Here is a 490,422-nt window from a genome sequence, read left to right as displayed (position 1 = left end):
GAACTGGCGAAACTGACAGGAAGAATCAGGTAATGACATAACAAGGATAAGAAACAAAGCGAAATGTAAAGATGTAAAGTTTAATTTTGTAAACCATCAGACGGGAGGGAGGGAAGTTGTTAGGCTCAGTTGAGCCAAAGAGATAAAATAAGAGGGTACAATGTTACGTAATGTGATTATATGTAAAACCAATAAAAATCATTTGTAAAAACAAAATAGGTTTTAGCAGGAGCCAAACTTATAGCGGCGCTGATTGTGATGAACACAGGGAAAAATGGAAATTGCCACCCCTTGACATCCCTACTGCCAACAGGTGAAGCTTATCCAAGAAGGGAGATCCAGGAATCTGAAATGATCTGTCAGTTGCTGTCTGTGGAAACACACAACTTTTTGTCCGTAAAGGAAAAGGTAACAACTTGAGCCAGGGTTACTGGAAGTTGCCCTCTCCCCACATCGCCCTGCTTCCCATCCACCACGTAGAGTCCAAGTTAATCGCACATCCAACCCATGACTGAGTTTTTTATTAACCACCACTCCTAGAGGAGCTGCCCCAGAGAGTTCCTTGACTTTGCCAACTTGACTGCAGGAGAGTCAGAGCTTGAGGCACCATGGAGGAGGAATCACCAGTCCTCGCGCCAGAGAGGGCAGCCATCAACAATCCAGCAGACATTTCCGTCATCTGCTTCTACTTCCTTGCGGTCATTGGAGTCGGTCTGTGGGTATGTATGTGGGGGGGGGGGTGCTCCTCTCACGTAAACACGCTTCCCTCATCTAGGGGTTTCTTCCAGACTGCCTTTATTTTCAGGTGGGATTCTATCCCATCCTGGAAAATTCGGGTTGTGCAATTAGTTGATTGGGAGCTCCTGTGTAACAGACTTGTTTCTCCTCTCCTGAAACCAGACTTTTTGCAATAAGTCATGGGAAAATGCACCGGGAAATGAGTCTGTTTGATACACAACATCATCTAATCTCCCTGCAAACAGATCCCAATGAATGCTCGATAAACAGGCAGTCTGGAAGTGGCCTAGGAAAGAAAGGACTCAGTTCCTCACTTAGAAAACAAAGACACTGCCTTGCTGTGGGGAATGAATTGGAACCAGCATTTGAGGGTAAAATATGGAGCTGTCAGAGCCAAGCCAGGACAAAGAGCATACCATCACCTATTTTTCTGTTACTCAGCTCATTTCGTTGCATAGCTCAAGAGATTCCTGCATTGTAAGGGGTTGGACTAGATGGACTCCCTTCCAAATCTACAATTCTAAGATTCTATTATTCTAGCCCAAACACAACTCATCCACCCACCATCATCTCTCCATTTGAGTCTTCCATGTCTTCTCTCGGAGTATTTCAGGTTCGTCTATTCATTTTCAAGGCAACTTGGGTCCAGGGTCTCTTAAGGACAGCCTGATTCCATATATCCCTGGCCTGACCACTGAGATATTTGGGGGAGTCTCTGTTAGTGGCCCCCAATGCCACCGATACACGGCTTGTATCCACCAGAAGCCACACATTCAATATTGTGAATCAAATCGTATGGAAAGCCCCCCCCCAGCTGAAATTAGACAGAACCACCACCACACCACACCCCCATTGAATGTCAAGCACTTGACAAAGGACTTTTCCGTTCCAACAGGCATTTTAAGTTCACCTGTTTTGATAATAATTTTTCATTTATTTTAGCCACTGTGTGTTGGTGGGATGGGGATTGATTCTAATTGGTTTTATCCATCGTATACTTTTTAGAATTTTTTATGTAGACTGCTTAGAAATCCTGGAGATTAAGTGTCCTGTATAAATAGCATAAATAAAACAAATTTACAGAAAGGAGAATGAAAAGCAGCTGAAGTGTTAGATTCAAATGCACTCTGACTGTTCACTCAAAGGATTACTCAGTGGCAAAATGTCATTAATAATAACTATAAGCATGAAAAAACACAGAATAAATTTGTGGGGGTGCTGGTCCATTAGGGCTGCTCCTCCAACTTTGGTTGGCTTTCAGCCAGCCCCGCCAGACCACCTTCTTACTTGTAACCAGGCTGGGGGCGCATTGCCCATCAGCTTCTTCCTCCTTGATCTTAGTGTTTCTCTTCTAGATGCCTTCAGGGAGGAGGTTGGGGAGCAAAACTAGACTCCACCTATCACTGGCTCTCAGTCCACCTCCTGTGGTCCTCCCTGCCTTCCACCCTTCCAGTCCCAATTGGGCAGAAGACACCAACTGATAAATTTGCCCGAAGGTTGGAGCAGATGTTTTCAGAAACACACCACACCCTTTTAAGTTTTGTTAAAGCAGCTGCACTGGCTGCCCATCTGCTTCCGAGCCGGAAACAAGATTCTTGTATTAATTTACAAAACAACTTCGGTCCAGGGTAGCTCAGAAAACTACCTAAACCTTTCTTTCCCAGCTCAATCCTGAGATCATTCGCAGGAGCATCGGTGGTCATTCGCCGATTTTGCAAGGCTCATTTGCTGTTGAAACCTGATTGTCACCCTGATTGACAGGTCGATGTGTCAACACATGGAATGGGACCAAGTCTCAAACCCATGAAAGGCCCACTATGAGCCTATATTGACACCTCTCAAAGATGCAACTAGAACTTCTTCTTTTTTAAAGCCTGATTAATATATCAAACTTATCCCAAGGCACTGCAGATAAATACAAAGATTTAAACTAATCTGTGTATACCTAAACTGCAAGTTACTTGGATGTTATTAACTAAGTTATAAAAAAAGATGTGTTAAATTTAACTGGGGGCAGCCTGTTCCATTATGCCGCCTGAGGCGGCTACTTCAGTCTGCAAATGCAAATGCAGTTGAGGAACCTAGAACCCAAACACTGCCTCAAGACTTTCCCTTGCTGTTCTCCTCTGCTACAGGGTTCCTCTGCCCCACATTCAAGCAGGGAGGCCTGTCACGCTAGGCATATTTTCTGCTTTTCTCCCCATCCTTGTCTCTTCTCTTTGATCCTAGGCCTGGTCGTTCCAAATGGGTTAATGATTGCAAAAAGCTACATCGGTCAGGAATGTACTAGCAAGCTGGTAATGAGGTGTAAAATTGAACAGATTAGCAATTGAACAATCTGTTCCCTAGAGGATGGGCTCTGTTCCCTCTGTGCTTCTCTCCTTTTGATGCAGCCAGGGCAAGAAATATGCCCCATATTATAACACACACACCCCAAAATGGCTGAGCCTTTCCACAATGTCTACTCACACCACCTTTCCTCTCTCTCTTGGCTCACAGTCGATGTGCCGGACCAACAGGGGTACCGTCAGGGGATATTTCTTGGCTGGCAGGAACATGGTGTGGTGGCCGGTGAGTAACAGAAAATGGACAGGAACAAAGGAAGAGATGGGAGCCCTGGGGCTTGGGAACAGGGGGGGGAAAGGCCCCAAATCAGAGAATGGGAAAACTTTTTCAGACTGAGGGCCACATTCCCCTTTAAGGCAACTTTCTGGGGGCCGCAGGTCAAGTGCACAGGCAAAAATGGGCGAAGCCATGGATGTTTACCTTTGTACAGTAGGCTAGTTTCCAGACAGAGTCACACACCCCTCCCTCCCCACCATTCAGGGAAGCAAAAGGCATTACTAGAATTCAAGGACACATCCCAATGAAGGTGTGAAGCAAGGCTGCTTAGGGGTGTGGCCCCGGGGAGAGCCCCAAGGGCCGGAGAGCTGCATTTGACCCCTAGTCCTGAGGCTCGAAACACCTGCCCCAAATACTTCAGGTTGGGGAGAGGAATGGATAGGAATGAAATAAGATGATGAGAATGGGAGGGTGGGAAGATAGATCAGAAGACAGGGATGTTCAGGAGCAAAGAGGAAAAATAGGGAGAAGCAAAAAGAAAGTGAGAAATAAATTAAGATGATGAACAGGCATGGCAGGGAGAGAATTAAAATATTTAGGACATTGCATGAAATTGGAGACAGGAGGGAAGAGAGGGAAGAAGCACCAAGGCCAAGGTGGTGGGTGGGCTTTGGTGTTTTGGTTGGTGGTGTGCGTGGGGAACGTCAAGAAGCTGCCCTATCCCTTCTTTGGTGGTTGGTGTGCCCACAGATCGGCGCCTCTCTCTTTGCCAGCAACATCGGCAGCGGTCATTTTGTGGGCTTGGCAGGCACTGGGGCAGCGACCGGCCTGGCCGTGGCAGGATTCGAGTGGAATGTAAGCAATAGGCTGCAGGCTCCATCTTTCTTTTTCGGGAAACACAGCGTGCGGGTGGGGAGGCAAGATGCTTTCATTCGGCGAACGGAAACTGCAAGCGGGACTGATCAGATACACACTTGGATCGGGGCCTGCTATCACCTGGGCAGCTTTCTGAGGGCCACCTGCCATCTGTGGGTGGGCCATAGTGGAAAGTGGGAGGGGCAACACACGCAAATTCTACCTTTGTACAGTAAGCTAGTTTCTATGCATACGCACACTCCATCCTTCTCCCAGGCCGTCCAGAGGCAAGATCAGAGTGCAAGGGAACATTACAGCCAAGCACAAGCACTCAAGGAGGGTGTGAAGCAGGGGGCAGTGAGTGGTTTGGCCTGGGAAGAGTTCTGAGGGCCAGACAGAGAGGTATTGAGGGCCACATCTGGCCCCCAAGCCTGAGGTTCACCACTTTTCCTATAGACATTCAACTGGTGTTGATTTTCCCAACTTGAAAAGGCAGCGATAGAGGAAACTTCACCCATTACATTTCTGCCTCTTATGTACATGTCAATGACATAGAAGCCCTATCAAAAAACAAGATTATTATTTTTTAAGTGAGAACTTGAGCCACCCTAACCCACTTCTCTCTTTCCTCCCAGGCTCTCTTCCTTGTCCTCCTCCTAGGATGGCTCTTCGTCCCGGTCTACCTCACAGCTGGGGTAATAAGAACACACGCTGCTTGCTTCTTTGTGACATTTTAAGTCTCTTCAAGGAACCCAGAGTAGCCCCATGGTTCTCCCTGACTCCAATTTTATCCTCACAACTGTACTGGGTGCGGAGGTGGGTTGGGCTGAGCGACGGGGACTGATCTGCAGTCACCCAGCTAGCATCATGGCTGCGCAGAAGTTTGAACTCAGGTCTCCCATGTCTAAATCCAGCATTCTTAACTCCTTGGCTATGTCGAACAACGACTGGTGTGTGAAAACTGAGGGCATGAGAAGAGGAAGATGCTGAGTGGGTTTGGGTGGCAAGAGAAAAGAGGATGGAAAACCAGGATGCCTGTGGGGTTAGTAGGTTGGGAATGGAAGAGCAGAGCCAAAATATTGGATTCATCCCCGGGAGCATGCTAAGAAGCTAACCCTTGGAACAAGAAGCTCCCCTTTTTCCATATACAGCTGTGTGCCATTAATACCTATTTATTAGACCAGGTGTGGAGAACCTGGGACCTTCCAGATGTTGCTGAACTACAAGCCATTCAGCCCCAGCAAGCCCAGGAATCATGGGAGTTGTAGTTCAGCAACAATCTGGAGGGCCGAAGGTTCCCTGCACCTCTACTACACCAATAAGCTTCGGATTTAAGCAGAGTATTCATTTTAAATGTGCAGTTTTTAAAAATCAAATGTTAACAACAAGTTGACTTTAAATTTATCATCATAATGTGAGCTTAAAAAAAAATCAACAATCACACACACAAATTACATGTCTAGAAAGGCTTGCCAAAGAAGAATAGCATTTTTAGCAGGCATCTAAAACAGTAGTGCAAAGTTGCCTGTCTAATGTCAATGGGCAGGGAGTTCCAGAGGTTAGGTGTTGCCCCTCTGAAAGAATAACTCCTTGCTAGTGCAGAGCAAACATTATGTGGCTCTTGCTTTAACACCATAAAAGACAGCAGTGACATCTCCCCTGCTGCTTCCTTCCCTTGCAGGTCATCACGATGCCACAGTACCTGAAGAAGCGCTTTGGAGGCCGACGTATCCGACTCTACCTCTCCGTCCTCTCCCTTTTCATGTATATCTTCACCAAGATCTCAGTAGGTCATTTCTCTGGGCATGAAGAACTGAGAGGGTGGGCAAGTGGGTGCAGGATTTCCAACAAGGGTTTGGCTGGTCCACTTCCACCTGAGGAGAGAAGGCCACTTTAATGGTGGACGGAAGCTGCTAGGCAAAGCCTGTCCCCTCACCCAGCCTCCTCTTGGAGAGGGAAGAACCCCTTTCCCAGTCTGATTTCTTTGGGGACCATTAGCCATGATCTATGGACTTGGGCTTTCTCCTTCTCACCTGGCAGGTGGACATGTTCTCTGGAGCCGTCTTCATCCAGCAAGCTTTGGGCTGGAATATTTATGTGGCCGTCATAGCCCTCCTGATCATAACCACCATTTACACAGTGACAGGTAACTGGAACGTTGAAATGGTTATCAAAACAGGCTGGTGGCAGGGAATACAATAGAGAACCGGGTTGCCAACCAGCCATGAGAGAGAGGCAGCCTGACCTGTTCATGCCCCTTTAACCAAAGCAGAAACCAGCTTTTCAGACCATCAACCTGTTAACTGCTGCAAGTCAACGTGCTTGACAGGTACAGGGGCAAATGACACCTCATCCCCAGAGCCAAGCTATATTATGCTAATAGCTTTCTTCTTCTTCTTCTTCTTCTTCTTCTTCTTCTTCTTCTTCTTCTTCTTCTTTTTCTTCTTCTTCTTCTTCTTCTTCTATCACTTGTAGCCAAGTAAGATTGTCTTCCATGAACACAGTTTTAACAGTGAGTCCATGACTGTGGAGACCAATTCTGGATCCACACGTCCTTCCACAGTGGGGACATTGGTTTCCGGGCGGGAGTTGATCACAGTGTGGATTTGCCAGGCGTGCCTTCCTCTTAGCACGTTTCTCCTTTTTGTCCTGAGTTCAAGCATCTTCAAAGCCCATGATACTAATAGCACCCAGGGCTAGTCAAGGGTTTGTTTGTTTGCTTGTTTGCTTGCTTGCATCTGAGGCAGAAAAGCCCACATGCGCCTCTCCCCATCCCAGGCAGCAAAGAGAAAATAAGAATGAATTAAATAATAAAATATTTGCTGCCATTTTGTGAAACTGCTGGCCTAACAGAAGGACAGGCAGTCATTTCTAGTTCATAAGATGGAAACCTCAGAGAGGTAGATAGGCAGGTCTGTGCGCATATGTGGAAGAGAGAGAGAATGGGAGAGGGAGAAAAGGGAAGCTGTGTGTGTGTGTGTGTGTGTGTGTGTGTGTGTGTGTAGAAGAGTGTGTATGTATTGCAGTAAGTGACAGACAATAAGAGAGTTAGAGAGACTGAGAGGCAAGCTCTCTCTCTCTCTCTCTCTCTCTCTCTCTCTCTCTCTCGTGTGTCTGTGTGTGTATCAGAGAAGAAATGCTGTGCCAAGCATGGCGTTAGTCCTTGCATTAACCAAGTTAATTGCATACAATTTCCAAACAAAACATAGGCTAAGGGACCACCCACCAACCCACCCCCTGCTTAGAAATGGACTTTGCACTCTTTGTGCGTTTGAATCACAATGAGGGAGCCTCTTCTCACAGCATTATCTCCCCTTCCCTCCATTCTGGCACGTAGGCAATCTTACCCCTGGGAACATTACGCACATTTTCTGCCCTCAGATCTTCAAGCGCAGCCTTTTCTGAGTAAACTCCAGTTCCCCGCCCTCAGCTTCTATTTGTCCCAATAAGAAGAAATAAGCTCTATTTGGCTCCAAAAACTGCTTCCTGGGCTAATAGGAGCAGCTGAGGAGGAGGAAAGGGTTCAACCCCCTTTCCTCAAACTGGGGGACCCCACTTCTATGAGTCACTTTTAAAAAATAAGACACAGCAGCAAGGGCTAAGGGCCTAACTCTGGCTGAAAATATGCAAAGAAATGTACCTCAGACCGTGGGCAGAATGCCAGTAATGCATAACCGCTGCTTACAAACCCCACTGAGTGTTGTTGCTCTGGGCGTTCAGGTGTTGTTTCCTTGGAGAGTTGAGGCATTCCCTATTTTTCGAAAAATTAATAACAAACAGGCTAGGCTACCTGAAAATGGCAAACATCAATGGCACGTATAATAAAGCTACTGCTGATCCACAGATTAGGCACCCATTTTTCAAAGCACTGTCATTCCATGATGCTTCCACCTCATGGATGAAGTTGCCAATGTTTCTAGTTTTCTGTCCTGAAATCACTGGCTGCGATTGTTGTTAGAACGTGTTTTGTCATCTATACGTTAACCACTCCTTTGGGAGGGAGGGCAGGATATAAACTGAATGCATGTACAACTGAAGGGAAAGGCTCCTGGGCCTTTAAATACCTATGCAGCAGGCAGAGCTTCAACAGGCAAAGCTTGCCTCATCCTGAAGGAGAGTTCACCTGTTGAATTTCTGACTGACATTAAGGATCCCTGCCAGAAAAAAAGATAAGCAGCCTGACTAATGATGAGCAGGAAGAACAGGTCTGGTTATTCCTTTAATGCCCTTGAGAAACCCCAATCTGTTGCTGGTCTGTGTTATAGTGGTAGCATTTCGACAGAGCCTCTTGCGCACATACGGCTTTACAGAGTTTAAGAGGACAGGTCTTTGCCCTGAGGAGCTTACAGTCTAAAGTGCAGCTGGTGCCAAGTGAGATGGATCAACCAAATGACAAGATGATCCCCAGGATCCCAGTTCCAACTCTGCAGTTCTATGATTCTATTATTTAGTGCAGTAATACGGTTCCCTATGACCTGCGCATGGCCTTCTCCTGTCTTTCCTCCAGGTGGGTTGGCAGCGCTGATGTTCACAGACACAATCCAGTCATTCGTCATGATTGGTGGATCCTGTGTCCTGATGGGGTTTGGTGAGTAGGTCACTTCCCGTGGCAGACATGACACTGAGGCATGGGCACCATATTGGTAACAGAGGCAGTGGGGTGCAATGGTTAGAGTTTTGGACGAGGACCTGGAAGACCAGGGCCCAAGTCCTCGTTGGGTGACCTTGGGCCAGTCACTGTCTCTTGGCCGAACCTACCTCATAGGATTGTTGTGAAGATAAAATGGGGAGGAGGTGGAATCCATCCCGTATGCCACCTTGAGGTCCTTGAAGGTGGGACATTAAACAAATCAACAAACAAGCTTTTAATCAGTGCTAAAATGCTTTCCCCACTGTTTTTCAAAGAAATATATTAGATATTAATGAAATATTTTCTGAACTTAAAGCATTGGAAAAAGTGGTGCTTAAATTAAAGTGATAAAGAGAGCTATAAAGCTAAAATGCTTTAAAAAAAATAAAACTCTGGTCGTCGCCATTTTAGCAATTTCCTCCACGTTCCCAATCTATATTTCTGATTCAAAACACTTCTTTTTTTACCAAAAGCACACACACAAAACCCATATTCAGGGTTGCGCTGGGGGCTTGGTGCTAAATAAATACTTTATTTTACTTATTTTTAAACTAGGACTATTCTTTTTGATGAGATAACTCAGCTGTGCATCTTCCACATTTCATCTCGGTATCCCTTGTACGACTCTGCTTTGAAAGTATTGTTCTAAAAACAATCTTTATTTGTGGATTATTTGTGGTGGAGAACGCCTGGGTTCTTTTGGGGTTGGAAGGAAAAGTCTGGGCAACCGTAGGAGATGTTTGGGGTGACATCATGAGTGAGTGTGCCATTTCCTGTCTTTAAATTGCCTCTATTCCGCTGCAGCCTTTAACGCAGTGGGAGGTTACCAGGCGGTGTTCGACAAGTACATGCAGGCCCTTCCCAGGCGGACCCTCTCCCCGAACCCCACTCTCTACAACATCTCAGCCTCCTGCTACCTGCCCCGCGAAGACTCCTTTCAGATGATGAGAGATGCCGTTGTCAGCGACATGCCCTGGCCGGCTGTTATCCTTGGCCTCTCCATCAATTCTCTCTGGTACTGGTGCACTGACCAGGTAAGGCAAGGGCGAGAGTATCTCTCTCTCTGCCTGGCTCTATCGCAATCTCCTAATGCCTGCTTGCACAAGATCATACCCTTTTCCTCTGGATTTCAACACCCAGTTTCTGACTCGCCGCCTTTCTAATGTAAAAAGCCTCAAACGTTGTAACTTTTCTGCAACCAGCACTTGATTGTTCTGGTTGGCGTTTCCTGCACCTTTTCCAGCTTTGCGCTATTTGAGTTGCAAAGGCCAGAATTGTATATACAGCAGTGGTTCCTAACTGGGGATCCGCGTAACCCACCCAGGGGGTCCCCATAGCACCATTCACGTAACAAAAACTACCATAGAGATATCACAACTTTCAAAAGTAGGGGGTCCGTGGCTTAGCGTTTGAAAAACAGAGGGTCTGCAGTACTTAGCCAATCGGAAAACACTGGTATTCAGTTTTTCCAGGTGCAGTTGCACCATAGATTTATGCAAAGTGGGCTGGGGAACCTCCTGCTAGCCAATTAAAAAAAGAAAAGGCCACTTGTCAATTAGCTGACATCATCCTGATGGGCAGGGGATGTCAGATGACGTGCTGCTGGGTTTGAGTTTGCGCAGTCTGGCTGTGTGGCACTGTTCCCTGCCCATCAGCTCTTAAGTGGAGATGTAGAGGTGTTAAATCCTGCAGGAAACCTACCGTGCATAGTCAATCCTTGCAAAAAGCAGAATTTATCCTGCTCCACCCCATCCGCCAGCTTTGACAGATGAGAGGGATATAAACATTATTATTATTATTATTATTACTGTGGTTTTTGCTATAGAAAGGTGGGTGGTTTCACCCGTCTGCCAAGCACCTGACATCATGATGACATTTGTTGAATGACAGGTGAGGGATTCTCAGGGTGAAAGCCACCCCACCCCACCCCTGATGTAAAGGCATTAGCTAAATCATGGAAAAGATGACTGGCGGCAAAAGTTCCTGTTTTCATCCCGCACAGGTGATCGTGCAGAGGTGCCTTGCTGGGAAGAACCTCACCCATGTCAAAGCCGGCTGCATCCTTTGTGGCTACCTCAAACTGCTGCCCATGTTTCTTATGGTTATGCCTGGCATGATCAGCCGGATCCTGTATCCAGGTAAACACCTGGGGTGAGCTGGGGAGGCAGGTCGGAACTGGGGGAAGGAGGCCACGTCCTGATATTCCATGAAGGCAGAAAAAGTTTGGAGTGCTTTCCTGATCTCAGTGCAGGCCACTGGTGCCAGACCGCCGACGTACAACACAACCACAACCTTCAGTCTTGTCACCAGTGGCCTCAATAGAGCTGACGGGTTCCTGGGAACTCTAGTTTAAGGGTGCAGGGGATTGTGGCTCTGTGGGGGGTAAACTAAAGTTCCATGGTTCTTTGAGGGTAGGACGTAAGCACCTATTTAGACATTGGCTACCTACAACGTAAAAGCCAACACCTCTGGCCCATCACCCAGTAAGCGGCACACACACAAAACATCAGTCCAGAATTGATGGCACCCCTGCAGTCTTCCCATGACACCTGCAGCTCCCCCCACAACTCACCGGTCCTTGGGCATGAGGTGGTTGTCTTTCCCTTCCTTGAAACATACGCAGAGCTGAAACAAGGAAGTTGGAAGAGTGCCACGCCTTCCCCTTTCAGCTCTGGGGGCTTTTCCAGGCTCAGAATAAGTCTGCAGAATCAGACTTTCATCCAAATCCTTTGGAAAAGAGAAGTGGGTGCGCACACAATTTTTCACTTCCTGTCTCTCTGCAAGTGGGGAGAAGGGGTGGCCCCCACGACCCCTGTTCAAAGATCCAAATGTACTGACAGGCCAGTGACACCTGCAGTTATTTTAATCTGGGAGTTACACTGCGTCCCCTCTGCTTTCTCAGATGAAGTGGCTTGCGTCATCCCAGAGGAATGCAAACGGATCTGTGGCACGGAAGTTGGGTGCTCCAACATTGCGTACCCCAAACTGGTGGTGTCTCTCATGCCAAGTGGTAAGGAGTGGTGCTGTTAAGGGGAGGGCGGATTTTGCCTGACTTTCTTGCACGTGAAATCCTGAGTCCTTTGGAACCCACTGCGCTCGCCTTATTATGGATTCTGACCAGCTCCATCTGTGTCACCTGAGAGATGCTGAGCTCCAAGGAAGATGGATGTGCTTCCCTTCCCACTTCATTGTGTCTCCCCTCCGCAGGCCTCCGGGGTCTCATGCTGGCTGTGATGCTGGCAGCATTAATGAGCTCGCTGGCTTCCATCTTCAACAGCAGCGGTACCCTCTTCACCATGGACATCTACAACCGCCTGAGGCCGCAAGCCAGCGACAAGGAGCTCTTGATCGTGGGCAGGTGAGGAAGAGCGCTGGGTTGTGCCACCATAGCTGTCAGCGTTTCCCTTTTTTTAAAGGGAAATTCCCTTATTCCGAATAGGATTCCTTGCAAGAAAAGGAGAAAGTTGACAGCTATGTGCCCCACACCCATTGAGTACCACTTCATTTGTTAAGATAACTTAATGGAGCCCTGTAGCAGAAATGGGGAGCTCAGGACAGGTCCAGTTTGCCGCCATTCTGCTGTAGGGACATATTCGAAAATCCTAGAAACTGTCACGGAACAAATACACTTTTTACATTAGAAAAACTAGCAACAACCGCAGGCCAGATACGCCGACTGCCAAGATGGCTTTTGTAAAAATTCTTTTGGAAAACCAAACCAGGTGATGCCACAGCACAAGGCAAGGACTTGCAGAAATCCCTCCCCAACTGCAACCAAGCACCGCTGGCTAAATGCCTTTGGTGGTGCCTCCATTGTCCTGCTCTCCCCAAGCGTTCTCACCTTGCTGTTGCTCCCCACAGAGTGTGGATCCTGCTCCTCGTGGGAGTGAGCATTGCGTGGATCCCAGTGGTGCAGGCGGCCCAGGGGGGGCAGCTCTTTGACTACATCCAGTCCGTCAGCAGCTACTTGGCCCCGCCGATCGCGGCCATCTTTCTCCTTGGGCTCTTTGTCAAAAGGGTTAATGAGCAGGTGAGTGACATTCAGGAAGGGTCCAGCATGGGAAAGTGACACTCAGCCAGTGGAGAGGAAAGCCAGGTGCCTGAGATAAAGGGAATTTAAGTGATAGGCAGTAGCCATTTTGGGAAATGGAATTCAGGTGCTTGGGGGATGGGGAGACACTGGAATAGAAGATACAGAGAAGTCACTGCAAAGAAGCCTAACTCTCCATAAAGTATGCCACAGGTTTATTTTAGGATCCATCCTTGTTCAGGTTCTGCTGCAGACTCTCAATTTTAGGGTGTAGTACAGGAGACCAAAAAGAACAGGACAAGCAAATATTTGGGTTAGAAAGCATTCAAAGCAGCCAGACCTAGCCCAGCCCCTTGGCTCTGTTGTTGTTCATCCTTCTCTTTCACCCTGTTTTTCTCTCTCCCTCTTTAGGGTGCATTCTGGGGGCTGGTGGGGGGGCTAGCCATAGGCATGGCCCGGATGATCCCAGAATTTTTTTACGGGACAGGAAGTTGCCTCTTCCCCAGCACCTGCCCCCGCCTGATCTGTGGAGTCCACTATCTCTACTTTGCTTTCATCCTCTTCTGCCTCACGGCCACCATTGCGGTGGGTGTCTCTCTCTGCACCTCACCTATCCCTGAGAAACATGTGAGTATAGAGGCCGGGTGGGCAGAGGAATCCACGTGAACCTGGCACACGAACCTAAACTGGGGGCTATAGGGCGACAGTGCCTCACTGCCAAGACACTGCCACCTCCAAGACTGCAGCCTCGAAAAGCCCAACTCTAGTTTACAGTCTTTAAATGCATGGTGGGGGTGTAGCTCATTTTGGGGAAGGCAGGCCTAGTGGTATGAAAGACGAGCCACAGAAAAGTACAGTGGTACCTGGGATTAAGTACTTAATTTGTTCCGGAGGTCTGTTCTTAACCTGAAACTGTTCTTAACCTGAAGCACCACTTTAGCTAATGGGGCCTCCTGCTGCTGCCGTGCCGCTGGAGCACGATTTCTGTTCTCATCCTGAAGCAAAGTTCTTAACCTGAAGCACTATTTCTGGGTTAGCGGAGTCTGTAACCTGAAGTGTATGTAACCTGAAGTGTATGTAACCCAAGGTACCACTGTATATTTAAAGCACACACAAGAATCCTGGGAACTGTTGTTTTCCCCATCACAAAACTATAGTTCTCATCGCATTTAACAAACTATGGTATAACTACTAACCAGTTGACAGAGTGGGCCCCCTCCTCATTTGTTCTCTGGCACAGAGCCACTTCCTTTGGTCCCTTAATGGTCCATTACCCAGGCTATTGCCTCACTAGGAAGCTAGCCTGGCTACTCCAAGACTTAGAAGGGGGCCCAGGCATACAACCTACCTGTCTGCCAATGCATAACAATACTATATTTGCCCATCCGTTGTCAAGGGAAGGAGATGAGGGCTTGGGCAGGTGAGCAACGCAACCATGCACCTTGCGTCTAACCAAACCACCCGTCTTGCCACCCTAGCTGCATCGCCTGGTGTTCAGCCTCAGACACAGTAAAGAGGAGCGAGTTGATCTGGACACGGAGGAGGAGGAGGAAGCCAAACAAAGGGAGGCTGCCCGGCAGCGGCGCCGGGAACATGCAGAGATGGAAGCCGCCAGGAACGGGAGGCTGGAGCAGGCGCTGGAGGTGGAGGGTGAGGCAGAGAGGAGGCTTTGTATTGCAAGGGTGGGAAGCCTTTCACACCCCGAGGGCCATATTCCCTCCTGGACAGCTTTCCGAGGGCCACACGCAGGGTCAGGTGCAAAAGTGGGAGGAGCAGCAAATGCAAATTTTACTTTTGTAAAGTAGGGCAGATACACACACTCACACACCTGTCTCGATCCCCCGTTCAGAGACATGAGTTCGAGGACACATTCCAGCCTGGCAAAAACAACTGAGTTTTGAGGCAAAGCCAGTGAGAGGCAAAGTCCTGGGGAAAGTTCCAAGGGCCAGTGAGAGGGGCTCATGGGGCCACATTCAGCCCTGAACCGGTATCAGGAGATGAGAGGCAGGCCATTCCACTTTTCCCCTCTTAACTATCCCTGCTGGAGGCCCCAAACCACTTATTACTTATTACTTATTTTCCTTCTGAGGTGGCCTCAGCCACGCAGCCTTGTAGGCCCTGACCATCCTCTGTTTCTTCCCCTCTCCGCACAGATCCCAAAGCAGCGGACTCCTCTGGCAGGCTGCGCCGGTGCCTCGGCTGGTTCTGTGGGATGGCAGCAGACAGCCAGGAGCAGCCGGAGCTGAGCCCAGAAGAGAAAGCTGAGGAGCTGCGGCGCCTGACAGACATCACTGAGCATCCAACATGGAGGCGCGTCGTCAACATCAACGCCGTCGTCATGATGGCCCTAGCGATATTTTTGTGGGGCTACTATGCCTGAGCGCCACTCAAGACGACAGCTCTCCATAAACCTCTTGACACCCTCTTGACACCAACCCCATCTGGGCATAACTTCAGCCTCTGAGGGACAGTGGCATCAACGAGTTCTCAGGGAACGAGCAGTCATCAGCCAGCCAGCCAGGATCACCCAAGCCCACCAAAGACCAACCCTTGTAATCCAAGTCAGAGAGGGCATCGTAATGCAACACACGGAAGGAGAAGCTGAGACCTTTCAGGTGTTGTTGGACTCCAGTTCCCATCAGTCCCAACCAGCATGGCCAGGGATGATGTGCTTTGTAGTCTAACATCAGGGAAGGGTACTGGCTCCCCATCCGTGTTGTAGCAAGATGCCCCATTTTGAAGGCCCTTCTTAGTTCCTCTTTGCAATACCACTTACTGTATACTGCCTCTCTCCCACAGCCCTCACCTCAAAGGTATGAAGCCTGTGAGGAAAGACAAACCATCCAATGTTAGTGGCGTTGCAAAAAAATAAAATAAAATAATGGCACGTTCTTCTTGGGGGCCCCACCGATTTGGCACCTGGGGTCCTCACCCCTTCGAGTCCCTAGAGCAAGACATTCTAGCTTCTTGTCCATGCTTCCACTTTTCTTAGGTCTGGTCATCCAAACCACACACTTTCTCCCAAGGCTTTTCACCTTCATCACATTGGTGAGGCCCCTGGAATCCAAGCACCCCTCATGCCGCCATCACCATTTTCACCAAGGTCAGTGTAGCAGAGGTTGTTTAGTTCCTCCAGAGCCACGTGGAGGTCATGAGAGTACCTCCCTTATGACTTGGTTTGAGGTAGGCAATGCTGGCCTGCCCATCCCCCCCCCCCCGCCAGAAAGCCGCACATCCAACAGCACCAGCAGCATCCAGACCCTGTTTTGGAAAACAGAGAGGCCAAAGAACGGGGGAATAAATGTGACTGTGAAAATGGCCAATGTGCTTTTGGATGTTCTAGGCCGGAGGCAAATGGGGAACCGGAAGGAAAGCAAGTTCCCACTGTAACTTATTCTGTCAGGAATGGAGATGTGTCTGCCTGAATGTTCAATTTGACCAATACAGGCCTCAAAAATGCACAAGGAAGTTATCGGTACTGCAAAAGTACTACACGCACGTATATAAGATTTTCACACACAAAATGCAAAAGAAGAATCACTTTTAAACTTCATGTTAATAAAAAAAAGGTTTATTTTTGTGTTTCCCTCTCACCCTCAACAAATCAGGGAGGGAGCAGGTACCCTGCGCTCCCCTCCATTTTGGCATTAAAAACTCTGACAACCCCACGTGAGGCAGAGGCAGCACCTCTGGCATCACTGTGGCAACTGAGAGCCACTCTTTCCAAGGCTTTAGCAAGTCGTTATGTTAAACGTCTCCTGGAGTTAAAGGGTTTTCTTTTCAGGGATGGTCCAATCCATGCGCCACTCATCAGGGCCCAGAAGGTTCCGGTCTGTTACCCATCCTGCTGCTGTCAATCCTTGGAAGAGACGGGTGGGTCCAAAGTGAAAGGAAGGGAGTCTTGTTTAGCTATAGCTATACATTCAATTAATTCTCAACCTACACTTTCCTGCTCTCCCTCTCTGATACAGGACAATGCAGCAGAGTGAAATATAAGCAGGACTGAATGGTTTTTCGGGGGGGGGGGGTGAGGATTCTTGCAAGCAGAAACAGCATGAGAAATCATAAAAACTTCTGCAGTCTTTTTAAAGGAAAGCAAGTTTCCACTCCTTTGGATTAAGTCGAAAATCTGTGATGGGCAAAGCCTGATAAAAGTTCTGAGAGGATCTGAGCAGGGGTTCTAACAGGGGTGATTCCCTTTCCCCAGATCTAATTAATATACTAGTATACTAATCTTATTATTATGTACATCTAAACAAGCAGCTAGATGCAAGTCTATTAAATTTTCATAACTTACCTAATTTTCATAACTTACACAGGTCATGGAAATGTAGCTTTGCTCGGTGCTGCATTCAGAATATTTATTTTTTGTTTTCTAAGTAAAGGTCAGCATCTATATCACGACCCCACTGTACCTGCCAGGAATTTGGGAAATATTTTGTCCAACAGCTGATGTGTTTCAGAAGTTGCAGTGCTGTCCTTATTCTCAGGTTCTGAATGATCCAAAAAAGAAAAAAAAGAAGGAAATCAGAGCATCCGTCCTGGGCAGAGCTACACCAAGAAAAGAGCACAGCATATTAAAATGGGTACGTTGTTCGCACTTGAGCTCTAAGTATACAGTGGGCTATAAACGCAAATAAAATAAACTATCAAGGAGCAGCCCAATAGGAAGGGGGAAATCTCTCTCTAAAAAAAAAACACACGACGGAAAATAAGGACGGAAGCAGCTGTCTTTATGCTGCCTGGCAACCCAGCGTCATCCATTTTGACAGGCGGTACAATGTCAGAGAGAAAGATCACCTTCCCAACCCTTTAAGTCATATCCTTTAAGCCTCGGGTGGACAGCTGTTTTAATTTTGTTTTATTAATACTTTTCTATCTCCGCCCCCCCTTCTTCCAAGAAACATGTGGTCGTGTACGAGGTTCTCCTCCTCCTCAGTTTATCCTCATCTACAACCCTCTGAGTGAAGAACTGACCCAAAGTAGCCCTGTCAGCTTCCTTGTGGAGTGTGGACTTGAACCCTGCTCCCCCAGGTCCAGCACTCTAACCACTACACTACACCACCACGTACCCCTCTGCCTGATTTCAGACAGTCCTCAACCTGATTTCATGCAGGTGGCCCAAAGGGCAGAAATGGGGGAGGGGGGGAGGAAGTGGGCCGTGGAAAAAGAGACACAAGAAGGATGTCCCGCCCACTTTTAGCTCTGGGCCCACCTGCCACTCTCCACAGGAGCGGAGGGTAAGATTCTTCACCCGTCTTATAAGTGGAGATGCCAGAAATTGAAGGGGAAAGCTGTACTTGCTCCCCACTCCCCTTCCCTCCTGGTTCATCACCTTCACGAAGCCTACGCTGCAGATTCAGGAGAGACTCTTCCTCCAAGGCAGACGTTGTCCCGTCTTGGTACAGCAGGACTTCCAGGAGGAAGGCGTGAGTGCAGGCTTTAATTACATCCACGCTTCCTGCCAGTCGGTGTAGGAGAATGGAGACAGTCCCTGGGGATAGAGGGAGAGAGGTGGGGCAAGGTCATCGTCATCGTTTTATTTGTATGCCACCTTTCCATAGTTTAAACCAGTGCTTTTTTCAGGGGGGGGAGGCGCAGGGGTACACATGCCCCTAAACATTTTGTGAATCTTTGTACTTTTGTCCATTTACTGTATTTATTTTTCCTTATTTGAACTATCAAATGGTGGTTTTCTTGAGTCAAAATGAGAGTACCCCTAAACGTTTTTTTAGGGGGGAAAACACTGGTTAAAACTGTGCTCAAGGTGGCTTCCAACGTGACGAGATTTACACCATTGCAAACCTAACCAAAGTAATAAACAATAAATAAAACACATTAAAAAGTACACAACCAAATTGAAACAATTTCAACATAAATAATAAGATCTGAAAATAAAGATGCAGAAATCAATACCATTAACTAACACAAAAAAAGAACAACAACCCCAACTTAAACAATACCACAGCCTAGGAGTGTGTTCAGCAGTTTTTGTAGCTGGAGTCAGTCCTGTAAGGCCTGTAAGGCAGGCAGCAGGTTTTCCAGGACTCACAGCCAAGATGGTGCTCAGTATCTCACATGCTGAAACACCTTTCTACTAGGACCCCAAATCTGCCGCCAGAGGTTGCATCCAGACCAACCTTTACTCTGGCAGAGAGTGAAGCCATCAACTGGGATTGGGAATTCAGGACCAGTTTAAAAAACAGGTAACTTTAGTTCATGGTCCAAACTTCGCTGCCCCTTGAAATATCCATCTCTATTGTTATTGCTTCTGCTACTCCAGTTTACACCCCACCTTTCCACATTAATATATGCTCTGCGGCAGACTGTAATCAAAATACAACAATCTAGTAATTGGGGGGGGATACAAAATAAAAAATGTGATGCAAAAAGGATATATGTATGAAATTAAAAAACAACAACCCAAACTCATTTGCAACCTCTCTCTTTCTCATGCCACATTGCTAGGAAACTTCACACATGCCTCAGGCTGCAATCCTAACCCCATTTACTTGGGAGTAAGCCCCACTGAATTCAACAGAGTAGACAAGATTAGTATTGCGCTCTTAATAGCCAGACACTTCATATATGCAACTTTCTCACCGACCCACCTGCTGCTCGGTTGAAGAAGATTAAGTGATTTGTGGCATTCCCTTCAAGGGCTTTCTGGAAATCTGCAACTCTGGTTGGAGTTGGAAGAGAAATTCATGAATGCCAAAAAGTGATGTAGGTGTACCATGGCCAGGATGGGAAATTCAATCTGAAAGACAAACCTCTGGGACTCCTCTGCACCCAGGAAGAATAAGTTTAGGCCCTGGGACCAAAGGCTGCATCTAGAAGCCTGCCTTTCATTAGAATAAATGTATGGGGGTTTTTGTACTTTTGAAATACATTACTTTTAAAATTCCTATAGACACCTTTTCCAGGTTATATTTACACACTGTCACTTGGCAACAATGCGGAAGTGATCGCCCCCCACCCTCTGGCATGCCTTCCCGTCAAGAAATTTGTGACACTTTCAAAAGCCCGCTTATCCAAGCCTGTCCTGGACTCTTACATGTTTAATTCTCTGTTCTGTACACTGCTCAGTTTTATTCATGATATGCACCGTATTTTTCGTCCCATAGGACGCTCCGTCCCATAGGATGCACCTAGTTTTTTTGGGGGGAAATAAAGGAAAAAATGTTTTCCTTAATTTCCCCCCCAAAACCAGGTCGGGGAACAGCGGGATGGCGGCTCTGTGCCTACCCGCTGTCCCCCGAGCTTGTGGGGCTGGCCGACGTCTGCCCAGTGCGCGGGGCGCTCTGCTTCAGGGCGCCCGCGCGCCGGACAGCAGGCTGCTATCCGCAGCGTGGGGAGCCCTGCGGGAACTCCTGCAGGGCTCCCCACGCTGCGGATGTCTGCCCGGTGAGAGGGGCGCTCTGCTTCAGGGCGCCCCGCGCGTCCAGCTGCTATCCGCAGCCTAGGGAGCCCTGCGGGAACTCCCGCGGGCTCCCCAGGCTTGCTGATAGCTTCCTGAAGCCTGGAGAGTGAGAGGGGTCGGTGCGCACCGACCCCTCTCCCTCTCCAAGCTTCAGGGAAAGCCTGTATTCGCCCCATAGGACACACACAGATTTCCCCTTCATTTTTGGAGGGGAAAAAGTGTGTCCTATAGGGTGAAAAATACGGTACGTCTTTTGTTTTTAAACCAGTTTTCTAGGAAATCTTATTCGATTGTTATTGCTATTGCTTTCATCATTTTTAGAATCATAGAATCATAGAATCATAGAGTTGGAAGAGACCACAAGGGCCATCGAGTCCAACCCCCTGCCAAGCAGGAAACACCATCAGAGCACTCCTGACATATGGTTGTCAAGCCTCTGCTTAAAGACCTCCAAAGAAGGAGACTCTACCACACCACATGTCATGCACTTGGACATTTTTAGTTATAGTAAGTGCGTTGAAAACTTCACGAAGAAACGGCAAGCTTAGGAACAAATTATCTTCCAGAGAATGGAGGGTTAAAGGGGCACCAGATAGTTCTTACTCACCTGGAGGCCACAGTGTGGAGTGGTGTCCCAAGGTTCATCCTGAGCTCCTGCTGAAACCCTAGGTATGGGGGGTGAAAAACCTCTGGGTTTTTAAGGATGCAATTCTGAGGGCCTTTTGCTGAAGTCCCACCATGTTGGCGAAACCAAGGTAGGTCACCACTGTGACAGACACGCTGGCCAAACCTTCCCTAACCTTATACCCTTCAGATGTTTTAGACTATGGCTCTTATCTACAACTGGAGATGTCACTGAGGAGAGCTGAGCGAGCCATACAGAGAGACCTGGAGGGCTGCATTTGGTTCCCCATCTCTGACCTGGGGCATAATGTGACTGTCAGATTTATGATCTCCCTCTCCCACCAAAGGATGGGGTGGGGGAGAAGAAGAGGAGACGGATGGCATGAGCATGGCCAAAGCTCTCAGGCGGCACCACTCCTCCTTCCCCCTACACACAAGCCCTTTGTTACCTGGCACCAGAGGCTCCTGAGGGTTGGCGAGAGCAGGTCCCAGCACTTTACCCTGCTGCAAAAAATGCCGCAAGACCAGGCGGAGCCGGGCACGGTTGAGGGTCTCCATGCAGACGGATCGTACCGCCCTATAATTGGCGTAGAGATGCAAGGCAGTGAAGAGGCCGTAGAGAGAATAAGTGAGGCTGAAGGGAAAGGAAGCCGACAAATCAGAGAAAAGACTCACCTAAGAAAGGACTTTCTTCTGTCCCTCAGTGGCCCCTGCCAAACACTTCCATTCCTTCTATCCTTGTAAAACCTGACTCTTCCACAGCCCACCTCCCTACCTACCATGCAGAGAGAGAGAGAGGCAGCATCCTTCCACTCACCGGAGATTGTCTGCTACAAGAGGAATGAGGAGAAGACTGAAGAAGAGGCCAGCCAGGTTCACCAGGGTCTCCTGGGTATGCGAGAGAGGACGTCACCAGAAGGCAAATGGTAGGCCTCAGGCCTTGCACAGCCCTAACAAGAGTTGGCCAACGCATGCCTCATTCCATCCACACCCCCTAGCACTCTCACCTGGCTTCCATCTTTGGCCGAAACATCGGCCATGTTGTCTCGCCGGGCCTGGTGCATGGTGAGGGCTGCCCGAGTGGCCCCTCCAGCAACTCCCACAATGCACTGGAGCAGAGAGAAAAATGGAGATGGAAGGAGAACACAAAGCTTTGTGGGTCACACACAGACACAACTACACACTCCTCCAAACAAACAACAGAACACGACACCATGACCTCCTCAGTCAGTCTCAGTCTCAGTCAGTTTTATTGCACATAGCCAAAGGCTGCCGCAATGTACACAGAATTATTTGACAATTAAAAGAAAATATACTGAATTGATAAAAAAGACTTAAAACATTTATATTATTAAACATTACGTACTCTAAACAGAGCTATAAAAGTACCCCAATGTACAAATAAAAACATTAAACAATAAAATTCATAAGCTAAAATCATCACATGGTCACTAATGTTAAAAGCAAAATTAATACAGTGTGCAATTTATACTCAGAGTTTGGTGACAAAGATAGAGCATAGCCTGAGGTAGATAGATAGGATCAAATAAATTCATCTCCTTTACAGTTAATGGCTACCTTGGCTATATAATTTGCTCTAATTTTCCTAGCAGCAGTTGCAAAAAGTGCTACACGCCAGGTCACATACTTATCTGTGTCTGCGAGGAGATATAAAATCATGTCAAAGGGGTTCTGGCCAGGGGACCCTGTCATTATAGGTACTAAAAATCTTTTTCTTGCATCATTATATAAAGGACAGTGCAAGATATAATGCATAAGGTCCTCTACTTCAGAACATCCCCTAATACAGACACGTTCGTTTTTTGGTATGCCTCTGTGTCTCCCATCTCTATAAGCAGAGCTTATTGTATTTAGTCATAGCTCTGTAAAAGCTTTTCGAAGTTGTGCAAAGGTCAATTCATTAAAATAAGATATGTGTTCATTGGCCTCTCTAAGTTTAAAATACAATGGGGCGCATGTAGATGTGCACATAGAGTTTAGATCGTTTTTAGTTGCCACTGCCCTTATAGTTCGTTTAAAGATATTTTTCTGGGAATATAAGGGAAGTTCTTTAATCTCAGTCACTGAGAGGTCATATTTGCCCATCAGTTGGGCAGCATGATGTACCCAGTTTTTAAGGGGTAATCCATTCGAAAGCTCAATCAGGCATTTTTTTGGTAGCCTAGTGTTGTCCATCTGTTGAACTCTAAACCACTAACAGAGAATTCTCTTATCTATTTGGTTCTCTATGCTCAACATGCGAGTTTCCAACCTGACCATGGCAGATTGCACGTCTTTGGGTAAACCTAAAAGAACTCTTAAAAAATAATTCTGTGGGGGTTCCAAACCCGAGACCTTTGAGGTACCCCAAACCTCTGCACCATATAAAATCTGGGCCATTGTTTTTGCTTTATACACAGATAGAGCTGGGTTGACCTAATTTCCACCTTTATAGGCAGCGAATTTCAGAATAGCTTTTGCTGATTTAAAGGCTTGCAATTTAATATTGGATAGCTGTGTATTCCAAGATGCCGTTTCTGAGTAAATCAATCCCAGGTATTTAAACGTATTTACTTGGTTTATGATGTGTTCATCCAGGTGCCAAACATGCTTTTTAGAACGCTTCCCAAATACAATGACCTGCGTCTTATCATAGTTTATAGATAAAGCATTCCTCGTGCAATATGAACTTAATTTTGCAAGCAGCCGTCTCAGGCCCACCTGGGTTCTAGATACAAGTACTAGGTCATCAGCATACATTAAAACTGAGAGTTTTTTGGTCGAGAATTGTGACAGGGGCAAACTGTAGGCCCTCCAGTTCTTTAACCATGTCATTAATATAAAAATTGAACAGGAAAGGTGCCAAAATGCATCCCTGTTTGACTCCAGTAATGGTCTTAATTCTAGTGGTGAGATGGCCAGCCAGATCCACCTTTACTTGTATTGATGTGTCAGTATATAATGTTTTGATGAGAAATAATAGACGGAGGTCTATATTTGTCTTTTCCAATTTTTGCCACAATGCATGTCTTGGGACCGTATCAAAAGCTGACTTTAGATCGATAAAAGCAACATATAATTTTTGCTTCAAATTATGGATGTATTTACATAGCAGAAAGTTCATCACAAAGCACTGGTCCAATGTGGATTTCTCTCTTTGGAAACCTGCCTGGACTTCAGATATCACCTTATTTGTATCTGCCCATTCTTCTAGTCTCCCAAGAAGGAGCCTGGCATATAGTTTGGAGGCTACATCTAACAAACTAATGGGTCTATAATTGGCAGGGTTTTTCTTATCACCCTTTTTATATATTGGGGCAATTATACTCAACTTCCACCCTTCAGGTATGCGACCTGAGCTGTTAATGTATGAAAACAATTTTGCAAAAATGGGAGACCAGAAATCAGGTCTTATCTTATAGATCTCCATTGGGATCATGTTTTCTCCTGGAGCTTTATTAGCTAGTTGGCTTGCGATTAGCCTCTTAATCTGATTGGGCGTGACGTCTGGCCATTCTGGCAGTTCTGATAACTGAGTGTAGTAAACTTGTGGGGGTGGGTCAGGACACGGGCCATATATTCCTGTAAAATATGTCACCCAATCCTTTCCTTGGACAGATGCTTCTAACGAGTAGCCCAGCCCATTTGTGCCTTGGGACCTCCTCAGCCCCCCGGGGTATCCACAACCCATCAGTAAAATTAGGATGAAAACAGACACCAAGCTTTGTCCCAATACTGGCTCACAGAAGCCTTAGGCCACATTTGCACCATACATTTAAAGCACTATGATACCAGGTTTAACTGTGGCTTCCCCCAAAGAATTCTGGGAGCTGTAGCTTGTTAAGGGTGTGGAGAATTCTTAAAAGACCCCTGATTTTCCTCCCAGAGTAAAATTCCCAGGGTGGTTTAACAGCCAATCCCCAGTGAACTCTGGGAATTGTAGTTCTGTGAGGGTAAACTACAGGTCCCAGAATTCTTTGGAGGAAGCCACAATTGTTTAAAGTGGCACCATAGTCCTTTTAACATATTGTGTGAACGTGACCTTACAATAAATGTCTCACCCTGTTATACCCACCAAGTTCCACTCCAGTTTCACATCTCAATTATCCCAGCATCTCACCAAGCCAACTCCCATCCCTCCTCATTTATTTATTTTTACCTTGAAGAAGCCACTGAGGCACACAATGAGAGTGAAGCATGCTGGGAATGCTGGGGCCAGGATCTCCATTAAGATGGCCATGTCATTCAGGACATCAGCAAAGAGCCTAAGAGGTGTGGTTTTTTGGGGGGGTATTAAATGTCAATCAAAGAGAAAACACTGACCCATCAAGTGTCTGTCTAAGCACAACACCCACAAGAAGGCAATTAACGACAACCTGGAATCTAAATATCCATACAATACAAACTTAAATAATGTGGGACTGGTGTTATAAAATCATTTTATATCACAAGTATAAACAATTACAAACAAACTCAGTAAAATAAACCCAAACACATTTTGCCTTTATTGTATTCCCCAGTAGTCAATAATATTCATACATATGTACACACAGAGAGAGGGGGGCATATATTTCAAAGTATTTCAAACGCCATCAAACGCCACCAAAGTTGGAGCGATCAGTGAAATTAATAAGTAAACGCACACCAAATAAGGCTACTACTGGTCTTGTTTCTTATTATACTACGGACGGCGACATATGTGTGCCTGTAAACCAAAACTAGCACTCAAGCAAAGCCATAAACTGTCCTTCCAACTGGAGCATATGTCTAAATGTGTCCTAGCTAATGAACCAACAGAAAGTACAATTGGTGATAAAGTACTGGATTTGTACCCAATTTTAGACATGCAGCTAGAGAGGAGGACACCTATGAAGTTGGGGTCAAAACACCCCTCTTTACCTCCATTGCTTCGCATCGCAGTCCAGTTTGCTCCTGGAAGATAAAAAGGAAATGGGATAATGTGGGAAAGGAGGAGGACAGGGCCCCACAGAGATCAAACTCAGAAAACAGCTGGTGGTCAGAATGTCAGATTAGGACTGGGCAGAAGACCAAGGTTCAGACCTCCACTCAGCCACGAAGGCCCCCCCTTGCAGCCTAGCCTACCTCATAAGATTGTTGTAGGGATAACATTGGGGCAGGGGGTGTAAAATCATGAGTGCCACCTTGAAGGAAAGGTGGGATAGCAATGGCTTCTAGCCATGATGGTTCTGTTCCATCTCCGCTGCCAGTGGCAGCATGTCTCTGTGTTCATGGGGGGTAGAAAATCTCAAGTGGGGAAAACCCTTTGTTGCCCTCAGGTCCTCCTTCTGGGCTCCCCATAGGCATCTGGTTGGCCACTGCATGAACAGGGGGTGGGACTAGATGGGGCTTTGGCCTGATCCAGCAATGCACAGGAATAAATAAAACATGAACAGTCCCGCGCTAGCACATTTCCTCCCCGCCACCCCCCACTAGCACCAACAACACAGGGCGGAAGCAGGACTCACCCCTTACTCCAGGCAAAGAGAATTCGGCCCAGCATCCCAGTCCCATCTGAAGAAGAAGGGATAGAGAGCACACATCAGTGGTTGCCACAAAGGGGCAACTGGTCCACATGAGACTGGAGGTTACAGGAAGCTGGCTTGCAACACAGTTTGAATCTGCAAGTTACAAGAGCTTCTTTTTGGAGTGGGGTAGAGACTATATTGCTGGCCAGATGAGGAATGAACTGGAAAAGGGAGAACAGTGTTGAGGGGGGTCACCTTAACCTGAGTGGTTCTGGGTTCAAATCAAGATGAACAGAGTTGGGGAAAGGCTCTGAGGGAGCAGTTTTACATGGCACATTCTCCCTCCCCCCCCCCCCCCCCGCTTGCCGAAACTTAGGCCACATTCAGCCATGGGCTCTATTGCATTAGTTGTACTGTTTATACTGTTAGCCCTTCTGTTTCTGATGTTCCTAAATGTTGTGGGGCAGTAAAGAGGGTTTGATTTTGTGGGCACCAGTAAATTAAGTGTTGTTTAAACGCTTACTGAGCATTTATTTAAAATTCCAAGCAAGCACCTCGAGCTACTTTTAACTGTGGGAAAGGATCAGAAGAGGAAAAGTCACAGAGGATTAACCGAAGGGCAAGTCCCACCTTTCAGGATCCAGGTGACGGTGGCAGCCGTGACGGTTGAAGCCTCATCCCCGACTCCCACCCCTTTCAGCACAGCCTGGGTGGCCAGAGTCCCCGTGATGCTACTGGCAAAGGCCTGGGTTGGGGCAGGGAAAAGAGAGGGGGGCAGTTAGGTCAGAACAGAGGAGGATTTTTGCCCCACTTAACCACCAGTTTGAGACCTTCCCTTGGGCCTTCGATATCCTATCCTGCCTCAAACCACAGTTTCATCCAAGCCAAAATACTTCCTTTAAAAAATACCCTCCACAGAACTGATGCCCTCACTTTTTCCAGCCTCTGATAATGAAGAGGGCGAGCAGGATGTTGGAAACCAATCACCCCACTGAAAAACAAACCACCCCCACCCCTGCCCCACCAGGATGGAGAATAGAGCCTTCACCTGCACCGTGTCCCAAATCTGGTAGGCCAGGTAGTCTGAACTCACACTTTCAGGATAACCCTGGGGAAGGAAGACCAACTGCAGGAAAGAGAATAGAGGTTGTTGTCATTGTTTTTAAATTCACGACCACTGAGACACATCCCTTTTGACTGTTGGAGTACTTCGGACTTGTTGCCACATGTTTCCCCTCTCATCCCCATCCCAAGAGAAAAGGGTGGCTGTAGGCTCAGCAGCCCCTCTTCGATTTTTTTAAGAGCATTGTTTTTGCGTGCCAGAGATACGTTGCCTTTTATGCCCATCCTTAAGGCCACACAATATGTTTCAAGCGGTATGATACCCCTTTAACTGTCATGGCTTCCCCCAAGAATCCTATCCTGGGAACTGTAGTTTATTAGTGGTGCTGAGAGCTGCTACAAGACCCCATTCCCCTCCCAGAGCTACAATAACCAGAGTTCGCTGGGAAGACGGTTTGCATGCTGAGCATTTTGAAAACATCTTTTAAGAGTCAGGGATGCTTTTCCTCTTCACCCTCCTTCCTGCCAAGACACAACCTGGCATAATACGCAGCACTCGCTCCCACTGACAGATAACACATCACCCCCAAATTCTGTCCTACATCTGTTCCCAACCAATTTCCCTTCTTCAGAAACACAAATCATGCAGCGTCCATGATGCATCTGGTATCACTTATCCCTTTCTGCTCCCACACCTGAGACACACACACACACACACACACCAAGGCATCCTTCATCCCATCACTCCAGTATCTTCTTCCTAAACCACTATCACCAAACAGTCCTTCCATCCACTCTGCTAAATCTGTACTGCAAAAACACAAAGGGACAATGGACGTTTGTGTGTGTGTGTGTCCATATACAAACACACACTCTCTCTCTGTCATACACACACACACACAGAGAGAGAGAGAGAGAGAAATTTAATAAATAATTCGCATATACAACATTCAGGAGCCTTTTGGAAACACAAACCAACAGAAGCTGTTTTCTCACCATGAAGATCTCCCGCAGTGAACGGAATCCTTGATTTTGAGGTCCGTCCGGAATGCAGTCTAGCCTCCCATCAGGCAAGGCCCGGTAGTGCTGAGCACTGCGAGAGCCATAACTTTCCATACAAAGCGGCTGAACCCCCAAATTAGTCATATCTCAAGCAGCTCCTCAGCTGTTAAGGACACACAGTATTATTAATCAACTGTTAACTTTGCATTTGAGAAACAGAATATGTGAATAGGAATGCATAGGTTAGGACATGAGAACCTCAGGTCCAAGGACTAGATGTGGCCCTCTAAGCCTTTCTACCTGGCCCTTGGGATTCTCCTCGGGGCAGCCATGCCTTCTCCTGACTGAGATGTGTCCTTAAACTCTGATAAGGGCTCCCCCTGCACTGTACATTTAAAGTAGTAGCATACCACGTTAAACAGTCATGGCTTTCCCAAAGGAATCCTAGTAACTGTAGTTTGCTAAGCATCCTGAAAGTAGTTAGGAGACCCCTTTTCCCCTCACAGAGTTGCAATTCCCAGAAATTCCTGGAAATTCCCAGTATTCTCATTTGGCCTCTGCTTAAAACATTTTCGTTTAGGCAAGCCTACCAGACAACATGTAGACATTGATGTGCTCTAATCTTTTACTGCTGATTTTAATTATATTATAAATGCTACAGTTATTTGCTTTATCACTGGCCTTATTGATAATGTTAATATTTCTTGTAAACTGCTTAAAGGTCGTATCAGAATCAAGCGGCATATAAATTTTGCTAAATAAAACAAGTAAATTACACTGCTTGCACAAAGTGCTCAAGACAGCTTGCCACTTTACTGACACAACTGATCTATCCCAAAAGCCCCAGCTAAGTCGTTTTCAGATGCTGGCTGCTTTAAAAACAAAACAAAAACCTTCCACATTTAAAGGCGTGTGAATCCTAGAACATTATAAGCAGAGGGAATCCCCAAGTATTCAGCACAGGCAAACCAACCCCCTTTTGCACCTAGCTCCTGGGCATACATACAGATATTATCACTTAAGCTCTAAGAATGTACGGGGGGCGCATCCGGAAACCAGCTTTTCCCAGCAGTGATTGTTGACTGGCAGCTCTCACAGAAGCGCGCACGCCAATGCCTGCTGGCTCCCGGATCTCTCTCCGGGGCTTGGCATGGCACCGCCACCCCGAGCCCAGCCTAACCTTTGCAAGCCGCCGTCCAGGCGCCACCCGCTCAGCGCCCAGATCTATTCCGCCAAGTGGCAGGTCTCGGTTGCTCCAATCTGGGGAGGTTAGGGCTGCGGAGGATGCCGGGGGATATTTGCAAGGGACTATGGGGGCTGTAGTTTTGGGTGGCATTGAGCGCCTCTTCCTCTCCTTAACCTGTGTCCTCCTTCGTTATTAAGATACATGACAATATTTGCTTCTTAGGGAAGAAAAAGAAAATCCGGAGGGGTGGCTATATTAATCTGTTGCACCAGCAACAGCGGCGCAGTATCTTGCAGGTTGTGGAAACTCTTTTAACGAATGTCTTACGGCGTGGGATTTTGTGGGCTAGGCTTACGATGCCAGCTGGCAAATTATATAGATTAAAAGTTATATCGTAATTAAAGCGCTCGGTAGCACAAGACTACTGTTAAATAAATAATAAAAGCCCTTGGGGGGTGTTATGTACTGAGTTGAATAGGATCCAAACTGTAGCAGTCTGATTGGTCCTAGAACAATAGGATCCAAAAGGCAGCAGTCTGATTGGTCCTAGAACAATGCAGCAGTATGATTGGTTGGCAGGAACCACCCAATCCTGCTCCAGATAGAAGTGAATCCACAACCTGATTGGCTTACAGTAGAATTCCAGAATTAGCCAATCATGTGCAGCCCATTGTGTAAATAATGTATATAAAGCAGATACTGTGAGGGGACATTATTCATTCCTCCTCACCACTATGAGCTGAATAAAGAGCATGAAATCACTTTGCGACTCTGAGTATATTTCACTGGCGACGAAGGTGGGATCCCGCTGAGCTGACTGCCACACACAGCACCGCAGCACCGCCAACTGCCGCACCGCTGCCTCGCACCGTGTATCCAGGCTTCAGCTCCGGGGCACAAGGAACTCAGAATGGCAGCCAACAGCAGCTTCTCGCCATTCAACCCAGCATCTGGAGACTGGGAAGCGTACGCCTCCCGTTTCACCTTCCTCCTAGAAGCCAAAGGGGTCACCGACGAAGAAGACGCCAAGAAGAGGGCGATATTCTTCAGCGTCTGCGGAGAGGAGACGTTTGAAATCGCCCGGGCTCTCCTTGCGCCTGAAGACGTCGCTACTGTTCCATACAAAACAATAATGGAACAGCTGAAGGGGCACTTTTCGCCGCAGCCCTCAGTGGTGGCTCGTCGTAATGCCTTCTACGCAAAGCGGCAAGCCCCTGGGGAAACCATAACTGGGTTTGTGACCTCTCTCCGCCAAGCCGCCCGGTTCTGCAACTTCTCAGAGCTGGAGAACATGCTTCGTGACCGCCTCGTCGGTGGCCTGAAGGATGAGAAGCTGCAACGACGCCTCTACGCTAAGAAGGACCTAACGTTCCAGGTCGCTCTGGAGGAGGCCCTGGCAACAGAAGCTGCCGAGAGGTCGACCCAAGAGGCACGGCCGAGCCTGCCATCCCAACCGAGGGTCCACCATGAAGACCTCACCGACGACTCAGGATCCGACAGGGAGGAGGTGCACCGAGTACAGCAGCGCACTCAAGCAGCGCACAGACCACAGCTGCCTCGACGAGAAGGAGGGAACTGCGCAAGCTGCGGGGAGAGTCACGAGAGGAGGACCTGCCATTTCCGCAACGCAGAGTGCAGGCAGTGCAGAAAATCGGGACACATCGCCCGGGTGTGTCGGGCTCGGCCCACCCGACACCAGGCATCAGATGACCAATCCAAGAGCCCCAGGTCCCGGGGCCCAACGCACCAAGGCAACTCGACGGAGCTCACGGACTTCCAGGTATACCAGTTGCCCCACCCCAACGTAGAGAAAATTTATGTAGAGGTACAGATAGAGGGGGCCCCATGCCGCATGGAGCTTGACACGGGTTCAACTCTATCCATAATCTCGGCAAGGACCTTAAGGAAACTGTGTCCCACTGGGGGTCCCAAACTCAGGCCGGCCCCATTCACCCTCCGGGACTTCCAGAAACGTAAGGTCCCCACAATGGGGGTGGGGACCTTCAGGGTGCAATACCGAGGGCGGACGCGGCAACTGGACTTGCTTGTGGTCAAGGGCCCCTACATTAGCTTACTGGGATTGGCATGGTTTGGACCACTGGGGCTAGCTGTCACCGGGGTGAACCACACTAGCTTACAAGTGGACGTGGACGCCATATGCAAGGAATTTCCAGGGGTTTTCGATGGGAAATTGGGACAGTATACGGGCCCCCCCATTGCGCTACAGCTTGACCCCGCAGTACGACCGGTCAGGCTCAAGGCCCGCCGGGTCCCGTTCGCCTTGAAACCCCGTATAGACGAGGAATTGGACCGACTCGTAGAGCAAGGAGTGCTGGAGCCGGTGCCTAATGCTCCCTGGGAAACCCCAATCGTCACACCCGTCAAGCCTAATGGTTCGGTCCGCATCTGCGCAGACTACAAATGTACCATAAACAAGGCCCTCACGGCCCACGCATACCCAGTGCCAGTGGTCAGCCATGTCCTTGCCACCCTGGCTGGGTCGAAAATTTTTGGCAAGCTGGACTTGGCCCAAGCATATCAACAGCTGCCAGTAGATGAGGCCACAGCAGAGGCACAGACGATTGTGACGCACAGAGGAGCGTTCAGGGTAAAACGGCTGCAATTCGGTGTCAGCGTGGCACCAGGCATATTCCAGAATATAATGGACTCTCTCCTTAAAGGGATTCCTGGCGTCACCCCCTTCTTCGATGATGTGTTGATTGCCGGCCCCACACCAGAGGAGTTTGAGGACCGCCTCCGCACCGTTCTGCACCGTTTCCAGACGGCGGGTCTCAAGGTGAAGCGGGAAAAATGTCTACTAGGAGTGCCTCAGGTGGACTTTCTGGGATTTATGGTGGACGCAGAAGGGGTCCACCCGACTGGGGACAAGGTACGGGCCATTTGTGATGCCCCAGCGCCCAAGAGCAAGACTGAACTTCAGGCCTTCTTGGGACTATTGAACTTTTACCATTCCTTCCTTCCCCACAAGGCGGCGGTAGCGGAGCCCCTACACAGACTCCTGGACAAGCGGGCCCCTTGGGTGTGGGGCCAGCGCCAGGAGGCCGCATTCCAGGCAGTCAAGGACTTGCTTGTCTCAAACTCGGTCTTGGCACACTTCGACGAGAGGCTGCCGGTGGTGCTAGCATGCGACGCCTCACCCTATGGCATTGGAGCTGTCCTGGGGCACCAACTCCCGGATGGAAGAGAGGTACCGGTGGCGTACTTTTCCCAGACACTCAACACAACCGAGCGGAACTACTCGCAAATCGACAAGGAGGGTCTGGCAATCGTAAAGGGAGTAAAAAAATTCCATGATTTCTTGTACGGGCGGCCCTTCACCGTGGTGACTGACCACAAGCCGTTGCTTGGCTTGTTTGCCCCCGAAAAGCAGACCCCCCAAGTGCTGTCTCCTCGCGTCCTCAGGTGGTCAATTTTCCTTGCCAGCTACCAGTATGCACTGATTCACCGACCTGGGAAGGCGATGGGCCATGCGGACGCCCTCAGCAGGCTACCACTACCGGAAACAGGCCCTGACCCAGCACCTGCACAAGAGGTTATGAGCCTGGAGCTGCTTCCCGACCGCCCCATTCAGGCACAAGAAGTTGCACACCATTCCAAGAAAGATAGGGTCATCTCCCGGGTCCTGGACTGGGTGTGGAGGGGATGGCCCAGCAGCAGCCCCGGGCCAGAATTCGCCGGCTACACAACCCGCAAACATGAACTGTCGGCCCACAAGGGGTGCCTGTTATGGGGAAGCAGAGTCGTTGTTCCCCAGCCCCTCTGCAAAAGGGTCCTCACAGCCCTACACGAGACACATCCAGGGGTAGTAAGAATGAAGGCCCTTGCCAGGAGTTATGTGTGGTGGCCGGGGATCGATGGAGAGATAGAGGCCTGGGTCAAACACTGCCAGGCCTGCCAAGAATCCCGCCCAGACCCCCCAAGGGCCCCAGTCCAGTCCTGGGAGTCCGCCCGAGCACCATGGTCACGCCTGCATGTGGATTTCGCTGGCCCCTTTCAGGGGAAAACATTCTTCATAGTGGTGGACTCCTACACCAAATGGCTGGAAGTCGCACTGGTACCGTCCACTTCCACGTCCGCAGCTATCCGGGTACTACGCAGGCTGTTTGCAACCCACGGGCTCCCTGACACTCTCGTCTCAGACAACGGGACTGCATTTACGTCAGGAGAATTCCAAACCTTCACAGCGCAGAACGCCATCCGCCACATCCGTTCGGCGCCGTTCCACCCTGCCACCAATGGCCAAGCAGAACGCATGGTGCGGACCACCAAGGACACCCTTCGCCGCATGACGCAAGGGGACTGGGAGTACCGCCTTGCCACATTCCTTCTAGCACAGCACAGCACCCCCAGCTCAACGACTGGCCGGAGCCCCGCTGAACTACTAATGGGTCGGCGCCTTGCAATCAGATTGGACCGCCTTCACCCCGATAGAGCTCAGGATGAGGTAGTGGTGGGGGAAGGCAGGAACCCCCGGACCTTCGAGGCCCAGGACCCAGTGTACGCAAAGAATTTTGGGGCAGGCCCAGCATGGGTACCCGCCACAATCACCAGGGTCACTGGCCCCGTGTCGTACGAGGTGCTAACGGATGGGGGGCAATGCTGGCGCCGCCACTGCGACCAGATACGGCGACGATTCCCGGGAGAAAACCAGGAGGAGGACAGGTCAGAGGAGTCCCAAGGGAACAGCGGGGCAGTGAGGCCCATAGAGCAGGAGGGGCCAGCAGGAGAGGCAGAATCAGTAAATACAGAGAGGACCCGTGAGGCCGAAAGGACACCGGAACCAGAACCACGACTGAGCGAGCCGGTTGCACCAGACCAAACAGCCGCATCACAGCCAGCATCCTTGGAACACGAGCCAGAACCCGGAGCCCGGACCAGGGAACACCCCAGGCCACAACGCACACGTAGGCCGCCGGCATACCTTGAGGACTATGAATGCGACCTCCCGGGCAGGACTGGAACTTAGAGGGGAGGGGTGTTATGTACTGAGTTGAATAGGATCCAAACTGTAGCAGTCTGATTGGTCCTAGAACAATAGGATCCAAAAGGCAGCAGTCTGATTGGTCCTAGAACAATGCAGCAGTATGATTGGTTGGCAGGAACCACCCAATCCTGCTCCAGATAGAAGTGAATCCACAACCTGATTGGCTTACAGTAGAATTCCAGAATTAGCCAATCATGTGCAGCCCATTGTGTAAATAATGTATATAAAGCAGATACTGTGAGGGGACATTATTCATTCCTCCTCACCACTATGAGCTGAATAAAGAGCATGAAATCACTTTGCGACTCTGAGTATATTTCAGGGGGGGGGGTAAATGCATATTTACACGCACTCCGAATACCCCATCTCCAGGTTCTTAAGTGAAGTCTTATCCGCGAAGGTATCGCTGCTTAAAATGCTTGCAGAGGTACACAGATTTGGCAGCAGCTTTTCCCAGCGTGGACTTGGAGAAAGCTCTGCAGGTGGAATTGCTGCCTGGCATGCAGCCGCCGAAGGCACAGGGGCCTTATGGGGGGGGGAGAGAGAAAGGGGGCGCCTTCCGTTCTGTTGCGGGGCTGGAGCTGGTTCGTTCCCAGCTGACGCAGCAGTTCTTTACTGCGCGGGATTTAGCTGGAGAGAAACGGGGCGCAAAGGGGTGAAAACTCCACGCGAAAGGGAACCGTTTCGCCCTTTACGAAATAGGCAGCCACGTCCTCCGGGAAGCACCTCCAGCAATCCGTAAACGCCGAGGATCCAGAAGGAACGACGGGAGGAGTTGCAACCCCGGTTCCAAGGAGCTCTGGGAAATGTGGTCCTCCATCGTTGCAGTCGCTGTCATGACTGTCCATAAGAATTTCTGCTTCTCTCCGAGTTTATTGAATCCCTTTTAAAGCTGTCTAAGTCCACAGCCATCACCACCCCATGCCGTGGCAATAAATCCCACAATTATTAATTTTTTAAAAAAGAAGTGGAGAACGTTTATGCATACAATCTGATCTCCATCTGAATTAGCAAGGTGCAATGGGGGATAACCGTTGGACAGTGTTCTTGAAGCTACTAACATGAGTTTGACCGAATTGCAGGAAACAGTGGAAGACAGGAGTGCCTGGCATGCTCTAGTCCATGGAGTCACGAAGAGTCAGACAAGACTAAACGACTAAACAACGAGCTACTTGATTTGTACCTGCCTTGCACATCACATCACATCAAGAAGTCTTTCTTACCAAAATGGAGCCAGAGAATAATATTGAGAGGGGGAGCTGTATTTTCAATACAGTGGTGCCTCGCAAGACAAAATTAATCCGTTCCGCGAGTCTCTTCGTCTTGCGGTTTTTTTCATCTTGCGAAGCACGGCTATTAGCGGCTATTAGCGGCTTAGCGGCTATTAACGGCTTAGCGGCTATTAACGGCTTAGTGGCTTTAAGAAAAAGGAAACAAACTCGCAAGAACCCGCAAGACGTTTCGTCTTGCGAAGCAAGCCCATAGGGAAATTCGTCTTGCGGAACGACTCAAAAAACGCAAAACCCTTTTGTCTAGCGAGTTTTTCGTCTTGCGAGGCATTCGTCTTGCGGGGCACCACTGTAGATGCAACTTGCTCTTGTCACTGAAGGTTGTATTATCTCTGGCAAGCAGGGTTGTGATAGGTAAAGGCACAGGGGAAACCAATATCCTAAAGTGATCCAGCCCTACACTTGAAACCAAGAAAAGTGACAGCTGGGAGCTACTTTCATTTTTGCATTATCTGAGTTTGACTTTGCTTAGCACACACATGGAAAATTTAAGATTTGTATATATAAGAAGTTGTTTTTGTGGATGGGATCTTAGAAACAGGATTCTCCAGGGACCAGAAAGTTGTGGTATCTAAAAAGCAACAACACAGCACTGAGCTGCTTTGTGTTTTTGGCTAACATGTGACTTCAGCAGAAACTGCTGGCCCTCATCAGGGCCCCAGCACTCGACTTTGTTTTAACCTCTTCTTGATATATGAGGGGGCTGTGTGAGTTATACAACAACAACAAAAAAGGCAGCATAGAAATGCTGTAAAATAAATACATACAAAGAATTCCTAAAGCCCTTCCATATTTGTACAATACTTGTAGCTACATACAGAATTTGAGATGGAGGCAAGCTTTCACTTCAAAAAGTTACTCTTCTTATTTCTGGCTGGCTTTTTCCAGTGCTAGTAAAAGCAACTGGTCCTTTTATCCTGCAGCTCAACTGGCCTAGTGAACTGCTAGGGAACAACCCATTCTTTCCCTGCACTGCTGATTCCTCTAGCCACTTGCACTGTGCTTTTCTTCTTTGGTGACAGTTCACATTACAGCTCTAAAATGTGTACCATTTGTTCCTGAGCCATGTCTGCTCAGTCCTGGTTAGACCCAGATCATATTTATCCCCCCCCCCCCCCATCTTCACAACACTTTCCACTCAGCTCTCCTTCCTCAAGAGTGAGTCTGTTACTGCACTGGTCTTCAAACTGCTACATAAGGACCAGCTACTGGGTTGCAGCTTCATCTAAGGTGCGTCACAACCACAGCAGCACAACCACCATACAAATATTATTACTCCTCAAACAAAGGTTTGTGTTAAAAGTGAGTCTGAATATGGAAAGGTTAAAGTCTGCTGTGACTACGTTAACATGCACAGCCAGTCCATGGGGTTCATGCGTGATTCCTTGTGTATCTCTGTCTCCTCAAACCCTCCTCACCCCACAAAGCTAAGCTTTGCTCTGGTGGTGCTCAATGCAACCTCCAGGAATTACCCATAGCAAAAGCCTCCCCCCCCCCGCCCCCACAACCTCCAATCCTGCCCAGAACCCATCTCCAGAAGGCGGAACACAAGGTTCTAAGAACACAGGGATCTCGCAGGAGCAGATCATCTCCAACTTTTACTTCCAAAACACGGAAAACAATTATTAAAATAACTGAAGAATAAGAATCTCCGACAGGAAGCGTTTGATCTGCATGACTGCTGCCTGCAGACAGTGGTTGTCGTAAAAGTTTTCAAAATGGTAGAAGAAGAAAAAGATCCAAAGGCAATTTGGAGGGAGACCATTTGGGAAATGCCGAGAGGAGGAGGAGCAGCAGCAGCAGAGAGGATTCCTCAGATCTAGGGAGGGGATCCAGTGAAACAGACCCAGGAAGTATACGGGCAAGGGGAGAGAAGAGAAAGTAAACCACTGAAAAGGAAACTCTGCAAAATATTTTAAATGCTTGGGAAGGGGTCGATGGACCAGAGCCAGAAAACTGGTGTGGGGGAGGAATGAGTCTTATGCGGACCCGAGGCAGGTTTTTGCTAGGTAAGCCACAGGATCCAGGCACCGTCTGTGAAAGGGACCCCCTTGGGCGGGAAATTGGACCCAGGTGTTCAGCTGATATAGATGCGGTGGAAGTCATTAGCGCCAAAGGCCGCGTTGCACTTGGGGCACTTCCGCTGGCGGGTGTCGTAGCGTGTCTTGACACAGTCAAAACAGAAGACATGGAAGCATTTGGTGAGGACAGCATCCTTCTTGCGGGTATTGCAGCAGGGGCAGGTCAGCTTGGCCTGGAGATACGGGACAGATAATTCGTGTAAGATCCTTGACTTGGCTCTCCCCAACAAGGCTTGCCCTGGGTTGCCAACCAACCAAACCTCCTCCTTTCTCCTCACCTTGTACTCCTTGATCTCCTCCTGCAAAATCTCATCAGCATCCGCGTACACCTCCACTTTGCGCTGTTTCTCTAGCTTGCGCCGCAAGCGTGATATGTCCTCCTGAGGAAGGGATGCAAGTCAATGAATCCCAAAGGTGGTTAGCAAGACGGAAGGTAACACTGGCATACCAAGAAATATTTATCAGCAGCCATGAGGGCTAGTAACTTGCTTTTTAAAAAATATAACATTTTCAACCAAGAGGAGCATTAGAGCAGCTGACACACTTGCAGAGGAGAACAAGTTACAGTGGTGCCCCGCAAGACGAATGCCTCGCAAGACGGAAAACCCGCTAGACGAAAGGGTTTTCCATTTTTCAATGCGCTTCGCAGGACGAATTTCCCTATGGGCTTGCTTCGCAAGACGAAAATGTCTTGCGAGTCTTGAGGTTTTTTTTCGCTTCCCCCCCCCTTTTTCTAAGCCGCTAAGCCTTTAATAGCCTTTTAGCAGCTAAGCCGCTAAGCCTTTAATAGCCGCTAAACCGCTAATAGCGCTAATCCGCTAATCCGCTAATAGGGTTGCTTCGCAAGACGAAAAAACCGCTAGACAAAGATACTCGCGGAACGGATTAATTTCGTCTTGCGAGGCACCACTGTATCTTCTTTTCTCCTAGTACCTGGGCTCTTTTGAGGTTGAAAGATTCCTTCTCCTTGGCTGCTCGGTTCTCGGCCATACAGGTCTGGATCTCCTTCAGCTTACACTGAACGTGCTCCAGCTGCACCTTCAAGTCCTCTGCCAGCTGGGCAGCCTCCACTGCCTGCCAGAAGAAAAGCAGCAGAAGCCACCACCTGAGAATCTCCCAAGGACAATCAGACACAAGCTGCCCCAACAAAGGCACCCCATTCCTGGGGCTGTGAATACATAGCGCAATTGCACTGTGTGCACCCAAAAACTAGCAATGGGAAGAGAACGCAGTAGCTTGGGAATCTCTGCTTCTAGTTTCTAGCCCCCTAAGGCCATGGAGACCAACTGAGAGGGGATGGGCAATGCCTGGGGAAACTTCATAAGCAGAGGGGCTGGGGAGAGAGACGGAACAGGATTTCCAGGTCTTGGGCTTGCAATTTCCCCCAACCCCAATTACTGACAAGACCAGAATATGTTATCTAAAATACAGGCAGAAAATATAACAAAGTTTCAAGATTGAAGAACTGAGCTTGTAAAAAGACTCACTGACCTAGAAAATAATTTTTATTTTTGGAGCACAAGTACCCACGGCCCTGATTGTCTCCCAGTTCAGCCCATGGCTCCTCCCAGCTCCCTCTCCTCACCTTCCGCTTGTTGAGTTCTAAGGCCTGGCTGCGCAAAGTGAGCTCCTTCTCCACTGTGCCCAGGTTCCCCTGCAGAACACGCTCCTTCTCCTCCAGCTTCTGCACCACCAACAGCTGGGTGTCCACCTAGGCATGGAAACCAAAGCCACAGCCTTCAGGACATGGGGCAGAAGCCTCCCCTCAAGACCCTCCCCCCTTGTCTCAGGCTCCACAACTGTGTGAGGAGGTAGGGGGACAGGCTCTGCCTTACCTGGGACTTGAGGGCCAGCACCTGCTCAGCCAACTCGTCCTTCTCCTCCCGCAGCAGCTTGTGGATCTGATTGGACTTGATGCGCTCTGACATCAGCTTGAAGTTGGCGTCATCCTTCTCGCGCAGCTGCTGGTTCAGCCGCATGTTCTGCTCTTGCATGTCCTCAAAAGCCTGGCCCGTCACGTCCATTTCGGACAGGAGAGCCTCCTCCTCCTGCCCCAGCAGAGCAGACATAAGGAAGGGAACGAGATTGCTCAAGTTCTCCCTCCTTGCCCGTGCAGCTTCCCTTATTACTACACACACACGGCTGGTAATTTTTTGGGGGTGCTGTCAACCCCCTGTTGGCATCAGGACATCAGGCGATTGAAAGGTGAGTGGTCCTGCCCACCTGCCATAGTTGCACTGCAGCTGTGCGGGGAAGTGGTGACCAAGGAGCCTTGAATCCTGCACCCATCAGCAAGGAGAATTCATGCGCATACTACTGCTCCCTGCAGAAAGCAGGAATGAACTGACATGGCTGACAGGTGAAGGTGGTTTTGGAAAAATGGCCTCGCAGGCCAAACCCTGGTGAGCCAGTGAGCCAGAATCTCCCCAACCCTGGTCTATAGATGGCCATAGATGGACTGAAACAAACATCAGGCCTATGGGAAGGCTTCCACCCTGCAGGACAACTTACACCTTGGCTCCTCCCACAGCCAAATACCTGCTTGGTGGCAGCCAGCTTCTTCTGCAGGTGTTCAATTTGCTCCTCGGCCAATTTGATCTTGCGCAAGGCGTCCTCATCTGCCATTTTCTTGCTCTCTTTCTTTTCTTTCTCCTCCAACTCGCGGATCCTCACCCGCAGCTCCTCCACCTGCCAAGGGGACCAAGTAAAAGGGAACAGGGGTGACTCCTTATCCCTAGTCCCTCAACATGGTGCTGCCAAATCCATCACCCAGCACTAAGGCAGGACAAGCCAAATTGCAAGCGTCACAATGTTATTCGCCCTCATTTTAAAAGCACAACCAAGCAACCCCAAGCCCCTTTTTGGGGAACTATGATAGCTACTGTCCAGGCGCATCATTCACATCAACTTGCCCAGAATTAGCATGCCAATATGCTATACTGTCACTCAAATGTCTGCTATTGGGGGGCTTTTGGGTTATGTATTTTGTATTTTGATACAGTGATCTTCGGATGAAGGGCGGCATATAAACTTAATAAAAACCCTAGAGAGGACTCTGACTCACTCATACTTAAGTGTGAACTAGCAGAAGGGGCCAATGGGACCTGCACCAAAGCTTGACAGTGCCTAATGCTCATGTTCAGAGTGCCAGCCAGCCCTGCCCTTTTCCAGGGCACAACTTTCCACATCTCTCCAGACCACCCGGCATTCTCCTCCTACCCTGAAAAGGATATATCAAGAACTCTGGCCAAAAGTTTCAATATAAGGAATAATTCCTACTCAAGAGTTGAAATGAAAAACGTGTGTATTCTGCTAAGAATAACAGTTTGAAGCTAGTAGTAGATTTAAACACAACGTATAAGTATGATAGTTTTAAAGTAATGGTAAGTTTGGATACAACGTTTAAGTGCAGAAATAATGTCGTTTCAAATATACAATGAACCGATAATATTTGATTATTTTGGATCTAAAAGGATTGTTGTCATGAAGGATGAAAGTTTTTTCAAAGTGTATCATGTAAATATTCGCAATAGAAGGGGCACAGGCAGAGCCCATCGCTACGCCTTTGATTTGCAGATAGAACTGTTTTAAATAACGAAAAAAGTTATAATCCAAAATGATGTCCAGAATATCGAGCAAAAAATGTGTTGGAGGTTCTCTCGTGAGTCTGGAATCCAAAAGAGTTTCTATAATCGACCTGACTTCAGGTAATGGGACATTTGTATACAGCGACTCGACATCCAGGGTGACAAGGGAGGCCTCCTTTGGTATGGTAGTGTTCTCAACGTGTCCAATAAATGTTTTCGTATCCAGAATATAAGACGGAGTGTCGATGGCGAATGGATGCAAATAATGTTCCATATACTGACAAAGGGGTTCCAAAAGAGAGTCATTACCTGAGACAATCGGTCTGCCTGGTGGAGCATCAAGTGATTTGTGAATTTTTGGAAGTATATAAAATACTGGGGTACGTGGATATTTATTGACTAAAAATTCAGTTGTTTTCTTATCGAGGTATCCAAACGATATGCCTTCCGATAAGGTGGTCCTGATTATTCTGGAAACGTCGTCAGTAGGGTCTTTGGGCAATGGTTTATAAAAATTGCTATTTTGCAGTTGTCTATTTACTTCTGCGGTATAATCCTGAGTATTCATAATGACTATGGCTCCGCCCTTATCTGCTGGTTTTATCACAATATTCTCATCCGATTGAAGGCTAGCAATGATTTCTCTATCCTTTGCGGTAAAATTCCTTTTGTGTGGAGGTGGTCTTCTCTTTTCTATTTTATTAATGTCTTCTAGTAAAACCTGATAGAATGCATTCAGGCGGGCATTATCTACATGCGGGTTAAATGATGAGTGAACGCGGAATGGCGATGGTGTAGTCTGAAAATTGCCAAAGTGGCACCTTAATTTAACAAGACGTACAAGTTTGAAGATGTCCACCCTTGTCTGGAACGCATTATATTTAGGTGTGGGAACAAATCCCAGTCCGAGATTTAAAATTCTCTCTTCTTCATGGGTTAGTGTGCGTTTGGATAAATTTACAACTAAAGACGTCGTTGTTGATTGCGGCGCTTGGGAAAACCCTGTTGTTTGGAATAATCAATGGTGTGTGGACGTAAATCGTATTGTCTTAATTGTCTGGGTTGTCTTATCTGTCGATGTGGAATTTGTTCCTGTGAGTCGCTCTGTTCGGAAGATTCAGCACTGCTGGATGAAAATTCAGTTGTTGATCTAGGTTGAATACTAGTGTTCATGGATTTCTGCATCCATGGGAACACGTGATCTGATTCGTAATCCCTACGATCGCGTTCAAACTTCCTTAGTTTCTCAATTTTTATATTATCCGAATAATTCTTAAGTTCTACTTGTAATTGTTTAAATTTAGATTCAAACGTCTCCAAATCAAATTGTTTATGTAATTCCTCAGTGATTCCAACAGCTTCTTTGTCCAAACGTTCAGTCTCTTTAATTGCAAATTCTGTGATTAAAGTCATCAGGTCAAAAGAACATCTATTTAGAATGGACATCCATTTAATTTTAAATTCTTCATTGTTGGAAAATAAAGTTGGAGCTTTTTGAATGCGTAATCCTCTGGGTATCCTCTGAACTTTAGTGTAATCGGCCATGAGTCTGGCGTGTAGGTTGTATCTAGTTTGTCTTTTTAGAATATTTAGATAAGTGTTCCAATCATTGTTAGGTTTGATAGGAGTTTCATTTGTAAGGGAAGGTAAGGAACCAAATATCTTCTCTTTTTCATCAGCGGAATACGAAAAGGTCTCAGCCCATTTGGCCATAGTAATCGTCATTCCGCGTTCACTCATCATTTAACCCGCATGTAGATAATGCCCGCCTGAATGCATTCTATCAGGTTTTACTAGAAGACATTAATAAAATAGAAAAGAGAAGACCACCTCCACACAAAAGGAATTTTACCGCAAAGGATAGAGAAATCATTGCTAGCCTTCAATCGGATGAGAATATTGTGATAAAACCAGCAGATAAGGGCGGAGCCATAGTCATTATGAATACTCAGGATTATACCGCAGAAGTAAATAGACAACTGCAAAATAGCAATTTTTATAAACCATTGCCCAAAGACCCTACTGACGACGTTTCCAGAATAATCAGGACCACCTTATCGGAAGGCATATCGTTTGGATACCTCGATAAGAAAACAACTGAATTTTTAGTCAATAAATATCCACGTACCCTAGTATTTTATATACTTCCAAAAATTCACAAATCACTTGATGCTCCACCAGGCAGACCGATTGTCTCAGGTAATGACTCTCTTTTGGAACCCCTTTGTCAGTATATGGAACATTATTTGCATCCATTCGCCATCGACACTCCGTCTTATATTCTGGATACGAAAACATTTATTGGACACGTTGAGAACACTACCATACCAAAGGAGGCCTCCCTTGTCACCCTGGATGTCGAGTCGCTGTATACAAATGTCCCATTACCTGAAGTCAGGTCGATTATAGAAACTCTTTTGGATTCCAGACTCACGAGAGAACCTCCAACACATTTTTTGCTCGATATTCTGGACATCATTTTGGATTATAACTTTTTTCGTTATTTAAAACAGTTCTATCTGCAAATCAAAGGCGTAGCGATGGGCTCTGCCTGTGCCCCTTCTATTGCGAATATTTACATGATACACTTTGAAAAAACTTTCATCCTTCATGACAACAATCCTTTTAGATCCAAAATAATCAAATATTATCGGTTCATTGTATATTTGAAACGACATTATTTCTGCACTTAAACGTTGTATCCAAACTTACCATTACTTTTAAACTATCATACTTATACGTTGTGTTTAAATCTACTACTAGCTTCAAACTGTTATTCTTAGCAGAATACACACGTTTTTCATTTCAACTCTTGAGTAGGAATTATTCCTTATATTGAAACTTTTGGCCAGAGTTCTTGATATATCCTTTTCAGTGTAGTTTCAACAAGATTCTCCTCCTACCCAGCATGCCCTGTCCTTGTCGGGCTGTTTGGGGACAGAGGGACTATTTTTGTACTTTCTGCCAAACTTTAGGGTTCCCCCCTCACCCAGCTTGCTGATATCTCCCAGCTCTGCGTGGATAGCGTCTCTTTAACTACAGAAGGATCCACACTTGAGAGAATTGAGATTGAGAGTAGCGCATTTGACCCAAGCAAACAAGAGCTGGAATAAAAGGGGGGCAGAGGAAGTGCAATGTTCAGAAGGCAGCAGGCATCCGTGTGCAGGTGGGCCTCTCACCTCTGCCTTGGTCTTCTTCTCAGCGGCCATGAGCTGCACTTTGTCCCGCTGCTCCTTGGGTGCCGACTTATACATGTCCAAGAGTAGCTTCATCTCCTTCTGACTCTCCTGAGCCTTCCTGAGGAAGGAAACAGGATCAGCATGAAGTGGGGGGGGGGAACCTTGCACCCCAAGGGTTATTGCTTTGAGACCTATGAGAAACTATGGGGATGCAAAGGGAGGCTTCAAACTGTCTTACAAGGAACCTCTCAGTTGGGGGGTAACTATTTCAGTGAAGTTCTAGCTTACAGATATCTTTCTTACCTCCCCCTGGGTCCAAACACCAGAGTGAGGGGCCTACCACCAAGGCCTGCCTCCTGAAACCCTAAAATCTTGGCAAAGCTTTTTCTGGGCCTCCAGCTCTTCAGCTGCAATACAGCCCTCCAGAGCCCGATCTCCCTCTCTGCTGAGTGCAGAGATGCAGCTGCTCCCAGGAGCCAAACCACTGGCACAGATCCTCCAGGTTCACGGCCTTTCCTGAGGCTGTTGCGCCCTCCCCTACCCAGTGCTATCCCCCCAAAAAAAATCCTCTCCCCACTTCCCCACCCCCATTTTGAAATGGCACCATCTTCCACCTCCCTCACTTGAGTTCAGTCCGCAGCTGCTTGAGCAGATCGGAATCCTTTTTCTTGGGGTCCTCAGAGCCTCCACCACCCTTCTGCTTCTCCCGATCCCGCGAGGAAGAGGACGAGGAGGAAGACGACGAGGAGGAGGCCTCTTTGTCCCGGTCCCGGGATCTCTCGCGATCCCCGCTCCGTTCCCCACCGCTGCGCCCCTTGGACCGCTCAGGCTCCTTGGCGCGGGGGGGCGGGGGCGGCTGTGGGGCGAGGGGCTGTGGGGCAGGCGGCTCCTCTTCCTCCTTTTTCACCCCTTCATGGATCCCAAGAGGCTGGGGGGCAGCAGCCTCCTCCTTGGGCTCCTTCTTCATTTGCACCTCCTTGGGCTCTTTTTTCACATCGGGAGGCGCTGCTCCCTCTTCCTCTTTCATGGTGGAGGCCCCTGGGGGCCCCAGCAGCCCTGCGGGGTCCTCGGCCCCTGGTGTAGAAGGCGCTGCCGTGGAGCTGGAGGAAAAGCCGCTTTGCTGCAGCCGAACCTGAGCGAAGAACAAACGGACATGAGCTGCAGGGTAAGGTGGCCATCACAGCACCTGGAATGATGGAGCTCAAAGCAGGGGTGGCCAAAGGCCACTTGCAGTCCCCAGCAGACTGTCATATGGGTAGAAGGAGGAGAAATACAAAGAGAAGGGGGGGCAAAGAGAAGGGCCATAGCTGGGTGGTAGAGCATCTATTTTGCACACAGGAGCTCCCAGGTTCAATCCCCAGCATCTCCAGGTAGGGCTGAAAATGTTTCCTTTCTGAAAACAGGAAGGACGATATTGAGCAAGATGGACCAATGGATTGGGCTCAGGGAAAGGCATCGTCCTCCGTTCCTGCGAGAGAAGGAGTGTCCTGGCCACTTGGGGCTCTGGCCCCATCCACCGCCAGCATGCAGCCCCCGAGAGATTCCTTTGGGGGGGGTCATTCCCTGAAACCTCCCCCTCCTGCAACCCCACCTTGTTGATCTCCGCCTGCACTTCCCGGAGCTTCCGCTTGTACCGCTGCACGTCGCCCTTCAGCTGGTGGTTATGGTTCTGGAGGCTGCTGATCAGGTGGCGCATCTCTCGGTTAATGGGACCTCGGGTTCAAACGGAGGGAGGGGGGAAGAGAAGAGTGAGAATGAACAATTTGGTAGGCAGATGACTTCTGCACAGGGCAGACCTTAGAGCAGGGTTTCCCAAACTGTTCATGGACTACAATTTCCATCATCCCTGACCACTGGCCCTGCTAGTTAGGGATGATGTTCTTGTAGTCCGAGAACAGCTGGATACCCAAGTTCTGGGAAACTGGCCTTAGAGTATTAAAGGGAGAAAAATATTCATTTGGGGCCAAACCACGAATGCTCAATGGGAAGGAATGCAGCCTCACCTGCTTGCTCGTTGGCGGCCAAGTTCTGCTCAAATTCAATGCGCAGCATCTCATATTCTTTGCGCACCTGGGCCAGGGTGTCCTCCAGCTGGATCACCTCCGTCCGCAACTTCTTCTGCAGGTTCAGCTCATCACTCTGTTGCCGAGGAAGATGGGGAGGGGCAAGTAATATCAGCTGGGGGGGAGGGGGAGAACAGGGTGCAAGACCACTCTTTCTCCTTGGTAACTTTCACAGTCTGACAAACAGTGGGGGGCATAAGCTCTTCCCACTGAAATGAACCTAAATCAAGGGTGCCCACTGATTTCAATGGCTAATTTTGGATGCCACCCAGGGCTTCGTGAGATTATGCGATCAGGGTCTAAAAGGAAGGTCACCAGCGGCCACTAGCCATGACGGCTATGTCTTCCTCTACTGTTGGATGCCTCTGAGTGCCAGTTTCTTGGCATTGTGGGGAGAGTAGGGCTCTTGGCATTCAGGTTCTGCTTAAGGGTTTCCCAGGGGCATCTGGCTGATCCAGCAGGGCCCTTGTGCTCTTCTATGAAACTGCAAAACTGCTTTCCTTACCATTCTATCTAATGCTACAAAGCAAAGAGGTACAGGAAAGGCTTAAGCACGCCTGCTGACTACCCTTTCAGGGGTTAGAGAGCAGGCGCACACACTTCACGGGCTCCCTCACCTCCATGTGCTCGATGTGGCGCAGGTGGCTGTTCTTGGTGGTGAGCAGAAGGGCTCGGGCCTCGTCCAGCTGCGTTTTCACCTGCAGGCTCTCGTTGTACAGCAGCGAGAACTGAGACTGCAGCACTTTGTACTCCAGTGTCTCTTTCACCGCCTCCTCGGGCAGGCTCCGTAGCGCCACCTGCAGGGGAAGGGCAGAGAACAGGTGCCTGGGGGAGGAGAGCCACGGTAGCTCTCCACGTCAACTGCCCCACGTCATCACCCCTGGGAGTGGTCTTGGTGGCTCTTTTAAAAGAAACATGCCCCATCCTGCATGTTCGGGTGTATTAAGTGTAATAGCAAGTGTACAAAAAAACCTACCAGCAGCAAATGGGTCAAAGGCTTAAGATACTCAGCCTGAGGCTTGTGCCTTTCTGCCTGATTGCTGAAAGGCTTCGGATGCTGCACGCACGAGTGTACATAAAGGAAGCATCTGAAGTTGTTTGGACTGGTTTAGTTCTATTGACAAATGTTGGGGGAGGGGGAGTCATGGGAACATAGGAATCTCTCAAGAGCATTGGTCAATTTAGGTCAGCACTTTTGATTGACAGCGAACATTTCCAGCCTTAGCTGGAGATGCCAGGGATTGAACACATGTCCTTCTGAGCTATGAGCCTTCCCCAAAGTCAATCTGGAATTCTTTTGCCAGGAAGCAAAGAACACACAGGTCCTGCTCTCTGAACACAATGCATTCTCAGAAAATTGTTCATTAGGCAAGCGGGCATATAACAAGTTAATGGTTTTCATTATTTCCTATAGGAACATTTCTAATCCATGCTTTCTCACTCCATGCTTTCTGCCTGAAACTGCTGCAGCCAATCAGCAAAGGTAAAACAAAGGAAAAATAGATTTGTCCAATCTCTCTTGTTCCCCGATTTGTCCAATCGCTCTCATTTCCCGCCATGGTTTCGGCCTGAAACAGCAGCTGCTGACTAGCAAAACACAAGCAAAGAACTGGACAAACTACAGCTGTCTGGACATCTGAGTCAGCCATTTGTGAATAATTCTTTGTGTTCAGATAAGTGAGATTTTGGATAACACGTATTCTGATAGCAGAACCTGCGTGTAATGGACTGAGGTGCCAAGAAGAAGAAGAATATGAAATACTGAAGCACTACACTACACAGATGTAGAGAACCTGGAAATGCACAGAAAAAGAGCTCTTCAGAGACACCGCCTCCCCCCATCACAAGGACTAGAAACATAAATAATATCCCTCTGCACCCTGCAGCTGCAAAAGTGGCTCTAAAGCAGATTCTCCAGAACCATCATTCCTGGTCATACTAGCATATTTTCAGCCTGCCACTAGAGGGCATTCTGCTTCCCTTCCCCAAATTCCACAGGAGGCTCTTCCTTACCTTGAGCTTCTCATTGGTCCTCACAGCCTGCTGCATTTCATGTTGCAGTTTCTCCAGCTCCGCCATGCGGCTGTTGGCAAGCTCTTGGTGCTCCTCCAGCTCCGCGTTCAGCATCTCAAACTGCAAAAGCCCAGGCACAAAACTGAAGCAGGAAGATTCCGCAAAGGGAAGCACTTGGACCTGCAAGACTCGCATCCCAGCGCCACTGACACCCCACCCCCCAGTTGTTTTTATCCCGCTTACCTTCTGCATGCTAAGTGTGATCTGCCCACCCTGGAACCCGCCGGAACTGCCCGATGCGTAGTAGCCCGAGTTTAGCTGCCAAAGGAGTTAGAGAACAAAGTTCAGTGCCTTGTACGCTACAATGAACCATATTGGCCCATGGGCTGGGCGGGGGAACAGGGGGGCCCTGAAGGTCTTCGCTTGCCTGTTCCAGGGCCTCAGCCAGGTGCTTGTTCAGCTTCTGCTCCCGCTTGCGCAGCTTCTCGATATCCCACTGCAGGTCCTCGATGGTCGTCTCCATCTCCAGCACTTTGGTCTCGGAGGAGGTCACCTTGTCTTGCAGTTCCGTGTACTAAGCGAGCCAGAGGAGAAAAAGATGCAGACATGCCGGGCTTCAGAACGATTCTCTCCCACAAAGCGGCATTGGCTATGGGAAGCCCTGCCTGCACCCGCACTTTGCTGACATCTGACAAGGAACCTACCTCCAAGGAGATCTTATGGTGCTTCTCTTGCAGCTGGGTGGTGAGGTCCTGCAAGTGCCGATTCTCCCTCATCAGGTCCTTGTTGAGAGACTTCACGGCTTCTTCCAGTTGGTCAAACTCCACTGGGGAAAGAAAGAGGCCCCTGAGAACCCAGGACGCCAACTCCCAGCCCCCGCTCCCAGCAACTTCCTCAGCTGGCTGCTACAGGCTATTTACAAGTTTGCATTAAAACATCTTACGATTCCTTCACTGCACAGGCATGAGAAGAACAGAAAACACCGTGCTGCTTCCAACACCTCTCTCCTCAAGGGACCAGAATTCTGCATCTCAACAATCTCCCTTTTCCATTAATTTAAAAAGTTATCTGGTTTCTCCACAGGTCCTATTGACCTCATGCAACACTTACGCCTCCATTTCTAACAAACCTTTTCTACTATCTATTCCACATGAATTCCAAATCATATTAGGGCTTTTCGGAAATGCCCTCTCTGCCCCCAACATAAACTGAACAAAATCAATTGATACCAAATAGAACATATTTTGGTTTGCTTTGCCCTTAAAGCAAGAGAACTGTTTAGGTCAGCATCTCGGACACAGGTAGGAACCAAACCTTTTAATACCAGGCTTTTACCATCTCAGCAGGTTAATAATAATAATAATATAGCCTTGAAAATGAATGAAGCACAATTAATAATAATAATAGAAGCATTCATGTCAGCATCAATAAAAGATCCCATGAGGTGACCCAACTGAACTCCAAAAGGACCTTTCCCCCCAAAAGCTGCCAAAGTAGACAGCTTTATCCATAACTCTTGTTCTTGCTTTGTTGCTTTTGCTAGCTCATTTCTATGGATTCTTTTTTTCTGTATTTTTGCAAATTTAATTTAAAATGTCATAAAAAAAACAAACCTCCCTTTTCTAACTGATGCCTGGAAATAAAAGTTATGTAAAGGATCCTGGGAATGCTGTCAAAATCTACCTCATAGGGTTGTTGTGGGGATTAAATGCTATAGGGCAGAACCATGTAGAACACCTGGAGCTCCCTAGAGAAAAATGCGGGAAATAAATGCAATAAATAAAATAATTATAATTATACTAATGCTTCAAAAGGTGCCTGCTCAGCCCAGCTCTGAGAAGGAGCCTGGCCTCACCCCGGGCGTGGATCTTCTGGCAAAGTTCCTCGGTGCGCCGGTGGATCTTGTCAGAGAACTCCACGATGCGGGAGACGGCAGCTTTGGAGAACTCCATGCGCTCCTGGAGCTGCAGCTCAATCTCTTCGCTGCTGCTGCTGGCCAAGGTAGCCAAGAAGGAGAGGGCTGACTCATTCAGCACAAGCCCCGCTCCGGCTTTCCACGGGGCGGGGGGAGTAACGGGGGACAGGACTGCCTCTGTGGGGACCAGAAGAACAGCAATGGTTACTGGCTCCGAGGACGGGAGCTGCATCTCCTCCCAGCATCCTGTATCGGAGAGAGCTGGGCTCACCTCTCCTCTCCAGCCCCTCCTGCCCCAGGAGAGCGGCATCCAACTCGGCTCCCGTCATCTCCAACTTGGGCTCCTCAAGAGGCTGGCCGCATTCTCCGTCACATCGCCTCAGCAGCACTTGCACGGTCTCATCTAGCTGTAGAAATTGGAGGGGGGGGGAGAGACGGCTTGAGAAGGACACAGGGAGAGAGAGGACATAGGGGATGCCACAGGCAGGGCTGGGTGAATACCAAAACTATCCAGCTTCCAGTTATCTCCATTTGGCTTGTGCTTGTCACAAGGAAGGTGACACAGGAGCAACACGGCAAAATATCGCTCCCCAACCACTTAGAAGCTCTGCTTAATGCCCTGCTGGTTTCCTAACGCTTCCACCAGCTGCTGAACTGATCATCAACCTCATCTTGTCAACCTTAAGGACTAGAAACTTAAGAAAAGGAAACGAGCGGCCAGGAAGGCGCCCTGACCTGCTTCCAGTAGCGGTTGACAATCAGGAGAGTGGCATCGTCAGTGGCCTGCCTCTTCTCCAGCTTTTCTATGCGCTCACGCAGCTCATCCTCAAAGGCCTGCCGCTGCTCCAGGCGCTCGGCTAATTTCTTGTTCTTGAACTGGAGCACCTTGAGGTCCATCTCCTCCTGAAATAAAACAGAACGTCAGAATGTGAATCACAGAATGATCCTCGGCCGTTTCCATCAACAACCCCAAGTTCTGATGATATTTCTATTAGATAGATAGATGATAGATAGATGAGAGAGAGAGAGATACACGCACACATCAACAGCACCCTAAAGAAAAATATGGTCCATCATCATTTACCCTAATGAGGCACAAAACTATAACTAGAATGAATTCCACCCCCCGCTTTTTTAAATTGACCATTAATTCTAAAAGGGTGCAGATTAGTGGCAGAACACATGCTTTATTTGCAAAGGTCTCAGATTTGAACCTCAACATCTCCATGGAGGATTAGGAAGGACTCCCTGCTGAAAGCTGGTGCCCGACACTGCCAACAATACCAATCAACAATCTGAGTCAGTATAAGGCAGTTTTCTATTCTTTTGGTTAAAGATAGATAAATGTATTGCTGTACATACACTGATAGATAGCATATAGACAATAAAAGTAAGTATGAAGAGGATGTTGGATGGAAGGATGTTATAAAGGAGTCAATATGACCTATTAAAGAGTGAGAAGGAATTTGCTGGCACTGATAGGTGAACCTATGACCTTGCTCTTCATCAAGCCCCTGCCTATGATGTTACTTTTGCTCTCCCAATAAGGTTGTTGCTTAGTTGCCCAACTGCAATTCTCCTTGATACAGTACTTAATTTCTACTCGTGTGCAAAGCTAAGGTGAGGGAAGGCCCCTATATAAACCTGAGTCATTTATAGGCCACAACTCTACTTTTCTGAGTTCCCAGCAGCTGCTGCTGTTCTGACCAAGTAAAAACTGCCTTTGAAATCACAACTGGTGTTGTTAAAAGACAAAAATCTGCCACAGGGGCCCATGCCCCTGCTGAAAAGGTTCACATCAGGAAGCAAACCTGGAAGCTGCTGCTTAACATTTTCCTCTAAAAGTGATGGGGGAAGGTATTTCTAACTCCTAAATCTTAGCATCTAATTTTATGCCACCAGTCCTGCAGAGATATTTCAGATACCCAGCTACCAACATCCAGTTTCTAGGCAAAATTATAGGCATGGATTGTTTTTTTCTGGTCCCAACCTGTATAATATTCTTTATTACAGAGTTGCCTATTTAAAAAGCCTGATCTGGAGCATACTTGCGCCCCCAAATTCCCAACATTTATTTCCAGAAGGGGTCTTTTTTATTTTAAAAAATCAAAACAAATAATTGCCATGTAGAAAGAGTTCTCTTCTCACAGTGCCCAGCCAGATGCCCACGAGAAGCTCACAAGCAGGACCTGAGGGAAACAGTACTGTCAAGCTCAGGTTCCCCAGCAGTTGGTATTCAGTGCAAGCTGCCTCTGACAGTTGAGGCAGAACGCAGTCATAACTAGTGGCTGCTGACAGCCTTATCCTTCATGAATCTGTCCAACCCCCTTTCAAAGCTATCCAATTTGGCAGCCATCATGGCACCTTGCAGAAGCGAATTTCAGACTTTTACCACCACCACCGAGTACTTCTCCACCCTGCACTCAATCCCCTGGTCCTCACCGTGGAAGAGATGCCCCCCAGGCGGATGGGCTCAATCAGGGTAGTGGTAGTCTTCTCCTCCCTGTTGGATTTCTTCTCAGGGGGCCCAGAGCCTCCATCCCCGGCTGCCCGCTTGCTCGCAAGTCCCGACATGGTGACTCTGAGCAGCAGGCAAGAGCAGAGGAATCAGGCAGTCAACCAACGGGGGCAGCGCTTCAGCTACAAAGGGAAAGGAAAAAAGAGAGGGCGAGTTGCAGTTGCCCATAAGTAGACTAGTGTGACATTAATCCTCCCATAGTCAAGACCAGGTACTGCTTCCCGTATCTGGTCAGAGATGCAGAAAGAAGGGGATCAGCTATGCTAAGCAAAACACAGAGGGCAAAAGGGGTGTGTGGTAGGTAAGGAAATGCAGTGACATTATCAAGGAATCATGGAAATTTTTATAAGAGGGCACAAAGGGGAACAAAAGTTGCAGATATGGCTGCTAACTCCCCCTCCCCCTGTGTGCTCTTTAAAAGTTATATACCAGGCCAAAAACCAACAAGTGTCCCCTGGCACAGAGACAGTTAATGAGGAACAGGCACCTGCTGAACCACTGATGTCTATCTTGGTGCTGTACCAAGAGCTCTGCTGGGCGGAGAAGTGTTGACAAGCAGATAAAAAGAAAGCATAGGCTTGGAGAAGAGGTAAGACTTAGAAGAAGAAGAAAAAAGAGGAAGTCAAGTAAACTATGGAAAAATATCCTTAAATTGAGAGTTAACAAACCAAAATAAGGAGTGAAATAAGGATGGGGGTAAAAATGGGAAGGAGGCAAACACTTCACGCCCTATTTTTAAAGACGCCCCAGCTTTGCTCCTTCCCTCTGGCATGTTTTTCAGGTGCGAGGGGTGGGGGTCCCGTGTCCCTCCACCAGACGCTGCGGGACTCGCGACTCCCCTCAGACCCTCAGTCGTGGGGAGACACTGGGGGTCGCAGTCCCAAGAGCCTCTGCAGGGCCAGAGGTTCCCCACCCGACCCCCGACCCCGCCAGGACCCCCTCACAGCCCTGACAATTCAAGAGAAGGATGAGGCCACCTTTCAAAGGGCAGCATCGGAATACCCGCCAAGGCGGGCGAGGCTTGTTCTGGGGAAAGTTCAGTTAGGAACAATCCACATAGGCAAGGCGGGGGACCTCAATAAGGCGGGGGGGCGGGGAGAGCGGGGCGGGGGACGTGCAGGGAGCGTGCTGTGAGGGGGGATCTGGTGTCGGGGGGATCTCCTCTCACACTCACCTGCCTGAGCGCCCCTCCCCCCGGCTGCGGCTTCCTCGTCCTTCTCCCCCCGCCCCCCATGCGTTACTCCGGCCGAGAAACGCCAGCGCGCCTACTGCGCATGCTCTCCCGCAACCATTCTCAAGGCCCCACCTTCGCCTCTTTGCCGAGTGCGCACGCGCAAACCCAACCTCAAGCTATTGGGCAAAGCGCGAACCAGGGCTGCGCTGGTTAACCTCACCGAGACGCCTTAACGGAAGCGCGCTCTGTGATTGGCTCTTTCTTTATCGTAGACTTCCCATAGTTAGAGTGATGCGCGCCGCAGGAGACCCTTGAATTGGAGATTTCGATCCAACATGTCAACTTGTGCTTCAGGATTAAAATGCAAAATTTAATCCAGTAAAATTCTACTCGGCGCCCAACACTCAGGTCCCTAGAGGAATAAAAGCGCTTTTCTAGCTCTATGGCGTCCGAAAAAAATTCACATATGTTATGATGGCGCTTTAATTTTTCTATCTCTACTGATACTCTCTCTTCCCCCCCCCACCGCCGGAACACTTCAAAGAGAACCTCTACAATTGGCTAAGCGCTTCGCCCTCAAGTGTTCCTCGTTCTTATTGGACGAATTTCGACGGAATTCCAATTGGCTGAAGCAGAGATTGCTATGGCAACGCGTGATTCCCCCAACCTTCTACACTCCGACAACCAGAGATGGGGTTGGAGGGCTTCCAGCAGGTGAAAGGGGCGGGGGGAATTCAATAATATTCACGTGCAGGCCAATATTTCCCATTTTTACTTCGAACATATTGCTGGGGAAAGGGGGGGGGCGACACGAGGCAGAAACTCAACTGGGACAGCTTTTGGCGCAGTAGAAATGGTGGAAGGAAACGCTTCGCCCGCCAAGTGCCTGCCTGTCGTGCAGCTGTTGAAATCACAGGGGTGTCTGTCAGGATTGGGAAGCAATCCTAATACCAAAAACTGTCAACGTTTCATAGTAAATAATAGTTATCTACCAGTGGTAAGAATAATAATCCATGCTGAAGTATAAGTTGTGATGATAAAATTAATAAAAATACTGGTATTAGAATAAAGTGCTGGGCCTAGGAGACTGGGTTCAAAGTTTTACTTAGCCAGTAACTAAGCAGGTAACCTTGTGCAAGTCTCTCCTCACAGAGTAGTTGTGAGGATAAAATGAGGGCAAAACCCCATGCAATACCTACCCCAAGCATTGTAGAAGGTGAGTGGAATGCATGCACATGTGAAAAACTGCAACTAAAATACATTTCAACTGAAATGCAGTGGCACATAACTGCACAGTGTGGATTTCTTAGGAGGAGTCCGTTTTCTATCAGTCAGAGAAACTTAGACTATCTGCCATCTGTCCTCACATTTTGCATAAATCACCAACATAAATGAAAATTGATTACGGTAAATAAAAATGTTCTGTTTGATGGAAAAAAATTACCTTATTTGAAATTATAGCAATATGGCTTTCAGCTTTAAATTGTGTAACCAACACTATTCAAAGCACGCTCCAGCCAAGTAGAATTTGTTCCCATTGTGGCACGATAATCTGCCACCAAATCTCATTGAAATAACCAGTAGTAATAATAGTAGTACTAGTACAACATGTCTCTCCTGTATCAGCCTCTACAGGCACTGTAACTCTCCAGTGGCTTGACTTCACCCCCAAAGGCACATTCTTCTATTATCTCTTGAAACAGACAGATGCCAGCAATAGTAGTATACAATTTGGTCATACAACTGCGTAAGAAAAAATATTTGTAAATTGATCCCTAACACTCCTACTCAAAAATTATTTCTGTTTTTCAGCCTCAGCCTCATAAGGCAAAGATATGCATGTGGTGAGTAACTGCTTATGTGTATTAATTTAGAAGAAGCATTAATTGCCACATCCTACCCCAGAATCAGCTGTATTTTGGTGCATGGCCTGAAAATCCTTGAATTTTGGCATTGCTGCATGTTTGATGCCCATTATACCTAAGGCTGCTTGTGTACATTAAGAACATGAAGCTGTTTTTCAGGTTACTTGCTTTCCCTTGTTCTTCCTGTTCCAGGAAATATCTAGATGTTCACTCCATGGATTTAATCAACAAGGCTGGAACCACTGATGAACTGAAGAGGTGATGAGACTTTAAGACTAAGAAACATTAGCCATGTCAGTCTCTTACCAAAACAAACATCTAAGTAAGAGTTACTGCTGAATAAACACATAGAGAATCGGGCTGCATTCAGGATGTTCCAGATAAAGGAATACATCCTAAATGCAGAGCGACAGAGGGTAAAGTCCTCTAAATTTTAAAGAACCAGCATTGGCCATACATATTTAACCAGACACTGTTTAAAGAGGTTACTAAGAATAGGTGGCTGGATATATCCAAGTCTGAAGAATCAAACTGGCAGTGAAATTTTAAAAACCTTGATCTACTCCCTCACTGTTCTCAGGTGCAGAGTCATCTTATTGCAGTTAGCTGTGCAAAATAAAGGCAGACGCCTACCAGTTAAAGGAAATAGTGATGATGGAAGAATTTTGTCATTCTCTCATCAAACAGGATTGTCTATAATCCTACCTCCCTATTTCCCTTCTTCTCTGCAGCCTCCTCTCCAGACTCTTGGATTTGCAAGATTTTGAAACAAACCCACGCTCCACTATCTTATTGGATCTGTACTTCTACACCATCCAGTTCTGCCGGGAGCAGGGTTTCAACAGGGAACAGACCTCAGCCTTCTTCTCAATTGTGAAGGATGTACACGAGGCCTGTGTAGGTAAGCAAATGGATGTCAGAAGAGAGAAGGGAGTTTTGTGAATGGAAAAGAAGAATGAGGGGGATGTGGGAAAATGTGACCGCAGAAGCCTCATTGGGAGCAACGTGGCATTATAAAGAGTAGGATACTGTCTTAAGTACACAGTTCCTTTAGGTTATTGTGGATGCCTGTTAGTGCTATAGTGATGCTGCCTTATCATAAGGCAAAGAGGTGAGAGTAACACCCAGAGCCGGTCCTGTTGGCTGCCAGTTGGGGAACTGGGCTGTAGAAAAAGGGCTTGAGAAGAAGAACATGATGCTTCCACCTTCTTCTCCTGTAGAAACACCACTGCCCAATGTGGAGGAATGCTACAACTACTTCTCTGAACTTGTTTTTTGCCACTCCATCCGGGTGAGTGTGTCCAGACAGGGCAAAAATGATAACACAACCGAGATGTCATCCCTCCCCAATATTCCTCTTTTCAGCACTGCGTATGTGGAAGGGAATGGCACCCCCCCACACACACACAATCTTACCTATTTTTTCACACTTCTTTAGAGACCCCCCTTCAGCATTGATCTCTTCAATCAGAACCAGCTGGTGCGCCTAACAGACTACATGATCAACACCTACTTCCGCCACTACAAACTTTACAAATACGCTTTCACTCCACAGGTAAAAATTTGTCAGGGTTTGGGTGGATGGGAAGGAGCTCTCATGTCACCTTCCCATGCCATGGGAGGAAAGGGTTTGCAGGATCCTGGATGATTTATGTGTAGCACGAGGGATTAAACATGGACTCCGATGCTCCCATGGATTTTGGGGTGGGATCCAACATTGCCACTCAGCTTCCATCAGCGGAACAGGAAAGGAAGCAATTTCCAGCTATTCCAAAGGAGCAGCACAAGAGCTTCTGCTCTGGAGGATCCCCCAACCCTCTGGAGAAGGTATAGGGGGAGAAAATTGCTGAAGTTTGCTTCCTTCAAGTCTTACCATCAAGCTGAGCAACACTGCTGGATATGGCCCTTTATTTTTAAGAGCAAGGTACTTTGTGGATGCAGTGAAAATCATCAAAATGTGACCAGAAACTAGCCAGCCAGTGAAATCAGTGGATCACTCCTCAGCAGCCACATGCTCATACATACCGGTCCCAAATCCCCTCTCTTCCCTAGGTGCGATTGGACATATCATTCACTTACATTGGGATGCCTGAACCAGAGCCCAAATATGAAGGTAAGTGTGGGCAGGCCCAGATCCTCCCTCCCTCTGAGCACAACAGTGTAAGCTGACTGTCATTCACCTGTATTGACAAGGATGTTAAAGGGGTGAAAAAGAAATTGGCCAGTCCTTCTAAATGAGGACATCTCCCGGAGTAGGACAAGGGGAAGACAAAAGCTACATATAAATCTGTGGCAGAAGGTGGCTTTAAAGCAAGCATAGGCAAACTCAGCCCTCCAGATGTTTTGGGACTACAGTTCCCATCATCCCTGACCACTGGTCCTGTTAGCTAGGGATCATGGGAGTTGTAGTCCCAAAACATCTGGAGGGCCGAGTTGGCCTATGCCTGCTTTAAAGTAACACACAGACCTAGTTGTATAGGAAGCCATCTAAAAAATATGTGTTTATTATAGGAAGGCATCCTCTGCCAGATTGTCGGTCCAGTGTTTAGCCCAGTGTTTATTCTGACTGGGGATCTCAGGCAAAGCTACATCTTGCCCAGCTCTATGATCTTGAGAGCCTTTTAACTGGAAATAACAAAGGATTGAACCTGGGTTATGTTCTGTGTGAACAGCACACGTTTCACCCCTGAGAGATGAGTCTTCCCTCTTTGGGGCCGTGGCGCTCTTGCTTTGAATCAGTACTTGGTCCTCAGATGCTAAAATGTCACAATAGCCTCCTGCGTCTTGGGTCAGGTTGAAGTTTTTACAACTACCAAGAGGGTCCTACAGGCCCAAGAGAGTCTGTAGGAAAGGATACAATATCAAGAGTTGTTGCCCCCAATCCAACCCTTTCCCCCCAAAGGGTTTTTAACATCTCTTTCTTCTACAGAAGCAGCAACTGAGGACTCAGAGGCAGCTTTGTCACCTCTGCAGGAGGATATGGACGAGACAGCTATTGCTGAAGAAAGTAAGAGAGGGTGGCTCAGTGGCTGGGGCTAGTGTGTAGTGTCCAGAGTGGGCTAAAAAGTCCCCCAGCTCAGATTTCATCTTAGTCATGAGGTCTTGGGTGAACCTCCCTCACTCCCTCTCTCTGCCCTTGGTTCCTCATCTGCAATCTGGGGATAGTAATATTGCCCTCCCTTACAGGCTTGTTGTAAAATCTACTGAAGTTATGACCTTGCCTATGCATTGCACTAAGCCAAACTGTGGTTCCCAGGGAGGAGCGTGCAGCCAGTTTGCTCCTCCCCAGCCATGTTTTCGTTGCCACTCCACACTGAACTAAGCCAGTTTGGAGTGGCATGGCATCCAAAACCAGGCGTGTGGTTGAGCTCTCGCCAGGCTGTCCACAAGCTTTAACCAAGAACAAACTCGTGGTTTGTCTGAAAAGAGCTTAACCAGAAACCTGGGTTTAGACAACATGCTAAGCCAGACGTTGGCTTAGCTCAGCACATTATTGAAAGAGGCTGAGGCAGAGCAATGCGGCCCAGGCCAGTATGCGGTAAGTGCTTCAAATGCTGCAAAAGTGCTATTTAAACGGTAAGTAGTGTATTCTTTTTTGGTGGGGGGGGCACTCCCGAACCCCAGAGTGGTAGCCGAGAGGCGAGTGCTCTCTCCCGCTTATTCTGCCTCCTCCTAGGTCCCACCGCTGTGCTGCGAGAGTACATTGCAAACCAGCTCACCCAGGAGCTGACCATGCTGCGCCTTTCAGTAGATCAGCGCCTGAAGGCAACGGAGGACCAGTTTAACGCCAAGCTGCTCCAGCTGGAGAAGGGCCCGGGCAAGGGGGGTGCCAAGGGCAAGAAAAAATAAGCAGGTTGGGAGGAGAGAGAATTAACTTTTTAGATTAGAATGTTGAGAGGTTATCAGGGCCCACCCATAAAGTATCTCATTCCTCAAAAATGGTGGAAATGAGTAATAGTTAAATGGGGGGTGGCCAGATAGACCACACTTTTAAATGCCTTTTAGAAACCTGTTTTTCAAAAACTATCTACAGAGAAACCTGTGATGTTAAGACATTAAAGAGCTTTCCAAACAATCGGTACCACTGTTGCACATCTTCTGTGTATCTCCAGGCTGTATCTCCTCTCTCTCAGCCTGCTGCATTCCCCATCCGAAGCACTCAAACCATTGTATAGAGTAGGTCTCCTCACACCCTACTAGCAGAGCTGCTACACTTTGGGGGCGCTGTCTGAATTGGGGATGTGCGAGTATTGCAGGCATCGTGCGTCCATGCCATCTCCCTCACTGGACCAGCTGCTGGAGTGAAACTGACACACTGCCTTTCTTCAGATTTTCTCTTGAGTCCCTTTGATTCCCACTCTGTCCCACTCTTCTCAAGCTGAACTCTTTTCCCGTAGGTGCACACCCCTTCCAGCAGCAACAGGATACCCCTCACCCCACCCCCAAAACATTGAACACCCCTTGGATTTTTCGCAAGAGAAATTCAACTCTGTGCCCTCTCCCAACTGAAAGGATACGGCCGCTTCTTAGGAAGCAAAGAGAGCCAAAGTCCAGCATCAGTTTTGGTCACATTCCATTTTATTCTAATTGTGACATCATGGATGTGGAAAGATGGCACAACCAGGTGGAAAATAAAATACAATATAATCTACAGAGGAGGGTCGGGCCCAATTCCTGCTAGCAGGGAAAGGGAACTCTGCAATTTCCAATCCCAATCCACCCCCTTCCTCCCTGGACCACCCATACTGGCTATAGGCAAGGATTGATCCCTCAGCAATGGTGAAGTTGGCTGCTTTGAGGGGCAAGAGGTAGCAGGTCCTCTTACTGTGGGAAGAGATGCAAGGACAAAAAGTCCTTCTTCTGGCAACATAGATAAGCCTCCCTAATCCATACACATCTAACAATTCAGATGCTCTGTATTCTTGCCCTACACAGATCTCAGGGCCCTTCCCAGGTATGTTAGGGGACCCTTAGTTTCTGACAGCCACAAACTCAGGAATTCTTTCCAGAAGGCAAAGAGGTCCTTGTTCCCCAGGAAATTGGACCCCCCTTCGCATGCAAGGATGAGGATACCTCCCCACAGGAGGTACTTGCCGTTCCCCCAAGAAGAGATGGAAGGTGGTGGGACAGTTCTTGAAGTGGCTCCTGCCTCCTTTCTTCGTTCAGGGACCCAGTGATTCCACAGTTGCACAGGGAGCAGCAACCGGGTGTTTAGTTGGGAGGGTCATCCACCGAAGACGCAGGGGCTTCCTCCCCCTCTGTGCTGAGCAAGACAAGCTGGATGGCCTTGGGGACGTTTTCAAAGAGGGCGGCCCGGTTCTGCTGCTCACCTTTCTTGACCCAGTGCCCATAGATGCGGAAGGCGCACGCGTCAATCAGCTTGCGCACCCCCTTGAGCGCATAGGGGTCGCACATGAGCATCTCCTTGGTGACCGGCCGTACCCGCCGGTAGTTGGAGACAATGCGGATAGAGGCCCGCACAGTCCATGCAAGAACCTATTGCGGGAAAGAGACAGGAATAGTGTCAATATGGGAAGTGAGACCTAGAAGGTTAGCAGGAGAGAACATCAGCACTTGCTGCGCCAGACTAAGACCCACCTGGTCCAGCATTCTTATTTATCAATTCATTTATTTAAATGATTGTAATCCACACTTTCATAAAGTATATCAAGGTGGCTTACAATGGACAGAGTATAATAAAATCAATGTAGACATATCAGTAAAACATCAGTAGATACTGGTTGGTAAAAAAAAAAGTTCCTATTGTGAAGAGTGGTCTAAACAGTAGTTTTCAGCAGACTGAAATAAGGCATTTTCCTGCCAAACCTCTTCCGGATAAGGAGTTCAGCAGGGCAGGGCCTAAAGGCACAGCCTCTAGTGAAGGCCAAATGAAACTCAGGGGCCTGGGCAACCTCCAGAGGTGTCCTGTTTGAGCAGAGCTTTCCAAATGTGTGTCGCGAGTCATGACACGTTGGTTTGTCAGCTGCAGTGTGTAGGTGAGTCACACAAACGCTCCCCCCACTCCTCCCGGGGCTGGAAAGGGCTTAGTTTAACCTCCAGTTTGCTAGTAAAACTGAATTACTGTCACAACATGATGCATATCTTAAAAGTGTATCACCAACATGAAATGTTTGGAAAACACTGTTAAAGAGGATCTCCGTGATCAAGGGGGAGTTTAATGCATGAGACCGTCCTGAACGTACTTTGCACCCAAGTTGTTTAGGGCTTTGTGAATTAACACAAGGACCGTGAACCTGGCCTGGTAGCAAATCAACCACTTCTCCAGTGTGGCTTCCCGGGTGCTTCTGGGAAGTCAACAAATGGAACATAAATGCAACAGCCCTCTCTCCTACTTCTGCTCCTCAGCAAGTAGTATTGAGAGGCATACTGCTACCTCTGATCCCATATCATAAAGCAATCATGACCACTACTTATTGATAGACACCCTCCATGAATCAGTGACAAAGGACTACGGAAGAAACAAGTGGAAAGACCCACAAAGTTTCAGGCGCATTACCAGAAAGCTATAAAGCACCAGCGTTGAAAGGAGATGATCAAATTGGGAAGGGGGATGCACACAAACTGACTAAGAAGCCCTAATTGATCCATCATACTGGTTTTGGTCAATTCACTGATTACATGGGGGGGGGATGGTATGAAGGGAAAAACGAACACATTGCTTTTAGAAAACGCTTGCACGTGTTGCAGCAGGAACCACCTTAGAATAAATGTTTCCTCCTGTGTGGGAAACATTTGCATGGCAAGAGGATCAAGAGACTTGCCCTGAATGCATGGTGCGGATTGAAGAGCCGGCGTTTACGGCCACCGTACTGCTGGAAGAAGGGGTGCTGCAGGGCCTGCTGAGCTGTCAACCGTTCTTCTGGATCCACCTGCAGCAGTCGTGAGATCTGCCAAACACACACACAGAGTTGGGCAAGAGACATTTGGGGGAGAGGGGCATATATTTGGCGCCCAATATAGAAGGCTGAGCAATTCAGGGGCAAATAATAATAATAATAATAATAATAATAATAATAATCTGTTTTCATCCCACCCTTCCTGCAAGAAGCTCAATACAGCATGAACGGTTCTCACACTGCAAGCTAAGTTAGGCTGGGAGATAGGGTCAAAGTCTTCCAATGAGTTTCGTGGATAAATGGATATTTGAACCAGGATCTCCTCCGGTCCTACTCTGATATTCTCTAACCAATACTTAGTTGTGAGTTTTTCCACAGACTCTCACTTCTCCAGCTCCCTCTGTCAGTCTACTTTGCCAAACACTTCATGTCACTAGCTGCCAATCAGGGCCTTCGTTCCTACAATGGAATCTTGTTTTTTAAACCTGCCAATTAGGGCAGAGGTGAAAGTACTGGAAGCCTCAGGCGATCATCTATTATCATGGGCAACAATCGCTGGGATCTCTTCTATCCCACTGTCGCCACAATTCAAGACATGAATCTTAAAGCTGAGAAAAGCAGAAAAAGAATGATTAATCCTGAGAATGTTGGTTCTCTTTCTAAAGGGAAAAACAAGTTTTTAGTTCTCAAGGTCTAGAAGTTACATTTTGAAACTATAGAAGCTGCTGAAATATGTGACGCTTGAACTGGGAAACAAATAGGATTTTATGAGGTAAAGGGCAGGGATCCCTGTGTTACTCTTTGGTCCTCCCCATAACAAGCAAAAACAGAATACTGTAAAATATACAAAGAGGCTTGAATTGTGTAACACAGGTGTAAAGATACTGGATTTTTTTAAAGCAGAGATTAAATGTAAGAAGGTTGTTACAATAAAAGTATTTGATATAAAAATGGTTAACTGTGTGAAGAAGCAGGGAAACCCAGCATTTTGCTTCTGGCTGAAGTCAGAAAATATATAATGTATGTGGGTTCAGCTGGCAGTCTTGCCAGGAAGGAGCTAGTTTCAAAATACCAGATTTGGCTCCATACTTGCTAGGTTTACAGTTAATGGCAGTTAGCTGTGGACTCTACCTTTTATTAGGGTCAAGTGAATTGAAAAAGTCACATGGTGATAGGTCCTTTCGTGGACATTCCGTTCGAATGATTGGTGCAATGAGGACTCGGAACTCCAGAAAGAACCCAATGATTGGCCAGAGGGAGTAAATATAAGGGCAGACACAGCATTCTTTGGGAGCAGTTGGTCAGGAGACCAGAGAGTCGGAAGGTGAGCTTAGAACCACGGAGACAGGGGCTGAGGGAGGCCAGCCAGGAGAGGTGTTTTTCAGGATGATGTCTGACCAGAGTTGCCAGCAGCTGACAGTGGACCTCAGGAAGGAGAAAGACTTCAGAGGCAGCACCATCATGGCTGAGTCTTCAAGCACCAGACCAGAAGAGAGATTTCTGAAGAAAACTGAATCAAGCCGATCAGGGGGTGAGCAGGAGTCTCAAGAGATGGGAGTTCAGTCTGACTAACAGTTGAGACACCCTTAACTACCTTGTGCTCTTTCAGTAATACCCTGACCAGAGCAGCGGATAAATGGAGATCTGGCTATCAGGTCGACATAGCGATGAAAACTAGGACAATTATGTAGCAACCTCTTTTGAGCCAACACCAGACTTAAAGCACAAGTAACATATTTTAGCAATCATCAAACTATGTTGTTAAATAAATACCTGCATTAAAACTATGATTTTATATTAAATAAGCTTTAATGCCTATTTGTTTAACACAAGCCTCCAGCTCCATTTGTTCAATGCCTCTAATTCGCTACTCCATGTAGTAAAAGGTTAAAGCAACCAGCTGGAATTAAATAGTGGCAGCTATGAAGTAAAAAGTAGATACACTGTATATAAACTGCATGAGACAGGGATCCTATAGGAATTAATAAGAAATTGGTGGGAAGGCAAATCCCAGTTGGGCCCAGCCAGTAAGATCCTTCACAATACCACATTGCAGAACTCTTTTTTCTGGGCACAGATGTTTCCTAAAAGGAGATGTTGAATGTACATGTAGCTTGAGTTGTGTTACAAGAGATGGGATTTTCACCATCTTACCAGATCTTTGACTGTGTCGGACCGGTCATCCCACTCAGGGGAGCCAAACTGGTATCGCCCTTCCATGATCATCCGAAGCATCAGCATCTGCTTACGGTGCCAGAAAGGAGGAGAGCCAGCCAAGAGGGTGAAAAAGATGACTCCACAGGCCCAACTTCAGGGAAAGGAGGAGAGAGCTTTATTTCCTGCACCCTTTTCCCAAACACCAAAATTGGAGAACAGCAAAGCAGAAAGACTAAGGAATATTGGCCGAGGAAGCACCCTATACAATTTTTGGAATCGTGAAATATTTATTTATTTATTTATTTATTTATTTATTTATTTATTTATTATTACCATGCTTCATCCATGGGAAACAGTCAAAATATTGTTCCTCTTCAAAACAGCAACAACACAAAACCCAGTCCATATTTTGACTCAAGTATGTAAGCGCATGCAAAATCTTGTCAATGGGTGTAGCTGTTCTGCCAACTATAGAATATGATGGTAGAGTTCCAAGCTATTTTCAAATAGTGACTGTGTGGTGAGTAACAAGGGGACAGAGGGACAGAACATGGGGAGAGAACAACTGATTCCCCCCCTCCGATTTGCTCGGGCAAAAGAACAGGGAGCAGACACCTCTCTCTCAAAACAGGTATAAAGACCCAGCTGAGCTTTGGCTCTTGTCATGGAACTTCCTTCACCCCTCCTTCCCAAAAAACTATCCCTCAGCCAAGGGGGACAGGTGTTAGCTAGCTGTCACTTACAGGTCCACTTCCTTTCCATAACCAGGGTGGGTCTCGTCCATGGAGCATTTCAGGATCTCTGGGGCCAGGTAGCCAGGGGTTCCACACAGCTCTAAGAGGAAGGAGTTGGAAATTACAGAGATGCATAAGGTTTGGTGCCCAAGAATCTCAAATCAGGAGTCACTGCTAGCAGGAGCTGCGTAAGTCAGACCAGCCACTCTGCTCACAGCAGAATCACGGAATCTGTAGTGTTGGAAGGGGCCACAAGAGTCATCTAGTCCAACCCCCTGCAGTGCAGGAATATTTTGCCCAACGTGGGGCTTGAACCCACGACCTAGAGATTAAAAATCTCATGCTCTACTGACTGAGCTATCACTGAGCTGGTCTGCCCTACAGAGACTTGTACTCAGACTGGCCCATGCCCACCTCGCAGCTTCTCGCCTGGCTTCAAGTGGCAGGAAAAGCCAAAATCCGAGAGTTTGATGTTCAGCTGGTCATCCATGAGGATATTCTCGGGCTTGAGATCTCGATGGATGATATTATTGGCGTGAAGGTAGCTCACGGCGTCCAAGAGGGCTCGCATGATACTCCTGAAAGAAGAGAGACACAAGCTGAAGGAGCCGCCACTTATCAGATCATCGCAGCTGGAGCCGGGCCAAGAGAGCTTCTGCCTCCCCAGATCCAGCAGAGGGGACGGCACATTACCTGGTCTCCTTCTCGCTGAGGGTCACCTTCTCTGTAAGGTAGTCAAAGAGCTCCCCGCGTCTCATCCTGTCAGGGGAATGTGAGACGGGGTAAATCCACATGCAATGGGGGTAGCATGAAGAAGAAGAAGAAGAGTTTGGATTTGATATCCTGCTTTATCACTACCCAAAGGAGTCTCAAAGCAGCTAACATTCTCCTTTCCCTTCCTCCCCCACAACAAACACTCTGTGAGGTGAGTGAGGCTGAGAGACTTCAGAGAAGTGTGACTAGCCCAAGGTCACCCAGCAGCTGCATGTGGAGGAGCGGAGACGCGAACCCGGTTCCCCAGATTACGAGTCTACCGCTCTTAACCACTACACCACACTGGCTCTCCCCTTCCTACACACAATGTCTCACTAAAATACCTCTACTTATCTACACTGAAGAGGAATTTCAGAGGCACAGCAGCAAGCACACAGGCATTGTGGGTTTGAAAGCAACACCACTTCAGCCCGCAAGGGCCTGGAAGCCTAGCAGCAGAAATCCACTGCCTCTGTCAACTTCCCTTTTCAACAACTATTATGGCTCTTCCTCCCACCCAGCTGCCTCTCTGAGGGTGGCTTCACACATGACTTCTCAAAACCAGACTGATCGCCATCTTGGAAGAAGAGGGCCTGTAACATGCAATGGGAAAGTATGTCTCTCTATTTTTCCTTTTAATCCCTCTTGGGAGGGTCAAGACCCACAACAGCTACAAGGGCGTTTCCCATCTTGGTGAGAACAGGGTGGGTCAGCAGCTCCTCTTTTCAATAGCTTGTTACTTACAAGTCAAACACCAGGAACATGAAGGCAGATGACTCATAGGAATCTATCAGAGTAACTAGAGAGGGAGAGAGAGAGAAGGAGGGGAAAGAGGGGGATTGGATTATACAGTTTGAGAGCTGATTGCTTCACCGACGTAAGATGGCAGGAAACAGCTCCAGCTCTGTGCCTAGAGACAGGCAGCTACAATGAAAGAGAGCATGGCCACAGTCTTATTGTGCTAACAGTGCTGTGTAGCTTTAGGAATGGGGGAATCTACTGCCCTCCAGCATGGCCAATGGTAACAAATTATGAGAGCTAGAGCCCCACAGCTTAAATTATGAGAGCTAGAGTCCCAGAGCTAGAGTCCCCCAGCTTAAGGGAGGCGGTCACAGGTTAGACACTGCTGAAGTAGGCAGTGGGGGGGTGTATTCATCCCTTTCAGCAGTAGGGTAGGAGAGCTGGGGGGAAATCACATTTGGCAACCAATGCACCCCTTTGGTTTCAGATGGTACATGGCTAGGCGAGTCTAAAAAACCCAGGACACAAATTTTCATGACCCTCTATCAGCTGTGGTGGCTCATTTACCATGACTCTGGTAACTATGGAATGTATTCTGACCAAACTAAGACTCCTGATGTATATTTTGCTCTCGCTCTTCTGTCAATTGACCAAGTTGCCACTCCCCAACAGACCTCCCTTTGCTCCTTTCAACTCCCCCTTCCCACTTTGCTACATGCCACACTCCCAGCAATCTGCTGCTCCCCACCCCAATGCAAACCCTAAACATGGTTTCCTCCATTCCGACAACAATTAAGGGCAGCGCAATTCTCATTACCAGTCTGCATAGCCAGCAGTCAAGGATGATGGAATTGGCAGCCCAACAACATCCAGAGTGTCACAGGTTCCCCACCCCTGATTTAGGAGTGTGCAGGATGAGACCACGCAATGATTAAGGAAGTAGAGATGGGCACAGATGTCAACATGGTGGTGTTGCTGTGAATGTTGAGATCATCAGCATGGTGGAAGGCCTAGATGCTGGGGGGGCAGGGTTCATTTGGGGGCAACTATACAATATAAAATTACATTTGAGAAAATACTAGGGTTTCAGAAGGAGGCCCAAATATTGGGATGCACATTTGGGTTACAGAGATTCTGGGCTGGGTGGGTAGTCACTCACTGATGTAGGGGTGTCCGGAGACCTGGCGCAGGATTTCAATCTCTTTGCCTGTCGATAAGCGCACTTCCTCGAGCTGCTGTGGGGTCATGCGTTCCGGAGTAACCTCAATAATCTTCACTGCATACTCCTGGCCTGTTTGCTTGTGTATGCAGCGCCGGACCACGCTGCTGACACCCCTGCAGAGGAGCAGAGATGAACAAACAGCAAGAGAGACGTCAAGTTTCTAAAAAATATTGACTCCACGGTGGGGAAGAAATGTAGGACAGAGGTTGGAAAGCCATAAGTCCTCCAGATGTTTTGGACTACAATTCCCATCATCCCTTATGATTGGCCATGCTGCCTGCTGGGAGCTGAAGTCCAACAATATATGGAGGGAAACAGTTTATCCACTTGTAGTGTAATGGGTCCCCATCCAAGCACATTATTCAATCCATAGAATCATAGAATCATAGAGTTGGAAGAGACCACAAGGGCCATCGAGTCCAACCCCCTGCCAAGCAGGAAACACCATCAGAGCACTCCTGACATATGGTTGTCAAGCCTCTGCTTAAAGACCTCCAAAGAAGGAGACTCCACCGCACTCCTTGGCAGCAAATTCCACTGTCGAACAGCTCTTACTGTCAGGAAGTTCTTCCTAATGTTTAGGGGGAATCTTCTTTCTTGTAGTTTGGATCCATTGCTCCGTGTCCGCTTCTCTGGAGCAGCAGAAAACAACCTTTCTCCCTCCTCTATGTGACATCCTTTTATATATTTGAACATGGCTATCATATCACCCCTTAACCTCCTCTTCTCCAGGCTAAACATGCCCAGCTCCCTTAGCCGTTCCTCATAAGGCATCGTTTCCAGGCCTTTGACCATTTTGGTTGCCCTCCTCTGGACACGTTCCAGTTTGTCAGTGTCCTTCTTGAACTGTGGTGCCCAGAACTGGACACAGTACTCCAGGTGAGGTCTGACCAGAGCAGAATACAGTGGCACTATTACTTCCCTTGATTTAGATGCTATACTCCTATTGATGAGGCCCAGAATTGCATTGGCTTTTTTAGCTGCCACGTCACACTGTTGGCTCATGTCAAGTTTGTGGTCAACCAAGACTCCTAGATCCTTTTCACATGTACTGCTCTCAAGCCAGGTGTCACCCATCTTGTATTTGTGCCTCTCATTTTTTTTGCCCAAGTGCAATACTTTACATTTCTCCCTGTTAAAATTCATCTTGTTTGTTTTTGCCCAGTTCTCTAATCTGTCAAGGTCGTTTTGAAGTATGATCCTGTCCTCTGGGGTGTTAGCCACCCCTCCCAGTTTGGTGTCATCTGCAAATTTGATCAGGATGCCCTTGAGTCCATCATCCAAGTCATTGATAAAGATGTTGAATAAGATTATCCATGATTACCCCCCTTTCCTGACCCACTCCTCACCTGCCAATTACATCCTTAGGGTCATATTTCTGGTAGAACTCTTTGGCTCCAGCCCAGTCCGGAAGCTCATCTTCTAGACCCACGTCCCGGGTCATCCTATTGTAGATGTGGAATGCTCTGGATCAAGAGCTGAAAAGCAAAGGGTGATGGCAGCAGTGATATTTAGACAGCTGAATACTTCAAACACCAGCTACCCAAGAAGAGACATTTTGAAAGGTCAACATGGAAGGTGGAATGCAAGGAATGCAACACAGCAGTTGGAGAGCTAAGAAGGGCAGTAAACATAAGAGGCAATGGATGTCTGATGTCAGGGGAGGCAGGTAGAGACATGCCAATTACCATGCCACTTTCAGGGGAGTTGTGGAAGAGATAAAGGAGAATGACCCAGTCTTGGTCATCACTGGGCAGTAACCATTGGTAGGGCATAGCTGACAATTTCAACAGACACATTTCAGCCATCAAGTTATCAAGGCCTCCGACACAAATCACAGGTTTCCTTTAGATCATCAAACTAGTCAAAATCAACAAGTTGGAGGACTGCAATGTGGCTGCATCAGATTTCCCCAAATAGGGAAGAAAAAGACCAAAAAGCCTGAATCAGCGCTCTGGCACAACCACAATGACAGGTTTATTGCTGCCTTGACCATATAACTACAGCAAGACTGCAGGGGGGAGTAGATTGCAGAACTGATCTAAGGGAGATTGCTCTTCAAATGTCAGGCATGAATGGTGCAGCTTATATCCTTTGTTTTCCATCTTCATACTGCAACAATTCTGATATTTCTTCCTCCAAGCAACTTGGACCAACATTTCAGCTGCCTTATAACCCTGTGCGGTTAAGCTATGCTAAACCCCACAGAGAGTATGAACTCAGATCTCTCTGCAATAGGGCTGCCATCCAAAATATCCTGACTGCCACTGTGGAGTTTCATTTCAAACAAATATGCATAGGATTGCACTGTGTGTTCAATAGCCATCTACTACATCCCCATGACTCTCATATTTCTTTAGTCCTTCAAAATAGATCCTTACAACCGTGAGTTTGAAACAATACACTGCAATTACATCTCCTGGGTATCAATACAAATTAGGAAAATAAAGAGAGCCTTCTGGGTTGAACCAATGATCTGGCCATCATCCTGTTCTCATGGTGGCCAGCCGTATGCCTATGAGAAGGCCGCAAGCAGGACCTGAGCACATCCTGTGGTTTATAGCAGCTGGTTATCAGGATCTCACCACTTCTGATCATGGAAGCAGAGTATAGCCAAATAAGAACAGTTGAAGGGAACCTTTTTTCAGCCACATTCCCTTCTAGACAAGCTTCTGGGGGCTACATGCCCCACGCAGGGCTGGACAGGGGCAAACACAAAAGTGGGAGGGGCAACAAGTGTCAATATAACCTTTGAACATTAGGCTACTTCCTACACACACTCACACACCCCTCTCTACCCTCCGTTCAGGGAAGCAAAGAGTTCTAGGACACATTCCAGCCAGGCAAAACCATTTAAGGAGTGTGCAAAGCAGGGCCCATAAGGGGTGTGGCTGGGGAGAGTGCTGAGAGCCAGACAGAGAGGTTGGGAGGGCTAGAAGACCACATTCGGCCCCTGAGCATGAGGTTTCCCACCTCTGAGTCAGAATAAACATGCACTGACAACAGGCTTGGCAGTTGATCCAGATTGTGCACAGGGGCATATCACAATCCCTATTAAACAATTACATCCCTACTAAACAATCCCTATTACATTATTTGGAGTGTATAACCCCTTCTACAAGATCAAACCCATAATACCCCTCATTCTTTCCCCATCCCAGGACTTCCCCTTCTAAAAACATCTGCAACACTGGACTACCTTGAAGGACTGGTGTAAGGATTACTAAGACAGCCCTTCGTTCATTATATAAATAACCAACGTTTAAACTATTATACTATAATCTATGCAGCGGCTGAGACAAGATACCCATGCTGTTTATCCTGAAAGTCCCCTTCCCAAGTCTCAATTCAGAGCCACGCAGAGGTGGGAAATGCACTCTGTTTATACTCAGAGGCACTCTGTCCGTAGATTTCAGAACCGTGGCCTAGCACTGTCAACAGGTTCCGGGGCTCATGAGAGCCCCGGGGTGAAATGAAGCCTTGCCTATCGGTCCAGCCCTTCCGAGTCGTCTCCCTCTCCTCTCTCCAGAGGGATTCCACACATCGCCCCGCCCCGCCCGCGCACGCGGAGGGACTCCCCGAGATCCTCACCCGGCAGCGCCGTTGCTTGGATGCGAGTGAATGACCCCCACCTGCAGCCGGCGACTCCCAGGCTCCGCCTCCTCTTCTTTCTGATTGGTCCGTCGCGTTCCAAAGGCGCGGCCGGGCAGTAGCACCAATCGGCGAAAGGAGAAAACAGGGTGTGTCGAGACGGACGAAGGCCGGCATCCAGTGAGTGGACGGATGGAGAGGGAGCGCTGTCAGCGGCAGTAACCAATTAGCGCTAAGGTGAAGAAATATGAGGCGGGGATTAAAAGAGGAAGCGGCTGTTTCCGAACGGCAGCAGGGGAGGGGAGAATGCTCAGCCAATGAAGGGCGCCACGGAAGGGCGGGCAAAAGAAGCGCGTTATTGACAGGCGAGTTGACCCATCGGCTGCTCGTTTTGAGAAACAGCGCTGAGGGGAGGAGCTCAGAATCCGAAGGCTGGGGAAGACAGCGGCCAATCGCGATCGGAAGTGGGCGGGAGCAGAACATTGGGGTTATTCAGGGTTTCATAATCGTGATAGTAAAGGTCAGGATGAGGTCATAGCTACTACTTTCCCTCCTTCGGTTATTTGTTATGCAATTACACAATAAACGCCCCCCAAAACGAAAAATACACTAGGGTCTCTCTACGGAGCAGGAGTAATTTGTGCATTTTATTTCTATCTCCATAAACTGCTGCCTCTAGTCTCCTGGGTGGTCCTTTCGTGTCTTTCAGTTTGGGGCAAATCAGGAGTTTGACTGTGAACAAAATACGATGATGATAATGATGATGATTCCATCTTTCCTCCAAGGAGCTCGAGGCAGCACATATTTCCTGCCTACCTCCTCTTCCGCTCTTCACAACAGTCTTGTGAAGTGAGTTCTGGCTGACAGATAATGACCCGCCCAGGGTCACTCATCGCTCATCATGGATGAATAAGCATTTGTACCTGTGTCTCCCTGACCCATCATTTTAACCTCAACTTCACAGTTGGTCTTTGGGTTTCCTGCACCGAATAAGTTGCTCCATCCCATGACATCCATAGGAAAAGAAAATTCCTCCAGTAGGACACCCAGTCACCCAGAGGCAGCTACACAAAGTGTAAAAGGATGCCTTGAGCCAAAAGGCTTTCCCTCTCCTGCATATGCGAAATCAAACTACATGGCCTCTCATCCACCCCAAATTTTGCCATGACAAAGATGTGATCTCTTAACATGCAGTAAGAATCGCTCACTCTCTTCTTAAGGTGGGAGGGAGGGGGTTATTGGTTGGTTGGTTTTTTTCTTGCCTTTATCATGTATTTTTAGGTTGTGAACCAACCTGAGATCTGTGGATGAAGAGTGGTATACAAATTTAATATAAACAAGTAAATAAGTAACACGTGCCTACTGCTCAGGTGCAGTTATATCTGTTGTCTGACCAGCAGCTGCCAGTAGTGGTTATACAAGTGTTGTTATTAATGCTTTTTCATTAAAAGTGGTGTAGTGGTTAAGAGCGGTAGTCTCGTAATCTGGGGAACCGGGTTCGCGTCTCCGCTCCTCCACATGCAGCTGCTGGGTGACCTTGGGCTAGTCACACTTCTTTGAAGTCTCTCAGCCCCACTCACCTCACAGAGTGTTTGTTGTGGGGGAGGAAGGGAAAAGGAGATTGTTAGCCGCTTTGAGACTCCTTTGGGTAGTGATAAATAATGGGGATATCAAATCCAAACTCTTTTTCTTCTTCAGAGCAGCATCAAGCATTACAAGGCAACATAGGCTTGTGTGCAACACCATACAGTCAAACAACATGACTGCCCCTCAATAATCCTGAGAGCTGTACTTTGTGAAGGGTGCTGGGCACTAAGAGGGGTAAATTACAATTTCCTGGATTCTTGGGGGGGAAACTAACTGGTTAAAATGTATGCCATGTATGAGGCCGAAGTCGGCAATACAACTCACACAGCTGTTGTATATGTATCATGTAGAAAGCTGCCACACCGCGGCCCTCAACTCTGTGCCACACCACAGAGTAACTTCATCACACAACTGCCCTCAAATACTTCTAATTCCAGATGCTAACCAGCAGCCTCTCCCTTGGAGCCTGCATGTAACAAGAAATCAGCGATTAAAATAGTTGTGAATGTTAACACCTTTCATCTCAGCTAAGGATGCTAAGCCTGACTGACCCCCCCCCCCAACCATTCTTGCCTCCAGTTACATATGGCTGAAGGCCCTTCTCTGCATATTGTATGTTGCATTAATTTACCTTTTTAATTGTCTGCCCTGCTCCATAACAAGAAAACAACAAAGAGTATTGGAGTGGCACCTTAAAGCCTTGGATTTCTCATAAATCTGCTGGTTTTTACAGCGTCACAAGGTGCTGCCGTTGTTTCCTCAGTTTGAAGCAGGGTGGGTTCATAAACTGACAAAGGCAATTTTGCTTCCTTTTACGTTAATGTTTAAATGAATGTTTACTCTCACAATGGGCTTGCCTGCACTTGGAGAATAACTGCATCTTAAACATGCTCAGCATCATCATGTTTCTGAGCGGGTCATTACCGGTGAGCGGATGTGAGTAAAAGGAAATAGGCATTGACATGATGGGGCAGACCCACACATTTAGAGCACATGTGGATCTGTCCCACAATGTCATTGCATTTTTAAATCAGATGACTTCCCGCAAAGAACCATGGAATCCATAACTTGTTAAGGGTGCTAGGAATTTGTAACCACCTCCAACCACCAAGGCCAGGCAGAGGCAGCAGCTGGAAGAAACTAAGTGGTGGTGCGGCGGCAGGATCTCCTGCCCTCTGTGGAGCTTGCTAGAAGTGGGTCGCTTCAGGTCACCTCATTGTTGCGCCGGCCATGGGGCTACAACTCCTATCATCCCTGACCAATGGCCATCCCAACTGGGGCTGATGATAGTTCACATCTGGCAGGGGGCACAACTATTCCTGCCACTAGATCCCAAGTCCAATGTTTTATCTGTTTCTTCCAGCCCTACTCCTGTAATGGCCACCCAAGAGACAAGTGGAACAAAAAACAACAACAACCCACCCCCATTAAACCACTGTAGTGCAACTGTTTATTTGTATTTTTGCATATATAAGTGATGGGCAGAATAAAAATGCTTATTGAAAATAAATTAAATAAATAAAATATTGAAGCAAGAAACACAGCACAGTGCAGAAACTATGTTCCTGTGTTTCCAATATCCTTCAGTTCCAAGGGAGTGGATCCTAGCATCTATGCGCAGGAGCAAAACCTGAATCGGGACAGAGCACATACTTTGCCTCAAGAAGAACTCAGGCACATCCCAGATACACTAGAGCTTAAAGAAGAGGCACCTCCCAGCTCAGAGCAAAGGCCCCTCTAGTCCAGCATCCTGTATTCCACTATAGCCATATATATTTTATCCTGGTGAGTCCATAGAAGCAGGCCACGGAGATCCGATGTCTGCAGCAGAAGCTGTTCCATTTCTACAGCCTCTCATCTAGAACCTCCGCAAAGTAGGCTTTGACAAGAGTACACCAGACCAGGGTGCACGTAACAAAGACCCACATAATACCCATTTCTGCTAAATCCAGCTGGGCAAGCATGTGGGAACCAGAGGAGAAGATGATCCTGGAAGTCCCAAGTCACATGTTCTTCAGCGTCATCATCATTCGGCTTGAGTTAAGAGGTAGGAAATGAGGTACACTGACACGGGCGCCAGAATGATGAGGGACACCCAGACACTGATACTTAGGACAGACAATCTCCGGGACCTCCGAGCCCAGTCAGCCGCTGATACCTGGGAACCAGCCTTTTGCTTCTCACTAGCCTGGATGGGACAAAACCAAGAGAGAGAACCTCATTATTGATGTCACTTATTTTAAAGAAACAGCCTTACATTTTAGGTCTCCTCCTCTGGACTTACCTTTCTCAGCGTATCTTGATGATATGTGTCAGGTCTAAATTTCTTTGCAACCTCTGATCTTAGTAGCCTTGAACCAGATTAAGGCTATATAATTCTAAGCTTGTTGTATAATCTTAGAAGGGGCGTAGGGACGTGAAGGGGCATGGCGGTGACTCTCATTAAGGGACCCAGCACTTCTGGATTTGACTCCAAAGGGCCAACCTCCCAGGAACATCTGGCCTATGCCACAGAATGCCTGCCTTGCTGGGGAACTAGGGCTCTTTTCACAGTCCAGGTAGGGTGGCTCGGCTGTCAGAGGGATGGCATGGCCCAGAACACCCCCCAACATCCCTTTCTGGTCGCACATTGCAGGGGAAGAAGATCAGTAGTGGTGGCAAGCCCTCTCAGGGAATCTCGTCCACTATCTCTGGCCTTGTTGAGGAATCCCAAGGGTTCTCTGGAGCAGACTCTCATTGCCAGATGGAACGCAACAATTGCCATGCCTTGGTTTCAGATTGCACATCTCCACAGAGCATTCGCTGCAGTTTCACCATGTGACAAGAATGTGTGGGAGCTTCAAAGGCAGTAAATATTGGCCTGGGTGGGGCAGTGAGGTGGCTCCTGCCCACGACTGCAATACTGTGCTCAGGAAACATCTCACACACACCCCCCATTTAATATGTGGATCTATCACTTTGTTTCATTGACATGACAACCCTGGACATACTACATCACTGGTTCTCAGTCACTTTTTACATCGCCTAACATAATATAACTTTGGCATGCCTTGAATTTTTGAGCTGCCCATTTGTCCTGTAACTGCCCATTTGTGGGTCCAGCTGCCCATTTTGTTTTTGTTTAAAAAGCACACTTGCAAGGACACAGGAGGCACAACTATAGTTATTTATCTGGAAAGGAAGGCAAGAGAATGGCAGAAGCTGTTAAGATCCCAAGGGATTTTTGTCTGATCAGTAAATACATTTGTAAAGGCACAAGGTTTTCTCTAACCAAAGTGTACTCACAGTGGACCTAGTGAACTTAATGGATCCAAGTTTGCCATGTTCACTAATTTAAATGGATTTGCTCTGAGTATGATCAATATCGAACCCGCTTCCCCTCCCTAAGCCTCCATGAATTCTTTCCCTAGAAACTGGTTCAAATATTGCACTGCATCCCTTGTCCCACCCACCCACATCCCTTGTCAAAGCAGCAGGTAACTCACCTTGATTGCATAGATCAGTGCTAGGACTCCGATGCAAGAGCAGCCACAGATGATGCTAAATATGGCCAGACTGCGTAGTCTGTGCTTATGAAAAGAAGGGGGCTTGGCAGGCATGTCCTTCTCCTGGATGTCTGCTGGGATCATCACGATGGTCTCTGCAGCATCTTGCTGAAGGGTCCCATTTTTGAGCTCCTGCTCTCCTTCCATAGCAACTGGAAAGTTGCTGAAGTGTGCTGACAAGCCTGCTCTTTTCTCTCTGCTATTTCAATTATCGCCACGATCAGTGATGATCTGAGTCCACATTTGTGCTTCTAAATTCCAAGCCAGGAGCTTGAAATAGCTAGTGGAGAGTTCGATCTTAAGAGGGTCAGGTTCAAACCCCACCTCTTCTGTGAATTCTCTGTACAGCACTGAGAAAGTGACTTTCGCTCTTGGCCTCAAGTTTCCTTTGTGTAAAATACCTGGGCGTATTATCGCCCTACCTCACCGCTGCGAAAGGAAACGTGGAATTTAAAGAAACATCTTTCACAAGCAGAGTGTTATAGAAATGATAAGGTAGCAACGCCCGAGAATTAATTCACCTGAAGCCAAAAGGGTGTGATCCTCTTTATGCCTAAATAAGTCCCAGTTCCTCAGTCTTCAGTACAGCTCCTCTGAAGGAAGAAATGTTGAGAATAATCCAACATCCGCAGGCTGGGAGCTCACCTCTCAGAAACACTTTTATACACACCTGGCAGCTCCCAGTTTGTTTGGTTATACCTTTTTTGGGCTGGGTCCCAGACTCAGTGAGGTCACTGTTGTTGGACCTGACTCAGGTATGCAGGTTGCAATTCCTCCTGAGATCATACTTTCCTCCCCTCTTTGTCTACAGGCTAGTGCTTCAGCTTAACTGGGTTGCGGTTCAGGGAAACCTAAGAGCAGGAATTTCAATTAATGCAAGCAATCTGGGGGCGGTCTCCTCAGCTGCTGAAGGGAGATCAGGCTGAAATGGCAAGGTAGGCAAAATTACCTGCTGGGAGTCGCCCAGAGTGGCTGGGGAAACCCAGCCAGATGGGCAGGGTATAAATAAATTTATGATGATGATGATGATGATCCACAGTCTCTGGGAAAGGGAGGGATGTAGTGCCACGAGTTAGCACTGTGGGTTCCTTCGCCCCTAACGTTTACACCTATCACTAGATTTTTATGACTTTTAAGTGCTTCCAAAAAAGAAGAGAGGGGGCGATACAATATTGCATCCACATATTGGTTGTCTAGCCCCATTGACTTCAATTTTAGAGCTATATAGTGTGGGACACACTTACTGTAGCCTTCACAGGTGTTTTTTCGGTCCCCCCCCCCAACTTTTATCCTAACAGAGATAGCAAAGCTGAATGCAGTGCCTCAGTAGCAAAATGGACTCTTTTTCAACTCTTCTTTGCCAGTCCTTCAGATGCCTCAGGTCTGAGGCCTAGCGCATCATGCTCTGAGGCTCAAGTGAGCTCAGCCTCCAGTTCTGCTCTCATGTAAATATGGCTAAGAACCAAACTGCAGAACTCTAGAATGGTTGCACCTGCTGGTTTACACATGTAGGTTTTGAAATAACACAGGATTCTCATTTCACCGTAACTGAGAACTTTGCATTACCTTCCAAGTACAGGTTTAACTCTTGGATTCTGCAAGATTTCACATTTTGATCCCCTGAAGGCACTTTTTAGAAGACAAAAGGGGCGTAAGAAAAGAAAGGCTGACCCATCCAGCCCTCTCACTACCCCCTGCCAAAAGAACAAATGTTTCCTTTAAAAGTTGTTGTCTTGTAATTACAATTAAGCAACTGTAGCACAGAGGAACTACAGTGGAACTTCGGTTTTCAAACTTAACCCATTCTGGAAGACTGTTCAGCTTCCGGAAAGTTTGAAAACCGAGGATCAATGGGCTGGCTGCAGTCAAGGGGAAAAAATGAAAAATGTGGCTCAGAAGCTGTTCGGCTTCCAAAAATAGTTTGAAAACCAGAGCAGTTACTTTCAGGTTTGGGAGCCAAAACGTTCCAAAACGGAGGCATTTGGGAACTGAGATTTGACTGTATGTTTAAATTAAGGACTTGTTTTCTAGCATTACCTGTACCCATTTGGCCACTGCCAGGGTGGTTCTCATTTCTACAGCCACTCATATATTAGCCCCAAAGTGGGCTGTGTTTCAGAGGAATGCAGCCGCTTGCTTTTTCACAAAACATTGTTGCATGGAAAAGCTACAGGTCAGAAGGCTGTTGTGAGAGGAATATGCCAAAAATGAATCAAAAGGTCTAAAAAGTGTTAACGGGAAGTCATATATTAACTGACTCATTGTTTACTCTTGGTTACTGTTGGCTTCGGAAGGTGTCATTCCTGTTGCTGGCTACAAAAATGTGACCAAACTGGTCCCCCGTGGTTTGTGGCATTGCCTGGCAGTGGGAACTTTTGTGCAATTGCCCCGTGCCTCAGCTGAGGCGTGCCCTTGTTTAGACTTGCCTGGGCCCATTTCTGGCTCCTTGATAATCTATTCTTGCTCATGGTACTTTCCAGATTATTAGATAAAAAACCTAGATATTGCAATAGCAAGGAACTAGCTCTTCTCCACCAACATGTGGAGGTAGTACAGGCCTCCCTATTAATCCCCGCTCCCTGAAAGGTATAAAACCAAGAGGCAGCGACTTCTCTCCCCCAGCGATCAAGAGACATTAAGAGTCAGAGGACACACTCCAGCCAGTCAAGAGACTTAGGAGGTGCAAAGCAGAGTCAATGAGGGGTACAGTCCAAGGATTGTCCCACAGGCTTGGAGGACTGCATTTGGTCCCTATGCCCAAATTTCCTCACCCCTATCAACACTGTTAGAGCCCAAAAAACATTCCTTTTGGTACGAATGCTCTTGCACCAAAGAGGATGCCTCACCCAGAGTACAAAATAAATAAGGATGGATGCCCTGTGAGGGGCGCGGGTGGTGCTGTGGTCTAAACCACCAAGCCTCTTGGGCTCGTCGAGCAGAAGGTTGGCAGTTTGAATCTGCCCAACAGGGTGAGCTCCCATTGCTCTGTCCCAGCTTCTGCCAACCTAGCATTTTGAAAGCACAACAGAGCAAGAAAGAACCCCTGCAGCAGGAAGGTAAAAAGTGTTTCCGTGCACTCTGATTTACGTCACGGTGTTCCATTGTGCCAGAGGTTTAGTCATGCAGGCCACATGACACAGAAAGCTGTATGTGGACAAATGCCAGCTCCATAGCTGTCAACCTTCCCCTTTTTTTGCAGGAAATTCCCTTATTCCAGTGCTGCTTTCCGCTGCTATCCCGGATTGTTAGATATCCCGCAGACTGTCCCCGGGACAGGTGAGGCTGCTGTTCCCTTATTTTCAAGGCCGCTGATCCCTTATTTTCAAATCTGAAAGTTGACAGCTATGGCCAGCTCCCTTGGCTTGAAGTGAGATGAGCACACACCCGTCGTCCTTGACTGGATTTAACCGTCCAGGGGTCCTTTAACTGCCCCTGTGAGTCATTGAACTTCTGCATATATGGATTTTAGAAAATGGTGCGCTCCATCTTGTCATCACTTGACAGTGGAGGAAGACTGGAGAGCTCTCACAGAGGAGCTGAAAGAGACCATCTAGAAGACCGTGCTGCTTTTGGCAGCCAACCTGCTCAGTGTGATTTTCCCCACCCTGGAAAATTTTTTAGTCCTGAGCCTCAGGTGTATAAAAGCAGGGATGTAGCCCTCCTAATGCTGTTTTTGTTGTATGCGTTGCTTGCCTCTAGCTCCTGTCAGCCTCTGCAAGCATGGCCAAGAGTCACACCTGACCACAGGTCCCCCATCCCTGAGGTAAAAGATAATCCCGTTCTCTCAAAAGCCAGTCATGGCACACAAGCTGGTTTTATACTAAATGGGAAGTTATCTTTTTGAATTTAAGGGTGTGGGCAGAGGGAGGGGCTGTGAGAGCTTGAGGCTTGCTCATCCAACACAATGCAATGGTCTAATATTGTGCATGAACCAAGCACTGGATCTTCTAAGGCAGAGCTTTCCAAACTTTTCATGTTGGTGACACACTTTTAAGACATGCATCATTTCGCGACACAGTAATTCAGTTTTATTAGCAAACTGGAAGTTAAACTAACCCCTTTCCAGCCCCAGAAGCATTCAGACGACACATCCACACACTGCAGCCAACACACTAATGTGTTGTGACAGAGAGTTTGGAAAGCTCTGTTCTAGGGCACTGGTGGGGCACCAGAAGTTCCTGGACTCCAGCTCCTATCAGCGCTAGTCAGGATGCTCAAGAGTCAGGGATGATGGAAACTGTAGACAGACATTGGGAGGTCCACAGGTACGCCATCCCTGCTCCTAGAAGACTGAAACAATCAGAAAAGGAAGCATGAAGTGTCTTCTTTTTTAAAAAAAGACTCTACAGACCCATTTGGTGTGCTGTTGGTTTTTCTTTTTTTAACACTTTATTCATAGCATTATTCTGAAGAAAGATTACATCGGTCTTCTGTACAAGTTCTGAACATGCTTCAGTAGGAAAAACAGCTCCATGGGAACACCTCCCCCTCCACCCCAACTGCACCCCCTTCCCCTAAACCAGAGAACTACTGCCACCCCTCAATCCCACTGCGGTGGGGGAGGGGAGGGAACGTTGTGCTCCCCTATACAAAATAACCTTTGCATAGATTATGTTCAAAAGAACCTATTTTACAATGAGAGCTGTACACAGAGAGGCAGGGAAGGGAAGAGGGATTTGATCCAACTCAGAAGCCCACAGAGTCCTCGGAGCAGTGAGGCTGCAATATACATCATTAAAAATAAGACCATCTCTCCTGGTGGCAATGCAAAACGTGAGGGCACAACCTTCCCCTTTTCACGGAGTCAACTCTGCTACCTCCTTGTGCCTCAAGAGGGCCCTAAGCTGTGAACGGAATAAACAGGGCGACAATCAAAAGGGAAAGCCAGAGAAGGGACCCAGCATTTGGTCACTGTCATTTAAAAACCAACCCAGAGGCATTAAAAAAGTAAGAGCTAATTGTGTTATAAATCAGGAGGGCATCCCCTGCGGGTTTCTTGAGAGGAAGGGGCAGAGGGAAAGGATGAAGAGCCCCAAAATGTGATTTTCATTTTAAAAAGGATGCAAGTGCCTAACGAAAGGCTGAACGGAGGCTTCCCAAAGTGGTACTGAACTTTGCGGGGGCCATTCAGTGGCAGCGGGAGCCCTGAAGCGTCACTCTGGGGGCCACACCTCTATGGGGCTGCTCCCCCACCCACTCCATGATCAGCAAGTAGCAGAATTAATTGGGAACAGTGCTGGCCCTGTCACTTCCCCCGCCAGGGAGCAGCTGAGCTACACATCCAGAGCTAGCCAACTTCTGCAGGAGTGTCCCTCACCCTGCTCTGAGACAAAGCATCCGGGAGGGAGCAGCCACGCCTGCTGCCCTCCTCCCCCTCCTCCTCCTTCAAGTAGTACTCTTAACAGTCAAGTCTGGAATGCAGGGAGCTGTGTGGGGACAGGTGAGCCCCATCGGCTGCCCTCCATGACAACGGGAGGATCGAGAGCAAGGGGTGGGTCGGGGCAGGGGGCTAAAACTGCTTACAGTATGTGCGAGGAAGAGCTGGCCATTGCCCACCCCCCACAGAGAAGTGACGGCAGAACTTCTCGCGCTGTGGTCACGTCTTGGGCTTGCGGCCTCTGTTACTTAGTGAAGAGGTAACCGGGGCGGCTGGAGAAGGAGCGCAGGAGGGAGATAGCACCCCAGAGCCGCCCCCCGCTGAGGTGGGCACGGAAGCAGGGCCCGTTTTCCTGGTGGGGATGGGGGAGGAGGCCGGCCGGGTGCCGTCACTGGGCTTGGCTGCGCTACGGAGAATCCGGTCAGCCGGGCTCCCGGTGCGCCAACCCCGCCCCCGCCCCCTGCCCCGCCCACCGCCCGACTCATAGCACTGGCGCTTGGGCTGTTGGGAGCACTTGTTGCTGCTTGACTCCGAGGAGGACCTCAGGGAGGACTCGGACTCCCCACCCTCTTGCTCCGAGGTGGCCTGGGGAGCGGGTGACTGGCTGCTGTTGCTCACCCGGCTGTCCTTCAGGAAGCAGCGGCGTTTCCGTCGCTGAGTCTCACGCTCCAGTGGTGGGACAAGGCTGCCGGGCCGGAGACGGGTGGAGCGGGCGGGGGTGTCCCCAGAAGGCTGCTCCCAAGCGCTGCTCTCTGCAGACGAAGCGCCCTCGGGGAGCGCCTGCTTTGGGACGGGCTGCGCTAAGCCCTCGCCACAAGACTCTGGCTTTTCCTCGCGCTTGAGCAGAGCCAGCCTGGTGAGCGGCCGGGAGTCCTCGCCCTCTGAGGAGCTCTGACTGACGCCCAGCAACGACGGGCCCAGTTCATCCTTTCTCCTCCTCCGTCGCCGCTTGCGGACAGGGGGAGCCAGGGTCTCCTTCTTCTCGGTGCAGATCTCGTGGTCAGAGGGTGAGGTGGGAGGTGGCGCTGCCTCCACACGAGGGGAAGGTGGGTTCTTTGGGGGCCGACCCCTCTTCCGCTTGGGCGGAGACTCGGAAGTTGTGGAACTGAGGGCAGCTTGGGGCGAGGGGCGGGGTGGTCGGGGCAGAGAAGGCAGTGCTTGAATCTCTGGGGAGGCTTCTGCTGCAGAGACAGCTCTAGGGGGAGTAGGAAGGGGCTCACACGCTCCTGCGGAGAATTTGGAAACAGGCTTGGGGGGAGCGGCCAACAGTTCTCGTGCCTTAGGAGCTGGTTTGGAAACAGAGGTGGGTTTGGGATGCACAGGCATTCGGTTCCGCGCCTTGGGGGATACTTTTGAGATAGACGTTGTATTGGGATTGGGATGCAAGTCCAGCGATTCGTGAATCTTAGGTATTGCTTCTGCCACAGGGGTGGGCCTAGGGGACTTGTCCCGCTGCTCCTGCACATTAGGGAGTAGCTCTGTGACCAGAGGATTTGCAGAGGAGGCTGGCAGAACTTCAGAATGAGAAGGCTTTGGAGACACAGTGGGGGCCTCCCGTATCTTGGGGGGGCGGCCACGCCGTCTCTTTTCCACAGGAGAGTTGTTCTCGCTACTCTCTGTTTTACCCTTGGGAGACTTGGTCTTGGGTGAGGTCGTCTGGGGCACCTTCTTGTTTAGCATCTTACTTTTGAGCTGGGTCTTGGGCACCTTCTTCTCGGAGGTCTTGCTTTGGGGCTGGGTCTCAGGCACCTTCTCGGAGGTCTTGCTTTGGGGCTGGGTCTCGGGCACCTTCTTCTCAGAGGTCTTGCTTTGGGGCTGGGTCTCGGGCACCTTCTTCTCAGAGGTCTTGCTTTGGGGCTGGGTCTCGGGCACCTTCTTCTCAGAGGTCTTGCTTTGGGGCTGGGTCTCGGGCACATTCTTCTCTGCGGTCTGACTCTGGGAGGTGGTCTCCTGGACAGGCTCTGGGAGGGGCTGCAGCAGCCCTGGACTCTGCTGCTCAGAGGACTTGTTCTTGGGGGGACGCCCCCGCTTGCGTTTCATAGGCTCAGCAGAAGGGCTAGCGTGCGTCTCTCCTCTTAGGCCACCATCTCTCTCCTTAGCTGCTGCCCGGCTCTCCAGCTCGATTCTCCGACGGGCAGGCAAGTCTCGCAGCAATGGCAACTCTTTGCCAGAAGGGGAGGAGGGCTCTGGCTCTGACATGCTCTGAGCTGAGCTGTTGCTGGGACTCACCACGGTGCTGTTGGCAGTATCCAACTTGCGCACACGATTACGGCGACGCCGAATCAGCTCTTTCTCCTCCACCACTGTGACCAGCCGCCCTGGCAGCTTGCGCAAAACTTTGGCAGCAGGGCCATCTTGGTCCTGACAGCTCTGCCGGATCTGCACGTCTGCACTGGTTCGACGGCGAGGGGTTTTAATCAGTGACAGACTCTCATCTGCAGATGGCGCTCCTGAGCAGACAGCAGTATCTGATGGACTCGCCTGTGAGGAGACAGCTGGCAGGCACGTGGCCTGAATTTCAGCCTCTTTGTTTTGGTGCTCCTCCCCATGAAGCTTCTTCCCAACAACCCCTTGATCCTGCTTGTGTGACTCCTTGGGGCTCTTGCTTTCACTGCTTGAGACCTCTGGTGTTGGCAATACAGTCTCTCCAGGTGCAAACTCAGACTCTGGTTCATCTAGGAGGCTTGAAGTGGGACATGGCAAGTCTTCTGCTCTGGGAACCTGCTCCAAACCATTTGGCTCCTTGACACAGGGCGGAGCTTCCAGTTGAACAAGGGAGCCAGCAGCTGGCATGGAGTGGTCCAGGGAAGGAAGCAGAGGCACCTCAATCTTAGGGGTCTCACTGTCCAACCTGGATGATGCACTAACTGTGGACTCCAGGGGGGTGGCCTCTGAGCTTCTAGAGGTGAATGTCTTAGATGCTGTTCTGTCAGGACTGTCGGAAGGTGCTGCCCCTTGAACAACCTCAGGCCTGCGTGCCTCAAATACAGAGTTCAGTGACTCTTGTACCGCAGTACTGCAAGAGGTGTTCATGTCTGCTTCTTCCTCTGACCTTGGCAGGCTCTCCTTTTGCTCCCTCCATGGTAGGTCTACCTCACAAGCAGCCTCAGGTTGTTTCTCATTAGGTAGCTCCACAGCGGCAAGGAGACTCACTGCGCTTGGTGCCTTCTCTTTAGTTGCTGGGACCTCAAGGACAGCCTTCTCAGTGCCAGGTGGTGACTGCGTACTCAACAACTTCTCCTCAGCCACTAGCACATCTTGTGCCTGGAAGACTGGTACTTCTACATTTGGGACATTCTTGGAAACATGGGGTTCAGGGGCTGGTGGACTGAGCTGGGCACTTTCTTTCTCTTCCTGCTCTTTTAAAACTGTTTTTAAACTGGCCACCTCTCCATCAAGTGCCCGAGGAGGAGGCTGGAGGAGTTGTGCCTCATTTATTGGTACTTCTAACCTAGGAGGGCTGGATGGGAGTTTATCCAACTCACAGGGTTTCTCAGGCTTCTGCAGGCCTGGTCTCACTTCCTTCTCCAAGCCAGTATCTATTCTCTGGGGGCCACTTCGTGGCAACTTATCACCAGCAGGCTGGGTTTCTGTCCTTGGAGAGGTTCCTTTTAGCATCCTGTCCCCTGCAGCCCCTGAATCTGCCTTCTGTGGAGTAACTGGTAGCAACTTCTCCGCAGCAGACAAGGTCTCTGTCCTGTGGGGATTATTTCTCAAAACCCTGTCACCAGAAGCAGAAGCCTCAGTCCTGTGGGGAGCTGTTTTCGGCACCCTCTCCCCAGTCACTGGGGCCTTAGTCCAGGGCTCCTCTCGGCGGGCCAAAGTTCTGCGCGAGTGCAGGGCAGCCTGGGCAGGCTTCTCCTCCTGCACCAACTCCCTACGCACAGCAGCCCCTCGCGTGTGTTGAGCTACTTGGGGCAGGCTATCGTCTTCCTCATCCGTCACCATGTGGGAATGCCGGAGACTGGGTAGTCTTGCCTGGGGGGATTCCCCATCTCCACTCTCCCCATCCCGCAGCAGGAGGCGGGTGCTACGCAGCCTTTCACTCATGCGGGTGCCTGTCCTCTCGGAGGCTGTGCGGCTTGAACCCTTGGACTTCTTACTCTTCTTGCTGGTGCCTTCCTCAACGAGATAGCTCTCATCCTCATCCTCTGGCAGCTTGAAGACTACCTCATCCTTTGCCTGGTCAATATCTTTGCGGGCAGCTTCTACTTGTTCCTAAGGACAACAGAGAAGGGAGCTTAATAGACAGCCAAAGGGGAACTACTACTGATTTAACAAGTGATGCCAACCAGGCTTGGTCCATTCAGTGGCACCAGAGAGAGCGGGACTCTTAAGAGGCCTGAGACATCTTCTTCCCCGATAAGACTGAGTACACAACACCATAACTTCTAATAACAACCCACAGAAGCTCCTCCTACAAGTTTCTGAGCCTTGGTGTCATGACCATGAAAGATTGCTGTGCATTTGTCTTTAAAAAGTTGCCAACTGACTGAGGAGCTCACCAACTTCAAACTGGCAGATGCAACCAATCAGTCACAGAACATCCCTCCAGCTATGCTTGCCTGACAAGATACTATGCAGGGGGTGCTTCCAGTCAGGGGTAGGGAATTTACCTCTGCCTGCTTCAGCTCCTCCCGACTGATGTCCTCTAGAGATGCCTCCAGGAAATTCATGGCGTAACGTTCAATAGGGGTGAGCTGCAAAGGGAAAAGGAACTTCAGAGGGGTATCTGAGGGAAACTGCAGGCCAAGTCAGTCAGAATAGGGGAAAACATGGAGAGCCAGGTTATCAGGGCAGCTGCAGCGGAGGGGTAGGAGGGAGATGGAATAGGAACTGAAGCTTCTAGAATGATTTTGGCTACCAAGTGTCTTGGAAAAGGAGGGCCTATAGTTCAATGGTAGAGTACGTGTCCTTCATGACTCAAATTCTATCATCTTCAGTTTAAAAAAATCTCTGCTTGAGATTTTGGAGAATTGCTGCCAATCAGAGTAGACAGCACTAGTAGACAGTCTGATTAAGGAAGCCTCAAACATGCACATACCATGGAGGAACAGAACCACCATTCCATCCCCATCTAATTTTGTCTAAAAGTTGATAAGCACTTGCACTTTCTAAAGGCGCACCAAGAAACTGTGTACCTGTTCCACCAGTGAGGCAATCTCCTGCTCAGCTTTAGACATCTCCTCTTCTTCTTCCCTGCTGGGCCGATCTTCTGTGTCCAAAGGGATGTTCTCATTGAACTCTGCCAGCTCAGCCACTTGCTCTGCTTTGGCCTGGGTAGCTGCCCGGATGTCTTCGGGGTCTTCTGCCTTGCACAGTGCCTGTGAGTTTACACAGATGTAAACAAGGACTCTCTTTGTTGGAGGGCCACCACTCTTATTTTCAATATGAAAGCTGAAAGCTTACCTGCTCCAGAATCTGTGTCTGCTTGGTGGCCATTGGGTCCTCTTCATCCTCCTGTGCTACAGCTGAGGCCTCCCCTTCTTTCTTGGCTGGCTCATCTAGGGGCATGTCAAACAGCTCCCGAATTGTTTGCTGAGGAGCACAGAAATAAACACATTACAAACAGACCTTACAGAAGTGAGCTCCTCATTCTCAGCATACACGTCAGAAACCCAGTTGCAGCAAACTAATTTGTCTGTAAAATGCCATGAGATTCTTGTTTTGCCGTTCTTGCAGCAGACCAACATGGCTACTCCCAAGGATGTCTCAGGATAATACAAGTGTTAAGGAACTCTTCATGAGGCTCAGCATCAAAACAGTGGCACTGCAAAGCCAACTGTCCGAAAGGCTATACAAAGCAGATTTCTGCAGGCAGGTCTTGACAGATCTGTGTAGTCACCTGTTTGAAATAGGCTGTCGTGAAGTTGCCACCCTCAATAGCCATATCTCCAAGCATCCTCTTCTGATTGGCCTTCTTCAGGATATTTTCCTCCACTGTCCTTTCACTGATCAACCTGTACAAAGTACCAGAGAGTTAACATTCAAGTTACTGCTAGTGTGTACAGCTTCTGTACGTTACTGTGCCACCCTATTACAAGTCTCTTTCAGAAAGTGTGTCCTGCAGTCTCTGCAATGGCTAAATAACAATTGTACCCTGCCCATCCGACCAGGCTGCCCTAGCCACTCTGGGCAGCTTCCAACAAATATCAAGAACTTCCCTATACAGGGCTGCCTTCAGGTGTCTTCTAAAAGTAGTATAGATGTCTATCACTTCCTAAAGAACACGTTTCATATGCAAAAAGGTCCAAGGTTTGGTCCCTGCTATCTCAGGGTAAGGCTGGGAAATATCTCTGGGAACCCTGAAGAACCACAGCTAGTCAGTGAAGATAATATTGAGCTAGTCTAGACTGACTGGGCACAATAATATTATAATAATTTTATTATTTATACCCCACACATCTGGCTGGGTTTCCACAGCCACTCTGGGCTGCTTAAAACATATCTAAAAACATCAGTCCTTAAAAACTTCCCTAAACAGGGCTGCCTTCAGATGTCTTTAAAAGTCAGATAGTTGTTTATTTCCTTGACATCTGATGGGAGGGTGTTCCACAGGGAGGGTGCCACTACTGAGAAGGCCCTTGGCCTGGTTCCCTGTAACCTCACTTCTCGCAGTGAGGCAACCAGCAAAAGACCTTCGGAGGACCTCAGTGTCCGGGTTGAGCGATGGGGGTGGAGACGCTCCTTCAGGTATACTGGGCTGAGGCTGTTTAGGGCTTTAAAGGTCAGCACCAACACTTTGAATTGTGCTCGGAAATGTACTGGGAGCCAGTGAAGTTCCTTTAAGACCGATATTATACGGTCCCGGTGGCCACTCCCAGTCACCAGTCTAGCTGTCACATTCTGGATTAGTTGTAGTTTCCAAGTCACATTCAAAGGTAGCCCCATGTAGAGAGCATTGCAGCAGTCCAAGCAGGAGATAACTAGAGCATGCACCACTCTGGCGAGACAGTCTGCGGGCAGGTAGGGTCTCAGCCTGTATACCAGATGGAGCTAGTAGACAGCTGCACTGGACACAGAATTGACTTGTGCCTCCATGGACAGCTATAAGTCTAAAATGACTTCCAGGCTGCACACTTAGTCTTTCAGGAGCAGTGTTAGACCCCCTGTATCCTAAGAACAGTACTTCTGTCTTGTCAGGATTCAACCTCAATCTGTTAGCCACCATCCATCTACCAACTGTCTCCAGACACTCACACAGGACCTTCACTGCCCTCACTGGTTCTGATTTGAAAGAGAGGTAGAGCTGGATATCATCTGCATACTGGTGGACACCCAGCTCAAACCCCCTTATGATCTCTTCCAGTGGCTTCATGTAGATGTTAAAAAACATGAGGGAGAGGACGGATCCCTGAGGCACCCCCACAAGTGAGAGCCCAGGGGTCCAAACACTCATCCCCCAACACCACTTTCTGGACACAGCGCAGGAGGAAGGAGCAGAACCACTGCATAACAATGCTCCCAGCTCCTCTAGACGGTCCTGAAGGATGTCATGCTTGATGGTATCAAAGGCCGCCGAAAGATTCAGCAGAACTAGGAAACAGCTTTCACCTCTGTCCCTAAACCCACTGGACCATGATGTGGCTTGAATCCCGATTGGAAGGTTTCAGTCCCATGATGAGGCTTGAATCCCGATTGGAAGGGATCCAAATGGTCCACATCCTCCAGGCGTGCTTGGAGTTGTTAGCAACCACCCGATCAATCACCTTGCCCAAGAATGGAAGATTTGAGACTGGGCAATAGTTGGCCATATTGGCTGGGTCCAAAGATGAAGCGCCTCTTTCAGCAGGTCTGGGAAAGCTCCCTCAGAGAGGGAAGCATTCACCACCCCACAGAGCCCATCGCCCAGCCCTTCCTGCTTGTTTTTATAAGCCAGGATGGGCAAGGATCAAGGAGACAGGTGGTCGGTTTCACTTGTCCAAGCAGCTTGTCCACATCCTTGGAGGCAGCTTCCTATGCCAGCAGCACAAGGAGCCCAGCTAACCTGTAGATGTGAACATCACGCGTCTGCCCGATACGGTGGCAGCGATCTTGGGCCTGAGCATCCATGGTGGGGTTCCAGTCACTGTCATAGAACACCACAGTGTCAGCACCTGTCAGGTTTACTCCCACGCCACCACTGCGCGTTGACAAGATGAAACAGAAGATGCGCTTGTCTGCATTGAAGCGCTCCATCAGTGCCTGCCAGGATTAGAGAAAAATCTGGAGCCAAAGAGGAAAGAAACCCAAGACCCAAACTCCTGGTTTTACTTTTGAGCTTTGGGAAGTGTACATTGTTTACAAGCCAGAACTGTAAGGAAGCCAGACCAGTACACAATAATTCCCTTAATTCTGCAATCATAAAAACCAACTTCTATCTCCCGGATTACTCAAAAAGACACTACATAAAGAAGATGGGAGATTTCTTGACTTGCATGACTTTCTTTTCTCATGCCATCCTGTCCCTGCTCTTTCTATAATCCGTATTTGCCCAGGCATTTCCTCCTGTCATCACATTGCTCCTTGCCAATAATGACATAATTCTGGGGCAAAATGTAGACAGTAGTACCCAAATCTGGCAATTTCAGGTTTGAACCTTTGCAATCTTTGTACAAACCCCCCCCCCCATTTCTTTTATCCACCTTTTGATATAATAATCATTAAGGCAGCTTACAGACTAAAATAATAAAAAACAAAGACACACAAAAAAAATTCACTCAGCAGCCCCTTTTTTGTCTATCACATGGCAAAAGGCCATGAATGAGCTTCCTTTCATTTGCCCCAAATGCAGACTAGCATTCTCCTGGAGTTTCATGTTTTGATTTTTTTGCGATGAACACCTTGACAGACCCATTTGCCAAAGAAGCCTGGACCTCATGAGTTCTCTGAGCACTTTCTAAGTGGCCACAGGCTGTTACTGCCTACCTGCCGCTGCTCCACACGGGTGCTACCATCCAGCCGCAGGTAGATATGTCCATGATAATTGAGAAACTGCTCCAGCACATCCAACATGCGAGTCATCTGAGTGAAGATAAGGACCCGGTGGGCACCAGCCTTGAGCTGCCGCAGCAGAACATCCAAAGTCTGCAGTTTCCCTGGAGGGGGAAAAAGGGCCAGAAAGAAAAACTGAGCAAAGGGCAAAGAGTGCCCAGCAGGATAACTGAACACAGTTCGCCCTAGCAGCTTTAATGCACAGCACTCCACATTGCCCTGGCTCCTAATTGGCAGCATGCAGGCCCTACCCGGCTACACGTACCACAGTCATATTGGATGAGGCGGAGGTCCGGGAACTGAGTCCGCATGTTGCAGACGATACGGTGCAGGCCACTTGCACAGGGCGAGAGCTCCTGTCTCAGGGTCTCCTTGAAGACAGCCTGCTGGAGCAGGAGTGATGGGGGCGGGTGAGAGGTATGCATGGTGATAGCAGGAGCCTCCACAGGAGGCATAACAAAGATGAACCTGCAGAGAGAGAAGGGAAAGATGAGGACAACAAGGGGGATACCATGGCACCTCTGGAGAGCAGGGAGCAGGACTCTTGGGTTCCCTCGTAGCCTTCAAGCTGCAGCTCCCAGGAACACTTTTTTAAAAAAGGTTTTATATGCTTTATTGAAATTGATTTAATAACAAAACATTCTTATATATGGCATATCCAAGTATACAAATAACAATCTGTTCAATCTTATTCAGTCCATTTCGCTATAGCTTCTTACTAAGATACTTAAGACTTCCTGTCACCCCACAGTGTAGTTACCAATTCTGCTATCGGTTGTACTTATAATTATTATTTTGTTCTTTTTATGTTATCTTATAGTTTATTACACCTTTTTGTACCCATTCTCGTTATTTGTTGTTATTTTACACGGAAATCATTCAAACGCTGCCATAGATGCCACACCACTATTTTATTTTTCTAAATGTTTCTTGAATGTGTCCCATTTTTTAATAAAGCTCTGCTTTGTATTGCCTCTCAGCCTGTTTGTCATTTGTGCCATTTCGGCAGATTCTAGTAATTTATTCTGCCAATCTAGTTTTGTTGGAACCTTCTCCCACTTCCAGTTCATTGCAATCAACATTCTTGCAGCAGCAGTTGCGTACAGGAAAATTTATTTTACATTTTTTACGTTTTCGCACCCTCTATTTTTTGCTGCCACCCCCCCCCCAAAGTTTTACCTTCCCACAAAAAGATGCTACCTCTCAATAATGTCTGTCAGTTCCTCAATTCGCTGCTGTGGCTTCAAGATAGCCTGGGCCAAGGTGTCTGCCCGCTGCCAGTGAGCCTCGAGGCGATGGGGGTCCTTTTGCACTTGTGCTGCATAACAGTGTACATAGCTAGCCCCTCTGTAGCCCTTGGGCTCCACTTCCTGGGCTGGGGCTGCTGCTGGCTCCTCTTCCTCCTCCTCCTCCCTCCAGTGAGGGGGAGCAGGGGGGAAAAGAGTACAAAAGTGTAGCACCTCAGTGCCGTAAATTGGCACAAGGTTGCAGTGTTGCTCATTGAGGCGGAAGAGCCGGTCGAGGCGCTCTTCCTTCTGCTTCTTCCGCTTCTCTTCAAGTGATTCCTGCAGGCCAGAAAGAGTGAAGCCAGTCAGGAAGAACAGAGGCCAGGGCCCTTCCCCCAAGAGGCGAGAACAGCCTCTAGGCCACCCTGCTCCTCGATCCCCCCCAGAGCCCAAGGCCTCCAGCAGGAACTCACCAGATAGAAGGGTGAGCGAGGTGGGGGAGGCGGCTGCCGCCTTGGCCGTGGGGCCAGGACGGAAGGGGGCGGGGGTGGCGTTGGGGTGGTGGAGCGCAACGTTAACATCTCTGGCTCCTCCTTGGGCACTGCGCTTGAGGCCGTCTGGGAAGTCATAGCTGGGGAGGTGTTGGCGGCAACAGTGACGGTGGCCGCTGGAGTGACCGCAAATGGAGCCGCTATCGGGGGTGTGGCAGCTGCAACTGAAAAAAGGGGAGACAGAAAGGGAATCAGAAGGGCTGCTGGGGAAAAGAGAAGAAACTAAACTCTACTAGAAGATGGTGCTTTGGCATTTCACGTTATCGTTTCCACCATTGCCAGACTCCCAAGATGGTGAGGAACTCTTCCCAACCCCACAGCCGTCTAAGATGCACGAATCGCTACGCAAGGTGCTGGGAAACATGCTTACCCAGCTGTTGCTCCAGACTGGGGCTTGGCGCCTGTACCATTCGCAGCATGGGTCTCACAAGGCCCTGCAGGGGAGCTGGTGTGGGCGCCCTAACTGGCACCAGTGGCTGAGCGGGCAACCTGACAGGCGGCACAGGAGTCATGGGGAGCGGGGCTCGTTGGGCCATGAGGGCCGCTGGGAGACCAGGCAGTGTGGCAGCAGTTGTTGCTGTAGCAGGGCGCAGAGATGGCTGCTGCGGGCCAGGGGACGGGGTCAGCAGGCCATCTCGAGGAGCCTGACGCACAACAATCTTCACCACACCAGAGCTGTTCACTGCTGATGAGGGCACTGTGGGGGCAACAGCAAAGAGAGAGGCTGCACTGCGGCTCTCCAACAGAGCGGTGTCATTTCTAATTATTCCTACCAGACATTTATTTTATGCCAGTGCTGAAGGAGAAGCCTCAATGTAGGACCAGGCCATGGCAATTCAGAGAAGGCTTGGGTGGTGGAGGGTTGGACCAATGTAGGGAGCAGGGCAGAAGGAAAGGGAAGTGGAAGGCGGCCAGGGTGGAGAAACAGATGCCATACGAGGGAGGATGAGAACAATATGCTGTTGGGGACACAGAAGGAAGGTTTACTGACCCAAAGGCAAAGTCACCCAGGCCCTCAACCCACAAAACCACATTGCCTTCCAAGGGTGGGAGGGCAACCCCCAGGAATCCAGATACTGACTAACCTTGGGTGGCAGCAATGGGGAGGCTGATAGTTGCTGTGGAAGCCACAGCTGCAGCAGCTGTGCTGGTAGCTGGGACAGGCAGGATGGTGGGAGGCTGGTGGCCTGGCACAGCCTGAACCCCAACTGGGGCCTGCCCAGTCTGCTGAGACATGGCCTGGATCAAAGCAACCTGTGCTGGCTGGCTGATGATGTGGTGCTGCCCCCCGGCCGACACCAGGTGAACTACATTCCCTAGATGGGACAGGAGGGAGAGACCATTAACTACACAGCTACCTGCCTTGCCTGCAGATGGTGGCCAAACTTCCAAGTGCATGTGTAAGCCCTCCTGCAGAGATCCCACCATAGAAACAGTGGGCCTCTATGTCAGGAAAGGCTCTGGAGATTCCTGTATCCCTCGGGTCACCGGATGCCCCACAAAGAGGCATCAGGAGCTTAGAGGGACCGCTCTGATAAAAGTATTTCTTCCCATTTCCTACCAATTCTGGTATTACTACTTCTCTGCATATTCACATTGCAAGGTTTTTATTTTGCATCCAAATCTACGAGGAACATTTTTCAGGGCCATTTCAAAGGAGGACTCAGGCAATGGGAGTGGAACAGATTATCTGCTGCAGGAGCAAGCTGCGCCAGAGGGCAAGTGGAAAGCTCTCCCATGGAGACCCCGGCACATGGAAAACAAGCCAGTCAAGAGAGAGAACCCTCCCCCCAAAAGACAATCATTATGGAAGGCTCAATGAAGTCGTACTAAGGCCCACCCTACCAACTATTTCCAGTAGCACAGTAGTCTAGCAACCGACACACTGTGCAGAGCTGCCCATCAGGCTCTGACAGGACACAGAGGAGAAAAGTGAGTTTGGAATAGTGGGGGGCTGGGGGGGTTACCTACTTGGCAGCTGTCGGGCTGGCTGAGGCATAGTGACCTGCCGGACCTGTGTACCCGTCAAGGTAAGCTTGTTGCCTTGGATTTGGAAGGTGAGGGGTTTGCTCCCTGGAGCACTCTGCAGGGGCCGTGTGGCCAGTGAGGCAAGCTGCCCAATGCTTACCACTTCGCCCGCTGCAGTGAAAGAAGATACTGGTTAGGCTTGGGAGATGATCAAACTGTGCTGCCTCCTTCCCAGCGGTCTCTCCATACTTACAGGGCAACCGTGCCTGCATATCCGGGGACAGCAGAAGCCTTTGCTGAAGGGCTCCAGCAGTTGCAAAGTTGTAGCCTGGCAAGGTGGGCACAGCGGAATGGATGTTCACAGGCTTCATCATGCCTCCTATGGCGCCTGTGCCCATGGTGCTGGTTGACTGCTGGGCTGTAGCAGCTGGACTCAAAGTGTTGGTGGGTGGCAGCTGCTGTCCAATGGGGGAAACACCCAAAGTGTTGATGGGCGGTGGCGGCTGCCCCACGGAGGACACACCCAAGGTGCTGATGGGCAGAGGTGGCTGCCCCATGGGAGGGACACCCAAGGGGCTGATGGGCTGGGTGTTGATGGGCTGCTGCTGTCCCAAGGACGTGATGGCTAAGGTGTTGATGGGCTGCTGCTGCCCCACAGGGGCTGGCAGTGCACCAGGTTTCAGCGAGGAAGATGCTGTGGTGGTGGGAGGAATAGGAGATGCCTGGAGGAGGGGTCGGGGAGCATTTGGGACCAGCTGAGCTGCAGTCATCGCCACAGGCAGGACTGTGGAGAAAGGGGAAAAGATTACAGATTTGTAGTGTCTCTTGGTCTAGCCCTGGTCTCATTTAAAAAGAAGAAAAGAAAGGAAGAAGCCATTGTTTTGTTCCCAGTGGCATAAAAGAAAACTTTTCTCACTCTATCTCTGCCTTTACTAACCCTTCCAAGCAATACCCTCTTCTCTGATGCAGGACTGAAATTGTTCCAACGCACAAAATGGGCACATTTCCCCCCTGCAACTTGCAAGGGCTACTAGCTTAAAAAACCCTTTTTTTGATAGTGAGAGATTTGACACCCCAATACAGAATACTTGTATGCCAGAAAGGTAGATACGTTTCAGGCAGTAAAAATTCTTAGTACATCACTGTAGAGAAGAATTTGAGATGCCAGGGCTCAATTGAGAAAGTGAATGAGCTCCCAGCCCGCTTTCTTCCCTCCCCGTTACCACTGCTTTGGGATCTCTGAATCTTACCCTGTGGAGTAGAGGCCTGGCCTTGCAGCAGAGCAGCAGCTGTGTTGTTCTGGCTCAGCATAGGCACTAGAGTCTGGGTCTGTGGTCTGATGGAAGGAGGCACTGGTATCGACATGGTCACTGGTGAGGAGGGCAAAGGGATGGGCATGGGGAGAGAGACTGCAACAGGGAGTGTGGGGGGCTGCACTGGTCCTGGCAAGACTGGGCCCGGGTGTTGGATGGGGGCCAGAGCGGGCGTCAGTGTCTCTGGAAGGACAGGGGCAATGGGCTTTTGCAGAGGGGTTGTGGGACGAGGGCTGTTCACCAGCACCACAGTTCGGTTCTCCGGCTTGGGCACTGGCTGCAGCATCCTGTGGGTAGAGAGACCGATTTAGAACTAACACACTGGAAATCCTCTTCTCACAAAATCTGTGTTCTCTACAGCAGAACCCGTAAGGCGAATCTCAAGCACAACTACTTTACTTTCTCTGCCTTAGCCAAAGGAATATTCCGAGTCAGGATCCTGGGAAGTCACTAAGGTGAGGGCTTTGCGGTTAGTCCGTATTCTGCCATGCAGCTGGGAAGAGGAAAACCTGATGTCAGCCTCTTCTCCGTGCTAGAAGGCTTCCTGCATTCTCCAGCATCGACAAATCCAAGGCCAAGATAAAATGCTCAATGCTGCTTTTCTAATACAAGCAGCAACAATATGGGGTGTCCAGACTTTGGACAGCAAAGAACAAAGATGGTTTTAATGTTTGGTGTTTTGCTGTAGTTTTATAATTTATTGGAAGCAGCCCAGAGTGGCTGGAGCAACCCAGTCAGATGGGTGGCATATAAATAAATATCATCATCATCATCATTAATCCACTGCTGGAAGCTACCGACTATTGAGAATGAGAAGAATCACAGGTACCTGTTAACTTTCATCTTGACAGGCTTGGGTCTGGGAGGAGGGTCTGGGGACTCAGCAATCTCTTCAATCAGTTTCCTTGTCACCTTCCACTTGGGCAGGAATGTGTCTGTCTCATAACGGGACACACGGCCCTCCAAGTTGATCAGGTCGAAAATGCCCAAGTCTGCATGCTGTAAGGAGCAAAGCCCATATGCAGGAAATAAGCACAGTCCCAATTATAGGGTCTGGTTACCCTGGGTACTTACACATACCCCTTCTTGCCCCAAAGACAAATGATCTCTCGCCCAACCTGGAGCATCTAAATGGAGCATCTCCCTCTCCTACTAGACCAGAGAGAGAACAAACTTGCCTTGAAAGGGTCGTTATCAAGGGCATGGAGGATGAGGGAAGCTGTGTTGAAGCAGATGCCTTCTGTGATAAATGGCGAGTGGATTGGCCGTGGGTCAAAGAGGTTGGGGTGGTTGCAGACCTTGCGGAGCTGCATCAGGATGTTGATGACGCTCATGAAGTGCCCCGTTGCCAATGTCTCCTTGGTGCTGAAAGAGAAACCAACCACAGGGTGAGCCAGACTCAGAGGTGCCAAGCATCAGAATAGCAGGCGCTGATGTTAAGGAGGAATAGCATAAAGGATGGCTTGTCCCGCATTGAATAACCAAAGCCAGAGAATAAAACACTGGGCTCATCCTCCAGAGCTCCTGCCCACCAGCCCTCTAAGATCCAGGCCACTGAGAGCCAAGCAATCCCTAGCGCAGCACCCCATCCCTCCCTCCCCCCAACTAGCTTTCTGAACTTACGTAGCCTGGGCCATGAAGTCATCGTAGAGATAACGCTGGCGCTTGGAAAGCCGACACTTGATGACATGTTCGTATTTCTTTGGCATTTGCTTCTCTACATCCACTTTCACCCTCCGCAGCAGGAAGGGCCGCAGCACCTGGGGAGGTGGAGAGAATCAATTCCCATTCGCCTTCCAACCACGCCAGCTGCTCTCTGTACCCTCACCCCCACCCCGCTCACCTTGTGTAGCCTTTTCACCAGGTTCTCGTTGTACTCCTGGCTGCCCTCAATCATGCCCGTCAGTGGGTTGGAAAACCACTCCTTAAACTCGCGGTGGGACTGGAAGACATGGGGCATCAGGAAGTGCATGAGGGACCACAACTCCATCAGGCTGTTCTGGAGAGGAGTTCCGGTCAGAAGAAGCCGCCTCTGACTGGAACAGGAATATGACAGGACAGTGAGAACCTCGGAGAGGGAGGCGTTGCCCCACCCTGCGTCCCGATCTCAAGCCCACCACCACACACACCCTCACCTGTTGAAGTTTAGCAGAGACTGCCAACGCTGAGACTTGAAGTTCTTAATGTTCTGAGCCTCGTCCAAGATCAGATACTTCCAATTCTTGCGTCGAAAGGCCTGGTGGTCCTGCAGTACCAGCTTGTATGAGGTGATGCAGATATGAAAGGCATTGGGCTTGGTCCAACCCTGAGTACAGACAGTGAAGGCTTACAATTGTGACCAATAACGGAAGAGACACCAAGCTCAACAGCTGTAGACCTGCGGCAGGGAACTTCCAGCCCTCTCTGAGTTTCTTATTTTGATAGTTATTTAACAAAATTTATATACCACTTGATTGTTAAAAAAAACAACAACTTCTAAGCATTTCACAAAGATAAAAAACACATTAAAAATATTGATAGAAAGCACTTAGAAACAGATGTTTAAAAACATTCAAAAGAGATAACACATGAAACATTCTACATGTCTGAATTGGCTTGGGTAAACAAAAATAATTTAAGCAGGTGCCAAAGAGTGTATAGTGGAGGGTCCTGCACTACTTATTTAAGAACAATACTGATCTAAGAACCCCTTATTTCAGCCTTAAATGCATTCCAGACTATTATCAGGTAATTTGGAGACTAAAAATAACTAAAATTCTTTAATATCTCTAATTAGGGTTTCCCTACCTTATGTTTCCTGGAGTACCAAAGAACTGAGCCACCAACATGTCTTATTCAGAGAATCATAGAAAAGTAGAGCTGGAGGGGACCACAAGAATCATCTAGTCCAACTCCTTGCAGTGCAGAATCTTTTCCCCAGCATGGGGCTCGAACCCATGACCCTAAGGTTATGAGTCTCCTGTTCTACCAACTGAGCTATAGAGGTGGGCTTCATATTCCTTTGTCGTGTGCCAGCAAAGAAATACGATAGCATGATTTGCCCATGTTTCACCAACTGGTCCCCCCCCCCCCGCCAAAATGAATAGACACACAAATATAGTTACATACAAATGCAAATCAATTCTGGAGTACAACTTGTGCCTCTTTTTACAATATGAGGTAATCTCTATCCCCTGGACTCATATGACACATACTATTTCAATACTTTCTTTCTGTGCTTTTGGGAAATTATGCTAGCTATATGTCTTCTATTGTGAGCCACATATGGACCAGAGACTGCATTACAATTACCCACAAGCATCATCTCAGTTTCCTTAAAACAGATCTCTTATTAGCACAGCGTGACCACCAAACCTAATTTAGCACCATACAGTACATGCTACCCAAAATAATGCTAATAATCTAGTTTCTCACTTTGTAGACTAGCCATCCTTTTTGATTTACTTAGAAACAGATGGTGGGGGAGGGAAATCTTTTAAATATTTTATCAAAGGACCCATAGAAGTCAGAATGTTTCCTGGAGGAAAATGATACCCAACATTACATTTTTTTCAACTACAAAGAGACCTTTTTATGCTTATCTGGAGGTTTAAAATCATTTACATTGTGAGACACAAAACCCATCTCTGGTCCCAGCTGCAACGTCTGAGTTTTCTCACCTGCCGTTTTAGCTTACGCTCCTTCTGTGCCCCATAGTAGGTGAGGATCTTGAAACTGGGGCACCAGCGCTTGATTTCCATCTCCCAGTTCAGTATCACGCTGGTGGGAACGATGATCAGGTGGGGGCCCCAGCTGCCTACAGGAGCACACAAGCACAGCAGAGAAGCTTCCATGACTCTGGAGACCAAGGCTGCCTCTGTGCCTCACTCCTCAGCCACATGCCCTCCCCTGAGCAAATCCAGCTCTCTCCCCTCCAGAGCTTGCTCTCCATAGCCCATTTGTCCCCAGGATGGAGCTGTTAAAGCCAAGCTGCCAAAGGGAACAGTGACCACTAAAAGCACTGAGAGCATGAATTTTGTTACTCCACATCTTAGGAGGTTTAAGATGCCATCTGCTGCTTCTAGCAAGGAGCCCATCCTCACCCTCCGTTCTCTTCTCAAAGTTCCTGACCCACCCTTTTCGCAGGCCAGATGCGCCAGCAGCGAGATCGTCTGGATTGTTTTGCCAAGCCCCATCTCATCCGCCAGAATACCATTGAGTTTCTTCTCATACATGGTGACCAACCAGTCCAGACCAATGTGTTGGTATTCTCGCAGTGTCCCACGCAACAGATAGGGAATAGGCGTCTTAACCTACATGGGAGAAGGGCAATATAATTTGCCTGCTTTATTCCAGTGCAATCCCCCGCAGATTCCCTCTGACTCACCTGCGTAGTATCCAAAGTATAACCTTTGGGTTGCAGGCTCTCCGCTGCGGCTGCTATGTCTGTGATCTCCTTCTTGGGCCCTGGGGCTGGAGTCGAGTCATTGTCTCCCTCGCCACCACGATCCTCATCCTGCTTCAGAAGATACTCAACACCAAAGTCCTCCTCCTGGCTCACAGAGGCTTCTTCCTCCCCGCCTTCCATGGCATCCTCCTCTTCACTTTCATCCTGCTCACTCTCCACCTCTTCTGTGGAATCTGAAAGAAGTAGCAATGTCAGGACAAAAAGCAGCTGGGCAACTTACTGCTATCATCTTTAAATCAGTGCCTTACAAACTACACTGCTCTATACAAGAAATCATTTGTTACGTGCCACAAATGCCATCAAGACAAATGCAGCATGTTAAGTTGTTTTTGGGACAAACATTTCTTCAAAAACAAAGTCTGATCCCAAGACTGAGGCAAATACTTGAGGACACCTGCTAAGAATACCTTCGGCTATAAAGAGGAGATAATACAGTGGTACCTTGGTTTTCGAACAGCTTAGTTCACGAACAACTTGGATCCAGAATGCTGCAAAATTGGAAGTAGGTGTTCCAGTTTTCGAACTTTTTTTTGGAAGCCAAACGTGCTCCATTTTGAGCCCTGTGTTTCCTGTTGCGCTAATTAGCGTCCCCCATTGTAATTCAAGCCTTCCATTTCCGTGTTTCCCGTTGCACTGCTACTTTGCGCCCCCCCCCCATTGTAATTCAAGCCTTCCGTTTCCGATTCCGTTTCCGATTGGAGTTCTGAGGTGATATTTGGAGCTTATATTTGGCGCTTTTGTTTTTGCTATTTATTTTGTGTTTTCTGTTTTGAGGCTTTTTCAGTTAATTTGCTTTTGTGACTGTGTGGATCCCAGTTCAGCTACTGAATGATTGTGTAACTGCAGAAATGGATAAAAAAAAACCCCATCCAAACAATGACCATCATCAGTGCAGGTAAGTTTTTTTTTACTTTTAATTTTTATCATCTACAATACTGTTTTATTTATTTTATAGTACAGTGCATTGTTTATTGCTTTCATTTTATGGATCAATGGCCTCGTAAGATAGTAAAATTCATGTTAAATTGCTGTTTTAGGGGTTGTTTTTAAAAGTCTGGAACGGATTAATCTGTTTTACGTTACTTTCTATGGGGAAAACACGCCTTGGTTTTGGAACAGACTTCCGGAACGGATTAAGTTTGAGAATCAAGGTACCACTGTAATTACACACAAGATTCAATTACTTTCCAAATTTACAAGACCCATTCCCTTCCTTTTACCTGACTGGCTACTGCTGTCTTCTTCCTCTGACTCTTCCTCATACTCAGAAGTGCTGGGCTCCGAGGCCTCGGATGACATGTCCGACTCCTCCATTTCAAAGTCTGAGGTATAGGCGCCAGCGTATTTCTGCAGCAACTCATCCATGGGTAACTCACCTGCCAAAGGGAAAGAAAGCACAAGATTATGCCCGAACACTAAGATAGATAGTTCTCTTCTCTGATCCCTGATCATATCCTGTTGAAGTGGCCCTCTGGTTCTGGTAACTAGTTACAAATTAGAACAGAGGGTTCCATCTTGGAAACCCCAGCCTAGGTTTTGGGTTCAATGACTTGTTATCATTTCTGAGCTCACCAAACCTTGTCCATCAGTTCAAATCAGTCCCCTTTTAGACTTTTGTTGGCAATACTGCTTTATCTTCCCATGGTTGTGGAAAAAAATGGGAAATAGACATAGTGCAACCAATATAGGCCCAACTCAGTTCACCAACAAATAAGGTTGGTCTACTAAGTCAGATTACAGGTTCCAGGGGAACTGGAAACACTTGGGGTAGGGCAAGAAATACAAAACTGAGTTGGGGCAGGTGCTTACCCTGGCCCTACGTCCCTTTAAGAGCAGAAATTCTGGGAACGATGGTTCACAGACCTAGCAGACATTCGGAAACACAATTTAGTAATAAAGCGAATAGTGTTCAGGGCCCAGGGAATGAAAGTCCTGACCGCCATTTGCCACCCCAGCCACCATCTGCTTCCGAACCTTCCTTGGCCAGCTCATCCAGCTCCTGGCTGTGATCCACATCTCCTTCCAGCTTTTCTTCTGCATCTATTGTTTCCTCTTCATCTTCAGCTACAAGAGGAAGGACGCCCTGTGTTACTGCATGAAATGATTCCAGCGCTGGTCCCTGCCTCAAGTTTCCAACGTGCTCAGTCAACCGCAGACCCAAAATAACAGGCTCACCTTCCTCCTCATTGGCAGTGAACTCCTCATCCTCTTCATCGGGCTTCCAGGGTTTTTTATTCCTCTGAGCAACAGGCTTTGGCTTCTCCTGCCAAATATGAGAAAGGGCTTTCAGACCAAGATGGGAGGCCTTTAGCAGTGCATGTGCATGTCACAGAAAGCAGGACAGAAATTTGGCAACAAGTATTCTCAACTAACTTAATCTTTCCTGCTATCTACAGCTAGGCCCTTGCCTGTCCAGGCCCAGCCTGATCCATTGCCTGACTCTGTGTCCCTTTCCTACATGCTGGTGATGCCCATTGAAGTGTGACTGAATGATGGTCAGAATTCTGTAGCTGCATATTCTAAGTAGAGTTCCCTACGCATCTGAACCCAAGACTTGCCCATAAACCAGCAGCACACCTTTAACTTCTTGGAAGTCTGTTTTTCGTCCTGCTCCTCTTCCTCTTCACTGTCACCCTCCTCCTCTTCATCATTTTCAGAACTAGAGGCACAAGGGGGCACGCTGAAGGAGTTCTCCAAAATTTGGGGTGGCAGTGACTGCAGCAGCTCTTCTAGGGGCAGTTCACTCTCCTGCTTAAGCAACTCAATCTCCCGTTGCTGAGTCTCTGAATCATTCCCTTCCTGCTGCTCTTCTACTTCGATAGTCTCCTCATCATCCGACTCGTCATGGGGTTGAAAATCCCCATCTGCCAGAGAAGGAAGAGGGGAGTGGTCAGACACAACTCCTTGGGGCTTACACAGTCTCTCCTCAAAAGAAGCACACATTACAAGTCTACCATGTTTGGTTGGGCAGGAGGAGGGAATGGGCATGGAAGTATCCCCCTGCAATTACATTCATAGGATGTAAGCCATATAGGGGTACCTGTGTTGAGCCAGCCCTGGATGGGCTGGGGCTGGGCAGTTTCAGAGAAAAGGGTTGAGACTTTTAAGTTTCTGACCTTCATCCTCAGTGAGGTGACTGGGGTGTGGTGGGCTAGAGGCAGTAGAGCCCGCATGGGAGCCACCGGTCTTGCTGGGAACTGGAAAGGTCTCATTGAGGCTCTGGGTCAGTAGGTCCGAGTATTTCTCTGTCTGGCCCACTATGAAGTCTAGCTGCAGGTCCAAGGCTTTTTTCCGTTTCTCCTCCAGACGTGATTGTTGCTTGAATTGCACAACCTGAGGAAAAAAGAGTTTGGCGGGGAAGTCTCCAAGTTCATTCCTGCAGAATGTGCTGTGCTAGAACTTGCTCTTGAGTTAAAGGCAACATGGGCAAAGAGCTACTATCTTCTCAAAGTCTTCAGTAGTCCTGTGCACACAGTGCCACTCTTTTCTCTGCAACCTTAACCATGCAAATTTTTCAAAGCTGTTAAAAAGCATTTTGTTACTCATGTAAAAGCAAGAAACCCCAATTTAGTTACAGTGGTACCTCAGGTTACATATGCTTCAGGTTACATACGTTTCAAGTTACAGACTCCGCTAGCCCAGAAATAGTGCTTCAGGTTAAGAACTTTGCTTCAGGATAAGAACAGAAATCGGGCTCCGGCGGCGCGTCAGCAGCAGGAGGCCCCATTAGCTAAAGTGGTGCTTCAGGTTAAGAACAGTTTCAGGTTAAGAGCAGACCTCCGGAACGAATTAAGTACTTAACCCGAGGTACCACTGTATTTGGAACAGTAGCTCCAATTACAAGTAATAAAAGCAACTGATGTTTGAGACAGAGCAGAACAATTCATCTCACTGCTGTAGGAGAATAGACAAAAGCATAATTTGCCTCGCCTTTTTAATATGAATGCAGAAGTGAAGAATGAGTGAGAGTGGACAGAAATACATAACAAACATAACCTCCAACTAACGGCATGCTTTACGTGTTTGAAATTCTGGTTTGTTATACTTTACGTATTTTGTCTAAATGAAGTCATTCATATGTGTGTGTGTATGCATGTATGTATGTATGTATGTATATGTGTGTATGTATATATATCCATATATATGTACACACACACACACCTACGTTTACCTATACGAATATATTAATTAGAGAAATTCCACCAACAAACTATGAAGGCAAGAGATTCACTCAACCCTTCTATGGATGAATCCACAGTATTTCTGATTAGGCAGAGTAGAGGCAACCAGCTCCAGACACCTGGCTCAAGGTGTGGCTCCTGTATTCAGGAGCAAGGCCTGCATGCTGCTTTTATGATGCCAGACAGGTTCCTCACGTACCTTCTCTACATTGCTCCAGAATTGCTTGACTTCTTTGGCGATGGACGAGGCAATACGGCGCAGCTTGGCCTGCTCCTCCCGTTTGGCTCGTTCTTCTTTTTGCTTCTGCTCTTCGTGGTGTCTGATCACCATGCGCACCACCTGCAAGCAACAAAGGAGAGAAGGATCATGTTAATAATCACAAGTCTTCACAGATTTCCACAGCTCTAAACAGTCCTTCCTAAATCTGGGTCGTAGGGAAGAGCTAGCTCCACTTCACTAAAGTGGATGGAAACCCTAGGGACACACATATTATATTGCTTTTCTGCAACAGCACAAGCCACAAACCTGAGGTGTTACAAAATTGCACGATTATGAAATGCCCTTAAACCCAGAGACTGGAATGCATGAGTGAAAACTGACTGAAAGAGATGGGTTAAATGTTTGGAGATTGGCAGCTTTTTCCATCAAACTCACCTTCCTCGCAACACCCCTCTTCCATCGGCGCTCTTGGGCAAAGTCAGCAGAGAGCCACTGCATCTCCTCGCAAAGATAATCCCAGTGTACTTTGGGCCGGACTGGCTCAGGCACCTTCGACAGCCGTTTCATGGACCAGAACCCTTCCTTCTTCATTTCTGCGATGCGGTTTTCAATCTCTGCCTCCTGGAATACATCCCCCAAGTCAGTTAGCCCAAAACACTGTATCCTTGTGAACTGCAGCTTGGAAGGACAAACTAAACAGAATGTTAACTTAGATTGTGTATGTTCATGCCCAACTCAAGAGGGCAGAAGGGGCCAAATGATCCCTGGACCATGTGTGGCTTACATGCTTGGCCTGCTCAGCAATCTCCGCGTGTGTCTTGTCCCACATGCTTGCAGGGTCCGGGGAGGTGTACATCCCGGGCGACACAAGGGCTCTGTTCTGTGTCTTGGGAACATCAAAACCTGGGTGACTGTCCAGCGAGGAGTCGTGGGTGAGATGTGGTGGTGAGATGCTGCCAGTTGAGGCAGGTGAGCCCGAGGAGGCTGGTGACACTGGGTTACTGCCTGTCATTCTGTCCGATGCAGTCTGAGATGAACAAGAGGAGACAAACGAGGGTAGAAAATTATTATAGTGGCCTTAAAGGAACCCAACAGCTCTGGGGAGCTTGTCTAGGTAGAGCATCAGAGAAGAGCATCCCTTGTTCTGACTCTCACAGATGCTCTTTGTAGTACAATGATCATCCACATACTTCACTAAAGCAGTCAAAATTCATTCTGAAGACCCCTAATGAACTACAGTGCTTTGAAAAACTGTAATCCAGTAAGCGGCCTCAAAACACAGGGCCTTACACTGGGATTCCCCTCACCTCCAACTCTACCTGTGGTTGCAGCGCATGTTGCTGTTGGGGAGGACTGCTCTGCATTTTAGTTCTCTCTTGCTCTTTGCCTCTCGTCCCAACAGCTGCGTTTGCTGTTGTAGTGCTGGCTTCCTGCTCCAGTGCATGCTCGGAACCGGCCTCATTCTGGTCAGCCAGCCACTGGGACGAGCCGTCCAGCTCCTGGGTTCCTTGGCAGCCCAGCCTGCGCTCGGGACTGCCTGTCTCAGAATTATCTAGAGATTGATGAAGAGGAATCAGTCGCATTGTGATCAGAGCCAGACTGAAAAGAACTGAAAGACACCCACTCAAGAACAAGCTAAAGGAAGATTTTCAGAGGAAGTGAAATTAAACGTCAAAATGACATTAGCATGCCCTCTGCCTACAATTTTACTTTCCTTTAACACAAAGTAAAGCACTAAAAATTAAAGAAGGAAAGTAATGCACCTTAAAAGCAGCTATTAACTAAAGAGCATAAATGTAAACCAAACAGTTCCCAGCTGATCAAATCTCATTTCTCACTAGGTTTTTTTCAAAAAAGAAGCTGTGAGTAGAAATATGATTTGATTAATGATTACAGTGAAGGGAGGAGGGGTTCTTTTTTCCTTTTTTGTTGCTGTTGCCAAAATCAGGGGAGCCCCAGAAAAATTTGCTTGGGAGCCAGATCAGGCCCCCCCAAACTGGGGGTTAGCCTCTCCCAATTTACGATATACAAGAGATCTGGTGGCAGAACCCAGTAGAAAATTAATATATCCAACACAGTAGCTATCAAAAACACAACAGCATTAGAAAATCTCCGTTGCCAAGTTTGTACACACAAGCAAACATTTTCTGTTACAGAATAAACGTTTGGTAATGTGAAAAAATGTTTTCTCTCAAAGTTTGCATTTAAAACTTTAATATTTAGACACAAAAGATGTAAACCCTGCCTACAAGTAGAGGATTCCCCTATCTTCCTCCACTGGATACATATTCTACTGTTTAGTACTAAATGCCTAGACTTTCCAAAAAATTCCAGGGGAGCTATGAACAGATACTGTAAATTTTATTTCATTCCTTTGAGCTGCTTTTTATATCCCTCCATCATATCTCAACAAGCAAATTAAGTTTAGTTGTGGCCAAGCTAGATTCCAGTACATAATAAATTCTGGCCCATCAATATAGATGTTGGTGACAGAAAAAGCATTTTGAAAAGTAAATAAATCCAACACTGAGCTCAAAAAAACAGCCAAAGATTTAGATTTGCTTGATGTTCCTGCTTAAAACCCTGTTGCCAATTCCCCAATGGTATTCAGATTCACCTGTACCTGCGTGAGCTGCGAACTCCTCTTGCTTGTCAGGCTGAACTTCCAGGGTTTCGCTTTCCTGGGGAATACTACACCTGAAAAAAGATGGAACCGTTAGTCCAGAGAACATTTTGTGTGCGCGCGCGTGTGGTAGATGCACAGCAACCTATTCCTTTAGGTAAGGATCATTCAAACTTGCTCTTGGGACCCTGAACGACTCTGCCAAAGGGTAGATCAAACCCTGTCTCTCTTTTATTGTTACGCAGACAGCATGGGAATAGCCGGCCCATGGGTTGCGGTGGAGAGTTTTACTGTACGCACCAGCTACCAAATTCAAGCCTATGAAAAGAGGCAGGAACCTGTTTGGGGTGCGGTTTGGTGAACCACTAGAATTATCTCACTTTCCCATCCACTTTATGGATTCTGAGTTGTCTAGCAGTATCCTTTTCACTCACTCCCATGCCTAGGTATCCAGAGCCCAAAATCTTCTCAGTATCTGGGGCAACCCGGCTAGATGAGTGGAGTATAAATAATAAATTATTTTTATTTTGCTTCCTATGTACCCACCTTTGCTTCAGAAGCGTCAATATTCTGCACGTCACCCTCATATCATTATCCCAGGGAAGTTTACTTCCCTTCTTGGCTTCATTCTTTTGAGAGAGATCTACAACCCATTCATCCTGCAAGCTGAGATTTTGCAACTCAACTCTATTGCTATAGCGTCCTATTAACTCTCTGCTTCTATAGCTCAATTTTGTCCCTAGCTCATAAATAACCCACTATCTCCCAAACCTTTTGTTCCTTCCCTCTCACTCCACACTTAACCCAGTTACCTTGTAATTCTACCTCCCTGGCCTGACCCTGCTGGCTCCATATCCTGCTTCAGCCTCTCAGCCAGCCCCTGCCCTTCTACTTCCAATCCTGACACAGCCTCACCCTCCACATGCTGTGCCAGCCTCAGGGCCCTCTGTTCAACCTGCCCCAGAATGGAACTAGTCTTAACAGAACTCAATGGAATAGTATCAATGGGACTTTCAGCCACCTTCACTCCTTTCACATGCAAACCAGCTGGGCCTTCGCCCCACATTGCCCGCCTCATGGCATTGTACCTTTTAATTGCAATTCCCATTACCCCATCCCGCCAATCTTTCAACTCTTGCTTTCCTGTTAACAGGCCTGGACTTCGTCTCTCTGCCATAGAGTCAGGACTGTCTGCTTTTGAGCCACGAACTGTTACAGAGAGTCGAGACACTGTCTGCTTAGATCCCAACACGTCCTTCAGCCAGTGTACGTTGGCTGATTGGCTTGTAAGCCCATACACCCTTCTTCCCATCCCAGACACTGGTGGCTCAGGACTTGGTCCTGCTGACTTTACTGCTCCCTGACCTGTCACCATCATGTTTATTCGTTCTTTTATTCCAGCCCGCAATGGCCCTAAAGCAAGTCCATGCCCGGACCCAAGGCCTGCAGTCCAACCAGAACCTGGTCGTATTGTCGAATAATCTTGTGTAAGTGGCCTACCAAGCCATGGCAAGTACATTCCTTCTGGATGTTGCCTTGCTCTGTCATCAACATCCTTGGCCAGTATCTCCAACTCCTTAACTATCTGTTCCTGCCTCAGTGGTTCTGCTGGGGTCTGATCAGATCCCTTTCCTGCCTCCTCCATCACAGGAACCTGCTGAAAGCTCTCTATCCTGTTATCTGCCTCAGAGAAACATGACATCCCTTCCCGTCCAATTCTGTACCCCATCATAACCACCGGCTCACCTACTTTAACCCTAATTGCACGAGACCTCAATTCAGCTGATCGTGTCTCCCTCTGATCTAATTCACCCTTTCCCAGTTGCGTACGAGCCTCCTTAATCATTCCCTTTTGCCGAGCCATTGCTGTTAAACTGGTCACAATCAACCCTGGAGCCCTGTGCTCCAGCACTCCACGACGGAATCCACAGGAGCGTGTTGCCCCTTGATGTGGTACCAGTATTGGCCCTTGCCGTAATCCTGCCAACCCTGAAATTATTTTCCCCTTCAACTTGCGACGTTCCTCTTGACTTCCTATGGCAGTGCGCTGTGACAAATGTGATGACAGCACTGAGGAACCTGATTTATTCAATTCAGCCACCTTCAGGCTTGGTTCCACTTGACCTTGGGCCAGGTTCGTATCAGATGCCAACCAGGTGACTCTGGTATCTTCTTCACTTGGTTTTGCCCTTTGACTCAATATCCCCTCCCTGGAAGGCACGCCTGCCATCTCCTGAGTTGGTCCTCCCAACTGTTCTTCTAATTCTGGGCTCCAAACTAATGTCTTCTCCTGAGAGGGTACCTTTCTTCCCATAGTACCTTGATGCTGCTCAGTCAACGCAATCTCACCTACACTTGTAACCTCCACTACTGGTCCCTGAAATGGTTCCACCAGCACCTTAGTATCACTCTGATCCCTGAATAATGCCTCTCTTATTTCTCGAGATTCCTCCCTAGTAACCCTCTCAGTTGAACCCAACTGCTTGGCTTCTCCCTGATCAAGTCCTACTTGCTCTTTTGTCTCCCTTTGTTCTGGTTCTGCTAGCTCTCCAACTTTCTCCTGACTAGTTCCTAGTTTCACCTCTTCTCCAGGCCCCATCTCCTGACTTTGCACAAGTTCTTCCTCCAGGCCTCCAGTTTCTTCTTGTGCTCCAGCTACTCTCACTGGTGCTCCTACCGCCTCCTCCCTTCCTTCTTCCTGACCCACTGCACTCATCTTTTCTGTTTCCCTCTGAGCTGCTCCTATCACTTGCTCAGCCACATCAAGAGCCACGTGTATCATATCTTCCTTGACAGTCACCTCCTCAGTCTCTACCTGACTTGTCACTACCAAACCCTCCCCCTCAATAAATGCTACATCTCTCTTTGAAGTTGCCACCTCTGCCTCCCTCTTATCTTCCCCTTCCTCCACTGTGGCTACCATACTGCCAATCTCACCCTGACTTATCCCAGCCAAATCCTCAACTTGCTTTTGATCTTCTACTGATTCCACATCTTTCTCTGCAGCCACCTCTTCTGCCTGCTTTTCATCTATTCTTGGTGATCCCTGATCCAGTATTGATGCCATACTTTCTTTTTCAGTCTTACCCTCAACTTCTCCCTGACTTGCCACCACCAAATGCTCAGCCTTCTCCTCAGCTGCACCTGCCTCTCCCTCAGCAATCACCAACTCTGACCCCCTCAGATCTTCTTGTAGGACTTCAGCTTTAACTTGATCCATTGATGGTGCCACCTCCTCTGCTTCTCCCCTGCTTGACTTCACCAAGTCTTCAACTTCCCCCCAACCCTCTGATGATGCCAAATCTCCTTCCACAATCATGCTTTCAGCCTCTCTCTGATCTACTCCAGATACCCTGTCTTCCCTTTCAATTTCCTCACCAAGTCCCTCCTCACCTGGTCCAACTGTCATCTCCGCCTCCCTCTTACCCAAAACGGGTTCCTCCTCTCCAGTCAACACCTCAATTTCCCCCTGACCTAGTCCTACCAACTCCTCCTCACCCCTTGCTAATATTGCATCTTCCTCTGCAGTCACTTCCTCTAGCTCTCTCTCATTTACATTTGGCACCTTCTCAGTTTCCTCATAGTCAATTGCAGGTGCCACATCCTCTTCCTTTCCAGTGACCTCTAGGATCTCCCCTTGACCCAGTCCTGACAACTCCTCCATTTCTCCATGATTATCTGTTGATTCGCCTTCTTTGTCACTCTCTCCCACCTCCACCGACTCTGGCATCTTTTCAGCCTCCCCCACTGCCTCATCTTCCCTGACAGTTGCCTCAGCTTCCCTCTCTTCCAGTTCCATCAACTTTTCCTGTTCATCTCCCTTTTCAACCCTCTCTCCAGAATCTACATGGTCCTCTTCTACCAAATCCTCTTCTTTCCCGTGGTCCGGCCCTGCCAACTCCTCAGTCCAATTTCCCCCCATTTCTAGAACCATTTCACCCTCTCCAAGCAGTGTTTCTTCCTCATGAATAAATTCCTGAGTCTCCTGCTGATCCATTCCTTTTCCAGTCTTCCCCTCAGCTTCCCTCTCGTCTGGGCTCCCCAAAACACTGGTTTCCTCCTGATTTGGTTCTCTTGACTCTTCAACTTCTTCTTTCTCTCTATTACTCTTAAGCTGAAGTTCCTCAAGAATCACTGTCTCCAACTCTTCTGCTTTTCTCAGATCTGGTTCAATAATTTCCTCAGCCTCTTCCCCAGACATTCCTAATGCCACTTCTCTTTCCAGTGCATCCTCAGCCACCCCCCTATCCAGTTCTGCTAAGGGTCCAAATGTATCCTGGTCTGGTTCCGCCAACTCTCCAGTAGTTGGTGCTTCATGTTCTTTTTCAGCCTCCTCTTCTGCCTCTGAGTCTTTAGCCTCTCCCTGTCCCACACCTGTCTCTGGAAGCAATCCAGTTATCTTTCTCTCTGCCTCATTGGGAGGTCCTTCCACTGTGGTCTCTTCATTCACTACAGCTTCCTTTCCCTTCCTATCATCCTGAGCTTCAGCCTGCCCCTCCTCAGGCTCCATGACCACATTAACCTTTCACTTATTTCTGGTCTGGTTTCTTGCAAAACTTTGATGGTGCTAAGTAACTGCAACCTCCTCCCAACTTTTCAAGTATTATCACTAGCCACCCAAACCCTAGAGCAGTGCAACTGCTCAAGTCCCAGATGATACCCTAATACCCTTTGAACTTGCCACCCTTTCTCAGAACCCTTGCGCCCCACTAAAAATCAATCCTTGTACCCGCAATCCTGCATTTATTCATTCATTGCACCCTAATCACAAGCGATTCCCCCTCTGACGCCTAGTTTCTTTCTTTTTCAGCACAAGTTCGATGCCCTTTGATTTCCCCCCACCCTTTAACCCCTTTGTCACCCTTTCCCTCCCACCTTTTCCCTTTGACCCCTTGACCCCGCCCCGGTTTCCCCCCAAAACCCTCCCTCCCTCCCTCGCCCTCCCTCCCTCGCCCTCCCTCCCTAGTCCCCCGAGAATCCCCGCTCGCCCCTCCCCCACCCGCTGAGAAGTAGGCGGCCGTTGGTTGGTCGGTTTCGCGGCGCGCGAGGAAACGAGGTGACGGGGGGGGGGAGGAGGGCGGTAGGTGAAGTAATAATAGGCCAGCACTGAGAGCGGCCGTTGGCTGGGTAAGCGCGTGCGGCTCCCACATTGGCTCCTTTCTCTTATTTCCCGCCCCACCACTCTCCATTAGTGCGCCCTCTATAGGTAGGGGAGGGAAATGACCGATGGAAGAGAGGAAGGTTCGGGGGAGGTAAAAGGCCGCGCGCGCGCACGACCACCGGCAACCAGGCACACGCGCGCGCTCTTATCTGTTTCCTCACTTTTCCCTCCCGACTCGAAGCAGAGACTTGCACCCCTCCAGGGAGGTGGGTGTGAGCGAGAGGAGTAGAGCCCCGGCCGGTCCGCCATCTTACCTGGGTGGGAGGGGGGAGGAGTGAGGAGGGAGGGGAGGCGCCTCCTGCCCCGCCTCCTCCTGCCGCCGCCTCAGCCCCAGCGCCGCCGCCTCGGCCGGAGAGAATCCGCCGCCATCCGCGGCCCCCAGGCCTCTCCCGCGCGACTTCTCCCTTTGCGCGGCCTTCGCCGGTGCTCCTCGGCACGTCGCCCACCCCTCCCACCCGGATGCTGATCCCTAACCAGGCCCCGCCGAGCCAGACCCGACCCGCCGCGGCAAAATGGCGGCCGCCACCACCAAGCGCCAGGGCCAGCCCCTCCCTCCTCCCACCGCTCCCTCCACCCGCCGGCCTCGGCGCTCAAGTCTCGCGAGAGCTCGGGTAACGCGAAGGAGGGTGTGCGTGCGTGGAGAAAGAGAAAAGAAACTCAAACCCAAAGTGTCTCACAGGCACGTCACGGGGGAGGACGGCGTCCCGGCGAGAGGCCGCGGGCCAAAAGAATTGCGGAAGACGGCGCTCTTCTCCCTCACAATCAGATAGAGCGGGATGCGGGACTACGAGCCCGCGGGGCGAGGGAAAGGCCATCGCGAGTGAAGGGCATGCTGGGAAATGGAGTCCTGGGGGATGCTGGGGCTTGGAGTCTCCCTCTCTCTTTCGGACGGAGGGAGGGAGGACTCGATTTGTCTTTCCTCAAAAATTCTTCCAATTGTTCGCTGGGCGGGCTGGCGCGACTATTCGAAGGTGCTCAAAACAAGATGCACTTATGAATGAGAAGAGGCAGCTTTGGCTCGTGAAAACATGCACTTCCCCTAGGACTCGCAGATACTTCGGATGCGACTTTGAAAGTCAGGAAAGTTTCAATGAATATTGTTTACATGGGAGGGTGCTCGCACCGTCGCGCAAAACGAGGTTGACAAGACGTTGTTGACAACATTTCGAGCTCCTTTCAAAACTTCCAGTACCCTGACTTTACAGGTGATAAATCTGCATTGGGAACTCCAGAGCTTCAATGAGTTCTGAGTTTGAAATCATGATTTCTCCAAAGGGAACAAATTCCAAATTTTGACGTTAGATGCAAAAGTGGGCCTGGCTAACTTGGCAAAGGAAGGGGAAAAAACTCATTGGCACTTAAAGCAAATATGAAAGTTATTTCAAAACCAGTATTTTCATTTTAGATGTAGCATAGACCTTTTCATGTTCATGTGGTTGAGACTATTATCCTACACACACAGTTGGCAGTAAACCCTATTGAACTTAATAGATGTTACTTTTGAATAAACATTTTAGGTTCATGCTAAAGCCTTCAGCTACCTGCTTATAAACTCATTTTTAATTATGTTTTTTATTACTGTATTTATTGCTTTGAAAACTATAAGTCATAGTTAATTTCTAAATAAAATAAGGGGATGACGTTTACAAATATTTGCTCTTCTTCACTTCCATTCTGGATAGATGGTTCAGGATTGGGCCTGTCCAACAAATATAAAACAATGGGGACAGAGAAACTGTATAATGCAATGTCTACTTGACTTAATATGTGAGAGGCCTATATTCAAGTCCTACCTCTGCCATTGACTAATTGGCTGCAGTGGAAAAAACAAATACTAATGGCTAGCTAGGACACCCTCCCACTTAGTCTGAGGATAAACCAAGTTAATGCTGCAGTCCTAAACACACAGGGATTTTTAGCAAAATTGTAGCTATATCGAGTACTAGCATCTTTGATCAAGCCAATTTGTTATTGTGAATATATGGCAACTTTTAATTTATTTAAACCACTATGCTGTGTAGCAGGAATAGCTAACCTGCAGCCCACAGGATGCATCCAGCCCCCTCCCCAAGATTCCTCTCTATTTGTCATTTTTAAACTGTAAAAAAAAAAATTGTTAACTGCTTCCGTAGGTCCCACTGTTATAAGTGATAACGGGAGAGTGTGTGTGTCCGTCCGTCGTCGCCTTCCCCCCCCCCCCCCAGATATTAAAAAGGATGCATGAACCCATGGAAGTTTTGGACTTCTGGATTGGAGTGCAGCTTGGTAAGTTTGTGTGTGTGCTGTTAAAAAAAAACCAGTTAAATATAAACTGATAACCATACAATGTTGCCTTACATTTAAGTCAAACTATAGGTCTAGCATGAGGGACGTGGGTGGCGCTTTGGGTTAAACCACAGAGCCTAGGACTTGCTGATCAGAAGGTCGGTGGTTTGAATCCCCGCAACGGGGTGAGCTCCCATTGCTCCTGCCCACCTAACAGTTCGAAAGCACGTCAAAGTGTAAGTAGATAAATAGGTACCACTCTGGCAGGAAAGTAAACCGTGTTTCCGTGCGCTGCTCTGGTTCGCCAGAAGCGGCTTAGTCATGCTGGCCACATGACCCGGAAGCTGTACGCCGGCTCCCTCAGCCAATAAAGCGATATGAGCGCCGCAACCCCAGAGTCGGCCACAACTGGACCTAATGGTCAGAGGTCCCTTTACCTTTATAGGTCTAGCATGACCTAAAGCATTAGTTCTCTATCACTGCTGTATGTAGCTCCGCTTGTTGCAGACACAAATGCAAGCTTTGCTGATTGTGTGCTGGAACTAGATTCTTCTGTTTTTAAACAATTCATTAAAATGCTTTCATCTGTGACATGTTTCTTTCAGATAACTTTTATTTTCATCATAAAAGGAAAAAAGCCACACATTCCATGAATGATAACCAGTTCTGAAGGAACAAATGGAAACATATGCAGAAGAACTCCTGAGGATGTATTATGAGGACAACACCTCAGAAGGTTTTTACCAAGGGTTTATAAAATCATTTTCACTATACAATAAATTGTCATAGGATGGTATCCAATTTTAGTTACACTTAGAACAAGGTCAGTTAAATCAATAGACCTAACTTGGGACTAGGTTGAAATCTGTGTTGGGGGTCTAGAAATCTCAGTGGATATTCAACCCAGAAATAATTTTTATCTTTTGTTATCAACACCACTGAGTTTAAAGAGGATGTACAGTTTAAGATGCAATACTTACTTGGGAGTAAGTCCCATTGAATTAGGACTGTAGTATTAGCAGCTTCGGGGTGTTCGCATGGCAATTTTTTAAAAAACCACAGCATTCCTATATGTGATAACTACTTTCCAATGACAGCTATCATTTGGAAACCTCTTGCTTTAACTTTTTTCACAAGTATTACTTTTGAGACCAGAAATTATGTTATTGGGAATATTTTGGCAACATATTATGAAAGCATCAATATTTACTAAATAACCTACATGTTACAGTGCATATTCTGATTACAAAATATGGGAAGAGTCAGTTTGCCTACTCTGAAGGACTAGCTCCCATTTGACAAAGGTCAGTTAACAGTAAAAATCACTTGCTATAAACTACTACAGGGATTTTGTTTTTTGGACAATTGGGAACCTTTATTGATCTAACCAGTTTTTTTAAAAAAAATCATACAAAACAGCTCATCAAGAATATTGGACATTAGAGATCCATCTCAGTCTTCTGGATAATTCTGTACCACCCCAAAGAGATCATGTATCTTTGTGTGTTAAAAATATAAAAATAAAACCATTTTAAAAAGCTGGGAGACACAATCCCAAATTAGATTGAAAACTGCAGGATTCCTGATTTCCTAAAAGCTTTTGCCACCCAATTCAATTTGTGAATTTGTAGACAGTGGAGTATAAAAGGCAAGAGTAAGGACTACTACACTTTTCCAATACTTCATGTTTCAGACCTGAGCCTCAGTCCAAACTGAACCAGGCATGTAGGTGGTTTTTTGTTTGTTTTTATGTATAAAAAATAAAAATAACCTAGGATATAGCATTTGGCTAGTTGCACTCATTTCTGCAAAACTGATCCCTGCATCACCTCCTAGAACATGATAAAATCTCTAAATTTGTGGCTTGGCAGTGGAAAGAAAAGTTCATTCTTATTAAAGTGGTTTTAAAAGAGATTTTGGATTCCAGTCATTGTCGCTCCAGATTCTTTGCTCCCTCCTGGTTGGAGACAGCGACAAACATTTAGACCACTAGAAAGCAGAAAAGTACAAAGCAAACTTCACAGACAAGAAACTTTCAATTTTACCTACCTCTTCAGTCCTATTCTTATCAGAGAGATTAAAAAATTGCTGCAATGGAGAACTTTTGTGAAAATACAAGGAGTATAAACCAAATAATATATATGCCACTTATGTAATCATGGCCATTCAGTATTTAGTGAGATTTCCAAGGGATTGCAATGAACAAGATGTGGCTTTTGAATTGAGAATGGAGAAAAATAAGCGTGCAACCTGGTAGTAGTTCCGGGCTTGGCTCGTTTCTGGCTGTAATGCCACATATTTTATCACTTTCCCCCAGATTCTAACAAAGCCCAAACAGCCTATGGCGTTAAGGTAGGGTTACCAGATGTCCCCATTTCCCGGGGACAGTCCCCGGATTTACAAATCAGCCCCCATACAAAATCCATTGAAGATGAAAAGTGTCTCCAGATTCATTGAAAAAAATCTGGTAACCTTACGTTAACAAGTTGGACGGGATGTGAAACAAAACTCCAGAATCAGAGATCTCAGGCTGGTGATAGCCAGGGGATTTCCCCAATGACAACAATTCCACACTGCCAATCTAGTTTTATAATATACCAGGACGGAACAGGATTTGGAAATGTCTGCCCTTTCTGTGTACTTTCTCAGCATTAGGAAGTGTTTGTGGCAGAGGTGTCGAAGACTGACGACTACTGGTTTGAAAGCGGATTATGGACAGGTCCCTTGCCATAAGCAACCAGGCTACGAGCAGCATCAGTGGCCTACTTCCTCCTCCACTCTCATTTGGCATGATTTATCATACTAGGGCAACTCATAGTAATGAGAATCCAGCCTTTAGGGTAAAAAGAGAGATCCTTAGGGCTTTTAGTGCTGCTTAGAGCAACAATCAAATCTAGCTCAGTGTTCAATAGTTGCTAGCAAAGTGAGATACCACACTTGGGTGGGGAAACCTCTGGGTATGACTGGTAGGGGTTAGGGTTAGACCTGCCCAAATTTACCTTAATGTCTTGGCATGGCTTATAGCAATGCAAAGTGAGAGGCACCAAAACATACTTTGCCCCAACTTCAAAGGAGTTACGAAGTCTGCTATGTAGGTATCTTGGACCATTTGATTTTGCCCAACTTCCTGGCAGGTGTTAGCTTTTAAATGGGCATTTCTTAAGTTGCCCTCTGGGGTGTGGGATCATGCTTTGGAGAAAGGGCTTTGTCTGCTGGGCTCTAAGTCTAGGACTTGTGCAGGAAGGATTAAAGCTGGCGGCAAGAAAATGGAAAACCCACTTTCAATTTCAGGCAGCCACTTGCACTGGTTTATCACTCTGTCCCTAAAGCAAAAGAGTGAGGGATGAGGGAGACGAAAATGAGGCTTTCATTTCTCTTCCAAAGCAAAAACACTGTTGATGCTGCCTTCATGCCAAAGTGTTTCACCTCCTGTAAAACCACTGTAAAACCACAGTTGCTCTGGAGATGTGATGCTTTTGGGGGAATCTTGATCAAACAGTGTACAGTTTGGCTCCAAATCTTGTTCCCTTTCATCTTTTAAAGGGCTACAAAAATTATACTCGTCCAGGGTGCCAGCCTCCCTTTCTCAGAACTCCAGTTTTAATCTAATAGTGTCCTGCTTCCAACGGATGGGGCTAAACACCCAAGATTCAAGTGAGAAAGATTGTAGAGGTCTTGTGCTTTCCCCTCCTCTTCCTCCTGCCCTCCTCCCCGCCTGCCATCCAAAGACACACACGCACACACCGAGGAATCCAGAAGCACCAGTTTGGGGTTTAATTAACCAACCTGGGGAAGAAAAGGGGCACTGGACAAGTGCATTGCACCCTCCTCACTGCACCTTTCCGATCAATTACAGAAGGAGGAAAGGGACCGGGAGGTGGAGAGGGTGCGGATACAGGTATAGAAAAGAGCAGTACAGTAAAAACAAGGGGAGCCGTGGGGGGAGGACAGGAGAAGAGGGAGAAGTCACTTTTAAAATCACAATCTCAAACCTTTTATAAATGTACAAAAAAACCTTTTCCCCCACCTGCTTGGGGCAGAATATATAAATATTTACACTGCCTGGCAGGGGGAGGTGCCCCAAGATACAGCCCTCCCCCTTCCCCTGAAAGCAGCTTTCCCATCAGTCCATTGAGGGAGAAGAACACGCCCCAGAGCCATTTCAGCCCAGCAGGAATACTGGAAGCAGACACAAAACCTGTTAGGAAGAGGGATCTGGGAAGAAACCGGGACCCCAAACCGGGGGCACACCAGCCCCTCGACTCCTGCCCTCCCTCCGCCACAAACACCTCTAAAACAGAGACATCACACCCCGTATCTCTTAAGCCCCAACCTGAGCTTGGAAGAGGTTCCAACTATTCATAGCTGAAGGAGGCGAAAGTCCTTCTGGGAGGGGTGGCTGGGTGCTCCTCGGGTTAAGGCAGCAGGAAGCTGCACTCTTATCCCTGCCTGACAGGAAGGGGAAGGGGGGCTCGTTTCTCTGCCCAGGGCTCACGCTGACCCCACCAGTCCACTGGAGACAAGGGAAGCTGCTTGATACAGGTGCACACATGTCCCAGAGCACCATTATCTGGAGTCCCGGTCCTTGTAGGCTGCCAGTTCCCGGATGTCAGGAGCACGGCGGGGGGAGCAGGGCCGAGCATTCGAAGCAGGGATGAGAGGCGGGGGGGCGCTCAGCAGTCCTACAGCGGCAGCAGCCGCGGCGGCAGCCGCAGCAGGGGTGGCTTTTGCCAGTAGCCCGTTTGGGTGGCGGGGATAGGCCATGAGGCTGGGGTGGGGTGGGGGCGCCAGGCCATATAACCGGGCCCGTTCGTAGTCCTCGGCGGCAGTGGCGGCAGGCGACGGGGTCTCCAGGTAGCGGGGCAGGCGCTGTAGCGGGTGCAGCTCCAGCCCCCGGTGATAGGGCTCACGCCAGGCTTCGAGCGCAGCATAGGAGGCAGCTGAGGGCGGGGCAGCAACCAGGTATGGGGAGACGCTTCCGCCAGTTCCGGTCTGGGGTCTCTCAAACACAGCCAGCGTCCCCAGGGGGTGGGAAACATGCAGGGTGCTGTGGAAGGGAGGCCCCGTGCGCAGCGCCCCCTCGAAGCCCGTCAACTCAGGCTCCTCCTTGACCTTCACTTCCTTCTTCAGAGGCAGCTCTGGGTAAGGGGAGCGGGAGGCGTGGCCTGAACCTGCCGGGCTTCCGTAGCGATGCTCACGCTCTGCTGGGATGTGTGACCGGCCTGGGGGCTCCTCGTGAGACAATGCTAGGTTCTTTGGGGTGGGAGTAGCTGGAGAGGCACGCAGTGGATGGCGCGAGAAGAGGGCATCTCTGAAACACATACACAGGCAAAAGAAAGTTTGTGTTGGGGGTAGGAAAAAGTCACTCTCCACAACCTGGTACTGTCAGCCAGCCTTATGCAGACCTGTTATTTGTCATACTGGGCTGGCCCAACTGCCTCTTACTCCACCCATACCTATAGAGTCCCAAAGAACAGCAACTGCCCTCCCTCTCTTGAATACTGTGGAACCTCGGTTTTCGAGCATCTCAGAAGCAGAACAATTCAGAACCTGAACACCGAAAACCTGGAAGTAATTGCTTCCGTTTTTTAATGCACATCGGAAGTCGAACGGCTTCCACTGCATGTTTTTCCATATTTTCAATGGGTTTTGCAGACTGCCCATTGATCCTCGGTTTTTGAACGTTTCAGAAGTCGAACAGTCTTCTGGAATGGATTATATTCAAAAACAGAGGTTCCACTGTATCGAACTCCATTCACTCTTCATCCAGGAATAGCCTTGACCCCCTTGTCATCACCTCTGTGTCCCGCCTCTTACCTGTCCTTTTCATCCTTGATCACTGGCCCTTCTGGCTTCTCGCTCTCCTTCTCGTGCTGGGTTCCTCCACGCTCAGCCCCATCTCCAGCCCCAGCTTTGGGCCAGGCTGGGGCGGTGGGAAAGGAAGGGGGTGTGCGGTGTAAGCGGTTCCATGCCTCATGGGGGCTAGGGAAGGATGGAGCTCCGGGACTGTCCTTCTGCCCAAAGACAGCACTCGAGTCTGGGAGGGGAAAGAAGAAAGATTGGAACTGGCACATCAGAAAACACTGCTGTCCCCATGGCACCTTTGCAGTGGGGTCCTCAAAAGCCCCAGGCAGATGGGCTCACCCAGGTAAGAAGTGTGGGGGCAACTAGGTCCCCAAGTTGGAATAAGAATATAAAAAGAGCCTGCTGGATCAAGCCAATGGCAAACCTAGTCCAGCATCCTGTTCTCACACTGGCCAACCAGACGCCTGTGGGAAACCAGCAAGCAGGAAGTGAGAACAAGACCACTCTCCCTTCTGTGGCTTCTAGCAACTGGTATTTAGAAGCATTACTGCCTCCGACTATGGAGGTAGAGCTTAGCCATCATGTCTAGAGCACTGATGAACACTGCACCATGGTGAAAAGAGCATAAATAAGAGCTCGTGCATGCAATCATTCAGAAATAGCCCCCTCCCAAATGCTGCTAGTGAATTGGGGGGGGGATGCATCACACATATGAATGATTTCTCACAACCAAAACTTTCTGCATGAAGGAAGCCAGCATACCAAGGACACAGGTTCTAACTTGGGCTTCTCCTAATGTTTGAGTTTCCTAAGGGCAGATTTTGTCTCTCTATTCCACTCCTGCCCCAACCCAGGTATTGCCCCATTTGCTTTTCTGAAAGTTTAGATCAGTCCTAACAGCTTCATGTTTGCAAGGAAGAGGCGTAAAGCCTTAGCCTTGAAATGACAGCCAGGTGGGAGGAGCACCACAAATGGAGGCAAAGGGAGGAACTTCAAAAGCTTTGGCTCAATGGGAAAAGTCCTGAAACTTAGCCTCTGAGAGGGGACACAGAAATTGGCAGAAGGAAGAGGGTGGGATCCATAGCTCCTGGGTTTTCCTTCCAGCTCTGAGAGGGAAACAAAGGAATGTGGGTGAAACAAGGGGAGAGCAAAAAAAGCCCAAAACTTAGAACCCAGGATTTTCTGTCTCCAGTTCTTCATAATGGGGCTGCAAGGGCTGGGATGGGAAACCAAGTTTCCTGGGTTACATCTCCAGCTGTAAGAGTAGAGGGTGGAGTAAGAGGAAAGGAAAGAGTCCTGTGTTCAAATCCCTGTCTGTAAGTCAGCCTAGAGAACACCATTCTGGCCCCATTAATTACAGATTTTATGCCCCTAACCCCCAAACAATACTCACTGAAAGATGGGTTGCCCAGGCCCCCAAAAGCCCCATTGGAGAGCGCACCGAGGGAGGCAAAACTGGGGGGCCTGCCAAAGGGATCTGGAAAAGAGGCGAGCAGAGGAGTGAACAATCGTATGGAAGATGCTGGGTCCTGCCCCACCGGCCCTGGCATTCTGGTGCGCCAGCTCTTACCAATGTGGGGGCTGGGGCTGAGGAAGGAGCCATGAGGGGTGCCGGCAGGACCAAATGATGTGCCACTGCCTGGGTGGTGGATGGCACCTGCAGGACAGAAGCATGAAGAAAAGTTAATGGTTGAGATGCTGGGATTGACAAAAGGGGGTGCACCTCAAGGTTACTGACATGATTTAACATATTTATAGCCTGCCTTTTCCCTAAGTTGGGATCAAGGCAGCTTCGAACATTAAAAAATATCATTACAACATACTAAGTAGTAAAAGCAAACTAGTTAAAAACAATAGTGAAAATCGATTAGAACCCATTTCAAACCAGCAGTTAAAATGCAGTTTGCCCTGACAGTGGCAAAGTGATCAGCATTGTCTGCACCTTAGCCTGTTTGAATGGGAACATCTTCGCCTGCTGGCAGAAGGATACAAAGAAGGAACCAAGCTAAATTCTATTGGGAGGGAATTCCACAATATAGGAGCAGCCAAAGAAAAGCTCTCCCTCACGTCACCACCAACTGTGCTTCTGATGTTGATGGGACTGAGAAGGTGCTCCCCTGAGGATCTCAACATCTGGGTTGGTTAATACAAGGAGATACAATCTTTCAGGTAGAGGATGCTGGGCTCCCAAAAACATAAGCTGGAGTTAGAGTCCCTTGTCACTACCAATAATCTAAGCAGCATGTAATCTTTTTTACTGTCTTTTTTAGCTGCCTTGACGCAACCATATAAATGGCAGGGCACACCTGTTCACATTTCACAGGCAGGGCTACCTGGGGGGGAAAAACCACCCTTGAAATCCTGCACACTGGATCCCTCAAAAAGCTCACTATCATCACTGGCATAGTTCTAGGGGAGCCTCCAAGTACCATAGAAGGGAAAGAGTGTCCACAGAGTTTGCATGAGACCCAGAAATCTGGCAGGCTGGGTTATAGAGTGCCCTCAGCCTTTTAAGAATCAAGCGCCGAGGGCCTTCTGGCGGTTCCCTCGCTACGAGAAGTCAAGTTGCAGGGAACCAGGCAGAGGGCCTTCTTGGTAGTGGCACCCACCCTGTGGAACGCCCTCCCATCAGATGTCAAAGAGATAAACAACTACCTGACATTCAGAAGACATCTGAAGGCAGCCCTGTTCAGGGAAGCTTTTAATGTTTAACAGACCACTGTATTTTAATATTTTGTTGGAAGCCGCTCAGAGTGGCTGGGGGAACCCAGCCAGACGGCCGGGGTATAAATAACAACTTATTATTATTATTATTAAACTGCAGGATGGGGAGTAAGGCACTGACCTGAGGCTGTGAAGAGAGTGGCTGGGCGTGCCAGCTCCTGGCTGTGAGGCAGGCTGCCAAAGGCTCCCGTCCCAGGCAAACCGGTGAGAAGGTCGTTCCGGAAGTCCAATTTCTGGGGGTCACCCTGCACCAGCTGAGAGGAAATAAAGGATACAGAGGCCCCCCTTGAGCAACCAGGCCTGGCACGCTATTCACAGCAGCCTCCACAGCCCACTCTTTGGCAGGGACACCTCCTGCTCCTGCCCAGCCCCAGGCTCTGGTCTTGCGGTTCCCGTTTACCCGCCTCCTATCCCAGACTCACAGACCCCGCCTTGCATCCAGGGTCCAGCACAGACATCAGAAGAGCAGAATGGGAGAGGCTTCTCCCGTTGCTTGCAGCGACCCTCTGGCGGCTACCAGCAGGAGCTGCGCCACACCCCGTCACTGTACGCAGGCGGAGGGGGGAGGTGGCGCAGGCCCACCCTACCTTCATCTTCTCCTGGTGCCGCAGGATCATATATGCTACACGGACGTGCATGGCGCACCACTTCCCGGGCTTCTACGAGAGAGGGGGGAACCATCAGCTCTGTACGTTATGTCCCTGCTGGGCCAGGCACAAGCTGCCCTACACCCTGACTTGAGCCCCTCTCCCCACCGCCGCCCCCTGTGGGGTCAGCCATCGCTAGTCCTTGCTACCCCGAGCAGCCACCCCACTGCACCGTGTCCAGGAGGGGTCCCAGGGTTACTCACTCTTAGCGTCGGCCTGAAGGGATCGGTGAGCTGAAAGGAGACAGAAAAGCCAAGTGGGGGGTTAGTCATCCTTTCCACACTGCCCCGCCCCCTATACAGATGGCACACTCACCTGAGTGCCTTTCTGGGACAAGGTAGGTGGGACAGCCCCCAGCCGGGATGGCAGGTCAGGGTTAGTGCTCTGGGGAAGAAACAGTGGGTCAGGAGGAGACAGGCTGCTGAGGAGAACTCTCCTCTCTCCACATTCAGATCCCTCTCCCAAGCACACAGAGAATCGTGCAATCCTCTTGGCAGAGGTCAGAAATCCATTCTTGCACTCCGCCTTCTCTGTTTTCCACATAGAATCCTGGCTCTCCAACCCAGCTATTGAGGAGCTCTGGCTCCCAGCCTCCCTGTCCACCTCAGGGCGAGGGGAGAATGCCACTCCATGCAGGCCATGCAGGACACACACACACGCATGCTCTCCAAATCACGAGGGATGCTCCCCTCGGCCCCACTTCTTTCCCAGAGCCAGCAGATGAACCCAAGAGTCCAAGCACCTGCTCTTCATGCTCAAAAGCTTTGGGGCTCCACTTCTCCCCAGTAACCCTGGCTCCCCGCATCCCCATACTCTGCTCCCCCAACTCTTCACATAGATTCCCCAGGAGTCCTGGCCCTCCGCCCTCCCTGCTAAAAATCCACCAGGAGGTTGGGGAGGGGGAACCCAGGAGCCCTGAATTCTAGAACTTCCCCCCTTCCAAGATAAAAAGAACAGAAAAGCCCATTTGTCTACTATGTCTGGAGGCTTCACCTTAGGTTGGAACGCCCCCTGCAGGGAGCCAAAAGTCACAGCGGGAGGCAGGACCGGGGAGATCCCCGACACGGTTGGGGGGAAGGCGGCATAAAACTGGAAGAAGAAGAGAAAGCAATGGAAGCGCCACCCAGAGAAAACCAAGGCGGGAAGGGAAAGAAGGGGGGTGTTTGCTCCTTCCTCAGGACACGCAACTCTCAGAGCTTCCTTGGGTCCCCCTGCCAACAGGTCAACCCCCTGGGCGCTCCCTACTCCAAGAAGGCCGCACTTACATTGTGCCGCAGGAGCCCATCCATCTTGCCTGGGTATTTCTCATACTGCAAGAGAGAGGAAGAGAGAGGCACAAGAAGTGAGAAAACTCTGAGGGGAGAGTCCCATCCTGCACATCATCTCAGCTCTCACCGACAAACTCAGCCCTACACTAGGGAGGGGATGCAGCCATGGTTCCCAATGCCCACCCTCCCTTTCGCCCAGCAATCTCACCAGGATTACACTCACCATGGCTGGACTGGCTGTGGGCACCATGCCTGGTGGGAAAGGGGTGAAGTGCTGGTGGGTGTGCTGGTGGGTGTGCTGGTGCTGGTGGTTGTGTTGGTGGAACTGGAAGGCCAGCGGGCGGATGGCGGCAGCCCCCATGTCGGCGCCGCCTTGGGCTGTGAGGAAGCGCGAACTCAGGTCTTGGCGGATTAGTTCTTGTTCTGGGGAGGTAGAAGAACAAGTCACCCAACAGCAAGTTGCTTGGGGTGCGGAGCCAGCAAGGAAAGGAAGCGAGCGTGGAAAAGATTCGACACTCACCCACCCCAAATCACCCCACCCGTACAACTCACTAGAGCCACACAGCCCTGCCCTACAGAAACTCCCAGTTTTTCTGGAAGTGCTTCTCTAGGCTAGACTCCAGATTTTTCCTTTTCTTGCCAAGGCTTTCTGCCAATAAGCATTGCACCTTCAAAGCCAGAACTGCTACACACAAATAAAACCCTTCGTATATGTGCCCTGGAAGTTATTTTCCTCCTCCCCTGCCCCAACTTCCAGCCTTTCCTTTCTGCTTCATGCTGCCCTTGTATAGCCACACATTTCTTTCTTCCCAGCCCCAACCGCCACCACCACGAGGGCTACAAAAATTTTTTTACACAGAGTTCTCTGGATTCTAAAGTTATCATAAAACATGAAAAATATGACAGTAACCTTCTATTTCCTTAGCCTATGCCCCACTTTCTCACCCCTTCTCATTTCTACATAGCCCCTGACCATCTTCCCCAAGATCGCAGATCACACTCAGCCACACCCCTCCCGCTAAGTCCCTCTTACCAGATATGGCAGCGGCTGCAGCTGGGTGCCCGGCAACTTGAAGCAGCGGGGGTGGCGGTGGGAGGCCAGGCGAGGGGGTGAACATGCCTGGGTGGTGGTGGGAAGGGGGCCGAAGGGTGGGCGGAAAGGCGTGGGGAGGCAGGGCCAGCGAGGGTGTGGAGGGCCGGTGAGGGAGCTGAGAGGAAGAGGGGGAGCATGGAGGGAGAATGGGCTTGGGGTGAGCTGCGCCGCGGCTGCACCTGAAAAAGGGAGAGAAAAATAAATTTGGAGTGGGGAAGTCAGGAGGAGACAGAGTAACGATGGAAGCCAGAAGAGCACAGAAGCACTGAAGAGAGCACTGAACTTGGACCCAGGAGGCTTGGGATCAAATCTCAACTCAGCAATGGATTCAATTGGGGGGGAGTAGGGGGGCTTGAATACAAGGTTTGCCCAACCAGAAGTCCCTAGTCAGCAAAAAGGAAACAACAACAACAGGCCTCACTGGGCTGTTGCGAAGACAAGCCAGAGATAGAGGGTCTTCTATTCAAAGTAATCCTACATAAAGGATTACTCATTATGGGTGTTTAGGCTGCCAAGTTAAGCTGGGACACATCTGCACTTTAATATTGCCAAATCGATTATCTTCCAAGTGAGTGCAGTAATGTCAGTTGCAAAGAAAGAATAAAACATTTTCTGTAATAAAAAATGAGGACAAATGGCAACACTCAAGGAGAAAAAAAATGAGTAAGAGAAGGAGAGAAAATGTGGGGGGAGAGGTGAGTGCAGCCAACATGCACTGAGTAGTCACAAAATGGGGCCCAGGAAGTCCCAGTTCAAATCTTGCCTCTGCCAGAGGTGGCCTTCGGCAAGCATCTCTCTCTCCCCATCAGCTGCAGTCAACTCAGTTGCAATATGCAATATAGGGATGAATATAAGGATGCCAATACTGACCTACTTTATAGAGATGTAAATAGTGATTTGAAAATAAAAAACCCTTATGAGTGCTCTACAAAGTGTTATTATTAAGACACAAAGGATAGAAGGGAAACTGCTTGAAGGGAACAAGGAGGAGGAGGACGAGTGACGGGTCAAAGGCAGGGGGAAGCAAAGGGAGAGGGGACAAAAAAAGGAGAGGAAGACAAGTAAGAGGGACATGAGAAAGCTTGAAACAGAGGGAAGAGGGAAAGCGAGAATGAGAATGAGAAACAGAGAAAGTGAACTGGGACTCACCCTGCGGTGCTGAGATCCAGCCCTACAGCGTATGGCGCTTGCGTCTGACTGGCAAAGGGCGGTACCTTCATGTGCAGCTGGCTCTGGGTGAGGTTGTGGGGGACGGCTCCCCCCTGAGGCATCGGAGGCAGCTGGCCTTTGGGTTGGGGTGTCCCGCGAACAGCATTAGGCGTCTGAGCCCTTGTCCTGGTGGGAGGTGGGGCGGGAGGACTGGGGGGCAAGGCCTGAGCTGGAGCGGGGGCTGCGGCTGCCTGAGAAGGGGGCTCCTTGGGCAGGAAAGGCACTAGCAGGGGGTCCCGGTCGGCCTCATAATTACGCTCCTGGCTCCGCTCCAGGCCAGAGACTTTAGGGATCACAGAGAGTTTGGCTTCACAGCTCCCATTTAATGCACCAATGGGTCCCGAGGCTGCTGGGGGGCAGAAACAGAGAGAAAAAACAGAGGTTGAGAGTACCAGGTGAGTAGACTTTGAACTGTTGGTTCAATCCTTGCTGAGCCATAGACTCCCTGGCTCAGCAAATCAGCCACATGTCCTGTTGTGCAGGAGAGGGGCTGTTTCACAATCTACTTCAAAGTATCCTTTTGGGGGCAGAGGAAGGAACTATTCTTAAGCAATTGGACCCTAAAAACTCTAGGAAACAGCAAAGGGAGAAGAAAACACACCTGGAGAAGAGGCCCACCTGGTCACAGTACTTCAAGCACTTAGCATGAATAGATATTAGGTGTTGCTATTACTCAAAAAGCTTACATTAGCTTTCAAAAAGAGAAACGATCTAGTGCAGCTTATCTGCTCCCAGCACACCACAGGAAATGTGATGAGGAAGAGGAAAGGAAACTCAGTGCAAGTGACTCCTACCAGAATATCATGCTGTCTATTAAGAGTCTTTCTGGCACCTTGGTGTTTGGACAAGAGCACAATCTCAGTGATGCTAATAGGAATATGGTTGTGAATATACATTAAAGGAAGCTAGACTATTTGTCCATCTAGGCCAGTATTTTCTACTCTGACCAGCAGCTCCCACCCTGTGCACTCAAACCCACCTTTGCTGGTTGAGACAGTGAATGACTGTTCGAGGTCATCAACGGAGGCCTACAGAGACAAGAAAAACAGGCCACTCATTATTTAGTCAAGAGAAGAGAATTCGGCACAAAATAAGCACCATCTCAAATTGTTTTGAGGCCAACTTGAAAAGCAGTCAGGGAGCTTCTGAAGGACACAAATGCTATTTCTTTCTGAAGCAAGCAATGGAAGTAGCTTGTCATGCAAATAAGGAGAGATTTGCTACTTCTAGCCACTACTTCTATGGTTGGTGCAGAACACAGTTGCTTTCCTTCCAAAAGGAACAGGCCTCTGGGAAATTATTATGCTAGTGTTGACAAATGCTGGCCTCCTACACCCTTCCAGGTATAATTCAAGGTGCTCATTTTGACCTGCTGCCCTTGTATACCAAGATAGGTCACTGTGTTCTGCAAAAGTGTCCCCTTGAAGTCCCTAACATATCAGAAGCTTGCTCCATGGTAACTCTCAGAGAGATATGGCAGCTGCTCACTATTTGTACTTTCTGGAAAGCAATTTATGACATTTGTTTTGACAAGCTTTTCCAGCCAGGTGAAAAGGTATTTATTCTATATTGGTTTTAAACATACCTTTTGTTGTTTTGTGTACAGGTTTCAAAGCTATTTTTAGTTGTTTTTATGTAAATCGTCTTAAGACTCATGTGGAAGACAAATCATTAATAAAATAAGATAAATAAAGGCCCAACGTCTGCACATTTTCCACAGCACCTTAACGCCACATGTGGTTCAAGTATTCACAACACCAACATTTGCGTGGGATGAGAAATATGGAGAATTGGTTCCCATGTGGCTCAGCATGAAGAAACGGGACTTTGGCGTTTTCCAAATTGCTGGGTCCATTTTGCAATATCTGCCCTGCCCCAAAACTCCCATACAAGTGTCAAGTGATGTGGCAGTCACAAGTGAAGCCTGGCAAATTACAGGACCAGGGTGAGGTCAATGCCTACCTGCTCCTCTGGGTCACTTTCTGTATCACACTGCAAAAGGAGAATGAAAGAAAGAAGGAAGTCCATCAGTACAGCCAATTGGAAATGCTCATTAGTGGCACACACACACCCCACCACAATGCTGGTCAGCAGCAGGCTCTGCAGAAGATTTATAGTAGGATTTTATGGCATATGGAAAGACTGATATTCTGATACCCCAAACCCATGGACCACCCAAGGCCTCAGAAGGGAACAGAATCAAATGCAAAGAAATCATGCAGGCAGGCATCACTGCAAAGAAGCACAGCTGAATCCATCAGAGATTCAGGAAGAAGCCTTGGTGCCTTCTCACTCTCCAAGGGACCAGCATCTCCCATGGTTTAGCACCGAGTGGAGAGCAGTAGTTACAGATCTCCTGGAGGCCATTTACAACACACACACACACACACACACACACACACACCCTTGCTCCAGTTCACAGGTGGGAAAGGATGCCACGGAAATAATGTTTGGGAAGCTAAAACAGTGCCCTGTGAAGCTGTGTGCAGCCAGGGCTCACCACTAACAAAAACTACAGCCCAAACCAAGAGAACAGGGGTGTGGGAGAGAATGCTTATACATTGCCCACTTACTATATATCCAGTTTCCAGGTAGGATTGGAGAGAAGGCTGGAAAAAGAAAATAAAGGTTGGCCAGGGGTGGGGGCAGAGAGAGGAAAATAAAGAAAGATAGATTAGACTCAGAAGGATAGGAGGCTGTTAATCCCAAAGATTAAAAAAAATCCCAAAGAAAAAAAATTAAGAGAAAGCATCCTTGTTTTGTCAGGAGAGTAATAAGATTTTAAGAGCAATACTGAAAATAAAAGAAAAATGTGTCCTCCTTAGAAACACATGCTGAGTATTCCACAAAGATGAGGAGATTCTGGCTGGCATGCTACACACAGACACAAATTGGCTGCATTCAGATGATCATCTCAGCTTAAAAAGCTGAGATATGAACGAGTCTCTTTCCTCCTCATGCAGTCACTTCACTCCTCCCTTTGTGCAAATGAACAAGACAGGAAGATCAGTTAACTATAATATCCCATGATGGCCAAACCAGGAAATTATAGTTAATAACTTCCAAAACAACTCAAGTATTAAACCAACTTTAAACCCTGGTTTCATAGTCTAGATTTTTCCGAAGCCATCGACCAGCATTTCCTAGTTCAGATGCAACGTGAAACTATCGTTAGCCAATACTTCCTGGCTTGTTTTCCAGCTTGAGCAAAGGAAGAAGCCAGGCACCTGAATGCAGATGCACAGGACTCATTCATATCTCAGTTTATATGATTGTCCAAACATGCCCACTGCTCCACTATTTGCTCTAAATTTATTAGGCATTTTGAGGATGCCAAGAGCAATTTTGCTGGGCTGGGATTTGTCTCCCTCCTCAAATCAAATTATTAGTAATATTTCCAACCCTGTCGATGCAGCGTCATTGCTGATTCACCACAACTCATCTGCCATTTGGAGATTCAACAACACAACAGAAAGCCCTCTAATAAATAAACCACAAGCCCTCCTGTGGAGGGAGTCCCACTTTCTGAGGGCAATTTTGCTCCTGCTCTGTTGCTGTCAGCTAGCAGGCGTGCTGAGATTCAACCTGTCTCAGGGCAATACCCTAGTACTTGGAATCCTTTATTTTTAATCCTTTTCTACAGGAAAAATATGGTAATTTAACAGCAAAGGAAAGCTATGCTGCACAAGCTCAAATAAACTCTGCTTTACAGATTTAGTGACTTGGCCCAGACAGGATGCTATGTTCTGGTTCACATTAAGCTCTCTGTTTCCCTTATGTCCTGAATTCGCAATTAGTCTTAGTATTCAAGATCTGAAGAACGTTTTCATGTAATCTCATTGAATTCTAGCAGCTTTTCATTTTGCCTCTTGCTCAACCCATATTTTTAACATAATGCCATACTCAGAAAGAGAAAAAAATTCACCAGACATACAGCACTATAGGCCAAGTTATTCAGCACTATAGAGTTTAGTTGCTGCTATAGGCCTGCCTTTTTGCACAACAAAACCTAGCAAATTTCAAGCATGTGTATAAAAAAAGAAGTTATTTGATAACAGAATCCTGTTGGTAACATGTCCTAGACCAGCCACAACCAATACTAATTGACGTCCATTCTCCCCCAACCCAACAAGTCACCCAATTAGCTGCCCAAGTGATTTAAACTTAAGCCTGCAAAATGAGGGGAGCATATAAAAGCAGGCTTGACAGCAGGCAACACAATAAAAAGCAGTTTCCAACCCCTTAGCCACGGGTCTCACCTCTTTGTGCCGCTTCTTGGTACGCTTCCTCACTGCTCTCTCCCGGCTGCGACCCTTCTCCGAGCTCCCATCCTCATCCTCAGGCTCAGAGTTGTTCCCCTCTCCCCGTTTTCTCTTTCCAGAATGCTTCATCCGAAGCTCCAGCCGCTCCGGGGTCTTCAAGGTAGCATCCTTCTGTGGGAAGGTGACAAGGCAGGTGTGCATTAAAACTATATTGAGCACAGAAAAGCTCAGGAATCCCTAAGCTAACCCCAGATGGATGTTAGGATGTATTTCAGCTCCCTAGAGGCAACTATAAAATAATGATGATATAATAATAATAATAATAATAATAATAATAATAATAATAATGTAATAGCAATAATAGTAATAATAATAAATGGGAAGGTGGGAATAATTATCTGTGTTAATTACTTGATCATCTGTACCAGGCTGACTGGACTCAGAAAAAACATACACCCCTTCTTACATTAGTGTGCGGATATGGTAGAAATTTATACTTCTACACAAACACAAACCATGGAAAATTAAGAGATCAAAGTGTATATCCAGTATATCCAGAGTTGGTGTGGTGTATACTGGGCTTTGATCAAGAAGAGCTGAACTCCCATTTCTGCTCAGCTTTGGGTCAAGTCACTGCCTCTCACCCTTGTAGCTGTATGAGAAGGGTTAATGGGGAGCTACGTACATCACCCTGAGTTCTTTGAAAGAAGGATGGGATAAAAATGTGGCAAATTATAACCTTATGGTAAGCATTAAGAGAATAGAGCCAGACAGAGAGCCATAGTGTTGAACCAGCTCAGAGGGTCTCAGTTTAAATTTCTGCTCAGCTATAAAGCCTCACTGGTTGACCTTGGGCCCATCTCTCTTATTTAATTTTTTATTTAAAATATTTCCAGTCCACATTTAATCAAAGGTCAACCAGAACAGCAGCCAATGCAGAGATATAATATCTCAACACCTACTTCAAGCACTGCTACCCTAAAAATGACTGCATGAATAAATGTGTCTGCAGCTGATGATGAAACCCAAAAAGAGACAGTGCCACCCATCAATGAGAAGGAAGGGTATTCCACCAATGGAGTGTCACTGCAGAGAAGGTCTTCTCCAATCTTGCTTCATGAGAAGACTGCCCTTAAAGGCAACCCAGAAACTTCAAACACAGTGGGCAGATTACTGGCTGGAGTTCCATTTAGAGCTCACACAATCCCTTTCTGAAAGCAGCTGCACTGGTTGCCAGTTCATTTTCGGAACCAATTCACGGTGCTCACGTTAATATTTAAAATCCTTAACTTAAGCCCCAAATATTGGAAAGACTGCCTCCTTCTCTACAGAATCTCTCAGATGTTAAGGTCAGGAGAGGGACAATCTTGGTAGTTCTACTACCCTCAGAAAGTGGTGGTGGTGGTGGTCCAGGAGAGAGCAACTTTTGAACTCTGGAATTTCTTCCCCACAAAGATGCATCTGGCAACTTCATTATATAGTTTTTGTCATAAGCTGAAGATGCACCTCTTTACCCTGACATTTAAGACAGTTTCAAATGTTGTATTTTAAACTTCTGTGACCCATCCTGGGACTTCAGGGTGAAGGTCGGGGATATATCAAAATAATAACTGACTATGCCTGGCAACACACAACAACACGGGTGTCCCTGAGGATCTTAGCCTGACCAGATGTGCAGGGTAAGATTATCTAATCTAATCAAATCTTATCTATCTATTTATTTAAACAATTTATACACTGCTTAAGTACAATAGTCTCTAAGGGGGTCACAAAGATACACTACAAAATCAGATAAAACTATAAAATGAAATCATTTAAAATAGTGTAGGGGGGTAGAACCAAGTATACCATGAGTTCCTTGGAAAAATGGTGAGATAAAAATGTAATTTAGTCAATGTTCTAACTCCAAACAAAATGAAGCTAGACATACCACACACCACTGTAACCAGCAGCGATTGATAAAATTTTCTGAAAAGCTCAGAAAACACACAACACTTGCCTCGCCTGGTCAGTTGCATCTGGAATGCTGCATTTGCACAGCACAGTCCAAGAAGTCTGTCTTGTCAACAGACATTCACCTGGCCACTACGGGAAATGAAAGTCACCTTCAATGCATTGGGGAGAGCTGATAACTTAGGGAAGATCGGCTTAACTCAAGAGAGATGCCAACAAACAGGAAAGGCCTCCGAGGAAGATAAGAAGTTTGGGACTTTATCCAGAGAAAACAGCCAGTCTTGGGGTGGCAGAGTGTCAGAGCAAGGCATGCTCTTCCACCCCTGTGATTTTCTGTGGCTGTGGAGTGAATAGTTCTTAGCAATGCACTGGATTCCTTTGGAGTTTGGCAAAGGCACCTGTGTTCACGCCCAACTCCTCACCCAGTCCTGTCAAGCTGGAAAGGCAGGTGAAGCCAGTCCAGCCTGGAGCATTCCTGTGTTTAGCAGAGCCTCCTTTGCTGCTTCAGCAAGTGAAGCAGCTATGTTTTGCATGTCACCTGAGAGATACACATCAGCACCTACGGAAGTCACATAATCCCACACCCACCAAGGTATGAAGAGTTTATTAGACCACATCACAATCCTAGAAATATTCATGAAAAAGGGACCATAACTTCAACACACTAAGAAACTCACAGCAAGACCACACTGATTGGAGCTTACTAAAGCCTCCTTTGCTTTATGTCTCATACTATACCTTTGCATATGTAAGGGACACCTTATACTGAGGCAGACAATGGGATCATTTAGCCAGTACTACTGGGGATTTAACTCAAGTTTTTATATACAAATTACCAGCTCAGAGCTATGGTTGCTCCCTTTAGTCAATAACTATTTTATCTTATTTCAAGTGCTGAAGAATCCTCTGACAGCAGCTCATCTCCCCCTCTTTCTTCCTCCTCCAGTCTCTCACAAAAGGGTATTTCTTCTCACAACAATTTACCAGAAAACAGACCTGCTCCCCCCCTTTCTCCCACATGCCAATCAGTTTAATTTGAGGGGTCCATGTGGTTCCCTATTTGAGATGATTGACAAGACAGGAGACCGTCTTGCTCCCTTTTATATCACCACTGGCTTCTGCTTGTAGAACAAACTAAAGTTCAAACAACCAGTCTGCCTTTGTCCTGTGCTAGATGGCTTGAACACTACCAATCATAGCTTTAAGTTCTTCTGCTCTTATAAGGGACTTCTAGGGATCTCCCAACCAAGAGACCAATCAGGGACCCACATCTGTTTAATTTCAGCTATTATCTGAGAGCAACTCAGATTGTCCACTAGATCCATCACTGTCACTTGACTTTGGAATCCCATGCTGACAAAAGGGAGAGGGGAGAAGGCGGAGGGGAACAACAACCTGCTGCACTTAAAATATACTAGTATTTACATATGTTTTTACTCCTATTCTCCAGCACACCCCATCCTAGTGCAGTCTCAGAAGCAGGAGCCAGTGTCTTTTCTGAATTATGGGGACAAGAGAATCCAAGGTTCTCCCTCTTTCTTCTTCCTTTCTGTATCACAGCTCTAAGGGGGCCTGCAGAACTAAAATCACTCCCAGCCAACCTCAGCACCCAGACTGTACAAAGGCCCATGAGACCCCACAGATAGAGATTGGGACACCTCCTCACCTCAAGTGCCTCAAGGCTGACAAAGCTGGCAATGGCAAAGCCATCAATGAGATCCTCCTCCTCCTCTTCCTCCTCCTCATCGCGGCTGCAGGATGATCCAGAGGGTCTCTTCCGCCGCCGCAGGGGCCGCCGCCTTCGACGCTGCTGCTGCTGCAGGGAGCGGCCTTTTCCAGGTGCCACAGGAGCAGGTGGAGAGGGGCCTTCACTGTCCGATCCTGAAGATGAAGATGACGAGAGGCCACGACGAGACCCATCCCCAGGACGGCCTCCCCGGCGGCGAGTGCAGCGGCTCTCACGGTCCCGCCGTGAGCAACGCCGCTGCCTCCGTGTTCGGCTACTGCTGCCTCCTCCCCCACTCCAGCATGGGGCAGGAGCTGCCGCTGTTCCTTCCATGGTTCCCCCCTTGAGGTACAGAGAATGTGTCGTGTTGTGTCCTGTGGATACTGCAGACACGCAAGGAGGTGGGGGGGGGACACTCTTCACCCTTCCCCAGCCAGTTGCATTGCAGCTGCTCTCAACTGAGCCCTTGTTCTTCCACAGATGCCACTTGGAAAAGCAAGAACGAAACTCCTCTCTTCTTTTCCGTAAAAAAAGGGGTTTTGTATTTCGTGGCCAAAACAAAAAGTCCTTGGCCTTTACACCTTACAGTTGTCAGCAACCTTTCCTTGATTTACATTTAGAGAGCCTACTCAACACAAGAGGATCCTCTTTGCTCTGGGAAAGTCAAAGCAACTCTCCTTTCATTCAAGTTTAATTCCCTCTCAAGTGACAGGGATGGCAGCTTCTGGTTTTTTCTGCTTGTTTTTGGTCTTTGTCTTAAAGGCAAGACCATTAAATTAAAAAGAATTAAATACTTTCAACATAGAACTCTAAGAAGCGGAAGGTGATCCAATAACTTTTTCTTCCTTTACATAAAATCAGCCCCTGCCAGCGCACAGAGATCTCTCTCTAACATGGAGCCTCCTGTTTGGGTGGGGAAGGAAATCTGTCAAAACACCCTCGCCTTGGACAAGGGTTTTACATCCCTCCAACTGCGACACAGTGTGCTTTTAAATATATATATATATATTTGTTTGTTTGTAAAACCCAATTTTAAAACAAACCCCAGCGCATGGCAACTTTCTTGCAGGTTGAAGAAAGCCTTTGCTTTAAGTGCCTATCTGTGTGGGTTTTTTTTTCCGGAGATGAACCACGAAACTGTCACTTTCGACTTTCCCTCAGGGGAATTGGGGGTTCGCCCCCGACGGAGCTGCCAGCCTGGGCAGCCTCCCCTTTAAGACTGCGGAGGTGGCTCCTGCCAACAATGGCAAGCGGCTTCCGCCCAGAGGGCAACTCACTTCCTCCGCTCGGCCGAGGGCTCCCCGCGAGGGAAGCGGCTCCGCGGGGCCATCTCTTCTTCCTCTTCTGCTTTCCCGGGAAGCGACACCTTCCTCCTCCTCCTCGCGAAGCTCGGTCCGTGAAGAAGAGGCCTCCCGTATTCCTCCCACAGGGTGTGACCTTGCCTTTAAGGGTCCGGATCTCTGTGTCTCAATTTCCCCTTTAAGAGTGTTCGATTTTGAGTCCGCCACACATTTCCTGCCAAAGCATGGCCTCCCCTTTAAGAATGTGGATTTAAAGTTCTCCCTTGTCAGGCACCGACTCTCCCAACGACCGGAATGAAAAGCCCTCCAAGCATTTCTCTTTCCTCCTTGTCAGCTTGCGCTGCCCTTTAAGGATCCAGCGTTCAAGGTCCTCCGGAGAAACCCGAATTTCACCTTTAAGGGCCACCCCTCCCTCTCAGCCACAATGAGGGCCCGAGAAGAACTCCCCTTTAAGAGGGCCGAGCTCCCTTTAAATCCATTGACAGGCGCTGGCGGTTGGGGGGGTTGTTGTCCTCCGGCTGAAAGTGCCCCCTCTTCTCGCGGCCCCCCCCCCAGCTGTCCCTTTAAGAGCGCCGGCCGTTGAGGGGGCTTTTCAACTCACCCCACCTTTTCGCCTCCGTCCAGGCTCGCGGCAAGCGGCCCCGCGAGCCCCTGGCGCTGATTGGCTGCGAGGCTGGTACCCTCCGCTATCGTCGCGGCCCCCCCACAGCTGATTGGCCGAAGCGGTGAGGTGAGTAAGGATGGGGGAGGGGTGGGTGGCTGGCTGGCAGGGTCCGGCTGCAGGGAGGGAGGCCGGCAGGCGAGCTGGCGTGGCGCTCCCGTCCCGCTCGCGCCTGGGTGGGGGGCCCTTTCGGCTGGCCGTCCTTTGCCCCCTCCCCGCTCCGTCTCCGCGGCTGCCCCCCGACTCTCCCTCTCCCTCTAGCAGCCTCTGCCGGATCCCCTTCGTCTCTGCGCACGGCACGCAACTCCTCCCACAGCGTCATATCCCTCCGCCCTCTCCGTTGATGGACCCATTTAAAAAATCCCTCCGCTGGAAAAAGAAAAGGAAATAGTCCCTTCGGTTAGCCTCTGTTTCCGCCCACCCGCCCCTTGGAGACTGTTCGAGGTGGAGGGTGTTCCCTTAAACCAACACCCCCGCCTTCAGAGTCACTTCCGTCCTCCGCAGGGTGACGTCATGGTTTCACGGAGACAAACGTGATGCAATGATGTCATACTTTCTTGGCATCAACCTCGCACGGTGATGCTATAACGCCAGCGCGTGATGTCATAGGGCTCGGCGCCACACGCCCCTGCTGTAGCAGCCCCTTGCCATCCTCCCGCAATGGAACTGTTACTTTCCAAGCTCCCGCATAAAGTAGTACTTTTGAACCCTTCATTAGAGGACTGTCTGCGTTGCCTGGCAGAACTGCTCTGGGATTTTTTTACAGGGGTATCTCTCAGCCTTGATACTATTCCACTAGCAATAGCCCTGCACTGAATTTCAAAAGCATTTGTTAGAAAAAATTGTTATCCACTTTGGTCTGATGAAAGTAGCTGAAACTATGATGAATCAGATATGATCAATCCTTCTGCATTTTTTTTTTCAGAATTCAATGTATTTATTTATAAAAGTTAAGACTTTGATCAAGGAATACATTCTACATTATTACTTTGACAGAAGTTTATATTGCACTGAATTATATTGCACAAAGAATTAGAAGTGGGGGGGGGGGAGGTATTATCAACAACCTGATTTAGAGTTTAATGAAAAACTGGAGCTTGCTCAGAGGAAGACCTCCAGTACAGTGAAGGGGAAGGAGATCAAGTCCTATTAGAAAAATAGGTAGGTATGCAGAGGAGGGTTAGTTTAAGAAGAAACAGAGCAGCAACTTTTGAATTTTTGAATTGCTATTACATAGCACAAATTCATCTGTCATTCAGGGTAGATCAAAACTAACAGCTTCAAATTACAAGAAAGTGGATTTCAATTAAACATTTTAAAGAACTTACTGATGATATGAGCTGTTTTAACCACAGTGGATGGAGCAGTCACAGATTTTGTCTATCAGCTGACTAAATGTGTTTTGAGGTCCCTTCTTTTATTTAGATGCATACTTATGTTTAGATAATCTAAGTCTTTGTGGTCCTTTTGCTTTATACCTTGAAGACCGAGTCACTGAACTCTGGAAGGACTTCGTTGTTGCAGTCTGTTGAGGTGCCCAAGGCCATGCATGTCTAAACTGATGTAGGATCAATTTCAGCTGATGTGGCCTGACGATGTGGGCAGGGTGCTTGCAGCAATGAGTCTAACTACCCTATGTGCTCTCTTGCTCCTCGCCCTCATTTGCTAATAAAAACTAGCAGAAAATATGTGAGTGGGCAGGTTCAGAATGTAGTTGCTGTATTATACTGTATTGATTAATTAGTGTTTTTATGGAGCAGTCAAGTAATTTCGTTGTCCCCGAAGGGAGCAATGACAATAAAGATATTATTATTATTATTATTAGTTAATGCATGTCTGTTTAAGAGGGTGGTCTCCAGTGTTCTCAACAAGGCAAGGGCACCCTGGACCCTTTGATGCAGAGAAACTACCAACCAGTTGTGTATTATTAGTAAGGTGCCTAGAGAAGGTTGTAGCATAACAACTGCAGGCATTCCTCTCCCCAACACTAGAACTTGTGGATATCCAAAGAAACTGAATATTAAAACTTTATTCTCAGACCCTGCAGTCACTGAAGCCCTTATTTGTATGTCTTCTGCACAAGAGGTCCAGAGGGTGGCAACACAAGAATGGGCCTTTTTTACAGTGGTTCCCCATTTGTGGAATGCTCTCCTCAGGGAGGCTTGCTTGGCACCTTCCTTACATATGTTCAGGCAACAGGAAAAAACTTTCCTCTATAACCAGGCCTTTGGCCTTTTAACTATCTGTGGCCTTTTAGAAGTGGATGGGGTGTTTTTAATGTATTCTCTTTTCCTCTTGGTTTTAATGTATGTAGGGTCTTCTGTCTGTTTGGTTGGAAGCTGCTTTGAGTTGCCCTGGGCAAGATAAAGCAATTAACAAAGTCACCAAACAATGATGATGATGGACAAATGGAAATAGTTCTTCACACAGCACATAAACTATGGAATTCGCTCCCATAAGAGGAATTCAGTTTCCCATTATGAGACTGAATCAGCCTTGGTGGCCCCGATGGAGGACTTCTACTGAGAGCAAGGCACAGGGAGTATAACCATTCTCCTTCCTCTGAAGCTCTTGGTGGCTTTTTATATCACTGACCATGGCATTCTCCTGGACCAACTCTTGTGAGCTGGGTATCAGAGGCACTGCACTGCAGTGGTTCTGATCCTATCTGCAGGTTTAGGTCCAGAGAGTAGCAATTGAAAAGATACTCATTGGTGCCACAGTGGTTTTACATTATGGTGCACCACAAGGCACCACTTTATCACCAATGTCTTTTTACCATAAAGTTGCTAGGAATTTTGGGACAGGATGTCATCAGTATGCCAACATTCCGCTCTACTTATTTTATACATCTGATTCAGGTTAGGCTGTACACACCCTGGACCAGTGGGCTGAATAATCACAGTAAGACCAAGGACTATGGTTGAGTGGTTCCCAAGTCCAGGAGGCAAATTGTCTGTTCCAGACTCTCCCTTGGGTGGTTTGCATCTTGAAGGTGCTCCTGGATCCGTTTGGTCTCAATGGCCAGGAACTCAATCTATAAACCTTTGTCTGGGAGGACAATTCCTGGATTGGGATAGCTTGGCCACTGTGTGTCAGATGTTTGTAAGCTCAACATTATACAATACAGTGATGCATCCTAGGCAAGGCTTTGATTGGGTTTGGTCCAGCAGCTGGGACTACTAAGAGTGCCACATTCTGCTTGCCTTGTTTCTTCTACAAGAGGGCATTTAATGTGTCTGCACCTAGGTTCTGTAACTCCCTATTACCATGAAGCAAACACCACAAGTACTTTGTTTCAGATGCCCACTTAAGCCTCTTCTGCTTGCTTCTCCAATGCATTGTTCAGCCAATAATTTATTGCGTATCACCATCCAGATGTTGGCATAAGTTTTGTGTGCTCTTTTATGGGTATGTTCACAGCCCAGGTCCTTTGTATACTGTGCAATATTAAAACCTGTAAATTAATAAAAGCAGGCCGGACTGAGAGGAAGAGAAGTCTGAGATACACAGCGGAGCAAGGTTAGCGAAAAATGCAACCATCCCCACCCAGCAAAGCACCTGACGGCAAGGCCTGCCAGATGACCCTGTAGCAAAGGTAATAAAAAAATACTGAACAGAAGCAAAAGTACAGAATGAACGTAGCCAAACCTAAGCCTTGAAGAAAGAGTTTGTTTCATCCACAACAGTATGGAGGGAAGGTGTACCATGTTTATTTAACAAGTTTTATATAGCATCAAAACCTCTAAGCAGTTTACATAACTATAGCCAGGGGGACCTTTCTCCTGATGCACATGTGGAGCAGCAGAACTTTTGTCAGGGCTTCAGAGTCTTGCAAACTTTGACCAGAGCCTACTGTACTGGGATAAAAGCTGCTCAATAAATCCTAAGTAGTTAACTAACAAGAAAAGGCATTTTCCAGTAGACAAACGGACCAAAGAAAGGCCTGCAAGAGTGAATAGGATGGAAATGTCTCCACTCCCACGCAAAACCTGTTAATTTGATAAAATGAGATGTTACTGTTGCAATACTAACCATGAGGAATCAATCAGACACACTGTCTTTTCCTGTAACAAATGACAGAGTGAATTTCACCAATGTCAACTCTAGACTATGGTAGTTTTGAAGGTGAACGTACCACCTCAAAACAGATTTTAAACTGAGCATAGCTACTGAATTTGCACAAAATGCACGGCAGACTACACAAATCCACATATTTTGTTATTTCTTATAGCCTCTTATACATGTACAATTTTAGTACAACCGGGTACAGTTCGCTTGACTTCTTTCTTGCCATTTGATCCCGCATCACAACAACTTAGCTTTTTGCCATAGCCAATACACCTACCACCATTCCTGGTAGAAGGCAACATTGACTGGGGAAATTAATTTAGTGTGGCAATGATATATGATCCACTGCTTGCTATGGATTTTCATTTTGTGGTCGCTATGCCCTTGTTCCAAGGCAAAATTATCTATTGCGGTCTCCCTTAAAGCTGCATTCAGGGTCCCACCAAGGCCAGTTAAGGAGCAACTGGCAATATGTGGTTTTTTCCTCCCCCCAAGATACAAAGTTTATTAGAAATATAGATTAATAAAAAATGAAAACCAAAAACACATCATTCCTAACAAAACAGTTGATCCAAGCTAGGAACACCCAGAGGCCTTGATCCAGAGATGCAAAGGCATTCTCTCAGGATTCCCAGCCGCCCATCCACTGTCTGTGCTTAAACAGATGGACACGTCCCCATTGCCCAGCCTATTGCTACATCGTCTCTTCTGCCACATCATCCCCTGTGCCATAACAAAAACCTGCTCCTGCTGATTCTTTCACACAGTCCCTTTTTTCTTTCTCCTTCCCATCCAACAGGCACGTCGGTTCTGCATTCCTATTTGGTTTGATGGCGGTGGCCGCTCCAGAAAAGGCAACTAGGCCCTCACTTGGCTAGGCCCATCCCTTGCTGGCCTAAGTCTCTCACAGAAGGCACAACAGCGCTGGGCACTAGGTGCTCCTCCCATGCGCGGCACTGGTGGTCTGACTGGGCGCAGGAGGGTGCAGAGGGCGGGCAACTCTGGGGCACCACAAACATTCTTCCCCTTCCACTTGCGAGCCAAAGAGCCAAGCAAATGGGGACTCGTGCGGTGCCAGAGCAGGCAGCATGTTGGCTGGGCCAGGTGGCACAGATAGGCACCCAGGCACTATTTTCAAAGCAGCAGAGCTTGTGGCTCGGAGACTGATCAAGGGAGGAGGAGGAGGCAAGGCACAGAAGGCTGGTTTGATGGGGAACTGGAGAATAAACAGCACCACAGGAGAAACTTGGAGTGGTATTGGTGACTTTGGTAGAGTTTTTTTAAAAAACAACAACACCAGCAACCTCTTTTGCTAGTTAAACAGAGGAAGTGGTCCTGGGCTCCTCGGGGTGCTGCCCTTCCCTCTAGCCTCTGCTCAGATCTCAGCATTCTTCTCCCTCAAACAGGGCATCCAGTTCAGCCAGCCGCTGCTGCAGCTTTTCCTCCAGCTCTGGACTCTGGGGCTTCTTTACCCTCCGCCCTCCTGCTGCCCTGCGACTCCTTCGGGAGTGGGCTTTGCGCTGCTTGCGAGGGAGGCCTCCCTCCTGGAATTCCATGGCCCGCTTCAGCTTGCGCTGGCTGGTGAAAATGAGCGCTCCGTTGCGTTCCAGAGGCACCTCAAAGATGGTCTCAAATGACCTGCAGGGGTAGAAAGGAAGAGGTGGGACACCAGGAAAAAAGGAGACAACCTCTCAGACTCCACTAACCAAGCCTAGCAGTATAAAAAGCATAAACAAATGCAGACTAACTACAAAACTGCTGACATTTTGTAGCTGGAACGAACAATGCAACGGTTAAGGTCACCACGCTCTGCCATTATGCAGTCTGGTTTTAAGGCATGGGTCGAAATTGGGATGTTTAGGCAACATGTGGCACACAAAAAAAGCACCAAAGAGGTTTGGAGGGTGGAAGGAATGAGAAGTCACAGAACATGTCCTGGCACCTTCGTAGAGAACTCAAGACAACTCCCAGCCCAAGGTCCCCTTTGCATTCAGAGCTTTCGGCATTCACTGCTCATGTCAAGTATTTGCTCCATCCATCTTAAGAACTTGAAACTTCTAAATTAAAAGTAGATAAAATTAAACTAAACTAAATTAAGTAGATAAAATTCTGAGGGCTGCAACAAGTATTAACAGGAGCAGAAAGATGGTGCAGCAGTGACCATGAAGTACAGCACGGGGACTGAGAGATTTATCAATTCCAAGGGCCATTGACAAAACATATCATAAGGTAGAGGACCACAGTTCATCCACTTATTTGCATATGCTTTCAGGATACGGGGCAGATGTTAAAACTGTAAGTGGTTGGCATTTCACTTGTGTTCTATTTACCGCTGGTCCAGTCAGGCTACAAAAGAACAAGAGTTTGCAGTGAAATCCAGAGTGCTCTTTTGCTTGTTCCAATGGCACCAGTTTCTCTTGAAACTGCATTTCCCCATTTCAACGGAGGTTTTAAGGCAAACCACTTGGTGCTACAGGACCAGCAGGGCCATTTCATTTCTTAAGTTTGTACACCACCCTTCATCTCAGGGCGATCCACAACAAAAGTGGACCTTGACAGCTAGATGGGACAGCCCGCCTACCAATCACTTGACATGGTGATGGACAGGCAGGTTGTCCCACCTGCCTGTTAAATATGGCCCATCAGTTGCCATCAAGTTAGGATCTGGCCCACTAGGTGAAAAAGGTTCTCTGACCCTGGTTTAGGTGCAGCGCTGGTCACCAAATGGGAGATCTTTAAAAGGGGATTATGAAGTTCATGGGTGATAAGGCTTATCAATGACGAGTAGGATCTCTAGGGACAGAGATAATATGCCTCTGACTACCAGCTGCCCAAGAATAGTGTTTACTTTTGGGATTGCCTTTCTCCATATCTGCCCACTCAACCACTTCAAGAAGAGGAACTTGCAGCAGCACCTACACATTGGAACCCCCTGCCTATTGACATCACACAGGTGCCTCGGCTGCACTTTTTCTGGCCCCTGCTTAAAGCATTTTTGTTTAGGCAAGCCTATCTAGACCTGTAGAAGCTACACGTGTTTACATTTGCCTTTGTTGATTTCAGTCAGTTTTGAATGTTTTTAAAACCCCTGTGTTTAAGTGTCTTTTATTGATAATGGGTAATTTAATTCATTTCCTTGCAGGCTTTCCCGAAGGCAGCAGGTTAGACTAGATGAACCTTCAGTCTGGCCCAGCAGGGCTCTTATAAACCTATATGTCAAAGGCTCAGAAAATAGGGAGAGCTTGTACACTACTACTCTATGCCCCTGTCACCACCACTGCCCCATAACTATCCTCATCCCATTTTTTGGGGAGCAAACTATGCATGTTCACAAATATATTCAGACTGCAGGAGGTAGTGCTTATCGCTTGCGGATGCTGAAGTCAGAATCTGGGGTTGCTGGCTTGAAATGACAGAGGGGAAAGAGAGAGAAGGGTGTGTGCACACAAAAGCAATGAATGCTGGTGTTTTAGAAAAGGACAGATGCCAGCAGACTTCCTCACCTCTTCTCTGTGGGTGTGCGGTAGTTCTTGTTGGTGTAGATCTCCTCCAGGCTGAACTCTTTCTTGTTCAACCTGACACAGGAAAGAAGATAATAGAATTCATCACCCAGAAATGGCCTTGGCCTACGATAAAATATGTGTGCGTGCGTGCGTGTAGATATAGATATAACTATATAGGAATACTCACTTAGCCCTGCTGGGCACCAGATTGCTTTCCCTGCTACCCCGCTTTGCTTCCATGCTCTGCCAGAAACTACCAGCTGACCTCTTAAGCTTGCAATTCAATCTGAATCAGGCCCAATGCTTCAGCCCACTGGGTTTTTATTGCTTTTATTGCCCAAGAGTACCAGAGTCAGCACACACTCCACCACTCAAGTGGTCCCTGTCAGAGAGGCTCTGCATTTGTTTCAGTTGAAAGACAGATGATCAACTAACAAATCCTTAACATTGGTGGACAGCGCTAATTCTTGGCTGGCAGGTTCAACTCAGCTAGCACTTTTAATTTAAAAAAACCCAAAACCATTTACACCTTTCCTTAGGTGAGCCCCTCTCGTACAGCACTCATCTGCCCCCAGGCTATAGAAGACCACATCCGCCTCCCTTCCAAGCACTGTGGAATCTGAATCCAGAGTTCCTAAACCACTGTCAGGCAGATTCACAAGCTACTCATCTCCATTTGCAGAAAAGCACCCCCCATTCCACTCTAGCCCTCACCTGACAGGCCGGGGAAGCCCCATGGGAGTGAGATTTGCTTGCTGCTTGGACGGTGTCTTGCGGATCCTTATGGAGGACACCTTCCCTACGGTGTTGTCTTGGGATCCCTGCAGGTTTTAGGGCGGGTAAGAAGGATTTTGAAAGGCCACAATGGCAAAGCAAAATGGCCCTCAAACCGAGAGCAGGTACCACAGACCCCCATTCTTCACGGTGCAGCACCTCCTAATTGAGAGGCTTGAGTCAAACAGCAACTGACCTTCATCTCAACTTCTGAAAGCATCATCTGCTCAGACGTGAGCAACTCTGAGTCGACCACGTCCAAGCCAATCCCAGACGCCCTCCGTCCACGATCGGGCGAGGGAGAGAGCTCCCTGCAGAGGACAGAGGAGAAACCAAGCATCGTGTATTAGAGTTAGACGTTGATGTTTCCCAGCTGACAGTTCTCCCTCTTCAGTGGAGAGGACTTTAAAAGAGGAAGGCAAACCAGTAAAGCAATGCCACACAGCACCGAGGGTGCAAAGCCTTTCTGCCTGTGAGCTGAACCAAAGGGGGAAGAGGCTCAGCCCATTTGCCTCCAGCACTAGTCAATGAATGGAAATGCCTTATGGAGAATCAGACCTCCAGTGCTTCTGGTCTGACATCATCTCCACTGCCTGGTTTTCAGGAAAGGGGCTCTTCCAAAACTGCCACTCAAGCTGTTGCCTGGAGGTGCAGGGGATAGAACAATAGATCTCTGACGTGCAAAGGATGTGCTTCAGCACTAGGACACAACTCCTCCACATACACACTAGATATTTCCTCTTCCAAATAGACCCCTTGAAGTAAATGAAATTAACTTGGATCCATTAACTTCATTAAGTCCACTCCAAGGAGGATTCAGCCTCTGAGGTTTTTTAAACAATCACCCTAGAATGGCACAAACAACCCCACAGTGCTTGCTTCTTTCTCCCTCTTGGTTTTGAATGGGAAAGGAGCAAACACTTACCTAACATGTCATTTGTGCCCTTTTATGGTGTTCAAAGGAACAGCTGTTAGACTCTTGAGGGATAACAAACAGCTTGCGGGGAGGAGAATATTTTTACCTGGAATGGACGGTGTCTGGTTCACGGCGGCAGGAAGGCACATGGGAGGCATAGGGGGAGCCATCGCAGTGGGGAACGTGCATGGAGGGACCCAGCAAGAAGTGTGCGGGGGGTGTGCTGAAAGGATACACCTCCTTGCGCAGGCAGGGCGGGGTGGGGCGGCCCAGCTCCCGGGACACTTCCAGGCTGCAGACGGTGTGGCGACGCTGTCGCAGCTGAGCAGATAGCGGAAGGGCCACGGGGGAGGCTTGCCACAAGCGGGCACCAGGGACGTCAGGGCAGGAGTAGCTGCGTCCAAGGCGGGGCTGAGGGGCCGGGTCCCCTTCGTTCAGGCGCCACTGGCGGATAGGGGGCCGCCCGCTCACCACTGCATCACCCATCTCCTCTTCCTCTTCTTCTTCCTCCTCTTCGTGGTGGCAGCTCCTCTTCCGGGGGCGTGGTTCCGAAATGGCGATTTTCACCTCGATGTTGACTCTTTGGCGGGGTGTTCTCGGCTGGGCTGCTTCCTGCTCCTCATTCCCTGGTGGGCAAGGGGGCAGGGACGGGGGCCCCTCGGTGGACTGCACGGCTGGCTTGGACGGGGTCAGGAAGATGTCAGCAAAGGCCTCCAGCTTGGAGCGCACGCTCTGGAAGACGGGGACCAGACCCCAGTGCCGGAAACGGGAGGCAGATGATGGACGCAAGAGAGCAGATGCTGAAGGCAGCCAGGATGGAGCTTCAGTGGACACATCTGGCAGGAAGGGAAAGGAACAACATTGTCACAAGAGGGCCAAAGGGAGCCTTCCCCAAACTGGGGTCATCCAGGCCTATGGGACTACAATTCCCATCATCCTTGCCCATTGGCCACGCTTGCTGGGGCTGGTGGGAGATGTCGTTCAGCAACATCTGAAGGGTCAAAGGTTTCCAGTCTCTGACTTAGAGTCAAGAGTTGTCATCCCCCAACACACCGACACACACTTTGTGAAGGATACAGACATCTTCCTCTTCTGTTTACACCTGAGAATCTTCCTCTAGCTGCTTAGCTGTTGCCTTTCTTAGATTATTAACTGGTCTCAAGATTTCTGGAGAGTACTCTGGCCGGCTGATATTCAGCCCAGCTTGACTCCTGGCACTCCCATCTGGATGCCTGAGTCTGTGCCCACTTCATCCAGCCCCACGAACACCTTGCCATGGGTGGGAGATGACTGATCATCCGGCCTGGATTCAGTCCAACATGGGAATTTTTCCTGCATTACCAAAGGGGTTTTCAGACTCCATGGGACCAGGGATGTTCCAGTGAAGTTACACACACACACACACACAAAATACTTGCACACCCCTGAGATGCCACTTTGCAATGAAGGACAGACTTAACAGCACACAACACCTGAATCAAGAGTTTTCCCTACCTGTTTGATGACACTGGTCTTGTGGGTCTCGAGGGGTTTGGGTGTCCCCATTTGGAGATGATTGGCGAGGCAGCATCAGCTGATCACTCCTGATTAACCAGAGAAACACAGTGGGGCAGTGATAAAGCAGTCTCCTTAGCCCCTCTCCTCCCCGTGCTTTGAGACACACCCAGGGGGTCAAAGTTAGCATTTATCCCAAAAAGAAAGAGACCATCACTTTACCCTCCAAGGGAGTTTGGGATGGCACAATAGGCACCAACTGTAACCCTTGAAGTGGATCAGTTCTCTTGCTGGGTGACTGGCACCGTCTTTAAAGATGGGGGAGGCACAAGCAGTTCTGTGCCTTTGTTTAGGGGGGCACTCACCCACAGCGGGCTGAGGAGGTCTCCGGCTGCTCCTTGCCAGTGCCGGCAACCTGCCAGCAAGAAAAGACAGCTGAATAAAAATGTGGACTGAGCCACCACCCTCCAGCTGCTTCAACAGGATTCTCCCTGTCCCTCCCAGCACTATCTGGTGAGGCTGCTTCCCAACCTTAACTAACCAGAGCTTGGCTCAAGGAACCAGCCTCCAAACTGGTGGCGAGGATTTGCTGATGAGCCGCTTCCAGCAGGGAGGTCTTTGTCCCCTCGCTCCCCTTTGCAAGGGAAACCCCCTTCTGAAGGCGCTGCCTCTTGGCGTGCAGGCGCTCTGAAGCGCGACACCGTGGGGGGGACACCCTCTTGTCCCACAGTTGCCGGCGGGCGTGGTCCAACTTCTCTTGAGGCTCTCGATGGGATGGAGGGTAGCCCTTAGGGGGAGACGATCTGAGGGTAGGAAGGGTAAAAAAAAGGCAGAATGTTTTAAATCAAGTGCTCGGTCCCAAAGCTGTTCCACTCCTTCCGCCTCCCTGGGGCCTCTCCTCACCTGCACACTGGACTACTTTGTGTCTTTGTTGACCAGGAAACTCTGTCTTCATTCACAGCTGCTGACTGGGGGGGATTTGCACAGGGAGATGTGGCAGATCTTTGGGGATCCCCTTGTGGATCATTCTGGGCAAAGAGAGGCGCACACCAAGTTTCAAAGAGCTTAAGGATAATGAGGGACAGGGGCCTCCTTTCCCCTTTTTCCCCACCTTCCATGTGTATGTTTACTCAGGAATCAACTCATGGGGACAAGGCATCCTTCAGGGTCCTTAATCCAGGTGGCTTGACTCCTCCATCACAATGCAAGAGGTACACTATAGGTCACAATTCTCCTGGTCTGGCAGTGCAAAGCACCCTGGGAGCTGCAGTGCACAGTGGGAAAACCAGTGCTTTTTTTTAGGAGGTTCTCAAGGGCATGCAGTACCAGAAACTCTTTTTTGTTCTTTTTAAAAAGTGTGGCACTTACTGTAACAACTTCATGGTGAGTACCGGCACCTATTTCTCGAGAGAGAGAAAAGCACTGGGGGAAACTATGGAACTGGGGCCTTGAGATCTGTTCAATGGGTTCTCCCACCTCAGAACCAGATTTCATACAGCCCATTAGGAATCCTCTCATGCCCCCTGCAACCCAGCCCCCACACTGTGGCATCCTCACAAGCATTTGGGCTGTTGAAAAGTCCTCCAGGTTGACAGCCAGCATCTTCCGCTGCTGCTTCTCCATGGGAGAGGCCACCCGCCACAAGGTCTCTCCCGCCGCGCCGCAAACTTCCCCGTTCTGCTCTGCCGTTCGGAGTGGCCCTTGCTGAAGTCGCTGCCTCTTGCTGGGTGACAGCTCGGCATCGCCACATGGAAGGGGGCATGCCCCCCCTGTCTCGAGGGGCTTCTGGAGCAGGGCTGAGGATTCCTCCTCCTCAGAGGAAGGCCTGGAAACATGGAAGGACACAGAGAGAACATCACAGCGGTGACACAATTTCTGTCTCGCCTCTCCCACTCAGGACAGGGAGGAGAGTCACTCTTCACTCACCTGTAGATGAGGATTTTTCGCCGTCTGATCTGCCTCTCCAAGTGTGACACTGGCTGAGGGTTCCCCTCAGATGTTCGTTCAAGGAGGGGCCACTCCATGGCCTGTCTCAGAAGGGAGACACCCCACCCCTTCCTGGCATCAGGAAGGTGGCCGCCCCAGAACAGCCCACAGGGTCTTCATTCCTCACTTCTCTGCTTCAGAAAAGGAAAAAACCAGAATTAAAATGACTGCATTCCCATGGTCCCCAGATATAGTTCTGCCTTTTAAAGCCAAATGCTACTTTAATCCGGATTAACCTGGAATGTGTAACACCACACCCAGATTGTCAAAACCTTCTGCACGGATGACAAATCACAATTCTCTTTACTAGCTGGAGAAAACTTCGCATTTACTACCGAACTAAGCAAAGGATGGTTAAGAGGGCACTCCTGTTCTTGTCTACTCAGAAGTAGACCTCTCTCCCCTGGGTTCAATAGGACTTCCTCCCAGCTAAGCGTGTGTAAGCATTGAACCCTATGTGGGTCAGGGGAGTACACAGCCTGACTAAAAACCTCTTAGCAATGCCACCCCCTCCTTTCTGAAGGACCAGCAGGCTCAAACATGCATCCCTCCAATGGTACTGAACAAGACACAGAGGCCAGCAGGAGAGCTTATTAGGTTTCCCCTCAGAGAAGGTAATTATAAATCATTAGGAGCAATGCAAATAGCACCTTGGCAACAACTAAAAAAACGCCCTTCCTTCACAGAGATTCTCCAGGGCTACAAGACTAGAAGCTCAGCTAGGAAGGGAAAACTTCTCAGTGGGAGACAGTGTGTTGCTTCTGCAGATCCCTCCACCCAGGGAAATGGGCAAAACCAAGCAGGCACTTGCCAAATGGGGGACAGCAAATTAAAGGTGGGGGCTAGAAACAGAAGCACCACAAAGGTATGTACTACAGCAAACAAGGCAGAAGGAAATCCAAGCTAGAAAGCACACTCCACGGCTTTTAAAAGGGCTCAACAGGAAGGGGGAACATGTTGCCCTGCACTGGTGTTGGTCTACAGTACATAGACCTGTAACTGGAAGGGGCCACAGGCATCATCTAGTCTAACCTCCTGTGATGGAGGAATCTTTTTGCCCAACGTGGGGCTCAAACCCACAACCCTGAGATTAAGAGTCTCCTACTCTACCAACTGCCCTTGGTGGCAAGAGCTAATGGCAGTTGGGAGTCCAACATCATGTTCAGGGACATGGGTTGCCCAACTCTGCAACACAGATACACACTAAAGGCAGACCAACGTTTTAGTGGATTTACATTTCCGCACATGACAGGAGCCTTGCTCAGACATTTGTCTTGTTTGTGACCTTCCTCACATTTGACATCTCATTAGGGATTATTCTCAAAAGTTACCCCTGGCAAGAAGAGGTCCAGCAAGACTGTGGGAGGAAGGGTAGGAAATGCCGAGTAATGCTGGGTGATAAAACTCAAGCCAACAAAAGCGTCCCAAGTCATGGCAAGATGAAACAAATAAGAGGCAAGCAGCCAAGTGAGCAGAGGATAGGTGATTTTGCTGAGGCTACTGCCAGTGGCAATATCAGGCTGTTTCAGACCATATTTTCTCAGTAGAGTCCTGGACTAACCAGCCTGGAACAGCTGCTCCCTTCAGCAAAGACACTGTGATCTCTGCCATCCAAATATTTTCCTCCCAGGAGTCGGTATTTTAATATTTATTAGGTATTAGCAGCATTTATGAGGGTTTTAAAAATCCACTTATCCAATTTCCTGTTTTGCAGCATAATTATTCCCTGGGTCTCCTTAACTATAGAAGAAGATTGGTGGGGGTGATGCCACTGCCAAAGATGGCAGGCAAAGATGGGAGTTCTGTCCGTTGGACATAGAGGTACAGTGTAATCAACGATCCTCCTCAAAACTTGATCAGCAAAGATAACAAGGAATGCAAAAGTGCCATGGCTCTGAACAAGAAAGAAAGCTACTTCACTATCAGAGAATGAGGGTAAAGGATACCTTAACTGAAAAAGAAACTATAGGTCCCAGCTTGGTTCCAAAAGCCTTAAAACTATCCAGAGAAGGACAAGACCTCCTGACTGAAATTAATCAAAGCATAGCTAAAATACATGAGGATTTGCTTCAAAATGGGATGCAAAAATAAAACCATTAGCGGCTAGCATTGTTGATCTGACAGCCTAAATGGCAGATACCTGCAAGTGAGGCCATGAATATGGGCATTGAACATCAAAGCAGCCTGGACTGACTTCAAAGAGAACTGAACATTTCCCCTCAAAAGGGGTTTTATTGGGGTTTCCGACAAGTAGAAAGGTTAAAAGTCAATAGTCTTCAGAAGGGTTTTGGGTTTGATGGGGAAAATTTACTAAGCATACATGGAACTGTAAAAACTGAGGGAGGAATGCTGAAATACTACTGTAACTTATAATTTTTCAAACAATTTTTATCATAGCAGATGGTAATTAAAATTATATTACTAACATCACAGGGGTCTAGGCTCTCCAATGAAGGGTATTTGCAGAATTAAACCATAATAACCTGACTCTCTTTTTTGTATTACAGCAAATTCATTTAAAATAAATTAATTGCAATGTTTTTGCACCAAAAAAATGTTTTCATGGAAATTAAGCACTACTCTGTTACAAAACACATTAACTTGAAACAACTGACAAGAGGTATTAAAACAATTTTGAACTAAATCATTCTGTTCCATCTAAAACATGGAAAAGGAACACAAATGTGAAGAATTGCCAGAGATTTTGTAAAATTTTACCAGGGAAGAGTAGAAGTAGAAATGTCAGAAACTGGAAAAATAACTACAATGCAATTTGTATGCCCAAAACAACTAGCAAAAATGGATATACCAAAAGAATAGTTTTATTTGAGCTTCTGTATACCCTGTTTGGTTTATTATTATCGATTATTTGTATTGTGTATTATTTGAATTATGAAATAATACGAGCATGGGGCATCCAGAAAGTATAAAACAATGCATCTACATAAGAATATGAATCATTGCCAAAATATAATATTGACTGTCCTTGACTCTTCCTGCCACACTTGTCATCCCCTCATGCCACACCCTTTGATAACCACACACACAAACGCATATTAAAAACCTACGGAAGTGGAGACATCATTCCATCTGCTCCTGCCTCTCACCATCCCTGGCGATGGACCCTTGGTGCATACAAAAGGTGAGCATGTGCGGCATGTGGAAAAAGGGAAACCATAACCCAGGGTTGCACCTGACCCAATGATCCCTCCCAGAACTGGATTTCAGTGGCAATTCTAGGATGCTGGAGGAAAGGGGTCTGCCGTCTATTCAGGATCCCTCCCCCTCCCCCCCAAGTCCTGCTTCGCAGCCTAGGCTCACCCCACACACAGGTAAGCACGGGCACCGTCAGGCCCCTCTTTCTCTTGGGGGTCGCCTCCTAACTATCCCCAGCGCTTCAAGATCCGTCCCCTTTAGCTCTCCCGCCGATTCCTCCCTCACTGACCTCCAGAGGAGGCGGCGGTGTGGGGAGGAAGAGCTTGCCTCCGATTACCTGTCGGCTCCTCATCCAGCCCCACCCCCACCCCCCGCGCCCGGTGCTCTGCCCTAGGCAGGATCAGCACCGCTCCCTGGCGGGAGGAAAGGCAAGGCGAGTAGAGGCGGAGGCTGCTCCTCTTTCCTCCGAGGGAGAGCGGCAGCACCAGGCAGAGGAGGCGCCGGGTGGACAGTCCCTCCGCGCACCCCTGACAGCCGGGTGAGGTGTGGGGCTGGACGGTGCCCACCTCCGACTCCTCAGCCGCTTCCTCCAGATCCTTCCGCCCTTCCCCTCCCCACCCCACAAAAAACATCCAACTTCATGGGGGTCCCCCCGCCCCAAATATCTGCCCCCCACATGGTGGCCTTTTGCTCCTTCCACCCCCTCTCGATCCTCCCCACAAGTTGCCCCCTCCCCGCCTCCTCCTTCGCCCCGCAATCCGCCAGGCGCGCCCGACCCGACACCGGCCGGCCACCCCACCCGGGAGCGGCGCCCCCCTCGCCCGCCCCATCCAGGTCTCACCTCCGCCGCCGCCGCCCTCCCTTCCTCGGGCTTCTCGCCTGCCTCAGGCAAACAAACTGATAAGCACCCGCATCTCAATTTGAAAAAAATAAAATAAATAAAACTACTCCGCACGCTCGACCCCGCCTTTACCGCCTCCTCTCTCCAACTCACCAGCTCGCCCTCTTCCTCCTCCCCTCGCCCTTCTCCAAGCAGCCGCTGGACAGTGCCCGAGCCGTCTCCACATGCAGCCCACCCAATGGCCATGCGTCTTGTTAATGGTCCCAACCAATAGGCGCGCGGTTTCTTTACCGGCGTCTGGTAGCTACAGCGCCGCCATCGCTGTTCAGGGCAACAACAAAAAAAGTTGGTCGTAGACTTTTTTGAGTTTGTGTTGCAAAAGGAAGCGGTGCGACCGCCTTCTTCGCTAAAAGGCGTCTGCGCCGTTGAAGTCAGCAGGCCCGCCATCTCAAGAAAGGGCAGGGAATGAGAAGAAAATAGGAAGGAAAACATACAGGGCGGTAGCCATTTTGGGTGAGGGCAGAGTCTGGTTGGCGCCGTTTAAGACGCCGCCATTTGAGGGGAAGACCAGAAATTCAGGCTTTAAAGAAGCCGTGTTTCCATTTTCCAGTTGGATGCGATGGAATAAAGAATAGTAGTTTCCTTGGTTCCTTCCTTTAGGGAGGTCGTTTCGTCATACACGCGGTTTTTGAGGGAGATTAATCTGTATTGTTAGAATTATAGAATTATAGAGCTGGAAGGGACCCCCAAGGGTCATCCAGTCCAACCCCCTGCAATGCAGGAATAAGTTCGTTGTAAGGCAGTGCAAAACAGCACACACACATAAAGACTAGTTTAATATGTTGTTATTATTATTTATTAAATTTCTATACCACCCTTCATCCAAGGATCACATGGTGGTTTACAACATAAAAACACAAAAATACATAACATAGTAACAAACAAAATAATACTGCCTCCAACACACACAGTTTAAAGGGCTATATATTGTTTAACTAGCCAAAGGCCTAGGAGAAGAGGAATATCCGCCTGGAGGAAAAACACTTGTGTTCATTTTTTAAAAAAAATGTTGAGGTATTAAGTGTTCACCATCTTGCCAGTTCATTCCCTCCACACTCCTAGGCATGTCTGCTCAGAAGCAGGCTTCTGCGTCAAAGGAGGCCTCCAAGACAGAATGATCTTAGCCAAGGAATCAGACCGACCAGGATCTATGCATATTCCCCCTCATCTCTCTCTGAAAGTAGTAGTGATGAGTAAAGGTGCATTCCTTACCCCCATTTACCACATGGAATTCACCTAGACCTATTTCTGAGTAGACATGGTAGGGATTGTCAGCTTAGCTTGGGTTAGAAAACTCAGGGGGAGGAAACTGATTTTCTAGATCCATTTCAACCTGGGTTTCAGCCAGGTTTCGGCACAGACAGAAACTGCTTCCAACAGAAGCAGTTTCCAGGCCCCATTCAAAGTACTGGTTTTGACCTATAAAGCCTTAAATGGCTCCTGACCACAATACCTCAAGGACTGGCTCTCCCCATATGAACCACCCAACAGCACCCTGCAATCATCCTCCAATGCCCTTCTGTGTGTGCCTCCTCCAGAAGAAAGTAGTAATATGAGAATGGGCCCTTTCTACAGTGGCTCTGTGTTTGTGGAGTGCCCTCCCCAAGGTGGTTCGAATGGCACCTTCATTATATACACCTTTAGGTGCCAGGCGAAGGCAACCAGGCCTATACCCTTTTAAATGTGTTGGGAGGGGGGGAGTTATTAGTTTGTGGTCTTCTTGTCGTTTTTGTAAAACATTTTGTGCTTCATCTTCTATTTTTATGTTTTGAACCACCCTGAGATTAAAGGATGAAGGGCGGTATACAAATTTCATAACTAAATAAGAATAATGATATCCCTTAGCAAATCTCTGCCCTACACTTGCCCTTTTCTTGGTCGAAGCCTTGCCCGAATGAAGGTACCATTCATTTCCCCCATGTCACCCCTTCCCAGACGTTGTTGGACTGCAATTCCCATCATCCCTTGCCATTGGCTATGATGGCTGAAGCTGATGGGAGTTGGAGTCTATCAGCATCTGGCGCGCACCGCGTTGGCTATACCGCTTTACCGGTTCTAAATGATAGCTGCCTCCGCCCTCCTTCATCTCTAGGATTCGCCCTCCCTCTGCTCTCAGGATCAAAGGGTTTTATTTCTACCCAGACCTTTTCTTTTAAATGTCACCCGCTTGGGGAAACTACGCCTCCCAGGATGCCGCGCAGAGCCAGCCCTCTTCCTCACCGCGCCTCGCGCTGCGTCGGCTGAGTGGGAAAGTGCGCGACAAGCGTGGCGCTCGTCCAGGCTGACCCTCGCGCGCCTTGCGCCGCCCTCGGCCCGCTTGCTGCCCCTGCTATGGCGGCAGGGGCTCCCTCGGCTGTTCCTGCCCGCAGCCCCCCTCGGTGGCTCGGAGGCCCTGCTGACGGCTCCGTGTACCTCCTCCTGCCCGTCCCTGCTGGAAGTGCCCTGGTGCTAACACCAGGTGAGCATGTGGGGGGGTACGGACGGAGGGTTTGCTCGGAAACCGGGGCTAAACCTGACCCAGGGATCTGCCCTAGAATAGCATTTTTAGCCAGGTCTAAAGTCTGGATCTTGAAATGTCTGCCTATGTGTTAGAAAGTGGGAGATGGACTCGTGTTTGTTTGTGTGCGTGCAAGGGATAGATGAAACTGCAGCAGTAGGTTTCCTGAGTAACACTGCAAGCCTAACCCCATTTACCCGAAAGTAAGCACCACTGAATTCCATAGGCCTTAATTCTGGGTAGGCATGGTTAGGAGACTACGTACTGCAAACCCCACGAAAACCCTTCACTGTTTTTCTCTTCATATGGATGCAGCCTACATATTTCTTAACCCAGGAGCTTCTTGGTTCTTGTGGTAGATATCACACTGTCTTCCCGTGCATTTTTTCTTCCCAAGATGTTTTTCAGAGGGATTCCTCATCTTGCAGCGCTTAACCCAGGGATGGGGAAACCTGTGCCCCGCCAGATGTTATTGGACTCCGATCAGCCCAGCCAACATGGCCAATGGTCAAGCATAGTGGATGTTGTGGTCCAGTAGCATCTGGCGGGCCAAAAGCTTCTCCATTCCTGCCTTATTCTGCCTCACACTACCTAAGAGTCAGAGAAGAGTCTGTGCACAAGCAGAACCATGGTGGAGAGTGGGTGCAAAATTGTGCCCGGGTTGACACCTGCCCCCCCATCTGGCCACTGAATGTGTGTGGATTAGGTTCTGTTTCAAAACCAAGTGCTTAATTTGGTGATCAAGCCTCTTTTCTGTCTGCAGCAGATGGAGCAAATTCTGCCTGGATTCTGTCTCTCCCTGTAGAGAGCAAGAACAAAGTGGAAAACCCACAGGAAGATGGTGCACAGCCACGCCCCATTTCCTCAAGTAGCTCCAGCGGGAGTGGAAATAAGGCGCTACAGAAAGGAGGCTCTGCGAAAGACCAGCCGACTTTTTGTAAAGGGGACTTGAAGGACCCTATGTGGGCCTTGTGTGGCAAAACAAAATCCTACAAATGCCCCGACTGCGGGAAAAATTACCGCAGGAGCACAGACCTCTTGAGGCACCAGAGGACCCACACGGGAGAAAGGCCTTATCTGTGCCTGGACTGTGGGAAGAGCTTCAGTCGGAGTTCAATCCTCCTGGAGCACCAGAGAATCCATACAGGTGAGAAGCCATACAAATGCAGCCACTGTGGGCAAGGATTTAGCCAGAGCTCCAACTGTAAGCAGCATGAGAGGACTCATGGGAAGGAGAAAAGGAGCGACCCAATACACTGGGGATCAACTTGGCAAAGGACAGAGATTCAGAGGCGTGGGCCTAAAAGCCTGAAAAGAATTGATGAAGGTGCAAGAGCTGAGCTTGGACTTGGATCTCAGTCTCCAGCGGGAAGTTCCTCATGGAGCTCAAAGATGGTGATGAAGTATCAGAAAAGCCATAGGATGGAGAAGCCCTACAGGTGCCCAGAGTGCGGGAAATGCTTTGCACGCAGCACGGATTTCATCCGGCACCACATTACCCACACAGGAGAAAAGCCCTACACATGTGTGAAATGTGGCAAGAGTTTTACGCGCAGCTCGGTCCTCATTGAGCACCAGCGAATCCACACGGGAGAGAGGCCCTACAAGTGTCGGCTGTGCGGAAAGGGCTTCAGTCAGAACTCTAACCGTAACCAGCACGAGACAATCCATCAGGCTAAGAAATCTCCTGACACTTCCTGAGTGGCAATGGAACTTGTTACTGGGGTGTGGGACTCACTAGAATCCACTTGGCTGGGGAAGAGGGCCTGAAGCGCAAGTCCAAGCGGGTGCAGATGTCCCAAGGCAAATTTGAAGCTACTGTTAGAATCCAAATGGAAAGTCCAAGGCTGCAAGTTTATGCCCACTTGCTTGGGGGTAAGCCCCACTGAATTAAATGGGACTTACTTATGAGTAGACATGGGTATGATTGCAGCACTCAAGTGGTATAGGGGATTATTTTTATATGAGGTGATTTGCTGCAGAAATCATGAGGAAAACACATGTATCTATGAAAAACCTTATTATTGACACTGAGAGGAAATAAATTAATTTTGTTACAAATTATAATATTCTTGTTAATTGTTCTGTGCACCCCAAATGTAAATTCCACTATGTTCAGTGGAATGAGTGCCAGATTTAGGGTGGTACAGGTGGGTCCCACACAGGGTGCCAAGCCAAGGGGGAGAAAAATTGAGAATATCCATAATTGAGAAGAATCATTTGGGGGTACCAAATTTTGGGGGTGGCCATATTACAAAGATTACCAAAATCCACCTCAGTGGAACTTACTTCTTCCATTCAGAAGTAAGTTACACCAGGTAAGTGGGCACAGGAGAGCTGCTTGTTAGAAAACCATTATAATTTAAATAAAAGAAAGAATACGGAAAAGGAAATAGTACCAGCAGGTGATCTTTTTCTTTCCCATATAGTGATCATTACTAATGACTGCTGGTACTTAACTCTGTTCTAAAAGATACTGAGAGTGTACAGCCTGATCATATTTCATACAATCTACAGAAAACTGCAAGAAAGTAGCTTGGGTTTCATCACTTCATGGTGGTTGTTTTTAGATTAGAGTAGTAGAAACATTTGCTTGATTAGTTTGGACAAAACTTGTCTTGCATTATACCATTTCCTGGCCAAACACACAATCACTGCAGCATTTTCTTTTCTTTTCCCATCAGTGAATTTGTTCTGTTATATTTGTACCCTCTATATGTCTTGCTATTTTTTTTCTATTTTTTTTAACGAAAGCTAAATCTGCTTATCCCATGGTCCTGAAAATAAAAGTGCCTTTGAGGATGTGCATGCCACCCCAATCTCTGGGCAGTGTGAAATTACAGGGGTTCCAGGCGTTTCCTTCAGGAATGAGGCACAGTGGGGACTGTGGTGTCTTTATGACATATGGTTTATTTACACATATATACGACCTGAGCCTATGATGGAGGGGTGCACAGCATTAAAGCCCCAAGGAGGTCCTGCTTCTCCCACAGCCCACAGCCTTGGATTCCAGCATAAATCAGGCCTGGCTCTCGCTCTCTCTGCCCTTGCAGCCTGTAGTTTTTGCCTGCAGCTTCTAGCTCATATCCCTCAACTCTCAACTCTGGCCTTTTGTATTTCTAAGGAACAGACAGTTGAGGGAGGCAGGCCCACAATTTTTAGCGGGCCATCACCAGGCTGGCCTGGCTATTCCATGCTGGGTCCAGGCATTAGGAGGAGGTCCAAGCATTCAGACCACCCCCTCTCCTACCAAACTCCTAACACTACAAATATGAGGGTCATATCTGTTGCTCTCCCCACTTTTACCTCTTGCTGTGCTTACTTTTTGCCTCTGGCCCTGCCCATCATTGATATGTCGCCCCTACAAGGTTGCCCATGAAGTAATGCCATCAGTCCTCAGACTCATGGAAGTTCCCCACCCTGGTCTAGGTGGGGATAGGTTCAGATCCCCACCCTCATATGAAGCTGACTGGGTTACCCTGAGTCAGTCACTCAGCCTATTCCAACAACTCATAGGGCTGGTGAAGGATAAAATGGGCAGGGGGGTGGGGAGAATCTTCTATGGGTCCAGCCATTCCTGCATCCTCTCCTGCTAAGAGTTCCAGCTTCTATCACACACGGTAGTTGCCGCCAACCCCTTTTCTGACGACAGGCTTTTGTGCCATTTTAACAGCAGCACAACAGGCAGAAATCCAGCAGATGCTATTTTACCTCTTACTTCAGCCTATTATTATTATTATTATTATTATTTGGGGGAATACACACAATTTCTGTTGTTGAAGAGGGCTGTGTGTCATACACCTTGCCCCCCAAGCCCCTTTGTGACTACCCTGCTGATCTCCCTCCGGGCAGTGGAGTGTCCCGCTGTCCCTGCCCTCAGGCAGCGAAATGTCTTGGGCCGACCTTTGCTCCCAGGCATGTTCCCATGCACTACTCCCGTGTTAACGGTGCACCTTCCGGATTCGAACGGACGAGAGGCGATCGTTACTCTGCACATTCTCGGAAGCAGCATTCTCTCCCCGCCTCCCCCGTCCCTATTCCACGGCGCGGTTTCTGCAAGAGCTCGCTTGCCACGAGGAAACACGTTCCTCCGGGGTGGCCTCTAGTAGAAGCTCCGGATCAGAGGCTCCGAGCTTCTCCCTCTTCCTCCTCGCCCCCCGCCCCTATTTCAAAACCCGAATACTCGTCGCTTGCGGGGTTGGAGAAGGGTGGGAGGGAGGGAGGTAGGGAGGAGGACTCCTGGGTCCACCCCCTACTCGCGTCTGGCAGGAACAGGCGCCGCTGCTGCAGTTGCCACTCTCCCTGTCTTGCAGACCTCTCCACCAATGAGCGAGAACGAGGGAAGGCAACGTTGGCGAATCTGCGAGGCGCACCGCCCCTCCGCCACCCTCCTCTCGACGTCTAACATTCTCCCTGTCCCCCCCCCCCGCCCTCGGAGCTCCCCCTCCCCACTCAGCAGGGTCTGTTCTCGGGGAGGGAAGAGGCGCAAAAGCGCAGCCGGAGCCGATTCCGCCGCCCATCTCGAGGCGCTTGCCAAAGGGCGAGGAGCCTCCGGATCCCGTTGATCGGCTCTGCTAGCCACCTCTGCGCCCTCCTCCGCATCATCATCATCTTCATCATCACCCTCGGCAGCCCCACCATTCCTCCCCTGCTCCAGAGAGGCCCGGGTGAGTGGGGAGGGGAGCCAGCCTGGGTCGCAGGAAGCAGTCACTCCTTGGCTCAACTTCCTTCCCGGACTTGGTACTGGCCCCGGGTGGGGAATGCGTCTCCCCTTCCTTACCCAGCCCCTTATCCTGCTGCCAGCTACCCTAACTCTCCATAGGGACGTGGCGGAGAAAAAAGGGTGTCTACCACGTGGGTTGCCAGAAGCAGCTGTTGCTTGGAATAGAGAGAGGTGTGCATCACAACACAACCCCCCCCCCCCACTTGGATTTCTAAGACGTAATTAGGCTAAACTTACGGAGCTAGTGATATTAGCGAGCAGACACACGCCAAGACTGAGAGACAAAAGAGGTAAGTTTTAAGAGCTCGAGACTCCTGGGGGTTGCGGGGAAGGGTGGGTTTTATTTGAGGCCATGGCCTGCACAGGGATCCCTCTGCAGTTGTGATACCTACACATTAGTGCTGTGTGCTTCTGAGCATGTGAAGGGTGCATAAATAAGCCAGTCGTTCTCTATGAAGACAGCACTTTGCATCAGGGATTAGTGACAGGATTTCCAGACAGACTTGAGTCATACCATGGCCTCATCCATCTTCCCATACTATATTCAAACCAAGTGGACTCATCCATGTTCATTGGGGGCTGGGGGCAATAGGAAAATAGATCTAAATATCTCCTGAATCTAAGCTAGGTGGCTGGCCTCACAGGATAGTTGTGAGTCAAAAAAGCTGCACTGACTTGTAGGGGGTTTGATGGTCTACAAATAAGAGTTGTTTAAAGAGGACTTAATTTTCTAATAACTATGCTTACGGTGGAGAGCCTTGGTCACTTACCTTTGTTTCTTCCTCAAAAGCCACTCACTTCCGCACTTAAATTAATGATGGATGAGGACAAGGAGGACATGAAAGAAGAGAAGTCAGAGGGGATTCCTATATCTGGCACACCAACCGAGGTCAAAGATGGGGGTGTGGTAAGTAACAGAGGCGCTTTGACACTGAATGTTTCCCCAGATGCCTCTGGGTTTAAAAGAAAGACTCCTTTGTGGAAAACAGACCAAACCATCATGTCCATTTCTGCTCAGACTGATATGACTAAAGCAATCTCATGCTGGGTGAACAGCACCATGGGAAGATCTGGTGCCTTAAATATGTAAGGACCTAATTTGGTCACCTAATGGATTTGTTTGTTTGTGTATGTATTTGTTTTCCCATTCTGTACCTTCAGAAATTGGATGCAGACAGGCCATTGATGAAGAATGCGGGAACATCTCGGGGATCCTCAGAGATACGGCGGAAAGGGCTGCTGACTAGAGTAAAGAAGGAAAGGGAAAGAGCACAGGAGAGCAAGGTGTGGCTATACAAGATCTCCAGGGACAGACCTATGAGATTTTTTTGTTCGGAAGGAGGGTGGTGAGGTGGAAGGAAGGAAAAATCAGGACTAGAGGTATGTGTGTCTGTCCTGGGTGTACAGTGGTACCTCGCAAGACGAATGCCTCGCAAGACGGAAAACTCGCAAAACGAAAGGGTTTTTGGTTTTTTGAGTTGCTTCGCAAGACGATTTTCCCTATGGGCTTGCTTCGCAAGACGGAAACGTCTTGCAAGTTTGTTTCCTTTTTCTTAAAACCGTTAATACAGTTGCGACTTGACTTCGAGGAGCAACTCATAGCACGCGGTGTGGTAGCCTTTTTTGAGGTTTTTGAAGACTTTTGTGATTTTTGAAGCTTTTCCAAAACTTTTCCAACACCGTGCTTCGCAAGACGAAAAAAACCGCAAGACGAAAAAACTCGCGGAACGAATTAATTTCGTCTTGCGAGGCACCACTGTAATTTGCTTCCTACTAAATAATTCTGGGACAGAAAAGGCCCCATAAAAGACTGAGCCACACACAGATTGGAGGGAATAGGTTGGAAAAACCAGGATTCTGAGATCCAGTGGGATGGACCAGGACTTCTTGGTTTGCAGGGAGTGTTTATTGATTGCCTTTCTATCCCATCCTTCTTCAAGGAGCTCAGGGTGATGAACATGTTCCCTTTGCCCCCTCCCCATTTTATCCTCACAACAACCTTGTAAGGTCTGTTAGGCCAAGGGGTAGTGACAGCCTAAGAGCACCCAGCAAGTTTCATGGCCATGTGAGAATTGGAGCCCAGGCTTCCCTGATTCTAGTGTAGCATTCTGACCGCTATGCTATGCTGGCTACTTGTGTTCTGCCCTGTCCAGATTACACAGGGTTGGTTGGTGTATTATTGTGCCTGACTTAATAGAAAAACAATATAGTGTAGGGTTATAGTGTTGGATTAAGGGGTGGGAAGAGCAGGATCAGATATTCAAGCTTGATGCTGATCCGTGACCTTGGACCAGTCATATTTCATTCTCTCACACACATTCTCTCTCAAGCTAGCCTGTCTCACAGGGTTATTGTGAGGATAATGTGGGTGAGGGCTAGAACAGCTTATACTGCCTTGAGTTCCTTGGAAAAACTATGGAATAGAAATCTAATGAATAAAAATAACGTAAAATCTGCTCCCAGCTACTTTACCTCTTCTTTCAGCCTCTGCCACCTTCTCCAATGAAATGGACACGGCTTGCCACTTCATGCAAAACAGAAAAGGTGGCAACAGAGAAGGAGGAAGAGCCTCCAATTGTGGTGAAGATGCTTGAGATCCCAGTGGGTGACAACATGGTGAGTAATGAAAGCAAACCAATGACTAGATCTCAGCGCTACATCTATGCAATGGTACCTCTGGTTACAAACTTAATTCATTCCGGAAGTCCGTTCTTAACCTGAAACTGTTCTTAACCTGAAGCACCACTTTAGCTAATGGGGCCTCCTACTGCCGGTGTGCCGCCAGCATACGATTTCTGTTCTCATCCTGAGATAAAGTTCTTAACCCAAGGTACTACTTCCAGGTTAGCGGAGTCTGTAACCCAAAGTGTTTGTAACTCGAGGTGTTTATAACCCAAGGTACCACTGTATAGCAGAAAAGGATACACTGTATAAAGTGCTCCTGCTTACATCCACACCCCTTTCTAACATATAATATTCTTCATTAGCATTGCCAGCCTTCCAACCAGCCTTTTTAAAAAGCAGCTTGATTTGGATTTTTATGGAGAAAATATGTCATTCGTCTCCTTACTTAAAGATTGCTGCCGCCACCGTCCTTCAGTTGATATTAGAACTGAATACAGATTTACAGACTGATAAAGCACTCCAGGCATTGTAGGTCTGTAGGGAATAGTGTTTTTCTAACAACTGTCAGCACCATTAACAAACTACAGCTCCCAGGATTCTTTGGGGGAAGGCATGGCTATTTAAAGTGGCATGGTACCACTTTAAATGTATGGTGTGAATGTGGCATAAATAACTTGCAGAAAACAGTCTTAAAAGGAGGTTGCATTAACTTACTTACAAACTGCATAGTTGTCCCAAGGAGGATGATAAACATGACGGATAGGTGACAAATTTCAGTTCAGCGCCATCTTTGCTACTATACAAGATAATGGGGTTGGCAGAGAGAAGAGAATCCATCAATCAGGAGTTGCCATAGCACGCTGGATAAGATTTTCTTATGTACTCTGGAACATAACACACCAGCATGTACACTGAAGTGATTGGCCTGGTTATATTTTGTCCACAACTTGGAAAAGGGAATTTTAGAGGCGTGAATGTGAGTCATCTCTACTTCTGGTAGGTGGAAACCATTTGGGTATCCAAGACTTGGAACATGACAGAAATGGATGTTAAACAGTTTTGCCAGATACAAGCACTCTTTGCTCCAACTTTTCATCACAGTGATTTTTATCTATATCTATATCCCATGGAAAGTGTTGTCTGCTAATTTCTGAAGAATGAGCCACCGCTAAATGAATAAGAGAATCCATTAGAGATAAAAACAAAATCTTGCCTGCAAGAGTATCGTTCTTCAACTTTTAAAGGCAAAATCTGAATTATTTTGCTCTTTTCTCTTATTAAGAAACTAAGAATTGGAGAGCTGGAAAGGAACAAAGAGCAGTTGTGGCACACTATGGAATGGGCTACGTACTCACATTGTTGCTTTTTGCTAGTACAGTGGATAGTGTGAGAAAACTGCCGCACAGGAAGCTCAGTGGCCTACCTATAAGCAAAAAAACCCACACATTCTGCACGCTGAGTGCTACATATATGGTTATCATTTTTAGTATTCTTCTATAAGTTGCTTTCCTTTGGCAAAAGTCAGCACCGGTGGTGATTTCGATACTCTAAAAATGGCTGTTTGAGTTGGCTGCAGAGAACCCATCCTGTGAGGAGAAATTGACAAAGTGGTGTCTCCCCTGGCAATCATTTCTTACCTCCTTAGCCTTAGGCATGCACAACATTTGACTTGTTAGCTGTCTGTGATGACCCTTGGTGACCTCCTGGGACAGTAAAACACAGTAGGGCTGTCCAGGATCATATAGGTCACACTATACTGTTGACGAGATGTACTTGGTTTAGTGCAGGGGTCACCAGTGCAGCAGCTGCCAGTGTACCCACAGTACCTCCTATGGTGCCCACAAAAGGTCTCAGTAAATATCCCCTCAAAATCCACAGTGTATGAGACTGTTTGATCTTCCTGCTCAGTACCTCTTTGCATTTGTTCATCCTCTTCTGCACAACCCCATAACAGCCATTTTGTGATGGGCACCAATGGTACTTCTGCAGGATTCCAAATGTGCTCACTGCCTCCAAAAGGCTGGTAACCTCTGGTTCACGTGGGCTTAAGGCCATCTAGGCCTGTCTTAGCATTTGAGAACTATTTGACTCTAGAGGGATAAGATACGTGTAAAAATGCTCACTTTTTGCTGTTTTTGCCTTTTCTAGCCAGAGTGTTCATTCTCCCAGAATAGGTTAATAATGGAAGATGGCAGTGAGAAAGAACTGATAATTAGAAGAAGAGTGAAGAAGGAAAAAGATGAGGAAGAGAATCTGGAATTTGAAGTGGAGGTGAGGAGGGTTTCCGCAGGTGGGAAACCAGTGAGTGGAGATGAAGATGGGAAGGTGAGATGTTTTATTTGGGTGAGGGGAAAGAAGGACCAACTTTCAGGGGGGAAAAGGATTGCTTAACTCAGCCTTTGAAAAACTGCCCCCTCAAATGTTTTAGACTACAGCTCCCATCAGCCCTAGCCAGCACAGCTGGTTTGGAATTGTAGTCAAAAACATGTGGAGGGCACTACGTTTGCAACGGCTAGTGAAATCATTGTCTTGGCCAAACTTGCTCCATCTTGGTTCTACTGCCTTGCAGGACTTGCCATCTGAGGAAGAGATGAAGGCTGAGGTGGAGGAGCAGAAGGCTCAAGAATTCGAGTTGCAAAAAGTCACCATCCCAATAGATGGGATTTTGGTGAGTACTGGGGGTAGCATAGCCGAGGGAATGTCAGGAGAGCTTGGAGGAGAGACTTGTGGTAGATGGAGGTGGGGGGTGAGGTGGTTCTATTGTACTGTTTCCATGATCTTTGGGAATGTTGGGTTTCTCCTGTCAGAGGCTTGATCTGCAGTATACATTTAAAGCAGTATTGTACCACTTTAAACAGTCATGGTTTCCCTCAAAGAATCCTGGGAACTGGAATTTGCTATGAGTGCTGAGAGTTCCTAGGAGACCCCTGTTCCCTCACAAAGCTATAAATCTCAGAGCCATTCCCTCTTCCCAAGGAAATATAGGAATTGTAGCTGTATGATGGGAATATGGGTCTCCTAACAACTCTGGACACCCTTAACAATTTTCAGGATTCTTTGGCAGAAGCCATGCCTGTTTAAAGTGGTACGATACTGCTTTAAACATATGGCACTGATGGGGCCAGACTGCCAAGGCTGCATCCTGATGTTAGCCTTTTTTTGGTGAGTCTTGGCAGCTGTATGGCAGGGGGGACGATGATGAAAGAAGTGGTATTTGGCAATTCTTCTGGCATTGTACAGGACAACATCTTACTAATGTTAGGACCTTGTAAGTCACTGAAACTCAAGAGTGCAATGAAGGAATAGTAAAGAAAAAAAATGTCTACATGCTGAATCCAAGATTCACAAAAAAGATGAAGCCTTAACAATATGGCCAGAGAACCAGCAAGGGAAAATTTGGCCACATGCCTCTTTTCTTATCACGCTGCTGTAGCATTGGGGCCACCACTAGTAGGGACCCTCTTTGTTGTTGTTGTTTAGTTGTGTCCGACTCTTCATGACCCCATGGACCAGAGCACGCCAGGCACTCCTGTCTTCCACTGCCTCCCGCAGTTTGGTCACACTCATGCTGGTAGCTTCGAGAACACTGTCCAACCATCTCATCCTCTGTCGTCCCCTTCTCATTGTGCCCTCCATCTTTCCCAAGGGACCCTCTTTAGCCTTGTCTAATCTCCTGCCATCCCCACTTCACTTGCACACAATATACACTCCCTTTACAAGTAGGTCAGGTTATATCATCGGCAGCCTGTTAAGCCAAAAGAGAGGCTTGCCAAGCATATATTAACTTTGACCTCTGGTTTTGACCAACTCTTAATACACTTTAGTTCCTGCTCTTATCAAAAGATGATTTCTAAAACTATGATACAGTACAAAGATGGACTCCTTCTTTAAAAAAAGAATGACTTGTTTATGTGGCAGTTTCCAGGCTAGCACGCCTCATATCTGTTCCCAGAGTGCCTTTTTTTACAGCAGGCTAAGCTGTCCTAATCATTTCCTCCATTCCTGTAGGTGCCCTCCTCCTCCTCACACCCCAATACCTGTAGCGTTTGTGGCAAGAGTTTTAGCCGTCGCTCAAACTTGGCCAAGCATCAGATCATCCACACGGGTGAGAAGCCTTACCGTTGCAATGACTGTGGCCGCAGCTTCAACCAGAGCTCAGCCCTCACCAAGCACCAGCGGACACACACTGGGGAGCGCCCTTACGTCTGCGGAGACTGTGGCAAGGCCTTCACGGCCAGCTCAAACCTCCTCCAGCACCGCCGTTTTCACACAGGAGAGCGGCCCTATCGGTGTGAGCTGTGTGGCAAGGCCTTCTCCCAGAGCTCCAACTACAACCTGCACCGCCGCAGCCACACAGGAGTCACGCCTTATCAGTGCAATGTGTGTGGCAAACGCTTTACCGGGAGTTCCTGCCTTACTCGCCACCAGAGGACCCACACAGGGGAGAAGCCATACCAGTGCCAGGAATGTGGCAAACGCTTTTCTGGGAGCTCCACTCTGGCCAACCACCGGCGCACCCACACAGGTGAGAAGCCTTATGGCTGTGCTGAGTGTGGCAAGAGGTTCACCCACCACTCCAACCTAGTGGATCACTGGCGGGTGCACACAGGAGAGAAACCATATGTTTGCACCGAGTGCGGGAAGAGCTTTCGGCTTAGCTCCCACATCATTCGCCACCGCCGCACTCATGCCAATGCCCGCGGTGCTAGCCTGGCATATGACATCCTTGGCAGTGTCGATACAGCTGGCAATGACGCCAGCATTAGTGCCCATCATGTCAGCCTCCTCTATGAAAACGCCAGCAGCACTGACGGTGGCAGCCCTCATGGGTCCGGTCACAATGCCCTGTGTGCCAATAGCAGCATCTCCAATGGCAACAATGATATCGATGGGGAAGAGGGCAGCCGGCTTCTCATCTGCAGCCAGTGTGGTAAAGGTTTCCACCTGGAGTCCGGCCTTCAAGAAGACTCCGTGCTGGGTGAGGGACCCTATACTTGTACTGAGTGTGGCACCAGCTGTTGGACGTAGCCGGACAGTGGTGTAGCTGAACAGCAAATCTTCCGTAGCCCTCCAGGATCTCTGGCTGGATCAGAAAGCAAAGCCCAAGTACAGGAGAGAGATTTATCTGTGACTAAATCAATAATGGACCAGAATGGAGAGGTGTATTTTGATCTCCATTTTTTTAATGGGTTTGGGGAAATGCTTGTATTAAACTAAGATTGGATCTGCTTCCATAGAATACTATGTTCACCTCCAAAGATCTGTTCCTGCTCTTGCTGTGAAGGAAAGGAGTAAATAATATTGCAGAGTATGTGCATGTGCACGCGTGTTTGTTTGTGGTGGCAATCTTGATTTCTAGGACAGAATGGGTTTCTAGTGCAGGGATGGGTAACCTTTGGCCCTCCAGATGTCACTGGACAACAGCTCCCATCATCCCTGACCACCGGCTGTGTTGATTGGAGCTGGTGGGAACTGGAGTCTTAACAACTGGAGGGTCAAAAGTTACCCATTCCTGCTATAGTGCCACAGGATGGCATTAGGAAGATACTAAGAACATACAAGGCTTGCTGGAACAGGCCTGTGACTTATCAAGTCCAGCATCCTGTTCGCACTTGCCTATGGGAAGCCCACAAGCAGGATGTGAGCTCATTAGACTTACCCTCCATATTCTGTATTCCCTCTAGCTTTCTCACCCAGTACTTTTGTTCTCTCCTCGCCTCTGCCTTGGAAAAAAGAAAATAGAAAATCACTTGTTGTCTTCTCTTTTAAAATGCTACTATTCAAAAGAATCAATTCCAGGATGTACCAAGAGCTTGAATAGATTTTCTTATCTCTATGTAATAAAGTTAAGGAAAATAATATCAGGTCAGCAGTCAAGGCTCTGATTGAAGAAAGGAAATCATTAACACTGGTGCAAGTAGCAGTACAGTAGACACAAAAGCTTTGGATTTGTGTCACTAGCTCCCCCTTCTGGCAGGAAAAGAGACACTTGAAGGAATGAGGATGTATCCATTGTGGGAATGGATGCATAGAAGATGGTCTTCTGTTTTTTGTTTTCCTAAGGCAGAGGGTATGTATGTGGAAAAACATATATATATATGTTTAAGATCATTAGACTTCATAGACTCTTACTAGTATTTGTAGAACATCTAAACCAAAATTTGGTCCCTAAATAGACCTGGTCACTCCTGATTACTAGGAAAGGTTAGGAGGACACTTTTTACACACCTGTGTCTTGAAACATAGAAGCCTACAGAGCAAGGCAAGCCACATACTTCAAGCAGCCTCAGACTGACAAAGCAAGTGTTCACAGTGAGCTTCATTTGTGCATATGAAATTTCTGCTTGGCCATTAATAGTGCATGGACAATCTTCAGGCAAATACTCAGCTTTGTAGGAGAGAGCAGTATCCCAGGAAAACACACACACTACTACCTTAATCAATCTCTTAACAGTGAGAAATATATTACTGTAAGGGCTGCCTCAGGTCTCAGCTCACAAAAGACCAACGCCAAGTTCTTCTTATATACAAAAGCGTTTATTGGAGTTCATCGTTTGCTTCACATCCGAGGCGCGCAGCCCCACGTCTGTTACGCTTAGACCGTTGAAGTCCCCTCTGAGTCAGTCCCTCCCCTGCACCAGTTTAAGAGGCTTGCGCTGCTCCACCTCTTCCTCTCTTTCCTTTTCCGCAGGGTCTTCCTGCCCGCTGGGGTTTCGCCCCTCCTGGATTCCCCTGACGCGGAATCCCCAGATTGCTCTTCCCCCCTCCTGCGGGCTTTGGGACCTGGCTCCTCCTCCGGGCTCCCTGTACTTCCGCGCGCCTCCACATTTGAACTTGGCGCGCGCGCCCAACCTCTAACCTTCCTTTTGACAGTTACACTACTCCCTTCACTACTCCCCTCCCCTTCCGGGAGGGTGGCTTGCTCCGACCTCCCTCCCTTCTCTGCTGCCGGAGCTGCTTCCCCTGATACACTGGAACCTCCACCCCCTTCGCTGCACTCTGGCGGGGAGGCTGGTCCTGACGCCCAGCTGCCACTTTGGGATCCCCCGCTGGCCCCCTGCTCCTGACACGTCCCCCCTGGGGCTCCCCTGGCCTTGACCACCGGCGCCCCCTTCTGGGAATCCTCTGATTCGCTGGAAAGACTCATGGAATCTCTTGAGTCATTGTCATCCTCTTCCTCGCCGTCCTGGGATTCATCCCCATCGCTCTCCATCTCCTGCCTACCCTGTGCCTCTGTCCCTGAACCCCTGACAATTACCATCTTCCATGGTCTAGGGACTTAGGGTCTGGGCTGTATATGTTCTGTGCTAAAAGAAAAACTTTTCACCCAAAAAACACACACACTAACCTGAAATAAATCATGTTAAATGGAAATGTAATCTTTTATCAATCTTAGAAGCAAGCCCCATTCAGTTCAATGGTGTTTTCTCCCAAGTGAGTGTAGGGCTAGAGCCTAAGCAACGTAGGAAATTGTCTCATAGCTTGCTCAGTATTGATGATATTGGTAGCAGTTTTCCATAGTTTCAGATTGAGGTCTGCCAGCCCTACCTGAAGATGTTGGATTGAATCTGGGATCTTCTGCATGCCAAGCATGTGCTCAACCACTGAACTATAGCCTTTTCCAAATCGCATAGAGCTTTGCAAAATTATTTATTCTGCTTCTCCCAAACCCACAAGCTACATGTAAGCATCTATTAGTACTGAAGTGCTAGCCTATGACCAGTGAAAGTTCTGATCAAGCCCAAATCTAGTTTCTGATCCCACCAGGCACTGATCCCATGTCTTCCAAATTTCTCTTTGCTGCCATGAGGGCTAGAAATGGATTGGTTTTCATGCTTTAAAGGAAATGTCAGCACTCTAAGAGTCTTTCAGTTCTGTAATATGAAGAGTGGAAAAACATACTTCTTTTATTTCCCCCCTAAGATTATTGCTGACACACATGGCAGACAAAGGCATTGTGATGGAGTGACTTAGGAACACAACTTATTTATTTGTTGTGTGGGGGGGTTGGTTACATTTCTAACCTGTAGTCTTCAGTAAATAACGTTCTTGGGATGGCTTGGGAAAAAATATTTCAGCCAGATCTGAAAAACCAGTAATTGATGACGAATAAAAAATAATCAAGAGGGAAAGAATGGGTAAGAAATTTCACCATGGCTTAAAATACTTGGATTGTTGTTTGTTTGGGTTTTTAAAAAAATAAATAAACATGGGACAAGGAAAAGGTATTTATTTGCCTGGTGCTGAACTGATAAACAACATAGGTGCTAGGTGAGCTTTCCAGATGAAGGGGTTTCAATGCCTGTGCCACCACCAAACAGGCACTCTCCCTGGCCATGATATATTTTATGTTGGACCGGGGGTAAACCCAGTAGAGAAGCTCAGAGGACAGCCTCAGTCTATTTGTGGACTGATCCAGGTGAAGATAGTCTAACAGGTATCTGTCTACTGAGCCATGTAGGGCTTTAAAGGTAAGCACCAATGCTTTTGACTAGACTCAGAAATAGACCATGAATCAGTGATATTTTTTTCAACACAAATTAAATATAAACCCTGCAACACAAGGGGTACCCTGGCAACTGTGTTTTGAACAGCCTTTTCCAACTCTTCAAGTGCAATGCCACGTACAAATAAGCTCTCTCATCCTAATTGTGCCTTTACTTGCTTCTAGCTTTATTACGACAATGCCAACAAAGGTGCCCAGCCTATTTCTGTGAATTTAACCCTTTAGAATGGAAAATCTAGGCAATTCTTGGGAGGAGGCCTTTCTGCTTTCGGTGGCTGCTGGGAAACATTGTGTGTTAAAGCATGCAGTGCAATGAATTAAAAACACCACCACAAAACTGCAGTTTAGTTCGAACAAAAACACAAAAGCATCACAGAATCTATGTTCAGGGTCCAACCTCTACCAAGTTCAAATTGTTATTGATCATAAAAGGTCACTGGGTGATTTTTGGTGTGTCACTGTCTCATGGCATAACCTACCTCACAAGGTTTTTGTGATGTTAAATGGAGGGAAAGAGCTGCTTAGAGGAAGGAAAGGATAAAAATCTAAATAAAAAAATTAAAATGTAAAGGCTTGGGGCTAAAATCCCATATTCAATTATCAGAGGCTTATTTCTGTGTCCACAAATATTGGATTGCACTGATAATTATTGCAGGGTTATAAACTGTATGTTAAGGATACTAACATTTAAAAACTGACCCTTAATCCTTTGGCTTCAATAACAGCCTGATGGACCAAATTTAAGAAGTCAACATTTTTTTCCACCACCTTAGAAGGAGGCTGAAAAAGAGAAATGCCAGGAGAAACTTCCCCATTTTGGTATATTTTCCTACGCTTGGAATGGAGAGTGAGATACAGAAAATTTAGAAGCAAATTTAGCAGAATCAGGATTAGGTATTTCATTGCTTAAATCAAAAATATGAAAGAAAAATCGCTGAATTCTCACATAAAAACAAAATACATAATGTATTTAGTATAATATATTTAATTAGCTGATCAATGTATTGTACATACATTGTAAAGATAGAAATTTGGGCAATCTTAGGGGTTAATACCAGCGAGATTTTTATATGCTAGACGAGACATGGAAGTAGCAGTAAGGGGGAAGGTGGTGCTAAGTGTACCTTCCTGTGCAGCATCCCCCCTCCCTGTTTGCCCCAAGCCGACAACAAAGCTTAGCTATGGGATCACAAAGTGCAAGAGCTGTCAACATGCATAGCCTGGTGAGTGATGGGAAGTCCAGAGCTGGGGTTATTCTATTTATTATTTGTAACATTTTTACTTTTCAAGTCTGTGAGTTTTGGGGCATCAGCAAAGCTGGGATATTGGGAGGTTGGGATTATTGGATATGAGGTTTTGTCTGCTAGAAATAAAACGTTAGAAGTTTGCAAGCTGGAATAGCTGCAGGTTGGGTAGTTTCCTAGGTGGTGATTGCCGCTTCTCCTGGGAGAAATGTGGCCTCACAAAGGGATATTGCTTTGCTGTATGTAGTGAAGGAAGAAGGCTGCTGGTATAACTTGCCTTTGCCATAGCCTGACCCAGGTAAGCTGTCCATCTTAGTTGCTGGAAGTGTAGGATATGAAAAAGGATGAAATCCCTTTCTGAGGCTGTAGGCTAGTAGCATGAGCTAAATGGGAAATCCTGGACTAGTAGTAAGAGTTGTTTTCTTGTGTTGTGGCAGAAGACCGGGGAGGGTCATGAGAATCTTTCACGTTAGACATGTCTCCCAGCCACAAGGTCTTTATTTGTTGTTTTAGAGTCTGCTAGGACCTGTCCCTTTCAGCCAAGGAAAAGCATACCATGTTACAGTTTAGGAATGTAGTTACAGAGACACCGAGAAGAGAATTAATAGACTCCTTTTCTCCAGGTAAGGGTTCTTTTCTTCTGTTAAGTACATCCTCCAGGTATCTGATGCCTGTATTCTTTAGCCTAAGCAGGACTGCCTTCTGATTGGCGGTATGGCCTATAGTAATTGAGGGGGGGAATAGTAGCCAACATAACGCTTTTGCAGGGTTTTGTTGGGAAGATGATGTTTTCAGCTGGTCTTCATTTATTAATTTTTTTGCAAACGAAGGAGGATAAAGTAATTTCTAGCTTTCACAATTCTGGAAGCAAGCTTGAAAATGTTACAGTAATTACGAGCTAATGACGTGGAACCTAAAAATACCCTGAGAACTGCTTTTAGTTTATCCATGAGGAAATAGTTGTTAAGAATAAGTCATCTTGAGTCCCAATAAACTCTTACTCTTAATTTTTCTTTCCTTTGAACAGGGCATTTCTATCCGCAAACCTCTTGTAACTCCTGAGATGGATTGAGGGAAGGAACATAACAAAACAGGCTCTGAGGCAAGGAATAGCCTTCTAGCTTCAAGGAACTACAGAACAGCTCCAAGATCACTTGGTAAAATGGAGAAAGTGAGGTCTGGTGGCAGGGGTAGCACACAGTGATTAAAACATCAGAAGTAGGTAACTGATATGGTAAGATCACTGTCAATACAGTAGGCTCAGGTCTTGACTGTCTCCCTTTAAAAAATATATTATTAATTTGTTGGTTCTCAGAGGATGTAGCACTCCACACTGGTGTGGTAGGAGAGGATGGAAGTGTGGCAAGAAGATTCAAGGACAATCAAAGAAATATTTAAACATTTCAGTTTAGTATAGTATAGTATAGTATAGTATAGTATAGTATAGTATAGTATAGGTATCAAAATATTTTGAGGGGGATGTACAACCAGAAACATTATCCATGCCTCTCTTCAAGAGCATGGCTATTCTTCTGAACTGCTCCATGGCATACAACAGGGATTTTCAACTCTGGCAAATATGAAAGTTCAGAAAAGGGAAAGGCTTCTTTGTGTTGATGAGATGAGAGTTCATTTATCTCAGACTAGACCTAAGAGAAATGAAATTACCTGGCAAAAGTGAGCTCACGCTTCTCACTGAGTTTGTATACAAATTTAAGGTACATATGTAAGTAAGAGGCTCATTTATAATTGCATTTTGAGAATGATTCATGTTCTTATGTAGCTGCATTTTAAAAAACGTTTTGGATGCCCCATGATCATATTATAAAGTCGTCGTGTTCTATGCTATAAATCAAGCACTGACAGGAGTTGTTTCCTTTTGTTTTCCAATGTATTTCTAAGCAATAAAAAAAAATTTGGCATGAGCAAATTTTTGTTTTAAAAGTGTGGCCCTGAGAAAAAAAGTTAAAGAAGCACTGTATTAATTATTATTAATAATCACCATCTCAACAGTTAAGACACTGCACAGTAACTATTATTAAAAGGAGCATCCCCAAGTTCAAGATGCTAGTTTTAACACTAGTCAGGAACAGGAAACTAGAAACCTGTGCTGCTTCCAGCACTCTTGAGGGTATTCTGTACTTTTATCTCCCAAACCACATCCTAAGCACAGCTGCCAGCAGTGAAGGAGTATCAAGGATGAGTGGCTAGGAAGATGGAATAATCTGGGCAAGAGGTGGTAGCAGGATAAAAAGACGTGGGAATGATGAGTTAGTCCAGGCATAGGCAAACTCTGGCCCTCCAGATGTTTGGGACTACAGTTCCCACCATCCCTGACCACTGGTCCTGTTAGCTAGGGATGATGGGAATTGTAGTCCCAAACATCTGGAGGGCCGGAGTTTGCCTGTGGCTGAGTTAGTCCATAAATACAACTCAAGCATATTGTGCTGAGAATGAGACCCTGTGGAAGGGCCATATTTATTCAGAAGAGGGCCAGTTCAGGAGTCTTGTCTTACTGGCCTGCAGCAACTTTCATAACAGCTGTCATGGAGAGGCTTATCTAGCTCATCATACACTTTCTAGGTTGGAAACCACAATGAGGTGAGAAAATAAATTCACTGTGGTTGAGAAAGGCTCTTTACATATGCACTGGCCTAAGCTGCAGTAGTGCCCACATTCAGGACCCAAGGCCAATGCAGAAAGAACAGAGAGGAAGGAAGAAGATGAGGACTTGGTAAAAAATATATCTAAAGACTAACTGGCAGCAAATGATGCAGAATAGATGGAACTATGGTGGTTAAAAGACTTGTGGAAGCAGAATGTGAGGATTGATGGTCGTTGGGGATTGATGGTAGATGAATCAATGTGAATTTCTTCTTTCTACTAGGAAACAGAAAGATGGATACAGCTGAAAAACCTGCAAGCAAAAGGGAAGATGTAGTATCAGGAATAAAATCTCAGAGAAGTTTAGCAACCCCAGTAGCAAAGCATCGGCGAGTAGGCAGGGTAATCTGTGGTGTTTGTGGAAAGAGCTTTGTCAAGACCTGTGAACTGTTTGCCCACCAGCGGATCCACACAGGGGAGAAGCCATACGAGTGCTCAGATTGTGGCCGTTGCTTCTCTGTCCAATCCGCATTGGCCAGTCACCAGAGTATCCACACAGGAGAGAAGCCTTACAGATGTCAGGAGTGTGGCAAGAACTTCCGGCTGAAGAGCAACTTGACCCGCCACCAACGAGTTCATGATGGCATAAGACCATTCCGATGTGAATACTGCGGGACCACCTACAGCACCAAAGCTCACCTGGTCTGGCACCTGAACACCCATACAGGTGAGAAGCCATACAAATGTACTGAGTGCTGGAAGCGTTTTGGAGAGATCTCCTTGCTTGTAGAGCATCTTCTTTCACACCAGGTTGATGGTAGTGGTGGAAAAAATGGAACTGCCTCTGCAGGACGTTTAGGTAGTGGGAACCTTCACCGCTGCGACGATTGCGGCAAGAACTTCTGCCGGAGCACCACGTTAGCTGAACACCGTCGCATTCACACTGGTGAGCGTCCTTTTGCCTGTGAGGAGTGTGGCGAGCGGTTCATGCGACGGGCTCTCTACAACGAACATGTCCGCACTCACTCTGAAGAGGGCCCACCCAACCTGTGTGTAGCCTGTGGTAAATCTTTCACCAAGCGTTATTCCCTTCTCCAGCATCAGAGGTCACACACAGGAGAAAAGCCCTACCAGTGCCCCGATTGTCCAAAAAGCTTCATTGCCAGCTCTGCCTTGACACAGCACCGGCGGATACACACTGGAGAGACACCCTACCCATGTCCAGATTGTGGGCGCAGTTTTAGCCAGAAATCGGTGCTCACAACTCATCGGAGACTTCACACAGGTGAGAGGCCATACAAATGCCAGGAGTGTGGGAAAGGCTTTAGTCAGAGTTCAGCGCTGACTCAGCATCTCCGGACTCACACTGGTGAGTCCCCGTACAGCTGCCAAGAGTGTGGGAAAAGTTTTAGTGGTATGTCAGCTCTCAAGCGACACCACCTCACCCATACAGGGGAACGCCCCTTTCGCTGCGATGAATGTGGCAAAGGGTTCAAGCAGAGCTCCACGCTGGTCCAGCACCAGAGGATTCACACTCACGAGAAGCCTTATGCCTGTCTCCAGTGCAACAAAAACTACAGCCAACGGGCTGCTCTTGCCAAGCACCTGAGGACTCACACCAAGGAAGTCTTGCTTTCTGGCACATGCAGTGAGCCAATGGACATCAGGGTTTATACAGAGCCTTTTGTCCAACCCCAAGAAGAGGAGAACAATACAGAGAATGACATGGAGGAAGAAGCTGATGAGGTAGTGGTGCTCCCTCCAGGGACATGGGATGCTGAGGTAAAAGAAGAGTCAGAGCTTCAGTGGGAGAATGACATACCATTTGCAGAAACGGGGTCACTCTCATGGGTGAAAAAGGAAGAGTCACATGAGGCCCAGGTAGAAAGGAGAGAACTATCAACAGTTTCTCTGCACATCAAAGAGGAACCAGATGACTGAAAGAATTGTGGGCACGATGTCAGGCTTTGTGGTTTTTTCAAACAAATGTGCCAGGGCTGTCCCAGAAACTCCCACATGTGACAAGGGGTTCTGTCTTGGAGGGAGAAAGATAAATCTAAACTTGGAGCACTGTAAGGATAGACCTCTGAAAAGAGTGCTATTGGAACTGAAACCTGCCTTGAACCATGTTTATCAACCCTCAAATCCTGCAGTCTAATACCAGAATTGTATAGCTTGGTTATGAATACTCAGTGGTGAGGAAAATGAATTCAGTATATCCTGAACAGCATTCTTCATTACCTGGGTTCATGCAGTGTCCCCTTGGCAGGGAGCAGATTCAGAAGAGGTTCCAGAGCAGAGCCTTAACTCAAAGAAATTACTGGCTGATCATATTCTGTGGGTCAGCTTGGGGAGTTTGTGGTCTTGAAAACCCACTTTAAAAAGAAAAAAAGTGTTTGGGTGCTCCAAAGTTGCACATGCAATTTGGAAGGTATAAAACTAGAATTGCAGGCAGCACTTGTAGTGGCCATGTAACCAATTAATATGAGGGGTAGATGGCATGGAGGGGAATGAGTATCCCCAGGTGATTGTGCTAAAATGTCTCTCTGCATTCACAATGTATTAAAGGCATGATGACAACAGTGGTGCTGCAGTCAATATTTTCCAGTAGCAATGTTAATACACTATGCCTCAATCTTTGCCCTAGGGCAGGATTAGGAACCTGCGGTGTCTCTAATGTTGTTGGACTACTCTCCCAGATCATTGGCTGTGCTGCCTGGGGCTGATGAGAGTTGATCCAACAACATCTGGAAGGCCACAGGTTCTCTATCCCTACCGTTGGGCCAGGTTATGAAAACCCCCTCCATGCATTGTGCTAGTTCATAGAGGAATAGTGCCATGTCACCTTGGAAATGGCTTGGGCAGTGTTCACATTGTCTGTTTTCTGACAGGACCCTTATCGATTATAGGATTAAATAAAGTTTACCGAAAGTTGACAAATAAATGCTGAAGAACTCTGGGCAATCCTACGGCAGAAAAGCTCAACAACTCTGGGCTCAACAACTCTGGGCAATCCTCCACAGAAAAAGCTCAACAACTCTGGGCAATCCACCCACCTCACGCACGCGCCTCCTCCCTCCAATGACAATGGGTAGATCACTGCCAGGTTTTTTTATACTGTGAGTAGATCACAGTTGGACATGCCTGACATAAGCTATCAGTTGTAGTCCCACAGCAGAAAGTTGGCTTTTGCTTTGTTTTTTGTTGCCACAGGGAAAAGATACAGGAAACATTTCTTCATAGTGGTGTTAAAACCCTTGAAACATTGTTTGCACTCTTTTTACGAAACAGGAATTCTTTACCACTCATTTTGCTCTTTCTTGGGCTCAAGTTATGGCTCCTTCTCCACACATTTCTAATGGATGATGAAAGTGAGGTGGGTATCTTACAGAGTTTTCTGAAGGCTAGAAGGAGTTGCGGCTCTGAATTTAAGCAACATATATTATCTTCTGCTGAACTGGTCTGTCCTTGTCATACAGGAGGCAGCTCTTTAAAAGAAAATATATGTAGCATTATTTTATTAAAACCACCCTCAGGCCATGATTTCATTTACAACTTCACTGGCTTCTCTGACAGAAAGGTATCACTTATGCTTGAATTAATTTTTAAAAACCAAATAAAAAACTCAAGAGAACTTAACTTAGTCCTTTTAAAAATGCATTTATGGAAGAGTGTTTCCAATAGCAAGAGCCAATTTCATGGGGGGGGGGAATAGGGATAACGAACAATGAACCTAGATAACCTTGGTTCAACTCTTCACTCAATTGTAGACTCACTAGAGGCACAGTTTTTACAATCTTTCCATTTCAATTCCTCAGTCTGCAAGATGGGATCACTGATTGCCTACCCTACAGGGTTGTTGTGAGGACAACACTAACATTTGCAAAGAAAATTATGAACAGCGAGTTACTTTTCCTTTTTTTTTTAACATCTGAAAGCTAGAACTGTATTTGCATAACAGTGCAATAGCTCAAGGCCACAATTTAGTGATGTTTACATAAGCAGTTACTTCACTTTAACAACAAATGAACAACTTTCCAAAGTATCTAGTAGATACACTGCAAAGGAAAGTGGATGGGAAAAAAGGAACTGTGAATCAGGATTAACAGATTCAATTCTCAAGGCTAGGAACTATTCTTTAAGCATTGTCTTCTTACACACACACACACCTCCTTATCTACAGTCATCAGCACCTGCCTAGGAAATGTAGCAATACGATATGCTATTAAATGGTCCTGTTTTGAAGGAAAATAACATCTTCCAGTTTCCCAAGTTACTTTCACCTTCCTTGGGGGAAATCTCATGAAAAGGCATCCCCCTGCCGACTTACATCTGACCGATTATGTATTTAGTGTTTCTATCCAATTTTTCAGATAATTAATGAGTTGCAGTCAAAGCTAGTCCGTTAATAGACCCATTGCACTAAGGGACATGATGATTAGGTTCATTCATTTCGATGTGTCTACTCTGAATAGAACTTAGTTGGATAAAACCCATTGTCTCACATAGTGACTTGCATCAGTTAAGAGTAAGAGAGGTGTCCTGCCATCAGGCTTGCAATCTAAAAAGACAAAGGACACACAAAGAAGGGAGCAGGAGGGAAAGCAGTTTTTCAAAGACAAAACAAAGTGGTGAGCTAAAAGCAAGTCTTTTTGTCAAGCTTAGGTCAGGCTGGTCTTCTCTGCCGTTCTACCTGGAATAGGAGTGGATGGCTCTTGTTCCTTTGGTCCTATTAAGAACACAATGGGACAAATGTGGGGACAATTTGCAGATCAGAAAGGAGGTGGTGTACTTATTTGGATAATGGTCCTGAGGTTCCAAGTTACTGTTTTAGAGTATTTATTCGTCCTGAAAATGACAGCTCCACATATAGTTCAGGGGAAGTTTGTTTTCATACCTTCTGTCCTTCAACACAAAGAACTGGTGTACAGACACTTCAAAATTTGTCGGTGGGGTCCAATTTTGTAAAAAAACCCAAACCCATAAAATTCCCGCCAGGAGTAAGAACACAAGCCTAACCACGTCAACTCTGATGTAAATTATATTGAATTCAATGGGGTTTACTCCCAGCTAATTTGAGATTAGGATTGCAGCCTACGTCAGTAAATTAAAAATACATATTGCCTTTGGAAATGCAGGTTTTGTTATCTCTAAGCTTCAGTTTTGAAAATACTGGCATTTCGGTCTGACAAGCCGCTACAACAGAGTAGGATGACATTTACCGCCCTGCGGGAGCCTTTAACACTTCCCAATTTTTTGACTGGTGAATCTTGATACCAACCTTCCTTTCCCCTGGCAAATCGAGAACGCTATCTTGCGTCAGACTTCTTCCGGCAGAAGAGCTTGACCGAGCATAGAGCGCCCGATATACGCCTCTTGCTTCACGTTGACTGGCTATTCCTCTTAAAGAACGTGAGACGCACCAATGAGAATCTCCCATTTGTTCTCCCTAGCGAACCTACTCTTATCTTCCGCCTCTTCCTTGAGGATTCTCCGCCCATTAGAGGCGCCGACCGGTCACCTGGTGGTCAGATGCAGGAAATGGGCAACTTGAATCCCTCTTGCGCGTTATCTCTGGTGTCTTTTTTTGTCTCCTCCGAAGCTTCTCCTTCAGCGTCTGCATCTTGATTTATACTTGTCGCATCCTAGATCTTCTTGCTATATTGCATAATGGAGGGACAGCATATAATGGCTCAGGTGCATATACAGACACCAACGTCCTCCTCCTCGTCGTCGTCGTCTGTGGCTGGGGAAGAATCCAGGAGGCTGAGGGTGGCAGCCCGCGAAAGGATGGCTGGAGGCCGTTTGTTGGACAGTCATAGCCTGGATGGGATAAGCCAAGTGTATGGAGCATCCAAGGCTCAGGAAGGTAGGAGGGCTACCATATCCAGCGCTTTGGAGCTAGAAGGGACAGTGAGCCATGACGGGGACCTGACACACTTTGTGGCCAACAACCTGCAGATGAAGATCAAGATGAGCTCCCGGGGCAGTCTGGATGACACAGAACCCACCTCCTCATCATCAGTGTCGTCGCAGTTGTCTGTTAGGGGCAAAACTGCAGATATACCTCCCATTGACCCACAGGTGATTAGGGATCTGGAAAGGCTCACTAGGGATGTGGCACAGAAGGTGGACCAGATGCTAAGAGCCTTGAACAGCGCTATCCAGAACATGACAGCCCTCAGCGTTGGGTACATCCAGACTTACCGGGATGCTGTAGACAGCTTGGGTGAATCTGTGGACATGAGCATCAAAGGGATGTACACTCTGATGGCAAGGTGTGAGGAGTTGGACCGCTCCATGCAACCTGTCCATACCCTCGCTAAACAAATCCGGGAGATTAAGAGGACTCTGGAAATCTTTGAGGCACTTTGCAAGTAGTGCCTCTTTCAAAAAAACTAATTAACTTGTTCACTGGTGGGGCATGGAGCGGGCTGATACCTGATCTACTGTGATTCATACTCAAAAAGGGAAAACTATGTGGATGTGTTCTTGCACTATAATAAATGAAGTATGGCAGTGTTTCTCAAACTTTATAAAATATTGTCCCTAGATAATGTTACTAGATCAAACTCTAGAAACCTCATTAGGGCCTGCCTGTGCTTCTTTAAACAATCCTTGAGCCCCTCTTTCCTCACCCACCGAGATTCCAACATCCACCTGTGCTGATTCAAGCCCATATAAGACCCTAACACCTCCTCTCCTAGTGCTGCTTTCTTTTCAGCCTAAGGTATTTAATGGGACCTGCAACCCTGATTCTCTCAGTCCCAGAGGAGTGACGACCCACACACTGGAAAAACAGACTGAACTATGTGTGGGCCAACTACTAGTGGGTATACAGCTTTTTTGCAGCTAAAAAACAGGAAATTATGTTCATGTGTCGTTCAAGCTGACTTCATTGATGTTGGGTTTCAAAAATTTCTGTTTCAAAAAGCTCAAGTTGTTGGACCTGAATTTCCACAAAATGTGTTTTATAGAATTTGTGTCTCATCTATACAGGGCAATAGTAGAGGGTCTTGACTTGCTAATGCATCTTGGATTGAGGGCATGGTTGTGATTTTAAGGAAGCTGTGAACCCCATACTTGTTACCATTGTTTCTTATTATATTCTTAAATGTTCATCTATGTAAGCTTCCCAGATAATGATCAACAAACCTGAAAAAATGTTCCATGTTGTCTCAAATGCAGGTTCTAGCATTTAATAAGCCGGGGTGGGAAATCTTTTTTCTATCCAGGGCCAATGACCCACAGGGGAAAAAATTCAGGGGACATACACAATCATAAATTGTGCAGTGAATACAATAAATGAATAAGTATATTGAAACACTCAAAAAGTTAATGTTTGGGTGTTACCATCTCCTGAAACTCCTGGCTACGTAGGTTGGGATCTACTTACTAACATGAATAATACTATAACTGAAAATACTATAAATGCTTTCTTCTTGCAGGGATTCTTCGAGTGGAACAAGAAAGGTAGGTGGGACAAGGCTTTTAAACTACCTTTGCAAGATACTAGCAGCATAACTAGCTGTTCTTCACGCCACCTTTCTCTTTGTAAAGGAGAGAGGGTGTTGTGCACTGCTGTTAGATTATGCTTGGAGCACCGGCTGTTAACAGTGCCCAAGTGACTACTTTCCTTGCCGACCCATCGGGGAGATGGTGGTGGGTAGCAGTAAAGAGCCTACTGGTAAAGCCCAGGGACTGGATGAAATTAAAAGGTGGCATCTGCACTTGACAAACCATAGATAAGCAGTTATACTAGCAGAAGAAAGATGGAAACACAGTGCCACATAAGACTTCTGACTTGTTTCAAAATTTTTGAACAAGAGACTCCAAAGACAAAAAATAAATAAATAAGTGATCATTAGCATCAACGCCATCAGTCAAAACAGGACATCCTGCCCACCAACAGTGATAGAGTGGTTTAGTTAATTCTGCCTTGTGGGCTATTTCAGTCTGGGCAGTGTCAAGGAAGACGTTGTATCTCACCTCAAAATCTTTGGGAGGCCCCCTGTCACACATCCATAACTTAGCAACTACATAGTTTTCCTTGCTGACAAGCTATATTTGCACATGGACAAAACTGTCCCCACTGAGACTGATTTTAAACATACATACAGTGGTACCTCAGGTTACAGATGCTTCAGGTTACAGACGCTTCAGGTTACAGACACTTCAGGTTACAGACTCCACTAACCCAGAAATAGTACCTTGTGTTAAGAACTTTGCTTCAGGATGAGAACAGAAATCGGGCGGTGGTGGCACAGCAGCAGTGGGGGGCCCCATTAGCTAAAGTGGTACCTCAGGTTAAGAACAGTTTCAGGTTAAGAATGGACCTCCAGAACAAATTAAGTTCTTAACCCGAAGTACCACTGTACTTGGTAAAGATCTGGTTTAGACAGTGATTAGGCGATGCAAGTTTGCTCAGGAACAAATATTGTTGCCTAGCTACCAGTGAGCTGAATAATTTATTTGGTGATCTAGTTTTGTCTTTGTAAACACTTTTAATTAAATCCAATTTCTGAACCCTCATAAAGTATACTATCAACAAATCAGTATTCTAATGATACAGAGAAAGAAGAGATGTTTCACCAAGTGAGAGTCTAGCAGAATACAAGAAACTGGTGCTGTCCATTGCTGGATATGACAAGGGAGCACCAACTGCTCTCATCTCTATCATCTGGCTGCTTGAAGGCTAATATCTGCTTACCTTCTACAACCCTGCACTATAATCAGGAAGGGCTTCTTCTCTGGGCAATGCAGTGTTTTATTTGTTTATTTGACTAATTTGTAAATTATCCTTCATCAGTTAAGATATCAGCAATTCCCAAACTACATTCAATAAAACTATTTTTAAACATTAATTCCTACTTTAAAATAATATTCAAACCATCACACCACTATAGCAGAAAGCAGCATCCTTGCCTCTGACCTAAAACCCACCATTATTTCCCAAAGGCCTGAGTGAAAACAGATCTATGTGCCTCAAGATGGCATTGGAAACTTAGGAATGAAAGTGACGACACAATCTCTAAGGCAGGGATAAGAATCTGTGACTCTCCAGATGTTGCTGGACTCCACTCATGCCGTCCCCAACTATCTACCAAACTAGCTGGGGCTGATGGGAGTTAGAGTCTGATGACATCTGGAGGGCCACAAGCTCATTGTCCCTACCCTCAGGGAGGGCATTTTGCAGGGTGCCACCACTGGGAAGGCCCTGTCACCAGATGACGATTGGCTTACCTGTCAATGGGAGAGACCGCAAGCAGCATCTCCCCAGCAGATCTCAAAGCCCAGACCAGTGGATATAGGAAGAGGTGCTCTTACACCTCTTTGGGACCTAAGTCACTCAGGGCTTTATGTTTGCATTCAAACCTTGAATCTGACCTAGTAAGCATGTTGGTAGTGCATTCTGTGTAAAATCAGATTTATATGATTCCAGCCGGATACACTGATCACAAATCTGTTGGCTGTGTTCTGCACCAGCTGCAACTTCTAAACTGACTCAAAAGCACAGTCCCATGTGGATTACAGTAATCTGTTTGCAAGTGTACTAGAATTTGGAGTGCTGCGGCAAGGCTATCACAGTACAGTAGCTGGAAACAAGCCTTGCTGACCACTGAAGTCACTTGGGCCTCCAGTGACACTATTGGATTCAGGAGGACTCCCAAACAAGCTATGGATCTGCTCCTTCAGCTGGAGACTGAAGTGCAACACCATCTAGAACATACAGTCTCCCCAATACCCGAACATGAGAACCACTCACCAACACCTCTGTCCGCCCCATCAGGATTCAGCTTCAGTTGATTGGGCCTCATCCACCAGCCCATTACTGTCTCCAGACATTGGTCCAGCACTTGCACAGCCTCATTTGGTTCAGATGGTGTGGAAGATGGTGAAGATGATCTTCCTTGGGAGGGATCTGGTTGGGTTTTTGAATCACTGACTTGTTATTGGTATGGCTTGCATGGTATACATTGATGAGTAACAAATTAAATTATTTCTACTCCATTGTGGATATTTTGGTATGAAGAGTGCTGCGAGCATGTTCTCATCTTCAGTATTGAATCTTAATAAAGGAGATAGTTAAACATGCAAAGCGCATCAGATCTTGGTCGCACATCCTAAGATACATTGGGAGATGGTATGCAGACTACACCCACAAAATCCTTTTAAGATGTGTAGGCTACATGGAATAAGCCACATAATTGTAAAAAGTGAGATTCACTTCCAGCTAAAAAGAGGTTAAGATATAACTACATTCAGGGTGTTAACACAGTGAGTGGATTTCCACTAGCACCCTTTTTTCTTTTTGCATTGAACCAGACAGGGCTTTATTTGAGAAGGGGTTGAGCCCCAAAATCTGTTTTGAGAAGGGCTCAGGCAGCAGCGAAACATACAGTACCTTTAACGAGAGTGAATCTGAGCCCAGCGCATTTCGTCCACATTCCAGAGGAAAATATCTATGTTCCAGCAAATACGAGTTTTGTGGCCACCTTAAAAGACTTGACAGGTTTATTGCTGTGACTTTTTTTCCATGGACGATGACGATGATTCACCAGAACAACCTATTCACGCAGAACTGGGATTTCTGAGCCATTTCTGTGTTTAAAAATGAAGCACGGGAGGCGGGAGGGTGACAGTTGCTCCGGATTAGCTACTTCGGAGTACAACTGGGGACGTGAGCCCGTTAAACGTGGAACATATACGTTCAACCGTCAACCCAGATCAAGTGTCAAGAAGCGAGACGCTCACAAGAAGCGAGAGAAACTACCCTCCGTTAAGAATGAGGTAATAATAACTGGTCGTTTAAAACAGTTCGGTCAACCGCCTCGAGCAGGCAGCGCGCGACACCCGCACCGACAGTTTGCTTTAAGGCGGGAAAATCAACCAAACTGCCTGAATAGGGGGCGGAGTTAATCCGGGCGGGCGGAGCGCCCGCCGCAGCCGTTGAGGGGGCGGGGTGGGTGTGAGGCGAGATGCTGCTGCTCCCCGCCCCCCCCCCCCCCCCCGTTTCTCGTTCTTCCCCGCTCCACTTTTTCTTCTCAAACATTAAAGTGGGCGAGGTGGAAAGGCGCATTGTGTGTGCGCGCGGGGGTGGGGTGAGGATTGTTCTCTAGCAACCAAAGTATTCTCCGGCTTTACCAAAACCGATAGAAGTTCATATATATATGTGGGATTAAAATGCATTAGATATCAATATACATAGAGATAGATAATGCATTTTAATCCCACACTTAATCCCCCAAAGGCTGGAGCTTCCAAATACCAGTTACGATTTTTGCAGAGCCGTGCTGGGGTCTCTCTCAACAGTCCCTGGCCCTCAGCTGACGGTCTCAAAGACACGACACCAAAGGAAATGAGTTTTTGGAGGGAGGAGGGGGAAAAAAATAGTTCAATGGCCTGCAAAGTAAAAACATTCCTGGAAATGGAAGGGAACTTTCAGTCGCCTTTAGTGGTGGCGACAATAATTTTATTATTGTTGTCATTATCTTATTATTCAAGTCACACGTTCAGTCCTTGGCACCTCCAGGTAGAATTGGAAGAGATGTCTGAAAACCTGGAGAGATGCTGCCAGCCAGTGTTGACGATGCTGAGCTGGATGGAGCAAGGGTGGAAGGCAACTTCCTATGTACATCTCAACGCTCGTAACAGGTTAGCTTCATTATGCAAGGAAGAATATGGCTCAGTTTCCCGTGGGGTGCAGAGACAGTTTTCATGGGACACATGACATTGACAGAGGACACAGCGCGTTCAGCATGTAGAAGAAATTCCACGCTGACTCAGAATTGGATGTGGCATATGCCAGGATATGCAGAGCAGATTTTACAGGAGTAGTTTAGGGCACTTGTAATATCTCACAGAACACAGTGCAAGGATTGTCATAAACCTTTTGTTGGTCCCAGAACACCACTCCACCCCCACCCGTTTTTGCGCTTGGAATTGCATTGCTATTGGCAGCTTTTAAAACCTTAGCTTCTGTAAATGAGATATTGTACCAGATTTGGGGAAGAATAGATGGACAGAGAGTTGACATTTGTTGGATGTGTAGTGATGTATAAGAGTAGTAGCGGGACTCGGGAACGTAAGTATGGGGATTGGCATGCACTCCCATCTTCTACCCTAAGTGTTCAGGTCAGTTTCCCCTCTTACAGTTTTAACACTTTTTACACGAATCGTCATAGAATCATAAAATCATGGAATGTTAGAGTTGGAAGGGACCCCGGGGGTCATCCAGTCCAACCCCCTGCAATGCAGGAATCTCAGCTAAAGCATCTATGACAGATCCATGACCATCCAACCTCTCCTTAACAACCTCCAAGGAAGGAAAGTCCACCACTTCTCGTGGGAGTCTGTTCCACTGCTGAACAGCTCTTACTGTCAGAAAGTTTTCCGAATGTTTAGTCGGAATCTCCTTTCTTGCAACTTGAAACCATTGGTTCGAGTCCTACCCTCCAGTGCAGGAGAAAACAAGCATGCTCCTCCTTCACGTGACAGTCCTTAAGATATCTGAAGATGACTATCTCCTTCCAGTCGCCTCTTTTCCAGGCTAAGCACACCTAAGCCCTTCAAGCGCTCCTCATAAGGCTTAGTTTCCAGACCCTTGATCCTCTTGCTTTCCCTCCTCTGCACACGTTGCAGCTGTCATGCCAGGAAAGTGGAGTTCAGAAGGGGAATCTGGGTTGACTATGCAAAAGCAAGCAGCTGCTTAGCGTATGTGGGAAGCAACGGGATTTACTCAAAATCTCAAAAGCAGAAATCAGTTCCTAAACTTTGGTCTCGTATAAAGGGCATGTATTATAATCCGATTGGGCTGCAATGTACTCTAGCCGTTTGCTTAAACGAGGGTCGTATGACAGCTCTAACTTCGGGAAGTGACTGAGTTAAAACCGTAGAGCTTCTACTGTCTCCTACGCCTAGAAAGGACTCAGAAGGAAGTACCGTTGTTGAGGGGGCTCAATCATGAAGGGACCTTCCTGTTGCAAGCGGATCTCCATAGCTAGACACCTAGCAGCATCCCCATGCCCACTAATGAAAACAAAGCCTGCAGGGGACCCATAAGGGAGACAACGCCAAAGAACAAGGTTCGATGTGGCTGCAACTGCAGCATCTCGCTGGATCGTACGAGCAGATGATGAAAGGAAAGGGGCTGGGGAAGGGGTGGGAGTGAAAACAGCAATGGAGTCAGGAAACTGTCATGGTGACAGGAATGCAAGAACTGGGCTGGGGAAAGTTAAGGAGAAACGACCCCCCCCCCGCCTCCAACTCAGCTTTGGCAGCTTTCCTTTAATTGTGCAAAATATCCTTAAATTTTAGAGGAATATTTCTGATGTGAGAGATGTTGGGCGGGTTTGATTTTCTTTTTTCTTTTTCTTTTTAAATAACTGTCATATGGGGAACTTACGACTGTTCTAGTAGGCTCCATAGAAAGAAGGGTATAGATGTCTCTACTGATATGGACTTGTGGGTAATGTCTGTTCTGTAAGATGCTAGGGAATTTGTGATATAGGATGATCTAAAATATGTGTACAGGGGTTGCTCTTTTATGAGCCTCAATAGGGAACTGGGGCATGGTTACACATGTGAGCATTGCATGTCTTAATGGTGTAGACATCTTTGCATGCTCTCACCCTATACAAATCTATTTCTTTCCCCGCAATCAGAATTCCCCAGTACTAATGCTGCTGTGACTTCTCTTATGGAACGTGAAAAAGAAACATGTATCCTGGATCTCCAGGACTCCAGTGAAGAAGAGACACTAAGAGGTGAGGAATGAATGGAAGCTCTGCAGCTTAATGATGTAATGAATCAGGAAATCTCCCCTCCCCCTTCCACAAAGTTATAGGGATGTTTTTAGACAAGCCATCACCTCTTAACAGCTTTCTTTAAACATATAAAGGGAAAGGGAAAAAAATAGAGATTTCCAGGTTTACCAGAAGGAACCTTGAAATTAGACTTGATTTGGATTATTGTAATGAGATGTCTTACCTCCTTATTTAGAACCCTGCTTTCCTGTTCCTGTTTTCTTGATCCACCACCAAAATTACGCAAGAGTCAGTTTCACCCCTTATCATTTTGCTGAGGTTTCAAAGATATGCCATCAACCTTCTCTCTCAATTTGTGGGAGAGTTTTCAGTTGCTACTTGTCAGTTCTATAGATCTGTTTTAACATTTTTGTTAAACTATGCAGGCAATGAAATTAGTTTTGCAATCCGCTTTAGTCTAATCACCCACAAGTGTGGGACTGGTGCTGATGGAACACAAGACTAACAGGAGGCAGGTGTTCAGACAAGACATGGTAAACTGTGATTAGCTTCAAAAAGGGTTGAATAGCTGCAGAAAGTAAGACCCTATGCAGCAAACTCCCCATAGCTTTTATGTGATCACCCTTGAAAGTTGAGCTAATTCATCGCACATACTACAGAAATACATCAAGGTTTTAACAAAAATTCATATATTTCTATATAATGAGAAAATCTATTACGTTCTCTTTCAATGCTCTAATTTTACCCACAATTCTGTCAATTCCTTGTGATGAGAGAATTGTGAGTAAATAAGTTTCTTTGATTTCCAAAATAGCCTCCATGATTGACTTTTTTTTTGCAAGCTTTGTGGCAGTTTAAAAGCAGGAGGGGATTTGTATCAATTTCCTTGGTGTTAGGGCTGGGCGTTATCGGCTTTTCAACACTGCAGTGTATCGGCAGCCAAACATCGTGGTTTGGTGACATACTGCGAAGTTGAAAAAACAAGATGCATTGGCCTCTGCCTGTGAGACACTGGGTGAAACTGCCCCAGCTCTCACCTCCGAGAGCTGAGGCAGTTTCACCCAGGCTTGCAGGCTGGGACAATGCAGCTTGTTTGTATCGCTCAGCCCCGGTGCAAGCAGGCAGAGCACCAAGGCTCCTTTAACTGCTCGCTGTGGGGAACGGCAACCATGCTCCCCTCAGCTGAGCAGTTTCACAGTCCCCACCCCACCACAGCTTGCAGGAGCCAGTGCCGGGCTGGGGGCTCCTTTAACTGCTTGACTGAGGCAAGGGCAACTGCACATTCCTCAGTCAAGCAGTTTAAAGATGCAGAGGGAGGAGCCGATACAGCTTGTTTCTCCCTTTGCGTCATATGAGGGCAGAGTGGGATGGCGGTTTCACTCAGCAATATATTCTTGGTGAAACCACCACCACTCCTGAGTCCCTCTGCTAGCAGTGCCCACTGGAGGAAGGAACTCTTAACTCCCTTCAGTGGATGCTGCTAGCAGAGGGACCCAGGAGCGGTGGCGGTTTCGTTTGTCATTGTTATTTATTTTAAAATGTATAGTGTGCTTTCCCAGGGTTCAAAGCAGTGTACAAAATGAAGTTAAGAGTTCAGCTGCCAACAGTGAGGTAAAAATCTTTGGTATGATTATTCCGACAGAAGACATTGAGATAATAAATGAAAATAAGGAAGAGGAAGCAGAACAACAGAGCATACAGAAAGAAGACAAGTGGATTCATGACAAGGCAAAGAGCCAGCAAGAAATCTTCCAGGAAAAAGGAATCACAGCACAAGGCCATCTAATGGAAACTACCCAGCATGTGGCCAGTAATGGTGAATCTGTCATACCTGTGGAACAAGAATCTACGGACATTTTTTCCGACAATGACAAGGTGCCCAAAGCCACCATCTGCCCTGACTGTGGGAAGAGCTTCAGTAACAGCTCCCACCTAGTCCGGCATCGTCGTGTACATACGGGAGAGAAACCCTACAAATGCCCCCACTGTGACAAGAGCTACCGCCAAGACTCCCACCTGGTCCAGCACATGCGTTCTCACACAGGGGAGAAGCCATACCGCTGTACTCACTGTGGCAAGGGCTTCTCCCAGAGCTCCAACCTTATCATCCACCAGCGGACTCATACGGGTGAGCGGCCCTTCACCTGTCCCGAGTGTGGGCGGAGCTTCAGCCACAGCTCTGATCTCATCCAGCACAAGCGGATCCACACGGGCGAGAAGCCCTACGTCTGCTCCATCTGCGGGAAGTGCTTCTCGCAGAGCTCCAAGGTCACCCAGCACAAGCGCTTCCACTCTGGGGAACGGCCGTTTTCCTGCGGAGAATGCACCAAGACGTTTCGTCTCCGTGCTGACTTGGTCCGCCACCTCCGTGCCCACACCGGCGAGCGGCCCTTTGGGTGCCCAGAATGCGGGAAGCACTTTGCTGAGAGCTCCCACCTTATCCGACACCAAAGGATCCACATGAGCGAACGGCCCTTTCGCTGCCCAGACTGTGGGAAAGGGTTCAACCAGAGCTCCAACCTGCAGCAGCACCAGCGGGTGCACCGAGGCCAGAAACCCTTCAAATGCGATGAGTGCGGGAAAGGTTTCGGCGTAAGCTCAGCACTCCTGCAGCACCAGCGCACGCACACAGGCGAACGGCCCTACTGCTGCAGCCAGTGTGGGAAGAGCTTCAGCGTCAGCTCCACCTATCACATACACCAGCGTATCCATGCTGGTCAAAAGCCCTACTCATGCGCCAATTGTGGGAAAGGCTTCGTGCGCAGCTCCGCTCTCCTGCAGCACCAAGCCACCCACACTGGCGAAAAGCCCTTCCGCTGCCCATACTGCGGGAGAGGCTTTGGACAGAAGTCGGCACTCTCCCAGCACCGGCGAGCCCACGTGAGGAGAGGAGAGACGTTGGCTTTGGTGGAGGGCTGGGATGCTGCTGGGATGGAAGGTGTTGGGGACCAGGGGGTGGAAGGAGGAGTGGACAGCCTGTGGCAAGGCAACGGGATAGGGATTATGGAGCAGGAGTGGCAGAGCGAAGGGGACGAGAGCATGAGGCGGGAATGGGAGGACGACGGGGATGAGACGATGCGGGTGGAGTGGCAGGACGATGCAGACGAGAGCGTGGTGCAGCGGTTGCAGGAAGATGGCAGAGAGAGCATGAGGCAGGAGTGGAAGGATGGTGTGGATGACGAAACAGAGAGGACAGAGTGGCAGGATGACGAGGACGAGTGTGTGGAGCCGGGCTCGCAGGACGACTGCACCGAAAGCATGAGGCTAGAATGCCAGGACGACCCCGACGACGAGGCCGACGAGAGGGTGGAGGTGGGGTTGCAGGATGATGGGGACGAGAGCATGAGGCTGGAATGTCAGGATGATGAAAGCGAGGAGGAGGATTTCCAAGACCATGAGGATCAAAGCCTGAGGGGGAAGTGTCTGGATGAGATTGTGGAGCCAGACTGGCAGGATGACAGAGAGGAGAGCCTAAGGGAGGAGTGGGAGAACGCTGTAGGTGAGAACTTCAGGCAGAAGCACAGCAGCGAGGGACAGGAGTGGCACGGCAGTGAAGACGGTAGCGAGAGGCAAAGCTGGCTGGGAGAAGGGGAGGATAGCTTGGAGGGGGAAGGCGAGGAGATTGTAAGGCAGAGTTGCCAGGATGAAAATGAGGAGATTGTGGTATTAAAGTGATTGGTTGGGATGCAGCGGACAAAAGAATGGGAGTGGGATGCTTGGGGAACTCATTCTATAGCCCAACCAGCCAGCCATCAATATGTAGTGGACAGAAATGGCAGGACTATCCACTGGTGCAAAGTGGTCTTGTTCACCTGCAGCAAATATGGCCGTGTTTGTGTTGTGTGGGAGATTCTGCTTGGGCTGCTCTCCACTTGAAAAATGTTCCTCACCCTCAGTACCTGCATGCCTGTACTAGATATCTCCACATGGCTGCCTCATGGTCAAGCTGTATGATGGTCCAGCTCCCTGTGTTGTCCCAAGTCTTGTGCCATTTGCTGGTCAAATTAATTCCAAATCGGGTGATTTTATTCAATCAGCTTTTAAATCTTACCCTACATCTGTATATGGTGTGCCACACTTCTCAAAGTGAACTATGTAATGTTAAAAACCCATAAAGCTACCCGAGGCAGGTGCCTTTTCATAAAGAGGTGGGTGACTGTGCCTTTCCTTACTGCTGTAAGCAATTCTTGCTACACTCCTTGAATCAGTTTGGTAGGAAGGACACCTCACCTCAGTCTGGAAGCTTTGAAATCATTGGCTTAAAAAGGTACTGTGTGAGCAACAAAAAACCCCCATTAACTTTGTTGTTTTATTTTCACTGGTATTATTTAGGAGCCCAGGCAAATCTGGGAACATATGTAAGACTCCAGTATTTAACTAGAACAGCTTTTTAAACTCTTATTGCATGCTCCAGACCCTTTACCCTTCCTAACTGAAGTTATTTTTGTAATGTTTTGATTTCTGCTATTATCCATGTCTCCCTCTTATGAACTAATAAATGCTCTTTTTAATTCCCACTCAAGTACCCTGAATTCTTTTAACTTTGACCCCAGGGCTAATAATCAGGCTAAACATTTTTTCAAATCCATTTCAAGACAATTGATTTTACATAACCTATGCATTTTGGATATTCTGATCTGTGTCTATTCTTTGGAAGAAGAATGCATTTACACTTACAATTGCCAATTAAATCTAGACAGCTGAGCTGATCAAAACTTGCTGGCCTTGATCCAGAGAACAGAAGGAGTTATTCTGCATACCTAAAGGTGGTTTGAATTTGTGTTTCTCAAACAGCCACATGGCAAACCATTTGAAGCTGATGGGAGTTTCATTAGCAGTTTGGGATATGGTATGGGGCTGAGCCCTTCCAAGAGAAAATATACACAGGGGGTACTCCAAGAATTAATTCCCTTTTACTGTCATTAAAATGATCTCTGACTTCCGGCAAGACAAGATGGCAAGAGCCATGGCCGCATGGTGCTCCTGAGAACCGCCAGCACCAACTGCGCTGCCTGACTGGTCCCCACGCCGCCGCCACCGTCACGATCGAAGGGGGGAACTAGGGGTGCCCAACGTGACAAGCAGAAAGGTCGCACAGAGCCCCCATCGGCCTTGACCCTGCTGGGACCAGGAGCACCCCATTGACAGCCCAGCGAAGCTCCTAGGCCTGGAGGTCTCTGGAGCCGAACAGAAAGCAAAAAGGACCCCCACCCAGCCAAGCACCAGCTTACTACTGCCACTGCCACCAAGGGAGAGAGATAGGAGGGTACTGGGAGGGCCAGGGAGGCCATGAGGAATAATGCGGCCTAGCCCAGGTCTGACCCTGAGCCTACCTCCCCGGCAGCTAGTGTGAAAAGAGTAGGTTGGGACCCGGTGTGTGTGTGTGTGTGTGTGAAACCATGTGCCATAGACCACCCCAGGGAAAAACAAACGCAGCACAGGACATCCCCTTCTGGAAAGTTGTTGTTGTTTGTTGCTGTTTATTTTTTTAGTATTTTTTATTTTTATTATTTTTATTATTAATATTATTATTATCTTTGGATGTAATGGCATCCATGCAGGAGGCCTGAACCATTGAAGGCTGCTCCCTGGGACTGCCGAAGTCGCAGAAAAAACTACACTCATTTATTTTCTCACACAAAAAGTCAAGAATAAGCCCCAAATATCTGCACCTCCCCTCCTCAGAAGGAGGATGGGGAATCCCCAACATAGAATCTTATTACATCGCCAACCAAGTATGCCACATAATCCACATATATTCTAGAAGATGAGGCAAAAGTGTTGGGATACTGCCAGGGAGACAAAGGCCATCATGCCCCCAAGCCGTCTCCGTTGCGATCCATCGACCTCCCGTAGATAACGCAGTATCAGTCAATTAGCGACACGAGCTCCAGAAATAGCTTTCCACATTCCAGAGCTGGTGCACGCCCTTTGCAGAGTTCGTACAGCGAAAGATGCACTCAGGAGAGCATTATTTACAATTTTATTCAGCGTTGGTCATAACAAAGAAAACATGACTGCCTGTGTTGATGTCTCAGGCACAGAGAGAGAAAAGAAAGCATAGACAAAACATAAACTTCCTGTGAACAGGAAATACGCAGACTCTGTGACTCACAAAGCCTGCTCCCTTTTAAGGTGGAACGGAAATATCCTAACAGAAACAATGGGTCCACTTGGAGAGAGACACCATCGAAAACATCCCCACAACAGCATACCCATGTCTCCAAAACAAACTAAAGAAAATCCCCACAACACTGAACAGGTTCACACAATCCATGCTTAAGGCATGGAAGGGAAAAATAGGCATACTATCCCCATCCCACTAACCCCCCGGCCTATCACCCATAATTCCAACACGCAGCACAAAACCTCCAGATAAAAACCTGGCAAGCCAAAGGCCTACACTGTCTAAAAGACTTATTCAAAAACAACAAACCCATACCAACACAAGAAATACTAGGGAACACACAAATACCACACAATCCAGCAGTAAAATCAGCAGCCACTAGGCCCTTGACTACCTTCGAAAATCTCCTGACAGCAGAGGGACATGGCAAAGGGATGGTATCCACAGTATACAAAACACTGCTCCAGAATCTCACAAACCCCCTTGACACTGAAACTCACCTAAAGGTGGTACTTAACACTATGGAAACTGATGCTGAGGAACCTCACCAAGAGGTTGGAAAGGTTGCACTTCCACAGGCACATACCTTCACATGTCGTGGGAATGCCCTAAAATCCAACCCTTCTGGACAGCAGTCCTACAAGAGATATACAAAATAACTAAACAGGTATAAGAACTCACCCCAGAACATGCCCTGATGAACATCTTCCTAGATCATAACAACCACTCACATTATACAGAGCTTATAACCCACCTGCTCTCAGCAACCAGAAGCCTCATAGCCAGACACTGGAGAGACCTGTCAGGAGTAAACATGGACCAATGGTATCAAATTGTATGGGAAACGGCCTTAATATAAAAGCTAACCAATAAACTGAAACTGACACAAGGACAAATAGAAGAGGATGCTTTCACCCCAGTATGGCTCCCCTTTTTCACCAACAAGACAACAACAAGAATCCACTGACAGCATACGAATCAATCTGGTTTACCTGACCCAACAAGCCTTCATCCCCTCACAAATGCAAACAAACCCCACTGCAGCCAACCACAGACAACCAATACCTCTCACTACCAAGGAAATGTATGAAACGAATAGAAAGAGAACCTACCTAGTTGACGCTGACACGAAAACCCACATATACACTATACAAAAAAATATAAGCCTCACCATCCCACCCTTCATCTCCCCCCTCTTCTTCCCCAACATTGTACTGTACTCAACACTAATGTCTCACAACAAATGTAACTGATTTGTAAGAAAGACTGTACAACCTGAAAAAAGAAACAAGGCATGTACTTTTGTAAACCAAGAAAATGTTTAATAAAAATATTTTTAAAAAAGAGGATCTCTGACAGCTTTGTATTCTGGCTCATTTACTTTAAAGCTGCCTAACTAACTTACTGGTAGTTGAATTTCATCTTTCCACACTGCCTTTTGCTGTATAGATCTTCTAAAAATAGTTACACTGTGGCAGACATGATTACATTGTTAAAAGTTGTTAAGGTTTTTTAAAAGGCCCTTTGGGTTGTATCTTGCAATATAGGAAGATGTGGTGAATAACTTAAGGAGGAAAAGGGAGGAAGATACCAATGACTAATAGTTTTAATTTAAACACAATTCATCAAAACTGGTTAATGTGAGTACAAAAGTAACCTGTTGACAAACGATACGATACGATCTCTTTATTGTCATTGTCCCTTGCGGAACAATGAAATTGAAAACCTAGAGTATCACAGAGGTTGAAGAAATTGGGTGCCACATAAACAATCCATCATTTCTTGTAAACTGAATTCTGACTTACTGGACTTCTTAAAACCTTTGGCTGCAATCCTGTGTATACTTACTTGGGAATATGAGCCACGAAACACAGTGGGATTTACTTCTGAGTAAACAAGCATAGGTATACATTACATCTAAAAACGGAGGAAAAACTAAGTTGATTTGCACAGTTGCCACTTCATAGAGTCTCTAAAAGTCTGGAAAAGGCCAGTGTCTGTCCCTTTTCATTAAGGGGCATTAGGGAAGTACACTAATGCAATTCCTGCTTTCAACTCCTTTTCTCTGTCCACTTCATCATATACACCTGTGATCAGCAGCCCCAATGCATACAGATGAGTATCATTCCAAGGAGACACAGCTCTATTTCCCAAAACAGGACCTTTGCAAACAGTTTGACTTCATCCCCTGGAGGTAAACTCTGTTGTCTCTTGAGACAGATGGATGCCAACACACACAAAAAACACATATGCAAATTTTAAGAAGGTGAGTATAAGTCCTTGTTGGCAACAGACAAGTCACTCTTTCCTTCCCTGCACATTTAGACCAGTTATCTTGACTGCAGTTTGTGGGGAGGAGACTGATCTATTCATTTGGTATCAGCTTCTCCATTCAACAGGTCTGTTTTTTCTTTGGCTTCTTTTTCACTGTCGCTCCCTTCACTGCTGTCTGGTTTGGCTTCTTTCTCTGCATCACCTCCCGGATTGTCTTCTAAATCTACTGCATTATTATTTTCTTGAAGGTCCATCATCTCTTTATAATTACGTTTGAAGAATCCACACTATAAACAAAAGGGAGGGGGAAACTGTTAGCAGTAGCTTGAGTAAGATGCTTGATCTGGATATGGGAGACCTAACTTCAAAACCCAATGTAAAGTTTTTGTGATGGCCATCCCAGTGGTCTTCAACTTTGTGGGGGGGGGGGAACCCCCCAAAATCTACCACCTTTCTAAGTATCAACCTTTATCCCTCTATTTTTCCCAGTTTCTTCTCATCAGGTATCTTGAATGAGCAAATCATTTTTTAAAATGGGGGGTGGGGTTTTTTTTGCCATTGATGTGATTCAGTTTAGTCCAGACCCTAACCCAGTTAAATATATTTATTAATTATTATTATTATTATTATAAAATATTTAAAACATCTCTAACCGGCACAAAGAAAATTTAAGCAATAACAGACAACTTAAACAAAATATTACAAAAACACCCAGTTACATATTAAAATGTTATATTAATACTGTACAAAGTCACTAATATATAAAAATCAATATCGTTTTCCTTCTGACACTCTCTCAGCCTCCATGTTCTTGCTCAGGATCCAAACAAACTGGCAGCTCACCCACAAAAGTCTCACATTCAGAAGAGTTCCTGGAAACAGCAGACATCAGCCTAGTCTCTCACTCCAGAATTGCTTTTTATGGTTTCTCTCTCCTGCATGGATTTTCTTATGTGAGGTTAGCCTGGTCATGTGATTGAAGCTTGTTCCACATTCCAAGCATTTAAAATGACCTAGTATGTCCCACAGGGTTGTTGTAAAGTACTTAGTACACTTACAAATGAGATGTGGCAATAACAGCACAATCTAGCTCATGTTAAGTTTAATTGATTGGAAGGATCAGTTAAGCACTCTCTGCCATTCATATCTATGGAGCATAAAAATGGCTTAACTTTGGCTGGACCACATAGATGATCATTTTAAAAAGGAGGTAGTTGTTCAACGGCCATGATCCAATACAGTCTCTTCAGGCTGAATAGGTATGGAATCTATGTTCTGGAAGCAGAAAAGCCCAAACCATGATATCAAAATGTATTATGCCAATTTATTTACTCAAGCCCCAGGAGGCATAAAGTGAAGTTTATTCTGCCACAGGATTTATTTATTTATTTAGAATTGAGCTGCCAAAGCTCACCGAAAATATCCATGCATTTTTTTATCCTTCCTTTCCCATAAGAAGTCTTGTGATAAGAAGTCTAAAGACAACCAAAGCAGGCACATATAACACATACATCAGTTAGAAAATGTGTGCTAGTCTACCTAATAAAAGTGTTTCCAAAACATTACATTTTTTTTTTATAAAACACCTGAATAGATTGATAACACTTTTAAAAACTGGACCACAGAGTTGTTGGTGTGCTGTGAGCCGCTCCCTGGACCACCATCCCCATGATTGGAGATGGCCAGGACTTCATGCATGACATTCTAGGACCACCAGCAAAATGGATGTGCTGCCAAATACAGCAGTTCTTTGCAAGGATATCAGGACAAAAGAATGAGGAGGTGGAAGGGGAACCAAAATCAGTTTTATTAACAAATAAACAGCAGGCATGCAAAGCATAAAATAAAACATACCAGACAGGGGCTACCCAATCTCCCCTTCAGCTGCCCGGAGCCCCAGGTAGAGCAGCAGGAGAAAGACCCTGACCTTAGGTCTCCCAGCATCAGGTCCTTTGATCTGGGTAGAAGCTCCCCAGGCCCCTCCCACCTATGGCTTTTATAGCCTGCCTTGATGTAATCAAGTGCACCTGACATTACTCATGATTAGCCCAGGACCCTGAGATGGGATTAATACAGAGAGGCTGAGAGTCTCCCACTACCTGCAGCTGGGCACTTGCAACACAGAAGAACCCAAGAAACTCCCAACAGGTGTGTGAAACACAAGTATCCAGCAGACCTCAAACTGGGGATGTTAAAAGGAAAGGGACATGCCACCTAACTCCTCAAAATACAATTGTCTTCCACATTTCCACTACAATGGCACTAGAATTCTGTGTAACTTACCAAATCCTACAGGAATCTAACTTGGTATAAGAATGGTATAAATGCAGAATCTGATTCCCACCCCCATGCTGAGGACAACTATCCAAGTTTCGATAGAGCCAAATTTAGAAAAGAACCATTGCTCAGAGGTAGAGCACATGCTTTAAATACAGAATGTCCTAGGTTCAAACTCTTCCATCTCCAGGCAGCACAGAGAAAATGTCCTGGGATGGCTGGGGGTCACTGCCAGCCAACATAGGCACCACTTAGCTAAAAACGGACCAGCAGTCTGACATAATAGAAGACAGCTTTGCTGTGACTTCAAGATGAACATGTGGATCTCAACAGAAGCAGATTTAAACTACTGATAAAACCGTTGCTGCTAAATTGCCTAAAAAATGAGCTGAGCTCTCAGCTACTCCTACTAACCCAGGATTCCCGATGTACATCGAGTCTTACCTTGTAAAGTGATACAATGATGAGAATTAGCAATAACAAGCCTCCGACAGCACTGCCTATTATAACAGGGAGATAGTTCATCACATGAATCATCTCCACCTCAGCAACCTGGGGAGCAGGGAGAGAAAAAACACACAGATCATGACTGGTCGCAGTGGGTCTGAGACAGACAGCCTAGTTCTGAAGGAGCCAAATCAGCAGGGGAAAGGTCTTCACTCAAGACTGGCATGCCAGTCCAGTCCTATATTTTCTCCAGCAAAGGCCTGTCTCTTGCCCAGAATATACCAGATAACATTTGCTGCTTCTAAAATAGAAGTCCAGCTATTACACAGTCAAGGTTAAGAACAAAGGCAACTAAAGCAAGATGCCCTGATACAGCAAAGGCGACATGAAGCTGTATCTGTGAAGCTAGCTAGTGATCATTGCACACCTGCAATCTTTTCGAAAGGGTATCATACACAGTAGCTAAAGAAGATTTAGGCAGGGAAAGAGGTAGCTTTAAAAACACAATGAATCTAATAGAAAGGAAGCTATACAGCTCAAGATGCACAGATGCTTCAACACTCTAGAAAGCATTTTGTTCTCAAAATTGGATTGACTTAAGGATTGGTTAAAAGAAAAAGGATAGAATATACACTTAAGGTGACTGAACAAATTTGACTGTTCTAATTTATGGGGATCCTCTCCAGTTTGATTAATTAAAAAAATTAAAAGTGGGTTAAATATTGTTCTCAGAAACATATGCAATAAGAAAAATCTACCCTTTATAGTCATATTTTGGGAGCTTCTAGACATCCCTCCTGGTATGCTTGCAGAGAGGTGATAACAGTATAGCCAGCATTGGGTTGGTAGCTCACACTTTCCAGTGCAATTTAGAAAAGTGACAAGATAATTACACTAGAAAGTGTGGGTTAATGATCACATTTTTGTGAATAAGCAGCCTGTCTGAAAGTGCCTATAATGTACTTCCAGAGGACAAAAAGGCTTTTAATTATGAAATAATATAGGGTAAGGGAGCAATCTTGTAAAAAGTTCTGTAAGGAAATCACTTGGACGGAGAAGATTATGGTAGAAGTAATGCTATGAAACCCTGCAAGCAAAACAGGTAAATCTGCAGAAAGGGAGGAAAAGAAGCAATTCCTGCAGCATGCACTACCTGAAACTGGGCAAATTCAGCCGGGTAGAAATTTGTATATCTTGTAGTATCAAACGTAAACCACAAGGCTGTGCAAAACTTGAACTGAGATGTCTTCTGCAAGGTAAGACAAACAGACAATTCATTTTAGACCATACTGGGCAGGATCATTCACGTGCAGAAAATCCCACCTTTAAAGAACGAATAATATTTTCAAGCACTTATTGCTGCACCAACTAAATTGAAGTCATATTATCTTGGGGAGTGACTTGGGAGGTATAAGGAGGCCACTCAAAAGATTTCCACGTGTGCCATGGTAACAATAAATCTATAACAAGGACACCACAGCAGGAATGCAACATGTCTGTCTGGAAGGAATGGATGTCATGCCGTTTGCATGATTTATGTTAAATTTAATTGAAAACAAAAGTACAGAGGGGCTGGTGGAGCTCAGTGACTGAGCACATAGTTTGCATGCAGGCAGTCCCCTGTTCAAGACCCTTCATCTCTAGAGAGGGCTGAGAAAATACCTCTATCCAAACCCCTGGAGGGTGGCTGCTAATCACTGATGCCAATACCCAGCTTAGAGTGGCTAGATGTAAAAAGAGGACAGAGCTCCTACACCTTTAATTGCCGAGTCGCTGGTACACACTGCAGAAGGCAAAAAGGAGAACCAGCTCTGGTGCTCACTGGTGAAAAACTTACTGTAACTCAATACATTTCAGAGCAGAAGCACCCCTTCAAGAGCTTGAAAAACTTGAGAATCCTTAAAATTCAAAAGCACCCTGTAGCAGTGCAAATAATTCTTCTTCTTCTTCTCATAATGGGCTTATTATGTCTTTCCTTTATTATCGCTGTGTTGACTGTATTGCCCCCACCCCAGCGTCAATATTAGTACTTTCAATAAACTGGAATGAGGGACTCACTATACAAGGAAAGGATCCCATTCTCTTACCTTCCACCTCTAAAAACCCATGCCCCAGGTCCCAGTGCGGACAGGAGTTGACATTTGCTGCAAGTAACCCTTTACGGATCATTCCAAGCCTTTACCTTAATTTCGCTTTGGGTATACATCAACCCAGTGATATGGATTATGGAGGAATTGATCTGTCCAAGATCACACTTGTAGGTGAGATAAGTGCCAGTCGCACATTGCTAGGAAGAAAGCAGAAGTTTTAAAAAGCACCCATCCACACTTAAGAAACCTTAGTTTTCAAGAGTTCTCTAGAACCGAACAGCACCACATTATTCTCCTAATATGCAAATCCATGCAGAATTTCTTGCAAAAACAATTATTCCTAATATAAAGCATTTTTATAAGTCATCACTAAAACATATGCATTCCTATACACACTTTACCCCAGTGTGTGCATTTTTGTAAGCATCACTGGGTCAGAAAACTGCACGGCAAAATTCGGAGAAGTGCAAATGGCCATGTTTCAGTTTGCTTATTGTTTCAGAAGTGCAAATTAGGCAAGTTTTCCTTTAAATGTGAACTAAACTGAATCCCTCCCCCGCCCCCCACTTGCAGCAGGCTTTGAGACATAATCCTTAGTAAGTGCTCTTGTGCGGAGACAATCTACCTCAGTCAACTTGACTTGGACCTTTGTGCTTTTCTGCATTTCCATGGGTTCGCACACTGCAGAGGGTACCTAGGAATTGGAGAAAAATCTGTGTTTGCTACCACCGGAAAAAAATGTGGAAGTTTAAAGTTACTGGACCCGTCTTTTCAATGCATTGATTGATCATCCTTCACTTCCCCAATGGTGAACTATGTGGGCGACCCCCACCCATTGCTTAGCCACCCAAAAGCTAGCACTAGGGGGTGCTGAGCTTCCAACTTTTACACCCGCTAGCTGCCCTTGCCCTGTTGTTTTATATCGTACTTACTGTTCGGATGTTATCCACCACCCAGGTCAGCCCAGCAGGTAAGGCGGTCGGCACCTTCACGATCACTGACAGTGCAGGAGGTGTGAAAGCACCCAAGGGCCGGTTTGTTAGCTGCGGGAAGGGGAGAGGGAAAAAGGAGAGAGTGACTAAGGCAAGGAGACTCAACAAATTAAACTTCAGGGAATCATGAATCACTGCATTGCAGAGTTGGAAGGAAGCCTGAGGATCCTCTAGCCCAGTGGTTCCCAATTGGTGGGGTCCCTCGCACCATTCACATTAACAAAAACCACCATAGAGATATAAAATTTTTCAAAAGTAGGGGGTTCCACAGTACTTAGCTAATTGGGAGCCACTGTTCTAGTCCAAACCCCTGCAATTTAGGAATATGCAGCTGTCCCATACAGGGATCAAACCTGCAACCTTGGCATTATCAGCACCTGTTCTGATCAATTGAGCTATCCAGGCCCAGTGAGCTGGGATGGTGATTGCTGGCAATAAGGATACAGAAGGGAGCAGTGGTGAATGCAGTATAAGGCAACTCCTTCTATCCAAGTCAGACTAAGGGACCCTCTAGATCAGCACCGTCTACTTCAATTAACAGATTCAGTTTAGGGAAGCATCATACGTAGCTCAGTGGTAGAGCATCTTCCTTGCAGGCAGGTCTAATCGCCAGCATCTCCGTGTAGCGCTGAGACTGAACACTGCCTGAAACCCTGGAGAGCTGCTGCCAGTCAGTGCAGACAATATCAAGTAAGATGGGCCAGTGGTCTGATTCAGTAAAAGGCAGAATCCCATGCTCCTTTGTTCCAGAGACCCTCTAGGTCCCAGCAGGGCTGCCCAGGTGAGGGCCAAAAAGCCGTTAGTCTCTTGCAGCAAAAATGACATCTGTCTGTACATTGCACATTTAAAGTACATGGCTTCCATGCAAAGAATCCCGTGAACTGTAGTTCGTTAAGAGTGCTGAGAACTGTAGCTCAGTGAGGGGTAAACCACAGTTCCCAGGATTCTTTGGGGAAGCCACATACTTTAAGTGTATTGTGTGTACCCACTCACAAATGTATTATGGCATGAGCTTTTGTGAACTCTTTTTTGTGTAATTAGTAGTCTCTCACTCACTTCATACGAGTGTGTCACCGTCTTATTTTCTTGACGTTGGGAAGTGAAGTTCACATAGTGGCTGGATGTTTCTGACCTGCATGGGATAAAAAGTAGAGATGAGGGAGGTGAAGAACGGAGGCAGGGAGCCCAACCCAAAGAGCACAATTGCTGCAGCCAGTGACCCTACAATGGTGGCAGCGAACTCAGCAATGTGCCACCAGGTGTTTCTCATTGTTACCACAACCCCTCTGCGCCCACATTGCTGCCCCCACAAAAGTCTCAGTCCACCTACACTACTAGCTAGGGGGCAGAAAAGGAGCCTGGTCTTCTTGCTACCAAGAAGAGATGTTTTATCTTCAGCTGTCATAGTGGCCAGACACGGTGCGAATGCAGTTTAATGTGCATATTTTTGTGACGTAAATCACAGCTGTGTGAGCAGCCCTGGAAGGGGAATTTAAATATGGAGAAATAAACAAACTGAGGAAGTAGATGAAATTATCTGGATTGGGAAGATGGTGCGGGAGAAAAGAGCAAAAATAACTCTTTCCTCTAAACACACGTACATACTCATCTGAAAAATCTTGGGAGTCTCCTGTGGCTTCATTTAAAATTGCCAGTTCTATTCATAGATTCCTTGTGTATTGTGTACTTTACCTCTTAGACCTTGCATTCACAGAGGCAGCAAAGGATGTAATACTTAAGTGTCTGGGCCACCACCACCAAATCCCCCCACATAAAAAAAACTTATAATGTCAGAGAGGAAGAATCCGGCCAAGCCTTCTACAAAGCACAGCTTTCTATGTGGAGGGATTTCCCCCCTCCCATATAGAAACACACACACACACCCCACACACAAACCTGGAATGTTCAGGATTCTGGATTCTGCACCCAGTACCAAATTCTAGGCTTGCACATCACTGACATGGAATCACAGCATCCCCCCAGCCCTGGTTACAATTCTCAAGCTCTACCCTGAGCCTGAGCAGTCAGATAAGAAGGGAAAACAACAACTTGTCTCTTACTCCTTGACAATGATGTTGATGGGGTACAGGACAGGGATGGTGTGACTGGCCCCGGTGTCAAGAGTCTCATTCACGTTGTTGTCACTACAAGACAGAGACAGACGTCAAGAAAATGCAAATTATCCTTTCACCTGCCACCCCAGAAATGGCCCTGACTTCTGCACCCATACCCAGGCAGGAAATTCTGTAACAAAAACTTGCAAATAACTATTCATTTAGACACCTATGGGTTGCGTTCAAGTATGACTAACTTAGGTGCATTAATTTCAGTGGGTCTACTCTGAGAAAAAAGTGAGTGGACAGGGAGCCTACGCCTTTAACAGTTAGGTAGCAGAGGAGAAAGCAGCAGAGGTGTTTTGCATGACATGCTCCCCCTGCTGAAATCCCTTCTTCTACACATCTATTAAATGGTAGAAGGGAGGATACACCTACCTTGTGACATTTGCCTTCATCTCCAAGTAATCTCCCCAGGAGCTGTTGCTGAGGATGCTAAACCTGAGCTGAATTAAAGCCTGCAATGGAGGAGGGAGGAGATCAAAAGTGAGACAATTCATGGTACTTGCTGCCTACTTGCCTGGCTTCCTCCCTCCCTCCCTCCCTCCCTCCCTCTAGAGTGCTGACCCCATCCCCTTTCGTCTCCCTCATGCAGAATAAAGGATCCTCATTGCATCTTGAAATGAAAACTCTAGTAAGAATCAACAGCTTTCTTTTCTTTTCTTTTCTTTTCTTTTCTTTTCAATCCTATGCTGGTGGATGTCTTAAAGAGGCAGTGTGCTGACAAAATGCAGCCGTGAAAGAGAAAACTGCAAAAATTGTGAAGAAAGGAAGCTAAAAAATGTGCTTCCTTTCTGATTGGAAGCCACTGCCTGTGCCTTCTCAGCTTTCCCCTTCCCTACGTTTGTTGCAAATGATCTCCCTGAAGCACTCACACACGGGGCATCTGCTGCAGCCAGCATCTCCTGCTCTCAAAGTCTCCCCCTTTCCTCCTGCTGTCCTGGCAGGATCCCCCTGAACTCACCGTGCTTCTGCTTGTTATCCTCAGCCCCCATCCTCACACATGCCAAAAAGATTCAAGTTTCTAAAAAGTCATATATATATATCCTTCAAGGCACAACAGAAAACTAATTACACTTCTTAAAACTGACAATAAACTACCAACAATATCCTCTTTTCTCACTTTTTATTAAGCAAACAAAAAACTTCTCGTTGTAATTTCTCTAGTTATTGTTTAATTATTTGTTAAGCCAATTCATTGTTCCTAAACTGCAATCTTTACTATAGTACTGAAAAAGCTATCCAGAGAGCGTATGTTAACCCTCTTTCCTCTTTCCACCACCCTTTGAGGTTGGTTAGGCTGAGGGACTGTGACTGGCCCAAGGTCGCCCAGGGAGTTTCATGGCTGAGCAGGCAAGGAGTGCCAGCTGCCAGTGTCACCACATGCTCACCTTAGTATTGCTCTTGAAGACAGGATGGCTAATGTTGCAAGAGAGACCCTTGAGGTGCTGGCTATCCAGTAGCCCATCGCAACTCATGACAAGCAGAGTGTTGGACTGCGAGAAGAGAAAGGGTGGAGCAAGTTCAGGGTTGATGTCAACATCTGGCAGCCTTGGGTTGCTAACACCTGGCCTAGTCAGCATCCCTTTTGTTGTTGTTGTTGTTGAAAAAATGGCCCAGCATGCTGAGCCCAGCTGTCATATTAATTTCTCAACTTAGCATCATTCCAGGGACTTCTGATAAGTCAAAGTTAGCCTTAGCCTCCAGGTGCTGCTTGTAGCAGAGCTCAGAGTACTGCTGCCTGTGAAGTCAAAGCGGGGGGACACCAGAGGACCCTTTGCCTCCAGTGGGGCAGGCTCTTTTAGTCTGTGGCCCTCAAGGCCTTTTTGGGTGGCTCTCTGCAACATTTGAAACCCCCAAGCCCTTGCACTGCCTTCCCAAAGTGGGTAAGCAAGGGTAAGGGTCCAGCCTCCTTCTCAAAGCCTAGTTAGTGCTTTGTCAGCTTTGGAAGGAGTTGGGAGGGCTCTAAGAACCTGCCAGAGCCTCACACCTCCTTCCCAAAGCCTGGCGCCTTGGGTAGGTGGCTTTGGGAAGGCAGCGCAAAGGCGGGGTGTGTGTGTCAATTTTTGGCTTCGCTCCTCTCCCCGCATGTGCAACAAGGCAGCGTGTGGCCTATGGGTTCCATTTTGAAGTTCTCTTGCAGCTCGCTTGGTGTGAAAAGTTGAGGACTCTCCTTGGGAGGGAGCTAAGTGCATTTCCATTAAGGTCCTGGACTGGGAAGAGAGCGATATAAGCATCTGTGCCCACCATAGCACTGCATCTTCTTGCTCCATTCTTTTCATCACTGCTGCCAAAAATGCGGGGGAAAGGGTTTGGGTGTGTGATCAGACCAGGCTCTAGGAAGCCTTCAAATCTGAAGCCAGCCCCAATCCAGTTCCAATGCCCCTTTTGCGGAGGGAATACCTACCACCCAAGCTTTGCGAAAGGAGAGGCCTGGTATGTGAGGCACGTGGAGGGTCACGGAGTAGGCATCCTCTTTGCGGTTCTCCAGCTCCAAGCTCATGTCCAAGTCTCTTCCAGGGAACACAACCAGCTCCTGAGACCTGATCAAGAGGATGTTGGGTAGACAAGCTGATTAGCAGGCCTCGGTTCCTGAGTCTGGGAGGTGGGACTGTTGAATGTGATAGGAAACTGGTGTAGCCTTTGAGTCTTACAACAGAATCGCAAGGCCGCCTTCACCATCCAGCTGCCCACTAAACAGTTAAAGTCAAAAGCATTGCGAGGAAGCTGGGTTGGTGAAGGCTGCCATAGGGCATACCTACATACAGCTGACTCAAAGCAGGGAATCTTGGGAGGTGTAATACTATGATGGGAAAAAGACTAAAGATCTCCGAAAGACCATTCTTAGCAGCCTCACCAAATTAAGTCCCAGAATTCTTTGGCAGAAGCCACAGTGTTAATGTAGCATAAAATCAAGGTAAGCTTTATATTCACTGCTGTAAGCTTTGTAAAATAATATTGTTGGAAACTAAAGCAGGGGGCAAAGTTCACAGAACACCGTGCAAGTCTTGCTACAGTTTAACTCTAAATGGCCACTGCTCTAGATTTAAATGGTGTTCTCCAGAATGGCTTCCTTCCCTGCAACACAGTCAGGGAACACTTTGGTTCCCAGAGACATTACAATGTTGTAGTCTAGCTATACCAAGCACAGTACGCTCTCAACCTCAGCCCCTATCTACAATCCTTTAAAGCAGAAGTGACCAATCTGTTGCCCTCCAAGTGTTGTTGGACTCCTGTTCCCATCAGTCCCCAGCTAGGACAGCCAATGCTCAATGCTGACAGGAGAACCACTGTTGGAAGGATTGCTGTTATAATGTATATGAATTTAAAACTCTCAGCATTTAAAATATGCTGGCATATATGCTAAGACTTATTATTGCAAAAATTCAGACCTGTCCTCCCTCTACCACTTTTAATTTGTTTTCCTACACTACAAGCATCAGTGACTGTTAGCACCAAGGATGTTCAACATACCCTGAATTGTGAAAGGAGAGTTTCAGGTCAGCATGACACACCTGATCTTCCCCGCAGTGCTTGTCAAAAGGAATCTAACATGTGAGCCAAGAATATTAGAATAGTTAATATGCAACATCTTCTGAACAAGCTACCTCTTCCTGCTGAAAACAGCTAGGCTCTGCCCCGTTCCCAGATCTCCTGCCTGCTTGCTCCAAACCATGGGATCACATACATTCCCCTCCCCCTTTAGCTCTAGCTACTGGGAACAGATAAAGCTGTTTTCACGAGTGTGCTTATGCAGAAGAGTTTGTACTTCATTCTGCACATCCCAAAGAACAGCCTCCACTGCATGCTGCAGGCGTCAGTCTCAATTTTGCTTTATGTGCCCAGTTCCTTTGCCCAAACCATTAAATCCCATTTCCTTCCCTGAGAATCTGGGGTCAAGACAAGACTTGCCCACCCCACCCCCTGGTCTATTGGTCCTTTCACACTGGTTTTTTGTTTCGTTTCATCACCAACATGTCACTGGTTGTGTGCAGCCAGCTTAAAATGAAGCTACGGCTGTGTACACACACCACCATTGGCTTTGGCTCCTGTGCACTCTCACTACAGATGTCTGAAGCTGAGTGCCCATGACATTAGCCACTATCCCTCTGTATCCTGTAGCTTCTTGGGAAATACTGCTGTTTGGTGCATGTTCCCCTCAAGCCAGCTCCCATCCAATTTGAAAACTGTAAGCAGCGGTTAGGCTGGGGCATGAGCACTTCAGACAGCTGTTGCACATGTGCAAATGACAACACGTGCGCAGATGGCAGCTTCATTGGATTGGAGCCAGGAGGCTGCAGGCACAGTGAAAGCCATCAGCTAATGTGCATCAGGTAAAGACATCACTTTCCCCTGTTTGCTGTACACAGCAGCATAAAAATAGGGACTTGAAGCACTGTGGGTGGGGGGAAATGGCTCCACCGTGTTTCAAACAGCTAATGCGTACACAGCCTAAGTTGTTCTTTTTCCCAATTTGGACCTAAGTATCCATGATGGATGGCCACAAAACCTCCCGAGGGAGTCTGTCCCACTGTCAAACAACTCTTACACACCATTCCACTTTATTAAGTTTTCTGCAATGCTTCCCGAATGGAATTGCATTATTGCCATTTGGAGGGGCACTCTTGTGTAACAGAAGCAGGACAACGACGACAACAACACCCTGAAAACATTTGCGGCATAAAAAGTTACAGGATTTCAGCTGGAATCCACAGGATTCCATGCGCTGACTGGAAATGAAAAACCTATCCCAATTTTTTTTGTAGGCGTAAACCAGGATGGTGTCTAACCGCCCCATTACGATCATGACCACAAATCATCGTGAATGCAGAGTAAAAAGGCCACCTGGATGGTCCCTGTAATCCTACTTTCAAGGTATCAGGAGTCCTCTCACCTCCACCGTCACTGCGTTACTTAGGGGGCTCAGAACAGGTCTAGGGTGTCCATTGCTAGGGTTGTTGTCACGCCCAAGAGAGAAGTTCATAAAGAGCTTGATAGGCGATATGTAATCCTCAATGCAGCTCTGAAAAGGAATGGAGGCAACTGGCAGATAACTTCATGCACCACCCTTACAGATATTGAAGCCAGAACTCTCATAAGAGGGGTTCTTGGGCACCCACCCCAGAAGCAGCCGCATCTTCAGCAACACACAATAGATGACTGTGTAGACAGCTGCCATATCTCACCCCAGGTGAAGCTTCATGAAAGTGAGGACAACCCTCTGTTTACCTTGAAGAGAATGCTCTCCTGTATGCACACTTCTCCCAGAGAGAGTTCCTTCATCCCATCTGTGACTTTTGTGCCATTCTTAAACACTCCTCGGTGCCTCATCCTGTTCCGGTCGATCTCGAAGCGGAAGGAGAGCTTGGGAGAGAGGGGTCCTGGAGGGAAAGCGGGAGAGAGATTATGCATATAAAGGGATGATGCACTGATGACAAAAGACAGCCAACACTCTTGAGTGGAAGGATAGCAGGATGAGATGAAACGGTTAAATCGGCTATGATAAGGTGGGCACAGGACATTGGGTATAATATTATGTTTGAGGACTGGGAGAGGTTGTGGAGTAATGGATTGAAATTTACTGCATGTAACGCTCTGAAAGAAAATGTAATGAAAATGATTTATAGATGGTATATGACCCCAGTCAAACTCGCAAAAATTTACCACCTGTCTGATAATAAGTGTTGGAAATGTAAAGAGTGTGAGGGAACGTTCTTCCACCTCTGGTGGACTTGCCCTAAAGTGAAGGCGTTCTGGGAAATGATTTATAATGAATTGAAAAAGGTATTTAAATATACCTTCACTAAGAAACCAGAGGCTTTCCTTTTGGGTATTGTCGGCCAAGGGGTGGCAAAGAAGGACCAGACATTTTTTATGTATGCAACAACAGCAGCAAGGATACTTCTCGCAAAACACTGGAAAACTCAAGATCTACCCACACTGGAAGAATGGCAGATGCAACTGATAGACTACATGGAACTGGCTGAAATGACCGGCAGAATTCGTGACCTGGGAGAAGAGAGGATTGAGGAGGATTGGAAGAAATTTAAGAATTATTTACAAAAGCATTGTAATTTGAGTGAATGCTAAATAAGATGCTAGACTAAAATAACTGAGCACCACTAAATTTAGAAGTTTTTAAGAAAATAAGTAAGACTGTGAAAATTTAACTCCTTTCGAGAATTATAAGATTATGAAATATAGAAGGGATATAAGAATTTAAATAAGATGATAAATTGCTGACAAAATGTTACAACGATGAAAGTGGGAACGGGAGATGTGAGGAAGTCCAAAGAAAATGTGAAACTATGTTAAGACAAATGTTATATTGTTTATTATGTTTACTTTTATTGTAAAACCCAATAAATTGCTTTAAAAAAAAAAAAAGGATAGCAGGATGAAGACCACATGGAGGAAATACTGGGGGAGATGGGGTAGGGTACTATTTTATGCCAAGATCCTTATTTTGTCAGAAGTAATTCCTGTCCAGCAAGAACCCACCGAAATGTTAATTAGTAGCTGCCTCCTTACCGCTGTTGCCTCTTTCTGTTTCTTGTTTGGTACTGTAGCATCATTGCTTATTAATTGACCTTTGATTGTTTTGTAATAATTCAGTTCCTGATCCAAATAGTGTGGTTCCCCCACCCCCAATCCCCTTCATATTTTTCTTATTTTCATTTTTCTTTCAGAGGGAAATAGTGCTATTTCAAAAATAAAAACAATCAGTGTACCAGTAATTGAAGACCCCCGCTGAAAGGAACTGCAAATCCAGTTATGGGGCTATTCATCAAGAATGCTCCTGTTGCATTAAACAGAAAGCACTGAAAAGAGCACAAGCAGCAAAGAGGATGCTTTGAAATCAAGGCACAGCAGTTCTTAAAGGCCTTGCAGTGCTCTGCCAGTCAAACAGCCGAGCAAACTGGTCCTTTTTTTTATGATACTTGTCTGTCTCAAGAGACAATGGAGTGGGCATCCGGGGATGAAGTCCATTGCATAAATAGCATCAAAGTGACCTCCCTGGAGCATAAGTCTGGGCAGTATGTATGGAGGTCCTGGGCTGCCCAGACAACAAGACCCCCTCTTGGCCTCGCTTATGTGGTCCAAAGGAAAGCACAGCAAGATGTTTGGCACCAGCTTGGCAGCAGGAGTTGCCAGAAGGAGGTATACAAGGTGCTGTCTGTTTTAGGGACTCCACTCTGGATTTGTGTAGGGTTTACTCCTTAGCCTTAGGCTCAGTGTTTTCCTTCTCCTAATTGGGCTACCTTCCCAGGTTGATGAGTCTCATCTGCCCCTCACTTCCCTCCACAGCACATGCAGAAACCGCCTTCCTGACAACAGGACCCACTGTTAGTCTCATCCTCTCCATCCGCTGGAGCCTGTCTTTGCATGCAAGGGAAGTAAACTGGTACTGCAGTTACAAATTTTAAGTGGAACAATAATCACTACCAATTGGTCTGGAAAAAATGAGAGGACAACACAGAAAATGCTGGGATGCAATGGCTTGGTGAGGCCGTTGTCTGAATTTTGTATAAAAGGTGAGCGAGGTGAACAAAAGGTACCAATTTCAGACAGAACAGGTAGTGTGGAATATGTGGGATACTTTTTGGGGAAAGACAGCTACTGTGGGAACAGGTTATGCCTCAGCCCCCAGGTCAGTCCTCTATGCTGCAGATGTGGGTGACAGCAGGATTAGGCTCAAGGCAAGGTCCACGATTCCCTGGTAACCCTCACCTTGGTAGTGCTTGGTGGCCAAGCTAGTGCTGAAGCAGATGCTGAGGTCGACCACCAGATTCTTCCAGGTGCTGGCATCACCCAGACACTCCACATCTTCCCGTGGGATTTCCTTGGGCGAGGAGTGCACCTTTGTCACCACGGTAATGATGGGTCTGGAGCTGCAGGAACCAGAGACGGCAACTTGGGTTGTTGTTTTATTTAAGAGAAATGTTTATGTTCTGGCTTTGGGGCCCCCAAGGTGAGGACAGTCGTTAGATTTGGAGCAAGGGGTCACCAGCATGCTGATGATGAACCCCCGCCAGCTCTATTTCTCTGCAACATCTGAATCAGGGTAGATGGTGCATGTCCTAAACTGGTACCTGGATGGGGGTAAATAAACTGCAAATGAATTCAGTGGGGACTGAGCCCTATTTTCCTCATAGAGCAACAGTTGCCAGAGTGGTTTTAACAATCAATTCCTCTTCCAAGGGAACTCTGATAATTGTAGCTTTGTGAAGGGACTAGGAGTCTCCTAACAAATCTCAGAACCCTTAACAAACTACATTTCCCAGGCTTCTCTGGCTCTGACATGGTGTTAGGTTGAAGGCAACAGGTTGCCTCTGACAGAAAATGAAAAAGCTGAACTGATTACTGATTGGATGCCCTTACCACAAACTCATTAGACTCCCCAGCTGCCCTCTGGGAGAGCGCAAGAGTCTTGGTTCTCGCAGAGCCACTCACCGAAGCACCACAACCTTTCCCAGAGCTCCCACGGCAATGTCGGTGAGGCCATCTCCATTGAGGTCCCTCTTTCCATGGATAGACTGTCCAAAGAAGACCAAGCCAGGAGAAATTCTGGCTCCTGAAATTCTCTGTGGGAGAGAAATGCTACTGGCTAGAATGATGCAAAGAGGCAATGTGACCATTCAGGAGGACGAACAGATCAAATACAAGCCAAAAGAAATTGCGCTTCTTCCTACAGCTTAATGACTGGTGCTAATTTTTATGAGTTTTTGGCATCAGCTAAAGCAGGGCTGGGAGAATCTGGATCTCCCACACCCTGCGCAGCTGAAGTTTGACAGTTCAATAACCTGGCATTGCAATATGCCAAATGACTTACTGTGATCGACAGGTGGACAAATTCAAAGAGGCTCCCCAACCCCGATCTTGAGTGCCGCAGGCTTCCCCACCCCAACTCTTAAGGCTCCCAAGATTCCGCACTCTTTCCCCTCCCAATTAAAACCAAGGGCACACATTGCCATTATGTGTGCACGCACACACCCTCCCCCCAAAGTTTATTTTTAGAATGTGAACCTTTAAGAATTACCCCACCTCCATGGTTCTGTGCGAGTCCCTGTTCTGAGCAAGACTCAGAGCATGTAGTGAAAGTAGGAGGAAGGCTCCTTGGTGGGCAGAGGAGCATTTCATTACTAACATTCCTTCATTTCCTGTAGTGCTTCTCCCACCCTCACGGCACATGGGCATGCCAGTTAGTGCTGTAGCCCTATTTGGTTACCTGGCTGTACTGCATCTGCAGGGTTTTCTCGTGTCCATTGTAGATGTAGACAGCTCCTCTCTCTTCGTCTTCCGAGGGGGCTCCAACGGCCACATCCATCAGTCCATCCCCACTGATATCTGACAGGTCTGCGATGGCAGCTCCAAACCTGCCCAAGGGGTATCCTGGATCCCCAGTCAGCTCCCCCTGGCGAACAAGTGTACCCTGGAAAGAGAGGTGCCCTTGAAAGGCTGCTGTCTTTCAAAACCACTGATTCTGTGAGACAACGCGGGATTCCTGCACAGGTGCACAGGACACACACAGCTCTGCTCACCTGCTTCCAGGTGTACACGTAAACCCGGCCCCCTCTCATCTCTGTGAAATACTGAGGGGCTCCAACAAGGAGGAGGTCTGTTTCCTTATCGCCATCTACGTCCACAGAGCAGAGCGCTGCCCCAAAATATGATCCAATCTGCAAAAGAAATATTTAAACATCCAGGGTGAAAGGGGTGGCCCTTGCACAAAGGTTGCCTCAAGATGTGCTTTATAATGCTTAAGATTTATACAGCCCATTCAGAGCACTTTATTTGCATTATCTAGCTGCAATCCTTTCAACAACCCTGTAAGGGAAGGCAGTATTATCATCCTCAAACATACACACATCTTGCAGATCAGGGGCCTCAGAGCCTGAGCGCTGCTTGCCTAAGGCCAACTAGTGACCTAGGTGGCTCTCCCCATATGACCTGACCCAGACCATGTGATCATCACCTGAGGCCCTTCTGTGTGTGTGTGTCCACCACGAGAGGTCTGGAGGGTGGCAACATGAGACTGGGCCTTTTCCACAGCAGCTCCCTATTTGTAGAATGCTCTCCCCAGGGAGGTTCTCTGGCACCTTCATTATACATCTTTAGGCCCCAAATGAAGATGTTCCTCTTCAACCAGGCGTTTGGCTGATTAATATTCTACAGGCTTTTAAATGTGTTCGTGGGAGGGGGAGGGGTTATTATTTTGTTTTGTTTAAACTATTTATTTTGTGCATTTCTCCTATATTTTTATCCTGTGAACTGCCCTAAGATCTTTGGATGAAGGGCAGCATAAATTTAAATTTTATAACAACAACAGAAATGCACTTGCTGCCACTTAGCTGACATACAAGGTACAAGGTGCTGCTATTTGGTGTACAAAGCCCTATGCAGCTTGGAACCAAAATATAACTGGAACTAAAATATTCTCTTTACCCCCCCCCACCCCCCTCTCTCTCTCACACACAATTTCCAATCGTTGTGTATTGCAAGATGGGGTATCCTGCAAATACCACCCAGCCTTTAGTGTGGCAGCTGCTACCCTTTGGCTCTCGCTGCTGCTGGGGCTGTGAACACATTACTGGCTTAAAACCTAACCAAGTCACTTCCGGGGTGGCGCCATCGGTAATGGCGGATTCCCTCTGACTCGGAGGGGACCGGCTCTGTGGAAATCGGGTCTGTACCGCTACAGCGAAGCGGGGACCCTCCAAAAATCACAGGCGGGTGAAGCCTGTGACCGTGGGACTCGGCGGGCACCTTTTGCGCCCCCCCAATTTACAAAGGAGCCCGATTATGGGTTCCGGAGTGAAGCGGGGAAGCGGGGAAGCGGCGCGGTGCTGTGAGTCAACTGCTTCTTCTGTGGAGCGAAGCCGCACAGCCGTTACCGGAGAGCGCTAGCTTTTTCCTGTGACAATTTGGCTACAAAACAACGATCCGTGAGTAGGCTAATTTGGGAATTAAAGAGAACTAAGAATAAAGAAGTAATTTGATACCGAAGCAGAGAGGCACAAACAGGAAGTCTGCCTTCCGTTCTTTGTAAATAGAGTAAAGCAATGAACTGGCAAGCTAAAACCTTGAAAGACGTTTGAAAAGGACTATAATTCTATCATCAAAACAAGTGATTTCCCCCCTTGTTTGCAGGAAAGGAGGGGGGAAGGTGTGAACTGTATTTCCCTGCAAAAAGAGAGAAAAGGAAGCTAAAATCCACCGCTTAAACCCTGGGAACGGGCTGCCAATGACAATAAGAATGCCGTACTGTGAAATGCGCTATTGGTGAAAGTACTTTCTGACAGCTAACTCTGCAAGTGAGATACAAGTGGGATACAATATTTTTGGCTAGCTTCTCCTGGTTTCAAAGTAACTGGAAAATAACTGAAAATTGAAACTGTCGTCTATTTTGTGAACTGAGGGGATTAAAAGAAAAAAGGTTATTTATTTTAAGGTAACAACTTTGGACTGCTACTGTGTCCCCCTAGAGGAAGTCTGAAACTGTTACAACAATAACTGGGCCAGGGGAATTTTCCACTTCAAAACAAATTCTGGTCGTGGGATTGACCTTGGGCCTTATCTAGAGTGTTATGGCAAATGGAAAAGAGAAAATAGATTTGCTTCAGGAAAAAACAACGAGGTCTGGTAGATCATTTCGCCCAGACGTTGGGCTGCAGCGAAGAGCATCAACATCTGGCCCTTCTGGCCCTTCTGGCTTACCAACAGGGGCTGCATTGGTACAATCTAAACCCAAAGGAATGGCATCCGAAGATGCTTTAGCTCAGGCACTAGGCAAAATTAATGAATCTCTGGAAAAAATAAGTAAACAAGTAGCTGAAGCATCAGTTAAAATTGATCAAAATACCACAAGTATTAACAATTTGGGACAGAAGGTAAATACTAACACAGAAACTATTGAGAAATTGCTACAGGAATCTACTTCGACCCGAAAGACAGCTGAAAAAGCAAAGGAAATAGCAGTTGCTGTAGAAGAGAAGATACCGCTGATACACAAGCAACTTGAAGACCACAGGTTAATACTGTCTACGATTGAATTGAAGGAGAAACAAATGAATTTGAGGATCAGGGCCGTACCTGAACTTGAGAAAGACAACTTGACTGATTTTCTTACCTAGGAATTTGCAGACTTTTGGAATCCAGACTTGGAGAAGGACAACTTTAAGATAGTGAGCACTTTCAGGCTTGGAAGAGGAGGGAAGAAGAACAGGGTGAGAGACTGTTTGATCACCCTCCGAACAAAAGAGGAGAGAGACAAAATCTTGAGTCTGCACTTCAAGAAGACTTTGGAAATACATCAGTCAAAGGTGGAGATATTTAAGGACATTCCGAAATATCTTTTGGACCTTAGATCCAACTATAGAGACTTGGTTGCCCTGCTGAGAAGCAACAAAATTAGGTGGGAATTCCCCCAAGGCCTTTCCTTTAGTTTCAAAGGAAGAAAGACAAAAATAAGATCAGAGGACGACAAAGAAAGATTTCTGAGAGACCACAGAGAAGACCTGCAAAAAGGAGCTGGAGATGAGTCAAGAATACTAGAAAGAGGAACTTTAGACATACCAAGACTACCTTTTGAATTAAAAGACCGCCTGGAGAAGGTGATCCCACCGACAGAACAGGAACAGGCACTTGGTGCAGTTGGAGGAGAAGTAAAGTAACTACATCATGGCACTGCAACTATTAAGTTGGAATTGTAATGGTCTCAACTCCCCTCAGAGAAGGAAATCTGTGTTTCATTTATTAAAAAAGGAACAATTGGACTTGATTTGCTTACAGGAAACACATGTAACAAGGTTACATAGGAAAGTATTGATTAACAAAAGACTGGGCCAGGAATTTATTTCTTCGGATAAAGTTAAAAAAAGAGGAGTAGTGATTTATGCAAAGGAGAGACTATTACCGAAATTTATCTTCAAAGATGATCAAGGAAGATTTGTGGCAATTGAAATTCAAATACAAGGAGAGAAATTCTTAATAGTAGGAGTTTATGCACCAAATGAGGGGAAATCTGAATTCTTTAAAAAGTTGCATGAGACCTTAATGGATTATTTGGACTATAATGTAATTTTGATGGGAGATATGAATGGAGTGATATCTACACATATGGACAAGGCACAAAGACAGGTAGTCACTAAGGATGGTAGACTACCAAAAACCTTTTTTGAGATGACAGACAACTTGGACTTAGTTGATATCTGGAGAACAAAGAATCCCCTGGCCAGAGAGGGAACCTTCTTTTCTGAAGCCAAACTGACATGGACAAGAATTGACCAAATATGGTTAACTAGAGGAATGGCACCAAAGACAAGAAAAGCGGAAATCTGCCCAAAAACCTGCTCCGACCATAATGCTGTTAAGATGGAGATGAAACTAACACCAACTGGCTCCTTCAGATGGAGGATGAATGATGCCTTATTTAGAGATGAAGAAGTCATTAAGAAGGCCCAAAAAACCTTGAGAGACTATTTTGAGATAAATATGAACACCAATGTTGAAAAAAGAGTAATCTGGGACGCAAGCAAAGCTGTTATGAGAGGGTTCTTGATACAACAGAATGCATTAAAGAAGAGAATCCAAAATGAGAAGAAGGATAAAATATTGGAGAAAATAAAGGAAAGTGAAAAGAAATTGAGAGCAAAACCAAAGTCGCAAGAGATTTTGAGAGAAATAAAGTTATATCAAGTACAATACATGAAAATGATGAATCAGGAGATAGAATGGAAAATTAAACAAATGAGACAAAAGACATTTGAGTCGGCTAATAAATGTGGGAAATTGTTGGCTTGGCAAATGAAAAAAAGACAAAAACTAAATACTGTCACAAATTTAGAAGTGGAAGGAAGGAATATACAGAACCCAGTTGAGATTAGAAATTGTTTCCAGAGGTATTTTAAACAACTATATACACAAGGGCCACAGAAAGAAATTGATGTAGACCGATTTTTGAAAACAAATGGATTACAAAAAATCTCTCAAGAAAATAAATTAATGCTGAACTATAAAATAACTGAACAGGAGGTAGAAGGTGCCTTTCAGAATATGCAACTAAGTACCGTATTTTTTGCACCATAACACTCACTTTTTTCCTCCTAGAAAGTAAGAGGAAATGTCTGTGCGTGTTATGGAGCGAATGCCTGCGGGTGGCGGGGGGGATCTGCTGCAGTCGTGAGCAGAAGATCCATGGTTCCCCTTCCTTCCCTCCTCCGTGGTTACAAAGCATGGATCCACATGGATCCTCAGGATTTTTGCATTGGGCTACTCCAAACTCACTGTCAGATCACATGTCTGTGGCCACAGCATGAACCACAAAAATCATATATCCACTATTTCGTTTAGAATATTTTTTTTCTTGTTTTCCTCCTCTAAAAACTATGTGCGTGTAATGGTCTGGTGCGTGTTATAGAGCGAAAAATACGGTAAATCTCCAGGACCGGATGGACTGACTTCTAGATACTACAGATCCTTGAAGGAATGGTTAGTACAACCTTTAAAGGAAGTCTGTAACGAAATAATGGGTGGGAAAAGGGCACCAGAGTCGTGGAAAGAAGTGTATATTACATTTGTACCAAAAATAGAGGCTGAAAAGACCCAACTTAAGAACTACCGCCCCATATCACTGCTCAATGTGGATTACAAAATCTTTGCAGACATTTTGGCTAAAGACTAAAAAGAGTCCTAATGGAAGAGATACATAAAGATCAAGCAGGCTTTCTCCCGGGTAGACATTTGTCTGACAATGTGAGAAACATAATCAATATTTTAGAAAAACTACAAGTGAATATAAATACCAAGGCAGTTTTGATATTTGTGGACGCGGAGAAAGCCTTTGACAATATTTCTTGGAGTTTCATGAAGAAGAACCTACAGGGGATGGGGGTAGGCCAAGGCTTTGAAAACGGTATAAGTGCAATTTACTCAGAACAAAAGGCTAAATTAATTGTAAATAATGTGGTGACGGAGGAATTTAAGATAGAAAAAGGGACACGACAAGGTTGCCCAATCTCCCCATTGCTATTTATATCGGTCCTGAAGGTCCTGCTGAATATGATTAGAAGGGACCAATTGGTTAAAGGTATACAAGTCGGAGCTAAACAGTACAAACTGAGAGCATTTGCAGATGACTTAGTATTGACATTGCAGGAGCCAGAATCTAGTACTAAAAGGGTTTTGGAACTGATTCAAGAATTTGGTCAGGTTGCAGGATTTAAATTGAATAAGTTAAAAACAAAGGTCTTAGAGAAAAACTTAACTGTGATTGAGAAAGAGAGGTTTCAGAATGAGACAGGTTTAACAGTGGTTAAGAAAGTGAAATACCTGGGGATTAACATGACAGCAAAAAATGGGAATCTATTTAAAGACAATTATGAAAAATGCTGGGCTGAAGTGAAAAAAGACTTAGAAATTTGGTCAAATTTGAAGCTTTGACTGCTAGGCCGTATTGCTGCGATAAAAATGAATGTATTGCCTAGAATGTTGTTTTTGTTTCAAACATTGCAAGTTTTGGACAAAGTGGATTGCTTCAAGAAGTGGCAGAGAGATATTTCTAGATTTGTCTGGCAGGGCAAGAAGCCTAGAATAAAATTTAAAATACTAACGGATGCAAAGGAAAGAGGTGGATTTGCCCTGCCAGACCTTAAACTTTATTATGAATCAGCAGCTTTTTGCTGGCTGAAAGAATGGCTGCTTCTTGAAAACACAGACATTTTGGACTTAGAAGGTTTTGACAATGTATTTGGATGGCATGCATATTTGTGGTATGATAAGGTCAAAGCACATAAAGCATTTAAAAATCATATTGTCAGGAAAGCATTGTTTAATGTCTGGATAAGATATAAAGACCTACTGGAAAATAAAACCCCAAGGTGGCTGTCACCGATGGAAGCGAAAGCTCTGAAAAAGCTCAATACGGAGGCCAAATGGCCAAAATATTGGGAAATTCTGGAACAAGAGGGAGATAGATTGAAACTGCAGAGTTTTGAGAAACTAAAAAATAAAGTGCGAGATTGGCTTCATTATTATCAGATAATGGAGGCATATAATTTGGACAAGAAAATTGGCTTCCAGGTGGAAAAATCAAAATTAGAAACAGAACTGTTAGAACCCAAAACGAAGATCTTGTCAAAGATGTATAACTTGCTGTTGAAATGGAATACTCAGGATGAAACGGTTAAATCTGCTATGATTAAATGGGCACAAGATGTTGGACATAACATAATGATGGCTGACTGGGAACAGTTATGGACCACAGGTATGAAGTTTACGGCATGTAATGCCTTAAGAGAGAATATTATGAAAATGATATATAGGTGGTACATGACACCAGTCAAGCTTGCAAAAATCTATCATTTGCCCGATAATAAATGTTGGAAATGTAAAGAAACTGAAGGTACATTCTTTCACCTTTGGTGGACGTGCCCAAGGATTAAGGCTTTCTGGGAGATGATCTATAATGAAATGAAAAAGGTATTTAAATATACCTTTCTGAAGAAACCAGAGGCCTTTCTCCTGGGCATAGTCAGCCAACTGGTGCCAAAGAAGGACAGAACTTTCTTTATGTATGCTACAACAGCAGCAAGAATACTTATTGCAAAGTATTGGAAGACACAAGATTTACCCACTCTGGAAGAATGGCAGATGAAGGTGATGGACTATATGGAACTGGCGGAAATGACTGGCAGAATCTGAGACCAGGGAGAAGAGTCGGTGGAAGAAGATTGGAAGAAATTCAAAGATTATCTACAGAAATACTGCAAAATTAATGAATGTTAGAATGATGTCAGAATGAAATTAAGTGATCTAAGCAGCAATGTTATAAAGGTGTATGCATAAATGGATTGTTAACAGATGAGAATCTAAAGTTATAATATGTTAAGTTAAAGGACTAAGATAAAAACAAAGAGGGAAAGGAATTGCTGAATTAACTAATAGAACTGAAATACAAAAAAGGGAGGTGTGAGGAAGTCAGGGAAGTAAGGAAATGAAATGTAAGTTATGGAAAGATTGATGTGTTTTGTTTTTTTTAAGTGTTTTTTATCTGTTTTCTGTATTTTGTAATTTTTTCTTTTTTCTTTTTTTCCCTTTTTCTTTTCTGTTTATCTATGTATTCTTTTCTTTGAAACTTTAATAAATATCATTAAAAAAAATAAAAATAAAACCTAACCAAGTTGTTCTTTTTCTCAATTCAGGCTGAGGTTGCTTTGGGAATTACTCATCGAAATGTATTATTTCATAAGAAACAACAAGATAGATAAAGATTGTGGCTAATGCATGTATACCAGTGGTAAAAGCACAAGGGGCGCAGGGTGTGTGTATGCAGCCTCATCAGCTCTGCAAAATGAGGGGACTCTTTTGGTCCTACTGGGCCATAATCATCCTTTTGCCTCGTTCCTGGCATCAAAGTTGACCAGAATGTCCAGACCCTCCCAGCTCTAGGAGCCCTGTTTTCTTCACCTGCTGCCCTGGAATGTCCTGCTTTAATGTCCAATTGGTTGTGCTGGAGTTGACCTCAAATATGAGGACTCTTCCCACATGTTGATATCGAGGGGCACCAGCAGCATAGAGCTCTCTCTGTTGATGGTGTAGAAATTTCAGTGCATACCCTGAAAAGAAAAGAAAAGAAAAGAAAAGAAAAGAAAAGAAAAGAGAACCATCAGGTGGCGATACCAAAGGAAAAGGTTAGACTAGGGGCATTTCTACACAACACACACACTTTGCCCTGCGTTTTGCAACACAGAGATCTAGAAAATTGCTAAGAGCTCTCAGAAACTTAAGTTCAGAGCAAGCCCAGCATCTCTAACTGTTAGGTAGATTTATTGCTTTATTCTTGGCGTCCAGCACACTTCCCCCTGCGGGCCTCTGCAGGTCGTAAAGCAATTAGCAGAATTGCACAGCGTCCGTGTTGAAAGGGCAGTAAAAGAAGTCCCACACGTTTCTTCTTTCCTAATAGCACTTTATTTGCTCAAAAGTAGCATATTTACAATCCATCTGATTCAAGCTGCATTTTGCGTCCTTCTCTCTCAGCTTGCAGCGTAAGCTAAGCTGCTTTCACTTTTCACTCAGCTCACAGCATTCCAAGCTGCTTTCCTCACGTCCTGGCTTACTTCCCTTGTAAGCGCCTCCTCTCAGCCTCGAGACACAGAAGGTTAACCCTTCACTACATCCAACACTAACCACCCCAACTCTGGGTGGTCAAGTCTTGCTTTCAACGTGCAAAAAGGCAATGAGGCTTTCTCCCCTATCAGATCCATGAATCTTGTGAAAGATGGGAGAAAGCGAGCTTCTTTAGGCCCCCTGTGATCAGAGAGGGGGCCAAGAGCCTCAGAGAAAAAGGAACCTGTTGTCAAAAGGCACTTCCCCCCCAGCTGAGGCCAAAAGGCGCTCAAAGTCTGCCCCACCCACCCCACTTCCTCACAACAAAACAATTACCGGGTATGTATTCCTTTCTCCCTTCCTCCTCCATTTGCCCAAGATCCCCTTGGCTTTTCGTTAATTTGAGATTAACCTAGGAGTCAGCAAACTTTTTCAGCAGGGGGCCGGTCCACTGTCCCTCAGACCTTGTGGAGGGCCAGACTATATTTGGGGGAGGGGATATGAACAAATTCCTATGCCCCACAAATAACCCAGAGATGCATTTTAAATAAAAGCACACATTCTACTCATGTAAAAACATGCTGATTCCCGTACCATCAGCGGGCTGGATTTAGAAGGCGACTGGGCCAGATCCGGCCCGCAGGCCTTAGTTTGCATACCCATGGATTAACCCTTAGGTATCGGTAAAAGCCCGAGGCATCCTACTATTATGAGTTAGGGTGGGGTGGGGTCAGTCTGCAGCAAGTTCAGTGGGAGAGTTACTGCTGTGAGCCCCTCCACCCTTCCTTCAAGTTGTATACACATGTAAATAAAGTCATATATCTTAAAGACACCACAGTCTCTACTGGGCTTCATTCCAAGGAAACCAAACCCTGGGTAAATTCTGGGAACCTCTAGAGTCTCTTACTGCTTAGCGATCAGGGTGGTGCGTAACACTGCAGTGACGTGCAAGTTACGCATAGCTGTCAACTTACAGATTTGAAAATAAGGGACCAGCAGCCAAAATAAGGGACCTGCAGCCTCACCTGTTCCAGGCACTCTAGTCTTCCTGTCCTCCTGCAGTCTGGTCAAACTCATGCTGGTAGCTTCGAGAACACTGTCCAACCAACTTTGTAACCAGAGGTTCAACTGAATAGAATCTGAATCCCATGCACCACAAGGCCTATGCAGCCTCAACTTAAGATGGCTCCCCGGCCTGGCTTTGCACTGCAAAGTTTGCAGCAGCACATGCAACAAAATGGCATCCAGCATTCAAAACCTCCTCAGCTTGCATTAACTAGCCACACACAAGGCATGCAAGCTCCACCCCCCAGTCGTCCTTAGACTTCTTATTGGGTGAGCAACGCAGCCAAGCAACACAGTTGGAGCCTCCCTCCTCCCTGGCCGGCAGGGAGGGAGAGGAGCTGCTTCCTTTGAAATTTAAGGGACATCATTTAAGGGACATCCATCAATAAGGGACAGCAGCAGGACATGGCGCTGGAATAAGGGACTGTCCCTTCAAATAAGGGACACTTGACAGCTATGAAGTTACGCTGTCACTGTTGTAACTGCATTTCACGTTTCTGGTCTTAATTGATAATTTTACCAATACCAAAACCTGCAATTGTCTACAACAGGGAGGGGAAATCTCTGGCCTCCACAGGCTTAATTAGGTCTGGTAGGAGCCCTAATTTGGCCCGTGCGGCAGTTCCCCACCCCAAACCCCCTCTCCTGCCCTGCTCCATCACATGTGATATCAGCTGGGAGGCAGATGAAGGCGTGGCCTTCACTTTCATGTGTGTTTCAATAAGAAACGCACTTAGAAGGCACTGCTGGAAGGTTGGCGGCCTTCTCTTTCCCCCACTGCTGGACTACCTTGGAGGAAGGTCAGTATGGCTGCCAACTCTATGTAGGAAAAATAACTGTCCATAGGAAAGATAGCTATATACAGCCCTGTTCAGACAAACAAACAAAAAACCCCAAACAACACATATGTGCCCAGTGCACAGAGCTGGAAAATAAAGGCCCAGTTAATGGGGGAGATGGTGCAGACGCCCAGAGAAAGGAAGGCCTTCTCTACTCACCCAAGTAGGCACCTTCCATCTCCTTCCTGACTGAGGGAGTCGTGATGAACTTTTCACCGGCCAAACCCTCCTGCTGTTCTAGCAGGCCCCCTGCCCAGTTGTCAGCACCCACAGCACCCAAAACCACCCGGCCCTGCCATAGGGGAGAGAGACATGGAGAGAAAAAGGAAGAAAGAAACAATTTCAATATCAATGCTTAGGAGACAAGTTTTCAGCAAGGCTTCTAAGCAGAGATTTTTTTATCCCATTCATCATCTGTACTGGATTTAGCATATGCCGCTCTTTTTAATTGTTAATATATAAGCAACTGTTTTGTTTTATGCTTTTTAACATATTGCAAAATGGCTTTGCAGGAAGCCATTCAGAAATGGAAATGGAAATAAATAATGGCACCGGACATTACCCTGCAGGCTGCAATCCCTACATGCGTTTGCCAGGGAGTGATCTCCCAATGAGCTCAGTAGGACCTACTGCTGAGCAGGTACCTACAAAAAGATTTCTTTTAATTTATTTGTTCCAGAAGTTTACGCTCTGCTTTTCAAAGCAGATTGCACCAAGAGGCACTGCGTTCCACAGTTCTGGCTCACCTGGGATATGTCAGCGCTGAGTCCACTCGATGACAACTCTAGGTGGAACGAGCCAGTATCACTGGTACCTGTAATGTACACAGATTGGGTGGGGTAGGTGGGGGAGAGAGAGAGATGTATTTGTATAAACCTCCCACCGCAGATGAGGCTGAGATTCAGCTGCTTCAGCTGAGGATCTGTAAACAATTCTGCTTGTCCCATGCTTTCTAAGAACAGGTTTTCCCTTTCCCTCCCTGCTTCCTCCCATAAAACCCACTCTTTAGTGCTAAATCAGTACAAACAGCAATCTGCCAAAACCCCCACCAATGGCCATTTGTTCCAATTCAGTACTAAACTGTGGGTTTTCCTTGGGGAAAGTGGCAGGGCAAACGGAAGTGTGGATGAGTGCTGAGAAAGTACAACTATGGAGTACAGGAAACTGAGTCGTGGAATTGTGAACAGGTGACCAAATTTAGTAGATAATGATTGAACTTCACCATTGCTGCATGCAGATAGTGAGTGTGGCCCTCTGAGCATGGCCAGGGTGCACTCAACTTACTGCCAGGTTACCCCCAGCAAGTGCGCAAGCAAAATGAGTGGACAGGGTGGCTTCTAGTTCAGAGGGTCCATCTGTCTTTTGGACAAGTTGGTGGCCTGCAACCTCACTTCCCAAAATTAATCTCTGCCACCAGGTGATGCCCACAGGATCTTTTCCACAGATATGCCCATATGGTTCATGGGACCACCTGAACCAATCCCTGAGGGTATGTGCTGGACAGCTGTACCACAGGGGGCGGCCCCAAGAGACAGTTCTGGGTTTACACACAAGCGAAGTAAATTACAGTTCAGGGCTTCAGACATGTGGCCTCTAAATACCAAAACAAAAAACAAAAAATCTGCATTTCAAGTCGTACATAATTGGTTAAAAATAAAAGAATAAAACCCATTTCTTTTTGGTAATGCTATAGAGCCTTTTAAATTTGATACAGGGCTGCAGCGTCTTAATCTGGCCCTGCCCACAAAAGTTCCAGATTGACCAGTACTCTGCTGGTGAGCTTTGGGTGCTTGTTAAGATATCGTTTTGAAAGACAGGGTTCCCTACCATTCCCTCTTCTCCATCCCATCCCATCCAACCCAACCCAACCAAACCAGTGACTAATCCATGAACCCAAATAAACACCTTCAATCGCATAGATCTTAGACTGGAGGTCGTTGAAACTGCCTCTGAGCTCCTCAAAAGTGGCCAGCACCTTCACAAACTGGTCTGTGGGTTCTGAGGCAATTTCCCGGAGATTATCCTGAGCTTCTTCGGTGTTAAAATAATGCCCAATCTGGAGAGACAAGGAAGGACCAGATGAGGCAAACCAAGGTAGGACTTGGCAGTGGGGAGTCTATACAGGTGTCCGCCTGTCCGCCCCCCCCCCCACTTATGCTTAGTGATCGACTCACGCGCGGCCGCATATACGTGCAGTGCTGGGAATTAAATAATTTAATTCAAATGCAGAAATGGTGGGAATGTGATAGAGAGTCCTTGGGACTGGTGCGAAGACCCTCCCCGGAGCCCGAACAGGATGTCAGTGAGGGCGGAGGAAGCCCCAAATAGACTGGAGGCACAGCAAGGCTCTGTTTGCGCTGCTCAGCCTCCCCACCGAACAGCTGATGTGTGGGGTAGCGCAGCCGCCACAGCCGCTTTCCTGCACCTCCTCCAGCCTCCTGCCGGCTGTTTTCTGTTTGGGCCTTGGAGAACTTAAGCACTATCCTGCAAAGCTGAGACACAACTCCTAGGTACTTTACCCCAATGGCAAGGCGCAAGATGCCTTTTTTCTTGGCAGAGGCTATGACCCCATTGTCACTATCTGTGGCAACTCCATCGGTGATGATGATTATCACTTTGTTAGATCCTTTCCGCATGCCGCGCTCGGGAATGAAAACTTGATCCCTGCCATCAGTAAACAAGGGAATAGTTATTTTCTGGACCAAGGCAAATCCTTTGAAAACATGGATTCCCAAACTGTGGTCTGTAAGGTTCACCCAGGTGGTCCATGGCATGTGCACATTAAGTATTCATATTGATTTTTAACTGAGTTGTTGCTGCTTTTATTTATCTTATAAGGAACTTTTACTGATTTTCAACAAGGTATAAGCAAAACACAGAGTTTCCCCTGCTTCTCTCTAACTCCCTCCAGAACAGAAGATTAATTTCTCAAATTTTGCCACAAGCTTTCTTGTGGGTGCCAGTCATCAGAATATTCATCTGAGTGTCTTATAAAGCTTCTTTTATTTCTCACGCTGCACTGTATTGTACTACGATTTGAATCTTATGGAATCAGAATGCAGGAGAAGATGGGCATATTGGGTGACTTACATCCAGGCCTCTTTTTATAAAAGTCAAAAGCGGTCCCCACCCTCCAAACCCAAGACAGCGTTCTGAGAACACACTGTAAACACCAAGAACATAAAACAGGGATAAGCCCTGAGAATGCAAATAAAATTTAAAATATTCGTTTAGTTTAAAATTTCCCTTAATGATTAGCACTAATATAAGTCAGGACTCTCCTGAGTTTTGTTTTGTTTTTTTGCCACTAGTGTAAATAAAGCTACCCTAGAGCTGAAGGACTTAATCCAGCAGCCAGCAGCCATCTTGTCTTATAATCCTCTGGGTGTCCTTGTAAGGAGGCCTGAAGGGGAAGAATACACTTAATCCTTGGTGAATTATATGAAGGACAGTATAAAATATAGTGCACGGCATCTTCTGCTGGGCCTCTTCTGCATTCGCAAAAATGTTCCTTTACTTGCCTACTATAAAGTCTACCAGCCAAATATTCAATAGACATAGTCTGAAATCTAAGCTGGGTAAAAGCATGCCCTGCAGCAGGAATAAGGCTGATTCCTGTATGCATTTTATGTTTATGGCTGCAAAGAACAGTAAAATCTGAACCTGAAACAGCCTATAGTTAGTGGCGGCACTTCTCTGCTACTGCTATGCCTTATGATGGTACTCTACAACCGATGGTATCTGCTCACTGTCATGATAGAGTTGGGGGGCTAGGCTCCAAGGCAGGTTCTTAGCTTATGTATCTCTTGTCAAAGGACACATAATCCCATGATCCGTTAGAGCCCACTCCCTCCTTCCCAAAGGGCCCCATTCCTGACTTTGCCACCCACTGAAAGCAACGCTACTCACACCACACATCTGATGGCCTTGAAGGTGTTCGTAATGCCTTTCATATGTGTCACTCCTTTCAAGAGTGCTCGAGGGTTGGGATTTCTTGTATAATCATTGAAATCAAACTCAATTTTGGGTGAGCTCGAAAACTGCACAGCAGCAAACTGGAAGGGGAGAGCAGAAAGAGTGCATCATTGTGGCAAAACAGTAACGCAAAACAAGCTAACCCTTTTTGCCCAGGCTGAAGGATGAAGGTGTACTACTAAGGACCACAGACAATGACCTGGTTCACAAGTAACACTAAACCATGGTTAGCTTAAGACAGCCTTTCTCAACCTGTGGGTCCCCAGATGTTGTTGAATTACAACTTCCATCACCCCTAGCTAGCAAGGCCAGAGCTCAGGGATGATGGGAGTTGTAGTCCAACAACATCTGGGGACCCACAGGTTGAGAACTGCTGGCTTAAGACATTGCTTGTTTAACAAACCACAAGTTAACTGTGAGTTGTCCCACGGTTGATCAAACAAAACTGTGGCTCACTTCTCCAAAGTTTGCTTTGTTTTTCCAGCTGCTCAAAGCCCTGGGCTGTGACCCTCTGATGTCCGACAAGTATATCTTACATGTACAGTGCTGTTGTATAGTCCGTCCATCACATCAATCATAAATTCCGTAATGTTGCTGAAATCCTTATTTTTCATGCTTTCTGACCCGTCAAAGAGAAACACCAGGTCCACATTCCCTTTCAAGCACTCTGTGGGACGAATGGGGAGATTGGTTATAGTCTAGATGGAAATATGGGCAGGGAAGGAATGGTTTATTAAACTATGGGAACTGCCAACTTCAAGTAAAATTACCTGGATGCTTTGGGTTCAACCAGGGAAAAAGAAAATAAATTGATTTCAAGCAAGAATGGGCAATGTTTAAAGAACTACTGTTCCAAAGTTGGTTGGTTATATCTTATTGCAATTTTATAATATATGAATATAATTCTTCATAAACAGAATATTATAAATATATAAATAAAATGACCCAGTTAATACCTTCTCCTTATTAGCTATATTAAATACATGAAGTAAGTTGGTTTTTCTTTTTCTCTCTCTTTATTGTTTATGCATTGATACTCAGGAATTATAGTATTTAAAATTTACTCATAACCTCATGGTATTTGTAAAGAGTGTAATTCTTTGTTTGCTTGTTTCCATTTCAATACTTGCATTTTCAATCTATTGGGATATGCATATCTATATACAAACAAAGAATCAAGCAAATAAACAAGAGGGAAGTTGCAAGTAAGTGTTGGGACTCTGGCTTGCCTGGCAAGAGAGCTGGCAATTGGGTGAGGAGATTTCCTGTGTCCAAACAGGAATATTAAGAAACAAGAAACTGCTTCTTAACAGTCCATTGAGGAAAGGCTAGGAAGAGGTTGAGGTATTGTTTCACCTTTTAACCTAGCTCTTCTCTGGAAGGAACTTTGCAAGTTGCATTCCTATGAAACAGTGCTCACATATTAGAAGTTGTTCTCTAAAGACGGAACCAATGGCTAAAGAACAAAAGACGGAACTATTTTATTTAAAAATAAAATAACAGAAGCTTCTTCTGAGTTTCCAACCTTTGCTTAACCTGAGAATTTTCTGGGTGAAGGTTTCATAGGCTGCACCCTCCCCCATTGTGAGATCTGCTCAGGGTGAAGGGACATTTTCTCCTTACTTTGGTATCCGGTCTTTATGCTCTCTGGGTTGCGCAGTTTGGCATCAAACAAATAGCAGATCCCGCTCAGGTAAAGATTTTTGTCACAATGCTCTGCGAGTCCCGGCCCACATGCCTGCAGGGGAGGAAGTTTCAAGTAACAGGTGAAAAATAAATATTAAAAAGAGTAAGTGATTAGATGGCATTACATAGGGACAAGGGAAGTTCTGGGACAAGGGAACTCCAAAGCCGGATGAATGGAGAAGAGGGGTTCAGGAACTCTCCGGAAGTAACCGAATAGAGCAGAACTCTGTGGCCACCAAAGATAGCTAGCACCACCAAGATTGAAGGGGTTTCCCAGGTGGAAGATTATGGACAGCAGAGATGAAGTCTGAGCTGATTCCCAGAGAAATTCTCCTACACAGGTCTTAAGTGACACAAACAGGAGTTGCATAAAAGCACTTCCCATTGCAATTTGGAGTTTGCGCCTAAGGCACCAAAATGTCTCTGGGGGCAACCCTGGTCTCCTTTGGGAGGGAAGTAAATTTAATAAACAGTAAGGATTCTTGAGACTCTCATCATAAGAGTCAAATGAATCTTGGAAACACAGGGCTGTACTCAACTAACATTTTTCCTCAGAGCAGGCTCACTAAAATGAATTGTCATGACTAGCTTGGGACGATTAATTTTAACGGGCCATGCCTAGCTTGGGTCAATTAATTTTAACGGGCCGACTCTGAATAAAAGGGAGTTGAATACGACCCAAAGACTCTGTGCCGTTTATGTTGCTCAAATTCACCCCCCCCCTCCAAGCAATTCCAGCCCAGACTCACAATCATCTTCGACCCTCGCACGTCGCTAGCCAGGGTCATGCCAAGGTGAGACACCCCAGAGCCCCCTGCAAAGAGACATCGAGGTCAGATGGATCCGTGCCAAATGAGACACACTCAATGTAGACCCTGCAGATCTGTAGCCATTCCCCCTGCCCCCTAGATAGCTGCACAGGCCTAAAAGCCAGTCAGGACACCCCCCCCCACACACACACCAAGGCAAAATGGCCGCCATTTGAACAGGCCACCAGGGACAGTTAGGGAATCTCCCTAGAACCACCTCTGACATGGAGATTCTGGAGCGCTTCCTCAATTCTTGTGGCATAATTCTTGTCAAGTTGTGGAAGCTCTCTGAGGACTTTCTATTCAGGGTCTGCAACAGGGGTGGGGAACCTCAGGGTTGGGTGCCAAATGCAGCCCCCCAAGATACTCTTTCTGACCCTCAGGAGGACTCTCCTCAGGCCACAACCGCTTCTCAGCCACACCTCCTACTGGCCCTGCGCCACATCTGACTTGAGCTTTTTTGCCTGGCTGGAATATGCCCTTCAACTCTGACCTGGCCTCATGCTTGCCTGTATGGTGGATGGAGAGGGGAGGTAAAACGCACATTAATCACTCTGGAAAGTTGCCTAAATGAGCCTGCATCCTTGTGTCCCACAACTCACCGTCAAGCGGGACGTTTTCACATGTGTCGCTCTGCATGTTACATTGGTATACTTTGCCTGTGGAGTTCTGCTCACCGGGGGCTCCCACAATGATCCTGACAACAATTAATAGCACGGGTTATGTAAAGATTTAAGCTTTAAGCTGCAGTTCCCAAAGTATGCCTTTAACAGCATAATGACAGGCAGAAATCAGGCAGACAAACTGGGTTTGTGGCAATGAAACAATGCAGGGAAGCTGCACCATCTGAATTTCTGCCTGCCGCACAGCTCTTAGGGAGGTTCCTATCCATTAAAAAAGGGACCAGCCCTTCCCTTCCCTTCCCTCCCCTCCTCATCCCTCCCACCCCCTGCTACAACTTTTCATTCTCACTTCTTGAAAACACTGTGCAAAAGATAACACAGAGTTCAAAAAAAGGGGAACAGGTTGGGAGTGCCCCCCCTCAAAAAAACCCCCAACGAAACCAAACAGGATGTGAACTTTCCACTCAGTCACAGAATATAAATCCAGAATAGTGAAAGTCGAAGACACATGTATGGGATTCCTCTTTTCCCAGGCAAAAATGTTGTAGTGTGCTTTGTGCCGTGCTGTCAGTGGGGGTTTCTCACTTTGGGCAACTAAGGCACCACCCTAGATGAATCCTGTGCCCCCTTGGTCCTCCACAATGCTTCCATGTTCAGTTGAAGAGTGGAGGCTTCACTCTCCAGCTTTTCCCCATCAATATTCTCAAATCAGCCAATCCGCTCTTTTAAATTCCTAGCCAAAAGGAAACTATCACTATAGCCGGGGTCCCACCTACTATCTCCGTGGAAGAAACAGAGCAAATGCATCAGTAAAATATGTGATATTCTACCATTTTGCTAGGACATCTGGTCCCCAAGAACTTGAAAGTTTTGCCTCCCCACCTTATTTTCCCAGTTTAGGTAGTTGTGACACTTGAATATACATAGGGAAGCAGTTCAAATTGACAGAGAAGACAGGGCAACGGCAACCCATAGCCAATCACAATGCTTTAAAATTCCTTCCCTTCAATAAAAAAGGATTCGCACGAGGGTGTCCTAAAGTATGGAATGCCTTGCGCTAAGAGACCAGCTTAGGCCATACCTGAAATTGCCAATTGTGTGGACATAGACTGCGTCACTATATAATTTAGTTAGCAGGGGACACCAGACTTGGTTGCATCTGCGTGGTACGAGGAGTTTCTTGCTACTGTTTTGTACTTATCACAGATAGACAATTAAGTTTTTGTTCAGCTTCCTGACTGATTCCTCCCCTTAAGCAAGTGTTCTACAACCTTAGGTCCCCAGATGTTTGTTACGACTACAACTCCCATAATCCCCAGCCAGCTTAGTCAATGGTCAGGGATGATGGGAGTTGTAGTCCAACAACATACAGAGGCCACAGGGTTGAATAATGCTTCTGCAAGGCATCCACAGCACCAGCTTTCTTTTGCCTTTCACAACAGCTTGATATTTGGACATTTAGCAGATGGAGCTTCCTGATGTTGGGATTTTTGCTGGCAGGTGTTTAAAGCATTAAAAAAAACTATGGGGGCGGGACACCAAGTGTAACTACTCATTTCCCACAATTAGGAGAAACCCAACACAAAAATCATTTCCCACAGTTAGGAGAAACCCAATACAAAAATCTTTCACACACATCCCCTGGCACGTGGACTGGGGGATTACCTAGTATCAGGGCCTTCTCCAAACTGCAGGACCTGATATCCAAACTGCTTGCTGACATTGGAGGAGAACAGGGCTGCTGGAGAGGTGTCAATATTGTCTCCCAGCGATGATGATGGACCTGTGGAAAGAGGAGGTGCCATGTTTATTCAGAGTGGATGGAGTAAGAAGAAGCAGACCAGAAGTCATCTTCTTGTCATTTCCTACTGCACCTAAGTTTGCCAGCTAGTCAGGGGGAAAAGAGACCTAGATTGTCCCTGTGCCATAGATAGCAGTTGGATTTGAATATCAGAAGGAAAAGTATTTCATGGCATGGAGATAAACAGTGTTACCTAGTAATATCAGCAGGTCATGCTCCTGTTGAATGCACAAGAGCAGAGCAGAGTTGGTCAACTGACAACCCTAAACCACAGTTCAATTTCCTCCACAGGTCTGTGGGAAGAAGAGGTTGCACAATTGAAGTGGGTTTGGTGCTCTTGTGCAATAAACCCGTTTATTATTATTATTGAGGTAAGGGAAGCAACAATAAAGTGCACTGTGAAGTGTGGAATGACAGTGATGTCATACAACCCGTGGAAACAAATCTGAATGCTCAATAAACAGCAATTCTCCATGCAAATTTTGTGCAGATAAATCAAGACAAATGCTTAAAAAAACAACAACAGGTTATCTGGAAGATGGAGTCAATTCTAAGCTTGACAACCTGACTGAGTCCATCAGACAGCAGCTGAATACACTGCAAGAAAAAGCTAGACCCCTTCTGCACTATACATTTAAAGCAGTATCGTACCACTTTAAAGAGTTAGGGCTACCCCCAAAGAACCCTGGGAACTGTGATCTGTTAAGGGTACTGAGGAGATTCCTCTTTCCCTCACAGAATTCCCTTGGGAGAGAGACTGATGGTTAAACCACTCTGAGACTTACAGTTCTGCGATGGGAGAATAGAACCTCTCAGAACCCTTAACAAACTACAGTTCCCAGGATTCTTAGGGGGGGGCACCATGACTATTTAAAGCGGTATGATACTGCTTTAACTGCATAGTGCAGATGGGGCCCCAGATACAACAGGGCAGCCGCAAGGACTTAGGTACATTTAATTCCTTTCCATTCCCATTCGTTTCCCATTTCTGCTCCATTCACAAACTGAGCGGGAAGCGGTGGCCTATTTTTATCTGAAATGGAATGTGTCTGAGAAAGGTGGAAGCTCAACGGTGGAGCATTTGCTTTGCATGTACAAGGTCCCAGGCATCATCAGATAAGGCTGAGAGAGACTCCCTACCTGAAACCTTGGGAAACTGCTGTCAGTCAGTATAATTAATACAGTGGTACCTCTGGTTAAGAACTTAATTAATTCTGGAGGTCCGTTCTTAAGCTGAAATTGTTCTTAACCTGAGGTACCACTTTAGCTAATGGGGCCTCCCGCCGCTGCCGTGCTGCTGCCGCCGCTCAATTTCTGTTCTCATCCTGAAGTAAAGTTCTTAACCCGAGGTACTATTTCTGGGTTAGCAGAGTCTGTAACCTGAAGCGTCTGTAACCCAAGGTACCACTATACTGAGATAGGTGGACCAACGGTCTGGCTGTGTGTATAGCAGTGCTGTGTGTGTGTGTGTGTGGCCAAATCCTGCCCTCCCCTCCACACTGCTTTTTGTGTTTAAAAAAAAATAATGCACCCCACTTGGGTTGTGCCTTCATTTTAAAAACACAGTTCACTTGTTACATTCATTTTGATTATAAAACCAAACGGAACTTCAAATGAATGAATTCATTTACTTTTCAACCAGGCCACTCATTTCTCACTCCTTTCTTTTGAGATGAAAAACTGAAACAGCCTGTACCAGGTCGCAGAAAGGTTACGGGTGTTGGAGTTGGTATATGCAAATATGTCTGGTTGGCCTTTATATTTTCTGTCGAAAGTTAGGCGAAACCGAATCTTTTGGAAATGCAATAGTATATGTGAAAATGTCACACTATTTGGATGGAAAACAAAGAAGTTACAAGCAGGAGAAGAGCTGCCCTCTCACTGAAAGCAATAAGAAGGAGGGTGTTTTAAAATTGCCTTTGTGGCAAGGGATCTTTCTAATCCACCTGGAAGCTGGCATGTGATGTCTGGTGCCTTGAAGCAGCTGTAGACTACCCAAAATGTTGCACCGTTTGCATGGAAATGGCTGAAGTCACAGGGCACAGAAATAATCTTTGTTGCTGGGGCCTCCCCGCAAACGTGAAGGGCTCCCATGTGGAAATTTTCCCTACATACTGGCTAAGTCACCTTGTGAATCTGAAGGAGGGAGTAGCCCCAGCAACAGAATGAGAACATACCGCATTTACACTCTCAAGAAGAAACCAAGATTCCCAACCACAACTATGGGTGCATCATAAAACCACAATATGAATTGAAACTAGAGATTGGTGCCTGCCCTTTTGTGGGGGCTGGTTCAATTCAAATGTGCCAAAATGTTACAGTGCAGGCAGCAGCTAATTGTAGTACATACTGGAGATCACGCAAAGGTTGGCTGCATGCGACAAAGGAACTTGAGCCGGCCTTACCATGAGACACAGTAAGGCAACTGCCTCAGGCAGCAGCAGTGGGAGCAGCAGCCCTCCAGCCGTTCGCCCTGAGGACCCTAGCTGATCCCTTCCACTGGAGGACAGAGCTGTGTGTGCCCCCTACACTAGGCTTCTGCCCTTAGGTGCAGTGGGGGAAGCTAACGTCACCAGTGTTGAAGCAAGATTAAACTCTCAGTCCAGTGGGTTTCTGTACATGGATTGGGGATGGAGAACATGCAGGTGGAACGCACCATCTTATCCTCTGCCTCAGGCAGCAAAATGTCTTGGACCAGCCCTAACAAGGAAAAAAAAATTATCTGGGCTTTGAAACAGCAGCTGATCCTTGATGCAAACTAATGTGGAAATGTAGAGAAGTGAACTTAAATGAGAGACAAGGAGATGACACAATTGACACTTTTGCCCATGACCTTCTTCCAACAAGGGAACCAGACTGCACCCTTGGGAATTCTCCCCACTTGGAGCATTGGGGCTGCGTTAAAAAAACCAAAAAACTGTTTGGCTACAATGTATTTCCAGTATAATCCAACAGAGAAGTGGGCAGGGGTAACATTATTGTGGAGGGTAGGCTTCTGCGAAGTAAATGAATCATGCAGACAAGAGACCCTTTTAGATGTGCATCTGTGTGCACATGGTTTCTCCTGGGTGAACAGCCCAGCACATGTTTTGCATCATAGGCACTGGATCCTAGAGGCCAAAGCACTTTTGGGGTGTGTGGGGGGGTCATTTTTGAGGAGTCTGGGCCCACGCAATGTTTGAGGACGTTCAGCTCTGCCCCCTGGCTCCTCCCAACATTGGTCACGCAACACCAGGACCCCCTTAATCATGCTAAGAAGCTGATGCCTCTGTTTTGCATACAGAGAATTCAAGGTCCAGACTCTATCTTCTCCAACTAAAAGGATCTTGGGTAGCAGAACTAGGAAAGACCTCTGGCCGAAGCAATGGGGAGCTGCTTGTACTGGGCTAGATGGATCAACAGGTCAGCTTCCTATATCCCAAAGTCACCACACTTCTTTGAAGAGCTCAGTCCAAAGCCTTGGTCCCACTGCAAAGAAGGCCCCGCTCTGTAGCTTCCGAGCCTTCTGTTTGAAGGTCTTAAGAGGCGGTGTGCAGGAAGAAGCGCTCTCTGATCTTATCTCTCCATCTTTCGCACGGAAATTAATAGGAACTCACACTTCTTTAAAAAGACATAGCTATTTCACACTCTTTCTAATTATAAGCGAACAGCATTATGTGAGTCCTACAAAGGTTTCACACTCAAATATCCTTACCCTGTAGGGGGATTTATATTTTTGAAACCCCTCTCAGATAGGCCTCTCTTTTTCTGTTTACTTATCAATACATTTCCCTTCGTCCCAAAGTAATTGTGCAGAGGATTACAGCCTCAGAACTCTTTAAATCACACAACAGTCCAAATTTGGGGGTGGTTTTTTCACATGCTAACAAAAAAACCTGCCGCTTTCTTTGTTTACCAGCTGACTGGAATCAGGAGATATATAATGAAAGAGGAAGGATTGCCTTCTGTGTTGAAATATTTGCAGATAAACGAAAGTGCAAAGGCTGCGGCCTGCCAGGAATGAGGGCTTTAACATCAGGATGGATCAGATTTCAGTATTTCCCCTTCCCACAGGGTTGTTAACTTTTAAATACTGGTCCTGCTCCTGTGTGGCCTAATTTAGCAATCTGTGGTTTACCTGAGATGGAGATGATCTGACAGGAAAATCTTCCTGTGCTACTGTTTTGGCATATCTGGCTGCAGTAGTGGCCCCCAGGTTTTGGAATGAGCAGAGCCAGTGAGAAAGTTGGCGTCAAATGTTCTTCAAACAAGAAGAACCAATAGAGTCAATTCCAAAAACATTAGCTTACATCACACTTATACTGAAAACAGAGACTGAAAAGACACAACTCAAGAACTACCGCCCCATATCATTGCTTAATGTGGATTATAAAATTTTTGCAGACATTTTGGCTAAAAGATTAAAAAAGGTGTTAACAGAAGAAATTCACAAAGATCAAGTGGGCTTTCTCCCGGGCAGACACTTGTCTGACAATACGAGGAATATAATTAATATTTTAGAAAAATTACAAGTGAAGATTAATACTAAAGCAGTTTTGATATTTGTGGATGTGGAGAAAGCTTTTGACAATATTTCCTGGAGTTTTATGAAGAAGAATTTATTGGGGATGGGGGTGGGTCAAGGTTTTGGAAACGGTATAGGTGCAATTTATTCAGAACAGAAGGCCAAATTAATTGTGAACAATGTAGTGACGGAAGAATTTAAGATTGAGAAAGGAACACGACAAGGTTGCCCAATCTCTCCATTGCTTTTTATATCGGTCTTGGAGGTTTTGTTAAATATGATTAGAAGGGACCAATTGGTAAAAGGTATACAAGTGGGAGCCAAACAGTACAAATTGAAAGCATTTGCTGACGATTTAGTATTGACTTTACAGGAGCCAGAATCCAGCACTAAAAGAGTATTAGAACTAATTCAAGAATTTGGTCAGGTAGCAGGTTTTAAGTTGAATAAGACGAAAACTAAGGTTTTAGAGAAGAATCTAACAGAGATGGAGAGAGATAAGTTTCAGAAGGAGACAGGACTGACACTGGTTAAGAAAGTGAAACATTTAGGGGTTAACATGACTGCTAAGAATGTGAATTTATTTAAGGATAACTATGAAAAATGTTGGACTGAAGTGAAAAAAGATTTAGAAATATGGTCAAATTTGAAGCTATCGTTGTTAGGCTGAATTGCTGTGATAAAAATGAATGTATTGCCAAGAATGCTGTTTTTGTTTCAAACACTGCAAATTTTGGACAAAATGGACTGTTTCAAGAAGTGGCAGAGAGATATCTCTAGATTTGTCTGGCAGGGCAAGAAGCCTCGTATAAAATTTAAGATATTAACTGATGCTAAAGAAAGAGGTGGATTTGCCCTGCCAGACTTAAAACTTTATTATGAATCAGCCGCTTTTTGTTGGCTGAGAGAATGGATGCTTCTTGAAAACACGGATGTTTTGGATTTGGAAGGTTTCAATAATGTATTTGGTTGGCATGCATATCTGTGGTATGATAAGGTTAAAGCACACAAAGCGTTCAAAAACCATATTGTAAGAAAAGCACTGTTTAATGTTTGGATAAGATATAAGGACTTGTTAGAAAATAAAACCCCAAGATGGTTGTCACCAATGGAAGCAAAGTCTCAGAAAAAACTCAATATGGAGGCCAAATGGCCGAAGTATTGGGAAATTTTGGAACAAGAGGGTGACAGATTAAAACTGCAGAGCTTTGAAAAATTAAAAAACAGAGTACGAGATTGGCTCCATTATTATCAAATGATGGAGATATATAACTTGGATAAAAAAACTAGGCTTCCAGGTGGAAAAATCAAAGTTGGAAACAGAATTGTTAGACTCTAAAGTTAAGAATTTGTCAAGAATGTATAACTTGCTGTTGAAATGGAATACTCAATATGAAATGGTGAAATCTGCTATGATTAAATGGGCACAAGATGTTGGACATAATATTATGATGGCTGACTGGGAACAGTTATGGACCACTGGTGTGAAGTTTACGGCATGTAATGCCTTAAAAGAGAATTTAATGGGACAGGAAAATTGGCTTCCAGGTGGAAAGATCCAAATTAGAAACAGAATTGTTAGAACCCAAGACTAAGAATTTGTCAAGAATGTATAACTTGCTGCTGAAATGGAATACTCAAGATGAAACGGTAAAATCGGCTATGATTAAATGGGCACAGGACGTAGGACATAACATTATGTTTGCTGACTGGGAACAGTTATGGACCACAGGTATGAAATTTACGGCATGTAATGCCTTAAGAGAGAATATTATGAAAATGATATACAGGTGGTACATAACCCCAGTCAAGCTCGCAAAAATCTATCATTTGCCCGATAACAAATGTTGGAAATGTAAAGAAACTGAAGGTACATTTTTTCACCTTTGGTGGACGTGCCCAAAGATTAAGGCTTTCTGGGAAATGATATATAATGAATTGAAAAAGGTATTTAAGTATACCTTCCCTAAGAAACCAGAGGCCTTTCTCCTGGGCATAGTCGGCCAAATGGTGTTAAAAAAGGATAGAACTTTCTTTATGTATGCAACAACAGCAGCAAGAATACTCATCGCAAAGTATTGGAAGACACAAGAACTTCCCACGCTGGAGGAATGGCAGATGAAACTTATGGACTATATGGAACTGGCTGAAATGACTGGTAGAATCCGTGACCAGGGAGAAGAGTCGATGGAGGAAGACTGGAAGAAATTTAAAGACTATCTTCAGAAACACTGTAAAATTAAGGAATGTTAGAGTGATGTTGGACTGAAAACAAGTGGTTTCCAGCTGCACAGGTTAAAGTTAAGGATAGATTAAGATTAAAGATCAAGATTAAAGATGTTTAAAGAAATGGAAATTTGATATTAAAAGGGAAAATTTTAAAGTTATATGATATTAAGATCAAGGATTAGGTTTAAAAAAAGTTGAAGTTATATATTTTAACATTTTATTAAATTAAAGATTGGGATTAAAAAAGTGGAAAAGAAACTGCTGGACAAATAATGTGGACTGGAATACAAAAGAGGGAGGTTTGAGGAAGTCTAGAAAATAAGTAATTTAAAATTGGAAATGAAAAAGAGAGTTTGTTTTTTAAAAAAATAAAAAAAAAAAAAAATAAAAGAGAATTTAATGAAAATGATTTATAGATGGTACATAACACCAGTCAAGCTTGCAAAAATCTACCATCTGCCCGATAACAAATGTTGGAAATGTAATGAAACTGAAGGTACATTCTTTCACCTTTGGTGGACATGCCCAAAGATTAAGGCATTCTGGGAGATGATCTATAATGAAATGAAAAAGGTATTTAAATATACCTTTCTGAAGAAACCAGAGGCCTTTCTCCTGGGCATTGTCGGCCAATTGGTGCCGAAGAAGGACAGAACTTTTTTATGTATGCTACAACAGCAGCAAGAATACTCATTGCAAAGTATTGGAAGACACAAGATTTACCCACTCTGGAAGAATGGCAGATGAAGCTGATGGACTACATGGAACTGGCGGAAATGACTGGTAGAATCCGAGACCAGGGAGAAGAGTCGGTGGAAGAAGATTGGAAAAAATTTAAAGTATACTTACAGAAACATTGTAAAATTAATGAGTGTTAGAAGGATGCTGGAATGAAGCTATATGGTTTTAGTAGAAATGTAACAAAGAATTAAGTAAAAGCTGATTGATAACGGGCCAAAATGGAAAAATTTAAGGTTAAACTGTTAAGATAAATTATAGAACAAAAATTGAGAAAGATGGAAAGAATTTGCTGAAATAGTGAATTGAACTAGAATACAAAAAAAGGGAGGTGTGAGGAGGTCGATGAAACAAGGAAAGGAAAGGTAAAGATATGGAATATTGGATGTGCGTTTTAGTTTTTTTTGTTTCTTTTTGTTGTATTGTTGTATTGCTTTTTTTTCTTTTTTATTGTTGTCTTTTTTCCTTTTTTTGTAATTTTTAAACTTTTAATAAATATCATTAAAAAAAAATAATTCCAAAAACATTAGAAGTGATTTTAAAAAATGGTGAAATAGCAGATCTTAAAATTAACAAAGATAAAACCAAACTCCTGGTAAAAAATATGACTGATGAGAGTAAAAATAAATTACAAAATATATCAGGTCTAAAGATCGAAAAGAAGGTTAAGTATTTAGGTATATAGTTAACAGCAAAGAATATGAATCTACATAAATATAACTATTTGAAAACCTGGGGGGATATTAAAAGAAATTTGCAAATATGGGGTAGAATGAAACTTTCATTGCTGGGCAGAGTGTCAACCACAAAGATGAATGTATTACCAATAATGTTCCCCCCCCCCCAATCAATACCAGTGATCAGCAAGTCAGATTGCTTCAACAAATAGCAAAAAATATATTTATAAATATATCTGGCGGGGGGGGGGGACCAAGAATAAAATATAAAATACCGATAGACACGAAAGATAGAGGATGTTTCTCCCTGTCGGATATGAGATTATATTATGAAGCATCTTGTCTGTGCTGTTTGAAGGAATGGTTGCTATTGAAGAATCCACATATTTTACATTTGGAAGGTCACAATAATATTTTTGGTTGGAACACTTATCATCTGTGGTATGAAAAGGTGAAACCATATAATTAGGGGGAAAAAATATAGAATATGGAACAAATATATAAAAAAATTGGAAACTAAAACACCACTTTGGCTTTCACCTTTGGAAGCAATAGCAGTGAAAAAGAAAACTATGATGGGAAGTTGGGCGACTTATAGAAATTTATTAAGAGAGGAGGGTGGAGAATTTAAATTAAAAGTTTAAGGATTTACCAGGAATGTTAACAACATGGGTACAATATCATCAACAGCAGCTCTCCAGGATTTCAGTCTGGGGACAATCCCTAGAGATGCCGGGAACTGAACCTGCAAAAGATGCTTTGCCACTCAGCTCTGACCCTTTCCCAAATATAGCTGCACGGAGTGCTCCTGGTCAGGATTCCAGCTGCTCCATTTCCCCCCGCCACCCTATTTTATGTCCCACCATCATAGTCAGGCAGCATTCCAGTAAAGGGTTGGGATTTTGGAAGACGCCTGTGCGTGAATTTGTTTTATGTGTGTAGATCAGTGCACACTGACCACCGCACAGTCTTCGCAGTAGGGCTCTGTTCTGATGGCATGAAGTAGTCACCACAAACCGGTAGATTCCTATCTGCTGCAGCCTTCATCTGCCTTCACAGCCTTTGTAACATCCCACTTGTTCTGCTGTTCTGCTGTTGAGGACTTCTTGGATTATTCTTTGTCTGGCCCCTTCCCTTTGACCTTACCGCCTTGGGTGACCCTGCTGGGAGTACGAGATTCCCGACGGCTTCGCTCACAAGGGTCATAGGAACATGCAAGCCCACTCACCACAACAAGGTGATGATCCAGCGAGTAAAACAGCAATGTAAAATCACACAAAAGCCAATGAAAGTGAACAAAGCAAAAATAAAATAAAAAATCCAGGGGATTCAAACATAAAACAAGGTCCAATATTATGGGCTTGAGAAAGCCTGGGTGAAAAGATCAGCCTTATCACAAGAGAACTGATGTAATGGACGGTTGCTGCTTCAGGTATGGCAGAGGGAAGGGCATTGCACAGAACAGGGGAAACAACAGAAAATGCCCATTTTCAGGTCACTACTCAGGGATCATATTCTTCAGGGTGCGGTGCCATGGGTAGAATTTGCCCAAATGATCTAAGTTAGTGAGGGCCAAATGTGGCCCTCCAGCTGTTTTGGGACTACAACTCCCATCATCCCTAGCTAACAGGTCAGGGATGATGGGAACTGTAGTCCCAAAACAGCTGGAGGGCCAAGTTTGGCCATCACTGATCTAAGTGATCTTACAGTACTCTTTCAGATCACCTCCTCCTGAGTTGTTCAGGGCTGATCAGCAGCCAGTGCAGTTTCCCCAGCACAGGTATGATATGCTCCACTCTGCAATCTGGCCTGCTGCGTTGATTCTGCCCCAGCTGCAGGTGTGCAAGCCTTGTGCTGTTGCACTTCTGCAAACCTTGGAGTTTCCCCGAGTCAGCCAATCGCTCCTTCTTATGTGTGGGCGCTGCCAAGCTGGCTTCCGAGGCAATCGGGGCCTGAGTGCACATCTTATTTCAAAACAGAAACTTCCCTTCCAAGAAGCCCCAGATAAGGACTGCCATTCGTTGTAATGCAAATCCTGAGATTACTTAATACTAAGATTCGTGTGCCCAGAAAACAGTGTGGACTAGGTGGCTGTTATGCTTTTAATGGTCGCAGACTGCAAAATCAACAGCAACAGGAAGTGATGCTTTTCACAGTCCTTGTCTGCTAATCTCTGCAGTTCTTTTGGGCCAGGAAACAAACACAAAACACGCAACTTTTTAACCACCCTAATGATCTTTTACTTATCTATCATCACAGTGTTTTCTTTCTAACAGGAGTCTTGCTAGATGTCATTTCCATTCCAAGAAAATATGTAATTTCCATTCCAATAAAAATGACTGTACTCTGCCTGGCAAGGCACACTCACAAACGCAGGAGTGCCCCCCCTCCCAGCAGTGGTGCTGTGGGGTGACGCAAAACATCTTGTCATTTCAGGTTATTTTACACCTTGGACTCTATGGTCTTATGGAGGAGCCCCTCTTTAGATGGTAAAGTTGCATTTCCCCCCACTTACATAGAAACGTGGTCAGCCAGTGTAGGAGTGCACATATCCAGAGTGTGGAGGTCAGGTGGGATTACTATGAGGAATTATAAAATATGCATCAAGCCATTGTGTCCACTATGAAAGCATGGCGTTGATTGGGTTCGATTCATTGACAATAATTTCTGATCAAATCCCACAAGCCTCTGCATTTCTGGCAATTTTCTCTACTGTTCACTTCTACACCTGACAGGCACGTATCAGCATTCTAAATACACAGGCCAGCTGCTTCATCAGGCAACCTGAGCCATAAAAGATAGTAGGTAGCTTCTTTGATGTAGCTTGTTAATCTTTAGATAGATCTTAAGGACCAGGAAGAGTGTTCACAATGAGATAGTAAATACTACCCAGCCTTCCTTCCTTTATTGCTGTTTATGACCTCTGGGTTTGCTGAATGCATTCTTCCTTTTTAGTTCTGTTTTATTTACCCCAGAAGTATGCATGCTTAAATTAGTTTTGTAGTGTAACTTTGTCCCCACGTGGGGTTTTTTGAAATGCTCAGAGGAAATCTGATTGGTTCTTACGAACACTGGGTAAAAAGTTCTTTTGTGAATAAAACGACCTGGGCCGGAGGGTGGACAGGAATTATTATTATAGGCACTCCTCCCAGAGTCTTGCTGGTCAAGCCTGTGTGTATTTTATCAGTCCAATCCTTCCTTTGCTTTGGGAATGCCACAGCCAGCAAATGTCAGGGGGTGCCCTGTGCATTCAGCTGAGTGGAAGCCTCCTGGACATCTGCCCCAAAGTCCTGCCCTGATGATGCCACTGCCACCCAGGAAGAGAGCCAGCAGCCTTTCTGCCTTGGCAACAGATGTCACTCACCTATCAGGCTGCATACAAACCGTGCATTTTTAAACCACTCCTCCCTATTGCCGCCACCACAGAATCCTGGAAACTGCAGTTTGTTAAGGGTTCTGGGAAGTGTAGGGCTGCAAGAGGCAAATGATGGTCCCCAGGATTATTATGGGGGGTGGAGTCATGTGCTTTAAATGTATGGTGTTTATGCAAATCTACACACACACACACACACACACACACACACACATCATTCTGGTAAGAGGACTAGTTGCAACATTTCCTTATTCTGACCCCTTCTTTCTCCCCAGCCACAGATGAAGGGCGTACCCCTGCGTTCTCACACCCTGAGGGTTGCCAGCTTCTCAAGTGGTCGCTGTAGCTGCCTCTGCCTTTAATGATGACACCCTGCTGTACAAACAGCCGCAAAATGGTTCTCAGAGGGTGTGGTGGGCCACACTTGGTGTGGAAGGAGAGGATGGCAAGTGTGGCAAGAAGATTCAATAAACATTTAAAGATTTCAGTACAGTATAGTACAGTATAGTACAGTACAGTACAGTACAGTACAGTATAGCATAGCTTGTGTGTATACACACAACAACAGAAACAGAAACAGCACCCATGCCTCCCTTCAAGAGCACTGGCTATTCTTCTAAACTTTTCCACAACATATTGTTGTCAACAGGGTTTTTCAACTTTGCCCAATATGAAAGGTCAGAAAAGTGAAGCTTCTTTGAGTTGATGAGATGAAAGTTTGCTTGTCTCAAATTAGACCGAATATAAATGAAATTTCCTGGCAAAAGCAAGCTCACACCTCTCATTCAGTTTGTATACATGCTTAAGGTACATAAGGCTTCTGTAAAATTAAATTTGGGGGAAGATTCACGTTCTTACATAGCTGCCTTGTTTTATACTTTATGGATGTCCTGTGATTATATTATAAAGTAGTTGTGTCGTGTGTTATAAATCAAGCACTGTCGGGAGTTGTTTTCCAGTGTATTTCTTAATCAAAGAAAAATTTGGTGCAGCACGAGCACATTTTTATTCTGAAGTGTGGCCCAGAGAAACTTTTCTGAGAAATACTACACTAACTGAAAATGTTTTATCTCCATAATTCAACCTTTTGACTGCCAGTTCCTCCATATATTAAGGCTGGTGGGACCTTCTGTGTGGCAAGCAAGCACTCTGCTTGCGGCTCTTTTGCACAATAAGCTGTTAGAAGCACAGGAGCGGGGGGGGGGGTGCACACGCGTGACTTGAGCCAGCTGGAAGCCATTCTTCTTAACCAGGCAGATTCTGGGTGAGAGGTTGGAATGGAAGGATCTCTCAGTTTTGTTCCTCTGAAGTTTCTCATTTTTCTAGTCAGAAATTCAGTTCTCCACATTTTGCAGCAATCTACTTTTTAAAAAATTCCTATGAAAATTCACCTGCATTTTAATACGGCTTTCTTCTCAGAATCAGTGTTTTTGTTTTTTTGCAGTTGTGACTAATGCACTCATTTATGGACGCAATTCCCCACAATATTATGCATTTTTGCATGTTATTTTCACAAACGTCTTAATTTGTACGCACGCTTTCTCCTAATATATGCATTTTTGTAAACGTTTGCTTGGAGAAGTGCATCACAACACCCAGAGAGGTGTGCGCTGTGAAGGATAGATCCGTTTCAGTTCTCCTACTGTTCTGGAATGTGAGAATCTGATAGGTTCAGTTTTAAATGTGAACCGAATCGAATTTCTCCACCCTTGCTGGGAGATGGTGAAGCAGTGACTAGTCAGTTTAAATTTATAGTACGATCAACTCACAAACAGGATTTGAGCTATGAGAAACAGAAGTAATTAGATTATAATATCGTTATGATTTAATAGAAGACAGGGTGCAGCAGAAGGGGAGAAACAACATGGAAAACGGGGTGCAAAAATAAAAGACAAAATTGTGTTTTGATTGTACATGTTAAAAATGTTGAAACTTAATAAAACATAATTGGGGGGAAAAGAAGAAAGGCAGAAGCAGATTAATATCTCTCCCTCTCTCTCTCTCTGCCTCTCCAAAACACTGATGACAAGTTTTGCAGGCAACATTCCTGTGCTCTGGGCTGTTGCTAACACAACAGCAGCACCTGTGAAGTATCTGGCAGCTCTTAAGCTGCTGACAGTGGCAGATCACACCAAGATACCGACAGAATGACTTGATGTGCGTTCAGCCGACTTCCTCCCTGTGGCAGCAGCCCAGGCTTTTAAGACCCACACTGGTTTGCCTGAAAGTAGGCTTGCGGCTTTGTTACCGCCGCCACCAACACTGCTGTGAGAGTGGTTCTCACACTCTTGCTGAAGAAGCAGAAGTGGAGTAGGGACAGCTGAAAAATGACTGTAGGCCAGTGGCAGGGCATCTGCTTGGCATGCAGATGTTGCCAGGTTCGATTCCTGGCATCTCCCGGTAGGGCCGGGAGAAGCCTCTCCCTAGAAGCCTGGAGAGTTTCCTATACCTTGGTTATCAAATGCATTGGTACTCAAACAACTTGCAACCCAAACACTGCAAACCTGGAAGTAAGTGTTCCGGTTTGCGAACATTTTTCAGAAGCCGAATGTGCCCCGTTTTGAGTGCCACACTTCCGATTTGAGTGCCACAATTACATTTTGAGTGTTACGCTGATGTCTGTCTGCTTTTGCTACTTATTTTCTGTTTTTGTGGTTCTTTTTTGTGTGTGACTGTGTGGAACTCAGTTCAGCTACTGATTGATTGATTGATTGATTGATTGATTGTGTGACTGCAGTACAGTGGTACCTCGGGTTAAGTACTTAATTCGTTCCGGAGGTCCATTCTTAACCTGAAACTGTTCTTAACCTGAAGCACCACTTTAGCTAATGGGGCCTCCTGCTGCCGCTGCGCCGCCGGAGCACGATTTCTGTTCTTATCCTGAAGCAAAGTTCTTAATCCGAGGTATTATTTCTGGGTTAGTGGAGTCTGTAACCTGAAGCGTATGTAACCCGAGGTACCACTGTACATTATTTATTGCTTTCATTTTCAATGGTCTCGTTAGATAGCAAAATTCATTTAAAATGCTATTTTAGGGGTTGTTTTTAAAAGTCTGGAACGGATTAATCCATTCTGCATTACTTTATATGGGAAAGCGTGCCTTGGTTTTGGAGCGCTTTGGTTTTGGAACGGACTTCCAGAACGGATTAAGTTTGAGAACCAAGGTACCACTGTATTTCTATGAAAGGTGATGTGATGATGGCAATGAAGACAGCTAGGGAATAGTGTAGGGTATTGTGTGTGCTGGTGTGTTGTTGTGGTGTGATATAAATGAGGATGATCTTAGTCGCGAGGCAAAACCTTGGTTTTACCAAAACATTAACCCTATTTCTACAGGGTTGCTTTGGCTGTTTTCCTGGTTATCATTCAATCGCTCACTGCTGTCGCTGTTGTTGTTTTGCATTTTGGACATGTATCATTCTCTCATTTTGTGGTTTTGTAAGATGTGGCTAAGGGACATGGGTGGCGCTGTGGGTTAAGCCACAGAGCCTAGGACTTGCCTTTCAGAAGGTCGGCGGTTCAAATCCCCGTGACAGGGTGAGCTTCCGTTGCTCAGTCCCTGCTCCTGCCAACCTAGCAGTTTGAAAGCACCTCAAGTACAAGTAGATAAATAGGTACCGCTCTGGCGGAAAGGTAAACGGCGTTTCCGTGAGCTGCTCTGGTTCACCAGAAGCAGCTTAGTCATGCTGGCCACATGACCTGGAAGCTGTACGCCGGCTCCCTCAGCCAATAAAGCAAGATGAGCACTGCAACCCCAGAGTCGGCCACGACTGGACCTAATGGTCAGGGGTCCCTTTACCTTTACCTTTAAGATGAAGCTATGTTTTACATTTTGTCTTTTAACTTTTCTCCTTAAGCGCCCAGAGTTTATAAAGAAAAGCAGCACACAATTTTTTCAACATCCATGAGATGAGAGCATCTAGATGGCGGGGTGAGTGAATTGGCCGGAGCTTCGTTGCACAGCTGGGATCTGAACTTGCATTTCTCACTGAAACGCTCTTCGGGCCAAACTGCATGTGATGTTAAACGTGCGTTTTAACATTGTGTAGATCTTTTAAAAAATGAAACAAAAAGTTGCAAATGTAACAGAAAGACAAAAGTAAGAATGTTGGCTCACAATAATAAGAATAATCCATCAAATCTAATTTAAGCATACATATTAATATAAGCCATCCATTTGTCCAAAAAAATATATCCAAATAAGACCAATGATAACAAAATTCTGTATATGTTCAAATGTAGAAAGGACAGTAAAGGTATTCAGACCACTGAATAATGGACACAGAGTATCCTTCTGATATTCACTCCATGCATTTAAAGCCTGCTTGTAGCACTGTAACAGTCATGGCTTCCTCCAAAGAATCCTGGGAACTGTAGTTTGTTAAGAGTGCTCAAAGTTGTTAAGAGACCCTTCACTGAGATACAATTCCCAGCCGTCCCCCCGGACCTTGCCAGAAATTGACAGCTCTGCTACAGATCAGAGTAGGATGGGAACACGCGGTAACCCCATCTGGGGGTTCTCCACACCTCTGAAGGTAAGTGGAAGCAAACCTCAGGGAACAAGTAACTCCAGAAAAAACCCAGCCTCTCCAAATGCATACTGTCAAGAAATAGATACCGCTGAAAGCAGGAAGTCTCAATGGACATTCTGGCAAATCTGTAACTTGCACAATTATTAAAGTTGGCTGCTAATTCGGTTAGCAGAAGGAGGAACTAGGAAATCAAGACTATTAGGCCATCTAGCTTAGTATTGTCAGTACCTCAGGGGCAGGGAGCCTGTAGCTCTCCGGAGGCCCTTGGTCTAAATTTCCATCATCCACCCTCATTATTGACCAAGGCGCCTGGGCCAAGGGGCACTGCAGTCCTAGCAGGACTACAAATTAACTGCCTGTACCTTAACATGGATTAGCAGCAGAGCTCCAGAATTTCAGACAGGTGTCTCCCCAAGTCCTTCCCAAAGATGCCAGAGATTGGATCTGGAAGCAAAGTGTGAGCTCTGCCCCTGAGCAAGCCTGACAAAGCACTAGATCACCTGTCTCCTTTAAAACCTTTGTGCCTCCTTTTTATTTCTTCTCATACATTCACATCCTGCCTTTCTTCTGTCAAGGAACCCAGAGCATTGCCCATGTGGTTCCTAGGCGGTCTCCCATCCAGGCACTGACCAGAGCTAAACCTGCTTAGCTTTACCAAGGTATCAGCCTCATGTAACTACACACCATGCCCTGGAACTCTCCAAAAAAACTCTCTCACACATACACGCAACATGCAGCAAGCAATTCACCCCAGCAATTCCCAAACCTGCAAAGGTCCAATCTGCCCATCCTACCTAAACATGGTATCTGTGCCAGCAGACTTTCTCTCCAGTCTCAGTCAAGACAGAGAATTCCGTTTGATCCAATTCCGACCTACCTCGAAGAGCCAAGCTGATCAGCAGTGTCAGAAAGTAGACTGGAAGGTGTAGGCCAGGCATCCTGGGTGGTGGCAGCGGCAGCAGCAGCAGCTGCAGCGGCTTAAACGGTTCAAGAGCTTATTTTCTGGAGGACATGACTGGCAGGAAGGCACCAGATGAATAGTTTGATCAAGCCAAGAGACAGATTCAAGAGGAGCAAGCGGCTATGGCAGAAGATGAAGGAGAGTGGGGAAGAGGGGAGACTCTTAAGCTTCCAAATCTCAAAACCGTACTGCTACTTTCGCTCCCCCACGTGGTACAAAAAGCAAAGGGTACGATGTGGGCAGGAGAGGAAACGTGGGTGATGAAAGACTCTGAATATGCATATGCGCGAGGGGTGGCACCTGCGCAATGAGGGAAGGAGTTACACCAATGCAACTACACACACACACACACACACACACACACACACACACTGCTGTGACTTTGGCATTTGATCACACTGTGAATGGACCTGTAAGACTGGCCAGATAGGCATCATGGACTTGAGCAAAGAACTCCCAAACGTTTAATGTTCATTTCAAGGCTATAGACGCTTCCTGAATGACAAATCATCTACAGAGACAAGTCTTACAACAGTGCTACACACTGCTGTGTGTGTGTGTGTGTGTGTGAGAGAGAGAGAGAGAGAGAGAGCGCATAGGGGAAACGGAAGTTGGCAATTTGTTTCAAAAATACATGTAAGAGTGAGTGGAGGAAAAGGCAATGTGGTTGTGGGTGGAAGACTTTTCAGCAGAAAAACTGCCAGAGGGGGACAGGGTTGAAAGTTCCTCCTCCTATAAAAGTCTTCTGAGGTTGAGTGCAGCCTCTGTGGCTGTAATGTGTTAAAAAACAAAAATAAAACACATTAGGGGGAAATAAGAACTTATGGGAATTGCGATCAGGTGGCAAACGGGTCAGGGTCTTTGCAGTCATGGTTTACTCGAGTAAAGGAAATAATGTTATCCGAACGTTTGACTCAGCACAGCAGAGTGCTAAAAGGGCAAAGTAAGAAATACAAATTTCTGCGTATATGGTCTTTGATTCTTGAGTATATAAACAAAATCAGTATCTTTATCACAGCCGTAAGTTTCACTATGGAGAGATCAACTTTGTGAACAAACTGTGTGTGTACTTTTATGATGCTATCTGTGTTTGATGAACTGTACTCCAAGTTTTCTTTCTGTTCGCTATTCTTCTGCGAAAATCAATGAAATACCTATTTCAAAACAAGGAAACAGGCTTGCAATTGTCTCAAGCAATAGGCATGGAGGATAGCGGACTGGTGCCCCTCCCTCAAGAAAACCCCACCAACTCACTTGCTCCTTTGCCTCATGTCAAGGCAGCCCCACTCACCTGCCAAAGCCACTGGTAAGTTTACATCCCTGGCAGGGGCTTATGGGTGTAGCTGGGCAGAGGGCAATAATATCCACAAATATTATTGAAAAGCACTGAAATTACTCAATTATCTGAGGTTCTAACCCCCCAGCCAAAGCCTGCCTCTCCCAGTAGAAGCCTGCCCCCCATAATGTCGTCTTCATGGGATGATTTCCTAAAAGCTAAACAACTTTGGCTGCCCCCCCCCAAACAAAATTCCTGGCTACGCGTCCATGCATAGGCTGATGAGAGTGGTTTGTGTATAGTACGTATGCCCTGCCCCTTTAGCCAAAATAGTTTTCGGAGCAGTTTGCAATACAGTGGTACCTCGGGTTAAGTACTTAATTCATTCCGGAGGTCCGTACTTAACCTGAAACTGTTCTTAACCTGAAGCACCACTTTAGCTAATGGGGCCTCTTACTGCTGCCACGCCGCCGGAGCACGATTTCTGTTCTCATCCTGAAGCAAAGTTCTTAACCTGAAGCACTATTTCTGGGTTAGCGGAGTCTGTAACCTGAAGCGTATGTAACCCGAGGTACCACTGTAATTGGATCTAAGAGTGTTTTGGCTCTGAGGCTCCCCCCCCCCCCCAGTTTAAACTTTAGAATGAGAAGACCGTGTTAAATTAGTGAAATTAGCACCTGTTACCAATAATGGCCCAAGGATGAAGGCACATGTTATTAAAGATCTGGTGAATACATTGTCCTAACAAAATAAAAAAGATTTCCTTCCAGTAGCATCTTAGAGACCAACTAAGTTAGTTATTGGTGCTACTGGAAGGATTTTTTTTTTTTTTTTTTTTTTGACTAGGGCAGACCAACATGGCTACCTACCTGTAACTAGAGCATTGTCCTAACTTTCATGACAGAAGAAAGGACAACAGCGATGGAAGAAAGAAAATAAATAAATAAATGAGATTATAGGTACAGTATTTCGGGTGCAGGAGTCCCCTGTTTACTAAGCGTTCAACCCGATCTGTTTGTAGGGAGCTCACGCGACGCTGCATCCAAGAAAGGGCTTTCCAACCCTTCCCAGTGCACTTTCCCATCACTTTCCTTATCACAGAAAATCTGATCTTTTGGGTTTGCTGTGCAAAACTCTCCAGGCAAACTATAATGGCAAAACCTGAACTTACTGGCACATTAACTTGAGTCCTGCCTGAAAATCGCAACAGTCTGGAAGGCCCCATTTACACGTGCTTTAGTTTCATCCAGAGCTGAATAGTGGCACACACTCTGCGTGGTGGGTCTGCCTTCAAAAAAAAAAAAAAAGGTAGGGTGGAGGAGCAGCAGGAATTCAGCTGGAGCAAAATCTGTGGATTCCACCAATCACACACAGACACAGCACGGAAGCAACTAAGCAGATATATGGCTTGCTTGCCTGTTTCCTGTGTTCTGCATTAGTACAGGGAGAGCAGGAGCCCCCTAGAGGCTGGGTGGGGAACAGACACAATACAGAAGGAAGCTGCGAGAGAGCCAATGCGGAGGCTCAAAGGCTTTTTCTTTTCTTTTCTGGGCCACACTTTCAGAATCAAAATTGCTCACAACACACAGGTTTATTTTTATTGATAAGAAATATATTGGAAAACAAAAAGAATCGCCTCCTAGCAGGGCTTGATTTATAGCACAGAAAGAGCTGCTTTATAATATGATCATGGCAGGGCCGGATTTAGGTTTGATGAGATCCTAAACTACTGAAGGGGTAATGGGGCCCTTTATACGTCCAGCTGTCCTTGGTCAGCAACAAACTGTAGCTGTTTTTTATGTTGAATATACGCTATATGGTAATTTATCGATGTACTAGGTATCTAAAGCCATTTGCACATAATAAAATATGTATTTTACCAGTGATGTTTTAAGGAGTAGGCTCGCAGGCGGGGCCCATTACTTACATCATAGGAGCCTACACAACACAAAACACTGTTGTTGTTGTATGTAGGTGTTGTTGTTTTATATTTTGGAAATGTACATCCAGTTGTTTTTTCCTTTTAAATTTTTTGGGGCCCCCAAGAGTGTGGGGCCCTAAGCTATAGCTTGTTTACGTTATACGTAAATCCAGCACTAGATCACGGGACATCCAGAAAATATAAAACAACACATAAGAACATGAATCATTCCCAAAATATAATTACAAACGAGCCTCTTACATATGTACCTTAAGTACGTATACAAACTCAATGAGAGGTGTGAGCTTGCTTTCACTGGGTAATCTCCTTTATACAGTGGTACCTTGGGTTAAGTACTTAATTCGTTCCGGAAGTCCGTTCTTAACCTGAAACTGTTCTTAACCTGAAGCACCACTTTAGCTAATGGGGCCTCCTGCTGCTGCCGCGCTGCCGGAGCATGATTTCTGTTCTCATCCTGAAGCAAAGTTCTTAACCCGAGGTAATATTTCTGGGCTAGCGGAGTCTGTAACCTGAAGCGTATGTAAGCTGAAGAGTATGTAACCTGAGGTACCACTGTATTAGGTCTAACTCTCCTCATCCACACAAAAAATGTGTTCTCTTGATTTGATTATGATTTCAATAATGATTTTATTTCTTCTTCGTGAAGTTGTCACCTGTGCATGCATGCTCGTCTGCGCATGCGTGATGCCTGTCTCAAATGTCCACACCATTTTTAAGTACAAAGTGAATGTGGCTTAAGTTTTCTAGTTGGACTGAACCTAGTTAGAGGGGAAAACGCACCAAACAGCAGTATTTGCCAAGAAACTACAGGTCTGATACGGCTTGTGGCTAAACAGCATGCGAATGCAGCTTCAAAAACCGGCACAAGGGAGCCCACTGAATGCAGAGTTAGTGGCAATGTGAATGCACCCAAAGCCTCTCTTCTGTGTGTGCTTGTTTCATAAGCCCCCTTGAGCACTTTTTTTGTGAGGAAATGGGTCGCAACAAGGGGGCGAGAAGTGACCTCAGTCACCATGTACAAGCTTGTCCCATGAGCATAAGAGCTGAGGAAAAGGCGGTGCGTCAGTCAGCTCCCACACAACCTTCCAAGCAGTGATATTTTAACTTGAAATGTCTGCTACCCACAGGTGGAAGGAAAGGAGGGAAACGAAAATAGGCCAGCCAATGGGAGATGACGATGCTCTGATACGGGTGCAGATCTGGCTTCCTGTTTCACTGCCACAGGAAGTTGGTGTTTGAGCCAACAAGGTGCACACTGACACCCCTGCAGCGTCTCCTCCGTACAACTAGAGACCAATTATGGTAAGAAACCCGTAAGAGGGACTCTCTTTTGCCTTTATTCCTTTGAGTTGTTTTCTTTTGGGTCTCTCTCTGAACACCTTGGAAGGAACAGACAGTGGGACACCTCCTCCTGATGCTATCTTTCTTGTCTGCCTCAGGACAAAGATTACGTTGGATTTGCAACTCTGCCCACCCAAGTCCACAGAAAGTCCGTAAAGAAGGGGTTCGATTTCACTCTGATGGTTGCAGGTAACGTGTTGAGAAGACCCATTTTCTCCATCCTCACCAGCTCCAACACCCCTGAATGCACCCAGACACACTCCCTGCGGCTCTCTTTCCTTTCCATGCTATTGCAGACCTGCTGTTTTGTCTTGGAAAATGAAGAGGTGCCCTTATGTGTTGCATTTTGCATGGTTCAGACCAGGTTGTGGAAGAGACTCTGGCTTGCGCACCAAGTGCAGCCATTCAGGCCTCTCTGCCTGGTCCTCAGGGCACTGTGTAGGGCACAACCCTCTCCTCCCCGTCCCTGACTGGGCTTTGAACACCACACATTCTGTTTATTTGATCAAAGGTGGATTTAGGGGAGAACGACTGGTTCCCCCACACTGGGTGCCGAGCTGAGGGGGTGCCGCAGGGCGCTCTGCAACAATGACAAACAACGGAAGGCAAGTTGGGGGGGAGGGCACTGAAATTTGGCGTCGCACAAGGCACTGCTGAAGTTGGTTTTTGTTTATTAATTTACAAAAATTCAAAACAAACAAACAGACAGACAAACAAACATACATACATACATCCTGTTTAAATCTTGGTAACATTATTAAGTGACTTCCTCAAATCCCCTTGGTTGAATTTCATTATATATCATTTTAACAGTTTTCCAAAATCGATTTTCTCAAAAAAATTACTTGATCACTTAACCTCTTTCATTCTTTCTAATTTAGCTTTAAACATCTTAAGTCTTATCCTTACATATTTAAATCCTAAGCCTATTATTTGCAAGCTTTTCCAATTAAGTTATCTTAATATATTTAGCTAAATAGTCTTTAAATTTCATCCATTCTTCCTGATACTCCTCCTCCTTTTGGTGGAGCTGCTGAAATTTTAAAGCCCAAGGTCTGCCATTGCTTTGACCTGTGATCGAGCCTTTTGGCTGTCTGGATAGAGAAGAGTGGGTGAGTGTGGTTGTGTAGAAGCTAACCTACTATACAGTGGTAGCATTCACATGAATGGCTCGGCCCACTTTTGTCTCTGGCCTGCCCACCATTGGCTGGTGGACCCTGAAAGTGTGACCAGAAGCGATTGCCCTGAAAAAAGGTGCCCAACTCCCTGGTCAAAGCACTGATGGCGACTGATCAGTGGGCAATTTGGCTGCCTTTTGTTCCAAGCCACACTAGAATGTATCTTGAGACACATCCACTTCTTAGTGTCATAGGAGAGGCGAGTCTCTCAGGCCTGCTCCTCGAACCCACTAGGACAGGCTTCCTCAACCTCAGCCCTCCAGATGTTTTTGGGCTACAACTCCAATGATCCCTAGCTAGCAGGACCAGTGGTCAAGGACGCTGGGAATTGTAGTCTCAAAACATCTGGAGGGCCGAGGTTGAGGAAGCCTGCACTAGGATATATTATGCTTCCAGAGGTAGGGACAGAAATCAGAATCCTGACTAGAGCTGGACGGACCAGTCTGTTTCCAGACCATGTTAAATTACTATGTTTATTCATAAATTCATTTTTGTACCACTGCTGCATTAATCTACATTTAGAAAAAACAACAACACCCGTATGATTTGTTTAAATGATAAGTAAATTTGTACTTTATCTCACTGTAAGCATTTCTAAACTGTCTTATTTTTAAAAAATATGCATTTTCAAGTTGGTGCATTTTTTGAGCCAAGGACTGTATTGCAAAATTTGGAGACATAACTGAAAGATGATCGGTACAGGAGGCATCCGTTGAGGTCAGGTTTGCATTGGAATTCATAGAAATAAAATCCCTCAAGCATCTCCAGACCTGAAAACCAGAAAACTAGTCTCTCAGGCTTATTCCTGTCTTAATCAAGTTCCTCCAAGTTCAAGGATCATCAGCTGATACCTTCACGTTCATTCATCCAATAGGAGAATCTGGGCTGGGAAAATCCACTCTTGTCAATAGCCTCTTCTTGACAGATCTATATAAGGACCGAATACTTCCGGACGCACAAGGTAAGGACTGCTGGCAGCTCCAGTCTGCAATGTTTTTGGATGGGGTGGGGAGAGCTGAGAGTGTGACCCCAGTGCTATTACTGCCCTGCCTCCTCCACTTCACAGGCAGGATCCCCCAGACTTTGGAAATTGTCAAGCATGCAGTAGACATTGAAGAAAGGGGAGTGAAAGTGAAATTGACGGTGATCGATACCCCAGGATTTGGAGATGCAGTGGACAACACTGAGTGGTAAGAGGCCAGCTGGATGTATTCCTGTGCCCCAGTTCTGAAGAAGCAAAGGGATGAATAAGGTGCTATAGCAGGGAAGGTGGGATCTGGGAACCAGATCTGGGGGATCAAGGATTCATGGAAGTGGGTCCAAATTTAGGGGTGCTGAAAGCCAGTATTTATTGGGTCTTTGAGAGTAAAGTGAGGAAAGCATATCTTGTCTACTTTTGAAAGCCCAAAGGATGGGGGATGAGGAAAGAGTTCATACATGCATGTTCAGCACCCAGTTATAACATCTAGTGCAGCAGTGGGCAAGTGGCCGGAGGAGGGAAAGCAGTATATGAAAGAGAAATAAGAGGAGGGCAGCGAGGAAGAGAAAAGACAGGTCCCACCCGCTTCTTGTATATAATCCTTGGCAAGATTATCCTGGAGGACATGTGGCCGTTGACCAAAAAAAAGGATTGCCCACCCTATTCCAATAACTGGTTTTCACTATAGAGCGAGCACCACAGACGGTTGGTTTGCATTGAGACCTCAAACCATGGCTTACGTTAACCTTTTCAGATGTTACAAGCAAATAACAGTGTGCGCCCCTACTTTCTTCCCCGCCTTATCTTGAGAACCCCCAGATTCTGTTGTAAGCAGTGGCCTTTGAGAGCGAAGCAATGGGCCAAACCATAGCTTTCGGATTCATACGTGATGCCAACCAAACTGGGCTTAAGATCCTGGCTTGGTGGACAAACTATAGCTCACACGCCACAGGAAACCATGGTTTGTTGCTATGTCTTAGATAGAACTTTGATGCCCTATGACATTCCCTCAGACAACAGGCAAGTGATATGTGTCTATGTGGAAGTAGCTGATCTTCCTCCTGGCCTTTAAAGACCAATCCAGGCTGTAGTCCCCCTCATTACGTAAATGTAGCTAAGGAAACTAGGATTTGGTGGGGTGTGTGTGTGTATGATTCTGACTAGCAATGGGGCCTTCTCACCACCTCATCCCCCTTTCTTCTCCTACCTGGTTTCTACTGCAGCTGGAAGCCAATTGCCCACTACATTGATTCCCAGTTTGAGCAGTACTTTCGAGATGAGAGCGGCTTGGACCGCAAGAACATTCAGGATGGGCGTGTCCACTGCTGTCTCTATGTCCTGTCACCCTTTGGACACGGGTAAGATGTGTGGAGCTTTAGGGTGTGGCCATAGGGAGTCAGGATCATGTCTTTCAGTGCTTGAAAGGATAGCAGCTCTCCATGGTTTTTATTTCCAGCACCTAGTTCATTGCTGAGAGCCAGTGTGGTGTAGTGGTTAAGAGTGGTAGTCTCGTAATCTGTGGAATTGGGTTTGTCTCCGCTCCTCCACATGCAGCTGCTGGGTGACCTTGGGCCAGTCATACTTCTTTGAAGTCTCTCAGCCCCACTCACCTCACAGAGTGTTTGTTGTGGGGCAGGAAGGGAAAGGAGAATGTTAGCCACTTTGAGACTCCTTTGGGTAGTGATAAAGCGGGGTATCAAATCCAAACTCTTCCTCTTCTCCTCCTCCTCCTTCTTCTTCTTGGATGAGCGGCAGCATAATAAAGTGCCACTGAGCATGTGCCAACTTCCTTTACTGCTGACGGCCCACCTTATCAGCACAAACCTGGCAGCCAGATCTTAAGTGGACTGGAATCCTGATTGTTTTTTCATTTTTTTATTAAAAAATGAAATGAATGGCGAGAGGGGGCAATCACAGTTCAACACAAATTGTGAAAACAAGCCCAGCTTCGAGACTCCAGGGGTTGGTGGGGGTAGGAGGCAGAACTGCTAGGGGCTCTGAAAACAGGGGTCAAGGATTTTGATCCCGCCACTCTACCACAGGCTCCGCCCCCTGGACATTGTATTCCTCCGAGCCATCCACGACAAAGTCAATATTGTGCCGGTGATTGGAAAGGCGGACAGCTTGACTCCAACAGAGGTGAAACACAAGAAAGAGAAGGTGAGAAAGGGGAAGGGCCACCGTAGCTCAGCTGGAAGAGCATCTGCTTTGCCTGCAGAAGGTCCCAGGTTCAACCCCCAGCCTCTCCAGGTAGACTCCCTACCTGAAACCCTGGAGAGTCTCTGTCAATCAATGTAGATGATACTGAGCTGGATGGACCAATGGCCTGGCACCATGTGGGGCAGCCCCCGATGTTCCTGTGGGAGGCGTCTGAAAGGGGTGTTGCAGGGGAAACTCATATATGCTGGGCTGGAACAGATGAATGCAGCAAGTAGCTCACTTGTCTGAAGTAAACACCTCACTGTGAGGATATGGAGCCTCCAGTACTCTCTACAGGAAATCTCACTGCAATACCTGCACCTCTGGAGCCAATTTCTTCACACACCCCACTGCTAGTCCTGTCCTCTGCACAGCTACATTTCATGGCTATTTTAGCTCCACATTTTGATTCCTTTGGACATACAGATCCGGCAGGAGTTAGAGGAAAACGGGATCAATATCTACGAGTTTCCTGACTGTGACTCGGATGAAGACGAAGAGTTCAAAGCTCAGGATGCGGAGATGAAGGTGAGGAACTCTGGTCTTCCCTCTGTGGGGGAGAAGTGTCGGGTGGGATGGAAAAGGTGGAGCAATAATAGGCCTCATTGGCGTTCTTCCTGCAGCAAAGCATCCCCTTTGCTGTAATTGGATCCAGTCAGGTGGTCAAGGAGTTGAAGGACAAAGTGTTCCGGGGACGGCAATATCCTTGGGGGACAGTGGAAGGTAAGTTGCATTAAGAGGGCACTCAGCAGAGGGCGCTGTGTCAAAGGAAGTTACTGATCTCGACTTCCTATTTCCCCCACCCCACCCTCTAGTGGAAAATGCGGCTCACTGCGACTTCCTCAAACTTCGGAACATGCTGATTCAAACCCATATGCAGGACTTAAAGGATGTGACCCACGAAGTCCATTACGAAAACTACCGCGCGCAGTGCATTCAGAGTCTGACCAGACCTGGGGCACGAGACCGCAGCAGCCGCGCGTAAGCAGATTCTGTTTTCTGTAAGGGAAGAGGATTTGGACAGGCCAGGGCAGAGGGCTCAGTTGTGAGATGAACGAAGAGGCTGAAGGGAGTCTGGTTAATTTAAGACAAGAAAATGATCATAAAACGGAACTGCGCACACTCCACACTGATATATCCTTTAAAAAGACGAAGTTTTATCCAGCAAATACCAAGGAGTAAGTTGGCAGTTCCCAGTTCCTTAACTCCCTCCTGGCAATTTAACAAATTGCTTTTAAGGCAGATGTGGGGAACCTTTGCCCATCCAGATGTGGCTGAACTACAGCTCCCGTCATCTCAGGTCCTACCTTGCTAGGCTTGATGGGAGTCTTAGTTCAGCAACATCTGGAGGGCCAAAGGTTCCCCACATCCTGGCTTAAGGACTGGGGGAAAGAGCTGCGAGGGGACGTGTTAGTTATGCTTCAGGTAGGGGTACGTATGTAGCCCACTCCCTGCTTGCAGGCAGGGCGGAATGTGCTGCATACACTAGCTTGCTGCTTGTTCATAACCAGGAATCCTGCCTTACACCCATTATCTTCCTGCCACGCTACACTCACTCTTTGCCGCTATGCTGCACTGCTTTATTGGTATGATCCAGTGAACATAGCAAGCTCCCTTGCGCAGAGTCCGGCCATTTGTCCGTCTAGCCCAGCAATGCCCTGCACCCATTGTTCTTCAGCCTGGGGTCCCCAGATATTGTTGGGCTGCAACTCCCATCACTCCCAGTCAGCTTAGCCAGTGGTCAGGGCTGATGGGAATTGTTGTCCAGCTAAGAATGCTGGTCTACACTGCCTGGGAGCAGCTTTCCAGAGTTTCAGGCAGGGTTCTCCGCCAGCTTTACCTGGAGATGCCGGGGATTGAACCCGGGACCTTCCACATGCAAGGCAGGTGTGCTCTACCCCTGGGCTACAGCCTTCCCCCAGAGCTAATGTACAAGCAGGAGCCAGGATCTTCCCGTGTTCTATCACCAACTCTCTTTTGCCTCCCTAGGAAACTGTCACGTCAAAGTGCCACTGAGCTGCCACTCCTGCCTCTGGCCGAGACGGAGAAATTAATTCGCGAGAAAGACGAGGAGGTGAGTCTTTGCACGTTTTAAAGGCTTTGTGTTTGTGTTTTCCTTTGGAGTTAGCAGTTGCTGACCCTGTCCGATGTTAGATCTGAGTCCTCCAGCAGCTGCATCTTAGCACTCGGCAAGCGATACAAAAAAGGTGGGTCCACCCCAAAGGCAAGTGCAACTTGAGCATCTCTCTCTCTCTCTTTGTCCAGCTCCGTCGGATGCAGGAAATGCTGCAGAAGATGCAGGCACAGATGCTGCAGAGCAAAGGGGAGCAGTGTGACAACCTCTGAAAGGCAGCAGAGCTCCTTTCCCACAGTGCTATGAGAATCCCAATGGAAAGAGACTTAATTCTGCTTCTATGTGGCCAAAGCAGGGGGCCACACTGGTAATGGAAATGGAAGAGTTAAGTGTTGGTGGGTATGCTATGTATTTGAGAGAGAAAACCCCTGTGGACCTCCAGGTGTTACTGGACTACAACTCCCAACATCCCTGATCTTTGCCCATGCTAGTTGAGGCTGATGGGAGTTGGAGTCCCCACAATATGCAGAGGGCCACAGGTCCCCCAACCCTGGCTTAAGAAATTATCACACTGGATAACCTGTCTATCATATATATGTGTATATATATCCCTTCTTTCTCCAACCCCCCAGCCCTCACCCCACCATTGTCCACTGACTGTTTTAGTATCTTTCAATAAGACACAATGACTGACTGCTCAATGGAAATAAAATGTATTTTACAAGGCTGAAGACTGGCTCCCTAACAGATCTCCAAATCGTTTGTATGCATCTACTTTCCCACAAACTATCATGCACAAAATATGTATCTCCAAAGAAGCCTGTCATCAAACAGATGCTCCTCTACGGATTCCTATTTTCACTTCCACTTGATCTATTTATTCAGGATTATTTCTCCAGAGAAATTTAACTGTGACAGACAAAAGTACTCAGCAACAAAAGTGCTGCACTATTATTTGAAATGAGGGTCATGAGGTCACGTGGATAGCTGAAAAACTGGGCAGCGGATGAGGCCTCAAGGAGACAATACTAAAATAAGTCATTTTTTTCAGAATGGAAAAATTGTAACTCTTAAGCTCTCAATGTAATGCTGTAACCAAGAAAGCCAATATGGTTGTTGATTGGACATACAATGGCGCAGCCTGAAAAAGATATAGTCTCTCAGGAGCTGAAGGCCATGTACGTATTAAAATGAAAACAGCCACAGGAGACTGCCAGTTTGAGCAGAGGAAGGACCCTGGTGAGGGTCCCCGCTCCAACCATTTCCCTGCTTAAAGGGGCTTCTCAAGCTGCTCTTACACCCATGGGGGAAATGCATCTCTTCCACACACACCAATGGACAGTGGGGAAAAAGCTTGAGGAAAAATTCAGATGCAAAGCAGCCCTAACCTCCCATTAGTCAGTTCAAACAGGCAGCTTCCCACAGCTTCTTTTCTTAAAAAACAAAAACTAAGATGGAGGCATCTAACTGGGCCCTAGTCAGGAGGCCAAGTGTGCAGAAGGCCCTTGTGAGTTTCACATCTGAGGTAAAGTCATAATGCCTGCGTAGAGTGAAGGGCCTTCCCCCACAGACTAGTCACTTTCAATTCCCCCGCCAGAAACAGCTCCCTTCCTCACTGGAGTGAGCATCATCTAAACCTTCAAAAACATAAAAGGAGAGGGAGGAAATAATGGCAGCATCCTTCCCTCCCCACATCGCTCCCTTTGCATTAGCGCTTTTTAGACTCCTCTCACAAAAGACTACGACGAAGTAGAGGCCTGTTTTGAGGCGCTGCCCTGCCTGAGCCCTGAAGCCCCAGCGCCATTTGAGCCCTCGCAGCTTGTGTCCGGAGGACGGGAGGCTCCCAAAGCCACACAAAAGTTTTCTCCCCTCGCTGCTCCGGAAGAAACAGCAGCACCGTCCTGTTGTTTCTCATATTCGGTGTATTTCTTGGACGACCCATAAACTCGCTCAGCTGGGTATTTGAGGCGGTTCTTCCCTATCTTGCGGAGGGCAGCCAAGGGAAGGTCCACGCGGCACTTGTCCGCCAGAGCCACCAGGTAGATGAGGACATCACTGAGCTCGTCGGAGAGGGCTTCACGCTCAGGCACCGTCCAGCCCGGGAGGCCTTCGGGGGCTTCTTCCCGCCACTGGCTAAAGGGCAACAGGAGAGAAACGATGGCGTAAGGAGGGGAAGGCGCTAAGAAGGGATTCGAAGCTTCCAAAGGGAAGTCATGGTGGTTTGTTGCAGCAAAGCCAGCAAAGGCTCTTGGGACACCTTAAAGCAGGAGGGAGGCACCTGAGGGCTGACTGCACCCACTAGGCCTCTCTGCCTCGCTCTTGGAACTCTGCTTAGGCCTCACCCTCTCCCCCCAGCCTCCTTGAGACATTTTGCCTGGCTCAAATGTGTCTTTGAACACCAACCATGCCTCCTGAAGGGCAGAGAAAGATGCGTGTAGACATTAACCTACGTTACAAAGATAAAATTTAGACTGATTGCTCTGCCCACTTTTGTCTCCAGGAAAGGGGAATGCGGCTCTAGGGCTGAAAAGGGGTCCACCCCGCCACCATCTTAAAGGCTAACAACTTTATTGTGGCGTAAGCTTTCGTCAACTGCAGACCACTCCCTCAGATGCATGAAGTGTTCCCCTGAGTGCCCAGTTCTGGGCAATGCCACTTAAGAATGATACTGACAATCTGGAACATGTGCAGAGGACAACCAAGATGATCAAGGGCCTGGAAACCAAGCCTTATGAGGAACAGTTGAAGGAGCTGGGTATGTTTAGCCTGGAAAAGAATCATAGAACTTTAAGGTTGGAAGAGACCCTGAGGGTCATCTAGTTCAATGCAGGAATCTTAACTAAAGCATCCATGACAGAAGGCCACCCAACCTCTGCTTAAAAGCCTCCAAGGAAGGAGTGTCCACAACCTCCAGAGGGAAACCGTTCAATTGAGACTGAGAGGAGATATGATAGCCATCTTCAAATATCTCAAGGGCTGTCCCATGGAAGACGAAGCAAATTTGTTCTCTCCTGCTCTGGAGGACAGGCCTCGAACCAATGGATTCAAGTTACAAGAAAGATTCTGACTAAACATCAGAAAGAACTTTCTGACAGTAAGAGCTGTTTGACAGTGGAACAGACTACCTCAGGAGGTGGTGCCAGCTGATGGGAGTTGTAGTCCAACAACCTCTGGAGGCCACCAGGTTGGCAAAGGCTGGATCAGATGATCGCCAAGGACCCTTCTGATTCTATGAAAGCACCTTTAGGCCTACATCCTCTCCTTCCCTTCACTCCCCAAAATACTTCCCGTGGAGGGAGGCCTATTCTGCAATCCCGTCACCCGTACTCACAAGAGCTCCGCCAGCTCCCCAACCTCCCCGACAAGGGCAAGCAGCAGATTCCGAGGTTGGTGGTACTTCCCCCAGCCACGCTCAGCTGTGAAACCAGACTGGAGTCTTCGGCTGTGGGAGAGACAGAGAGGTGAAGAGAGGTTGATGTTGTGTTCAGCAGAGGCTGGTCCATTAGGGCAAAGGGGGCACTGCCACAGCAGCTTCAGACTTGCTCTTGACTAGTCTCCACTTCCCTGCCACTTACAACCAGCCAGGGGATGGCTCCGCCTACAGTGGCTCTGGCGCCACCTACTGTTAGTCTCCCCACCTTCTGCCCTACCAGTCCCAAATGGCACCAATGACCCCTGCACATTGGTTCAGATTTGGGGGTGGGAAGGAGGAGAGGGTGAAGTTATAATCAACCATAAATGTGGGGCCTGTGAGGTGGGAAGAGAGAAAGGAAGGTGTCTCACATGTCTTCCAAGGTAGGCTCAGCGCTGAACTGAAACACCTCTGCTGAATTTCCGTTCCTGTTCCTCACCAACGCCTCATCCATTTCTTCCTCTTTTGCCTTTGGTGAACTGGCCGATGGGAACAATGCCTGGCGAAGGAAGTCACGGTAACTGTGTGCCTTCATTCCAACCAACTGGTAAGGATTTTTTCCATCAGTTTGCTATTAAAAATTGTTGAGATTGGGAGTTGCGAGCTAAACCTGGCAGCTATTTTAAGTCAAGCACTAATCTATTCCCTGCTGGCCAAAAGCCCCACTTGTCCCCAAAAAGTATAGGCTAAATAAATGATAATAATAATAATAATAATAATAATAGAATATGCTATACTGTACTTATATACTTCTATGTATATCCATAGGATATTTCTATCCACAGGATATTCTGAAGGTACATATATACACAATACCGATAAGATATTCTGGATATGCTTCCAGAAACCCTGGAATTACAACTCACACAGAGACACAACCCACTCATGGGACATCTCCCGTTTGTTACCTCTGTCCTCCTGGGAATGGTGGCTCCACTACCAGAATGCTTCAGGTCACCAAGCCCCTCATCAGCCGAAGGCACAGAACAACCTGGAGGCAAATGCTTCTGATGCTCAGCCGTGGCCATGTGCAGCCGAAGGTCAGAGTAGCCAGCAGGCATTGTACCCTTGCAGAACCTGCAGGCTGCTTTGCCATTGTCTCCTGCCACGGGGCAAAGCCAGACCTTCAGATCCTCCTCTTCCTCCCAGTCTCTGCAATACTTTCCCTCACTGGCCGCCCTCTTTGATGATGCCATGACTGACCAGGCCTGAAAGAGATGCGGGGAGAGAAGCTTGCTGAACAAAGTGGTTGTTAGCAGCAAAGGATAAAGAATTTAGCCGAAGCTTCATTCACACCATACATTTAAAGCCTTGTGATACCACTTTAAGCGGTCATGGCTTCCCCCAAAGAATTATGGGAGCTGTAGTTTGTGAAGGGTGCTGAGAGTTGTTAGGAGACCCCTATTTTCCTCCAAGTGTTACAATTTCCAGGGTAGTTTAAAGACCAATCCCTCTTCACAGGGAACTCAGAATGGCAACTCCTGTGCCTTTTCCAACATGTGAACACTGTCTGCAGGTTGTATCCAACCAAGTTATACTCAGAGTAGACCCAATGAAATTAACAGACCTAAGTCAGTTATGTCTATTCATTTCAATGGGTCTTCACAGAATATGACTGATGTTGGCTAAATCTCTGGCTGCATTATGCACTGTACATGTAAAACACTTTCCTCCAAAGAATCCTGAGAACTTGTAGCTTAATCCTCACCGAGCAACAATTCCATGCACCCTTAACAAACTACACTTCCCAAGATGATTTGGGAGAAGTCACGTGCTTCAAACGTACGCCACCTACACAAGACTCTGTGGCTTCTCTGCTGCAGGCACATAGGGAGTTGTGGATGCATCACATCTGTGCGTGTCCCCCACCCAGAATTAGAAATTTTTCTAAGCCAATACTCTCCAGTGCTGAGCTGCATAAAGTCTGCTTTCAGTACCACGGCTCACGCCCTGAAAAAATAGAAGTGAGCGCACATCACTTGAGCATGTGCAGAAGGCCCTTAAGAAACCACAGGAACCCCCCCCCCCCGGTACACACAAACTCACACACACACACACACAGACCTCTCCCTGGGTATTCGCTGCAACTCTCATGCCTGGCTCTCAACGAAAGCAAAGCAACATACAGAGCCTACCTGGACTCCAAAGGACAACAGAGGAGGCAGGATCCGTCCCTTCTAACAAACCACGCGCGTTTTCCCGGGTTCAGCGCAGGGAAGCCAACCCACCATCGCCACTGAGCTGGGCTCTGGTAGGGTACAAAGGGTATGACGAACGCACCTGCGGCCCAATCAAAGGTTGCTGGTGGAAGGCGAGAGGAACACAGCAACCAATCAAAAAGAGCAGAAGGTCGCGCTCAGAGGAGAGGCAACAAATAGCGAGTATAGAAGGAAGAGGCGCCGGCATAGAGTCATAAGTGTGCAAAGAAGCGGCCGGCTCTAGGAGCTACAGGAAAAGAAAAATCCGGATTGACTTTATATATATCTCCTATATATCGACCACAACAATATCATAAAATATCATAAACTAATACTAAATAAGCAAAAATAATATAAATATAAGAAATATAATAGGTTCAATATTGTGCACGAATACAGGCATATATATGGGAGGAAACTGCGTGAAAGGCGCGGTTTCTTCTCGCAGGAATTCCCCAATCAGGGAAGATGCAAAAATCCATAAAACTTGCAGCTGGTCCTTTCTTGCGCATTCTCCTCTCAAATCTGCGTTTTCATTTTAAGGGTTGTTGCGCTGGCCTTATCCCTAGAAAAATAGAAGTTCCAGCAATTTAAGGTGCTTCCAGTTGAGAGGTTTTTTTTCTGCACAGTTCATGTGAGCTGTCTGGATTTTTACAGGGAGCACGGATGATGACCAGGGCCGGATTTAGGTTTGATGAGGCCCTAAGCTACTGAAGGTAATGGGGCCCTTTATATGTCCAGCTGTCCTTTGTCAACAACAAATTGTCGCTGTTTTTTGTGCTGAATACTGTATATGCTATATGGTAATTTATGGACCTAATAGGTATCTAAAGCCATTTGCACATAACAAAATATGTATTTTATCATAGTAATTGTTGAACTAAAATACAATTAATAAGAAAGAGAGAGAAATGAGCAAACCAGTGATATTTTAGGGAGCAGGCTAGCAGGCAGAGTTCATTACTTACATCATAGGAGGCTACACAACACAAAACACTGTTGCTGTATGTAGGTTTTATTTTATTTGTTTTTTATCTTATATTTTGGATATCTGTACACCCAGGTTTTTTTCCTTTAAATTTTTTGGGGCCCCCCAATAGAGTGGGGCCCTAAACTATTGCTTGTTTAGCTTATACGTAAATCCGGCACGGATGATGACGATAATGCACCTGTCATCCCATAACTACCCCTCCCTATTCTGTTTTCTTTTTAACAAATGCTGGAAATAGTATTTTAATGAAAAGACCGTCACTATGTTGCCAGTGGTGCAGATGTTCTGTTGCGTTATTTTCCAATACTTCTAAAAGGCTGCTCATGCGATTGCTGATCCTCTGGATGGAGCTTTGCCTACTTTGGCCCCGATACGATACAGCTGTGCAAGAGAGGTTATTTATACAAGGGAAAAACAAGGGTCCAAAGTGCCAAAAGCAATCATCATGGTCCTAATCCCACCCCTCATTGTACAGCCTCCCACCCCTCAGGAATTCAGGAAATTTCTCTTGTGCAACCAGTTAGACAAGAGAAAAAGTTGCAGAGAGACATTTTGGAGCCTGGCTAGTCAGGTAAGCAACCAACATTGCCTCTTTTAAACTAGCTACATCTGGGATGCCCACAGGACTTTAGGGGTGGAAGGGGCAATCCTAGAACTGCCTTGTCTGGTCTAGTTACTGTGGCTTAACAGTTGTTTTCTTTATTGGTTCACATTTTGGGTTTGGGGAGAAATGTATTGCTTTAATATGTTGCTTTTTAAAAAGATCCCTTTTAATGCTCTTGGCTTTAAATGCTGGACTCTCACCCCCCCCTTCTCTCTCTCTCTCTCTCTCTCTTTCTCTCTCTCTCTCTCTCTCTCTCTCTCTCTCACACACACACACACACACACACACAAACCTCTATACTAGCAGCAGGTAAAAGTTAGAATAACCACATCCAGTGCTTTTTTTCTTAAAAAAATGTTTAGGGGTACTCTCATTTTCCTACTCATATTGAAATACTGCCCCTCAATGAGGCCAAATTTAGATTCACAAAGTGTTTAAGGGTATGTGTACCCCTGCATCCTCCTGAAAAAAAGCACTGACCACATCCTTCCATTAAAAAATTAGTGAGCCTAATGAGAAAAAGTTGGATTTTAGCCTCTGTTCTGCAGGACTCTTTGCTTAGGCAACGTTTTTTTCTCCCCACACCCATCTCACTCTCTCACCCACACCCACACACCCCTGCCCTAGTACACAGTATTTTTTAGAGGTAACCTCATCTGGGACTTTGGGCAAAATGATGCAACCACTCTGAATGCCTCAAGGCTGTTGTCAGTATTTTGCAGAAAGGATTCACACAACAAAATGACTTTAATAATAATAAAGAAAAACCTGGGCTGCTTGAGGTTTGGAAAGTAATGGGGAAATGTGTTGCAAAATGTGGGCTGAATGAATGATTACAGGAAAGAAATGGAAATACCCTGCAAATAACTTTGGGGTGAATGTAAGATGAATGGTCCTTGTCAGAGAACGTCTGCATAGTAAACAAATCAGAACAGATGCTCACAAAAGATTGGCCATAGTTTAACCACTGTGTAAACTTTGTGTACAGATCAGCAGGAGAGCTGGACTGGTTGTTAAATAAGAAAGAAGGCAGGCAGGTGGGGGCTGGCAATGTCCCACTCCCCCTGAAAAACCAGGGCAGGGGTGCCAACTTGAATAAAATATTGTGGGGAGCAGGTAAGCCCTGACCCACATAATCACAAGCAGCTGCATACACACATCACTTGAATGGCAATTCCCATTAACTTTTGGGCAGCTGGCCCCCTCAAATATTCTATTGGGGGACCCCTAGGAGTTTGCTGCTATGAACCAGGGTGAGCCTCGCTTCCTTTCCTTTTACTAACAGCATACCATGAGTAAAAAAACAAGGGGGTGAGTATAACAATCCCAAAAAACAGTTCAATGAGAACTGAATATGCTTGGCAGCCTCAGAATGTTGGGAAACGTTTGCAAGGGTGGGACAGAATGCTGGTTGGGGGGCAGCGCAGAGAATACACTGGCATATCCTGCAAAAGGGTGCTGCTGGCTAGCATCCTGTACAAGAGGACTCTACCCTGAAGGTCCCATTAGCATTTCTTCCTTTTTTCACAATGTTTTTTAATTCAATCCATTATATTACTATACTAACATAAAAAATGAAAGGGGGGGGGGAATAAACCTTGTCCAGTTTACTGATGTGATATTATTGTCTCTTCTGGTGTAGAGGGGAAAAATTGGGGCGCAGAAGCTGGAGTTAGCTTATAGGTGAGTCCCACTTCAAATAATCTGAAAAGCACCTATATATAGAAAATGGTCAGCTGTCAGACTGTGGCCCCTTTGTCCAAGCAGAGAGATGGTCATTTGCAGTCACCAGCAACACAGGGACCCAAACATTATCACATTCCAGATTTTCTGAGGTTTTAGGTAGTCATAGGAAGATAACTGTTATGTACATAACAATAACCAAAGTTAGCATCCTTCTCCTCCCACTAGGAAGAGCTGCCATCAGGCAAAGGGTAGCAATTCCCACCCCTCATTCCTACCCCTAGGTGACACCATTAGTTTATTGGGCTTTGTCTGGTATGCCTTTGCCGATATCTCTATGGTTTCTTCTTCCTAGTCTTCATGGCCTCCCAGCCAAATCTTTCACACCTTTTGCCTGCTGCCCGCTTGCGTCAACTGGCCTGTGACTGGCTGCGGGAAGATGCTCCTGCCTTTGACTACGGTGGCTATGCTGTCGGTGACCGTCAGGAATGTGCCGTGCTCCTCTGCAAGTCCCCAGGAGTCTTAGCCGGCTTCCCTTTCTTTGAGGCCATCTTTGCTGAAGTTGGCTGCTCTGTGGAGTGGCTCCAGTCGGAGGGAGCCTGGGCAGAACCAATCAGCCGGGTGGCAGAAGTGCGTGGGCCAGCCAAAGATATCTTGCTGGGCGAACGGGTGGCTCTGAACTGTATTGGGCGATGCAGTGGTATTGCTACGTCAGCAGCCAAGGCGTGTCAAGCAGCACGGGAATCTGGCTGGCATGGAGAGGTGGCTGGGACGAGGAAGACCACGCCAGGCTTCCGCTTGCCTGAGAAGTATGCTCTCCTGGTGGGAGGGGCTTCTTGCCACCGCTATGACCTGGGGAGCCTCATCATGTTGAAAGACAACCATGTGTGGGCATCAGGCGGCATCACACAGGTGGGTGTTGCTTTGCCAGTCTCTCCTTCCCTCCATCACCGTGTGACACATATGGCGGTAGAACAAGGCTACATCTGAACCTTGCAGCGTAAGAAACATGGATTGCCCCAAAGACTCATGGGAACTGTGGTTTGCTATAGGCGCCAAGAGTTATTAGTAAACGATTCCCCTCACTAGCACTGGGCGATATCTGGTTTTCAAGATCGCAACAGAGCACCAGCTAAACATCACGAAATATACCAATATATCATGATTTCTGAAATAAGCAGTTCCAGCCCCTTTGTGGTGAGTTCTGGCACCTCTTTGCAGGCAGCAGGCAATCTGGGCAGGGCGGTGGCATCGATGGTGCCGTAAGCAGCTGTGGCGTTGGCACTCCCTAAAAAAAGCTGCACAATTTTGGCACTCCCTTAAAAAAAGCTCAACCACTTGTCCGTCTCAAAAAGGTGGGAGTTCCTGCACCTATTTTTCTAGGGAGGGAAAGCACTGGAAATAAGGATGGAGTTAAGTAGAGGCACTGGCTGGCTTCACGGTTTTTCCCCACATTGTGATTTATGCATAGCACACACACATCTTAATTCGTGATCTATTTATTGCCAAGTCAAAAATTATGAAACTGAAAGCATGATATGGACTTCAAACCGGTTTTGGACGATATATCGCCAAGCTCTACCCCTCACAAGGTAACAATTCCCAGGGTGGTTTAACGATCAACCCCTCTTCCTGGGGAACTCTGGGAATTGTAGTCTTGCGAGGGCAGTAGAGGTCTTCTAACAATTCTTCCTAGGATGCTTAAAGTAACAAATGCTGCTTTAAATATACATTACAGAAGAGGCTAAAGTCTCGCTGTTACGTTAGAAGTGAATAAGTGGGATTCTTCAAATTGTTTTTATTACATTTTGATCTCTACAATAACCAGGAATAGGGGTTTTTTTAAAACAAAAACAAAAACAAAAACCCAAACCTTGCCTTTTCTGCACTGTGCATTAGCTTGCTTCATACCTGTTTTTTAAATGTTACCATCCCACAGGCTATCCGGAGTGCCCGGCGTGTTGGAGGCTTCGCCCTGAAGGTGGAGGTTGAGTGCCGTTCATTGGAAGAGGCTCTCGAGGCAGGAGAATGTGGTGCAGATATTATCATGTTGGATAACTTTGCTCCGCAGGTAAACTTGGCTGGGCCAAGATGGGGACAGGTGCTGAAGCTGAAATTGCTGTCTGTGCCTTTTTATTGCTTTGTAAACGGCTTGACTTTTGAATTTTTTGGAACTATGAAGTGAAAGCACCACAATCTTTAAAGGTGCTGTCAAACAGCGTTGCGTTAATGGCACCCAGTCCCTTCAGGAACTGATCCATTTTGATTTTTACTGCTGTGGTCCCCCAGTCCTCATCTGACTCCAGCATGGATTTGTGCCTCCACCTCACTCAGCCTTGGGCAGGCTTTAGTGTTTGTTAAAAAACCCACAGTTCTACCACCCCAAGCACTGTGTCCTTTTTGTACTGTGTAGCTAGCCTACAGTACAAAAGTAAAATTGACATTAGTTGCCCTGCTGACTTTTCCCTCTGGCTCCACCCACCAGCTTGTGGCCCTTGAAAGTTGCCTAAGAAGGCAATGTGGCCCTCTGGGTGAGAACCAGCTTCAACAGCAACTATCCCTCAAAGGCAATCTGAGAATTAGGCCTCAGTTATGACACTGAGGGCTTACCCACACCTACCTTTCCTCCACTCTTTCCAGACATGGTACATGCTTTAAACCTCCAAGCACCCTTTCTTTCTGCATTCCCCACAGAAACCCACTCCTTAAAGCTTAATTGGAGCAAACCCGAATTGATGTTTGCTCCAATTGAGCACTAAAGAGCAGGTTTCTGTGGGGAAAGCTCAGGGGCAAAAAAACCAAAAAACAAATCCAACCCACCATGCTCGGACATGGAGCTTGAAACATGCACCTGTGCCTGGAAAGAGCGAGGCAACAAAGTGTGAATAAGCCCTGAGATTTTTGAGTGGACTCTGCCTCTGTTCCCGTTAACCTCCACTCCCCAATTCTCCTCCTACACAGGACCTGCACTCCACAGCCAGTACGGTGAAGGCCTCTTTCCCTCGGGCGACAGTGGAAGCCAGCGGGGGGATCACTGAGGATAACGTGGCCCAGTTTGTGGGGCCCAACATTGACGTGGTCTCCCTCGGTTGCCTCACCCAGTCAGCAAGAGCTGTGGATTTCTCTCTCAAGATCTGCCGGGATCCGGCCTCCAAGCCACCACTGCGGAATTTTGTCTTCTGAGTCCTTAGGATGGGAGACCCAGACAAGCGGCCTTGCCAGGTGGCGGGAGGTTTGGTGTTGGTGGGAATGTGATAGAGGGTGGATAGCAGCAATTGTGTACAGTGGTACCTCGGGTTAAGAACTTAATTTGTTCCGGAGGTCTGTTCTTAACCTGAAACTGTTCTTAACCTGAAGCACCACTTTAGCTAATGGGGCCTCCTGCTGCCACCGCGCTGCTGGAGCACTATTTCTGTTCTCATCCTGAAGCAAAGTTCTTAACCCGAGGTAATATTTCTGGGTTAGCAGAGTCTGTAACCTGAAGCGTATGTAATCCGAGGTACCACTGTACAAGGTTTGCCAGGTACAAACCTGTGCCATATCTGCACTTTTGGAAGGTCCAAAATTACAGGCACAGGGTGCTTTGTTCCAATGTGTTGAGCACAGTGGCTGCATCTGCTCTTGCAGAAGGATCCCAGGAGGTGATCTCTAGGAGTTCTGCTGTGACACTCCCTAAAAAAATAATGGGTGGGATCTTTTCGTGTTGTGTTTGCTCAGCTCCTGCTGCAGGCCGTTTTGGTAAGCTAGCAAGCAAACGCTCATCTTTTTTTAAAGCCAGGGTGTGGAAGCCTGAGGCCTTCCAGGTGATGTTAGGACTCAAACTCCCATCACCCCTGATCATTTGCCATACTGGCTGGGGTTGATGGGATTTGGAGTCCAAGAACAGCTGCAGGGCAACAGGTTCCCCAACTCCTTCAATATTTCTGTTCCTTGAATGTCTTCAGGATGCTCCCACCCCCTCAAGCAGCACCACATCTATTGCAAGAGACCATTCCCCCCTCCAAACTCTCTGGATTTAAATTTGTCTATGGGTAAAAGCCATTGCCCTGAAGCAAGAAACAGACCTTTATTGGCTTAAAATCCTTTGTGTGTGGATTCGTGTAGTGTAGCTACAGGTGGACTTCTCCTTCCCCCACCCTCTTAGCTAGGGAGGAATGCTCAATTTTAAGGCAATGCTGGCCACCTGCAGTTTTTATACATTAAGAGATGAGGAAATGGCAGTTGTTGTATCTGTTGGATGCCTTCTCTTCCCTTGAGGCCTTGATTCAACTTGACACCTGCACAGCCCCTCCCCAACCAAAAAGCCTCCTTTGAATATGTTATGTACTGAGTTGAATAGGATCCAAACTGCAGCAGTCTGATTGGTCCTAGAACAATAGAATCCAAAACGCAGCAGTCTGATTGGTCCTAGAACAATAGGATTCAGAATGCAGCAGTCTGATTGGTCCTAGAACAATGCAGCAGTATGATTGGTTGGCGGGAACCACCCAATCATTCTCCAGATAGAAGCGAATCCACAACCTGATTGGCTTACAGTAGAATTCCGGAATTAGCCAATCATGTGCAGCCCATTGCGTAAATAATGTATATAAAGCAGATACTTTGAGGGGACATTCATTCATTCCTCCTCACCACTATGAGCTGAATAAAGAGCATGAAATCACTTTGCGACTCTGAGTATATTTCAGAATAGCTGCTGCCTCTTCCCACATTCCATCTTTTAAGATTCTTCCCAGAGGCAGGCAGCATGGCTGCACCCAGCCTCCCTTGCTTAGCTTACTCCATAGCCCCAAAGAGTTCTAAGAAACTCAAAAGCTTCCTCTTTGCTTTGTGACATGTTGCTTGACCTAATAATGGTAACCCCCTGCCCCCCCGGTATGGATTCTAGAAAGTATTAAAAAATATTGGGCGGTATTCAGCTGAGTGTTGCTCACAATAGACAGCCTCTGAAATTTACAAACCCGAGGCAACAATCTTCATCACATTTACCCAGGAACTGGCCCCACTAAATTCAATAGGACTTACTTCTGAGTAGACCGGGTTGGGATTACACTGTTAGCTAATGTTCATTAAGTCCAGTGGATCTGCTATGAGTAAAATGTCATTGAATACCACCCATTATATTTATATCTGCTGCTCAATGAATTAAGTGGTTTTTATTGATTTAGGCCTAATCTGTTATTTTTCATCAAACTTGTTATATAATGTCCACCACTCCTGTTTTTATATTGTGATGGCCTATGGTTAAATGCAATAAATATGGAACACATACTTAATAATTAACTTTTTTTTAAGTGTGTTAATCTAATGGACTGACTAAACCCAGCATCCCTAACATGAGCAGAAATATAAATTGGTTTTTAAAAAAAGAAGATGTACCCACTGCATGAATCCATTCCAGGAGTATTTGAATTTCAAACTGAGAGAAGTCAAAGAGACTGTAACAACAGGGGCGTTAGAAACAGAGGTGTCCTCATCTTTATTAAGACATTTTACGGAGGAAGGTCCCGGTTAGGTTAAGACAAGTTGAAGTGGGCACAGCTTTGGCTTTGGGGGGGTATAATTTTCCTCCCCAGATAATAATACTAATAAATAACAGGTTTGACGTGTGTATTGCTGGGTTACAAAAGTGTGTGGATCATCTGGGACCAGTGTAAGGTAAACTCCCCGGCCTGGGGGTGTTTGGGTGGATTCCCCCCACAAAGCAAGGGTGGGAAAACCAGGGCTTATTCCCCTTCCTTGTCCTCTCCGTGTGTGATGACGTAGCAAATGTTCTTGTAGTCAACGTTGCCAGCTACATCTGGAGGGAAGGCGTGCCACATGTTCTTGATCTGAAAGAGGCAGAGAGGCCAAAATGAGAAGTTGCCCGATTCCTGATTCGGTTTCCCTTCCCAGGAAGCTAAAAAAGGGTATACTCCCAAGTCAGTAAATGCACTGGTGTTATTTTCAATACAGATGTCTGAAAAGTTGGAGGGGGAGGGTGGGCATTCAGAAGCAGAGAAGCTGCTTGATGTCAATAACAGATTCACGATTTTACAAAGTTTTCCGCAGAACTGCAATGGCTGCTTCCATTTCCCCTCTGCCAACCTCACCACCTCACTTTCAACTTAGTTCTGTCCTGCAATGGAATTGTAGCATTTAAACCATTGAATCACAGCACTAGGAGAGCCAGCATTTAGCATTCCAGTGGCTGAGTATTTCCCTTCCTATCCAAAATAAAAAAAATCCTTCCAGTAGCACCTATAAGACCAACTAAGTTAGTTCTTGGTATGAGCTTTCGTGTGCAAGCACACTTCTTCAGATACACAGTGTATCTGAAGAAGTGTGCTTGCACACGAAAGCTCATACCAAGAACTAACTTAGTTGGTCTTATAGGTGCTACTGGAAGGATTTTTTTTATTTTGACTATGGCAGACCAACACGGCTACCTATCTGTAACCTTCCTATCCAGATGAACATGAAGGCTACGACCCTAAATCCAGAAAGGACAGATAAACAGGATTCAACAGGAGTCAAGGGCATGTCTATATAAAAGCTGCACTTTCTGGCTAGGCGGTGTGTGGATGTGGGCTGTGAGATTATTTCGCAATGACAGGAAAACTCACTGCAAATTCTCAGAAGCCTTTCATGATGCCTTGATGTATTAAGCATTAGCTTGGCAGATGAGTGGAGTGCGCAGAAGTGCACCCTTTCGTGTTTTTTGGGAAAGAGTAGCTCACAGCGAAGAAAAATGGGTATGAAGAGGACAAAGGGGTGGGGAGCATAAAGGTGAGAAAAAGGACTGGATGTTCTGCATGACGCAGGGAAGTTCTCTTACCTCTTCTGGGGTGAACCGGTCGCACTGAGTGGTCAGGAGTTCTTCCAAGCTGCAATGAAGCAAAGAGAGTAAGATGTTTGAGTGGGATCCCCAGGTAACTGTGAGTCCTTTTTTAGATGGTCTTCAAGAGCTCCAGCCTCTTATTATGGAGAACATCTGCTCCCCTGTCCCCTCCCAGTTTCACATAAGCTGAAAGCCCTCCCTGGTGGAAATAATTTTGCTTGGAAGAATGCTTTGTTCTACACACACACACACACACACACACAGGCAAAAGGCAACTGTTTCATAGGCAACAGAACCCTACATTTGAATTCCAGCTTTGGAAGAACTTTAACCCTACAACAGCATGCATTTAAAATTGCTATACCTCTTCCCAGGGCACTGTCATTTTATGAAAAAGGCCATGAAGCACTAAGAAAAATCTCAAAGTCATCAGCAACGGTAGTTGCTGCCAGAATGATTTCTGAAAGGAAGTCATGACAATTAAACTAGTGTAAAATGAATTATATAAGTTTGTAGGATAGACAGAGCCAACATATCATCAGCATCATCTGAGATGCAGCAGGATGGTTCAGACATAATAGCCTATACATGATTCAGCTGTCAGGTCCAAGTCCCAAGAGTGCATACTTCTTCCTCTCCAACCACAACTTGCTTTCAAATTTGAACAGACAAACTATGGTTTGCATTTGCCTTCTAAACCACAATTGGAAATCTACTTCAGAATGTGGTTTCTAATTTGTCTGGAGGGCAAACACAAAACTTAATCAAACTGGGGTTTGTTTGATCAGGTGAGTTGGGAAGGAAATGTGAGTGTGTTGGGGAGCACATGAACCCAGTGACGGCCAAGCAATGGTTTGGTGTCGCGTGTTAACCAGCGCAGCACATCTAATGAAAGTGATTTGCGGGGCAGATACTCACAACTGCTTCTTGACAGTGCCCTTGCCCTCAGGGTCCAGGATTTTGAAGGCGCCAATGATTACGTCCTCAGGATCAGCACCTGGTGGGAGAAGAGGAGCAACAGTGAGATCTTGACATCAAGCAGAGAAGAAGGAGAGATAGAACAGGGAAATAACTTACCCTTCAGCTTCTCACCAAACATGGTGAGGAAGACAGTGAAGTTGATGGGGCCGCTGGCCTCCTTGATCATGGCATCCAGCTCCTCATTCTTCACGTTCAGGCGCCCTGCAGAGATGGGAAGGGCAGGATTATCAGCTGGGGGTGGCTTTTGAGAGTTCCTTCAACAGCCAAGCTTTGCTTTCCTTCCTGCCCACCCTGCCACGCTCTTTCAAGACTCCCTTTTTTCTTACCCATAGCAGCGAATGTATCTCTCAGGTCTTCCTTGTCAATGATGCCATCTCTGTTCTGGTCAATGACAGTGAAGGCCTAGAAAGTGAGAGAGAAGCAAACATTGTGGGATTGCAGGCAATTCACCTCCAGCATTCCACCCTACCTCCCGACAAAAATGAATGTAGGATTTGTAGGGTAACTCTCCTTTGTAACAACTGTTGGATCTCGAATCTGTCCGCTCTCAAAAGGATTTCTAGAATGCGCAAACACACAGATCTGCACTGAAATTTCCAGTTCTGAAACTATATATAATACCTGCATGTAACTCAGCTTTACTTTAAATAGTGATATTTTGCTGGTCCTCTAAAGAAAGACCTGTTTGCACATGCATGTTCAGCGCTTGATTCCTGCTACCTCAACTGACAGTTCTGCAGTTCTGAATAAAACACTACAGTTCAACCACCAGAAAAGAAAATGCCATACCACCTCAGAACCTGAAACACTAAACTTTTCAGGGATTCGATTCATAACACTCCGCTGCCAGTGACCATGTCACAAGACATGAGCTTGTTTGTGTGACTGGGTTATAAGTTCATCAGTGGATGTGAGTGCAGTAGTTTTTACTGGAGCCACAGATTGCTTTGTTGCTACACGATACCTATCCATTAGCAAGAGGGAGATGGCACACACTCATGCCTGTGTTGACAGTACACATTTCAAGACCTTGGTTTCATTCATGACAAGGTGAACATACACCAGCCTTGAATGAACTTCCTCTGAAGGTTAATTTTGACTTCTGGAAAGAATATTAAAAGGAGCATTCTGACTTATGATTTCTGCTTGAATCCAAAGTTGTGGCTATGGGATAAACAAGACCCTCTTGGAATGTCAATGCTGTGAACCTCTCCACTGTAGGCTCAGGTTGTATATATGTGTAAATAAACCATAAATCCTAAAAACACACCATCTCTGCTGTGCCGCATTTCCAAAAGGAAACCTGAACCCTGGGTGAGCTGCCTGGAACCCCTGGAATCTCACACTGCTCTGAGATTGGGGTGGTGTCTAACAAAACGTTGGCTGTGGCTGATGGGAATTGTACACCATAGCCTATGGAGGGCACAAGGCTGCTGGCCGACAGAACGGAATATGTTTGTGGCTTCTAACTATCGAAAAAGCTGCTGCAACGCAAGGGAGAATCAAATCCAGTCTTTATTGTTACAATCAATGGCCAGCATTGTTCAAAGAAGAATGAAACATTAACCTGGGGTCATCAAGCATTGGACAAAAAACAGTAGTTATAGCCGCCCACTATATAATTTACTCAAGGAGGTTGCCAGACGTCTTATCTCTGGAATTTTAATGAGCTAACAGGACAGTTAAAGTTAAAGGAGTTCAGAAAACGTGACCCAGGTTGGACCCCAAATCCCTTCACCCTCTTCCAGTCTTCTTCTATTGATGCTTATATCTAGCAATGCATTGTGGGATTGGAGAAAGACCAGCTTCCAGCACAGCACGGTCCCTGTTGGGCCTCTCCTCCCCCTCCCCACTTCTCTGCAGCTGTGCCCTAGAGACACCTGTCACTTGATACCCCTCCGAGTCTCCACCAGGAATGGGAACAATCTTCTTCTGTCTCATATTAAACCCAGGGCCCCTCCCTAAGGGGACAGATGGAACATTCCAGAGGAGCTGTTGATGAGATCTCCGGAGGATAGCGGGGAGGGGAGGGGAGCTCACTCCTTCCTTGGCTCAGTCACTATTATCCTTTGGGGCTGTGTGGCGTGTCTCTTTCCCGTAAAAAAACATGGAACAACTCCCACGCCACCCGAGCTACAGTGAATGCAGAATGGAGAGGCAGAGGAGCTCCCAACACTCTCTTCACTTTAAAGGCAATAATTACAATTGTGTGGTGGTAGTAATTGCTTCATCTCAGCACCTCAGCTTTGTCACTTGAGTGCTGGGGGTGAACAATCTTTTTGTATAAAAGCTGAACATGCAGTCCTCCAAAATGGTACTCACTGAGGGGAGAAACCCTTAGCTACTCTTGGGCAGGTGTGGAGAGAGACAACGTAGCTGCCACTGCCAAGGGACAATGGAACCCAAAAAATACACCATAGCATAGGGCTGGATATATAATTTTCCCTTATAGCAAGTCAGGCCATTGAGCCACCTTAGCCAAGAGTTGCTGTTCCAACTGGAGGTGTTTCCAGACAACCTGTTTATTGAGCATTCATCTCTGATTTGTTTACAGGGAGATTGGACAAAGGCAACTATTTAAGAAGCATTTGTTCTAATTTGTTTGTGGGGAAGTTAGAGGACGTTGAGCGGAAGCAAATGTCACCTTATACCTTCCAGTCCAGCCTCCCACCACAGTCACAGGGTTGTTTTGAGGATAAACTGGGAGATGGAGGAGGGTTGGGGAACAGCCATTATCGCTACCCCAAGCTGCTTAGAGGGAGGTGGTCTAGAAAGGTCATTGACAATAAATTGCCCGGCGGCCAAGGATCTGTTCTTTTCACCAAATGTATTGATTGAAAGTGGGTTGTCATCAAAACAGTAAAAAAGCTGAAAATGCTCATTGACCAGGACGGAGGAAAGAGAAAGGAACAAGGCTGATGGAACTCTCCCCAGATAGCTGGAATGGTAATTATTTTCCTATTGTTCATTTGATTTTTTTCTCCAAATGTGAGATCTAGATGAAGGGTTTTCAGCCTTTGCAACACCGGCCCAATTTTTGCTTTCGTTGAGTCTGGAGCCCCACAGCTCCTCTTTCAGGCCAGTCACCCAGAATCCATCTCCAAAGATTTCCTTGTAAGGAGCTGCCGCCTGCTTCTCTGTCCAAGCGCAGATGTCACCTACCTTATTGGTCCTCCCTCACCCAAAATAGACACTGCTGCGTCTCAAGGGTCTCAGAAAGGAAACACCGCCATTCTTGGGGGTGGGGTGTCGAGGGGCAGCAGCAATGGCTGCGAAAGGGCAAGGGAGATCCTCTTCAAAATGGAGGGGAAGAATCTCATGCATGGGGGAGGGCGAGCTTCACATGGAAAGCTCTCGCCACCACAACCACACCAGCTTCCCAAGTGGAATGAACCTGGCTGGCTACTAGGAGACAGAGGGCTACTTAAATGGTGTGTAGAGGGAGAGGAAGGGGATAGATCCACTTCAAAAAGGGAGGTGTTGAACACCTTCCAAGGCTGCAACCCTGCGCATGCTTACTTGCTCGCTGTGCAAAGTGGGGCTTCCTTCTGAATAAACATGCCTAGGGTTTTACTGCACAACTAACTAGGTGGTGTTTGACAGTTTCACCTCCTCTGAGGTTCTGTATCCTACAGATACAAAGGAACTTGCTTAGGATAATTTGGCCAAATTATAGCACCCATGGATTCCTTCTCCTGTTCTCTCTCCTTTAGGAAACCCTCTAGAACTTGTAGATGTCCGCCGTTCTCAACATCTGATGAATCCTGAACAGTGAAAGGGCTAAAGTGAAGCTTGAGAAGGGAAATTAGTGAGGTCTGGGCCTCCATGTGTGAAACTGGGTGGACAGAAGCTGCTCCATTTTAAAAGGTTTGATTCTATCCAATCAATCTGCCACAGATGTGTTACTTTTAAATAACCCACAGATGAAAATTCCGGACTCTGTAGATTTCTTATGGTCAGAACATCCTTCCGCATAGCTTACTTAGGTTATTTTCCCAATCGGGTGGTCCTCAAAATTAAATTTCTATCCTGTTCCAAGGAGGTGATCTATAGATTTGAGTCTGTTATTATGAGGATTATTAATAACTTCTGTATCCTTCTGATTTCTGGACGAGACTTACATGCCTACAATAAAGCAGCTTCTCTCCAAACACTGAGTCTGTAATCCTGCTTTACCTTGGAGTTCAGTCCCATTAAACTCTATAGGACTTACTTCTGAGTAGATATTTATAGGATTACACCGTAGCTGTGTACACACCATACATTTAAAACACATTTAAAGCATGCCCCATCCAATGAATCCTGGGAACTGTAGTCACCTTCATTTCTAGTACCTTGAAAAAAACATCCTTTCTGTCAATGACTTTCTCAAACATCTTCAATGAATAGTTCCAGGTAAGCTTTAAGAGCACCATACATTACAGTACCTTTCCCATTTTCTCCTCCTCCATCTCTTCTTAGTTTCTTACCTCTTTGAACTCCTGGATTTGTGTTTGGTCAAACATGGAGAATACATTGGAGCTTCCTCCTTCGGCTGCTGCCCTTCTCTTTGCCTTCTTGGGTGCCTGTAATGGGTTAAAATGGGAAATCAGACCACTATGTACATTACTACCCAAAATGCTTATTAGTGATGGGGGACAGGGGCAGCACTTTCTGCAGGTTTCTAGAGTGTGAAATGTTGCGAGCTTGCTGAACATCGTTAAGGGTGGGGGGAGGGAAATGAAATAATTTTATACATTTCTGTCCCGGGTAGGAGGGAAATGTCTGGAAACAGTTTCTGCTCATTTTTAAATAATTGTTTTATTGGGGTGGGGTGGGGGGGGTTAAGTTATTTTTTCAGATTCAAAACCGGATGCTACCAAACTTTTCAGAGACATGGGGAACAGGATGAAGGTTCGGGAGATTCCAAAATGCTTGGTTATGGTAGCAAAGGTTTTAAAAACCGGGAGGAAAAGAAGATCCTTTGACGAACAAACTCAGAACTTTAGTGTTCAGAAATGGCAGGAACAACAAATGCTGTGTCAAGGAGCTGTAATATATCATATTCAAGGTATTTCCTCAAAATCTTCAACGTATTAGTCTGAGATGCGTTTATGAGAGTGAGTGACAGAGAGATGTGTTCAGCAAATGTAAACTAGCCTTGTGTGTCCTGCAGAAATTGCCTACATATTCTAGCTTCCAAAAATGCTTTTTATAGGCTTTGACGACTAAATAAATGAACACTGATGAGGTTCTGGAAGTTTCCACAGATGCGGGAGAAACCACAAAGGCCCCAGTGAAAGAGGGTTCCAGTTATTGGAATTTATCAAAGTTCACAAACTAGGCCTCCTCCTTGTAGGTTGGCTTGGAGGATGAGGTTAAATGGAGCTCTAAGGAATATTGGCAAGGCGTACACAATTCCTTCTGAACCCTCCTGCAATATATCGGTCTGGTTGATTGGATATGAACAGGGTGCACTTTGGCCTCATAAGAGATACAAGGCATCAAAGGAGTTTGAGCAATAGCTGAGCTGGGTGGCAGGGTTGAGGTTTACCTAGGTAAGTGTATATGTCAAAGGATTCGGGAAATCTCTCTAACATACCACAGAAGATGGAGCTGATACACACACACACACACACACTGACAATTAAGTTGTATCTCTTAGACTGCCACCCTATATACAATTGGGTGTAAGCCCCACTGAAATCACTGGGGCTTACTTCTGAGCAGTCATACATAGGATTTCCCAGAGAGTACCAATAGAAACACCATTGATGGATTGAACAGCCAAGGGCAGCAATGGGTTATTTTTGCCTGCAATGTGTGTGAGAGGTTGCTTGGCTCGCTTGCCTGAGCAATCTGGAGTGATTGCTTCCTAAGCAAGTTTTACAGTACACTGGCTCTCTTGCGCTAGTGGCAGCCTGTGACTTGGATCTCAAAATATGAGGGGTGTGTGTGTGTATTGGTGAAGTGACAAACCACACAAGAGACTCTGAGGGCAAAAAGAAGAAAAAGCGCACTCCTTGTGCTTCTTTGTTCCCAAAACAAAATTGCTCCACGGTATCCCTTGATTCCAGCTCCTTTGCTTTGGATTTTGTGGTGCCGCCAGGAATATGACTCCCGAAGCTTTTGTCTGCTCAGCAACCGCTCAGCTGCCCTTTACTCTCTCTCTCTCTCTATTCAATATGGGGTCCAACTAATTCCCAGCTGAGTAAACTGTTCTACTGCATTATTCAAGAAAAAAAGAGCATGATATGGCTATTCAGGGCCTGAAGGGATTCCCTGGTGAATTTTAAGGTGCATAGCTCAGCGAAGGAAATAGGATCTTAAGGAAGGCTAGCTAGAAAGCAAGGAAGGATGTGAAATAATCCTATTTAACATGACATTCTGCATGCGGTTTAGGCTTCATCTTTCCCTTCCCCTTGTCAAAAGCTGTTCTTCCCAGCTGCTATCTGGCATCCCACCTCATTCAACTACCCCCAATCTCTCCTCAGTTGCTCCGAGGTATTCCCTGAACACACACATCTCTTCTGCACAGACAATAAAATGTTTAAGTGGAAAGAAACTGAAACGGAGAGATGAGACAGAGAATGAGAGTAGTGGAGAAACTGATGAAAGGAGAAATAGGTAAGAGAAAGACCTGTATAGCACTGTTTTGGCAATGAAATAAAATTTTAGAAAACTGGTAAGGGGATTCCTCTGCCCCCCCCCCTCCAACACCCAACCTCTTGGGTGTTCAATTATGTATTTCATCTACATAACCTGAACGGTCTCCTAGTCTTCCCCTCCTATTTGAAAGAAAAGAGCTGCAGATTGATCAACCAACGTTCCGTTTTCTTTCCACTTTGTACATTTCCACCAGATTGAACCAGGGCACCTGCACCCCACTTACCATTTTGGTTTCTCAGCGGACAGGCAGGTGGGCAAACAGCAGCTGTGGGTGCGGTGGGGATGTCCCAAGGGCCAGAAGGATGAGCAGCCTAGACACAGGCTGCAAATTCCCCTGGGGTTATATAGACTCCCCTGGCGGGAGGCGGGGCAGCTAACTATAGCCACATCTTCAAGTTTGGCTCCAGGGCTGGGGGTGGGGGGTAACCAAAGTCCAGAAATAGACTCCAGAGGAACGCAAACGGGCCAACTCCTTTCTTGGAGAAGGGGAAAAGCATACTGGGTTTTTGACAGTTCCTGCCCCAGAAATCTTGCTATCACAGGGGTTCCCCACCTTCTCCCAGAGTAGGTCCTACGTCTACCCAGTTTGGTGTCAGGGTGAACCTCTGGCTCTGGCTTAGGGCTCCACTGATCTTTTGCCAGGACTCAAAAGCTTCAACTGGGGTTATTTGTGACTTGCATCATCAATTTGCATTATAAAGTATGAGAGGGCAGGTCGCCGCCACGAGGTGTTTACAATCTAAAGTGTGACTCGGGGGAGACAACCGAGGAAATGGAGGGAAGGGGATTGTGGGGGAAGACAAAGAAGAGAACCGTGCATTTATTTCACCTGCACACGGTACGTCGGTATGGTTAAGGTGAAGTTATGCATGCCAAAGCCTTTGCAGGAAATGTGTTTGTTTTTTTAATTCCTTGTATGGGATTCAGGGATCAGGGGCTAACTATTTTGTCAGACTTGATACACAAGGATGGCCAATGTGGTACCCTCCAGATATTGTTGGACTTCAACTCCCATAATCCCTAGTCACTGGAAATTGTAGTTAAAACATCTGGAAGGTACCACACTGGAAGGCACCCACAGTAAGATTTGCACTATCCCATGGGCCTTGAGCTTGGCAGCTACTCTTAAGAGCTCAGCCCCACTCCCTAGCCCCAGAGGTTCTCTGTGGGACTTCTGCTGCCTGGCCTCCATCGTGGGCTGAGAAAATTTCAGCTCCTCACTCCCATTTCCTTGCCTCAGAGGTCCTCAATATCCGCCTTCTTCCCTTCGGCCCTCTCCCTACCCTTCCTCCCAGCCAAGGGTATCCAATGTCCCTGAGAAAATTTCCTTTTTGGGATTGTGGGACCCAGCTGTCGCTTGCAAGGCACCCAGGCTGGAGTAGAGGCTCCTAAAGATAGCAGTCTTGAGCTTCCTCCCCACTCCACTGCGGACAAAGCTATGGGAGGCCCTGTCCATTCATCCCCCTACTTCACCCACTTATTCCTAGTTATTTCCCCTCAAAAGAGCCCCAGTTATAGACCCAGCATGTGCTGTAAGGGCAGAGAAAATGTGAGAGAAGGAAAATGGAAGGGTGAAAGCCATGAGTACCTGCAACTCTTCAAAGATCAGATTGATTGCTAAAACAGGGACTGGGAACTAGAGATCCCAAGGGCGAAATGCAGACCTTGGGTACCACAGCTGCACATTTAGAGGCAAGGGGTGTGTGAAGAGGGTGCTGTAACCACAGAAACAACTTGGAGACAGGTTTTTTTTTAGGAGGGGGATCCCTTCCTTAGCAGCCCTCCTGTCAACAAATTGGTGACCATGGAGACCTTCTGATTTAAAAGTGGACAGAATAATTGACCTGATTTCCAACATCAGTAGGGACATAGGCCCATGTAATGTTACCTTCCCACCTCTCACTGCAAACTTGCAGAACACAGCATGAAGTAAGGAAAAGGAACAACTCAGCAGCAAAGTGATGGAATACAGTGATAGAGCACTAGTATCTTCCCAATTCCTGAGAAAGGTGCACATGAATGAGAAAGACAGAGGGCCTCTCCAGATGTCTTTTCAAAAGTTGTAAATTCATGATTATTTGAGCTCGCAATAGTAGTGGGGAGGTTCTGCATGATCCCACTTTCAATACTATTTATGCCTACAAAAGTTTTGGGGCGGACATGCTGTTTTCCTTCCAATCAGTGAGTGTCCTGTAGACTCCTGCCGAAAAGGGTAACTTTTCATACCAGAAATATTCCAGGGTGGATGGAAGGCTGCTTGCCTCACTTTTTTGTACTACAGCACAAGAAAGCCCTCCCAGATGGCAATGATGAGGTCTCTTTCAGGAAGCATTGCAAAACTAATACAGTGGAATAGTGTGCAGACTGTCTAGCAGATTAGGGTATGAATTTGCCTCTCTCTTTCGGGACCTTTCCAGACTGGTGGTTTGTTTTTCCCATTCCAAAACATGTCATGTAAACTCATCGCTAACACAATTATTGCATCAATGACATGTTTCAGAATGCAACAGACAGTCTGGAAGGGTCCTGAAAGAGAGAGCGGTAAATGGGGGTGGCACAAGGGGAGAGACATAAAAACGCAGAAAAACACGGAGAGAAGGAACAAAGACATAAGAAAGAAAAGGAGGTGGTGGCAGGGAAGATTTGAGTGAGACATACCAATGGGTCAAGTGGGAGGAGGGTGAGAATTGACATTTTTGCTAAGGTGTAGAAAAGTGCAAGAAGGGAAGAGCCCATCAGCTCAGCTCAGGGTAACCTGACCTACTAAGGCCTTTTGCAGCTATCCGTGCTGAGCTGACACATCCTCCTCCTGGACACATACCCAAAATGGAAGGTGATATTCTGTTAGCTTGGAGTCATACCTTCTGTACTTCCAGCCTGGAAATAAAGCGCAAGGGTCCTGGCACCCTGGGGTGTAAGAAGCTGTCTTATTCCAAACCAGACTATTGGGCCATCTAGCTCAGGGTCATCCACACGAATTGGCAGCAGCTCTCCAGGGTTTGAGGCAGGAAGTCTTTTCTCAGACTGACTCAAGAGATGCTGGGGACTGAACCTGGGACCTTCTGAATGCAAAGCACATGCTCTACCACTGAGCTACAGCCCTTCCCTTGAGCACACCTGCCACCTGAAGACTCCTGTAATTTACAGCGGCAAGCCCTGCCTGCAATTGGTGCAGCTTTTCCTAACAATGTGGAAATTGATACCGTGGCCTGTGGAATTCTTTCCTAGCACACAGCTGTTGAAAGGTAATGAAACTTGCCAGGGAAAAAGGATAAACTTTATAACTGGGTTAATGTAAATCTGTACATATCTAAAATCAGTCTGATTGTATTAAAAATCGTGGGGAGGAGACCAACACTGATCTGTTATTTTAAAAAATTATCTTGTTTGTCAGATAAGGTGGCCATGTGTCTTTCTTTGCAGAGGATAGTCCTCTGTAGAGCTGCCTGATCAAAATCCAGTTTAAATATAAAAGAAGCCCAAGAAAGGAGAAGAGGGCTCTTAAAGTTGCTCATGAACAGTTAGCACCTGAAGAACAAGGCACAGGTCACCTGGTCAGTCTTCCCCACTATGGTGAGATGCATCAGACATGTATTTAAATTATAAAACTTCCTAAATTTGCATCTCTATAAAGTAGTATATGCAGATTTTTATGTAAATCTTTGCCTTCTTTTCGTGATGCATTTCCTCTTTTTAAATTAACTTGTAGGTGGCTACTTTCTATTCAGCTTAAAAAGGCTCCCAGTACAGATAAGACCTGGGAATCCTTGCCTCTAGCAAAAGGTAAAGGACCCCTGGACAGTCCAGTCCAGTCAAAGGCAACTTTGGGGTTGCGGCACTCATCTTGCTTTCCGGCTGAGGGAGCCGGCATTTGTCCGCAGACAGCTTTCCAGGTCATGTGGCCAGCATGACTAAACCACTTCTGGCACAACGGAACACCGTGACGGAAGCCAGAGCGCATGGAAATGCTGTTTACCTTCCTGTCGCAGAGGTACCTATTTATCTGCTTGCACTGGTGTGCTTATGAACTGCTAGGTTGGCAGAAGCTGGGACAGAGCGCCCAGGATTCGAACCGCCAACCTTCTTATCGGCAAGCCCAAGAGGCTCAGTGGTTTAGACCACAGTGCCACCCGCATCATCTAGTACATCAGGGGTTGCCAACATTTTCAGACCCCAGGGCACATCTGGACTTTTGATCACTCACTTTGGATTTGGGTACAAGTCAGATCCAGTGTAAAGGCTGAAAGAGAAAGTGGGAAAGGGTGTCTGTCGCTTCCAGCTGCCTCTTTCAGCCCAATGTGCTTTCCCAAGGAATGCAGGCTCACCACAGGGGCAGCAATTCTTTTTTTGAAGTCAGTCCAAATCCATGCCTATCCTGTCATGTCTTATGCAGTGAGGTATTTCGATGCCCTTCTCCTCAAAACCAGCTTCAATCCGAATTAAGAAGAATAATGAATGACCTCACTGCGTTTCAAGCCGGCACAGGGTGCACAACTATCACGTGAGTGCAAAGGATGCTGGGACTTTGGTCAAGTTCTTGGAAAGGCCGGTCGAGGCAGCATCTCTTGAAATTCTATTCCCGTTAGGGCCCCTCCTTGCCTTTCATTTGACAATCTGGGCTCCAATCATAACCCTCGTAGCCCCATCAATCACTCTCTTCCCCGCCCTCACAATTCATTTCGTTCTTGGTCGTTGGCTCTGACTCTCGCCTGTCTAACTCAATTTTTAAATGTGACTGGCCTAGGGAAATGTCAATTAAAAATCGAAACACCATTCTTATTGGCTACTCTGGTAACACCTCACAAGCCGACAAGAAAGGTCTCTTGCCTTTCGCTGGACTGGGCAACGTCAGAAACGTTCGCGCCCACATTTTCACATCCTGGAGTTCCATTGGTTCAGGATCACGCTACTCAAAAAAGCTGACACCTTCGGCTGCCGCTTTATTTGACGACAGCCGCCGCTTTTACTTCCCCGTTAGCCGCCTATAAACATCACGTGCGTTCGTCTTTGCAGGGTTAATTTCCGCTCTCGCTGGTGATTGGACAATCCTTGCCGGTTCTTCTTCCTGTTGGCTGGTGGGCTCTTTAAGCACGCCTCTTTCCTACAAATACTTAGCCAGCTCTGTCCCGATTGGTTGAGCTTCGCCGGCCTCCCGGCTAAGAAAACGGATTTCTGGTTTTGGTCTGTGTCTCTGATTGGCAAGTACTCCCCCGCCCTTCCTCATTTTGATCGACATCTCCAACTTCCCTTTAAGGATTGGCTGCGCACCATAGCCCGCTCTATTCGATTGGTTTGCCCTTCGAGGAGCCCCGCCCTCATCTCCAGGCCCTCCCCACCCTTTTCTGTTCCACTTGTGCTCCATTTCAGTGATTGGCTAAAGTCGTTTTCCTCCTTGACTCTCATTGGCTGAACTCCGGCCTAGGCTGTCTGGAGATGCGCGCGCAGCCTGGGGTGGTTGCCTCTCCTACTGCTGCTGCTACTACCAGGGCAGGGGGGAGCGCGAGGCTCTGTGCTTCCTCCTTCTCCTTCCCCACCCTCCCCTTACCACATCTCAGGCTTTGGCTGGGTGACTAGGCCGCATTCCCCCCCCGTTGGGGGGGAGGGGGCCATTGTTGTTATGGAGACTGGTTCTGGGGACCCCCCATCACCCCCACCGAGGTATAATGCTCCTCACTCAGTGCTCCATGCCCTCAAGAAGGTGAGCCCGGCTCCTGGGGCTGTAGGGGTGCCTGCAGACAACATGACAGCTTCGCCCCTGGCAACAGACAATGCAGTAACAATGGAAGCCGTGGAAGCAGACCTGCCAACCAGCGCTACAACAGCAGCACCTTGCATTCCTACAGAAGCAACTTTAACCAAGATCACCGTAGAGATGTCTCTCATGGCTGTGGCCAATGATAACGGGACCATGGCCTTTCCTGCACAGGTGGCATCGGATGCCGTGGCTACGGACATAATTCCGGTGGGCGACAAATCTTCCGCAGAGACGGTACCTGTGACCAATTCGGTGGATCCCGTGCCAGCCGTGGCAACAGTAAATGGAATGTCTGTAACGTCGTCTGATGATGTTGGGATGGTGTCGCCAGCTGTGGCTTTGCCTAAAGAGACCATGGTGAAATCTCTCCCGGTTCCACCAGAATCGCCCACAGTGGTAGTGGTAGCGCCTAGCCCCGTGACGCCTCCCGAGAAGACTCCACCGACCACGCCAGAGGGCTTGGCGCCTCACGATCTCTCCACTCCACAACTGCCCCAGGACATGGGTTCCCAGTCCAGTCTCGGAACCCCGGCACCCAGGGCTCCTCCAGCTCCTGACACATTGAGCTACTTGGATTCTGTCAGCCTCATGTCAGGCACCATGGAGTCACTGCCCGGCTCTGGATTCCTTGATGATGCTAGCTCCATGGGTTCAGATTCTGAGATCAATGGATTGGCATACCGCAGGACCGACAAATATGGCTTCCTAGGGGGCAGCCAATATGTTGGTTCAGTGTAAGTATTGGCACCAAGGTGATGAGTTTCCCATGCTGCGGGGAAGGGAGGGAGGGGAGATGTTAGTCTTTTATACAGGACAAACAAGTTCAGCAAGATATCCAGTGATGACCACAATTCCAACTCTGGCTAGGGTGCTGGGAAAAGAATATATGATGTTCTTCCCCTAGGGGGCGCAAGCTGTCATCTTGGAAAAGTTGGGTTATGGGGAGAATCCTAGGGATGAGAGGGATCCTTGCCCAGATTGGTACCCTGACAGCATAAGTATAACCTAAGGCATCGCCCACAGATGCTCGTCCATCAGACTTTGTGAATGGTATCTTGCAAGTTTGGGGAGTGCTTGCTCTAATCTTTGACTTTTGGGGAATATGAGATTTTGGTTTTATTGGTTGACGTTTGGAACAGAATGTGCAGTCATTCCTCTTTAAGAAAAATCCTTATTTTTCCCCTCTAAACCTACTTCATCATCCTGTGCTTGGCATACAGCAAAGGAACAAAAAGCACTTGAGTTTTTGAAAAGAGGTGAAATACATTGATTCCCCTCTAGGCAGGAGGACAGTGTGGAGTTCTGAGGCTTTCTGATGCTCTGTAAAACAGTTGTATGAATTGGGGTGGGTGGGCTGCTGATCATGACTGTTTTGGAACTGCCTTAATTGTCTTCCTAAACCCTAGAGCTATCTCTTCAGCACAGTCCTTCAATTAGATCAAGTGACTCATTTCTCCATCCAAATATGACTGGGATTTAATCTCTGCCCTTTCCACCATAACTCTGTTTTTTCTCTTCAGCTTGGATGCTGCCCTCATTGGCCTTAAATTCAAACCATCTCTCTGGATGTGTGGTTTCACTGGAAGGATGCTACATGCTCTTTTGTCTTGTGGATGACCACCTTTCTTTCATTCATGCCAGTCAGTCTTTGTCCCAAACACGGGAAGTGTTGTTGTAACATTAGTCTCAGTAGTGTGAATTCAGACTATCACGTCTATTATATTTCAGTTGTGTATTACACTATATCCCCCAAAACCTTGGTTTGCCTCTTACTCCAGTTGCCAACTCCTCTAAATGCCCATTCCATGCATTTGTGGTGTGGTGGGAGACAAAGTTGCTCAGGGAATTCACTGTCCCAGGATGTGAGCAGGTCAAAGGTTAGACATTTTCATATAGGATCTCTACATCTGTAGTTGCTAACTACAGCCAAAGGAAACAATCACCTGCTCACTTGTCAGTCTTCTAACAGCTAGGAGGGAATGAGATGATGAATTGACTAATTACTGCCCTGTTGCTTTCTGGCAGTGTTAGAAATTAGCCAGGCAGGCACTAGGCATGTTTTGCAACTGACATGGGCTCAGTTGCGACCACATGGAGATCTCTGGATGCCAGATGAGCGACTGACATCTCCATCTGGCTGGCCCCTCCACCTTTCTTAAGCAGGTAAGCAGAACAGCTTCTTTATTGCATTTATATCTTGCCTTTTTCTCCAAGGAGTACATGGTTCACCCACCTCCTCTGTCAATCCCTATAACAACCCTGTGAGGTAGGTTAAGAGGCTGTGACTGGCCCTAGGTCACCTAGGAAGCTTCATGACTGAGTGGGGTTTTGAACCCTGATCTTCCAGGTCCTAGCCCAACACTCTTAACCACTACATTGCACTGGCTTCCGAGAGTACTTCTGCTATTGGGCAGCTATATAAATTAAATAGGTAAATAAATATGGGGAAAGCAAAATGTCACTTAGAGAAGGATATGAAATATTTCCCCTGAAGCTTGAATTTGTTTATTCTGTATTGTTTTATTTGATGTTTTAATGTGCCGTAAACCACTCTGAGATTTTCTCTTTAAAATATAAAGTGGTGTAGAAATGAAATTAATAGTAATAATAATCATAAAGACTTCTTGGGGGGGGGGGTTGGGAATGGTGCCTAGACATACCATTGTGGCAACTGCAACCCAGGTTTAAGATGCCATTTGGCGATTAGCTTATATATCTGAGTTTCTAACACCGCTTCCTTGCTCCTCCTGGAGATGAGATGCAGGAATGGATGGACCACGTTCAACTTGCCCTGTGTGCTCTTAATTGTCTTCAGACTCTCAATAAAGTGTATACAGCTGTGGCTGTTGAAGAAATATTCTGGGAAGAGTGCTTGGCTTTTGTTTCCTTATTTTGAAGAGCACCATTCCCCCAGTCCTCAGTTACAAGCAGCTTCTTCTAAAAGCAGTTTGTCATCTACATGGGGCGAGGAAAGAAAGTGAATTAGTGCTCAGGTGATTTGTGCCGCGTGGACTGACCGATATGCTGTTGCTTTTGAAGAGCTTTTGAGCCGTTATCTATTGGAAGGTGTTTCCCCTCATCCTCTCCATGCCAGTGTATCACTCTACCCAGACTTGTTGCCTGTTCTGGCTCTGAAAAGCTGGGAGATTCTGGGTGGGTTCAAAAGCTGACCTTTCAGGACCTGTAACTGTACAGCGGCGGTTGCCTGTGGCCTTCAGTCATACAGTTAAGCACACTGGAAGTTTGTCTCACTACCCTGGATTCCTGAGCATAGTAATGCCAAGTGCCACTGACTGATGGATGTCTAGGGAGGTCTTTTAGCTCAAAGACTTTCCTAGCCCCCTAATCAGGTGCCACTAAAGGGTGTGGAGGAGGAAGCACTGCCTCTCCCCGGTTGCCCTGGTTTCACATGGGAGTGTGGAATAGTGTGTATGGCATGTGGAACATTGTGTATGTGTGTATTTAGAAAGTGACGTACCTGTAAACAGCCACTAACACAGGATTTGGCAGCCACCCCTAATCCTAAGAATTTTAGTTTTCTTTTAAAGAGAAAGGAAGTCTGCTGAGCTCATGTTTGATGAGGAAAACCTCATCGGAGGCCAGCCCTCTTCTCCCCCGCTAGTTTTCAACATGGTATTAGACTTCCCACAAGCATCTGTTTGGCCACTATGAGAATAGGACGCTGAATTAGAGGAGCCTTTGGCCAGATCCTTTTTTACATAGCACCTAAGGCCCTTTGTTTCCAATAGCTGGCTGGTCAAATACCCCCAGAGGGCAAGGTGGTGCTGACAGCTTTCTCCCTATTGTTTGTCTCTAGCAATTGGAAGTAATCACTTTCTGAAGAAGGGGAGGCTTGGGGAGGTTCTGTTGTAAGCTGTCTAATCGCTGGAATTTTCAGCAATGCATTGGATCCATTTTTAAAGTCTTCTTACAAGATGCAAGGATGTGGCAGGAAGAAACAGTTCCCAGTTTTGCCCACAAGAAAAGTTAGATGCAAATTAAATATGAAAACTAGTTTATGCTGGCAGTCCTAATTTGCAGGATTGATTTCAATTGTGGAATGCCCTTTTTAGTTGATAGTTCTGACAAGTGCAAATTCCTAGTGGTTTTGCAGCCTGCTGACCGTCAGCTTGTTCGTCTGCAGAATATGAGTTCCTAACGAGGCATGTCTGTGTTAAGGATTAGTGGGGTGTTGTTTTGTTTCAGCTGGCGAATGCATGTAGGTGGCAGCAGCCTGGGGGGTTGCTTTCTTTGCTTGGCGGGTGTGGGACCAATTGCCTGAAGTTTCTCTTATTAGATGCGGATAAGCTGCTGTTCCTGCTCAGCCATCTGTACCACCTTCTGTCATCTTTTGGCCGATGCTGGAACCTGTAAGGAAAGCCAGTTATTGAGGAAGAACGACTGACAAAGTAAACAGTAGTCAATAGAAACAGAACTATGGGTATCGGCAGCCAACAGGGTTAGAGCAGAAAAAAAATGGAACCTGGGATATTGGGAGCTGAGCCGAGACAGTATTCAGGATTTGTTGTTTTGTGTTTGGTTTTCTTCCCTGCCTTATCCACATTGGTTAAAATATATCTCTTTTGATTTGTCTTTGGCTATGAAATGCAGGTTCCTCTAGCGAATTTTGGGCAGAAGTAGAGCTTTTGACTCATGGCTTGAGTACAGGGTGTGTAGGCAGCTCTGGTTCAAACTGCTGCTCGGCCACAACACTCCCCTGGGTGACCTTGGACAAGTCACTCACAAAATTCTGAAGATCAAATAAACCCCACATGTGCTGCTCCAAGTTCCGTGGAAGGAAGACCAGGATAGAAATGGGGCATAGGGATGTTGGCTAAGCCCAGGGCTGCACCCACCCCAATGCGCTGTAGGAAGTGAGTGGAGGTTCCTGGCTTCTCTGCGCGTGGGCTAAAGCCTTATAGTGCTGGAGGCTTGTAGGTTGCCTTGCAGAGAAGTGGAGCCCCACAAAAGCACCAGCCACTGGTTTCCTCCGATGGGTGTGGCCGTGGGAGAAAACTGCTGTTCCTTCCCTACCAATCTCCTTCCCTGGCTTTTTTCAATTAAGCAGCCCCACCACTTCCTGTTTGGCAAACCACATTTCCTGTTTCTTGCTGGGTTCTGTTAAAGGGAGCCCTGCCCAGATCCTACTGTATGTTCGCCTTCCCTAAGGCCTCTTGACTGAAACTGATGCAGGGTAAGGGGTGGAAGCAAGTGAAATTAGCACCTCACTCTTCTCGCCCCACCAATAAAAGGACAAGCTTGAGTTGTCTTTTCTTTCTTTCTTTCTTTCTTTCTTTCTTTCTTTCTTTCTTTCTTTTGTGTGTTTATATTTTGAAAATGTATTTTAAAAAAAGAGGACAAGTTTGAATGGCCTGTTGCCCCGCGGCCCAGCTAACTGTGAATCACATCACGACTAGCTGAAGGGCTTCTTACTTTCATTCATGCTTATCGGAGTTATCCCTGGATACTCTTTGAAGTTTTCTTTTGTGGGGGAGGAGTGAGGAAAGCTGAATACATTGTGAATCTTGCATGTGCTTGTAGTCATGTAGTACACGGTTGGTGAGCCCGGAGGCAGGAATGGATAGTGGGAAACCACAGACGCTCTGACTGGAACCTTACCCTATAACATTTTCTCAGGTTACGCAGGAGGAAACTGCTCCATTTCTCAATGCCCTCCCACAATCTCCTTGGCGGCCACAAACCAAGAGCAATGAGTTTGACGGAACGAAAGCTCAGTCTAGGATTTTCCCATGTGTTGAGTAGAAATTACAAAGATGGTATGTTCAGGGTAGCAAGTAGAGGGTGGCTGGCTCAAAAAGTGTTTGTTATCTGCCTGGAGGGCTTGTCCTGCCAATCCCTTTTCCTAGAAGGGTCTGGAAGAGGGGGACTCGCAGGGACCATGAAGCTGGGGAGCAAGAGAAGGACACTGGGCTGGGGGAGTTTGGTGCTGTCCCAGTGGTCCCACCTCCCCAGCTGAATAATTTGCATTTTTCAAAAAAGGAATTTGTAGTTGTGTCCTTTTGAAAGCTCAGAAGCTGGCCAAGAGGCTGAGGGTACCAGTATATTGCATAGCCCTTTAGCTCTTTCCATGAATGTTGTGTACTTCTTGCAAAATGAGCATAATAGGCATGTATGAAACTCACTTGGCACTGAGTAGAACTGACAACCTTTTTCTCCTTAGCTCAGTATCTGCTTCCTTATCCTTTCTTCTTCTTCTTCTTCTTTCCCTGCAGTGAAAGCGCCATCCCAGTGGACGTGGCCAGGCAGAGGGAACTCAAATGGCTGGACATGTTTTCCCACTGGGACAAATGGCTGTCACGCAGATTCCAAAAGGTAAGCAGAGATCAGCTTCTGGGTACCACCTTCCCGACTGTGTAGAGGGAAAGACTCCAGGTGGGATCTGAGCTTTCCTTTCTTACTGAATTTTTTAATTCCTCCATCTCATTTGTAGGTTAAATTGCGCTGCCGGAAGGGGATCCCTTCTTCTCTCCGTGCCAAAGCGTGGCAACTTCTCTCAAACAGCAAGGAGCTTCTGGATCAAAATCCAGGGAAATTTGAGGTATTTCCAAGTACCTTGTCTTGGCTGCTATGCTGATGGGAGGGCGACGTCAGGCTCTCTGTTGGGAAAAGAAGAGAGAACAAGTTTTCAGCCTTTCTCCCTCTCCATTTTGTTTTGTTTTGTTTCTTGTCTGCTTTTTTCTTAGGAATTGGAACGCCAGCCTGGAGATCCCAAATGGCTAGATGTGATTGAAAAAGACCTACACAGGCAATTCCCTTTCCACGAGATGTTTGCAGCTCGGGGAGGCCACGGGTGAGAGAATGGAAGACGGGTGGCAGGGAATGGTTTTGCTACAGTGGCCAAAAGGAGTGTCATCTAGGGTTGGGAGGTCTCCATGCTTCCCTTGTGCACCTCCAACTCTTAGGATTGCGCTTCCTCCCCGTGTACTTGAACAATTTGCCCTCTAAGGAGCCTTAGAGGTATTGCTTCATCCCTTCCTCTCCAGCTCCCTGTGCTGGGTGCGGATGATGGGAGTTGTAGCCCACCAGGTTGGGAAAGACTGTCAGCACTCACTCAGGTTCCAGCATTCTTCCTTCTCCTGCATCCCTTCCATCTCCCACCAGAAGTAGCACAGCCCATTGGTGGTCAGACACTCATGTCTCCCACTCTCTTTTGCCTGTCCCAGGAGCATTATAGCCTGTGCTTTCCATTGGAGGCCCAGCCCTTATCTGCGGCCTAGTCTTGAGTTAGCAGTGGCACTGCCTAGAGGCCAAAGACCTACGTCACACCTTCCAATCCTTCCCTGAGCCTGCTGGGTCCCATTTTGAATCTGATGCCCCTTCAATGCTAGGAGAGAGATTCTGGATCCCTGGTCCTCACCCTTCTCTTCCGTTGCAGGCAGCAGGACCTCTACCGCATTCTGAAGGCCTACACCATCTACCGGCCAGATGAAGGCTACTGCCAGGCACAGGCACCCGTGGCCGCGGTTTTGCTGATGCATATGCCTGCAGAGGTGAGGAGCTCCTTCATGACACTGTGTGGCAGAGGGAGGGACAGCGGACACCTTGAGAATGTGGGTTCTCTGAAAAAGAAAAGGATGGGATGTGGTGGATGAGGTTTGGGAGGAGCCAAAGTTTGTATATGCTGGGAAGAATCTTCAGCACGGTAAGTGGGAGAGTGGAGAGCATCCTGACTCCAAAACTCTTGGGGTCTTGGTGTTGGTAAGGAGAGGGTCTTTTACACCAGGCCTACCCAGTGGTTCCTTCTCTGCTAGAAACTGTTCTTTGTGCTGCTGAGGCAGTGGGCAGGGGAGCCGGCACCTTGCTCCATGCCCTCAGAGACACCTAAGAAGAGCCCTGCTGGGTCAGACCAGAGGCTTGTCTGGCTGGCCCAGAATGCTGTTCTCAGCTGCAGCCTTTTTTTCTATATGACACTGAGCATGTGCAGTGGGCTTGTTTGTTAAATTGATTATTACATCCACATCCCTTCTTTTCCCCAAGGAGCACAAGCCGATGGGCAGGCTTCCTCCCACTCCTCATTTTATCCTCACAACAAGTAGGCTAGGCCGAGAGCTGATGACGGCCAGGCCGAGGTCACCCGGCTGAGTGGGGATTTGAACCCTGGACTCCCAGGTTCTTGCCCAGCATTTTAATCACCAAACCAAACAGATGTCTCAGAGCCTCCAAACTCAAACTCTAGTCTTGCAGCAATCTTTATGACTGCGCACAGGCCCTTAAGGCATGTCTACCAGGAGATAAGGGTCTGTTGGGCACTCTCTCAACCCCACCCCCCTCTGGCAACCTGCCACTTTTCGGCCCTGTTACTTAGTCTCAGGCCAGTTGTCAACACCCTTACATTGCCCAACGTAGAAATATAGCCATGGTATTTCAGCAGAATTTATAAGGCCCACAGCAATCCATCGGTAGTGCCTTGTCTATTCATCTCCAGTGGAAGTCAAGGGCTGTAGCTCAGCAGCTGAGCACCTGCTTTGCATGCAGAAGGTCGCAGGTTGAATCCTTGACTCCTCAAGGTAGGCCTGGGAAATACTCCCTTCTTGCAGCCATGCAGAGCCACTGCCGGTCAGCGTAGATAATGCTGTGCTAGATAGACCAATGGTCCGACCCAATATAATGCAGCTTCCTTTGTTCTTCTTTTTGGACGTTGGTTGCTTGTGTGCCACCTGCACAGTACTGCAAAGGATATATGGCAGCCAGAACAGAGGAGGTAACTCTCTGGGCTGTCCTTCTGAATGCACTAGTAGGGGTTTATTGCATGCAATTGGGCAGTGAACTAGTGGAAGGACTGCCTTAGCCTGGAGGGTATGACTGCCCAGATTATCAGTGTTGAGAGTTTCTGTTTCTCTGTCTCTTCAGCAAGCTTTCTGGTGCCTGGTGCAAATCTGTGAGAAATACCTCCCTGGCTATTACAGCGCTGGACTGGTGAGTACGGCTGTGGTCCTGTGAGGAAGGGCAGTAAGCCCTGGGCATTTCCACAGGGCTTCTTTATGGGGAAATGTTTTCTGCACTCTTTAAAAAAAACCACTCTAATGAATAGAGGTTTCCCTCCACTACAACTTCACTGGAATATCTATGCTTAGCAGTGTCCTGCAAGAACCGCCCAGTATCTTCCTGTTCTCTACTTTTCTGGAGAGGAATGAGACTTGCCCTCCTGGGAAAGGACGGGAGGCTTGTAGTCTGGTAACGTGCAGCAGCAGCAGGGACACACATAATTATACACCTGCCTGCTCTTTCCTCACTTTCATTTCTCTGTTAGGGCCAGTTTATCGGACTAGCTTTTTAAGGGTTTGTTTTCCAACCTGTTTCACTTCTCCCTTCATCCTTCCTCCAGTCAAACCTGGAACTTGCCCTCCCACCCCCTGCCACCACGGATGACTGGTCCAGAGAGTGAGCTCGCCTTGGGCTCAAGTTGCCGACTTCTTTTCCCAGCCCATTATAATGGACTGAATTATAATTGTATCTGGGCAGCGAGTGCCGTTTTAGAAGAGGTGTTCCCTTCAGTGGTGGAAATACGACTTCTCTGATCTTGCCTGTCGTGATGTGTGTGCATCCTCTCAAAACAAAGGAAAGATGCCATTTCCCCATTTTAAATTTTTTATTCAGCTGCATATATATGCAGGGATAGTTGCTTTTTTAAAATGTGTGCAATTAAGCGACACATTTCTTTAAACCAGGTGACTGTTTAAAAGTGGAAAAAATATCAGGGTGAAAGAAAGTTAAAAGTGAATTAAATCATATGAACAACAGAGCTAAAGAGGAATCAGTGGCTAACTGTATGTCTTGAGTCTTTCGTTACCCCATCCCACTAGAGCAGGGGTGACTAACCCCAGGCGCTCTAGCTTGCTGTTGGACTACATCTCCCATCTCTCCTGACCATTGGCCATGTTGACTGGTGCTGATGGGAACTGGATCTCCAGCAGCATCTTTGGGGGGGGACGGGACACAGATTTCCCATCCCTGTTTTATATGGACAGAGACTGTGCTTTTAAACAACTGCCAAGCAGGCAAAAATCAACAGGTGAAGGGCCCTGGCTTGGTGGTAGAACACCTTCTTTGCTAGCCGAAGGTCCCAGGTATAATCCCCTGGTATCTCCAGGTGGGGCTGGGAGGGACCCCTGCTTGAATCCTGGCAACCTACTGTAGGCAGTACTAAACCAGATGGGCTCAGTTAAAGGCAGATTCCTATGTTTGTTTCATGCTGGGGGAAGCTTTATTTCTGCCTTATATACAGCCATTAGTCACAGAACCTTTATCCATTAAAAATATGGCAATTCTTCTAGCTCCATGCAGCCTTAAGCTGTGGTCCATGGGACCACTTCAGGCCTGCCTAGTTACTGTCTCTGACTTTCCTGTCCCTCTGTACTTCTCTGCTGCTTTCAGACCTGATAACTACTTTCAGGGTCTGAAATCAGGCTTCTCAGGCTGCTTTTTGGCTTCTTTGTTCTCCCATGTGTGTTGAATCAAAGGTGAACTGTTCCAGAAGCTCTGCAGACACCATCTTGGTAGTCAAGATAATCCTGCAAATAATTGGTAGTTGTTGTAGCAGCAGCAGCAGTGAGCTCATATACGTATATATTCATTTGCTTTGATACAGGCTAATTGACTTCATTATCTGTGGGCTTGGGGTTCTGGGCTCTGAGCCCAGAAAGGGGAACCAGCTGTGAGATTTTGGTATTTGCCATGATGGACCCACGATGGGAAGTCATGGCCAGAGTGACAAATGCTGCTTTGTGTATAAAGGTTGTATAAACCTTTGCTTGGGTGTGGACAAGCCATCTCCTTCCTGCCGTGTCTGCATCTGTAAAGGCTGGGAGACTTGGCTAGCTGATTTGCTGAAGTCTACACCTTTCTTTTAATAAAGCACTCTGGGATCTTTTACATCCTTCTTTGGTATTCCTCAGGGTGGATTTGATTTAAATCAAATCGATTTAAATCATGATTTAAATCACTAGTCAGTAAGATTTGATTTAAATCACTAGTTAGTAAGACTTGATTTAAATCATTATTTATTTTTACAGAAAGACTCATTCTTGCTGGTATGATCTTAATATTTACAACCAGATGAAAGTTTCATTTTTGGAATAATAAATTTTCAGAGTAGTTTTTACAGTTCTATCAAAATTTACTGATTTGGTTATACTATTAGAAATACGTTGACAGATAATTATGAAATTATTGTGAGGTTTAATAAGTTAACTGTTTATATTTGGACAACTTTTCTGCTGTACTTTATTGGAAGGAGAAAATCATTTCCTTAATAACAATTTAAACAATTTTTTTAACTAAGCAATAACATTATAGCATAAGTATCCATGTTTGCTAACTGATGTGGTTAAACGGGGTTTTTTTTAAACACCTTAGACTGAGTTTTAGCACGCATGAAAAACTTAAAACAAATCCTTATTTCCTGATGAATAGCCTTTAGAGTATAATGTAACTTAAATAGAAAACTATCTTTAGAAGGATTTTTCCTCCAAAAGCAATTTATTTTAAAAATACAATTTAAATAAATTTAAATTTTAAAAATCCAATTTAAATTAAAAAACCCCCATGATTTTCAATGATTTTTATCCACCTTGGTATTCCTGCACCCAACCACTCCCACCAGCCCTCCTTTGGGCTGGTACAGCAGGATACAATGAAAAGGAGAAAGGTGAAAGTAGTGGGGAGGGGAAATACAGGGTTGGTGATTCCCCTTCCTCCCAGTGCTCCTCTCATCCCAGAGGTTTCTTGTGCTTCCTGCGCAGGAGGCGATTCAGCTGGACGGGGAGATCTTCTTTGCCCTGCTGCGCCGAGCGTCTCCCATTGCCTACCGCCACCTGAAAAGGTACAAGGTCGACCCCATCTTGTACATGACGGAGTGGTTCATGTGCATCTTCTCCCGGACCTTGCCCTGGTGCTCTGTACTGCGCGTCTGGGACATGTTCTTCTGTGAAGGTGAGGCTTCTTCCTTGGTCCTCACTCGCTTTCTCTCTGCCAGGCCTTGGGTGTCTTGATTACGTAGTGTCTGCATCCCACCCCCCCACCCCTTACGCCGACCCAATCAGGAGGGAAAGATACAAGAACGGCACTTTCTGCTATAAATTGGATCCTATCCTTTGGCTTTTCTTTTGAACTGCCTTTCCATCACTGAATCAGAAGGGTGACTCCTGAGCCCTTGCTTACTTGGTTGTTACAAACTCCACTTGTGTAGTCTCCTTTTTTAAAAAGCTTATCCCCATCTCACAGAGGATGATGGGATTCCCGGCCTCATACGACAGGCATCCCCAAACACGGCCCTCCAGATGTTTTGGGACTACAACTCCCATCATCCCTAGCTAACAGGACCAGTGGTCAGGGATGATGGGAATTGTAGTCCCAAAACATCTGGAGGGCTGAGTTTGGGGGTGCCTGTCATACAATGTGTCAAGCTCCTTCCTTCCCCCACACCCCCAACCCCTGAGTGATCCTTCTCTCCCACTTGCAGGGGTGAAGATAATCTTCCGTGTGGGCCTAGTGCTGCTCCGGAACACGCTGGGCTCAGTAGACAAGCTGCGCTCCTGCCAAGGCATGTACGAGACGATGGAGAAACTAAGGAACCTGCCTGTTGATACCATGCAAGAGAACTTCCTTGTCCAGGAGGTGAGAAACAGGTCGTAAGGGCAGAGTTCTAAGCGGGGAACAAGGAGCCTTGGATTCTGCACCAAGGATGAGTTACTGCATGATATCCGTCAGGCAGAAAGCCAGTTGGGAAAGTAGTCAGGATGCACAGGGCAGGGGAAGGCAGAAGGCAGATTGGGGTCAATTGTTTGATTTCTAGATGATCTGCAAATCTGCCCTCCTCTGGTGTAGAGAATGCAGATTATCAAAGGGATATCAGATTTAAAGAAGGGACGATCCACAGTGTCCATATTTATTCAAATAAACATGAACTGAAGATACAAATGCACTCAAAATCCTAAAGTAAGATAATTGAGGAAGGGAGCTTAAATGAGCTAATAAAAGTAGACTTGGTGGAAAGTGCTTTAAGAAATCAGCTAATCACATGCTTCCAGTGACAAATTACATGGAGTTCAGGTGTTGGGGGCGGGGGAGGCTGCTTCTCCCTCAACTTTTAAAATGGTTTTGATTTTATTTTTTTCATACAACCAAAATCTGCCTGGGCAGGCTGTGAGTTGGGAGTGGAGGAAGGGCAAACGGGGAGGTTCTGCCTAACCCTTCCCCTTCATGTTTGTCAGTACCTAATCACCCTCCACCAGGCCCTTCTTTGCCTGCACAGGGGTGAAGTCCCGGATCCTGGTATTCCCCCAAATGCAAATTATAAGGTGGCATGGCGGAAGTTGATTGGACCATAGCGGAAAAGGTTAAGCAGCCTTCCTCTGCTTGCCCAGGCTGATTTGAAAGTGAGAGAGAGAGAAACCACAGAGGGAAGAAACCAGGAACTCCACATGGCAAGTGGTTTCCATTGCAGCTGTGACGTAGCCTTGCCCAGGCACTGCCTTTGTTTTGTGTGGACCGGGAGATGTTACACATACGAGGGGGCTGCTGAGACAGGGGTGGAAGTGTGGCGGATATTGGTGAAAGATGCCACATGGCTATTCCTCTTGCGTTTCTTTTGTCCCGTCCCCCCCACCTTGCCCAGGTGATTAACCTCCCGGTGACGGAAGCCCTTGTGGAGCGGGAGAACGCCACGCAGCTGAAGAAATGGCGGGAGACGCGGGGAGAGCTGCAGTACAAGCCCTCCCGCCGGTTGCATGGCTCGCGGGCCATCCACGAGGAAAGCCACCGCATGAACCCGCCCTTGAGCGCCAGCGCCAGCCTTTTGAGCCTCACCGGCCTGAGGCAGAGGGTTGCCATTGGCAGTACCGGCGGCCCTTCCTTCTCCCCAGCGCACACGGTGGGCTCCTTGGCTGTGTCGGCTGTCCCCACTCCGGCTCCTCCCGCCGCCCAGAGCCAGGTGGTGGTGTCCGAAGGCCTCCACCCGGCCTTGCCGTCCCCGACCGGAAACAACATGCCGCTTGGTGGGCCCCCCAGGAAAGCGGGCGGCAGCAGCAAGGAGGAGAGGCGGAAAGAGAAGGAGCGCGAGAGGCAGGAGAAGCTGGAGAAGGAGCGGCAGAAGCAGGAGAAGGAGCGCGAGCGGAAGCTGCAGAAGGAGCGGGAGAAGCAGGAGAAGGAGCGGGAGAAGAAGCAGCAGAGGGAGCGAGCCAAAGAGGAGGCCAAGCTAAAGAAGGAGAGGAAGTTGTCGCTGAGGAAAAAGGAACCCAAGTCAGCCCCTCCGCCGCCCGCTGAGGAGGGGAAGGAGGGGGGAACCTCAGGGGCGTCCGTGGTACAAAGCACACACTTTTGAGTAGGGCTGGGGGGCCACACGGGCCCCGACGACTCCCTCCTGTCAGCTAAGGACCAAGGTGGTGGCTGCCACCCAGAGACTTGTTGTGGTAGGGGGACCCAGAGGGCAGGAGGAGCTGTGCCAAGGCGAGGGATAGCTGCCATGCACTGAACCACACAACTTAGGGCCGCGGTTGGGTAGTGGAATACTTAACGGAGGTCCATGTTTTTACCTCCCTTTGCGTGCCTGAGGTGGATGTGGCTCCCTTCCCCCTCCCCTTCCCCTCTCGTTAATGAATAGGGCCAAAACAAGATGGCGGCTGTGCTCTGCGTGGCTACGGAAAATGGCCGCCCACTGCTGTTTTTGTCGCAGCCGACAGGAGCAGCTGCATCACTCTGCTCCCCTAACAAAAGGTTGGGAATCTTAACCTAGGAGGTAACCGTATTAATAATAATAACTCCTGACATCCCAATTTCAAGTACTGTATATAGAATCCTCTCTCCTTAAAGCTATTTAACCACTCCAGGCTTACAAACACCACCTCCAGAGAGGCTGGTTTCGAGAACAAGGTATTGTCTTCCCGCCAATATATTAACAAATGTTTCTTCCATTGTGGGTTGGCCCTCATAACATTGCTATATATATATATTTCCCTCGGCTCCACCCCAGACCTGACTTTCTCCCATATAAGAAATCCCTCCTTCCTTTGGCTACCTGGCCCCCATGCATGGTTACCCACAGGCTACGATAGTTGCCTTATTTGCTGGCGGTGTCTCTGTTCTTTGAAAGCTGCATGGCAGCCTGAAATTTAATCATGGTGGCTTTAGCCAACATGGACCTGCAGCAAAGAGGAAAGCTGAACCTGTTGGATTGCTCCCTCGCATACCGTGAATTGAGACAGGAAGCCTTTCTGTGAATGCGAGTCTGAGTGTGTGTATGTGTACGTGTATTGGGGGTGGGGAGCTGGCTGCCCTGCTACCCAGAAACTCAGCCATTTGGCTGCTCCTATGCAAAGATTTCTTAGCAGTGGTCAGGAAAAAAAAAAAGTTGGTGCCTATATGTGTCTGTTGAGATTTCTTGAGCAGAAAGGAGAAAAGAGATTGGAGCAGAGAGGGGGCCGTACGTTGAGATTCCCCCTTCCCCTTTTGGCGATATGCACTTGAGAAAGGTTTTTGCTCTTCAGCAATTTCTTGTCCTTCAGTATTTACCTTCTGGCACAAACGTTCCCATTTGCTGCCTCCAGACAGTGAGGGAAGCAGCCAGGTTTCTAGGGAGCTTCTGCCAACAAGGTGGGGGACGGGACTGTGTTGTACACTGTTCCTCTCCAAGCACTGGTAGCCATATCAGTCCTTTAACAACATATTTGGAAATCTTTGCCCTTGTTTTATTAGCATACACCCAGCACCAGTCATTTGCTGGATACAAAGGACGCGTCTCCACAACACATTTAAGCCAGTGGACCATTAGTTTTGACTTCTCTGGGCTCTCTTGAAGAGCCCTTTCCCAAGTTCCCAGGTGTTTGGTATGAAAACTCCCATGATCCCCAGCCCAGCATGGCAGTCAGAGGCGGTACAGTACCCTAACATTTATTGAGAGACCAGCAGCAGGAAGAAGGCTGGCCTAGGGTCAGGTTAAGGAATTGTCATTTGGGGAACAGGCTGAGAATGCTTTCATATTTTGAACCCCCACAGTCCCTTCATAAAATTTGAGGCATGGCGGTTTAAAACAGGTTTTAAAATGCTTTTAGTTTGTTAATATAGTACATGCCCCCGAGTTGCATGCTTTATTCCTCTGTCCCTCAGCAGAAAGCAAATTGGTTCCTTTAAAATACTGTAACTCGAATGATTTTTCTCGATGTGTTTTCGTTATGCAACCACAAACCCTTTTAACGTTCCTACACACTGGCATTAGCTAGCTAGGCCTTCCTTTGATAGCAGTGCAGAATGCAGCCGGTCAGATCCTTGGCTTTTATTCCATGCAGCTTAGCGAGACCTGGGATGCTGATATCTACAGTACCTTAGCAAAGCCTGGGCGGGTCAGAATTTTAGAACTGTTGTGGGAAGAAGGGTCTCTGCAACAGGGAGAGAGAACTCTTGCTGCCTTGGAGGTCAGGCTGGGTTGGAAGTGGACTGAATGGATTTGGGCAACTTTGGACTTGTGCATCTTCATAACTCTCCCTGTTGCCCCTTCTGCTTTCACCTTCCGCAGCATCGCTCTCCGCCTTAGGTCACATTTTTCTGCAGTTGTGAATAGCTTGAAAATCATGAACCTGTTTCAGAATCTCACTTCCCAGAACACGCCTGCCCTAAATGGCAGCTTCTAGACTCCACGATCCCATCTACGAGCCAGCAAAAAAAGCTCCATTAGTCCATCCTCATTTCTGTATATAACTTTTCTCTATAACACATATATTATATATATGTTTCAGTATTGTAATTATGTATACAGAACCTTGAGGTTATTATTTTTTTGACCTTGTGCTCTTATTTAATGGGACAGACACTGGAAAAATTAGGAATTCATTTTCTCCCCTTGCCTTTTAATTTTTTATTAGGTTTTTTTTTACCACCACTGCTAATCAGGAAGAGAAGAAAATTGGAAGTTTACAGCTGACATCTCTTTAATGTCCTCCTTGTTAATAATGTCTTTCTTTTTGTTCGTGCCTCGTTCTTACTGGATTTCTCCCCCCATTGCTTTGTTTAAAAATGTTAACAAAACAAAATGACAGTCCAGTTTGTCAAGCGTCTTCATTGATTTTTGATGGTTTGGGCTGTCTTCGGTGGGATTAGAGTATCTGCATCCTTGGAGTGGGGGAAAGTTTTCTTTGCTGAAGGGTACACACAGTGTGTGGGTGCTACCTGTGAATCTGATTTAGTTCCTGCCTAAACACAGAACTACACAATTATCTCTGTTGAAATTTAATTCTGTGAGTTTTGGCCCAGGTCTCCTTCCTATCAAGATAATCTCTGTCTTCTAAGGCATTGGTTATCTCTCACAGTTTGGTGTCATCTTCAGATTTAATGAGTACCTCCCCCCCCCCCCAGCCTTCATCAAATCATTTATTGTTGAACAACACTGGGCCCAAACACAACTGTATAGTACCCAGCTTGTCATTTTGGCTCCATCTGAACTATACGTTTAAAGCAGTGCCATACAGCTTTAAAAAGTCATGTCTTCCTCACAAAGAATTCTGGAACTTGTAGTCTGATAAGGATACTGAGAATTTTTAAGAGGTCCCTATTCCCCTCACAGAGCTACCGTTCCCACAGTGGTTTAATGACCAACCCCTTTTCCCAGGGGACTGTGGGAATTGTAGCTCTGTGAGAGGAATAGGGGTCTTCTAACAACTCTCATTATGCTAAAACAAACTACAGGATCCTTTGAGGAGAAGAGAGGTCTCTTTGAAGTGATATCACCATAGTACTTAAAAGATAAGTGCAGATAGGACATTTTCTCTTTAAGGTTGACCAGGAGCCACTGATGAGCACTCCTTGGATGCAATCCCTCACTAGCTACAACTCTTACGTCATGGTAGCTCCATCTAGCCCACATTTTACTAGCTTGCCAACATGAATTCTGTAGGGGGACCTTGATCAGGGAAGAGGAATCTCCAGTTGTTGTTGGATTCCAGCTCTCATCAGCTCCACTTTGCACAGTCCACAGTAAGGGATGATGGGAAGATGTATTCCAGCATCAGCTGCCGGGTCAAATATTCTCTGTCCCAAAACTCTGTGACTTTTGACGCCCCTCTCAATTCTGCCATGATTGGGGAAGGCTGTTGGTGGTTTTAAGATCAATATGTTTGCCACCTATTGCAACCTTTCTCCAAGAAACTTATGGATGACATACATGCAGCAGTCCTGCATAATAGGTGGGGCTGAGACAGAGCTTGGACAATGGTTACTTTAGTGGACTTTATGGTGGAATGGAGATTTGAATACCGTCCCCCACCCAACCAGCCACTGCCCTGGCTCTCTTGAATCTTCGTTGTTGATCTGTGTATGGGAAAATCAGTGGGCTTGTGTAGCCGGAGGTGGACCAGTGCCATGTTGAACCAGGGAGCAAGTGAACATAAAGTAAAATTACACATGGATACTTTAAGGGTGTGAGAGCAGAACTGGAAAATCGAAATACAGAAAATTCAGAATATTATTGGGAACAAAGATCCTTTTAGGTTTTAAAGTCGTGCTGGAGGAATGATTTTATGATGAGTCACGTAGGCAACTACCTGGAAATCATTGATAAATTGTGTGTGTGTGTGTGTGTGTTATGGTGGGTTGGGGAAGATGACGCCATTGGAAGGACCATAGTTTAGAGGTAGAGGCACACTTTGTGTTCAGAAGGGCCCGTCTCTCCCAGTTAACAAGGATCTCTTTACAGTTAATCTGAGGGAAACTTCTGCTTGTGGCCTCTGCTGAGCCACCACTCTCCAGGCTTTGATCCTGGCTTTGATAGCAGTCAACTTTTAGGCCAGACATGGTGGATACCTGCTGCTTCATTTTTATTGTTACTTTACCATATTGTGATAGTGCTGTTGTGGCACTGCATCCTTAAGGCTAAGGCAAGGGTCCTGGCCATAGCTGTCAACCTTCCCGTTTTTTGTGGGAAATTCCCTTATTCCAGCGCCGTTTCCCGCTGCTATCCCGGATTGTTAGATATCCCGTAGACTGTCCCCAGGACAGGTGAGGCTGCTGATCCCTTATTTTCAAGGCTGCTGATCCCTTATTTTCAAATCTGAAAGTTGACAGCTATGGTCCTGACCCACCAGTCAAAGACCAGAGAGTAGGCCAATGCTGTTTTCATCACACCACTGAATGCATGGGCCGGACCAAATAATGTCAAAGAAACCAAGATTTCACTTTGGGGAATGGTTCTGATTGAACACTCAGGAGGCTGGCACAGCTGAAGACTCCACCCACAATAAACGCTCACCAAAATATACCATTACTGAGCTCAACCTCCTTTCTCACTATATCAGGTATGGCAGCTGCTACTATGGTAAACAAAACAATTCTCAAGGCTGGTAGGTTTCTTTGTTTAAAAATAAACATTTATTAAAATCTCTTGTAGCATGTAAAAGTCAATGTCAATGTGCTGACATATGTTTCGAAGGCATTAATCAGATACTGGCTCTGCGTGACTTTCTTGCCTGAAACTTCATAGATTCTAGACTTCCCAAAGCTCACTAGGCACGGTCCAAGCGTTTGGCATGGGCTGAATAGCCCTACTCAAAATCAATCAAGGACTCATTCTCTGGCTGCTGCTCGCCTTGCTTCTCCTGCCACTTCCGCCTCAGCCTCAAAATATCTTCTCCAAATTGCTGATGGAGCTGGACAAAACCCATGCTGAAGGGACCAGCTTCCACCGCTGGTTTTGTAGTGGGGTGTTTCAAGTCTCTTGCCAAGTGTCTCGGTTGTCCTTCACATTTGGGAGGTTGCTGGTGCTTCAGCATCTGAAACTGTCCCTCCAGCTCCGTCACCAAAGCTCGGAGGTAACAGAAGCCTGCCGTACTGAGAGCTCGCACCCAACCCTCCATGGTTTCTTGGCTCTCGGCCGCCATTTTGTAGGATCGGGCGCCGGGTACGCCATTGGGGTAGGAAATCTCAAAGGTGTGCGGTTCAGATGCAGACTCCTGCAGCTCCACGGTGCAGCCTTCCAGGATGATGAGCCGAAGAGGACCCCGATCTCCCGATTGGTCTCGACAGAAGAGGATATTGCCCCAGAGCTCGCACCAGCATGGCCGGTAGGAGGCTGTGCGGATGCTCTTCTTGTACAGCAATCCCTGCCGGTCTGGGAGATGCCTCAGGTGGGAAGATGCGAGAGCACTGGAGAGGTGGAGTTTCATGGCGGACAGAACCCTGAAAAATGAGGGGTGAAATAATGATGGACGACTGGTGGCAGTGAATGAAACAGGTGGGCATGTCAGGAAAGTACAGGTGATAATGGGCCCAGATATAGAATGGGGGGGGTGTGGGGAAAAAAAAGAGAAATGAGGGAGAGTGTGGAATAACTTAGGGATGGGGTGAAAGGGAATAAGAAAAAATGAAGCAAAGCACATGAAAAAAGGGATCACGCTTTTGAAGGGGAGATGAAAGATCTCTGGCTGTGTACACATCTTACATTTAAAGCACACGCACACGCGCACCCCCCCCCCCCGAAATAGAAAGAATCCTAGGAAATGTAGCTGGTTAAAGGTGCTGGGAAGTATAGCTCCCTGCGGGTAAACTACAGTTGCCAGGATTATTGGGTTGCTTTAAATGTGTGGTGTTTATCCAGCTGGGAGAGATTCTAATTTGGGATGGATTTTTTATTTTATTTTTAAGAAAACTGAACAGGATCTAGAGTAGGATGTTGCAACAAAAGTGGAAATAACTTAATGAAGGAGCAAACCAATTGTGCTATACTGTATAAGCATAACAGGACAGGAGAACATAAACAAATTGAAATAATGGTTTTAGAAGGAGTGAGGACAAAAGGTGGTGAAGGAATAAAAATAATGAAAGGATAGGATGAAGGGCGCCAGAAGAAAAAAGGAGAGGACGAATCTATGCATAATTAAAGAAAATACAGGGAAAGGGGGGAAGCTGGAGAAGAACTGGAGTGAGAGGGAAGGAGCAAGAACTTGCCCAGTTTGTCTTGAAATAAATGTAACTATAGCAAGTTCCCCAAGCAAACATGAGGATATTGTAAAAAAGGGAAACAAATACCCCTGAATGCCCTTACCTTTGGTGTCAGATACGTCTGAGTTCCCTCTTTTGGTTTTCCTTCATGGCAGTTTCTCCTTCTTCCACTCTTCAAGAGGAAACATTTCCCAGGTGAAGGGGCGGGACTACAGCTCACCTGGCGATTCACAAGTCACTTGATCCAGGAAGAGAAGGTAGCTATGGGAGAAGCTTGCCTCCCCTTTGATCGTGGTCCCTTGCTTTCCCCACCCACAATTTCTCTCCCAAGATCAAGAAGAACAAGCAACTAGAAAGAGGAAGTAAGGAACCCACAACCAATTACTGAAACTTAACCTCAAAGGAAAGTTCTCTCTGGTCCTAAAGAGAGTTGTCTTAGAATGGATTCGTTTCAGGAAGAAATAGCTGTGAGGAATGGAGGGTAGGATAATAGAACTGTTGGAAGGGGCCGGAGGGTCATCTAGTCCAACCCCCTGAAATGCAGGAATCTCAATCGTTGGGATCTAAGTTCTAGTTGCTACAGTTCCCTATAAAGTGCCCCCTTTTCTGAGCTTGCCTGTCCCGCTCCCCATGCACCCACCCTGGAATATCATATACTTACTTGTCCATTATTAGTTAAGAAAATATGGTGGTTTCTAGGGATCGGGTATTGTCAGTAATGGCACTGCTGGGGAAAACCAGCAATTTTCATCTCTTGCAGTCTTTAGATGTATTACAAAGATTTTTTCTTTCTTCATTAGGCTTTTGATGAGCAAGTTGTATTCTCTCTCTGCTTACTCTTGGACTCTGTTTTAAAACTTTTCCTTGGAGATGGATCCGTTGCATTTCAGCCTGTCATTCATCTGTGAGAGGCGCAGCATCAACTCTGTATATAATAAGCCAAGTGGAAGGGCTACGAGGGTATAATTATTGGGTCAATAATTCTCAAAGGGTGGAACCCCAAAGACTTGAGCAGCTGGATGCTCCCCGGCAAGGGATGTTTACAGTCTCATTTGACTTGTTGGGGGTGAATGTCCCTCCACTTTTAATTATCACCACCTAATAGTGAGGAAAGGCAGCTCAGGAAAAGTTGTGGCTTTCCTTGATGATGGTTCCCTTCGTTTTGTTTTAGGAGGGAGGGCAACACTGCCATGTTATATTTATTTTCTAATGCCTGTGTCTGGGGACTATGAGGGTCATCTAGTCCAAGCTCTGCAGTGCAGGAATCCTTTGTCCCAATATCAACCCTGAGATTAAGAGTCTCATGCTCTGCCAACTGAGCTATCCCAGCAGCTTGGAATAGCTGGGAGTAAGTCTGTATACCACCCTGGCCTGCACGGCTGTCTTAAGCATATCCTGCGCTGTGGTGCAAAGATCCCTCTGCCTAAGCCTCTGCAAGGGGTCGCTCTCCTCCCACGAAGACTTGGGAGGCAAGCTGCACACCCACAAGCCATGTGGTTGGCGGGGTGCAGCTGGAGGGGGTGCAGGGAAAGGGGAGGCCACTGGCAAAGCCGCACAGCTCCCCCACTCGCTGGGGTGCCCCTGAGAGGCCGGCGCCCTGGCACAACGCACCACTAAGCCCAATGGGAAAGACAGCTCTGTTGGCCTGTCCATGCCCTAAGATCTTTGAGTGAGGTCCTTTTTCAAGTGCTCTTTCTAGTGAAAGGACATTACGTATCGAACAGAGAAGATTTTTACTGTCATGGTACCCTAACTTTTCAATGCAGAAAATATAATTATCGGTGCCAGGCCAAGGCATTTTTCTTTGCCCAGATATTTTAAATGGTTTGTTGCCTCAGTCTGCCTTATCATTTTATAGTTCTTCTTCTCCTCAGTTTATTGTTCATATGAAGTTGTTGCTGTTGTTATTTGGAATAAATATTGTTTATGTTTATTGCACACAACCCTGACATCAGTTTGAATGAAAGTTGGCCTAGAAGTACAGTAAAGTAAATTGTAGCCCAACCCAACAACCGTATTGTGGCATAAGCCCGCTTTGTCTACAGTATTAAGAAACAAGCTACTGCTTGTGGCATGGTAAATTTGTTGGTGCCGCAAGACTCGCTCACTGCAACAAACTAATAGGGCTAAAGACATCTTAAAGGCTGGATTAGTACCCTAATCCACAGATTCTTGCAGGCAACGGCAGCCTCTGCCTTAACTAAACATGGGAATCTCTGCATGCTGTGTCTGGCGGGACATAAAGCCAATAAATAATAATAATATGTGGGGTTGCTTTTTGGGGGGGTGTTATTGGGTTGTTGTTTTTATTTTGATCATTTATTTCATGGTTTTATATTTTGATTTTGTTCTGTGAACCACCCTGATACCTCTGGGTGTGGGTGTGGATATATATATATATATATATATATAACAATATATATATATTGTTTGGTGGCAAGGTAAAGAAGAGGCTTTCTGCATCAGGCTTAAACAAAAGGTTCATCTGCCCTATGATTTGAAAGGGCCAAGGAGATGCTTGCATCTCCTGCAGCTGTTATTCAGGGATACAGTGCCTTGAACCATGGAGGTTCGGTTTAACCATTATGGCTGAGGGTTGTTGCTTGACCTGTTTCAGGAACGTGTGTGGTTCCCTTTTAATTCCACCTGCAGTATTTGCGCCATTAAAACCACATCAGTTTAAAGAACTACTCATTCCTAAGGTCGAAGTCCTATACAGGAGGAAGTCCAGTGTGCATGGCTTTGCACCAAGGCAACCCAAGATACACTGGAGCTGAGCAATAAACTGCACAATTCCTGGGGGCTGCACAGGCTTGGAATGATATACAACTTCCGCCCGAGGAGGAGGAGGTCCAAAATTAGGAAATTACCCGCACCGCGCGCGCGCGCAGGCTTTGCCCACACTCTTCGTGCTAGTCGGCGAGAACGAAGCCGGCGCTTGCCAATACTTTGCGGTCACTTCCGGAGCGCGTGCGCCGCCGCCTGCTTAGCGTCACGTCCTCGTCGAATGGCGCGGCGGGACCCGGATGTTGATTGCCTCGCCGCGGTGGTTTGAGAGTTGGGCAGCGGGGGCTGCGTGAGGACTCAGGTGGGAGTCGCATTCCGTCGCGCGGGGGGGGGGGAGGATGCGAGTGACGTAATGCGCACATTCTAATAGCTCCCGCCCCGCCTGAACGTCTGACTGCGGGGGGTGGGGGGTGGCGGCGGCGTACCTGCCCAGGTGCGCTCCCAGGTCAATGACCCCCCCCTTGCTCACACCTGCAAAGCGTGGGGCGGCCTCCGAGCCGTGCGAAAGGCTTCTTTGGAGTTTGGGAGGCCTCTCCCTCAATTAGTTAGCGTGGTTAATTTAGGAACGTAATTGGTGTCGGGGTTTCTTTTTAATAATAATAATAATAATAATAATATAGAAAACCACCCACATTTTGCCTGGAGTTCATTTGCGTTTTAGTCCTCTGGAGATGATGAAGAGCAGCGAAGCTTGACTACGTTTGGATTATTTCCAGCAGCCAAAGTACAGAGGAGGAGGAGGAGGAGGAATTGTAGAAGAGTTGGAAAGGGACCACGAGGGTCATTTGGTCCGGCCCCTTGCAATGCCGAAATCTTTCACCCAACGTGGGGCTCGAACCCATGGTCCTGGGATTAAGTCTGCCAACTAATTGGAGCATTTTACCTTTCTCCCAAGGCTGCTGTTAACTTTAGTGGTCAGAGCTCAGGTGTTGCACTCCTTGCTCTTTAGAGGCTTATTAGCCTGCACACACACATCCCTTTTTGTGGCCCCCAAATAAAACCTGAGCTATGTGATAAAAATCCTTTTGGAAGCTGAGTAAATTATGTATACAAAACTTAAATGTGCCATTCTTACTAAGAAATTTGGGGTTTCTTAGTGCAGCTATTTCTAAATCAAAGCATTGTGATAGAATACGCAAGAAGTTCTTATTTGCTATCTTTTGTTCATTGAGTTTACGTAACAGGTTGAGATGTATTGTGACAGGATTTGCTTTTGCAGAGGGTAAAACGATGTGTATAAAACACATCTCTGTACCAGTATATGCAGGAAAGATGGAGCCTACAGTTACTTTGTTTACAAACCCTCCCCAGAGACCTGCATGGTGGAGATAAGGCCCCTTCCCCTGAGACCTGCATGGTAGAGATAAGGGTCTTATCAGCAGTGGAAGCAGCATTATGCAAATTCTGGTTAACCAAACCCATCAGAACAGCCAAGCCCCTCTCCTGTGTACCCACAGATAGCTCTCTTGGGTGTCTTGCATCCCCTCTGCCGTCTTTTGAATCTGGTTTGCTTTTCGTAGAGCCATAATGTCAAAACGCAAGGTGACCTTTGAGGACCAAGGCGATGAGGATGAGGAGGAAATGAACTTGCCAAAAAAGAAGGTGAGCTATTCTCCAATATCTTCATATTCAGGGGATAAAGTGAAGGATGAACTGTGCGTTTAAAACATATAAAATCTGGGAGCTTGACTTGAGAATGCACAGTGGCTTATCCTGAAGATTTAGGGGAGCTTAAAAGAGGGATAAGCTGCTGATTTGGAAAAAAAATCCCTCTAAACTAGTGATGCTGGGGAATACAGGCAGATTCTTCAGTTTCTGAATGGATAATTTCTACATTCTTTACCAACTCCCAACCCCCTTTAACAGCTGGTGGAACCTGCAGTTGGAGGACCAGGCAGCCGCTTTAAGGGCAAGCACTCATTGGACAGTGATGAGGAGGATGACGAGGAGGAAGGGCGAGGCAGCAAATATGACATCCTTGCATCAGATGATGTAGAAGGTAAGTATGGAACTGGAACCATGGTATGTGTACATATTTGGATATTGAGATTCTGTATTCTGTGATATTTCTACTTTCTGAAACCCCAAAAAACAGCAAGCCAGCCACTAGACCTTATAAAGATAAGAGGGGCTACTTTTGCTTGGAATTGCAGTGGTATGGATGTGGCAGACCTAAAGGAAATGGAGCCATTGAGTATCTATTTCAGTACTTAAGGGGGGACATCTGCATGAAAACTAAGGCTGCAATCCAGGGACACCTGGGAGTAAATCCCACTGAATTTAATAGGATTTAATTCTGAGTAGATATGCGTGGGATTGGGCTGTATGTGTTCAAAGCCCTTTGGATACATTATTTCATTAAGCCTTACAGCATCCTTTTAAAGTAGGTTGTGTTTAGGTATTCACAAATTTTAGAAGGTCTTGGAAGTGAAGACAATATTTTGGGTTGTTGAGACCCTTTAAGAGGCCTTATGCAAGTTTTGTTCAGAGGTAAGCCCACTGTGTTCATTGGCACTTACTCCCAGGTAAGTGTGCATAGGATTGTAGCCCCTGATCTCATAACTACACCTCTATGGAAGATCAGCGCTCCCCAGTTCCTCTGTGGAAGATGAATACTCCCCAATTCAGCTCCATATATTTGGAGCTTGTATGGGGTGGGGGGGAATAGGAGCTCACTGGGAGGCTGGCCATTGGAGTGGCTGGAGTATCTTGGCCATCCACCACTGGTCATCCCCAGCCGCAACCCCAGAGTCGGCCACGACTGGACCTAATGGTCAGGGGTCCCTTTACCTTATAAACACTATTGGATGTACTAGGGCTAGCAGAATTACAATTGCAGAGCAGAAGGATTCATAGGGGATAGGGCTATCGATGCCCACGGACCATGATGGCTGTGCTCTGCTTCCACAGCTGGAGTCAGCAATGGTTCAGAATACCAGTTGCTGGAAACCACAGGCGGGGAGAGGGCTCTAGTGCTCAAATCTAGCTGGCTTTCTACAGGCAACTGATTGGCCACTGTGAGAATGCGGGACTGCATGGGCCACTGGCCTGATCCAGCAGACTCTTCTCAAGGTGTTGGTGTTGAAATATACCGTATTTTTCGCCCTATAGGACACACTTTTTCCCCTCCAAAAATGAAGGGGAAATGTGTGTGTGTCCTATGGGGTGAATGCAGGCTTTCGCTAAAGCCTGGAGAGCGAGTGGGGTCGGTGTGCACCGACCCCTCTCGCTCTCCAGGCTTCAGGAAGCTCTCCGCAAGCCTTGGGAGCTCCGCGGGTGTTCCCGTCGGGCTCCCAAGGCTTGCGGATAGCAGCCTGCATCCCGAAGCCTGGGGCGCGCTGCACAGAGCGCCCCGGGCTTCGGGCAGATATCGGGCAGCCCCACAAGCTCAGGGGACAGCAGGAAGGCGCAGCGCCACCATCCCGCTGTTCCCCGACCTGGTTTGGAGGCTGGCGCTGGGGAGAAGCGTGCTTCTCCCCAGCGCCAGCCCCACAAGCTCGGGGGACAGCGGGGAGGCGGAGCGCCGCCATCCCGCTGTTCCCCAACCTGGTTTTGGGGGGGAAATAAAGGAAAAATTTTTTTCCTTTATTTCCCCCCCCAAAAAACTAGGTGCGCCCTATGGGGCGAAAAATACGGTATATAATTTTTTTTTTAAAATGCCCAGTAGCACCTTAGAGACCAACTAAGTTTGTTCTTAGTATAAGTTTTCATGTGCATGTACACTTCTTCAGTGTTGGTGTTAATTAAGTTTATATACCACCCTATACCCAGAGGTCTCTGGGCGGTTCACAGAAAAGATTGCGACATATATAATCAGAATAAAAACGGCAACTCAGTAACACCGCCCCCCCCCGAAAAGAGCCACATTTTAAAAGGGTATAGGATGTTCTTACGGTTTCGTATCAGCCCTGCTCTAGTGATTTATTAAAGTTAACTGTCATTTTATTTTAGTATTATGAGAGGCTGTTCCATCATAATTTGATTCCCCCCCCTTCTTATTTACCCTCGTAGGGCAGGAATCTGCAACTATTGACTATGAAGATGGGGTCCGGATCACTCCATTCAATTTGCAGGAGGAGATGGAAGAAGGCCATTTTGATTCAGAAGGCAACTACTTCTTGAAGAAAGAGGCGATGATTCGGGATAACTGGTTGGACAACATAGATTGGGTAAGGTTGCCTGTCTGGGCTGAGCAGAAGACAGTCTGTGCAAACAGGGAGCTGATAACCTTGGCTGTTCCTACAGTGTGTAGAGAGAGGGGCTGGGTTGATTCCCCAGTTGCACTGTAGCAGGAAGCAAAGCGTCAGTTTTTGTGCTTGCATTGTACAATCATAAATACAGAGATTCCAGGAAGTAATTCTGAAATGTCTGCAAGAGGGAACAGCAGTAGGGGGAATGGGCTATAGTTCTGCGGCCAGGACAGGAGTGAACTGGGTTCATGGCTCAAATCTGGGTACCATAAGTAGTCAGAAATAAATCAGGTTGATTGTAATAACTAAGCTGCTTTCCTGCATGGTCCGAAGGACTTACTGCTCTTGGAGTAATTCTGAGACAAGATAGCCTTGGAGACAGCAGCTCTCTCAAACCCCAGTGAGCTAGTAAGTGGGAATAATGTTGCTCTCTTACTTCCATGGCTTTTTACTACAAAAATTGGGGAACCAGTGAATTAATGTTGCATCAAACAAGGCTGATATGATTCTTGGGAATATCTAATAGGAACAGGGAGTGCAAATAACAAAAAAGGATATTATTTCTGGCTTGCGGCACCTGCTAGAGTTCTTTGACTGGATCTGAAGCCCATACATTGGGATAGTAGAGTAGGGACCCTGAGGACCATGTCGTCCAACCCCCTGCCATCCAGGAATTTGCAGCTGCCCTATTACGGGGATCGAACCTGCAACCTTGGCGTCATCAGCACCATGCTCTAACAAGCTGAGCTCATCCGCATTTTGTAATGGTCTGCCACTTGCCTCTTACGGCTTTCCTGTCCCTTTCGCTTCCCAACCAGGTCAGGATAAAGGAGCAGCGTCCTGGTCAGAAGAAGCCGCCGCTAGATTCTGCCGATGAAGACGAGGAAGAGGATCTTGAAGTGGGACGGGCACCTTTGGACAAGAAGGCGCTGCTGGAAGGGATGGTGGCCTTGGTGCTGCCTGGCGAGACGGTGGCCAGAGCCATCCAGAGGCTGGGAGACAAGGGCGGGCCTAAGAACAGCGGGCGTCAGAGGAGGCCCTGGAGCCGCCTCAAGGCAGAGGAAGCAGAGCCAGCCGAGGAGGGAGAGCCCCAGAAGCCCGGGTCGCCAGAACGGAAAGAGCAGCTGGAGCGCCTCTCGGGGCTGGCTGACCAAATGGTGGCGCGAGGCGTGTATGAGATCTACCAGGAGACTCGGGAGAAGCTGGCACTGCGGCTCCGGGCGCTGGAGCAGCCTCCTGCAGCAGTATCCGCAGCCGAACCGGAGCTCGATATGTTTGCTGAGGATATTGATGAAGCGAAACTGGGGGAGAAGACACCAGCGGGTGAGTCCTTTTGTTGGGAACTGCGTTGCTGTTTTGGGAAGACCAAAAATGCATGATTTGCAAATAATAATAATAATAATTTAGCAACTCTGTGATCCCCTGATCAGCCAGGGGCACCCAGGCTGATAACTCAACAAGGATCCTACCCAAACTTCCCCTCAGGCCGCTCCAAGTTGCATAAGGGCATATGGAAATATTACGCGAATGTCTTTTGTTCCCTTTAACCTTCCGCATTCAAAATTTGACGTTGTGAAATTTGAAGTTAATTGCTGTTGAGCTAATTAGCACATAGGAGATCCCGATGATAAGTAAATGGATGAGAGACTTCATGCATCGACGTGGGCTGGTGCCGATCTAAGACAATTGTTCTGCCTTAGATAAGCTGGCACAGCCTAGAAGTGCAAAATCTGGACTATTCTTGCACACCACCATTCATTGGGAACTGTGTTGCTGTTTTGGGAAGACCAAAAATGCATGATTTGCTAATAATAATAATAATAATAATCCCCTGGCGCAGCTGCTTGCTTAGATTTACGGCTGCAAATAGGGGAAGGTGTGTTGTGCTCATTTTCTGCCTGCAGAGAAAAGTATTACCTCTTGGGAAAAGGCTTCTGCTCTTAAGATTCTCTCCAATACTTGAGCTTTCAGCATGCAGGGTGTTTCTGTGGGGAAGCATTCAAATGTGGGATCACCCACCAGTCCCCCAGAATCCTGATGTTTGAAGTAGTACAGCTGTACTACATGACTGTCCTGATTGTATTTCGGATCTTAGCCGTTGGGTTATTGTTGGAATTGGCAACCTGACACAAGTTCTAACATTCTTCCGGCAGTGGGAAGTGAGGAGCAAAAGCAGGGCGATGACGATGCTCTCTCTGTGGTCATGTGGGAATACAAATGGGAGAACACAAACACGTCCGAACTCTATGGCCCCTTTAGCAGCTCCCAGATGCAGGTAAGAGACAAAGTGGGGCAGTCAAACCGCTGTTATTTCTCATATTTCTTCATGTCTCTCTCTTGTCTTAGGTCTTGTTTTCATCATTCAGTCTTCATTCTTTCCGCCTATACCAGTGGCCTTTCGTTGATAATTTTTTGTTTTTCCATCCTTTCAGTAGCCTTTGGTTTTTTCCTCCCTCTTTTCTTTTTTATGTTCATTTCTTCCCCTAAATCTTCGATCTTCATGTCCATCTCTATCCATTTATTGTTCCTGGGTGTATAAGTCTTGTCCGTAGTTGCAAGTGCACTTCTCTGTGGCTTGCCTGCTGAGGTGAGTGAGCAGCTGTGGGCATATTGGAGAAGCAATGTGTTAGATTTCTTACCTGCTCTTTACCATGTGGTCCCAGGTGTGTTGCAGCAATAAAATATAAATCATAAAAACAAATAAAACATTGGTAACTGTAAAACAAGAAAAGTGTAAAAACAATTAAAAGTAGTTCCATATGTAAAAATAATGCAGACATTTAATGAAAGTATATGCAAAGACAGTGAAGAATAATTCCTGTACACTGGGATTATGAACTCCACTTAAGCAAGGAAATCATATTGCTAGAGAAGTTGTTTCGATTTGTAGTGACAGCTGTCAAGCTGCATCAAGGATTTTTTAACACTAATGTAATCAGTTGCTACAGAGATCATTTTGGTTACATTTACTACTGCAATTCTTTGTTCTGAAAGATGATGTCCTTCAGTTTGTTAAACCTCCTCTTTCTGTGCTCCTCCTGATGGAAATACGCAGATGGGGACAGATAGATCCCTACTTTAAGTCGTTTATGTACTGTCTTATATATTATTTACTACAAAGCTCGATGACTAATCAACAAAATGTCTGATTACTGGAACGGCGTCCGAGCACTGAACCACTGGTATAGCACAAGTGGACTCCTTATTACCGCATTTGCAATTGTTCAAGATAAAATCTATTTTGGAAAGAGAAGAAATGAGCATTTCACCACTGATATATTACGAGTGAACTGTTTATTTACTGTGTTGGCAATTGTTTAAGATAATATCTCTGAGTAGGCTGCCTAGAAGTGCAAAATCTGGACTATTCTTGCACACCACCATTCATTTTCTCTGAAAATATTGCCAGCAATGTGTGTTGTGCAATATCTCAGTTACAAAACTGGGCATTGGGTGCAGAATTCGGGTTCTGCAGAATCTCCGGTTTCATCTTTAAAGCCAAGTTTCTAGCCTTTCACAACCTTCATTTCCATGCCTGTTTTTGAGTGAAAACCACCTAACACATTTTAGTTTGTAGGACCCCCACGTCCATTAGGTGCACCAACTTTTTTTTTTTGGCTCTCCATGTATGCAGATTTTGTTGGTCCCCTTGATATGCTAACGTCAGTCGTGTTTGAATTTGCTGGTTATGTTGATAATTTCCCCCCAGTGCTTGTTTGTTCACTTCATCCCCTGGCTCCAACCAGTTTGCCAGCTCCATCTCTTCTTTCTCTCAGCAATTCCCTTTCTCCTTCAACACTTTCCTCTTGTGTATCCCTCCAGGACTGGGTATCCCAAGGCTATTTCCCTGATGGGGTCTACTGCCGGAAGGTGGAGAATTCTGAGGGCCAGTTCTACAATTCCAAGCGCATTGATTTTGACCTCTACACGTGATCGGAACCCGCCTCCTGCCCCACAGAGCACAAGAGATGCAACTCAACACAGCGGCGGACTGAAAGAACTTGCCGGACTTTAGGGGGTGGGGGCCAGGGAAGGAGAGGGGTGTGTGTGTTTGTGTGCGTGTGTTTGCAGAGGGAAAGAGGGAGAGGTTTGATTTGCCGTCTCATTCTGAGGTTGCTTCGCATTTTGCGAGAAATAAAAAGAATCAACCTTAAATTGGCTGGGTTGGTTACTGTTTCCCTGCTGATGATTCCCGTGTGTTGGGCACAGGTTAGGGATTGGCATGCAGCCTTCTAGCTGCCAGTTCTTGTCTGCTCCTCAATGCTTCCAGTAGCATCTTAAGTGATGGGGAGGAGAGACTGTCATACACAAGCAAATAGAAGATTTGGGGGGAGGTAGAGGGTAAAACTAGTTGCCATTCAGTGACATAGTTCACTGCTCTACCATCTTGCACAATATTTGGTGGAGAAATTGTGGTTTACTTTGTGTCTATTACTATTTTCATCTGTAGGGATCGACTTAAAGGGGGCCTTTTTTTACCCAAACTTACTCATGACTCAAATTTTATTCATTGCTCTTCAGCTCCTTTATACTACCCCACTCCTTGTTACGAACCTCATGAGAAGGCCATGCTTTTAAGTGTGCCCCTCCCCCTTTCATCTACACCCATTCCTCTTAGGTCTTACAGGGTAGAGTGTTTAGGCAAATCAGATGGTGGCTTCCCTTTGTAATACACACTAGTCCAGAGCCCTTAAAACAAGACAGGTATTTTTGGTACATGCACAGATTTTTTTAAATGGACAATTGCAGAAATTAAAGCCAACAGCAAAATAAAAACAACTTCTAGATATTGGCCGCATACAGATATTTTGGTGTTCTGAAAGGGCAGCAAGTTAATTAGTTATTACAGTATTTTTTATTGTCGGGGAGAGGTGATCACGAGATTTCCTGCCACAAGCGCAGAAAATAATTTCATGAGCTTTGGAAACTATGCAACTTGACTTGGGGGTGGCGTGGAGAGATTTCTGCTCCGCCTGAGGCAACAAAATGCTTTGGGCTGTTCCTGTTCATAATGAAGAAACCTCATTTTCAAAGAGGATGCTAGGAAAGAGGTTGCCTTTAGTTTCTGTGATGCTGGTCCAGTCGGTTATCCAGTAGATCAGAGCTCATTTAAGATCTTGTAAGTCGGCCATCCAGCACAACTGTCCCACACTCAAGTAAATAGTCACATTACTTCCTCAGAAGCTAGAATTTCCACAATATATTTATTGTGGGTTCTTATCTTTAAAAGATGAAAACATCCCGCTAGCAGGCTCAGACGTATGGATAATGGGTTAATGTTCTGGCGGTGAGAAACAAGCCACTGATGTACAGACCAAAATAGAGGTTTGGTAGTCTGAAGTCCACATTTCCTCCATATGGGGAATCTAGTGCTCTGGATAGTATACTGCCCCATCATTCCTGGTGATTTTGTCATTCTGGCTGGGGCTGATGGGATTTGGGAGTCCAGCACCACACGTTCTAACCCCTTCCTTTAAGATGTCTTACTGGAATACACTGGAAAACATCCCTAGCACAGTTTTCTGTGTCTATTGATGGGTCGCCCTCTAGGAAGCACATCCTGAAAGTGATGACGACCTTGTGTTTGCCCCCAGCACCTGATATGCAGGGGTATACTTTTGCTGAACATTGGACATTCAGTGGCGAGAAAAACTTTGTTAGGTTTTGTCTGTCCCATGCAACCAAAATGGAATGGAAGAAAGCCTCTGGGGAAAGAGGCAGGCCTACTCTGTTAATTTAACATTGTCTAGCATTTAATGTTGGGCGTGGTTTGTAGGTGGCGCAAATCAGAGATTCATGCTGAAACTGAGGGGGGAACGGATACTGGTGTGGCAATAATAGGAAATGAGATGCCAGACTTTGCAGCAGCGCAGTCTCCATGCAAGTTGGCCGCAGAGGACTGGATGAAGCAACAGCATGGAGCCTGCCGTCGAAACGAAGTGGATTCTCAAAGCTGCTTTCTTTCTCTGCCTTGGCTGGTGTACGTACTGCAGCTCGACTTTGGCTTGTGGGGCAGGTGTAGGGTTGCCAACTGATCCCAAAGGAACTGGCTTTGGCTTGTTCCTGTGTCTTCAACAGCAAGTTGATCTGCAGCAATCGGCAGGTGAATCTGTTCTCAGCTTGGAGAAAAGTAGTGCCACCTGCTTACAGCTGTTTAAAAGGCACAGGAGCAGGGGTTGGGGTTTTTTTTTTTAATGGTTATAGTTGTAGCCATCAGGAGTGGGGCAGCTGGTTGGGTTGCAGGTAAACTGAATCAGGGCTAATGGGGGGGAGCAGGGAGGGGGCTGCAGTGTTTTAGACAGTGACTTTAAAAAAGGAACAAAAACTTACCGTGCGTGGGAAGGCTTGCTCAGTCAAGCACTGAAATGGGGATTTTTTAAAAACCAAAAAATGTTTCTACAGGTCTAGTGGTATTAAGTGCTTACTAAATAATAACCCCACTTTGCATTTATTTTGCCTGTGTTTAAAGCCTGTTGCACTAATCCATTGTATTGTTACAACAGCCCTGTAAGGTAGGTTAATATTCATCTCTCCATATTGTTTGGGGCGGTGCATTGAGTTGTTGAAAGCTACCTTGAGAGTTTGGGGCTAAAATCTGAGACCTTCCTCCCTCGCACAACCAATATGAGGCTAATTAATACTGCCCCACTGTGCAGGGAGGTTACCAGGATTACAGAGGCTGGCTCAAGATGTTCAGCAGACAGCCACTTTATAGACTACTGCAGTGTGTAACGTGGGGCTACCCTTGAAGGCTACCCAGCATCTTCAGTTTGTTCCAAAACAGGGCAGTGGGTTTGAAAACGAGAGATGCGTGGTCTTGCAAAACATGTCGCTGCTCTTCAATGATGTTCACTGGCTTTCCAAATTCACCCAGGCTTTTAGTAAACAGAAATGTTGAGTCTTTAGTGATGCCTATTGTTTTTAACTTTCGTGTCCTCTTTTTTTGTCGCTACTTCATCTGGCTGCTTTTACTGTATATCTTTTTTTAAATAACCTGTTTTCCCTCCTATTATTTGAGATTTGATTGTAAGCCACCTTTGACATTCCTTCAGAATTGAAAAGTGGGATAGAAACGCTTACATAAACAAATGAGATAGTAGACTCCTGAGGTGGTCGAGTGGACTGTACCACTTGAGACCGCAAGTATAATGCTGTATTATTATTATTTTTTTAAAGCAGCCCTCCATCTGGACAAACACAAAACTAGAACTGCAGGGAAAAGCAAGGGTGGGAAAGCTCAGCCCATGGACGCCAGGCCAAATTTTCCCTAAATCACGCCAGATGTCATATGTAACACCAGGTGTGGGGCAGGAAGAGGCATGGCACATCCTATCCCTGCAGCAAACAGGACTGAACTCTCTGTGCATCAGATGAAGGGTGGAAAACTCAATCCTGCTTGGTGGAAGTACCTGAGAAGGCTCCTTGCACGTGAGGGTACATCATGCACCTGAACCCTGCAGAAAGCGGGACTGAACTCCCCTTGTCAAAGGCGGCTGGAAGAACAGGGGGCTAGGGGAGAGAGAAAGAGCTGGGACCATTGTCCCCAAAAGCTCTAGTAGACTGGCAGCTTTCATTTTAGTCCAACACTGGTGGCGGAAGAGTATCCTTTGCCCCACCTGAGGGCAGCAGACTACCGTATGTTCCGGCATATAAGATGACTTTTTAACCCAGGAAAATCTTCTCAAAAGTTGGGGGTCATCTTATACGGCCAGTCGTCTTATATGCCGGAAAATACGGTAGATTGGAGCTGCAGGGCAGCAGATGACATGGTACAGACACCTCTGCTTCCCACCATCCTGTAGCTGCTTGGTGTACACACACACACACACACACACACACACACAGACAGACAGACAGACACACAGACACACACCAAGCATCTTATGTTTGAAGCTGTTTCCTCAGCCTTCCAAATGGTAGGACCACCTCCGCCTTGGCATCAAGCCAATGTTTAAGGGCATCTGGGCTGCCTGCCGCTTCCCCAGTGGGGTCACTGAGGGCATCTTGCACAAGGGAGATGACACGGCTTCCTGGCCTCTGGTTGCTAGAGTTACTTCAGGGAGCAAAAAGGCCTCCTCGCCGCCACAAACCCTTCCCTTTCTTTTTCCACTGTGTGCATTCTGACACATTCTGTGAAGAAATAACATGCACCCACTGGCACGCTAAGAAAACTCATGGGGATTCAGGGCATTGCAAAGGTGTGGAAGAGGCCATAAGAATGGGAAGGAGAATAAGGGTCAAATGACTCATCTAGCCATCTCTTTGTCAACGGAGAAGCCGCGTGTTGGGGAATGTCCAAATGTGGCCAACTTCCTCCCGGCCAGACATGTGGGTCAAGAGCCAAATGTATGCATGAGGAAATAAAATATTAAAACTCATACGCTAAAAGCAGTGGCGCCTGCGATGGGGGTGGGCTTGCATCCTGCTGCAGCCAGGCTATCCCTAGGAATATTGGGCATTTTTGTAGCATTTTTGAGCACGCTGAGCCCATTTACATATGCTGTTTTGTTGTAAAACTTCTGCAGAGAGCTTGGAAAGTAGGTCAGCAGCACTATTATTTCTGCCCCCATCATCATTGCAGAGCAGGGGTTGCTGCTGGGAGAGAATGATTGCCTGAGGGAGCTTTCTGCATGTGCAAGATTTGAACGACTTGTAGAATCAAATAATTTGTAGCATTGGAAGAGACCCAGAGAGTCATCTAGTCCAACCCCCCTGCAATGCAGGAATCTCAAGTAAAGCGTCCATAACAGACGGCCACCCAACCTCTGCTTAAAAACCCCCAAGGAAGGAGAGTCTACAACCTCCTGAGGGGGCCTCTTTCACTGTGGAACAGCTCTTACGATCAGAAAAAAATCTTCCTGATCCATAGTTCAGCCATTAGGTTACGCCAGCTCCATGTAGCTCTCTTGGAAAGTGCCAACCACAGACTTTCCACCCCAGCATTTGGAAAGCACAGACTTCATCCAAGCAGTCAGAGGTTGTCTTGTTTCCAAAGAGCAGCATGTGAACTTCAGCTTCCTCAGCTGCTGGCTGTTTGTGTTTCTCTTCTCTGGCATTTCCCCCTCCTTCCTTGAACCTTCCCTTACTGTTTGCCCCTTCCACCCACTTGCAAGCTTCTCAGGCCTCCTGTCTCCTTTTCCTAGACACCTGTTGCTTCTACCTGTGGCCACTTGTCCACATTTCCTAGAGACAAGATGTGTCCATTCCCCAGCCAAAGATTTACCGTATTTTTTGCTCTATAAGACGCACCAGACCACAAGACGCACCTAGTTTTGGGAGGAGGAAAACAAGAAAAAAAATATTCTGAATCTCAGAAGCCAGAACAGCAAGAGGGATTGCTGCGTAGTGAAAGCAGCAATCCCTCTTGCTGTTCTGGCTTCTGGGATAGCTGCGCAGCCTGCATTCGCTCCATAAGACGTGCACACATTTCCCCTTACTTTTTAGGAGGGAAAAAGTGAGTCTTATAGAGCAAAAAATACGGTAACTGCCAGAGACCCCTGGGAAGAAAACAGAACCATGTGCTGGCTCCAGGGTTTTTTTTTTGGGGGGGGGGGCTACAGGCAAAATATCCCGAACAGGCCTCCTCCCTGCCCATTCACTTCCTTTTGGGCCCAGTCTGTATAACTATCCAGCATATAACTCTAGCCACCTATAGTAACAAGATGTAAACAAGGTTTCTCCCCTCTCCCCAAAGGAACAATGATTTACCAGGGACTGGGGTGAGTCAATAGGGACAGCTGGAGCACAGGCATAATATACAATATTCACGGTGGTAAAATGTGTAATAATATATGGACACTTGGGCCTGTTTATTCAATTGGTAGCCTCTCCAGTTGCTCCCCCACCCCCCAACCCAAGGCTGCTTTCAGGTGGGGCTTTTAACAAAAATTGTTTTAAGCTCAAATTGGAACTTGGACATCTTCCACATCTGGAAGAGCCCCTGGCAGCTTGTGAAAAGGAAATGTTTTCTTTGCGGTGTTGATGTGCCGAACTCTCTGTGCCACAGCATTCTGCTACCATTTTCCACTCTAGGTTCTGCAGTCTCTTCAGATTTCAACATCATTGATACAGAGACTCTGGTGTTTTTCCGAGGTGACAAGGCCTCTCAGTTTGGCTACCGTGTCGTCCAGACGAGAGCGGACGACGGCACGTCCTGGTGAGAACCAAACTGTTGCCAGTTTATTTTGTTCAGAGCAGCCACATGCCTGTAAACAGTCGTTTTCTAAAACTTGCTCCCCTCGTGCAGGTTGGTAGTGAGTGCCCCCATGTCAGGCAACCGGACGGGATCGCTTTTCCGCTGCTTGTATGATACAGAGAAGTGCCAGCCAGTGGTTCTCCACCACAACAGTAAGCTAAAAATTTGTGTGCCTCCATTCTTCTGAAGGTGAGAGTGTCGCATCTGATCATTTTATCTCCTGAGAAGAGAGGGAACTCTTGAGGGCATATGTGCACTACAGACTGATACGGATTCTACAATTCCCTATTTTCATCAGTTAAATTTTGGAGGGTATGCAGAATAGCTAGGAACTGTGTGTGCGTATTAATATCCATGAGACATGGGGACAAAGTCTCTTTATATATTATAATTATATATTATAAGTCTCACTTACATGTTTGTCTCTTTTTTCCACATGCCATCTCTCCTTGTCTGAAACAAAGATACCTCTGGAATATCTCTGGGACTTTCGCTGGCGGCCGATAAATCAGACTCAAAAATAATAGTAAGTAAAACCAGAGTGGAATCAAATAGCAAAATAGTGCAAATCCATGGGTGGGCCTGCGTTTGCAGTGTCTGTCACTCAGAAAGGAGGTGAAACAGAGGCAGCCCTGTCATTAGTGAGAATGAGGCAGCCGCCTCAAGCAGCTGATTCAGGGCGTAATTAAAGGAGAATAAAATATTTTAAAATTTATTAATATTGTATTTTTACTGTCAGGGATGGGAAGAGGGGCTTGTGGGATTTTCTGCTTCAGGTGACAGAATAACTTGACCAGCTGTGGGTGTCTTGCAACTTGGCTTTGGAGAGAAAATATTGAGCTCAAGCAGAAAATGCACTGACCTGGCCTTGAGGAGGAATTTCTCTCAATTTGGCTGAGACAATCTAGAGTCACATCTATAGCATACATTTAAAGCACAGTTATGTCACTTTAACAGCCTTTGCTCCCCTGAAAGAATCATGGGAAATGTAGTTTAAGGATGCTTGGAATTGTAGCTCTGTGGGGAGTCTCCTAACAACTCTCAGCACCCTTACCAAACTACAGTTCCCAGGATTCTTTGGGGGAAGCCATGGTACAAGAGTGCTTTAAACATTTCAATAAATAAGTCTATGGTGTGGATATGACCTAGGTGAATTAGCTTAAGAGACAGGGACCCCATGGCTGTTTTCATCCTTCCTGTCCACACAGGCCTGTGGCCCAACATGGGAGCGTCGATGTGGGGACTTTGATTATCTGAATGGTGTCTGCTATATCATGAGCAATTTTAACCAACCTGCCAAAGAGATCCATCCAGCTTTCCAAGGTAAGATTTGGAGAAAATTAGCTTCACATGCCTCATAGCATATTGCATTAATAAGCTAGGTTGGGGAGCATCGGTTTGGTAAAGGGGAAGAGGAGACAGTCATGCGCATGAAGTTGGACCAAGGTTGTCACACATATTGTGTCCTTTTAAGTGCTGCAGCACAGTTAGAAATTCAGTATGTACAGCTTTTCACCATTGCTGCATCTGCATGCCAGGTGAGAGTTATTCTGCAGTTCTAGCATCCCAAGATAAGCTTTGGCCTACCCCATATTGTATTTATCAGGCTATCCCCTTTGAGTTCCATGGCAATTCTCTCCAGTCAAACCATTCTTTTTGTACATTGCTCTGTAACACACAGTGACCCAATATGTCAATTACAAATAAGGAATTTTGACCACTGCAAATCATACTTGCACACCTCCAGAATGGTATCTTCTACCTGCATCGTGTCTCTCAGAGGTCACTCTCCTGAAGATGTGGATGTTTGATTTGGGGTGACTCACAGCTTAGTTTGGGGTACATGTCCTTGGTTCCTTGTTCATTTTGTTTTTGACTATTATTGATGTGGGCTTGTACACCTGGCAATGTCATGTACTAAAACCAAATACTCGGTTGGACATAATTCTGGAACATCTCATGTTCCCTTGGAGGTGTGGCTCTGTGATTTGTGGCAGCCCAAAGTTTAATTTGGGATGTTCAGACCCAATTCCTCATTTGCAGTTGTTACCTGAGATTATCATGTGTTAAAGACCGTTGTGCAAAGGGTTCTGACTGGAGAGAAATGTTGTGGCTCTTGAATGGGACAATCCCCACATTATGGAGACCTGCAAAGTTTATTTTAGGATGCTGGGGCATATCGGCTTCTGTTCGTCGTTGAGGCTATTCATTTGTCTTTGTTTTGGGATGTCGTGGGAATGCAATCCATTTTCCACACTCATCCTGCCTCTTCTCCACTCAGAGTGCACTGTTGGCGTGGATGCTGTGATCTTATTTGACGACTCTGGGAGCATTTCTGATGGTTCCTTTCTCACAGTGAAGAACTTCACCCTTCAGCTAATGGCTTCTGTTTCTGAGGCAGATGTGCAGGTGAGAGCAATAAGGAGCTTGTTGGCGCTGCATGTGGGAAGTGACTGGGTGGGTGGGTGTCACTGGGCTTTGCTTCTTAGGTCACACCCCCTCCATAGTTTCAAAGCACTCTTATAGCATTTAAGCAGTCATGGCTTCCCTCAAAGAACACCAGCTTGTTAAGGGTGTTGAGACTCATAATTCCCCTTTCTCAGATTTCTGAGAGGGTTCTTTCCCAGCCCCACCTGGAGATGCTGAGGATTAAACCTGGACTTTTTGCATGCAAAGCAGATGCTCTACCATTGAGTTTGAGTTTGAGTTTCACCTGGTCACAGGCCCTGCCAAGTTTGAAAGGAACCCCCATGTGGCACCGGTCATTCTTCATCTGCTGCCCTTAATTCTGTACTCCTTCCCCGTCACTGCCATTGCTAAGCTTTTGGGCTGGGCTGCCCTTCTCATGCCCTCTTGTTACTACTGCTTGCTTTAGAAAAATATATTGAATGGTTGGGCATCAGGTGCTGTGAAGTGAACCACTGTGTCAGCTAGACTTATTTACCCAGAATGCTTCTGGGCAGCACACGACAGGCAGCTCAAGGCTGGCAGATGTGGTGGTATGCAGCACACACCACAGTTTCCCACCACTCTAACAATTGCCACTCACCATTTGGTGTCATTTGCCAGAGAGGAGCTCCTGGGCTTCAAAGTCCTGAATGTTGACTAACGGTGCCGAAGTGTGGGGTGTGCTCGCTGTATTTTCATTGATGACATAAGCCATTCTCCAAATGATATTGATTCTTCACATGTGCATCCGAACTCCCCACTGCATGGGGAAAGAGGAGCAGTGCAACTTTCCGTTGTCATGTCTTCCAGTTTGCTATGGTCCAGTTTTCCACTGAAGTCAACCTGGTTTTTGATTTTAACTACTACAATGCATTTAAAAGCAAGGTGAAGGAAATAGTCGACGCAATTCAACAGACCAAAGGAAATACTCACACCCCGACTGCCATCCGCTATGTGGCGTGAGTACCAGGGAAATGAATTTTTGGGTTGGAGGAAGAGCCAGGTGCCTTTTGCCCCTTCAGACCCAAGCCAAATGCTGCCTTCTTTGCAGGGATAAAGTCTTCTTACCCAAGCTTGGCATGCGACCTCACAGCAAGAAACTCCTCATTGTCTTGACCGATGGCGTATCCAATGACGGGAAAACCACATTTGATGTCGCTATACAGGCTGCAGATAAGAAAGGCATCATCCGTTATGCCATTGGGGTATGGAGTTCAAAACCATCATTGAGGTTGCAATGTGTGGATTCTGTGGCTGCACCATGCAAGCAGACAAGTGCAGGATCAGTACCTTGGGGAACCAAGTGCTGAGGTTATATGTGGCAGGGACCCATTAGTAACGGGGGGGGGGGGGGGGACACAAGACGTCTTTATAGAAATTCCCTGTTGCTTGTTCCAGGTTGGCAGACAAACTAGAACAGATGAGCTGAACACAATTGCTTCGTCACCTAATAATGTTTTCGAAGTCGACAGCTTTGATGCGCTCAGTAGCATTCAGAACCAGCTGAAGGACAAGATATTTGCCATTGAAGGTCAGTGTCGCAAGGTGATGGAGCATCTTTGCCGATGCTCAGTTTTGTCCAAGAACTATAGGCGTGGTACAGTAAAGGGGGGGCCCAGGCTGTAAATAACTGAAGTACCTAACAAGGGAATGAAGTTTAAGTTTCAGAATTCACAAAATGACATGGGCACTGTGGAACAGGGTGAGCCATTGTGTCAATCCTTATTGCTAATGCTGAGGCGTCCAAGAGATTCACCGACACTGTGCAACCTGACCCTGCCCAGCCGTTTGCAAAGGAGGTCCAAATGTGGGGGTGCCATCTATGCTGAAGCCCCACAACAAAAGTACTTGTACGAAAGATTACTCTTCTCCCAACCCTGGAAAACTGAATTTGTTCTGCTCTAACATGACCATTTAGAAAGGACAGATTTTGAGGCCAACCTTCCTCCTCTCTTTGCCCCCCCCCCTTCCATTCTCTGCCTCTTGCCTGTCTTAATTATCTTTTGTTTCCCAAAAAGGGACCTCTGGAATCTCTGCTGGCAATTCATTTCAAAAAGAACTTTCTCAGGGCGGATTCAGTGCCCTCCTCACCCCAGTGAGTAGAAACTCCTGTCATAAGAACATATGCTTTGTTTGGGGTATTTATATCCCGCTTTTTAGGCAGACCTCACAGAGTGGTTTACAAAGGACCATCCGAACAATAAGTGTTTGTGTGTGTGTGTACAGTGCTTTTTTCTAAAAAAATGTTTGGGGTACACTCATTTTGACTCAAGAAATTCACCATTTTATAGTTCAAATTGGGGAAAATAAATACAGTAAATGGACAAAAGTACAAAGATTCACAAAATGTTTAGGGGTATGCATACCCCTGCGTCCCCCCCATAAAAATGCACGTGTGTGTGTGTGTGTGTAAAATAAAAGGGAACAATAACTTTGTTTTAGAAGAAGCTATAATTTGCTTCCACTCCCTTCAGAACTCTGGCTTCCAATGTTATGAGACACGGTGAAAAAGTAATCCAATTCTATTTTCCCACTCAGTTATGCATCTCAGTCGGTTCCTCTTAATCTTTCATTCATGAGTTCTGAAAACAATTCCTACCACCAGCCCTATTTAAAGGGAAGTCTCTCCTCATGGGCTGCCACAACTAGCAATACAACACTGTGTGGGATGGATTTCTCTTTTTGCCATGCAGCCTTTCCCGCCCCCCCCCCCCCGCCCCCCAAAATTTTCCTTTGGGGAGACTTACTCATGAATGTTTTCTGCTGATGCACAGAGTCTGATCACCATATATAGAGAAGGACTCAGTTTCTCCCCCTCCCTATTGGTTCGCACCTGGGAATGTTGTTCCCTTTGTGTGTATGTAGTTTGACTGTTTGGTTCAAGGCATTTGCAGCTCTGTGCTCTGCAGGTACCTTCCTGTAGTTCAGCTGTTCCTATTTGTAAACTGATCTGGATTTAAATCTGTATACTGGCCTATAAGGGATAGGACTGGTAAGAGAATAGCTTTGAACTAGATGATCATTGAATAAATTTAATAAATTTGTGTTGTTTTTTTAAACACCACAATAATTCTATGATTACATGTAGAACACCATGTTATTTTATTATGCAGAGTGGGGAAATGCTTGACTTGGCTGTGGTTTGGTCATTAATTGGAGGAGAACTGAGAGGTGCAATTTGACTACTCATGTCTAAAACAGAGATTGCTGGGGAGTAGAGCGCAGTTACTGATGTTGTTGTTGTTGTTGTTAATTCAATTGTTATATCACCCTTTATCAAAATGTCCCAGGGTGGTGCATAACATTAACACATTTTACGGAGCACAACAAAACACACACAATAAAAAACATAATAATAGACAGCATAATAATAACAACATAATCCCACAGCTTTAACAAGCCATAGATTATTTAATGACCAAAGGGTAAAGAGGAATGGTTTTGCCTGGTGCCTAAAGACATGTAACCATGGCGCCAGCCGAGCTTCTCTGGGGAGAGTATTCCACAGTCAGGGAGCCACCACAGAAAAGGCCCATTCTTGTGTTTCCACCCTCCGAACCTCTCGGGGAGGAAAGACATAAAAAACAGCCTTAGATGACAAGTGCAGGGGCCAAGTCAGTTCCTATGGGAAAAGGCAGTCCTTCAACACCGAGAAACCACCACCACACCTGGGACTGCAGTCTGTACTCCCCTCACCTCCCTATCTTTCTTCACGCCTCCATCCTCTTGCAGGGACATGTGGTAACTGGAGCTGTTGGTGCTCACACTTGGTCTGGGGGTCTGGAGGAACAGTCTTTGGGAGACCCTCCCCAAATCAAATTCCTGAACATTTCCTTCAATGTCTCATATCTGGGTGAGTGAGGCAGCTTCTCCTTTGCTTCCATATCTAATGGCCTGCCAGGAGCTAACTCATCCAACCCAACGTCCACAACCTCCTCTTTCTTTGTCTCTGACAGGCTATTCGGTGGCTGTAGCTCAGCGTGGAAAGAAGCAGTTCTACATAGCTGGGGCTCCGCGATACCAGCATGTTGGAGCTGTCGCGGTCTTTGAAAGCCGGAGTAAGCGCTTGGTGGTATTCCCTGAAGGGGATCAGGTAAGAGGCAGAAACCGGGGTGCAGATCAGTCTCCCATTCACTTCATGTTGGGTGTGAAGGTTGTAAGCTGCCCTGGAAGTTTAGTGTTAAAGCAAGGCAGGCTACCTTAACTAATCTAGAACCAGCAGAGAGATAGGAGTGCAGGAGTCAGTCTCTTGGCCCATGTAGTTTGGTGCTGTCTACACTGACTCGGCAGCAGTCAGCTTCAGGCAGCGGATGTTCCCATCCCTGCCTAGAGATGCTGAGGATGGAAACCTGGGACCTTCTGCATGCCAAGCAGGTGTCCTACAGCCTTTCCCCTCTTTCTCTTAGAAAGTTTACTTCAAACACATGGAAGAGACAGAGGGAGTTGATAATCGAACAGCTTGTCAAAAATCACTGAGCAGCTGCTAAACAATAAGCAGACATCATACTGATAGTGACTAGGAGTAAATCCTGCAACTACAGTGGTACCTCGGGTGACATACACTTCACGTTATAGACGCTTCTGGTTACAGACTCTGCTAACCCAGAAATAGTACCTCGGGTTAAGAACTTTGCTTCAGGATGAGAACAGAAATCATGTTCCGGTGGCGCGGCAGCAGCAGGAGGCCCCATTAACTAAAGTGGTGCTTCAGGTTAAGAACAGTTTCAGGTTAAGAACGGGCCCCCGGAACGAATTAAGTTCTTAACCCGAGGTACCACTGTATTAAAATCTGAAAAGACTCTATTCCTGTGTTTCTCCTTTTTCTTGTGCCCCTTCTGACTGACCTTTATTTGGTCACAGATTCCAGTTGACTAACTGATTAATTCTGCCATGGGATACTCCTGTCAGTCCCAAACTGCTTCACATCAATATTCCAAGAGGGTTTTGGGCCTACATCTTCTCTCTCTCTCTCTCTCTCTCGGCCAAACTAGACATGAAACTAAAGATATGAGTGCCATTAGCCTGCCCTGTTCTTAAAATCTAAATAATTGGTGGTAAAGCTGTGATCCATGGACCTCATTAAACCACCTAGACCTTTTGACATGGGCGTAGCCAGGTTTTTTGTTGGGGAGGGCCTTTTGCTTGGGAAGGCATAACCTCAGTTAGCTATGTATTTTTTATGGGGGGGCAGCTGCCCCACCCTGTCCCCCCCTTGGCTACACCCATGCCTCTCAATTTGGCCCATGAGTCTGTTTTGGCAAAGATTAAGCCCACTAGTCTAATTTGTCATCTTCACTTCTGCCAGTCACCTCCATATTGTATTTCTATTTCTTTCCAGTTGGGTTCTTACTATGGGGCTGAAGTCTGCTCCGTTGACCTAGATGAAGACAACAATACCGACCTTGTTCTGATCGGGGCTCCCCATTATTACAGTAAGAACCAAGGTGGGCTTGTTGATGTCCGCTCTATGAATGACCAGGTGAGGAAACACACCAGTGGTAGGCTTGGGAAGGGTGGGTGGGTGGGAAGAAGGGGCAAGGAGGAGGATGGACCAGACCTGCTCACATCTGGAATAATAATAATAATAATAATAATAATAATAATAATAATTTATTTATACCCCACCCATCTGGCTGGGTTTCCCCAGCCACTCTGGACGGCTTCCAACAGAACACTAAAATACAATAACCTATTAAACATTAAAAGCTTCCCTAAACAAGGGCTGCCTTCAGATGTCTTCTAAAAGTTTGGTAGTTATTTTTCTCTTTGACATCTGGTGGGAGGGTATTCCACAGGGCGGGTGCCACTACTGAGTAGGCCCTCTGCCTGGTTCCCTGTAACTTGGCTTCTCGTAGCGAGGGAACTGCCAGAAGGTCCTCGGCACTGGACCTCAGCGTCCGGGCAGAACGATAGGGGTGGAGATGCTCCTTCAGGTATACTGGACCGAGGCCATTTAGGGCTTTTAAGGTCAGGACCAACACTTTGAATTGTGCTCGGAAACGTACTGGGAGCCAGTGTAGTTCTTTCAAGACTGGTGTTAAATGGTCTCGGCGGCCACTCCCAGTCACCAGTCTAGCTGCCGCATTCTGGATTAGTTGTAGTTTCTGGGTCACCTTCAAAGGTAGCCCCACGTAGAGCGCATTGCAGTAGTCCAAGCGAGAGATAACTACAGCATGCACCACTCTGGCGAGACAGTCTGCAGGCAGGTAGGGTCTCAGCCTGCGTACCAGGTGGAGCTGATAAACAGCTGCCCTGAACTTCTGGAAAAACTGAACTTCTGCTCCATCCAGCTTTCATGGGAAATGTTGGGATGCAGCTCAGCTTGATGAGTGGTTAATGCAGATAGAGAGGGGAATTTTTAAAGATTCCCAAACTTTCTCACTGTCCTTGGATCTCTGTGCTGAACTTTCCTTTGATGTTAGACTGATAAAGCTGATCAAATTTCCTTCTTTGCACTCTTGCTTCTGAAGCTGATGGGGAAAGGGCATCTGTGGATGTATCTCTGCTGAATGCGAGGGGGGTGTAATAGAATAGGGTTGAATAGTAGAGTTGGAAGGGACCATGAGGGTCATTTGTCCAACCCACCGCAATATTTTGTGCAACGTGGGGCTCGAACTCATGACCCTTGAGATTAAGAGTCTCATGCTCTACCAACTGAGCTATCCCAGGAGCCAAGCATGGCTCTGCTGCACCTCCAGATTTAGTTAGAACTAAGAGCTCTTTTCTACCCAAGTATGTCTTGCCTATAAAAAATCCCCACCCAGGCCCTTTTTATTTTCCATACCAAGTGTCTCTGTGTGCGACTGCAACCAAGGTGAGCTTGCTCTCCTAGCAAGGACTCGGTATGCAGTCAGTTTCCAAGCTGTGTGCTAACTCAGAGTAAATCAACACATTTTATTTTCAAGAAGCATTTGAAGGCCGCTCTCTTTACTTCCTCCTGTGATTGGTGTTATGTACTGACGTTCTCACCCTGGGCCAGCAGGGGGATACTGTAGATAGTTTTCACTCAGGTCCACATATGCAAATAAGGAATTGAAAGTGACGTTCAGTGATTGGATAGTTACAGAAAGTTGTTACTGTTGCTTGTAGTTGAGCTCTGTATAAGCAGGCTGGCTGAACCCTTCAGCCCAGTTCAGTTCTGGCCTGTGAATAAACAAGAGCTGTTTGAAGAATCTCTGTGTCGTCTGATATGTTCACCCACAACTTAACAATTGGCTTCCGTTATGCCCTTTCCCTGGGCACAGTCTCTTATTGGGGCCAAGCTAAATGTGATATTGTGTGAAAGCAATTAACGCATACATTAAAAATGAATAAATAGCCACCTGGGAGTGAGGGAGAGCAGCAATAGAACCACAGCCACACTCTGCCACGATGATCCCTATCTGAAGCTGCCCAGTTGCTGCCCGTGGACACTTCTCTCTCAGGATTAGTAGCAGCTCTGAGAGGTGATTTTTCATTGGAGTCACAGCAGGGAAATGAAAGGATTAACCCTTCCCGGCACACTGCAGAGCTGTTTCAAAGTGTTGAAGTCGTCATGGGTTGTATCCAGCTAAGTTCTACCCAGTGTAGAAATGGATGGATCCAAGTAAGGATTAGCATTGCACAACCTCTGCCCGCCCCCTCCGAATTTTAATTGTTTCCTTACAAGTCAACCATGGTACAAAACTGGACCTTAAATTGTAACACCAAGGCAGAGATTGCCATCTTGAGCTCATAGATGAAATAAGATTTAACTGGGGGACTCATGTTCACTAGGACAGTAAACATCATTGTCAGGCCCCAGGAGGTTGATTGAGGTCCGTTTAATTCAGGATATGTGTTTTGGTTGTATTGCCTCATTGCTTTTAGAGAATGGTCTTAGTTCATCTTCCCACTTTGTCTATTTTTAAAAAAAAATAATGTCATACTTATGCTGCTTTAAATGCTGTTCCTTCTTCCGGTTATTGATTGTTAAATATTGGAGTCGTTTTAATGCCAAATATATTTGCTGCCTTGAAATTTGGTTAAGGGAAGTTGGAGAGGGTATAACTGTGTTAATAAGTCACACACTTCCTGGCAGGGTCACCTTGTTACCCTCCAAACGCTTCGTGGGGAGCCTGGCAGCAGCTTTGGCCGTTTTGGGGCAGCACTCTGCGCTTTAGGGGACATAAGCGGGGATGGCTTTGCAGATGTGGCGATCGGAGCCCCCATGGAGGATGAAGATCGTGGGGCCATTTACATCTTCCTGGGAGAAGCAGGCAGGCTGAAAAAACACCACAGCCAGGTGAGCCTGAGAGTCAAAAGTGCATATATTGTCTGTTTGTGTGTGGCAAGGTGGTCCAATGGTTAAAGAGCTGGGCCAGGGATGGGGAATGTGTGACCCTCCTGATACGGGACTACAACTCCCATCGTCTCTGACCAATGGCCATGCTGGCTGGGTGGCGGGGGGAGCACAGGTTTCCTATTCCTGATGCAGGCAGTACAGATTCAGTCCCTCCACATCTCTCCATTGAATTCTTATGAGCCGATTTCTGAATCAGTCTCCACTGATCATTGGTGAAATGGGAACAGTAAAGCAACAGAGTTGTTGGAAAGCAATTGCAGCCAGGTCTGGATAGAAGCCCAGTTCAATACATAATCTCCATAACCGCTCCCTTTTTGATGACAGATGTGATCCCCGCCTCCCCAGTATTGGGCCCAGAACATCTTTGCACAGATTAATGCAGAATCTGTACTACTATAATTAAAAAACAACAACAATAATAGATGTGACAACTTGCATCCAGTAACTAAACAGCACATTTTATAAATTCTGGCTGTTGTGAGACACACACACACACAAAGAAAGTGTGTGTCCTTTTTCAAAACTATTATAGTTTGCCCTATTCAGATTTAATTAATCGTTTAAAAGACTTAAAATGGAATTGATTAATTAGCTATTATTTTCTTAATTGTGTCTAAAACAAAGGCATTGGAGAAATGGGCAGGCGGAATAGCTGAACTGAGGGTGTGTCTACCTCATCTGCTGAGGATCCCTAACCTTCCTTGTTCCCCTATTTTCTCTTTCCCCCTCAACATATTTAGCGGATTGCTGCCAAGTCTCTCTCCCTGGTGCTCTATTATTTCGGACAGTCCATCCAAGGAAGAATGGATCTGAGCGAGGATGGACTGACTGACCTGGCTGTTGGGGCGCTAGGAAGTGCAGTGCTGCTTCGGTAAGAATGGGCGAGGGCGGTAATGGGTGTGGATTGTGGGTGGGCCACAAAGGGCGGGACATAATTGCAATGTGTGTTCCCCAACTGCCTTCAAATTCTGCATCCTGAACTTGATTTTAAAAACCTGCACAAACCTGTTGCGTGTACTCTGGCCAACTAGCCGTCAGTTTGGTGCACCCTAATTGCCTGCCTTTTTCTGAGCATGCCTTGGCCTGCTGTGGCAATTGCTACACCTTCCTGCCAGCTGTGATTCTGCCCCCATGTGGTGGGGAAGAAGAAGGCTCTTAATATATCAGGCTGCTGGGAGTGTGGATACGCTAGCTCAGGGGTCAGCAAACTAAGGTCTGGGGGTCGGATGTGGCCCACCAGGCTCATAAATCCGGCCCACGGACCCTGCCACCCACTCGGTCAGTCCTCTCGTGCTGTGGACGCCTTGCCGCGCAGGGACTGACTTCTGCGACGCTGGCACGGCTTCTGGGTGGGAAGTTCCTGCAGCCAATCCGAAACCTCTTCGCCTGCGGCTGAGGTAAACCCAGCGCGGCCATGGACAGAGAAGCATTGTGAAGGGTGCGTCGTGGGGTTTCAGCCAGAGCTTGGCGCACCTGCTGGCCCTGCGCCTGGCACCCGGCTCGGTGCTGCTGCTGGTGGTACGCTCGGTGGCCACGCTGGAGCACCTGGAGGGCGAGCTGCGCACCGCCTGCCCGGTGCTCCGAGTGCGCGGCCTGCCCGCCGACCTGGCCTCAGACAATGGACCGCAGCGCGTGGTGCAGACCTTCTGGGAGCTCTGCGGGGATGGGCTGATGGAGCAGCTGCAGCTCATCAACAACGCCGGTGAACGGGCAGAGCAGAGACGTGCTCCTGAGCACGTGCAGAGTGTGTTCCTCCTCCAAGTCCGGAGGCAGCTGCGGGACCGGCTTGCAGGGTATTTATATTTTTCAAAATATAGCCCGGCCGCCCACAAGGTCTGAGGGACAGTGGACCGGCCCCCTGATGAAAAAGCTTGCTGACCCCTGTGTTAGCTGAAAGACCAAGCGTGCTGAATATGAAGCACAGAGACCTATGTGGAGTCTGAGTGGGGCACTTCCCGCTCCAGGAAGTTAATGTGGGGCTGGGTTCCAGAATGGGCCTGATCCAGGACTGCTGGCAATTTGGACAGCTGCTGGTTTGAACAGGCCTCCCCTTTTATCCCCTGCCTCCCAGATCTCGGCCTGTTTTCACAATCAACTCTTCGCTGACTTTCTCGCATCGCTGGATCCCCTTGGATGACCCTAAGTGTGGAAGCGGGAATGTTTCAGGAATTGCCCCCCGTGGGAAAGCCAGTCTTTGCTTCACCCTAAAACTCATCAGCACAAAATGGACCCACGGTAAAGGCACCATCTCAGTTCTCCTTTTGCTTAGTTATTTTTCTCATTCTTTTATGAGTCCTCTCAGTGTTATTTATTTTTTGTGGACTTGTTTGTTCCTTTCCCCTCACTTATTCTCTCTGCAGCTGCTCATTATCTTATCATTTTTCTTTAGATCCCATTCTCACAGCCTGACTCTTGTTGCTTATTTTCTCACTTGTTTTTCTTATCTCTTCCCTCTTGCATTAAAAATTATGTTTAAGATCAACAATTCTTTCTGTCTTTCATTTTCTCAGTGATTCTCCTTAAATTCATAGTGACTCCAGAGACCCGCTTAGCGCAGGAATGGGGAGCTCCTGGCCCTCCAGATGTTGCTGAACTACAACTCCCATCAGCCCTAGCAAGCATGGCTATGGGTCAGGAATGATGAGAGCTGGAGTTCAGTACATCTTGGACAGCCAAAATGTTTAGTTCGTTCTGCTCCTGTGATCCAATTTGTTTGTATGTTTTGGAAAGAAAATAGGTGCCCTGCAAGCTGCGATCTCATTTACTCTCCGGTCTGATGCTAAGCAGTCTCCATCACGCCTGACGCTAGAAAATGAGGCTTCCACGTTCTCAGACACCATCCTGGTTGGAACTGAGCCAGTCTGCGTTGGAAAGATTCTCCATGCTCCAGTAGGTTGAAATATGGCACCCTGGGTAATTGTAGTTGTGTGTGTGTGTGGCAGTGCTAGGAATATCTAATGCAGAATTATCTCAGCACCTCACCAGACTTCGGCTCCCAGAATCCTTTGGTAGAAGCCATGACAGCTACATTGGTCTAAAAGTGATACAGTGGTACCTCAGGTTAAGTACTTAATTCGTTCTGGAGGTCCGTTCTTAACCTGAAACTGTTCTTAACCTGAAGCACCACTTTAGCTAATGGGGCGATTTCTGTTCTCATCCTGAGATAAAGTTAACCAGAGGTACTATTTATGGGTTAGCGGAGTCTGTAACCTGAAGCGTATGTAACCTGAAGCGCATGTAACCCGAGGTACCACTGTACAGTAAATGACCTACCTGTTGGAGAAACACTGATTTTTGGAAGCTCCACAGTATTTTAAAACATTACTGTGGGAATGATAACTTCATTTTCAGGGAGAAATGTATTGGCTGGGTGGAAACTTGTGATTTCCTTTTTTTTTTTTTACTGTCTTCCAGCTCTGCCTGGATGATTCCTTCTCTCCACTTGTGCTGCGGGCAGATGTAACGGCCGAGGGGGAACCAGATGCCTCTGCAAGGAACCTACGCCCTGTCCTGGACCCTGGAACTAATTTGTCCACTGAGATCAAGGTCTTATTTCCTGGCCATTTCCCTTCAAGCCCATCTCCTAGGACCTAGGCCAAGGCTCCTCCATCAAAGGAACGGCTCATCCCAGAGTACTTAGTATAGAGGGATTTGTTGACTGGGCAACCCTAAATTGTACTAAATAAAGGAACCTTGCTTAATCTAAGGAGATCTAGGCCTGGTCAGTGCCTGGGTGGTGGAACCTTGTGCATGCCACAGGGAAAGTATTATAAATGTACAGTGGTGCCTCGCAAGACGAAATTAATCCGTTCCGCGAGTCTCTTCGTCTTGCGGTTTTTTCGTCTTGCGAAGCACGGCTATTAGCGGCTTAGCGGCTATTAACGGCTTAGCGGCTATTAACGGCTTAGCGGCTTTAAGAAAAAGGAAACAAACTCGCAAGAACTCGCAAGACGTTTCGTCTTGCGAAGCAAGCCCATAGGGAAATTCGTCTTGCGGAACGACTCAAAAAACGCAAAACCCTTTCGTCTAGCGAGTTTCTTGTCTTGCGAGGCATTCGTCTTGCGGGGCACCACTGTAATAATAAATACTGAATGCACAGTGGAAATAGAAATCAGCAACTTTGTTTAATAATGATGACCAAAAGAAATACAGTGGTACCTTGGTTCTCAAACACCTTGGTACTCAAACAACTTGGAACCCAAACACTGCAAACCCGGAAGTAAGTGTTCCGGTTTGCGAACTTTATTCAGGAGCCGAACTTGCTCCATTTTAAGTGCCACACTTCCATTTTGAGTATTATGCTTCCGATTTGAGTGTTACTCTTCTGATTTGAGTTCCACACTTCCGTTTTGAGAGTTACACTGAGTTCTGTCTGTTTTTGCTATTTATTTTGTGTTTTTGTGGCTCTTTTTTTGTTTTTGTGACTGTGTGGAACCCAGTTCAGCTACTGATTGACTGATTAATTGATTGTGTGACTGCAGTACATTGTTTACTGCTTTCATTTTATGGATCAGTGGTCTTGTTAGATAGTAAAATTCTTGTTAAATTGCTGTTTTAGGGGTTGTTTTTAAAAGTCTGGAACGACTTAATCCATTTTGCATTATTTTCTATGGGAAAGCGCGCCTTGGTTTTGGAGCGCTTTGATTTCGGAACGGACTTCCGGAACGGATTAAGTTTGAGAACCCAAGGTACCACTGTAGATGAAAGGATAAGGGGAAAAACATTCTCACAGAGTACTTGTATGCTTCTGTAGACTTTTCTGAAATATTTATTTATTAATTAAAGCGTCTCAACCATGCTTCATTCAAATATATCTCAGCACAAAATGCAATAAAAGCAAAACATGACCCTGGTCTGGCCCAAGCAGTGACCCCAGCCAGGAGGTGTCTGTTGGCCACAGAGGCCTGGGGTCCCAGGGTCACGTACTGGTAATCCCATTTCAATAATTAGTCAGGAAAGTCAGACCAAGGAGAAGCCACATTCCAGCAGGAGCAAAGCTAAACAACCAGAGCTTAGAGTCCAGGGGGCAGGGCCAGGCCAATCAGAGTTATGGTTGCAATGAGGTCAGCCAAGCAAACCAAGAGGGTAGATCCAGATAAGCAAACTCGTACAAGCTAGAAGAGGTTCCAGCAACCCAAGCAGGTAGCACCATGGATAGCTCCTCCCGGTGGGAAACCAGACCAGACCTTGGAACACCCTCGGATGCTCATTTCCTTTTATATTTCCAGGTTCCCTTCAAGCAAGACTGCGGCCTCGATAAAATTTGTGTAGCTGATCTCCGAATCTCCTTTAACTTTTCAGGGTGAGTAGCCTATTTTGTGCCTACGAGGGCCATCCCAATATTTTTTTGCTGCCCTTAGATGCTGTGCCTCCGGACCCCTTCCCGGTTGGTTGGAGCACAGTGCCGATAGCGCAGAGGTTGCAGGTTCAATCCCCGTATGGGGCAGCTGCATCTTCCTGCATCGCAGGGCCAACTCTGCAATGCTATGATTCCAGTGGTGCCCTGGCGCTGACCTTCACCGAGGCAGCAACGCTTCTGAACATCGCAGGAGGGGAGAGTAGTGCTGTTGTGCTCAGGCAGTGCTTGTGGGCTTCCCCCAGGCATCTGGTTGGCCACTGAGAAAAGGATGCTGGATGTGGAGGGTGACTGGCCTGATCCAACAGGATCCTTCCTATGCTCTTACTCGGAAACAGGAGCCAAGATGTGCAACCCTGCCATTCTCTTGGAGGTTGCATGGGATGTTGGGTTGTGGCTCTCGGCGAGTATGGAGCAGTGTACGAGCCAAGAAATAATAAAATAATGATGATGATAATAATAATAATAATAATAATAATAATAATAATATTTTATTATTTATACTCCGCCCATCTGGCTGGATTTCCCCAGCCACTCTGGGCGGCTTCCAACAGAATATTAAAATACAATACACCAGAACATGTGGGAGTGAACCTCTTTAATCATGTGCTTGCCACTTACTTTAATGTGCAACCTGAGTGTTTCTCCCAGAATTGCCCATACACCAGGGATCCCGAGAGCCCCTCTTGGCTCACACAGATTATTGGCTTTCTTCAGGCACCTTGAGCTGAGGAGTGGGAGTCAGGTGATCTGCTTCACCAGCTAGAACATTGATCATTAGGTCAAATTCTTTACCATCGTTTTCTTACAACTCTAGTGGTGTGACTGTGCCCATTTTACAGAGTGAGAAACAGAGGTGAAGAGACAGAGAGACTTGGGAACATAGGAAGCTACCTTATATTGAGTCAGGCCATTGGTCCATCCAGATAAGAATTGTCTACACTGACAAGGCAGTGTTTCTCCAGGGTTTTGGACAGGGTTTTGTTTCAGCTCTACCTGGGGATTGAACTTAGGAACTTCTGCATGCAAGGCAGATGCTTTAACCACTGAGCCATGTTGCCCAAAGGGAACTTCCAGCTTGCCCAGCGTCTAACCAGTGAGTTCCTGGAGACTGAGCAAATGTTTCTCTTAATAAATTTCAGGTCAAATGGTCTTAAACTGAGTCCAAATTTCATACTGAACTTAACACTGAAACTTGAAAATGTGGGAGAGGCAGCGTACAACCCACACCTTTCATTTTACTACTCTTCTGTTTTGTCCTTCCGAGGGCATTCCGTTCTTCAGGTGAGTTGGATGAATAATTAGGGGGTGGGGGAGAGTAGAAGACTGGGAAAGGTTGGAGGCAGAGGATGCCAGGGATTCTGGAAGACAACTGAAGACTTGTGGGCAAGGAGATGAGTGTCTGATAATAAGAAGAAGATATAGGCTCAGCTACCAATCTGTTGTTTTTAAATCTCTCCTCCAATTTTTATATATATATATATATATAGAGAGAGAGAGAGAGAGAGAGAGAGAGAGAGAGAGAAACCAAAAATAGTTTCTGGAGACTTAAGCCCTGAGCATATTATCTGGAGATAAAGCAGAGGTTTGGTGGCCTGCTGCCATGTATGATCTAGTTGACATTCCTGCATTGCAGGGGGTAGGATGAGATAACCTTTGTGGTCCCTTCCAACTCTACAATTCTATGAAAGTTACAGAGACTTGTATCTTTTCCAAGGGAGGGGAAAGGAGCTTGTGAGGGGCAATTCTGAAGGGTGGGAGGGGAGTTGACCCAAGGGGGAAAGGCTAAGCGGTCCCCTTGGTCCCTGGTTCAAGACTGCAGCCTCCCTTGGCTGCTGTTCATTTAAACAACCAAGACCCCTTTAAAAAATGTGCATGTGACCCCATGCAGTTTTGCCCAAGGTGGAGGTGGTGGGGAGCCTCACCTCTCTTAAGCCTTCTTGCCTGTTCATTCTGTTTTCTGCTACTTTGTGGTAAACAACAGAAATCTCTATTCCTCCTTTGTAATTGGCTTGTGATTTTATTTATGATGATTCATACACCCCCTCCACCCCTCATTCAAGTCCAATTGGCGTCTCTCCCCGGCCTGCCAAATGCATGGACCCCAAGGAAATGCGTCAGTCCGTCACAGCTCCTGCCGCTTCAACCCACCAGTCCTCAAGGGAGGCACCCAGGTAATGAGTGGAAGTGGAAGCCTGAGAAGATCACTGTGCGAGTGAAATGGAATTATTCGGCTATGAGTGAGACATTGAAAGAGAGAGAGAGGGAGAGAGAGAGAAAGTTTTAAGAATGTGAAAAAGGTACAGGAAAGAGAACAGAGTGTTAGATTGTTGTATGTGATGCATTTATAGGCAGGGCAGCTGGTGTTCCCCAGAAGCACAGAATTCAGCATTGCTCTTTCTATTTTGGTTCTTAACCCACCCCCCATTTCTTGTCCATATGCCGGGGTGGGGGGATCATGACACTGGATGGTGTGTGTGGTGACATCCAAGAAGACAGAGAGGGCTGTCGGATTTGAATAGTATGAGTAGTCTTTTGCCTTTCCCTGTGACTGGTAAAAGCCAAATCAGTTATGTAAAATAGGCCAAAGGGAGCTGATCTGTTGCGTCTGTGCATTTCATACAGGTTGCAGATTTTGGGTTTCCGCCAGGGCCAACTCAATAGGGTGGTGAGGTCAGATGTTTGCTGGCACTCCAAGACCAGCAGAGGGCTCAGCTCCCCAACAGCCCCTCCAGTCTCTTCACTTTGCACAGGGAATTCAAGAAGCTCAGGAGCAGCACTGAGAGAATATTTGCACACCATGCGTCTTCCAAGTTAAAGGGAGGCCTGGAAATCGTGGAACTGGTTACCTGGCTTAACATTTAATTTGGGGGTGCTGGGATGGTGGGACGCAGAGAGCACACTTTCCTGTTGATATCAGATGCTTTTGACTCTGGACCATTGGCTTCATTGGGATTTTGAACTGTCTCCCCCTCATTCTAGCCAACTCTCAAGACTTAAATGATCCAACACTGGTTCGATTCTACTGAGAAATTATCAGTTTTAAGATGAGAATAAATATATCTAGAGGTCTGGCATCTTCTAACCTTCTGGACCTCTGTGATCTATCAGCTGTGCCACCATATTGAAAATGGGCCTTCGGTCTTGCTTTTATTAAAAAGTTTAAGAAAGAATGATGAGGGTGGGTGACAGAGCAGAAATGGAAATCTGTGTGTATACAGGCTCAGCTGTTTCTGCCTTTTGTTCTCTCAAGGCCGTACTCCAGATTTCCCTCCAGTCCTCAAAAGGCGACTCCTGGAATGACACTTTTGCTTACTTCGACATCCGAGCACACAGGTAGGGGAAGGCACAGCATGTCTCTGTCTGCCTCTGCGACTTCTCCTTGCCCATCACTAACTCTCCTTTTGCTTGTGGCCTTCCAGTGAGAACGAGAACGACACACTGAGCGACAACGAGGCCACAGGCCGGCTGCCTGTGCTGCACCGAGTCAACGTCATCGTGAAGGGGTAATTGAACACACCCACACACCCTTGTCCCCCACGGAGAGCCATGAGGGAGGGTCAGAAGGAGGCTGTACATTTTGGACCTTACACAACAAACGGCCTCACATATCAGGAAGGAACCATAGCATCTCCAGTTGAACAGCAGTGGGGAACTTTAGGCCTGGGAGCCAAATGCTTCTCTGTCTGGCCCTTGGAGGCACACTAACCTCCTTTGCACCCTGTGTGGTTTTGATTGGCTGAAATCTTGAACCCTGATAATGCCTCTTGTTTGTCTGGACGAAGGATAGAGGCGGGGGTGTGAGTGTCTGTAGAAACTAGCCAATATGCTATAGATAAAATATACCGCTGTTGCCCTGCCTACTTTTGTCTAAGGCCCCTCCCACTATTGACATGGGGCCTTTGGGAGGTTCCTCAGAAGCGAATGTGGCCCCCAGGATGAGTAAACCCCCCACCCCAAGTTAAAGGGGTGCCATACACAGGCATCACAAAACCTCTTGATTCCTCTTGGGAGCAACAAAATTGATCATGTGTTCTAGCTCTTGGGGGGGGGGGGGAATTGCCAGGGGTGGGAAATGCCCACCCCTTGGAGCCACAGAGAGAGTAAACAATTAAGAGTTTCCTACAGCCTGAAGACCCGGAAGTGTCTCTGGACAGTTCTAGCCCCCGGCCTCTTACGTGAGATGGGCGCACAACCCTAGAGTCGGACACGACTGGCCCGTACGGGCAGGGGTACCTACCTTTACCTTTACAGCCTGAAAAGTCCCACGATTCATCATGATTTTTAGCAAATCCAGAGTGCCTTTGCTCTCTCCCTGGCATCTCCCTGATAATTTTGGCAAAATGTTCTGTTTAATACTGGACGTGATCTCGGTGTCCTACATAAACATTTGTCCTCCCCCAGGCTGGCGTCTACGGCGTACCTCAATTTCTCCACCAAGATGCCGGAGAAGAAGACACTCACGCATGCCTTTGAGGTAATGTGTCTTCTTCTCCCTTCTGTCCACCCTCCTGTCATTTCTCCCTGTGTCCGTACTTTAGAGCAAGAATGGGGAACCTGTGGCCTCGAGATGTTGGTAGATGACACTTCCCACCTTCCATGACAGATGGTTATTCTGACTAGGACTGATGGGAACTGGTGTCCAACTCTAGCCGGAGGACCACTGGTTCCCCAGTCCTGCTTTGCAGGAACAAATCTCTTTGAAGCTCATCTCCCAGCCACCCGGCCCTCTAAGATCTGAGGGAGAGGCCTCAATTTCAGTTCCTTCCATTTACGACCTGACAAAAAATGTTTTGGGGTTTTTTACAACAGTTTTTGACCACCTGATTGATAATTTCTATCATCTTTCCGCTGATCTTCCAATGGCGCCCCCCCCCAATTTCCTCTTCTGTTCTGGCAGGTTAGAAATTTGGACTCAACCGCTACTCCAGTCAACGTGACCTTTGAACTCCCCTTCAACACTGAAGTTGGATTCTCCTGGAATGTAACCCCATCCCACAGGGATATGGTGAGTAAAAGATCTGAGGAACGGTACGCTCCAGAGGGGGTGCCTTATAAATTAGAAGTTGTGTGAGGTGGGATTTCTAGACAATAGGGGGTGGGTGGGAAAGGGGATAATGGAATGAGAGTTGAATAGATTTGGAGGTGAGGGTGCTTTGGAGATACATCTTGTTTGTAGCATATGTAATTATTACTATTACTATTTAAATGTTTATAATCTGCACTTACATAAGCTATATGAGAATGGTCTTCAGCATATAAAATAGAAGAAAATTCAGTCCATATATATATATCCGTAAAACCTAATTAACATCAGTAATACTGGCTGGTTAAAAAGAGAAACCCACTTTATGAAGGCCTGTCTAAATAGTACAGTTTTTGGAAGACGTCTAAAGGAGGGCAGTGACAGTTCCTGACGAAGTGGTGGGGAGTTCCACAGGGCACTAGAGTTCCACACTAAAGGCTCAGCTCCTAAGAAAGGCTGTCTGGACCTCAGGGGCATGAGGAACCACCAGAGAATGAAGTGCCCCCTCAGGTGGTCTCCGTGATCAAGGTGGAGTATGAGGGATCAGGCAGTTCTTAAAGTACTTTGGGCCCAAGTTAAATCAGGGCTTTGTGGATTAACACAAGAAATGTGGAGCTGGCAAATCAGCAACAAGCGCAAACTCTCTCAGCAGTGGAATAACATGTTGCCAATAATTGCCCCTGTGAGGTATTTGGCCTCTGCGTTCTGCACACCTTCTGGACCAGATACAAGGGCAGCCCCACAGAAAGCAAGTTACAGTGATCAAATAAAAACCAGCAGTGAACTCAGACAAAATGCTACAGTCCACATACAAGTGGTATCAGCATCTTGGGTGACCTGCAAGCACTTCTGCAAACAACGGCAGCAACAAAACCTCAAGTGGGGAACGGAAACCCCCAGAGGCAGCCCAGGGAGAGCTGGCCCAGCTCAGCGGATGTGAAATGGTGACCTACCGTTGAGTGAGAGTTGGGGGGCAGAATATCCTGGGAGAGGGCACTGCTGGCTGGCTGGAATACAGGAGTACAACCTTTACCCCTACAGAGTATGCCTGTTTTCTTCCAGATAAACCCGTCCTCATGTCCGATAATGCCCTTGCCCAGAACAAGTCCCAAGACTGAAGACCTCAAAGGACCCATCACAGTAAGAACCTGGTGGAAAATGCAGGGTTGGCCGGTGGTTCATAGAAGGGTGTCTCTCTTGCCCAGGACAGACACACAGCTGCCTCTGAAGTGGAAAGGACATTTAGTAACCCCAAGGTTCTCTGTATTTCTTGTTTTGACAGAGAGGGTGCCTGGGGGCCACTGTCTGCTCCAAGTTTCAGTGCCTGATCGCCAATCTCTCTCGGGGAGAGTGGGTCAAGTTCAAATTTTCATGGAATTTTAGCATAGACGACATCGCTAGGAAGGTGAGTGGTGCTCCCTTCAAACGGTAAGGAATATGGTTGGAGGGGAAGTTTCCATTGGAAGCTTGGAAAAATAGGACTTTTTTTTTTAAAGTTTACTTTTCCTAGATCAACCTCCACACCTGACCATTTATTTATCATTTGTATTTCTTTTAAAACATTTATATACTGTTGTATAGTTGTATATCAGACAGATTGAAAGCGCTGCACAAAATAGTAAAACAATAAATTAAATTGGACACTCTGAGGCAGCACCTCGCTTTTGGAACCTCCCTGCTGTTGATATTTGGCAAATGTCCTCCTTTCATTGCTGTTCTTTTAATTGATTGCAACAAGTTTACCCAGACATATAATTCAGTTGCCTATATAGGTTTAAAAAGTTTAATTGGTTTTGTGTTTTAATGCTAATTATTGTATGTATATTAGGTTGTTTTTTTAAAAAAATATCGCTTTATGGGTTATAGCTGTGTTTCTATGCATTGTTTTATATGTACCCCGCTTAGAGAGTTCTTTGAGCAAGCAGTGTGTACATTTTTAGAAATAAAACAAAACAATAATATACAATCCATCATAATATTAAAGTCCTAATAATACAGTCATCACAATCATGGACAATGCACAGACCAATATTAGCGGCCTGTGTAAAGTGCGAAGTTTTTGGCATATTAAAAAATGCATAAACATTCTTGTGGGGTGGAAAATAATGAAAGAGCCCTCATTTGTATTTAGCTGGCTTTGGGAGTCTCTCTGTAGCAGGTACAGAGAAACATTGGCCTTCCAGATGTTGCTGAACTCTTGGCCAGGTTTGCTAAGGCTGATGGGAGCTGTAGTTCAGCAACATCTGGAGGGCCTGAAGAGTCCTCACTCTTTCCCTACAGAGTTGTGCCAGGGAGAGGGGAGACATTGAGGACCAAATGTAATTGATCTGTTTAATTTGCCTATTGATCCTACAGCTGACGGCCCAGAAACTCCATCTTCGGAGCGAAGCCTCTGCGGTGGTTGATGAGACCAGGTTTTTTCAGCCAGAAGAATTTCAGTTCAGTCAGGTAAACTTGCAGGGCATGGTTATGTCATGGACGCTGGACGCGCTGTGTGTGCCTCACCGTGCAAATAGTGGAGCTGGTTACTGAGCACAGAATTCAGTTGCATTGAATCATAGAAATGTAGACTCAAAAGAACTGGTGTTTGAAGGGATCTCCAGGGTCATATCTAGTCCAATCCCTTGCAATGCAGGAATCAGAGCCAAATAATCCCCAACAGATGGCCACCCAACTTTTGTTTAAAAACCTCTAATGAAGAAAAATGCACCACCTTGTGGGCCTCAAAAACCTGTTTTCAGTGCCCTGGAAAGTATGAAGTAATATTAGGGGTGCCTCTGAGGATGTACAGAGTTCTTACTCAGCACAATCAGCCTTCCCCAATCTAGAACGCCACACAAAAGGTATCACTTTCCCTGATATGCTTTGCTGTCATTTAAACACCTGAACATACTAGCAAATTTCTTTTTTGGGGGGGGGATCAAGTCTGGCCCAGAGGATTTGAGGGGCACTGCTTATCGTTATGGGCAAGAACTCTGAGTGCCTTTCCTCTCCTTTGCAGATTAGCACTGAAGTTGAGCTGATTTCACCATTCAATCCCATCCCCATCATCGTTGGCAGCACCATCGGAGGAATCCTGCTCTTAGCCATCATTGTGGCAGTCCTGTTTAAGGTAGGCATCTCTCACTTTTGCCATCAGACAGACCTCAGAAGAGATATGGGATGCCCTGACAAGACTTAAACCAGTTTTCCTCCCTCTCTCTTCCCCCTTTCCAGATTGGATTCTTCAAACGCAATCGAGTGTCCCTAGCAGATGAAATTGCATCAGAACCAGCTGGGCCCGGTGAACAAACTCCTCAAGCAACCAACTAGCTCACAAGGGAAGGAGGAATCATGTGGATCTGGGAGGCTGTACCTAAGGATTCCCTGGGGGAGAGGAATGGTGTTTGAGAGGAGTTGTCTGGGATCCAGGTAGAATGCTAAACTTAAGAAATGTTTTGGAGGAAAAGCAAAAAGTCTGCCTGGGTACACCCTAGCAATTTTGGCTGCTTCCAGACAGATGGCTCCTAGCACTAATAAATCGTTGCTGTTCTGCTGTAATCTACAAGAGGAGTTGTGAACTGTTTTCTACGTTAATTGAGTTGTTTCAAGTCGCCCAAGTCTCCATTTAAAAACAAAAATTCTGAGTGTTCCTTAAAAACAACACAAATAAAAATGACTTATTTATTTATATAGCACTAAAGTTTAATTTGTTTATAGGAGTGATTGCTCATTGCTACTCACGTGAATTGTCAGAAATTAAAAGGTCGTGTTCCTCATTAGCCATGCTTTGGAATAGACCCGTTGAAGTTAATTAATATGACTAACTTGGGTCCATTGATCTCAGCGGGTTTACTCTGTGTAAACCTTAGTTGGATGTGTTTAATGTTTGTGTTGTATCAGAAGCGTTTGATAAGAGAAAACAATGTTGCTAAAACGCTAGTGAGTGGAAAGTTTAGGGGGGTTTTTGGGGGGGATATCAGCAGTGCTAGACCACTTGTTAATTTAAGCAGTACTTATATTAGGAAAAAAAGATGGAGGCGGCTTTGGGAAAACTCTTATTACAATATGCAGACACCCAGAGGAATGTGTTTGACAGACTGGGTTAGGTGCAAGAGTCTGGAAATATTTTGTTCTCTCTGTACCAAGACATGTTGCTTCTGCCATTTTGAAACAGAGGAAGTTGAGGCACAGTGAGCTCAGCAGAATGTCCCCATAAATTAAAAGGAATATGATTCAGTCTTGTGTTGACATCTTCCTGTAATTTTCATCTTGTGCACCAAACAGCTGCAGTTTTCATAGAATTTCAGAGGAACCTGCTTTTCCTTCCTGCCTACCAAATTTCTAAATAGTTTAATTAATATATAATTTTCTAAGGACTCCTGAACTTAAGAGAGCCAGCAGTGGCTTAAGTGTTGGACTCGGCATCTGTTTGGCCACAAACCTTACTCTGCTTCTAGCTAGCCAACTTTGCAGGGTTATTGTGAGGCTAAAGGGTAGGCAGGCCACGTATGCAACTTTTGGCTTCCTTGGATAGGGTAAAAATAATTTTGAAAATTAATGTATTGTTAGATGGTAGCTGTTCCCTGCTCTCAAACTCCTTCCCAGGGGGAATAAAGGAAAGAAAACCAGCAGGTTTCTCTCTTTTAATGCTTGGAAGTTGTTCTGGAAGTTAACCTGGCTCCCTGCAACCTCCTTGATTTAGATCAGGGGTGCCCTCCAAATGTTGACCAGAACCCCTCTTCTTTCAATCACAGGCGTATAAAAATAAGAGAGTCAGGTGCGTGTTTTAAAGATTTTATTATAAAAATGGAGGCCAAGGCACACCTGTTTACATGACCCCTCATCACCAATTCCAAATTTTAAATCACCCAATAACTTAATCACCCTTGTTATATTTTCTTGGCATTGGCTCTGAGAAGGGAGAGGGAGATTTTTCGAATGCGTACATTGCTGCTCTGATTTGTGTTTTGCACCACAAGTTTGCACGTGGCTATTGTCACAGTGTGGGCAAGCGCCACCCAGAAAGAAGGCCTTCTTTGGTGAAGTATTTGCAGGAAAAAAGCCACATCTCTCCCCCCCCCCCCAGCCTTGTAATAAAGCGCATCTTCTCCCTAATCCCACTCACCTATCTCTATGTGCATGAAAACACCTTAAGTGCCAGGTCTGCGCTTAAGCCCTGATTCAAGATGATGATTAAGCCCTCCGTATGTCTCCCACTGGGAGAAAGGCAGGGAAGGGGCATCGCCAGATCGATGGGGATAACTGAAGCTAGATGGAGGATTTAAACTGGGCAGGGCTTGATCCCCAATCCAGGCTTGCGCTGTGTGAAGTAATGATTTTTAAAAAGGAGAGTGCCTCTGAACAGGCACAGAGTGCATTTCCTTCACCCCTGAGAAATCAGACAGTCGCCACATACCTGGGACTAGGGGGAAGAGTTTTCAGGTCAGTGGGTCTTAGCACCTATTTTTTTAATATAACAAACCAATAACTAAGCATGAAATTGAGGGGTGTGGGGAGGAGAAGAGAGGGGCCAAGCAGTTTGGAAGGGGTGAGAGCACCATCGAAGGTGGGTGGGTGGGGAAGGAAGTGAAAGCTTTGGCTCTGAGACTGTTCCTGGGGAGGGACACCACACATTCCCTTCCCAGCAGGTCCCTTCTTTTGGGTATTATAAAGTGCATTAGTCTTTCAATACTTTTGTAGCTGCTCAAGATAGGTCAGCAGCCCACGGCCCAAAGGAAGGCCAGGATCCCAAAGGCCAAGACGGGGGCTGCCTTTGGGGCAGCTGCCCCACAGATGCACATTCCCTTCTCTGGCCCCTGCCGTGGGGAGGGAGGGGGGGACGTGGCAGGGCCCTCGCAGTGCAGCCAGTGATGGGAAATGAAGCGCGGGTAGCCGGCGTCGGACTCCACGCTGCCACCAGTGAACTTCCAGAACTGGGTGTCCTTGAAGAAGTAAGTGTCGCCTGCAGGTGAAGAGAGAGAGACAAAGGCAAAGCTGAGAATGGAGGGAACAGGTTGAGATGCAAGCAGTGAGTTATGCCTATGGCCAGCTGGGGGAGCCAGAGAGGCGCTGTCTGCACTTGTATACATGCAAAGCATGATGCCTGAATGGTCATGGCTCCCCCCACAAAGAATTCTGGGAACTGTAGTTTGTAAAGGGTGCTGAGAGTTGTTAGGAGACTGCCTATTCACCTCAGAGACATAGCTGTCAACGTTTCCCTTTTTTAAGGGAAATTCCCTTATTCCGAATAGGATTCCTCACAAGAAAAGGGAAAAGTTGACAGCTATGCTCACAGAGTACAGTTCCCAAAGTGGTGGTTTTTTTATTAATAAATTTTATTTAATAACAATAACAATAAATCAACAATAACTAACGCAACAGCTAGTCCCTCTTCTCAGGGAAATGCAGCTCTGTGAGTTCAATAGGGGACTCCTAATGATTTTTTTTAATATAAAATTTAATTAAACAACTTTAAACATATCAGACTTCCCAAATGTAGGTGCTGGCTGCTCTGGTTTTTGCGTTTCCTCTCTGCACACACAAAACAATATACTCCCAAGGCCTCCATTTCCATAACATTTCTGGCTACAGGCCTATTGGGCACATGGGTCACACAACAGCCTCTTTTAGAACTGGTTACATTAGAATGGTAGGCTTTCCTTCATTACCCTGGAAAGTTAAGAGTTCCCCATTACCACAACCATTTCCTTCTGTTAGCAGTGGCATAGCGTTGGGGGTGCCGGGGGTGGCCGGCCGCACCGGGCGCAACATCTGGGGGTTAGGGTTAGGGGGCGCAAATTACTTGCCTTGCCCCGGGTGCTGACAACCCACGCTACGCCACTGTCTGTTAGCGACAGTCACGGCAGTTAAGAAACTGTGGTCTAATTTTTATTTGCAAAGCTGTCCAACGAAAAAGGTATATCTTCCTCACCCCTGCAATTATTGTCAGGGAAACCACAGCCAGGAACGGACACATTTGATACTTTCCGAAAGGGAGTCAGTTTCAATGGAAACATACCCTCGTTCCAGCTTGTGATATCATCCAGGTCATTAGGGACTCCCTTCCAAAGGCTGACAGGCTTGGGGTATCCCTGTTCCACCCGACCCATCCGATCATCATAGCGCCAGTACTGGTCCTTTTCGAAGAGGTACGTCTTGCCATTGTGAGGCCACACAAAAACAGCACCCACGACAGTGCGGGGAGGGAGGCCAAGATCGGACACAGGACGGGGGTAGCCCGGGTTCACCTGAGTATTAGTGAAAACCCAGAAGTGGGACCCTGCAGAGAAGGAAGAATGAATGAGGAAGAAAAAGGATCCATTACCAGAAGAGATTCTAGCAGCCTTATGTGAAGGATTTCCACAGAGCACAGACTATTTGTATCCTACACTCCCACCTTCCTCTCTAGCCCAGACTCCCCAAAGTATTGCTTACATCACAGTCAGACACAGTGAATTAACTGGATCTAATAGTCAAGGCTAAACAGACATTCATATTCTTTACAAATTGAATTCTGCTCGGAAGCATCTGAGGTTGGGGGGGTGTATTAAAAACACAGTCGCTTTTGATTTATAGTTTTCAACAGTGTAAAAGCAAGGACCGCTAAAAGTGTAAGTATGTCAGACCTTACGGCCTAGCGCACATTTTAATACATACGCAATGTTCAAATAAAATTAGAAATGGTTTGAAAAGGGAAGCTTCTTCACAAGATTTCAGTTCCCAGGATGTTGTACATTTGCACCTTAGAGTGGTTGTTATTAGTCTGCACGTATATGCCACCACTCTGAATTGCAAGCTCAGCCTCCTTGCTGCTGCAGGTGAATACTTAAGATTTCACATTGCTTGGATTCCTGCAGCTGGATCCAGGAAACCTCCCAATTCCCAGGGTTCCAGAAAAAAATCCTAAAGGGAAGTTCATTCTCCCAGTTATCACCCTTCTTTAAATATTCGACTGCACTCTACTTCCAAAGAGACCAGAAGCCCCGTCTTCCATTGTCAGTGCGTCACACTCACCAATGAAGAACACAATTTGGCTGTCATTGGCCCGTTCATAGGCAGCATCAATGGCTTTGAAATCCTGGGGAAGCCCGTTCCAAAACCGCAGCGTCTGTGCCGGCTCTAGGGAAACCAGGTGCTGGCTTGGTTGCAGCCTCCAGAAATGTTTTTCTGCGAAAGGGGTTATATAGGGTGCTATTAGCCAGCTCAGAAACCAAATAACAGTTGCCTCTCCTAAACCCACTGTTTGAAAACTCCAGAAGGCAAACAACATACCACAGAAAACTTTACAAATGCCAATCATAGCATTGTTCTTTTGCAAGGAGGTGGCACAGGGGAAAGCGTGTGCAAAGAGCACAATTATAAGAACACGGGAGCATCAGAAGCTCCCTTCTGCGGCTGAGTCAGACCAGGGGGTCCATCTAGCTGTCTACACTGGCTGGCAGCAGCTGTCCAGAATTTCCGATGGGGTTCTCTACCTGGAGACTGTACTGGGGACCACTTGCCAAGCAGATCATAGAGATATGGCTCTTCTCAAAGTAACCTGTGCAACCATTCGCTGCGTTTAAAAAGTCATGATTATTATTGGTGGCTGCTGGAAAAGGATCCCGCCTCCCATCAAACTAGCAGGAAATGGTCGCACCGCAATTCTTATGCACATGGAGTCCTCTGGATAAGGGAAGGATATGTTGCCCTGCAGTGGGTCAAATTACGTGTGATTCTGGAAATCAAAGATTTTTTCTCCCAACAAAAGGTTCGGGTGCCCCCTGCCCGCTCCCAAGCCAGCTAATCTGGAGTGTATGTGTGGGGGTGTTGCTTTACTTACTCTTGAAGAAGAAAACTTCCCCGCGGATGTTGGCGATAGCATCAAACCGGGCCTCACAGCGATCAGGTGATGGTGGACGTGGCCTGAAAGGGAGAGAGGGGGGCTCTCAGGATTGCTGCTAACTGGGTATTTTGTGAGATCAAGATCTGGCTGGTTCTTACCCTATATTATTCTACGCATTCATCGCTTTTGAACAAAGAGTCTCAAAGCAACTTTAAACTACCCAACTGGTTATTTAACTCTGCAGCCCATACCCAAAACAGTACAGACAACTCTTCCCCTCGCAGCCTCTCCTTGATTTTTTGCCCATGTGTCTGCTCAAGTCTGAGTCCCAAGTCTGGCTCCCAGCTTCATGCAGCTCCTCTTGTTCCTGGGACCAGTTTGAGGTTCCCCCATTGAGCAGACTGACCCCAGTTTAGCAGATCACAGTGTGTGAAACACCTGCCTGCAACAGACCTTCAGCATTTCAGTTTCTTTCAGCTCTCCCTGCTTCCCAGTTTACTGTTATATCCCCTGAACCCCCTCCATGCATGATGCCCACTTACTACTTTAGGAAAAGTGGACTGTACAAATAGGCTAGTTGGCCTTGAAGGTACTAATAGATTCTTTGTTCCTCCCCCGCCCCACCCGCCCCTGGAACTAACATGACTACTCTGGAATTTCAAGCAGACCTGTTGTGACATCACAGAAGTTCGGCCAATGACTATAGAGGGTCACCAATAAGCAACACTGCAGTGTTTAGGTTCCCTTTTCCTCTTAAGAACCTTGTCAGCTAGGTCGTTCATATGCTCCCAAATACACAAAAAGGGGAACTGAAAGCAAGAGAAAAACAAAACAGCTTCCTCAAGGCAAGTGTGCTCATTACGGAGCTGGAATTTAAGCCTAGAGAGACCCAGATTAAGGTGCACCAGTGTAGCTGTTGGCCTATGTTGGATCTCATCAGGAAGTACTGATAGGATATTGGGCTCTGGGGGCCTGAAAGAATCCAGCAAAGTTTTCCCCATCTCCTGCTTTCAGTCATCAGATCCCATCTTCACTCTCTGACCTGACTGGCTGGTGCTGTTCATCTCCTGTCAGTTGCCCTGGTGTATCCAAAGCTTCCAGCCAGTATGCTAAGACAACCCAAAGAATACTTTGCTGTTGACTAGGTTTTTTGGTTTTTCTGGGTTTCTGTGCCATACCTAGTCCGTATTCCCTCACAGTCAATTTAGCTCCAACGCCTACAGCAGGGGTAGCCCAGGTAGTACCTTCCAGATGTTTTGGACTATGACTCCCATCAACCCCACTCTGTATAGCTCATGGGGTCCAGGATGCTGTGGGCTATAGGTGAGCAACATCTGGAACTACCCACTTCTTGTGGGGTTTCCATATGACAAGGAAGGATACTCACCCTTGCGTGGGTCTGTCGGGTGGCAGGTCAGGGATGGGAAGGTCTGTGGGGACTGGAAATTTTGGGATATCGGAATCTGGGTATGAACCTGACGGACGCTTACCTGCAGGCAATTAAAAACAACAACAACCGGGGGGGGGGGCGGAAACGAGTCAGAAAAAACAACATGAAACATGCATTCAAGCACAAGGTGTTCTCTGACATGGGAGAAAATGGAAGAGAGAATACGTATGTATTCAGAAGGATGATGGAACAGAGAAATTGAGATACTCTCTAGAGGCAAAGTAGAGATGGCCTTGCCTCACCTTATGCAACTCTATGACAGGATGTAAAAAATAGACGCTTACAAGAAAATGAAGCAAGCAGTGACATTATGAAAGAAAAAGCAGAAACTGAGACAGAAGAAAGAGGACAACCCAAAAGGGGCGGCGTGTGCAGAGATGCAGAGAAATCTATGCCCAAGACACACCTGCTGTGCTATCTGAGGTCACCTTTGTGCCTGAACTCAGTGGATGATATAGGCCTCCCCGTCTCCGCTTTGGAAGGGGCCCAGATTCTTGTGGCGGCTGGAGAAGTTTGCTAGGTCAGCCTTGGATTTCAGCAGTCGCCTGGTCAGTATAGGCAGCTAGGAATTCTATGCAGGCGAGTGAGCTGGCTTGACAGAGGAGGGGCAAAGTGCTCCTTCCCTCCTCTGCTAAGCTCGCTCACTTAGAAGGCTGATCTAGGTCTTTAACCAGCCAGTGTGGAATTTACAGCTCCTGCTCTCTTAGTAGGTTATTTGGGGCAGGGTGTTGGCAAATTGCACTGGGTGTATTTTACTGCACCCTGATTGCCAACTGTGTGTCTATGTGTGTGTTGGGGGTGTTATAAAAGGATACAGAAAGGAAGGAAGGAAGGGACAGGATGTGATTGGAGGAAGGAGAAGAAACACTGGCCATCGAGATGGGAAGACAGCAGATGAAAACAGGAGGGGACTGGCTAGTCTCTCACCATAGAGTTGTTCAATCCCCATGGCATCATCCTGTGGCAGCTGGTAGAGCTCAGGCGATCCAACAGGTCCCTGGTAATAGGGCATCATGATAGATTCCTTGATGGAAGAATGAGACAGCCCCAAGGCATGGCCAAATTCGTGAACTGCTACGGCAAAGAGATCTGTGCCTCGACCTGATATCAGGAGAAAAGGGAAAGGTTACCCATGGGCTTGGCTTCTTCTCCCTGTCAGCCCCTCCAATCAGGTGTTTTATTGTGGTGTATTCCTCAGCATGTTCTCAACACAACAACAGCACATCAGCGAAAGGTTTGTTCTGCTTTAGTTTGCGCTGCGATGTATCCCCAATGCTTCCCCATTCTTGCTATCCAGAGGGAGCTACAGCGCAACAAACGCGGGGGCAAAAATATACGCCAAAGCATTTGAGGTGTGATTTCAGCAGGAAGGTACTGGAATGAAAGAAGTGGGTGCAACAGTCCCAGAACTTTTGTGGGTGCAAATGGTATTGAAAGCCGGAATAGTGTCTGAGTTCCTAGCAGGGACGTCTTAAGCATATCCGGCGCTGTGTTGCAAAACTCCCTCCGGCGCCCCCCCCCCCGGTTTCCCAAAGTTGTCCACCTTTTTTTAGGGAGGACGGCACTGCTGGTGGGGCTGGAGGAGGGCGGTTCCTCTGGCAGGAAGGAGAAAGAGGCTGGACACGGCGCCTCCCGGCTCAGCTGGCCGCTTTGTGCCACGGTGGCCACGGCAGACGAAGGCTCTGGGCGCAGCGCTGCTTCGGCGTGGCATGGTGGAGGCAGGTGAGGGCGGCGAGCTGATGCCAGGAGGTGCTGCGTCCAGCCTCCGCCTCTTCCCTGGTGCCCTCCAAAACCTGGTGTCCTGGCGCCCCACGCCACTAGCCTCTATGGGCAAGACGCCCCTGCCTCCTAGATCGCAACATGAGTGCAAATCATCATGAAAACACACAACTAAAAGGATGTCTGGAGGAACCCTGATTCTGAAGGTACCTGGATACTTGTTGTCCGGGTCATGTATCCATGTCTCTTCATCATCGAAATGAGTGTCGCCAGAAATGGGGTGTTCCCCAGGGAAAAAGGCGTGGGCCAGGGTACCTCCAGGCCCATCGAAAGGGTAGCTGTCTTCGTGATAGGAGCGGCTGAAGTCCACCACGATGTCAGCTTGCCCAGAAGTCTCCTCTCGGAAGGTCAAAGCTGAGGAACGGCTCCAGGCCCGGAAGGCGAGGGAAATAAGTTCCCGGACTTTATAGGGGGACAACTGGGAGGCGCGAGGGAAGGAACGGATGCTGCCGTGAGAAAATGAAAAACGAGGGAATAAGGGAGAGGAAGGCAACAGACCGACAGGGTTGTGAGCAAAAAGATGGAACCCTGGGTTCTATCCAATGTTGTACCTACCCAGAAGAGATCCATTGGAAATGAGAGGTATGACTAACTTAGGCCCAGAGGGCCTTCTCTTAGTTGGATGCAACCCATAAAGTGAGGGTGAAGAGTCTTTGGCCTTCCAGCTGTTGCTGAACTACAACTCCCATCAGCCCTAGCAAGCATGGCCAAGGGGTAAAGAGGATGGGAATTGTAGTTCGGCATCTTCTAGTGGGCCAAAGATTCCTGACACCTGCCCAAAAAAGGTAAGAAAATGACAGGATGTCTAGAATAAATTAAAAATAGTGGGAAATGGAAACAAATCGTTTATAGCGACGCAAACCGACACCCTTAAAATATTTTAGTGCAAAACCACAGGAAGAAAAGAGTAATAGGAAGTGAGATGTGGTTTTACCCACTCAACCCCACCCTCTGCTTACTGCCATGTCAAGCTGGTCTTCGTCCAGATGCTGTCACTGAGAGCATAGCGTCTCCTCCTGCGCCGGCGACGCATCAACTCCGAGGTGCCAATAATGTCAGGAAGGGAACAGCGAGGGTGGCTCATCATGTCCAAGGTCTTCTGGTCTGCAAAGGAGAGGAACATAGGCCACATCCACACCGTGCTCTTAAAGCAAGCACGGGACAAGCAGAAAACCTTTCGGACCTGCGCTTTCTTAGCACACAACAAGCAGAAGTGTGGACGAGCCCCAAGACTCAGCTAAGATTTTATGGTTGTTGGATCGGTTTCGCCCAAACCTTTCTTGTCCAACCACTTGGAGCTCTCCAGGGTGCTGCCCACCTCTCTTGCTCGCTTTGGAGGTTTTGACCCCTGCTTTGCCTGATGTTGCCCATCTGGACCTGGGCTATGCCTTGCCTTCCAGAACCTGCCATGACTTTGCTTCCTGGATCTGCAACTAGTGGCCTGTCGTCCCTGGATTCTGGGCCTAGCACATGCCCCCACTGAAGCTAGAGCCCTGCCCTCTAGCTGAGACCAGCTGTGCTCCAGAATTCAACTTGGAGCACCAGGTGTGCTCCTGAGGAGCCCTGCTAAGGTCCCAAACACATCTTTTTTGCAGGTGACTACATTGACTACACTGCTCTGGGCCCAACATCCCATAGATGATGATGATGATGATGATAATTTTTTTAAAAAATATTTATATCCTACCCTCCCCAGCCAAAGCCGGGCTCAGGGCGGCTAACAACAGTAAAGTAATACAGCATTCTAAAATCAATTCAAAATCAAGTTAATGACAACCATTGGGCCAGAGTTCTGTGAGGATTACCAAAGGGGGCGGGGTCAGACTGTGCCTTGGTCAAAGGCCTGGTGGAACAGCTCTGTCTTGCAGGCCCTGCAGAAAGATGTCAAGTCCCGCAGGGCCCTAGTTTCTTGTGACAGAGCGTTCCACCAGATCGGAGCCACAGCTGAAAAAGCCCTGGCTCTAGTTGAGGCCAGCCTAACCTCCCTGTGGCCCAGGACCTCCAAGATGTTTTTGTTTGAAGACCGCAAGGTCCTCCGTGGGACAAGCCAGTTGGCTCCTTACCTCTCTTGCCCTGACCCAGCCACTGTGATCCATGCGACGGTCACCTCCAGACTGGATTATTGTAACTCACTCTACGTGGGGCTGCCCTTGAGACTGACCCAGAAACTCCAGTGGGTGCAGAATGACGCGGCGAGACTCCTTACGGGGTCCTCGCTGCGGGATCACATTCACCCGGTGCTATACCAGCTGCACTGGCTCCCAGTGGTGTACAGGATCAGGTTTAAGGTGCTGGTTTTAACCTGTAAAGCCCTATACGGCCTAGGACCCTCGTATCTACGGGACCACCTCTCCTGGGTGAGGAACCTTTTCAGCCTGACAGGCCTGATCTTTAGACACATGCTCCTGTCAGACTTTAAGAGGTGCATATGGGCTCCGACCACATGGATCATAATGGAAAACATGACAGAAAGCTGTGAAATGACTACGCGTCACATGAGACAGGCCCTCATTGCGCAGGCAAGAGCAATCTACACACGCTTAGAGACGTTTTTACTTACACTTTCCCTGGTGTGAAAGGCTGAGATCTGACACCCAAGAGACCTGCCGGAAAGAGAGACGGCAACACATCCCAACCGACACTGGGGGTGGGGAGAAGGCGTAACCAGATTCACGTTCTCCCAGTACATACCCATCGTCCCGGTCACAGGCAGTCCTGCAAATCTTTGCATTGTTCTGATGGCGCTTTTCAGTTCCTCTGGGCTTTGAAGGCGAGCTGCCCTTGGGTCTGGTTGAGGGAGGTAGCCGTAGCGAGTTAACCACTCCTGCGAGGACATAATTAGTGGGGGTTTGTTAGTCAGTACAAGGAATTCCTGGGAACTCTTGGAACTGTGACTCTGTGAGAGGAATTGAGGAACTCTCAACATCCTTGACAAACTGCACTTCCCATGATCCTTTGGGGGAAACCGTGACTGTACAAAGTGCTATGATTCCTGTTTTGATGTATAGTGCAGATGGGGCAATACTTGGAATACTCCATTTTAAAAAACCTCTTGCTTCCTTTTTGCAGCTGTTTGGTAGATTTGGGGGTTTGAGTGAAAAAAGCAAAGTTGATCAAACAACCCTGAAGTCTTGTATGTTCCTGCTCAGGGTTTTTCCTAAAAACACAAGTGCACACATGAGACCTGGGCAAGCAGCCTGCTCTTTAGACTGTTGTGCAAATATCTGCAGGAGGTTCCTAAGTGCCTTCTGCTCAGCATGCTTAGAAACCTTCCTGTGCCCCATAAGACATAACTCTCTTAGAAATCCTTTGCAGACCTTGGCGTTCAATGTGACCAAGGTCTAAAGAGGAATCTGCACACCTGTGGCTGCTGGAGGATGGGACTTGAATGTGTATCCCTGACCCCATCCGTGATTTTCAGCCGTCTGTATTCAAGTGAATGCAGGAACAGAGCTAAACCCCCCCCCCATCACATTCTATTTTGATTTAAAGAATGTGGAAAGCATGGATGAGGAGGACCCCCCCCCCAATTATTTCAGTCCATGTTTGGTCTTCTAATTATTTTCTGTGACTGAGGAGGACAGATATTCTTGAGGGGATTCCCAACTTCCCCTTTCTTTCCCCTGAAGTGAGCGGTGCCTTTCTTGCTACTTGAGGGGAATTGAGAGCAAGGAAAAAGAACTTTTTATGCCTGCAGAGGCTTGGACTCTCTGAAGGGAAACAAACAAACATGCACACACAACCCCCGCAACACCCCTGTATCTTTCTTAGCTAAATAAAGAGGAAATGGCTTTTCCTTTTTAAAAGATAAAATCTTCTCGGGAAATTAGCATGCAGATAGTAGCCCGTGAGACTACTGCATGGTGAAAGAGATTGGGGGAGTCCGATATAGAGCCCCCTACCCCCAAGCCATCCGACTCCTCCAACCATCACCAAATTGAAACACACCTTCTTCATGCTTTAAAACCACAATGTTCCCAGGGCTCTAAATCACATGTGTGGGGAGGGCAGCCTTCTTGCTGCCTTGCAAGGTGCTCGGCCCAGAAGTTGTCCCCACAATTTCTGCATTGCAGGGGGTTGGACTAGATGACCCTTGGGGTCCCTTCCGAATCTATGATTCTGTGGCAACTGTGGGATAGGGCTAAAGCACAGCCCTGCAGCTCCTCTCACCACACCTGATTCCTTCACCTATTCTGAATAAAGGCACCACACTTTCCTTCCTCTTCTGGCATATCTGAACTACGAAGATATGTATTAGTCTGGGACCAGCTTCATGGCCGAGGCTTTGCCCAAAGTATCTTGGAAATGGCAGCATGTGATTAATGAGCTGCAGGAAGAAGACAGTTTCAGCAAATGCTGACATGCACCTTAAATCAGCCAGCCAGGTAGGCACTCCAAAATGCCCTCTCTTTTTACAGGCAGTCGGTGAAGAATGGAGAAAGAGAGAGAGGAAGAGCGAGAAAGAAAGAAAGAAAGAAAGAAAGGAAGGAAGGAAGGAAGGAAGGAAGGAAGGAAGGAAGGAAGGAAAGAAAGAAGGGACGAACACAAGAGCAGGAGAAAGAGTGGAAGAAATGAGCTATCCGATGAAACCAGCTGCCAGGAGATCCCAAACAGACAAAAGGACAGTTCTTCTTCCCCCAGGACATTATTATATTTACTATTTTTGGAACCTGCTGTCACAAGATTAGGGTGATGACCCCTTTCAAAGAGGACTAAACAAACTCACAGAAGATAGGTTTATAAATGGCTACTAGTCATGCTGGCTAGGTGCATGGGGCCAGCCTGGAGCCCAGAGGCACCCACGAGGCTCAGAGATGGTGTGACTCGGAGTATGAATTGCTAGGGCTGAACAGGGCAAGAGGTCTGCTCTCTTGCTTGTGGGGATACAGGATGCTGGGCTAGACGCTTTGCCCCCTTGTTGCACCTCCTCAGAGCAGACACACCAAAATCAGTGGACTGAGGATGGTTGTGCCCTTTGATTGAAATGGCCCTTCTCTGAGAAGAACTATAACACTGGGTACAACCCACAGTCTGCTCCAGCAAGGCTGTTCTTCAATTCTCAAAGAAAATTGTGAAGTGAGACAGGGAGCCAGACACTTGACCAGCTTCCAAACTCTTGCAGCTTCCTAAAGGTAAAGGTAAAGGACCCCTGGACGGTTAAGTCCAGTCAAAGGTGACGCTGGGGTTGCGGTGATAATCTCACTTTCAGGCTGAAGGAGCCAGCGTTTGTCCACAGACAGCTTTCTGGGTCATGTGGCCAGCATGACTAAACAGCTTCTGGCACAACGGAACACTGTGATGGAAACCAGAGCACACAGTAACGTCATTTACCTTCCCACCACAGTGGTACCTATTTATCTACTTGCACTGGCGTGCTTTCGAACTGCTGGGTTGGCAGGAGCTGGGACAGAGCAACGGGAGCTCACTCCGCTGTGGGGGTTCGAACCGCCGACCTTCCGATCAGCAAGCTCAAGAGGCTCAGAGGTTTAGACCACAGCGCCACTGTGGTCTAATGCAGCTTCCTGTGCTGTGTACGCACTGTACCTTTAAAGTACATTTGAGGTATGTTCTTTGTCCTCAAAGAATTCTGGACACCTGTGGTTAACCCCTCACCGCCTTGCAGTTCCCAGAAACCCTCAACAAACTACAGTGCCCAGAATGCTTTGAGGGAAAGAATGTGCCTTAAAGGCATACACTTGTGTATGTATCCTTTGTTCTGGAGGTTTCCCTGAGGAAACAGAGCACTCAACGGGCCCTCAAGCCTCTGTATGAATGCATGTGTATAAACTTAGTGAATGTGCCAAGAGTGTCCCTTGAGGAAGCTTTCCACTGCGGCTCTCAGAGTTCAAAACAAACTTTTAATCGCATAATTTGTCTCGTGGGCCTCTGAGAATGGATTCAGCTGAAGGTGTTGAGAGTTTCTATTATGTTTTGCATGTTTATAAGGACTCTAATGCTTTACATCCCAACTGGCTTTTGATGAAGTTTTCCTACAATGGGCTTCATGATCTGCCAAGCTTGTCTAAGTCTGTGCATACACACACACTCTGCTATATACAGTATATATATATAACAAGGGAAGGCTGGAGCCACACTGTAGTTTGTGTGGTTGCCAAACTCCATCACGATGGGAGAGCGGCAGGCATGTGAGCGAGCGAACAGCACGGGCTGCAGATGGTCCAGGCAAGCTGTTTAATGGAGGGGAGAGGCACTTTGCAGAGCGCTTTGCCAAACCTCTCTGTCGAGCGTGTCCCCATCTCTGTTAAATGCTGCTGCCATGAAGTTTAATGAAGGAGGGAGGTGCTTCAGAAAAGTGGCTCTGCTCATCCTTTAAAAAGGCTTGAGGCCAGCAATATCAAGAGTCCATTGCCTTGCTCTTTCCTGGCATGGTCCTGAGCAGTTTCTCCCAGAAAACCTGCTCTTTAGCACTAAATCGGAACAAACAGCAATCCATGGAAACCCGATTTATTTCCATTCAGTGCTAAACCGCAGGTTTCCCAGGGAGAAAGCGGCACAGAAAACAGGGGTGTGGATAAGCCCTTGGTATAAATTCAACACCTGACACAGGTTTTCTGGGGCAAGTCTGCACAGAAAGCCTAAATTAATGGTGATGGCTTGCTGAACCTGTGGCCCTTGTTCACACAAGGAGCAAGTGATGTGATAACTGCTCTGGAATTGCACACTACTTCAGCCTGCTGTGGGACGGGGAGAGGATTTGTGGATACACACAACAGAACGAAGCTTTCTTTAATTTTCAGTTTGAAAGATTGGGGTTTTTTCCTCTATTGTGCATGCAAGGTTTATTCAAGCTTTTGCTGCCTTTCAATATTAGCTGCCTACCCCATGGAAAGGTAATCTAGAAATATTCATACGCATAAACAAATCACAAGCAAGCAAACTCTGTCCTGTCCACAATGACATGTCCGCCAACATGTCATCGTGGATAACCGGGATGCGTGTCTCCCGGGATGTGCTCCTTGTGCAAGTCACGTGACCTGCGCAAGATTGCGGCCCCAAAAATTGGATGTCCCAATTTAATCAGGGCAGTTGAGGGGTATGCAATGACTGGCAGCGGCTCTCTAGGGCAGGGGTCAGCAAACTAAGGCCCGGGGGCCGGATACGGCCCAATCGCCTTCTCAATCCGGCCCACGGACGGTCTGGGAATCAGTGTGTTTTTACATGAGTAGAACGTGTCCTTTTATTTAAAATGCATCTCTGGGTTATTTGTGGGGCATAGGAATTGGTTCATTTCCCCCCTCAAAATATAGTCCGGCCCCCCCACAAGGGCTGAGGGACAGTGGACCGGCCCCCTGCTGAAAAAGTTTGCTGCCCCCTGCTCTAGGGTATCAGACATGGGTCTCTCCTGGAGATATCAGGGGTTGAACCTTGGATATTTTGGAAGGCGGATGCTCTGTCACTGAGCTCCAGCCCTTGGAGGAAGAGTGATGGGAAAGCCTTCTCTGCTCAACACTCTGCTGTCAGTCTGAGCTGACAGCACAAGGCTAAATGGATGGACAGCCTGCCTGGCTTGGTGTAAGGCTGTTTCCTATGTAGTCCCAGAAGGGGATGCTGCAAAGACCGAGTGCTGATCTCATGGGGGAGTGCCCAGCAACATCCTCTGGGCTGCAGGGTTGGCCTGAGTGAGCTTCACAGATTCCCGATTCACCACAGCCCCCTGCCCTGCTCAAAGGCCCCTTTGTTTCATTCCCTGAAGGCTGCTGTGGAATCCAAGAGCCGCCCCCTAGTTTCTCTGGACCCCCATGACCTCCCCACAACCAGCCCTTTTGCACCAGTTTCCAGGATGGACCTTTCTCCTTCTGTGTATCTATCTATCTGCACAGAGGCGCGAACACACGCCCTGCTGTTTCCAGCTGGTGGGATATGGGTGAGTTGCCATTTTCTCTTAGAAAGGTCAAGCGGCTGGCGGAAATCATCTTCCCAGAGGAAGCACAAAATAGGTAGCCATGGGAACCAGTGGAAGGAGTCCAAACCGAGAGCGGCTAGATCCCCAGATCTACTAGTTGGAAGGGATCCCCCCTCTCCAAAGAAGTGGGGTGAGCATAAAAAAAATGGTGCAAAGAGGAGGGAGGGTCTTATTGCCGCATCCCGCAACACCTGCCTGAAAGTGTAGTATGAATCATTTATAATAAAAGCACTTTTGAAAATGTGCCGAACACTCTGCAATATTAATTGCGTTCATCGTCACTAATGGAGCCCACAAGCAGGGAAAGGAGGAAATTGTTCCCCAGCAACTGATACTGTTCAGTGCTACACTGCCTCTGAACATGGATGCTCCATTGACCCATTGACGCGGGTGGCGCTGTGGGTTAAACCACAGAGCCTAGGACTTGCCGATCAGAAGGTCGGCGGTTTGAATCCCCGCGACGGGGTGAGCTCCCGTTGCTCAGTCCCTACTCCTGCCAACCTAGCAGTTCGAAAGCACCTCAAAGTGCAAGTAGATAAATAGGTACCGCTCCAGCGGGAAGGTAAACAGCATTTCCGTGCGCTGCTCTGTTTCGCCAGAAGCAGCTTAGTCATGCTGGCCTCATGACCCGGAAGCTGTATGCCGGCTCCCTCAGCCAATAAAGCGAGATGAGCGCTGCAACCCCAGAGTCAGTCACGACTGGACCTAATGGTCAGGGGTCCCTTTACCTTTACCTTTTAAACCAGCAACCATCATCACATTTTGCAGCAGTAAATTCCACACACTAATTATCCGTTGTGTAAAAAAGGAAAAGAATCGTGGAAGAGGAAGAGAACAGAGCCCACCTAGTCTGGTTTGGTGTGTAAAGCTCTACCGCTAATCTAGAATATGATCCCACACAGCCAGAGATTGTTGGAAGTGCAAACAGCAGAGATCATTCCATTTGTGACACAAGTGTTAATCCTATTAATGTTAAAGTCAAATGGTGTTGCTTAGCAACTATACAGGCATGATCCTTCCTGTACTCCGATTGGCTGTTTAGTTCTGAGGGAATTTTCCTCTATATGTGTTGTACAAGATCTGAACCAGGAAAGACAAAATCTCTTTGTTCTTTTTATTATACACTATTTTTATTTATTCTGCTCAGCAAACTGTTATCATAACTTTTCTCTCTGGACTCTGTTTGCATTATTTAAGTGGCTTTGCTAAGAGGGATTAGGCACACTGCAAAATGTAGTTGTCTGAGGAAAGGATAGCAGGAGGTTACTCAAGGAAGTGAGCCAAGCTGCATGTTGCAGGTATTAGCAGTAAAAACCCAGAGTCTCTAGCAAGTTTGATTTGGGGAAGACGGGGGAAGGGAAGTCTATTTCAATGGTCAGTTATGGCAATCACGCTCAGAACATGAGAGGCATGAGCATCCAACGGGTGCATTTTTATGTGGCCCTCAATTTTAGTTTCAGTTTTGAGTGTCTCGTGTGCTGCTTGAATGCCACAAAAAGTATTTTGAGAAAAGCACTCCTCCACAATCTATTTAATGTGGTTTGTTCATCTGATTCATAGATGCAGGAAACCTAAATGTTGTTGTTTGGGGGCGTCTAAAGAAAAACTCCCCAAGTATGCCAAAAGGAAACGAATGGATATGATGCACACAGCCCCATCCCTGCCACTGTTATTTTATTCTTTATTTATAAATTTACAAACCGCCCTATACCCCGGAGGTCTCAGGGAGGTTCACAGAAAAGATCCAACATTAAAACCACTATATATATATATATATATATATATATATATATATTCAAAATAAAAACAACAACCCAATGACACCCCTCCCCAGGAAAAAAAAGATGCCACTAGCATCTTAATGGTTCACAATCCTACAGATACAAGCTTGTCTGTACACTTGGCTCCCACTGGCACTACTCTTAGAAAAGAGGCTGACGCAGGAGAAAGATATTAAGATGGCAGTGGACTTCTGAACTGATCCTGGCAGCTAGAGCCACGGCTGAGATGTTTCCACTTCGTTAAAAGCCACAGAGACTTTCAAGTTTATGTCCCCACTTTTCCTGGCAAGGATCTTGTATCTTTAACAATTTACTTGGTTGAAGGGTTCTGCCTGGCACCGATCTATTCAAAATGCAGGAATCCTGCCCCCCAAATTTTGGTGGCAAACCCTTTCAATGAGCTAAACCCTGGGAAAAACTGGGCCCTGGTTTTCTGTTCCAGGAAGAACAGGTGCACATAGTGATAGTGGTGCGTTCAGGGTAGGACTTTAGGGCACAGAGGTAATGAGCAGGAACTTAGTACAACGAACAGGAAGACACCTCCCAAATTGCAAATCTGGCTTGTATTTTGGAGTAGCTACTGGGAAAGAGCCATAGCTTAGTGGCAGAGCACCTGCCTCGCTGGGGATTGAACTTCTGCTTGCATCTGCAGGTAGAGCTGCCTGAAACCCTGGGGAGCTTCTGCCAGTCAGAGGAGACAGTACTGAGCTAGATGGACCAATGAGATGACTCTGGATAAGGCACCTTCCTGCATCCCTAAATGACACTCAACAATGGATATGTCCTTGAAGTTTGGAGAGTGAACGGCAATCCCACTCGTGCCTTAATAGCAGAAGAACAATTGTTTGGCAGCACTAGGAGTCCTATGTCTGGAAGCAACACCCTAAGGCACATTACCAGCTAAAGGGAGACCCCCTGCTCCAAAGAATAAGTGCACTGCCAAACTGCAGCACTGGGGCGCAATGGTATACTGATTCATTCTAAGCAAAGCCTTCTATCCTGGAAGCAGACCATCCTTTATCTAAGGCAGGGGTAGGCAACCTAAGGCCCGGGAGCCAGATGTGGCCCAATCGCCTTCTCAATCCAGCACGCGGACGGTCCGAGAATCAGCATGTTTTTACATGAGTAGAATGTGTCCTTTTATTTAAAATGCATCTCTGGGTTATTTGTGGGGCATAGGAATTCATTCACCCCCCCCCAAAAAAAAAATATAGTCCGGCCCACCACATGGTCTGAGGGACCACAGCTGAAAAAGGTTGCTGACTCCTGATCTAAGAGGATGCTAGCATTTTTTAGTCAGGTTTCTTCCAGGTGTGGGCTTATTACTGTAAAAACAGGTCATTGTAATATTGAAAACAGGTCATTTGCAAAAGAGCTGGCTTTTAAAATAAAAGCTTGCCAGCTTTTTCCTGGAAAGGGTCAATCCAGATTAAATGAGGCTGGGCAGGAAGAGAGGCTGGCATTTTGATGCCAATGACCGTTGTGCATGGAGAAGCATCCATCCCATAATTGCCACCCATCTGAAAGCACCCTCGTGCAGAAGCCTCTTTCAACGTGTTAGCCTAGAAGAGTGCATGTGTCTGATTATATTATCAAATTTGCACCTCCCACTGGATTTAGGAGTGTGAAGGGTGGGTGGCGATATCCTATCCTGCAACAGGAGCAGCAAAAATGAAAGGTGGTGGGCAGCTTCAGCCACCAGGACTCCTTGACTTTGTTAAGTGAGCCGATCAAGTCACAGGGACTTGGGGGTGAATCTGTGGGATGCAAAGTTAGAAAAATCTGCAGGATCCCAATGCCCAGACTTATTGAGACACAATCTGAGTTCAGCAAGTGTACAGACTCAAAGCTACAGAGGATAGCTACTCTTTGAACTTGCCTTGCATATTTAGAAAATGATTCAAAAATAAGCAGATTCCAGGGGTTTGTCCCCCCCACCCCGGGCAAAGGATGGTATTGGGGGGTGGGGACCAATCAAAAAGGACAATTAAAGGCATCAAATTGGAAAGGACAGACAGATGGTGGCAGATCTCTCAGTTTTTCTCCAACAGAGGACAGAATATACCCTTTTCTGTGGCTATAGATAAGGGGTGGGGGGACAGGATACAGAGGTTAGATTGTACATTACCAAGAGGCGAAAAATTATCCCTAGATAACTGAGGCAGGGGGGCAGGAGGGAGAAAACAGGGACTAACTAAAGGGATCAATTATTTCCCAACAGCAGGCAATTTGAAACACGAAACCTCAAGGAAATGGATCGATTTTATCCCTCTTTCAGGGGCAAGAGATGAAGAGATAGGAGCTCCTCCTTCACCCCACTCCCAGAGATTTTGGGACAGGGTCCAGCTCCCACTTATTACAAACCCCTGGGCATATTTATTTTTTTCACAAACATCGACAAGTCCTTCCACAGCCCCCTCTAATTCCAGGCACTAGCTTCTTCCCAAGGGGGTCCTGGCCAGCAGAACTCCTCCCCAGCTTTAACCCCTGAACCCTAATGATCTCCTAGAGAATCTGCTATCCCAACTCCCCATAAACACTAGATCCCCCCCCAAAAAAACCTCAGGAGTCCTGACTCCTAGCACCCTTACCCTAAACCTAGCACCCTTACCCTAAACCCCCAGACCCCGCTCTTTCCTGAGAAAACCCAGGCATCTTGGACTCACCAGCCCTCTGGTCATCTCCTGGGTGCTAGATGGTGCTGCCCTGGTCTGGGGGAAAGTCCAGAGGCAGAGAGATGCCAAGAGGAGCAGCATCTTTGCTTTCCTGTTGAGGCACTGATGCCTCCAGCTGCAGCTCTGGCCCTATACAGCAGCTCCTGTTTCCCCCGCCCCCTTCCTCTCTCAGTTCTCTTTCTCTGCTCCTGCTGAGAAAATCCATCCCAGTCACAGAGCATCCCAGTTTCCCCCCAGGGGAAGCAGATTCAGAGGGGGATATGGGGGGGAGGGGGGACAGGAACTCCTGGGTTTCCTAAAAGGGGGAGCAGGATGGGAAGTGGGGCTCTGTGGTTCTTGCAAGGTGAGTGTAAGCTACTCAGAAGAGTTACAGCAGCACAGGGTTGGAGTTAAGCAACTCTGCAGTCCTAAATACTCTGGGTCAAGGGTATAGTTGTCACCCCACTGGGAACAAACCCCACTGAATTCAATAGGAGGAGGCATGGTTAGGATTGCAATGTCCGTCTTCTGCGGGTCTTCCTTCTCAGTCAACATGAGACTTAAGGCTTTTCCAGACTGGTTTTGGGGGTTGTTGTTCACAGAGAGGTTTCTGCAACATATCATTGACACGGTAACAGTGAATAAGTGCTGGGTTTATACTGCACTGTCTACACATCATTCTGCTTAATTACTTGTTCTGACAGCTGCATATTCCCTCATTGCAGCTCTATGATTCCATGATCTAGGACAGGTACGTCCAACAGGTAGATCCCCTAAAAAACAGGCCTTCCTTGTTCCTAAAAAAGCTCAACAACATTGACCTGAACCCCCAGAAAGGAGGTAGATCACTGCCAGTTTTTAACTCGGTGAGTAGATCGCAGTCTCTTGGGAGCTGGCCACCCCTGATCTAGGACTTTTGATGCTTCCCAAAAGATACAGCATTACTGCTGTCCAGAGGGGCAATCTTGTGCTTTAGCACAAAAAATGCAAAACACTCGTGTGCACATCTGTGGTATGAAAGTTACAGGATTTCAGCAGAAAGCTATGGGGCATGCCCCAGTTTTGAAAACGATGCTAAACCTCCGGTTTGAAACTTTTGCTGGCGCAAAACAATATTGAAAGCAGGGGCATGATTTACTACATTTATACCCAAGCCCTTCCTCCTGAAGGAAAAGAGACACGACAAAACATTTGAAAACATACAAGCTGACCTGACACCATCATGAGCACAAATAATCATAAATGAATAATAATAATAAGTCTGGAGGGGACCTTATACTTTTGCTTGGTTAAACAAAAGTCAGGACACCTGGGTTCTTTCTGCCGTTGTAGAGGAGGGGAGGAAACCGTCTAGACCAGCCTTTCACCAACTGAGTCAGATAATTCACAAATCCCTGATTTCTCTCCCCCCCCCCTCGTTATCACGCCCCCCCCCACCGGTTTCGCTTTGCTTCGTTTTGCAGAGGAAACTAACACATCACACTCTCACCTCCCTTTGCTCAATTTCTTCCTAAACTCGCTGCTTAATTTCCTGCTTCACACCTGGCTACCCCCTGATGGGACTCTAGGGCATCCTAATGGAGATAAGCTTAGAGGTGGGGGAGGAAGGCCGGGTCTGCAAGAATGGAAGCTGCAGGGGTGAATGGGTCCGTGTACAAACACCGGATTTGAAAGGCAGGTGAGTCAAAAGTTGCAGGAGTTTGATCCAGCATCAGCAACTGCCCTCCAGTGACAAATATATTTTAGCACAAAGCAAAAAGGTCTTTACAAAATACTCACGTGGAAGGATGCAGGAGGAACATTTAGAAGAACTGATTTCACCCCAGAAACAGCCGCGTTGCACTATTTGGGGAGAGGGCTCCGTATGCACAGACGCCCCGCAGATTCACACGTGCATGCGAATCGTTTTATCTCAGGGGCCGAAAACGCATGAACGGCCCGCAGTGAGAAGTATGTACTGCGGTCTTGGAAGTGATAGAAACGCCCAGTCTGTCACCTCCTTTGGCTCTTCCCTACATTTCACGTTGCCTCCCTCGTGTAATTGAACGTGTGCACGGGGCCACTTTCCCTTTAGTAGGTCCTGGTAAGGCAACCTTTTCCTGAAACGCTCTCGCCTCCTGAAGGGTGGTCTGTTCTGTCCTTATAGGACTTGTCCCGTCCCACCCCCCACTCCCAGTTTCACATTTTGGGGCATAGCTTTAGAAGCTAGGAAAGAGATGATGAGAAGCATGTGCAAAATGCATTTAGGGCACCCCCGCGTGGAATTATGGGGCAGGGCTCTCAAGAAAGCTCCAGCTCCGGCTGCTTTGTTTTGACTTTGGATAGGCTGCAGCCTGACAGGTCAAGTGCAAGGAGGAGTAAGCTGACGTTGCTCGGGTTACGAGGCAAAGGGGAGCCAAGCAATGGCGTCTTAGTCAAACATTAACAATGGCATTAAAAGAAAAGAAAAGAAATCTAATCTTGACAAAGCAAGGCAAATGAGTAAGCTAACTGCTTCCTCTTGCTCGGATGAGCCTCTTGTGTTTCCCAGAAGACATTCAGCATGTGGCCTTGGTTGTTTGTTGTTTAGGCTCCTTAGCCCTATTCAGGCATTATTCTCTCCTCATGAAAATGCTGCTCTGGTGAGAGAGCATATGCTGGTCTTTCCCCTGTTTGGGACTCTCCTATAGAGATGTCTTCTGGGGCAGCACGCCCTGTTCAAACTCTTTCCAGGGTTTGAAGGTGTGGTGGTGGCCCAGGTATTTTTGGCTTACAACAAAGGGACTCGTGGCAAAGATGAGCCAATGACCGGCCTCTCTACTCCCTAATTGGCACAAGGGCAGCTGGGGAAATTCCCCACAATGCCCTGGAGCAACATTATGTCAGGGGCATTGTGGGAAATCAATGTGGCAGCTCCCAGGCTCTGCCACCTCTGTAAGCGCCAGTGGTCAGCTGAGCTTAACGGCTGAGTCCCTGCAGGACAAACTCCATGGGTGTTGCTTACTCTAGAAAGAGAAAGTTTCACTTGTTGAGCTTTTGCCTCACAAACCTGCGAAAGGCAAAAGGAGTTTTGACAGAACAGAAAAGGTCATCGTAACGCAGGAGCCTTTTCTTACAGTCCATCTCTCCAGAGGCGGGTTTAGGGGAGTGTAACCAATTCTGCCGTGCTGTAGGGGGAGCCACAAAAAGGCAGTAGAATGGAGCGTAAGAGGGGGCGCGTGCCAGATTTTTGCGTCGCACGGGTCACTGCTGAAATTTGAGAGCCCAATATCCACCACTGCTCTCACTTTGCCTGCTGCCAACCCAGGTGCCCTGCTGCCACCTAATTTAGAAACAACTGCGTTTTGCTTCTGGGTTAGAACTAGTTCTGAGGTATTTTGCATAATTTCCTTCCAGTTAAAGCATTTCATTTCTGAAACCGGATGTGGGGCAGGAAAACAGCGCCTGCTTTCCCCATCACCTGAAAAGCTATCGTGGTAGATGTTGCGGCAGCGTTCTGTGGAGTCGGATGCGATTGCAAAATGAATCAAATCCATAGTGATAATGCCATTGTCTACTTTGCCATAGTGCACTGCTCAAAACTGTCGCAGGCTTCGAATCCTACTCGCCTGCCCGCCCCCCGCAAGCTGCCCAATGCTGAGTCCATCTAGCTCAGTATTTACACTGAATGGCAGCAAATCTCCAGGGTTTCGGAGAAGGGACATTCCCACCCCTACTTGGAAATGCTGAAGATTGAACCTGTGTGCAAGGCAGGTGAAGTACCATTGAGCTACAGCTGGCACAGTATAAAATCCAAAAGGCAACAAGTGGTGCAGCCAGCAGTGGTGATGCTATTGACTACTTCCCTGTAGCTGCGGGTTCTAACTATTGCTGTACAAACAACTGCATATTTGTTGCACTGTAAAATAGAGAAGCTCAGATACTTGTGTATAAAGTAAATATCTTGTTGTATATAGAGGAGAAGCAGGAACAGGAAGGAGCTTATAGAGAATACATAAATAGGCATATGATTAACCCACAAAAATATTGACTACCTGACTTACCAGCATGCACCTGTTTTGTGGCCTACAAGGGAGAGAAAAACAACAGCACCCAGCTTTTGTCACCACCCATCGCATGTTTGGTTGCTGATGTGAAAGAGAGGGCAAGGCTCTTACAGCTTTTACTAGTTGTAGAAGAGGGAATTTCAGTTTGTCATGGAAGGTCCAGCTCCCACTTCTATATAACTGGTAAGCTGCAGGAGACCTTGCCATATTGGCCAATGAGGCATCCTTCAGATGTTGTCAGACTACAACTCACACCATCCCTTACCATTGGCCATGCTGGTGGGGCAGATGAGAGCTGTAGTCCAACAACATCTAGAGGGCACTGTGTTGGCTACCCCGACCTAGTCCTTTGGGGGACAGTCCTCATTCACTATCTGCAACACCCAGGGCAGCAGTTCATCAATGTACTATAATTTTTGCTTGCTTCTGTATATAGCTGTTCAGACAGTAAAACTTTTTTTTGGGGGGGGGGTTGTATGCAACCAAGTTTTTCTTAGGGTCGACCTACTGAAATTAAAGGCCCTAACTTTGGCTGCATATGCACTATGCCTTTAAAGCATATTTCTCTGCCTCAAAGAATTCTGGGCTCTGTAGCCTGTTAAGGGTTGCTGGGACCTGCCACTTTGTGAGAGACTACAATGCCCAGAATTCTTTGAGGGGAAAGAATGTGTATGCAGCCTTGGCCATGTTCATTAATTTCAGTGGAGCTACTCTGAGTAAAGCTCATTTAAATACCACCCTTTTTGGGGACGGACGAACCAAAAACTATTAAAAATAACAGTCTTCCCCGTTCCTGCCAATAGACAGACCATATGCCTCCAGTTCTTTTACAGATCTGAAAAGCATATAGAATTATTTTCTGTTAAGTTTCCTTGATACCCCAAAAGAACTCAAGGTGGCATGTGAGGTTCTCTCCCCTGCACAATTGCTGGACTGAGAGATGACTCTGGCTGAGCCAAGATCACCCAGTCAGCTTCATGGCTGAGGGGCGACTTGAGTGCTTGCACTCCTAGGTGCTAGCCTAACACTCTGACCACTGCACCCCGCTGCCTTTCATTGCGAAGGAAAGCGGGCGGCACTGTGGGAAGTTGTTTATGGCAAGTGCACGTAGACTGCGGCCAGACCTTCCTCTGACTAAGTTGATGCTCTCTGGCATTTGCTTGCCTGTCTTTCACCCTAAGGCCCCGGGTCCCAGCATTAAAAAAGAGTTTAAAACAAATTGCAATCCCCTGAAGAGGGTGGCGACCAATGAAGTACACAAGAGTAGGAATGGACCATTGAAAACTGGAGGGCACCATGTTGAGAGGCCCTGGTTTAAACATCTGTAAAGTACGTTGTGCTCTTGTCTGTATTGCAGCAAATGAGTAAGATGGTCTCCATTCGTACCTCCTACACACACATTTTGAAATGTGTCTGTGCCAGAGACTTCCCAGTAGGCAATGTGAGTGGTGGGAACAGGGTCTAGGAAAGGAACCAGCCCTCTTCCTGCATTGCAAAAACCTAATTACTGAAGCAGGCCTTGTCTGGTCAGTCAATGCAGCAGATTCCGGAGCTTGAGCTCCCCCTACAGACTTATTCAGCTGCTTACGTTTTTCTTCAGATCATTTAAAAAAGGGGAAAAGAATATACTGCATCATTTTATGGCTTCTTATGTTTATTGTATTGTTGTACACCGCCTTGGTATTTCATATGAGTGGGCAGTTTATGAATATTTTTTATTAATAAGTAATGAGCAGACAGGTGGTTCTCCAGGCCTCTTCTCAAAGACTTCCAGTATGGGATAATATGAATCTGGGAGAATTTTTTTGTTTGTTTTTTAAAAATATATTTATAACAATTTGGTATGCAGGAAAACACGCCCATCCCCAGATCTGAGCGTGTTTCACTGAGTGTGTGTTCTAGGATCGCCAGTTGATCAGAAAAGAATACGCATACCCTCCAAAATATCTCCGATGAAAATAGGGACGCCCCATTCCTTAATGATAATTTTACTATTTTACTATTTTACTATTTATACCCCCCACATCTTAATGGGTTGCCCCAGCATTCTGGGTATCTTCCAACATATATAAAAACATAATAATACATTAAACATTTTTTTAAAAACTTCCCTATACAGGATTGCTTTTACATACAGGTGTGAAAGCCATGATTAAAATGTATTATTTAAACATAGTTCTAATTTGTTGGCAACCCTAATAAAGCAGAAGCACAAGGGACAACTTGTGTATCTGGAAAATTAGTGAGTCAGTGCTTGTTAGAGACATTTAGGCTTAGGATATATCCATCCTCGGGTGATAATGCTTATCTCCATGCCATAAAAAAGACTCACTTGCAGAAGAGGGGGCCCCTTTCCCCCCACCCTAGCTGGTTGGAAAACCCACAGGGGGAAGTAAGTTTACCAGCATTTGTTGCCCTAGAAGAGAGCAGATCCCACTAAAATCCCTGCTTGCTGTCAAATTGATCTGAATAAAAAATTGGAAGGGCTTGTAAACATCTCGCACTGTAGCACGTATCTATCTTGGCAATGCATTCACGGAAATTATTTCTCTCATTCCCATCTTCTCCCTGGAGGAGGTGAAGTGGAAAGCCTGGAGCCATGACTATCGATCTATCTAGTGTGTGGGTTTTACTGAGGTTTTTTTTCTTTTTTAATACATCTTACATCTTGTTAAAGCTCTGGTGCCTTGAGCAAAATGGAAGGCCTGATGGAAATGTGCATTTTGCCTCTAGGGGGCGCTGTGTCGGGGGGGGGGGGGCTGGAGCAGGTGCTTCTATTCCATATGCACTATAAGCCGGACCTCCTGTCATAGGGGGAGCAAGGGTATGATTGCCGGCGCAAGGCTAAGCCTGTTTGCACTTCCTAGCAATGTGCTTTTGTCTGCAGCCTTAGGCTGCAATCCGATGCACACTTCCTAGGAATTTAACACAGTAAGGCTTACTCTAAAGTAAACATGCACAGGATTCTGCTGTTCGTGGGTTAGGAAAAGAACGGTGATTGCTGGTTTCTCTGGGAAGGAAGTGAGAACTAGTGGGCTATGCATTTATTTTATTCACTCATTCATTCACCGTCTGAACAATTATAATACCCAAAACATTCTATGGCCTTTTCAATGTGTTTGTGGGAGCAGGGAGGATGTTATTGGTTTGTTTTTATTTTGTATTTTCTGTTCGTATTATGTTCTTCAAAGTTGTGAACTGCCTCGTGATCTTCGGTGTACAAATAAAATAAATAAGTGAAAAGCTAGAGCCATTTCCTGAGCCCTGGCAGAGGGTAGGAATCAGCAAGGTTTGCTGTTGGATGTGGTCAAGATTAGATAGCCTCTTAAAAAGGATTTGCTGTGGCTGACTTTGAATAGCTCATAATTGCTCTAGTGGTGTGTTCAACACAGGTCAGCCCTTCATGCATGCACACGCACACATTTTTTCTAATCCAAAGGATTTGTGCCTTGCTGAGAAGTAATAGCACCTCTCTGTTCTGTGGTTGTCCACTTCTGGTTTCCATATCACACTGATACTGAGAGAGGAGAGTGATTTGGATGGTGACAGATCTGGAAGCCAGCTCCTATGAGGAATGGCTTCAAGGAGCTGGGTATGTTTAGACTGGAGATTAAGGGGAAACATTATCGCCATATTGAAATACCTGAAGAGCTGTCGTGCGGAAGAAGCGGGCAAGCTGGTGCTCTGCTGCTGCAGAAGGCAGAACCAATTTTGGTGGAAATGGCAGGGAAGCAGGTTTTTGCTAAACACCAGGAGAAACTTCCTAGTGGTTAAGCATTGTTGGGCAGTGGAACGGATTGGCTAGGGTGGGCTGTCCTTCGTTGGTGGTATTTAAGCTGCAGGGTGCATGGCGTGTTAGGGGAGGGGTAGTATCTCTGGTGGGGGACGCATTGTGCTCCTTCTGGGGTGGTTTGGCCACCTTTGGTCCCCACCCTGCACTCAGCTCTCTCACCTGTGGCTCCTCCAAGCTGTCAGCATGCGACGGTGGCCACACCCTGGAAACAGTTTCGACTGGCCGGCTAAACCAGGTGAGAGCAGCCGATGGGTCTCAAGTTAGGGACTTCCCCTGCACTCAAAGACCGGCTCCAGTGGATCGGGCGGACGAGACAGATAGTGGGTCTAAGAGTCAAGAAGGTGGTTTCTGCACATGCTGTGTAGAGGGAAATAAGGGGCAGATTGAGCTCATCAGCCTGGGAAAGTAGCCCATCTAGGAGAAGGAAAACTCTGATCCTACACCTCTGCTGCCTTGCAGGATATCTCTGGGAGAAGAAAGGGTTTTGGAGTGAGCTCTACTATACAAATCCGGAGTGGAGTCCCTAAGATGGTTGGATGGCACCTTATATGCCTCCTTCTGGCAACTCCTGCAGTCAAACGTATTGCTCTGCTTTCCTTCGGACCACATCCATGACTACAACTCCCATGCTTCATGGCTATTGGCCACGCTTGCTGGTGTTGATGGGAGTTGAGGTTCAGCCACAATCTGGAGAGCCATAGGTTCTTCCCCACACCTGCTCCAGAGGAAGAATGGCATGTGGTCTGAAACCTGAGGGAGATGCTCCTAGGCTCCGGGGTTCTGCAGAGACTTCTGTGCAGTTCTTGGCTGAATTAAATATATGGAATTTGTCTGCTGTTTGCTACTGAAGGTCTGTTCCTTGTTCCTGATGACTGAGCTTCTGTTCTAGCAGCATCACATTGTCCCAGCACTCAAGCAACCATGTTTTTGTGTCTGGGAAAATGCAACCATATTTTCCCAGCCAATATATTATTATTATATTATTATTATTATTATTATTATTATTATTATTATTATTTACTACCACCCTTCATCAAAAGACCTCAGAACAGTTCACAAGATACTGTAAAATATTCCTTGAGATTGCTGGAGTGAGGAGACAGGTGTAGCTGCCCAAGTGTCACAGGCGTCTTTTATTTCCCTCTTTTTCTTTTAAAACGTATTGTTATGAACAATGGAACTCTTCCCCTTCAACCTGACTGATCACCGATGCGTGTGTGTGTGTGTGTGTGATTTTGCCCACTTTATTTTTTCACTCAGGAAAAAACTATTCCAAGGCTATGCATTTATTTTTTCAACCTGCTTTATTATAATTATTGTATATTAAATAGGGAAGAGTTTTTTGGGAAAGGGAAAATTTGAAGCTGGGATTGCTGGGTTTATACAGAAGACAATAGAGACGGCTTGTTTTGAGAGCCAAAGCAGTCAACCTCACAAGCCCTTTAGCCTCAGAGTTCAAATCCTAGTTTTGCTGTAAATATACAGGTGCCTTGAAGCATTCGCTTGAATTCTCTCATCCTCAGCCTCCAGCCTGGAGCATAAAACTAGTAATGCTGCTCTCCCTTGCCGGGCTGCTGTAAGGATCACAGTTCCCCGGGATTTCAGAGAGGGTTTTCTCTCAGCCCCACCTGGAGATGCCAAGGATTGAACCGGGAACCTTCTGCATGCCAAGCAGGTGCTCTGACAGCCACCGCTAGTCACAAAGCAGAATAGTGAGACAATCCAATAATCTGATTCAGAGCAAGCTAACTTTGTACGTTCATTTGTGATGGTGGGTGATCACTTAGGAAACAGGCTATATAAAGACACTGAGGCTTTCTCTTCTTTGTATCTGACTAGGAAGGGTTTGTAAGGGAGGCAGGAGGATTCCTGGACCAGGTCCCTGCTGGCCCTGTAAGCACAAGTCACTGAGTAGTTGGAAATTTCCCAGAGCGGAGGAGGAGGAGGAGGGAGGAACAGGACAGGTGAGGGCGTGAATGAGAGAAGGAGGAGCCAGTGGAGTGGAAAACCTCACCTGTCACAACCTCTGGGAGGGTGGAGGCAGGAATCGGGAAATAAACAGCGAAACCCAACCGGGAGTCGAAGGAAGGAGGAGGAGAAGAAGAAGAAGAAGCGGAGAACCCAGGGCAAGCTTGTTGCTTCTTCCCTTCCCTCAGGAGCAGTTCAGGTTGCCTCTTCATACCTGGATACCTGGAGGAAACGACCTACCTGCTTCCCCCCCTCCCCCAGAAGGCATCTTCTCTCATGGGAGAAACTGGGCCCTGGTGCCCTGGTTGCTGACTGCCTTTCTCCCCTTCCTATTAACCTCCTCGAAGCCACAGCCCTGCCAGCGAAGGTTGGCATCCTGGCTCCCCACTTCTCCCCACTCTAACCCTCTGGATCCCGCCCCCCTTTCCCTCCTCTTTCTCCCCAGCCCCACTCCATGGCAACCACCACAGCTCCCTCCATGTTCCCTGAGGAGGAGGCTGCCCTCCGGACCCCTTTCCCTCTGACCCCACCTGCCCTGGGGGACGAGTTCTATCCCTTTGGGGGCGAGCGGCAACAGACGTTTGGGGGCGATGTGGCTGCTGGGGACGGGGACCCCGAAGAGGCGGACTTGGGGGTGCTGCTGCAGAGGAAGGAGCAGGACTTACTGCTGGCAGCTGAGCTGGGGAAGATGCTCCTGGAGCGCAATGAGGAGCTGGAAAGGCGCTTTGAGGAACTGGCCAAGGAGCACATGGAGACCAAAGAGGTAAGGGGGCACAGCGGAGGGTGTGATTTGGCGGGGAGAAGGTCAGGCCTGGGCTGGGGATTCCCTTCTCTGTCAGAAACCTTCCTGCTTGGCCTTGGGCCCCTCTCTTTCGCTCAACCTAGCCTACCTTTCTGGGTTGTTGTAAGGAGAAAATGGGATTGCCGCTGTTTATGTCACTGCGAGTTCTCTAGAAGGAATAGTGGCACCTGAGGTGGCGACACCTGGCAGCTGTTGAACTCCAGCAGCTCTCTGCCCAAAGTACAGTGGTACCTCGGGTTACATACGCTTCAGGTTACAGACTCCGCTAACCCAGAAATAGTGCTTCAGGTTAAGAACTTTGCTTCAGAATGAGAACAGAAATTGCGCGGTGGTGGCGCGGCGGCAGCAGGAGGCCCCATTCGTGAAAGTGGTACTTCAGGTTAAGCACAGTTTCAGGTTAAGAACGGACCTCTGGAACGAATTAAGTACTTAACCTGAGGTACCACTGTAGTTCTGTAGTTCTGGCTTTCATTTTTTCTGTGGGTGTCCTGTCCTCTTTCCAAAGCAACACTGCTGCTGTTATAACATCCCTCGAAACCCAAACTTGGGGTTTCCTGACTCCCTTGCTTTACACATCACGTACTGCTGGCCCGTGTAGGAAATCTCGCATATCTCGTCTAGAGCTTGGGGCAATCCTACATGCATGTGGGGACTGCTGTTGTGTGAACCCGCCACGGCATGCTGTTTATTACATAGAAGCTCTTTCGTAACATGAACCCTAGAGACAGAGGAAGCAGACTTGTACCAGGTTGGGCCATGGCACCATGTAGCTCAGCGTTGCCCACACTGACTGGCAGCAGCTCTCCAAAGTTTCTGGCAGGGGGCCTTCCCATTCCTACCTGCCCAGGACTGAGCCTGAGACCTTCTCTGCCAGAGATCTTTCCATTCTCTGGATTGCTGAGAAATTCCAGAGTTCAGTTTCATCCACCTCGCTCTAAACCCGTTTCGCCCCTCAAGTAATCCCCAAGGTCTTGGCCTAGGGTGAAGTTGGCACAGGCAACCTCTGGGCATGATACTTGTGGCAGCTGGTCGAACCAGTCTGGCACAGAGCAGGAGGGCACTGAGGAGGCGAGGTGGAGTTTGTGGTGACAGAGTGGGTATAATTAGCCAGCTAGAGGGAAGGAAGAACAGAGAGTGACCAAATGGAACTGAGGAGGAGGAGGAATAGAAAGCGCCCAGCATGAATCACCCACAAAGAACCTCACCCACCAGCTGTACCCTCCCGAGGCCCATATATTTCTGTGTTGCTTATGGAAACTGGGTGGAAGGATGCCAGCCACTTGCATTTATTTTATTTTTTTGCCTCAAGGGTGGAGGCCCAGGGTTGAAATTGGGCAATTGAGCTGAAAAGCGAAGCCAGAAATTGTCCCAAGCTTGTTAACACGACCTTGTCATTAATACGAGTTGCCATCCAAATCTGCAGCGAAATCCAAGGTGTGTCCAAATGGAAAGGAATCCATTGAAAAGCTTTCCCTTTTTTGGGTGTAGCCATCTGTCCTTGCTGTCACTGGGGGCACTTTCTCTAGGAACTTTCTCAAGCAGGACTGGCTTGCTCCAGGAGGGGAGTTTGCGCACAGGGCTTGTGGATTGTGAACATGTGAATTGCCTTGGCTTTCTGGATCAGACCAGACTGTTCTGTTTACAGTATCAATCTGCAAGAGGTCTCTGGGTTCCCTCAAGCAAGATATGCAGGTGCCTTCCCCTAGTGCCTGGTGCCCAGAGGTAGACTGCACCTGAACACTGAAGCTCCATTTAGTTACCTTGACTAATAGCCTTTTGCATCAAGGATTAGGGTCTGAGGTTTGAGGTCAGAGGGGTGTGGATTCCAGGAAGCCGTGAGCCTAGGCAACACTCTTTTCTTAAGACTTTACTGTGTCATCTGTTCATGCATATGACTGTAGGCGTCCTTATGTCTTATATGGATAGCCTTTGGTATATGGATAGCCTTTAAATACTGAGGGAAATGCAATTAAGGATTTGGATTGTCAGGTAAACAATATGCAAGAGATGGAATAATAGTTATACTTTCCTTCATAATAGGCAGCTCGGGGGTGGGAGTGGTGGCATACAATCTTATTTGCATGTGGATGTTACAGAAGCAAATAAGCTGGAGCAGAATAGTTACCACCAGAACCAGGAGTTTCAGAAAGGTACTTGAAATCATTGGAGGGGGCCTCCACACTGTCTCAATCAATATCGACCTGGGTAAATGCAGAGCTAGAAAGTCTACCAGCAGTGGCTGCATCCAGTTGTTGGTCCCTTCTAAGGGACACTGTTTGTGACTCACGTCTTGGCTGGTGGTGGAGAGATGGTTTTGTATGGAAGCAGAGCTTCCAGTTTATTTTTATTGTTCAGCCATCACGGCATACAATGCATCACAAATTTCTTCTTCTTCTTCTTCTTCTTCTTCTTCTTCTTCTTCTTCTTCTTCTTCTTCTGGAATTTCTAATCCAGATTTATATTTTAGCCATTAGTTACAATACAGCACATAGTTGCTGTTATGTAATTTAAAATATTGTTGCAGGCCACCCCTATCTCCAAGCGACATTCTAGGGGTTCTGTGCACTTATCCAGGGTTCGTGTTTCATTTGGGAATGAGGCACAGCGGAGACTGTGGTATTTTTATGATATGTGGTTTATTTCTGCATATATACAACCTGAGCCTACAATGGAGGGGCCCACAGCATCAACACCCCAAAAGGGTCTTGTTTCTCCCATAGCCCTGGCCTTGGATTCAAGCAGAAATCAAACAGCATGTTCTCTCTCTGCTTTTTCCAGCCTACAACCTTTTTCCCCCTAGGTCACATCACAGCCAACCCTAAAAACTCTGGCTTTTGTCCTTCCAACTATCTTAAGAGTTGAAGGAGGGGCCCCACCCTCTCTTTGCTTTCTTAACGGCTCATCGCCTTTCATTTGTTTTCTTAATGGCTCCTCTCCCAGGCGATTACCTGAGGGCGAAACTAGCCCGGTTCAGCTTTTAACACTTGTTGGGTCCAGGAATTTAGGGGAGTTCTGGACCTACAAACCCATATAGAGATCTTTAGACTACCTTTAAGGGCCCAAGTCCTCTCCAGGTGGCTTACAAGATAAAAACAGAGTACAGTATAGCACGATGTATTTTATAAATAAAACCAGCGATAAAGTATGAAGCAACAATCGGTCCCAAAATGTTAAACCCAGTAACAAGATATGCCTATCAATCCAACAAGTACACTCTGTGAGAAGGCCAAAGAAAACAGATGGATCTTCAGAGCTTTCCAAAAAGTCCTGCACTGAAGGGGTCTGTGGGACCCCAAATCCACCTCCAGACACCATTTCAAGAGCTTTCTGGGATTAGCAGAAGGAAAAGCAAAGTAAAGCTGAGTGTCCTCTGGATAGTGACTTCAGCCAAAGTCCTGGGTAACTTTCCTTAGCCTTTTCATGCAAAAAAAGCATACAGATCAAGATAGAACCTTGTGACACTCCAAAGTATTGGCTTTATATTGGCCAATCACCCCTCTAAAAGTAGAACACACTAAATTTCTATATCACCACTTATATAATGTGATGGCAAGCAAATAAAGCCTCAGTTAAATATATTGCTAAAGCCAGGAGAAATATAGCCAACTTTATGAGTTACGTCAATGTTACTGCTAGCAATTAAAAATGTTGTAAAGGTAAATCAGTATTTTTAGTTCTTCAGTTTGCTTGGGAGAGATTCCCCTCTCTCCTTCCATGACCTGTGGAGCAAGGGAGGTTTTCAGTTGATGGTTCCCACAAGAGCAGAAGTGAGACTTCTCTGGTATCTTTCAAAACTTGGCTTTCTCACCAAAGATAGCATCAGTTGGCATCGAGCCAAGAAGGGTGGAGGAACCTGTCTGTTTCAAGTTCTTTCCATTTTTCATCCCTGCCACAATCTTAAATTCAGTTCTTCGCATCTCTACATTAAAAAATTAAAAAATCCAAATGAAAATTCATCTGAATTTTACATGTGACCTGAAGAAGGATTGATGGTGAAACCAGTCTGGGAATTGTAGCTCTGTGAGGAGAATAGGAGTCCTCCCAAAAAACTCTCAGCATCCTTAACAAACTACAGTTCCCAGGATCCTTTGGAGGAAGCCGTGACTGTTTAAAGTGGTGTGATACTGCTTTGCGCATACAATTTAGCTGTGGCCACTGTGTTTTTATTGCATATGAATAATTTTATCCCTGCTTTTTGGACGCTGCCCTGGGGCCCTTGCAGGAAAGGCATTTTAGAAATGTTTGCACTCAATAATAAATTCACAGCTCCCTGTTACATTTGGCCCTAACTCTTCTCTCTGGCCTCTCCCAGCGACTGGAGCAAGAGAAGCACGAACTCCGCCTGCACCTTGAATCCAGAAGTGCTGAATTTGAGACTCGCGTGGCGGAGCTGGAGACTGACCTGGCCACGGTCCGAGCCCAGCTGGGGCAGAAGCGCATGGAGCAGCAGGACACTAGCCGGGAGAGTTCGCAGGCCGTCCTAGACCTCTCGGAGCAGAACCAGCGCCTGGTGGAGCAGCTCAGTCAGGTAAGGGGAAAGGAGACGCAGCTCACAGAGATTCCTCAAGTCTGTGAGGGAAAGAGAGGCAAGAGGGATCGGCTGGGATGTCGGCCACTACTTCCCCTTTTCCTTACCTAAGGGAAACCGGTGCTTTTTAACATTTGTGTGACGGGCAGGAATTCCGCAGGTGTAGCTTTCGTCAACTGCTTCCCCGTGCTGGGAAGTGCTGTGTCTGTTGAATTCACATAGCATACCCTCCAACATTTCTCCGATGAAAATAGGGATGTCCTATTCCATAATAATTTTATTATTTAAACCCCACCCATCTGGCCTCCACATGCAACTGCTGGGTGACCTTGGGCTAGTCACACTTCTCTGAAGTCTCTCAGCCCCGCTCACCTCACAGAGTGTTTGTTGTGGGGGAGGAAGGGAAAGGAGAATGTTAGCCGCTTTGAGACTCCTTCGGGTAGTGATAAAGCGGGATATTAAATCCAAACTCTTCCTCCTCCTTCTGCTTCTGTGTTGCCCCAGTCACTCTGGGTGGCTTCCAACATATATAAAAACATAATTAAACATTAGGAAAACACCGTCCTTGTACAGTGCTGCTTTCAGGTGTCTTCTAAAGATTTTCTAGTTACTTATCTCCTTGGCCTAGGGGTCGCATAACTCCATACCATCCAACATTAATCCAAAGAAAATAGGGGTGTCCTCCTCGCGACGGGGTGAGCTCCCATTGCTCGGTCCCTGCTCCTGCCAACCTAGCAGTTCGAAAGCACATCAAAGTGCAAGTAGATAAATAGGTACCACTCTGGCGGGAAGGTAAACGGCATTTCCGTGCGCTGCTCTGGTTCGCCAGAAGCGGCTTAGTCATGCTGGCCACATGACCCAGAAGCTGTACGCCGGCTCCCTCGGCCAGTAAAGCGAGATGAGCGCCGCAACCCCAGAGTCGGCCACGACTGGACCTAACGGTCAGGGGTCCCTTTACCTTTAAGGAAAAGCAGGACATTCTGGGATCAAATCAGAAACTGAGGCGGCTTCTGTAAATCCGGTGCTGTCCCTGGAAAATAGGGACACTTGGAGGGTCTGACATCGCACAGCATACCTTAGCCAACCTGGTGCCTTCTGGATATTTGGAACAGGACTTCCATGGGAGTCATAGTTCAAGACACCTGCAGGGCACTGGGTTAGCAGACGCTGATTTGGCAGTTACAGTGGTACCTCAGGTTACAGACGCTTCAGGTTACATATGCTTCAGGTTACAGACTCCGCTAACCCAGAAATAGTACCTCAGGTTAAGAACTTTGCTTCAGGATGAGAACAGGAATCGTGCTCCGGCGGCGCGGCAGCAGCAGGAGGCCCCTTTAGCTAAAGTGGTGCTTCAGGTTAAGAACAGCTTCAGGTTAAGAACAGACCTCTGGAATGAATTAAGTACTTAACCCGAGGTACCACTGTACGTTGAATGCTTCACCCAACATGCCACTGATAAAAGCTTGGGAACAAGGTCACCGGTCCAGATTTATGGCTGCAGTTTGTGTGAGCGCAGTCTTATATGCAAATTACTAGTGGGGATGGAAGCCAAATATTTGTGGGGGCCTGGAATATGTTTGAGTGTGTGAGGTGGTGGTCCTGTGAAAAGCTGGGGCAGACGGGAGGCTGGATTGCCATCTTGTGTACATTCAGAAAAAAGCATGTGTGTCAGCCTTACCGGGAGCTGCACAATCTCAGCAGGCAGGCAGGTGTTTTTGTGTGTGTATGTGGTGCAGATTGGACACTTCTGCAAAACGACGACTCCCTTCCTGCAGAGAGCTAGTCTGTGAGGAAGAAGTGGTCTGTCTTAGCATTGTACGCTTCCTGCTATTGCTGATGTTCTGTGCGCAGAGAGGGGTTCTTTTGTTATTGTTTCGGAGGGGGTGAGAATATAAGGCAGCTTCCTGCTTCCATGCAAATACCAGCTCACCAGCGCCACAGAAGGAGGGACAGAGGCGCACGCCATGCTTGAACTCCGAAAATAGAACAAGGAATTCATTGAGTCAAACAAGCCATGTGGGCTGAGATCACAGTGCCATAGCATCATCACCCAGACTGGCAGGTTTCCAGGAATGTAGGAAACTAATTGCGGGGAGGAGCTGCTAATGAGGTCAAATAAATTAGACAAACCTTACGAAGTGTTCCGTTTGCTGCAAAAGTCGGATACGTGCATAATAATGAATCAGATTAGACTTTTTAAACTGGGACAGTCCCCTAAAAGGATGTTCCCTTCTGCCCTTATGGGCTCTGGATTGGTCACTCTCTTGACTTTGATGGTTCCTGGAACTTGTAGAACCAGTTAGGGCACCTACAGACAGGTGTTTGTGGTGGGGTGTCTGTTCCTCAGGTATGCAAGGCTATTTTTTTCCCATGGTCCACATGACTTAATTGGCACCAAAGCACCTCACCCCCCAGCCCTCAGTTAATTTGCTATTGAGCCAAGTTGCATTAATTTACAAAACCCTGAACAACTTGGGTCCAGGGTACCTCAGGGACCAACTGAACTCTTTCACACCAGCCTAATGCCTGATGCAGACAGGACTAATCTGGATTGACCACTGGTCTGACTCAGCGTGAGGCAGCTTCTGGCGTTCTATTTCCTGCTGTGTGAAACAGACAATTAACAGCACAATACTAACTATATCTGATCAGAAGTTAGTCCAATTGAATGCAACCGAGGCTTATTCCCAGGTGTGTAGGGTTAGGGTAGCAGCCTACATTGTTCTGGAAACTGGCTTCCAGGAAACATCATCACCAAATCTGGTAGCTCTTCTTTGTGTTTAAAGGTATATTCTACGTTTCTCATACCCTCCAACACTTTGAAGCCAAAATCCCTGACTCCATCTTCCTGGACACCATCTTCCGTTTTTTATCATGAGAGCACAGCTGCCATTTTGGTTGCTGTGATCTCGCGTGATTTTGGGCCCAAGTTTCCCCTTTTAAAAAGCGCTTTTGGGGGGCACTGCACCCAAAATCGTGCATTTTGGGACACTGCACAGTAAAAAAGGGATGTCTCAGTTTTTCCCAGGACACTTGTGGGGTATGCTTTCTGCCATTGTTGGCATCTAAGGCAGCTTGCAAAATACCAGAAAACTTCATTATAATAAAATACATTACTACAACTTCAAGGATGTGTTTTCGTTTAAACTTCAGGTCTCTCATCCTCAGCACGCTTAGGGGAGCCTGGGCAGGGGAGAATATAGTGCACAGATCACAGAGGTGTGGGGCTTTGCTGCAAACTTCATACCAGAGGAAAAAGAGCTCTTAGCCCGAAGGGAAGGCACTCTGCATATGTTCGGTGGCATCCTCTTCTCTCATGTCACATACCACTCAGACTGAATATTTGGTGAAGGTGAATGTGCGCCATACATATGCTCAGATGCAGATTTTACTTCATCACAGCCGAGGACTGAGGTCTAGTGCAGAAAAACTGGTTGAAGTGTCAATTTTTTGCCAAACCAAAACCTAACACCTGTCAACCACCCCAAAGGTCACACACCTGGAGCAGCGGCTGCAGGAAGAACTGGCCTTGTTACGCGGGGAGCATCGGACTTTGTCCCTTAGCAGCGCTGAACACGCGGCCCGGGCACAAAGCCTGCAGGCAGAGGTAAGACAGGAGATCTTCAAACTAGCAGATGGGGCAAGGAAGGCACTGGGGAACAGGGAAATACTACGTTTCCCCCTCTAGCCCTCTTCAAGAAGCTGCCTCTGAAGCTGAGACTTATGGCTTTACCATGGAATAAGACAATGGTGGCCAAAATCACAATCATTAGTTTTTGAAGTGATGCTGGGCCTTGTTGTTCACAGAAGCCCTCCTCGATTTCCCACACCTGAGTCTTAGTTGTGCAGGGGGTTAGGTGTGGCTGCTTGTGGCTACTTGGGTCACCTGAGCAAAAGGACGTTCTGCATACGCTCACAGAAAGCGGGTGGCATCCAACTAAATTGACCCATTGAAACTAATGGGCAGTTACCTCCATGTGTTTCAATGGATCTGCTCAGCGTACCATTAATGCTAGAGGCAACCCCTTGCTGTGGAGTTACATGCTGCCACCCAGCCTCACGCTGCCATTAGGATAGCAAAATGGCTGCCTTGAGATGTGGGCCATTTTGTGTGCCATTAAAGGGTGGCATTTATACGATTTGCTGTTGTTATTATTATGTGTTTTTTTTCTAAGGATAGGGAGTGGGATGGATAGATAGCTCAGTCGGTAAAACATGAAACTCTTAATCCCAGAGCTGTGGGTTCGAGCCCCACGTTGGGTGAAATATTCCCTCATTGCAGGGGGCTAGACTAGATGACCCTTGTGGTCCCTTCCAGCTCCACAAATCTTTTATTTTTATATCCCTCCTTTGGCAGGAAAATGCCCTGTTTACCTGGCCCAACAGAATAGGACACGGGAACCCCCTGGGAGGTGCTAGCTCTGAACCACAACCACTTGGTGGATCTGGGAATGAAGATCTGGGGCGTAGCTCCGACCATTTTATTTGCTTTCATGCACATTCCTTTCCCCTAGAACCTTATGTTACAAGAGCGGAAGCGAGATCTGGAGAAGCAGACCCATCAGCTGCGGGAGGAGAACGAATCCATCCAGGCGCTGGTAGACACACTGCACAACAACCTCCTCCTCCTCCGTAACGAGAGCCGAGAGAAGGAGCTGCGGGTAACTACTAAGCAAGGGGCTCATTGAGGCTCAAGGGTGAAAATGGGAGGTGTGGGGCAGGGGTGGCCCCTGGAACGCTCCTCAAACCACACCCTGATGGTTTCCACCCTATGCATGCCCTGGTAATGCCTCTCGCTTGTCTGGATGGAGGCTAGAGAGAGACGTGTGAGCCGAAAAAATCCTAGTGCACAAAGGTTGACGTAGACATTCATTGCCCCACCGACTTTTGCTCCAGGCCCCTCGTCCTCCGCTGGCCTGTGGCCCTCAGGAGATTGCCTAAAAAGGAAACGCGGCTTTCTGGCTGGGGAAATGTCCTCACCCTTGGGGACAGTCAACTGAAAACAAAGACGAGGGACACGTGGCTTGTGTGTAAGAGAATGAGGAAGGCGTTTTTGTGGTTAATGCAGAAAATGAGGAAGGGGAGGACTCATTGGTCGGTGCCCCTCACAGAGGCACGTTCGTGCTCCTCCATACCCACTTCCTGTTTCTCCTCCCAAGATGCAGCAGGTTGAAGTGGAAGCTGAGGAGCTCCGGGCCTCCAACCGTCGCCTCCAGCATCAGGTCAAGGAGATGAAGGAGGAGATCCGCCTGCACGATTTAGACACTTCAGTCACTTCTATCCAGTCTGAGATTGAAAGTAGCTTGGAGGATGCTCCTGGAGCACCTGGGAAGGCCCCTAAGGTACGGGAGAAAGGAAGCGGTGATGGAGGGCATCTAAGTTCACCTGTTTGTGTCATGGGCAAAGTTTCCAATGCCAAAATAAGATTGCTGTCCATGTGCCAATTTGGGAAATGTACACTGCTGGGCATACTGATTCTCCACCAGTCTTTCCCACACAGCGCAAATTCAAAAATATGTCTGTTTGGAAAGACTGAAGCATACTATCTTTTCTTTTTCTTTTTTTTACTAAGTTGCAGGGGGGGCGGGGATAATGCTTGCAATCCAGAACGAAGCTGAGTTGTTGTTTTTTAAGTGGGTGGGAGGAGGAATTCACATTTAAGTGCAAATTATATCCTCCCCCTCCACTCCAAAATGCTTAGTTAAGGATGCTGTTAGATTTATAAGTGGGGGGAAGGCTGTGTTTTCATAGCATGATAATACACAGTTTATGGGCTCAGCGGAACATATACAGAATTACACTGCGCAATATCTTTTAAAAAGACGAGAGTTGTAGCTAGTGCTGGTTCTCCTCAAAGCAGACCCATTAAAACCGATGACTCTAGGTTAGCCATGTTCATTAACTTGTGTTCTAGTAGCACTAGCACTGGATACAGCCCCATCCCTCTGAAGACCAATTTCTGGAAACTGCAGGAGGGGAGAGAGGGGGCTCTTGTTCTCAAGTCCTGCTTATGGCTACTTACCTGGGAGTAAGTCCTGTTGAATTCAGTGAGATTGAATTCAGTGAATAGACATGTATAGAACTGTGCTGCACAATGCACTTCAAAAACATTTCTCGATTCTAAATATGTACATAGCTTCTGTTTTGCAGTGCTGCAATTAAGCTCAGTTACACTGCAATCCAGCGAACATGTGTACAATGGGACTTACTCTCAGGGAAACCTGCATAGGTTTGCAACCTTAAGTCACATGTCCAAAGTCACACAGATGGGAGGCTTGTGCTATATGAAGAATTCCCATGAAAATATGTTCTGGGCATTTGAAGACTTACTGTCCTGTATAAGCAACTGCTGTGACTCACCTTAGAGTCAGCTGCGTCTTAGTGTCATTGAGATCTCGTTGGTTTATGGGTATGTGTTTGGATTTCTTTGTCTGCTTTAGCTGATGGCCAAAGGCACCTGCAATGGCTCCTGTCATACCCCCACAGCGGCAAAACACCCCTCAAAGAGGCTGGAAGAGGAAGGAATTGACTATGCCAAACGGGTGTCAGCTCTGAGTCACCAGGAACAGGATCTGCTGAGACAGAAAGAAGCGGAGATCATGAAACTTCAGGATCAGGTAGTGTGTGCTGTGCTTTCCCCACCAGAGGATGCTATATTGTGGAGTGGCATGATTTTCCTTCTAAAAAGCATTTAAAAAAAATTATTTTCCCATTTTCAGATTACACTACAGTATGTAGAACTCTGCAATTTAAAGACTGAGATTGAGAGCCAGAGGCGCCTGTATCAAGAGAGCAACCGGGACGAAGCACTGAAATTAGCCATAGTAGATCGAGATGAGGCTATAATAAAGTGAGTTGATTGCATATTTATTCTTTCTCTCTCTGTGTATAAATGTATATATGGACACACACATATACATACCTACTAGGCGCTGTGCCCCTGCTCACTTTGCCCCTCATCCTGCCCCACTTGCCAATCTCCCCCATCACTTAAATCTTGCCAAAACCACCTCCCTCCGTTTATGCCTGCTTGCTTCCATCTCCCTCCATCACGGGCCCAGCAACTCTCAGAAGTCTGTCATCAGATCGCAGTGCTACCTGTTGGCAGACATGTGAACTGCCATGTGACGACAGCCTTACCTTTTTATTATATGTAAGATATATATTTATCTCTGCTGCTTTTTTGAACCACAGTACCAGCCACAGAACATCTTATTCATAATGGCTTCTTCTTTCATCAGTGATCAAATTACTCTCCAGTTTCTGTCAAATTGTCTCTCCCAAACACTCAGTTCTCTTCTAAAAACCTTTAAAGGGATGGTCACAAAAAATAAGAAAACCGGACAAGTTACCCTATAATTCAAAGTAGCATAGGAAGCTGTTTTCTATTGAGTCAGACCACAGGCTCATCTAGTTCAGTATCATCTACTTCAGGGCCTCCAGCTGTTTTTGGACTACAACTCCCATCATCCCTAGTTAGCAGGACCACTGGTCAGGGATGATAGGAATTGTAGTCCTAAAACAGCTGGAGACCCAAATTTGGGAAACCTTGGTCTACTATGACTGTCAGAAGCCCTCTGTCTAGAGGAATTAGATATTGCCTTCTGCACACAAGGCAGATGCTCAGTCTTTCAAGCACCGCCACCTGTTTTTTGGGCTGTGTAATTCAGGGCGTTTCCAGACTGGTGCTATTGATTTGGTGCTCTTGCACAGCAAACCTGCTTCGCTATAAATTTGGATTTTTTTTGTGATAAAGGAAGTGATGGGAAATTGCATTCGAAAGTGTGGGATAACAACACAACATCACATAACCTCCCTGCAAACAAATCAGAGCAGCAGTTTCGGTCCCGGAGTAAACCTGCCGCCTTCGTTAAATATCCTCAAAATACCTACTGTTGTTTGAGAGGCTGCAATGTTTACGCCCGCAGGTTAATGAGTAACCTTAAAGGCAGGGAATTAACTCAAATGATCTTAATCGGTTCACAGCTGTATGCATTTCTCTTCTGCAGTGTTTTAAAGCGAATGTTCTAGCTCCAGGAAACCCTTTCTTCAGAGGAAAACCCTCTATGTCTGCCCCTGTGAGCCAGAGAGGATTCTGGGAACCTCCTAGAACACTCATTCCGTTTATGCAGGGTCCCTCCATTCCTCGTGTAATTTGAGAATCTGCCTTGGAGCACTAAGAACACTCCTTTACAGCTGCCCAGTTTAAGGGCTGATCGTAAATGGCGGCAGAGTCAGGAAAGTCCAGTCCGGCAGCCATTGATGAAGGGCTCCATGGATTACCCCCACCCCGTCTGCAGGCAACAGGGAAGGGGGAAGTTTTTAAACCATGGAATTGTGACATCTTCAGGCTGAACTGGGAACTGCATGTAAATTACTGAGCCTTCATCCTGATTTGCTTGCACAAAGCTTGCGCAGAGGTTCGATAGTATATCCAGTCCTTATTGAGCATTTATCCTGATTTGTTTATGGGGTGATTATTCGACAATGAACGTGCTTTCTGGTTTGCTTGTGGGATGTTTACACGTCTTCCTGTTAGTTGATCATTCATTCATCCCACAATTCTCAGTGCATTTCTCTGTCACTTTCCAAACAGCAAAAAGTTTAATTCTTATTTTAAACTGGATTGCTTGTGCTGTGGGTGGCGAGGTCCTTTAACCCACTTTAGCTAGGCAGATCTATGGTATGTGCTTGAATCCCTCCCATGAAACAGTGACAACCTGGAGGACCTTGTAATGTACGAGGCTGTGATCCTAACCCCACTTACCTGGGAGTAAGGGCATTTCCAGACAGTCACTATTTTGGGGTGGGATTCAATCACTTAACCGGGAAATTCCAAGGGCTTACACAACAAACTCACTTCCCAAAAATGTCAGGGCTTTTGCAATAGGGTAAGCGAAGGGAAAATGAGCTGGAAATTGTGGATTAACACTTGCTGTGATTCAACATCGTCTAACCTCCCCCAAACTAAATCAGAATGAATGATCAATAAACAGACCATCTGAAAGCACCCAGTGAATTCACTGAGTAGAGGTGGTTAGGCTTGTAGCCTTATTTATCTTTTGGTGTATGTCTCTATACACTGTCTTATCAGGAAAGGCGAGATGGAGTTGGAACTGGCAAAAGTCTCCCTGGAACGGGATTCCATGAGCCAGCAGCTATTGCGTGTCATTCGCCAGAAGATGGCCCTTTCCCAGGAGCTGGAAGCTTGGCAAGTGAGTAAGAAAAAACACCAGAATATATACACACACACACACACACACACACACACATATATATATATATATATATATATATATATATATATATGAAATTTAACCCAGAACATTTTAAACTGCACCAATTGTCCTTCCAGTTTATATGCTGGAAGCCGAAGGAAGCAGCCAAAAGGGCCCAGGGAACTTCATAGTAGCAAACGCAACATTTTTAAAATCCCAAACTGCAAGTCAGACAACAGCTTTTTGGCTCCTGCCGTGCTTAATAAATTCCAGATCTGCGCAGTGACACAAATGGGATGAGCGTGAGAATTTCTGATTCTCTCCCTGCATTCACAATTTGTTCCAAGTTTGCTTTATGGATTCATTCCAGTTCTGAACAGGGACTGAAAAGAAAGGAAGGGAAAGAGACCGTGACAGGGTAAGAAGAGGAGGAGAAGTAGCAGCAGCAGCTGGGAGATGACGAATAAGAAGAACAGGGTAGCAAACACAAAAATGTATTTATTTATTTGTTTATGGGGTCTTTGTCCCATTTTTTCAGACAACGATTGTCTCCCAAAGCAGCTCACATCAATTAAAAGAGGGGAAGAGCCTCTACTGCCATCAGGCTCACAAACCTGATCACCTTGCCTCAAAAAGGATATTGTAGAGCCGGAAAAGGGCAACCGAGGGGCTGAAGCCACTGCCCCCATGAGGAAAAGTTAAAACGTATGGGGCTCTTTAAGCTTAGAAGAAAGGAGAGGTGTTTTTCTTCCTCTCTCATAATGTTAGAACTTGAGGCCATCCGATGAGGCTGCACAGTAGGAGATTCAGGGCAGGAAAAAGGAAGCATTTCTTCACACAGCACCTAGTGAAACTGTGGAACGATGTAAGGAAGGCCACCAATTTGGATGGCTTTAAAAGAGGAATAGACAAATTCACAATTTAGGAGAGCTGTTGTGGTTACATCCGCTTTTCTTTCCTGCCACACAGGATGATATTCAGTATATCATTCACCAGCAACTGCTGCAGAAGCACCAGGAAGAGACCCACCCCATCACTTCGTCGCCTAGAAGCCCGGCGGAAGGCAAGAACTCTCCTTTCTATCGCCGTGGCACCAGCATCCCCAACGGCACTGGCTTCTTCTCACTCTTCCGGAAAAGCTGAGGAGCTGGACAGGTGGTGGAGGGAATATCAACGCCAGAACTCATTGGTGGTGGAAGTGGCAGCTGTCGATGAGACCAAGGCTTGAGGTGGCCAGGGCGGAAATGGCTTCTGGGCCTCTTAGCAGCTTGTCAACTAACTCCAGGCCAAAGGAATTTGTTCTCTGGTTCCATTACATTGCTCATACCTGATCCGCTGTTCACACTCTATACACACAGAGGATACTCGCACATGTTGTAATAGGAGCAGAGCCACACTTCCGGTCCCAATAGCAGAGCGTTGAGTGTGGAGATCTGTGACTGTACAGGAACCAGCATGCAAGACACACAGGGGTCCATACTCCTTGCACGGATCTTGTGGGCGGGGCTAGCCCGGAACATGATGTCGGGGCGGGCCCAGGAGTTTTGTTTACAAGCATGCACACGATGTGTGGATATCACATGCGTATGGTTAGCCTGGGGCCACGATGTCAGGGTAGGGTCGGGGGTCCCTTTGTACTGGAGATGTGCTTTACAGGTGAGAGAAAAGGGGAGAGAAAGACAGGGAGATTGGAATGTCCATTGCAGTAGGGCAGAAAGCCCTATGTACAGTCATGCCTCGGGTTACAGCCGCTTCAGGTTGCATCTTTTCGGGTTGCAGACCGCCAAAACCCGGAAGTACCGGAATGGGTTACTTCCGGGTTTCGGCGGTTGCGCATGCGCAGAAGCTCTAAATTGTGCTTTGCGCATGCGCATAAGCACCAAATCGCAACCTGCACATGCGCAGACGCGGGTTGCGAGCGCTGTGGGTTGCGAGCATGCATCCCGCACGGATCACGTTCGCAACCCGAGCTTCCACTGTATTAGGAAGGAAGGGGAGAGAAAGAGAATAAGGAATATGGGGTGCTGGCGGTGGAAGGGAGTAAGAAAGAAAGTTGGTAAGAGTAAGTTGATAAGAAGGAAGGAGTGGAAAGGAATAAAAGGTAATTAATAATGGCAAGAAGTTTGGGGTTCTGCTACACCCCACTTTTGCCCTTTGGGCATGCCCACTTTGACATGTGGCCCCGGAGTGCTGGCCTTTGGGCAATGTGGCCCTCAGCCAGAAAAAGGTCAGCTGCCTCCGTTTTACAGACTTCTGTGCTCAGTGCGCAGGCAGGAGGTGCAGGAAATGATGCTGGGAGCTGGCCCAGCGGTGCAACTCTGTTCCTATTGCAACACGTGCGTTGGGTTCCTAAGAACATCGGAAGAGCTCTGCTGGATCAGGCCAAAGGCCCCTGTTGCCCAATGTTTTGTTTTCCCGACAGCCAGCCAGATGCCTGTGGGAAGCGTGCAGGTACTACTACTCTCCCTCCTTGAGGACATGGTATTCAGAGGCCTCCTGTCTCCAGCAATGGAGGGAGGTTTCATGACATTTCTCCGTCAGCGAGACTGACATGCTGAGCTGTCCATCTGAGTTCTAATGATAGACCAATTTGAGCACTAATGTGACTAATGCGGTGACAAGATATTTCCTTGCATTTTAATAGTCTGCTTGGAACAACTGCGGGTTCCAAGTTACACCCTCAGATCAGCCGGTCCTGTCAGTCAGGGCCCCAAGTACCTAACAAAATGATTCATCTGAAATGGGGGCACTTGTATCCAACTGGCGATAAAAGTTACCACAGGCTACCACCACCGATTGGGTGGCATCAGCCGGCCACATAGCTACTGTGGGGCAACTAAAAACATTCACATGGTTGGATGCAGTTTCCAGTGCCAGTGGAATTACTCGCCATATAAATAAACTAGCTTATTTTGCACCTCTCTTCTTTTTTAAAAAATACCTTTAGCCTTCCAATGCCAGCTGGCCTGTCTGTGTTCCAGCAAATGTTCCAAGTTTGCCCAGCAAGAGCCATGATTCAGCTAAGTGGATTTTTCTAGAGGATGTTGCAGATGCAAACCTGCAATGTCAACATCATCCAAATTTCCCTATAAAAAATAAAATAAATCACTGGTCTTTTACTCCCTTTCATACTTAAAAGCTGTGGGGCTGGCTAGAATAATAATCTTTCCCTCCGTAGTGAGTGGGGAAGAATTTATGCTGACTTCTTAGAAGTCTGGGGAGAAATGGCTGACAAACTGTTAGCCGCGGTACTTGATGACCCCTCTGAAGGTTCTAACTGTACTAGCACTTTACTTCCCTGCGAAACCCTGGTTTGCTGTTTTGGGGGCAGCTTCCCATGCTTTCCCGTGCACTGACAGCAAGTCCACACCCACCCCATACATTTAAAGCACATGGCACCCCCCAGAGAATCCTGGGATCTCAGTTTGTTAAGGGAGCTGGGTAGTGTAGTTCTGCCTGTGGGTGGGCAAACTACAATTCCCAGGATTCTTTGGGGGAAAGCTCAGTCAGTCGAGCTTAATCTCAGGGTCGTCAGTTTGAGTCCCACATTAGGCAAAAGATTCCTGCATTGCAGAGGGTGGACTAAATGACCCTCTGGGGTGTCTTCTAACTCTAACAATTCTCTGTTTCTATAATTAAAATGTTCTTTAAATGTATATTCTGAACATGACTGAAAATGAGAGGTTCTGAAGGCGTGCCTTCCTCTGAGCTTGGGCTTTGCTAAGTGTGGGGCACCCTCTGTATTGGGTAGTGGAACCAGTTGCTATGAGGAGGAGGCATAAGGTGGAGCCTTGCAAATACTCCTTACGAACTTTGCACACCAGCAGGGGCAGAATGACCCCCTTCAGTAGGCGGCAGTATTACTACCCACGGAGCATTAGGGGCCTCGCTTTATCTAGATTTTCCTTGCTGTTCATGTGCTCGGTGGTGGGTGACTTGTGCATACATTTATGCAAATGAACAATGATTACTTTGTCACATGGGCACCGCCAGCAGAGGGTACTGCTGTACTTTCATCTCCTTCCACCCTTTCCCCTTACTGTTGCAAAAAATGGGGGGAACCCCCAAAACCGATACTATTTTGCCAGTGTGTCACTTTTCAGCTGCTTAGGACAGGCAACAATTTGCAAAGCCAAGCCGCTGGGAAGAGCCAAGACAGAGAAAATATTTATCTACGAAGCAGAAGATGTATATTGTTATAGAATATTTTTGGTTGTATATTTTGTTAATACAGATTTAATACTATTCTGTTTATTAAATAAAGAAGTATGGTTCTTAAACCTCACGCCTCCCTCACTGTCTGATCTAGGGAAGCAGGTTCTTTGGGAGGGAGGTTGCGGCCTACTCACACAGAGCAGGGAATGCTGGGAAGGTTGGGCACCTCTTAGTGGAACCAATAATTCTAGGAAATTCTAAGGAAACAGTGCTTAAGTTTGCAAAACTTTGTCTCAGCCAACTTGTAATCGGGGCCTTGGATGTTGCCTAGAAGCTGCACATGCTCAAAGTTGTGAGCTGGTGACACGCTGCAACATTTTGTTATTGGGGGGGGAGAGCCCTCACTTGTACCTTCTGAAAGCCAATCTGGAGAGATTAACAAAAATGCTGTTTCTGTTTTAATAGGCAGACTGCTTTTTCCATCACCCCTCAGCAGTGGTGGTGGGGAATAACTATATTTCCTGTTACCATCAGATCAAAATTTAAACCAATCTGATCAGAGTATTATTCTTTGGCGGTCACTTGAAGCCAAGAAAAATTGTCTTCCATGAACACGGTCTTAACAGTGAATCTGTAAGTGGATCTACATGTCCTTCCACAGTGGGGACATAGGTTTCTGGATGGGAGTTGATCATGGTGAGGGTTTGCCAAACGTACCTCCCTCTTAGCACATTTCTCCCTCTCATCCTGAGTTTGAGTGTCCAAAGGCTATTCTCCAACTGGAGCGCTCGCATGCCAGGGTTTCCCAATTGTCGATGTTTATACTACATTTGCCTTGAGAGTGTCTTTAAACCTCTTTTGTTGACCACCAGCATTACACTTTCCATTTTAAAGTTTGGAATAGAGTAGTTGCTTTGGAAGACGGTAATCAGGCATCTGAACAACATGACCAGTCCAACAAAGTTGATGTTGAAGAATCATTGCTTCGAAAATGGAGGTCTTTGCTTCTTCCAGTACACTGGCATTAGTTTGCCTATCTTCCCAGGGGATGTGTAAAAATTTTTGGAGAAACTTTTGGTGGAATGTTTCGAAGAGTTGGAGGTGGCATTTATAAGTGGTCCGTGTTCCACAAGCATACAGTAAGGTTGGTAGTAAACTTTGTAAACAAGCATTTTTTAAATTAAAATGTCCCGGTCTTCAAACACTCTGCACTTCAATCGGGAAAAGGCTGCACTCGCAGAGCTCAGGCGATGCTGGATTTCAGCATCAATGTTGCCTTTGTGGAAAGATAACTGCCCAGGTAGGAGAAGTCATTGACACTTTCCAACGTTGCAGCATTGAGTTGGATTTGTGGCACTGTAGAGTGGTTGCTTTGATCAGAGTATACTTTCATTTTAACAGGACTTGAACCCTGGGTCATGGACTATTTTAATTTGCATTCACTTAAACTAAAATGAGCAAAGTTGTGTTTTTTTATTCTGCCAGGGAGAGATGGCGCCCCTTGTTCTAGCAAAGAGGATCCCTGGGCCTTTTCCGTTCATGCCCTCCCCACTGCACACCAGCCGTGCCCATCTGGGTGGCATTTTTCTACTCGCAAGTGGGCCTAACAAGAGAACAATATGAGCATTTCTTGCAGTGCTGAGGGGGTGGCTGCAGTTGGCATCTCAACCCTGCAGAGAGGAATGCAGAACAGACAGATGAGGCAGATGGACAAAGTAAACAGAGGACGCAGCTGCCAATCTTCCAGCCTCCCCCCTCCCCAGTGGTGGAACAGCAGTTTGCAATGGAGTCCTGGGCCCTCTGAGGGGCGGTGTGGTTAACTAGTGGGCAAGAAGAAGTGGCTGGAAGCTTAAGAGTCCTCCCAAGACCATTACTCCAAAAGAGCAGAGCACCAATCTCCCAGTCACTTCTCCCAAGGAAGTGGAGAGAGTTGCATCACTGCATCACCATGCAAGGAAAAGCTGCACCTGTTGAATTTCTGCCTGCTGTGTAGCTGCTTTTAAACATAGGGGCCTTGTAAGAAAAAGAGAAACCACAACAAGCAAACAGAAGCACCACCCCAATTCCAATCCTACTTTTCCATTCCTACCTGATGCCCCTCCTACTGGACTTCAAACCCTCCACACACACACATCCTTTATCCGCCTCACTGTGCTTTGTTTCCCATCAGTGCCGGCATTATTTAAGCCATATATTATCTGTATCGGACTGGCTTTATTTATATGCACAGGGGTGTTGCTGGTGTGAACATTAAATTTATTAGACTTGTTCGTTGCTTGTTGCACGGAGGTCTCCCAGCTGCATATTACCAAGTCGTCGTCGTGAATTGAATCATGAATTGAAATTAATTTAAATCACTGAGTTAATTATCATTAACTTAGTAATCGCCTTCCCCCGTCTCCTTTGATCCGTAGTGCTAAATGCAGCACAGCTCTTGGCACTTTTCTGCTCGGAATTTAGCCCCCCTGCTTCGTTAGGTCTTTATTTCCCGGGGGGGGGGGAGTGGAGTTGAACGTGCCCATTCCCTGGCAAGCCGATCCTATGCCCGATCGGCGATTGCTAGAAATAAATATGCATTCCGCGGGATTTGCTTCCCCGAGTACACCGGGCTGCAGCCTTCACGGACTATTTTCAGGCTGTAATCCTGTTGGGGCACTCGCCTCCGCAGAAACGGGCCCTAATTAAATTATGCCCGGCTTACTCCCGAGTATACCTGCTGAAGGCTCTCGGGCTGCTGCACTGACCCACCCACGTATATTTACATTTTTGCTTTACGTCTAGCCGCATTTCAGCATAAATGTCCTTAACCCCGAGGACTGAGTTAAATTCTAATATAATAATGAGAATAAATAAAAATAATAATAAAGATTGCTTAAATTGGCTTCAACGGAACTCAAATCCCCAGCCCAGCCCTGTCGCGTTTAAGCCCCGCCCATTCTTTATTGCCGCCTCTCCCCACTTGGAAGCCCCGCCCACCCGCCCGGCACCGCCCATTATAAACCGGGCCCCGCCCCCGGCCCCGCCCCCTCCCGGCTGATTCCAATCTCGCCCTGGCGTTCCATCGGCCCGAGCGGGCGCGAGAGGCGGCGGCTGCTGCGCCTGGGAAGGAGGCGGAGGAAGCGGCAGCAGCAGGAGCAGCAGGAGGGGAGAGGCAGGAAGGAAGCGGCCGCCTGCGAGCTCCGCGGTCATCTGATCGCAGCCCAGCGTCCGGCCGGGAGAGGGACGGAGGGCGACAGCCGCACAGCCGCGAGACCCGCCTGGCCTCCCTCCCCTTGCAGATGCGCCCTGCGCCCCTTCCCCAGCCTGAGCCTCCCCTTCCCCCGATCCTTCATTGATTCCCGAGATCCAGGGTTTCCTCGTGCTTCCAGACCCGGCACATCTCTCCCTCCTTCCCTTTCTCGCCTGTTTTCGTGGCTCTCCTCCTCTCTCTCTCTCTCTCTCTCTCTCTCTCTCTCTCTCTCTCTACCCCGCCCCAGCGAATGTTAGGAAAAGAAAAGGCTGCCAGGTCATTTGGAGAGAAACTTTAAGGTCCTTCCGATTGGCTTAGATCCCTTAGGTGGGGGCGAAACTCCCTGCTTTATTTGACCCTCGTTCTCCCCCCCACCCCTTTCTCTTATTTCACTAACCACCTCTCTCTTCTTCCCACCCCAATTGAAAGTATTGGTCAATGTCTGGTTGTCACCCCTCTGTTTTACCATTTATTTTTTGATACAGGAAGGCTTTTGGAAGGACCTAAATTCCCCTTTTCTGGATATATATATTTTAAAATAATTTCTCTGGTCCTTAATCAGTTCATTCCTTTTTCCTTTTTTTGGCAGAACCACAAATTTTGGTCTGAGGATTTGTATTTTCCCCTCTGGGTTTCCTTTTTTTTAATTTTAAAAGCCACCTTTTGGAATAAATCTTCTGTCCTGTATTATTATTTTTTTGGAAAGTTCTGAATTACTTATTTCCTTTGGAGACCTCAGCGTCAAGCTCTTTGTAAACTGCAACACCCTTTGGCACCCCGCTTCTGAATGTGGGGAAAACAGCTCCTTTGGGGAAAAAAAATATTCTGTCATTTCCTGGTGCTTTTTTCACCTTCCTAATCTTTTTGCTCTGTCCCATCCCATCAGAGGAAGCCTGAGGTCTGAATAAACTGTGGATCTGTGCTACATCTGTGGACTGCCCTCTCTTTTAAAAATCCAAAAACGGCGGATACGCTTTCGACACTGCATTCTACAGATTGTTGACATAGGAAGAAACTCTCTTGGCAGGCTCCAGCGGGTTCCTTTTTGTCATTTGATTTTAAGGAAGCAAAGATCTGGAAAGAGAAGTTTGTAACATCTGCGCTCCAGAAAAAAACAACCCTGGAGGGACTTTTGGCAGAAAGACAGCCTTAAACTTTCTCATTTCTGAGGAAACAACTGCGTTGTCAAATCGACCTGATCTTGCATTTGGAAGTTTTTCAGGATCTTCTGGACACGGGAGGAAGAGAGACTGGCATGCTCAACACCCTGTCCTGATTAACTGCAATGGGGCATTGAGGCAGAACAAATTTCCCACTGGAAAGTGTGGGAGTGAGTGGAGAATCCCTGCAGGGAGCGTGAAAGACACAGGAGGAGGAGCTGACCCAGCACATGAATGGCTGCCAAGGATTATGACCACTTGTTCAAGCTACTCATCATTGGGGACTCTGGTAAGCCTTGGCTCTCTTTCCCTTGTTCCCCAAGTCTTCCATTTTCTCTCTCTTCCCCCCAAACCCACTTTTTCATCTTCTTATATTTGGCTGTTCTGTCTCCTGCTGTCTTTTTCATTCCTCTTTAACTATGCTCCTCTCTCTAAACTCATCTCATTCTTTTCAGTTTTCATTCCACACTTTTCTTTTAACACGTTTCTCCTTATCTGTTTGTTTAAATAGTCTTGGTTTCTTGCATCTTTTCCCTCCTTTGGTCTTCCACCTTGTTTCATATATTCCAATTGGTTATCGGTTCAGCATCCCCTCCGCCCCCACTTAAGCCTATTCCTTGTCATTCTTCCTCTTTGTACTCTTGTTTTTTGTTGTTATTCCCACAGCTCTTTCCTTGTTTCTCTTTCATACCTGCAAACATCCTCATGCAATATAAATGTGCACAAGGTAATAAAAAGGTTACTTTTTAATGAATTTGGAAGTAACTGTGATAGGACTGATAGCGCTCTCTTGCCTTGTAACTTTACCCCGTTAGTATCTGGCTTTATATTGCCTTCTCTCACTATTTTAGCATCCCATAATCCCATGGAGACTTATCTTGTGGGAAGCTTACTCACAGTGTACCAAGAGCTTATTCTGGCTGCATGGCAAGCGTGCAGAAGCAGTTTTTTCCACGAGTCTCCCTTGTGCTAATTTCTAGGATTCCCAGCATCCTTTGGGGCCTAGTTGCGCTAACCTGTGAGGGTTGCCACCTAGAAACATTCACACATAGTTTTTTTCGGGGGGGGGGAGAAAAACAAGGTGTATGAGTTTGCCTGAGCTGCTACTTGGTAGGAGGAAATTATAGTACTTATACTAAAGCTAACCAAGAATGATGCTTCTCAAAATGGCTTCCCAGAATGCTCCTGACTAAGTCATTCTATATACCTGGGTATGTTTCCAATACTCTTCACATTCATTCAAATTTAGCCTGCTATACTTCAGGCCCTGGTCAGCAACTTGCTCTCTTTGCATCTTTCTTAAGATTTCCAACTTGGGCACATTCATACATTTAAAGCACTGTGAGACCACTTTAAACAGTTATGGCTTCCCCCAGAGAATTCTGGGAGCGGTAGTTTGTTAAGCATGCTGAGAGTTACAAGTCCCAGAGTTCCATGGGAAGAGGCATTAAAACACTCCTGAGAATTATAGCCCTGGGAGGGGAATAGGGGGCCTCCTAACAACTCTCGGCATGCTTAACAGAGACCCTCTATTCCAGGCATCCCCAACCTCCAGCCCTCCAGATGTTTTGGACTACAATTCCCATCATCCTTGACCACTGGTCCTGTTAGCTAGGGATCATGGGAGTTGTAGGCCAAAACATCTGGAGGGCCGCAGATGCCTGCTCTATTCCCTGGGGGGTACGATTCTCAGAGTGGTTTAACAGGCAATGCCTCTTCCCAAGGAACTCTGGGAATTTTAATTTGGGGGAGAGGAATAAAAGGTCTCCTAACAACTCTCAGCAGCCTTAAACTACAGATCCCAGAATTCTCTGGGGGAAGCCATGGCTGTTTAAAATGGCATCACAGCCTTTTAAATGATAGACTCATAGAATTGGAAGGGACCACAAGGGTCATATAGTCCAACCCCCTACAATGCAGGAATCTTTCACCCAATGTGGGGCTTGAACCCACAACCCCGAGATTAAGAGTCTCACGCTCTGTCAACTGAGCTATTGCAGCCCAAGTTGGAATATACCCCCATTAAAAGAATGGACCTCAGTTAGTCTTTCCATACTCTTAGTATACGACTGGATATAACCCTTAGTAGCTTGGTGCAGGGAGGGAGGGGAGGGCTCCTAGTTGCTAAGCCATTGTTTAAAATGGGGGTGGGAAGCCTGTGTCCTCCCCAGATATGGTTGGACTCCATCTCCCATAAGCCAGAGCTTTCATGGCCAGTGGTCAGGAATGATGGGAGTTGTAGTCCAGCAACATATGAAGGCCCTCAGGTTAGCCAGCCATGGTTTTAAAGCAGTACCTATTCACCAAATGCATACACAACATGGTTAAGAAAGGTCGTTTAGACTTCAGTGCTACACCTACATATCTAGGAGTAAGCCCAACGTGATTCATGGGACTGACTTCTGAGAAATGTTACCTTACTTTTTAAATCCCCTCCAAAAAAAGGTGGCAAACCATTCTGTTCAACCCATTGCAGTTCCCCTGCAGTGTTTTTGAGCCCTGATCTCCTGCCATCAGTTCCAAAAAAATAATTGGAACCAAAACTCATAAACTTTGCTACCGAGTCCTGTGTGTCTCATATCACATTTTTTGAGGCGGTCTTGTGAATGCCGACTTCTTCCACAGAAATGGAAACAGCTACTAGCAAATAATATCTATATTTCTAGTTCCCCAAGCGGCTTGCTGTCACTCAAATTCAACACACGAGGTTGCTTGTGGGTGTTTTGTACACAGATGAAAATGAGAGACAAGCCCTGTCCTCGGGGTTACAAGACTTTGGTGAGGGAAGTGGAAGAAAAAGGTGGAAGAGGAAGGGGATCAGTTTGACAGTGAGCGAAGAGATGAATTACGATCAGGCTGGGGCTTGGCTGATTCTCTCCCCCCCCCCCCATTGACGGTATTCTTTGCTTGGAAAGGAGTTGTGCAACTGACCCGGCAGTCCTTGTTCCTTGAATGGGGTGAGGTGGAGAGGGCGCCTCCCCCTTTGCCTCTGCAGTCACAGGTCCACTGATAGCTGGAACAGAGCTCTTTCTGAGGCACCGGGTTGGGGGAAGAGAAGCCAGCTCCTTGCAGCTGTTCTCTGATGGCTGGAGCCAGGCCTGTCTCCTTGCTGTGGTGGTTTTCCTGCAAAGGGGTGGATGCAATTCTCTTCTCGCTGGTAGCAAGGCAGCTTCCCCCTTCTGATCTCGCCTCCCCAGCCTTCTCTCCTTCAGGTTGCACACAAAGAACTCCGCCAATCATTCCTATGCAGCTTCTTGGCATTTAAAGTCCTCTATTGCTTCCTGCTGCGAGGCCTTGTCTCGTTTGATATTTATCTTTGTTTCATTTTTCATGCAGTTCCAGACTGGATGTGAATACGCATGTGGGAAGCTGCCTTTCCCTGCCTCTGGCAGTGCTGGCTCTCAGTCAGTATTGGTTGCACTGGCTGGCAGCGGCTTTTGGGGGTTTCAGGCGGGAGCCCTTCCCAGCCCTGTGTGTTTCAGGGTTGAGCCTAGGGCTTCCCAAATTCCAAGTGCGTGCTGAGATTTAAAATGCATCAAAAGCCCAAAGCGGTTGAAGGAAAGAAGCAAGGAGGTGGCGGCTCTGGAAGGAATCCTGTTGTTGTAGCAGTTTGCTGTGCAGAGGGGAAAAAGGATTTGCACGATTCCCTGCCCCAGCCTGCTTACAGTCACACGTGGCAATGAAACAGGAGGTAGAAGTGACTTGGAATTAAACCAGCACCTCTGTCTACTGGTTCGTTAAGGCAGACATAATTTACTAGCCATAGCATCTGGCTGTACAACTGGCAGGTCTGGTTGCTTGGGAGGGGGCTTCCCCCCACAGAATAAATTCGGAAATCAGGTGAAATTCTGGGGCTCAGAAATAGGGTTAAAAGGGGTTAGTGTGGCACCTGCATTCTTGAGGCCTTTATGTCTCATGCGTGCACCTGCTGATGTAATGAAATACCTGAAGGTAGTTAGAGCTTTCCCAGCTGACCAGGGCTGGCAGGCAGAAGGCCTGATTCGATCAGAAAGGGGGAAAGGGATTCACCAGCCAGGAGCGTTCCCATGTATGCGTGGTACTTCTGAGGTATCCTGATGGAACCAGAGAACTAAAATTCCAATCTCTGGAAAATGTTCTGGATTTTCCCCGGAAGTCCCAAATTGCAATCTGGTTTAGTAAACAAAAGCCATGGGGCTCACTTGCAGAGAGCTATTCACAACACGGAAGCTGCCTTGGACTGGCGTTCTACCCCATTCCTTAGGCTCCTACTTTTTTTCTTTTTCAATGAAACAATGATTTTAATTAACGACACTTTTCCAGGGACGGAAATACCCAATAGGTAATTTTCTACCCCACATGGTGATGTCAGTATTGACGGACAACCACCGAGGGGGGTCAGGGGGAATGTGTCACTTTTTGCCTCTAGCAAGAGCCTGGCTACTCTCATTACACAAATTGCATGAAAAGTAAGCCTGCTTTGGTTTGATCATGAGCATCTTTGAGAATCGCTTGGAGAAATGGGGGGAAGGATGAAAGAGGGGGTAGTACAGCTTCTTTGTTTCCCATCTTCTCCTGCTCCAAATCCCTAGGAAAATCCTCCTCTGAAGGTGATGAGAATACAAGTGCATAGATGCTGAGCAGTGGCTCTGATCCCCTCCAGCTTTCTCTGGGGAACCTTTGGAGCCTGCCTTTGGAGACACACAACTGGTAGCTACTTCTCTCTCCCCCTCCTCCTGCCCCAGTTTCTGTTCCCTTCTACACATAGTCAGTGTGAGCACTGAGCATGCTCTGTCCCTATTGGGTTGCCTTTGTAGGTGTTTTCCCCTAAATGGCTGGTGTTCTAATTTTGGTACTTCTGCAAACTTTTGAATTCTCCTTTACCTGCTGATATATCATTTTTTAAATGGCCTTGTTTTGGCTACAGCCCTGTCGGCACCCACCAGCCAAGTTTGCCACTCAGTGATGCTTCCCAAGTAATCTCCATCACCTACTGATGCTAACCCTGGGTTAACTACGCATTCTTCCCTTGCTCACCTCCATCTCCTCCTCCTTTCTCTGTGGCCACTTCTTTGCCAAGTTGCAAATTTTAAGCTTCTCTGGGCAAAGACTTCCTGTTTTGTGTTTCTTTGTAGAACGCTAGGTGCAGGGATGGCAGTATAACAACCCCACCGTAGAAGCCTTAAAAGCCTCCGGGCCGTCTCCTCCCATACAAGCATGTTTATGGGTTAATATAGGGATACCTTTAAAGCCCTAAATGGCCTCGGTCCAGTATACCTGAAGGAGCGTCTCCACCCCCATCGTTCTGCCCGGACACTGAGGTCCAGCGCCGAGGGCCTTCTGGCGGTTCCCTCATTGCGAGAAGTGAGGTTACAGGGAAGCAGGCAGAGGGCCTTCTCTGTAGTGGCGCCCGCCCTGTGGAACGCTTTCCCATCAGATGTCAAGGAAATAAACAACTATCTGACATATTTTTTAATCTTTGTTGGAAGCCGCCCAGAGTAGCAGGGGAAACTCAGCCAGATGGGCGGGGTACAAATAATAATTATCTCCAGGTCTTCTCTGTTTCATCTTTAGAGGTGCATTTGGTGGGACAATACTTTTAAAGCTCTCTTATACCACTTTGACAGTCATGGAGGATCCTGGGAACTGTATTGTGCTCTGAATTCTAGGTCTCTGGGGGAAGCCATGACTGTTATGGTGTAAGAGTTTAAATGAATGGTGTGGATGTGACCTGATATTTTCGTCTCATGAAGATCTTTTTGTAAAAAAAGAATTGGGAACCTTTTGGTTTTGGGCATTCCCTAATGGTTGGTGCAGAGTTTAGGATTCTTGGGCTGTTTCTAGGCAGGTGTTCCTTGTGGGATCGGTGCTCCTCATTGCAGCATCCATACATCAAAATGCCAGTCCGTATTTCTCCCCTTTAAATTTTGGATTAGAAAGGTTCAGAAAAGGGCAGTCAAAATGATTGGGGGGAATAGAACAACTCTCCAACAAAGAAAGGTTGCAGCATTTCAGACTTTTTGGTTTAGAGAAACAGTGCGTAAGAGTTGACAGAAGTTGACGAAATTATGCATAGCATGAAGAAAAAGGATAGACAAATGTTTTTCTCAGTCTCTCCACGCTAGAATTTGTGGACATTCAGTGAAACTAATGTTGGAAGATTCAGGACAGAGAAGAGAAAGCACTGAGTTACTTTGTAAAGCACAATGTGTATTTGTATGAGAGAAACAAAGGTAGGGATATATATTTTCTAGATAAAAATGTGTAACATGTAACCAGGCACAAAATAGTTTAAAAGTTATTTGTATGCAGTAATGGCAAGCCAAAAATGAAAAGAAAAAAGACAGAACACCAGGTGCTAGAAATAAGATTTACTCCAGGTCTGATGTATTTTATAAAAAACAAAACCAAAACCAAAAACCTTCCTCAGGAGCGCTGTAAATATATGAGTAACATACACAGGAAATCAGCTATTAAGTACTGTACAAAATACTGTATAATAATGGGTTCCAGCTGATATAAATGGTTTGTTAATGGTTTTTTTTTTGCTTACTTTTGAGCCTCACTAATGGGAATTTTTGGTAGTTCTCGATATTTAGGAGTTGCCTCATTTGTATGTTTTCTGCTTTCAGCAAGGTTTCGTTATACATTTTGTTTACACACCTTCAATTCCTCCACTAACTTTTTCTTTTTACAAGAGTTAGATTGAAAACTTTTGTCTGGTAATATATTCAGTACAGTGGTCCCTCTGGTTACATACTTAATTCATTCCGGAGGTCCCTTCTTAACCTGGAACTGTCCTTAACCTGAAGTACTACTTTAGCTAATGGGGCCTCCTGCTGCTGCTGCGCCACTGCTCCGCAATTTCTGTTCTCATCCTGAAGCAAAGTTCTTAACCCGAGGTACTATTTCTGGGTTAGCGGAGTCTGTAACCTGAAGTGTATGCAACCTGAAGCGTATGTAACCTGAGGTACCACTGTATGTGATTGTGTGAATGGAGGTCTCTTCAGGCATTCAGCTGAACATGCGAGTGCCAAACTATGTAGGGTGTGTGCGCACGCATTCATGCCAGGTCTGACTCCGGTATGGTTGTGCTTGCTCTCCCCTTGCTCAGCCACCGTGTTCTGCTTTGTAAGTCTCTTTGAGCTGCTTTTGTCGGGGGGAAAGTTAAGTAAAATTAATTGATGATAATGTTTCATGGGGAACTCTGCATAGGGATTCGATTTGCAATTGCTCAAACGCGAGGAAAACACTGCGCGGTCGAGAACTCTGATAATGGCACCTGAATAAGTGTTATGCATTATATTTTGGACTTGCTATCCCATTTCTTACATGTATTGTTTGTATATTTATACTGCCCTGAGGAAGTATTCCTTCCCCCAAAACACTTTGGGCCTGGAATAAATTTCTGGCACTTGGGATTCTTTCCTCTCTTACTGCCTGCTGTTGATGCCACCCGGCCTTTGCGCGTAGCAAAATGGCAACCGCGAGGGCGTCCTTCCATTTTGGAGTGGCGCAGGGAGGCCTCTGTATCTCCTCGAGGGCCCAAAGGCGTCACTCTGTGTGCGAAGGGGGCCTGTTGAATTTGCAACCACTTGGCAGGGAGGCCGGCGTGCATCAGGAGCTTTAAAGTATTGCTGTAACTCTGCTGAAAAAAGGGTGGCGGCGGAGTGGGCTTGCAAAGCTGAGGGGACAAGACACTCTTTCAGGGTCAGGTCAACAGGTGACATCATGCATTAGAAGGGTTGAGTTTGTCACGTGGACACCTGTGGAGGTGGCTCTGCCCAGTTATGCCGCATGAGGTAATATTGACACGGTTACAACTGCAACCTTGAGAGATGCCTCCCTGTCATCCAGTTTCCTCCTCTGAACACTCCCTCCTGCTCCATATCCCACTTATGAATGGTGCAGTGTGCTCAGTGACTCCCCACAAATAAATTCACTTGCATATATCCCATTTTCTCTCTCTGCCCCACCTCCCCCCAATGCAGATTGTGTTCCCCGAAGTCATGTGAGCTAATCCAGAGTCCTCATGCCTCCCCACCCCCCATAATCCCTTGCTGCTCTCTGCCCTTGAATGGGATACAATAGCTTTGGGTGGGAGTGGCCGTCTTGAGCAAATACGCCGGTCAGGTGTGTTTGCTTTGGGTGGGGAGCTGGCAACCTTTGCTGAGGTGATTATGTTTGCATCAGAGGCTGTCGAAAACAAAGCTGGGAGGATGTTAAAGATCCATCCTATATAAAGTTTGTGCAACCTGTTTCTTTCTTTCTTTTCCTGTCCAGGGGTGGGGAAAAGCAGTCTTTTACTTCGCTTTGCGGACAACACCTTCTCTGGTAAGTGCTGCCCTCTGTTCTCACTCATTAGATACCCGGTGTGGGACTCGGACCCAAGAGTGACCAGGGTTCGAATCCCCGCTCAGCTACGAAACTCAATCTGCACCATCAGAATGAAGTTCAGGAGCCAAAAAGTCGTATTGAAAAAGATGACTTTTGAACTGTCTGCTCCCAAAATGGCAACTAGGCACTCCATTTTTGCGACTGTAACCCTGGTTTAAGCAGCCATTTGGCACCTAGCTTATAGATATGAGTTTCTAACGCTGGAGCCACATATGCCGCCTTGAGCGCTTTGGAAGAAAATGGGATAAATAAAGAGCCGTTCTCAACACAGAGATCAGGTAGGAGCCAAGACTGCCAACCTATCAATCATATTGCAACAGCGGCCATATTCGCTCATTCTTTCAGCCTCTGCCTCAGGTCTTATGAAAGGGAGAGCAGGGACGAGCCCATTGTCCCCACTGCCTCTTGCACGTTTCCCATTCATGCAGCCCCTTTCCATGTGTTGGAGGGCTGAATGCCAGCAGAAGGGGCTACGGGAAAAGGCTCCCTATGTAATGTAGAACCCAGATCTTCCTGCAGTCTTAAACCACGCAGAGTCTGCTTGAGTAGAGCAGAGTCCTCGCTGCAGGTATTCAGATGAAGATGAGACACTTGCCCAAAGCCAACCTGTGAATCCGTGGCTAAAGGTGGGATTATCCCCTAGACCCAACCTGCATCTCATCCCAGTTTTATCCACTGTGATGACTGCAATGTCCTTTGGTGTTTCAGCCACCACATCGTAAGCGCCCTTTGACTCCAAGAATTATGAGTTGCCTGTTTTATGGTCACCTGTTTCTATCTCTGTGTTCTACATATTTTTATCTTCCTGTTATCTGTAGTTCCCCGTGTGTGTGTGTGTGTGTGTATATTTCGGGGGGGAGTGTGCTTTCCCACTGGAAAATTTCTAATTTTGTTAAATCTCCCTGCCAGTATTTTTCTCCTCCTGTACTCTGACTTCCCTTCTGCATGTCTCTCCCAGGCAGCTATATCACAACCATTGGGGTAGATTTCAAGATACGGACGCTAGTGATAAATGGAGAGCGAGTGAAACTGCAGATCTGGGACACGGCTGGACAGGAACGGTTCCGAACCATCACTTCCACGTAAGCATGGCACAGATGTGGGGTATGCCTGGGTATTCTAGGGGCAGGATGGAGGGTGGAGGTTATTTTGAACTCTTTTTGAGTGATGTGGATTGGCTCTGATGCACGTATGTGGGGAGCAAGCCACCTTGAAACTTAGTTAACAGGTGGGATATAAATCCACAATGAAAAGATGTGGAAGGTTTGGGATTTCTGGTTTCAGAGCAAATAACCCTTTTTTCATGTTTTCTGGGAGAGGCGCAGAGGTTTATTCTAGGATAGGGAACCCATTTTACGGTCTTTCTTTCTCCTGTGACAGGTATTACCGTAACACGCATGGTGTCATCATCGTCTATGATGTGACGAACGCGGAGTCCTTTGTTAATGTCAAGCGTTGGCTGCACGAGATTGGGCAGAACTGTGACAGCGTCTGCAAGATCTTGGGTGAGTGAATCAGAGTTGAAATCCTAGCTTCCCACATTCAGTCGTCTAGTGTTTAACGGACATGTGTTCACAGTATACTGAAACCTAGTTATCTAAGCTGAAGGCCAAAAGATTTTCCCAAGATGCAGTGCTCTTATTCATGCCAGGTCAGGTGGAAGCAGATAAGTATGACTTGTATTTTAACTTTGGGATGTACCAGTGGGTTTGGGGAACAGGAAGCCTAAGCCCTGCGGTTTAGGCTAGAATCACACAGAATCTCATAGTGCATTCTGGTTAATCTAGGAGCAAATATGCACTTCTGAGCCATCAGTGGAAGTTCTTTCTGGACTGCTGTGGCTTCATTTGTGGATGGAACAGGCTGTGGAGGTGATGATTTAACCCCCTTTAGAAATATTAGAAATTGCCTAACATTTTCTAAGCGTTGTACGTATATTAAGAGGCAAGATGCTCTGCCCGCAGGCTCACAAGCAAATAGACGTGATACAAAAAAGGAAGGAATGGAGATCAAAGCAAATGCTGGCGCAGCCAAAGGATGGTCTCCCCGCCCCCAGTGTTCTTTCTGGGAGGCAGCAGGGGGTATAGCCTTCATGCAGCCCTAAGTCACCTGTCTGGTGGTGCACTGTGTTTCTTCTTGCCAGGAGAAGGGAAGCACTGCATCCTGTGTGCAGTTGCTTGGAGTGGGGTTCAGACCATGTGCACTTAATGGGTAGCAGGGTCTTGGGCAGATAATTTCCCCCCCATCACCTCCTTTCTGATCCTTAAAAAACAAAACAAAAAAACTTAAGGTACCAGGGCTTGAACTTGGACTTTCCATGTGAGAAGCATGTGCTGTACAACTGAGCTAAGGTCACAGGTGGCTTTAAAGCTTTTTCTAGGGAAAGTTGTTCCTATCAACTTAAATTGGTGCAATAAATGGCTCTCTGATCTAACCTGACAATCTGGTTTCTGTTGAGCGGTTGTACTGCCTTGGCTTGGTAGCTTATGGGGCAATTTTCCTTTGAATACTCTGGTTTGGGAATTAGCTGCACTCTTTTTGTCTATACCGCTGGTACTCTTACAGTATTTCCTCTGGTAATAATTAAGGCTGTTGGATCCCTCTTTGTTGCATTTGATTCCGCTTCTGATTCCTCCTCCTTCCTCTCCCCCAAATTGTCATCAGTGGGTAACAAATGCGAGGACCCATCGCGGAAGCAAGTGGAGACAGCCGATGCCCGGCGGTTCAGTGAGCAAATGGGAGTCCGCCTCTTTGAAACCAGCGCCAAGGAAAACCTCAATGTGGAAGAGGTATTGGACCGGGGTGTGGGTGAGGGTGGAGACGGGAAGAATGAAAACACACAGTACCTATAGAGCAGGGATGGGGAACCAATTTGGCCCCCCCAAACCACGCCCCCTTGTCCCTCAGTGAGGTCAACTGGTGGGTAGGAGGATAGGGTTTAATCCTGCATTGGTTGTGAACAGGACTGCATAGCCTAGTCGGCAGGATTTACTTTTGAGTCATCAGTGAATTAAATATCGGAACCTTAAATGGGAAGTGGGGTGGGCCTCTTCCTTTTCAAGTTCCTGATCTTGGGGACTTGAAAGAGAAGAGGGAGGTTTGCAAAAAGCCTTTGCAAGCCTCTTTGCTCGCCTTTCAGCTCCAGAGCTTGTTCTGATCTTCGAGCGTGTGGGAGAAGAGGCTTGCAAAAGGGGTTTTGATTGGTGGGTGCCCTTGCTGCATGTCAGTCACGAGGCACAATAATGTGATTGACAGGTAGGTGCTCTCTCAGCCACCCATCCACTTTATCCTGCGAGGCGGATCCTGATAAGGATTTGGCCTGTGGAGCCAAGAATATCCCCCACTCCCTATTAGAGAAATGCCTCTGTGCCTAATGGGTGTGTGTGTGTATGCGCGCGCGTTGTTGGTAGGGAAAGGCAGGCTCATCACTCTGTATTTTTCCTCCGCTACAGATGTTCAATGCCATCACAGCCATGGTGCTCCGGACTAAACAGGAAAATCTGGCACGGCTCCAGCAGCAGAATGAGGTTGTCAAAATCAACAAACCCAAAAAGAAACCCTCCGTCAAGAAATGCTGCTGAAGGGACAGCCCCTGTGTTCTCCTCTTCCTCCCCGCCCCAAAATCCTGAGAATGACTGACCGGACTGTGGAAGGGCTGGTTGGGTGGGTAAAAGTAGCTGCCGTTATGTGTGCATGTGTGGTGGGGGAAGGGGGGGGGCCTGGAATCCTGGCAGGAGGGCACGGGAGTCTGTGTGAAATAATGCCCACAGCACTGGAATGGCACTCCCCTCCCCACAACCCTTGGAGAGGTTGAGTTGCTGGAATGGAAAAATCTATATACTGGCGCTGAAATCCCTTCTTGCGTTGGGGATAGAGGCAGGGGAACATTGAAGAGCATTAAAAACAAACAGTGCTGAAACAAATTGCATAAAGGTGATGAATAGGAGGATGAGGGGCATTTTCTACTTCCAGAAAACAAAAATAACCTCTGCAGTGTTGCCTATAAACTCTCTTCTCATGTATTTTACTTCTCGTCTTCCTCTGCCCTCCATTCCCACCCTGTGTTGCCATGGCGCAGTGCAGCTCGAGTATCCATTGTTGGGTCACTGTGATACGTGTGTGTGTGTCGCGGGAGAAAGATGTGTATTTCTTTTTAAGGGGGGAGGACAATACAGCTGTACCTGTGACTAATGAGGGGTAGGATGAAACTGGGGGAATCCAGTGCCTCAATTCACAATACTTCACCTAGCAATAGTGGGGATTGCCCCAATTTTCTTCTTGGCTTGCGTTTGCTAAGAAATGTGGTCAGAATACTGTCCTGAGGCCTGGGTTAAAAACCAGGGTGCAAACCTCTCCCACTGGGTCTGGAATAGGATTGTTCATCTCTTCCCCATAACCCCTTCTCCAGTCTCAGAGCAATTTGTCATGTATATTCATATTCAAAACAAGGCTGGGGTTGGAAAGGTCTCTTTGAAACCTCCCTGCCTTGTATTAGCAATTGGGGTACCATCCTGTCAGCCCAGCCTCCCTCCTGAAACCGAGGAACTAATCAGAAGGTGTGTATATGCCAAACTTGGAATATGAAACACTCTTTGGATCTGGGAGGTGGGTCTCCACCCCGCAACTCCAAAATGGTGGGTACAACAGGGTTGAAATTGTATCTGCCCTCCCACCTCTGTCTTTAAATATGGGGACCTTCTGACTGTGCAATACGTCTGCTTCATGAATTATTTTATATACACAAAAATGAATTATGTACATAATTAAAACATCTTGTGTTAACCCACTGCTAATGGCATTAAACCTGTCAAGGAGACACCACTGTTCAATAAAGAAATTTAGATATGAAACCACCTCTTATTCTTTTATTTCTCCAAAGCGTGGCTACCCATCCTTTGGTGCCAAGAGGGATTTTTTTTGTCATATTTCCATCTGTTGGTACCCTCTGGAGTAACATCTTGTTTTCAGCTCTCTGGAAGTAAAAGGTCAAGATGCTGCTCCCGCAAGGAAAGAGAAAATGATAGTTGATCTTCACACAAACATTTTTTTTTTGTAGGGTGGGGTATCAGCTCTCTGATAAAATAAAAAGGAGAAGTTCAGAAAGCTCATTTTGAAATTGCTTCTAAATAGCAATATTAACATTCTAAGTCATAGCACCTTGAGACACCACAGTTGCACTTTTTCCTAAGTACTGGCATCTTTCCTATTGGAAAAGAAAATAGTAATATGCACACACACCAGAAATGACCACTCACACATTTTTACATCTAGTAGAGGGGAGAGGATCAGATCATTGCAGTTGGTTGAAAAATGATGGGTGTTCCTATGTTGCTGTAAAAAAAATTGCAATCAAATGTGTTTATGCTGGATAATGATGTCGTTTGTTGAAAGTCTGACAGGCCAACCGGAAAAAGAGAGTTTTGGCTTTAGACCAAGATGGGTGAAAGCTCATATTTCCATTTCCTCTTGTATTGTTGCTGCTGCTTGCTGAGGCTGTGCAGGAGAGCTGAGGGCAGATGGGATAGCCATCAATGTCCGGATACTGTGAAAGCCTGAGTTACTAGGAGGGCTCCAAAGGACCACTTCTGTACAAGGATTCCTGTAAGAATGAGGGAGGATGCTAGTTACTGATGCAAATGATTTTGCTTTCCAGTGTTCCTCTTTTCTTCCCAAGTCTTGTGCTATACTTACAGAGAAAGAAATACCTCTTCAGGCACAAGGCTGACTCCTCCAACGGGCTCTTGTAGGAAGGAAGGATGTGCCAGTATGGGGCAATCTGCCATAATGAATTCCCCATCCACAAGCACACTGTTGTGCTCATCCTCATCTGAACTAGCTTCTTCACTTGCTCCATCTTGGGACAGCCTAAGAGAGAGAAAATCTCACACAATGAAGCCTTGTTATTCTGCTTCTCTGACTGCCCCCCTCACAAAGCAGTGGTCCCCAGTACCTCTGCTGCAGTTCTTTCAAGCGTGCATATGCCTCCTGCCACTTGGGATCTTCATCGTAGAGAGGGAAACCATTGGAGCTGTAGACATGGTCATTGTCCAGGCTAAGAGAGTTGAAGCGGGCAGCCATCTTGTCCTCTGAGAGGAAGTGTTTGGAACTGGGTTCCCTGTTGGGGCACAGAGAGCAATGGCAAGGAGTCCAGGGTCCAGTGACACCAATCCTGTCCTGTACCAATTCATGCCAAGCTCACTTTCCCCACTCTGCCCTTCAGCATGGCCCATCATGCACTGTAGCACATTAAAAGTTCATTTGGCATTTTTAGTGTCGGATACAAAAAGCACACACTTACTTAAATGAAAATTGCATGGTCAATAGTTTATTCATTGTTCTCAGAAAACTACAATGGAATATATTTAATCAGCAAAAAAAAAAAAAAAAAAGCTTTTAAGAAAAAAACATGATGCAATTGTAACCTGTATATGGAAGAAGAAAGTGGATTATGAATATGGAAGTTTCTAGCCCCAATCGCTTCATGCACCAGCCATAACTCCTCATCTTATGTCACACTTACTGATCTCTATGCTCCAGATGGCGTTTGAAAGCGAAGGATGTTGACCGGCACCTAAAACAAAAAGCTACAGTTGTACTCGAGACCCAAAGATCCCCCCACACTAGTTGCTCTTCTCCCACTGGCCTACTCTTTTACCATAATTATAAAAGCTGTGCTTCTTCCTCTTTGCAGACCCCAAAGTCCATGGATTTGCAGGACCCCTCCTTCCTTCCTCACAGCACTGAATTAGGTTTTTTCTCTTCTCCCCACCCAAACCCACCCAGGGCCATAGCTAGGGAGTGGTGAGGTGGGGCCCAGCCAGGGGCGCAGGCAAGGAGGGGAGCAAAATTGGCTAAAAATATGTACATAAATAGGTCTATAAATAAAAGGTTTTAAATAGGAGTGTGAATTGAATTGGTTGGGGGCGGGGTTGGAGGAGAGGCGGAAAGAGGAGCTAATTTGTCCATGGCTAGGGGGCGCAATCTGGACGGTTCTGCCAGGGGCGCAAGATCACCTAGCTACAGCTTTAAGGCCCTTTACAGAACCAGAATGCTTGAAGGACTGCGTACTTCTATTTATACCTTAAGATATTTAGCCAATAATCTTCTACAAGTGTACCTGCCATCTGAGACAAGGTATGAGACAGCAGGAGTGAAATACCTCCCCCAGAGAGGCTTGCCTAGTGCCTACTTTGTTATTTTGCTGGGAAGTAAATACATTTAAAATGTTTTACACTGCTGAGTTTCACTGTCTTGTTACAGTTATTTTACCTAAATTGTGTGTGAACTGTATTGTAAAGTGCCTTCAGAATATATAAAGTCCTGTAATCAATTAAGCTCCCTGAAAGTTTATGACTGTAGCCCACTGTCCGCCCTTTTGCCTCTTTCCTTCAGAACTAAGCTGCAAAATAAAAAGCCCAACAAAATGACTGCATTTTCCTTCTCTGGCATGTTTTTTAAAGCTTCCAGCAGGTCGGTCACCTTTTTGCCTGTGAATAAATGCCAGAGAGGTGGGTGCTATCAAAATCCACTTTTCTCTCCCTCAGCCCATCCTCAAAATGTATCCTTTCCTCTTCACCCAAGCAAAAAGCCTCATTGTGCACATGCTTACCGGGACTGCTGTATTTTACTGAAGTTCACCAAGCCCTGGCTTTGCCTTATCCATGGCATTCTGCGTGCTGTGTGCCGCTGCCTGCTGGAGGGCATGGTGTGGCTCCAACCCCTGCTCCCAGCCAAGAAGGAGCAGCACGTGGATGGGCTGGATGGAATAATTGTTGGCGATTGCTGGCCAGTTGTCTGATCCATCTGTGAGGTAAAACATAAAGGGGGTTAAACTGAGACTCTCCTCTGTAGCGCTAATCCTGCCCTGAAACACTGTTAGTGCAAGGGAGCTCCTGAATCACACTAACCTGTGAAAAAGCTGTCTATTTTTAAAGGATTGTTCTGGAGCCTTCAGCCCAATGCAAAGTGGAGCTAGTATATTGATGGAAGTGGGTCGCTGAAAAGGATTTGAGAGAGCATCTTAGGGTTTATACTTGGTTCAGGCAGAACACTGACCAGGCCTGAAGAGCCTTCCCATTACCCTGCATATGACTGAGCATGGCCGATGATCCTCTGAAGCTGTGCACTTTAGGGGGCAATTGATATGAGCAAGGAAGCTGGTCTCACGTGATCTTTTTATTAAGTGGGCCCTTTGCATACTGTTTAATTCTATTTGTTCCTATTTTGTCTGTAAGCCGCCTCAAGTCTCTGCCGGGGAAAAGGGGTGGTGCATGCATGTATAAATTCCTTTGAAAAGCCACTGCATTAGATATTGCACCTGTTGTCTTCAGGCGCTTTTCCAGCTGCTCATTTTGAGACGTAAGGCTGAGTCCCACATACAAAGCTCCTTCCTGTTTCTTATCAGGTAAGGTCTTTATCAGAGGGGTCTCTGCAGATGCTCGTTAGGTTTCCAACACCTTAATTAAGCAAAGTGTTTCCATCAGATAGTGGTGGTCTTTACATTGGATAACTCTTGGAAGTTGTGCATAAATCTAGAACACAGTGTGTCTATTCAAAGTAATACCTGATGTAAGGTTACCAGATGTCCCTGTTTCCGGGGGACAGTCCCTGCATTTACAAATCAGTCCCCTGACAAATTCCATCTATTTAGTAGGAAGTTGAAAAGTGTCCCTGGATTCATTGAAAAAAAATCTGGTAACCTTAACCTGATGGCTGTGTAGGATTCAGTTCTACCATCCTTAAAAGTGTTATGTGTGGTTTTGATTTTGAGGTTGCTAATGTGTTAGTGATAAATCTGAAACTGCCCCTTTTTGTCCTAAAGGCTCATGATATAAAAAGGACAGCAGGTCGCTCTCCCGTGATCCTTAAGGCCACTTCAGGATAAAGGAAGTTTGCCTTGACCCGACTAGCGCTTAGCTCTGCCTGCCAAGGTTTGGGAATCCCAGCAGCCTTTGCGCTCACAGGCAGCCATTTAAAGGCGCTCCCATGATGCCTTGCTACAGGGCTAACCGAAATAACGGAATCCCAAGATGCTTTGCGCTCGCGGAGCTTTGCCACAACCTGGTGGGCGTGTCCACTCCACAGGAAAGGGCGTGGTTATATTCAAGGTGGGGCAGGGCGCCCCTTGATTCTCTGAGGCACGTGCGGCTAACGCTGTGCGGTGGAAGGAACGTGACGCCAGTAACGGTCGGTGCAGACAGGCACGCGCGAGGGGGAGGCGGGTTAGAATGCGGGTCTAGAGATAGCGTCTGCGCATGCGCCGTTAATATAGCGGCAGGGGATTCAAAAATATATCTCTCTTACCGGTCGGAGTGTGTTCCTCACGCTGCTCTTCACAATGGCGGCGCTTCTACAGCAGCCTGGGGAACCAGCAGGGTGTAAACCAGCCACCAAATTTCGTTTTCACGTGACGAGCGAGGAGGGGGGGGAAACCTCCGATACTCGCGCGAAGTGTGCCGGGAAACGTAGTTCCTTTTTACACTCTCGGTCCATGTTGCTTTGACCGCGCAGCCTCCGAATCCCGTCGTGCCTTGCGCTTTCTCGTCGCTCCGGCTCTTTGTAATCATAGAGACGAGACAAAGTCTCAAGGGCTCGTGCGCGCGCCCCCTAGTGTCCGACTTTGGCATTGGCCTCGTTAAGTGAAGGATAAAGGAAAGCGCGTCGCTTCTGCACCGAATGAAAGCGCGTCTGGCTCCCATTGACCGGGGCGGGTTTGCATGAGCAATTTAACATCGCGGTCGTTTGCGTGCTTACTCAGAAGTAAGTCCCACTGTGTTCAATGGGCTTACTCCTCGGGCAGTGTGCATAGAGTGTGCGCTTTGCCTGGACCAACGTTTGCTGCAATGCGGCTCCTCTTTTTGCTCCGCGCTCAGCATTATCAAGTTTTTTTTTTTTAATTTTATTTTAAAGGGAACTCTGCATTTCTGTTAAGCTGCTTTTCTTATAAAATCGAACTCAAGGTAGCCTGATACAAAAAACATACAGTATAAGTATCGCAGCCAAAATTAAAACTCAAAACCAAGGCAGCTAACCATCAAAATATAAATCGTGACCAAATTAAACAAGCAGTAGCAAAACAAAAGCGTTATGTTGACCCATGGGGCATTTTAAAAACTCACATTAGATGCAGTGTTTACATCTCCTTTTGTCGAGGGAACCATATGATTTGCAGCGTGTAGTGGGGGTAGGGAACTGGTGGCCGTGCTGATATTTCTGGACTACAACTCCCATCACCTCTGATCATTGGCCATACTCACTGGAGCTGATGGGAGCTGGAATCCCCCCCCCAAAAAAAAAAATTATATCTGGTGAGCCACAGGCTCCCTACTCCTGATGTACCCTATTTTGCCTTGCTGGAAACCCCACATGCTTTGGGATCATTTGTCGCACCCCTGTGTGAGGCTCATTGGACATGGGGAGCATGTAGCATGGCAGCCTGTTCTGTGGTTCCATGTACTGCACTGGGATGCTGGTGAGACCAGTGTGCCATACTGGGGAGATCTTGCTCCCATCTTACCTATTGACATCCAAGGCCAGGCTGCTTAGATCTACACTTTGGTATATTGCAGGAATTAGCAGAATTGGGCTTTACAAAAAATTGAGCTTGGTCAAGCTCCGCAGCAGGTAAATCAACTACATAGGTGGGATTTTCTTTTGCCAAGGATGGAATCTGCTTATACTGTAGTGCAATCAGGGCTTGGGGTGGGACATGCCTGGGCAAATAAAACAGTATTTCTTAGGAAAGCAAAAACCAGCATCCATCCAGGCAGCACTTGCTTCCTTGACTTCTCCTGCTTGTTCCTCTTGCCAGATGGATATTCAGCGATCCCTGGAACTCTTGCACATGACTGTCTACTCCCAGAGCGTCTCGCCATGTGGCAAGTACTTGGCAGCCGGGAACAACTATGGAGAGATTGCCATCTTCAGGTAATTGGGTGCCTCTTTTGAGGGAGGGAGGAATTATCTCTGCATTTCCTCACACCTCTGTGTTTCTTCCTCTCCAGCCTTTCTGCAGCACTGAGTTCAGAGGCTAAGGAGGAGAGCAAGAAGCCAGTGGTGTCCTTTGTAGGTAGGTGAAAAATACAGCCTCTACTGGAATTGTTTTTAAGACGCTTTTATCGTTATGTTGCCTGTTGTTGCTGCCCTGGGCTCTTTCGGGAAGGCTAATGGGATATAAACAAATAACAACAACTGCAAGGAGTCCAGGAACTCCCAAGATGCATTGAGCATCCATTCCCATGCCAACCTGCTTGTTTATTACGGTTGGCCGTTTGTGGCAATGCCAGGAGTTCCCATAAAGCAGATCCCCAAGCCCAGCGTCAGCATGCAGCATTGGCTGGGCTCCAGGAGAGCCTGTGTGGCTAATGCTGGCATCGTTTAATAAATAAATAAATAAATTAAGGGCCTGGCCCTGAGATGAGAAGCACTGGGCTGGGTGGCTCCACCTTCCACCCAAAAAAAGCCCCCAGCCTTTGGGCCCTTACATGAGGCCTCTCCATGTGTCGTATTTATTGTACATTCATGATTATTTGTGCTTATGATGGTATCAGGACAGTTATTCGCAGTCCTGCTTTCAATAATAATAATAATTTATTATTTATACCCCACCCATCTGGCTAGGTTTCCCCAGCCACTCTGGGTGGCTTCCAACAGAATATTAAAAAACACAATAAACCATCAAACATTAAAATTTTTCCTAAACAAGGCTGCCTTCAGATTTTTTCTAAAAGTCAGATAGTTTATTTCCTTGACATCTGAAGGGAGGACATTCCACAGGGCAGGCGCCATTACCAAGAAGGCCCTCTGCCTGGTTCCCTGTAACCTCACTTCTCGCAGGGAGGGAACTGCCAGAAGGCCCTCGGAGCTGGACCTCAGTGTCCAGGCTGAACGATGGGGGTGGAGACGCTCCTTCAGGTATTCTGGGCTGAGGCCTTTTATACAATATCATTGGGGAGGCATCACAGAAGAACTAATAAAGCAGAATGATGTGTGGATGATCGTATAAATCCACCACCAACATGCTATTATTGTGCCAATGATGCATTGCAGGATACACCTGGAAAAAACCCAACACCTCAGTCTGGAGGGGCCTGTGCATCAGTGCCATTATTCAGTGCCACCGCCTGCCCCTGCCATCTCTCTAAAGTGCCAATTTGGAGACCCTCTCCCCACCTTAGCTGGGTGCCTGTGTGATGATTTGCCGTGTTGACATACCTAACACGACTCCTTTAATTTTAAGGGCCCTTCACTGAGGGGAGCAGTGGGCCGAGTGGTCACAGTGGCTTCTCCTTCTCACAGTCCTGCCCCTGCTGATTGGTAAGCTAACCAAGGGAGGGGGCTCTCCCAGGACTGTCCTTGCCCCCAAGGCCCCCTTGAATCTGGCCACGGGCTTGCAAGCCCTCTGCAAATGAGATGGAAATAAAATGCATTCCTGGCAAGGTTAAACTCCGGAACTTCAGGGTGGCAAGCTGGGGATTTCCCAGAATGCACTTCACCACTGCCATGCCAAAATCCATCCATTTCAGGTGCTTCTTCTTCCCACAGCTCACGAAGGTCCCGTCTATGCCCTGGTTTCCACAGACCGGCAGCTGCTCAGTGCTGGCAATGGGGAAGTCAAGGCCTGGAACTGGAGTGAGATTGTGAAGAAGGTAAGGGCGGCTGGCTCATCGGTTCCCCTCCCATGTTTCTCCCGACTTCCTTTTGACTGTGTTCCTCTTAACCTTCTTCTGCCTTCTGCCGCAGGGTTGCAAAGAAGCCTGGAGCAGGAGGCCGCCTTATGGGTATAACTTTGATTTCCCCCTTTCACCATTGCCATCTTTTCTTCCTCTTTATGCATGTACAGATGGCAAAAATTCTCTCTTTGCTTTTCTGCTCAGGAGCAGCTTGGAGGTGCCAGAAATCAACAGCCTTCAGCTGAACCTCAAGGTACAGGCGCAGCGCAATATGGGGAGGGTTTGGCATGGTTCACTCATCTGCCTCGGCCTCATTCTTGCTGCTTCTCCCCCTTCCTCCTTCAGGATAATAGTCTTCTAATGGCTGGGGGAGACTGTTCCATTCACATGATGGATCTGGAATCTGGCGCCTTCATGGTGAGTCGTGCCTCTAGCATCATGGGGCTGATGAAATGCAGGGAGAGAGGAGGTTTATTTAAGGCAACTCCTTCTCATCTCCTACAGGGGCTTCTCTGCATTAGAGTATCCCAAAATTGTTATTATAAACTGGAAATAAATCCTCTTAATCTGTCAGATTCTCAATTTCCAAACTCCAAGGCTTTCCCCCTTGTTTATGGTTATTGAAAACTTAATAAAAATAGCTTTTCAGGATTCTGTGTTGTTCTGCAACAGCAATAGAGTATCATAATATAATTTCTCAGTTATTCCGTAGCATATCTCTGCAGCCTCCAGAATGTGTCCTACCTCCATCCACCGCAAGTCATACTCTGTTTCGTCTCTCTCTGTCACAGCATGAATATCAAGGCCACACCGATTATATCCACTGCCTGGCCCTTCGAGACCAGCTCAGAGAGTGCCTGTCAGGGAGTGAGGATGGCACCGTGCGCCTTTGGGGTGAGGATCTGCAGCCTCCTTGCCGCCTGCTGTTTCTCTGAGAGATCGTCTCCCCATATAATCCCTGCCCCGTGCTTTAAAATCAGTTGGGCAGATCCCATCTGCATGTCCCATCTCTGAAGGAAGCCAAATCTGAACCCTGTCAGGGTAGGGCCTTCTCAGTGGTGGTGACCCCGCAGTCCTGAAACAGGCGTCTTGGTTACTTATGTTCGCTGATTTGAATATGACTCGGGCAACATCCACACCATACATTTAAAGCGCTATGATACCTTTAACAGATATAAAAAACCCTGTGAACTGTAGTTGGTCAACAGTGCAGGAAACTGTAGCTATGTGAAGTCAGCACTCTGAGCAAACCACAGTTCGCAGGATTCTCCGTGACTGTTAAAAGTGGTATCATCCTGCTTTAAATGTATGCTGTGGATGTAAGCCATCTTTGGGTATCAATCTGTGCCTTTTAAACTTCTGTTCTCTGTTATATGGCTAATGGTCGTAAGGTTTGTTTTAACTCTTGGATTTTATCTTAGATTCCATATTTGTTTGCTCTTAGCAGTTTCTTGAAAAGCAGGGCGGATGTCACTTACTTAAAGGTGATTCAGGGAATATCTTCAGAATGTTTGGGGACGAGCCAATGCCACAGGGATCCCACTGCTCCATTTTCTTCCAATCTCTTTAGATGATCAGTTGCTGACACCCCCTTTGGCTTGTTTTCTAGGACTGGGATGGTGTATATGCAACATAGTAAGCTGCCTATACTGAGGCCTGTGGTCCATCTAGCAACATGTTGTCTATGGTTAATGGCAGGGGTTTCAGGTGGGGTCCCTCCCACCCCTTAGTAGAGATGCTGAGGATTGAACCAGGGTCTTTCTGAATGCAAACAGATGATCTGCCACTGAGCTACAGTTGACTAGACAAACCATGGACTTTATTTCTCTCTCTTTGCAGATTTACGTACTGGAGGTCAGGTTCAATCAATTGAAGTACATAAATATGAGGTAATGTAATCATCATCATCAACAACTTTATTTTTAATGTAAGAAGGCATCAAACAATAATCATAAAGGAAAACAAACAATAAAAGATTAGTTATAATAAAGCAAAATTAAGTATATGACTGGATATTTTCCTGAGGTTTGTCATTCCAAAACATCATAAACAAACTGTTGTTCCATAGATTAGGTTGACTGTTGTTATTTATGCATTCTCCTGTAATATGTCAGTTTAGATAATGGAGCTATTATATTCCACGTTTTATGAAACCACTCAGATAAATAGTGGTCTAATTGACCACTATACTGATCTTAGCAGCAATGAGAAAGATTAATAGCCCATTTCCAAATCACCATCCAGGATTAAACCCTTTTAGATAACCTTATGAGGTATTGCAGTTTTATCCCATTTCCCTCTGCCCCAGGGAACACAGTGCCTTCCTATCCCTCCCCATTCTTCCATTCTCCATCTATCCAGAAATTTTAAAAATAATTTACAAAGTAGAGAAAAATATGCAAACTAAGCTGCTGTTATTATCAAAGTGTTTGCAACTCCTCAAAACAAGAACCCCTAATAAAAACTAGGAACCTATATTAACGGGAGACAACCTCACACTTGCGATCTCATATTTTATTGAAGAAAAACCTTTGAGGAAATGGAGCCCTTACTCATTTTCGATAACCAGCTTCACCACTTAACCATTGCTTCCTTCGGCCACCTTCCCCTAATGCTCCCCTCAACTCCCTTAGGAATGCAACAGGCCACAGAACGGGAAGTGGATCCGTTGCCTGGCAACCGAGTCCGACTGGATGGTGAGTTCATTGACTCTTGGCTGCAGAAAGAGAACAGCTTAAATATCCCAAAATGTATTGAGCTGGAGTGCAGCAGTCTGGGAGGGAAGGAGGAGGTTGTTCACTGAGCCTTGCTGTTCTCGGATGTCGCATGGGACGTCCAGAGACGTTGGCTTCCCCTTTCTTTGGAGCTCCCTGTTCTGCCCCTATTTTCTGAAACTGGCCTTGGAAGCAAGGGGGGCTGCTGACATTTGCAATGGACAAGTGTTTGGTGCACCGGGTAAGCAAAAGGGCTCTTGCAGAGAGCTTTTGTCATCGGCAGGTTGTGGGTTCCCTAAGGCAGTCTTCCACTTTTTCAGATCTGGGATGTCCCTTTAACGTGAATTTGAGGGACCCATTTCTTAATGTTTCCCTTAGGTTTGCATGGTGGCTGCTGTTGTGACTCACCTTAGACCAGGCCCTGGCCCTAGTATGGAGCGCCCTGACTTCCTGGTTTAAGATCTCTCCAACCCTTTTCCTGTTTCTCCTTCCACAGGTGTGTGGTGGAGGCCCAGCGCTCACTCTGTGGCACCTGCGGTCCGTCACACCTACCACGATATTCCCCGTGCCCCAGTGTCAGCAACAAGTCATGTTCTACCAGGACTTGGTGAGTCATCCCCCCCGGGGGTTGAGGGCCACATAGCCTCCCATCTCACTGGCTTCCTCATTCCCTTGATTCCTGTATTTCTTCCCCCTGCTCCTTTGTTGTTATTCCTTCATCCAACCAGTCTTATTTCCCCTTCCTTTGCTCTTCCCTTTTGCGCCAAATTTTTTATTCTTCATAAAAATGGTTTCATTGCCACCCGCCATAGCTGTCAACTTTCAGATTTGAAAATAAGGGATCAGCATCCTCGAAAATAAGGGACCAGCAGCCTCAGCTGTCCCGGGGACAGTCTACGGGATATCTAACAATCCGGGATAGCAGCGGGAAGCAGCGGGAAATGGCTCTGGAATAAGGGAATTTCCTGCAAAAAAAGGGAAGGTTGACAGCTATTCAACCCGCCCTTTCACTCAGCACCCTCTTTCCCCGCCCTGACGATCTGTCTTCCGCAGATTCTCTCGGCTGGCCACAGCCCCACCATTAACCATTTACAGATCAGTGGGGAAGTGAAGGCTCAAATCCCTTGCATCCCACGTTGCATCCACTCTCTTTCCATCAATGAACACTCGCCAGAGCACAAGGTAAGCTCCTGGGCGGCAGGAGGGAGGTAGGAGGGTGTCTGGCCTGCAGAGGGAGGCGGCTGGAATTCTGCTTGGAAGGGGCAGGGCTTAGCTTTGGCAAGTAGGACTGTGGACGTGGGGGAGGGGGCTGAAATAAGAATGTGCCAAGCTTCCAAGGAGCAAGGGGGGCTTGGTGAATGAGAGGTGGGTTGTCACTTGGGGTTGGACCTGCAGAAGTAGTGAATTTGGGCTTCAGTTTGTAGAAACCCAGAGGTCTGGACCACCAAATGGCGAGTTTGTGGGACCCTCGCCCCCGGCAAATGAAAACAACTATATCCCTATAAAGTGGAAATCTCTCAAGGCAGCTGACAAACCAAATTTAAAACACAGCTATGAGTAAACGGCAAATTATCTTGGGAAAAGTATGTTAAAAAACAAACCCCCAAACCTGAAGTGGCACAGAAACCAAAACCGCACTGGAGAACCAGACAATAATAAGGGGGTGGGCCATAGGCCTATTGAACCTAAGAGGTTGAACGGAGGTGTTGCAATAGCAGCAGAAAGGGAGCCATATGTGCTCCATAAGAGAGGGAGTTCTCCAGTCTGGGTGCCACAACCCAGAAGGCCTTGCCCTGCATACTTGCCAGTTCTGCGTTCTTCGGCCTCCGTCAGAGATCTGACTGGGGGTAGGCAGAGGCATGTGGGAGAAGATGTTCTTTTATTAGGACTGGGGTGGGAACCTTTTGCAATCCAGGGGTCCCTTCTAAGCAACATTCTGAGGGTCATATGCAGGGGCAGGACTAGAGACAAAAAGTTGGGGTGGGGGCAAGGAATGTAAACCTTACCTTAGTACCCTAGGCTAATTCCTACACGCACTCACACTCCCCTCCAGGCAAACGAGGCTTTGTCAGAATTCCCAGCCAGGCAATAAAATAAAATAAAACAAATCACTCAGGGAAGGGTGCAAAGCAGGACCCACTGAGGGCCTGGCCTGGGAAGGAGGTGTGTGGCTGGAGAAGGAATGTGGCCCAGGGAGAATCCCAAGGATCAGAGACCTGGAGGACTGGATGTGGTCCCTGGCCCTGAGGTTCCTCATCCCTGGGCTTGAGTACTTGCTGTTTTCTGCTGGACAGAACAATGGTTTTGTTTCCGTGACTGGTGGTGGTAGAGAGCAAAGCAAGAAAGACGGGGTGGGCAAGGTTAGAAGCAGAGCGGGTGGGGCAGTGGGTGGGCCTTCCGCCGCCCCATACCTGATAAACCTCTTCCCTCTCATCTTCCCTTCCTCTTCGCCATCAGGTGCTGACAGCTGCCGGAAGCAGCCACCGCATCGACGTCTTCACCAACTTTGGTTACCGGGCCTTTTCCCTCACCTTCTCTTAAGGCTCGGACGATTCCGTTTCCATAAACTGGTGCTGTTCAAGGAGTGCCTGGGCAGGACAGGCAGCCCCACTTGACAGGCTGCTACGTTCAGGGATGCCTGAGCCACAGCTAGCTGGACCGTCAGTTGGGAAAAGGAGGCTCTTCACGAAGGAAAAAGAAACCCCTGGACCTGCTTGGGCATGAACTTCATGGGTTTTAAAGTTGTGGTAAAAAATGAAAGGAATTGGGAACTGTGTTTATTGTAACTAGCAACCCCCAATTCCACAGTCAGGATAAACCTTACATCACAGGCAAGAAGCTGTTAAATCTATTTCGAGTTAAATGCATTAAAACAATTTTTTAAAGACTGAAATATGGATGCCCTCGGAATGTTTGTTGCTATGTCTTTGTCCTGTCCTTCATTTGAGGAAGCATACAGAGTTCCCTTCTTCTCTCAAAAATCTTGTGTAAGGTGGGTGAATCCAAGAGGCGATGGCTGACACAATGTTCAGCTTTGTGGCAGAACTTGAACTTGGGTCTCTCCAGTCCAGCACTCAAGCCTGGGGACAGGGATTCAAGGGCCCTCCAGGCAGGTGGACTACAACTCCCATCATCCCTGACCATTGGCAGTGCTGGAAGTTTTAGTCCCACAGCATATGGAAGGCTATAGGTTCCTCATCCTGGCAAGCCATCACACCGCAATGACTCATATGGAGCTGATGGGAGCAGGTGGGCAAAAATGTCAAGGAGCGGTTCAGATGTCCTCCCTGTATGGCACCCTTCTGTGATCTTTCGTCTGACTTTGCCCAAATGCTATTCAGTTTTTTACCTCTGTGGTCATGAGGTCTGGAATCTGGTATTGTGGGAAAGCTATAGCAGAATGGCCAGTTCTATGCTGCGTGGAACAACGCTTTTCTGGATTTCTAGTCCTTCACACAGGACTTGGCCTTTACGCTTCAGATATTTCCACCTCCTCATACATATGCTCATCCTGCATTCTCTTCAGCTCCTTCAGATCTTCCCGGTGACTTTCTTTAAACTCCCGGAGGTCCGCCATCTTCTCCTCAAACTCTCTGCTGGCGCAGTGGTCCTGCCGTTCAGGATCTGGCAGAAGGTATCCCATGGGGTCAGCCAGCATTGCTTCGAACTCACGGCACAGGACCTCCAAGGCCAAGGGGCCATAGGTGGAGCTGCTGGATTTGTAGCGCCTGCTGAAGAGGTTGACGGACTGCAGGAAGTAGTGTGGGAGGTTTCTCTTGGCAAGGGTATGGCGTAGGAGCCTCAGGAGGGCTTCCAGGCAGGACAGTAGAGTCTCCCACTGTTCCTTCTGCGGGTAGATTTCACAGCACCACAGCAAAACGGTCTGCAAGAGGAAGAGAGGAGGGAAATGTTAGGTCTTTGTGGCTCTTAGAGGTTCAACAGTATGGGCAGTTCTGGTGTGCTTCAGGAGATTGGGAAAAAGGAATGTGGAGGGCATCATATTGCTGACTCCTTGGCTACATTTTCCTCCATTTTGACTAGAAGCAAATATAAGGGCCTTGATATCAGGTTCCAAGTGTGTGAAAGAGGCCCCTGAGGGGATGGTAAGCACTGGCCTGGCAATAGATAGCACTGATTGCATTTCGGTTATTTTATCTCACCAGTCAGTGCAGAATTTAATAGGGAGGTTCACCTTGAGATGGTAGGAAGTCAAGATTTTGCCGTACTCTGGTGTCCATTTTGTCACGTTGACAAACTTAAGCAGTCTCAAAGCTGCCGCCCTCTGCCCGCCATCAGCGTCAACGTCCTCAAGAATCACAGTCTCGGCATGGCTGAAAGAGAGTCTGGGCCCAGAGAGAGAATGGCTCCATTAGAACACCGTGTTTATGGGAAAGCAAACAGTTCCTTAGTTGGATGAACTCTTAATAGCCCTCTTAGCTCCTATTGTTACTGCAGGAGACAGAAATAAGATGGTATTAAAAAGAAAGGTTTATATTAAAAAGAAAGGTTTGATATTTCAGTGGAAGCTTAACATATCTTGCCTTAAGACAAGAGGCCTTTTGCGGGGGGAAACCCCTTTTCTGAATTCATGCCAAACTCTGCTTTCCCACTAGAGGGTAACTGTTCCTTTGCTCCTTCTCGGCTGCTAAGTTTGTTTACTTTTTTTTACCTCCAAAATCCTCCCTTGGCTATCAGCTCTGGTCCAACTTCCTGAACGACGGCTGCTTTGCGGAGAAAGCTTTTCTTTTCGTTGGCCAGGTCCCCATCCCACCATTCGGAAAGGTGGGCCAGGTCTTCTCTCAGCCACTGGTTGGAGAGCTTGAAGGCTCCCTGGATGGCAGGCACCAGCTTCACTGGGACAGTTTCCGTCCCTTCAAGGAAAACCAGCTGGATGGCAGGACTCTCCAAATTCAGGGCCTCCAGTGTGATGTTCTCTGCATAGGGCACAGACAAAGCATGATTGCCCCCAGGAATCAAGGGGAAGGAACAATAAAGTTATTGCATTTTTCATTTCTTCAGTGCCTTTCTTGATGGTTTTGGGAATACCTACAGCAGTGTGCAGCCTATAAATCTTAATGGTAAACCAGTCATGGCATTACAACAGTAATAGAAACACAAGCAAACATAAATAATAGCAAGGCAGTCCTGTTACTCTCCCATGAATCTAAAAGGCTAGGTGATCAGAAATATTTTTATTTAAGTATAAAGTCTGTCCCTTATACAGAAGGATAGGTGGCAGATCTGCGATCTGGTTACCTGCCTCCACTCCAGAAGAGGTCATATTCTGTCCACAGAGCTCTTGCAATGGAATTTTAAAATATATTCATATCTGACCGGTCAATTATTGAAGGAAGGTGTTGGCAAGGACAGAACTCACTCTGATGTTTTTACATTTGAGGGAATCGGCAATAAACATACGTCTCAAAAATAGACTCACGTCTCATCCAGTTGTCTATCTTGGGTACACGGGAACGGAAGAGTTTTTGCCGGAAAACAGGATCTAATGGTCAAGGGGGAAATTCAAGGAATGCTGCTAAGTTCAATTATATATTTGGAAATAAACAACCGTAGGCCAAATCCAGCCCCCCTTGCAAATGGCTTCTCCAATGGGAAAATAATTTCTACATGTTTTTGGACTTACCATTTTGCCGGGGATGGGTGCACTCTGGGAAGGCAGGAAAGAAAAGTTCGAGAAAATAAGTTAATGGAGAATTGCGAATGGCCTGACATTCAGGCTCCCAAACCCCTACTCAATCATTGTTTCCTAAAAAGGATTGCTCTGCTTTTAATTACATGACAAGTGGAAATTCATTATAACAGGTGCAGCTTATCTCAGTGTGGTGATATGATATTAAGCCTGTTGCATAAATATAGGGTACGTGTTCAGAACAAAGGCGGCAACCTGAATTTCTTTAGGATGGCTGCCAGGTCTCCTTAGAGGAAAAGCACCTGTAAGTCCAGGTATCTGAGGAATCGGATTATGAGGTTTACAGAATAGCATGCTATAACGGGGGGAGGGTGTGTGTGTGTGTGTGTGACTAACTAACTAACTAACTAACTAACTACAGGTTTGGGAGTTCAATTTGCCCCTCTCTCAAGCAACCCTCGGACCAAAGGAAATGTTAGCACACCACCTGCGCTGCCATGGCTGTACCTGGGTCCAAAGCGATTTCTATATGTCGGTGAAAGTCCTCCAAGATTTGGACAGGGTCCAGGTGGTGGTGGCTGAGGCTCTCCTGGACAAAGAGAAAACAAAGCGGGTCACTGGATTTTGCATCCTCTTGAGTTGGAGAATGGAAACCCCAGATCCACCAGGAGGATGAGGTGTGGATTCAGCGGGTCTTAGCTGAGCTGGGGGCTACACCAGTGTAAAACCCACACTCCCTGGCTGTGCTCACGCCAGCATAAAGCACAACCTCAGACTACACCAGCCTAACTTAAGATGGCATCAGTTAAGACAGTGGAAATTTTACCAGCTTCCCATAGCTTGGATTGTTCTGCCCGTCTCTAGGTGGCTTCACAGTATAAAAGGCACAATACCAATAAATCAAGTTAAACAATCAAATCAGAAAACTGACTTAAAATGTGCACTGAACATTCAGGTCTCAGAAGTTCCACCAAGTTAATGATAATGTATGATAGTAGTTCTAGTTCATATTGATTTTCATGAGGATTTTACTTAATTGTTTTGTACCACATCAAAATGCTTATTTTTAGTTCACTTTTTTTTTGTACTTATGTGTGATACTTTTCTAATGTCCTAAACTGCTTTAAAGTCTTTTTTGAAGTAGAAGTAGTATATAAACTACTTAATCATCATCATCAAAATAACCATGGTGATGATGCCGCTCTGTCGAAATCTACCTTGCACTCATCTAAGAAATCCAGGTCTTCCTCGTCGTCCTCGTCCGCCAGTCGCTCCGCTTGCCGGTGGCAGTGGACTTCCACGTACATCTCCCCGAAAGCCTCGAGGTCCACAAGGACTTTGGTGCCCCAGCGAAACACGGGCAGCCCTTGCTCGCGGAAAATGTAGGTGGGCAGCTTCTTTTCATAGCTGCCAGGCTCCTTGGCGATGCCCCCACTTACGAGCGCCAGCTTGGGGTTATACCTCGCGGGGATGAGGAAGTCGAAACCGTTGGAACTCCCCTCCACTTGAAGGTGCAGCCCTTCCCTGTGGCTGCCGACCGGGATGGGGTCGTTGGGGTAGAGCCCGGTGCTGGATTCATAGGCCCATTTTACCATCTTCTCCACCGTGCTTTTTACCACGAAGAAATTCTTCCCGACCCTCCAGCCTTTGTCCCCGCACAGGAAGACCCTGTCGGCGTAGAACTGCTGCAGGATCCCCTCTCGCTGGCCGGGAGGATCCCCCTCCCCGCTCATTGCCATGGTGGATCCCTCTGAAATCCTCCTCCTGCTGCTGTTGTTTCGCCTGCCTCCCCTCCCTTCTCAGCTTTCACTTTCCCTTCCTGCCGAGGTCTGTTCATTCACAGAGACTTTTGCTCCTGGCTGTGTCAGAGATGGGAAGGGGGTGGGACGCAAAAACCAGCTTTTAAACTTTCCTGCAAAGTGAAAGTGAACAGAGATCTCCCCTCCTCTTCCCCTGATAAACATTTTACGCAGATATTATTAGCCGAGCCAACCCATAAACTGTGCTGGGCGCTCCCCCTCATTTTCCTTCCTGGGAGGGGAAATGACAAGTGGGAAGAGTTAGAAGCCACACCAAAATTTCCTGTCTGGAAGCGATTCTCTAACATAGGAACCAGGCATCATGCCAGTGGAGTTTCTACCTATTTTGCTGCCTGAGGTGACAGATTACTTGATTCGTTCCCTCTTCCATCTTCCTGACCCATTCCAGACTGGCAAGGGGACAGCATGCCTGAGGGTAGCAGGCTCCGCTTAGGGGGCAGAGGGCAGGTTTTGTGGCACACAACAGCTCCATCATCATTCTGCCCCCCACCCATATCACCCAGCCCAGACCCTTAGGGCCTTCTGGTGGTTCCCTCATGGCAAGATGTGAAGTCGCAGGGAACCAGGCAGAGGGCCTTCTCGGTAGTTGCTCCTGCCCTGTGGGACGCCTTCCCAGCAGAAGTCAAAGATCTGGAAGTGGGGGGCAGGGGGTGTTCCTACTGCAGGCATGGAATACTGCACCCCCTCACAAAATGGGAGGAGAAACCCACCCATGGCTGCCTGGCAAGTGAGACACTTTTTTTGCCCCTTGCCCTCATGCCACCTGGGCTCTGGTGGTCTCTGTCAATCATGTTCAGTTACCTCCCCCCCCCCTCAAACAATGAGCTTGGAGATGCTCCTTCAGGTATACAGGGCCAGGGCTGTTTAGGGCTTCAAAGGTCAACACCAACACCAGACTTTAAGAAAAACCATTAAAACGACACATTTTATAAGAGTTGGCAATGTTTTATTGTGTACGTAGCTGATAAGGAACATGACTGGCAACTGCTATCAATGCTGGACACAATGGGATGAAACGAAAAACAGGGACCGTTATTTACCACAATATGTTCCATAATGGATAGGATACTAATGTTGAATATTATGGTCCTATTATAAGAAGGGAGAAATACCGTATGTACAGTGGTACATACGCTTCAGGTTACAGACTCCGCTAATCCAGAAATAGTACCTCGGGTTAAGAACTTTGCTTCAGGATGAGAACAGAAATCGTGCTCCGGCGGCCCAGCGGCAGTGAGAGGCCCCATTAGCTGGTGCTTCAGGTTAAGAACAGTTTCAGGTTAAGAACGGACCTCCAGAATGAATTAAATTCTTAACCGGAGGTACCACTGTATTGTGGTGCCTCTTTCCTTCTTCCTTTTTGGTTGATGTGTTCTACACATTTATATAGATAGATATAGCATGAACCTGCCTGCCACTTCACTTCCAATTCTCTTGACTTCCAGCTTTACCTTCTCCCATAATCCCCCCGAGGAAGGCAAGAAAACTCAGCTGCTTTTATTGATACCCAAGGAGATGTTGAAAGCAGATGGATCAGAGTTCTGTCCTATGGGCTGTTATTCTTGGTGTGTGGAGAGCCAGTGGATTGATCCCACCCTCCAATTCCTTCTTCTTTGTCCCAGTGGAACCCGACAGCGCTGACCAAAGGCCCTGAGCGGCCGCTGATGTAGCGCAGGATGGTGTTTGGGAACAAAGGCTCAGCGTCGAAGGCGACCCCCAAACCAGAGCCAGCCCCGTAGTCAAAGACACGGCCGAGGTTGGTGCGGAAGGCAATATACTCCACAAAGCTTCCGAAGCGGCCCATGACTTGCACGATGCCTTCTCCAGGAAACAGCGGCATCACAGATTGGCTCCCTGAGGGGTTCCCTTCAATCCTGGACCACATGCCGCCGTAGCGAACCTGGATGCTGCAGTGACAAGGGATGGATTGTGGTTAGTGAAGGCTGCCACCTTCTGAGGGACAGTGTTTAACAGCTGCATCTCAGATAGAAACCAACGGACAACCACTTTTAATTACCACCCAGGTTTCACCACCATATCAGGCAATTTGTACATCATCAGTTCTCAGTCAGCAGGGAAATCGCACAGGAATTTCTGGGCCCAGTTCCACTAGATGAGAGCCAGGGGCTTGCATAGGTCTGTGTGTGGAACTTCGCAAATCCTGACAACCAGGTGAATGGGTCACCTGATGTCACTGTGATCTGAAGTCAGGTGACTGACAGCTCAGTGGCCCCCCACAAGGAGGTGGGGGAGATAAGTGTCCCGCCCACCGGCCGGATGCAGTACCCCCTGCGCTTCAGGGAGTTATGAGAATCCTGATAATCAACTGATCTTCTAGGTGAGTAGAAACAGGTCCCCTGACATCATTGTGATATCAAGCGATTGACAAGTCGGTAGCCCCCACCTCCCTGTAAAACTTGGCTGGATCAAATTCCCCATTCCTGCTGTTTATGGCTTGGGTTCTCTGCTCAACCCAAATCTAGTGGCAAGAACTACTCCTCTTCCCGTACAGCCTTTGCCCTATCACCACCCAACAACCCAAAGAACTGAGCCTGGGTCAGATATAAATATTTGCCAAAAGCTGCTGTATATCCTGTGGGTTTATCCACATGTGGGTTTATCCACCCTTATCCAGCCATCATCATCATCATCATCATCATCATCATCATCATCATTTGCTGTACAGTGGTGCCTCGCAAGACGAAATTAATTCGTTCCGCAAGTCTCTTCGTCTTGCGAGTTTTTCGTCTTGCGATGCACGGTTTCCCATAGGAATGCATTGAAAATCAATCAATGCGTTCCTAGGGAAACCGCCTTCAGACCAGGTCCGGGGACAGTCTGTCCCCGGACCTCTTCTGAAGGCTGGGGGGGGGGACAAGGGCTTTTCTTCCCACCCCCAGCATTTTAAAAAACCCCAGGACAGCGGAGGACTTCTCCGCTGTCCGGGCGATATTAAAATGCTGGCGGGCGGCATTTTAAAATCGCCCCGGACAGCGGAGGACTTCTCCGCTGTCCGGGGCGATTTAAAAGCCCCTGGGAAGGCAGGCAGGGGGGACAAAGACTTTCGCCCCCCGCCCGCCTTCAGAAGGTGTTCCCGCCCCCCGCCCCGCTTCGGAGCAGCGTTCCAAAGTGGGGCGGCTGGGGCAGGTGTTCCCGCCCCCCCCGCCCCGCTTCGGAACAGCGTTTTAAAATGCTGGGGGGTCGGGAGCGAAGCGTTCGCTGCCGACCCCCAGCATTTAAAAATCTCCCCGGGACAGCAGAGACTTCTCTGCTGTCCCGGGGAGATTTTTAAATGCTGGGGGTCGGCAGTGAACGCTTCGCTCCCGACCCCCAGCATTTTAAAATCTCCCCGGGACAGGGGGAGATTTTAAAATGCTGGGGGTCGGCAGTGAACGCTTCGCTCCCGACCCCCAGCATTTTAAAATCTCCCCGGGACAGGGGGAGATTTTAAAATGCTGGGGGTCGGCAGTGAACGCTTCGCTCCCGACCCCCAGCATTTTAAAATCTCCCCGGGACAGCAGAGACTTCTCTGCTGTCCCGGGGAGATTTTAAAATGCTGGGGGTCGGCAGCGAGTGCTTCGCTCCCGCCCGCCAGCATTTTAAGATCGCCCGGGGCAGGCGGGGGGGAAGGCAGGCGGGGGGGGAGCAAAGACTTTTGCCCCCCGCCGGCCTTCAGAAGAGGTCCTCTTCTGAAGGCCGGCTGTGGGCGAAAGTCTTTGCTCCCGACCGCCAGCATTTCCCTATGGGCTTTCGTCTTGCGATGCAAGCCCATAGGGAAATTCGTCTTGCGAAGCGCCTCCAAAACAGAAAACCCTTTCGTCTTGCGGGTTTTCCGTCTTGCGAGGCATTCGTCTTGCGGGGCACCACTGTATATACAGATGAGGCATTACTTGTGAGCCCTGATCCTACCCATGCTATCTACTCAGACATGTGCGCCACTGTTTTCAGTGACATTGTGGCTCCCCAGTCACTGAAGATCCCCTCTGCTAACCTTGCTGAATCTGCCACACACAGGTAGCACCCCAAAAGACATACAAACCTCAGTATATACTTGTTGTTTGCCTGTATCCTCAGAGCTGTTATGGGACCATCCAGCTGATTCCTGGACTGGTCAAAATGTTCCCCACTGCTGCCGCCATATTCTCCGGAATAAGACGAGGAACTTGCCTGGGCTGGATCCACAAAGGGGGATGAGCAACAGGTTCACGAATTAAAAGGCAGGTTGATTTAATCCATTATCAACCCTTTTCTCTAAACTCAAAAGTCCCAGAAGCTACAACCTTTCACTTCATCCCCTGGATAAATTTGCTTGCTGTTTTCTGAATCTTTTCCAACCTAGCGGCACAGGCTGTTGCTTCTTTTAAGCTGTGTGCATGCTATCCCTTGGAAGCCCATTCTTTGCCTCAAAGAATTCTGGGTCCTGTAGTTTGTTAAGGGTTGCTTGGAATTGCATTGCTGTGAGGGATAAACTACAGGGCCCAGAATTCTTTGAAGGAAAGAATGGGCTTCAAATGAGATTTAAAGGCATACGCACAGCCTTAGTCCAGCCTTGCAGCCAACACACACACACACACTCACTCACTCACACACACACACACACTCACACACACACACACACACACACACTCACTCACACTCTCTCTCTATCTCTCTGCTCCTCCTCCTTGCAAATTATCACAACATTTCTTTTAATTCTCCAGATGCAAAATGCAGTAACAGCTAGCCCCTTTTGTGACCTTACCTGGACTACCAGATACAACATCACGGAGGAGGAGGCTCAGGAGAATGAATACTGGCATCTTGGAAGCTGAAAAGGGGAAGGTCTGGAGGTTTAAAAGAGACAAGGTTACAGCTCACATAGGCTTATCAATTTTTAACCAGATAGCAAAATGACTCGGCTGTCACCTCTTCTCATGGCAATGGTAGCCTGTGAGAATCTGTGGCAGGGAATATAGAATTTATGCAAGTCAAATCCAGATTTTTTATTTTAGGGGAGGGGACGAGGCGGAAGCCATTGAAGGAGGGAATCATTCGCTCCAAGAATAGTATTGAAAATAGCAAATACAATCCTCCAAGGTGTTTTTTTGTTTTTTTTTAAATGCTCTCAAGCCACACTATTCTTTTAGAATCAAATTCTCTGCTTTCGGATGACTAAGCTCTGAATACAGCCTTGGGTGTATTTAACTTCTATTTTAGATGCAAATGTCAGAGTTTTCAAAGAAAAAAATCACCTGAAGCTAAAGAATAAAACACCATGTTAACAACAATGTATTAAAACCCACTTTTTAAAAAAAGCACTCTAGGGTCTTTAGGCTGCAATCCTTACCTGGGAGCAAGTCCCACTGATGTTAATGGGGCTTACTTTTGAGTAGAGCTGTATTGGCTTTCGCTGTTACCCTTGCTTCCATAGCCATTAAAAAAGAGATATTTATTTATCCCATATTTTTTCCCCTCGAAAAATATTGAGAGATGCTGCATTATATATACTGTAGCTTCAGCCTTACAATTTGTCGCTTTGGTGAGCCTACTTACAGCAATACTTGTTTCTCCAGCAAAACTCCAGCAAATTACCTTGTTCAGGCAAGCGTAAGTGGGGTGGACCCCTCCTTGTGCCTCTGCTACATTAATGCCAAGTAGGCATTACAAGTTCTTGAAACTGTCATTCCTGCAGAAAACACAACCTTCTCTTTGAGAAAAGTGGTTCCTATTGGTTTGGCACCAGGTTAACTTACTCTGGGAGTTTCATTTTACCTGCTTGTAGGCACCTGGGCTACCAAACAGATCCTCTATTGTGATCTAATATTTCCTCCTACCTGTTCGATGCTCAGAGAGCGAAGCTGGATTCCAGAAATCAGAACAGAAATGTAATCAAAGGCTTCAACATTCATTTTAAAAACTCCTGCAACAAATAAAGATATGGGCATCTCCTTGCTGCCTAGGGTTAAAAACAAAATCTATTGCCGTGACATATTAGAAAATAAAGAGTCTTAAGATGCATGCAACTTAAATAGCAATAAAGGCAACATAAATAATGGCACTCGTCTCTGAACTATGGAAACAGAAGGAATAATTTGCAATGAAATTTGCCAAATCTAAGGTTACCAATTTATCAAGAAGAACAAAGTGGTCTGGCCTGTTCGTGTGCTTTTAACAGCAGTTTGGGGCAGCACAAAACCAGCCGCTGGGAGTTTTTCAAGGCATGCAGAAATGCACTTAAGCCCTTCTTAACTACTGAGCAGGTCCTTTTCCAGAGAGCCAAAAGACAGGGATTTGAAAACTGGCACCAACATCTGGCACCTCTCCTCCAAATCTATAAAGACAAAACAAGCACAGTCTTCATCCGTGAAATGTCTCTAGGTCTGGTTCAGAGGCGTAGGAAGGTCAGGTGGTACCTGGTGCGGAAAATTTCTTGTCACCCCCACCCCACATTGATTTTTTTTATTATTTTTTTGCCTGCAAAAATTGGTGTTACATTATTTCATATTTTCTTACAAAGGAATGTGGATTCTGGGCCTCTGGTAACAAGTAGGCGATTATGGAGAGATACTTAAATCTACAGGATGGATTGTGTTCCTGCCTTTCTACTACTTTAGCAACTCCTCCGCAAATATGGCAATATTTGGTCCTTTAAAAAAATATATTATTATTCAGTTTTTAACAATATATAACAATGCATAACACCATAGTTCTGAGTATGGGAGTTGGCTTGAATTTGCATCTCTACATATAAACTGACACATGTACATTTACATCAACATTCACAGCCAGAGCCTTTCTACTACTTAGCAACTCCTCCGCAAATATGGCAATATTTGGTCCTTTAAAAAAATAAAAAGAAATAATTATTCAGTTTTTAACAATATATAACAACGCATAACACTTATACATTCTTACCTATATAATACAGAAACAATTAAACATTTCTGATTGAGATACAGTGGTACCTCGGGTTACATACATTTCAGGTTACAGACTCTGCTAACCCAGAAATAGTACCTCGGGTTAAGAACTTTGCTTCAGGATGAGAACAGAAATTGTGCTCCAGCGGCAGCAGGAGGCCCCATTAGCTAAAGTGGTGCTTCAGGTTAAGAACAGTTTCAGGTTAAGAACAGACCTCCGGAACGAATTAAGTACTTAACCCGAGGTACCATTGTATTATAATACTATAGAAATTTAAGTATCAACAAGAAAATAAAACCTAAAAGGGGGGGGGGGAGAAAATAGTGGGGGAATGGGGAAGGGGATGTGTTTTTTGAAAGCTGTACAGCATTTCTTAGATACATCAATTAACAATATTTGAGTGGCAGTGGTTTTCCAGTTATAAAAACATAGCGACTTCAATGAGTGTGGATCAGGGATGATTGGTCTCCCTCATCTACCCATCAGGGAGGGGCCAAGCCTCACCCAGGTTTGCAGTGTGAGAAGCTGAAGCAGCACCTTAGCCTCTCTTCAGGCAGGTGGAATTTGCAGTCTAGTAACCATCCCTCCCTGGCCTAGAAGACAGTATATACAGCATTAAACCCAACACAGATCTCAGTGACACTTTTCTGCAGAGGCACAGAAATGCCACAAGGTGGCAGCAGACACTGCAGAGCTGCTATATAACCTGGATGGCAGAGCCTGTGTCTATATTAGTTATATTAGCTACTTCATAGACATAATACCTGAATTGCAGCCTTTTAAGAACTTGAAACTACCTTATGGTGACTTTACCACCACCACAACCCCCAAGCTGATTTACATCACCTGGGTTGATTTACAGTTAAGTCATCTTCTGCTGTAGAAATGATAACAATTCCCTCCAGACTGGAACGTTAACAGGTAATATTTGGAAATATTTTTATCCTGTCATTCCTTTAAGAAACTCAAGGCCCTTTTATCCTCACAAGGAGCCTGCAAGGTGGAAACACACCATAAAGTTAAAGCACAAAGAATCCTGGGAACTGTAGTTTATGAAGGGCGCTGGGAACTGTTGCTAACTACATTGCCCAGAATTCTTTGGGAAGAGGTGGAGGAAATATGCCTTAAATTAGCTTTAAATGTATGAGTCTGCTAGGCCCCACCAAGAGAGGAGGTGGACCACCAGAGGATGCTTTGCCCAGGGACTCCTCAAATCTAGAGCTGGTCAGGGAACAAGAATCTGAACTCGGGTCCGACATGTGGTGTCATCTGGGCTGCACCATGTGGGTTGTCACCTTGAGCTGCTTTGCCCCAGGAGAATCATTCTCAGAGGTTGTGAAGGAAATAATTTCACGGGTTGAATTTCTGCCTCTTAAGCACCAATACCGGCATCTTGCCGGAAGGAAATGTGACTTGATCTGTAGCTGTTGTCTGTAAGAAAAAAAATGCCAACCTCATGCACACTATTTATGTGCATTTCCTCATTTTAAACCACACAGAGAAGCATGTTTTGTGACGTCGCTGGAGGACAGGGAGAGGGGAATCACAGAGTGTTTTGGCTTTGAACGGAGGTCCCCTGTGAAATAATAGAGTCTCTGCCACAGAGAGGGAGTTATGAAACAAAATCTGGTCAGTGGGCCGGATCCTGACCTCTCCCATCCCCTGCAGGTGGTTTTGACCAGTGTGTGGTATAGGGATTCCCAAACCTAGCTTCATCCAGGCGGTCTGTGGCATGTTTGCAAAAATGCAAATAAAAATAATCCAGCACGTTACAATTGCTACAGTAAGCAGAAAAAAATAAGTGGTCTGTCGTGACCCTCAGCAATTTTAAAATCTGTGTGGGACAAAAGTTTGGGAACCAGTGAAAGAAAAGGAGCACGACTGTAGCAGTTAAGGTTGCCAACTGACCTATGGCTTGGAATTTAGATTTGCTTTTCAATACAGGAAAAAAGCAGATCAAGCTTTTTTTGTGCTGCATAACAGTCACCTGCTAACCTGCAGGTGAATATGATACGGCACAGGAGCAGGGTGAAGTAAAAAAGTTGGCAACCTGGTGCTAATGCTCTTACGGGAAAAAGCCATCAGGGAGTAGCAGTCTGTGTTTTTTTAAAATAGGAGACCATCCCTTCTGTGTCTTCTCCCTTTGCCTCTTTACCTGTGAAGTAGAACTGCGCTTTTAAAAGTGTGGTTATTTTTTTGTGAAAGTGGAGTTGCTGAAAAGTATCCTTGCCACCACTTTTTCGGCTGGGACTCCCATGCCTCCAGCCTTTGTGCAGCAGGCAAAACACAAAACAAAATGTGCATATTTTCTTCCTGGCATGGAGACACAAAGCTAAGAAACTCTTAACTAGCTGAATATTTCCCTTTTTCAAGCAGTTCCCTGAGGGTTCAAGTGCCCTGCCAGGAAATAAAAGGGGCCATCTTTGTAACTTTCTGAACTTCCAAGAAATGAAATCAGAGCAACGAAACACTTGTTATTAGTTTTTTTCCTTTAGGCACTGCTTGTCGTATTATCAAGCAGATTCTCACAACAGCCCTGCAAAGTAGGTCTTTGTTGCTAGGTAAAGGTAAAAAGGGATGCGGGTGGCGCTGTGGTCTAAAACCACCAAGCCTCTTGGGGTTGCTGATTGGAAGGTTGGCAGTTCGAATCCCCGCGACGGAGTGAGCTCCTGTTGTTCTGTCCCAGCTTCTGCCAACCTAGCAGTTCGAAAGCATGTCAAAGTGCAAGTAGATAAATAGGTACCGCTCTGGCGGGAAGGTAAACAGCGTTTCTGTGCGCTCTGGCTTCCGTCATGGTGTTCTGTTGCGCCAGAAGCGATTTAGTCATGCTGGCCACATGACCCGGAAAGCTGTCTGCGGACAAATGCCGGCTCCCTTGGCCTGAAAAGCGAGATGAGCGCCGCAACCCCAGAGTTGCCTTTGACTGGACTTACGGTAACCGTCCAGGGGTCCTTTACCTTTTTACCTTTACCTTGTTGCTGCCGGCTGGGGCACGGTGAAGTTGAGAGACGCACACAGGCTTGCTTGTTGGCAAAAGCACGGCCGAACCAAGCTGTAAGGAGGGGGGAGCTTCACCTGTTGAATTTCTGCCTGCAGCGCAACAGTTAAGGCCACAGGAGCACTGCAGGATTAAAAGCCCACCTCCCCACCCTGCTTCCGCTCCGGAACTGGACTGCCTGACTCATCCGCCTCTTCAAAGGAGCCTCGCTCCCTTTTCTTTCTTTTTTGGCTCAAGTTCCTCTGGAATGTCTGAAATTAATTATTTTGACTAGCAAGTGGCACGGGGGGGGGGGACTGGCTTGAGTGAGAGGGGACCATGAGCACTCCTGAGACAGCCTGGGAGGGGAAAGTGGACCAGCCCCCCCTACCCAAAAAGGGGCGATAGGCTAGGCAGGGAGGGTCCCACACCAGAACACGCGGACTCCCAGCCCGATCTCCTGGGTTCCCTCTGTGTGTGTGAGAGAGAGGGAGGGAGAGTCATTTGTTCTCTCCAACTCCCTGCCGACTCTCCTCCTTTCAATCTGTGATTCATTCTGTTGTTCCGGCTGGCTAGCTCCATCTCCCAGCGCACACACATACACAGCCCCACACATTCCTTCCCCATGAGTTTATCCCGTCTGAGCTTTCTCCTCCTCTTCTGCAATTTCCATCTCTTTAATCTTCTCGCGGTTGCCTCTCCCGATTTTTAAATGCAATTTAAAATTATGGTCCTTTAAAAAAAATAGCAAAAAAGAAAGAAGAAAAAGAAGAGGATTTCCCATATTTGATGCACGTGTTTCTTCTCCTTCCTTGGAGGTTTCGAAAGCAGAGGCTGGCTGGCCATCTGCCACGGATGCTTTAGTTGAGATTCCTGCATCTCAGGGGGTTGGACTAGATGACCCCCAGGGTGTCCCTTCCAACTCTACCGTTCTATGGTTCTTTGAGGATAGCAACCCTTACACACCAGTCCCTGAGTGTGTGTGTGTTTATTCGGAAGTGAGGCCCATTGTAATGATCAGTGGGGTCTTACTTTCTGTTGCCACCTTATTAAGTCTATATTAAGCCTTGGTCTAAATAATAATAATAATAATAATAATAATAATAATAATTTATACCCCACCCATCTGGCTGGGCTTCCCCAGCAGAATGAGGGGATCAGAGTTCTGAGGCGGCAGAAGGGATAGTCTCTCATATATATATATAATTATTTGGTTTTTCAGATTAAAAATTTGTAGTCACATATCCAATATACAACATAGAAACAAGATTCCAAAGAACCTCCTGGACTTCCCTCCTCCCCTTTGTGGGTCCTATTGTTAATCATTTCCTCCTGTATCTTTTATAATAATCCAAATCTTTTACCTCTTCACTGCGTCCAAAATTCACCATTAAACTGGCAGAATGGATAGTCTCATTGGGGGGGGGGTGATTTTCTTTTGTTGATGCTTCCTTATAAGTTTTTGGGGTTTTTTTAACCCACTTTCTACAGATTATATATCCTATTAGAGAGACGGACAGACAGACAGATGCATGCACACACATCTAGCAGTGCAGGAAGTGGCCAGAGACAAAACCAGTCTCCTCAAATACAGTGGCCATTTAGATGTTGATGGACTACAACTCCCATCATCCATCACCACTGATCACCTGAGCTGAGGCTAATGGGAGCTGGAGTTCAACAAAATCTGGAAGGTCAGCACATGAATAATCAAGGCTAGTTTTCCTCCATTCTAGTACCATCCTGATGTTTGGACTCATCAGCCTGGGAAAGCATGACCAATGGTTAGGGACCATGGGCAGGTTGACCAAAGACTCATCCAGGCTTGAGAGTGGCCACTCGTCGCTGGCAGGTAGGAGCTGACTCCAGGCAAACAAGGTTGGGAAAAGTTTGCAAACTTGATGCTTTGACTCATCCTCTGGTACGAATACAGTGGTACCTCAGGTTAAGTACTTAATTCGTTCCGGAGGTCTGTTCTTAACCTGCAACTGTTCTTAACCTGAAGCACCACTTTAGCTAATGGGGCCTCCTGCTGATGCTGTGCCGCCGGAGCACGATTTCTGTTCTCATCCTGAAGCAAAGTTCTTAACCTGAGGTACTATTTCTGGGTTAGCGGAGTCTGTAACCTGAAGCATATGTAACCTGAAGCGTATGTACCACTGTAACAGGATGGTTTCTTGATCTTTAAGTGGCTGGGAGTTTGTTAAGAGGGAGATAGTAAAAGCACAACGTCAGGCAATACCAATGAGACGGAAACATGGAAGGTGCCTAAAGAAGCCAGGGTGGCTATCTAAAGAACTTTTAACTGAGTTAAGATTAAAAAAGGATGTGTACAAAAAATGGAAAAGGGGGGAAACCACCAAAGAGGAATTCAAACAAATAGCCAGCACGTGTAGACACAAAGTCAGAAAAGCTAAAGCACAGAATGAACTCAGGCTTGCTAGAGAGGTTAAAAGCAACAAAAAAGGCTTTTATGGGTATGTTCGTAGCAAAAGGAAGAACAAAGAAACAGTGGGGTCACTCAGAGGAGAAGATGGTGAAATGCAAACAGGGGACACAGAAAGGGCTGAACTCTTCAATGCCTTCTTTGCCTCAGTCTTCTCCGATAAAGAAAACAATGCGCGACCTGAAGAATTTGGAGCAAATGATTCAGCAAAGGAAACACAGCCCAGAATAACTAAGGAGATAGTACAAGAATACTTGGCTAGTTTAGATGTACAGTGGTGCCTCGCAAGACGAAATTAATTCGTTCCGCAAGTTTTTTCTTCTTGCGAGTTTTTCGTCTTGCGAAGCACGGTTTCCCATAGGAATGCATTGAAAATCAATTAATGCGTTCCTAGGGAAACCGCTTGCCAGGCTGGCGGTGCGGAGAAGGGCTTTTCTCCCCACCGCAAGCCTTCAGGACAGGTACGGGAACAGAGGGGAAGGCGCGCAGCGCTTTCCCTCTGTTCCCGGGGCTTGCGTGGGAGGAGGGTTTTTCCTCCCCACCGCCAACATTCAGAACAGCATTCTGAATGTTGGCAGTGGGAAGGAAAACCCTCCTCCCACCCCAAGTCTTCAGGAAAGCCATCCGAAGCTGGGCGGCGGGAGAAGGTGTCCCTGCCCCCCCGCCCGGCATCGGAGCTTCGTTCCGATGCCGGGCGGCGGGAGGAGGCGTCCCCCCCCCCGCCCGGCATCGGAGCTTCGTTCCGATGCCGGGCGGCGGGAGGAGGCGTTCCCCCCCCCGCCCGGCATCGGAGCTTCGTTCCGATGCCGGGCGGCGGGAGGAGGCGTTCCCCCCCCGCCCGGCATCGGAGCTTCGTTCCGATGCCGGGCGGCGGGAGGAGGCGTTCCCCCCCCCGCCCGGCATCGGAGCTTCGTTCCGATGCCGGGCGGCGGGAGGAGGCGTTCCCCCCCCCCCCGGCATCGGAGATTCATTCCGATGCCGGGCGGCGGGAGGAGGCGTTCCCCCCCCCGCCCGGCATCGGAGATTCGTTCCGAAGCCGGCCGGCGGGAGGAGGTCCGAGGACAGTGGGGAAGACGCGCTGCGCTTCCCCACTGTCCCGGAGATTTCCCTATGGGCTGTCGTCTTGCGAAGCAAGCCCATAGGGAAATTCGTTTTGCGAAGCGCCTCCAAAACGGAAAACCCTTTCGTCTAGCGGGTTTTCCGTCTTGCGAGGCGTTCGTCTTGCGGGGTACCACTGTATTCAAGTCTCCAGGGCCAGATGAACTGCATCCAAGAGTATTAAAAGAACTGGCAGATGTGATCTCAGAACCACTGGCAGTCATCTTTGAGAATTTCTGGAGAACAGGCGAAGTCCCGGCAGACTGGAGGAGGGCAAATGTTGTCCCTATTCTCAAAAAGGGGAAAAGAGAGGACCCAAATAATTACCGCCCCGTCAGTCTGACATCAATACCAGGGAAGATTCTGGAGCAGATCATTAAGCAAACAGTCTGTGAGCACCTAGAAAGGCAGCTAAAAAAGCCAATGCAATTCTGGGCTGCATCAATAGGAGTATAGCATCTAGATCAAGGGAAGTAATAGTGCCACTGTATTCTGCTCTGGTCAGACCTCACCTGGAGTACTGTGTCCAGTTCTGGGCACCACAGTTCAAGAAGGACACTGACAAACTGGAACGTGTCCAGAGTAGGGCAACCAAAATGGTCAAAGGCCTGGAAACGATGCCTTATGAGGAACGGCTAAGGGAGCTGGGCATGTTTAGCCTGGAGAAGAGGAGGTTAAGGGGTGATATGATAGCCATGTTCAAATATATAAAAGGATGTCACATAGAGGAGGGAGAAAGGTTGTTTTCTGCTGCTCCAGAGAAGCGGACACGGAGCAATGGACCCAAACTACAAGAAAGAAGATTCCACCTAAACATTAGGAAGAACTTCCTGACAGTAAGAGCTGTTCAACAATGGAATTTGCTGCCAAGGAGTGTGGTGGAGTCTCCTTCTTTGGAGGTCTTTAAGCAGAGGCTTGACAACCATACGTCAGGAGTGCTCTGATGGTGTTTCCTGCTTGGCAGGGGGTTGGACTCGATGGCCCTTGTGGTCTCTTCCAGCTCTATGATTCTATGATTCTATGATTCTATGATTCTATGATGGGTTGCACCAACTGCACCACTTGGGGGTGGGCAGAGAAGGAATGGGAGAGAAGAAAAAAACAGTTAAAATGGAAATAAATACTTTTTTAAAAAGTGGAGTACCAATTTTGCTGGTTGAGGTAAGAGGTGCAAAGGCGGAAGACAGCTGGCTTAAGGTGATGAGTAAGTTCACAGTTATGATGATTCAACCTGTTCCAGACAGTCTGTTTATTGAGTGTTTATCCTGAGCTGTTTGCACAGAGACTAGATCGCACCGGCTGTTTGTTGAGAATTCCTTCTGATTTATTGGGAGAGAGGCTGGGAGCAAATTCCCCCCACAATTTCCAGTCCATTTCCCCAACAATTTCTTTACCACTAAAAGTCAAATTTGGCGGGGAGGGAAGCAGGTTTGTTATGCAAGGCCTCCAAATCAACCTGATTTTTTAAATTTATTTAACTTTTATCGATGTGACAAAACACAGCTACAAAACCTTCCCACCATAGGCGCATGTATAAATATGCATAAACCACTTCTAAAAAACCCATCTTCTTTGCCCTGCCACACGCAAACTCTTAATGACAGTATTTGATTTAACCCTGTGTCTATTATGCCCAGTTATTTTTCAATGCAATTTACTGCAGGCACCTGTTTCAACATTTCTTCTCTGATAATTTTATAGAGGTGCATCGCAATGGTTAATTTTATTTTCTCCAATTGCTCCCAGGTTTTCCTGATTAATCCTATTCGTAGTAGTGCTCTCTTTCCATGTTTTAGCATAGTATATGCTTCCTTGCAATGGTTGCTGCATGTTAGACTTGTGTTTGGTATTTCACAACCCTCTCCTGTCCTGAATTTATGGTATGTGATTGAATCTCATCCAAAAATAGCGACAGTCTGGAAGCGCCTTTAGTAATCAGCCAGTCATGGGAATTATCCCCGTATCTGTAAACACAGTGGGGTTAGATGTTGGACAGTATCTTCTTGAATACTGGGAGCAATCTGTCCCTATTTGGATAGGGATGTCACTTGTGGGGTGATTGGCCCCACATTTTTGCCTTGGCCAAAATAATGCATGAAAAGGGTTTGCTTCCCAGGCAGAGGGCAGCAGAACACTTGACACTTCAACCCAGAAATTTTGGGAGTTGGATGTACAGTGGACGCTTGGGTTGCGAAGGTGATCCATGTGGGAGGCGCGTTCACATCCCACAGCGCCGCATCTGCGTACGCGATGGTTGTGATTCGGCACTTCTGCGCATATGCAAAGCGTGATTTAGCGCTTCTGCACATTCGCGATCGCTGAAACCTGGAAACAACCCATTCTGGTACTTCCGGGTTTTGGCGCATCCATAACCCAAAAAAATGCAACCTGAAGCGTCTGTAACCCGAGGTATGACTGTACAGTGGTACCTCAGGTTACATACGCTTCAGGTTACAGACTCCGCTAACCCAGAAATAGTACCTCGGGTTAAGAACCTTGCTTCAGGATGAGAACAGAAATCACGCAGCAGCGGCAGCGGGAGGCCCCATTAGCTAAAATGGTACCTGAGGTTAAGAACAGTTTCAGGTTAAGAACGGACCTCCAGAACGAATTAAGTACGGTACTTAAGCCGAGGTACCACTGTATGTTGGAGAATGCTGAACCATCTCTCTTAGGCCGTATTCACACCATACATTTATAACACTGAGATACGACTTTCAACACTCATTAAACTATTCTGGCAACTGTAGTTTGCTAGGGGTGCTGAGAGATTTGAGGAGACCAGTATTCCCCTCACAGAGCTACAATTCCTAAAGTTCCTCATGAACACAAGAGTGATTGTTCAACTCTGTATCCTTCAGTGGGGATGCAGGTGGAGCTGTGGTCTAAACCACTGAGCCTCTTGGGCTTGCCGATTGGAAGGTCAGCAGTTCAAATCCCCATGACGAGGTGAGCTCCCGTCGCTCTGTCCCAGCTCCTGCCAACCTAGCAGTTCAAAAGCACACCAGTGCAAGTAGATAAATAGGTACTGCTGCGGCAGGAAGGTAAATGGTGTTTCTGTGCACTCACGGTGTCCCAGCCACATGACCCGGAAAGCTGCCTGTGGACGAACGCCGGCTCCCTTGGCCTGAAAGCAACCCCATGGTCACCTTTGACTGGACTTAACCGTCCAGGGGTCCTTTACTTTTACCTATCTTATTTGATCCCTTCCACAATTCAACCTGATCAAAGTGGTCCTTTACCCACATTACTAAGGGCACTTTCAGACTGCTGCTATTTTGGGGTGAGATTCAACCACATACTGGCAAATTCAGGTTGCACCATTACAATGGAGAATATTTACCCAGCAGTGACCTGACAGTTTGCAATAAGGAAAGAGATGGGGAAAGAGACTGGAAAATGTGGGATACAGTAATGACATTTAACCTCCCCACAAACAAATCAGGATGAAAATAGCCAGTGTAGCCTCACCAACCTGTAAACATCTCAGGATCATGTATGCTCAATAAGCAGGCCATCTGGAAGCAGACAAGAACTGACAATTAAGCAATCTTTTTTCTTCGGTCCACAGAAAAGAGTGTCATCTATTTCAGCTGCTTGAACCCCATGATGCTTTAAAGCAACCGGTGACCAACATCCCACCCCCCTTCTTATTCCCAGAGAGACCAGGGCTAGCTAGGGCCAGTTGTAGCTTCATTTTCTTTTTTAAGACACTCTTAAGATTTTGCTTTTTTAAATTGTTCTTGCCTCTTCAAGTTCTTTGCTGCTGAAGTTCTGAGCTCCGCTGCTATGAAGTTACACTTGTCGATCCCTGAGCTATATTAAGCTCTCTTACAATACAGAACAGACGTTCTCTCAGTGGATCAACATCACCTCATTTTTATTTTGTTTTTAAAAATCTCACACACCTTAGAATTTAAATAGAGTTGGTTTGATCTGCTTCACAGACAACATCTCTGGGGGGGCGGGACTAGACTGATCGAAGGGGTTTTTGTAGCAGACTTTGGACTGATCTCTGGAGTTGGAGGGAGGCTCAGGTGTTGAGAGCTTTCTCTGCCCCCCCCTCCCAAGTCATGTTCTCCCTCCCTCTCTGGCTCAAGCTGCCCCACACCTTCAGATGACTCACTGGGTGGTGTCAGCGGACAGGCTGGTATGAACTAAGGGGACAGGAATGTTCAGCCAGCAAGGCCATAAGGGCAAGTGCAAGGAAAAGAGAGGGAGAGGGTGAGTCACAGGGAGAGGTGGGGGGGGGGGAGAAGAGGAGAAAGGAAATTATGGGGGAGGAGGGGAGGACCCAGCCAAAGGCTTTTAAAGGACAGAAATCGGGAAGTGAAGAAGAAAATTAAAGAAAAGAAGAGCCGGGGGAGAGCCGGGAGATTGCAGAAGCATTTAATGGTTATGTGGCTTGGTTAATAAGCATTTCCTTACCTACAGGGCCTCCCCCTGCCGCAACTTGGCCGTCTTCCAAGGGATCCCAACGTCAGAATAAAGGAAGAACAAGTGAAAGCAGAGCGTTAGGAGACACAGCGTGGTTAAAAAAAATAAAAAAAATAGAATTGTATGGTTGGAAGGGACCCTGAGGGTCATCTAGTCCAACCCCCTGCAATGCAGCTGTCCCATACGGAGATCGAACCTGCAAGCTTGGCGTTATCAGCACTACGCTCTAACCAACCGAGCTGAGAGATGAGCATCGGGAGAAAATTAAACCGTGGCTGCAGTCCTATATATGCAAGCAGGGTTTGTATGTATGATAGCCACCATGTGTACAGACCCTCATAATAATAGTAATAATTGGAGAAGCTGTAATAAGAAGCAACCGTAGCAAAGACATCACTGCTCAGGGAATCAGAACAAGTTGCTGCCTGGTGTGCAAATGCTACTCTTGCGGGTGCTGCTGAGCCAATGTTACCGGGCAAGAAAGCACCACCAAAGATGAGGTGCCACCACTACTAAGGCCCCGCTGGCCGCCATTACCTGCCTGTCATTTGAAGGTGCAGCTACGCAGAGCAGGGCCTCTGTTGACCTTTGAAAAGAACAGGCAGGTACACCTGGGAGACTGTAGCCTTCCAGGTACACAAGGGGGGGATGGGAAACCTAGAAGAAGTCCTATGATGAGAGCTGGGGAGCTGGGAGGCGGCCCAGCCACATCTAAGAAGCCACTGAATGAGATACACCCCAGAAAGGTAATGGGGTGCAAGCACAATTTCCATGAGTGCAGGTAGTCATCCATTAGACGCTGTGCTTTGTCTGCGGAGGAAGCTAATTAAAGGCAATTACAACATCCAGCCCCAGCCTTTCAAAGTGCCGACAGCAGCTCACGCCGTCTCCCATCTGAGCAGCAGCCAAGTTCAGGCCTGCTCCGTTCCTAAGGAGAGAGCTACATCAAGGTGCCTTCAGGCTACGCTCTGGATTTAAAGGAAGACAGGAAACCACCCAAACAGCTGCATTCCCAACCATGCCCTCCCTCCCCATCCAAAGGGAAGGAAGCTCCAGTCATTTCAAGTGATTTGATTCTGCACTGTGTATCTGGGACCACTCAAGGCTTGAAAAGGGCCAGAGCTCAGCTTGAGGCAGCCAGGGAATGGCAGGGAAGAAGGGACTCTTTGGGGGAAATGAGAATGATGTTGTTTAGTTGTTTAGTCATCTCCAGCTCTTTGTGACCCCATGGACCAGAGCACGCCAGGCACTCCTGTCTTCCACTGCCTCCCACAGTTTGGTCAAACTCATGCTGGTAGCTTCGAGAACACTGTCCAACCATCTCATCCTCTGTTGTCCCCTTCTCCTTGTGCCCTCCATCTTTCCCAACATCAGGGTCTTTTCCAGGGAATCTTCTCTTCTCATGAGGTGGCCAAAGTATTGGAGCCTCAGCTTCAGGTTCTGTCCTTCCAGTGAGCACTCAGGACTGATTTCCTTCAGAATGGATAGGTTTGATCTTCTTGCAGTCCATGGGACTCTCAAGAGTCTTCTCCAGCACCATAATTCAAAAGCATCAATTCTTCGGCGATCAGCCTTCTTAATGGTCCAGCTCTCACTTCCATACATCACTACTGGGCAAGTATTTTCCCTTTTTTTTACAGGAGTGTCCATGATCAGGGCCCCTAATCCCAGAGGGAACCCCAAAAGCGACATAAAATGATGTTTCTAGTAGACCCAATTTGAGTCACACAACTCAAACGGATTGTTTTTGTTGTTGTCTCTAATTCAACAACCCCAAAGTTTGGGAGTCAGTAGTGGTGATCTGCCATGGAACAACCCCCTTGAAGAAGGTAACAAGGGTTACCCAGACCTCATTGTTGGTTGCGAAGGGGCCCCCATAGCAGTTCAAGCTTCAGGACCCAAAAACTGGCTTTGCCAGTTGAGCTGTGCTGCCTCCTGGTTCCCCTCCTAGTCCAAGGAATGGGGACGATTCAGGCAAGTCAGACCTGCAGCCCCCCTGGCTGCAACGTCCTCCTCATTCTCATCCACCTGACAGTGTTGTTATACGGCAAGGGACAGGGAACCCAATGGCCCTCCAGGTGTTCCTAGATGACATCTCTTGTCATCCCTGACCCATTGGCCTCACTGGCTGGGACTGATGGGAGTTGGGGGGCCCATAGACCGCCCACTTCTGCTGTAAGGATTCCTCATTCATTATATACATAATGCTCTGAGCACTCAAAATAAGAATAATTCAGGCAGCTTCCCATTTATGCAGGGGTTACGTTCCAAGGTATCACACGTTTAAGTGAAATCGTGTATATGGCGGACACCATTGAAAAATCCTGCAAACACCTTCTCAGCCTCTGGAAACCCTTCTTAAAGGAAACCCTTTGAGAAACCAGCAGCACTCTTGGGATTGGACTTGCAAAGGCTCGTGGGATTGCTAGACGCTGTTTCTGCGCCATTTTTGTTTGCCACCTTAAGTGCCAATTCTGGGTTTGGGTGACACACGTGTAAATGGGGAGTTGCCCACATAAAACGCTGTCGAGTATTCAGTCCTGCCGCCACACTTTCGTAACCAAAATAAAGCACCCCTCGTTTCATCGATAATTAATTCTATTTTTTATTTAAATCCACAAACTCTGGTTCATGAAATGACATGCTGTTCCCCACCCCCCTCCCCGTGCCTGAAAATCACACCCATAAAATTAAACGTTAGAGATATAAATAGCAGTGTCTCTCTGCTCAAGCACCAAGGGCAGAGGAGAAACAGGAAGAACTGAGGGTAGTTGGGGGTCTTGTGGCTCCTTGCGTCGTGGCCCAGCCACCGCACAAGAGGCTCAGTTGAAAAGACAGTCCCTGCTGCTCTCCTGGAGAGCCTTAGCACCCAAATAAGACTTCTCTATATACAGATAATCTAAGAATCACATTCATTGTTAGCCCTAAGATGCTCCGCAGTGGGAAACGGCACAGGCGATGCCGTGACCTTCCTAGCAAAAAGTGACCTAGCTGGGAAGACTTGGCAGCTGAAAAGCTCTCTCTGCAGCTGACTCCCCAGCATGAAATTTCATCTCCCCAATATGGGGCATTAAGATCGTGGGGCACCGGAGGGAAAAAGAGAGGCATTTCCCACCCCACCCCTTTTGCTCCTCCCCTAACACTGAAAAATTTAGAGGGAGACGGATGCGCCGTTCCAAAGGGGGAAAACAAATACTTTTCTTTTCCTTTCCCGAAATGTACAGAAGGTTAAGAAGGCGGAAGACCTCCCCACACACCACGTTCCCCCCCCCCAAGTGTGAGTGAGTGAGTGAGTCAGTTGGCATGTGTGCAAAAGTGTAAGGCCCCTGCAGGGTCAAAGGAAAACGTCCTGTCCGGATTCTTCAGGAAAAGTCAGAGGTAATGAAGAGGCTGGATGTATCTCTTCTCTTGCACTTGAAATGTCGACCAAGATGATCTGTGGGGCGGGAGAGAAAAGAATGAATGTAAAAAATGGATTGTCAAAGGCCTGGAGACAAATTTGTTGACCTCCAGGTGTTATTCAAGTAAGAATGCAAGACGAGCCCTTGCAGGATCAAGTCAGGGGCTCATCTAGTTCAGCATCTTGTTCTTAAAGTGGCCACCCAGATGCTTGCAAGCAAGACCAAGGAGGCAGAGCGCTGCTTCCATGTAAAAATACCTCATTTTTCGCTCTATAAGACGCACCTGACCATAGGACGCACCCAGTTTTAGAGGGGGAGAACAAGAAAAAATAATTCTCCCCCTCTCTGCTCAGTGCCCCTTCAGCGAAGCGGCAGGAGAAACGGAGCCCCTTCCATTTCTCCTCCCGCTTCGCTGAAGGGGTGCTGTGCAGCTCTCCCTCTCTGCTGAAGCCAGGAGAGTCTTGCTCTCCAGGCTTCAGCGAAAGCAACGCGAAGCCTCCGGAGCACGGAGGGAGTGCTCCCTCTGCACTCCAGAGGCTTTGCGTTGATTTCGCTGAAGCCAAGGAGCCTGCATTCGCTCCATAGGACACACACACATTTCCCCTTAATTTTTGGAGGGGAAAAAGTGCGTCTTATAGAGCAAAAAATACGATATGTATTGTCAGAAGCGGGATTCAAAAACGTGCCTCCAGGCGAGAGGCTGCAACTTGAGCCTAGCGCCTTAGGCCCCTCAGCCATCCTGGCTATAAGACTCCCATCATATCCAGGTTGGGGAAGGTGGGCTTAAGAGTGACCCAGGTCCAAAGCATACTGGGTAATTTTGGGTCAGACACCATCTTTCAGGGTATCCTATTTCCCAGAGCTGTTGTGAGGGTTACAGAGCAGAGAGTTCCGTTTACGCTGCCCTGAGAAAGGGCAGGATTTATTTACTTCTCAGATAAAAATACACCCCACCAAGGGTTGAGATTTGAGAAACAACCACCCAGGAGAGCTGGACGCTGAGAGGCTGGGTGGCCATCTGTCATAGATGCTTCAGTTCATATTCCTGCATGGCAGAGCGTTGAACTAGATCACAGTCAGAATCCCTTCCAATTCTACAATTCTATGATCCGCACAACTGAATCTATGCCTTGTTAAAGAAAACCCTATTTGCAACCATCTGTCCTGCTAATTTAATAAATACTCCTGCAAACGCACGTTGTCGTTTTCTCAAACCCAGTTTTGGGATTATGGGAATGGAGGAAGAGGAAAAGCCTGGACACATTACCCAGCTTTCCCCCTACAGCTCTTGAAAGATGCTTAAGTGAAAGATGCTAAGTTAATGCAACTGGCAGAAGCGAGCGGGGTAGGATGGAGCTGTGGTTACAGATTGGAAGCATCCGTTCTTACCTTCAGTGTATCAGCGATTCCTGAGCTGAATGGCCTCCAGTCTCTTCAATTGGTGCTGGAAATAGAGAAGGCAAAGTTTAGCCATAAGTGCAGGGGGGCGGGGAGGGCTCTGTTGTCGAGATGCTCCCAGGAAAGACTCGAGTTTAGGGTTAGATAACGGGAAAGAAGTGACTTACTGGTGAATTTCTCCCGCCGTCGGCAGCGGGCGTAGATTATGATGCCACCTATCAAAACCGCCAGAGTTAAGGCGCCCAGAGATGCTCCCACCATAAGCCACATATTGAAGTTGTCTGGGAGTTGAGGGTCTCCGCCTGCCAGAGAGAAGAGAGAGGGAAGGGTTAAACTTAGCCGAGTTTCCCGAAAGCCTGATCCGCTTCTGATCCCAGCACTTCTTCCTGGGGCTCCCCTCAGAGGAGAGTCTCTTCACAATTTGAACCAGACTTGTCTTCAACAACATCCCCTTTTCCTTCCTGCTAAACCATTTCCCACAAGGCCAGTCGCTTGACCCACGGCTGGAAGAGGAATGAAACGGTGCCAAAAATAAAAAGTTGCAAATCTCAGCTTCGAATTCAGGCTGGGGAATGTCGCTGATCTTTTTCTTTTCAAGCCGCAGGCTTTTTGGGGACCAGATTTCAGCACATACTTATGCCAGCTGGGAGGAGCAGGGGTGCAGGGAGAAGAGAAGCAAAACAAAACCCCAAACAAAAAAAATAATGTTTTTCAAATTCTGTTTAATGTGATGAAGATCTCTTTCTATGTACATTTGATATTTGGTCCTCCTCTCCCTGGATTCATGCCAGTTTTTCTACACCTGCCGTGCACAGAGTCCTGCACCCTTCAGTGTCAGTGCGGTATAGTGGGTAGAGAATGTTAGATTAGGGCCCGGGTTCGAATTTCCGTTCAGCCATAAAGCTTGCCGGGTGGAGGGGTGACACCCAGGCCCATCACTGTCTCATAGCCTGGCTTAAAGGGCTGTTGTGAAGGCAATGGAAGGAGGGGCGTGAAATAGAGAGGGGTTCGGTGCAGATCACCCTTGCAGGTGGAAAGATACCATTCCTGGTTTCCTGCCCTCAATCCCCCCCCCCCAAATCCCAGTTCTACTCTCACAAATGGCTTGTCGATATAAGAAGTCAATGCAGCTGGAGCAACCCAAGGTTCCTGCCCCAGTGCATGGTGGGTAAGGGTTGGTGCCGGCCACTCACATGTGGTGCAAAAGTCATTCTTGTTTTGACGCTGGCAGACAGAGCAGTCCATGCATTTCTCCAGGTCTGGGCTCCAAGACTGGCCTCCGGGGCACACGGAAGCTGGAGGGGGGGGGGGAGAGAAAAGGAAAATTTAGGCAGGAGTCTCTTGGCTGTGGAAGCACTGACATCTGTATCAGCCTAACCTTCCTCACAGGGTTGTTGTCAGGATAAAATGGGGAGAGTTACATATACCACCTTGAGCTACTTGGAGGAAAAGGTGGTTGTTGTTGAAAGGTGGCTGTTATTGTTGTTATTATTATTATTGCTATTATTATTACTATTATTATTGTATTATTATTATGGCTGGGTTTCCCAGCCACTCTGGGCGGCTTACAGCATATATAAAAACATAATGAAACATCAAACTTGAAAAAAAATGAATGTTGCTAGTACATACAGGTGTTTTGGTAAGTCACATCCAGCAGGTTTATACCTCTGTAAGAGTCATGACTCCCCCCAGCACAAGAATCCTGGGAACTGTAGTTTAACCACAGACAGAGAGCTACAATTCCAAACAGCCTTAGCTATGGTTCCCAGCAAAGGTGACAACTTGAATAAAATATGGGGGGGGGGGAGGTAAGCCCTGCCCCACATAATTGATCACATGATGCGACACCCCCCCCAATTTGAATGGAAATGCCCATCAACTTTCTTCGGGGGGGGAATGACCCCCTCAAATATTTTAGGGGGGGGGGTGAAAGGACCTCGGCCCCTAGGAGTTGGCTCTATGTTCCGTGGGGGGAAGCCATGGGTGGTATGAATGTGACATCCGTGTTGGCTGGCTCTGCTGCCCTCCAAAACCAGCTTGGAAAGGCTATAATTCAGGGAGAGATGAAGGGGTTGGGGGGGGGCTGGGATTCGCAAGCAGGCTTCTTTGGAAGCCAGGCCCGCTGGGCTCATTGCAGCCTCTGGACTCCCGAGCAAATCGCGGCTCAGGAGGAGCGCGCTGTAAAACGAGCCGGGGTGGGAGAGAGAGAAAGACGATTAGGAAGAAGCTGAATGAATGAAAGCAATCAAGCGACAAGTCAGAACATGAAGACGCTTAACAGCTGAATGAAAAAGAAGAAAAAGATCCATACACGAGGCTCTCCTGTCCCTCCCTCCCTCCCTCCCATGACATGAGGGTCTATTTCCAGAGGGGTAACGTCAGTAGGGAAAGGGGTGTCGTGTTTCGCCCCGAAACCTGAACCAGCCCCGAGCAGCAGCAGGAGAGCATCGGGGGGTCAAGACTGAGAGCATCACGTGGCGAAGTTGTGGCGCGGGGGAGGACAAGGACCCCCTCCCCCCCTTTCAAGTGACTTCATTGATAAAATATGCCCCGTGCAAGCGAGCAAACAGATGGCGCCGGGCCCAGAAGTGGGACGAAATAGACGGTGGGGCGGAGCCGGTGGGTGAGTCACCATGTGGGTCGCCTGATGCAGCGGGCGTCAGATTTCTCTCTCCCCACCCCCCAATTGTCCGCTGCCCGGATCCTGCTCTCCTGTCCCAGTTTCCTCACTTGTGACTTGCGGAGAAAAAGGAAACTTTCACCCGCAAGGCAGCCAATGGGGAGGCGGCGGTGGCCGAGGGGGCGTGGCACCGAACTCATGGAAATTCCAACGCGGACCAGTCTCGTTTCTGCCATTGATCTTCTTTTCGCGGGGGGCGGGGCTCCGCGCCATTAACTCGCGGAAATCGTGAGTGTCGAAAGCGCCTCTGGGCATGGGCAGACGGCCTTCCCTTTCCTAGGCGGGCTAGAACCCCGCCCCCTCTCCCCTTCGCCTCTGCTGTGGATTAAGCCGGGCTGGGGGGGATCCGTTCCAAACATTGGACTCGTCACTTTCCCTGTCCCCGCAGCTATGTGTCGTTGGCAGCTCCGCTACAGGAAAAGATTCAACAGGTCGAGCCCTCTCTCAGACGCGAATGGTTTAAAAGGTTGCACCTGTTGAACTTCTGCCTGGAGAGCAACTGTTAGAGCAGCACAAGAGAGGGCTTTACACCCACGCAGAGGAATGGATGGAAACGCCGCTACGTCTAGACACAGGGCTGTTGAACGGAGTTCTGTGTGATTCGAAAGCTGACATACTCGCTTGGCCCCTTCGTATCTGGGTTGCTTTGCCACTTCGCGTTCTCGGGGGGACAGCCCAACAGCCCCCATCCCTAGCCCACCCCGTCGTCAAAGATCCAGTATTCTCAGGTGGAGCTGGGACAACGGAGAGCCGCTACACTGTCAGTGTAGACAGTAATAAGCTCGACGGACTAGCAGCCGGCAGAGGAAGTTCAACCGGTACAGCCTCCCCATCTCCATGCCCGGGAGACGAAGTTTCACCTCCTTGCCTCCTACCCACCTTGGCTTTATAGCTGTGAAGGCGGCTGGGTGAGACGACCCCACTCCAAACCATCCCACCCCGCCGCTTCCGGAGACCCCTTTACCTGGAACCGGCTCTCCCGAGGCTATCCTGCACAGGAAGGGGAAAAGCCCCACCAGGACGGCTCCCAAAGGCAGCAGCATCTCTCGACCGCTCTCCCTGCCTCCGAGGATGAGAAAAAGGAGCGACTGAACCGCTGGTCTGTCTGTGACTCAGCTCCAAAGACTTTCCTCGGCTCACTATAGAGACGCCCACGCAGATCCGGAAGGCCAGGATTGGCGGGCAAGGAGCCAGGACTCCTGGGTTCCATCCTTTGATCTGGGAAGGGGGCGAGGGAGGCGGGGGGGGGGTGTCTAGCAAGTTAAAGCAGGAAAAGCTCAGAGCGAGAAATTGTGGATTTTCTGGGCAGGGCAACGAGTCGCCTGGATTTAACCGGGGACTGGGAGGCGGGAGAGCTGGGTGCCAGGACGCCTGGGTTCCCCAAATAGAGGGTCCCGCTGAGGTTTTTGGTTTTTCCTTTAACCCACAAAAACAAGCCCTACAGCCTGTTTCATGCTGCTCCTTGATTTTGTGGCTTTTTAAGTTTATTATGCTTAGGGGTTTTCTTTCCTTTTGGAAACCGCCCGGGGAATATGATCGAAGGGCGGTATAAAAATATTTCTAATAAATAGACGTTAGATCAAAGGGGATATGTCAGAAGCCGAAAGCTGCTCTGAAATGACCGCTGCTCTAGGCGGTTGTTTGTTTTAATAAGGTTACTTTTAAAAGGGGGGGGGGGGAGCGGTGCATAGAGAATGAATGAATACAAAGAGCTCCTGTAGGAAACGGCAGGGGAAAGGAGTTTGGGAGGGGATGGTATTGGGTTAAAGGAAATAACTGGGGCTTCTGAGTTCTTTGGAAAACTCCGTCTCCGGGACTGTCTGGTCTGAGAGGTTTAGTCAGTCGCTAAACGAATGGAACCACTCTCGTTAGAAGCACGACTGCTGCTTCTTGTTTTTACCCCAACGCAAGTGGAAACAAATTGAAGGAGATATTTTAGAGAAGCCACCCTAGAGGAGCCTTGTGGTTACTGAGTGGATATGAAAAGACATTCTGTACATGCTTAAGAGGCACCCTCATCTTCATTCATCCAGACTTTCCTCTGCTGGATTCTGGGAACTCTGAACAGGTTCGGGTGTGTGTGTGTGGTTTCCAGCCTTCCTAAATTCTCTGGAAATCGGGAAAAAGAACCCACTTGGTTAGAACATCCTGGCTTTCAACACTCAAAAGTTTTCCTTTTTTCATTACACGTTTGTATCAGTTTTTTCAAAATTAAAAATAATAAAGTAGGAGAGTATGTATGTAACTTTGAAACTCTCACATTTCTGGGTTCAGAAATGCATATTTGCCCCTCCGCATTCCAAAGGAAATAACTGGTACATGTGTTTTACATTAAGCAAATTTCTTTTTTTTTTTAAATAAAGTGGAAGCCGTTTCCCTGGCTGTTCTACTAGTGCCAAAGGTGCCCCCACCAACTCATGTTTGAAATCCTGACTTTGCCATACACGGTTTCTCCCAACACCCCCCAGGAAAGACACATCTATGCTTTAGGTGTCCTAAAAGTGTACATTTTAGGTTGCCATACGACATCTCACTTCCACAGTGCAGAAATGCCCTGGATTTCAATAGGCAGGAGACTCTGGCGAGATGGTTGTGCAATCCAGGAATTCCCCAGTGAAAGAGGACAAGGTGGGGGTGGGGATGTCTGCCTGCCAAAGAGCTGCTACAACCAGCAGGCAAGTCCAGTACTTGGTATACCCTCCACTTGGTGCATATGAACAGCCAGAGCTTAATTGGATGAAAGCCCAAGAGCCATTTAATATGTAGAGGTGGGGTATGCGAGTTATTTGCTCTGCCGCTGCTAAATAACCACAGCTCTCCCCAGGTTATGCCTTCATAGGATGCTAGCCTGAGGGCATGTTTCCCATCACCGGTACTGACTACTCCAAAGATGGGGGAAATTACCTTCCAGGTGTTCCTGGACTCAGTGCCGGATTTATGTATAAGCTAAACAAGCTATAGCTTAGGGCCCCACTCTCTTGGCCCCCCCCCCCAAAAATTAAAGGAAAAAAAAAACACCTGGATGTACATTTCCAAAATATAACACACACAAAAACAAATTAAAAAAAACTGCTGAAAAAGTTTGCTGTCCCCTGGTGTAAGTAATGGTGTAAGGCTTGCTAGCCTGCTCCCTAAAATATCACTGGTTAGATACCCATTAGATCCATAAATTACCATACACTGGTTAGCTACCCATTAGATCCATAAATTACCATATAGCATATATTCAACACAAAAAACAGCGACAATTTGTTGTTGACTAAGGACAGCTGGACATATAAAGGGCCCCATTACCTTCAGTAGCTTAGGGCCTCATCAAACCTAAATCCGGCCCTGCCTGGACTCCATCTCCTATCAGCCCCCACTATCCTTGGAGCTGAAAGCCAGCAACATCCCCAGGACCACAGGGTCCCTGTGGCTGGACTCTTCCCTGACCAACAGGAACTCTCCAGCTAAGGTGGGAAGATGGGAAGGCCGAGAGCTCGGTGGCAGAGCCCATGCCTTGCAAGCAGAAGGTCCCAGGTGAGAGAGGTGCTGCCAGGCTGTGCAGATGTGGTCTGTCCCCCCTTTAGGTTGGTCTCTGCCGGCATAAGGGTGAATTCTTCCATCAATGGTATTTGGTGTTTGTTTGTTTTTTAAAAAATTGATTTTACAAATAATAAAATTTTAACAACACAACCATACACATCCACATCTAAACATTCCTCTGAATCTCTGGACTTCCCACTTTCCCCTCTATGGGTCCTATTGTTAATCTTTTCAACTGCATATTTTTCAGCAGTCCATATTTTATGTAACTCCATTTTCTCCATAGTACTTGCTACATTACAAGTGTTATTGCAATCCTGCTAAAGTTTTCATTTGCTTACAGTGTTCTCCAAGATAAATTATATTTTCCCCCCATTCTTTGTTCAAGTTTTGTTCTTCTTGGTTCCTGAGCTTTCTGGTCAGCTTTGCCATTTCGGCATAATCCAACAGTTTAATTTGTCATTCTTCTCTGGTAAGGAACTTTATCTTCTTTCCATTTCTGGGCTAGTAGCATCCATGCGGCTGTCGCTGTGTACATAAAAAGTATTTTCTGCTCCCTTGGAATATCATCACCCACAATTTCTAATAGAAAAGCCTCTGATTTTTTGTGTTTTTTTTAAAAATAAAAGTTAGTTTGGACGTTTTTTCCAGCTCATTATATATCATTTCCCAGAATGCTTTTATTACCTTACAAGACCACCACATATGATAAAAGGTGCCTTCTTTTTTCTTTACATTTCCAGCAGATATTTGTACCTGTCTTACACATTTTTCCTAACTTACTAGGAGTCAAATACCATCGGTACATCATTTTCATAAAGCCATCTGTGGTATTTTACCCTGACATGTTTCACTCACATTGCAAAGGCAGGATCTCCCTTCTGCCACCCAGGCCGTGGGGAGGCAGGGATCTTATGGGCACATGTGGTGGAGTCGTGCCAAAGTTCAGAAATTCTGTGATCGAGTTCACTTATGGGGTCCTGGACCCTAAACTGTGTATTTTTTCCTAATTTTGATCAAGGTAATGTGGATCTTTTATGTGAACAGTTAATGGTAGATCCCTTGGTAGCCCCTCGATTAGTAATCCTCAGGGCTGAAAAGATACATCCTGCTGTTATAAGAATTAAGGTCTCAAATATATAAATTAAATGTACAAGGCAAACATGTACATAAATATACACACGTGTCTGAATCAGTACAGGAAGACAGTCCTGAAACCATTTTAACTCTCCCAAACTGACCAAATGTTTCTCTGCAAGGAGGGAGGAAATGAAAAAAACCTTCCCATTGTCTCTGTGCTCACCAATCCTGCCTTAAGGGCACATTTAAGATATGAATAGGGTGAGCCTGTGACCTGGATTCAGGAATTAAGTAGTTGTAATAGCAAAAGAATGGCCAGCCTGGTCTGGTGATCCAATCAGTGACCATTGACAGGTTTTCTGCCAGACAGGATTTTGCTGGAAACCACCTTTCTATGATGTATGTTTGATGTTTCTGAGGGTGGTCTGGAGTTTGAGGGTGGGCAATTTCAAAAGTCTACATAAGGGCGAGCACACCTTTTTTCTGCCCCCCCCCCCGGTGTGTGTCGGGGAGCACCCTGTTGCAACAGCTTTAATAAAGATCAGGCTTACTAGCTGCTTTGCTTCTCAATATTCTCTGGTTGCTTCCTGTTATTTTCTCCTACAGATAGAAAACCTACAAAAAGACTCTATGGGCTCTTGAGTACCCCATAAGGGAAAAGGAGCAGGTTTTTTTTCTCACAACACTGCTATACCCTAGATCTTCACCTGGTGAGTTGCAGCCTGACCCAAGGAGCACTTTGTTGTTGTTGTTTAGTCGTTTAGTCGTGTCCGACTCTTTGTGACCCCGTGGACCAGAGCACGCCAGGCACTCCTGTCTTCCACTGCCTCCCGCAGTTTGGTCAAACTCATGCTGGTAGCTTCGAGAACACTGTCCAACCATCTCGTCCTCTGTCGTCCCCTTCTCCTTGTGCCCTCCATCTTTCCCAACATCAGGGTCTTTTCCAGGGAGTCTTCTCTTCTCATGAGGTGGCCAAAGTATTGGAGCCTCAGCTTCAGGATCTGTCCTTCCAGTGAGCACTCAGGGCTGATTTCCTTCGGAATGGATAGGTTTGATCTTCTTGCAGTCCATGGGACACTCAAGAGTCTCCTCCAGCACCATAATTCAAGACCAAGGAGCACTACTGCCACCCAAATATATGGTAGCAGATTAAGAAGTGGTTCTGCAGATGCATGTTTGGACTAAAAGTGGGCCTTAGACCGAACAGGTTGAAGATACCTGCCATAGATCACTGGTTCAAGAATGTTATGTGGATTGCTGCCTCAGATAAAGTGATGTAACATTCAAGCAATGAAAACCTAGACAGCATCCTAAAAAGCAGAGACATCACCTTGCCAACAAAGGTCTGTATAGTTAAAGCTATGGTTTTCCCTGTAGTGATGTATGGAAGTGAGAGCTGGACCATAAAGAAGGCTGATCGCCGAAGAATTGATGCTTTTAAATTATGGTGCTGGAGGAGACTCTTGAGAGTCCCATGGACTGCAAGAAGATCAAACTTATTCATTCTTAAGGAAATCAGCCCAGAGTGCTCACTAGGACAGATCCTGAAGCTGAGGCTCCAATACTTTGGCCACTTCATGAGAAGAGAAGACTCCATGGAAAAGACCCTGATGTTGGGAAAGATGGAGGGCACAAGGAGAAGGGGACGACAGAGGACGAGATGGATGGACAGTGTTCTCGAAGCCACCAGCATGAGTTTGACTAAACTGCGGGAGGCAGTGGAAGACAGGAGTGCCTGGCGTGCTCTGGTCCGTGGGGTCACGAAGAGTCGGGCACGACTAAACGACTAAACAACAACAATTAAAAAAAAGAGAGACATGGTGCTAAGGGATAAACTGTCTGGAAAACTACATAAATGAAGAACAAAGAAAAAAAATGTTTAGGGGCACTTTCATTTTCCTTTTCATATTTAAATACTGCCCCTCAATGAGGCCAAACTTAGATTCACAAAATGTTTAGGAGTATGTGTACCCCTGCGTCCCCCCCCGGAAAAAAAAGCACTGAAAAGCTCCATGGTCGTCATTGCCTTGGCAAGGATGTTGACGTGTCCCGCCAAACCAGCAGTCTGGGAGTCCTCAACACCACCTTTGAGACCAGCTCTGTCAGCTCAGGGAGAGAGACTGCTGGGCAGCAAGGTGGGCAATAAACCTGCAAAATCCCAAATGTGTCCTAATTGCCTCATGCCAGGAGCACCGAACCTTAAAGACTCCCACAACCAGGTGGGGTGGGGGTGGGGAGACACATCACACAAGCCGGATCACAAGCACAAAGCATCATAGCATCCAAAATATCTGGAGAGCACCAGGTTGGCAAAATCTAGATTTTGGGGGTACCCGTGACCGGCTTACTATGTGTGGCCAGGCCTGCCTAGTACTCTTTGAACTGAACCGGATTGAACTGAGAAAGTCGCGTGCTCCTGGCTTGTCCTTTATTGGAGATCTCGGCTCCCCAAACTCAGCCTCCTGCAAATCCATTCATACCAAACTGGGCAATGGAGGTTATGGTGGGAGGGACTCAGAGTGGCAGCGCCGTTCCCTATTGGTTTCTTTCACTGCCATTCACCCTTAATTCCGAGTCCTCTACTCTGTACTTGCCATCCCCATTCACACGCTTCCCCCACCCACCCTGCCGGTGAGAGGTGTTTTGGCGCCACCTGCTGGCTAATATTTCAATTGCTCCTTGTTGCTTCCACACCTGCAGACTCTGGTGTGGCTTGGAGAGTTAACCCAAGATGTGCAGGTAATAATAATAATAATAGGCAAGTGTGGGAGGGCTAGTGATGATCAACGTGTGAAAATCAGTTCAACAGAAGATGGCCTAGCTAGCGGGTCAGAAAACAAATCTGCAAAAGATTGTTACCAACAGTCACCAACATTAAAAAACAAACAAACATTGGGTTGTACACAATAGCTAAAAAAATCACATTAACCGGCAAATTCAGGGGGGGTGCAATGAAAGCTGATTTGGAGCTCTGGTGAAACTTGCTCCTCAAAAACCGAACTTTTTCCTATGAGAAAAGTGACCTGGGGATTCATTGGAAAGTGTGGGGCGCCACTTGCTGGATGCAACTTTGTCTAATTAAACTCCCTACGAGCAGTTCAGGATGGATGCTCATTCAGAAGACAACTGTTATCTCATCTCTCCACAACCAAATCAGGACAAATGCTCAACACACAGTTTGACCAGAAGGTGAACAGTTAGCATGTCAGTCTTGGAACTGGACTAGAAAGAGACACGGAGACCGGACTTGCTGTCTGCGAGAGTCTAAAGCTATGGCTTGGGGGTCCCTCCCTAGAAAGCTAATGGAGGAGAAGGATCTGCTGGGGTCTTAATGCTGCGTGAACCTTCCACCTTCCATTCAGCCTGTATATCTGTGGAAATAAATCTTTTACAGCAGAAAATGCCATCAGCCTCCAGTGACCTTCATTCCAAGGAGACCAAAACTCTGCTATGCACCAAGACCTTGGTGATCTCTTCCTGCTTTGAGATTGGGGTGTGCTTAAAGGTAAAGGTAACGGGACCCCTGACCATTAGGTCCAGTCGTGACCGACTCTGGGGTTGCGGCGCTCATCTCTCTTTATTGGCCGAGGAAGCTGGTGTACAGCTTCAGGGTCATGTGGCCAGCATGACTAAGCCGCTTCTGGCGAACCAGAGCAGCGCACGGAAACGCGTTTACCTTCCCACCGGAGCGGTACCTATTTATCTACTTGCACTTGGATGTGCTTTTGAACTGCTAGGTTGGCAGGAGCAGGGACCGAGCAATGGGAGCTCACTCCGTCACGGGGATTCGAACCACCGACCTTCTGATCGGCAAGTCCTAGGCTCTGTGGTTTAACCCACAGCGCCACCCACGTCCCTTAGCAGTATATAAATGCATCCAATAAGTAAAATAAATAAATAGCAGTTGAAGACAGCCCTACCCTCTGTGGATCTGTCTGTCCCCCTGTAAAGCAATCACTGTTTGGCATCAGAGGGAGATTTACCCACTAGATTTCAGTCTCTTGCTGTACTGACCGAGCTACCAAGAGAAGGTTAAGGGGAGACATGATAGAGAAAGCAGGTGTGATTCCAAGGCTGTAATGGAGGTACTTATATGTATCTACTCACAGGGAAATGTATCCACATTGCAGCCAAAGCAACCTGTGTGTTTGATCACCCCTGGAAGTCCACACTGCTGTTGTAGCTGCTTCTAAGTTGCGGCAGGAAATTCTGTTATGTTCAGAATTTCCGAGTTACGGAAGTTGGCGCTAATGCAAGAAACCCTATGCAATAGCACAGAGGGCTGAGTCCTGACTCAGAATAAACAGATTAAGCAGGCAGAAAACCAGCTTAATGTGTAATCCAATTTCGTGGAGCAAAACTGGAGCCCTGGAGGTTCCCAATCTGCTGATTGGTACTTAGCGCTTCAAGCAACAGATTTCACTGTCAGGGCAAATGCCACTGGAAAGAACGGATAAGCTTGGGATCCCAATCCCACCCGTGTTGGAGACGCAAGGAAACCAAGTCCTCTGAGAAGCAGCTGAAAGAGCAGGACAGTTTAGCCAGGTGAAGACAAAATGAAGAGGAGGCGCCACAGCGCCCTTCAAATATTTGAAAGGGTCGTCACACAGAAGATGGGGGAGACTTGATGGCTCTCCCTTTGTGGAATGTGTTATGTACTGAAGTTCTCACCCTGGGCCAGCAGGGGGATACTGTAGATAGTTATGCAAATGAAGGATCGAAAAGTGACATTCAGTGATTGGATAGTTTTAGAAAATGGCAACAGTTACATTGTTCTGGAGCTCTATATAAGCAGGCTGACTGAGCTCCTCAGCTTAGTTCTGTTCCAGCTTACAAAATAAAGAGCTGCTTTGGAGAAATCGCTGTGTCGTCTGCTATGTCAACCCACAACTTAACAGAATGCTCTCCCCAGAGAAGCTCATCTGGTGCCATTCATACATATCTTCAGGCACCAGACAAAAATATTCCTTTTTAACCAGGCCTTTGGCTTTTAACTAACTATGGCCTATGGGTGGAATGTTTCAACATATCCTCCCCAATTTTAATCTATGCATTATTATTTTGGGGCAAGCCATTTTCTAAGTAGCTTTGAGCTGCCATACCAGAAAAAATGACTAAGAAATTAATAAGTGGTCCAAAGGCAACAGCTGTTGGACAGCGGATCAGACTCTCTTTCTCCACCAGCAGGGATGCTGTGGCTGTTAAGTTTACTGCATTGAGCAGGGGTCACTAGATGATCTCCAAGGACTGTTCCAGCTCTAAAATCCTGTTCTTCGACTGACAAAGTCGCTGCTCAGGAGAGCAAGCAACTGGATTCAGGTTTGCTCTTTTTAGAAGCAGTTCTGCTGCATCACAGTGGCAGAAATCTTTAATTCCCTTTAATTGCACAGCTCCATGTTTCCTGCAATGTGCTTCCTTCCTATCAAATACCATCTATCTAGAGACACCTGTATGCCTCGTTCCTTGATGAAAAGATTTTTAAAGTTTCACCTGCTCCTCCCTGTTATCTCTATAGGCTATCTTGAGTTCAATTTCTTGATAACGCCAGAGCGTGACATGACCTGGGGAAACTGGCTTTTGTCAAGTGGCATATCACAGGGTAGCGTAAGCAAGCAACAAACAAGCAAACAGGCATATATCCCTGTGGAGAGGGGTATGGAAAGACCTTCACTAAGGGGAGAACACAGGACAAGAGACCAAGGGAGGTCATACTGTTACGTGCAGCCCAGTCTCAAATAGGTGAGAGAGTTCACGGGTGGCAGCAGTTTTTTATTTTCTTGGAATAAAACTCATTGGAGGCTGTGGTGTCTTTTGTGTATATATGGCTTTATTTATACACATCTATACAGTCTGAACAGAGGGACGCGGTGGCGCTGTGGGTTAAACCACAGAGCCTAGGACTTGCCGATCAGAAGGTCGGCAGTTCGAATCCCCGTGACAGGGTGAGCTCCCGTTGCTCGGTCCCTGCTCCTGCCTACCTAGCAGTTCGAAAGCACGTCAAAGTGCAAGTAGATAAATAGGTACCGCTCCGGTGGGAAGGTAAACGGCGTTTCTGTGCACTGCTCTGGTTCGCCAGAAGAGGCTTCGGCATGCTGGCCACATGACCCGGAAGCTGTGCGCCGGCTCCCTCGGCCAATAAAGCGAGATGAGTGCCACAACCCCAGAGTCGGCCACGACTGGACCTAATGGTCAGGGGTCCCTTTACCTTTATACAGTCTGAACATAAGACAGAAGGACTCATAGCATTGGCACTCCAATAAATCTTGCTTTCCTGTTAAGTTTTCAGGGACATCCTCCCCAAGCTATATTTTTGGTTGTAGCAAAGAGAGCAAATTAAGCCTCTCTGTCTTCCCTACTTTGGATGTGACTAGCCTGAACTAGGCCCTGGCCTATTGCTCTCCTTCCCCTGGAATTACGTATATGGCATACAACTGGATGTGGAGGAGGCCTGCCTACTCCTCCAGAAGGTACTGCTAGCTGGTTGTTTCTATGGCAACACATCTTTACTTGTCCAACTCTTTAGACATGTAAAAAAAGAGGGTTTGACAGGCTTAGCTGGGGCCATTAACTTCACCATGAGACTGGTCTCACCACTGCAGCAGCTCCTTCCACCACAGAACCCCGCCCCACAGATACGAAGCCACAGGCTTGGATGGGACCCACAGATATCATCCCAAATCATCACTACCTCCCATTCTATAGCAATGCAATCAAATGAGTGCAGCTAATATGAGGGGTTTGTGAAAGGATCACAGCACCGCTTAGCAGAGCACCTCATTTTTGTGCAGGAAGTTCCTGGTGATGGGAAAGACTAACTACTGCCCTGGAGGTACCACATCAGAGTCAGCCATCTTGGTCTGACTCCGGGTAAGCCAGCACCACACATTCCTAGTTTCTTGAATCCTCGCCTTTGTTGGAACAACACAAGAGCCTTTGTTCTGGGCAGATTTATTTTGGTCATTCGCAGCCTACATGTGAAAAGAACGTGCCAGCTGATGGGTGGATCTTTCCTCACATTTCTACTTCCCTTTTGGGAAAGGGCTGCAGCTCTGCCAGAAGAGCATCTGACTTGTGTGCAGAACGTCTCAGGTTCAATCTCCAGTTAAAGCTGGGAAATGGCCCTGCGTGATGGCCCTGGAGAGCCATCATTGTACAGCTGGACCAGTGGCCTGACAGAGTTTAAGGCAGCTGCCTATGGACCATTTCCCCAAAGGCCCAGAAGTCCGTATTAACTTGCTACTCTAAATCTCCAGGCCAGAGGTTTTCAGCCTTTTGGGGTCCACAGCTCACTGCATTCTTTCTGCGGCACCCCTGTGGGGCTCAGGAGCCCAGTTGTGTCACCCCTTGCCTGCAGACCTGGCAGCCTCTCACCCTTTTCCGAACACCCTCCCTTGGGGTCCTCCTCTCCTCTCTCTTCTTTCCTTGGGAGTCCTCTGGGCAACTGCTGCTGCTGCAACAAACAGCTGTGCAAGCCTTTGGGAGGCAGAGACTTGAGAGGGCATCAGAGGAGGGAGGGAAGGAAAGAGGGACAGAGGCCAGTGTTGCCTGCAGCACCCTTGACCATCAGTCAAGGCACCCCAGGGTGCCACAGCACACGGGTTGAAAACCACTGCTCTAGGCTCAAGTCCCTTCCTGAAGAAGTTCTCTCTCTCTCTCTCTCTCTCTCTCTCTCTCTCTCTCTCTCTTCTCTACACACACACACACACACACACACACACACACACACACACACTCTCCATGCTTGTTTCCTCAGAAGTAAGTCCTACTGTGTTCAGTAGGGCTTCCTTGTAGGCAAGTGTGCTGCCACAGCTTCTATGTTGAGGTGGGGAACCATTTTTCCAGCCCGAGGGTCACATTTCCATCTGGGAAACCTTTTGAGGGCCACACGCCAGAGATAAACACAGACGGAGCGGCAAATGTAAATTTTGCCTTTAGGGGTCATAGGGACAGAAGTCCCTTCGAAAGATGATTAAGTTGTTTATATATGTTACAACGGCAGCTAGGATTCTCTGTGCACAAAAATGGAAATGAGCAGAGATACCCACTCAAGAAGAACGGATAAGCGAGGCGATGGATTGCGCAGAATTGGCAAAGCTAACAGCTAAAATAAGAGAATCTAATGATGAAGGTTTTGTGGAAGAACGGAAACCCATTTCGGATTATTAAAGAAGTATTATTATATGATGAACGTGTGAGCAGGATTTGAACTATGAGCAACAGACGGGATCTAAGATTCCAGCAGTTTTGTTAAGGTTTAGGAGATAGTAGACAGGATGCAGCAGAGGGAGAGGAACAGAAACACCATGGAAAAGAGGAAGGGAAGTTGGGGCAGAGTTTTTATTGAAATGTATGTGTGAAATTCGTGGGGGGCCCCCCCAAACTTTTACCCTCTTGCACCCCTGGTCTATTCTTGATCCAGGCAAGCAAGAGGCCTTATGAGAGTTCAAAGACACATTCCCAGCTGGGCAAAACAATAGTCAAGGAAGGGTGCCAGGCAGGGCCAATAAGGATGTAGCCAGGGAGAGTTCTGAGGGCCACATAGAGAGGGTTGGAGGGCCCCGTTTTGCCCCAAGTTTCCCACCTCTGCTCCATGAGGAGGAGCTTTTGTTGACTTCGGCTCCTCCACATGGAGGACTACTACTCCCATCACCAAGGGCTAATGGGAACTGGAGTCCAAAACATCTGGAGGGCACCAGGTTGGCTGACGCAGAGAAGACGGCAGTCTAATTTGAGAAAGCAGAGGAAGTCAAAGCCAGAGGGTGGGGAGAAGGGTGGTCCATCAGGGGGATGCCGAGGGCCCACATCCATGCAGCTGTGTGGAGGCGTTAGCTCTGGCAGCTATTCCCTTCTCTCTCGGGAGTTTCATTTCAGCTTTCCCTTTGTCTGCGGCCGGCCTGTTCCGTGCAGGGGACTTTCTGATAATGTGGAACCAAAAAACAACCCCTTTCCCCCCCTAAAGCAGAGCACAAGAGGCAGAACAGATTGAAGAGGACGAAGGAGAAGACGGTGGACAAACAGAAGAACTGAAGTGTCAAGTCGACTCTAGAGGAAAAGGTAAAATTAAAACAGGCAGCAACAGAGTTATATTTTATGCTTCTCAAGGGGCCTTTTTATCGTTGGAGACAAAAGTGGATGTTTCGTCTCTGCACACATGGGGGAAGTGAGTGCAGGCGGGAAATGAAAAGGCTGTCAAAGGCATTGTGTTGGGGGGGGCTGAAAATGATGAGTGGTTGCTTAAACAGGGACTGTTAGGGGCCGTCCTCAAAGGGCAACACAGGGAAGTGAGTGTGGCCCTCCCAAATGGCCACTGTCAGGGAGGCTCTTGCAGGACTAGTCTTGCTAACTTGCCTGCAACCCCACAGCTCCATGGCCAAATCCTCAGTCCTTTGCAGCCCTGCTTCCTTCTTCCTAGAGAACCCAGGAGTCCGGCTTTCTACCTTAACCCTGTCCTCATACAGATTTCAGGAATCCGAAGACAGAACCCAATTCTGAAAAGACACAGGCTTGGCTTAATTTAAGCCTAGGCTTAGCCCCAGAAGAACACACACACACACACACACACACACACACACACACACACTCTCTCAGTGTTCAGTGCCAGGGCTTAAGTCCTGGAACAAAATGAATGTTTCTGAGCATGTGTTGAGTACTTTTTACTCTCTGCTGAATAATAATAATAATAATAATAATAATAAATTAATATTTATACCCCGCCCTTCTGGCTGGGTTTCCCCAGCCACTCAAGGCGGCTTCCAACTGAACATCAAAAACAATACAGCATTAGACATTAAAAACTTCCCTAAAGAGGGCTGCCTTCAGTTGTCTTTTAAAAGTAAAATAGTTGTTTATTGCCTTGACATCTGCCGGGAGGGCGTTCCACAGGGCAGGCGCCACTACCAAGAAGGCCCTCTGCCTGGTTCCCTGTAACCTTACTTCTCGAAATGAGGGAACCGCCAGAAGGCCCTCGGCCTGGATCTCAGTGTCCGGGCTGAACGATGGGGGTGGAGACGCTCCTTCAGGTATACAGGACCAAGGCCGTTTAGGGCTTTAAAGGTCAGCACCAACACTTTGAATTGTGCTCGGAAACGTACTGGGAGCCAATGCAGATCTCTCAGGACCGGTGTTATGTGGTCCCGGCAGCCACTCCCAGTCACCAGTCTAGCTGCCGCATTCTGGATTAATTGCAGTTTCCGGGTCACCTTCAAAGGTAGCCCCACGTACAGCGCATTGCAGTAGTCCAAGCGGGAGATAACCAGAGCATGCACCACTGGTGAGACAGTCCGCGGGCAGGTAGGGTCTGCAGCTAGACTCCTGGCAGCCTGCATTAGGATGAGAAGGGAAGAACTGGAGTGTTTGTTGCAGATGATGATTTTTCATAAGACCCTGGAGTTTTCTGGGTCTTGTTTTATAGGGTAAAACCCAAGAGATATTTGGAACCAGGTTTACTGGATAAGGGTCTTTGTGTCTTATATAACATAATAGAAGTATGTGTCTGAACCCACATGCGTGTACATCACTCACATGTATTCATACACACACTTTTAAAGAGGTTTGCGATATTTTGTTGGAATTATAATGTGCGTCTGTTTTTTGAATATGTGCGTCACCCTTAACCGTACGCCCACAAGAAATTCTTATACAAAGGAATAAAGAAAGCTTGTTTTATTCTATGAAATGAAAGCAACAGAATAACAGCAAAGTTACAATTTAAGCAGGCAGCAAATCCCACAACACAAACCTTGAACTAAAGAGGGTGAGAATGCCTACATATTCTCAAAAGCCTACAGAAGTGAGCATGAAAAAATTGTCCCAGAACTCACACTTCTTAATAAAAGTTAAGAAATGCCACTGACTACAAATCTTAGGGTTCCTTACAGCCATTTCTTCATTTTGAAAGGAAAGGGCCCTTCAGATGAGCATTTCTATCGCCTTTTCCTTGCAATTCCTGCTCAGCTTCATCGCTCCCATCTTGCAAATTAATTGTGTTAAAGAAAACCACCTGGTGGGTGTTGGCTAAACAAACCGGGCATCCTTTGTTTGCTTGCTGCCTTCACACCATCTCACCTTTATCTTGATGGCCCCATTCAGGTGGTGAGTAGACTACACTGGCAACTAAATTTACACGTGCTCACCTTTATGCAAGGTGTGAGGAACACAATATGTTTCCTGAATGCCTTCAGGACATGGTTTGAGACCAGGCTGGTACCAGGGTCGCAAAAGTTCATGATGGAGGGTCTCCTGTCATTTTAGAGTTATGTCAGTTTTCTTGCCTGTTCTATGATCTAAACCACAGAATAAGTTCAGATTGACACACGATCCTATTCACAGTTTGAAATGCTTTAAATAATATTTGGAGGATATCTGGCTGGTGTAGATACCGGCAGGAGAAAAGGGGCAGAGTCCAAAGAAAGGTAAAACAGAGATTTAACACATAGATTATGATTAATAACAGTAAGATAATAATAGCCCAACCTACAGGTGAGATGCAGGGTCAATCTTGTTGGAAATCCTTCATTTTAAAGTGACGCCTTGATAATAATTTACCATCTAAAAGCCCTAGAGCAGGTGTGGGAAACGTTTGGCCTTCCAGATGTTGCTGAACTACAACTCCCATCAGCCCTTCCCATTGGCCAGGCTTGCTGAGGTTGCGGGAGCTGTAGTTCACCAATATGTGGCGGACCAATGGCTCCACACCAACCTGTCACAGAACAGTAGTACAGGTACTTAAAAGGACCGGGGCACTAAATAGTCTAAAGAAATTTCAGTAGTAAAGGGTGGGAGTGGATGATCCTGGAAAGAAGCTGAACCAAATTCTGTAGACCCACCACCCCAATGTGCCTGGAAAAATACTTGCCACCTCCCCCCCCCCCCCCGTGCCTCTCATAGGTGTGGTACAGGTGCAAACCCAACAGGTTAGGCCTTTCCTAACATAAAGATGCTGTAATGGGGAAAACGTCATTTGATGAATTTCTGTACAGTGGTACCTCAGGTTACATACGCTTCAGGTTACATACGCTTCAGGTTACAGACTCCACTAACACAGAAATAGTGCTTCAGGTTAAGAACTTTGCTTCAGGATGAGAGCAGAAGGGCAGCGGGAGGCCCCATTAGCTAAAGTGGTGCTTCAGGTTAAGAACAGTTTCAGGTTAACAACAGACCTCTGGAACGAATTAAGTACTTAACCCGAGGTACCACTGTATTATGTATTTGTTAAAGGCACAAAGGCCCTAAAAACCAGTTTTTAAAAATGTACATGTAAAAAAAGGTAAAAAAAGAAGAAGCAGTGCCCTCCATTCAAAACAAAACAAAAAGCCTATTTGCCATTCTGAACTCTCTCAGGCCTCTGAAGACCACAGAGCAACCAACTTTTGCGCAATAATGTTTAGAAAGGAAACTCATCTTCCTCTCATCTCATCTCTTCCCTTCTCTCAGCAGATGGCTGCTGTGGTCGCTGGTCTGGCTCGGCTCCTACAGCCAGCCATGATGTTCCCTGGAGGTGAGCCTGGCTGTCGAGGCCTGGCCCCCTGGTATCTCCTTCTGGGGCTACGGCTGGTGGCCCTTTTCATCGCCGACGGGCCCTGGTCCTCTCCCAGCCCCGACCTGGTCTGCAACTGGACCTCGGTGGAGGCGGACAGTCGGCCTTTCTGCAGCGCACTGTGCTTCAACCACCACTTTCCTGCTCCCGTCTCCTCTGCGTGGGGTTTTGCCTTTTTGGCTGCCCTGCTCCCAGTGGGGCTAATGGGGCTCGTAAGGACTGGATCCAAGCACCGGAGAAAGGCGGCAAAGGAAGGAGACGAGGAGCTCACCGACATCACTAGTGTGAGCCACGACATGGCCGCCGGATCCAGCATGGCTCCCAGAACGATTCCTTTGCCCAACATGGTTCCATCGGAACCCAAGATGTCCCCTCGTTGCACCTGGCCCTCGGCGGCCTTCGTTTTGTGCGTGTTTCTCCTCCTGGCCACGGAGCTGGGCTTCTTCTGGGTTGTGATATTTCTGCAGATCCCATCAGTGCTTCGCACAACCTTCTTATGCCTTCCAGGAGCACACTCCTGCCCCGAGGCACTCGAATGTGCCCTGGCAGGCCAAGCCGACAAGCACATGGCACTGTGGACGCTGGCTTTCACAGCTATTGTCAACATGGCGGCTTGCCTGGCCTACCTTCTCCTGACTCTAGGGAGGGCTTTCCGATGCCACAGAGGAAAATAACAGCGCCAAAGAAGAGAGCAGGGCCAGTCCACCCATGAGGGAAGGTGAGGTGACCGCCTCAGACAGCAGGATCCACAGGGGCAGCGGGTCCCAATGCAGTTCTTTATTCCCCCATATTCCTGAGGTAGATCTTCACACCTTTTCCCCTGGTGGGGATGGCTTTCCAACCACCATTTTGTGGTTTGCCTTGGGTGGCAAAATTTATTGAGCTGGCCCTGGAGAAGAGAATGCAAGAAAGTGGACTGTGAAGGAGACCAATGACATATTCCGGAACTACCCATCCACATGGATTATTAACACGTCGGGGAACTTTTATCAGCATTTTAGTCTGAATTTCTACCAGTAAACATACATTTGTATGCAGTTTTGACTTATGCACATGTTTTTGCAAGGTCATCATGCATACAGTATTTGTATGCCATTTTTACTAACATTTTTGTAATGCATTTTGGTAACCATTTGTTTACTACATCCTAAAATATGGACGGTGTGAATTTCAAAGGTTGGCTGTCTTTCACTTCTCATGTCGTTATGGAAAGCGTGCATTTCATAGGCTTGCCTTTAAATCTGAATATAATCCCCCCCCCATCCTTAGTGGTGGACAGCAACCAGGAGAGCTTTAAAAGAGAGGCTTAAGACAAATGCATGCGGGGTAAAGCTACCAGCATCTTACAGCTACAATGACTATGTTCTCCTTCCAGCCTCCGTGGCAGGGATGCCTCTGAATGCCAGTTGCTGCGAATCGCAAGTGAGGAGAGTTGCTCTTGTCTTGCACGCAGGTCCTGCTTTCAGGCTTCTGACAGATGTCTAGTCGGCCGCTGTAAGCAAATGATGCTAGTCTAGACGGGTCGCTGGCCTGAGCCAGCAGGCTCTTCCTATTTTATTATCTCTCTGTTACCCTCCTAGTTGCAATAAGTTTGCTTCTTTTTTCTGAAGTTGATTTGTTGCATCGAGGTGACAAAACCCTTTCATCTGTGGGGTTTGCAGCCAAATCACTAGCACAGGGCTAGTACACAGAGAGTTCTTAAATTTCCTAGAGAGGACCCTCTGTGTGGCCTCTTCCCCTGCCTCTTCCCTCTGGGTGGGAATTCTGTAACAAAGGAGATAATCCTTTATACAGTGGTACCTCGGGTTAAGAACTTAATTCGTTCTGGAGGTCCGTTCTTAACCTGAAACTGTTCTTAACCTGAGGTACCGCTTTAGCTAATGGGGCCTCCCGCTGCGCGATTTCTGTTCTCATCCTGAAGCAAAGTTCTTAACCTGAGGTACTATTTGTGGGTTAGCGGAGTCTGTAACCTGAAGCGTCTGTAACCTGAGGTACCACTATATTTCCGTCTGCCTCTGAGGAGGCTCTCTGCCGTCATGCTTCCAAACTGATCACATGTATGTCTGGGGTCTCCCCCAGACACACACGGCCCATTTTGAAGTCAACTGTTGTATTTCGTACCTGATACTTTTTCTTAGCTGTATCATATTTGCTGCTTGCATTGACATGTCAGTAAACCATTTTTGTTTATCTTTCTGAAACGTGTGGTTCGTTCTCTGCAACGGGGATGAAGAGGGGGAGGTCAGCCGACCACAAGTAAAAGGGATAAAAAGGTGTAATTGCTTTATTCCTAAGATTTAGTAAGCTGCAAAACGTTTTAAGCTTCGCAGCCCTCTTACTTTTCGTCTTTCTCCCGCACACATGGGATAGGAGGCTTAAATTTTAATCTGCAGATTTAATCCTCCATCTCCGACATAATCCACTTTAACTGCACAAACCAACATTTCATAGAAAGCACTTTAATCCTTCCTGTCAAACACCAGCAGTCTGGAGCTGTCTTGAGTGCTCTCTTCCTGAGAGGAAAGTTCTTTAAGGGTCTTACCTGCTCCAGACCTGATGGCATCACTCCTGCCAGCTTCATGGCCTTGTTTTCCATTCCTTGGTAGTGCCAGAATGTGACATGACCTGGGAAACTGGCTTTGTCTGAGGACCAGAATCAGTGCTCCCTGCACACATGGCATAATTCAGTAGGCCACTGTGAAAACAGGATGCTGGTCTAGACGGCCTGTTTTTATATTTTAAAAGAGAGGAATTAAAATGCCCCCCTCAGTCTTAATTAATTGTGAACCTTGGATGCCTTTGCAGGCATCCAGGAGGAAGATAAAGTGATGAGGGGTTATGCACACAACAGCAGCTGTAGGAACAGCGGAGCCTGGTGCATTAAGGGGTTGTTATAAAAATTTAAGGTCTCAAATATATAAATTAAATTTAAAAATTGTCCAGTAGCACCTTAGAGACCAACTAAGTTTGTTCTGGGTATAAGCTTTCGTGTGCATGCACACTTCTTCAGATACACTGAAACAGAAGTCACCAGACCCTTATATATAGTGGGAGGGTGGGGTTTTTCTCAGAAGGTAGTGGGAGATGAGTGATTGACTCGATGGGTATGGTAAACCTGTTGACGACTGTTGAAGAAGTGTGCATGCACATGAAAGCTTATACCCAGAACAAACTTAGTATCTAAGGTGCTACTGGACAAATTTTTATTTTTTTATTTATTTCGACTGCGTCAGACCAACAAGGCTACCTACCTGAATATAAATTAAATGTTCATAAATTTACAAGGTAAAACACATGCATATGTATATAAACCACGTGTCTGAAATAGTACAGGAGCGCAATCCTGAAACCGTTTTGAGTCTCCCAAATTGACCTCAAATGTTTCTCTGCAAGGAGGAAGGAAATGGGAAAGCCTCTCATTGTCTTTTGCTCACCCATCTTTAGGGCATCTTTGTGTATGAATAGGATGAGCCTGTGACCTGGATTCAGGAATTAAAGTATTTACCATCACAAAAGAATGGCCGGGCTGCCCAAGTAAAGCAATCACTGGCCATTGTCAGGTATCCTGGCAGACAGGATTTCTGTTGTAGACCGCCCCCCCTGTGATGTATTTCTGCTATACCCCGCCTCCTTCTGTGATGTATGTATGAAGTTTTTTGGGGTAGTCTTGAGCTACAGGGTGGGCAATATAAGTTTATATAAGGTCTTGTGCACCATTGTTCTGGGTTCCTCCTCCCTCCTGCGTGGGGTGAGTGAAAACCCTGTTGCAACAGCAGTAATAAAAATCCGGTTTAATAGCCGCTTTGCTCTGACTTGATTGTGGTTGATAGTTTCCTTCCTCTGACTGACAGGTAACCTTTTAGATTCTTAATATGGGTTTCCCGGTAAGCCTCCTGCAGGCAGAGAAACAGGTTTACTGAATACCGTTTTCAGGGTGAATCGGGTGTTGCCCAGCAACCTAAAGTCCATCCCCCAGCCAGCTTCCCCCTGCCTGTCTTCTTACTTACAAGCAGTCCATTAGGCTGGTATTGCTACAATCTGAGACTGTGCCTACATGTCTACCTTTGCTCCTCCCGCTTCATGCCTCTCCTGGTCCTAGGAGACCAGAGGGGAGGGCAGCTTGCTGCAGCAGGAGAGGGAGACCCTTATGACTCTACACCAGCCTGACTCATCTTTGCCTCTGGGCCTCCCTCCTCTTCTGCTTCAGCTTCTGGGCTTTTCTCTGCCCTAGACTCTCCCAGCTCACTAAGCCCTGTTACCGCTTCAGCTTCTGACACCTCCTCCCCCCAGTCTGCTCCCTCTGACCACTCATGGTTGTCCCACCACCACTCCCTGAGCTCTGAGCCTTCTTCCCTTGGGGGTTCCCCAGCCAGTTCCTCCCACCATTCTTCTGCATCCAACCAGTCCCCAACACTGCATGTATCTGTATCTGCAAAAGCCTACAAGCTGTATGTATCTATATCCACACTGGTTTGTTGAGCCTTATCTTCTGCAACAGTGAACTCACTGAACCTTTCTCTGTTTCTGTGTGATGACTGGCACTGGGAGAAACTATCACTGTGTGGGTATCTCCCCTGAGATTTTCAGCAGGTACTGCCTATCAGTTTCCTCTTCCTTCATCACAGACCTCGGCAGGGAATCTTCGGAAAAGCAAAACTCTGGCCTCAATCTGTGCATACAGTTAGGCACCTTACACCTCTTCTTCAGGGCTGAGAGAGCTATCAAAGCAGCATCGCAACGCAGTCTCCCAGGAGCGCTGCCTATCTTTTTTCTTTTTTGCTATCCATGGTCACAGTTGCTTCATATCATGCATATTATATCTTCAATCAAACCTAACGAAAGCTTGCCGAAACACATCCTGATGTAGACAAGGTTTTTCCCCCCTCCCAGCTCCTTTTGAAAACAAGTTATATCTCATAAGATGATCAGATAGATACTGGGCTAGGCAGCCTTTCCACCTGCAAGGCTTGGTAAGAAGTCTGACAGCGGCATGTAGAGAGGCAATAAATGCAAAATCCTTTCAAGGTGCTGTCACCTTCACCATCATCTTCATCATCATCGGTCTTTGCCAGCCGGGGCCGGCCCATGCTGTTTTGCTTCCTGCTGCAGACACAGCATTAAAAAACCAGTTTTTCCAGCTATGGCAACAAGATGATGGTGGTGGCTTTTCCTACTGTGGTAATGCCCAGGTGGGGCTGCCTCAGATGCCACCTCACAGTGCCTCGTTCTCAGAGCAACGTTGTATGTGGCCTTCCTCGCATTGTGGGGCGAGATTTAAGATGGCAAATGCTCTTTGGGACTGGTCAGCCTATGAGCCAACCTCGTAGATTTCTCAAAGAATTGTAGCGTTGGAAGGAACCCTAGTTCAGCTCCCTGCAATGCCCAGAGCCGTCCCTGGGTGGACTCGAACCACCAACCTTCTGGTTCACAGCCAAACACACTGACGCATTGTGCCACTGGAGCAGCTGTGCCCGGTATATGGGGCACAAGGGGCTTCAGCCCCCTCGATATTTTGAGGCAGGGAACGCAGCTCGCACCCCCAATATTGAAGGGGCTGCCATCCCCTGCCGCCCTGGGGCAAACGCCGGCGTGCCAGGCGGGAGGCTTGGGAGGGGGGCGTTTCTCGCCCTCCGCGCCACCTGCTGCGATCGCCAGAGCATCCCAGCAGGTGTGGCCCACCACAGGGCATTGTGTGTGTGATGTCATGCATGCGCAACAGCCCCCCTAATGTGGGGCCCATGTTGACACGCCTGTGCCGCAGGCCTATTCCAGCTTTGTCCCCATGCGCTCCCTGGATGAGTTCTACAAGAGGCAACACTGAGACTTCGGAGGATGAAGCTGGCAGCCACTACCCCCACCCCCTGGACTGGCTGTGAGCAAGAAAGCAGGCCGGGAGGGGCAACAAAGGCTTGTGGGGCATTTCCCCGTTTGCGCCAGATTCCACTGCTTTGGCATGTGCCATCAAACCCCAAGTGGTTTTTGCCACTATGGCGAAGGAGCAGAAGTCCTCCTAGGGACTGGCGGCTGGCAACTCTTGCCTTGGGTTGCCTCCCTACCGCCTGCGATGATTGTTTATTCGATTTTTGGCACTGCCGTAAATGCACAGACATCTTAAGAAGCAAAAAAGTGTCTCTCGTGTGCCTTTTATTTGGAGTGGTGCCTGGTAGCCATTGGGATTGGTAGGGCAGAGGGCAGGGAGGTCAACAGTAGGTGGCGCTAAAGCCAAGTGCAGGCAGAGGTCAACTACTTCTCATGTCATCCCTAGCTAACAGGACCAGTGGTCAGGGATGATAGGAATTGTAGTCCCAAATATCTGGAGGGCCGGAGTTTGCCTATGCCTGCTTTGGAGTGAATGGGTGGTATTCCTCTAGGGCCCCAGATTTGGCTGCAGAATCTCTGTTGCCTGATCCCGGCAATAAACTGTGATGGCAATGAAAAGCAACAGCATTCTCATTTTCGGCATTGTGGATAAGACCTCATTAAAGGCACTTATTTATGCAACAGGGTGTAATGTACATGGCTTTCCAGTAAATATTTCCTCAGTGCTTTCGTTACATGCAAATTTCCAGAAGTAGTTGTGTCTGGCAAGGAGACGTTTCTGTGCTTTCCTCCGCACCCCCTGCTTTAACAATCCTATTTCCTTTAATAGTTCTCGCATCCT

The 490,422-nt window shown here is 47.0% G+C and overlaps 31 protein-coding genes and 5 long non-coding RNA genes across 78 annotated transcripts; 19 read left to right on the top strand and 17 right to left on the bottom strand.

Annotated features, from left to right (window-relative positions):
- Positions 1-582: 582 nt before the first annotated feature.
- SLC5A2 (solute carrier family 5 member 2) lies at positions 583-16,269 on the top strand. The gene is made up of 15 exons (XM_080977699.1): positions 583-719; positions 3,238-3,309; positions 4,051-4,155; positions 4,791-4,850; positions 5,837-5,941; positions 6,196-6,301; positions 8,663-8,743; positions 9,590-9,819; positions 10,788-10,923; positions 11,688-11,795; positions 11,993-12,143; positions 12,647-12,815; positions 13,227-13,442; positions 14,294-14,465; positions 14,969-16,269. The coding sequence occupies exons 1-15, from the start codon at positions 609-611 to the stop codon at positions 15,193-15,195; spliced, it is 2,049 nt and encodes a 682-aa protein (XP_080833825.1). The 5' UTR covers positions 583-608; the 3' UTR covers positions 15,196-16,269.
- Positions 16,270-16,370: 101 nt separating this feature from the next.
- RUSF1 (RUS family member 1) lies at positions 16,371-29,820 on the bottom strand. 5 transcript variants are annotated; one of them, XM_080977701.1, is made up of 15 exons: positions 29,593-29,709; positions 28,407-28,575; positions 27,397-27,474; positions 26,979-27,093; positions 26,349-26,394; positions 25,762-25,794; positions 25,022-25,127; positions 21,870-21,971; positions 21,680-21,750; positions 21,312-21,496; positions 20,846-20,903; positions 19,427-19,497; positions 18,151-18,309; positions 17,231-17,308; positions 16,371-16,674 (listed from the first exon to the last, which is right to left on the bottom strand). In XM_080977701.1, exons 2-15 carry the CDS (start codon positions 28,554-28,556, stop codon positions 16,580-16,582), a joined length of 1,347 nt encoding a protein of 448 aa, XP_080833827.1. In that variant the 5' UTR covers positions 28,557-28,575; positions 29,593-29,709; the 3' UTR covers positions 16,371-16,579. The 5 variants fall into 5 exon arrangements, with proteins under 5 accessions (XP_080833827.1, XP_080833828.1, XP_080833829.1 ...); XM_080977702.1 differs by lacking the exon at positions 29,593-29,709 and adding an exon at positions 29,419-29,585; XM_080977703.1 differs by lacking the exon at positions 28,407-28,575 and having other exon boundaries at positions 21,312-21,439; positions 29,593-29,820.
- Positions 29,821-37,462: 7,642 nt separating this feature from the next.
- Positions 37,463-54,777, bottom strand: RNF40 (ring finger protein 40). Of its 2 annotated transcripts, none has more exons than XM_080977698.1 (20): positions 54,643-54,777; positions 53,173-53,370; positions 51,466-51,633; positions 51,002-51,137; positions 50,671-50,907; positions 49,520-49,641; positions 49,243-49,389; positions 49,059-49,133; positions 48,816-48,935; positions 47,420-47,599; positions 46,743-46,878; positions 46,331-46,452; positions 45,363-45,871; positions 44,740-44,857; positions 40,512-40,661; positions 39,809-40,021; positions 39,559-39,684; positions 38,907-39,047; positions 38,252-38,353; positions 37,463-38,146 (listed from the first exon to the last, which is right to left on the bottom strand). In XM_080977698.1, the coding sequence occupies exons 2-20, from the start codon at positions 53,302-53,304 to the stop codon at positions 37,970-37,972; spliced, it is 3,111 nt and encodes a 1,036-aa protein (XP_080833824.1). In that variant the 5' UTR covers positions 53,305-53,370; positions 54,643-54,777; the 3' UTR covers positions 37,463-37,969. The 2 variants fall into 2 exon arrangements, with proteins under 2 accessions (XP_080833824.1, XP_080833823.1); XM_080977697.1 differs by lacking the exon at positions 54,643-54,777 and adding an exon at positions 54,423-54,551.
- Positions 54,778-54,971: 194 nt separating this feature from the next.
- Positions 54,972-60,362, top strand: CFAP119 (cilia and flagella associated protein 119). Its single transcript, XM_080977710.1, has 9 exons — positions 54,972-55,136; positions 56,235-56,266; positions 56,480-56,545; positions 57,019-57,188; positions 57,508-57,578; positions 57,726-57,842; positions 58,340-58,400; positions 59,217-59,294; positions 59,964-60,362. Exons 1-9 carry the CDS (start codon positions 55,113-55,115, stop codon positions 60,134-60,136), a joined length of 792 nt encoding a protein of 263 aa, XP_080833836.1. The 5' UTR covers positions 54,972-55,112; the 3' UTR covers positions 60,137-60,362.
- A 481-nt stretch (positions 60,363-60,843) lies between these two features.
- PHKG2 (phosphorylase kinase catalytic subunit gamma 2) lies at positions 60,844-72,496 on the bottom strand. 4 transcript variants are annotated; one of them, XM_080977706.1, is made up of 10 exons: positions 72,343-72,496; positions 70,101-70,229; positions 68,689-68,864; positions 67,533-67,587; positions 66,729-66,794; positions 66,450-66,613; positions 66,045-66,135; positions 65,299-65,452; positions 63,070-63,195; positions 60,844-61,783 (listed from the first exon to the last, which is right to left on the bottom strand). In XM_080977706.1, the coding sequence occupies exons 2-10, from the start codon at positions 70,193-70,195 to the stop codon at positions 61,499-61,501; spliced, it is 1,212 nt and encodes a 403-aa protein (XP_080833832.1). In that variant the 5' UTR covers positions 70,196-70,229; positions 72,343-72,496; the 3' UTR covers positions 60,844-61,498. The 4 variants fall into 4 exon arrangements, with proteins under 4 accessions (XP_080833832.1, XP_080833834.1, XP_080833835.1 ...); XM_080977708.1 differs by having other exon boundaries at positions 72,384-72,406; XM_080977709.1 differs by lacking the exon at positions 72,343-72,496 and adding an exon at positions 72,236-72,256.
- Positions 72,497-75,364: 2,868 nt separating this feature from the next.
- On the bottom strand, positions 75,365-78,011 carry TMEM265 (transmembrane protein 265). Its single transcript, XM_080978725.1, has 2 exons — positions 77,415-78,011; positions 75,365-76,117 (listed from the first exon to the last, which is right to left on the bottom strand). The coding sequence occupies exons 1-2, from the start codon at positions 77,619-77,621 to the stop codon at positions 75,956-75,958; spliced, it is 369 nt and encodes a 122-aa protein (XP_080834851.1). The 5' UTR covers positions 77,622-78,011; the 3' UTR covers positions 75,365-75,955.
- A 219-nt stretch (positions 78,012-78,230) lies between these two features.
- Positions 78,231-81,226, top strand: LOC308461646. The gene is made up of 3 exons (XR_013978933.1): positions 78,231-78,409; positions 80,674-80,750; positions 81,174-81,226. It is a non-coding gene; the product is annotated as an uncharacterized lncRNA (long non-coding RNA).
- Positions 81,227-81,828: 602 nt separating this feature from the next.
- Positions 81,829-109,089, bottom strand: SRCAP (Snf2 related CREBBP activator protein). Its single transcript, XM_080977952.1, has 34 exons — positions 108,900-109,089; positions 108,354-108,427; positions 107,038-107,282; positions 106,515-106,757; positions 106,166-106,351; positions 105,710-105,850; positions 104,446-104,662; positions 103,907-104,193; positions 103,505-103,592; positions 103,304-103,393; positions 102,550-102,705; positions 101,249-101,502; positions 100,997-101,174; positions 100,542-100,678; positions 99,018-99,187; positions 98,726-98,918; positions 98,506-98,642; positions 98,061-98,247; positions 97,712-97,881; positions 96,820-97,169; positions 95,823-96,353; positions 95,573-95,740; positions 94,687-94,917; positions 93,972-94,298; positions 93,524-93,765; positions 93,025-93,389; positions 92,090-92,292; positions 91,759-91,928; positions 90,839-91,035; positions 88,697-88,811; positions 88,261-88,389; positions 87,993-88,175; positions 87,468-87,551; positions 81,829-87,069 (listed from the first exon to the last, which is right to left on the bottom strand). The coding sequence occupies exons 1-34, from the start codon at positions 108,938-108,940 to the stop codon at positions 83,071-83,073; spliced, it is 10,488 nt and encodes a 3,495-aa protein (XP_080834078.1). The 5' UTR covers positions 108,941-109,089; the 3' UTR covers positions 81,829-83,070.
- A 5,102-nt stretch (positions 109,090-114,191) lies between these two features.
- Positions 114,192-116,825, top strand: LOC308461214. Its single transcript, XR_013978829.1, has 3 exons — positions 114,192-114,719; positions 115,647-115,779; positions 116,385-116,825. It is a non-coding gene; the product is annotated as an uncharacterized lncRNA (long non-coding RNA).
- A 2,705-nt stretch (positions 116,826-119,530) lies between these two features.
- Positions 119,531-138,956, bottom strand: FBRS (fibrosin). Of its 7 annotated transcripts, none has more exons than XM_080977879.1 (18): positions 136,407-138,952; positions 132,785-132,958; positions 131,099-131,134; positions 130,488-130,517; positions 129,505-129,553; positions 128,466-128,874; positions 127,257-127,495; positions 126,447-126,646; positions 126,221-126,265; positions 125,949-126,044; positions 125,271-125,339; positions 125,159-125,188; positions 124,896-124,967; positions 124,430-124,562; positions 123,155-123,241; positions 122,978-123,061; positions 121,597-121,816; positions 119,531-121,090 (listed from the first exon to the last, which is right to left on the bottom strand). In XM_080977879.1, exons 1-18 carry the CDS (start codon positions 136,797-136,799, stop codon positions 120,346-120,348), a joined length of 3,111 nt encoding a protein of 1,036 aa, XP_080834005.1. In that variant the 5' UTR covers positions 136,800-138,952; the 3' UTR covers positions 119,531-120,345. The 7 variants fall into 7 exon arrangements, with proteins under 7 accessions (XP_080834005.1, XP_080834006.1, XP_080834001.1 ...); XM_080977880.1 differs by having other exon boundaries at positions 128,466-128,871; positions 136,407-138,950; XM_080977875.1 differs by having other exon boundaries at positions 122,978-123,241; positions 136,407-138,955.
- Positions 138,957-138,994: 38 nt separating this feature from the next.
- LOC308461217 lies at positions 138,995-142,496 on the top strand. 2 transcript variants are annotated; one of them, XR_013978834.1, is made up of 2 exons: positions 138,995-139,589; positions 141,906-142,496. It is a non-coding gene; the product is annotated as an uncharacterized lncRNA (long non-coding RNA). The 2 variants fall into 2 exon arrangements; XR_013978835.1 differs by having other exon boundaries at positions 141,903-142,496.
- PRR14 (proline rich 14) lies at positions 142,120-188,290 on the bottom strand. Of its 5 annotated transcripts, XM_080977890.1 has the most exons (13): positions 187,195-188,290; positions 170,734-170,797; positions 151,113-151,303; positions 150,744-151,011; positions 150,090-150,214; positions 149,728-149,989; positions 149,552-149,601; positions 149,187-149,275; positions 147,799-148,528; positions 146,973-147,087; positions 146,717-146,823; positions 146,003-146,074; positions 142,120-144,137 (listed from the first exon to the last, which is right to left on the bottom strand). In XM_080977890.1, exons 3-13 carry the CDS (start codon positions 151,208-151,210, stop codon positions 143,882-143,884), a joined length of 2,172 nt encoding a protein of 723 aa, XP_080834016.1. In that variant the 5' UTR covers positions 151,211-151,303; positions 170,734-170,797; positions 187,195-188,290; the 3' UTR covers positions 142,120-143,881. The 5 variants fall into 5 exon arrangements, with proteins under 5 accessions (XP_080834016.1, XP_080834018.1, XP_080834017.1 ...); XM_080977892.1 differs by lacking the exons at positions 170,734-170,797; positions 187,195-188,290 and adding an exon at positions 155,323-155,446; XM_080977891.1 differs by lacking the exons at positions 170,734-170,797; positions 187,195-188,290 and adding an exon at positions 155,323-155,404 and having other exon boundaries at positions 151,113-151,306.
- LOC308461218 lies at positions 150,309-153,659 on the top strand. The gene is made up of 2 exons (XR_013978836.1): positions 150,309-150,569; positions 152,887-153,659. It is a non-coding gene; the product is annotated as an uncharacterized lncRNA (long non-coding RNA).
- Positions 160,259-170,385, top strand: ZNF771 (zinc finger protein 771). 3 transcript variants are annotated; one of them, XM_080977908.1, is made up of 8 exons: positions 160,259-162,393; positions 162,549-162,739; positions 163,240-163,356; positions 163,611-163,733; positions 164,934-165,065; positions 167,223-167,345; positions 167,644-167,742; positions 169,083-170,385. In XM_080977908.1, the coding sequence occupies exons 3-8, from the start codon at positions 163,264-163,266 to the stop codon at positions 170,100-170,102; spliced, it is 1,590 nt and encodes a 529-aa protein (XP_080834034.1). In that variant the 5' UTR covers positions 160,259-162,393; positions 162,549-162,739; positions 163,240-163,263; the 3' UTR covers positions 170,103-170,385. The 3 variants fall into 3 exon arrangements, with proteins under 3 accessions (XP_080834034.1, XP_080834035.1, XP_080834033.1); XM_080977909.1 differs by lacking the exon at positions 162,549-162,739; XM_080977907.1 differs by having other exon boundaries at positions 160,259-162,739.
- LOC308461191 (uncharacterized protein) lies at positions 173,284-180,010 on the top strand. Of its 5 annotated transcripts, none has more exons than XM_080977905.1 (4): positions 173,284-174,803; positions 175,338-175,447; positions 175,852-176,046; positions 177,712-180,010. In XM_080977905.1, the coding sequence occupies exon 4, from the start codon at positions 177,723-177,725 to the stop codon at positions 179,367-179,369; it is 1,647 nt and encodes a 548-aa protein (XP_080834031.1). In that variant the 5' UTR covers positions 173,284-174,803; positions 175,338-175,447; positions 175,852-176,046; positions 177,712-177,722; the 3' UTR covers positions 179,370-180,010. The 5 variants fall into 5 exon arrangements, with proteins under 5 accessions (XP_080834031.1, XP_080834032.1, XP_080834030.1 ...); XM_080977906.1 differs by having other exon boundaries at positions 173,285-174,803; positions 175,852-175,926; XM_080977904.1 differs by having other exon boundaries at positions 173,285-174,803; positions 175,852-176,042.
- Positions 182,712-183,959, top strand: LOC308461206 (BLOC-1-related complex subunit 6-like). Its single transcript, XM_080977942.1, has one exon. It carries the CDS (start codon positions 183,099-183,101, stop codon positions 183,807-183,809), a length of 711 nt encoding a protein of 236 aa, XP_080834068.1. The 5' UTR covers positions 182,712-183,098; the 3' UTR covers positions 183,810-183,959.
- A 139-nt stretch (positions 188,291-188,429) lies between the features above and the next one.
- Positions 188,430-195,711, top strand: LOC308461187 (uncharacterized protein). Of its 3 annotated transcripts, none has more exons than XM_080977896.1 (3): positions 188,430-189,083; positions 191,093-191,194; positions 192,840-195,711. In XM_080977896.1, exons 1-3 carry the CDS (start codon positions 189,059-189,061, stop codon positions 194,867-194,869), a joined length of 2,157 nt encoding a protein of 718 aa, XP_080834022.1. In that variant the 5' UTR covers positions 188,430-189,058; the 3' UTR covers positions 194,870-195,711. The 3 variants fall into 3 exon arrangements, with proteins under 3 accessions (XP_080834022.1, XP_080834021.1, XP_080834023.1); XM_080977895.1 differs by having other exon boundaries at positions 188,431-189,083; positions 192,837-195,711; XM_080977897.1 differs by lacking the exon at positions 188,430-189,083 and adding an exon at positions 190,127-190,513 and having other exon boundaries at positions 192,837-195,711.
- A 2,910-nt stretch (positions 195,712-198,621) lies between these two features.
- On the bottom strand, positions 198,622-253,698 carry ITGAL (integrin subunit alpha L). Of its 3 annotated transcripts, XM_080977869.1 has the most exons (30): positions 253,349-253,698; positions 236,283-236,400; positions 234,597-234,691; positions 233,935-233,999; positions 233,123-233,237; positions 232,036-232,166; positions 231,434-231,579; positions 230,044-230,188; positions 229,430-229,580; positions 228,271-228,338; positions 227,684-227,816; positions 224,982-225,130; positions 217,058-217,195; positions 216,745-216,948; positions 215,970-216,100; positions 215,247-215,407; positions 212,745-212,896; positions 212,410-212,538; positions 210,990-211,063; positions 209,923-210,058; positions 208,907-209,011; positions 207,894-207,973; positions 207,462-207,545; positions 206,458-206,533; positions 205,342-205,452; positions 205,035-205,103; positions 204,502-204,606; positions 203,473-203,568; positions 202,317-202,424; positions 198,622-199,882 (listed from the first exon to the last, which is right to left on the bottom strand). In XM_080977869.1, the coding sequence occupies exons 1-30, from the start codon at positions 253,407-253,409 to the stop codon at positions 199,691-199,693; spliced, it is 3,528 nt and encodes a 1,175-aa protein (XP_080833995.1). In that variant the 5' UTR covers positions 253,410-253,698; the 3' UTR covers positions 198,622-199,690. The 3 variants fall into 3 exon arrangements, with proteins under 3 accessions (XP_080833995.1, XP_080833996.1, XP_080833997.1); XM_080977870.1 differs by lacking the exons at positions 234,597-234,691; positions 236,283-236,400; positions 253,349-253,698 and adding an exon at positions 234,488-234,513; XM_080977871.1 differs by lacking the exons at positions 234,597-234,691; positions 236,283-236,400; positions 253,349-253,698 and adding an exon at positions 234,212-234,426.
- Positions 253,699-256,184: 2,486 nt separating this feature from the next.
- SEPTIN1 (septin 1) lies at positions 256,185-265,157 on the top strand. The gene is made up of 12 exons (XM_080977925.1): positions 256,185-256,297; positions 257,778-257,952; positions 258,090-258,180; positions 260,044-260,130; positions 260,236-260,359; positions 261,372-261,506; positions 262,191-262,308; positions 262,774-262,875; positions 262,971-263,070; positions 263,163-263,328; positions 264,337-264,421; positions 264,613-265,157. Exons 2-12 carry the CDS (start codon positions 257,950-257,952, stop codon positions 264,691-264,693), a joined length of 1,092 nt encoding a protein of 363 aa, XP_080834051.1. The 5' UTR covers positions 256,185-256,297; positions 257,778-257,949; the 3' UTR covers positions 264,694-265,157.
- On the bottom strand, positions 265,119-270,088 carry DCTPP1 (dCTP pyrophosphatase 1). Its single transcript, XM_080977929.1, has 5 exons — positions 269,969-270,088; positions 268,742-269,041; positions 268,205-268,332; positions 267,753-267,863; positions 265,119-266,554 (listed from the first exon to the last, which is right to left on the bottom strand). Exons 2-5 carry the CDS (start codon positions 269,027-269,029, stop codon positions 266,161-266,163), a joined length of 921 nt encoding a protein of 306 aa, XP_080834055.1. The 5' UTR covers positions 269,030-269,041; positions 269,969-270,088; the 3' UTR covers positions 265,119-266,160.
- A 414-nt stretch (positions 270,089-270,502) lies between these two features.
- On the top strand, positions 270,503-278,588 carry QPRT (quinolinate phosphoribosyltransferase). 5 transcript variants are annotated; one of them, XR_013978827.1, is made up of 6 exons: positions 271,249-271,593; positions 273,271-273,309; positions 273,665-274,221; positions 275,249-275,380; positions 276,271-277,627; positions 278,003-278,588. XR_013978827.1 is itself a non-coding variant. In XM_080977933.1 (5 exons), the coding sequence occupies exons 3-5, from the start codon at positions 273,670-273,672 to the stop codon at positions 276,490-276,492; spliced, it is 906 nt and encodes a 301-aa protein (XP_080834059.1). In that variant the 5' UTR covers positions 270,503-270,747; positions 273,271-273,309; positions 273,665-273,669; the 3' UTR covers positions 276,493-278,588. The 5 variants fall into 5 exon arrangements, 4 of the variants coding, with proteins under 4 accessions (XP_080834059.1, XP_080834061.1, XP_080834060.1 ...); XM_080977933.1 differs by lacking the exon at positions 271,249-271,593 and adding an exon at positions 270,503-270,747 and having other exon boundaries at positions 276,271-278,588; XM_080977935.1 differs by having other exon boundaries at positions 271,242-271,593; positions 275,249-275,290; positions 276,271-278,588.
- A 172-nt stretch (positions 278,589-278,760) lies between these two features.
- On the bottom strand, positions 278,761-288,137 carry MYL11 (myosin light chain 11). The gene is made up of 7 exons (XM_080977949.1): positions 287,982-288,137; positions 285,580-285,675; positions 281,437-281,512; positions 281,207-281,311; positions 281,048-281,126; positions 280,127-280,175; positions 278,761-279,140 (listed from the first exon to the last, which is right to left on the bottom strand). The coding sequence occupies exons 1-7, from the start codon at positions 287,982-287,984 to the stop codon at positions 279,036-279,038; spliced, it is 513 nt and encodes a 170-aa protein (XP_080834075.1). The 5' UTR covers positions 287,985-288,137; the 3' UTR covers positions 278,761-279,035.
- A 2,885-nt stretch (positions 288,138-291,022) lies between these two features.
- LOC308461215 lies at positions 291,023-292,066 on the bottom strand. The gene is made up of 2 exons (XR_013978830.1): positions 291,963-292,066; positions 291,023-291,286 (listed from the first exon to the last, which is right to left on the bottom strand). It is a non-coding gene; the product is annotated as an uncharacterized lncRNA (long non-coding RNA).
- A 1,139-nt stretch (positions 292,067-293,205) lies between these two features.
- Positions 293,206-310,560, top strand: TBC1D10B (TBC1 domain family member 10B). Its single transcript, XM_080977883.1, has 9 exons — positions 293,206-294,247; positions 299,747-299,846; positions 299,965-300,072; positions 300,218-300,324; positions 300,910-301,024; positions 302,385-302,450; positions 305,276-305,465; positions 305,995-306,149; positions 307,150-310,560. The coding sequence occupies exons 1-9, from the start codon at positions 293,376-293,378 to the stop codon at positions 307,852-307,854; spliced, it is 2,418 nt and encodes an 805-aa protein (XP_080834009.1). The 5' UTR covers positions 293,206-293,375; the 3' UTR covers positions 307,855-310,560.
- A 2,301-nt stretch (positions 310,561-312,861) lies between these two features.
- On the bottom strand, positions 312,862-314,808 carry LOC308461208 (sesquipedalian-1-like). Its single transcript, XM_080977947.1, has 2 exons — positions 314,557-314,808; positions 312,862-313,691 (listed from the first exon to the last, which is right to left on the bottom strand). Exon 2 carries the CDS (start codon positions 313,676-313,678, stop codon positions 313,058-313,060), a length of 621 nt encoding a protein of 206 aa, XP_080834073.1. The 5' UTR covers positions 313,679-313,691; positions 314,557-314,808; the 3' UTR covers positions 312,862-313,057.
- A 2,575-nt stretch (positions 314,809-317,383) lies between these two features.
- CD2BP2 (CD2 cytoplasmic tail binding protein 2) lies at positions 317,384-325,585 on the top strand. The gene is made up of 7 exons (XM_080977924.1): positions 317,384-317,541; positions 318,761-318,842; positions 319,107-319,239; positions 321,252-321,409; positions 322,249-322,753; positions 323,584-323,705; positions 325,253-325,585. The coding sequence occupies exons 2-7, from the start codon at positions 318,768-318,770 to the stop codon at positions 325,361-325,363; spliced, it is 1,104 nt and encodes a 367-aa protein (XP_080834050.1). The 5' UTR covers positions 317,384-317,541; positions 318,761-318,767; the 3' UTR covers positions 325,364-325,585.
- Positions 325,586-327,243: 1,658 nt separating this feature from the next.
- LOC308461180 (integrin alpha-X-like) lies at positions 327,244-356,996 on the top strand. 3 transcript variants are annotated; one of them, XM_080977872.1, is made up of 30 exons: positions 327,244-327,410; positions 331,463-331,586; positions 331,677-331,777; positions 332,090-332,151; positions 332,834-332,948; positions 333,907-334,034; positions 334,884-335,032; positions 335,125-335,278; positions 335,472-335,604; positions 336,092-336,168; positions 337,806-337,926; positions 338,030-338,166; positions 339,412-339,552; positions 342,133-342,336; positions 343,137-343,267; positions 344,468-344,631; positions 345,134-345,285; positions 345,811-345,942; positions 347,625-347,698; positions 348,895-349,036; positions 349,816-349,926; positions 351,006-351,088; positions 351,175-351,258; positions 352,157-352,229; positions 352,653-352,760; positions 353,841-353,918; positions 354,061-354,183; positions 355,134-355,226; positions 355,780-355,890; positions 355,995-356,996. In XM_080977872.1, exons 1-30 carry the CDS (start codon positions 327,347-327,349, stop codon positions 356,088-356,090), a joined length of 3,465 nt encoding a protein of 1,154 aa, XP_080833998.1. In that variant the 5' UTR covers positions 327,244-327,346; the 3' UTR covers positions 356,091-356,996. The 3 variants fall into 3 exon arrangements, with proteins under 3 accessions (XP_080833998.1, XP_080833999.1, XP_080834000.1); XM_080977873.1 differs by lacking the exon at positions 327,244-327,410 and adding an exon at positions 329,707-329,776; XM_080977874.1 differs by lacking the exon at positions 327,244-327,410 and adding an exon at positions 331,019-331,149.
- Positions 356,997-357,544: 548 nt separating this feature from the next.
- On the bottom strand, positions 357,545-379,488 carry MMP25 (matrix metallopeptidase 25). 2 transcript variants are annotated; one of them, XM_080977901.1, is made up of 10 exons: positions 378,952-379,488; positions 367,505-367,637; positions 365,773-365,917; positions 364,964-365,259; positions 363,962-364,135; positions 362,972-363,074; positions 361,582-361,664; positions 360,774-360,926; positions 359,779-360,039; positions 357,545-358,722 (listed from the first exon to the last, which is right to left on the bottom strand). In XM_080977901.1, the coding sequence occupies exons 2-10, from the start codon at positions 367,542-367,544 to the stop codon at positions 358,475-358,477; spliced, it is 1,503 nt and encodes a 500-aa protein (XP_080834027.1). In that variant the 5' UTR covers positions 367,545-367,637; positions 378,952-379,488; the 3' UTR covers positions 357,545-358,474. The 2 variants fall into 2 exon arrangements, with proteins under 2 accessions (XP_080834027.1, XP_080834026.1); XM_080977900.1 differs by lacking the exon at positions 378,952-379,488 and adding an exon at positions 377,185-377,354.
- A 7,366-nt stretch (positions 379,489-386,854) lies between these two features.
- BICDL2 (BICD family like cargo adaptor 2) lies at positions 386,855-405,786 on the top strand. The gene is made up of 9 exons (XM_080977516.1): positions 386,855-387,721; positions 392,073-392,288; positions 395,779-395,895; positions 396,803-396,949; positions 397,448-397,630; positions 398,729-398,905; positions 399,008-399,138; positions 401,383-401,503; positions 402,476-405,786. Exons 1-9 carry the CDS (start codon positions 387,413-387,415, stop codon positions 402,647-402,649), a joined length of 1,575 nt encoding a protein of 524 aa, XP_080833642.1. The 5' UTR covers positions 386,855-387,412; the 3' UTR covers positions 402,650-405,786.
- A 3,787-nt stretch (positions 405,787-409,573) lies between these two features.
- Positions 409,574-423,276, top strand: LOC308461749 (ras-related protein Rab-35-like). Its single transcript, XM_080978872.1, has 6 exons — positions 409,574-410,339; positions 418,313-418,363; positions 419,385-419,508; positions 419,807-419,931; positions 421,091-421,215; positions 421,879-423,276. Exons 1-6 carry the CDS (start codon positions 410,285-410,287, stop codon positions 422,005-422,007), a joined length of 609 nt encoding a protein of 202 aa, XP_080834998.1. The 5' UTR covers positions 409,574-410,284; the 3' UTR covers positions 422,008-423,276.
- On the bottom strand, positions 423,270-427,997 carry HCFC1R1 (host cell factor C1 regulator 1). 2 transcript variants are annotated; one of them, XM_080978870.1, is made up of 6 exons: positions 427,730-427,997; positions 426,036-426,229; positions 424,947-424,997; positions 424,377-424,541; positions 424,118-424,291; positions 423,270-424,025 (listed from the first exon to the last, which is right to left on the bottom strand). In XM_080978870.1, the coding sequence occupies exons 2-6, from the start codon at positions 426,227-426,229 to the stop codon at positions 423,875-423,877; spliced, it is 735 nt and encodes a 244-aa protein (XP_080834996.1). In that variant the 5' UTR covers positions 427,730-427,997; the 3' UTR covers positions 423,270-423,874. The 2 variants fall into 2 exon arrangements, with proteins under 2 accessions (XP_080834996.1, XP_080834997.1); XM_080978871.1 differs by lacking the exon at positions 427,730-427,997 and adding an exon at positions 426,334-427,420.
- Positions 427,481-436,704, top strand: THOC6 (THO complex subunit 6). Of its 2 annotated transcripts, none has more exons than XM_080978867.1 (13): positions 427,481-427,612; positions 429,237-429,352; positions 429,430-429,494; positions 430,970-431,073; positions 431,168-431,205; positions 431,302-431,350; positions 431,443-431,514; positions 431,889-431,991; positions 432,937-432,986; positions 433,731-433,793; positions 434,308-434,418; positions 434,865-434,993; positions 436,269-436,704. In XM_080978867.1, exons 2-13 carry the CDS (start codon positions 429,237-429,239, stop codon positions 436,350-436,352), a joined length of 984 nt encoding a protein of 327 aa, XP_080834993.1. In that variant the 5' UTR covers positions 427,481-427,612; the 3' UTR covers positions 436,353-436,704. The 2 variants fall into 2 exon arrangements, with proteins under 2 accessions (XP_080834993.1, XP_080834994.1); XM_080978868.1 differs by lacking the exon at positions 427,481-427,612 and adding an exon at positions 428,051-428,185.
- On the bottom strand, positions 436,572-441,383 carry LOC308461745 (uncharacterized protein). Its single transcript, XM_080978866.1, has 7 exons — positions 440,676-441,383; positions 439,966-440,047; positions 439,453-439,476; positions 439,249-439,311; positions 438,481-438,745; positions 438,004-438,154; positions 436,572-437,694 (listed from the first exon to the last, which is right to left on the bottom strand). Exons 1-7 carry the CDS (start codon positions 441,195-441,197, stop codon positions 437,281-437,283), a joined length of 1,521 nt encoding a protein of 506 aa, XP_080834992.1. The 5' UTR covers positions 441,198-441,383; the 3' UTR covers positions 436,572-437,280.
- Positions 441,384-442,218: 835 nt separating this feature from the next.
- LOC308461021 (zymogen granule membrane protein 16-like) lies at positions 442,219-450,442 on the bottom strand. 4 transcript variants are annotated; one of them, XM_080977597.1, is made up of 5 exons: positions 450,334-450,442; positions 447,092-447,588; positions 446,020-446,101; positions 445,318-445,450; positions 442,219-443,185 (listed from the first exon to the last, which is right to left on the bottom strand). In XM_080977597.1, exons 2-5 carry the CDS (start codon positions 447,200-447,202, stop codon positions 442,825-442,827), a joined length of 687 nt encoding a protein of 228 aa, XP_080833723.1. In that variant the 5' UTR covers positions 447,203-447,588; positions 450,334-450,442; the 3' UTR covers positions 442,219-442,824. The 4 variants fall into 4 exon arrangements, with proteins under 4 accessions (XP_080833723.1, XP_080833722.1, XP_080833724.1 ...); XM_080977596.1 differs by lacking the exon at positions 450,334-450,442 and having other exon boundaries at positions 447,092-448,004; XM_080977598.1 differs by lacking the exons at positions 447,092-447,588; positions 450,334-450,442 and adding an exon at positions 446,811-447,085.
- An 11,274-nt stretch (positions 450,443-461,716) lies between these two features.
- Positions 461,717-467,778, bottom strand: TNFRSF12A (TNF receptor superfamily member 12A). Its single transcript, XM_080977951.1, has 5 exons — positions 467,583-467,778; positions 465,129-465,230; positions 464,103-464,237; positions 463,927-463,981; positions 461,717-462,572 (listed from the first exon to the last, which is right to left on the bottom strand). Exons 1-4 carry the CDS (start codon positions 467,659-467,661, stop codon positions 463,929-463,931), a joined length of 369 nt encoding a protein of 122 aa, XP_080834077.1. The 5' UTR covers positions 467,662-467,778; the 3' UTR covers positions 461,717-462,572; positions 463,927-463,928.
- A 12,224-nt stretch (positions 467,779-480,002) lies between these two features.
- On the top strand, positions 480,003-485,962 carry LOC308461205 (uncharacterized protein). 2 transcript variants are annotated; one of them, XR_013978828.1, is made up of 2 exons: positions 480,003-480,280; positions 483,659-485,962. XR_013978828.1 is itself a non-coding variant. In XM_080977941.1 (2 exons), the coding sequence occupies exon 2, from the start codon at positions 483,662-483,664 to the stop codon at positions 484,433-484,435; it is 774 nt and encodes a 257-aa protein (XP_080834067.1). In that variant the 5' UTR covers positions 480,007-480,280; the 3' UTR covers positions 484,436-485,962. The 2 variants fall into 2 exon arrangements, 1 of the variants encoding a protein (XP_080834067.1); XM_080977941.1 differs by having other exon boundaries at positions 480,007-480,280; positions 483,662-485,962.
- Positions 485,963-490,422: the final 4,460 nt, after the last annotated feature.

This window comes from Podarcis pityusensis (assembly GCF_964106645.2).
Source record: "Podarcis pityusensis genome assembly, chromosome: 13".
NCBI classification, from domain to species: Eukaryota; Metazoa; Chordata; class Lepidosauria; order Squamata; family Lacertidae; genus Podarcis; species Podarcis pityusensis.
Note: the sequence above shows the minus strand (reverse complement) of the source record. Positions and strands in the feature narration are given on the sequence as shown.

Bases quoted from the DNA above. Each gene is read 5' to 3' on its own strand.
- SLC5A2 (XM_080977699.1), top strand. From the start codon at position 609: ATGGAGGAGGAATCACCAGTCCTCGCGCCAGAGAGGGCAGCCATCAAC. The intron at 720-3,237 runs GTATGTATGTGG...CTTGGCTCACAG, and splicing joins TCATTGGAGTCGGTCTGTGG to TCGATGTGCCGGACCAACAG. The intron at 8,744-9,589 runs GTGAGTAGGTCA...ATTCCGCTGCAG, and splicing joins CTGTGTCCTGATGGGGTTTG to CCTTTAACGCAGTGGGAGGT.
- RUSF1 (XM_080977700.1), bottom strand. From the start codon at position 29,748: ATGCCACCCAAAACTACAGCCCCCATAGTCCCTTGCAAATATCCCCCG. The intron at 20,904-21,311 runs GTAACAAAGGGC...CCCCATACCTAG, and splicing joins TCAGGAGCCTCTGGTGCCAG to GGTTTCAGCAGGAGCTCAGG. The intron at 18,310-19,426 runs GTGGGTCGGTGA...CTCTATCCCCAG, and splicing joins CTTCTTCAACCGAGCAGCAG to GGACTGTCTCCATTCTCCTA.
- RNF40 (XM_080977698.1), bottom strand. From the start codon at position 53,304: ATGTCGGGACTTGCGAGCAAGCGGGCAGCCGGGGATGGAGGCTCTGGG. The intron at 51,138-51,465 runs GTCAGGGCGCCT...CAATTTCTACAG, and splicing joins TCAACCGCTACTGGAAGCAG to CTAGATGAGACCGTGCAAGT. The intron at 38,147-38,251 runs GTGAGGAGAAAG...CCGTATCTCCAG, and splicing joins AGGAGATCAAGGAGTACAAG to GCCAAGCTGACCTGCCCCTG.
- CFAP119 (XM_080977710.1), top strand. From the start codon at position 55,113: ATGGGGTTGGAGGGCTTCCAGCAG. The intron at 56,267-56,479 runs GTGAGTAACTGC...TTCCTGTTCCAG, and splicing joins AAGGCAAAGATATGCATGTG to GAAATATCTAGATGTTCACT. The intron at 57,579-57,725 runs GTGAGTGTGTCC...ACACTTCTTTAG, and splicing joins TTTTTTGCCACTCCATCCGG to AGACCCCCCTTCAGCATTGA.
- PHKG2 (XM_080977706.1), bottom strand. From the start codon at position 70,195: ATGACCCGGGACGTGGGTCTAGAAGATGAGCTTCCGGACTGGGCTGGA. The intron at 66,614-66,728 runs GTAATGTGCCGT...CTCTTCTTTCAG, and splicing joins CTCAGCGAGAAGGAGACCAG to GAGTATCATGCGAGCCCTCT. The intron at 66,136-66,449 runs GTGGGCATGGGC...CCTTCCTCTTAG, and splicing joins GCCAGGCGAGAAGCTGCGAG to AGCTGTGTGGAACCCCTGGC.
- TMEM265 (XM_080978725.1), bottom strand. From the start codon at position 77,621: ATGGAAGGAGAGCAGGAGCTCAAAAATGGGACCCTTCAGCAAGATGCT. The intron at 76,118-77,414 runs GTGAGTTACCTG...TGTCCCATCCAG, and splicing joins CACTGATCTATGCAATCAAG to GCTAGTGAGAAGCAAAAGGC.
- SRCAP (XM_080977952.1), bottom strand. From the start codon at position 108,940: ATGAGGGTGACGTGCAGAATATTGACGCTTCTGAAGCAAAG. The intron at 107,283-108,353 runs GTACAGGTGAAT...ATCAATCTCTAG, and splicing joins GGAGTTCGCAGCTCACGCAG to ATAATTCTGAGACAGGCAGT. The intron at 91,929-92,089 runs GTACGTGTAGCC...TTCCCCCTCCAG, and splicing joins CCTCATCCAATATGACTGTG to GGAAACTGCAGACTTTGGAT.
- FBRS (XM_080977875.1), bottom strand. From the start codon at position 136,799: ATGGAAGGAACAGCGGCAGCTCCTGCCCCATGCTGGAGTGGGGGAGGA. The intron at 129,554-130,487 runs GTAGGCATTGAC...TTGTCTCTGTAG, and splicing joins AAAGTGACCCAGAGGAGCAG to GCCTCCGTTGATGACCTCGA. The intron at 124,968-125,158 runs GTGAGTAACCCT...CCTCTCTCGTAG, and splicing joins CCTTCAGGCCGACGCTAAGA to AAGCCCGGGAAGTGGTGCGC.
- PRR14 (XM_080977890.1), bottom strand. From the start codon at position 151,210: ATGGAGTGGCCCCTCCTTGAACGAACATCTGAGGGGAACCCTCAGCCA. The intron at 149,990-150,089 runs GTGAGGAGAGGC...TCCTACCCTCAG, and splicing joins CAAAGTAGTCCAGTGTGCAG to ATCGTCTCCCCCTAAGGGCT. The intron at 148,529-149,186 runs GTAGGGAAAACT...CCTTCCTGCCAG, and splicing joins AGACCAGTGTCATCAAACAG to ATGTGTCCACTGAAGCTCCA.
- ZNF771 (XM_080977909.1), top strand. From the start codon at position 163,264: ATGATGGATGAGGACAAGGAGGACATGAAAGAAGAGAAGTCAGAGGGG. The intron at 163,357-163,610 runs GTAAGTAACAGA...CTGTACCTTCAG, and splicing joins AGGTCAAAGATGGGGGTGTG to AAATTGGATGCAGACAGGCC. The intron at 167,346-167,643 runs GTGAGGAGGGTT...ACTGCCTTGCAG, and splicing joins ATCTGGAATTTGAAGTGGAG to GACTTGCCATCTGAGGAAGA.
- LOC308461191 (XM_080977905.1), top strand. From the start codon at position 177,723: ATGGATACAGCTGAAAAACCTGCAAGCAAAAGGGAAGATGTAGTATCA.
- LOC308461206 (XM_080977942.1), top strand. From the start codon at position 183,099: ATGGAGGGACAGCATATAATGGCTCAGGTGCATATACAGACACCAACG.
- LOC308461187 (XM_080977895.1), top strand. From the start codon at position 189,059: ATGTACATCTCAACGCTCGTAACAG. The intron at 189,084-191,092 runs GTTAGCTTCATT...CCCCGCAATCAG, and splicing joins CATCTCAACGCTCGTAACAG to AATTCCCCAGTACTAATGCT. The intron at 191,195-192,836 runs GTGAGGAATGAA...TTATTCCGACAG, and splicing joins TGAAGAAGAGACACTAAGAG to AAGACATTGAGATAATAAAT.
- ITGAL (XM_080977869.1), bottom strand. From the start codon at position 253,409: ATGCCTGGCCTACACCTTCCAGTCTACTTTCTGACACTGCTGATCAGC. The intron at 232,167-233,122 runs GTAAGGAGAAAA...TTCGTCCCACAG, and splicing joins CATAAAGACCGGATACCAAA to AGTGCTTGAAAGGGAATGTG. The intron at 225,131-227,683 runs GTGAGTAGAGAA...TTTTCTTTTCAG, and splicing joins GATGGAAGGTGCCTACTTGG to GGTATGCACTGAAATTTCTA.
- SEPTIN1 (XM_080977925.1), top strand. The intron at 261,507-262,190 runs GTAAGATGTGTG...ACTCTACCACAG, and splicing joins CTGTCACCCTTTGGACACGG to GCTCCGCCCCCTGGACATTG. The intron at 263,329-264,336 runs GTAAGCAGATTC...TTGCCTCCCTAG, and splicing joins CGAGACCGCAGCAGCCGCGC to GAAACTGTCACGTCAAAGTG.
- DCTPP1 (XM_080977929.1), bottom strand. From the start codon at position 269,029: ATGGCATCATCAAAGAGGGCGGCCAGTGAGGGAAAGTATTGCAGAGAC. The intron at 268,333-268,741 runs GTAACAAACGGG...TTCCTTCGCCAG, and splicing joins CCATTCCCAGGAGGACAGAG to GCATTGTTCCCATCGGCCAG. The intron at 266,555-267,752 runs GTGAGTACGGGT...GTTGCCCTTTAG, and splicing joins GGGGAGCTGGCGGAGCTCTT to CCAGTGGCGGGAAGAAGCCC.
- QPRT (XM_080977933.1), top strand. From the start codon at position 273,670: ATGGCCTCCCAGCCAAATCTTTCACACCTTTTGCCTGCTGCCCGCTTG. The intron at 274,222-275,248 runs GTGGGTGTTGCT...ACCATCCCACAG, and splicing joins CATCAGGCGGCATCACACAG to GCTATCCGGAGTGCCCGGCG. The intron at 275,381-276,270 runs GTAAACTTGGCT...CCTCCTACACAG, and splicing joins TGGATAACTTTGCTCCGCAG to GACCTGCACTCCACAGCCAG.
- MYL11 (XM_080977949.1), bottom strand. The intron at 281,127-281,206 runs GTAAGTTATTTC...TTCTCCCACCAG, and splicing joins GTTTGGTGAGAAGCTGAAGG to GTGCTGATCCTGAGGACGTA. The intron at 279,141-280,126 runs GTAAGAGAACTT...TGCCTCTTTCAG, and splicing joins ACCGGTTCACCCCAGAAGAG to ATCAAGAACATGTGGCACGC.
- TBC1D10B (XM_080977883.1), top strand. From the start codon at position 293,376: ATGGAGACTGGTTCTGGGGACCCCCCATCACCCCCACCGAGGTATAAT. The intron at 294,248-299,746 runs GTAAGTATTGGC...CTTTCCCTGCAG, and splicing joins AGCCAATATGTTGGTTCAGT to TGAAAGCGCCATCCCAGTGG. The intron at 301,025-302,384 runs GTGAGGAGCTCC...CTGTCTCTTCAG, and splicing joins TGATGCATATGCCTGCAGAG to CAAGCTTTCTGGTGCCTGGT.
- LOC308461208 (XM_080977947.1), bottom strand. From the start codon at position 313,678: ATGAAACTCCACCTCTCCAGTGCTCTCGCATCTTCCCACCTGAGGCAT.
- CD2BP2 (XM_080977924.1), top strand. From the start codon at position 318,768: ATGTCAAAACGCAAGGTGACCTTTGAGGACCAAGGCGATGAGGATGAG. The intron at 319,240-321,251 runs GTAAGTATGGAA...TTACCCTCGTAG, and splicing joins TGCATCAGATGATGTAGAAG to GGCAGGAATCTGCAACTATT. The intron at 323,706-325,252 runs GTAAGAGACAAA...GTATCCCTCCAG, and splicing joins TTAGCAGCTCCCAGATGCAG to GACTGGGTATCCCAAGGCTA.
- LOC308461180 (XM_080977872.1), top strand. From the start codon at position 327,347: ATGGAGCCTGCCGTCGAAACGAAGTGGATTCTCAAAGCTGCTTTCTTT. The intron at 335,033-335,124 runs GTGAGTACCAGG...CCTTCTTTGCAG, and splicing joins ACTGCCATCCGCTATGTGGC to GGATAAAGTCTTCTTACCCA. The intron at 353,919-354,060 runs GTAAGAACCTGG...TTGTTTTGACAG, and splicing joins ACCTCAAAGGACCCATCACA to AGAGGGTGCCTGGGGGCCAC.
- MMP25 (XM_080977900.1), bottom strand. From the start codon at position 377,274: ATGCTGCTCCTCTTGGCATCTCTCTGCCTCTGGACTTTCCCCCAGACC. The intron at 367,638-377,184 runs GTGAGTCCAAGA...ATGTCCTCGCAG, and splicing joins AGGAGATGACCAGAGGGCTG to GAGTGGTTAACTCGCTACGG. The intron at 365,260-365,772 runs GTAAGCAGAGGG...TTCTCACGGCAG, and splicing joins AAGACCAGCTTGACATGGCA to CATCCGTTCCTTCCCTCGCG.
- BICDL2 (XM_080977516.1), top strand. From the start codon at position 387,413: ATGGCAACCACCACAGCTCCCTCCATGTTCCCTGAGGAGGAGGCTGCC. The intron at 395,896-396,802 runs GTAAGACAGGAG...CCTTTCCCCTAG, and splicing joins CACAAAGCCTGCAGGCAGAG to AACCTTATGTTACAAGAGCG. The intron at 397,631-398,728 runs GTACGGGAGAAA...TGTCTGCTTTAG, and splicing joins CACCTGGGAAGGCCCCTAAG to CTGATGGCCAAAGGCACCTG.
- LOC308461749 (XM_080978872.1), top strand. From the start codon at position 410,285: ATGGCTGCCAAGGATTATGACCACTTGTTCAAGCTACTCATCATTGGG. The intron at 410,340-418,312 runs GTAAGCCTTGGC...TTTCCTGTCCAG, and splicing joins ACTCATCATTGGGGACTCTG to GGGTGGGGAAAAGCAGTCTT. The intron at 418,364-419,384 runs GTAAGTGCTGCC...TGTCTCTCCCAG, and splicing joins TGCGGACAACACCTTCTCTG to GCAGCTATATCACAACCATT.
- HCFC1R1 (XM_080978870.1), bottom strand. From the start codon at position 426,229: ATGGATCAGACAACTGGCCAGCAATCGCCAACAATTATTCCATCCAGC. The intron at 424,292-424,376 runs GTACTGGGGACC...TCTCTCTCTTAG, and splicing joins TTGAAAGAACTGCAGCAGAG to GCTGTCCCAAGATGGAGCAA. The intron at 424,026-424,117 runs GTAAGTATAGCA...TCATTCTTACAG, and splicing joins GAAGAGGTATTTCTTTCTCT to GAATCCTTGTACAGAAGTGG.
- THOC6 (XM_080978867.1), top strand. From the start codon at position 429,237: ATGGATATTCAGCGATCCCTGGAACTCTTGCACATGACTGTCTACTCC. The intron at 431,992-432,936 runs GTGAGGATCTGC...CTCTCTTTGCAG, and splicing joins TGGCACCGTGCGCCTTTGGG to ATTTACGTACTGGAGGTCAG. The intron at 432,987-433,730 runs GTAATGTAATCA...CAACTCCCTTAG, and splicing joins TTGAAGTACATAAATATGAG to GAATGCAACAGGCCACAGAA.
- LOC308461745 (XM_080978866.1), bottom strand. From the start codon at position 441,197: ATGGCAATGAGCGGGGAGGGGGATCCTCCCGGCCAGCGAGAGGGGATC. The intron at 439,312-439,452 runs GTAAGTCCAAAA...CTTGACCATTAG, and splicing joins CACCCATCCCCGGCAAAATG to ATCCTGTTTTCCGGCAAAAA. The intron at 438,155-438,480 runs GTAAAAAAAAGT...CTCTGGGCCCAG, and splicing joins GCCAAGGGAGGATTTTGGAG to ACTCTCTTTCAGCCATGCCG.
- LOC308461021 (XM_080977597.1), bottom strand. From the start codon at position 447,202: ATGCCCATATCTTTATTTGTTGCAGGAGTTTTTAAAATGAATGTTGAA. The intron at 446,102-447,091 runs GTAGGAGGAAAT...TTAAACCTCCAG, and splicing joins GCTCTCTGAGCATCGAACAG to ACCTTCCCCTTTTCAGCTTC. The intron at 445,451-446,019 runs GTAAGGTCACAA...TTGTGGATCCAG, and splicing joins TGTTGTATCTGGTAGTCCAG to CCCAGGCAAGTTCCTCGTCT.
- TNFRSF12A (XM_080977951.1), bottom strand. From the start codon at position 467,661: ATGCTGCTGCCTTTGGGAGCCGTCCTGGTGGGGCTTTTCCCCTTCCTG. The intron at 465,231-467,582 runs GTAAAGGGGTCT...CCCCCCCTCCAG, and splicing joins CTCGGGAGAGCCGGTTCCAG to CTTCCGTGTGCCCCGGAGGC. The intron at 464,238-465,128 runs GTGAGTGGCCGG...TCTCTCTGGCAG, and splicing joins GAATGACTTTTGCACCACAT to GCGGAGACCCTCAACTCCCA.
- LOC308461205 (XM_080977941.1), top strand. From the start codon at position 483,662: ATGGCTGCTGTGGTCGCTGGTCTGGCTCGGCTCCTACAGCCAGCCATG.